At 40.6% G+C, this 460,611-nt stretch overlaps 2 protein-coding genes and 1 pseudogene across 5 annotated transcripts; 1 reads left to right on the top strand and 2 right to left on the bottom strand.

Moving 5' to 3' along the window:
- Positions 1 to 167,965: 167,965 nt before the first annotated feature.
- On the bottom strand, positions 167,966 to 168,601 carry LOC129773666 (replication factor C subunit 3-like; annotated as a pseudogene).
- Positions 168,602 to 198,008: 29,407 nt separating this feature from the next.
- LOC129775557 (hemicentin-1-like) lies at positions 198,009 to 409,418 on the bottom strand. Of its 4 annotated transcripts, none has more exons than XM_055780411.1 (10): positions 408,313 to 409,418; positions 289,558 to 289,620; positions 252,236 to 252,467; positions 245,992 to 246,252; positions 245,714 to 245,910; positions 206,820 to 208,973; positions 206,384 to 206,749; positions 205,950 to 206,321; positions 200,681 to 201,162; positions 198,009 to 200,610 (listed from the first exon to the last, which is right to left on the bottom strand). In XM_055780411.1, exons 1-9 carry the CDS (start codon positions 408,377 to 408,379, stop codon positions 200,972 to 200,974), a joined length of 3,903 nt encoding a protein of 1,300 aa, XP_055636386.1. In that variant the 5' UTR covers positions 408,380 to 409,418; the 3' UTR covers positions 198,009 to 200,610; positions 200,681 to 200,971. The 4 variants fall into 4 exon arrangements, with proteins under 4 accessions (XP_055636386.1, XP_055636390.1, XP_055636387.1 ...); XM_055780415.1 differs by lacking the exon at positions 408,313 to 409,418 and adding an exon at positions 324,383 to 324,443; XM_055780412.1 differs by lacking the exon at positions 408,313 to 409,418 and adding an exon at positions 318,528 to 318,558.
- Positions 378,436 to 379,437, top strand: LOC129775558 (uncharacterized). The gene is made up of 2 exons (XM_055780416.1): positions 378,436 to 378,630; positions 378,695 to 379,437. Exons 1-2 carry the CDS (start codon positions 378,508 to 378,510, stop codon positions 379,337 to 379,339), a joined length of 768 nt encoding a protein of 255 aa, XP_055636391.1. The 5' UTR covers positions 378,436 to 378,507; the 3' UTR covers positions 379,340 to 379,437.
- Positions 409,419 to 460,611: the final 51,193 nt, after the last annotated feature.

Below are 460,611 nucleotides of genomic sequence, written 5' to 3'. Positions count from 1 at the left end.
AGAAATGGGATTGCCTCTGTTCAGTCCGGTGGCAGAAAATAAATGGGATTGCCACTGTTCACTCCGGTAGCTGAAAATAAATGGGATTGCCACTGTTCAGTCCGGTGGCAGAGAAGAAGTGGGATTGAGAGAGAAGAACGTAGTATTTGAGCGAGCGAGCAAGAGAAACTATTTTCCTATCACATTGCAAATGCAACTAAATTAATTTCCGAGCAGGCACCGGCTAATAAACCATTGTTCAGTCCGATGGCAGAAAAGAAATGGGATTGCCTCTGTTCAGTCCGGTGGCAGAAAATGAATGGGATTGCCACTGTTCAGTCCGGTGGCAGAGAAGAAATGGGATTGAAAGAGAAAAACATAGTATTTAGGGGAGCGAGTGAGAGAAACTGTGCTCCTATCACATTGCAATTGCTATTAAATTAATTTCCGAGCGGGCACCGGATAATAAACCACTGTTCAGTCCGATGGCAGAAAAGAAATGGGATTGCCTCTGTTCAGTCCGGTGGCAGAAAATAAATGGGATTGCCACTGTTCAGTCCGGTGGCAGAGAAGAAATGGGATTGATAGAGAAGAACATAGTATTTAGGCGAGCGAGTGAGAGAAACTATTTTCTTATCACATTGCAATTGCTATTAAATTAATTTCCGAGCGGGCACCGGCTAATAAACCACTGTTCAGTCCGATGGCAGAAAAGAAATGGGATTGCCTCTGTTCAGTCCGACGGCAGAAAATAAATGGGATTGCCACTGTTCAGTCCGGTGGCAGAAAATAAATGGGATTGCCACTGTTCAGTCCGGTGGCAGAGAAGAAATGGGATTGATAGAAAAGAACATAGTATTTAGGCGAGCGAGTGAGAGAAACTATTTTCTTATCACATTGCAATTGCTATTAAATTAATTTCCGAGCGGGCACCGGCTAATAAACCACTGTTCAGTCCGATGGCAGAAAAGAAATGGGATTGCCTCTGTTCAGTCCGGTGGCAGAAAATAAATGGGATTGCCTCTGTTCAGTCCGGTGGCAGAAAATAAATGGGATTCTCCGGTGGTCCGGTGGCAGAGAAGAAATGGGATTGAAAGAGAAAATATAGTTAACCAAACGCCCTATCAACCCCGTTTTGATTGACACGGTTTCCCCAACATAGCCATCAAAACCAAACTGCCTGGGGAATGCGATGCGATGCGATGCGATGCGATGCGATGACGATGACTAATGAGAGAAACTGTGCTCCTATCACATTGCAATTGCTATTAAATTAATTTCCGAGCGGGCACCGGCAAATAAACCACTGTTCAGTCCGATGGCAGAAAAGAAATGGGATTGCCACGGTTCAGTCCGGTGGTAGAGAAGAAATGGGATTTCCACTGTTCAGTCTGGTGGCAGAGAAAAAATGGGATTGAAAGAGAAGAACATAGTATTTAGGGGAGCGAGTGAGAGAAACTGTGCTCCTATCACATTGCAATTGCTATTAAATTAATTTCCGAGCGGGCACCGGCTAATAAACCACTGTTCAGTCCGATGGCAGAAAAGAAATGGGATTGCCACTGTTCAGTCCGGTGGCAGAGAAGAAATGGGATTGAGAGAGAAGAACGTAGTATTTAGGCGAGCGAGCAAGAGAAACTATTTTCCTATCACATTGCAAATGCAACTAAATTAATTTCCGAGCAGGCACCGGCTAATAAACCATTGTTCAGTCCGATGGCAGAAAAGAAATGGGATTGCCTCTGTTCAGTCCGGTGGCAGAAAATAAATGGGATTGCCACTGTTCAGTCCGGTGGCAGAGAAGAAATGGGATTGAAAGAGAAGAACATAGTATTTAGGGGAGCGAGTGAGAGAAACTGTGCTCCTATCACATTGCAATTGCTATTAAATTAATTTCCGAGCGGGCACCGGATAATAAACCACTGTTCAGTCCGATGGCAGAAAAGAAATGGGATTGCCTCTGTTCAGTCCGGTGGCAGAAAATAAATGGGATTGCCACTGTACAGTCCGGTGGCAGAGAAGAAATGGGATTGATAGAGAAGAACATAGTATTTAGGCGAGCGAGTGAGAGAAACTATTTTCTTATCACATTGCAATTGCTATTAAATTAATTTCCGAGCGGGCACCGGCTAATAAACCACTGTTCAGTCCGATGGCAGAAAAGAAATGGGATTGCCTCTGTTCAGTCCGATGGCAGGAAATAAATGGGATTGCCACTGTTCAGTCCGGTGGCAGAAAATAAATGGGATTGCCACTGTTCAGTCCGGTGGCAGAGAAGAAATGGGATTGATAGAGAAGAACATAGTATTTAGGCGAGCGAGTGAGAGAAACTATTTTCTTATCACATTGCAATTGCTATTAAATTAATTTCCGAGCGGGCACCGGCTAATAAACCACTGTTCAGTCCGATGGCAGAAAAGAAATGGGATTGCCTCTGTTCAGTCCGGTGGCAGAAAATAAATGGGATTCTCCGGTGGTCCGGTGGCAGAGAAGAAATGGGATTGAAAGAGAAAATATAGTTAACCAAACGCCCTATCAACCCCGTTTTGATTGGCACGGTTTCCCCAACATAGCCATCAAAACCAAACTGCCTGGGGAATGCGATGCGATGCGATGCGATGACTAATAAACCACTGTTCAGTTCGGTGGCAGAAAATAAATGGGATTGCCACTGTTCAGTCCGGTGGCAGAGAAGAAATGGGATTGAGAGAGAAGAACATAGTATTTAGGCGAGCGAGTGAGAGAAACTATTTTCTTATCACATTGCAATTGCTATTAAATTAATTTCCGAGCGGGCACCGGCTAATAAACCACTGTTCAGTCCGATGGCAGAAAAGAAATGGGATTGCCTCTGTTCAGTCCGGTGGCAGAGAAGAAATGGGATTGATAGAGAAGAACATAGTATTTAGGCGAGCGAGTGAGAGAAACTATTTTCCTATCACATTGCAAATGCAACTAAATTAATTTCCGAGCGGGCACCGGCTAATAAACCACTGTTCAGACCGATGGCAGAAAAGAAATGGGATTGCCTCTGATCAGTCCGGTTGCAGAAAATAAATGGGATTGCCACTGCTCAGTCCGGTGGCAGAGAAGAAATGGGATTGAAAGAGAAGAACATAGTATTTAGGCGAGCGAGTGAGAGAAACTATTTTCTTATCACATTGCAATTGCTATTAAATTAATTTCCTAGCGGGCACCGGCTAATAAACCACTGTTCATTCCGATGGCAGAAAAAAATGGGAATGCCACGGTTCAGTCCGGTGGTAGAGAAGAAATGAGATTTCCACTGTTCAGTCCGATGGCAGAAAAGAAATGGGATTGCCTCTGATCAGTCCGGTTGCAGAAAATAAATGGGATTGCCACTGTTCAGTCTGGTGGCAGAGAAAAAATGGGATTGAAAGAGAAGAACATAGTATTTAGGGGAGCGAGTGAGAGAAACTGTGCTCCTATCACATTGCAATTGCTATTAAATTAATTTCCGAGCGGGCACCGGCTAATAAACCACTGTTCTGTCCGATGGCAGAAAAGAAATGGGATTGCCACGGTTCAGTCCGGTGGTAGAGAAGAAATGGGATTTCCACTGTTCAGTCCGATGGCAGAAAAGAAATGGGATTGCCTCTGATCAGTCCGGTTGCAGAAAATAAATGGGATTGCCACTGCTCAGTCCGGTGGCAGAGAAGAAATGGGATTGAAAGAGAAGAACATAGTATTTAGGGGAGCGAGTGAGAGAAACTGTGCTCCTATCACATTGCAATTGCTATTAAATTAATTTCCGAGCGGGCACCGGCTAATAAACCACTGTTCTGTCCGATGGCAGAAAAGAAATGGGATTGCCACGGTTCAGTCCGGTGGTAGAGAAGAAATGGGATTTCCACTGTTCAGTCCGATGGCAGAAAAGAAATGGGATTGCCTCTGATCAGTCCGGTTGCAGAAAATAAATGGGATTGCCACTGCTCAGTCCGGTGGCAGAGAAGAAATGGGATTGAAAGAGAAGAACATAGTATTTAGGCGAGCGAGTGAGAGAAACTATTTTCTTATCACATTGCAATTGCTATTAAATTAATTTCCTAGCGGGCACCGGCTAATAAACCACTGCTCAGTCCGATGGCAGAAAAGAAATGGGATTGCCACGGTTCAGTCCGGTGGTAGAGAAGAAATGGGATTTCCACTGTTCAGTCCGATGGCAGAAAAGAAATGGGATTGCCTCTGATCAGTCCGGTTGCAGAAAATAAATGGGATTGCCACTGTTCAGTCTGGTGGCAGAGAAAAAATGGGATTGAAAGAGAAGAACATAGTATTTAGGGGAGCGAGTGAGAGAAACTGTGCTCCTATCACATTGCAATTGCTATTAAATTAATTTCCGAGCGGGCACCGGCTAATAAACCACTGTTCTGTCCGATGGCAGAAAAGAAATGGGATTGCCACGGTTCAGTCCGGTGGTAGAGAAGAAATGGGATTTCCACTGTTCAGTCCGATGGCAGAAAAGAAATGGGATTGCCTCTGATCAGTCCGGTTGCAGAAAATAAATGGGATTGCCACTGCTCAGTCCGGTGGCAGAGAAGAAATGGGATTGAAAGAGAAGAACATAGTATTTAGGCGAGCGAGTGAGAGAAACTATTTTCTTATCACATTGCAATTGCTATTAAATTAATTTCCTAGCGGGCACCGGCTAATAAACCACTGCTCAGTCCGATGGCAGAAAAGAAATGGGATTGCCACGGTTCAGTCCGGTGGTAGAGAAGAAATGGGATTTCCACTGTTCAGTCCGATGGCAGAAAAGAAATGGGATTGCCTCTGATCAGTCCGGTTACAGAAAATAAATGGGATTGCCACTGTTCAGTCCGGTGGCAGAGAAGAAATGGGATTGAAAGAGAAGAACATAGTATTTAGGCGAGCGAGTGAGAGAAACTATTTTCTTATCACATTGCAATTGCTATTAAATTAATTTCCGAGCGGGCACCGGCTAATAAACCACTGTTCATTCCGATGGCAGAAAAGAAATGGGATTGCCACGGTTCAGTCCGATGGTAGAAAAGAAATGGGATTTCCACTGTTCAGTCCGATTGCAGAAAATAAATGGGATTGCCACTGCTCAGTCCGGTGGCAGAGAAAAAATAGGATAGAAAGAGAAGAACATAGTATTTAGGGGAGCGAGTGAGAGAAACTGTGCTCCTATCACATTGCAATTGCTATTAAATTAATTTCCGAGCGGGCACCGGCTAATAAACCACTGTTCAGTCCGATGGCAGAAAAGAAATGGGATTGCCACGGTTCAGTCCGGTGGTAGAGAAGAAATGGGATTTCCACTGTTCAGTCCGATGGCAGAAAAGAAATGGGATTGCCTCTGATCAGTCCGGTTGCAGAAAATAAATGGGATTGCCACTGTTCAGTCCGGTGGCAGTGAAGAAATGGGATTGATAGAGAAGAACATAGTATTTAGGCGAGCGAGTGAGAGAAACTGTGCTCCTATCACATTGCAATTGCTATTAAATTAATTTCCGAGCGGGCACCGGCTAATAAACCACTGTTCATTCCGATGGCAGAAAAGAATTGGGATTGCCACGGTTCAGTCCGGTGGTAGAGAAGAAATGGGATTTCCACTGTTCAGTCCGATGGCAGAAAAGAAATGGAATTCCCTCTGATCAGTCCGGTTGCAGAAAATAAATGGGATTGCCACTGTTCAGTCCGGTGGCAGAGAAAAAATGGGATAGAAAGAGAAGAACATAGTATTTAGGGGAGCGAGTGAGAGAAACTGTGCTCCTATCACATTGCAATTGCTATTAAAATAATTTCCGAGCGGGCACCGGCTAATAAACCACTGTTCAGTCCGATGGCAGAAAAGAAATGGGATTGCCACGGTTCAGTCCGGTGGTAGAGAAGAAATGGGATTTCCACTGTTCAGTCCGATGGCAGAAAAGAAATGGGATTGCCTCTGATCAGTCCGGTTGCAGAAAATAAATGGGATTGCCACTGTTCAGTCCGGTGGCAGAGAAAAAATGGGATAGAAAGAGAAGAACATAGTATTTAGGGGAGCGAGTGAGAGAAACTGTGCTCCTATCACATTGCAATTGCTATTAAATTAATTTCCGAGCGGGCACCGGCTAATAAACCACTGTTCATTCCGATGGCAGAAAAGAAATGGGATTGCCACGGTTCAGTCCGGTGGTAGAGAAGAAATGGGATTTCCACTGTTCAGTCCGATGGCAGAAAAGAAATGGGATTCCCTCTGATCAGTCCGGTTGCAGAAAATAAATGGGATTGCCACTGCTCAGTCCGGTGGCAGAGAAAAAATAGGATAGAAAGAGAAGAACATAGTATTTAGGGGAGCGAGTGAGAGAAACTGTGCTCCTATCACATTGCAATTGCTATTAAATTAATTTCCGAGCGGGCACCGGCTAATAAACCACTGCTCAGTCCGATGGCAGAAAAGAAATGGGATTGCCACGGTTCAGTCCGGTGGTAGAGAAGAAATGGGATTTCCACTGTTCAGTCCGATGGCAGAAAAGAAATGGGATTGCCTCTGATCAGTCCGGTTGCAGAAAATAAATGGGATTGCCACTGTTCAGTCTGGTGGCAGAGAAAAAATGGGATTGAAAGAGAAGAACATAGTATTTAGGGGAGCGAGTGAGAGAAACTGTACTCCTATCACATTGCAATTGCTATTAAATTAATTTCCGAGCGGGCACCGGCTAATAAACCACTGTTCTGTCCGATGGCAGAAAAGAAATGGGATTGCCACGGTTCAGTCCGGTGGTAGAGAAGAAATGGGATTTCCACTGTTCAGTCCGATGGCAGAAAAGAAATGGGATTGCCTCTGATCAGTCCGGTTGCAGAAAATAAATGGGATTGCCACTGCTCAGTCCGGTGGCAGAGAAGAAATGGGATTGAAAGAGAAGAACATAGTATTTAGGCGAGCGAGTGAGAGAAACTATTTTCTTATCACATTGCAATTGCTATTAAATTAATTTCCTAGCGGGCACCGGCTAATAAACCACTGCTCAGTCCGATGGCAGAAAAGAAATGGGATTGCCACGGTTCAGTCCGGTGGTAGAGAAGAAATGGGATTTCCACTGTTCAGTCCGATGGCAGAAAAGAAATGGGATTGCCTCTGATCAGTCCGGTTACAGAAAATAAATGGGATTGCCACTGTTCAGTCCGGTGGCAGAGAAGAAATGGGATTGAAAGAGAAGAACATAGTATTTAGGCGAGCGAGTGAGAGAAACTATTTTCTTATCACATTGCAATTGCTATTAAATTAATTTCCGAGCGGGCACCGGCTAATAAACCACTGTTCATTCCGATGGCAGAAAAGAAATGGGATTGCCACGGTTCAGTCCGGTGGTAGAGAAGAAATGGGATTTCCACTGTTCAGTCCGATGGCAGAAAAGAAATGGGATTGCCTCTGTTCAGTCCGGTTGCAGAAAATAAATGGGATTGCCACTGTTCAGTCCGGTGGCAGTGAAGAAATGGGATTGATAGAGAAGAACATAGTATTTAGGCGAGCGAGTGAGAGAAACTGTGCTCCTATCACATTGCAATTGCTATTAAATTAATTTCCGAGCGGGCACCGGCTAATAAACCACTGTTCATTCCGATGGCAGAAAAGAATTGGGATTGCCACGGTTCAGTCCGGTGGTAGAGAAGAAATGGGATTTCCACTGTTCAGTCCGATGGCAGAAAAGAAATGGAATTCCCTCTGATCAGTCCGGTTGCAGAAAATAAATGGGATTGCCACTGTTCAGTCCGGTGGCAGAGAAAAAATGGGATAGAAAGAGAAGAACATAGTATTTAGGGGAGCGAGTGAGAGAAACTGTGCTCCTATCACATTGCAATTGCTATTAAAATAATTTCCGAGCGGGCACCGGCTAATAAACCACTGTTCAGTCCGATGGCAGAAAAGAAATGGGATTGCCACGGTTCAGTCCGGTGGTAGAGAAGAAATGGGATTTCCACTGTTCAGTCCGATGGCAGAAAAGAAATGTGATTGCCTCTGATCAGTCCGGTTGCAGAAAATAAATGGGATTGCCACTGTTCAGTCCGGTGGCAGAGAAAAAATGGGATAGAAAGAGAAGAACATAGTATTTAGGGGAGCGAGTGAGAGAAACTGTGCTCCTATCACATTGCAATTGCTATTAAATTAATTTCCGAGCGGGCACCGGCTAATAAACCACTGTTCATTCCGATGGCAGAAAAGAAATGGGATTGCCACGGTTCAGTCCGGTGGTAGAGAAGAAATGGGATTTCCACTGTTCAGTCCGATGGCAGAAAAGAAATGGGATTCCCTCTGATCAGTCCGGTTGCAGAAAATAAATGGCATTGCCACTGCTCAGTCCGGTGGCAGAGAAGAAATGGGATTGAAAGAGAAGAACATAGTATTTAGGCGAGCGAGTGAGAGAAACTATTTTCTTATCACATTGCAATTGCTATTAAATTAATTTCCGAGCGGGCACCGGCTAATAAACCACTGTTCATTCCGATGGCAGAAAAGAAATGGGATTGCCTCTGTTCAGTCCGGTGGCTGAGAAGAAATTAGATTGATAGAGAAGAACATAGTATTTAGGCGAGCGAGTGAGAGAAACTATTTTCCTATCACATTGCAAATGCAACTAAATTAATTTCCGAGCGGGCACCGGCTAATAAACCACTGTTCAGACCGATGGCAGAAAAGAAATGGGATTGCCTCTGATCAGTCCGGTTGCAGAAAATAAATGGGATTGCCACTGCTCAGTCCGGTGGCAGAGAAGAAATGGGATTGAAAGAGAAGAACATAGTATTTAGGCGAGCGAGTGAGAGAAACTATTTTCTTATCACATTGCAATTGCTATTAAATTAATTTCCGAGCGGGCACCGGCTAATAAACCACTGTTCAGTCCGATGGCAGAAAAGAAATGGGATTGCCTCTGTTCAGTCCGGTGGCAGAGAAGAAATGGGATTGATAGAGAAGAACATAGTATTTAGGCGAGCGAGTGAGAGAAACTATTTTCCTATCACATTGCAAATGCAACTAAATTAATTTCCGAGCGGGCACCGGCTAATAAACCACTGTTCAGACCGATGGCAGAAAAGAAATGGGATTGCCTCTGATCAGTCCGGTTGCAGAAAATAAATGGGATTGCCACTGCTCAGTCCGGTGGCAGAGAAGAAATGGGATTGAAAGAGAAGAACATAGTATTTAGGCGAGCGAGTGAGAGAAACTATTTTCTTATCACATTGCAATTGCTATTAAATTAATTTCCGAGCGGGCACCGGCTAATAAACCACTGTTCATTCCGATGGCAGAAAAGAAATGGGATTGCCTCTGTTCAGTCCGGTGGCTGAGAAGAAATTAGATTGATAGAGAAGAACATAGTATTTAGGCGAGCGAGTGAGAGAAACTATTTTCCTATCACATTGCAAATGCAACTAAATTAATTTCCGAGCGGGCACCGGCTAATAAACCACTGTTCAGACCGATGGCAGAAAAGAAATGGGATTGCCTCTGATCAGTCCGGTTGCAGAAAATAAATGGGATTGCCACTGCTCAGTCCGGTGGCAGAGAAGAAATGGGATTGAAAGAGAAGAACATAGTATTTAGGCGAGCGAGTGAGAGAAACTATTTTCTTATCACATTGCAATTGCTATTAAATTAATTTCCGAGCGGGCACCGGCTAATAAACCACTGTTCAGTCCGATGGCAGAAAAGAAATGGGATTGCCTCTGTTCAGTCCGGTGGCAGAGAAGAAATGGGATTGATAGAGAAGAACATAGTATTTAGGCGAGCGAGTGAGAGAAACTATTTTCCTATCACATTGCAAATGCAACTAAATTAATTTCCGAGCGGGCACCGGCTAATAAACCACTGTTCAGACCGATGGCAGAAAAGAAATGGGATTGCCTCTGATCAGTCCGGTTGCAGAAAATAAATGGGATTGCCACTGCTCAGTCCGGTGGCAGAGAAGAAATGGGATTGAAAGAGAAGAACATAGTATTTAGGCGAGCGAGTGAGAGAAACTATTTTCTTATCACATTGCAATTGCTATTAAATTAATTTCCTAGCGGGCACCGGCTAATAAACCACTGTTCATTCCGATGGCAGAAAAAAATGGGAATGCCACGGTTCAGTCCGGTGGTAGAGAAGAAATGGGATTTCCACTGTTCAGTCCGATGGCAGAAAAGAAATGGGATTGCCTCTGATCAGTCCGGTTGCAGAAAATAAATGGGATTGCCACTGTTCAGTCTGGTGGCAGAGAAAAAATGGGATTGAAAGAGAAGAACATAGTATTTAGGGGAGCGAGTGAGAGAAACTGTGCTCCTATCACATTGCAATTGCTATTAAATTAATTTCCGAGCGGGCACCGGCTAATAAACCACTGTTCTGTCCGATGGCAGAAAAGAAATGGGATTGCCACGGTTCAGTCCGGTGGTAGAGAAGAAATGGGATTTCCACTGTTCAGTCCGATGGCAGAAAAGAAATGGGATTGCCTCTGATCAGTCCGGTTGCAGAAAATAAATGGGATTGCCACTGCTCAGTCCGGTGGCAGAGAAGAAATGGGATTGAAAGAGAAGAACATAGTATTTAGGGGAGCGAGTGAGAGAAACTGTGCTCCTATCACATTGCAATTGCTATTAAATTAATTTCCGAGCGGGCACCGGCTAATAAACCACTGTTCTGTCCGATGGCAGAAAAGAAATGGGATTGCCACGGTTCAGTCCGGTGGTAGAGAAGAAATGGGATTTCCACTGTTCAGTCCGATGGCAGAAAAGAAATGGGATTGCCTCTGATCAGTCCGGTTGCAGAAAATAAATGGGATTGCCACTGCTCAGTCCGGTGGCAGAGAAGAAATGGGATTGAAAGAGAAGAACATAGTATTTAGGCGAGCGAGTGAGAGAAACTATTTTCTTATCACATTGCAATTGCTATTAAATTAATTTCCTAGCGGGCACCGGCTAATAAACCACTGCTCAGTCCGACGGCAGAAAAGAAATGGGATTGCCACGGTTCAGTCCGGTGGTAGAGAAGAAATGGGATTTCCACTGTTCAGTCCGATGGCAGAAAAGAAATGGGATTGCCTCTGATCAGTCCGGTTGCAGAAAATAAATGGGATTGCCACTGTTCAGTCTGGTGGCAGAGAAAAAATGGGATTGAAAGAGAAGAACATAGTATTTAGGGGAGCGAGTGAGAGAAACTGTGCTCCTATCACATTGCAATTGCTATTAAATTAATTTCCGAGCGGGCACCGGCTAATAAACCACTGTTCATTCCGATGGCAGAAAAGAAATGGGATTGCCACGGTTCAGTCCGGTGGCAGAGAAGAAATGGGATTGAAAGAGAAAATATAGTTATCTAAACGCCCTATCAACCCCGTTTTGATTGGAACGGTTTCCCCAACATAGCCATCAAAACCAAGCTGCCTGGGAAATGCGATGCGATGCGATGCGATGCGATGCGATGCGATGCGATGCGATGCGATGCTCTGTTCAGTCCGGTAGCAGAAAATAAATGGGATTGCCACTGTTCAGTCCGGTGGCAGAGAAGAAATGGGATTGAAAGAGAAAATATAGTTTTCTAAACGCCCTATCAACCCCGTTTTGATTGGAACGGTTTCCCCAACATAGCCATCAAAACCAAGCTGCCTGGGAAATGCGATGCGATGAGATGCGATGCGATGCCATGCGATGCGATGCGATGCGATGCGATGCGATGCGATGCGATGCGATGCGATGCGATGCGATGCGATGCGATGCGATGCGATGCGATGCGATGCGATGCGATGCTCTGTTCAGTCCGGTAGCAGAAAATAAATGGGATTGCCACTGTTCAGTCCGGTGGCAGAGAAGAAATGGGATTGAAAGAGAAAATATAGTTATCTAAACGCCCTATCAACCCCGTTTTGATTGGAACGGTTTCCCCAACATAGCCATCAAAACCAAGCTGCCTGGGAAATGCGATGCGATGCGATGCGATGCGATGCGATGCGATGCGATGCGATGCGATGCGATGCAATGCGATGCGATGCGATGCGATGCGATGCGATGCGATGCGATGCGATGCGATGCGATGCGATGCGATGCGATGCGATGCGATGCTCTGTTCAGTCCGGTAGCAGAAAATAAATGGGATTGCCACTGTTCAGTCCGGTGGCAGAGAAGAAATGTGATTGAAAGAGAAAATATAGTTATCTAAACGCCCTATCAACCCCGTTTTGATTGGAACGGTTTCCCCAACATAGCCATCAAAACCAAGCTGCCTGGGAAATGCGATGCGATGCGATGCGATGCGATGCGATGCGATGCGATGCGATGCGATGCGATGCGATGCGATGCGATGCGATGCGATGCGATGCGATGCGATGCGATGCGATGCGATGCGATGCGATGCGATGCGATGCGATGCGATGCGATGCGATCTGGTGGCAGAAAATAAATGCGATTGCCACTGTTCAGTCCGGTGGCAGAGAAGAAATGGGATTGCCTCTGTTCAGTCCGGTGGCAGAAAATAAATGGGATTGCCACTGTTCAGTCCGGTGGCAGAGAAGAAATGGGATTGATAGAGAAGAACATAGTATTTAGGCGAGCGAGTGAGAGAAACTATTTTCTTATCACATTGCAATTGCTATTAAATTAATTTCCGAGCGGGCACCGGATAATAAACCACTGTTCAGTCCGATGGCAGAAAAGAAATGGGATTGCCTCTGTTCAGTCCGGTACGGTTTCCCCAACATAGCCATCAAAACCAAACTGCCTGGGGAATGCGATGCGATGCGATGTGATGCGATGCGATGACGATGACTAATGAGAGAAACTGTGCTCCTATCACATTACAATTGCTATTAAATTAATTTCCGATCGGGCACCGGCTAATAAACCACTGTTCAGTTCGATGGCAGAAAAGAAATGGGATTTCCACTGTTCAGTCCGATGGCAGAAAAGAAATGGGATTGCCTCTGATCAGTCCGGTTGCAGAAAATAAATGGGATTGCCACTGTTCAGTCTGGTGGCAGAGAAAAAATGGGAGAAGAACATAGTATTTAGGGGAGCGAGTGAGAGAAACTGTGCTCCTATCACATTGCAATTGCTATTAAATTAATTTCCGAGCGGGCACCGGATAATAAACCACTGTTCAGTGGTCCGGTGGCAGAGAAGAAATGGGATTGCCACTGTTCAGTCTGGTGGCAGAGAAGAAATGGGATTGAAAGAGAAGAACATAGTATTTAGGGGAGCGAGTGAGAGAAACTGTACTCCTATCACATTGCAATTGCTATTAAATTAATTTCCGAGCGGGCACCGGCTAATAAACCACTGTTCAGTCCGATGGCAGAAAAGAAATGGGATTGCCACTGTTCAGTCCGGTGGCAGAGAAGAAATGGGATTGAAAGAGAAAATATAGTTATCTAAACGCCCTATCAACCCCGTTTTGATTGGAACGGTTTCCCCAACATAGCCATCAAAACCAAGCTGCCTGGGAAATGCGATGCGATGCGATGCGATGCGATGCGATGCGATGCAATGCGATGCGATGCGATGCGATGCGATGCGATGCGATGCGATGCGATGCGATGCGATGCTCTGTTCAGTCCGGTAGCAGAAAATAAATGGGATTGCCACTGTTCAGTCCGGTGGCAGAGAAGAAATGGGATTGAAAGAGAAAATATAGTTATCTAAACGCCCTATCAACCCCGTTTTGATTGGAACGGTTTCCCCAACATAGCCATCAAAACCAAGCTGCCTGGGAAATGCGATGCGATGCGATGCGATGCGATGCGATGCGATGCGATGCGATGCGATGCGATGCGATGCGATGCTCTGTTCAGTCCGGTAGCAGAAAATAAATGGGATTGCCACTGTTCAGTCCGGTGGCAGAGAAGAAATGGGATTGAAAGAGAAAATATAGTTTTCTAAACGCCCTATCAACCCCGTTTTGATTGGAACGGTTTCCGCAACATAGCCATCAAAACCAAGCTGCCTGGGAAATGCGATGCGATGCGATGCGATGCGATGCGATGCGATGCAATGCGATGCGATGCGATGCGATGCGATGCGATGCGATGCGATGCGATGCGATGCGATGCGATGCGATGCGATGCGATGCGATGCGATGCGATGCTCTGTTCAGTCCGGTAGCAGAAAATAAATGGGATTGCCACTGTTCAGTCCGGTGGCAGAGAAGAAATGGGATTGAAAGAGAAAATATAGTTATCTAAACGCCCTATCAACCCCGTTTTGATTGGAACGGTTTCCCCAACATAGCCATCAAAACCAAGCTGCCTGGGAAATGCGATGCGATGCGATGCGATGCGATGCGATGCGATGCTCTGTTCAGTCCGGTAGCAGAAAATAAATGGGATTGCCACTGTTCAGTCCGGTGGCAGAGAAGAAATGGGATTGAAAGAGAAAATATAGTTATCTAAACGCCCTATCAACCCCGTTTTGATTGGAACGGTTTCCCCAACATAGCCATCAAAACCAAGCTGCGATGCGATGCGATGCGATGCGATGCGATGCGATGCGATGCGATGCGATGCGATGCGATGCGATGCGATGCGATGCGATGCGATGCGATGCGATGCGATGCGATGCGATGCGATGCGATGCGATGCGATGCGATGCGATGCGATGCGATGCGATGCGATGCGATGCGATGCGATGCGATGCGATGCGATGCGATGCGATGCGATGCGATGCGATGCGATGCGATGCGATGCGATGCGATGCGATGCTCTGTTCAGTCCGGTAGCAGAAAATAAATGGGATTGCCACTGTTCAGTCCGGTGGCAGAGAAGAAATGGGATTGAAAGAGAAAATATAGTTATCTAAACGCCCTATCAACCCCGTTTTGATTGGAACGGTTTCCCCAACATAGCCATCAAAACCAAGCTGCCTAGGAAATGCGATGCGATGCGATGCGATGCGATGCGATGCGATGCGATGCGATGCGATGCGATGCGATGCTCTGTTCAGTCCGGTAGCAGAAATAAATGGGATTGCCACTGTTCAGTCCGGTGGCAGAGAAGAAATGGGATTGAAAGAGAAAATATAGTTATCTAAACGCCCTATCAACCCCGTTTTGATTGGAACGGTTTCCCCAACATAGCCATCAAAACCAAGCTGCCTGGGAAATGCGATGCGATGCGATGCGATGCGATGCGATGCGATGCGATGCGATGCGATGCGATGCGATGCGATGCGATGCGATGCGATGCTCTGTTCAGTCCGGTAGCAGAAAATAAATGGGATTGCCACTGTTCAGTCCGGTGGCAGAGAAGAAATGGGATTGAAAGAGAAAATATAGTTTTCTAAACGCCCTAAACCCCGTTTTGATTGGAACGGTTTCCGCAACATAGCCATCAAAACCAAGCTGCCTGGGAAATGCGATGCGATGCGATGCGATGCGATGCGATGCGATGCAATGCGATGCGATGCGATGCGATGCGATGCGATGCGATGCGATGCGATGCGATGCGATGCGATGCGATGCGATGCGATGCGATGCTCTGTTCAGTCCGGTAGCAGAAAATAAATGGGATTGCCACTGTTCAGTCCGGTGGCAGAGAAGAAATGGGATTGAAAGAGAAAATATAGTTATCTAAACGCCCTATCAACCCTGTTTTGATTGGAACGGTTTCCCCAACATAGCCATCAAAACCAAGCTGCCTGGGAAATGCGATGCGATGCGATGCGATGCGATGCGATGCGATGCGATGCGATGCTCTGTTCAGTCCGGTAGCAGAAAATAAATGGGATTGCCACTGTTCAGTCCGGTGGCAGAGAAGAAATGGGATTGAAAGAGAAAATATAGTTATCTAAACGCCCTATCAACCCTGTTTTGATTGGAACGGTTTCCCCAACATAGCCATCAAAACCAAGCTGCCTGGGAAATGCGATGCGATGCGATGCGATGCGATGCGATGCGATGCGATGCGATGCGATGCGATGCGATGCGATCTGGTGGCAGAAAATAAATGCGATTGCCACTGTTCAGTCCGGTGGCAGAGAAGAAATGGGATTGCCTCTGTTCAGTCCGGTGGCAGAAAATAAATGGGATTGCCACTGTTCACTCCGGTAGCTGAAAATAAATGGGATTGCCACTGTTTAGTCCGGTGGCAGAGAAGAAATGGGATTGAGAGAGAAGAACGTAGTATTTAGGCGAGCGAGCAAGAGAAACTATTTTCCTATCACATTGCAAATGCAACTAAATTAATTTCCGAGCAGGCACCGGCTAATAAACCATTGTTCAGTCCGATGGCAGAAAATAAATGGGATTGCCACTGTTCACTCCGGTAGCTGAAAATAAATGGGATTGCCACTGTTCAGTCCGGTGGCAGAGAAGAAATGGGATTGAGAGAGAAGAACGTAGTATTTAGGCGAGCGAGCAAGAGAAACTATTTTCCTATCACATTGCAAATGCAACTAAATTAATTTCCGAGCAGGCACCGGCTAATAAACCATTGTTCAGTCCGATGGCAGAAAAGAAATGGGATTGCCTCTGTTCAGTCCGGTGGCAGAAAATGAATGGGATTGCCACTGTTCAGTCCGGTGGCAGAGAAGAAATGGGATTGAAAGAGATAAACATAGTATTTAGGGGAGCGAGTGAGAGAAACTGTGCTCCTATCACATTGCAATTGCTATTAAATTAATTTCCGAGCGGGCACCGGATAATAAACCACTGTTCAGTCCGATGGCAGAAAAGAAATGGGATTGCCTCTGATCAGTCCGCAGGAAATAAATGGGATTGCCACTGTTCAGTCCGGTGGCAGAAAATAAATGGGATTGCCACTGTTCAGTCCGGTGGCAGAGAAGAAATGGGATTGATAGAGAAGAACATAGTATTCAGGCGAGCGAGTGAGAGAAACTATTTTCTTATCACATTGCAATTGCTATTAAATTAATTTCCGAGCGGGCACCGGCTAATAAACCACTGTTCAGTCCGATGGCAGAAAAGAAATGGGATTGCCTCTGTTCAGTCCGGTGGCAGAAAATAAATGGGATTGCCTCTGTTCAGTCCGGTGGCAGAAAATAAATGGGATTCTCCGGTGGTCCGGTGGCAGAGAAGAAATGGGATTGCCACTGTTCAGTCTGGTGGCAGAGAAAAAATGGGATTGAAAGAGAAGAACATAGTATTTAGGGGAGCGAGTGAGAGAAACTGTACTCCTATCACATTGCAATTGCTATTAAATTAATTTCCGAGCGGGCACCGGCTAATAAACCACTGTTCAGTCCGATGGCAGAAAAGAAATGGGATTGCCACTGTTCAGTCCGGTGGCAGAGAAGAAATGGGATTGAAAGAGAAAATATAGTTATCTAAACGCCCTATCAACCCCGTTTTGATTGGAACGGTTTCCCCAACATAGCCATCAAAACCAAGCTGCCTGGGAAATGCGATGCGAGAAGAAATGGGATTGAAAGAGAAAATATAGTTTTCTAAACGCCCTATCAACCCCGTTTTGATTGGAACGGTTTCCGCAACATAGCCATCAAAACCAAGCTGCCTGGGAAATGCGATGCGATGCGATGCGATGCGATGCGATGCGATGCGATGCGATGCGATGCGATGCGATGCGATGCGAGCTGGTGGCAGAAAATAAATGCGATTGCCACTGTTCAGTCCGGTGGCAAAGAAGAAATGGGATTGCCTCTGTTCAGTCCGGTGGCAGAAAATAAATGGGATTGCCACTGTTCACTCCGGTGGCAGAGAAGAAATGGGATTGAGAGAGAAGAACGTAGTATTTAGGCGAGCGAGCAAGAGAAACTATTTTCCTATCACATTGCAAATGCAACTAAATTAATTTCCGAGCGGGCACCGGATAATAAACCATTGTTCAGTCCGATGGCAGAAAAGAAATGGGATTGCCTCTGTTCAGTCCGGTGGCAGAAAATGAATGGGATTGCCACTGTTCAGTCCGGTGGCAGAGAAGAAATGGGATTGAAAGAGAAAAACATAGTATTTAGGGGAGCGAGTGAGAGAAACTGTGCTCCTATCACATTGCAATTGCTATTAAATTAATTTCCGAGCGGGCACCGGATAATAAACCACTGTTCAGTCCGATGGCAGAAAAGAAATGGGATTGCCTCTGATCAGTCCGGTTGCAGAGAAAAAATGAGATTGAAAGAGAAGAACATAGTATTTAGGCGAGCGAGTGAGAGAAACTATTTTCTTATCACATTGCAATTGCTATTAAATTAATTTCCGAGCGGGCACCGGCTAATAAACCACTGTTCAGTCCGATGGCAGAAAAGAAATGGGATTGCCTCTGTTCAGTCCGACGGCAGAAAATAAATGGGATTGCCACTGTTCAGTCCGGTGGCAGAAAATAAATGGGATTGCCACTGTTCAGTCCGGTGGCAGAGAAGAAATGGGATTGATAGAGAAGAATATAGTATTTAGGCGAGCGAGTGAGAGAAACTATTTTCTTATCACATTGCAATTGCTATTAAATTAATTTCCGAGCGGGCACCGGATAATAAACCACTGTTCAGTCCGATGGCAGAAAAGAAATGGGATTGCCTCTGTTCAGTCCGGTACGGTTTCCCCAACATAGCCATCAAAACCAAACTGCCTGGGGAATGCGATGCGATGCGATGTGATGCGATGCGATGACGATGACTAATGAGAGAAACTGTGCTCCTATCACATTACAATTGCTATTAAATTAATTTCCGATCGGGCACCGGCTAATAAACCACTGTTCAGTCCGATGGCAGAAAAGAAATGGGATTGCCACGGTTCAGTCCGGTGGTAGAGAAGAAATGGGATTTCCACTGTTCAGTCCGATGGCAGAAAAGAAATGGGATTGCCTCTGATCAGTCCGGTTGCAGAAAATAAATGGGATTGCCACTGTTCAGTCTGGTGGCAGAGAAAAAATGGGATTGAAAGAGAAGAACATAGTATTTAGGGGAGCGAGTGAGAGAAACTGTGCTCCTATCACATTGCAATGGCAGAAAAGAAATGGGATTGCCTCTGATCAGTCCGGTTGCAGAAAATAAATGAGATTGCCACTGTTCAGTCTGGTGGCAGAGAAAAAATGGGATTGAAAGAGAAGAACATAGTATTTAGGCGAGCGAGTGAGAGAAACTATTTTCTTATCACATTGCAATTGCTATTAAATTAATTTCCGAGCGGGCACCGGCTAATAAACCACTGTTCAGTCCGATGGCAGAAAAGAAATGGGATTGCCTCTGTTCAGTCCGACGGCAGAAAATAAATGGGATTGCCACTGTTCAGTCCGGTGGCAGAAAATAAATGGGATTGCCACTGTTCAGTCCGGTGGCAGAGAAGAAATGGGATTGATAGAGAAGAACATAGTATTTAGGCGAGCGAGTGAGAGAAACTATTTTCTTATCACATTGCAATTGCTATTAAATTAATTTCCGAGCGGGCACCGGATAATAAACCACTGTTCAGTCCGATGGCAGAAAAGAAATGGGATTGCCTCTGTTCAGTCCGGTACGGTTTCCCCAACATAGCCATCAAAACCAAACTGCCTGGGGAATGCGATGCGATGCGATGTGATGCGATGCGATGACGATGACTAATGAGAGAAACTGTGCTCCTATCACATTACAATTGCTATTAAATTAATTTCCGATCGGGCACCGGCTAATAAACCACTGTTCAGTCCGATGGCAGAAAAGAAATGGGATTTCCACTGTTCAGTCCGATGGCAGAAAAGAAATGGGATTGCCTCTGATCAGTCCGGTTGCAGAAAATAAATGGGATTGCCACTGTTCAGTCTGGTGGCAGAGAAGAAATGGGATTGAAAGAGAAAATATAGTTATCTAAACGCCCTATCAACCCCGTTTTGATTGGAACGGTTTCCCCAACATAGCCATCAAAACCAAGCTGCCTGGGAAATGCGATGCGATGCGATGCGATGCGATGCGATGCGATGCGATGCTCTGTTCAGTCCGGTAGCAAAAAGTAAATGGGATTGCCACTGTTCAGTCCGGTGGCAGAGAAGAAATGGGATTGAAAGAGAAAATATAGTTATCTAAACGCCCTATCAACCCCGTTTTGATTGGAACGGATTCCCCAACATAGCCATCAAAACCAAGCTGCCTGGGAAATGCGATGCGATGCGATGCGATGCGATGCGATGCGATGCGATGCGATGCGATGCGATGCGATGCGATGCGATGCGATGCGATGCGATGTGATGCGATGCTCTGTTCAGTCCGGTAGCAGAAAATAAATGGGATTGCCACTGTTCAGTCCGGTGGCAGAGAAGAAATGGGATTGAAAGAGAAAATATAGTTATCTAAACGCCCTATCAACCCCGTTTTGATTGGAACGGTTTCCCCAACATAGCCATCAAAACCAAGCTGCCTGGGAAATGCGATGCGATGCGATGCGATGCGATGCTCTGTTCAGTCCGGTAGCAGAAAATAAATGGGATTGCCACTGTTCAGTCCGGTGGCAGAGAAGAAATGGGATTGAAAGAGAAAATATAGTTATCTAAACGCCCTATCAACCCCGTTTTGATTGGAACGGTTTCCCCAACATAGCCATCAAAACCAAGCTGCCTGGGAAATGCGATGCGATGCGATGCGATGCGATGCGATGCGATGCGATGCGATGCGATGCGATGCGATGCGATGCGATGCGATGCGATGCGATGCGATCTGGTGGCAGAAAATAAATGCGAATGCCACTGTTCAGTCCGGTGGCAGAGAAGAAATGGGATTGCCTCTGTTCAGTCCGGTGGCAGAAAATAAATGGGATTGCCACTGTTCACTCCGGTAGCTGAAAATAAATGGGATTGCCACTGTTCAGTCCGGTGGCAGAGAAGAAATGGGATTGATAGAGAAGAACATAGTATTTAGGCGAGCGAGTGAGAGAAACTATTTTCTTATCACATTGCAATTGCTATTAAATTAATTTCCGAGCGGGCACCGGATAATAAACCACTGTTCAGTCCGATGGCAGAAAAGAAATGGGATTGCCTCTGTTCAGTCCGGTACGGTTTCCCCAACATAGCCATCAAAACCAAACTGCCTGGGGAATGCGATGCGATGCGATGTGATGCGATGCGATGACGATGACTAATGAGAGAAACTGTGCTCCTATCACATTACAATTGCTATTAAATTAATTTCCGATCGGGCACCGGCTAATAAACCACTGTTCAGTCCGATGGCAGAAAAGAAATGGGATTTCCACTGTTCAGTCCGATGGCAGAAAAGAAATGGGATTGCCTCTGATCAGTCCGGTTGCAGAAAATAAATGGGATTGCCACTGTTCAGTCTGGTGGCAGAGAAGAAATGGGATTGAAAGAGAAAATATAGTTATCTAAACGCCCTATCAACCCCGTTTTGATTGGAACGGTTTCCCCAACATAGCCATCAAAACCAAGCTGCCTGGGAAATGCGATGCGATGCGATGCGATGCGATGCGATGCGATGCAATGCGATGCGATGCGATGCGATGCGATGCGATGCGATGCGATGCGATGCGATGCGATGCGATGCGATGCGATGCGATGCTCTGTTCAGTCCGGTAGCAGAAAATAAATGGGATTGCCACTGTTCAGTCCGGTGGCAGAGAAGAAATGGGATTGAAAGAGAAAATATAGTTATCTAAACGCCCTATCAACCCCGTTTTGATTGGAACGGTTTCCCCAACATAGCCATCAAAACCAAGCTGCCTGGGAAATGCGATGCGATGCGATGCGATGCGATGCGATGCGATGCTCTGTTCAGTCCGGTAGCAGAAAATAAATGGGATTGCCACTGTTCAGTCCGGTGGCAGAGAAGAAATGGGATTGAAAGAGAAAATATAGTTATCTAAACGCCCTATCAACCCCGTTTTGATTGGAACGGTTTCCCCAACATAGCCATCAAAACCAAGCTGCGATGCGATGCGATGCGATGCGATGCGATGCGATGCGATGCGATGCGATGCGATGCGATGCGATGCGATGCGATGCGATGCGATGCGATGCGATGCGATGCGATGCTCTGTTCAGTCCGGTAGCAGAAAATAAATGGGATTGCCACTGTTCAGTCCGGTGGCAGAGAAGAAATGGGATTGAAAGAGAAAATATAGTTATCTAAACGCCCTATCAACCCCGTTTTGATTGGAACGGTTTCCCCAACATAGCCATCAAAACCAAGCTGCCTAGGAAATGCGATGCGATGCGATGCGATGCGATGCGATGCGATGCGATGCGATGCGATGCGATGCGATGCGATGCGATGCGATGCGATGCGATGCGATGCGATGCGATGCGATGCGATGCGATGCGATGCGATGCGATGCTCTGTTCAGTCCGGTAGCAGAAAATAAATGGGATTGCCACTGTTCAGTCCGGTGGCAGAGAAGAAATGGGATTGAAAGAGAAAATATAGTTATCTAAACGCCCTATCAACCCCGTTTTGATTGGAACGGTTTCCCCAACATAGCCATCAAAACCAAGCTGCCTAGGAAATGCGATGCGATGCGATGCGATGCGATGCGATGCGATGCGATGCGATGCGATGCGATGCGATGCGATGCGATGCGATGCGATGCGATGCGATGCGATGCGATGCGATGCGATGCGATGCGATGCGATGCGATGCGATGCTCTGTTCAGTCCGGTAGCAGAAAATAAATGGGATTGCCACTGTTCAGTCCGGTGGCAGAGAAGAAATGGGATTGAAAGAGAAAATATAGTTATCTAAACGCCCTATCAACCCTGTTTTGATTGGAACGGTTTCCCCAACATAGCCATCAAAACCAAGCTGCCTGGGAAATGCGATGCGATGCGATGCGATGCGATGCGATGCGATGCGATGCGATGCTCTGTTCAGTCCGGTAGCAGAAAATAAATGGGATTGCCACTGTTCAGTCCGGTGGCAGAGAAGAAATGGGATTGAAAGAGAAAATATAGTTATCTAAACGCCCTATCAACCCTGTTTTGATTGGAACGGTTTCCCCAACATAGCCATCAAAACCAAGCTGCCTGGGAAATGCGATGCGATGCGATGCGATGCGATGCGATGCGATGCGATGCGATGCGATGCGATGCGATGCGATGCGATGCGATGCGATGCGATGCGATGCGATGCGATGCGATCTGGTGGCAGAAAATAAATGCGATTGCCACTGTTCAGTCCGGTGGCAGAGAAGAAATGGGATTGCCTCTGTTCAGTCCGGTGGCAGAAAATAAATGGGATTGCCACTGTTCAGTCCGGTGGCAGAGAAGAAATGGGATTGAGAGAGAAGAACGTAGTATTTAGGCGAGCGAGCAAGAGAAACTATTTTCCTATCACATTGCAAATGCAACTAAATTAATTTCCGAGCAGGCACCGGCTAATAAACCATTGTTCAGTCCGATGGCAGAAAAGAAATGGGATTGCCTCTGTTCAGTCCGGTGGCAGAAAATGAATGGGATTGCCACTGTTCAGTCCGGTGGCAGAGAAGAAATGGGATTGAAAGAGATAAACATAGTATTTAGGGGAGCGAGTGAGAGAAACTGTGCTCCTATCACATTGCAATTGCTATTAAATTAATTTCCGAGCGGGCACCGGATAATAAACCACTGTTCAGTCCGATGGCAGAAAAGAAATGGGATTGCCTCTGATCAGTCCGGTTGCAGAAAATAAATGAGATTGCCACTGTTCAGTCTGGTGGCAGAGAAAAAATGGGATTGAAAGAGAAGAACATAGTATTTAGGCGAGCGAGTGAGAGAAACTATTTTCTTATCACATTGCAATTGCTATTAAATTAATTTCCGAGCGGGCACCGGCTAATAAACCACTGTTCAGTCCGATGGCAGAAAAGAAATGGGATTGCCTCTGTTCAGTCCGACGGCAGAAAATAAATGGGATTGCCACTGTTCAGTCCGGTGGCAGAAAATAAATGGGATTGCCACTGTTCAGTCCGGTGGCAGAGAAGAAATGGGATTGATAGAGAAGAACATAGTATTTAGGCGAGCGAGTGAGAGAAACTATTTTCTTATCACATTGCAATTGCTATTAAATTAATTTCCGAGCGGGCACCGGATAATAAACCACTGTTCAGTCCGATGGCAGAAAAGAAATGGGATTGCCTCTGTTCAGTCCGGTACGGTTTCCCCAACATAGCCATCAAAACCAAACTGCCTGGGGAATGCGATGCGATGCGATGTGATGCGATGCGATGACGATGTCTAATGAGAGAAACTGTGCTCCTATCACATTACAATTGCTATTAAATTAATTTCCGATCGGGCACCGGCTAATAAACCACTGTTCAGTCCGATGGCAGAAAAGAAATGGGATTTCCACTGTTCAGTCCGATGGCAGAAAAGAAATGGGATTGCCTCTGATCAGTCCGGTTGCAGAAAATAAATGGGATTGCCACTGTTCAGTCTGGTGGCAGAGAAGAAATGGGATTGAAAGAGAAAATATAGTTATCTAAACGCCCTATCAACCCCGTTTTGATTGGAACGGTTTCCCCAACATAGCCATCAAAACCAAGCTGCCTGGGAAATGCGATGCGATGCGATGCGATGCGATGCGATGCGATGCGATGCTCTGTTCAGTCCGGTAGCAAAAAGTAAATGGGATTGCCACTGTTCAGTCCGGTGGCAGAGAAGAAATGGGATTGAAAGAGAAAATATAGTTATCTAAACGCCCTATCAACCCCGTTTTGATTGGAACGGATTCCCCAACATAGCCATCAAAACCAAGCTGCCTGGGAAATGCGATGCGATGCGATGCGATGCGATGCGATGCGATGCGATGCGATGCGATGCGATGCGATGCGATGCGATGCGATGCGATGCGATGCGATGCGATGCGATGCGATGTGATGCGATGCTCTGTTCAGTCCGGTAGCAGAAAATAAATGGGATTGCCACTGTTCAGTCCGGTGGCAGAGAAGAAATGGGATTGAAAGAGAAAATATAGTTATCTAAACGCCCTATCAACCCCGTTTTGATTGGAACGGTTTCCCCAACATAGCCATCAAAACCAAGCTGCCTGGGAAATGCGATGCGATGCGATGCGATGCGATGCTCTGTTCAGTCCGGTAGCAGAAAATAAATGGGATTGCCACTGTTCAGTCCGGTGGCAGAGAAGAAATGGGATTGAAAGAGAAAATATAGTTATCTAAACGCCCTATCAACCCCGTTTTGATTGGAACGGTTTCCCCAACATAGCCATCAAAACCAAGCTGCCTGGGAAATGCGATGCGATGCGATGCGATGCGATGCGATGCGATGCGATGCAATGCGATGCGATGCGATGCGATGCGATGCGATGCGATGCGATGCGATCTGGTGGCAGAAAATAAATGCGAATGCCACTGTTCAGTCCGGTGGCAGAGAAGAAATGGGATTGCCTCTGTTCAGTCCGGTGGCAGAAAATAAATGGGATTGCCACTGTTCACTCCGGTAGCTGAAAATAAATGGGATTGCCACTGTTCAGTCCGGTGGCAGAGAAGAAATGGGATTGATAGAGAAGAACATAGTATTTAGGCGAGCGAGTGAGAGAAACTATTTTCTTATCACATTGCAATTGCTATTAAATTAATTTCCGAGCGGGCACCGGATAATAAACCACTGTTCAGTCCGATGGCAGAAAAGAAATGGGATTGCCTCTGTTCAGTCCGGTACGGTTTCCCCAACATAGCCATCAAAACCAAACTGCCTGGGGAATGCGATGCGATGCGATGTGATGCGATGCGATGACGATGACTAATGAGAGAAACTGTGCTCCTATCACATTACAATTGCTATTAAATTAATTTCCGATCGGGCACCGGCTAATAAACCACTGTTCAGTCCGATGGCAGAAAAGAAATGGGATTTCCACTGTTCAGTCCGATGGCAGAAAAGAAATGGGATTGCCTCTGATCAGTCCGGTTGCAGAAAATAAATGGGATTGCCACTGTTCAGTCTGGTGGCAGAGAAGAAATGGGATTGAAAGAGAAAATATAGTTATCTAAACGCCCTATCAACCCCGTTTTGATTGGAACGGTTTCCCCAACATAGCCATCAAAACCAAGCTGCCTGGGAAATGCGATGCGATGCGATGCGATGCGATGCGATGCGATGCAATGCGATGCGATGCGATGCGATGCGATGCGATGCGATGCGATGCGATGCGATGCGATGCGATGCGATGCGATGCGATGCTCTGTTCAGTCCGGTAGCAGAAAATAAATGGGATTGCCACTGTTCAGTCCGGTGGCAGAGAAGAAATGGGATTGAAAGAGAAAATATAGTTATCTAAACGCCCTATCAACCCCGTTTTGATTGGAACGGTTTCCCCAACATAGCCATCAAAACCAAGCTGCCTGGGAAATGCGATGCGATGCGATGCGATGCGATGCGATGCGATGCTCTGTTCAGTCCGGTAGCAGAAAATAAATGGGATTGCCACTGTTCAGTCCGGTGGCAGAGAAGAAATGGGATTGAAAGAGAAAATATAGTTATCTAAACGCCCTATCAACCCCGTTTTGATTGGAACGGTTTCCCCAACATAGCCATCAAAACCAAGCTGCGATGCGATGCGATGCGATGCGATGCGATGCGATGCGATGCGATGCGATGCGATGCTCTGTTCAGTCCGGTAGCAGAAAATAAATGGGATTGCCACTGTTCAGTCCGGTGGCAGAGAAGAAATGGGATTGAAAGAGAAAATATAGTTATCTAAACGCCCTATCAACCCCGTTTTGATTGGAACGGTTTCCCCAACATAGCCATCAAAACCAAGCTGCCTAGGAAATGCGATGCGATGCGATGCGATGCGATGCGATGCGATGCGATGCGATGCGATGCGATGCGATGCGATGCGATGCGATGCGATGCGATGCGATGCGATGCGATGCGATGCGATGCTCTGTTCAGTCCGGTAGCAGAAAATAAATGGGATTGCCACTGTTCAGTCCGGTGGCAGAGAAGAAATGGGATTGAAAGAGAAAATATAGTTATCTAAACGCCCTATCAACCCCGTTTTGATTGGAACGGTTTCCCCAACATAGCCATCAAAACCAAGCTGCCTAGGAAATGCGATGCGATGCGATGCGATGCGATGCGATGCGATGCGATGCGATGCGATGCGATGCGATGCGATGCGATGCGATGCGATGCGATGCGATGCGATGCGATGCGATGCGATGCGATGCGATGCGATGCGATGCGATGCGATGCGATGCGATGCGATGCGATGCGATGCGATGCGATGCGATGCGATGCGATGCGATGCGATGCGATGCTCTGTTCAGTCCGGTAGCAGAAAATAAATGGGATTGCCACTGTTCAGTCCGGTGGCAGAGAAGAAATGGGATTGAAAGAGAAAATATAGTTATCTAAACGCCCTATCAACCCTGTTTTGATTGGAACGGTTTCCCCAACATAGCCATCAAAACCAAGCTGCCTGGGAAATGCGATGCGATGCGATGCGATGCGATGCGATGCGATGCGATGCGATGCTCTGTTCAGTCCGGTAGCAGAAAATAAATGGGATTGCCACTGTTCAGTCCGGTGGCAGAGAAGAAATGGGATTGAAAGAGAAAATATAGTTATCTAAACGCCCTATCAACCCTGTTTTGATTGGAACGGTTTCCCCAACATAGCCATCAAAACCAAGCTGCCTGGGAAATGCGATGCGATGCGATGCGATGCGATGCGATGCGATGCGATGCGATGCGATGCGATGCGATGCGATCTGGTGGCAGAAAATAAATGCGATTGCCACTGTTCAGTCCGGTGGCAGAGAAGAAATGGGATTGCCTCTGTTCAGTCCGGTGGCAGAAAATAAATGGGATTGCCACTGTTCACTCCGGTAGCTGAAAATAAATGGGATTGCCACTGTTTAGTCCGGTGGCAGAGAAGAAATGGGATTGAGAGAGAAGAACGTAGTATTTAGGCGAGCGAGCAAGAGAAACTATTTTCCTATCACATTGCAAATGCAACTAAATTAATTTCCGAGCAGGCACCGGCTAATAAACCATTGTTCAGTCCGATGGCAGAAAATAAATGGGATTGCCACTGTTCACTCCGGTAGCTGAAAATAAATGGGATTGCCACTGTTCAGTCCGGTGGCAGAGAAGAAATGGGATTGAGAGAGAAGAACGTAGTATTTAGGCGAGCGAGCAAGAGAAACTATTTTCCTATCACATTGCAAATGCAACTAAATTAATTTCCGAGCAGGCACCGGCTAATAAACCATTGTTCAGTCCGATGGCAGAAAAGAAATGGGATTGCCTCTGTTCAGTCCGGTGGCAGAAAATGAATGGGATTGCCACTGTTCAGTCCGGTGGCAGAGAAGAAATGGGATTGAAAGAGATAAACATAGTATTTAGGGGAGCGAGTGAGAGAAACTGTGCTCCTATCATATTGCAATTGCTATTAAATTAATTTCCGAGCGGGCACCGGATAATAAACCACTGTTCAGTCCGATGGCAGAAAAGAAATGGGATTGCCACTGTTCAGTCCGGTGGCAGAAAATAAATGGGATTGCCACTGTTCAGTCCGGTGGCAGAGAAGAAATGGGATTGATAGAGAAGAACATAGTATTCAGGCGAGCGAGTGAGAGAAACTATTTTCTTATCACATTGCAATTGCTATTAAATTAATTTCCGAGCGGGCACCGGCTAATAAACCACTGTTCAGTCCGATGGCAGAAAAGAAATGGGATTGCCTCTGTTCAGTCCGGTGGCAGAAAATAAATGGGATTGCCTCTGTTCAGTCCGGTGGCAGAAAATAAATGGGATTCTCCGGTGGTCCGGTGGCAGAGAAGAAATGGGATTGCCACTGTTCAGTCTGGTGGCAGAGAAAAAATGGGATTGAAAGAGAAGAACATAGTATTTAGGGGAGCGAGTGAGAGAAACTGTACTCCTATCACATTGCAATTGCTATTAAATTAATTTCCGAGCGGGCACCGGCTAATAAACCACTGTTCAGTCCGATGGCAGAAAAGAAATGGGATTGCCACTGTTCAGTCCGGTGGCAGAGAAGAAATGGGATTGAAAGAGAAAATATAGTTATCTAAACGCCCTATCAACCCCGTTTTGATTGGAACGGTTTCCCCAACATAGCCATCAAAACCAAGCTGCCTGGGAAATGCGATGCGAGAAGAAATGGGATTGAAAGAGAAAATATAGTTTTCTAAACGCCCTATCAACCCCGTTTTGATTGGAACGGTTTCCGCAACATAGCCATCAAAACCAAGCTGCCTGGGAAATGCGATGCGATGCGATGCGATGCGATGCGATGCGATGCGATGCGATGCGATGCGATGCGATGCGATGCGAGCTGGTGGCAGAAAATAAATGCGATTGCCACTGTTCAGTCCGGTGGCAAAGAAGAAATGGGATTGCCTCTGTTCAGTCCGGTGGCAGAAAATAAATGGGATTGCCACTGTTCACTCCGGTGGCAGAGAAGAAATGGGATTGAGAGAGAAGAACGTAGTATTTAGGCGAGCGAGCAAGAGAAACTATTTTCCTATCACATTGCAAATGCAACTAAATTAATTTCCGAGCGGGCACCGGATAATAAACCATTGTTCAGTCCGATGGCAGAAAAGAAATGGGATTGCCTCTGTTCAGTCCGGTGGCAGAAAATGAATGGGATTGCCACTGTTCAGTCCGGTGGCAGAGAAGAAATGGGATTGAAAGAGAAAAACATAGTATTTAGGGGAGCGAGTGAGAGAAACTGTGCTCCTATCACATTGCAATTGCTATTAAATTAATTTCCGAGCGGGCACCGGATAATAAACCACTGTTCAGTCCGATGGCAGAAAAGAAATGGGATTGCCTCTGATCAGTCCGGTTGCAGAAAATAAATGAGATTGCCACTGTTCAGTCTGGTGGCAGAGAAAAAATGAGATTGAAAGAGAAGAACATAGTATTTAGGCGAGCGAGTGAGAGAAACTATTTTCTTATCACATTGCAATTGCTATTAAATTAATTTCCGAGCGGGCACCGGCTAATAAACCACTGTTCAGTCCGATGGCAGAAAAGAAATGGGATTGCCTCTGTTCAGTCCGACGGCAGAAAATAAATGGGATTGCCACTGTTCAGTCCGGTGGCAGAAAATAAATGGGATTGCCACTGTTCAGTCCGGTGGCAGAGAAGAAATGGGATTGATAGAGAAGAACATAGTATTTAGGCGAGCGAGTGAGAGAAACTATTTTCTTATCACATTGCAATTGCTATTAAATTAATTTCCGATCGGGCACCGGCTAATAAACCACTGTTCAGTCCGATGGCAGAAAAGAAATGGGATTGCCACGGTTCAGTCCGGTGGTAGAGAAGAAATGGGATTTCCACTGTTCAGTCCGATGGCAGAAAAGAAATGGGATTGCCTCTGATCAGTCCGGATGCAGAAAATAAATGGGATTGCCACTGTTCAGTCTGGTGGCAGATGCGATGCGATGCGATGCGATGCGATGCGATGCCATGCGATGCTTTGTTCAGTCCGGTAGCAGAAAATAAATGGGATTGCCACTGTTCAGTCCGGTGGCAGAGAAGAAATGGGATTGAAAGAGAAAATATAGTTTTCTAAACGCCCTATCAACCCCGTTTTGATTGGAACGGTTTCCGCAACATAGCCATTAAAACCAAGCTGCCTGGGAAATGCGATGCGATGCGATGCGATGCGATGCGATGCGATGCGATGCGATGCGATGCGATGCGATGCAATGCGATGCGATGCGATGCGATGCGATGCGATGCGATGCGATGCGATGCGATGCGATGCGATGCGATGCGATGCGATGCGATGCGATGCGATGCGATGCGATGCGATGCGATGCGATGCGATGCGATGCGATGCGATGCGATGCGATGCGATGCGATGCGATGCGATGCGATGCGATGCGATGCGATGCGATGCGATGCGATGCTCTGTTCAGTCCGGTAGCAGAAAATAAATGGGATTGCCACTGTTCAGTCCGGTGGCAGAGAAGAAATGGGATTGAAAGAGAAAATATAGTTATCTAAACGCCCTATCAACCCCGTTTTGATTGGAACGGTTTCCCCAACATAGCCATCAAAACCAAGCTGCCTGGGAAATGCGATGCGATGCGATGCGATGCGATGCCATGCGATGCGATGCGATGCGATGCGATGCGATGCGATGCGATGCGATGCGATGCGATGCGATGCGATGCGATGCGATGCGATGCGATGCGATGCGATGCGATGCGATGCGATGCGATGCGATGCGATGCGATGCGATGCGATGCGATGCGATGCGATGCGATCTGGTGGCAGAAAATAAATGCGATTGCCACTGTTCAGTCCGGTGGCAGAGAAGAAATGGGATTGCCTCTGTTCAGTCCGGTGGCAGAAAATAAATGGGATTGCCACTGTTCAGTCCGGTGGCAGAGAAGAAATGGGATTGAGAGAGAAGAACGTAGTATTTAGGCGAGCGAGCAAGAGAAACTATTTTCCTATCACATTGCAAATGCAACTAAATTAATTTCCGAGCAGGCACCGGCTAATAAACCATTGTTCAGTCCGATGGCAGAAAAGAAATGGGATTGCCTCTGTTCAGTCCGGTGGCAGAAAATGAATGGGATTGCCACTGTTCAGTCCGGTGGCAGAGAAGAAATGGGATTGAAAGAGATAAACATAGTATTTAGGGGAGCGAGTGAGAGAAACTGTGCTCCTATCACATTGCAATTGCTATTAAATTAATTTCCGAGCGGGCACCGGATAATAAACCACTGTTCAGTCCGATGGCAGAAAAGAAATGGGATTGCCTCTGATCAGTCCGGTTGCAGAAAATAAATGAGATTGCCACTGTTCAGTCTGGTGGCAGAGAAAAAATGGGATTGAAAGAGAAGAACATAGTATTTAGGCGAGCGAGTGAGAGAAACTATTTTCTTATCACATTGCAATTGCTATTAAATTAATTTCCGAGCGGGCACCGGCTAATAAACCACTGTTCAGTCCGATGGCAGAAAAGAAATGGGATTGCCTCTGTTCAGTCCGACGGCAGAAAATAAATGGGATTGCCACTGTTCAGTCCGGTGGCAGAAAATAAATGGGATTGCCACTGTTCAGTCCGGTGGCAGAGAAGAAATGGGATTGATAGAGAAGAACATAGTATTTAGGCGAGCGAGTGAGAGAAACTATTTTCTTATCACATTGCAATTGCTATTAAATTAATTTCCGAGCGGGCACCGGATAATAAACCACTGTTCAGTCCGATGGCAGAAAAGAAATGGGATTGCCTCTGTTCAGTCCGGTACGGTTTCCCCAACATAGCCATCAAAACCAAACTGCCTGGGGAATGCGATGCGATGCGATGTGATGCGATGCGATGACGATGACTAATGAGAGAAACTGTGCTCCTATCACATTACAATTGCTATTAAATTAATTTCCGATCGGGCACCGGCTAATAAACCACTGTTCAGTCCGATGGCAGAAAAGAAATGGGATTTCCACTGTTCAGTCCGATGGCAGAAAAGAAATGGGATTGCCTCTGATCAGTCCGGTTGCAGAAAATAAATGGGATTGCCACTGTTCAGTCTGGTGGCAGAGAAGAAATGGGATTGAAAGAGAAAATATAGTTATCTAAACGCCCTATCAACCCCGTTTTGATTGGAACGGTTTCCCCAACATAGCCATCAAAACCAAGCTGCCTGGGAAATGCGATGCGATGCGATGCGATGCGATGCGATGCGATGCTTTGTTCAGTCCGGTAGCAAAAAGTAAATGGGATTGCCACTGTTCAGTCCGGTGGCAGAGAAGAAATGGGATTGAAAGAGAAAATATAGTTATCTAAACGCCCTATCAACCCCGTTTTGATTGGAACGGATTCCCCAACATAGCCATCAAAACCAAGCTGCCTGGGAAATGCGATGCGATGCGATGCGATGCGATGCGATGCGATGCGATGCGATGCGATGCGATGCGATGCGATGCGATGCGATGCGATGCGATGCGATGCGATGCGATGCGATGCGATGCGATGTGATGCGATGCTCTGTTCAGTCCGGTAGCAGAAAATAAATGGGATTGCCACTGTTCAGTCCGGTGGCAGAGAAGAAATGGGATTGAAAGAGAAAATATAGTTATCTAAACGCCCTATCAACCCCGTTTTGATTGGAACGGTTTCCCCAACATAGCCATCAAAACCAAGCTGCCTGGGAAATGCGATGCGATGCGATGCGATGCGATGCTCTGTTCAGTCCGGTAGCAGAAAATAAATGGGATTGCCACTGTTCAGTCCGGTGGCAGAGAAGAAATGGGATTGAAAGAGAAAATATAGTTATCTAAACGCCCTATCAACCCCGTTTTGATTGGAACGGTTTCCCCAACATAGCCATCAAAACCAAGCTGCCTGGGAAATGCGATGCGATGCGATGCGATGCGATGCGATGCGATGCGATGCGATGCGATGCGATGCGATGCGATGCGATGCGATCTGGTGGCAGAAAATAAATGCGAATGCCACTGTTCAGTCCGGTGGCAGAGAAGAAATGGGATTGCCTCTGTTCAGTCCGGTGGCAGAAAATAAATGGGATTGCCACTGTTCACTCCGGTAGCTGAAAATAAATGGGATTGCCACTGTTCAGTCCGGTGGCAGAGAAGAAATGGGATTGAAAGAGAAAATATAGTTATCTAAACGCCCTATCAACCCCGTTTTGATTGGAACGGTTTCCCCAACATAGCCATCAAAACCAAGCTGCCTGGGAAATGCGATGCGATGCGATGCGATGCGATGCGATGCGATGCGATGCGATGCGATGCGATGCGATGCGATGCGATGCGATGCGATGCGATGCGATCTGGTGGCAGAAAATAAATGCGAATGCCACTGTTCAGTCCGATGGCAGAAAAGAAATGGGATTGCCTCTGTTCAGTCCGACGGCAGAAAATAAATGGGATTGCCACTGTTCAGTCCGGTGGCAGAAAATAAATGGGATTGCCACTGTTCAGTCCGGTGGCAGAGAAGAAATGGGATTGATAGAGAAGAACATAGTATTTAGGCGAGCGAGTGAGAGAAACTATTTTCTTATCACATTGCAATTGCTATTAAATTAATTTCCGAGCGGGCACCGGATAATAAACCACTGTTCAGTCCGATGGCAGAAAAGAAATGGGATTGCCTCTGTTCAGTCCGGTACGGTTTCCCCAACATAGCCATCAAAACCAAACTGCCTGGGGAATGCGATGCGATGCGATGTGATGCGATGCGATGACGATGACTAATGAGAGAAACTGTGCTCCTATCACATTACAATTGCTATTAAATTAATTTCCGATCGGGCACCGGCTAATAAACCACTGTTCAGTCCGATGGCAGAAAAGAAATGGGATTTCCACTGTTCAGTCCGATGGCAGAAAAGAAATGGGATTGCCTCTGATCAGTCCGGTTGCAGAAAATAAATGGGATTGCCACTGTTCAGTCTGGTGGCAGAGAAGAAATGGGATTGAAAGAGAAAATATAGTTATCTAAACGCCCTATCAACCCCGTTTTGATTGGAACGGTTTCCCCAACATAGCCATCAAAACCAAGCTGCCTGGGAAATGCGATGCGATGCGATGCGATGCGATGCGATGCGATGCGATGCGATGCGATGCGATGCTTTGTTCAGTCCGGTAGCAAAAAGTAAATGGGATTGCCACTGTTCAGTCCGGTGGCAGAGAAGAAATGGGATTGAAAGAGAAAATATAGTTATCTAAACGCCCTATCAACCCCGTTTTGATTGGAACGGATTCCCCAACATAGCCATCAAAACCAAGCTGCCTGGGAAATGCGATGCGATGCGATGCGATGCGATGCGATGCGATGCGATGCGATGCGATGCGATGCGATGCGATGCGATGCGATGCGATGCGATGCGATGCGATGCGATGTGATGCGATGCTCTGTTCAGTCCGGTAGCAGAAAATAAATGGGATTGCCACTGTTCAGTCCGGTGGCAGAGAAGAAATGGGATTGAAAGGGAAAATATAGTTATCTAAACGCCCTATCAACCCCGTTTTGATTGGAACGGTTTCCCCAACATAGCCATCAAAACCAAGCTGCCTGGGAAATGCGATGCGATGCGATGCGATGCGATGCTCTGTTCAGTCCGGTAGCAGAAAATAAATGGGATTGCCACTGTTCAGTCCGGTGGCAGAGAAGAAATGGGATTGAAAGAGAAAATATAGTTATCTAAACGCCCTATCAACCCCGTTTTGATTGGAACGGTTTCCCCAACATAGCCATCAAAACCAAGCTGCCTGGGAAATGCGATGCGATGCGATGCGATGCGATGCGATGCGATGCGATGCGATGCGATGCGATGCGATGCGATGCGATGCGATCTGGTGGCAGAAAATAAATGCGAATGCCACTGTTCAGTCCGGTGGCAGAGAAGAAATGGGATTGCCTCTGTTCAGTCCGGTGGCAGAAAATAAATGGGATTGCCACTGTTCACTCCGGTAGCTGAAAATAAATGGGATTGCCACTGTTCAGTCCGGTGGCAGAGAAGAAATGGGATTGAAAGAGAAAATATAGTTATCTAAACGCCCTATCAACCCCGTTTTGATTGGAACGGTTTCCCCAACATAGCCATCAAAACCAAGCTGCCTGGGAAATGCGATGCGATGCGATGCGATGCGATGCGATGCGATGCGATGCGATGCGATGCGATGCGATGCGATGCGATGCGATGCGATGCGATGCGATCTGGTGGCAGAAAATAAATGCGAATGCCACTGTTCAGTCCGATGGCAGAAAAGAAATGGGATTGCCTCTGTTCAGTCCGACGGCAGAAAATAAATGGGATTGCCACTGTTCAGTCCGGTGGCAGAAAATAAATGGGATTGCCACTGTTCAGTCCGGTGGCAGAGAAGAAATGGGATTGATAGAGAAGAACATAGTATTTAGGCGAGCGAGTGAGAGAAACTATTTTCTTATCACATTGCAATTGCTATTAAATTAATTTCCGAGCGGGCACCGGATAATAAACCACTGTTCAGTCCGATGGCAGAAAAGAAATGGGATTGCCTCTGTTCAGTCCGGTACGGTTTCCCCAACATAGCCATCAAAACCAAACTGCCTGGGGAATGCGATGCGATGCGATGTGATGCGATGCGATGACGATGACTAATGAGAGAAACTGTGCTCCTATCACATTACAATTGCTATTAAATTAATTTCCGATCGGGCACCGGCTAATAAACCACTGTTCAGTCCGATGGCAGAAAAGAAATGGGATTGCCACGGTTCAGTCCGGTGGTAGAGAAGAAATGGGATTTCCACTGTTCAGTCCGATGGCAGAAAAGAAATGGGATTGCCTCTGATCAGTCCGGATGCAGAAAATAAATGGGATTGCCACTGTTCAGTCTGGTGGCAGATGCGATGCGATGCGATGCGATGCGATGCGATGCCATGCGATGCTTTGTTCAGTCCGGTAGCAGAAAATAAATGGGATTGCCACTGTTCAGTCCGGTGGCAGAGAAGAAATGGGATTGAAAGAGAAAATATAGTTTTCTAAACGCCCTATCAACCCCGTTTTGATTGGAACGGTTTCCGCAACATAGCCATTAAAACCAAGCTGCCTGGGAAATGCGATGCGATGCGATGCGATGCGATGCGATGCGATGCGATGCGATGCGATGCGATGCGATGCGATGCAATGCGATGCGATGCGATGCGATGCGATGCGATGCGATGCGATGCGATGCGATGCGATGCGATGCGATGCGATGCGATGCGATGCGATGCGATGCGATGCGATGCGATGCGATGCGATGCGATGCGATGCGATGCGATGCGATGCGATGCTCTGTTCAGTCCGGTAGCAGAAAATAAATGGGATTGCCACTGTTCAGTCCGGTGGCAGAGAAGAAATGGGATTGAAAGAGAAAATATAGTTATCTAAACGCCCTATCAACCCCGTTTTGATTGGAACGGTTTCCCCAACATAGCCATCAAAACCAAGCTGCCTGGGAAATGCGATGCGATGCGATGCGATGCGATGCCATGCGATGCGATGCGATGCGATGCGATGCGATGCGATGCGATGCGATGCGATGCGATGCGATGCGATGCGATGCGATGCGATGCGATGCGATGCGATGCGATGCGATGCGATGCGATCTGGTGGCAGAAAATAAATGCGATTGCCACTGTTCAGTCCGGTGGCAGAGAAGAAATGGGATTGCCTCTGTTCAGTCCGGTGGCAGAAAATAAATGGGATTGCCACTGTTCAGTCCGGTGGCAGAGAAGAAATGGGATTGAGAGAGAAGAACGTAGTATTTAGGCGAGCGAGCAAGAGAAACTATTTTCCTATCACATTGCAAATGCAACTAAATTAATTTCCGAGCAGGCACCGGCTAATAAACCATTGTTCAGTCCGATGGCAGAAAAGAAATGGGATTGCCTCTGTTCAGTCCGGTGGCAGAAAATGAATGGGATTGCCACTGTTCAGTCCGGTGGCAGAGAAGAAATGGGATTGAAAGAGATAAACATAGTATTTAGGGGAGCGAGTGAGAGAAACTGTGCTCCTATCACATTGCAATTGCTATTAAATTAATTTCCGAGCGGGCACCGGATAATAAACCACTGTTCAGTCCGATGGCAGAAAAGAAATGGGATTGCCTCTGATCAGTCCGGTTGCAGAAAATAAATGAGATTGCCACTGTTCAGTCTGGTGGCAGAGAAAAAATGGGATTGAAAGAGAAGAACATAGTATTTAGGCGAGCGAGTGAGAGAAACTATTTTCTTATCACATTGCAATTGCTATTAAATTAATTTCCGAGCGGGCACCGGCTAATAAACCACTGTTCAGTCCGATGGCAGAAAAGAAATGGGATTGCCTCTGTTCAGTCCGACGGCAGAAAATAAATGGGATTGCCACTGTTCAGTCCGGTGGCAGAAAATAAATGGGATTGCCACTGTTCAGTCCGGTGGCAGAGAAGAAATGGGATTGATAGAGAAGAACATAGTATTTAGGCGAGCGAGTGAGAGAAACTATTTTCTTATCACATTGCAATTGCTATTAAATTAATTTCCGAGCGGGCACCGGATAATAAACCACTGTTCAGTCCGATGGCAGAAAAGAAATGGGATTGCCTCTGTTCAGTCCGGTACGGTTTCCCCAACATAGCCATCAAAACCAAACTGCCTGGGGAATGCGATGCGATGCGATGTGATGCGATGCGATGACGATGACTAATGAGAGAAACTGTGCTCCTATCACATTACAATTGCTATTAAATTAATTTCCGATCGGGCACCGGCTAATAAACCACTGTTCAGTCCGATGGCAGAAAAGAAATGGGATTTCCACTGTTCAGTCCGATGGCAGAAAAGAAATGGGATTGCCTCTGATCAGTCCGGTTGCAGAAAATAAATGGGATTGCCACTGTTCAGTCTGGTGGCAGAGAAGAAATGGGATTGAAAGAGAAAATATAGTTATCTAAACGCCCTATCAACCCCGTTTTGATTGGAACGGTTTCCCCAACATAGCCATCAAAACCAAGCTGCCTGGGAAATGCGATGCGATGCGATGCGATGCGATGCGATGCGATGCGATGCGATGCGATGCGATGCTCTGTTCAGTCCGGTAGCAAAAAGTAAATGGGATTGCCACTGTTCAGTCCGGTGGCAGAGAAGAAATGGGATTGAAAGAGAAAATATAGTTATCTAAACGCCCTATCAACCCCGTTTTGATTGGAACGGATTCCCCAACATAGCCATCAAAACCAAGCTGCCTGGGAAATGCGATGCGATGCGATGCGATGCGATGCGATGCGATGCGATGCGATGCGATGCGATGCGATGCGATGCGATGCGATGCGATGCGATGCGATGTGATGCGATGCTCTGTTCAGTCCGGTAGCAGAAAATAAATGGGATTGCCACTGTTCAGTCCGGTGGCAGAGAAGAAATGGGATTGAAAGAGAAAATATAGTTATCTAAACGCCCTATCAACCCCGTTTTGATTGGAACGGTTTCCCCAACATAGCCATCAAAACCAAGCTGCCTGGGAAATGCGATGCGATGCGATGCGATGCGATGCTCTGTTCAGTCCGGTAGCAGAAAATAAATGGGATTGCCACTGTTCAGTCCGGTGGCAGAGAAGAAATGGGATTGAAAGAGAAAATATAGTTATCTAAACGCCCTATCAACCCCGTTTTGATTGGAACGGTTTCCCCAACATAGCCATCAAAACCAAGCTGCCTGGGAAATGCGATGCGATGCGATGCGATGCGATGCGATGCGATGCGATGCGATGCGATGCGATGCGATGCGATGCGATGCGATCTGGTGGCAGAAAATAAATGCGAATGCCACTGTTCAGTCCGGTGGCAGAGAAGAAATGGGATTGCCTCTGTTCAGTCCGGTGGCAGAAAATAAATGGGATTGCCACTGTTCACTCCGGTAGCTGAAAATAAATGGGATTGCCACTGTTCAGTCCGGTGGCAGAGAAGAAATGGGATTGAGAGAGAAGAACATAGTATTTAGGCGAGCGAGTGAGAGAAACTATTTTCTTATCACATTGCAATTGCTATTAAATTAATTTTCGAGCGGGCACCGGCTAATAAACCACTGTTCAGTCCGATGGCAGAAAAGAAATGGGATTGCCTCTGTTCAGTCCGACGGCAGAAAATAAATGGGATTGCCACTGTTCAGTCCGGTGGCAGAAAATAAATGGGATTGCCACTGTTCAGTCCGGTGGCAGAGAAAAAATGGGATAGAAAGAGAAGAACATAGTATTTAGGGGAGCGAGTGAGAGAAACTGTGCTCCTATCACATTGCAATTGCTATTAAATTAATTTCCGAGCGGGCACCGGATAATAAACCACTGTTCAGTGGTCCGGTGGCAGAGAAGAAATGGGATTGCCACTGTTCAGTCTGGTGGCAGAGAAAAAATGGGATTGAAAGAGAAGAACATAGTATTTAGGGGAGCGAGTGAGAGAAACTGTACTCCTATCACATTGCAATTGCTATTAAATTAATTTCCGAGCGGGCACCGGCTAATAAACCACTGTTCAGTCCGATGGCAGAAAAGAAATGGGATTGCCACGGTTCAGTCCGGTGGTAGAGAAGAAATGGGATTTCCACTGTTCAGTCCGATGGCAGAAAAGAAATGGGATTGCCTCTGATCAGTCCGGATGCAGAAAATAAATGGGATTGCCACTGTTCAGTCTGGTGGCAGATGCGATGCGATGCGATGCGATGCGATGCGATGCCATGCGATGCTTTGTTCAGTCCGGTAGCAGAAAATAAATGGGATTGCCACTGTTCAGTCCGGTGGCAGAGAAGAAATGGGATTGAAAGAGAAAATATAGTTTTCTAAACGCCCTATCAACCCCGTTTTGATTGGAACGGTTTCCGCAACATAGCCATTAAAACCAAGCTGCCTGGGAAATGCGATGCGATGCGATGCGATGCGATGCGATGCGATGCGATGCGATGCGATGCGATGCGATGCAATGCGATGCGATGCGATGCGATGCGATGCGATGCGATGCGATGCGATGCGATGCGATGCGATGCGATGCGATGCGATGCGATGCGATGCGATGCGATGCGATGCGATGCGATGCGATGCGATGCGATGCGATGCGATGCGATGCGATGCGATGCGATGCGATGCTCTGTTCAGTCCGGTAGCAGAAAATAAATGGGATTGCCACTGTTCAGTCCGGTGGCAGAGAAGAAATGGGATTGAAAGAGAAAATATAGTTATCTAAACGCCCTATCAACCCCGTTTTGATTGGAACGGTTTCCCCAACATAGCCATCAAAACCAAGCTGCCTGGGAAATGCGATGCGATGCGATGCGATGCGATGCCATGCGATGCGATGCGATGCGATGCGATGCGATGCGATGCGATGCGATGCGATGCGATGCGATGCGATGCGATGCGATGCGATGCGATGCGATGCGATGCGATGCGATGCGATGCGATGCGATGCGATGCGATGCGATGCGATGCGATGCGATGCGATCTGGTGGCAGAAAATAAATGCGATTGCCACTGTTCAGTCCGGTGGCAGAGAAGAAATGGGATTGCCTCTGTTCAGTCCGGTGGCAGAAAATAAATGGGATTGCCACTGTTCAGTCCGGTGGCAGAGAAGAAATGGGATTGAGAGAGAAGAACGTAGTATTTAGGCGAGCGAGCAAGAGAAACTATTTTCCTATCACATTGCAAATGCAACTAAATTAATTTCCGAGCAGGCACCGGCTAATAAACCATTGTTCAGTCCGATGGCAGAAAAGAAATGGGATTGCCTCTGTTCAGTCCGGTGGCAGAAAATGAATGGGATTGCCACTGTTCAGTCCGGTGGCAGAGAAGAAATGGGATTGAAAGAGATAAACATAGTATTTAGGGGAGCGAGTGAGAGAAACTGTGCTCCTATCACATTGCAATTGCTATTAAATTAATTTCCGAGCGGGCACCGGATAATAAACCACTGTTCAGTCCGATGGCAGAAAAGAAATGGGATTGCCTCTGATCAGTCCGGTTGCAGAAAATAAATGAGATTGCCACTGTTCAGTCTGGTGGCAGAGAAAAAATGGGATTGAAAGAGAAGAACATAGTATTTAGGCGAGCGAGTGAGAGAAACTATTTTCTTATCACATTGCAATTGCTATTAAATTAATTTCCGAGCGGGCACCGGCTAATAAACCACTGTTCAGTCCGATGGCAGAAAAGAAATGGGATTGCCTCTGTTCAGTCCGACGGCAGAAAATAAATGGGATTGCCACTGTTCAGTCCGGTGGCAGAAAATAAATGGGATTGCCACTGTTCAGTCCGGTGGCAGAGAAGAAATGGGATTGATAGAGAAGAACATAGTATTTAGGCGAGCGAGTGAGAGAAACTATTTTCTTATCACATTGCAATTGCTATTAAATTAATTTCCGAGCGGGCACCGGATAATAAACCACTGTTCAGTCCGATGGCAGAAAAGAAATGGGATTGCCTCTGTTCAGTCCGGTACGGTTTCCCCAACATAGCCATCAAAACCAAACTGCCTGGGGAATGCGATGCGATGCGATGTGATGCGATGCGATGACGATGACTAATGAGAGAAACTGTGCTCCTATCACATTACAATTGCTATTAAATTAATTTCCGATCGGGCACCGGCTAATAAACCACTGTTCAGTCCGATGGCAGAAAAGAAATGGGATTTCCACTGTTCAGTCCGATGGCAGAAAAGAAATGGGATTGCCTCTGATCAGTCCGGTTGCAGAAAATAAATGGGATTGCCACTGTTCAGTCTGGTGGCAGAGAAGAAATGGGATTGAAAGAGAAAATATAGTTATCTAAACGCCCTATCAACCCCGTTTTGATTGGAACGGTTTCCCCAACATAGCCATCAAAACCAAGCTGCCTGGGAAATGCGATGCGATGCGATGCGATGCGATGCGATGCGATGCGATGCGATGCGATGCGATGCTTTGTTCAGTCCGGTAGCAAAAAGTAAATGGGATTGCCACTGTTCAGTCCGGTGGCAGAGAAGAAATGGGATTGAAAGAGAAAATATAGTTATCTAAACGCCCTATCAACCCCGTTTTGATTGGAACGGATTCCCCAACATAGCCATCAAAACCAAGCTGCCTGGGAAATGCGATGCGATGCGATGCGATGCGATGCGATGCGATGCGATGCGATGCGATGCGATGCGATGCGATGCGATGCGATGCGATGCGATGCGATGCGATGCGATGTGATGCGATGCTCTGTTCAGTCCGGTAGCAGAAAATAAATGGGATTGCCACTGTTCAGTCCGGTGGCAGAGAAGAAATGGGATTGAAAGAGAAAATATAGTTATCTAAACGCCCTATCAACCCCGTTTTGATTGGAACGGTTTCCCCAACATAGCCATCAAAACCAAGCTGCCTGGGAAATGCGATGCGATGCGATGCGATGCGATGCCATGCGATGCGATGCGATGCGATGCGATGCGATGCGATGCGATGCGATGCGATGCGATGCGATGCGATGCGATGCGATGCGATGCGATGCGATGCGATGCGATCTGGTGGCAGAAAATAAATGCGAATGCCACTGTTCAGTCCGGTGGCAGAGAAGAAATGGGATTGCCTCTGTTCAGTCCGGTGGCAGAAAATAAATGGGATTGCCACTGTTCACTCCGGTAGCTGAAAATAAATGGGATTGCCACTGTTCAGTCCGGTGGCAGAGAAGAAATGGGATTGAAAGAGAAAATATAGTTATCTAAACGCCCTATCAACCCCGTTTTGATTGGAACGGTTTCCCCAACATAGCCATCAAAACCAAGCTGCCTGGGAAATGCGATGCGATGCGATGCGATGCGATGCGATGCGATGCGATGCGATGCGATGCGATGCGATGCGATGCGATGCGATGCGATGCGATGCGATCTGGTGGCAGAAAATAAATGCGAATGCCACTGTTCAGTCCGATGGCAGAAAAGAAATGGGATTGCCTCTGTTCAGTCCGACGGCAGAAAATAAATGGGATTGCCACTGTTCAGTCCGGTGGCAGAAAATAAATGGGATTGCCACTGTTCAGTCCGGTGGCAGAGAAGAAATGGGATTGATAGAGAAGAACATAGTATTTAGGCGAGCGAGTGAGAGAAACTATTTTCTTATCACATTGCAATTGCTATTAAATTAATTTCCGAGCGGGCACCGGATAATAAACCACTGTTCAGTCCGATGGCAGAAAAGAAATGGGATTGCCTCTGTTCAGTCCGGTACGGTTTCCCCAACATAGCCATCAAAACCAAACTGCCTGGGGAATGCGATGCGATGCGATGTGATGCGATGCGATGACGATGACTAATGAGAGAAACTGTGCTCCTATCACATTACAATTGCTATTAAATTAATTTCCGATCGGGCACCGGCTAATAAACCACTGTTCAGTCCGATGGCAGAAAAGAAATGGGATTTCCACTGTTCAGTCCGATGGCAGAAAAGAAATGGGATTGCCTCTGATCAGTCCGGTTGCAGAAAATAAATGGGATTGCCACTGTTCAGTCTGGTGGCAGAGAAGAAATGGGATTGAAAGAGAAAATATAGTTATCTAAACGCCCTATCAACCCCGTTTTGATTGGAACGGTTTCCCCAACATAGCCATCAAAACCAAGCTGCCTGGGAAATGCGATGCGATGCGATGCGATGCGATGCGATGCGATGCGATGCGATGCGATGCGATGCTTTGTTCAGTCCGGTAGCAAAAAGTAAATGGGATTGCCACTGTTCAGTCCGGTGGCAGAGAAGAAATGGGATTGAAAGAGAAAATATAGTTATCTAAACGCCCTATCAACCCCGTTTTGATTGGAACGGATTCCCCAACATAGCCATCAAAACCAAGCTGCCTGGGAAATGCGATGCGATGCGATGCGATGCGATGCGATGCGATGCGATGCGATGCGATGCGATGCGATGCGATGCGATGCGATGCGATGCGATGCGATGCGATGCGATGCGATGCGATGTGATGCGATGCTCTGTTCAGTCCGGTAGCAGAAAATAAATGGGATTGCCACTGTTCAGTCCGGTGGCAGAGAAGAAATGGGATTGAAAGGGAAAATATAGTTATCTAAACGCCCTATCAACCCCGTTTTGATTGGAACGGTTTCCCCAACATAGCCATCAAAACCAAGCTGCCTGGGAAATGCGATGCGATGCGATGCGATGCGATGCTCTGTTCAGTCCGGTAGCAGAAAATAAATGGGATTGCCACTGTTCAGTCCGGTGGCAGAGAAGAAATGGGATTGAAAGAGAAAATATAGTTATCTAAACGCCCTATCAACCCCGTTTTGATTGGAACGGTTTCCCCAACATAGCCATCAAAACCAAGCTGCCTGGGAAATGCGATGCGATGCGATGCGATGCGATGCGATGCGATGCGATGCGATGCGATGCGATGCGATGCGATGCGATGCGATCTGGTGGCAGAAAATAAATGCGAATGCCACTGTTCAGTCCGGTGGCAGAGAAGAAATGGGATTGCCTCTGTTCAGTCCGGTGGCAGAAAATAAATGGGATTGCCACTGTTCACTCCGGTAGCTGAAAATAAATGGGATTGCCACTGTTCAGTCCGGTGGCAGAGAAGAAATGGGATTGAAAGAGAAAATATAGTTATCTAAACGCCCTATCAACCCCGTTTTGATTGGAACGGTTTCCCCAACATAGCCATCAAAACCAAGCTGCCTGGGAAATGCGATGCGATGCGATGCGATGCGATGCGATGCGATGCGATGCGATGCGATGCGATGCGATGCGATGCGATGCGATGCGATGCGATGCGATCTGGTGGCAGAAAATAAATGCGAATGCCACTGTTCAGTCCGATGGCAGAAAAGAAATGGGATTGCCTCTGTTCAGTCCGACGGCAGAAAATAAATGGGATTGCCACTGTTCAGTCCGGTGGCAGAAAATAAATGGGATTGCCACTGTTCAGTCCGGTGGCAGAGAAGAAATGGGATTGATAGAGAAGAACATAGTATTTAGGCGAGCGAGTGAGAGAAACTATTTTCTTATCACATTGCAATTGCTATTAAATTAATTTCCGAGCGGGCACCGGATAATAAACCACTGTTCAGTCCGATGGCAGAAAAGAAATGGGATTGCCTCTGTTCAGTCCGGTACGGTTTCCCCAACATAGCCATCAAAACCAAACTGCCTGGGGAATGCGATGCGATGCGATGTGATGCGATGCGATGACGATGACTAATGAGAGAAACTGTGCTCCTATCACATTACAATTGCTATTAAATTAATTTCCGATCGGGCACCGGCTAATAAACCACTGTTCAGTCCGATGGCAGAAAAGAAATGGGATTGCCACGGTTCAGTCCGGTGGTAGAGAAGAAATGGGATTTCCACTGTTCAGTCCGATGGCAGAAAAGAAATGGGATTGCCTCTGATCAGTCCGGATGCAGAAAATAAATGGGATTGCCACTGTTCAGTCTGGTGGCAGATGCGATGCGATGCGATGCGATGCGATGCGATGCCATGCGATGCTTTGTTCAGTCCGGTAGCAGAAAATAAATGGGATTGCCACTGTTCAGTCCGGTGGCAGAGAAGAAATGGGATTGAAAGAGAAAATATAGTTTTCTAAACGCCCTATCAACCCCGTTTTGATTGGAACGGTTTCCGCAACATAGCCATTAAAACCAAGCTGCCTGGGAAATGCGATGCGATGCGATGCGATGCGATGCGATGCGATGCGATGCGATGCGATGCGATGCGATGCAATGCGATGCGATGCGATGCGATGCGATGCGATGCGATGCGATGCGATGCGATGCGATGCGATGCGATGCGATGCGATGCGATGCGATGCGATGCGATGCGATGCGATGCGATGCGATGCGATGCGATGCGATGCGATGCGATGCGATGCTCTGTTCAGTCCGGTAGCAGAAAATAAATGGGATTGCCACTGTTCAGTCCGGTGGCAGAGAAGAAATGGGATTGAAAGAGAAAATATAGTTATCTAAACGCCCTATCAACCCCGTTTTGATTGGAACGGTTTCCCCAACATAGCCATCAAAACCAAGCTGCCTGGGAAATGCGATGCGATGCGATGCGATGCGATGCCATGCGATGCGATGCGATGCGATGCGATGCGATGCGATGCGATGCGATGCGATGCGATGCGATGCGATGCGATGCGATGCGATGCGATGCGATGCGATGCGATGCGATCTGGTGGCAGAAAATAAATGCGATTGCCACTGTTCAGTCCGGTGGCAGAGAAGAAATGGGATTGCCTCTGTTCAGTCCGGTGGCAGAAAATAAATGGGATTGCCACTGTTCAGTCCGGTGGCAGAGAAGAAATGGGATTGAGAGAGAAGAACGTAGTATTTAGGCGAGCGAGCAAGAGAAACTATTTTCCTATCACATTGCAAATGCAACTAAATTAATTTCCGAGCAGGCACCGGCTAATAAACCATTGTTCAGTCCGATGGCAGAAAAGAAATGGGATTGCCTCTGTTCAGTCCGGTGGCAGAAAATGAATGGGATTGCCACTGTTCAGTCCGGTGGCAGAGAAGAAATGGGATTGAAAGAGATAAACATAGTATTTAGGGGAGCGAGTGAGAGAAACTGTGCTCCTATCACATTGCAATTGCTATTAAATTAATTTCCGAGCGGGCACCGGATAATAAACCACTGTTCAGTCCGATGGCAGAAAAGAAATGGGATTGCCTCTGATCAGTCCGGTTGCAGAAAATAAATGAGATTGCCACTGTTCAGTCTGGTGGCAGAGAAAAAATGGGATTGAAAGAGAAGAACATAGTATTTAGGCGAGCGAGTGAGAGAAACTATTTTCTTATCACATTGCAATTGCTATTAAATTAATTTCCGAGCGGGCACCGGCTAATAAACCACTGTTCAGTCCGATGGCAGAAAAGAAATGGGATTGCCTCTGTTCAGTCCGACGGCAGAAAATAAATGGGATTGCCACTGTTCAGTCCGGTGGCAGAAAATAAATGGGATTGCCACTGTTCAGTCCGGTGGCAGAGAAGAAATGGGATTGATAGAGAAGAACATAGTATTTAGGCGAGCGAGTGAGAGAAACTATTTTCTTATCACATTGCAATTGCTATTAAATTAATTTCCGAGCGGGCACCGGATAATAAACCACTGTTCAGTCCGATGGCAGAAAAGAAATGGGATTGCCTCTGTTCAGTCCGGTACGGTTTCCCCAACATAGCCATCAAAACCAAACTGCCTGGGGAATGCGATGCGATGCGATGTGATGCGATGCGATGACGATGACTAATGAGAGAAACTGTGCTCCTATCACATTACAATTGCTATTAAATTAATTTCCGATCGGGCACCGGCTAATAAACCACTGTTCAGTCCGATGGCAGAAAAGAAATGGGATTTCCACTGTTCAGTCCGATGGCAGAAAAGAAATGGGATTGCCTCTGATCAGTCCGGTTGCAGAAAATAAATGGGATTGCCACTGTTCAGTCTGGTGGCAGAGAAGAAATGGGATTGAAAGAGAAAATATAGTTATCTAAACGCCCTATCAACCCCGTTTTGATTGGAACGGTTTCCCCAACATAGCCATCAAAACCAAGCTGCCTGGGAAATGCGATGCGATGCGATGCGATGCGATGCGATGCGATGCGATGCGATGCGATGCGATGCTCTGTTCAGTCCGGTAGCAAAAAGTAAATGGGATTGCCACTGTTCAGTCCGGTGGCAGAGAAGAAATGGGATTGAAAGAGAAAATATAGTTATCTAAACGCCCTATCAACCCCGTTTTGATTGGAACGGATTCCCCAACATAGCCATCAAAACCAAGCTGCCTGGGAAATGCGATGCGATGCGATGCGATGCGATGCGATGCGATGCGATGCGATGCGATGCGATGCGATGCGATGCGATGCGATGCGATGCGATGCGATGTGATGCGATGCTCTGTTCAGTCCGGTAGCAGAAAATAAATGGGATTGCCACTGTTCAGTCCGGTGGCAGAGAAGAAATGGGATTGAAAGAGAAAATATAGTTATCTAAACGCCCTATCAACCCCGTTTTGATTGGAACGGTTTCCCCAACATAGCCATCAAAACCAAGCTGCCTGGGAAATGCGATGCGATGCGATGCGATGCGATGCTCTGTTCAGTCCGGTAGCAGAAAATAAATGGGATTGCCACTGTTCAGTCCGGTGGCAGAGAAGAAATGGGATTGAAAGAGAAAATATAGTTATCTAAACGCCCTATCAACCCCGTTTTGATTGGAACGGTTTCCCCAACATAGCCATCAAAACCAAGCTGCCTGGGAAATGCGATGCGATGCGATGCGATGCGATGCGATGCGATGCGATGCGATGCGATGCGATGCGATGCGATGCGATGCGATGCGATGCGATCTGGTGGCAGAAAATAAATGCGAATGCCACTGTTCAGTCCGGTGGCAGAGAAGAAATGGGATTGCCTCTGTTCAGTCCGGTGGCAGAAAATAAATGGGATTGCCACTGTTCACTCCGGTAGCTGAAAATAAATGGGATTGCCACTGTTCAGTCCGGTGGCAGAGAAGAAATGGGATTGAGAGAGAAGAACATAGTATTTAGGCGAGCGAGTGAGAGAAACTATTTTCTTATCACATTGCAATTGCTATTAAATTAATTTTCGAGCGGGCACCGGCTAATAAACCACTGTTCAGTCCGATGGCAGAAAAGAAATGGGATTGCCTCTGTTCAGTCCGACGGCAGAAAATAAATGGGATTGCCACTGTTCAGTCCGGTGGCAGAAAATAAATGGGATTGCCACTGTTCAGTCCGGTGGCAGAGAAAAAATGGGATAGAAAGAGAAGAACATAGTATTTAGGGGAGCGAGTGAGAGAAACTGTGCTCCTATCACATTGCAATTGCTATTAAATTAATTTCCGAGCGGGCACCGGATAATAAACCACTGTTCAGTGGTCCGGTGGCAGAGAAGAAATGGGATTGCCACTGTTCAGTCTGGTGGCAGAGAAAAAATGGGATTGAAAGAGAAGAACAAAGTATTTAGGGGAGCGAGTGAGAGAAACTGTACTCCTATCACATTGCAATTGCTATTAAATTAATTTCCGAGCGGGCACCGGCTAATAAACCACTGTTCAGTCCGATGGCAGAAAAGAAATGGGATTGCCACTGTTCAGTCCGGTGGCAGAGAAGAAATGGGATTGAAAGAGAAAATATAGTTATCTAAACGCCCTATCAACCCCGTTTTGATTAGAACGGTTTCCCCAACATAGCCATCAAAACCAAGCTGCCTGGGAAATGCGATGCGATGCGATGCGATGCGATGCGATGCGATGCGATGCGATGCGATGCGATGCAATGCGATGCGATGCGATGCGATGCGATGCGATGCGATGCGATGCGATGCGATGCGATGCGATGCGATGCGATGCGATGCTCTGTTCAGTCCGGTAGCAGAAAATAAATGGGATTGCCACTGTTCAGTCCGGTGGCAGAGAAGAAATGGGATTGAAAGAGAAAATATAGTTATCTAAACGCCCTATCAACCCCGTTTTGATTGGAACGGTTTCCCCAACATAGCCATCAAAACCAAGCTGCCTGGGAAATGCGATGCGATGCGATGCGATGCGATGCGATGCGATGCGATGCGATGCGATGCGATGCGATGCGATGCGATGCTCTGTTCAGTCCGGTAGCAGAAAATAAATGGGATTGCCACTGTTCAGTCCAGTGGCAGAGAAGAAATGGGATTGAAAGAGAAAATATAGTTATCTAAACGCCCTATCAACCCCGTTTTGATTGGAACGGTTTCCCCAACATAGCCATCAAAACCAAGCTGCCTGGGAAATGCGATGCGATGCGATGCGATGCGATGCGATGCGATGCGATGCGATGCGATGCGATGCGATGCGATGCTCTGTTCAGTCCGGTAGCAGAAAATAAATGGGATTGCCACTGTTCAGTCCGGTGGCAGAGAAGAAATGGGATTGAAAGAGAAAATATAGTTATCTAAACGCCCTATCAACCCCGTTTTGATTGGAACGGTTTCCCCAACATAGCCATCAAAACCAAGCTGCCTGGGAAATGCGATGCGATGCGATGCGATGCGATGCGATGCGATGCGATGCGATGCGATGCGATGCGATGCGATGCGATGCGATGCGATGCTCTGTCCAGTCCGGTAGCAGAAAATAAATGGGATTGCCACTGTTCAGTCCGGTGGCAGAGAAGAAATGGGATTGAAAGAGAAAATATAGTTATCTAAACGCCCTATCAACCCCGTTTTGATTGGAACGGTTTCCCCAACATAGCCATCAAAACCAAGCTGCCTGGGAAATGCGATGCGATGCGATGCGATGCGATGCGATGCGATGCGATGCGATGCGATGCGATGCGATGCTCTGTTCAGTCCGGTAGCAGAAAGTAAATGGGATTGCCACTGTTCAGTCCGGTGGCAGAGAAGAAATGGGATTGAAAGAGAAAATATAGTTATCTAAACGCCCTATCAACCCCGTTTTGATTGGAACGGATTCCCCAACATAGCCATCAAAACCAAGCTGCCTGGGAAATGCGATGCGATGCGATGCGATGCGATGCGATGCGATGCGATGCGATGCGATGCGATGCGATGCGATGCGATGCGATGTGATGCGATGCTCTGTTCAGTCCGGTAGCAGAAAATAAATGGGATTGCCACTGTTCAGTCCGGTGGCAGAGAAGAAATGGGATTGAAAGAGAAAATATAGTTATCTAAACGCCCTATCAACCCCGTTTTGATTGGAACGGTTTCCCCAACATAGCCATCAAAACCAAGCTGCCTGGGAAATGCGATGCGATGCGATGCGATGCGATGCGATGCGATGCTCTGTTCAGTCCGGTAGCAGAAAATAAATGGGATTGCCACTGTTCAGTCCGGTGGCAGAGAAGAAATGGGATTGAAAGAGAAAATATAGTTATCTAAACGCCCTATCAACCCCGTTTTGATTGGAACGGTTTCCCCAACATAGCCATCAAAACCAAGCTGCCTGGGAAATGCGATGCGATGCGATGCGATGCGATGCGATGCGATGCGATGCGATGCGATGCGATGCGATGCGATGCGATGCGATGCGATGCGATGCGATGCGATGCGATCTGGTGGCAGAAAATAAATGCGAATGCCACTGTTCAGTCCGGTGGCAGAGAAGAAATGGGATTGCCTCTGTTCAGTCCGGTGGCAGAAAATAAATGGGATTGCCACTGTTCACTCCGGTAGCTGAAAATAAATGGGATTGCCACTGTTCAGTCCGGTGGCAGAGAAGAAATGGGATTGAGAGAGAAGAACATAGTATTTAGGCGAGCGAGTGAGAGAAACTATTTTCTTATCACATTGCAATTGCTATTAAATTAATTTCCGAGCGGGCACCGGCTAATAAACCACTGTTCAGTCCGATGGCAGAAAGTAGCTGAAAATAAATGGGATTGCCACTGTTCAGTCCGGTGGCAGAGAAGAAATGGGATTGAGAGAGAAGAACATAGTATTTAGGCGAGCGAGTGAGAGAAACTATTTTCTTATCACATTGCAATTGCTATTAAATTAATTTTCGAGCGGGCACCGGCTAATAAACCACTGTTCAGTCCGATGGCAGAAAAGAAATGGGATTGCCTCTGTTCAGTCCGACGGCAGAAAATAAATGGGATTGCCACTGTTCAGTCCGGTGGCAGAAAATAAATGGGATTGCCACTGTTCAGTCCGGTGGCAGAGAAGAAATGGGATTGATAGAGAAGAACATAGTATTTAGGCGAGCGAGTGAGAGAAACTATTTTCTTATCACATTGCAATTGCTATTAAATTAATTTCCGAGCGGGCACCGGATAATAAACCACTGTTCAGTCCGATGGCAGAAAAGAAATGGGATTGCCTCTGTTCAGTCCGGTACGGTTTCCCCAACATAGCCATCAAAACCAAACTGCCTGGGGAATGCGATGCGATGCGATGTGATGCGATGCGATGACGATGACTAATGAGAGAAACTGTGCTCCTATCACATTACAATTGCTATTAAATTAATTTCCGATCGGGCACCGACTAATAAACCACTGTTCAGTCCGATGGCAGAAAAGAAATGGGATTGCCACGGTTCAGTCCGGTGGTAGAGAAGAAATGGGATTTCCACTGTTCAGTCCGATGGCAGAAAAGAAATGGGATTGACTCTGATCAGTCCGGTTGCAGAAAATAAATGGGATTGCCACTGTTCAGTCTGGTGGCAGAGAAAAAATGGGATTGAAAGAGAAGAACATAGTATTTAGGGGAGCGAGTGAGAGAAACTGTGCTCCTATCACATTGCAATTGCTATTAAATTAATTTCCGAGCGGGCACTGGCTAATAAACCACTGTTCAGTCCGATGGCAGAAAAGAAATGGGATTGCCACTGTTCAGTCCGGTGGCAGAGAAGAAATGGGATTGAGAGAGAAGAACGTAGTATTTAGGCGAGCGAGCAAGAGAAACTATTTTCCTATCACATTGCAAATGCAACTAAATTAATTTCCGAGCAGGCACCGGCTAATAAACCATTGTTCAGTCCGATGGCAGAAAAGAAATGGGATTGCCTCTGTTCAGTCCGGTGGCAGAAAATAAATGGGATTGCCACTGTTCAGTCCGGTGGCAGAGAAGAAATGGGATTGAAAGAGAAGAACATAGTATTTAGGGGAGCGAGTGAGAGAAACTGTGCTCCTATCACATTGCAATTGCTATTAAATTAATTTCCGAGCGGGCACCGGATAATAAACCACTGTTCAGTCCGATGGCAGAAAAGAAATGGGATTGCCTCTGTTCAGTCCGGTGGCAGAAAATAAATGGGATTGCCACTGTTCAGTCCGGTGGCAGAGAAGAAATGGGATTGATAGAGAAGAACATAGTATTTAGGCGAGCGAGTGAGAGAAACTATTTTCTTATCACATTGCAATTGCTATTAAATTAATTTCCGAGCGGTCACCGGCTAATAAACCACTGTTCAGTCCGATGGCAGAAAAGAAATGGGATTGCCTCTGTTCAGTCCGACGGCAGGAAATAAATGGGATTGCCACTGTTCAGTCCGGTGGCAGAAAATAAATGGGATTGCCACTGTTCAGTCCGGTGGCAGAGAAGAAATGGGATTGATAGAGAAGAACATAGTATTTAGGCGAGCGAGTGAGAGAAACTATTTTCTTATCACATTGCAATTGCTATTAAATTAATTTCCGAGCGGGCACCGGCTAATAAACCACTGTTCAGTCCGATGGCAGAAAAGAAATGGGATTGCCACTGTTCAGTCCGGTGGCAGAAAATAAATGGGATTGCCACTGTTCAGTCCGGTGGCAGAGAAGAAATGGGATTGATAGAGAAGAACATAGTATTTAGGCGAGCGAGTGAGAGAAACTATTTTCTTATCACATTGCAATTGCTATTAAATTAATTTCCGAGCGGGCACCGGCTAATAAACCACTGTTCAGTCCGATGGCAGAAAAGAAATGGGATTGCCTCTGTTCAGTCCGGTGGCAGAAAATAAATGGGATTGCCTCTGTTCAGTCCGGTGGCAGAAAATAAATGGGATTCCCCGGTGGTCCGGTGGCAGAGAAGAAATGGGATTGCCACTGTTCAGTCTGGTGGCAGAGAAAAAATGGGATTGAAAGAGAAGAACATAGTATTTAGGGGAGCGAGTGAGAGAAACTGTACTCCTATCACATTGCAATTGCTATTAAATTAATTTCCGAGCGGGCACCGGCTAATAAACCACTGTTCAGTCCGATGGCAGAAAAGAAATGGGATTGCCACTGTTCAGTCCGGTGGCAGAGAAGAAATGGGATTGAAAGAGAAAATATATTTATCTAAACGCCCTATCAACCCCGTTTTGATTGGAACGGTTTCCCCAACATAGCCATCAAAACCAAGCTGCCTGGGAAATGCGATGCGATTCGATGCGATGCGATGCGATGCGATGCGATGCGATGCGATGCGATGCGATGCGATGCAATGCGATGCGATGCTCTGTTCAGTCCGGTAGCAGAAAATAAATGGGATTGCCACTGTTCAGTCCGGTGGCAGAGAAGAAATGGGATTGAAAGAGAAAATATAGTTATCTAAACGCCCTATCAACCCCGTTTTGATTGGAACGGTTTCCCCAACATAGCCATCAAAACCAAGCTGCCTGGGAAATGCGATGCGATGCGATGCGATGCGATGCGATGCGATGCGATCTGGTGGCAGAAAATAAATGCGATTGCCACTGTTCAGTCCGGTGGCAGAGAAGAAATGGGATTGCCTCTGTTCAGTCCGGTGGCAGAAAATAAATGGGATTGCCACTGTTCACTCCGGTAGCTGAAAATAAATGGGATTGCCACTGTTCAGTCCGGTGGCAGAGAAGAAATGGGATTGAGAGAGAAGAACGTAGTATTTAGGCGAGCGAGCAAGAGAAACTATTTTCCTATCACATTGCAAATGCAACTAAATTAATTTCCGAGCAGGCACCGGCTAATAAACCATTGTTCAGTCTGATGGCAGAAAAGAAATGGGATTGCCTCAGTTCAGTCCGGTGGCAGAAAATGAATGGGATTGCCACTGTTCAGTCCGGTGGCAGAGAAGAAATGGGATTGAAAGAGAAAAACATAGTATTTAGGGGAGCGAGTGAGAGAAACTGTGCTCCTATCACATTGCAATTGCTATTAAATTAATTTCCGAGCGGGCACCGGATAATAAACCACTGTTCAGTCCGATGGCAGAAAAGAAATGGGATTGCCTCTGATCAGTCCGGTTGCAGAAAATAAATGAGATTGCCACTGTTCAGTCTGGTGGCAGAGAAAAAATGGGATTGAAAGAGAAGAACATAGTATTTAGGCGAGCGAGTGAGAGAAACTATTTTCTTATCACATTGCAATTGCTATTAAATTAATTTCCGAGCGGGCACCGGCTAATAAACCACTGTTCAGTCCGATGGCAGAAAAGAAATGGGATTGCCTCTGTTCAGTCCGACGGCAGAAAATAAATGGGATTGCCACTGTTCAGTCCGGTGGCAGAAAATAAATGGGATTGCCACTGTTCAGTCCGGTGGCAGAGAAGAAATAAGATTGATAGAGAAGAACATAGTATTTAGGCGAGCGAGTGAGAGAAACTATTTTCTTATCACATTGCAATTGCTATTAAATTAATTTCCGAGCGGGCACCGGATAATAAACCACTGTTCAGTCCGATGGCAGAAAAGAAATGGGATTGCCTCTGTTCAGTCCGGTACGGTTTCCCCAACATAGCCATCAAAACCAAACTGCCTGGGGAATGCGATGCGATGCGATGTGATGCGATGCGATGACGATGACTAATGAGAGAAACTGTGCTCCTATCACATTACAATTGCTATTAAATTAATTTCCGATCGGGCACCGGCTAATAAACCACTGTTCAGTCCGATGGCAGAAAAGAAATGGGATTGCCACGGTTCAGTCCGGTGGTAGAGAAGAAATGGGATTTCCACTGTTCAGTCCGATGGCAGAAAAGAAATGGGATTGCCTCTGATCAGTCCGGTTGCAGAAAATAAATGGGATTGCCACTGTTCAGTCTGGTGGCAGAGAAAAAATGGGAGAAGAACATAGTATTTAGGGGAGCGAGTGAGAGAAACTGTGCTCCTATCACATTGCAATTGCTATTAAATTAATTTCCGAGCGGGCACCGGCTAATAAACCACTGTTCAGTCCGATGGCAGAAAAGAAATGGGATTGCCACTGTTCAGTCCGGTGGCAGAGAAGAAATGGGATTGAGAGAGAAGAACGTAGTATTTAGGCGAGCGAGCAAGAGAAACTATTTTCCTATCACATTGCAAATGCAACTAAATTAATTTCCGAGCAGGCACCGGCTAATAAACCATTGTTCAGTCCGATGGCAGAAAAGAAATGGGATTGCCTCTGTTCAGTCCGGTGGCAGAAAATAAATGGGATTGCCACTGTTCAGTCCGGTGGCAGAGAAGAAATGGGATTGAAAGAGAAGAACATAGTATTTAGGGGAGCGAGTGAGAGAAACTGTGCTCCTATCACATTGCAATTGCTATTAAATTAATTTCCGAGCGGGCACCGGATAATAAACCACTGTTCAGTCCGATGGCAGAAAAGAAATGGGATTGCCTCTGTTCAGTCCGGTACGGTTTCCCCAACATAGCCATCAAAACCAAACTGCCTGGGGAATGCGATGCGATGCGATGTGATGCGATGCGATGACGATGACTAATGAGAGAAACTGTGCTCCTATCACATTACAATTGCTATTAAATTAATTTCCGATCGGGCACCGGCTAATAAACCACTGTTCAGTCCGATGGCAGAAAAGAAATGGGATTGCCACGGTTCAGTCCGGTGGTAGAGAAGAAATGGGATTTCCACTGTTCAGTCCGATGGCAGAAAAGAAATGGGATTGCCTCTAATCAGTCCGGTTGCAGAAAATAAATGGGATTGCCACTGTTCAGTCTGGTGGCAGAGAAAAAATGGGATTGAAAGAGAAGAACATAGTATTTAGGGGAGCGAGTGAGAGAAACTGTGCTCCTATCACATTGCAATTGCTATTAAATTAATTTCCGAGCGGGCACTGGCTAATAAACCACTGTTCAGTCCGATGGCAGAAAAGAAATGGGATTGCCACTGTTCAGTCCGGTGGCAGAGAAGAAATGGGATTGAGAGAGAAGAACGTAGTATTTAGGCGAGCGAGCAAGAGAAACTATTTTCCTATCACATTGCAAATGCAACTAAATTAATTTCCGAGCAGGCACCGGCTAATAAACCATTGTTCAGTCCGATGGCAGAAAAGAAATGGGATTGCCTCTGTTCATTCCGGTGACAGAAAATAAATGGGATTGCCACTGTTCAGTCCGGTGGCAGAGAAGAAATGGGATTGAAAGAGAAGAACATAGTATTTAGGGGAGCGAGTGAGAGAAACTGTGCTCCTATCACATTGCAATTGCTATTAAATTAATTTCCGAGCGGGCACCGGATAATAAACCACTGTTCAGTCCGATGGCAGAAAAGAAATGGGATTGCCTCTGTTCAGTCCGGTGGCAGAAAATAAATGGGATTGCCACTGTTCAGTCCGGTGGCAGAGAAGAAATGGGATTGATAGAGAAGAACATAGTATTTAGGCGAGCGAGTGAGAGAAACTATTTGCTTATCACATTGCAATTGCTATTAAATTAATTTCCGAGCGGGCACCGGCTAATAAACCACTGTTCAGTCCGATGGCAGAAAAGAAATGGGATTGCCTCTGTTCAGTCCGACGGCAGGAAATAAATGGGATTGCCACTGTTCAGTCCGGTGGCAGAAAATAAATGGGATTGCCACTGTTCAGTCCGGTGGCAGAGAAGAAATGGGATTGATAGAGAAGAACATAGTATTTAGGCGAGCGAGTGAGAGAAACTATTTTCTTATCACATTGCAATTGCTATTAAATTAATTTCCGAGCGGGCACCGGCTAATAAACCACTGTTCAGTCCGATGGCAGAAAAGAAATGGGATTGCCTCTGTTCAGTCCGGTGGCAGAAAATAAATGGGATTGCCTCTGTTCAGTCCGGTGGCAGAAAATAAATGGGATTCTCCGGTGGTCCGGTGGCAGAGAAGAAATGGGATTGCCACTGTTCAGTCTGGTGGCAGAGAAAAAATGGGATTGAAAGAGAAGAACATAGTATTTAGGGGAGCGAGTGAGAGAAACTGTACTCCTATCACATTGCAATTGCTATTAAATTAATTTCCGAGCGGGCACCGGCTAATAAACCACAGTTCAGTCCGATGGCAGAAAATAAATGGGATTGCCACTGTTCAGTCCGGTGGCAGAGAAGAAATGGGATTGAAAGAGAAAATATAGTTATCTAAACGCCCTATCAACCCCGTTTTGATTGGAACGGTTTCCCCAACATAGCCATCAAAACCAAGCTGCCTGGGAAATGCGATGCGATGCGATGCGATGCGATGCGATGCGATGCGATGCAATGCGATGCGATGCGATGCGATGCGATGCGATGCGATGCGATGCGATGCGATGCGATGCGATGCGATGCGATGCGATGCGATGCGATGCGATGCGATGCGATGCGATGCGATGCGATGCGATGCGATGCGATGCGATGCGATGCGATGCGATGCGATGCGATGCGATGCGATGCGATGCGATGCGATGCGATCTGGTGGCAGAAAATAAATGCGATTGCCACTGTTCAGTCCGGTGGCAGAGAAGAAATGGGATTGCCTCTGTTCAGTCCGGTGGCAGAAAATAAATGGGATTGCCACTGTTCACTCCGGTAGCTGAAAATAAATGGGATTGCCACTGTTCAGTCCGGTGGCAGAGAAGAAATGGGATTGAGAGAGAAGAACGTAGTATTTAAGCGAGCGAGCAAGAGAAACTATTTTCCTATCACATTGCAAATGCAACTAAATTAATTTCCGAGCAGGCACCGGCTAATAAACCATTGTTCAGTCCGATGGCAGAAAAGAAATGGGATTGCCTCTGTTCAGTCCGGTGGCAGAAAATAGATGGGATTGCCACTGTTCAGTCCGGTGGCAGAGAAGAAATGGGATTGAAAGAGAAAAACATAGTATTTAGGGGAGCGAGTGAGAGAAACTGTGCTCCTATCACATTGCAATTGCTATTAAATTAATTTCCGAGCGGGCACCGGATAATAAACCACTGTTCAGTCCGATGGCAGAAAAGAAATGGGATTGCCTCTGTTCAGTCCGACGGCAGAAAATAAATGGGATTGCCACTGTTCAGTCCGGTGGCAGAAAATAAATGGGATTGCCACTGTTCAGTCTGGTGGCAGAGAAAAAATGGGATTGAAAGAGAAGAACATAGTATTTAGGCGAGCGAGTGAGAGAAACTATTTTCTTATCACATTGCAATTGCTATTAAATTAATTTCCGAGCGGGCACCGGCCAATAAACCACTGTTCAGTCCGATGGCAGAAAAGAAATGGGATTGCCTCTGTTCAGTCCGACGGCAGAAAATAAATGGGATTGCCACTGTTCAGTCCGGTGGCAGAAAATAAATGGGATTGCCACTGTTCAGTCCGGTGGCAGAGAAGAAATGGGATTGATAGAGAAGAACATAGTATTTAGGCGAGCGAGTGAGAGAAACTATTTTCTTATCACATTGCAATTGCTATTAAATTAATTTCCGAGCGGGCACCGGATAATAAACCACTGTTCAGTCCGATGGCAGAAAAGAAATGGGATTGCCTCTGTTCAGTCCGGTACGGTTTCCCCAACATAGCCATCAAAACCAAACTGCCTGGGAAATGCGATGCGATGCGATGCGATGCGATGCGATGCGATGCGATGCGATGCGATGCGATGCGATGCGATGCGATGCGATGCGATGCGATGCGATGCGATGCGATGCGATGCGATGCGATGCGATGCGATGCGATGCGATGCGATGCGATGCGATGCGATGCTCTGTTCAGTCCGGTAGCAGAAAATAAATGGGATTGCCACTGTTCAGTCCGGTGGCAGAGAAGAAATGGGATTGAAAGAGAAAATATAGTTATCTAAACGCCCTATCAACCCCGTTTTGATTGGAACGGTTTCCCCAACATAGCCATCAAAACCAAGCTGCCTGGGAAATGCGATGCGATGCGATGCGATGCGATGCGATGCTCTGTTCAGTCCGGTAGCAGAAAATAAATGGGATTGCCACTGTTCAGTCCGGTGGCAGAGAAGAAATGGGATTGAAAGAGAAAATATAGTTATCTAAACGCCCTATCAACCCCGTTTTGATTGGAACGGTTTCCCCAACATAGCCATCAAAACCAAGCTGCATGGGAAATGCGATGCGATGCGATGCGATGCGATGCGATGCGATGCGATGCGATGCGATGCGATGCGATGCGATGCGATGCGATGCGATGCGATGCGATGCGATGCGATGCGATGCGATGCGATGCGATGCGATGCGATGCGATGCGATGCGATGCGATGCGATGCGATGCGATGCGATGCGATGCGATGCGATGCGATGCGATGCGATGCGATGCCATGCGATGCTTTGTTCAGTCCGGTAGCAGAAAATAAATGGGATTGCCACTGTTCAGTCCGGTGGCAGAGAAGAAATGGGATTGAAAGAGAAAATATAGTTTTCTAAACGCCCTATCAACCCCGTTTTGATTGGAACGGTTTCCGCAACATAGCCATTAAAACCAAGCTGCCTGGGAAATGCGATGCGATGCGATGCGATGCGATGCGATGCGATGCGATGCGATGCGATGCGATGCGATGCGATGCGATGCAATGCGATGCGATGCGATGCGATGCGATGCGATGCGATGCGATGCGATGCGATGCGATGCGATGCGATGCGATGCGATGCGATGCGATGCGATGCGATGCGATGCGATGCGATGCGATGCTCTGTTCAGTCCGGTAGCAGAAAATAAATGGGATTGCCACTGTTCAGTCCGGTGGCAGAGAAGAAATGGGATTGAAAGAGAAAATATAGTTATCTAAACGCCCTATCAACCCCGTTTTGATTGGAACGGTTTCCCCAACATAGCCATCAAAACCAAGCTGCCTGGGAAATGCGATGCGATGCGATGCGATGCGATGCCATGCGATGCGATGCGATGCGATGCGATGCGATGCGATGCGATGCGATGCGATGCGATGCGATGCGATGCGATGCGATGCGATGCGATGCGATGCGATGCGATGCGATGCGATGCGATGCGATGCGATCTGGTGGCAGAAAATAAATGCGATTGCCACTGTTCAGTCCGGTGGCAGAGAAGAAATGGGATTGCCTCTGTTCAGTCCGGTGGCATAAAATAAATGGGATTGCCACTGTTCAGTCCGGTGGCAGAGAAGAAATGGGATTGAGAGAGAAGAACGTAGTATTTAGGCGAGCGAGCAAGAGAAACTATTTTCCTATCACATTGCAAATGCAACTAAATTAATTTCCGAGCAGGCACCGGCTAATAAACCATTGTTCAGTCCGATGGCAGAAAAGAAATGGGATTGCCTCTGTTCAGTCCGGTGGCAGAAAATGAATGGGATTGCCACTGTTCAGTCCGGTGGCAGAGAAGAAATGGGATTGAAAGAGATAAACATAGTATTTAGGGGAGCGAGTGAGAGAAACTGTGCTCCTATCACATTGCAATTGCTATTAAATTAATTTCCGAGCGGGCACCGGATAATAAACCACTGTTCAGTCCGATGGCAGAAAAGAAATGGGATTGCCTCTGATCAGTCCGGTTGCAGAAAATAAATGAGATTGCCACTGTTCAGTCTGGTGGCAGAGAAAAAATGGGATTGAAAGAGAAGAACATAGTATTTAGGCGAGCGAGTGAGAGAAACTATTTTCTTATCACATTGCAATTGCTATTAAATTAATTTCCGAGCGGGCACCGGCTAATAAACCACTGTTCAGTCCGATGGCAGAAAAGAAATGGGATTGCCTCTGTTCAGTCCGACGGCAGAAAATAAATGGGATTGCCACTGTTCAGTCCGGTGGCAGAAAATAAATGGGATTGCCACTGTTCAGTCCGGTGGCAGAGAAGAAATGGGATTGATAGAGAAGAACATAGTATTTAGGCGAGCGAGTGAGAGAAACTATTTTCTTATCACATTGCAATTGCTATTAAATTAATTTCCGAGCGGGCACCGGATAATAAACCACTGTTCAGTCCGATGGCAGAAAAGAAATGGGATTGCCTCTGTTCAGTCCGGTACGGTTTCCCCAACATAGCCATCAAAACCAAACTGCCTGGGGAATGCGATGCGATGCGATGTGATGCGATGCGATGACGATGACTAATGAGAGAAACTGTGCTCCTATCACATTACAATTGCTATTAAATTAATTTCCGATCGGGCACCGGCTAATAAACCACTGTTCAGTCCGATGGCAGAAAAGAAATGGGATTTCCACTGTTCAGTCCGATGGCAGAAAAGAAATGGGATTGCCTCTGATCAGTCCGGTTGCAGAAAATAAATGGGATTGCCACTGTTCAGTCTGGTGGCAGAGAAGAAATGGGATTGAAAGAGAAAATATAGTTATCTAAACGCCCTATCAACCCCGTTTTGATTGGAACGGTTTCCCCAACATAGCCATCAAAACCAAGCTGCCTGGGAAATGCGATGCGATGCGATGCGATGCGATGCGATGCGATGCGATGCGATGCGATGCTCTGTTCAGTCCGGTAGCAGAAAGTAAATGGGATTGCCACTGTTCAGTCCGGTGGCAGAGAAGAAATGGGATTGAAAGAGAAAATATAGTTATCTAAACGCCCTATCAACCCCGTTTTGATTGGAACGGATTCCCCAACATAGCCATCAAAACCAAGCTGCCTGGGAAATGCGATGCGATGCGATGCGATGCGATGCGATGCGATGCGATGCGATGCGATGCGATGCGATGCGATGCGATGCGATGCGATGTGATGCGATGCTCTGTTCAGTCCGGTAGCAGAAAATAAATGGGATTGCCACTGTTCAGTCCGGTGGCAGAGAAGAAATGGGATTGAAAGAGAAAATATAGTTATCTAAACGCCCTATCAACCCCGTTTTGATTGGAACGGTTTCCCCAACATAGCCATCAAAACCAAGCTGCCTGGGAAATGCGATGCGATGCGATGCGATGCGATGCTCTGTTCAGTCCGGTAGCAGAAAATAAATGGGATTGCCACTGTTCAGTCCGGTGGCAGAGAAGAAATGGGATTGAAAGAGAAAATATAGTTATCTAAACGCCCTATCAACCCCGTTTTGATTGGAACGGTTTCCCCAACATAGCCATCAAAACCAAGCTGCCTGGGAAATGCGATGCGATGCGATGCGATGCGATGCGATGCGATGCGATGCGATGCGATGCGATGCGATCTGGTGGCAGAAAATAAATGCGAATGCCACTGTTCAGTCCGGTGGCAGAGAAGAAATGGGATTGCCTCTGTTCAGTCCGGTGGCAGAAAATAAATGGGATTGCCACTGTTCACTCCGGTAGCTGAAAATAAATGGGATTGCCACTGTTCAGTCCGGTGGCAGAGAAGAAATGGGATTGAGAGAGAAGAACATAGTATTTAGGCGAGCGAGTGAGAGAAACTATTTTCTTATCACATTGCAATTGCTATTAAATTAATTTTCGAGCGGGCACCGGCTAATAAACCACTGTTCAGTCCGATGGCAGAAAAGAAATGGGATTGCCTCTGTTCAGTCCGACGGCAGAAAATAAATGGGATTGCCACTGTTCAGTCCGGTGGCAGAGAAGAAATGGGATTGAAAGAGAAAATATAGTTATCTAAACGCCCTATCAACCCCGTTTTGATTGGAACGGTTTCCCCAACATAGCCATCAAAACCACGCTGCCTGGGAAATGCGATGCGATGCGATGCGATGCGATGCGATGCGATGCGATGCGATGCGATGCTCTGTCCAGTCCGGTAGCAGAAAATAAATGGGATTGCCACTGTTCAGTCCGGTGGCAGAGAAGAAATGGGATTGAAAGAGAAAATATAGTTATCTAAATGCCCTATCAACCCCGTTTTGATTGGAACGGTTTCCCCAACATAGCCATCAAAACCAAGCTGCCTGGGAAATGCGATGCGATGCGATGCGATGCGATGCGATGCGATGCGATGCGATGCTCTGTTCAGTCCGGTAGCAGAAAGTAAATGGGATTGCCACTGTTCAGTCCGGTGGCAGAGAAGAAATGGGATTGAAAGAGAAAATATAGTTATCTAAACGCCCTATCAACCCCGTTTTGATTGGAACGGATTCCCCAACATAGCCATCAAAACCAAGCTGCCTGGGAAATGCGATGCGATGCGATGCGATGCGATGCGATGCGATGCGATGCGATGCGATGCGATGTGATGCGATGCTCTGTTCAGTCCGGTAGCAGAAAATAAATGGGATTGCCACTGTTCAGTCCGGTGGCAGAGAAGAAATGGGATTGAAAGAGAAAATATAGTTATCTAAACGCCCTATCAACCCCGTTTTGATTGGAACGGTTTCCCCAACATAGCCATCAAAACCAAGCTGCCTGGGAAATGCGATGCGATGCGATGCGATGCGATGCTCTGTTCAGTCCGGTAGCAGAAAATAAATGGGATTGCCACTGTTCAGTCCGGTGGCAGAGAAGAAATGGGATTGAAAGAGAAAATATAGTTATCTAAACGCCCTATCAACCCCGTTTTGATTGGAACGGTTTCCCCAACATAGCCATCAAAACCAAGCTGCCTGGGAAATGCGATGCGATGCGATGCGATGCGATGCGATGCGATGCGATGCGATGCGGTGCGATGCGATGCGATGCGATGCGATGCGATGCGATGCGATGCGATGCGATGCGATGCGATGCGATTTGGTGGCAGAAAATAAATGCGAATGCCACTGTTCAGTCCGGTGGCAGAGAAGAAATGGGATTGCCTCTGTTCAGTCCGGTGGCAGAAAATAAATGGGATTGCCACTGTTCACTCCGGTAGCTGAAAATAAATGGGATTGCCACTGTTCAGTCCGGTGGCAGAGAAGAAATGGGATTGAGAGAGAAGAACATAGTATTTAGGCGAGCGAGTGAGAGAAACTATTTTCTTATCACATTGCAATTGCTATTAAATTAATTTCCGAGCGGGCACCGGCTAATAAACCACTGTTCAGTCCGATGGCAGAAAGTAGCTGAAAATAAATGGGATTGCCACTGTTCAGTCCGGTGGCAGAAAATAAATGGGATTGCCACTGTTCAGTCCGGTGGCAGAGAAGAAATGGGATTGATAGAGAAGAACATAGTATTTAGGCGAGCGAGTGAGAGAAACTATTTTCTTATCACATTGCAATTGCTATTAAATTAATTTCCGAGCGGGCACCAGATAATAAACCACTGTTCAGTCCGATGGCAGAAAAGAAATGGGATTGCCTCTGTTCAGTCCGGTACGGTTTCCCCAACATAGCCATCAAAACCAAACTGCCTGGGGAATGCGATGCGATGCGATGTGATGCGATGCGATGACGATGACTAATGAGAGAAACTGTGCTCCTATCACATTACAATTGCTATTAAATTAATTTCCGATCGGGCACCGTCTAATAAACCACTGTTCAGTCCGATGGCAGAAAAGAAATGGGATTGCCACGGTTCAGTCCGGTGGTAGAGAAGAAATGGGATTTCCACTGTTCAGTCCGATGGCAGAAAAGAAATGGGATTGACTCTGATCAGTCCGGTTGCAGAAAATAAATGGGATTGCCACTGTTCAGTCTGGTGGCAGAGAAAAAATGGGATTGAAAGAGAAGAACATAGTATTTAGGGGAGCGAGTGAGAGAAACTGTGCTCCTATCACATTGCAATTGCTATTAAATTAATTTCCGAGCGGGCACTGGCTAATAAACCACTGTTCAGTCCGATGGCAGAAAAGAAATGGGATTGCCACTGTTCAGTCCGGTGGCAGAGAAGAAATGGGATTGAGAGAGAAGAACGTAGTATTTAGGCGAGCGAGCAAGAGAAACTATTTTCCTATCACATTGCAAATGCAACTAAATTAATTTCCGAGCAGGCACCGGCTAATAAACCATTGTTCAGTCCGATGGCAGAAAAGAAATGGGATTGCCTCTGTTCAGTCCGGTGGCAGAAAATAAATGGGATTGCCACTGTTCAGTCCGGTGGCAGAGAAGAAATGGGATTGAAAGAGAAGAACATAGTATTTAGGGGAGCGAGTGAGAGAAACTGTGCTCCTATCACATTGCAATTGCTATTAAATTAATTTCCGAGCGGGCACCGGATAATAAACCACTGTTCAGTCCGATGGCAGAAAAGAAATGGGATTGCCTCTGTTCAGTCCGGTGGCAGAAAATAAATGGGATTGCCACTGTTCAGTCCGGTGGCAGAGAAGAAATGGGATTGATAGAGAAGAACATAGTATTTAGGCGAGCGAGTGAGAGAAACTATTTTCTTATCACATTGCAATTGCTATTAAATTAATTTCCGAGCGGTCACCGGCTAATAAACCACTGTTCAGTCCGATGGCAGAAAAGAAATGGGATTGCCTCTGTTCAGTCCGACGGCAGGAAATAAATGGGATTGCCACTGTTCAGTCCGGTGGCAGAAAATAAATGGGATTGCCACTGTTCAGTCCGGTGGCAGAGAAGAAATGGGATTGATAGAGAAGAACATAGTATTTAGGCGAGCGAGTGAGAGAAACTATTTTCTTATCACATTGCAATTGCTATTAAATTAATTTCCGAGCGGGCACCGGCTAATAAACCACTGTTCAGTCCGATGGCAGAAAAGAAATGGGATTGCCTCTGTTCAGTCCAACGGCAGGAAATAAATGGGATTGCCACTGTTCAGTCCGGTGGCAGAAAATAAATGGGATTGCCACTGTTCAGTCCGGTGGCAGAGAAGAAATGGGATTGATAGAGAAGAACATAGTATTTAGGCGAGCGAGTGAGAGAAACTATTTTCTTATCACATTGCAATTGCTATTAAATTAATTTCCGAGCGGGCACCGGCTAATAAACCACTGTTCAGTCCGATGGCAGAAAAGAAATGGGATTGCCTCTGTTCAGTCCGGTGGCAGAAAATAAATGGGATTGCCTCTGTTCAGTCCGGTGGCAGAAAATAAATGGGATTCTCCGGTGGTCCGGTGGCAGAGAAGAAATGGGATTGCCACTGTTCAGTCTGGTGGCAGAGAAAAAATGGGATTGAAAGAGAAGAACATAGTATTTAGGGGAGCGAGTGAGAGAAACTGTACTCCTATCACATTGCAATTGCTATTAAATTAATTTCCGAGCGGGCACCGGCTAATAAACCACTGTTCAGTCCGATGGCAGAAAAGAAATGGGATTGCCACTGTTCAGTCCGGTGGCAGAGAAGAAATGGGATTGAAAGAGAAAATATATTTATCTAAACGCCCTATCAACCCCGTTTTGATTGGAACGGTTTCCCCAACATAGCCATCAAAACCAAGCTGCCTGGGAAATGCGATGCGATTCGATGCGATGCGATGCGATGCGATGCGATGCGATGCGATGCGATGCGATGCGATGCGATGCGATGCGATGCAATGCGATGCGATGCTCTGTTCAGTCCGGTAGCAGAAAATAAATGGGATTGCCACTGTTCAGTCCGGTGGCAGAGAAGAAATGGGATTGAAAGAGAAAATATAGTTATCTAAACGCCCTATCAACCCCGTTTTGATTGGAACGGTTTCCCCAACATAGCCATCAAAACCAAGCTGCCTGGGAAATGCGATGCGATGCGATGCGATGCGATGCGATGCGATGCGATGCGATGCGATGCGATGCGATGCGATGCGATGCGATGCGATGCGATGCGATGCGATGCGATGCGATGCGATGCGATGCGATGCGATCTGGTGGCAGAAAATAAATGCGATTGCCACTGTTCAGTCCGGTGGCAGAGAAGAAATGGGATTGAGAGAGAAGAACGTAGTATTTAGGCGAGCGAGCAAGAGAAACTATTTTCCTATCACATTGCAAATGCAACTAAATTAATTTCCGAGCAGGCACCGGCTAATAAACCATTGTTCAGTCTGATGGCAGAAAAGAAATGGGATTGCCTCAGTTCAGTCCGGTGGCAGAAAATGAATGGGATTGCCACTGTTCAGTCCGGTGGCAGAGAAGAAATGGGATTGAAAGAGAAAAACAGGAAGTGGGTTATATCTATGGTATAACCGCAAGGGTGACGTAGGACTATCGTTGATTTAGAGATCATTTGTTTGAAGTTGAATCTAAATCCATTCTGAATGAATGAATAAATGAATATTTGGGAGACTTTGAAAACGAGAGCGTTACGTTGGAGGCACAAGGTTTTATGCATCCAATATAGGATACGAAAAACCTTGTTCTGAAGAATAATCTTCAGAAGTTAACCTGCTAACTGTACTTGATTGACAAATCACAAACCCAAATGTATTATATGGATATTTTATGGATAGAAAACATTGAAATAAACTCTTTCGCTTGAATGTAATTTTCAATTCCAAGGGGAACTGGCAGATTATTTTCCAGCAACGATTAGATATTTCCACATTTTCCTCGATACTGAAAGCCCACCAGTGGTTAATACTAACTCGATAACCACCTGTGAATAGTACTTGATTGAAAAATATTTGGTCACAGTGTAACATGGATAGAAAACATTCAATTAAACTGTTTCACATGAATATATTTTGAAAATTCCCAGAGGAACTGGCAGATTATTTTCAGTAACGATTAGTTATTTCCACAGTTTCCTCGATACTGGAAGCCCACCAGTGGTTAATACCAACTCGATAACCACCTGTTAATAGCACTTGATTGAAACATATTTGGTCACAGTGTTACATGGATAGAAAACATTCAATTAAACTCTTTCACATGAATATATTTTGAAAATTCCCAAAGGAACTGGCAGATTATTTTCAGTAACGATTAGATATTTCCACATTTTCCTCGATACTGAAAGCCCACCAGTGGTTAATACTAACTCGATAACCACCTGTTAATAGCACTTGATTGAAACATATTTGGTCACAGTGTAACATGGATAAAAAAACATTCAATTAAACTCTTTCACATGAATATATTTTGAAAATTCCCAGAGGAACTGGCAGATTATTTTCAGTAACGATTAGATATTTCCACATTTTCCTCGATACTGGAAGCCCACCAGTGGTTAATGCCAACTCGATAACGACCTGTTAATAGCCGCGCGTGTATGTGTGTGTAGCGATGTCTTCCCAGGGAACCGTTTGTGGCATCACTCTCCTCCTGATAGATTCCCTTCTGGCCTAGGGTGCACAAACAGGCTCTTGGTGACACCGTTCATCCGCGCTTTCATGATAAATAAAGAGCTTCACCGCAACAGCGACAACATGCTCCAATCGCTGTTCAATTAGAACTGAGTGGATTTCCGAGCGCCACTCGCTTATATACCGATTGGTGATTTCAATAGCCTGTTTTGAAAGCAATTTTAAGACTATTGAAACAAGTTTTTGGATCAAAAAGTAACAAGTATATAACGCGTAGGCATTTTATCTTTCGAATGAAGTGTTGATCATACCATTTCGTTCAGTTGTTTAGGAGCTATTAACGCTCAAAATCTCGGTCTCCGGCGTAACGCTTTCGTTTTCGAAACTTTGATTTTACACCCCGGTATAGAAATGAAAGACGTAGTCCTACGTCAAAACATAGTATTTAGGGGAGCGAGTGAGAGAAACTGTGCTCCTATCACATTGCAATTGCTATTAAATTAATTTCCGAGCGGGCACCGGATAATAAACCACTGTTCAGTCCGATGGCAGAAAAGAAATGGGATTGCCTCTGATCAGTCCGGTTGCAGAAAATAAATGAGATTGCCACTGTTCAGTCTGGTGGCAGAGAAAAAATGGGATTGAAAGAGAAGAACATAGTATTTAGGCGAGCGAGTGAGAGAAACTATTTTCTTATCACATTGCAATTGCTATTAAATTAATTTCCGAGCGGGCACCGGCTAATAAACCACTGTTCAGTCCGATGGCAGAAAAGAAATGGGATTGCCTCTGTTCAGTCCGACGGCAGAAAATAAATGGGATTGCCACTGTTCAGTCCGGTGGCAGAAAATAAATGGGATTGCCACTGTTCAGTCCGGTGGCAGAGAAGAAATAAGATTGATAGAGAAGAACATAGTATTTAGGCGAGCGAGTGAGAGAAACTATTTTCTTATCACATTGCAATTGCTATTAAATTAATTTCCGAGCGGGCACCGGATAATAAACCACTGTTCAGTCCGATGGCAGAAAAGAAATGAGATTGCCTCTGTTCAGTCCGGTACGGTTTCCCCAACATAGCCATCAAAACCAAACTGCCTGGGGAATGCGATGCGATGCGATGTGATGCGATGCGATGACGATGACTAATGAGAGAAACTGTGCTCCTATCACATTACAATTGCTATTAAATTAATTTCCGATCGGGCACCGGCTAATAAACCACTGTTCAGTCCGATGGCAGAAAAGAAATGGGATTGCCACGGTTCAGTCCGGTGGTAGAGAAGAAATGGGATTTCCACTGTTCAGTCCGATGGCAGAAAAGAAATAGGATTGCCTCTGATCAGTCCGGTTGCAGAAAATAAATGGGATTGCCACTGTTCAGTCTGGTGGCAGAGAAAAAATGGGAGAAGAACATAGTATTTAGGGGAGCGAGTGAGAGAAACTGTGCTCCTATCACATTGCAATTGCTATTAAATTAATTTCCGAGCGGGCACCGGCTAATAAACCACTGTTCAGTCCGATGGCAGAAAAGAAATGGGATTGCCACTGTTCAGTCCGGTGGCAGAGAAGAATTGGGATTGAGAGAGAAGAACGTAGTATTTAGGCGAGCGAGCAAGAGAAACTATTTTCCTATCACATTGCAAATGCAACTAAATTAATTTCCGAGCAGGCACCGGCTAATAAACCATTGTTCAGTCCGATGGCAGAAAAGAAATGGGATTGCCTCTGTTCAGTCCGGTGGCAGAAAATAAATGGGATTGCCACTGTTCAGTCCGGTGGCAGAGAAGAAATGGGATTGAAAGAGAAGAACATAGTATTTAGGGGAGCGAGTGAGAGAAACTGTGCTCCTATCACATTGCAATTGCTATTAAATTAATTTCCGAGCGGGCACCGGATAATAAACCACTGTTCAGTCCGATGGCAGAAAAGAAATGGGATTGCCTCTGTTCAGTCCGGTACGGTTTCCCCAACATAGCCATCAAAACCAAACTGCCTGGGGAATGCGATGCGATGCGATGTGATGCGATGCGATGACGATGACTAATGAGAGAAACTGTGCTCCTATCACATTACAATTGCTATTAAATTAATTTCCGATCGGGCACCGGCTAATAAACCACTGTTCAGTCCGATGGCAGAAAAGAAATGGGATTGCCACGGTTCAGTCCGGTGGTAGAGAAGAAATGGGATTTCCACTGTTCAGTCCGATGGCAGAAAAGAAATGGGATTGCCTCTGATCAGTCCGGTTGCAGAAAATAAATGGGATTGCCACTGTTCAGTCTGGTGGCAGAGAAAAAATGGGATTGAAAGAGAAGAACATAGTATTTAGGGGAGCGAGTGAGAGAAACTGTGCTCCTATCACATTGCAATTGCTATTAAATTAATTTCCGAGCGGGCACTGGCTAATAAACCACTGTTCAGTCCGATGGCAGAAAAGAAATGGGATTGCCACTGTTCAGTCCGGTGGCAGAGAAGAAATGGGATTGAGAGAGAAGAACGTAGTATTTAGGCGAGCGAGCAAGAGAAACTATTTTCCTATCACATTGCAAATGCAACTAAATTAATTTCCGAGAAGGCACCGGCTAATAAACCATTGTTCAGTCCGATGGCAGAAAAGAAATGGGATTGCCTCTGTTCATTCCGGTGACAGAAAATAAATGGGATTGCCACTGTTCAGTCCGGTGGCAGAGAAGAAATGGGATTGAAAGAGAAGAACATAGTATTTAGGGGAGCGAGTGAGAGAAACTGTGCTCCTATCACATTGCAATTGCTATTAAATTAATTTCCGAGCGGGCACCGGATAATAAACCACTGTTCAGTCCGATGGCAGAAAAGAAATGGGATTGCCTCTGTTCAGTCCGGTGGCAGAAAATAAATGGGATTGCCACTGTTCAGTCCGGTGGCAGAGAAGAAATGGGATTGATAGAGAAGAACATAGTATTTAGGCGAGCGAGTGAGAGAAACTATTTGCTTATCACATTGCAATTGCTATTAAATTAATTTCCGAGCGGGCACCGGCTAATAAACCACTGTTCAGTCCGATGGCACAAAAGAAATGGGATTGCCTCTGTTCAGTCCGACGGCAGGAAATAAATGGGATTGCCACTGTTCAGTCCGGTGGCAGAAAATAAATGGGATTGCCACTGTTCAGTCCGGTGGCAGAGAAGAAATGGGATTGATAGAGAAGAACATAGTATTTAGGCGAGCGAGTGAGAGAAACTATTTTCTTATCACATTGCAATTGCTATTAAATTAATTTCCGAGCGGGCACCGGCTAATAAACCACTGTTCAGTCCGATGGCAGAAAAGAAATGGGATTGCCTCTGTTCAGTCCGGTGGCAGAAAATAAATGGGATTGCCTCTGTTCAGTCCGGTGGCAGAAAATAAATGGGATTCTCCGGTGGTCCGGTGGCAGAGAAGAAATGGGATTGCCACTGTTCAGTCTGGTGGCAGAGAAGAAATGGGATTGAAAGAGAAGAACATAGTATTTAGGGGAGCGAGTGAGAGAAACTGTACTCCTATCACATTGCAATTGCTATTAAATTAATTTCCGAGCGGGCACCGGCTAATAAACCACAGTTCAGTCCGATGGCAGAAAATAAATGGGATTGCCACTGTTCAGTCCGGTGGCAGAGAAGAAATGGGATTGAAAGAGAAAATATAGTTATCTAAACGCCCTATCAACCCCGTTTTGATTGGAACGGTTTCCCCAACATAGCCATCAAAACCAAGCTGCCTGGGAAATGCGATGCGATGCGATGCGATGCGATGCGATGCGATGCGATGCGATGCGATGCGATGCGATGCGATGCGATGCGATGCGATGCGATGCGATGCGATGCGATGCGATGCGATGCGATGCGATGCGATGCGATGCGATGCGATGCGATGCGATGCGATGCGATGCGATCTGGTGGCAGAAAATAAATGCGATTGCCACTGTTCAGTCCGGTGGCAGAGAAGAAATGGGATTGCCTCTGTTCAGTCCGGTGGCAGAAAATAAATGGGATTGCCACTGTTCACTCCGGTAGCTGAAAATAAATGGGATTGCCACTGTTCAGTCCGGTGGCAGAGAAGAAATGGGATTGAGAGAGAAGAACGTAGTATTTAAGCGAGCGAGCAAGAGAAACTATTTTCCTATCACATTGCAAATGCAACTAAATTAATTTCCGAGCAGGCACCGGCTAATAAACCATTGTTCAGTCCGATGGCAGAAAAGAAATGGGATTGCCTCTGTTCAGTCCGGTGGCAGAAAATAGATGGGATTGCCACTGTTCAGTCCGGTGGCAGAGAAGAAATGGGATTGAAAGAGAAAAACATAGTATTTAGGGGAGCGAGTGAGAGAAACTGTGCTCCTATCACATTGCAATTGCTATTAAATTAATTTCCGAGCGGGCACCGGATAATAAACCACTGTTCAGTCCGATGGCAGAAAAGAAATGGGATTGCCTCTGTTCAGTCCGACGGCAGAAAATAAATGGGATTGCCACTGTTCAGTCCGGTGGCAGAAAATAAATGGGATTGCCACTGTTCAGTCTGGTGGCAGAGAAAAAATGGGATTGAAAGAGAAGAACATAGTATTTAGGCGAGCGAGTGAGAGAAACTATTTTCTTATCACATTGCAATTGCTATTAAATTAATTTCCGAGCGGGCACCGGCTAATAAACCACTGTTCAGTCCGATGGCAGAAAAGAAATGGGATTGCCTCTGTTCAGTCCGACGGCAGAAAATAAATGGGATTGCCACTGTTCAGTCCGGTGGCAGAAAATAAATGGGATTGCCACTGTTCAGTCCGGTGGCAGAGAAGAAATGGGATTGATAGAGAAGAACATAGTATTTAGGCGAGCGAGTGAGAGAAACTATTTTCTTATCACATTGCAATTGCTATTAAATTAATTTCCGAGCGGGCACCGGATAATAAACCACTGTTCAGTCCGATGGCAGAAAAGAAATGGGATTGCCTCTGTTCAGTCCGGTACGGTTTCCCCAACATAGCCATCAAAACCAAACTGCCTGGGAAATGCGATGCGATGCGATGCGATGCGATGCGATGCGATGCGATGCGATGCGATGCGATGCGATGCGATGCGATGCGATGCGATGCGATGCGATGCTCTGTTCAGTCCGGTAGCAGAAAATAAATGGGATTGCCACTGTTCAGTCCGGTGGCAGAGAAGAAATGGGATTGAAAGAGAAAATATAGTTATCTAAACGCCCTATCAACCCCGTTTTGATTGGAACGGTTTCCCCAACATAGCCATCAAAACCAAGCTGCCTGGGAAATGCGATGCGATGCGATGCGATGCGATGCGATGCGATGCGATGCGATGCGATGCGATGCGATGCGCTGTTCAGTCCGGTAGCAGAAAATAAATGGGATTGCCACTGTTCAGTCCGGTGGCAGAGAAGAAATGGGATTGAAAGAGAAAATATAGTTATCTAAACGCCCTATCAACCCCGTTTTGATTGGAACGGTTTCCCCAACATAGCCATCAAAACCAAGCTGCCTGGGAAATGCGATGCGATGCGATGCGATGCGATGCGATGCGATGCGATGCGATGCTCTGTTCAGTCCGGTAGCAGAAAATAAATGGGATTGCCACTGTTCAGTCCGGTGGCAGAGAAGAAATGGGATTGAAAGAGAAAATATAGTTATCTAAACGCCCTATCAACCCCGTTTTGATTGGAACGGTTTCCCCAACATAGCCATCAAAACCAAGCTGCCTGGGAAATGCGATGCGATGCGATGCGATGCGATGCGATGCGATGCGATGCGATGCGATGCGATGCGATGCGATGCGATGCGATGCGATGCGATGCGATGCGATGCGATGCGATGCGATGCGATGCGATCTGGTGGCAGAAAATAAATGCGATTGCCACTGTTCAGTCCGGTGGCAGAGAAGAAATGGGATTGCCTCTGTTCAGTCCGGTGGCAGAAAATAAATGGGATTGCCACTGTTCACTCCGGTAGCTGAAAATAAATGGGATTGCCACTGTTCAGTCCGGTGGCAGAGAAGAAATGGGATTGAGAGAGAAGAACATAGTATTTAGGCGAGCGAGTGAGAAACTATTTTCTTATCACATTGCAATTGCTGTTAAATTAATTTCCGAGCGGGCACCGGCTAATAAACCACTGTTCAGTCCGATGGCAGAAAAGAAATGGGATTGCCACGGTTCAGTCCGGTGGTAGAGAAGAAATGGGATTTCCACTGTTCAGTCCGATGGCAGAAAAGAAATGGGATTGCCTCTGATCAGTCCGGTTGCAGAAAATAAATGGGATTGCCACTGTTCAGTCTGGTGGCAGAGAAAAAATGGGATTGAAAGAGAAGAACATAGTATTTAGGGGAGCTAGTGAGAGAAACTGTGCTCCTATCACATTGCAATTGCTATTAAATTAATTTCCGAGCGGGCACTGGCTAATAAACCACTGTTCAGTCCGATGGCAGAAAAGAAATGGGATTGCCACTGTTCAGTCCGGTGGTATAGAAGAAATGGGATTGAGAGAGAAGAACGTAGTATTTAGGCGAGCGAGCAAGAGAAACTATTTTCCTATCACATTGCAAATGCAACTAAATTAATTTCCGAGCAGGCACCGGCTAATAAACCATTGTTCAGTCCGATGGCAGAAAAGAAATGGGATTGCCTCTGTTCAGTCCGGTGGCAGAAAATAAATGGGATTGCCACTGTTCAGTCCGGTGGCAGAGAAGAAATGGGATTGAAAGAGAAGAACATAGTATTTAGGGGAGCGAGTGAGAGAAACTGTGCTCCTATCACATTGCAATTGCTATTAAATTAATTTCCGAGCGGGCACCGGATAATAAACCACTGTTCAGTCCGATGGCAGAAAAGAAATGGGATTGCCTCTGTTCAGTCCGGTGGCAGAAAATAAATGGGATTGCCACTGTTCAGTCCGGTGGCAGAGAAGAATTGGGATTGATAGAGAAGAACATAGTATTTAGGCGAGCGAGTGAGAGAAACTATTTTCTTATCACATTGCAATTGCTATTAAATTAATTTCCGAGCGGGCACCGGCTAATAAACCACTGTTCAGTCCGATGGCAGAAAAGAAATGGGATTGCCTCTGTTCTGTCCGACGGCAGGAAATAAATGGGATTGCCACTGTTCAGTCCGGTGGCAGAAAATAAATGGGATTGCCACTGTTCAGTCCGGTGGCAGAGAAGAAATGGGATTGATAGAGAAGAACATAGTATTTAGGCGAGCGAGTGAGAGAAACTATTTTCTTATCACATTGCAATTGCTATTAAATTAATTTCCGAGCGGGCACCGGCTAATAAACCACTGTTCAGTCCGATGGCAGAAAAGAAATGGGATTGCCTCTGTTCAGTCCGGTGGCAGAAAATAAATGGGATTGCCTCTGTTCAGTCCGGTGGCAGAAAATAAATGGGATTCTCCGGTGGTCCGGTGGCAGAGAAGAAATGGGATTGCCACTGTTCAGTCTGGTGGCAGAGAAAAAATGGGATTGAAAGAGAAGAACATAGTATTTAGGGGAGCGAGTGAGAGAAACTGTACTCCTATCACATTGCAATTGCTATTAAATTAATTTCCGAGCGGGCACCGGCTAATAAACCACTGTTCAGTCCGATGGCAGAAAAGAAATGGGATTGCCACTGTTCAGTCCGGTGGCAGAGAAGAAATGGGATTGAAAGAGAAAATATAGTTATCTAAACGCCCTATCAACCCCGTTTTGATTGGAACGGTTTCCCCAACATAGCCATCAAAACCAAGCTGCCTGGGAAATGCGATGCGATGCGATGCGATGCGATGCGATGCGATGCGATGCAATGCGATGCTATGCGATGCGATGCGATGCGATGCGATGCGATGCGATGCGATGCGATGCGATGCGATGCGATGCGATGCGATGCGATGCTCTGTTCAGTCCGGTAGCAGAAAATAAATGGGATTGCCACTGTTCAGTCCGGTGGCAGAGAAGAAATGGGATTGAAAGAGAAAATATAGTTTTCTAAACGCCCTATCAACCCCGTTTTGATTGGAACGGTTTCCGCAACATAGCCATCAAAACCAAGCTGCCTGGGAAATGCGATGCGATGCGATGCGATGCGATGCGATGCTATGCGATGCGATGCGATGCGATGCGATGCGATGCGATGCGATGCGATGCGATGCGATGCGATGCGATGCTCTGTTCAGTCCGGTAGCAGAAAATAAATGGGATTGCCACTGTTCAGTCCGGTGGCAGAAAAGAAATGGGATTCCCTCTGATCAGTCCGGTTGCAGAAAATAAATGGGATTGCCACTGCTCAGTCCGGTGGTAGAGAAAAAATAGGATAGAAAGAGAAGAACATAGTATTTAGGGGAGCGAGTGAGAGAAACTGTGCTCCTATCACATTGCAATTGCTATTAAATTAATTTCCGAGCGGGCACCGGCTAATAAACCACTGTTCAGTCCGATGGCAGAAAAGAAATGGGATTGCCACGGTTCAGTCCGGTGGTAGAGAAGAAATGGGATTTCCACTGTTCAGTCCGATGGCAGAAAAGAAATGGGATTGCCTCTGATCAGTCCGGTTGCAGAAAATAAATGGGATTGCCACTGTTCAGTCCGGTGGCAGTGAAGAAATGGGATTGATAGAGAAGAACATAGTATTTAGGCGAGCGAGTGAGAGAAACTGTGCTCCTATCACATTGCAATTGCTATTAAATTAATTTCCGAGCGGGCACCGGCTAATAAACCACTGTTCATTCCGATGGCAGAAAAGAAATGGGATTGCCACGGTTCAGTCCGGTGGTAGAGAAGAAATGGGATTTCCACTGTTCAGTCCGATGGCAGAAAAGAAATGGAATTCCCTCTGATCAGTCCGGTTGCAGAAAATAAATGGGATTGCCACTGTTCAGTCCGGTGGCAGAGAAAAAATGGGATAGAAAGAGAAGAACATAGTATTTAGGGGAGCGAGTGAGAGAAACTGTGCTCCTATCACATTGCAATTGCTATTAAAATAATTTCCGAGCGGGCACCGGCTAATAAACCACTGTTCAGTCCGATGGCAGAAAAGAAATGGGATTGCCACGGTTCAGTCCGGTGGTAGAGAAGAAATGGGATTTCCACTGTTCAGTCCGATGGCAGAAAAGAAATGGGATTGCCTCTGATCAGTCCGGTTGCAGAAAATAAATGGGATTGCCACTGTTCAGTCCGGTGGCAGAGAAAAAATGGGATAGAAAGAGAAGAACATAGTATTTAGGGGAGCGAGTGAGAGAAACTGTGCTCCTATCACATTGCAATTGCTATTAAATTAATTTCCGAGCGGGCACCGGCTAATAAACCACTGTTCCGTCCGATGGCAGAAAAGAAATGGTATTGCCTCTGTACAGTCCGGTGGCAGAAAATAAATGGGATTGGCAGAAAATAAATGGGATTCTCCGGTGGTCCGGTGGCAGAAAAAACATGGGATTGAAAGAGAAAATATAGTTATCCAAATGCCCTATCAACCCCGTTTTGATTGGCACGGTTTCCCCAACATAGCCATCAAAACCAAGCTGCCTGGGGAATGCGATGCGATGCGATGCGATGCGATGACTAATAAACCACTGTTCAGTCCGATGGCAGAAAAGAAATGGGATTGAAAGTGAAAATATAGTTATCTAAACGCCCTATCAACCCCGTTTTGATTGGCACGGTTTCCCCAACATAGCCATCAAAACCAAGCTGCCTGGGGAATGCGATGCGATGCGATGCGTTGCGATGACTAATAAACCACTTTTCAGTCCGATGGCAGAAAAGAAATGGGATTGAAAGAGAAAATATAGTTTTCTAAACGCCCTATCAACCCCGTTTTGATTGGAACGGTTTCCCCAACATAGCCATCAAAACCAGGCTGCCTGGGAAATGCGATGCGATGCGATGCGATGCGATGCGATGCGATGCGATGCGATGCGATGCGATGCGATGCGATGCGATGCGATACGATGCGATGCGATGCGATGCGATGCGATGCGATGCGATGCGATGCGATGCGATGCGATGCGATGCTGTTCAGACCGATGGCAGAAAAGAAATGGGATTGCCTCTGTTCAGTCCGGTGGCAGAAAATAAATGGGATTGCCACTGTTCACTCCGGTAGCTGAAAATAAATGGGATTGCCACTGTTCAGTCCGGTGGCAGAGAAGAAATGGGATTGAGAGAGAAGAACGTAGTATTTGAGCGAGCGAGCAAGAGAAACTATTTTCCTATCACATTGCAAATGCAACTAAATTAATTTCCGAGCAGGCACCGGCTAATAAACCATTGTTCAGTCCGATGGCAGAAAAGAAATGGGATTGCCTCTGTTCAGTCCGGTGGCAGAAAATGAATGGGATTGCCACTGTTCAGTCCGGTGGCAGAGAAGAAATGGGATTGAAAGAGAAAAACATAGTATTTAGGGGAGCGAGTGAGAGAAACTGTGCTCCTATCACATTGCAATTGCTATTAAATTAATTTCCGAGCGGGCACCGGATAATAAACCACTGTTCAGTCCGATGGCAGAAAAGAAATGGGATTGCCTCTGTTCAGTCCGGTGGCAGAAAATAAATGGGATTGCCACTGTTCAGTCCGGTGGCAGAGAAGAAATGGGATTGATAGAGAAGAACATAGTATTTAGGCGAGCGAGTGAGAGAAACTATTTTCTTATCACATTGCAATTGCTATTAAATTAATTTCCGAGCGGGCACCGGCTAATAAACCACTGTTCAGTCCGATGGCAGAAAAGAAATGGGATTGCCTCTGTTCAGTCCGATGGCAGAAAATAAATGGGATTGCCACTGTTCAGTCCGGTGGCAGAAAATAAATGGGATTGCCACTGTTCAGTCCGGTGGCAGAGAAGAAATGGGATTGATAGAGAAGAACATAGTATTTAGGCGAGCGAGTGAGAGAAACTATTTTCTTATCACATTGCAATTGCTATTAAATTAATTTCCGAGCGGGCACCGGCTAATAAACCACTGTTCAGTCCGATAGCAGAAAAGAAATGGGATTGCCTCTGTTCAGTCCGACGGCAGAAAATAAATGGGATTGCCACTGTTCAGTCCGGTGGCAGAAAATAAATGGGATGCCACTGTTCAGTCCGGTGGCAGAGAAGAAATGGGATTGATAGAGAAGAACATAGTATTTAGGCGAGCGAGTGAGAGAAACTATTTTCTTATCACATTGCAATTGCTATTAAATTAATTTCCGAGCGGGCACCGGCTAATAAACCACTGTTCAGTCCGATGGCAGAAAAGAAATGGGATTGCCTCTGTTCAGTCCGACGGCAGAAAATAAATGGGATTGCCACTGTTCAGTCCGGTGGCAGAAAATAAATGGGATTGCCACTGTTCAGTCCGGTGGCAGAGAAGAAATGGGATTGATAGAGAAGAACATAGTATTTAGGCGAGCGAGTGAGAGAAACTATTTTCTTATCACATTGCAATTGCTATTAAATTAATTTCCGAGCGGGCACCGGCTAATAAACCACTGTTCAGTCCGATGGCAGAAAAGAAATGGGATTGCCTCTGTTCAGTCCGGTGGCAGAAAATAAATGGGATTGCCTCTGTTCAGTCCGGTGGCAGAAAATAAATGGGAAGAAATGGGATTGAAAGAGAAAATATAGTTAACCAAACGCCCTATCAACCCCGTTTTGATTGACACGGTTTCCCCAACATAGCCATCAAAACCAAACTGCCTGGGGAATGCGATGCGATGCGATGCGATGCGATGACGATGACTAATGAGAGAAACTGTGCTCCTATCACATTGCAATTGCTATTAAATTAATTTCCGAGCGGGCACCGGCAAATAAACCACTGTTCAGTCCGATGGCAGAAAAGAAATGGGATTGCCACGGTTCAGTCCGGTGGTAGAGAAGAAATGGGATTTCCACTGTTCAGTCTGGTGGCAGAGAAAAAATGGGATTGAAAGAGAAGAACATAGTATTTAGGGGAGCGAGTGAGAGAAGCTGTGCTCCTATCACATTGCAATTGCTATTAAATTAATTTCCGAGCGGGCACCGGCTAATAAACCACTGTTCAGTCCGATGGCAGAAAAGAAATGGGATTGCCACTGTTCAGTCCGGTGGCAGAGAAGAAATGGGATTGAGAGAGAAGAACGTAGTATTTAGGCGAGCGAGCAAGAGAAACTATTTTCCTATCACATTGCAAATGCAACTAAATTAATTTCCGAGCAGGCACCGGCTAATAAACCATTGTTCAGTCCGATGGCAGAAAAGAAATGGGATTGCCTCTGTTCAGTCCGGTGGCAGAAAATAAATGGGATTGCCACTGTTCAGTCCGGTGGCAGAGAAGAAATGGGATTGAAAGAGAATAACATAGTATTTAGGGGAGCGAGTGAGAGAAACTGTGCTCCTATCACATTGCAATTGCTATTAAATTAATTTCCGAGCGGGCACCGGATAATAAACCACTGTTCAGTCCGATGGCAGAAAAGAAATGGGATTGCCTCTGTTCAGTCCGGTGGCAGAAAATAAATGGGATTGCCACTGTTCAGTCCGGTGGCAGAGAAGAAATGGGATTGATAGAGAAGAACATAGTATTTAGGCGAGCGAGTGAGAGAAACTATTTTCTTATCACATTGCAATTGCTATTAAATTAATTTCCTAGCGGGCACCGGCTAATAAACCACTGTTCAGTCCGATGGCAGAAAAGAAATGGGATTGCCTCTGTTCAGTCCGACGGCAGAAAATAAATGGGATTGCCACTGTTCAGTCCGGTGGCAGAAAATAAATGGGATTGCCACTGTTCAGTCCGGTGGCAGAGAAGAAATGGGATTGATAGAGAAGAACATAGTATTTAGGCGAGCGAGTGAGAGAAACTATTTTCTTATCACATTGCAATTGCTATTAAATTAATTTCCGAGCGGGCACCGGCTAATAAACCACTGTTCAGTCCGATGGCAGAAAAGAAATGGGATTGCCTCTGTTCAGTCCGACGGCAGAAAATAAATGGGATTGCCACTGTTCAGTCCGGTGGCAGAAAATAAATGGGATTGCCACTGTTCAGTCCGGTGGCAGAGAAGAAATGGGATTGATAGAGAAGAACATAGTATTTAGGCGAGCGAGTGAGAGAAACTATTTTCTTATCACATTGCAATTGCTATTAAATTAATTTCCGAGCGGGCACCGGCTAATAAACCACTGTTCAGTCCGATGGCAGAAAAGAAATGGGATTGCCTGTGTTCAGTCCGGTGGCAGAAAATAAATGGGATTGCCTCTGTTCAGTCCGGTGGCAGAAAATAAATGGGATTCTCCGGTGGTCCGGTGGCAGAGAAGAAATGGGATTGAAAGAGAAAATATAGTTAACCAAACGCCCTATCAACCCCGTTTTGATTGGCACGGTTTCCCCAACATAGCCATCAAAACCAAACTGCCTGGGGAATGCGATGCGATGCGATGCGATGACTAATAAACCACTGTTCAGTTCGGTGGCAGAAAATAAATGGGATTGCCACTGTTCAGTCCGGTGGCAGAGAAGAAATGGGATTGAGAGAGAAGAACATAGTATTTAGGCGAGCGAGTGAGAGAAACTATTTTCTTATCACATTGCAATTGCTATTAAATTAATTTCCGAGCGGGCACCGGCTAATAAACCACTGTTCAGTCCGATGGCAGAAAAGAAATGGGATTGCCTCTGTTCAGTCCGACGGCAGAAAATAAATGGGATTGCCACGGTTCAGAAATGGGATTTCCACTGTTCAGTCCGATGGCAGAAAAGAAATGGGATTGCCTCAGTTCAGTCCGGTGGCAGAAAATAAATGGGATTGCCACTGTTCAGTCCGGTGGCATAGAAGAAATGGGATTGATAGAGAAGAACATAGTATTTAGGCGAGCGAGTGAGAGAAACTATTTTCCTATCACATTGCAAATGCAACTAAATTAATTTCCGAGCGGGCACCGGCTAATAAACCACTGTTCAGACCGATGGCAGAAAAGAAATGGGATTGCCTCTGATCAGTCCGGTTGCAGAAAATAAATGGGATTGCCACTGCTCAGTCCGGTGGCAGAGAAGAAATGGGATTGAAAGAGAAGAACATAGTATTTAGGCGAGCGAGTGAGAGAAACTATTTTCTTATCACATTGCAATTGCTATTAAATTAATTTCCGAGCGGGCACCGGCTAATAAACCACTGTTCATTCCGATGGCAGAAAAGAAATGGGATTGCCTCTGTTCAGTCCGGTGGCAGAGAAGAAATGGGATTGATAGAGAAGAACATAGTATTTAGGCGAGCGAGTGAGAGAAACTATTTTCCTATCACATTGCAAATGCAACTAAATTAATTTCCGAGCGGGCACCGGCTAATAAACCACTGTTCAGACCGATGGCAGAAAAGAAATGGGATTGCCTCTGATCAGTCCGGTTGCAGAAAATAAATGGGATTGCCACTGCTCAGTCCGGTGGCAGAGAAGAAATGGGATTGAAAGAGAAGAACATAGTATTTAGGCGAGCGAGTGAGAGAAACTATTTTCTTATCACATTGCAATTGCTATTAAATTAATTTCCGAGCGGGCACCGGCTAATAAACCACTGTTCAGTCCGATGGCAGAAAAGAAATGGGATTGCCTCTGTTCAGTCCGGTGGCAGAGAAGAAATGGGATTGATAGAGAAGAACATAGTATTTAGGCGAGCGAGTGAGAGAAACTATTTTCCTATCACATTGCAAATGCAACTAAATTAATTTCCGAGCGGGCACCGGCTAATAAACCACTGTTCAGACCGATGGCAGAAAAGAAATGGGATTGCCTCTGATCAGTCCGGTTGCAGAAAATAAATGGGATTGCCACTGCTCAGTCCGGTGGCAGAGAAGAAATGGGATTGAAAGAGAAGAACATAGTATTTAGGCGAGCGAGTGAGAGAAACTATTTTCTTATCACATTGCAATTGCTATTAAATTAATTTCCTAGCGGGCACCGGCTAATAAACCACTGTTCATTCCGATGGCAGAAAAAAATGGGAATGCCACGGTTCAGTCCGGTGGTAGAGAAGAAATGGGATTTCCACTGTTCAGTCCGATGGCAGAAAAGTAATGGGATTGCCTCTGATCAGTCCGGTTGCAGAAAATAAATGGGATTGCCACTGTTCAGTCTGGTGGCAGAGAAAAAATGGGATTGAAAGAGAAGAACATAGTATTTAGGGGAGCGAGTGAGAGAAACTGTGCTCCTATCACATTGCAATTGCTATTAAATTAATTTCCGAGCGGGCACCGGCTAATAAACCACTGTTCTGTCCGATGGCAGAAAAGAAATGGGATTGCCACGGTTCAGTCCGGTGGTAGAGAAGAAATGGGATTTCCACTGTTCAGTCCAATGGCAGAAAAGAAATGGGATTGCCTCTGATCAGTCCGGTTGCAGAAAATAAATGGGATTGCCACTGCTCAGTCCGGTGGCAGAGAAGAAATGGGATTGAAAGAGAAGAACATAGTATTTAGGGGAGCGAGTGAGAGAAACTGTGCTCCTATCACATTGCAATTGCTATTAAATTAATTTCCGAGCGGGCACCGGCTAATAAACCACTGTTCTGTCCGATGGCAGAAAAGAAATGGGATTGCCTCTGTTCAGTCCGGTGGCAGAAAATAAATGGGATTCTCCGGTGGTCCGGTGGCAGAGAAGAAATGGGATTGAAAGAGAAAATATAGTTAACCAAACGCCCTATCAACCCCGTTTTGATTGGCACGGTTTCCCCAACATAGCCATCAAAACCAAACTGCCTGGGGAATGCGATGCGATGCGATGCGATGCGATGCGATGACTAATAAACCACTGTTCAGTCCGGTGGCAGAAAATAAATGGGATTGCCACTGTTCAGTCCGGTGGCAGAGAAGAAATGGGATTGATAGAGAAGAACATAGTATTTAGGCGAGCGAGTGAGAGAAACTATTTTCTTATCACATTGCAATTGCTATTAAATTAATTTCCTAGCGGGCACCGGCTAATAAACCACTGTTCAGTCCGATGGCAGAAAAGAAATGGGATTGCCTCTGTTCAGTCCGACGGCAGAAAATAAATGGGATTGCCACTGTTCAGTCCGGTGGCAGAAAATAAATGGGATTGCCACTGTTCAGTCCGGTGGCAGAGAAGAAATGGGATTGATAGAGAAGAACATAGTATTTAGGCGAGCGAGTGAGAGAAACTATTTTCTTATCACATTGCAATTGCTATTAAATTAATTTCCGAGCGGGCACCGGCTAATAAACCACTGTTCAGTCCGATGGCAGAAAAGAAATGGGATTGCCTCTGTTCAGTCCGACGGCAGAAAATAAATGGGATTGCCACTGTTCAGTCCGGTGGCAGAAAATAAATGGGATTGCCACTGTTCAGTCCGGTGGCAGAGAAGAAATGGGATTGATAGAGAAGAACATAGTATTTAGGCGAGCGAGTGAGAGAAACTATTTTCTTATCACATTGCAATTGCTATTAAATTAATTTCCGAGCGGGCACCGGCTAATAAACCACTGTTCAGTCCGATGGCAGAAAAGAAATGGGATTGCCTGTGTTCAGTCCGGTGGCAGAAAATAAATGGGATTGCCTCTGTTCAGTCCGGTGGCAGAAAATAAATGGGATTCTCCGGTGGTCCGGTGGCAGAGAAGAAATGGGATTGAAAGAGAAAATATAGTTAACCAAACGCCCTATCAACCCCGTTTTGATTGGCACGGTTTCCCCAACATAGCCATCAAAACCAAACTGCCTGGGGAATGCGATGCGATGCGATGCGATGACTAATAAACCACTGTTCAGTTCGGTGGCAGAAAATAAATGGGATTGCCACTGTTCAGTCCGGTGGCAGAGAAGAAATGGGATTGAGAGAGAAGAACATAGTATTTAGGCGAGCGAGTGAGAGAAACTATTTTCTTATCACATTGCAATTGCTATTAAATTAATTTCCGAGCGGGCACCGGCTAATAAACCACTGTTCAGTCCGATGGCAGAAAAAAAATGGGATTGCCTCTGTTCAGTCCGACGGCAGAAAATAAATGGGATTGCCACGGTTCAGAAATGGGATTTCCACTGTTCAGTCCGATGGCAGAAAAGAAATGGGATTGCCTCAGTTCAGTCCGGTGGCAGAAAATAAATGGGATTGCCACTGTTCAGTCCGGTGGCATAGAAGAAATGGGATTGATAGAGAAGAACATAGTATTTAGGCGAGCGAGTGAGAGAAACTATTTTCCTATCACATTGCAAATGCAACTAAATTAATTTCCGAGCGGGCACCGGCTAATAAACCACTGTTCAGACCGATGGCAGAAAAGAAATGGGATTGCCTCTGATCAGTCCGGTTGCAGAAAATAAATGGGATTGCCACTGCTCAGTCCGGTGGCAGAGAAGAAATGGGATTGAAAGAGAAGAACATAGTATTTAGGCGAGCGAGTGAGAGAAACTATTTTCTTATCACATTGCAATTGCTATTAAATTAATTTCCGAGCGGGCACCGGCTGATAAACCACTGTTCATTCCGATGGCAGAAAAGAAATGGGATTGCCTCTGTTCAGTCCGGTGGCAGAGAAGAAATGGGATTGATAGAGAAGAACATAGTATTTAGGCGAGCGAGTGAGAGAAACTATTTTCCTATCACATTGCAAATGCAACTAAATTAATTTCCGAGCGGGCACCGGCTAATAAACCACTGTTCAGACCGATGGCAGAAAAGAAATGGGATTGCCTCTGATCAGTCCGGTTGCAGAAAATAAATGGGATTGCCACTGCTCAGTCCGGTGGCAGAGAAGAAATGGGATTGAAAGAGAAGAACATAGTATTTAGGCGAGCGAGTGAGAGAAACTATTTTCTTATCACATTGCAATTGCTATTAAATTAATTTCCGAGCGGGCACCGGCTAATAAACCACTGTTCAGTCCGATGGCAGAAAAGAAATGGGATTGCCTCTGTTCAGTCCGGTGGCAGAGAAGAAATGGGATTGATAGAGAAGAACATAGTATTTAGGCGAGCGAGTGAGAGAAACTATTTTCCTATCACATTGCAAATGCAACTAAATTAATTTCCGAGCGGGCACCGGCTAATAAACCACTGTTCAGACCGATGGCAGAAAAGAAATGGGATTGCCTCTGATCAGTCCGGTTGCAGAAAATAAATGGGATTGCCACTGCTCAGTCCGGTGGCAGAGAAGAAATGGGATTGAAAGAGAAGAACATAGTATTTAGGCGAGCGAGTGAGAGAAACTATTTTCTTATCACATTGCAATTGCTATTAAATTAATTTCCTAGCGGGCACCGGCTAATAAACCACTGTTCATTCCGATGGCAGAAAAAAATGGGAATGCCACGGTTCAGTCCGGTGGTAGAGAAGAAATGGGATTTCCACTGTTCAGTCCGATGGCAGAAAAGTAATGGGATTGCCTCTGATCAGTCCGGTTGCAGAAAATAAATGGGATTGCCACTGTTCAGTCTGGTGGCAGAGAAAAAATGGGATTGAAAGAGAAGAACATAGTATTTAGGGGAGCGAGTGAGAGAAACTGTGCTCCTATCACATTGCAATTGCTATTAAATTAATTTCCGAGCGGGCAACGGCTAATAAACCACTGTTCTGTCCGATGGCAGAAAAGAAATGGGATTGCCACGGTTCAGTCCGGTGGTAGAGAAGAAATGGGATTTCCACTGTTCAGTCCAATGGCAGAAAAGAAATGGGATTGCCTCTGATCAGTCCGGTTGCAGAAAATAAATGGGATTGCCACTGCTCAGTCCGGTGGCAGAGAAGAAATGGGATTGAAAGAGAAGAACATAGTATTTAGGGGAGCGAGTGAGAGAAACTGTGCTCCTATCACATTGCAATTGCTATTAAATTAATTTCCGAGCGGGCACCGGCTAATAAACCACTGTTCTGTCCGATGGCAGAAAAGAAATGGGACTGCCACGGTTCAGTCCGGTGGTAGAGAAGAAATGGGATTTCCACTGTTCAGTCCGATGGCAGAAAAGAAATGGGATTGCCTCTGATCAGTCCGGTTGCAGAAAATAAATGGGATTGCCACTGCTCAGTCCGGTGGCAGAGAAGAAATGGGATTGAAAGAGAAGAACATAGTATTTAGGCGAGCGAGTGAGAGAAACTATTTTCTTATCACATTGCAATTGCTATTAAATTAATTTCCGAGCGGGCACCGGCTAATAAACCACTGCTCAGTCCGATGGCAGAAAAGAAATGGGATTGCCACGGTTCAGTCCGGTGGTAGAGAAGAAATGGGATTTCCACTGTTCAGTCCGATGGCAGAAAAGAAATGGGATTGCCTCTGATCCGTCCGGTTGCAGAAAATAAATGGGATTGCCACTGTTCAGTCTGGTGGCAGAGAAAAAATGGGATTGAAAGAGAAGAACATAGTATTTAGGGGAGCGAGTGAGAGAAACTGTGCTCCTATCACATTGCAATTGCTATTAAATTAATTTCCGAGCGGGCACCGGCTAATAAACCACTGTTCTGTCCGATGGCAGAAAAGAAATGGGATTGCCACGGATCAGTCCGGTGGTAGAGAAGAAATGGGATTTCCACTGTTCAGTCCGATGGCAGAAAAGAAATGGGATTGCCTCTGATCAGTCCGGTTGCAGAAAATAAATGGGATTGCCACTGCTCAGTCCGGTGGCAGAGAAGAAATGGGATTGAAAGAGAAGAACATAGTATTTAGGCGAGCGAGTGAGAGAAACTATTTTCTTATCACATTGCAATTGCTATTAAATTAATTTCCTAGCGGGCACCGGCTAATAAACCACTGCTCAGTCCGATGGCAGAAAAGAAATGGGATTGCCACGGTTCAGTCCGGTGGTAGAGAAGAAATGGGATTTCCACTGTTCAGTCCGATGGCAGAAAAGAAATGGGATTGCCTCTGATCAGTCCGGTTACAGAAAATAAATGGGATTGCCACTGTTCAGTCCGGTGGCAGAGAAGAAATGGGATTGAAAGAGAAGAACATAGTATTTAGGCGAGCGAGTGAGAGAAACTATTTTCTTATCACATTGCAATTGCTATTAAATTAATTTCCGAGCGGGCACCGGCTAATAAACCACTGTTCATTCCGATGGCAGAAAAGAAATGGGATTGCCACGGTTCAGTCCGGTGGTAGAAAAGAAATGGGATTTCCACTGTTCAGTCCGATTGCAGAAAATAAATGGGATTGCCACTGCTCAGTCCGGTGGCAGAGAAAAAATAGGATAGAAAGAGAAGAACATAGTATTTAGGGGAGCGAGTGAGAGAAACTGTGCTCCTATCACATTGCAATTGCTATTAAATTAATTTCCGAGCGGGCACCGGCTAATAAACCACTGTTCAGTCCGATGGCAGAAAAGAAATGGGATTGCCACGGTTCAGTCCGGTGGTAGAGAAGAAATGGGATTTCCACTGTTCAGTCCGATGGCAGAAAAGAAATGGGATTGCCTCTGATCAGTCCGGTTGCAGAAAATAAATGGGATTGCCACTGTTCAGTCCGGTGGCAGTGAAGAAATGGGATTGATAGAGAAGAACATAGCATTTAGGCGAGCGAGTGAGAGAAACTGTGCTCCTATCACATTGCAATTGCTATTAAATTAATTTCCGAGCGGGCACCGGCTAATAAACCACTGTTCATTCCGATGGCAGAAAAGAATTGGGATTGCCACGGTTCAGTCCGGTGGTAGAGAAGAAATGGGATTTCCACTGTTCAGTCCGATGGCAGAAAAGAAATGGAATTCCCTCTGATCAGTCCGGTTGCAGAAAATAAATGGGATTGCCACTGTTCAGTCCGGTGGCAGAGAAAAAATGGGATAGAAAGAGAAGAACATAGTATTTAGGGGAGCGAGTGAGAGAAACTGTGCTCCTATCACATTGCAATTGCTATTAAAATAATTTCCGAGCGGGCACCGGCTAATAAACCACTGTTCAGTCCGATGGCAGAAAAGAAATGGGATTGCCACGGTTCAGTCCGGTGGTAGAGAAGAAATGGGATTTCCACTGTTCAGTCCGATGGCAGAAAAGAAATGGGATTGCCTCTGATCAGTCCGGTTGCAGAAAATAAATGGGATTGCCACTGTTCAGTCCGGTGGCAGAGAAAAAATGGGATAGAAAGAGAAGAACATAGTATTTAGGGGAGCGAGTGAGAGAAACTGTGCTCCTATCACATTGCAATTGCTATTAAATTAATTTCCGAGCGGGCACCGGCTAATAAACCACTGTTCATTCCGATGGCAGAAAAGAAATGGGATTGCCACGGTTCAGTCCGGTGGTAGAGAAGAAATGGGATTTCCACTGTTCAGTCCGATGGCAGAAAAGAAATGGGATTCCCTCTGATCAGTCAGGTTGCAGAAAATAAATGGGATTGCCACTGCTCAGTCCGGTGGCAGAGAAAAAATAGGATAGAAAGAGAAGAACATAGTATTTAGGGGAGCGAGTGAGAGAAACTGTGCTCCTATCACATTGCAATTGCTATTAAATTAATTTCCGAGCGGGCACCGGCTAATAAACCACTGTTCAGTCCGATGGCAGAAAAGAAATGGGATTGCCACGGTTCAGTCCGGTGGTAGAGAAGAAATGGGATTTCCACTGTTCAGTCCGATGGCAGAAAAGAAAATGGAATTGCCTCTGATCAGTCCGGTTGCAGAAAATAAATGGGATTGCCACTGTTCAGTCCGGTGGCAGTGAAGAAATGGGATTGATAGAGAAGAACATAGTATTTAGGCGAGCGAGTGAGAGAAACTGTGCTCCTATCACATTGCAATTGCTATTAAATTAATTTCCGAGCGGGCACCGGCTAATAAACCACTGTTCATTCCGATGGCAGAAAAGAAATGGGATTGCCACGGTTCAGTCCGGTGGTAGAGAAGAAATGGGATTTCCACTGTTCAGTCCGATGGCAGAAAAGAAATGGAATTCCCTCTGATCAGTCCGGTTGCAGAAAATAAATGGGATTGCCACTGTTCAGTCCGGTGGCAGAGAAAAAATGGGATAGAAAGAGAAGAACATAGTATTTAGGGGAGCGAGTGAGAGAAACTGTGCTCCTATCACATTGCAATTGCTATTAAAATAATTTCCGAGCGGGCACCGGCTAATAAACCACTGTTCAGTCCGATGGCAGAAAAGAAATGGGATTGCCACGGTTCAGTCCGGTGGTAGAGAAGAAATGGGATTTCCACTGTTCAGTCCGATGGCAGAAAAGAAATGGGATTGCCTCTGATCAGTCCGGTTGCAGAAAATAAATGGGATTGCCACTGTTCAGTCCGGTGGCAGAGAAAAAATGGGATAGAAAGAGAAGAACATTGTATTTAGGGGAGCGAGTGAGAGAAACTGTGCTCCTATCACATTGCAATTGCTATTAAATTAATTTCCGAGCGGGCACCGGCTAATAAACCACTGTTCCGTCCGATGGCAGAAAAGAAATGGTATTGCCTCTGTACAGTCCGGTGGCAGAAAATAAATGGGATTGGCAGAAAATAAATGGGATTCTCCGGTGGTCCGGTGGCAGAAAAAACATGGGATTGAAAGAGAAAATATAGTTATCCAAATGCCCTATCAACCCCGTTTTGATTGGCACGGTTTCCCCAACATAGCCATCAAAACCAAGCTGCCTGGGGAATGCGATGCGATGCGATGCGTTGCGATGACTAATAAACCACTTTTCAGTCCGATGGCAGAAAAGAAATGGGATTGAAAGAGAAAATATAGTTATCTAAACGCCCTATCAACCCCGTTTTGATTGGCACGGTTTCCCCAACATAGCCATCAAAACCAAGCTGCCTGGGGAATGCGATGCGATGCGATGCGATGCGATGACTAATAAACCACTGTTCAGTCCGATGGCAGAAAAGAAATGGGATTGAAAGAGAAAATATAGTTATCTAAACGCCCTATCAACCCCTCTTTGATTGGCACGGTTTCCCCAACATAGCCATCAAAACCAAGCTGCCTGGGGAATGCGATGCGATGCGATGCGATGCGATGCGATGACTAATAAACCACTGTTCAGTCCGATGGCAGAAAAGAAATGGGATTGAAAGAGAAAAAAACAGGAAGTGGGTTATATCTATGGTATAACCGCAAGGGTGACGTAGGACTATCGTTGATTTAGAGATCATTTGTTTGAAGTTGAATCTAAATCCATCCTGAATGAATGAATAAATAAATATTTGGGTGACTTCAAAAACGAGAGTGTTACTTTGAAGACTCAAGGTTTTATGCATTCAATATTGGATACAAAAAACCTTGTTCTGAAGAAAAATCTTCAGAAGCTTTCCTGTTAACTGCACTTGATTGACAAACCACAAAACCAAATGTATTTGGTCGCAGTATTATATGGATAGAAAACATTAAAATAAACTCGCTTGAATGTAATTTTCAATTCCAAGGGGAACTGGCAGATTATTTTTCAGCAACGATCATTTCTTTCCAGGTTTCCTCTCGATAACCAGCAAACGAAAAGAGTTGCGCGCGTGTATGTTTGTGTGTGTGGCGGCTGCTTCTATGTCTTCCCGAGGAACCGTATTTCGATGCTGATACTCTCTTGGTCACCTTCTCTTCTCCTTCTGTTCGATCGGCTTTTCTGCGCTCCCTCACAGTTAAAACAAACTGATTGCATTTCAGGTCAGGTCAAGCCAGGTAATGAATACCTCGATCCCTCGCCGTTCAGCTCGTTCAGTAACGATGTTGTCTTGTCGATGTCCTCAGGCGTCGTGCACAAATTACGTAACGCAAAAATCCGGATTTTGAACTTCCCCCCCCCCCTTTCGTAATGCAATTTCCTATCTCTAATAAACAGAAAGTAACGCAACATCTAACCCCTCCCCCCTTATCGCGTTACGTAATTTGTGCACGACGCCTCACGAAAAATGAATGGGTTTCACCACCAGAATATCATTTCAGTATGCTTTTCGTGCGTGATTGAATCGAGAGAAGGTGTGGTTTACGATGGCAATTTGGAAGTCAAACTAGAGGAGAATGAACTCTCTGAGTATGAAAATTTCGGCGACTGAGCAATAATCGATTGAAAATTATATAATTTTGGCGATACGAAACATTTTCCGTTTTTCATGTTATGCATCCATTATTGGATACGAAAATATCCTACTGATGGGAAAGAATAATCTTCAGAAGCTTTCCAGCTAATTACACTTGATTGAAAAATTACGAAATCAAATGTATTTGGTCGCTGTGTTCGCCATATAATTAGAAAACATTAAAATAAACTCTTTCGCATGGATGTATTCTTCAATTCCCAGGGAACTGGCAGATTATTTTTCAGCAACGATTAGATCTTTCCGGAATTTTCTCGATGCTGTATGGCATCCAAACGAAAATTCTCATTTCAGTTTGGCCTGCAAAAAACTTTTCTGAACTCTAATCCATCAAATTTGGAGCCCTGAAAAGGGCCGTTGATTATATGCTAAGCTAATATAGCACCCTCTCCTTGGATTCGACGGGCCAGCTGAATGTCCTTGGGCATGATGTGACGCGTTTTACGTGGATAGCACACAAATTTGTATCTTCGAATAAGCCTCCTGCAGCGTCATAACCGCGGAACTTTGGAAGCGCAAGTCGGGTTTGAAGTCCTGAGCAATTCCACGAACCAAAAGCTGCAAAGGTAGCTTGCGGATCAGCAATTCGGCCGACTTCCGATAGCGATGAATTTCACGCAAAGTTCCCGGTCGATAGCGATGGGGCTTCTTCACCTATCCTGCGGCTGGTGCGCTTCGTGTGCCTTACCACTGAAAGACTAACCTGCTATCTGCTTGGTCCCAAACAAACGAGTCGTCACGGTGCGAGAGTAGAGTAAGAAATGAACGAAAGCAAAGGAAGCGTCATTTTATAACCTGTTTTCGAAGCTATCATTAAGCTATTGAAACAATTTCCCGACTCAATAAATAGCAATCATATAACTCTTGGACATTTTATCTTTTGTATGAAATGATTATCACTGTTCCGTTGATCCGAAGCAGAATGAATCACGCTTAAAGAAGGAATGGATTTTTTCTTGGAATTTACTCAGAAAAAATAATGCCCTTTCCCAACACTTAAAAACGACAAACGGTAAATAGTTTCATCAAAGTGATTTCTTCGATATGGGGATATATTCACTACATCATGTCATATATTTCATATTTTTCATTATGAAATCCATATCCATGGCACCTATCGGTATCGAATTATCATCGACACTACGATTTTCGCTAAATGCTCCTTTCAGTTCGGCCTGTAAAAAACTTTTCTGAACTCTAATCCATCAAATTTGGAGCCCTGAAAAGGGCCGTTGATTATATGCTAAGCTAATATAGCACGCTCTCCTCGGATACGATGGGCCAGCTGGATGTCCTTGGGCATGATGTGACGCATGGATAGCACACAAATTTGTATCTTCGAATAAGCCTCCTGCAGCGTCATAGCCGCGGAACTTTGGAAGCGCAAGTCGGTTTTGAAGTCCTGAGCAATTCCACGAACCAAATGCTGCAAAGGTAGCTTGCGGATCAGCAATTCGGTCGACTTCTGATAGCGACGAATTTCATGCGAAGTTCCCGGTCGATAGCGATGTGGCTTCTCCACCTATCCTGCTACTGGTGCGCTTATCCGAGCTGCTTTCGTGGTTCCTTACCACCGAAGGACTAACGAGCTGTCTGCTTAGTCCCGATGAAACGAGTCCTCACGGTGCGAGAGTAGAGTAAGAAATGAACGAAAGCAAGGGAAGTGTCATTTTATAAAACATAAAAGAATCGAATGTAAACCCCACCCTCTTTATTGTATAAGCTTACTGTATACTCACGAATATAATAAGGGTGGGATTTAGATTCTATACTTTTATGGTTTATAAAATGACGCTACCTTTGCTTTCGTTGAAGAATGCCAACTATTAGACCCAAGACAGCATGGCTTCCGCCGAGGTAAAGGTACGGGCACCTACTTCAGTCAACTCGATCATTTCCTTCAAGAAACTATCGAAAAGGGCCAACATAGCGAAATCGCTTCACTCGATCTAGCCAAAGCCTACGATACCACATGGCGTCATAACATTATCGATCAACTCCACCGATGGGGTTTTGAAGGCTCCCTCTTCAACATTCTTCGCTGTTTCCTCACCAATCGAGGTTTTCAAGTTTACTTCGGAGGAGTACTTTCGGATCACCGTTGCCTAGAAAACGGAGTACCACAAGGTTCGGTTCTATCAGTTTCCCTCTTCCTCGTTGCTATGCAGTCGGTTCTAGAGGTTATCCCAAAAAACACCGAGGTACTGGCCTATGCAGACGATCTACTGCTGATGGCAAGAAATGCTTTCCCAGAAATGGCCCGCAGAAGACTGCAGGAAGGAATCTCGGCGGTTAGTAACTGGGCAAATTCCATCGGGTTTAAGTTTTCGGCAGAGAAGTCTAATATAATGCACTGCTGCAAATGTAAAGGTCATAGGAAAAGGTTTAGAACATGTCTAATCAATGGCAGGCCTATTAAGAGAGTCAGCTCTGTCCGAATTCTCGGAGTGCTAGTTGACAGTAAACTATCTTTCGGACAACACCTCAGAAATGCTAAAGCTAGTATGAAGTGCCGCCTGCGGCTGGTGAAAGCTCTAGGTGGCCGATGCCGCTTGAGTTCTCGTAAAACCATCTATAACATAGGCAAAAGCATTATCTTCTCTAAAATTCGTTACGGCATCGAACTTTTCAGCCGTGCCTCTTGGGCTCACTTGAATTACTTAAAGCCTGTCTACCATAATGTGATTAGATATGCATCAGGAGCCCTTCAAACCAGCCCAATAAACGCTCTGCTTGTGGAGGCCGGCGTAGTTCCTTTCGAACACTTCCTCACAAATATCCTAGCCACTAAAGCCATCCGGACGTCCGAGAAATACCCGGATCTTCTATCCATTTACTCCAGAGCCAACATTTGGCTGCAAAATATTAGCCAAGTCACCCTCCCGACTATTGCCCCATTAAGCAGAGTGGGTCAACGCCCATGGCACGCACATCCGCCAAAGATAGACTGGTCAATAAAAAATGCTGTCAGGGCTGGGGAAGCCAGCAGCATTGTTACGCCCTGTTTTAATAACCACCTTCATAACAAGTATCACACCCACCACAAAATCTTCACAGATGGGTCTTTTGATGGAAACCTAACAGGGTTTGGAGTTTTTGCCAATAACACGGAGCTAAAATTCCAACTGCCTTCCATATGTTCGGTATACTCCGCCGAAATTGCCGCTCTCCTTGTCGCGACATCACTCTGTGATAACGACAGTAAAGTGGTGATCTTCTCGGATTCCTATAGTGCATTACGGGCGCTACAAAGTGACGATAGTAAACACCCTTGGATACAAAGCATTGAGGAAAAAATTACAGGGAAGGACATCACTTTCTGCTGGGTCCCAAGGCACTGCGGAATCCAGGGTAATGAACAGGCTGATCGTCTCGCCAAGGAGGGTAGGCTCTCCGAACTATGGACCACCTCCCACCCAGCAAATGACACCATCAAATGGGTCATGTAATCCCTCAGATTGAGCTGGGAGAACAGTTGGTCTTTTTTCCGTGACCTCTTCTTAAGAAGGATCAAGAATACTACCCTTCCCTGGAAGGATAGTATGCTCCGATCTACTCAAGTATGTCTGACACGTTTACGTATCGGGCATACATTTTTAACACACAAATTTATCATGCGTAGATTGGAACCAACACTATGTGAGTCGTGCAATGTAAGACTCACGGTGGAACGCATATTAATCACATGCCCTAAATTTAATGCTTCAAGAATAAAGTTTCAGGTTGCAGACACCATAAGGACAGCACTATCGGACGACGCCGTCGAGCAAAAAAGGAACATCGATTTTCTAAAGGATACAGGGTTATTCGATCAGATCTAATGTCAAATTACTAAATCTACCTATACTGATAAAATTACGTTTGTTTTCTCTTCTAATTTCAGCAAAAGATGAGCAGGTTTTTTACGCCCTTTTTAGAAGCGGCGTAAAAAGCTTTTTCCCTGCTCCATTTGTTTGGTTGTGTTTTTGGCCCCAGAGCCGTGTAGGGTGCGGCGACATACATCCATAGCGGTTACTAGGACTGAGTCGAGCGAGAATAACGAATTTTGCAATAGTTTTTCTTAGTTTTCCTTCAGTTAAATTTCCCGCCCTCAAGGGCAAGAGACGAATGAACTCTCTGAGTTTAAAGTCTCTTTAATTCAATACCGTTACCGTTTCGTTCATTTCTTACTCTACTCTCGCACCGTGAGGACTCGAGCTCGCTAGTCTTTCGCAGACAGCTCGTTAGTCATTCGGTGGTAAGGCACACGAAGTCAGCTCGGATAAGCGCACCAGTAGCAGGATAGGTGGAGAAGCCACATCGCTATCGACCGGGAACTTTGCGTGAAATTCATCGCTATCAGAAGTCGACCGAATTGCTGATCCGCAGCTACGTTTGCAGCATTTGGATCGTGGAATTGCTCAGGACTTCAAAACCGACTTGCGCTTCCAAAGTTCCGCGGCTATGACGCTGCAGGAGGCTTATTCGAAGATACCAATTTGTGTGCTATCCATGCAAAACGCGTCACATCATGCCCAAGGACATCCAGCTGGCCCATCGTATCCGAGGAGAACGTGCTATATTAGCTTAGCATATAATCAACGGCCCTTTTCAGGGCTCCAAATTTGATGGATTAGAGTACAGAAAAGTTTTTTACAGGCCGAACTGAAAGGAGCATTTAGCGAAAATCGTGGTTTCGATAATAATTCGTTACCAATAGGTGCCATGGATATGGATTTCTTAATGAAGAATATGAAATACATGACATGATGTAGTGAATATATCCGAAGAAATCACTTTGGTGAAACTGCATTATAAAATTATTTGTGTACGAATGCCGCAATCGATAGTCGACTCTAATTTGCGCTGGGTAATTTCCTCGGAGGACTCGATTCCTCCTTTGAACATTAATAATCTCTTTCTGGCAAAACGATTTGGTATGAATCACATTATTTGAATGATAGAATGAAGAAGTTTTCTGCCAATTTCCTTCGACTTCCAAACGTATCTTTCTCCCGTTTGTCGTTTTCGCGTTCGCTAATCCTTTCTCACAACACCCATTTCTAGTTTGAGAAATTGTTGAGTAAACATTGTTTGCCAGTGCGCGTAGAGCGGGAATTCCTAAAGATTCATTGCACCTCTAATAAATTGCCGAAAGACATGGTCTTACGTTGATCGCACTTGATTGAAAAAATCCAAAACGAAATGTATTTGGTCTCAGCATTATATGAGTAGAAAGCAAATAATCGCTCGAAAATGACTTGATTTTCGCGATGTGAAACATTTTCCGTTTTTCTTGTTATGCATCCAATATTGGATACGAAAATTTCCACTGATGGGGAAAAAAATATTCAGAAGCTTTCCTGTTAATTGCGATTGATTGAAAAATAACAAAACCAAATGTATTTGGTTGCAGTGTTATATGGATAGAAAACATTAAAATAAACTCTTTCGCATGAATGTATTTTTCAATTCCCAGGGGAACTGGCAGATTATTTTTCAGCAACGATGATAGCAACGAGAATTCCGCGCGTGTATGTGTGTATGTGTGTGTGTGTGGCGGCTGCTCCGATGTTTCAAGCGGAACCGTGGCATCACTCTCCTCCTGATGGATTCCCTTTTGGCCTTAGGTGCACAAACAGGCTCTTGGTGACACCGTTCATCAGCGTTTTCATGATAAACGAAATTAGCTTCACAACAACAGCGACAACATGCTCCAATCGCTGTTCAATCATAACTGAGTGGGTTTACGAGCGGCGCTCGCTTATATACCGATTGGTGATTTCAATAGCCTGTTTGGAAAGCAATTTTAAGACTATTGAAACAAGTTTTTGGATCAAAAAGTAACAAGTATATGACGCGTAGACATTTTATCTTTCAAATGAAGTGTTTATCATACCATTTCGTTCAGTTGTTTAAGAGCTATTAACGCTCAAAATCTCGGTCTCCAGCGTAACGCTTTCGTTCTCGAAACTTTGGTTTTACACCCCGGTATAGAAATGATAGACGTAGTCCTACGTCAAAAGACGGGTGGGTAATGTTGGGACATAACCGGAGTGACGTAGGACTATTCAAAGGGGACAGCTTTGGTTAAATATATATTTTAAATATATTGTTTTATTTTCTTCTCCTACGTGAATACCTACCTATCTACCTGAAAAATGGATTACTTTACTGTTTACTCTTTATGAACATGTTTGTGGTTCTGAAAAGAACCTTTGGTGTTGTGTTTTTGCGTTTTTTGGTTTCCCTTTCGACAGTCCCTTCTGGGCTGGTTTTATTGTGGCTCTCCACTGGGCTAGAGGCGAATGAACTTCAAAGTTTAAAGCCTCCTAAAAACAAAGAAAGAAAGAAAGAAAAATACATTCATTACGATTTGTTCGCTCGTTGGATTCACATGCAGGCTAAAAAGGGTCCTTTTCAGGATCACAAAATTATCTTCAATCTAAAGAGTTTATTGTTTTGTTATCACTCGATATCCCCATCTTGTTCGGCTAAACCTTTCTGTTTAGCGATTGCGTTTGCCACTCGCCACAGATTTCACAGTTGGGAAATTTCTTCCCATCCAGCTTGTGACATATTGTACAGTAAATTACATTCAATGGCACGTCGCATTACCACCACTCAGTGTCGGATTGGAGGTAATTTTAATCTGTAATTGAACATTTGCGATGACAGTGGTACAGTGTCGACTTTCAATGTGGGGTCATAATTTGGACCCCGAACTCTATGTTTACAAAAATGTCCAACTAAATATGTTACAGGTCCGTCCAATGAGCTAAATGTCGAGATAAGTGTAAATTACTGTACTTTCAATCTAGAAGCAATTTAAGAATTGGTGATAAATTTAATAAAAAATTTAAAAAAAAAATTAATCAATTAGCTCAGAACAACTTCCAAATTCACATACTCATCAGATCCTAGCAAACAAATTATGAAAAAAATCAATTTGTGTTTTATTATTATTTTGGATAATGTTTTTGAAAGCATTGAACTGCATTTCCTAAACTCTTTTTTGGAAGGTTTAATGGCCCTGAAAAGCGCCTTGTTTTATGGAATGGTTCCAATTTAGAAAACTTAGTACTCGTGGTTTTGAAAAAACCCATTTCGAACGCCCTCGATGCCGCCTTGTTCTGGATTTGCCACCGAAGCAGTTTGTATAAAGAACAAACTTTTTTCTTCTGCTACCTGATGCCGTTTTGCGACTGCGTTTGCCACTCGCCACTCGCTGCAACTGCCTGTTGTTGTCTTGATGTCCACCGAACCGAATGTGGTCTGTTCTGAATGCGGGTTTTATTATCGTCACGAGCAGCTTTGCCAGCTAACTCGATAACTTCGGCGGCCGAAACTATATATCGCCGGCTAGGTGGACTGGTGCACTGGTACTAACGCGCTCGGCCTAGCTACCCTTGCGGGGAACTCCAGATCAACACGGTTCGAGCGGGATTTTGCCTTTCCCTTCACTTTTCCTCCTTTACCATGTCCAGACATGGCTGCTTGGGTTGGTTTGTTGATGTGTTGTGATGCGAACCGATGTGGTGTACGGTTTGGATGAGAATGATCGTTACGGCAGCGGAGCGGGGATTTTTAAGCTGACTGGCTGGCTCGAGTTTTACGCATGTGTGAGACTGCGACCAATGTTTCGTTCATTTTTTTTTCTTTTTCCTTTCCAATCGTGCTTCATTCTATTTCGCTGCTGCTCTGGTCGCCCGTTTTGGTCGGTACGATTTGAGGAGCACAAAATGGACCAATCAAAAATGGGCACATAGTGCATTTGGACAATGCTTGATATTTCACAATTATTCAATTATTAATCTCAAGAAAAATGAAATGTTATTCGTTATGATAGATACGTAGATATATTTCCTATCAATTGATGCAAAAACTTTGCGATCTATTGAGAAATGCTCGAATTATAAGCGTTCCAAATCTTGCATTTTTTCCTACTTGTTCAGTACCTAGATTTCCATTTCACCCCCTATATCTTCCGGTTAGACGTAGTCCTACGTCAATATAGTTATCTAAACGCCCTATCAACCCCGTTTTGATTGGCACGGTTTCCCCAACATAGCCATCAAAACCAAGCTGCCTGGGGAATGCGATGCGATGCGATGACTAATAAACCACTGTTCAGTCCGGTGGCAGAGAAGAAATGGGATTGAGAGAGAAGAACATAGTATTTAGGTGAGCGAGCGAGAGAAACTATTTTCCTATCACATTGCAAATGCAACTTAATTAATTTCCGAGCGGGCACCGGCTAATAAACCACTGTTCAGACCGATGGCAGAAAATAAATGGGATTGCCACTGTTCAGTTCGGTAGCTGAAAATAAATGGGATTGCCACTGTTCAGTCCGGTGGCAGAGAAGAAATGGGATTGAGAGAGAAGAACGTAGTATTTAGGCGAGCGAGCAAGAGAAACTATTTTCCTATCACATTGCAAATGCAACTAAATTAATTTCCGAGCAGGCACCGGCTAATAAACCATTGTTCAGTCTGATGGCAGAAAAGAAATGGGATTGCCTCTGTTCAGTCCGGTGGCAGAAAATAAATGGGATTGCCACTGTTCAGTCCGGTGGTAGAGAAGAAATGGGATTTCCACTGTTCAGTCCGGTGGCAGAAAATGAATGGGATTGCCACTGTTCAGTCCGGTGGCAGAAAATAAATGGGATTGCCACTGTTCAGTCCGGTGGCAGAGAAGAAATGGGATTGAAAGAGAAGAACATAGTATTTAGGCGAGCGAGTGAGAGAAACTATTTTCTTATCACATTGCAATTGCTATTAAATTAATTTCCGAGCGGGCACCGGCTAATAAACCACTGTTCAGTCCGATGGCAGAAAAGAAATGGGATGCGATGCGATGCGATGCGATGCGATGCGATGCGATGCGATGCGATGCGATGCGATGCGATGCGATGCGATGCGATGCGATGCGATGCGATGCGATGCGATGCGATGCGATGCGATGCGATGCGATGCGATGCGATGCGATGCGATGCGATGCTCTGTTCAGTCCGGTAGCAGAAAATAAATGGGATTGCCACTGTTCAGTCCGGTGGCAGAGAAGAAATGGGATTGAAAGAGAAAATATAGTTTTCTAAACGCCCTATCAACCCCGTTTTGATTGGAACGGTTTCCGCAACATAGCCATCAAAACCAAGCTGCCTGGGAAATGCGATGCGATGCGATGCGATGCGATGCGATGCGATGCGATGCGATGCGATGCGATGCGATGCGATGCGATGCGATGCGATGCGATGCGATGCGATGCGATGCGATGCAATGCGATGCGATGCGATGCGATGCGATGCGATGCGATGCGATGCGATGCGATGCGATGCGATGCGATGCGATGCGATGCGATGCGATGCGATGCGATGCGATGCGATGCGATGCGATGCGATGCGATGCGATGCGATGCGATGCGATGCGATGCGATGCTCTGTTCAGTCCGGTAGCAGAAAATAAATGGGATTGCCACTGTTCAGTCCGGTGGCAGAGAAGAAATGGGATTGAAAGAGAAAATATAGTTATCTAAACGCCCTATCAACCCCGTTTTGATTGGAACGGTTTCCCCAACATAGCCATCAAAACCAAGCTGCCTGGGAAATGCGATGCGATGCGATGCGATGCGATGCGATGCGATGCGATGCGATGCGATGCGTTGCAATGCGATGCGATGCAATGCGATGCGATGCGATGCGATGCGATGCGATGCGATGCGATGCGATGCGATGCGATGCGATGCGATGCGATGCGATGCGATGCGATGCGATGCGATGCGATCTGGTGGCAGAAAATAAATGCGATTGCCACTGTTCAGTCCGGTGGCAGAGAAGAAATGGGATTGCCTCTGTTCAGTCCGGTGGCAGAAAATAAATGGGATTGCCACTGTTCACTCCGGTAGCTGAAAATAAATGGGATTGCCACTGTTCAGTCCGGTGGCAGAGTAGAAATGGGATTGAGAGAGAAGAACATAGTATTTAGGCGAGCGAGCAAGAGAAACTATTTTCCTATCATATTGCAAATGCAACTAAATTAATTTCCGAGCAGGCACCGGCTAATAAACCATTGTTCAGTCCGATGGCAGAAAAGAAATGGGATTGCCTCTGTTCAGTCCGGTGGCAGAAAATGAATGGGATTGCCACTGTTCAGTCCGGTGGCAGAGAAGAAATGGGATTGAAAGAGAAAAACATAGTATTTAGGGGAGCGAGTGAGAGAAACTGTGCTCCTATCACATTGCAATTGCTATTAAATTAATTTCCGAGCGGGCACCGGATAATAAACCACTGTTCAGTCCGATGGCAGAAAAGAAATGGGATTGCCTCTGATCAGTCCGGTTGCAGAAAATAAATGAGATTGCCACTGTTCAGTCTGGTGGCAGAGAAAAAATGGGATTGAAAGAGAAGAACATAGTATTTAGGCGAGCGAGTGAGAGAAACTATTTTCTTATCACATTGCAATTGCTATTAAATTAATTTCCGAGCGGGCACCGGCTAATAAACCACTGTTCAGTCCGATGGCAGAAAAGAAATGGGATTGCCTCTGTTCAGTCCGACGGCAGAAAATAAATGGGATTGCCACTGTTCAGTCCGGTGGCAGAAAATAAATGGGATTGCCACTGTTCAGTCCGGTGGCAGAAAAGAAATGGGATTGCCTCTGTTCAGTCCGGTACGGTTTCCCCAACATAGCCATCAAAACCAAACTGCCTGGGGAATGCGATGCGATGCGATGTGATGCGATGCGATGACGATGACTAATGAGAGAAACTGTGCTCCTATCACATTACAATTGCTATTAAATTAATTTCCGATCGGGCACCGGCTAATAAACCACTGTTCAGTCCGATGGCAGAAAAGAAATGGGATTGCCACGGTTCAGTCCGGTGGTAGAGAAGAAATGGGATTTCCACTGTTCAGTCCGATGGCAGAAAAGAAATGGGATTGCCTCTGATCAGTCCGGTTGCAGAAAATAAATGGGATTGCCACTGTTCAGTCTGGTGGCAGAGAAAAAATGGGAGAAGAACATAGTATTTAGGGGAGCGAGTGAGAGAAACTGTGCTCCTATCACATTGCAATTGCTATTAAATTAATTTCCGAGCGGGCACCGGCTAATAAACCACTGTTCAGTCCGATGGCAGAAAAGAAATGGGATTGCCACTGTTCAGTCCGGTGGCAGAGAAGAAATGGGATTGAGAGAGAAGAACGTAGTATTTAGGCGAGCGAGCAAGAGAAACTATTTTCCTATCACATTGCAAATGCAACTAAATTAATTTCCGAGCAGGCACCGGCTAATAAACCATTGTTCAGTCCGATGGCAGAAAAGAAATGGGATTGCCTCTGTTCAGTCCGGTGGCAGAAAATAAATGGGATTGCCACTGTTCAGTCCGGTGGCAGAGAAGAAATGGGATTGAAAGAGAAGAACATAGTATTTAGGGGAGCGAGTGAGAGAAACTGTGCTCCTATCACATTGCAATTGCTATTAAATTAATTTCCGAGCGGGCACCGGATAATAAACCACTGTTCAGTCCGATGGCAGAAAAGAAATGGGATTGCCTCTGTTCAGTCCGGTGGCAGAAAATAAATGGGATTGCCACTGTTCAGTCCGGTGGCAGAGAAGAAATGGGATTGATAGAGAAGAACATAGTATTTAGGCGAGCGAGTGAGAGAAACTATTTTCTTATCACATTGCAATTGCTATTAAATTAATTTCCGAGCGGGCACCGGCTAATAAACCACTGTTCAGTCCGATGGCAGAAAAGAAATGGGATTGCCTCTGTTCAGTCCGACGGCAGGAAATAAATGGGATTGCCACTGTTCAGTCCGGTGGCAGAAAATAAATGGGATTGCCACTGTTCAGTCCGGTGGCAGAGAAGAAATGGGATTGATAGAGAAGAACATAGTATTTAGGCGAGCGAGTGAGAGAAACTATTTTCTTATCACATTGCAATTGCTATTAAATTAATTTCCGAGCGGGCACCGGCTAATAAACCACTGTTCAGTCCGATGGCAGAAAAGAAATGGGATTGCCTCTGTTCAGTCCGGTGGCAGAAAATAAATGGGATTGCCTCTGTTCAGTCCGGTGGCAGAAAATAAATGGGATTCTCCGGTGGTCCGGTGGCAGAGAAGAAATGGGATTGCCACTGTTCAGTCTGGTGGCAGAGAAAAAATGGGATTGAAAGAGAAGAACATAGTATTTAGGGGAGCGAGTGAGAGAAACTGTACTCCTATCACATTGCAATTGCTATTAAATTAATTTCCGAGCGGGCACCGGCTAATAAACCACTGTTCAGTCCGATGGCAGAAAAGAAATTGGATTGCCACTGTTCAGTCCGGTGGCAGAGAAGAAATGGGATTGAAAGAGAAAATATAGTTATCTAAACGCCCTATCAACCCCGTTTTGATTGGAACGGTTTCCCCAACATAGCCATCAAAACCAAGCTGCCTGGGAAATGCGATGCGATGCGATGCGATGCGATGCGATGCGATGCGATGCGATGCGATGCGATGCGATGCGATGCGATGCTCTGTTCAGTCCGGTAGCAGAAAATAAATGGGATTGCCACTGTTCAGTCCGGTGGCAGAGAAGAAATGGGATTGAAAGAGAAAATATTGTTTTCTAAACGCCCTATCAACCCCGTTTTGATTGGAACGGTTTCCGCAACATAGCCATCAAAACCAAGCTGCCTGGGAAATGCGATGCGATGCGATGCGATGCGATGCGATGCGATGCGATGCGATGCGATGCGATGCGATGCGATGCGATGCGATGCGATGCGATGCGATGCGATGCGATGCGATGCGATGCGATGCGATGCGATGCTCTGTTCAGTCCGGTAGCAGAAAATAAATGGGATTGCCACTGTTCAGTCCGGTGGCAGAGAAGAAATGGGATTGAAAGAGAAAATATAGTTATCTAAACGCCCTATCAACCCCGTTTTGATTGGAACGGTTTCCCCAACATAGCCATCAAAACCAAGCTGCCTGGGAAATGCGATGCGATGCGATGCGATGCGATGCGATGCGATGCGATGCGATGCGATGCTCTGTTCAGTCCGGTAGCAGAAAATAAATGGGATTGCCACTGTTCAGTCCGGTGGCAGAGAAGAAATGGGATTGAAAGAGAAAATATAGTTATCTAAACGCCCTATCAACCCCGTTTTGATTGGAACGGTTTCCCCAACATAGCCATCAAAACCAAGCTGCCTGGGAAATTCGATGCGATGCGATGCGATGCGATGCGATGCGATGCGATGCGATGCGATGCGATGCGATGCGATGCGATGCGATGCGATGCGATCTGGTGGCAGAAAATAAATGCGATTGCCACTGTTCAGTCCGGTGGCAGAGAAGAAATGGGATTGCCTCTGTTCAGTCCGGTGGCAGAAAATAAATGGGATTGCCACTGTTCACTCCGGTAGCTGAAAATAAATGGGATTGCCACTGTTCAGTCCGGTGGCAGAGAAGAAATGGGATTGAGAGAGAAGAACATAGTATTTAGGCGAGCGAGTGAGAGAAACTATTTTCTTATCACATTGCAATTGCTATTAAATTAATTTCCGAGCGGGCACCGGCTAATAAACCACTGTTCAGTCCGATGGCAGAAAAGAAATGGGATTGCCTCTGTTCAGTCCGACGGCAGAAAATAAATGGGATTGCCACTGTTCAGTCCGGTGGCAGAAAATAAATGGGATTGCCACTGTTCAGTCCGGTGGCAGAGAAGAAATGGGATTGATAGAGAAGAACATAGTATTTAGGCGAGCGAGTGAGAGAAACTATTTTCTTATCACATTGCAATTGCTATTAAATTAATTTCCGAGCGGGCACCGGATAATAAACCACTGTTCAGTCCGATGGCAGAAAAGAAATGGGATTGCCTCTGTTCAGTCCGGTACGGTTTCCCCAACATAGCCATCAAAACCAAACTGCCTGGGGAATGCGATGCGATGCGATGTGATGCGATGCGATGACGATGACTAATGAGAGAAACTGTGCTCCTATCACATTACAATTGCTATTAAATTAATTTCCGATCGGGCACCGGCTAATAAACCACTGTTCAGTCCGATGGCAGAAAAGAAATGGGATTGCCACGGTTCAGTCCGGTGGTAGAGAAGAAATGGGATTTCCACTGTTCAGTCCGATGGCAGAAAAGAAATGGGATTGCCTCTGATCAGTCCGGTTGCAGAAAATAAATGGGATTGCCACTGTTCAGTCTGGTGGCAGAGAAAAAATGGGATTGAAAGAGAAGAACATAGTATTTAGGGGAGCGAGTGAGAGAAACTGTGCTCCTATCACATTGCAATTGCTATTAAATTAATTTCCGAGCGGGCACTGGCTAATAAACCACTGTTCAGTCCGATGGCAGAAAAGAAATGGGATTGCCACTGTTCAGTCCGGTGGCAGAGAAGAAATGGGATTGAGAGAGAAGAACGTAGTATTTAGGCGAGCGAGCAAGAGAAACTATTTTCCTATCACATTGCAAATGCAACTAAATTAATTTCCGAGCAGGCACCGGCTAATAAACCATTGTTCAGTCCGATGGCAGAAAAGAAATGGGATTGCCTCTGTTCAGTCCGGTGGCAGAAAATAAATGGGATTGCCACTGTTCAGTCCGGTGGCAGAGAAGAAATGGGATTGAAAGAGAAGAACATAGTATTTAGGGGAGCGAGTGATAGAAACTGTGCTCCTATCACATTGCAATTGCTATTAAATTAATTTCCGAGCGGGCACCGGATAATAAACCAGAAAATAAATGGGATTGCCACTGTTCAGTCCGGTGGCAGAGAAGAAATGGGATTGATAGAGAAGAACATAGTATTTAGGCGAGCGAGTGAGAGAAACTATTTTCTTATCACATTGCAATTGCTATTAAATTAATTTCCGAGCGGGCACCGGCTAATAAACCACTGTTCAGTCCGATGCCAGAAAAGAAATGGGATTGCCTCTGTTCAGTCCGGTGGCAGAAAATAAATGGGATTGCCTCTGTTCAGTCCGGTGGCAGAAAATAAATGGGATTCTCCGGTGGTCCGGTGGCAGAGAAGAAATGGGATTGCCACTGTTTAGTCTGGTGGCAGAGAAAAAATGGGATTGAAAGAGAAGAACATAGTATTTAGGGGAGCGAGTGAGAGAAACTGTACTCCTATCACATTGCAATTGCTATTAAATTAATTTCCGAGCGGGCACCGGCTAATAAACCACTGTTCAGTCCGATGGCAGAAAAGAAATGGGATTGCCACTGTTCAGTCCGGTGGCATAGTATTTAGGGGAGCGAGTGAGAGAAACTGTGCTCCTATCACATTGCAATTGCTATTAAATTAATTTCCGAGCGGGCACCGGCTAATAAACCACTGTTCAGTCCGATGGCAGAAAAGAAATGGGATTGCCACTGTTCAGTCCGGTGGCAGAGAAGAAATGGGATTGAGAGAGAAGAACGTAGTATTTAGGCGAGCGAGCAAGAGAAACTATTTTCCTATCACATTGCAAATGCAACTAAATTAATTTCCGAGCAGGCACCGGCTAATAAACCATTGTTCAGTCCGATGGCAGAAAAGAAATGGGATTGCCTCTGTTCAGTCCGGTGGCAGAAAATAAATGGGATTGCCACTGTTCAGTCCGGTGGCAGAGAAGAAATGGGATTGAAAGAGAAGAACATAGTATTTAGGCGAGCGAGTGAGAGAAACTATTTTCTTATCACATTGCAATTGCTATTAAATTAATTTCCGAGCGGGCACCGGCTAATAAACCACTGTTCAGTCCGATGGCAGAAAAGAAATGGGATTGCCTCTGTTCAGTCCGACGGCAGGAAATAAATGGGATTGCCACTGTTCAGTCCGGTGGCAGAAAATAAATGGGATTGCCACTGTTCAGTCCGGTGGCAGAGAAGAAATGGGATTGATAGAGAAGAACATAGTATTTAGGCGAGCGAGTGAGAGAAACTATTTTCTTATCACATTGCAATTGCTATTAAATTAATTTCCGAGCGGGCACCGGCTAATAAACCACTGTTCAGTCCGATGGCAGAAAAGAAATGGGATTGCCTCTGTTCAGTCCGGTGGCAGAAAATAAATGGGATTGCCTCTGTTCAGTCCGGTGGCAGAAAATAAATGGGATTCTCCGGTGGTCCGGTGGCAGAGAAGAAATGGGATTGCCACTGTTCAGTCTGGTGGCAGAGAAAAAATGGGATTGAAAGAGAAGAACATAGTATTTAGGGGAGCGAGTGAGAGAAACTCTACTCCTATCACATTGCAATTGCTATTAAATTAATTTCCGAGCGGGCACCGGCTAATAAACCACTGTTCAGTCCGATGGCAGAAAAGAAATGGGATTGCCACTGTTCAGTCCGGTGGCAGAGAAGAAATGGGATTGAAAGAGAAAATATAGTTATCTAAACGCCCTATCAACCCCGTTTTGATTGGAACGGTTTCCCCAACATAGCCATCAAAACCAAGCTGCCTGGGAAATGCGATGCGATGCGATGCGATGCGATGCGATGCGATGCGATGCGATGCGATGCGATGCTCTGTTCAGTCCGGTAGCAGAAAATAAATGGGATTGCCACTGTTCAGTCCGGTGGCAGAGAAGAAATGGGATTGAAAGAGAAAATATAGTTATCTAAACGCCCTATCAACCCCGTTTTGATTGGAACGGTTTCCCCAACATAGCCATCAAAACCAAGCTGCCTGGGAAATGCGATGCGATGCGATGCGATGCGATGCGATGCGATGCGATGCGATGCGATGCGATGCGATGCGATGCGATGCGATACGATGCGATGCGATGCGATGCGATGCGATGCGATGCGATGCGATGCGATGCGATGCGATGCGATGCGATGCGATGCGATGCGATGCGATGCGATGCGATGCGATGCGATGCGATGCGATGCGATGCGATGCGATGCGATGCGATGCGATGCGATGCGATGCGATGCGATGCGATGCGATGCGATGCTCTGTTCAGTCCGGTAGCAGAAAATAAATGGGATTGCCACTGTTCAGTCCGGTGGCAGAGAAGAAATGGGATTGAAAGAGAAAATATAGTTATCTAAACGCCCTATCAACCCCGTTTTGATTGGAACGGTTTCCCCAACATAGCCATCAAAACCAAGCTGCCTGGGAAATGCGATGCGATGCGATGCGATGCGATGCGATGCGATGCGATCTGGTGGCAGAAAATAAATGCGATTGCCACTGTTCAGTCCGGTGGCAGAGAAGAAATGGGATTGCCTCTGTTCAGTCCGGTGGCAGAAAATAAATGGGATTGCCACTGTTCACTCCGGTAGCTGAAAATAAATGGGATTGCCACTGTTCAGTCCGGTGGCAGAGAAGAAATGGGATTGAGAGAGAAGAACATTGTATTTTGGCGAGCGAGTGAGAGAAACTATTTTCTTATCACATTGCAATTGCTATTAAATTAATTTCCGAGCGGGCACCGGCTAATAAACCACTGTTCAGTCCGATGGCAGAAAAGAAATGGGATTGCCTCTGTTCAGTCCGACGGCAGAAAATAAATGGGATTGCCACTGTTCAGTCCGGTGGCAGAAAATAAATGGGATTGCCACTGTTCAGTCCGGTGGCAGAGAAGAAATGGGATTGATAGAGAAGAACATAGTATTTAGGCGAGCGAGTGAGAGAAACTATTTTCTTATCACATTGCAATTGCTATTAAATTAATTTCCGAGCGGGCACCGGATAATAAACCACTGTTCAGTCCGATGGCAGAAAAGAAATGGGATTGTCTCTGTTCAGTCCGGTACGGTTTCCCCAACATAGCCATCAAAACCAAACTGCCTGGGGAATGCGATGCGATGCGATGTGATGCGATGCGATGACGATGACTAATGAGAGAAACTGTGCTCCTATCACATTACAATTGCTATTAAATTAATTTCCGATCGGGCACCGGCTAATAAACCACTGTTCAGTCCGATGGCAGAAAAGAAATGGGATTGCCACGGTTCAGTCCGGTGGTAGAGAAGAAATGGGATTTCCACTGTTCAGTCCGATGGCAGAAAAGAAATGGGATTGCCTCTGATCAGTCCGGTTGCAGAAAATAAATGGGATTGCCACTGTTCAGTCTGGTGGCAGAGAAAAAATGGGATTGAAAGAGAAGAACATAGTATTTAGGGGAGCGAGTGAGAGAAACTGTGCTCCTATCACATTGCAATTGCTATTAAATTAATTTCCGAGCGGGCACTGGCTAATAAACCACTGTTCAGTCCGATGGCAGAAAAGAAATGGGATTGCCACTGTTCAGTCCGGTGGCAGAGAAGAAATGGGATTGAGAGAGAAGAACGTAGTATTTAGGCGAGCGAGCAAGAGAAACTATTTTCCTATCACATTGCAAATGCAACTAAATTAATTTCCGAGCAGGCACCGGCTAATAAACCATTGTTCAGTCCGATGGCAGAAAAGAAATAGGATTGCCTCTGTTCAGTCCGGTGGCAGAAAATAAATGGGATTGCCACTGTTCAGTCCGGTGGCAGAGAAGAAATGGGATTGAAAGAGAAGAACATAGTATTTAGGGGAGCGAGTGAGAGAAACTGTGCTCCTATCACATTGCAATTGCTATTAAATTAATTTCCGAGCGGGCACCGGATAATAAACCAGAAAATAAATGGGATTGCCACTGTTCAGTCCGGTGGCAGAGAAGAAATGGGATTGATAGAGAAGAACATAGTATTTAGGCGAGCGAGTGAGAGAAACTATTTTCTTATCACATTGCAATTGCTATTAAATTAATTTCCGAGCGGGCACCGGCTAATAAACCACTGTTCAGTCCGATGGCAGAAAAGAAATGGGATTGCCTCTGTTCAGTCCGGTGGCAGAAAATAAATGGGATTGCCTCTGTTCAGTCCGGTGGCAGAAAATAAATGGGATTCTCCGGTGGTCCGGTGGCAGAGAAGAAATGGGATTGCCACTGTTCAGTCTGGTGGCAGAGAAAAAATGGGATTGAAAGAGAAGAACATAGTATTTAGGGGAGCGAGTGAGAGAAACTGTACTCCTATCACATTGCAATTGCTATTAAATTAATTTCCGAGCGGGCACCGGATAATAAACCACTGTTCAGTCCGATGGCAGAAAAGAAATGGGATTGCCTCTGTTCAGTCCGGTGGCAGAAAATAAATGGGATTGCCACTGTTCAGTCCGGTGGCAGAGAAGAAATGGGATTGATAGAGAAGAACATAGTATTTAGGCGAGCGAGTGAGAGAAACTATTTTCTTATCACATTGCAATTGCTATTAAATTAATTTCCGAGCGGGCACCGGCTAATAAACCACTGTTCAGTCCGATGGCAGAAAAGAAATGGGATTGCCTCTGTTCAGTCCGGTGGCAGAAAATAAATGGGATTGCCTCTGTTCAGTCCGGTGGCAGAAAATAAATGGGATTCTCCGGTGGTCCGGTGGCAGAGAAGAAATGGGATTGCCACTGTTCAGTCTGGTGGCAGAGAAAAACTGGGATTGAAAGAGAAGAACATAGTATTTAGGGGAGCGAGTGAGAGAAACTGTACTCCTATCACATTGCAATTGCTATTAAATTAATTTCCGAGCGGGCACCGGCTAATAAACCACTGTTCAGTCCGATGGCAGAAAAGAAATGGGATTGCCACTGTTCAGTCCGGTGGCAGAGAAGAAATGGGATTGAAAGAGAAAATATAGTTATCTAAACGCCCTATCAACCCCGTTTTGATTGGAACGGTTTCCCCAACATAGCCATCAAAACCAAGCTGCCTGGGAAATGCGATGCGATGCGATGCGATGCGATGCGATGCGATGCGATGCTCTGTTCAGTCCGGTAGCAGAAAATAAATGGGATTGCCACTGTTCAGTCCGGTGGCAGAGAAGAAATGGGATTGAAAGAGAAAATATTGTTTTCTAAACGCCCTATCAACCCCGTTTTGATTGGAACGGTTTCCGCAACATAGCCATCAAAACCAAGCTGCCTGGGAAATGCGATGCGATGCGATGCGATGCTCTGTTCAGTCCGGTAGCAGAAAATAAATGGGATTGCCACTGTTCAGTCCGGTGGCAGAGAAGAAATGGGATTGAAAGAGAAAATATAGTTATCTAAACGCCCTATCAACCCCGTTTTGATTGGAACGGTTTCCCCAACATAGCCATCAAAACCAAGCTGCCTGGGAAATGCGATGCGATGCGATGCGATGCGATGCGATGCGATGCGATGCGATGCGATGCGATGCGATGCGATGCGATGCGATGCGATGCGATGCGATGCGATGCGATGCGATGCGATGCGATGCGATGCGATGCGATGCGATGCGATGCGATGCGATGCGATGCGATGCGATGCGATGCGATGCGATGCGATGCGATGCGATGCGATGCGATGCGATGCGATGCGATGCGATGCGATGCGATGCGATGCGATGCGATGCGATGCGATGCGATGCGATGCGATGCGATGCGATGCGATGCGATGCGATGCGATGCGATGCGATGCGATGCGATGCGATGCGATGCGATGCGATGCGATGCGATGCGATGCGATGCGATGCGATGCGATGCGATGCGATGCGATGCGATGCGATGCGATGCGATGCGATGCGATGCGATGCGATGCGATGCGATGCGATGCGATGCGATGCGATGCGATGCGATGCGATGCGATGCGATGCGATGCGATGCGATGCGATGCTCTGTTCAGTCCAGTAGCAGAAAATAAATGGGATTGCCACTGTTCATTCCGGTGGCAGAGAAGAAATGGGATTGAAAGAGAAAATATATTTATCTAAACGCCCTATCAACCCCGTTTTGATTGGAACGGTTTCCCCAACATAGCCATCAAAACCAAGCAGCCTGGGAAATGCGATGCGATGCGATGCGATGCGATGCGATGCGATGCGATGCGATGCGATGCGATGCGATGCGATGCGATGCGATGCGATGCGATCTGGTGGCAGAAAATAAATGCGATTGCCACTGTTCAGTCCGGTGGCAGAGAAGAAATGGGATTGCCTCTGTTCAGTCCGGTGGCAGAAAATAAATGGGATTGCCACTGTTCACTCCGGTAGCTGAAAATAAATGGGATTGCCACTGTTCAGTCCGGTGGCAGAGAAGAAATGGGATTGAGAGAGAAGAACATAGTATTTAGGCGAGCGAGTGAGAGAAACTATTTTCTTATCACATTGCAATTGCTATTAAATCAATTTCCGAGCGGGCACCGGCTAATAAACCACTGTTCAGTCCGATGGCAGAAAAGAAATGGGATTGCCTCTGTTCAGTCCGACGGCAGAAAATAAATGGGATTGCCACTGTTCAGTCCGGTGGCAGAAAATAAATGGGATTGCCACTGTTCAGTCCGGTGGCAGAGAAGAAATGGGATTGATAGAGAAGAACATAGTATTTAGGCGAGCGAGTGAGAGAAACTATTTTCTTATCACATTGCAATTGCTATTAAATTAATTTCCGAGCGGGCACCGGATAATAAACCACTGTTCAGTCCGATGGCAGAAAAGAAATGGGATTGCCTCTGTTCAGTCCGGTACGGTTTCCCCAACATAGCCATCAAAACCAAACTGCCTGGGGAATGCGATGCGATGCGATGTGATGCGATGCGATGACGATGACTAATGAGAGAAACTGTGCTCCTATCACATTACAATTGCTATTAAATTAATTTCCGATCGGGCACCGGCTAATAAACCACTGTTCAGTCCGATGGCAGAAAAGAAATGGGATTGCCACGGTTCAGTCCGGTGGTAGAGAAGAAATGGGATTTCCACTGTTCAGTCCGATGGCAGAAAAGAAATGGGATTGCCTCTGATCAGTCCGGTTGCAGAAAATAAATGGGATTGCCACTGTTCAGTCTGGTGGCAGAGAAGAAATGGGATTGAAAGAGAAGAACATAGTATTTAGGCGAGCGAGCAAGAGAAACTATTTTCCTATCACATTGCAAATGCAACTAAATTAATTTCCGAGCAGGCACCGGCTAATAAACCATTGTTCAGTCCGATGGCAGAAAAGAAATGGGATTGCCTCTGTTCAGTCCGGTGGCAGAAAATAAATGGGATTGCCACTGTTCAGTCCGGTGGCAGAGAAGAAATGGGATTGAAAGAGAAGAACATAGTATTTAGGGGAGCGAGTGAGAGAAACTGTGCTCCTATCACATTGCAATTGCTATTAAATTAATTTCCGAGCGGGCACCGGATAATAAACCACTGTTCAGTCCGATGGCAGAAAAGAAATGGGATTGCCTCTGTTCAGTCCGGTGGCAGAAAATAAATGGGATTGCCACTGTTCAGTCCGGTGGCAGAGAAGAAATGGGATTGATAGAGAAGAACATAGTATTTAGGCGAGCGAGTGAGAGAAACTATTTTCTTATCACATTGCAATTGCTATTAAATTAATTTCCGAGCGGGCACCGGCTAATAAACCACTGTTCAGTCCGATGGCAGAAAAGAAATGGGATTGCCTCTGTTCAGTCCGGTGGCAGAAAATAAATGGGATTGCCTCTGTTCAGTCCGGTGGCAGAAAATAAATGGGATTCTCCGGTGGTCCGGTGGCAGAGAAGAAATGGGATTGCCACTGTTCAGTCTGGTGGCAGAGAAAAACTGGGATTGAAAGAGAAGAACATAGTATTTAGGGGAGCGAGTGAGAGAAACTGTACTCCTATCACATTGCAATTGCTATTAAATTAATTTCCGAGCGGGCACCGGCTAATAAACCACTGTTCAGTCCGATGGCAGAAAAGAAATGGGATTGCCACTGTTCAGTCCGGTGGCAGAGAAGAAATGGGATTGAAAGAGAAAATATAGTTATCTAAACGCCCTATCAACCCCGTTTTGATTGGAACGGTTTCCCCAACATAGCCATCAAAACCAAGCTGCCTGGGAAATGCGATGCGATGCGATGCGATGCGATGCGATGCGATGCGATGCGATGCTCTGTTCAGTCCGGTAGCAGAAAATAAATGGGATTGCCACTGTTCAGTCCGGTGGCAGAGAAGAAATGGGATTGAAAGAGAAAATATAGTTATCTAAACGCCCTATCAACCCCGTTTTGATTGGAACGGTTTCCCCAACATAGCCATCAAAACCAAGCTGCCTGGGAAATGCGATGCGATGCGATGCGATGCGATGCGATGCGATGCGATGCGATCTGGTGGCAGAAAATAAATGCGATTGCCACTGTTCAGTCCGGTGGCAGAGAAGAAATGGGATTGCCTCTGTTCAGTCCGGTGGCAGAAAATAAATGGGATTGCCACTGTTCACTCCGGTAGCTGAAAATAAATGGGATTGCCACTGTTCAGTCCGGTGGCAGAGAAGAAATGGGATTGAGAGAGAAGAACATTGTATTTTGGCGAGCGAGTGAGAGAAACTATTTTCTTATCACATTGCAATTGCTATTAAATTAATTTCCGAGCGGGCACCGGCTAATAAACCACTGTTCAGTCCGATGGCAGAAAAGAAATGGGATTGCCTCTGTTCAGTCCGACGGCAGAAAATAAATGGGATTGCCACTGTTCAGTCCGGTGGCAGAAAATAAATGGGATTGCCACTGTTCAGTCCGGTGGCAGAGAAGAAATGGGATTGATAGAGAAGAACATAGTATTTAGGCGAGCGAGTGAGAGAAACTATTTTCTTATCACATTGCAATTGCTATTAAATTAATTTCCGAGCGGGCACCGGATAATAAACCACTGTTCAGTCCGATGGCAGAAAAGAAATGGGATTGTCTCTGTTCAGTCCGGTACGGTTTCCCCAACATAGCCATCAAAACCAAACTGCCTGGGGAATGCGATGCGATGTGATGCGATGCGATGACGATGACTAATGAGAGAAACTGTGCTCCTATCACATTACAATTGCTATTAAATTAATTTCCGATCGGGCACCGGCTAATAAACCACTGTTCAGTCCGATGGCAGAAAAGAAATGGGATTGCCACGGTTCAGTCCGGTGGTAGAGAAGAAATGGGATTTCCACTGTTCAGTCCGATGGCAGAAAAGAAATGGGATTGCCTCTGATCAGTCCGGTTGCAGAAAATAAATGGGATTGCCACTGTTCAGTCTGGTGGCAGAGAAAAAATGGGATTGAAAGAGAAGAACATAGTATTTAGGGGAGCGAGTGAGAGAAACTGTGCTCCTATCACATTGCAATTGCTATTAAATTAATTTCCGAGCGGGCACTGGCTAATAAACCACTGTTCAGTCCGATGGCAGAAAAGAAATGGGATTGCCACTGTTCAGTCCGGTGGCAGAGAAGAAATGGGATTGAGAGAGAAGAACGTAGTATTTAGGCGAGCGAGCAAGAGAAACTATTTTCCTATCACATTGCAAATGCAACTAAATTAATTTCCGAGCAGGCACCGGCTAATAAACCATTGTTCAGTCCGATGGCAGAAAAGAAATAGGATTGCCTCTGTTCAGTCCGGTGGCAGAAAATAAATGGGATTGCCACTGTTCAGTCCGGTGGCAGAGAAGAAATGGGATTGAAAGAGAAGAACATAGTATTTAGGGGAGCGAGTGAGAGAAACTGTGCTCCTATCACATTGCAATTGCTATTAAATTAATTTCCGAGCGGGCACCGGATAATAAACCAGAAAATAAATGGGATTGCCACTGTTCAGTCCGGTGGCAGAGAAGAAATGGGATTGATAGAGAAGAACATAGTATTTAGGCGAGCGAGTGAGAGAAACTATTTTCTTATCACATTGCAATTGCTATTAAATTAATTTCCGAGCGGGCACCGGCTAATAAACCACTGTTCAGTCCGATGGCAGAAAAGAAATGGGATTGCCTCTGTTCAGTCCGGTGGCAGAAAATAAATGGGATTGCCTCTGTTCAGTCCGGTGGCAGAAAATAAATGGGATTCTCCGGTGGTCCGGTGGCAGAGAAGAAATGGGATTGCCACTGTTCAGTCTGGTGGCAGAGAAAAAATGGGATTGAAAGAGAAGAACATAGTATTTAGGGGAGCGAGTGAGAGAAACTGTACTCCTATCACATTGCAATTGCTATTAAATTAATTTCCGAGCGGGCACCGGATAATAAACCACTGTTCAGTCCGATGGCAGAAAAGAAATGGGATTGCCTCTGTTCAGTCCGGTGGCAGAAAATAAATGGGATTGCCACTGTTCAGTCCGGTGGCAGAGAAGAAATGGGATTGATAGAGAAGAACATAGTATTTAGGCGAGCGAGTGAGAGAAACTATTTTCTTATCACATTGCAATTGCTATTAAATTAATTTCCGAGCGGGCACCGGCTAATAAACCACTGTTCAGTCCGATGGCAGAAAAGAAATGGGATTGCCTCTGTTCAGTCCGGTGGCAGAAAATAAATGGGATTGCCTCTGTTCAGTCCGGTGGCAGAAAATAAATGGGATTCTCCGGTGGTCCGGTGGCAGAGAAGAAATGGGATTGCCACTGTTCAGTCTGGTGGCAGAGAAAAACTGGGATTGAAAGAGAAGAACATAGTATTTAGGGGAGCGAGTGAGAGAAACTGTACTCCTATCACATTGCAATTGCTATTAAATTAATTTCCGAGCGGGCACCGGCTAATAAACCACTGTTCAGTCCGATGGCAGAAAAGAAATGGGATTGCCTGTGTTCGGTCCGGTGGCAGAAAATAAATGGGATTGCCTCTGTTCAGTCCGGTGGCAGAAAATAAATGGGATTCTCCGGTGGTCCGGTGGCAGAGAAGAAATGGGATTGAAAGAGAAAATATAGTTAACCAAACGCCCTATCAACCCCGTTTTGATTGGCACGGTTTCCCCAACATAGCCATCAAAACCAAACTGCCTGGGGAATGCGATGCGATGCGATGCGATGACTAATAAACCACTGTTCAGTTCGATGGCAGAAAATAAATGGGATTGCCACTGTTCAGTCCGGTGGCAGAGAAGAAATGGGATTGAGAGAGAAGAACATAGTATTTAGGCGAGCGAGTGAGAGAAACTATTTTCTTATCACATTGCAATTGCTATTAAATAAATTTCCGAGCGGGCACCGGCTAATAAACCACTGTTCAGTCCGATGGCAGAAAAGAAATGGGATTGCCTCTGTTCAGTCCGACGGCAGAAAATAAATGGGATTGCCACGGTTCAGAAATGGGATTTCCACTGTTCAGTCCGATGGCAGAAAAGAAATGGGATTGCCTCAGTTCAGTCCGGTAGCAGAAAATAAATGGGATTGCCACTGTTCAGTCCGGTGGCATAGAAGAAATGGGATTGATAGAGAAGAACATAGTATTTAGGCGAGCGAGTGAGAGAAACTATTTTCCTATCACATTGCAAATGCAACTAAATTAATTTCCGAGCGGGCACCGGCTAATAAACCACTGTTCAGACCGATGGCAGAAAAGAAATGGGATTGCCTCTAATCAGTCCGGTTGCAGAAAATAAATGGGATTGCCACTGCTCAGTCCGGTGGCAGAGAAGAAATGGGATTGAAAGAGAAGAACATAGTATTTAGGCGAGCGAGTGAGAGAAACTATTTTCTTATCACATTGCAATTGCTATTAAATTAATTTCCGAGCGGGCACCGGCTAATAAACCACTGTTCATTCCGATGGCAGAAAAGAAATGGGATTGCCTCTGTTCAGTCCGGTGGCAGAGAAGAAATGGGATTGATAGAGAAGAACATAGTATTTAGGCGAGCGAGCAAGAGAAACTATTTTCTTATCACATTGCAAATGCAACTAAATTAATTTCCGAGCGGGCACCGGCTAATAAACCACTGTTCAGACCGATGGCAGAAAAGAAATGGGATTGCCTCTGATCAGTCCGGTTGCAGAAAATAAATGGAATTGCCACTGCTCAGTCCGGTGGCAGAGAAGAAATGGGATTGAAAGAGAAGAACATAGTATTTAGGCGAGCGAGTGAGAGAAACTATTTTCTTATCACATTGCAATTGCTATTAAATTAATTTCCGAGCGGGCACCGGCTAATAAACCACTGTTCAGTCCGATGGCAGAAAAGAAATGGGATTGCCTCTGTTCAGTCCGGTGGCAGAGAAGAAATGGGATTGATAGAGAAGAACATAGTATTTAGGCGAGCGAGTGAGAGAAACTATTTTCCTATCACATTGCAAATGCAACTAAATTAATTTCCGAGCGGGCACCGGCTAATAAACCACTGTTCAGACCGATGGCAGAAAAGAAATGGGATTGCCTCTGATCAGTCCGGTTGCAGAAAATAAATGGGATTGCCACTGCTCAGTCCGGTGGCAGAGAAGAAATGGGATTGAAAGAGAAGAACATAGTATTTAGGCGAGCGAGTGAGAGAAACTATTTTCTTATCACATTGCAATTGCTATTAAATTAATTTCCTAGCGGGCACCGGCTAATAAACCACTGTTCATTCCGATGGCAGAAAAAAATGGGAATGCCACGGTTCAGTCCGGTGGTAGAGAAGAAATGGGATTTCCACTGTTCAGTCCGATGGCAGAAAAGAAATGGGATTGCCTCTGATCAGTCCGGTTGCAGAAAATAAATGAGATTGCCACTGTTCAGTCTGGTGGCAGAGAAAAAATGGGATTGAAAGAGAAGAACATAGTATTTAGGGGAGCGAGTGAGAGAAACTGTGCTCCTATCACATTGCAATTGCTATTAAATTAATTTCCGAGCGGGCACCGGCTAATAAACCACTGTTCTGTCCGATGGCAGAAAAGAAATGGGATTGCCACTGTTCAGTCCGGTGGTAGAGAAGAAATGGGATTTCCACTGTTCAGTCCGATGGCAGAAAAGAAATGGGATTGCCTCTGATCAGTCCGGTTGCAGAAAATAAATGGGATTGCCACTGCTCAGTCCGGTGGCAGAGAAGAAATGGGATTGAAAGAGAAGAACATAGTATTTAGGGGAGCGAGTGAGAGAAACTGTGCTCCTATCACATTGCAATTGCTATTAAATTAATTTCCGAGCGGGCACCGGCTAATAAACCACTGCTCAGTCCGATGGCAGAAAAGAAATGGGATTGCCACGGTTCAGTCCGGTGGTAGAGAAGAAATGGGATTTCCACTGTTCAGTCCGATGGCAGAAAAGAAATGGGATTGCCTCTGATCAGTCCGGTTACAGAAAATAAATGGGATTGCCACTGTTCAGTCCGGTGGCAGAGAAGAAATGGGATTGAAAGAGAAGAACATAGTATTTAGGCGAGCGAGTGAGAGAAACTATTTTCTTATCACATTGCAATTGCTATTAAATTAATTTCCGAGCGGGCACCGGCTAATAAACCACTGTTCATTCCGATGGCAGAAAAGAAATGGGATTGCCACGGTTCAGTCCGGTGGTAGAAAAGAAATGGGATTTCCACTGTTCAGTCCGATTGCAGAAAAGAAATGGGATTGCCACGGTTCAGTCCGGTGGTAGAGAAGAAATGGGATTTCCACTGTTCAGTCCGATGGCAGAAAAGAAATGGGATTCCCTCTGATCAGTCCGGTTGCAGAAAATAAATGGGATTGCCACTGCTCAGTCCGGTGGTAGAGAAAAAATAGGATAGAAAGAGAAGAACATAGTATTTAGGGGAGCGAGTGAGAGAAACTGTGCTCCTATCACATTGCAATTGCTATTAAATTAATTTCCGAGCGGGCACCGGCTAATAAACCACTGTTCATTCCGATGGCAGAAAAGAAATGGGATTGCCACGGTTCAGTCCGGTGGTAGAGAAGAAATGGGATTTCCACTGTTCAGTCCGATGGCAGAAAAGAAATGGGATTGCCTCTGATCAGTCCGGTTGCAGAAAATAAATGGGATTGCCACTGTTCAGTCCGGTGGCAGTGAAGAAATGGGATTGATAGAGAAGAACATAGTATTTAGGCGAGCGAGTGAGAGAAACTGTGCTCCTATCACATTGCAATTGCTATTAAATTAATTTCCGAGCGGGCACCGGCTAATAAACCACTGTTCATTCCGATGGCAGAAAAGAAATGGGATTGCCACGGTTCAGTCCGGTGGTAGAGAAGAAATGGGATTTCCACTGTTCAGTCCGATGGCAGAAAAGAAATGGAATTCCCTCTGATCAGTCCGGTTGCAGAAAATAAATGGGATTGCCACTGTTCAGTCCGGTGGCAGAGAAAAAATGGGATAGAAAGAGAAGAACATAGTATTTAGGGGAGCGAGTGAGAGAAACTGTGCTCCTATCACATTGCAATTGCTATTAAAATAATTTCCGAGCGGGCACCGGCTAATAAACCACTGTTCAGTCCGATGGCAGAAAAGAAATGGGATTGCCACGGTTCAGTCCGGTGGTAGAGAAGAAATGGGATTTCCACTGTTCAGTCCGATGGCAGAAAAGAAATGGGATTGCCTCTGATCAGTCCGGTTGCAGAAAATAAATGGGATTGCCACTGTTCAGTCCGGTGGCAGAGAAAAAATGGGATAGAAAGAGAAGAACATAGTATTTAGGGGAGCGAGTGAGAGAAACTGTGCTCCTATCACATTGCAATTGCTATTAAATTAATTTCCGAGCGGGCACCGGCTAATAAACCACTGTTCAGTCCGATGGCAGAAAAGAAATGGTATTGCCTCTGTACTGTCCGGTGGCAGAAAATAAATGGGATTGGCAGAAAATAAATGGGATTCTCCGGTGGTCCGGTGGCAGAGAAAACATGGGATTGAAAGAGAAAATATAGTTATCCAAACGCCCTATCAACCCCGTTTTGATTGGCACGGTTTCCCCAACATAGCCATCAAAACCAAGCTGCCTGGGGAATGCGATGCGATGCGATGCGATGCGATGACTAATAAACCACTGTTCAGTCCGATGGCAGAAAAGAAATGGGATTGAAAGAGAAAATATAGTTATCTAAACGCCCTATCAACCCCTCTTTGATTGGCACGGTTTCCCCAACATAGCCATCAAAACCAAGCTGCCTGGGGAATGCGATGCGATGCGATGCGATGCGATGCGATGACTAATAAACCACTGTTCAGTCCGATGGCAGAAAAGAAATGGGATTGAAAGAGAAAAAAACAGGAAGTGGGTTATATCTATGGTATAACCGCAAGGGTGACGTAGGACTATCGTTGATTTAGAGATCATTTGTTTGAAGTTGAATCTAAATCCATCCTGAATGAATGAATAAATAAATATTTGGGTGACTTCAAAAACGAGAGTGTTACTTTGAAGACTCAAGGTTTTATGCATTCAATATTGGATACAAAAAAACCTTGTTCTGAAGAAAAATCTTCAGAAGCTTTCCTGTTAACTGCACTTGATTGACAAACCACAAAACCAAATATATTTGGTCGCAGTATTATATGGATAGAAAACATTAAAATAAACTCGCTTGAATGTAATTTTCAATTCCAAGGGGAACTGGCAGATTATTTTTCAGCAACGATCATTTCTTTCCAGGTTTCCTCTCGATAACCAGCAAACGAAAAGAGTTGCGCGCGTGTATGTGTGTGTGTGTGGCGGCTGCTTCTATGTCTTCCCGAGGAACCGTATTTCGATGCTGATACTCTCTTGGTCACCTTCTCTTCTCCTTCTGTTCGATCGGCTTTTCTGCGCTCCCTCACAGTTAAAACAAACTGATTGCATTTCAGGTCAGGTCAAGCCAGGTAATGAATACCTCGATCCCTCGCCGTTCAGCTCGTTCAGTAACGATGTTGTCTTGTCCTCATGTCCTCAGGCGTCGTGCACAAATTACGTAACGCAAAAATCCGGATTTTGAACTTCCCCCCCCCTTTCGTAACGCAATTTCCTATCTCTAATAAACAGAAAGTAACGCAACATCTAACCCCTCCCCCCTTATCGCGTTACGTAATTTGTGCACGACGCCTCACGAAAAATGAATGGGTTTCACCACCAGAATATCATTTCAGTATGCTTTTCGTGCGTGATTGAATCGAGAGAAGGTGTGGTTTACGATGGCAATTTGGAAGTCAAACTAGAGGAGAATGAACTCTCTGAGTATGAAAATTTCGGCGACTGAGCAATAATCGATTGAAAATTATATAATTTTGGCGATACGAAACATTTTCCGTTTTTCATGTTATGCATCCATTATTGGATACGAAAATATCCTACTGATGGGAAAGAATAATCTTCAGAAGCTTTCCAGCTAATTACACTTGATTGAAAAATTACGAAATCAAATGTATTTGGTCGCTGTGTTCGCCATATAATTAGAAAACATTAAAATAAACTCTTTCGCATGGATGTATTCTTCAATTCCCAGGGAACTGGCAGATTATTTTTCAGCAACGATTAGATCTTTCCGGAATTTTCTCGATGCTGTATGGCATCCAAACGAAAATTCTCATTTCAGTTTGGCCTGCAAAAAACTTTTCTGAACTCTAATCCATCAAATTTGGAGCCCTGAAAAGGGCCGTTGATTATATGCTAAGCTAATATAGCACCCTCTCCTTGGATTCGACGGGCCAGCTGAATGTCCTTGGGCATGATGTGACGCGTTTTACGTGGATAGCACACAAATTTGTATCTTCGAATAAGCCTCCTGCAGCGTCATAACCGCGGAACTTTGGAAGCGCAAGTCGGGTTTGAAGTCCTGAGCAATTCCACGAACCAAAAGCTGCAAAGGTAGCTTGCGGATCAGCAATTCGGCCGACTTCCGATAGCGATGAATTTCACGCAAAGTTCCCGGTCGATAGCGATGGGGCTTCTTCACCTATCCTGCGGCTGGTGCGCTTCGTGTGCCTTACCACTGAAAGACTAACCTGCTATCTGCTTGGTCCCAAACAAACGAGTCGTCACGGTGCGAGAGTAGAGTAAGAAATGAACGAAAGCAAAGGAAGCGTCATTTTATAACCTGTTTTCGAAGCTATCATTAAGCTATTGAAACAATTTCCCGACTCAATAAATAGCAATCATATAACTCTTGGACATTTTATCTTTTGTATGAAATGATTATCACTGTTCCGTTGATCCGAAGCAGAATGAATCACGCTTAAAGAAGGAATGGATTTTTTCTTGGAATTTACTCAGAAAAAATAATGCCCTTTCCCAACACTTAAAAACGACAAACGGTAAATAGTTTCATCAAAGTGATTTCTTCGATATGGGGATATATTCACTACATCATGTCATATATTTCATATTTTTCATTATGAAATCCATATCCATGGCACCTATCGGTATCGAATTATCATCGACACTACGATTTTCGCTAAATGCTCCTTTCAGTTCGGCCTGTAAAAAACTTTTCTGAACTCTAATCCATCAAATTTGGAGCCCTGAAAAGGGCCGTTGATTATATGCTAAGCTAATATAGCACGCTCTCCTCGGATACGATGGGCCAGCTGGATGTCCTTGGGCATGATGTGACGCGTTTTGCATGGATAGCACACAAATTGGTATCTTCGAATAAGCCTCCTGCAGCGTCATAGCCGCGGAACTTTGGAAGCGCAAGTCGGTTTTGAAGTCCTGAGCAATTCCACGAACCAAATGCTGCAAAGGTAGCTTGCGGATCTGCAATTCGGTCGACTTCTGATAGCGACGAATTTCATGCGAAGTTCCCGGTCGATAGCGATGTGGCTTCTCCACCTATCCTGCTACTGGTGCGCTTATCCGAGCTGCTTTCGTGGTGCCTTACCACCGAAGGACTAACGAGCTGTCTGCTTAGTCCCGATGAAACGAGTCCTCACGGTGCGAGAGTAGAGTAAGAAATGAACGAAAGCAAGGGAAGTGTCATTTTATAAAACATAAAAGAATCGAATGTAAACCCCACCCTCTTTATTGTATAAGCTTACTGTATACTCACGAATATAATAAGGGTGGGATTTAGATTCTATACTTTTACGGTTTATAAAATGACGCTACCTTTGCTTTCGTTGAAGAATGCCAACTATTAGACCCAAGACAGCATGGCTTCCGCCGAGGTAAAGGTACGGGCACCTACTTCAGTCAACTCGATCATTTCCTTCAAGAAACTATCGAAAAGGGCCAACATAGCGAAATCGCTTCACTCGATCTAGCCAAAGCCTACGATACCACATGGCGTCATAACATTATCGATCAACTCCACCGATGGGGTTTTGAAGGCTCCCTCTTCAACATTCTTCGCTGTTTCCTCACCAATCGAGGTTTTCAAGTTTACTTCGGAGGAGTACTTTCGGATCACCGTTGCCTAGAAAACGGAGTACCACAAGGTTCGGTTCTATCAGTTTCCCTCTTCCTCGTTGCTATGCAGTCGGTTCTAGAGGTTATCCCAAAAAACACCGAGGTACTGGCCTATGCAGACGATCTACTGCTGATGGCAAGAAATGCTTTCCCAGAAATGGCCCGCAGAAGACTGCAGGAAGGAATCTCGGCGGTTAGTAACTGGGCAAATTCCATCGGGTTTAAGTTTTCGGCAGAGAAGTCTAATATAATGCACTGCTGCAAATGTAAAGGTCATAGGAAAAGGTTTAGAACATGTCTAATCAATGGCAGGCCTATTAAGAGAGTCAGCTCTGTCCGAATTCTCGGAGTGCTAGTTGACAGTAAACTATCTTTCGGACAACACCTCAGAAATGCTAAAGCTAGTATGAAGTGCCGCCTGCGGCTGGTGAAAGCTCTAGGTGGCCGATGCCGCTTGAGTTCTCGTAAAACCATCTATAACATAGGCAAAAGCATTATCTTCTCTAAAATTCGTTACGGCATCGAACTTTTCAGCCGTGCCTCTTGGGCTCACTTGAATTACTTAAAGCCTGTCTACCATAATGTGATTAGATATGCATCAGGAGCCCTTCAAACCAGCCCAATAAACGCTCTGCTTGTGGAGGCCGGCGTAGTTCCTTTCGAACACTTCCTCACAAATATCCTAGCCACTAAAGCCATCCGGACGTCCGAGAAATACCCGGATCTTCTATCCATTTACTCCAGAGCCAACATTTGGCTGCAAAATATTAGCCAAGTCACCCTCCCGACTATTGCCCCATTAAGCAGAGTGGGTCAACGCCCATGGCACGCACATCCGCCAAAGATAGACTGGTCAATAAAAAATGCTGTCAGGGCTGGGGAAGCCAGCAGCATTGTTACGCCCTGTTTTAATAACCACCTTCATAACAAGTATCACACCCACCACAAAATCTTCACAGATGGGTCTTTTGATGGAAACCTAACAGGGTTTGGAGTTTTTGCCAATAACACGGAGCTAAAATTCCAACTGCCTTCCATATGTTCGGTATACTCCGCCGAAATTGCCGCTCTCCTTGTCGCGACATCACTCTGTGATAACGACAGTAAAGTGGTGATCTTCTCGGATTCCTATAGTGCATTACGGGCGCTACAAAGTGACGATAGTAAACACCCTTGGATACAAAGCATTGAGGAAAAAATTACAGGGAAGGACATCACTTTCTGCTGGGTCCCAAGGCACTGCGGAATCCAGGGTAATGAACAGGCTGATCGTCTCGCCAAGGAGGGTAGGCTCTCCGAACTATGGACCACCTCCCACCCAGCAAATGACACCATCAAATGGGTCATGTAATCCCTCAGATTGAGCTGGGAGAACAGTTGGTCTTTTTTCCGTGACCTCTTCTTAAGAAGGATCAAGAATACTACCCTTCCCTGGAAGGATAGTATTCTCCGATCTACTCAAGTATGTCTGACACGTTTACGTATCGGGCATACATTTTTAACACACAAATTTATCATGCGTAGATTGGAACCAACACTATGTGAGTCGTGCAATGTAAGACTCACGGTGGAACACATATTAATCACATGCCCTAAATTTAATGCTTCAAGAATAAAGTTTCAGGTTGCAGACACCATAAGGACAGCACTATCGGACGACGCCGTCGAGCAAAAAAGGAACATCGATTTTCTAAAGGATACAGGGTTATTCGATCAGATCTAATGTCAAATTACTAAATCTACCTATACTGATAAAATTACGTTTGTTTTCTCTTCTAATTTCAGCAAAAGATGAGCAGGTTTTTTACGCCCTTTTTAGAAGCGGCGTAAAAAGCTTTTTCCCTGCTCCATTTGTTTGGTTGTGTTTTTGGCCCCAGAGCCGTGTAGGGTGCGGCGACATACATCCATAGCGGTTACTAGGACTGAGTCGAGCGAGAATAACGAATTTTGCAATAGTTTTTCTTAGTTTTCCTTCAGTTAAATTTCCCGCCCTCAAGGGCAAGAGACGAATGAACTCTCTGAGTTTAAAGTCTCTTTAATTCAATACCGTTACCGTTTCGTTCATTTCTTACTCTACTCTCGCACCGTGAGGACTCGAGCTCGCTAGTCTTTCGCAGACAGCTCGTTAGTCATTCGGTGGTAAGGCACACGAAGTCAGCTCGGATAAGCGCACCAGTAGCAGGATAGGTGGAGAAGCCACATCGCTATCGACCGGGAACTTTGCGTGAAATTCATCGCTATCAGAAGTCGACCGAATTGCTGATCCGCAGCTACGTTTGCAGCATTTGGATCGTGGAATTGCTCAGGACTTCAAAACCGACTTGCGCTTCCAAAGTTCCGCGGCTATGACGCTGCAGGAGGCTTATTCGAAGATACCAATTTGTGTGCTATCCATGCAAAACGCGTCACATCATGCCCAAGGACATCCAGCTGGCCCATCGTATCCGAGGAGAACGTGCTATATTAGCTTAGCATATAATCAACGGCCCTTTTCAGGGCTCCAAATTTGATGGATTAGAGTACAGAAAAGTTTTTTACAGGCCGAACTGAAAGGAGCATTTAGCGAAAATCGTGGTTTCGATAATAATTCGTTACCAATAGGTGCCATGGATATGGATTTCTTAATGAAGAATATGAAATACATGACATGATGTAGTGAATATATCCGAAGAAATCACTTTGGTGAAACTGCATTATAAAATTATTTGTGTACGAATGCCGCAATCGATAGTCGACTCTAATTTGCGCTGGGTAATTTCCTCGGAGGACTCGATTCCTCCTTTGAACATTAATAATCTCTTTCTGGCAAAACGATTTGGTATGAATCACATTATTTGAATGATAGAATGAAGAAGTTTTCTGCCAATTTCCTTCAACTTCCAAACGTATCTTTCTCCCGTTTGTCGTTTTCGCGTTCGCTAATCCTTTCTCACAACACCCATTTCTAGTTTGAGAAATTGTTGAGTAAACATTGTTTGCCAGTGCGCGTAGAGCGGGAATTCCTAAAGATTCATTGCACCTCTAATAAATTGCCGAAAGACATGGTCTTACGTTGATCGCACTTGATTGAAAAAATCCAAAACGAAATGTATTTGGTCTCAGACTCATTATATGAGTAGAAAGCAAATAATCGCTCGAAAATGACTTGATTTTCGCGATGTGAAACATTTTCCGTTTTTCTTGTTATGCATCCAATATTGGATACGAAAATTTCCACTGATGGGGAAAAAAAATATTCAGAAGCTTTCCTGTTAATTGCGATTGATTGAAAAATAACAAAACCAAATGTATTTGGTTGCAGTGTTATATGGATAGAAAACATTAAAATAAACTCTTTCGCATGAATGTATTTTTCAATTCCCAGGGGAACTGGCAGATTATTTTTCAGCAACGATGATAGCAACGAGAATTCCGCGCGTGTATGTGTGTATGTGTGTGTGTGTGGCGGCTGCTCCGATGTTTCAAGCGGAACCGTGGCATCACTCTCCTCCTGATGGATTCCCTTTTGGCCTTAGGTGCACAATCAGGCTCTTGGTGACACCGTTCATCAGCGTTTTCATGATAAACGAAATTAGCTTCACAACAACAGCGACAACATGCTCCAATCGCTGTTCAATCATAACTGAGTGGGTTTACGAGCGGCGCTCGCTTATATACCGATTGGTGATTTCAATAGCCTGTTTGGAAAGCAATTTTAAGACTATTGAAACAAGTTTTTGGATCAAAAAGTAACAAGTATATGACGCGTAGACATTTTATCTTTCAAATGAAGTGTTTATCATACCATTTCGTTCAGTTGTTTAAGAGCTATTAACGCTCAAAATCTCGGTCTCCAGCGTAACGCTTTCGTTCTCGAAACTTTGGTTTTACACCCCGGTATAGAAATGAAAGACGTAGTCCTACGTCAAAAGACGGGTGGGTAATGTTGGGACATAACCGGAGTGACGTAGGACTATTCAAAGGGGACAGCTTTGGTTAAATATATATTTTAAATATATTGTTTTATTTTCTTCTCCTACGTGAATACCTACCTATCTACCTGAAAAATGGATTACTTTACTGTTTACTCTTTATGAACATGTTGGTGGTTCTGAAAAGAACCTTTGGTGTTGTGTTTTTGCGTTTTTTGGTTTCCCTTTCGACAGTCCCTTCTGGGCTGGTTTTATTGTGGCTCTCCACTGGGCTAGAGGCGAATGAACTTCAAAGTTTAAAGCCTCCTAAAGACAAAGAAAGAAAGAAAGAAAAATACATTCATTACGATTTGTTCGCTCGTTGGATTCACATGCAGGCTAAAAAGGGTCCTTTTCAGGATCACAAAATTATCTTCAATCTAAAGAGTTTATTGTTTTGTTATCACTCGATATCCCCATCTTGTTCGGCTAAACCTTTCTGTTTAGCGATTGCGTTTGCCACTCGCCACAGATTTCACAGTTGGGAAATTTCTTCCCATCCAGCTTGTGACATATTGTACAGTAAATTACATTCAATGGCACGTCGCATTACCACCACTCAGTGTCGGATTGGAGGTAATTTTAATCTGTAATTGTACATTTGCGATGACAGTGGTACAGTGTCGACTTTCAATGTGGGGTCATAATTTGGACCCCGAACTCTATGTTTACAAAAATGTCCAACTAAATATGTTACAGGTCCGTCCAATGAGCTAAATGTCGAGATAAGTGTAAATTACTGTACTTTCAATCTAGAAGCAATTTAAGAATTGGTGATAAATTTAATAAAAAATTTAAAAAAAAAATTAATCAATTAGCTCAGAACAACTGCCAAATTCACATACTCATCAGATCCTAGCAAACAAATTATGAAAAAAATCAATTTGTGTTTTATTATTATTTTGGATAATGTTTTTGAAAGCATTGAACTGCATTTCCTAAACTCTTTTTTGGAAGGTTTAATGGCCCTGAAAAGCGCCTTGTTTTATGGAATGGTTCCAATTTAGAAAACTTAGTACTCGTGGTTTTGAAAAAACCCATTTCGAACGCCCTCGATGCCGCCTTGTTCTGGATTTGCCACCGAAGCAGTTTGTATAAAGAACAAACTTTTTTCTTCTGCTACCTGATGCCGTTTTGCGATTGCGTTTGCCACTCGCCACTCGCTGCAACTGCCTGTTGTTGTCTTGATGTCCACCGAACCGAATGTGGTCTGTTCTGAATGCGGGTTTTATTATCGTCGCGAGCAGCTTTGCCAGCTAACTCGATAACTTCGGCGGCCGAAACTATATATCGCCGGCTAGGTGGACTGGTGCACTGGTACTAACGCGCTCGGCCTAGCTACCCTTGCGGGGAACTCCAGATCAACACGGTTCGAGCGGGATTTTGCCTTTCCCTTCACTTTTCCTCCTTTACCATGTCCAGACATGGCTGCTTGGGTTGGTTTGTTGATGTGTTGTGATGCGAACCGATGTGGTGTACGGTTTGGATGAGAATGATCGTTACGGCAGCGGAGCGGGGATTTTTAAGCTGACTGGCTGGCTCGAGTTTTACGCATGTGTGAGACTGCGACCAATGTTTCGTTCATTTTTTTTTCTTTTTCCTTTCCAATCGTGCTTCATTCTATTTCGCTGCTGCTCTGGTCGCCCGTTTTGGTCGGTACGATTTGAGGAGCACAAAATGGACCAATCAAAAATGGGCACATAGTGCATTTGGACAATGCTTGATATTTCACAATTATTCAATTATTAATCTCAAGAAAAATGAAATGTTATTCGTTATGATAGATACGTAGATATATTTCCTATCAATTGATGCAAAAACTTTGCGATCTATTGAGAAATGCTCGAATTATAAGCGTTCCAAATCTTGCATTTTTTCCTACTTGTTCAGTACCTAGATTTCCATTTCACCCCCTATATCTTCCGGTTAGACGTAGTCCTACGTCAATATAGTTATCTAAACGCCCTATCAACCCCGTTTTGATTGGCACGGTTTCCCCAACATAGCCATCAAAACCAAGCTGCCTGGGGAATGCGATGCGATGCGATGCGATGACTAATAAACCACTGTTCAGTCCGGTGGCAGAGAAGAAATGGGATTGAGAGAGAAGAACATAGTATTTAGGTGAGCGAGCGAGAGAAACTATTTTCCTATCACATTGCAAATGCAACTAAATTAATTTCCGAGCGGGCACCGGCTAATAAACCACTGTTCAGACCGATGGCAGAAAATAAATGGGATTGCCACTGTTCAGTTCGGTAGCTGAAAATAAATGGGATTGCCACTGTTCAGTCCGGTGGCAGAGAAGAAATGGGATTGAGAGAGAAGAACGTAGTATTTAGGCGAGCGAGCAAGAGAAACTATTTTCCTATCACATTGCAAATGCAACTAAATTAATTTCCGAGCAGGCACCGGCTAATAAACCATTGTTCAGTCTGATGGCAGAAAAGAAATGGGATTGCCTCTGTTCAGTCCGGTGGCAGAAAATAAATGGGATTGCCACTGTTCAGTCCGGTGGTAGAGAAGAAATGGGATTTCCACTGTTCAGTCCGGTGGCAGAAAATGAATGGGATTGCCACTGTTCAGTCCGGTGGCAGAAAATAAATGGGATTGCCACTGTTCAGTCCAGTGGCAGAGAAGAAATGGGATTGAAAGAGAAGAACATAGTATTTAGGCGAGCGAGTGAGAGAAACTATTTTCTTATCACATTGCAATTGCTATTAAATTAATTTCCGAGCGGGCACCGGCTAATAAACCACTGTTCAGTCCGATGGCAGAAAAGAAATGGGATGCGATGCGATGCGATGCGATGCGATGCGATGCGATGCGATGCGATGCGATGCGATGCGATGCGATGCGATGCGATGCGATGCGATGCGATGCGATGCGATGCGATGCGATGCGATGCGATGCGATGCGATGCGATGCGATGCGATGCGATGCGATGCGATGCGATGCGATGCGATGCGATGCGATGCGATGCGATGCGATGCGATGCGATGCGATGCGATGCGATGCGATGCGATGCGATGCGATGCGATGCGATGCGATGCGATGCGATGCGATGCGATGCGATGCGATGCGATGCGATGCGATGCGATGCGATGCGATGCGATGCGATGCGATGCGATGCGATGCGATGCGATGCGATGCGATGCGATGCGATGCGATGCGATGCGATGCGATGCGATGCGATGCGATGCGATGCGATGCGATGCGATGCGATGCGATGCGATGCGATGCGATGCGATGCGATGCGATGCGATGCGATGCGATGCGATGCGATGCGATGCGATGCGATGCGATGCGATGCGATGCGATGCGATGCGATGCGATGCGATGCGATGCGATGCGATGCGATGCGATGCGATGCGATGCGATGCGATGCGATGCGATGCGATGCGATGCGATGCGATGCGATGCGATGCGATGCGATGCGATGCGATGCGATGCGATGCGATGCGATGCGATGCGATGCGATGCGATGCGATGCGATGCGATGCGATGCGATGCGATGCGATGCGATGCGATGCGATGCGATGCGATGCGATGCGATGCGATGCGATGCGATGCGATGCGATGCGATGCGATGCGATGCGATGCGATGCGATGCGATGCGATGCGATGCGATGCGATGCGATGCGATGCGATGCGATGCGATGCGATGCGATGCGATGCGATGCGATGCGATGCGATGCGATGCGATGCGATGCGATGCGATGCGATGCGATGCGATGCGATGCGATGCGATGCGATGCGATGCGATGCGATGCGATGCGATGCGATGCGATGCGATGCGATGCGATGCGATGCGATGCGATGCGATGCGATGCGATGCGATGCGATGCGATGCGATGCGATGCGATGCGATGCGATGCGATGCGATGCGATGCGATGCGATGCGATGCGATGCGATGCGATGCGATGCGATGCGATGCGATGCGATGCGATGCGATGCGATGCGATGCGATGCGATGCGATGCGATGCGATGCGATGCGATGCGATGCGATGCGATGCGATGCGATGCGATGCGATGCGATGCGATGCGATGCGATGCGATGCGATGCGATGCGATGCGATGCGATGCGATGCGATGCGATGCGATGCGATGCGATGCGATGCGATGCGATGCGATGCGATGCGATGCGATGCGATGCGATGCGATGCGATGCGATGCGATGCGATGCGATGCGATGCGATGCGATGCGATGCGATGCGATGCGATGCGATGCGATGCGATGCGATGCGATGCGATGCGATGCGATGCGATGCGATGCGATGCGATGCGATGCGATGCGATGCGATGCGATGCGATGCGATGCGATGCGATGCGATGCGATGCGATGCGATGCGATGCGATGCGATGCGATGCGATGCGATGCGATGCGATGCGATGCGATGCGATGCGATGCGATGCGATGCGATGCGATGCGATGCGATGCGATGCGATGCGATGCGATGCGATGCGATGCGATGCGATGCGATGCGATGCGATGCGATGCGATGCGATGCGATGCGATGCGATGCGATGCGATGCGATGCGATGCGATGCGATGCGATGCGATGCGATGCGATGCGATGCGATGCGATGCGATGCGATGCGATGCGATGCGATGCGATGCGATGCGATGCGATGCGATGCGATGCGATGCGATGCGATGCGATGCGATGCGATGCGATGCGATGCGATGCGATGCGATGCGATGCGATGCGATGCGATGCGATGCGATGCGATGCGATGCGATGCGATGCGATGCGATGCGATGCGATGCGATGCGATGCGATGCGATGCGATGCGATGCGATGCGATGCGATGCGATGCGATGCGATGCGATGCGATGCGATGCGATGCGATGCGATGCGATGCGATGCGATGCGATGCGATGCGATGCGATGCGATGCGATGCGATGCGATGCGATGCGATGCGATGCGATGCGATGCGATGCGATGCGATGCGATGCGATGCGATGCGATGCGATGCGATGCGATGCGATGCGATGCGATGCGATGCGATGCGATGCGATGCGATGCGATGCGATGCGATGCGATGCGATGCGATGCGATGTATTCGCAATGTCGATTTCCTCAGACTGCTTGGTGCAGAAGTCTGTGTTGGGGAAAACATATTGCGCTACTTTCTAGTCGAATTGCTGACTATTTTCAATTTATTCAATCAATATCTTTGCGCACTGTGATCGACATTGATGAACTCTAAATGGAAAGCGCAACAAGAAAACAAACGGGGTTTAACGTGTTCAAAGATAGTTGTCTTGAAGGTGTTTTTATTTATTTTGCCTCAAAAAATTATTATGTTTTTTTGGTTGTTTCTATCAACCAAATTAAAGCTCTCAAATTGCCGTCTCAAGGTATGCATTAACTAGCGTCATTTATTAATGCTTAGTTGGGATTTCTTAAGCCAAATAACACGCCTTGAATGTATTCCGAGGGGCAAGCTCTTGAATACGCGTGACCACAATGCAAGTCGAAGGAAATTTCTTTGACGAAATATCATCCGGGCAGAACGGGAATCGAACCCGAACACCCGGCATGATTATGTGAGACGCTAACCACTCGGCCACGGGTGCACATGGGGAAATGCACATATCGATTAAACATGTCGTGATTGAGTCATATATGTTTACAACCAATTTTTAATAAAAATTTGTCCATCAATCGCAATCATAGCTTCTGAATGTACCGAAGGGCTGGAAAACCAGGAATTCTTTCCTGTAAGGCCATGTATGTCCCAATACTTACTTAAAAGTTCATAAGTAACTAAAATGTGGGATATTTATTTTTTATTTTTTTATTGAAGGAGGGAAATGCCGATGCGATGCTATTCCATATAATGATATTATCGAATAATTAAAATAAAGCAAAACGAAGAAGCGCAATAAAAGCGAAAAAGAATCATGGGAGTGGAATTCACAACATCCAACATTGAAAAATAAAAATAAAGGATATTAAAGAACAAAGAAGATTAAAGATTAAATAATGAATGAATGGGAAAAATATGTTCGGTAAGAATGATGAAAATGAACATATTGCACCAAGAAATTCGAAGCTGTGAAAGCTCAACAATGATGATCGAAACGACTTTTTAGGAAGCTTTAAGGAGATATGACAATTTTTGTTTCAATTTAGAATAGCGGTATTACAGAATTGAATGAATTTCGTTTTTTAAGTACAACCTGAAATTAAGAACAGTAACTGAAAATATGTTTTTTACGATATTTTGTACAAAAAAAGTACTTCAATCAACACTTCCAGATTTTTTACGACAAATCGATTTTATAGGAGATGTAGCAATACATTATTTAGCTTTGGTTATCAGGCAGCACCATCACTTTTAATGTTAGATTACTAAGCGTTTAATCTGAAAGACCCTGTATATAATTTAATTAATTTTTCTAAAACATATGAACATATGTACTAAAGGAAAATTCCATACATGTAGAAGGTAGCAAATAGCATAATTATAAAGGGTGTGTCACATCAAATTGCATCACGGAAAAAACGCTGTAGAAATTCGCCCAGTAGACCGATCCTTTTGAAAATTTTAGACAGTAAAATAAAAACTATTAAACAACTTTTGGCATTTTCTTTTTATTCATACTTCGAGCCCAAGCCCGTATGCTCGCACCTTCCTCTTTACCCCGTCCATAAGGTTCTGTACAACGTCAGGTTGTAGTTTTTTTTGAACAGAAATCCATTTTCACTTGAAGTCCGCCTCCGATTTGACAACTTTTGGGTTCTTCCGGAGGGCCTGCTTCATAATCGCCCAATATTTCTCTATTGGGCGAAGCTCCGGTGCGTTGGGCGGGTTCATTTCCTTTGGCACGAAGGTGACCCCGTTGGCTTCGTACCACTCCAACACGTCCTTTGAATAGTGGCACGAAGCGAGATCCGGCCAGAAGATGGTCGGGCCCTCGTGCTGCTTCAATAGTGGTAGTAAGCGCTTCTGTAGGCACTCCTTAAGGTAAACCTGCCCGTTTACCGTGCCGGTCATCACGAAGGGGGCGCTCCGCTTTCCGCAAGAGCAGATCGCTTGCCACACCATGTACTTTTTGGCAAACTTGGATAGTTTCTGCTTGCGAATCTCCTCCAGAACGCTGAATTTGTCCTCTGCGGAGAAGAACAACAGGCCCGGCAGCTGACGAAAGTCCGCTTTGACGTAGGTTTCGTCGTCCATTACCAGGCAATGCGGCTTCGTCAGCATTTCGGTGTACAGCTTCCGGGCTCGCGTCTTCCCCACCATGTTTTGCCTTTCGTCGCGGTTAGGAGCCTTCTGAACCTTGTATGTACGCAGGCCCTCCCGCTGCTTGGTCCGCTGGACGAATGAACTTGACAAATTCAGCTTATTGACGACATCCCGGACCGAACTTCTCGGATCACGTCTAAACTGCCTTGTGATCTTTTTCACTGACGGAGCATCCATTTTTGCCGTTCTTCACCTTCCGGTCGATGGTTAGGTTCTCGAAGTATCGTTTTAGTACTCTGCTGACCGTGGATTGGACGATTACCAGCATCTTACCGATGTCCCGATGTGACAACTCCGGATTCTCGAAATGAGTGCGCAGGATTAATTCACGACGCTCTTTTTCGTTCGACGACATTTTTCCAAATTTACGAAAAATTGACAGTGAAGCATGGCCAACGTGATCTATACACTCTTATCTGATTATAAGCGAAAGCTGAATATATAATTCCTAAAAATTAAATTTCTACAGCGTTTTTTCCGTGATGCAATTTGATGTGACACACCCTTTAGTTTTGAGAGAAATGTACATCCTCAATGAAGGATAGTTTAATAAATACAAACAAATCATTACTAAGCCGATGGTTGTCCCATGTCAACCTTGCGGTTATATCATAGATATAACCCACCCTTTTTTGTAATAGATCGATAAATAATACGAAACACTCTCAAAAAACTGCGAAGTTTTGCATAAATCTGCAAAATGACCTCATAAAAGCTTGAGAACGGAGTGGCGTAAACGCCATTTCCACTACAATGAGATCAAATTGATCGTGATGCAATGTGATTTCTGATCTGATCTGATGGCATGAACGGATTGCAACAATAAATTTCACACAACAACATTTTTCGTAATGAACGTTTAGTATAATGAGAGTCACATGTGTTCTTTCTTGTAAGAAACCACTTTTTAGAAAAGCTTGTTCCAACGAAAAACAGTCCATCCCCATGCAGTGCTACATTTATGGCAACCATCTTCTATTAGAAGTGCGAACCTTGCATTTAGAATCTATGATTAAAAATCTCGTAAAATATTCAAATTCATCAAATCAAAGTCAGCTAAAAGGAATAATTTATACTAGATTGAAGTGTATTTCTGTTATCATATTGCACAATACAATCTGTATTGTAATTAAATAATTAAACGTCATCAAGGTTCTTGTTTATCGTGCGGTCTTCCCAATGTTCCCAGTGTCGTCTATTTTCAGGCATCAAGGGACAAAGCTTCTTGACGATATTTTCTTCCCTCGACTGCGCAATTCCACTTCTGGAATAATTGAAGCTGAGTGTTGTTTGAAGGGTAAATGTCGGTTTCTGAGGTTACGTTAGTTTGAAAAATTTTCTTGCGAAAAAAAAAACATACGTTCGGGTGAAATTGATCAATCTATTTTTTTTGACGTAGAACTACGTCTTTTATTAAGGGTGCCAAATCAGAAAACAGGTAACGTTTTTATGAAATAAAGTTAACGTTAATAACTATTTTTGCCGCGAACGGATTTTGGCGATTCACATACTAAACGAATCGGAAATTCCGTAAGATTTATTTAATATGCTATATATTAGAATCCCCTGGTTTGTAAATGGTTAAAATTCATGAAAACTTGAGGCGTTTCCATTTCCCCATACATTTGTTCTGTCCATTGGTGTGCTTTCCCGAACAGACCTGTCAATAACGAGCAACTTATCGACGACCAACGGAGGGGAAATCGTAGGATTCAAAGTTCCCATGAACAAAGAAAAAGTAGAAGAATGAAGGGGAATACTTGCCTAGAGTATAAACAGTGGATCTCGCTGAGGCAAACTAGAGGCGAATGAACTGCAAAGTTTAAAGCCTCTTAAAAACAAAGAAAGAAAGAAGATGAGGCAAACTTTCATTCGGCATCGGACTGTTGAGCAATCCAGTTCACTTTGCTTTCGCTACGCTTCGATCTAAGATTGGACCCAACCAGTGGTAATCCAACTTGGATATCGTCGTTTGGTTTTTCTGTTCGTTTTACGCGTTATTCGTATCGTGTGTTTTGACGTAGGACTACGTCTTTCATTTCTATACTGGGGTGTAAGTTAAAAGTTTCGAAAACGAAAGCGTTTGGCCGGAGAACGAGATTTTGAGCGTTAATAGCTCCTAAACAACTGAACGGAATGGTATGATAAACACTTCATTTGAAAGATAAAATGTCTACGCGTTATATGCTTGTTACTTTTTGATCCAGAAACTTGTTTCAATAGCCCTAAAATTGCTTTCAAAACAGGCTATTGAAATCACCCCAATCGGTATATAAGCGAGTGCCGCTCGGAAATCCACTCAGTTGTGATTGCGCAACGATTGAAGTACGATCGCTGGAATGGATGGATGATTCCCTAACACAGACTTCAAAATCATGAAGCCTGGAGAAATCGGCATTGCAAAATAGATGCGAGCTGCGGGTACTTTTGTACTCGCTTGCGTTTTTGCAAATCAGAATGTCCAAATGAGGAACAAACGAGGTGGGAGTATTGCTAATTGAAGAAATACAATTGATCACTAAGCCAACGGCAGTCCTACGTCAACCTTGCGGTTATATCATAGGTATAACCCATCCATAGTTTTTCTTTCCGCGTCATAAATTGGACGCTCCGCGTAGTGTATGATGAGCAAGAAGAAGAGAAAGGCAGACTGGAGCCCTGCAAAAAACGAACGCATTGCCAGGGGCAATAATATTTCGAGGCAAGCGTCAAGCTTCCCCCGCTGGTGGTAAAGGCGGTCGTTCTTGACAAACTCATCAGCGAATTCACATCGATGGGTGTTACAGCAGAGTACAAGCTGTGTGGCATAATTCAGTCTTTTTCCAAGCAGTTAACATTGTTTGTTTTCCGTCATCATAAGTTTGTGCGTCAAAAAAATATTTGGGGAATACCAAGCATCTTGAATGTCTTACTGGAATATTATAAGTTATTTGGGTTCGCGTGCCAGGTGCAAAAGTGCCTTCAGCTAGGATTGCATTAGCGCTATGAAGTATTGCTACTGTTTTCGAGGTTTTTATTAATAAAAAGAGTTTATTTCGCTTGTTTAGTCACCGAGAAAGTAAATGTCGTTCTGGAATTTTGTATGTGGTTTCGCTTGCCAGTAGCAAAACTTCCTCCACTAAGGGTGATAGCTGCGCTTCTCTCGAGCATGAGAAAGAAATACAACTTTTTTCGAGGCCAGAAGCGTTTCTTTTGAGAATAGCGCAAAATGATGAGAAGTGTTTTATATTCCTAGTAGTTTCAAGCCACCAATGTATGGCTCTGTATTCATGCTATGGCGAACGCTTGTTTGGCGCTTGATTTACGTTGTACGAACGATGCCTATAGGTGCGATTCCTTTAAGGCAATACTAAATAACATGTAGCATGATATTTGATACTTGTAAGTGTAAGTGTGTAAGTGTCATTGTTGTTGTTCCCATGCGGTGCCAAAGATATATTGATGTAGTTATGAGATGTGGAAAAATGGTGCTGGTGCAACATGTATATAATAGAGTCTAGCCGAGTCTATGTCAATTGCGAAAAAGGCAAAAAAAAAGAAAAGCATTCGAGGTAAATTTTCATTGCATTGACATGTATTGTTTTGCGAGGGCAAGAATGAATCATCAATCAATTATCGTCAACAAATTCTACAATGAAAAAACCATTTCAGAGATTATTCTACTAAGCAGTTGTTTCTAAAATTTCACAGCATTATAGAATAATATCCGAAGGTTTGAATAAGCGACTTATATAGAATAACAGCGTAGTTCTACGTCAACAATGCGGTCGTATCTTGGACACAACCTCCTATAATTTTTTTTCGATATTTTCCAGTGTGATATGCATGAAATGTATAGAAATTCGCAGATTTCTTTACCTATGGCAATATAAATGAGAATTCAAGGATAGAACAATAGTCACGCCTACGTCGCGAACAATAATAAAACGTGTGTAACTAAAAAATTCCAAGTTTGTGCTTACTTTTCGATACTCTTCTTAGATGGATCAATTTTCGCATGCGAGTTTCATCAATGGGTTATATGGTCCAGAAAAAAACTGTGGAAATATATTAGAAGTTTCAATTTACCCAGTTCCAAAGAGTTTCGATAATGATTTGTCCAAATCCAAGTTAAGTGCAGGGGTTTCGAACAAATATTTTTTGGATTTCTCTCGAAATGTATGAATTGATCCAAAACTAAAAAAAAATTAGTGCCAATAAATTACATTCAGTTTATTTATGAGATGTTGAATTCTCACTTATTGGGGTGCGACTCGGGCAGTCACCGCGTATAGACGTGTGTTTTGATCGCTCCCTTAATCTTGTGCTAAATGATTGTAGTGAGCTAGAGAGGGATGTGCGCGATTAATTTCGTTTTTAGATAGACGTTCTTATAGAAAGTTGGATTCAAGTCAAAAACGAAAGACTTTCGAAAAACAAAGATTTATTGAGATCCGAAATTTTCTAAACCAAATTGTGTTGGGAAAGTAGCCATATCTTTATCCAGTCAGCTCATCCGCGTATGTGTTGGTGAAAACTTTCAATTTAAATGAATTCGGTTTGGTTCGGTTCGTGAGAGGTTGCATATAATGATCCTTTTTGCATGTGTCGTATTTCCTTCTCTCTCTATAGTACATATAGAGAGTGAGTGTGCTCGTAATAATCCGTAAATTTCGGAGCGGTATTCAGTTGTAGTAGTATTATCACCGACAAAGGAAGCGGACCAATCGAGGCAACACAGATGAGTTCTTGTTAACTTTCATTTCATTTTTTTCGCTGATGTTTGTTTGTAGGGCTCTGTTCTCTTCAATACGAATGCAAAAGTTGCTCGCGGTGCTAGCATCATAGATAGAGATACTTTCTCCCCAGCGAGAGAGAGAGAGAGAGAGAGAGAGAGAGAGAAGAGGCGTCAGTGAGAATAGCAGCTTCTTGTCAAAACCGGACCAATCGTAAAGCAACACAGATGAGTTCTTGTTAACTTTCATTTCATTTTTTTCGCTGATGTTTGTTTGTAGGGCTCTGTTCTCTTCAATACGAATGCAAAAGTTGCTCGCGGTGCTAGCATCATAGATAGAGATACTTTCTCCCCAGCGAGAGAGAGAGAGAGAGAGAGAGAGAGAGAGAGAAGAGGCGTCAGTGAGAATAGCAGCTTCTTGTCAAAACCGTAGAAAACAATCACCAAGCACAAACTATAATTTACACTCATTTTTGTAACTTACTTCTGTTATTTTGTATTCGCGGTTTGTTTTGCTTATCGGGCCTTTCAAACTGTCATTAGTTACCGTTCTGTTGAATGAACTGCATGTTATTATAAGTGTTTAAAACTGAACAAATATTCGAATGAAGATTGCATTGCTCGGTACGAGGAAACTACTTAAGCGTTTTTAAATTTTTATTTCCATTGAATTTTTGTTGTGTTGAGAATGATGTTTTGATTGAATTTTCTATTTATCCTTGGTTCTTGGTTTTGGCTAGGGCATGAAATTTTTTTAATTAACTTGAAATAGTTTTTCTAATGTAGTGCGTGTGTGTATATCTTTTTGTAAGTTATTGATATGAATATTATCGTTTTCATTGGAGAGTGCCCTTCATGTGTGAGATTGACGAGATTCTCCATAGGTTACCTTCTCTGGTTTCCGAAAGATATCCCTCTGCACCGTCGATTTTGAAGTTCTATGAAATGTACACTCGATGGACAACGAAACATAACGCAGATCTGATTGGGGTTACAGTAGTTCTCTCGGTTACCTTCTCATGTTTCCCAAAAATAACTCTCCGTCGTCGCGATTGAAGTGTGATACAGAGGGCCTCATTACGAGCGTCGCTGCGCGGTGAGGGCGAGATGATTTGTATGCAAGGTTATATAAACTTCATCTCGTTTTCACTGTAAGGTGATGTTCGTGATCAGACTCAGAGTAGGAATGAATAACGTAACATATCACCGGATCGGTTGGCCTTGGAGAAGTTTTCTCGGTTACCTTCTCAGTTTTCCCACTATAGAATCTCCGCCAACGCTATGAAAAGTACATACCAAACAATTTATGTATCAATTTTACAGGTTTTCCTTCTAAGGATACCTAAAGATAATCTCTACCGCGTGTTGTAACACATGAGATTTTCGGATTTTTGTTTTGTCGAGAAGTCAATTGTTCGCATTTACATAACCACATCACTTACCGCAGTGAATCCTGATTTTTCTTAACCATTCCCACTAACAACTATCCCTTATCCCTTACTAACCACGCTCTAGAGGCGACCCTTCTGGCCTTCGGGCGGCGAATATCATACTAACATTCCTTCCCTTCCGCTGGTGACTGTAAGGACATGGCCGGCGTCGTTATTGACCATTTAAAGCTCGAATCACCGAAAATTGCACAACGAGAATGATTTGCTAGTCCCAAGCGTAATTCTGTGTTTTCGCTATGCAATTTCGTTGGTTCAGGTCAATCACGGAGAGCAACTACGAATTGTACAGTCAACCCAAGCACTAGCTCGAGAGGTTGAACTCTCACTTATTCTGGCACAACTGCAACAATATTAAGAGTGTTGAAAATTTCAAACACGTCTTAAAAGTATACATGAATCATCCAATAGAAATATTCCTCGAGTCACCCCTATAGAAAAAAAAATGCGGAGTTAAAGCAAACTTTCGCTTCCGGCTTCATTTCTCGGCCTGTTTACTTCTAATTGCCGAAATTGCATCGAAATGTTCGGTGGGGGAGAATTTATTAGATTCTACTTTGCAAAAACGTTTTTGCTCCGTCAGTCTCCCCCACAGGACAGACTTTGGAAAGCAACCGGGGACCGGGAAAACGGCTTTCCTAAGTCAAGCCAAGATTTATCTGTCGCCATTTCGCAAAGGTTAGTTGGGGGGAGACGACAATTTAAAGCGAAAGTGGCGTCATGTCCACCCTTCGGTTCTCGGTCACAAAACCCACCCCGTTGGTGCATAATTATATAAATATGCCGGAGGTTTCGTGCCGGCGGACGGATTGTGGATGCGTTCCGCAACATTAGATTTCAAAAATATGTAAGACTTCGCTAAAAGGGGGAGCATTCGATAGCAATCAGCATTTTGTATCTAAATATAGTTGTCAATTTTTTTTCGTGGATGGAGTGAAATCGAGGAAAAAAGTTAGGCTCAAATATATCAAGGGGTTTAAATTTAAATGTTCGATTGTTTTTTTCCCTGAATTTATATCAAAGAAAAGCATGAATTTCACGATTAGAAACCAAGAGTAACCAAGTTTCACGATCAGAGTAGTATGGAACGATTTACCCGCCATATATTTTTCTCAGCACCCACACGAGGATACAAGTACCGGGTGCATTTCTTTTATTTACACTCTCATTAACTAAATGACCTACCATTCATTAGCTTTTCAAAGGGTGGTAATGAAGCGTTTCTCAAGTGCGATTTGGGAGGACATGAGAAGTATGATTCGGGAAGTAACCATACAGAGTGAACTGAAATGCAATCGCGGAAGAGTAGTAGGGGAGGTGGGGGTAAAACGGACAAGTGAAGAAGAACTTCAATTATATCTTTGGAAACTCATGTTTCCCAAAATTGTTATGCAGTTTCTTGCGATTCAATAAACTGTTTTTCTACCTAATTGGTCAAATATTTTACAAAAAAGTGTTTTCCAATGTTTTTTATTCAAATTAAAACAGACCGAAAAGTACAACATTTTTTCGATGCGGGTAATATGGACATATAGTGGGGGTAATATGGAAAGGTTTGTAATATATGAAGCGTAGAGATTTATCGATCGCGAGAGGAATAAATTTATTCAATCAAGGTCTGAACTCATCACGAATGTCCGTTAAATGATGAAAAAATCGAATTAATCCACCTAGAAGTGATATCGTGTATTTCAGCAGTATAAACGGACAAACCCTCAATTATTTTGCTTTTGGTTCCAGTCAGCTTCTAAACAGTCCACATTTGGCGATTTGATTTCCATTTATAGACGCAGGACATTCCTTGGGAATAGATTAAACAGACTTTTCACAGCCCATCTCACTCTAACTGGCAACTGTCCGTTTTACCCCATCAGTACAATTATTTCAATTATTTAAATTCTCCACTTAAGAATGAATTTTCCGTACATACCTAATATTGCTTCTCTGTTAACTCACAAACCGAAATATAACCATCAGCGAATTGAATTTTGATATTAAACCACCAATGCTTAATATCGAAGCAGCTAAAATTACATCTACACGCGGAATCATGCATGATTTTCGGTTTTTGTTTCCCTGTCCCACTGTTGATTAGTATTCATTGCCACAGGGTGGCTTAAATGTTATAGAATAACATGTAGAAGGTGTTCTCATCAACAGAAATTTGAAATTCAAAATGTAACCATTTGACCCTCACAGTCCGTATTACCCGCGGGCCCCCTATCTCTTGGTGTACATTGTGAAAGTGCACTCCATTGGATGCGAACAGAAACGCCTGGGCCAAGTCATGGCAGATAATACAGAGCGTAGAAAGACATGAATCGGGACGAAGAATCCTTGCAAGGCTATCGTTTTGTCAAAGAGGTACTACGTATTTGACGAATTTTATACCAACTCGACTAGTCGTTGGCAGCACTATCTCAGATAGTGAAACATTGTGGGTGTAAATCATGGGTCATTTAAACAACTTCGCATACTTGAAATATTCGAAAAATAATTAGACAACTTTTAGAAAAAGCCAATTTTTTTTTTCTAATTTTTTTCAAAAAATTATAACTTAAAAACTATGATACCTACAAAATTCATGTCAAAGGATGAAATGAACAAATAAGTTATTTTAAAAATTAAAATGCATTTTTCTCAAAAATGTTTTTGTGATGTAAATTGCGATAACTTATACATAAAAATGTTACTAATTAAACGTTAATAGTGTTTTCTCAAAGAAAAAAATGAAAAAGTTGTTTTTTTTTTTTTTATCCAAAATATATATTTTTATTAAGGCTCATATGGCGTCAACCTGACGGGGCCGGGAGTTCAATATTTCGACAATGTTTGCCTTATAACTATGTTAGTAATATGTAACCGATTACTCGCGGTTGGCTCGAGGTTAGTATTACAAGTGTTTTCGTAATTGTTGAAAAAGTTGTTGTTCGAAAAACTTTTTCCATGTAAATATGCCCATCGCCGGATGTATGGAAAACTTGTTGGAAATTTTAAGGGCTATTCATATCATTTTTTTCAGAATTTTAAAAGCATATGTTTTCGAGAAAAATGAATTTTAATTTCCAAATATTTTTTTCCAATGAAATTTTTCCGAAAAATTCTTTGATAATTTTTAATGAAAACCTAAGTAATTTCCTATATTTCATTCTCTGACAATCTTTTTGTAGATGTTATAGTTTTTAAAAGTTTTTTTTTCAGGAGTCTTCATAAAAAAATGACATATATTCCAAAAACTATAAAAGATGGAAAGTTGATGTCTTCGACAAAAGTTTATATTTTAACAAGATCTAAAACTTGTCGAATACACTATATCGCTATATTGACTTTAAACAAAATTAGGATAAGTTGTAGGGGAAGGAGGGGGGGGTAGTTTTGGACAGGGGCAGTTTCGGACAATGCTTGTGAAAATTAAGTGGTACAATTTTCAACCAAATTAAAAATATAAGTAAGTTAACAGCCCTTTCCACCAACAGCTGTCACATGGTTTGACATCTCCTGATCGTTTATTACTTACGAAAACAACACAATGCCCTTTTTCATACACGTTTCAAACTTTTGAGCTGGAAGTTGTAAGCATTTCCCTAATTCCTTTGTGAACGATTTAGAAATTTAAGTACACCACCTCAGTTAGTAACAAATATGAAATGAAAAAAACGTGCATACAACGGGGAAATAAAGGTCTATTTATTAGATAAAATTATGATTTGTCTTCGGATGGTGGTGGGGCACAATCGGACATCGTTCACGGGGCACATTCGGACACTGTTTAATACCTCATAAAATTTGTGTCTTATTGTTGTTTACTAACAAATATCAATTTCGTCTGATTCTGATTGTTTGAAACTACAAAACGAAAACCGTTGAAACCAGCATCAACGAAGATGAGATGGAAAGAGCTATCGAACTAGTTTCGAACGGAACGTTTTCATGATTCTAGCTCACAGGTGGTCCAACTGGGTCCATTGTCTTTGCTAATTTCCCAACTAACGGTTGCATAACGGGAAAACTGTTTCTCAATGTTCTGGAACATTTGAAAAAAAGGTAGCAAAAAGCAACGTAAACGAATCAATTTCAAAAAATCAAAAATCAATCAAAAAGTCATTGCACTTTGGAAACAATTAAATATTGCCGAGAAAGTTGCACAATTCATGTATCTTTTACACCTTATGTCACAAATCGCTTACAACCGCTGGATGTTTCAGTTATGGGCCCTTTCAAGCGAAAGCTCTTAGTTTCCCAGAACAATTGGTTACTCAACCATCCTGGAAAAACTATTTCAGGTATAGTTGCATCGGCTTATAATGCTTTTTTCAATCTGAACAATATCCTAGCTGGATTCAAAATGACAGGTTGCTATCCATTCTCAAGAAAGGTTTTTTCGGACAAGGATTTTGAATGCTCAAATGATTTCACCCACTGGAGCGGAGGTAGCAACTGACTCATCGGGTAATACAACAATGCTGCAAAACATTGCGTCTACAGCACAGATAGATTTTACTTTGGCAACTTTGTCCCCGGAAAAAGTTGAACCTTTTCCAAAAACTTCACCGCGGAAAACCACCACTCGAAAACGGAAGAAAGCAAAATCACAAATTATTACTGACTCTCATAGCCAGCAGTTTCCTTTCAGTCAAATACTGATAAACAGAAAATTGCAAAAATGCATTAACCTCGATTGTTTCACGTCAAAAGCACCCAGCCAATTGTTGTGATATTAACATCATCGTAGTCGAAACGCACCCCTCGATTTACCCCACCATTGCTAGAAAAACCCTCGAGGCAGTCCAAATTTTTCATTACAAGCTTATCCCCTCTAATTTTCCACCGTTTTGACGATGCACTCACAAGAGACAACGACGACTGCTGACTGAAGTATTCTTCGCAGATCAAAATATTTACATTCCACGGATCTTGAATTAGCATGCTTCGAAGGTTGTTTGATGCCCTGAAGCATCAGTACAAAAAGTACTTCAAGCGTATGCCGTATGTTGCTTACACATTCATTCGCACTTGGCAACATTCGGAGAAGGCAACATAAGCCGCCATCGCCGCCGTAATTCGGTTATACTTTCTAAAAATAAAAAAAGCCGTAACACGAATATTTTCATCTTCCTTTCGGATGGTTACTTGGCTCGAGGCTACTCATGTTGCAGATTTAACCCCCCCCCCCCCCCATACATTTAATGCAGTATTATCTATCCGGAAAGTAGTGAGCATATAGCTTCAAGGCACAACAAGGAAGCAGGAGCCGCATTCGTGGGGGAAATGGCAGCTGCTGAGAACAGAACAATACCGTGCTTCTTTTACGAAAGGATTCTCAGTCGAAGGGGAAGTTGATGAATTGGCAGGAGTGTTGGTTGTGTAAGAACGTGTGAGATATCGCAAAATTAAGGACTTTTCATTCAAGGGGTAATATCCCCTAGTATTGATTTATGGAATAAAGGAATCTTTATTCAGATGTTATTACTGAATATGTTTCATCTATGCTTACATTCATTGATAGTACTCAAACTCAAAAGCCATCATTTTCAGAGAAAATGAATGTTAATTTTGATAAACATTTCTATCGAATTGTAATTCACCACTTTTTACTACCTTCACATCTTTCTGAATTGCTTTCCACACGTCCGATAACAAAACCATTTTTTGTTTAATTAATTTGTAACTGTCAATCTGAGTGATCAATGCTCTCCTAACAAAGCACCTCGGAATTGCTCAACGTGTGTTAAACTTTATTGACAAAAATAAACATAAATAAACAATGATGAACTACGCTTTAACGCGCCAGCTCGTGTTTACGATTACGTATGTACACTTATCCGTACCCGAGCTATTTTTTTCTATGCTCCGACGCGTCTGCAGATGTTTATGTTTATTATTTTAGATAATCTATGTTCATGCTGACTGTTCTCTCTAGATAACCATTCCATGTTAGCTAATTGCACTCACAAAGGTCTAGTCTTTCAGTTCCAGTTTATCACACAAGTTAAAATTGAGTGATTTCAAGAACTTTGTTTTCAAATGCTTTCTTCATCCCTTATTTACCATTGACTCCTCTGAAAGTTGGCATGACATTTGTTGTAACATTGAAACGAATAGTATTTGACCACTGAATTAATTTTTTTTTCTGGCCAGATTTTTGTATAATTACCGGTAAAGGGTGAAGTGTCGATATATCTAGTACTAGCTGACCCGACAAACTTCGTCCCGCCCAAAATTTCTTCAAATCTTCAAACATTCACGTTTCCTTACTATGTGCAAGCTTATGGGTCCAATCGCAGAACTGTTCATTGATTGATGTTCTAATCGACCCCGCTGCATTTACCTTTTACTATAAAGTTCCTAGTATTTCTACCAAAACTCATCATTTTAATATCAGATTATTTTCAGACACAATTCTCGTTCAAGATTTTTCAACGACTTGCAAATAACATGTTTCTTCGTTACATGGAATAAATGTTTGATACAGAAAATATGATAGAATAAAGACAGCCCTAAATCGGACAATTCCTTTCTGGAGTTTTGCTCTTATCAACACATTCGGTGATCCATTTTTATTTATATAGATAGAAGAAGATATAGGAGTGCGTTTTATCACATTAAAAAAAATTTCAATTGTCATGTTTGGTTGTAATATGTGTATTATTTTTACGGGAACCCCATTCCATTTCAGAGAAGGGAAGGGTGTCATACCATCATAGAAACATTTCTCATATTCAAAAACCTTCACATGCCAAATTTGGCTCCATTTGATTGATTAGTTTTCGAGTTATACAGAAATTTGTGTTTCATTTGTATGGTAGTCTTCCCTTAGAGAGAAGGGAGGAGTGTCGAACCACCATAGAAACGTTTATCGATCCCTAAAACCCCTATATACTAAGTTTAATTCCATTTGGTTGATTAGTTCTCGAGTTTTTCAGCACCCTCCCCTCCTCTTCTTTAGAGAGGTGTAAAGGGTGTCAAACCACCATAAAAACATTTATTGCTCCCTAAAACCTCCATATGCCAAAATTTGGTTCCATTTGCTGGATTAGTTCTCGAGTTATGCAGAAATGTATGATTCATTTCTATGGCAGCCACCCATTATTTGAATTTATTTAATGTTATAAATTATATAATGCATTTTTTTTATATATAAATGGTTATAATTGTATTAAAATGTGTTCTTGAGTGGCTTCAATATCTGCATATATATCCTAATATTTCATTGTGTAATGTTTTTGGAAAACTGATAGAATTATATGTATGTGTATATCTGTTTATGTTCGATTTTTATATTGTATGTCAATTGTTGGCGATTCTACAAAACAGTAATCTAACATCAATAGTGTTGTTGCTGCCTGATAACCAAAGCTAAATAATGTAGAACTCTGCACCTCCTACAAATGAGATTGACTTGAAATATTATTTCAAATCTTCTTCTTCTTCAATGGCACTAACGTTCCTAGAGGAACTTCGCCGTCTCAACGTAGTATTACTTGCGTCATTTTTATTAGTACTTAGTTGAGATTTCTATGCCAAATAACACGCCTTGAATGCATTCTGAGTGGCAAGCTCTAGAATACGCGTGATCACAGTGCAAGTCGAAGGAAATTTCTTTGACGAAAAATTCCCCCGACCAGAACGGGAATCGAACCCGAACACCCGGCATGTTAGTTATGACGCTAACCACTCGGCCACGGGAGCACATTATTTCAAATACTGTTCCTAATTTCCGGTTGTAATCAAAACAAAATTAATTCCTTCAATTCTGTAATTTCGCAATTCCAAATGAAAAATAAAACGATCATGTCTCCAAAAATTTCCCGAAACGCCTTATCGATCAACATTGTTGAGCTTATACAGCTAAATCAAAATTATTTTTTTTTTTAATTTCTTCGTATAATACGTTTATCAATATCCCCTTGTTTACTCTTTTATTTCATTCGTCATATATTAGGCTGTCAAAAAAGTCCTGCGGTATTTCCGCGAGGTGTCGTTGTAAGCGCGTAGTTCTAGTTGTATTTATTGTATCGAGTGATACTATAGCTTGTTGGAAAGGTATTTTTGCGCGCTATAATATAGTCCTTGACAGTGTTTTGTTTGGTTAAGTCGTTCGTGAGTTATAGTGTCGCAAATATGGAGCAAAATAAAGAGAAAATCCGACATATTTTACAGTACTAAAGGGTGTGTCACATTAAATTGCATCACGGAAAAAACGCTGTAGAAATTCGCCCAGTAGACCGATCCTTTTGAAAATTTTAGACAGTAGCAAAAAAAAAATTTTAGACAGCATTTTCCTTTTAATCATACTTCGAGCCCAAGCCCGCATGCTCGCACCTTCCTCTTTACCCCGTCCAAAAGGTTCTGTACAACGTCAGGTTGTAGTTTTTTTTGAACAGAAATCCATTTTCTCTTGAAGTCCGCCTCCGATTTGACAACTTTTGGGTTTTTCCGGAGGGCCTGCTTCATAATCGCCCAATATTTCTCTATTGGGCGAAGCTCCGGCGCTTTGGGCGGGTTCATTTCCTTTGGCACGAAGGTGACCCCGTTGGCTTCGTACCAATCCAACACGTCCTTTGAATAGTGGCACGAAGTGAGATCCGCCCAGAAGATGATCGGGCCCTCGTGCTGCTTCAATAGTGGTAGTAAGCGCTTCTGTAGGCACTCCTTAAGGAAAACCTGCCCGTTTACCGTGCCGGTCATCACGAAGGGGGCGCTCCGCTTTCCGCAAGAGCAGATCGCTTGCCACACCATGTACTTTTTGGCAAACTTGGATAGTTTCTGCTTGCGAATCCTCCTCCAGAACGCCGAATTTGTCTTCTGCGGAGAAGAACAACAGGCCCGGCAGCTGACGAAAGTCCGCTTTGACGTAGGTTTCGTCGTCCATTACCAGGCAATGCGGCTTCGTCAGCATTTCGGTGTACAGCTTCCGGGCTCGCGTCTTCCCCACCATGGTTTGCCTTTCGTCACGGTTAGTAGCCTTCTGAACCTTGTATGTACGCAGGCCCTCCCGCTGCTTGGTCCGCTGGACGAATGAACTTGACAAATTCAGCTTATTGGCGACATCCCGGACCGAACTTCTCGGATCACGTCTTAACTGCTTAACTACGCGCTTGTGATCTTTTTCACTGACGGAGCATCCATTTTTGCCGTTCTTCACCTTCCGGTCGATGGTTAGGTACTCGAAGTATCGTTTTAGTACTCTGCTGATCGTGGATTGGACGATTCCCAGCATCTTACCGATGTCCCGATGTGACAACTCCGGATTCTCGAAATGAGTGCACAGGATTAATTCACGACGCTCTTTTTCGTTCGACGACATTTTTCCAAATTTACGAAAAATTGACAGTGAAGCATGGCCAACGTGATCTATACACTCTTATCTGATTATAAGCGAAAGCTGAAGATATAATTCCTAAAAATTAAATTTCTACAGCGTTTTTTCCGTGATGCAATTTGATGTGACACACCCTTTACTATGACAAAGGCAAAAATGCATCTCAAGCTGCCAATAAAATTTGTGCAGTTTATGGACCCGATACAGTTTCAATTTCCACCGCACAACGATGGTTTCAACGTTTTCGTTCTGGTGTAGAGGTCGTCGAAGATGCGCCACGCTCCGGAAGGCCTGTCGTCGAAAATTGCGACAAAATCGCTGAATTAGCCGAGAAAGACCGGCATAGTAGCAGCCGTAGCATCGGCCAAGAGCTGGGGATAAGTCATCAAACCGTTATTAACCATTTGAAGAAGCTTGGATTCACAAAGAAGCTCGATGTATGGGTGCCACACACGTTGACGCAAAAAAACATCTTTGACCGTATCGACGCATGTGAAACGCTGCTGAATCGCAACAAAATCGACCCGTTTCTGAAGCGGATGGTGACTGGCGATGAAAAGTGGGTCACTTACGACAACGTGAAGCGCAAACGGTCGTGGTCAAAGCCCGCTGAAGCGGCTCAGACGGTGGCCAAGCCCTTATTAACGGCCAGGAAGGTTCTACTGTGTGTTTGGTGGGATTGTCAAGGTATAATCTATTATGAGCTGCTTCCCTATGGCCAAACGCTCAATTCGGACCTGTACTGCCAACAACTGGACCGCTTGAAGGTAGCACTCATGAAGAAGAGGCCATCTTTGATAAACAGAGGCCGCATTGTCTTCCATCAGGACAACGCCAGGCCACACACTTCTTTGGTGACGCGCCAGAAGCTCCGGGAGCTCGGATGGGAGGTTCTTTTGCATCCGCCGTATAGTCCGGACCTTGCACCAAGTGACTACCACCTGTTTTTGTCCATGGCGAACGAGCTAGGTAGTCAGAAGTTAGCCAGAAAAGAGGCCTGTGAAAATTGGCTATCCGAGTTTTTTGCCAATAAGGAAGCGAGCTTCTATAACAGGGGTATTATGATGTTGGCATCTCGTTGGGAACAAGTTATCGAACGAAACGGCGAATATTTGACTTCAAACAGATGATTGTAACTAATTTTATGAACAAATGAAAATTCAAAAAAAATACCGCAGGACTTCGAAAATGTGTTTGTAAAAATTTAAATCACATATTTTAAATTCGATAAGTGCATTTCTCTATATTGCCCTAATCATACAATTAAAGTATGGGAGATATGATTGTGTCTCTCAAAAAAAATAATCATTTATTACAAAATTGCTGGAAAATTAATGTTGATTGCCATTCTTTTTATTTTAGTGTTGGATGCTCAGTACATAATAAAAGATCATGGAACGCGGAATCCGATTTAGATACTTTATGTTAACTTTGAATACTTTCCAAATATGACAATCGTCTAAATATTGACCTTAAAAATAACTGCCCTACATCTAATACGATTATTTCTCTTGATGAATTAATTGGTTTATAAATTTATTTTGAGATTTTTTTTTAAATTTGATGGTTTATGGGAAAATTGATAGAATATCATATAGCTCCTAAGTCTAGTATTACCGAAATTAGGGCTCCTCTAGATTGTCCCCTTGTTAGATCCGTATCGCAGCGAGATTACTGTCTGTCCGGCTCACATTAGCTCTTCCAAGAACTGACGTTTGTTCTTGTCTTCCTCCTTTGACCAACGGATAGTTTACCACATTCAATCCGATGTAGATAGACATCTCGGGCCACAGTCTAGCGAAGACATCGATCGTGAATCAAACTTCTCAGCAGACAACGATGGCTCAACCAAATGAGCTTCTCCAACCGACTCCGTGCGGGAATCATTTTTCTTCAACATGCTTTCCACTTTGCTGTATATGCTCGACAGCATATCCTTATTGTTCGATCGATCCGAAACAAGCGATCCATTGCCAGAATTTGCTACTTTGGAGATCACTACTACAGGCGGATGGTTTTACTTGGCTCAACTATACTAATAGTTTCCCACATTTTTTCACTACGATATATTCATTTTCGAACGTCACTTCTTGTACTGCTTTACGTTTTACGATTCATATTTTTTCGAATTTCTTCTTCTTTCACTACAATCTCTGTCCTCGCACATTTTCTCAACTTGGGATTCTTTTCGATTCCCAGATTATCTTCAAGGAAATATACACTTTGTAAACACCACGATGGGTGGGCTGCTGTCCCCACTTGGACAGCATCCCACCGCTGTCACCAAATGCGCCACCAGTCAGTAAAAAGACAACGCGGTATAATTTTATCCAGCATACTAATCATACTGCACCCTGACCCGACTGGCTCAGTACTTTTTATTTAATCTTATGTTTACAATTACAACTTCTTATTTACTAAATAACTGAATTTTTCGGGTCGCGCTAGAATCGCACACGTTTCCGTGGTGCTGACTCTGCGCGAACCCCTGTTGTACAATCAAACCGCTATGTTGAACTCCAATGTCAATGTCCAAAGTCAAATATGCGCCGTTTTGTTCGCAAACTTGTTGCCATTTAGAAGGCAACATAATTATACCTTATACCGATGCGATAAGTACAACACAAGATATGTTTAAGTGTTGCCATATATTGACAATATACCACATTTCTTTTTCCCTAACCCAATATTTATATAGGTCTTAACTATTTAGACTTGTGTTTAAAAATGATACATGATGACTATTTGTCTTCTTCTGCATGATTGAATAAACAGAAGAACAGAGTAGTAATGGCTTTAATGGTATTTTTGTGTACATTTTTTTAACAGAATGTGGTACCGAATTCTACCACGTTATGTCATCTAACCCGTTAACACGTACATACAGGAAACGGTTTTTCCAGGGCATCCATTTGATTAATCAAAAGTGAAAAAAATACAGATTTTCAACAATGAAACATTCTATTTAAATGCAATTACTACACATAATCACAGTCCTATGTCAAGATCCCGTTCGTGCCCCTAGGCTCAGACCCATCAACTTTTTATATAAATAGTATCCGAAGTTTGATTCCTATTCGCTTGATTTGAAAAGCATTTTATTCGATGATTTTTTTATGTTTTCAATCAAATAGGTTCAATGTAGAAAGCTTAAAAGCATATTGAACTAATTTATTGAAAATATCAACCAAATAATACCTGTGCATAAAGTTGAGATCTGTTTTCTGCATCATATGCCTTAGGCGTCCGAAATATGATCCAGAACGGTACACATTAAATCATGAAGTAACTTTATTTTCAATGGATAGCTATGGTATTGTGAATTCTTTCCATTATTTCATTCTTATTATCAGTCTTATTCATAATGTTCGTTTGCAGACCTTTGTGTTTAATGCCCTCGACGCCGCGAAAAATTCGAAACGACTGAACGCCCAAAGTAAACGACCGCAAAAAATGACTCTGCCAGCGAGCGAGCCTCCAAAAAAGATCTCTTCAAGGCCTCGAAAATGATCCACAACGAACTGAACTTGGGCGTGAGTTACCGGACAGTTCACCGGCGGCCTGTGGAGCAGACGCTAGGAGATGAAAGCACCCGGAAGGTCCCGATGCTGACGCCGAAGGATTTGAAAACGAGGCTGAAGTTCCCGAAAGACCACTTCGATTGAATCGGTCCGGGGAATGAGATGAGATGAAGGTAAACCTCATCGACTCGAACGGAAAAACTTGGGTCCATCGCCCAATAGACTGCGCTTATATATATATTTTTTTTTTATTTTATTGTCGTCAATCTAAATTGTAGACCGATAGGTTCTTAATACTACTTAAAACTAAAAATCTAAAGAGAGCTGGCTGGATAATTTATTCGTTTAATTTAAAAGACGATTTTAACAAGTTACAGAATCAATTTTTTTTTTATTTATTTATTTCGTCAAACCAACGTAGACTAAATATGCTGCCCAAATATTACAGTGAAATTTAACGATATCTTATGCTATTCAGATAGTCTTTGAGCATTGATCTTGACATGGTTACATCAATTGTTTCACTGTGTTCGTTACAGAGGCTCATCATACGATTAATAGGACTATATTTGGCATAATTCGTTCTTCAATAATCTATGTAAAAAATGTTAGGGTTTCTCAGGTTCCTAATCGGTGCGTAAAAATTCAGGTTTCCTAATATTTCTTCTGAGTCCACTCGTTGTGATATGATATCAATAATAAATAGAATCATGGCAGAGTTCCGACGATATGCCACAGTATACCACGAAGACATTCAAGCATAGAGGATGTAACATTATGATATGGGGGTGGATCTCCGGCTACAAGGTTGGCCCCTTGTACTGAGTGGATAAGATCATGGATCAGTACCTCTACATCCCATATCCTAAGGTATGTTACACACACGCCGAGTAGGAAACGCCTCTGAAATGGCAGTTCATGCAGGATAACGATCCGAAGTACACCACCAAGACCGTCGAAAAGGGGTTCCAGGATAACAATGTCGACGTCATGGAGTGGCCAGCGCAGTCACAGGATCTGAACTCCATAGAGAACCTATGGGAGATCGTGAAAAGGTATGTGTACACGGAGAAGTCGAAGAATAAGCAGCAACTGTGGGATAGGACCCAAGCTTGTTGGTACGCTATCTCGGTCACCACGTGCCAGAAGTTTGTGGATTCCATGCTGAACCGAGTGCGTGAAGTGATGCCTAACAAAGTTTACACGACCAAGTACTTACCCTAAAACCCTAGAAGTATGATTTTTTAATGAATGACTATTGTTTTAACTACAGATGTTGTAATTTTCTTCGAGCAATGCAAATAAATTATTATAAATGGATTAAAGCACTGGTTTGGATTATTTTGACGTAGAAATACGTCTTTCATTGAGGGTGCCTAATCAGAAAACAGGTCACGTTTTTATGAAATAAAGTTAACTTCAACAACTATTTTCACAACGAACGGATTCTGCTGATTTATTTGCCAATCGAATCAGAAATTCTCTAAGATTTGTTTGATATGCTTTACATTACAATTCCCTAATCCCTAAATGGTTTAAATTAATGGAAACAGGAAGCATTCCCTTATTCCTATACATTTGTTCTGCCGATTTGTGTGCTTGCCTTCCCGTACCGTCAATAACGAGCAACTAATACATTCTTTTCTGGAGTAGAGTTTCTTTCCGTTGATGGAATGGAATGAAACCACAGTTGCGAGCGAGTAAGCAAGTACGGACATCATTCATGCCTAATGTTGATTTCACACACATATACACACACAGCTCGAAAAACAAGAATGGAAGACATTGCGAAACGGCATTGCAATTTCATTCACATTCACTAAGCACCCTTCAAGAGGAGGAAGCCCTCTGTATCAAAGTGTGCTTCTACAAAGAAGGTGTCATACGGGAATTTTTTTGGCGGAATGTAGGAGCAAAGGTGTTCATAGATTGTGATCGATTTCTGAGTGGGAAGGAGAAAGTCTGGTGCGAGTTGGCAGCGCGATCAATCGTAAAGTGAGGACGGAACCAAATAAACGAAAAGCGATGAAAGGTTTCGACAATTGCTTCATTGTTCAAATTCCAATGAAAATTTTTACTACTGAAGTAGAAAAAATAACTAAATAATTAAAAAGTTATTTGAAACATCTCGATGCATTCTAAAATAGTATCCGAGGTGATAAACAAGCGGATTGAATGATATAGTTCCGTGGTTCTACGTCGAAAAAGCAGTCGTGTTCTAGATACAACCCCTTACAATTTTTTCTCAAAGTTTTGTCACTTTATTTTTTTGTTTGAGCAGTGGTCTTAATGTTTTGTTCGTCACTGTATTTCCAATTTATGAAGTTTTGGGCGTATGTTCAATCATCTAAAATCACGTTCCTTAGCCTTTATGATCTTTCACACCGAGTCGAATTAAAAAATGCGTTGATATAGTTTTGGCCGGGTTTTTGACCGAAATACATCTCTGTGCACTGCCTAAAATTTTACCAAATCGGTCTGCTGGATGCACCACGAGCACCGAAAGCCTGTCACCACCTTGCCCGGAAGAGCATGAGATGGAGTCAAAAAAAATTTTAAATTGTTCGGGCGTTGCGAAGAACCTAGTCACTCGACCCTGATGCCCTCTACAAGACGATGTCTAGGTCCGAAGTCTAGGGAACCGTCGATGATTTCCTACGTCACTCCACACAAAAGGGAAAACCGTGCGATACAATTCAAATGATGACAAGGCTTTTTAATGTACTTACAATATTTCTTTGGAATTCATGTAAAGTGTATTAGTGTGCGTATATCTGTGTAGGGTGTCTGGGCTGGGCTGGGCTGGGCATGTGGTCCTCTCCTCGATGAACGAAACGGAGCCTGGCAGGATGGAAGGAGGCTGATGTTAGCTGGTTTACTCAGCCAATGGGCGCGCGCGCAGCATGCCGGTTTTTAAATTTTGATCCAGCAAATAAGAGACCTCGTCTTTCTACACTGGCTACTTTTATATTCTCGAAATTGAGTGACCAGCTTAGTTCTTGGGTTGCAGTTCTCTAGAGAGAGTAGAGAAGATGAAATTATACCCACTGACCACTACTGATTCTCTTCCCAGCTCGCACCAGCCAAGGTATGTTCTGTTCTGTTGTTCTGTTGTGTAAGTGTGATGTATTATATGGCAATCGAAGGACTTCCTCAATCTGTCGCCAAGGAAAACAGATTACAAGCCTTTCTAAATCATCTAAACTTTACCCTGCACATAGATAAGGGTAGTTCGAGTATCTTCCCACGATAATCTTTTGATATGAAACTTTGTTTTTTTAATTTAAATTATTTTCAACTGGCTCAGCAACGTTAAGCATCAATGAGCCGTGTTTATGAATAGGGAAAAGCCTCTGTGAGTAGAACTATGCAAATGTTCTTTCTCAAAAAGGCATGAAAACCCTATTATTTTTTCAGGCTATGAAACGATATAAATAATTATACAACAATCTCTATATATATAAGAATGTTCTGTTCGTTTGTGTGCGCGTCAATAACTCGAAAAGTACGGAACCGATTGAGCTCAAAGTTGTACACAATATACAATCCACTTCAAGAAGTGTTGTAACGGCATAAAAAATTGGAAAATTGGAAGAAAAATGATTTTATATATGACCAGAGTGCGTTTCTGAAATTGAGCTTCTAACGAAAATTGACTATCCAGTAATGAATATGTGTTCTATGTGATGGAAACATCTTTTTTCCACGTGTTTGACAAAATTATGAACTGGAATTGTGTTCCGAAGTGATTTAAAATTTATCGATTTCCCTCATCTATCTCTATATATACAGGGTTTTCCATTTCGGGCTTCCGAAAGTATACAGCCCTGCGCTGAAAACCGTTTGACATAGCTGTCAACCAAAGCGTCATATCGTTAGTTGAATGTCTGCCATTTTACAATATGGATCGTTTTAGCATTGCACAACGTGTTAATTTTGGTCAATTATACTATAAAAATGATGAAAAACCGGCAAATGTTTTTCGAACATTACGGACGGATTTTGGTCGTCATGGACGGCCTACAGAGCACACAATCACTAATGTAGTGCTTAAAGTCGAACAAACTGGATCCATAGCGGATATTGTGAAACCTGTGCATCATCGTAATGTGCGTTCGGCCGAAAATATTGCTGCTGATGCTGCCAGTGTGGAGGATGACCCGAATATTTCGATTCCACGGAGTGCTCAGCAATTGGGCTTGTCAAACACATAATTGTGGCAAATTTTGCATTTGGACTTGCACCTACATCCATATAAAGTCCAACTGGTACAAAAATTAGAGCGTGGTGACCATGGGATGCGTCGGGCATACGTCGATTGGGTGAACGAACAACAGCAGCAAAATGCTGAATTTTCTTCAGCGATGAGGCACATTTCGAGCTCGGTGGCTATGTGAACACCCAAAATTTCCGTATATGGGGCTCAGAAAATCCACACGTGATTGTTGAGAGGCCATTGCATCCGCCAAAAGTCACTGTTTGGTGCGCATTATGGTCTGGTGGAGTCATCGGGCCGTATTTCTTTGAAAATGAGGACGGCGAGACGATAACTGTGAATGGTGAGCGCTATGGCCGCATGTTGACCGATTTTTTTTGCCACAAATTGAAGATATGGATACGGATGACATGTGGTTTCAGCAGGACGGCGCCATGTGCCACACATTACGACCGAACATGGCCATATTGCGAACGAAATTTGAGGGACGCATAATTTCGCGTTTTGATGATGCCAATTGGCCGTCCAGATCATGCAATTTGAACCCGCTAGACTTTTTTTTGTGGGGTTATGCGAAAGACCGTGTCTATGGCAACTCTCCGCAAACTCTTGAATAATAAAAATATTCTTAAATAATAAAAATATTCATAACAAAAAACAAAAAAGTTGGAGAAGTAAACGATAATCAAAAATAAAAGAAAAAATACACACATACTCATACTTGAAAGTGTATGGACTTGAGGAAATAATAAATCAACATAATTGCATCGAGATTACGAGTAGCCAGAACGTCACAGATCGAAACATTGAGTGGCATTCCCTTTTTGCGAAAAGTTTCTATTAAAGATAACCTGTTATTTTGAAATTCATAGCAATACCATACAATGTGATCAATATCGTGGTAACCTGTACCACAAATACATAGGTTACTATCACTGATGTTAATTCGAAAAAGATGTGCATTCGAGGAATAATGATTAGACATGAGTCTGCACACTACTCGAATGAAATCACGAGAATAATTATATCCTTTGGACCAAGGTTTGAGGGGAACTTTAGAAATGATAGAATACAGCCACCGACCTTTATCACTACCATTCCAGCATGTCTGCCAAGATTGAAGTGCACGTTCACGAGGAAAATGGAGATATTCATCAAAAGCAATTGACAGTCCTTCCGTAGCGCCCTTCTTAGCAAGAAGATCAGCTTTTTCATTTCCTGGTATCGAACAATGAAAGGGAATCCATACGAAAGTGATATTAGATGATCTTCTCATCAAAGCACTTAAAAACTGTTGGATTCCAGACAAGAAATTCGAAGAATATCTAGACCTTACCGAACGAAGTGCCTCTAAAGAGCTGAGACTATCAGAAAAAAAAGTAAAAATGTTCAGGTGACAAGGTCTGAATATGTTGAATGTGTAATTCAGTGTATATTGCAGCCAATTCCGCAACAAACACCGAACAGGGTAAACTAAGTTTACGGAATATGGAGAAGTTAATATTAAATACCCCCAAACCTGTGGAACCATTAAGACTAGATCCATCAGTAAAAAAAGTTTTGGTTGAGTCAATATGTTTATATCTTGAGAAGAAAATTGCAGGCATGACTATTTGGCGGAGATCACCTGAAATACCACTCATATAAACTTTCATTGACAAGTCAAAATTAATAGAAGGATTGAACAAAATTGAAGGAAACCAGATAAAACAGATGGGCTTTCCAGGGTCAGAAATTCAAGATATAGCGACATTCGCTTAGATTGAGTGCCTAAGGTTAGCATTTTTTCAAAGTTTGCTATCACTATCGGATTGAGTGTTTCGCAACGTATCAAAAAAACGGAATGATACCTCAAAAAAGCGCACAGAAAGAGGAAGGATACCAGCTAAAATTTCTAGGCTCTTTGTATGTGTTGACTGCATACATCCTAGAGCAATTCGCAAACAGCGATATTGAATTCTCTCCAGTTGCAGAATATGAGTACCGGCAGCGGACCTGAAGCAAAAACTTCCATACTCCATAACAGATAGAACGTTTGGTTTATACAACCTAATCAAATCGTCGGGATGAGCCCCCCACCAAGTCCTTGTTATGGATCGGAGAAAATTTATTCTGACATTTTTGTTTCAAGTAGCCTATGTGTACTCCCAAATACTTGAATGACGACGAGTGCTCAATTGTTCTACCCAAAAGTTTAAGTTGCAATTGTGCGGGACGGTGTTTTCTTGAAAACACAACCATCTCTGACTTTTCAGTAGAAAACTCAATACCCAATTTACAATCCCACTCAACCAAATTATCAAGAGAAATCTGCAAGGGATTATACAGATGAATACTGTCTTTGCCCATTACCAACACTACACAATCATCTGCATATTGTCTCAAAGTACAGTTTCCTGATAAATAAACATCGATGTCATTTACATAAAAATTGTAAAGGATTGGACTAAGACATGAGCCTTGAGGAAGGCCCATGTAGCTAATCCGTAAAACTGACGAAGAACCGTGGGAAAAACTCATATGTTTTTCACGCAGATTAAACAAAAAACTATTTAATGTTGGAGAAAACCCATTTAGATGAAGTTTTTTAAAATTAACCTCAATGGAAACTGAATCAAACGCACCCTTGATATCTAGGAACACTGATGCCATTTGTTGCTTACTACACGAGGCTATGTCAACCTAGGTAGTGCGGACTGAATCAAAACGGCTGTCAAAAAAGATCCAATTGAAATGTCAAAAGAGATCCAACGATCAGAAGTGTTATTTTTCTTATGATAATCAACACTATAAAAAGGGTATTGTTATCAAGGGCAAAAATAATTAAAATTATAAAATGAACGAACTACATTTTTCCGTCAATTGTTTAATTGACCATTGCATCTCTGAAAGAGCATCTCAGCATTTCACTGAGCAACGCATTTTGAATGTCCCCTTTCTTTGACATAACGTTTTTCCGAACGAAATAAAAACAAACGAATTCAGAGTCACGTAAATGTTTACTCCTGCGATTTGAAAATATTCGATAAAAAGTGGAACGAAGAGATGCCAGATGATTTAAAAAAAAGTCTGTAAAACATGTGAATGTCTGTTACAAATATGGAAAAGTCTGTAAAAGTGTGCAGATCTATAGAAATGTCTTTTAACGTTAATTTCCACATATTCATTAATACTTTATACATCGCGATGCACGTAAGATTGTATTTTTTATATATACAGCCATTCCATGTCAAACCGATATAGTTGTTCTCAGATTTTCGTCAAAAGTGGTAATTTTGTTCTTTATCGCAAAACATTAGACCCGTATGTTTGATTTTTTCATTAGGGTGTTCATTTCCATTTTAGGGTGGTCCATAAAATCAATTTTTTCCACTTTTTTCCCAAAAATGACTTTTTTTTTTTAAATTCATAACTTTCGAACCACTCAACCGGATTTAGATGATCGACATATCAAATTGAAGCCAATGACCTTTGATTGAAAAATATTGACCTTGCAGAGAATATGGATCCTATTTTCGTAATTATTGATTGTAGTCGTTTTTTAATGTTTTAATGGCTTTGTCATAGGGGGCGCTTTTTTATATTTTTTCTTGAAAGCTGAGAATTTTTTACACAAAATATCTCGATATCAGAGATACTATTTTTTCGTTTTTGAGATATGATTTTTCTAAACTAATCAATGGTTCGGAAAACAATTTGTTCCCATTTTCCCACTACAAAAAGTCATAACTTTTGAACTATTGGACCGACTTATATCATCGACATATCAAATTGAAGCTTATGAGTTATTCTTCTTTGAAAAAAAAATTACTTTTGCGAAAAAATTGAATTTTTGTTTTTGTAATTATTTTTTCTTTTCGACAATTGAAGAGAGACCAGAGTTTTTGTAATTATTGATTGAGTTAGTTTTTCATAGTTTTCTCGGTTAAAGATAGAGGGCGCTATATTTTTTAAATATTTTTTATGGAAAGCTAACCTAAAATATCTCGATATCAGAGATGCTATAATTATCGTTTTAAGTTACAATTTTGTAAATTGAACATGTTTTATGTCATCGATCAATATTCCTATGTGACTAAACTAGACCTATGCGACTAGAATCCAATCTTCCAGCAAGTGTGATATTTTTTTCAAATTTTGCTTATTGGCTTCAATTTAATATATCAGTCATCTAAATCGGTGCAGTAGTTCAAATGTTATGATTTTTTGCAGAGTCATTTTTGGACAAAGAGGAAAAAATGATTTTTCAAACCACCGGTTAACTTTGAAAAATAATATCTAAAAAACGAAAAAATAGCATCCATGATATCGAGATATGTTATGTAAAAAATCCTCAGCTTTCAAGAGAAAATATAAAAATATATAGCGCCCTCTAGTCCAAAGTCATTAAAAACACTAAAAACGACTACAATCAATAATTACTAAAATAAAATTATTTTTCTGGCAAATTAAATATTTTTTAATAAAAGGCTAGGTCATTAGTTTTAATTTTATATGTCGGTCATTTAAATCGGTTCAGTGATTCAAAAGTTATTAATTTTTATTTGTCATTTTTGGGAAAAAAATCTGAGAACCACTATATCGGTTTTGCATGGAATGGCTGTATACAAACCCGGCAAACGTTCTTCTGCAATAAAAAATATTTCTAGTGAATATGTTAGTTGTAAAATAAAAAACAACTTATGTGTTGTAAGTGTGTTTAAATGTTTCAACGATCTACACATACATACATACGTTGTTAATTATTATAAAAATCAGTATTACTTCGTAGATATATTGGACAACCACCAAGGCTTGCGGTCTCGTCGTTGGTGAAATTTATAAGAAAATGTAGTGTATCTTTTCCATCCGCCATGCAATGCTATACAAGTTTTAGATCACCACACGGCCATGAACCATGTCTGTGGTAACAATATCGAACAGTAACCCATATTTCAGACCCGAAAGCAAATGTAAGTTGTTGAAAATAGAATGAAAATTTTTACTCGATGTTGTTTAAATACTTAAAAGACATAGTCCTGACCATAACTTAACTATTTTTCTATAAATTTTCTTGCATTTCAGCAAAACATTCTTATCCAGAACAGAGCTGCAATCCATCACCGTCAATGTCACAAAAAAGCTGACCATAGTCACTCAATTCCTCTCACGGCACGTGAGATCCAAATATTCAGTAGTGATACTCACTATTTTGTTTCTGACACCTAACCAAATGACGGTTGGTTCCAATGCCTCTCACTGCCGATCGCTCTGTTTACAACTTTACGTTACGAGAGCGGTGGTTGTGGCGTATGATGGTAGTAGAAATGTGAGTGATTAGACAGTTCCAATCATTTTTGACAATCGCGACGGTTGTTTAGATTCGTTTGTAGAAGTAGAAGTTGTTGTTGTTGTTAGAGATGTCTAAATTTTTCGTTTATTCGATTATCGATTAATCGTGGGGCCAATATTCGATTCATTCGAACAATTGTCTTTCAGTATTCGATTAATCGAGCGAATATTTATTTCTTGTAGTTAAAATGAACAGACATATATAAAGGGTGTGTCACATCAAATTGCATCACGAAAAAAACGCTGTAGAAATTCGCCCAGTAGACCGATCCTTTTGAAAATTTTAGACGGTAAAATAAAAACTATTAAACAACTTTTGGCATTTTCTTTTTATTCATACTTCCAGCCCAAGCCCGTATGCTCGCATCTTCCTCTTTACCCCGTCCATAAGGTTCTGTACAACGTCAGGTTGTAGTTTTTTTTGAACAGAAATCCATTTTCTCTTGAAGTCCGCCTCCGATTTGACAACTTTTGGGTTCTTCCGGAGGGCCTGTTTCATAATCGCCCAATATTTCTCTATTGGGCGAAGCTCCGGCGCGTTGGGCGGGTTCATTTCCTTTGGCACGAAGGTGACCCCGTTGGCTTCGTACCACTCCAACACGTCCTTTGAATAGTGGCACGAAGCGAGATCCGGCCAGAAGATGGTCGGGCCCTCGTGCTGCTTCAATAGTGGTAGTAAGCGATTCTGTAGGCACTCCTTAAGGTAAACCTGCCCGTTTACCGTGCCGGTCATCACGAAGGGGGCGCTCCGCTTTCCGCAAGAGCAGATCGCTTGCCACACCATGTAATTTTTGGCAAACTTGGATAGTTTCTGCTTGCGAATCTCCTCCGGAACGCTGAATTTGTCCTCTGCGGAGAAGAACAACAGGCCCGGCAGCTGACGAAAGTCCGCTTTGACGTAGGTTTCGTCGTCCATTACCAGGCAATGCGGCTTCGTCAGCATTTCGGTGTACAGCTTCCGGGCTCGCGTCTTCCCCACCATGTTTTGCCTTTCGTCGCGGTTAGGAGCCTTCTGAACCTTGTATGTACGCAGGCCCTCCCGCTGCTTGGTCCGCTGGACGAATGAACTTGACAAATTCAGCTTATTGACGACATCCCGGACCGAACTTCTCGGATCACGTCTAAACTGCCTAACTACGCGCTTGTGATCTTTTTCACTGACGGAGCATCCATTTTTGCCGTTCTTCACCTTCCGGTCGATGGTTAGGTACTCGAAGTATCGTTTTAGTACTCTGCTGACCGTGGATTACCAGCATCTTACCGATGTCCCGATGTGACAACTCCGGATTCTCGAAATGAATGCACAGGATTAATTCACGACGCTCTTTTTCGTTCGACGACATTTTTCCAAATTTACGAAAAATTGACAGTGAAGCATGGCCAACGTGATCTATACACTCTTATCTGATTATAAGCGAAAGCTGAAGATATAATTCCTAAAAATTAAATTTCTACAGCGTTTTTTCCGTGATGCAATTTGATGTGACACACTTTAATAAAAAATATTATGGTGTCATGATTTTAAAAGTTACATTAAATATAATTTTCAAATGAACATGGTGCAGTATAATGGTTTTTGAATGAAATGGTATTTAAGTATATTTATAAATTTACCATTTCATAATCATTTTGCAGATCATGAAAACGATCCGATTGAAAACCGACAATGCGTGTTTTTTTTTATTTTGAGTTAATCATTACCAGAACTATTGATGTTTAGTTAATAAATGTGTGATGAACACAAACATTTTATTTTTTCATAAAACGAAAGAAAATTGCGATCTCAAAAAATCGCTCAAAAATCATCCACTTGCATTGAGGCTTATTGAGAAACTTCTTATACCGTGCCATTAACTGCGCCACGAACAATTCTAGATGGAATATATGTTTGCTTCCTTGCTGCATCCGGTGTTCATAGTACCCGGCAAAATTCAACGTTTGCGTCTTCAGACTCGTCGCAATTTTTATCCAGATTCGGTACCACAGATTATAACATTCGATAGAACGCCTTGGGATAGCAGTTCGTATAGCTGTTTCCTCACCACTTCCAGCTTCTGTGGACTTTGTTCGAGGGAAATCTGATTGGCGGTTTCTCGATGGAATATTGGCCAGTCGATTCCCGGCACCTCTTTGTTGACCGTGAACGGTTAGTGTTGTACCTTGCAAGCTTCCAGCATGAGGATAGCATAATTCTTTTCGTTAGCTCCGAAGGAATGTGCTGAAATGCAAATAGTGTTGTTACATTCAAGAAACAAACAAATGACAATCTTACATACAAGATTTCAAGAATATCCTCCTAAGATAGAGCCGGCACTCTTACTCAAGCAACGACTCCTAACCGCGGGAATAACCCGCGAAGTAGAATTGGCGCACAAAATCAATCTGCACGTAGACAAATACTTTTCAATGGTTCTTCTCAGCGCATCCTGGGTATCTTTGGTCAGCTAATCCACTTCGGATAAGACCAGTCTCATATTCCCTCTACCCACTGGGATCAATTTGCTTGATCAAATTCGACACGACCACCCTGTTATATATCACGGCAACCGATGAATTCAACTCGATGTGGTAATTACTGCTGATGCTCCTGATTTCCACCTTCCGGTTCGAGGGCGTTGTGAAATTCATTATCTCATTGCGTAGCCGTTCCGCGCCCGGTTGGTAAAGTTTCCGCAGCAGACACATGATGCGAGTTTTGTTACTGGCCTGGAAGGGCCGTAGAACATGCGGGAAGTCTCCCTGGGAGCAAAGATTGATCAGATGCGTAAGTTGCGTTTTGTGGTAGTCCAGTTTGGATAGCTGGCACGGTCGGTAGCGGTCAACCCAGAGAGCCATTGTACACAAAAATATTTGATGTATAATGTATACAAAAATACTTGGCCTTTGTTTCGTGTTGGCCTTTGTCACCTCCAGAGATGCCAGATGTTTTTTTTTTTTTTGAAAGTCTTCGACATATATTTTTGTAACCGCGAGAATAGCAAAGCAATGTATGAAAAAAGGGGTTATTAGCGCAGGAAATCAAGTCATAAAGAGTAGAAATGCCATATCCCTGCAGCCTGTAACTGAAAATATATGTCTGCAACAGGATAGGCAGGACATCAAACATCAGTAAAATTGCGAACATGTCTACAAATTTAGCATCGTTGCAATGATGAGAATCAAATTTGGTAAAAAAAAATCGAAGTCGAACGGGTTTCAAAATGCATCATTTTGCTAATTTCAAACCCGATCGGGATCCGCAATAGAGGGGATAATCAAGGCGTGTCATTCCACAAACTAAGTACTAATACAAATGACACGTGTAATACTGCGTAGAGTCGGCGAAGTGCCACTAGAAACATTAAGGCTATCTGAAAAGATGAAAAGAAAATACATGCCTGAAAATACAATATATTTCAAATTGTATTTAAAATGAAACTGTATATTCACATCTGGTATCCCTGGCCGTAAAGAACGAACACAAAGAGGCGAATGTTGTGAATACCGCCAAACACCAAACCATCAGCTAGACTTTTGAGTGTCGCACTATTCTGACATTTCAGCAACAGGACACTCACCAAAGAGCTCGGAATTCTACAGTCAAGTAGAAGCTCACCATGTGTTAGTGTTGTGATAATACTCTTCTCACACTATTGAACTGGCTTTGAGATGGTCACCAAAGATAATCGTAGTACAAAATTTGTTGATTATCTTTGTGTGAGTACCATCACTTGATTCTCACGACAAATCGCAGCTCTGATCCAGAACAGAAAATAATTATCAGAGACAATTTTCGTTCAAGATTTTTCCCTACCTGCAGAGAATGCCATTTTTCATTAATTGTGAATAATCCGTATCCTCTTCGTCTGCAATGATGTCAGGGCAAAAGTACTTATGTGTATGAGTTCCAAACTTCATACACACCAGATGGGCTAACCAGAAAGTCTGCCGGGTCGCAGGTTGAGTATCGCTGGTCTAACGTCATGTGTATTGATATAAACTAAATATAATTACTTTTCTGTAATAAAACTATGGAAAAATGTCATTCGGTGAGTCAAATGTATTTGAAGTGATGAATAGAGCCTCTTATTTTTCAAAAACCTGTGAAATATTGTTATATCCAAAAAGTCTGCAACAAAAAAAAAAGTTGTTTCACAGATATATCTGTAAATTTACAAACATATTTGAAAAACTGGCATCTCTGGTGGTCTGAAAATTGATTGCAAGAAAACGTTTGAAAACATGCATGAATTTGCTTGAAAATGAAGTGGATTGAGTCCGCACCACTTAGATGTCAACCCCTGATGAAAGCAGAGCAAAACAATCATTAGTTCCTTTACCTCTACGGAACCCGAACTGCGAAGGTGAGAGGAGGTTGCTGGATTCTATCCAGCTGTCTAAGCGACATAGAATCATTTTCTCTAATAATTTTCGAATGCAAGAGAACATTGCAATATTCTATAAGAATTATAATCAGACGCAGGTTTACCAGGTTTCAGAATAGCTATAACTTTAATCTGTCGCCACTCATGCGGAACAACGTTCTGCTCAAGAAAAACATTGAACAATTTTAACAAACGTTTCTTCGCATTATCAGGTAGATTTTTCAATATTTTTTTTTTTTATCCAAAATATATATTTTTATTAAGGCTCATATGGCGTCAACCTGACGGGGCCGGGAGTTCAATATTTCGACAATGTTTGCCTTATAACTATGTTAGTAATATGTAACCGATTACTCGCGGTTGGCTCGAGGTTAGTATTACAAGTGTTTTCGTAATTGTGATGTTGCTGTCTTCAATGATCTGTACCTGTGCCCGACACGGGATACTTCCTATTGGGATGCAGCTGACCATTAATCAGCAACGCCCCCCTTGTCTGTACCCCATATCTAGCGTGGTGCGTCTTCTCGAGGAATCCAGGATAGAATGGTCACTAGCCGGCGCAATCATCAGCTCGTGTAGAGTTGTCATGAGCGGTACAATCTTTGGCTTTTGTTGAATCATCAGTGGACTGCACAACCTTTGGCCCGTGTATCTGTAAAGAGTGTGTGTATGTATTGCCGCGACTAAGTAAAAGTTTATCGATCGGATAGGAGGGATACGAAACAGGGACACAACGAAGGAAAAATCATTAAACGTTGACATCGGCGTTCCTGAGGAACAGGTATAGATGAAGCAGAAGATCAGGATCACGGCTACCTAAGATATCCCGGACGGGGATATCCGATTGTCTGCCTTTTGCTCTCAGTGCTCTAGAGAGCTGAGAGCGAGCAGCATGGAACCGGATACACGACCAGACAATATGCTCGATGTCGTGGTAGCCATCGCCACAATCACAAAGATTGTTTGCTGCGAGCCCAATTCGATAGAGATGCGCGTTTAGGTTGTAGTGATTGGACATAAGCCGAGATATCACGCGAATGAAATCACGACCTACATTCAATCCCTTGAACCATGCACTCGTCGAGACCTTAGGGATAATCGTGTGTAACCAACGACCGAACTCATCTTCACTCCACATGCGCTGCCAACTAACGAGTGTGTCCAGACGAGGAATGTGAAAAAATTCGTTATAAGTAATTTGCCTTTCAAAAAGTGTGCCTTCTGAAGCGCCCACCTTAGCTAGCGAGTCCACTTTCTCATTCCCCGGAATCGAGCAATGAGAGGGAACCCATGCTAAGGTAATCTTGAATAATTTTTCGACCAAAACATTCAATAGATGTCTTATTCTTGTTAGGAAATAAGATGAGCGTTTATCAACTTTCATTGAGCGGATTGCCTCTATTGAGCTGAGACTGTCTGAAAAAATAAAATAGTGGTCGATGGGCAATGTTTCAATGATCCCTAATGCGTAATATATCGCACCCAGTTCAGCGACATACACGGAACAAGGATCTTTGAGTTTGAAAGAGGCACTGGAATTTTCATTGAAGATGCCGAAGCCAGTGGACCCGTTTATGCATGAACCGTCAGTAAAGAACATTTTATCAGATCTAACTTTCCCATATTCTGCCGAAAATATCTCCGGAATGTAATCGGAGCGTAGATGATCTGGGATTCCATGGATCTTTTGTCGCATGGACAGATCAAAATTGACAGAGGAATTGCAAAAGTATGGGAAGCAAACTTGGTTGGAGATGCCCGGTGAAGGGTGCACTTCATGGGTAAGGTACTCATGGTATAGAGACATAAAACTTGACTGAGGAGTCAGTTGGAGTAGATTTTCGAAGTTATCAATCACCAATGGATTCATGATCTTGCAACGGATGAGAAATCTGTAGGATAATTCTGTGAACCGAAGAGTAAGCGGGAGTACTCCTGCCAAAACTTCGAGACTCATCGTATGTGTCGAATGCAAACACCCCATGGCTATACGCAAGCAACGATATTGTATTCTCTCCAGCTTGAGAATATGAATCCTGGCAGCTGATCGGAAGCAAAAACTGCCATATTCTAACACTGATAATATCGTTGTTTTGTATAACTGAATGAGGTCTCCTGGATGGGCACCCCACCATGTTCCGGTTATTGTTTGGAGAAAATTGATTCTTTGCTGGCATTTCTGTTTCAAATACGCAATGTGTATTCCCCAGGTACATTTAGAGTCAAAATATACTCCAAGGTATTTGAAAAACATCGAGTGCTTGATCGTTTTGCCGGATAGGTGAAGCTGGAATTGGGCGGGTTCGTGCTTCCTAGAAAAAAGGACCATTTCAGTTTTCTCCGTAGAGAATTCGATACCCAGCTTGAGAGCCCACGTGAACAGGTTGTTCAGGGTATCTTGCAAGGAATTTTGCAGAACTGCGGGATTAGTACCCGTGATAGAAATAACTCCATCGTCTGCAAGTTGTCTCAACGTGCAATCTCTAGTTAGACAATCATCTATATCATTGACGTAAAAACTGTACAAGAGGGGGCTTAGGCAGGAGCCTTGTGGGAGGCCCATAAAACTGTAACGAGAAGATTTCAAGCTGCCATGATTGAAAAACATGTGCTTTTCTGAGAGTAAATTGTACAGGAAATTATTCAGAATTGGTGAAAGTCCACGATTATGAAGAATTCTGAGAGAATTTCCATGGAAACTGAATCAAATGCCCCTTTGATATCGAGAAAAACGGAAGCCATTTGTTCTTTGCGAGCAAATGCGATTTGGATTTCAGAAGATAGCAGCGCGAGACAATCGTTCGTCCCTTTACCTCGGCGGAAGCCAAACTGCGTATTTGACAGCAAATTGTTCGTTTCAACCCACTTGTCCAAACGAAGTAGAATCATTTTCTCTAACAATTTACGAATACAGGATAACATTGCAATCGGCCTATACGAATTGTGATCGCAAGCCGGCTTGTTGAGTTTTCGTATGGCTATCACTCTCACTTGTCTCCAGTCATGCGGGACTATATTCAGCTCCAGAAACTTGTTGAACAAGTTCAGCAAACGATGTTTTGCCAAGTCGGGAAGATTCTTCAATAAGTTGAATTTAATCTTGTCCGACCCCGGAGCTGAATTGTTACATGAGAGAAGTGCAATTGAGAATTCTACCATCGAAAAATTCTCATAATCGCATTGGAGCGGAATGTCGCGTACGACGTTTTGTGCAGGAACGGAATCGGGACAAACCTTTCTTGCAAATTTGAAAATCCAACGGTCAGAGTATTCCTCACTTTCATTTGTATGGTTCCAGCCACGCATTCTCCTAGCCGTATTCCAAAGAGTGCTCATAGCTGTCTCCCTTGACAAACCATTGACGAACTTCCGCCAATATCCACGCTTTTTTGCTTTAATCAGACCTTTTAGTTTGGCTTCTAGAGCTTGGTACTTTCGAAACCATTCCACTAATCCAGTTTTCCTGAATTTTTTGAAAGCGGATGATTTTTCAAGGTAGACCTTTGAGCACTCCTTGTCCCACCAAAGTGATGGAGGACGACGTCGGAAAGTGGTAGCAGGAACACGTTTCTTTTGAGCTTGAAGTGCGCTTTCGTAAATCAAACTCGATATAAAGTTATACTCTTCGAGTGGAGGAAGTTCATGCATTGAAACAAGTGCTTCAGATATTATTTCTGCAAATTTTCTCCAGTCAATATTTTTCGTGAGGTCATACGCAATATCGACTGACTCACGAGAACCTGATTCATTGGCGATCGATAAAATTATTGGCAGGTGATCACTACCGTGGGGATCTTGGATTACCTTCCACGTGCAATCCAGGGATAATGAAGAAGAGCAAAGTGATATGTCTAGCATACTTGCCCGTGCAGGAGGGTTGGCTATCCTAGTTGCTTCCCCTGTATTTAAAACTGTCATGTTGAAGTTCTCGCACAGATCATAAATCAACGTGGCACGGCTGTCATCATAGTGTGACCCCCATGCCGTTCCATGGGAGTTGAGGTCACCTAAGATTAGCCGCGGCTCCGGCAATGCCGCGATGATATCAAACCATGGTTCTTGGAGGAATATATATCGAGGCAATGCAGAAGTCTCTGCCATTGATTTGTGTCTGGCAAGCGACAACTTCAATGCCTATCATCGATGGGAGAGTGACTCTATAGAAGGAGTGACATTTTTTGATCCCCAATAGTACGCCACCAAACGAGTCATTTCGATCGAGGCGAATAATGTTGAAATCGTGGAATTCAGTTCGTCGGCTGAAGAAAGCCATGTTTCACAGAGGGAAAATACATCACAGTTAGAACTATGAACTAAAAATTCAAATTGATCTAGTTTAGGGATGATGCTTCTGCAATTCCACTGTATTACAGTGGTCAAATCCTTGACCTCTTGCACTGAATCAGGCATCGAGGGAAATGAACGCTGCTAAAAAACTACATTTTTCTTTCAAAAATGTTCTCACAATCGGAAGCAAACATAATACTATGCTTTTAAGAGGGTCATTTATATTTAGAGCATTTAAAATGTTGTCCACCAGGTCAGAAAGCGCAAGCAAACCAGATTGTGGCTGTTGCCTCGACCGCGAAAATGGAACAGACCGGGTGGGTGCTGCTCCGGGAAGTGTTGAGGACCCCTGGTGCGTGGAAGAACAGCTTAAACCAGGAGGTACTTGCTTCGGTCTATTCTCAGCACGTTCAATTCGAGTTTTCATTCCAACTTGGGAAGTTTCGGTCGTCTTTCTGGGGAGTGAAGGAAAATAAGTAATTTTTCTTTTCCTGACGGCACCCTGCGATGTACCGGAACTTCCTGCATTGGGAGCGTCAGCAACAGGCTCGTCGTTCTGCAGAATGGAGTAGGGATTGTCCTGAGTCGTTGGAACGGAACTCTTAAGCATTTCTGCATAAGTCCGCTTGGAACGTTCCTTTAAGGAACCCTTGATTTTTTCCCCTCGTTGTTTGTACACCGGGCATTGAATAATATCATGAGGAGTCCCGCCGCAATGAAGACACTTGTGCTCTTTCGCGCAAGGATTCTCATCATGGCTCTCTCCACAATCTGCGCAACGTTTTTTATTGCAACAATAGGCGGCCGTGTGACCGAGTTGCATACATTTGTTGCATTTCATTACCCGGGGTACAAACAACCGAACAGGTAAACGAAGTGCACCTATTGCAACGTAGTTTGGAAGGGCGGAACCCTCAAAAGTCACACGAAAAGAGTTTGTCCGATTGAGAACCCTTTTGTCATTTTTTTGTGACACAGATTTCAGTCGATCGCATGCAAGAATCTTCACAGTTTTTAGTGAAGAGTTCTTGAAGCGACCGACACCATCGATAATCTCTTTTCGAGTCAAACCCTTTTCGGTTATTACGCCGTCTATTTCGACGTTGCAACAGGGCACGTATACGCGATACTCAATCGCAAAGAGGTCGCAGCGCGTGATTTCGTTCGCTTGGGTCCTGCTTGAGACGACAACTCGTAGTTTGTCTGGCCCCATCCGTGTAATCTCGGTAACTGCAGAAAACTTCTGAGTAAGTTCCTTCGAGATACGAATGACATTGAGAGGTTTAGATTTTCGTCTAAAGTATACAATGAATGGGCCTTTGGAGCCTTCATGGTATTCTTTTGGACGAAAATCCTGTTTTTCGTCAATGTCCTCATCTTCGGAACTTCCAACTTCATATACAGAAGATTCTTCCTCAACTTCAGGTTCATCTTCCTGCTCTTCAGGAGGAGGATCGATATCGGAAATATTCAATAGCGTCGATGGGGGATCCTTCCCGCCCTCAGCCATATCAAAAAAATCGGTCAACTGTTCGATATGAACAGAATATAATGATAATCAAAATAAATAAATAAGTGAAAAAAATATTTTTTATAGGGTTATGATGCGAATATTAAATTCAATTTATTTTATGTTAAATAAAATGATAAAATGAAAAAAAAATTCCAATAAAAGTTCAACGGTATATAAGAAATAATGATCACCCCTAATGCCAACGTTTGCCGATTTGGTTAACACAAAGTTGAACAATGGTGTAAATCGTGCACAGAAGGTAGAAGGAATGATAGGGAAACAAAAGAAAAATAAATTTCTACTTGCCGCGGCTGTGTGGCGTGTGTGATGAGTGTGTCTGATTTGGATCCTCAGCGCGCACCACTTTAAACTTCGCTCCACTCGCAAGCGCAACCGGTGAAAAAGAACACTATTATTCGATGTGAAAAAAACACCTTTGTTGGATCGATTAAAAACTTGTCCGATCTGCTTGCGAGTTGTCGAACCAATGAATTCAAAAGCAGGATTTTTCAATATGTTGAATTTGATCCTATCTGACCCCGGAGCCGAATTGTTACATGGCAGAAGTGCAAACGAAAATTCAGCCATACTGAACGGAGGCGCAATATCATCAGATGTCTCCAAGAAGGGAGGTGGACATATCAAAGTCAAAGATCCACCTTTCAGAATATTCAACTTGTTCATTTGAATGAGTTGAATTTCTCATTTGTCTAGCAACTCTCCAAAGAGTGCTCAAGGAAGACTCTCGGGAAATCCCATTCACAAAACTACGCCAATAGCCTCTCTTTTTGGCTTTTATGAAGCTTTTGAATTTACGCTCCAGATTCTTGAAAGCATTCGACTTTTCTTTATAGAGATTTGTACAATCTTGATCCCACCACAGATTAGGAGGACGTCTGCGAAACGAATTCCCAGGAAAACGTTTCGTCTGAGCATCAATAGCACTGTCATGAATTAAACCAGCTAGAAAATTATATTCTTCTAACGGGGGTAACTCATTAACTAATGCCACTGATTCTGAAATAATTGAAGAATATCTCTTCCAATCAATGTTTCTAGATAAATCATGCTGAACATTTATAGTTCCAGACGATTTAAAATAATTTGAAATAGAAACGGTGATCGGCAAATGATCACTTCCATGTGGATCTTGGATAACCTTCCAATGACAATCTAATGATAAAGAGGAAGAACAAAGGGATAAATCTAAGCGACTTGCGCGGCCTGATTAAGGAGCAATTCTTGTTATATTACCTGTATTTAAAATTCTCATGTTGAATTCATCGCATAGATCATAAATAGAATTAGCTCTTCTATCATCAAAAGATTCACCCCAGCCAATGCCATGTGAGTTGAAATCTCCTAAAATAAGATGAGGTTGTGGTAGAAGCTCAATTATATTCACAAGGTTTCGATAATTAAGCATTGTACTTGGTGGAATATAAATAGAAGCAATGCACAAATCTCTACCCTTGATGCGTGCCTGACACGCAAGAATTTCAATTCCTGTGACTAAAGGCAGGGGGATCCTATAAAATGGATAACATAATACCTATGAGAACTCCTCCATAGGAATCATCACGGTCTAAACGAATAATATTGAAATCATGGATGTTTAATACCATGTCCGAACGAAGCCATGGTTCAGATAGAGCAAACACATCGCAATTCAAAAAAAGGAGCATTTGCTTGAAAGATTCAAGTTTTGGAAGAAGACTTCTACAATTCCACTGTAGAATAGTAGATTTCTCTGACTCATCCAATAAATTAGGCATCGAAATTAATGAAGAAGAGGAGGGGCCACTTTGAAACCATTTGCTTAACTAACTTACTGATAGTAGGAAGCCAAGCAGAAATGAGACATTTCAATGAATCTGAAATTCTGAAAATATTAAAGATCCATTCAACAATTGAAGAAAATTAAATCCCTCCTGGAAATGATTGGGGTTCAGCAACCGATCGAGAAGCATATCTGGAATGACTTGACAATTCAGGGAAATGAATGTCATAGTTGGAGGATCCCCAACCAGGAGGGTTACTGTTGAAAGCAGCTGAAAAATGAGAAGAAGCTTCTGGTTGATTAGAGGATAATCCTCTTTTTTAGCAGGCTTGGAGGAGGAAGTATTTTTTCTCTTCCTGGCTCTTCCCGCGATTATTGGATCGTAAGTAGTATCCGACTCATCATCCTCTGATAGAACAGAGAAACGATATTCTGAAATCTCGGATACCTGAGGTGAAGCTGCCTTGAGTATATCAGCAAAGGATCGCTAAGAACGATCTTTAAGTGACTGTTTGAGTTTAATTGAACGGGATTTGTATTTTGGACAGTCTTTAACTGTGTGAGGAACACCTCCACAAAGAATGCATTTATCAGCATTGCAAATCTTATTGCAAATACTTTCATCATGATCGACTCCACACTTAGAACATTTAATTTTATTGCAACAGAAGGTTTTAGTGTGACCTAACTGTTTGCAATTAGTGCCTGACAATATTTTGGGAGTAAATAATCGAACTGGAAAACGAAGCTTATCAATGAGCACATAGGGGGTCTTCGAAGCCACTTGGTTACACGTTCGCTTACTAAGCGATCGATCGTGAGTTCAAACTCAGGGCCCTCAATTGACCGTCCACGCAACCATCAGCAGCGTTGGAAATCGATCCACGGTGGAACAAAGATCGATTCATCCATTCAACTGCTCTGCTCTGCAAGAAACTTCGAGCTGCTGTTCTATAAATAACCCAACAATGATCAATATCAACTGTCTCCGCTGTCCGGTCTGCTGAACAATGGAAGAACAGAAAGAATACCCTTACGCCTAAATGGCTACTACTGTGTAATTTACCATAATGTAATGGAACAGGAAACTTAAGGCCTAAATGGCTAAATAGATCATATGACGACATTTTTAGATCGGGCGTGAACTGGAAACACACACCTGGTCTTGGCTCCGAGAACGGGTGTCGAAAGTGGCTAAGTGAGGGGGTGCGAGCGAGTCAGAGCGCTATATCTCTCCCGGGGAAGGCCTCCCGGGTCATGGAGGCCTTGCCAACCCGCTGTCTCCCGGACAAAGGAGATACACCCAATAAAATGGAGCTACGATCACGAAGAGTAATTAGAATGCGATCACCCGAGGAGGGTTCCCGAACTGGAGCTGGTCCTGGAACGGGCGTAAGAGCGAGCGGCCAGCGGCTGGAGGGCGAGGTGCAAGAGCGGGCCACCAGCCGTGTTCAACCCGAAGAGCTACCGCCACACGGAAACAGCAGCCATCGACATCACCCAAGAAACGCTGCGCCTACGAGACGTGTTACGACTGCCAGACGACAGTCGTCCACACTTGTGGGTACCACTAGGCGCCGGATCATGTGGACACACGAAATGAATGAATTCGTGATCCGCGCCTATTACATCTGCACTGCTTTGGAGACGGACATGAGCGGTCGCCCTCGAATACTAACAATGTTCGAGGAAGCGTATCCAGAGTTCGTCGGGAGGCTTGATCAGAACGCGATGAACGCGAGGCGTAGAGCGATAGTACGCAACAACATGCTCTCCCAAACGCAAATCGACGAGATCAAGCAGCAGGTGCAGAGAGAACTAAGCTCCAGAATTAACAGAGCAAGCGATGTGTCGAGACGAAGTTCAGTACGGCTGAGCAATTCATTCGTGAGTGGGGCATGCGAATCAGCACCAGTGGAGGCCACAGCACAACAACCCCCTGAGCCGGAAGACCCACAGCCAGATCAACAACTACTACGCGATCTGGTCTTCCACTACGACGAGGCGATCTCACAGTTTCGCGACACAGATCCTTTGTCGCGCCCCAGGATTCCGAAGTTGCAGCATTCCCGCAGGCTGACAAGTGCAGTAAAGCTCATTAACGAGCACGTTCTTCCGCTGCACTTGGTTGATGCTGAGGACATGGAGGAGCTGCAACTGAAAGTTTACTGTGCTGCTGTGGCGACCGCCAAAAGTTTAGGATATCGTATAAGGCCAAGAGGCTGACTGCTCCAACATCTCCGTGAAAGGCGTGAGTCTCCATGGCGAAGGAGATTGGAGCAACGGATCCTAAACAAGCGCGCCGCAATTGGAAGACTGATGGCGTACAAAAGAGGCAGCAGATCGGCGAAATTATGTCGCCAAGTTGCTGTGATCGTGCGGCCTACAGAACTTCGCCAGCTAGGAGCTCACCAGCTGACGGAAAAACTCGACACACTAGTACAGCAATTGAGCGTCCTTACAAAACGGTTGAAACGTTACTCTGACTCTGCAAAGCGCCAGGAATAAAATCGGATGTTCAGAGAAGCCTCGAAGCCTCGCGGTACCTGAGGAACTGGGCAGCACCGGGCCCCGATGGTGTTCAGAACTTTTGGCACAAGAAGCTGACCGTCGCACATCCAAAGATAGCTGAGTGCTTCAACAAGGTGCTACGTGACCCACACAACCTTCCTGAATTCGCCACCCGTGGCGTCACCTTCCTCCTCCCGAAAGACAGCAACACATTGAACCCATCAAAGTACAGACCGATAACGTGCCTATCGAGTCTGTACAAGATATTAAGCAGCATCATAACCGCCAAAGTTTCTGCCCGCTGCGAACAACACCATATCATCGCAGAAGAGCAGAAAGGATGCAGAAAAAATACGCATGGCTGCAAAGACCAGGCCATCATCGACGCAGCCATAGTCGGCCAGGCGGTTTACAACCAGCGGAACCTAAGTATGGCCTATATCGATTACAGGAAGGCTTATGACTCCATACCTCACTCGTTTCTCGTCCGTGTATTGGAACTCTACAAAATTGATCCCGTCGTCGTTAGGTTCCTGCAGTATGCGATGAGACAGTGGAGCACGTCTCTGCACCTTAGTGATGGGGATAATGTGTTGCAGTCTAGAACGCTGCAGATAAAGAGGGGGATATTCCAAGGCGACTCTTTCAGCCCGCTTTGGTTTTGTCTGGCACTGAACCCCCTCAGTAGGACGCTCATGGCTATAAGTTAAGGTATAGGGACGGCGCCAACGAAGAAGTGACCCATACCTTCTACATGGACGATCTCAAGGTCTACGCTAATTCACGTCAGCGTCTAGGTGTAGCTATCCGGGTTGTCGAAGATATAAGCAGGGACATCTGCATGGAGTTCGGCCTCGACAAGTGCCGCTGTGTCCACCTGCTGAAGGGACAACTAACCGAATCCGGAGGTTACGAGGTCTATGACGGCGAGTTTATACAAGACATGGTTCGTGGCGAATCCTATAAATACCTTGTATTCCGACAGCTCACCGGGATTCGCCACTCCGACATCAAGACGGAGCTGCGAGACAAGTTCTTGAGTCGAGTGAACTGTGTCCTGAGGACTTTCCTCAACGCGGGGAACAAGGTACGCGCGATCAACACATTCGCGGTTCCCCTGCTGACCTTCAGTTTTGGTGTTGTCAAATGGAGCAAAACTGACCTAGAGGACCTTGAGAGGAGGATGAGGAAAGCATTTAAAGAGGCCGGAATGCACCATCCTCAATCGGCACTGGAGAGAGTTTCACTGCCACGCAAAGAAGGGGGACTTGGAATAGTCGACATTTCTGCACTGTGTGTTGCCCAAGTACGACTACGCGAGTACTTCGCAGAACGCGCCAACCAAATCGCTCTATACCGGACTGTCTGCGCTGCTGACAGATGATACAACGCTCTGCACTTGGCGCAAGCGGAGTACCAACTCAACTGCAATCTGCAGACAGTGGAGGAGAAGATTGCAGCTTGGAAGCAGAAGGCAGTGCATGGTGCCCACCCCCATCAACTGGACCGGCCACACGTCGACAAGGCCGCATCTAATCTGTGGCTAACGCGTGGTGAACTCTCTTCAGTAGTAGAAGCCGACATGATAGCCATCCAGGACAGGATAATGCCGACGAGAAACTGCAGGCGGTACGTCTGGCATCAAGACGTTGATGACATTTGCCGGATGTGCCATCAACCAGGTGAAAACATAGAGCACATTATGGGAGGCTGTCCCGTTTTGGCCAACGCAGCCTACACCGAGCGCCACAACAACGTGGCCCGTATTGTTCATCGACAACTGGCGCTCCAATGTGCTCTACTGGAAGACAACGTACCAAACTACCGGTACCTGCCTGCACCTGTCCTGGGAAATGACCGTTTCAAGCTGTACTGAGATCGCACTGTTCTGACCGACCTCTCGATCCACCACAACCGCCCAGATATAATGTGTGGGAAATAAAGCTGACATAAAATAAAATACAGCTATATACGACAGCTTTAATAATTAATTCCTTCAATTTGCCATTAACCCATTTCTTGTACACTCAAAATAACAGTGTCGGAAAACACAGTTTCTTAAACGTAAGATCTACCGGAAGGAGAGATGTTCGAAGAAAACGATGATCGCCGAAGGCCGAGCCGAAGAGAAGAGAATGATTCTCTTTACTCTGATGTGAGAACAGGGAGTTCAGATTTTTGGCGGACTTTCCCCATAGATGTTAAAAATATTGAAAATGATGAACGACAATGGTTCCAGAGAGCTCCATTTATGTTTAGAAAGGAATTTTATTGGGTACGAAGATAAACGCATAAAGAAATAAAATCCCGTGCAATAAAAGGAAAACACAATAATATTGAAGATTGTCTTCAAGTACCAGCTTCTACAATATACGGTCACATTTCGAATATTTACGAGTTGCCGTAAATCTGGCATCACTTCAGGAAAACGAGAACCCAGAGAGATAATTAAGCGCCAGAGAATTCGATTCTCGAGGTTGGATGATGCATTGCATCGAGTTGAGAACTCATTCTGTGTACGATTTTTGGTGTGGAAAGTGCCTTTCAGGTCGAAGCAACCTAAATTTGAAGATGGCGTCCAAATTGCGGGACCCTCGTCACGACATAATGGTTTACGACAAGAGCGACCGCAAAGTCACCATCATCGATGTCGCTATTCCACTGAACCAGAATCTGGAGGAGACCCACGGTCGCAAAATCTGCATGTACCGACCATTGGCCGTGGTGCTTAAGGAACAATTTCTCGGCCAGGACTGAAACAGCACGAGCATGCAGATACGTGCCTTCCGCAGAGCCTAGTCCCCCTTTGGCATTCAGAAGCCCGGGGGCAGGTGAAAATTCTGGCTAGGTTCGCCTAGTTAAGAAGTGAGATAAGTCTGCCAAAAAAAAACTTTTTTTATATTTTCCAGAGGCGTGGATCTTCAGAAATCCTCCTGCACCAAGGTTTAATACAGCGGGAAGCTTCACACACACCGAAAAACACTTGAAAATTCAAAATTCGTATATCTTCTTCGGGGAATTCCACGGGGAATGATGAAAATTATACGTCACCTTTATTACACGGCTTGCTGATGTATGATATGAAACTTGCAAAACAGAAATTTGCTTCGTTTTTTATAAAACGTAAAACGCTATCCGTAATACATATATAACGATGTCATTTGAAAATCATTGTTGATAAACCGATGTATGTTGAAAACAAAAATAATTTTACGAATGCTGATTAAATAAGCACCCAATACGATGAAAACGTTTGCATCTGCCAGAGGGAGTAGCAGGTGTAATTATATCGAACCCTCGATAGCGGTTCCAGTGATCCCACCCTATCGAGAACAATTACATTATGGAGAGCAATTTCACAAAAGCGTTTTTATTCGGAATGAATATACCAAAAATCAATTTGGCGAATTAACAGTCATTTTATGTGATGGCCTATAAAACTTCATTTAAATGCCATCTAACGAGCAGATAAATACCCTCGAAACTGTCTAAGTTGCAATAATTCAGAGGGGATTTCCTCGCTGCTCGAGAGGGATGAAATCACTTCATGCACCCCTCCCTAAGCGAACTGATATTCCATCTGGATTTCCGAATGTTTGTGTATCAATTCCTTTTTGTACAATTCGCTCCCCTTGTTTTCATAACATCCAGAACATAGCTTTCACTTTTATCAACGCGGCTTTCCGTTTATTGCGAGAGAGCACAACATGAAATTGAATAAGCAAGTGCTGCTCTGACACAAAACTGTAGGATAACTGCATTAAATTTTCACACCGAACATGACGACCTTGTTCTTCTGGCCCTCAACTACATTATATATTGTGCTTTCTGTCTACAGGTGTTAATATCAATCACGATTTCGGGACCACGCTCTCCTAGAGTTTTTACTTCAGTGTGCATCTCTGATGTTCCCGAATTATCAACAGTACATCCCAAAAAACAAGAGAACCGCGTGGGACGACTCTCGGAAGTCAGAGAAAACAACATCACAACACCCACTACAAAAGAAGATTTATAGTCATCAAACCTGATTCCTTCAGTCCTTCCGAATATTTTGCCGTTCAATTTTCCCATCCCTAGTTCCCATTCAATCGCTTTAAGTGGATGTAAATGATGATTAATATTTCATTAGAATAAAAGTTGTGAAAACTAATGTTTCGCTTGGAGACGGGTTCAAAACCGGGAGGGAGCGTTTGTTTCAACCTGTAATAAAGTTACAAAAGACTCACTTTTTGAAAAATTCGAAGAAATCTGCTTTATTTATACCTACGATAGGGATTCAGCCGAAAAGTGCAAATGATGAATCCATTACCGTTAATTACATTATCGCGGAAAACGGCGATTTTACTACGTTTGTTTTCCGTGTTTATGGATCCAGTGCTACGTTTTTTTTGAAAAGAAAGGTCAATGATTTTGGATACGACCTTATAAAAAATCAGTCGCAATTTGTAAAATCGCAGTTTTGTAAAATCTTTTTAAAAATAGGAGAGGGACTGGGTAGTTGCCGATAAATTTGGCACGAATTGGTCGCTGCAATTTGTTATTTCATTGTATAAAAATATTTTACATCGATCAATTGTTTGCTTCAAAACTGTAAGTTAGAACCATTGCACAATTCATATTTTGCTGGATAAACTGAGAAAGATTGAACATTCGAATGACGCATACCCCAAATCAAAATATATTCCCTTTTGAAAATTGACATTTCATAGATATACACCTAATATCATAAATTAGTCCAATGGTGCAGACGAGTGATTGCGAAACAGGTACGCAACTGTACATCCTACCGGTGTGTGCTTTCGTGTCCGAGGTCTAGCTAGCTAGCAATAACAAAACTAGTGCCAGGTTTTACATCCATAACCGTTCTGGCGTACGGAACAGGATTACACCCCAATTCGATAGAGACAAAAAAATAGTCCTGGAATCGAACAATCACGCGAGCCGTAAAGCGCTTTACTATTCCGCCTGTCAGTCGTTCGAATCGGACACACTAATCTCGCTGTTTCGATCTGGATTTTAGCCATTCAGCATTCGGAGCAAAGCTAGAAATTTTGCCTCATAAAGGGAAAATGGGAATTTTCATCCCAATGGATGCAAAAATTCAGTCTAACGGCAGCCGTTATTTTTCATTCTTTCCTATATTTCGCTTCAAATGAACTTTACCTAATCGAATAGGAATTGTTTACTCCTGTCGGTATGTTAAACATACTACACGGACACATACTAACAGTGCTAATTCATTAATGTTTGAGCATTATTCCGGAGTCCGGACAAATTAGAATTCAACAGGAAAGCGATTCACAATATCAACTTCAGCCATTTAAATGCTCGTTAAATCATAACGAGCATTTTACGAACTAAGATTCCATCGAAACCAAAGATGCATATCTATCAGATGGAAAATTCTAATTTATACGAAACACACGCCTTTCGGTATGCAATAGTTAAATCTGGCTTGATTCTATATACTCTGGTGAACAATATTGAAATGTTTCAGTGAATTGGAACACGTTCACAGTGCATGGTAAGAGATGAACTTCATAAAATATGGAAAGAAGTATCAAGTCCTATTAGATATCCTTTTTAACCCTCTGCAGTCGTATTAAATTTAAACATGGGTACGACACTGGTCAGACTGATTCTTACTTGTTGTGGAAACCACCTTACTTTTGAACTCCTTTTTGATACCCGAGTCGATAACATATGAGGACACGACTTCAAATGTCACCTAGTGACAAACTATAGTCACGCCAATCGCCTTCGGGAACACCGTGACTTGAACCATCTAACATCATTCGCTGCGCGGAGTAAAAGGGATACGCTGCGCTGCACACGAGTTCAACCCTTTATAAGGCCGTGGCAACTATATTAGTAGAGGCGAATGAACTGTAAAGTTTAAAGCCTCTTAAAAACAAAGAACCAACCAACCAACTATATTACCACACAGGAAAAATATTTTTTTCGCTGCATTTCGAATTTTATTTCAGTATTTTACCTAGCCAAAAACTTCTAAAGGTATCTGGCAATACTCCAATTTCTTTAGGCTGCAAAAAATGTACAATATTAATTTTGGGAGCACCGGCAGAAAATAATGTTTTGTGGTTTCGTTTCGTTTCGATCATTAATTCGTTGAAAATTCAACAACTTGATGAGATTTTCACTGTAAGCGTATTATTCACGATCGACTGTGTACATGTAGTTTTTTTTTCCAATAAAATAAATGGTGTATTTGATGAAAGATTCAAATTTTCCACTTTCCTTGGTAAATCTATATAAAAAAAGGGGTTGTATCTAGGACACGACCGCATATTTTCGACGTAGAATTATGCAATTATATTATGCAATCCACTTGTTTACCACTTCGAATATTTTTTTAGAATGCATCGAAGTTTTTGTAATAAAGGGTATGTCACATCAAATTGCATCACGGAAAAAACGCTGTAGAAATTTAATTTTTAGGAATTATATCTTCAGCTTTCGCTTATAATCAGATAAGAGTGTATAGATCACGTTGGCCATGCTTCACTGTCAATTTTTCGTAAATTTGGAAAAATGTCGTCGAACGAAAAAGAGCGTCGTGAATTAATCCTGTGCACTCATTTCGAGAATCCGGAGTTGTCACATCGGGACATCGGTAAGATGCTGGGAATCGTCCAATCCACGGTCAGCAGAGTACTAAAACGATACTTCGAGAACCTAACCATCGACCGGAAGGTGAAGAACGGCAAAAATGGATGCTCCGTCAGTGAAAAAGATCACAAGCGCGTAGTTAGGCAGTTTAGACGTGATCCGAGAAGTTCGGTCCGGGATGTCGCCAATAAGCTGAATTTGTCAAGTTCATTCGTCCAGCGGACCAAGCAGCGGGAGGGCCTGCGTACATACAAGGTTCAGAAGGCTCCTAACCGCGACGAAAGGCAAAACATGGTGGGGAAGACGCGAGCCCGGAAGCTGTACACCGAAATGCTGACGAAGCCGCATTGCCTGGTAATGGGCGACAAAACCTACGTCAAAGCGGACTTTCGTCAGCTGCCAGGCCTGTTGTTCTTCTCCGCAGAGGACAAATTCAGCGTTCCGGAGGAGATTCGCAAGCAGAAACTATCCAAGTTTGCCAAAAATTACATGGTGTGGCAAGCGATCTGCTCTTGCGGAAAGCGGAGCGCCCCCTTCGTGATGACCGGCACGGTAAACGGGCAGGTTTACCTTAAGGAGTGCCTACAGAAGCGCTTACTACCACTATTGAAGCAGCATGATGGCCCGACCATCTTCTGGCCGGATCTCGCTTCGTGCCACTATTCAAAGGACGTGTTGAAGTGGTAAGAAGCCAACGGGGTCACCTTCGTGCCAAAGGAAATGAACCCGCCCAACGCGCCGGAGCTTCGCCCAATAGAGAAATATTGGGCGATTATGAAGCAGGCCCTCCGGAAGAACCCGAAAGTTGTCAAATCGGAGGCGGACTTCAAGAGAAAATGGATTTCTGTTCAAAAAAAACTACAACCTGACGTTGTACAGAACCTTATGGACGGGGTAAAGAGGAAGATACGAGCATATGGGCTTGGGCTCGAAGTATGAAAAATGGAAAATGCCAAAAGTTGTTTAATAGTTTTTATTTTACTGTCTAAAATTTTCAAAAGGATCGGTCTACTGGGCGAATTTCTACAGCGTTTTTTCCGTGATGCAATTTGATGTGACACACCATTTAGATTATGTTCTTTGTTACAAATAAATTTGATGAACGTCCATTTACGTTTGATATGATGCCTAGGACTACCAAAATATGTGAACGGGAGAATTGTCATCGATCATTGTATTTAACATTTCCCTCTGAAAATATTGCACATCTCATGTTTACGTAGTTCTCGAACTGCGAAAGTTCATTCACGTCTAGTATCTGAAACGAGGATTTCCCCAGACTTCTCAGCTGAAAAGTACATTTTAGGGAAACATATTCCGGTCTGCATAACGACAAGCGAGTACAAAAGTACTGAACACCAAAAAATACCCCCGCAAAGCGGATTACCCCAGGCACATTAATTTTGAAGTCCGTATTAGAGAAACAGAACTCGGTAGGAACAAAAATACCCCCGACTTGCATGTATATTTGCAGAGCGGATTTCCACAGGTACATTGATTTAGAAATCTGTGTTGGGGAAACCGTAAACCGGGCCAATCAAAACATGGGCGTTTAGATAACGCTTGACATTTTACAGTTATTCAATTTTTCATCTCATGAAAAATCATGAAAAATTTTATTTATTGTGATAGACGCGTAGAAATAGTTCCTATAAATTTTTCCAAACATCTTTCCGATCTGTTAAGAAATGTTCAAGTTATAAGCAGCTCTTCCAGTTTTCATGAATTTAAACCGTTTAGAGATTATCGAATTGTAATGTATAGCATATCAATCAAATCTTAGAGAATTTCCAATTCGATTGGTATGCAATCATGAGAATTGCATGAGAATTTGTTCACAGTGAAAATAGTTATCACGTTAACTTTATTTCATAAAAACGTGATCTTTTACTGATATGGCACCCTTCCTGAAAGACGTAGTTCTACGTCAAAAAAATCCCTACACAAGAAATATTGTTTTAATTTTTGCATAGTTTATGCGCAATTAAGTGAGCTTACAAGGCAGCGCCACGAAGCGTTTTTGGGGTTAATAGGCAGTGGCAACTATATTTTCAACTGTTTCAATAGTTTATTTTTATGTTCTTCCTTATGTAAGGATGTAAGGAACATCAGTTTTGTGAAGTTGGAAGCTGGAATGTGTTTCCCTAAAACATGCTTCAAAACCATGGAGCCTGGGGTAATCGGCATTGCCAAATAGATGCGGGGACTTTTGTACTCGCTTGCGTTTTTGCAAATCGGAATGTTCCTCCAACACAAACTTCCGTTTGATGATTAGACAAAATGTTGGTAATCATTTGCCGCAATAACGTTGATTGGCTTAACAATATGCGTTCAACGTACATGTCAAAATTAAAACTCAGTGCCTGAAGTTTAGCAAGTCAAGCAAATTTTTGATTAGAGAAGTACGTACACAATAACTTGCAAAAACTTTCGAGGGAAATGTAAAATACATTGATCGTTTGACAATCCTTCCGTTCACATATTTTGCTAGTCCACAATGAATGAATGAAATGACCAAGGCATCATGCCAATTGAATTCGTAAATTGTTTGATTCATTCACTAGTTCAATCAATAATTGATTCAATACACACAAATGGTATAGTGTCGGACGTAACATTAAGACCACTGCTCAAACAAAAAAAGTGACAAAACTTTGAGAAAAAATAATACAATCCAGTGCCTCAATCCATATAGGGGAAGCGTGGTAAAGACGGCTAATTACGTCTTTCGGGAACATATTGGAGTACAAATTGAAAATCGAAAATCGAGCACATCGTGAAAATTGTCTAATTTCAAACGCTTATTGCTCAGTCATTTCATGATGGATTGATGAAATTTTGGCGTCAACCGATTTCTGCACTCCATAACAATTTTTTATATTGAAGAAAATAATATACGACATGAAACTAACTGTCGAACAATTCAAAAATCTCAACCCCTATCCTAACGGAAATACCCACTTCTGATTGGTCGAAATTGACGACACATGCGGCGGTTCTCTAACAGAGACATCAAAACCAAGCTGCCTGGGGTAAATCGGCATTGCAAATACATGAAAGTAGGGGGAGCTTTTGTTCCCACCGAAAAGTGTTCCCTAGCAGAGACATCAAAATCGAGATGCCCAGGGGAAATCGGCATTGCAAATATATACAAGTCGGGGGCATTTTTATATTGCAAGTAAGGTGAGTGATACGATTAATTCTAGCAAATAAAATTTAAATTTGGAACTTTAATGAAGTTCCAAATTTAGTGAAATTTCATGTCGAAGCCCGATCGTGTATTGTGAAAAATTCAGCACAAGTGTAAGTGTAAAATTGTATATTGTCACAGTTGTGTTAAAAATGATTTGATATGTGAAAATTTAATTTTCATAAATAAAAGCGTGATGTGATTTCTACATACAGTATTAGGTGTTGTTAGTCCAAACACTCGGAAAGTAAAAGTTATAAAAGAAAATTACCAATAGAAAAGGTATCAAAAATGTTTTCTCTATATTAAAGTAACATGTTTTTACTGATGAGAAAAATTGATAATTATGTTCGGTATTGGCAATTATCATATATTACATTGGTGAGTTTTTTTTTCTTTATTTCATCCATACATAACACAGGAGGCATCCCGTCTAAGATCACAGAGGGTGTTTTTCATCATAGCTCGTTCCACTTCGGTATCTTTTATATGATACACACCTTCCAACGACTGTTTACCATCCTTCATGTAAACACTGGTATAGTGAACAAACAATACCCAACAACCAAACAAAACTTTTCAGGGCCACCAAATCATTATCAAAGAGTTTAACGATATAACTCTTCAAACAAATCCAAAATCAACAGATAGCTTAACGGAATCCTACGTCAACTATACGGTCGTGTCTTGGACACAACCCTCCTGTGACATTTTTTCTGGAATTTCACAAAAAATATATAGCTGTTTCACCACAAATTGATAGTCTCGGTCTCTTTCCATAATAAAATTTGTCTTTGAGGCAGAAATTCTAAAAAATGAATGTGTCCGGCATCTTTGAAAAAATAAGATTGAGTCGGGAAAGACGGACACTTGGCGGGAAAGGTAGACACCAGGGGTGGGAAAGATTGGGCACTAACTAAAAATTCAAGTTTATGTACTCGATATTTTGTTTTGGATGTTTTCAAATATGCTTTAAAATGATCTAATAATAGACTAAAATCACCTAGAAGGGCTTGTAATTTTTTTCATTTTTTCATGTCTAAAATAGCCTCCGGCATTCGGAATGACTAATTCGGATTACGTTTTAAAAACCGCTCTGCTTATTCGTCCATGATATCTGGTTGCAATCGCAAACGTAGTTAGTTTGAATCTGTTAATGAAAGAAGGAGGAGTTGATCAAATTGTTTTCAAAACTAAATGTTTATTTGACGTAGGACTACGTCTTTCATTTCTATACCGGGGTGTAAAATCAAAGTTTCGAAAACGAAAGCGTTACGCCGGAGACCGAGATTTTGAGCATTAAGGGGGTATTCTAGTAGAGACACGAATTTCGGACGTTTTTTCGAGCTCCGTAAAAATAAAACAAAGAATATATTTACTATCTATTATATCATTATTTGTTCATCTATCTTTTAACAATAAAACAAAAATTGAACGGCGAAAAAACAATCATAGCTAGTTAAGAGCTGATGAAGTGAGAGGGTTCAAAAAAAGTTGTGTCATGGCGTACACGACTCCAGTCCTTCTGGTTATATGAAACAAAAAAAACGAACAGATTCTGAATCAGTAAAAATGCCGCTATCGCATGAATTTCGGGCAAGTAAAAAACATCTTTTTTTGACAAAATGGTGGACGTTTAAAAAACAAAATGCGTTTTTTCTTACATTTTCCGATTTTTAAAAAATGGTAAAATATAGAAAAATATTATTTTTTTAGAGGTTCATGCGATAGGATATGGGTACAATCTGCAGGCAGATGCATATAAATTTGACATAAATCGGTTCAATAGAACTAGAGATATCGTGTGCGCCAGTTAGAAAAAAAACTGCTTTGAAAAAAACCAGTTTCGAGAAAAACGCGTTTAAAGTTCATTGTTATGGCCGTACACCCAAAGTTAATTTTTAGTACATTTTATGGCATCCCGATTTATTACATTCAATGAGCTGAACAATAACAGAAAATGTTCTACTCCCCAATCCATGTATATCATTTGTATAATATATATGCTAGAGCTATTATGAGCGAGCGAAACAGGAGACACATTTAAATGAAAGCATATGAAAGTTTTTCGTATAGTTTGCCAAAAACACGACCCAGACAGAGGAGCATATATTCTCGTTCATGTTCTTCTCTATCCTCTTAGAAAACACTTTCCAACTTCATTTTATGATGATGATATTGATTGATATTGATGATATTCTGTTTTGTTATGTGTTAAATTAAATGACACATATAACACATATGACATATAACAGAAAATGTATATCATGACTCTCAAATACTGGTAAGCATTTGTATAATATACATGGTACAGCATTTAAGATTAATACGAGCGAGCGAAACAAAAGACAAATAAACTTGCACGGCCTAGACCGAGATAGATATTGCGCTCCTTTTAAAAACGGTTTTATTTAGCTTGCCCTGTAATCTGTTTGTATGTTTGTATGTTTGTAACATGTTTGTCTGTAGCGCTGACCCACATTAATAGAAATTTGACTCAATTAGCGACTTCATCATTTGTCCCACGATTTTATTTTAGTCTTATCAATGCCCTAGACTAATGAAGGAGAGGTGTGATAACTGCTAACTGCTACTTGCCTAATTATTTTCTAGCTTTTAGTACATTGTTATGTTTAATCACAACTAAACCGTTTAACTTAAAAAGTTTTTTTTTACTTATTTTATTACTCTTAGAAAACACTTTCCAACTTCATTTTATTAGCAGATGCAATATTATCACACATTTGCTGAAGAGCATTAGTAGCCATGTGGATGCGTGGTCGTGTAAAAAAGCCTTGCGTCCTAGCCGGTCTTGGTTCGATCCCCATCGTCGTCGTTTGGACTTGTTTGGGATTCAATCCCAAAACAGATGAAAAAAGAAAGAAAAAAAGAGATGTCTGCTTACATACGTACAAACATTTTAAAGCGTTGGGGGACATACATTATTTGCCTATTTGACGCTTCAAGGCACGAAATGGCATGTTTTCTATCGAAAATGAAATGCTGGGGTGTAGGGGCGTAGAAATTTGGATTGAAGTCAGATGAATATGAGGAAAATTTGTATGCATTAGTCGCGTCGGTTATAATAACCACAGACTGGACTAGTTCATCAGTCATTCTCGCTAGTCAACGCTAGCTTCGCTTCTTTCTCATTTTTTTCGTTGACGGCGACTGCCGAAGCAATTCTAGTCGAAGCGAAGCTACTGAGAGTAGAGTCGGTCTCATTTTTCACCTTCGAAGATTTCGAGCCAACGCAATGCCCCACAACTCCGGGAATGATGAAAAAATTAAATGTAAGGTTCTCTTATTACAAAATCTGTATAAAATTTGCATGGATATTCAACAATCTGTAATCTGTATATACAGATTCTTGGTCAAAAAAATGCTAAAAATCTGCATCATTACAAAAAAAAATTATAGGAGGTTGTGTCCAAGATACGACCGCATTGTTGACGTAGAACTACGCTGTTATTTTATATAAGTCGCTTGTTTATACCTTTGGATATTATTCTATAATGCTGTGAAATTTTCGAAACAACTGCTTAGTAGAATAATTTTTAAAATGGTTTTTCATTGTAGAATCAGTTGACGATAATTGATTTTTTTGTCTTTAAGAGACTTTCAGCCGTAGGCTGGTTCGTCTCTGAATACGATAATTGATTGATGATTTATTCTTGCCCTCGCAAAACAATACACTAGCTGATAGTATGTCGCAATTTATTTCATGTCAATGCATTGAAAATTTACCTCGAACGCTATTCCGGTGGCCTTTTTCGCAATTGACATAGACTCGACTACAGTCGATTATATACATGTTACACCAGCACCATTATTCCACATCTCATAACTACATCAATATATGTTTGGCACCGAATGGAAACAACAACAATGACAACACTTGCAAGTATCAAATATCATGCTACATGTTATTTAGTATTGCCTCAACGTAACGGTACAACGTAAACCAAGCGCCAAACAAGCGTTCGTCATAGCATGCATACAGAACCATGCATTGGTGGCTTGAAGCTACTAGGAATACAAATACCTCTCATCATTTTGCGCTATTCTCAAAAGAAACGCTTTTGTTAATATTACTGGTCTCAAAAAAAGTTGCATTACTTTCTCATGCTCGAGAGAAGCGCAGCTGTCACCCTTAGTGGAGGAATTTTTGCTACTGGTAAGCGAAACCTAATCACATACAAAACTCCAGAACGACATTTACTTTCTTGGTGACTAAACAAGCGAAATAAACTCTTTTTGTTAATATCAACAACCTCGAAAACAGTAGCAATGCTTCATTATGATCAATATTAGCGCAAATGCAATCCTAGTTGAAGGCAGTTTTGCGACTGGCACGCGAGCCTAAATAACTTATAACATTCCAGTGAGACATTCAAGATGCTTGGTATTCCCCAAATATTTTTTTGAAGCATAACCTTAACGCCTGCTTCGCCATAACGTCAGTTTAATGCATTGATGCATTCTCAAAGGCACCAAAGAAGCCGTTTACATTTTCGACCGACGCGCCGAAATCGCCTATTGTGCTGTTGTTCGATGCGGTGTCACCCTCGCGAAGGTTCGGTTCAGTGCGAGCGCTTTTCACTACACCAACATCGCGTGCATCATTAGATGACGCTTGCTCGAAATTTCATTGCCCCTGGCATTGCGTTCGTTTTTGCAGGGCTCGAGCCTGCCTTCCTCTTCTTCTTGCTCATCACAAACTACGCGAAGCATCCAATTTATGACGCGGAAAGAAAAACACACGATACGAATAACGCGAAAAACGAACAGAAAAAGCAAACGACGATATCCAAGTTGGATTACCACTGGTGGGGTCCAACCTTAGATCGAAGCGCAGCGAAAGCAAAGTGAACTGGATTGCTCAACAGTCCAATGCCGAATGAAAGTTTGCCTCAACGAGATCCACTGTTTATACTTAAGGCAAATATTCCCCTTCATTCTTCTACTTTTCCTTTGTTCACAACGACTTCAAATCCTACGAATTCTTCGTTGGTCGTCGATAAGTTGCTCGTTATTGACAGCTCTGTTCGGGAATGCACACAAATGGACAGAACAAATGTATGGAAAAATGGAAACGCCTAAAGTTTTCATGAATTTTAACGATTTACAAACCAGGGGATTCTAATGTATAGCATATTAAACAAATCTTAGGAAATTTCCGATTCGTTTAGTATGTAAATTGCTAAAATCCGTTCGCGGCAAAAATAGTTTTTAACGTTAACTTTATTTCATAAAAACGTGACCTGTTTTCTGATTTGGCACCCTTAATGAAAGACGTAGTTCTACGTCAAAAATGGTATAACAAAACAAATGTACACTTCTTGCTCCTCTTTATTACTTCTCTCCCTTCATCCCATTCTCCAGTAATCAAATACGAGCGATGGGATACGGGTTGACCGAAGAGATACTTAAGTAAAAACAAAAAACTATATAACAACACTGGAACAAACGTTCTCCCAATTGCATTTATTTGCAATGCCAATTTCCCCAGGCTCCTCAGTTTTGAAGTCTGTGTTGGGGAAACCGTAAATCGGCCAATCAAAACATGGCAGTTAAAGCGTTTAGATAGCGCTTGACATTTTACAATTATTCAATTGCTTATCTCAGGAAAAACTACATTTTATTAATTGTGATAGATGCGTACAAATATTTCCTATCAGTTGATGAAAACATCTCTCCGATCTATTAAGAAATGTTCGAGTTATAAAGCATTCGAAATCTTTCTTTTTTCCTGCATGTTCTGTGTTTAGATTTTTATTTTACCCCCCATTATATTCCGGGTAGACGTGGTCCAACGTCAAGATTATTCTATAGCGCCGTTGGTTCCGGAACCATGTAAACTATAAAAAACAAATACAATCAGTAGTAACGAAAACAGAATACGATTTTTTCCAAATTTAATAATCTTTTGAAGAAGCTCATTGTTTTCAATTTAATATATCGATCATTTAAATCGGTTCAGTAGTTCAAAAGTTATGAATTTTTGAAGTCATTTTTGGAAAAAAAAAAGAAGAGGAAAAAGTAGATTTTTCGGGCCATCCTAAAATGAAAATGGGCACCCTAATGAAAAAATAACAAATACGGATCTTATATTTTACGATAAGGAACAAAGCTGGCAATTTTCACTAAAATCTAAGAACCACTATATCGGTCTGACATGGAATGGTTGTATATTAGGGTGCCAATGAAAATGGTCATCTCGAGTTTCAAAAAGTTACCCCATAAAAAATGTTCACCACCTCGAAAAAACACCCTATGCAAAATATCAGCTTAAACGAACTTAAGGGAGAGTGGCGCAAAGCGGTCAAAGTTTATGTTTTTTTGTAAATCGAAAAATCACCCAAGGTAAGTAAGTAAAGGAAATCGGGGTTTTCGAAAAAAATTTTTTGATGCCAAATGTTTTAAAATTGCATGAAACGTCGAGATCTAGTGTCATCTCGAAATTTTGTTTTGTCAAAAATCGACACTCTGAGACCTAGTTTTGTTAGGCATACGAAACGAACAGTATGGTTTAGAGTGATAATAAAAATAGTTATCTCAATTTCAAATTTGGAATTTGCTACGAAATGTTGATTTGCACAATAATATACCCTATGCAAAATATTAGCTCATTCGGACTTCATTTACTGGTGTCACAAACGTAAAAATTTGAGTTTTTTTTTTGAAAAACGAAAAATAAGCGGAAATCGGGGTTTTAAAAAAAATGTTGATGCCAAATTTTAAGACATTTGCGCCACTCTCCCTTAAGTTCGATTGAGCTGAAATTCGACATAAGGTGTTTTTTCGAGGTGGTGAACTTTTTGTATAGGGCAACTTTTTGAAATTTTAGGGTCGATTTTTTCTCATACATTCATTGGCACCCTATTGTACATACAGAGCATTACACCGTGGATATTCAGATTCGGCGCTGATGTTCCTAGTTGACTAGGCTTTACATACGATCTTTTGCGATTTGGATTGTCCTAGTGAATACATTTTTCGTCCCCAGTAATGAATCGATGCCAAAAAGATTTCCGTTTGATGCCGTTCAAGCAATATTTCGGACATACGAAATCGCTGTTCGACATCTCTCACTTTCAACGCGTATGGAGCATAATTTAAGAGATGAAATATACAAACCTGAGCACTGCCCTGATCGAAGATAGGTTCGACAGATTAGATCGGAATCAAAGGGAAAACGTGACCTCAAAGTGTTTAATGAATAACTGATTATTTCTTCGCAATACCTGAGTATTTTTTCATATTATAACAAATGCTACAACGATCATTGGCCGTGAAACTCAATTATCTGTGGGGACTACGGGAGATCCCAGGAAATTGTTCCAGTTGTTCTCTCTGGAATTGGAATTGTATATAACCCCAAAAAAAAAACAAAAGTCATGGGTACTACCCGGACATGAATGTTTTGCCTTCTTGGAACCGGGTCGGTTTATTGATTATCAGCTGTTGAAGCCAAACGAAACCTTTACTGGGGAATGGTAAAGCTTTTTATCGATGCGGTTGAGCACAGCACTGCACAGAAAATTGATACAATACGAACAGAGACACGAACAAGTGGTTCTCCAGTATGACAACGCTCGGCTTCATGTTGTCAAACCCGTTAAAACCTACTATGGAACACTTGAAAAAGAAGTTCTACCCTATTCGTCATATTATCAAGATATTGCGCTGTCCGATTTTTGCTTTCTCCGTATGATGGTCTCGATATCATTTTACAAAACGACGGACGGAAGGAATGAGACGTTTTAGACATTCTGACACAATTACGCTGATTTAATTCGGTACATCTTGGAATTGTAAATTTAGTGTCGAGAAGAACCAGCCCAGAAGGAGTGTCTCTACTAAAGCGAAAAAAACTATCGATCGTTGATATAAATGATTTCTCCTTGAAAGTAAGTGATGTTGGATTTCGGATTTATTAAGATGGGGTCAAACATTGCACCTATATTAAAAATAAAAATTATATTTCGCTCAAAAAAAGTTCTCTTAACGGCTAATTACATACAAATCGTACTAATAATAAGTAGATCCGCGCCTTGCAGTAAAAGATAATTTCAGTCAATATTTACAACTTTTGTTCGTCCAGTTGCGAGGGAGCAGTTTCTTCTCCCGCCTGGTTAAATCATATTTTTCGCTAAACATATTCTTTCCCGCTCACAACTGTCTGCAACAGCAGCAGCAGTTCGTTTGGGACCGAGCTTCCACTAATTGATACTGAAATACTTGTTCTTCATCGTTATGTTGTTTTGTTTGAAAACTTTCCTTCGTTAACTAACTCTTGTTAAGAAATTGCTTCCTCGTTGTAACTTTTGAGTCCAGCTGAAGCAACTTACCGCCGCCACCGTCATCATCAACAGTTTTTTTTTATCAGATCTACACTTCCACTTTATTGATATACAACCGTGACTCTGTAGGAGTCTTTGCCGCCGTCGCCTCCGCGCAAACTTTTGCATCTGGCCGAATCCGTCTCCATCGCCTTGTGTCGCCGTATCAGCGCCAAGATTTTCCAGCGTGATTTTCTTTCCTCTATCGCGACAGAAACGATTGGCCACTGTTTTTTGTGCGCTTCCCAGCGTGGCGCGAGTGGAGGTGGAACTCCGTTTGCAACTGCAACACTTTTTTTCATCATCATTTCATAGAAACACTAAAAAAACTTAGCTGCGTTTTGCTTGTGTTCTCTCTCTCTCGGTTTCTCGGTCTCTCTTTCCGTCCAGTATATGTACAAGTTTTTAATTACTTATTTCTCGCCTAGTGCTATACGTATCCGTGCGTACCCTACTTATGTTTTGTTTTTAATGAGCGCATTTTTTTTCACTTAAACTACGGAGGGAAGTAAAAGTTGCCGACAAAATAGTAATGGGTAATAAAAAGTAGTTAAATTATATTTTACAACTTTTCAACAATTTTACAAAACAGTAAGTGGCGTGAAATTGTTCGATTCACTGGGAAACAGTTTCGCGCTGTCGAAACGACGAATGTGGATCGCGCCTTTTCGAAACTGGAAAAGGCTCCTTTGTCGGAATTTTCAAATGTGACGGATTTCGCGCCAACTCGTCTATGGGATTGGCAAGACCCTCTCAGAACTTAATGAAACTATCTGGGCGTGAAGACCTTACCTAATTTAGCAATTTTGCATATTTAGCTTTCCGAAAATTTATCTAGATTTACATATGGAAGGGATCAAATAGTTTTGACCATTTTTTTATTATTTTTTTTTACTCGAAAATGGTAAATCCTACAAAAAAGTGATCCATGGAAGAGTCTTAGGAAAATAATTGAATTTTCAGAAAAAAAATATTGAAAAAAATTTTTTTTTAAATCCTACACTAAAAAAACGATTTTAAAAACTGTCGATTTTCTCAAAATGGTCAGCTCAGATTTTGATGAAATGGTAGATAAATATGTGCCCTACAACTCTTCCATACATTGCAACGTGTGCATATTTAAGACAAAAAAGTTTTCCTAACAAAAACTTTTTCAATATTTTAAAGAAATTAAGTTTATTTTCCTAAAACTCTTCCATAGATCACATTTTCGTAGGACTTACCATTTTCGAGTAAAAAATTTTATTAAAAAAATAGTCAAAATTATTTGGCCCTTTCCATATGTTAGTCTAGATAAATTTTCGGAAAACTAAGTATGACAAATTGCTTAATTAGGTAAGCTCTTCACGCCCAGAAAGTTTCATTAAGTTCTGAGAGGGTCATGCCAACATCTGGTCGAGTTGGCGCGAAATCCGTCATGTGTTCTATTCACCCAGTACGAGGGTGTATATAGTTGTTTGTAAAGTAAAGAAAAGTTAAAATCAACAACGTCGTATAATTATGAAACCGCTATGGAGGGGAAAGATTAAGGCATTTTTTTATTGTCATGTGTCACGCCTTTTCATTTGTAGATTCAGGTGGAAGATTCATCAGAATTCATTTCTTGCGGCTTCCGAAGGTTGACCGGAGGCAGCCGAAATGAATTGTGAATGGCACCATTTCGCCTTAAACATATGTTTATGTGTAACTTTTATCTATAAAAACTAATCGACTTCGACAATTACCGTGTCTAAGCAGCTAAATCTAACCTTGCCTTGCCGTTCAGTAGATTGATAGTAATCTCATCCTTTTCGGTGACCGGTTGGCGAAAATTCAACACTTTCGATCAGCCGTGGCATAGTTCCTTGCTTTTTCTCCTATTGCTTCCGATTTTTAGGCTCATGAGTGTTTTCCCCCAAAGTTAATAATAGTTAGATGATTGAGATTACGAGAAATAATGGCACATTCGGCGTACAAAACGCAGAAAAAGAACCACCACCGCTTCGAGTGTGAGAATTATTTCGGTTTTCGTTGTTGGTTTACGGGTGATTGAGATTTTCCGGGGAGAGTTGCTTTGTGACTCCCCAATGACATTTAATCCTCTGAGCATCTGGTCAAATTATTTTGATTGCTTCGTTGTAAAAAAAACAGCTTTCTTTTAAAAATAACTGGAGCTCAACTTACAAAAGGCTTACGATTATATTTACAATCACAGTTTGGCCGCACCATCCAGCGATTGACTCTGAAAAAGAGACATGGATAAGGCGTTAGTGAGTACAAAAAAAGTATTATAATGGGAAGCAGTCTCTTACCAGAAAGAGTTATTTGAGATCAAATAAAGCCCTTGAGTTGAAGCCATTCGTCCAGATGATCGTTGTTTTCTAAATAAACTCTCTCAAGCGTTCAACGAAATTATTACCATTCGAAATAATAACGTTTGAAGCACGTTTGTTTCGCATACGCTCTCCATCGAATAAATTTGAACTATTTTGTGTATATAAATTTCGTGTTATGTTAATAAGGGTTGTCCCGTGGCATGTGATTTCCTCAAAGTGTGTGGTTTGTGTGTGTCTGTGTGGGTCTTGGTCATCCTCGGTTCGGTTCTACACCACAATTTCGTGTATCACACGCCGATTCCGGGAGTTTGGGGTCGAATATCCGCTTTCCAGAGCCAATGCGTCATCGTAGCTCATCGAAAGGTGCTGATTGGGACCGGGGGACTTGACTTCTTCTTGCTCCATGTACGGATCCGGAAGACCGCTGACATCATGATAAGGGGATTCCGCTACAAAGTCTGCAAAGAACACAATGAGTTAGATTGATGTATTTGGTAAAGGTTGAATAGGAAAAAATCCGGAGACACATCCATAATGCTGTCATTAAGGCAATTTTTGAGTATATCGACGGAGGACAATGTCTAACAGGACTAACTTCGCATACGAATGACGGATCTCTTCAGTAGCATGCCAAGAATTTTCTCTGAGAACTTCTCAGGTTGAAGAATATATTGTATATTCGGGGAATTATAACCCTTTGCGGTCGTATTAAATTTTGACATGGGTATCGTGCTGGTCGGAATTATTTTTACTTGAAAAAGCAGTGATGTGTAACTTTGTGAGATTATATGCAGTATGTGACGAATTTCATGCCAACTCATCTTAGGAGATGGCAGCACCATCTCAGATAGTAGTTAAACGTTGTGGGTGTAAAGACATGGGTCATTTAAGCAACTTTGCATACTTAAAATATTCCAAAAATAATTAGACTACTTTTTGGAAAAAGCCAATGTTTTTTTTTTCTTAATTTTTTACAAAAAATTATAACATAAAAACTATGATACCTACAAAATTCTTGTCAGAAGATAAAATGTAGGAAATTGTTTAATTTTCACAAAAAAATACCAAAAAATTTTTGGAAAAAAATTTCGCTGACAAAAAAGTTATTTAAAAAATTAAAATTCATTTTTTTTAACTTTTTTTTAAATTCCCAAAAATATATATATGAATAGCCATTACAACAACAAGTCGTCAATACATCGGATGATGGGCACTTTTACAGGGAAAAAGTTTTTCGAACAACAACTTTTTCATGTTTTCTTTGAAAAAAATACAACTTATCCTAATTTTGTTTAAAGTCAAGATGGCGATATAGTGTATTCGACAAAGTTTTAGATCTTGTTAAAATATAAACTTTGGTCGAAGACATCAACTTTCTATCTTTTATAGATTTTGGAATATATGTCATTTTTTGTATGAAGACTCCTGAAAAAAATAATGTTTTGCTCGCAACATTTTTGTTTGTAAATTATCACGTTTGACGTGTTCTTGACATGTTTCTAAATAAAGAAAAGTTAGCAGAGCATTTAAAATGCGATAATTTATAAATAAAAATGTAACGAATTGAACATTAATAGCATTTTTTCAAAGAAAAACATGAAAAAGTTGTTGTTCGAAAAACTTTTCCCATGTAAATGTGCCCATCGTTCGATGTATGGAAAATTTGTTGGAAATTTCAAGAACTATTCATATCTATTTTTTTCAGAATTTGAAAAGCATGTTTTAGGGAAAAATGAATTTCAATTTTCAAAATATTTTTTTTCAATTAAATTTTTTTCCAAAAAAATCTTTGATATTTTTAATGAAAAACCAAAATAATTTCCTACAATCCATTCTTTGGCTAAAGTTTTGTAGGTCTGATAGATTTTTTTGTGGTTTTTTTTTCTAATTTTGAGTTTTTTCAACTTTTTTTCGAAAAATCTTAATTTAAAAACTATAGGATCTACAAAAAGTTGATCAGAGCATGATGTAGGAAACAACTTAGGTTTTTACTAAAAAATATCAAATAAAGTTTTGGAAAAAAATTTAATTAAAAATAAAATATTTTTTGAAAATTAAAATTATTTTTTCTCGAAAACATGTGTTTGTATAAATTTGAAAAAAAAAAAATATATATATATAAATAGCCCTTTGAATTTACAACAAGTCATACCCATACATCGGAAGATGGGCACATTTAAATGGAAAAAGCTTTTCTAACAACTTTTTAATTTTTTTTTTTATTTGAAAAAATACTATTAAAGTTTAATTCGTAACATTTTTATGTATAAATTATCGCAATTTACATGCGCTGCTAACTTTTCCCTATTTAGAAACATGTCAAGAACATGTCAAACGTGAGAATTTGCACACAAAAATGTTACGAGAAAAACATAATTTTTTCAAAAGTCTTCATGCAAAAATGACTTCAAATGCTATTCAAAAATATATTTTTGGGAATTTAAAAAAAAATACATTTTTGAGAAAAATGGATTTTAATTTTTAAAATAACTTTTTATCCAGCAAAATTTTTTTCCAAAAAAATTTTGGTATTTTTTTGCTCAAAATTTAAACAATTTCCTATATTTCATCCTTTGACAAGAATTTTTTAGGTATCATAGTTTTTATGTTATAAATTTTTGTCAAAAATTGAGAAAAAAAATTGGCTTTTTCAAAAAGTAGTCCAATTATTTTTCGAATATTTCAAGTATGCAAAGTTGCTTAAATGACCCATGTCTTTACACCCACAACGTTTCACTGCTATCTGAGATGAAGCTGCCAACGGCCAGTCGAGTTGGCATGAAATTCGTCATATGTATAACTTGTGAGATTATGAAAGATGAACGGGATCATTTTTTTTTTTGCAAACCTCAGATCAGTATTCACTAAACAACTATTTTCGGATATATAATATGTTATAACTTTCTTTCGCGTTATATTTTTCAAAACAGTCCCTAAAACGCAGTCCTGGATGTATCACAAAAATAATTGGTTAGGTGTCTTCTGCCTTTTATCTTTTTACTAGCTGACCCGACGAACTTCGTCCCGCCCAAAATAGATTTTTTGATTTGAATACTTTCAAAAAACATCCACGTTTTCTTACTAAGTGAACGTTAGTGAATCCAATCACTAAACTCTTCATTGATTGATTACCCTTTGACCTTTTACAATTTTCTTTTACTATAAATTGTCTAGTACTTCTACAAAAATTCGTCCTTATAATATAAAATTAATTTCAGACACAATTCTCGTTCAAGATTCTTAAAGCATTTGGAAATAACATGTTTCTCCGTTGCATGGAATACATGTTCGATACAGAGAATATTACAAAATAAAGACAGCTCAAATCGGACCATTCCTTCCTCGGGTTTAGGGCACACCAACACATTTGGCCTCCCATTTTCCGATTTTTTCAAATTTTCCGATTTTTCGCTCCACTATATTGATCTACGGGAAGAGACGAATACAACAAAATAAATAAGGCTAAAATCGGACCATCCCTTCTTCGGGTTTTCCGCTTACCAACAGATTTTACCTTACATTTTTATTTATATAGATTTGAACATAGCGAACAATGCTCTTCACATCTACATAGTGCCACAATACATGGAATTTTCCATTAAGCCATTTCTCAAGCATGGGTGACAATTTTTGTTTATACTGAGTACCGTTATCCATTATTGATAGGAGCACCGTTTTGATTCGTGAATGAACAAGTTCACTAGACATTAAAATTCGTTTAGAAAAAGTGTAAACTGATATATTGTTGCATAAAGTATAAGATGCTGTGGTGGCTGAGAGCAGACAAACGACCGCAAAGGTTTGAGGAAGTTTTCTCAGTGACCTTTGCAGGTCAGGAAAAATACCTATCGCAAGGGAACACCGCTAGGTGACCTTTCTGGCCGCGTATGTCATACTAACATGGCTTCCCTTCCCCTAGTGACTGTAAGGACGTAGCCGGCGTCGTTACTGACTATGTAAAGCTCTAATCACCGTCATTCAGTGTGTTCTTTGTGCAATTTCGCTGGTTCAGGTCAATCACAGAGAGCAACTACGAAGTGTACAGTCTACCCAGCTCAAACTTAAGAAGGACTACATCTAATAGGAATATATGGAGGTTAGATTGAAAATATAAACACTGAACATGCATGGAATAATGAAAGATTCCGAACGCTCCTAACTCGGCCGTTTCTTAATAGATCGCAAAGATGTTTGCATCAATTGAATTGAATTGAATTCGTCTATCACAATAATGAAAATTATATTTTTTTGAGATAACCAATTCAATAACTGTAAAATGTCAAGCCTTATCAAAAAGAGCTAAGTGTCACGTTTTAATTGGTCCAATTTGTGTTCCTCAAGTGATGCCGACCAAAAGGAGCAACCAGAGTAACAGCGGAATACAATTTGAATACAAGCGAAATATTGCATCGTAAGCCCCACCTCTTTGTGATTCTACCACCAGTCAAATCGAACAAATTTCGTAGTTCTTTTCCATAGAGATCGTCTATTTTCTAACAGCAACTCATATGTTCCAGCATGACCACCAATATCATCGTGGAGGTAAACTTCCGGATTGCCAGCTTCCCGTACCAAACAGCTCCTGTACTAAACAAACTGGCAGAGGCATCAATTTGATGTAACGATTTTAATGCCAGAGAGGTGAGTTTTTTTTTGGTCGCGTCCACAGCTCAATCCGAAACAAAGACATGTAATGACGCAAAACAAGGATAACAAGCGATATTCATTGCTTCGTATCTAGAACGATACTGATATCCAATATTTATGCTCTAGGCAAATATTCCCATTCGTTCTTAATCTTCTTAAATTTCTCAATCTTCTTTGCTTTGTTCACGGAGACTTTAAATCATTTCTCTCCGTTGCTCGCTTATGAGTTGCTCGTTATTGACGGCGCGGGTTTGGAAGCTTACAAATGAGCAGAACAAATGTATTGGAAAATGGGAATGCTTCTAGTTTTCATCAAGTTAAACCATTTACACACCAGGGGACTGTAACATATAGCAGAACAAACGAATCTTAGGGAATTTTCGATTCGTTTGGTATGTAAATCGCCAAAATCCGTTCGCGGCGAAAATAGTTATTAACGTTAACTTTATTTTATAAAAAACGTGACCTGTTTTCTGATTTGGCACCCTTAATGAAAGACGTAGTTCTACGTCAATACATGTTTAAACTCCAACAAGATTTTCGTGTCCGGATTTTTGCATGTTCAGCTTTGAAAAGGGAAAAAGAACCCCCAACTTACCCATATGTTGATCCATCCTTTTCTTCGGTTTGTGCACCGAAGCGTACGGGTCGCTGCAGTAGTCCTGTCGGGACGGGTTCTGGCTGTTTCTCATGTTGTGATGGTAATCGTCGCCTCCGTGTTGACTTGCGGTGGTCATCAGGTGCGGGTATGGTGCGTAATCATCGACCGCTCCGTAGCCACCGTGAGTCATCGGGTCGTAGCCGTAGTTCTGCTGCAGCGGTTGATCCATGTAGTTGTGCTGTGGGATCATGTTGGCCGAATTCGAAGCCGCGGCCGACATCTTCAGCTGCCAGATCGAGTCCTGGGAGTTCACGCTTCCGCCGTTGTTGGAGTTGGAGTATGAATTCTCGACGTATCCCATGTTGGACCCTGTCGGGAAAAAGAGGTTATTTTGGGAGAATCCTTGAGGAGAACATATGTAAAACACTTACAGTCATTTTGAGGCACCTGCGGCATCATTGCGTTCTGCTGGTGGTATCCGTAGGTTTGCTGACTAGCATATAGTGCCGTGTTTTGATCCATAGCCAAATCCATGGAGTGTTCCAAAGCTTTGTTCTCCAAACTACTAGCGGAGTAGTACGGAGGTGGAGCCTGGTTTTGCTGGGCAACGATCGACGGGTGGATCGAATCGATATCATACTCCTTCGCTTTGGAGGATTCCTTGGATTGCTTACGCTTGCAGCGGCAGAACATCAGCAGAAGCACTGCGAACAAACCAGCCACGATGCAGGACACCACGATTGCGATCAGTGTCGGAAGTTCCACAAATGACGCTTCCTGAATTAGAGATGGTCCAACTGAAAAAAAAACAAACAAATAATATTTAGCATCTTCTTCATGGATCACAGTGCAATGATCAATACTCACTATCGGCCTCCACATATTCGCCACAGTACTCGTGGTTAATCTTCAAGCACAACTTCACTCGCACCCTCGGATTCAGCTCATCCTCCAGCGCGGACAGTGGAATATCCTCCAGTGCATTTCCCAGCGATCGGCCATTGTTCCTCCGATTGGCCACGAAGTGCTCAATTTTCGTTTCCCTATAGGTCGGCTCGTGTCCATTAACCTGCAGCTCGATCGTCTCGATAATGTGCCAAGCCGCCATCGGGGTATCTCCATAAATCACCGACTCCACTATGGCAATCATCGACAAACAGGTCGCCCCCACGTTCAACGCGAGAATACGCGTCTCCGGATCGAACGAAGCGTGCAGTGGAATCGGTACCTTCTCCACCTTTGTGGTGGCACTGATCTCATTCGAATATTCCGAAACACCCTTCGTGTTGAGTGCCTTCACCTTGAACACGTAACTCTGGTGGTGATCCAGCGGGTTGATGGTGCACGGTACCTCCCGCTGGCAATCGAATTCCATCCACTCGGCTCCACCGGCGGCAATGGCAGCACACTCGTCCGTGACCAGGCTCTCGTTCGGTACCACGATCTTGCGATAGGATACGAAGTATTTTGTATTCGCCAGTCCTCCATCAAATCCGGGTGTCCACGAAAGAATCACATAGTTGGATCCCAGTTCCACCGCCTTCAGTTTGGAAGGTTTCTCGGGAGGGCCTTTGGGTTGCAGGCGGATTGGCACGTGAATGGTATTGAGCACATTGGAAACACGACAGTGGTAATCTCCGTAGTCTTGATGGCGGAGGTTCGTTATTTTCAGAACGCTCGTGAAAACGTCGTTGCTATCGGAAGTGGCACTGATTTCATAATGGTCGTTGTTAGCGAGTGGAGCTGTATTTGTACCGAACTGCCAGAGAAAATCTGGCTTAGGGTATGATTGCACCTTACAAATCACTTCAGCAGTCTCCTTGATATCATTGGCAACCTTATTGTACTGATGCAGAACGATTGGTTCGTGTTCGATCTTCAGATGCATAGTGGAGTTCGCCTTGTTTACTTCGTTCTCATACAAGCATGTATACTGGCCACGATCGCCCGACATCAGATCTATTCCATTCGGACGAACCTTCCCGGAGAACTTCAACATACTCTGAACGGTAACCATTCCGTTTGCACCCTTCACAATGTTTGTTTTCACCTCAAACATGTGCAGATCGGGAGTGATTTCAACATCGTCCTTCAACCAGGTGATCGTGGGCTCTGGTTTACCCTTAGCGCTGCAGGTTACCGTGAAATCATTCTCTCCAGCCCGACGAATCATATTGGATTGCAGTTTAGCCAAAAACTGTGGCGGTTGATGAACCTCCAACACCGCGCTGGCCATTCCTCCATTTCCGAGATCATTCCCGGCATGACAGTAGTATTTACCTTCACTCTGAAGGCCAGCTTTCGGGATCAAATATTGAGCGCCCTGAGCGATCACAGTAGTGGATATTTCTCCCGCAACATCTCGATACCAACGGTATTGCGCCAGCGGCCAACCGGGTGGATCAGCCTTGCACATCAAACTCACACTGTTACCAACGTGTACCACTGGCTTCTCGGGAGTGATTGTCGATTGACCCGGACGATGCCGAACCAGGAGGGCGACCGATGCGTTACCTTCGCGTTCCAGAGTTTTGCCTCCGTATGGCTTCATGATGTTAATCCCCCGACAGATGTAGGTTCCAGCATCTTCGGCGCGGACATCGCGCAACGTCAGCGTATCTCCGTTTCGCCTGAACTCCAAATCCCCTTCCTTCAGCCACTCGATCGTAACCGGCGGTGGATTCGCGGTAACGTTGCATTTGATCTGAACCATTTCCTTCTCCTCGGCCTCCTTTGATTTCGATTCAATGTGTACGATGGGAGGATAGAGAACGTTCAGAAGTATCTCCTGTTCGCCGGTTTTGCCGAGACCGTTGTCCGCCTGGCAGGTGTATTTACCGGCGTCCTGAAGGGAAACACGGTGGATCGTGTGCACCGGGTGGGACGAGATGAAACGTCCGTTGCGGGTCCACTGAACTCGCTCCGGTTTGGGCTTGGCGTCGACGTTGCACTCTAGCTTCGCTGTCTGATCACGTTCCACACTCAACGGGTTTTCGGGGCCGATTTCCACTCGGGGGAAGTCTGTAAGAAAATGGATAATGATCCCATTAAATATGAGGAAATAAAAGTATGATGAACAAGTTTAATGATGCATTCAACTTAACAGAACTCATCGAAAACATAAAGAGCAAGGAAGCGCTGCAGGAATCCCGAACCCACACAACCAGCATAATCGAGACGCGTTGTTTTCTGTCCGATCGAAAGAAGGAAAATCCCGCCGAGTCACCCCCATCATAACCATCATCGGATCGCGAAGCATCATCGTCATATTTGTTGTGTTTCTGGTTTTATGGTACATCACCGTTTCCCCTTCTCTTCGGTTGATTCCGCTCCGCTCACGTTCTAGGCGTTGTGTCTGCGATATTCTTACATTAACCCATTAACGACCAAGCTGTAAAAATTATTGTTTTTAACAAAAGCCATTGGGATAATTTTGATTATTGACGTTACAGAAACCCCAATCTTCAAGAATTATTTTTTTCCGTTCTTCCGTTTACCGGAAAATGACAAAAAATTAAAAAAAAAGCCAAACAAAAACATTGGCCAAAACCTACATTTTTGTTCCTGTAGGAGGTTCAATCCAATGGTTTTTTTCCTACATCACAATGTGTGATCTTTTATCAAAACAATATTGTAGAAAAGTTTGCATATTTTTAAATTTTGTAAAGTTTTTTGTTAGGTTCTGTGAGGTTATGTACTTTCCGGACATAGTTTCTTTAAACCGATTTTTATGCCCAATAAAGTGATACAAATTTGAATGAAGTTGATAGTAGATGGTAGCTAATAGACTAAGCTATCATTTCATGCTAAAACCTTACCATGTGGTTGCTTTCCAAAACCATGAAAAATTATCGAAGTTGCTGTTCGATTTTTCGAACGCTTGGCATAAAACGGGTAAGAGAACACCCGTTATGGAAGGAATATTTTCAATTTTTTTTTCGTGAACACTATACAGAAGTGGAGACTGGGAAGTAGCTGTTGAACTTCTTAGCTTTGGTTTTGTTTTTTCTCCTTAGAACTCCAATATCCCATCCATTTGAAAGGAGAACCACTATTCAGAAATCATCAAACGAAATGGGAGCTTCGGAGGGAGGGAGCTGGGTCATGATTTTATTGTAAGGGTGCGGCATAGAGGAAGGCGGATAAAATGCCGGATCGTCCGCCAAATTGAGCCTCGTCCATCGAAATACAATATGTGCAGCAGGAATCGAATGACATTGTTAGAATCTTCAAACATGGTTCTTGGGAGTTCATTAGCCGTTTCGCGTTGTCCTCAGCCCTGAATATTGGGAACCGTAATTTTGGTCGTGAAAAACTTCATAAGCTGGGTATTAGTGAAATATATTTATTTTCCATACATGTTACCGAATGTTAGTAACATCAGAGCCAGAAAAAAACTTTTTGGCTTTTTTACTTTCAATTAATTTGTAATAATAAATTTAATAATAAGTAAGTTAGTAATAAGTTTGAGTTCGATTTCCGTTGTGGCCATGAGAGTTTTGGTCAGTAAAATTTCTTCCGACTTGCAACGAGATCACATGCATTCTAATATTTGCCACTCAGAATACATTCAAGGCGTGAAACTTAGCATAAGAAACTTGAGTACCAGGGCCCGAAATCTTCGAAGGTTAAAAATGAAGACCAACTCTACTCTCAGTAGCTTCGCTTCGACTAAAACTGCTTCGGCAGTCGCCGTCAACAAAAAGTGAAATTGACTACCATTGACTAGCGAGGATGACTGATGAACTAGTCCAGTCCGTGGTTATTCTAATTGACTCGATTAATGAATACAAATCTGCCTCTTAATTCAACTGACTTCGATTCACATTTCTAGTCCCCTAGGAACGAAATTTAGGAGAGGAACGAAAACTTGATTTATGATGCAAAAAAGTAGTTACCCCATCAATGGGCGGTTTATTGTTTACCCATCGTGAACTCAAACCAACGAACTTAGACATTTATCAAGTATGCTATAAAGGTCCTAGCATTAGTATTAGTAAATAGCGTGCAAAATAGCGCACACACACTGCACGCTATTTTATACGTGTGAGTAATTTTCGTGTACGATACAAAAAAATCTAGCTCACCTGTAGCGTATGTCAAACCCCGTTGAACTCAAACATCGATGCATGCATACACGATACATGGGAGAGAGAGGAACGAATTCGTTTTGGGGGAAGTCACTTCAAAATGCAATGAAGACAATTTGACTGGGAGGAACGAAATGATATAGTCGAGTCGGCAGAGGGAGATAGAGACTAAACGCCCGACTGATTGTTTGGTCGTTTTGGCGGAGAAACAGCGTGAAGAATCCAAAAGGTTTTACCAACTGAATACGGATATACTCGGTCAGATAGTTAGCTGACTATCCTCAGTTGACTATGACTATGCAGAGCCCTGTTGGGTACTATTTAAAATGACTCGATAACATACATAGAGACGGCAAATGTTCCTCTGGGATCGTTCGTACCATTCAGGTATTTTCAATCTGTAGATATTTATTACTATAAATGGGGAATAACGATATTATTATATTGTGCCACTGTATAAGAAAATAAATGCATACCTATTATTGCATTTTTGAAAAAACCCGTTGATTAAGGGGGTTTGAAAGGTCGAAAAAACGAAGTTCCTGTTTTGCATTTTTGAGAAGCTTATGCCCTCAGAAATGTTGTCCTAAAAGAATTTTTCGACATTTGATTTCGTTGGAAAGTTACAGCCAAAAGTATGAGGTAACCTTAAGAGATATTGTGTTGCTGTACGAATTTTTAAACGCGTTTTTCTCCAAACCATGTTCTTTCAGCTGGTGGTATCGATATTTCAGGATCTACTCGACCAATTTGGCTGAATTTTTTTGTCAACATTTTACATGTTTTTTGATATCTCCGTTTTATAGCCGTTTTGTGATATCTCATTTTTTAATTTTTTATGAGCTTCTAGACGTTTGGGTCACTTTCTCCCGAATACCATTCACCCGAAACACGTTTACCCGAAGCACATTTACCCAAACGTAACAAATACCCGAATGCAACATATACCCGAATGGGTATTTACCCGAATACAACGTTTACCCGAATGTAACGTTTACCCTAGTGCGACAGTTACCTGAGTGTAACAATTACCCGAATGTAACATCGTGGGTTTCGTGGGTAATGCAATTTGAGAAATAGTTGGAAACAGAACTCTTTTCAAAATAATGAAAAGTAAAGAATGCAATTTTATAACGTATTATGAAGTTTATCCATTCATATGGATGACGCAACCAGTTTACTTAAAAGAAATTTGAAAATCTTGGTACATACGTAGTATGGCACTTGAGTGCAATTTTCGTTATGAATTTATTTCATCGTGATAAGATTTATTCTGAGATCACTGGGGGGCGAAGTCCCCATGTAACGAGGATAACGAACCGAGACGGCCTCATGCCGCCGAGATGACGCCGCCGAACCGCCGTCGGAAGCGACGACCTCTCGCAAGCAAACCTGTGTTCCGCCGATTGCCAGTTTTGTTTGAAACATAGGAGACAAAGTCGGGTAAGTGTCAGTTCGGGTATTTGTTACACTCGGGTGAGTGGCATCCGGGTGAATGTCTTTTGGGTAACTGTCTTTCGGGTGAGTGAGTTTTCTGAAAATGCGACACAATGCTTCTAAACAGCGTTTTTTCATGAAAACCTCCTCCTTTTTAACAAAGATGGCCACGATTTTGACATTTTTTCTAACTTTCAAAAACCTCTATGATACGCTTAATGTATTGTCCTAAAGTTTCAAAATGTTCATTGAGATTCGTTATGCGACACTCCGTTGCTTCAAAACCGATACCATAGGTACCAATAGCAACGTACCGATTGTCAGAAAGCATCTGCGCATCCAGCTATCAACAGCATAATAACCATTATTCTTGCACTCAAAAAATTGAAAAATATATCTTCAAATATACCTTAAATAATAACCAAAATACCCGAATACTTCACTTTATTTCTAACATAAAAAAACAGACAGCCTTCAGTGGATAAACATTATCCCATTGTTCTTCGTTGTAAGTCTGATGTCTGAGGTTCATTCAATAATCGTCGACCTTCAAAATATGTGAACGGAAGAACTGTCAAATGATCAGTGTATTTTACATTTCCTTTCGAAGTTATTGTATCTCCACGAATACGCACTCCTCGGACTGGAATTTTGCTTGATTTGATGGACTTTAGGCACGCAGTTTCGATTTGAAGCACGCTGAACGTTGTTTAATCAACTTTATTGACGTTATCACAGCAAACTGTTATCAATATGTTGCCCAAACACCAAATGGTATACGTAGAAGTTCAGTGAGCTAAATACATGAAGGGATATCTTTCAATGCAATCTTGAATAAACGAGCTGAAGCGCTGTATTCATACCGCTTTTGAAGGCCGCACACAATCCGGAGTGCAGAAATGTATGCCGGTACAAAAGTACCCACAATTTGTTTATATTTACAATGCCGATTGCCCCAGGCTCCTTGGATTTGAAGTCTGTGTTAGGGAAGCGCTTTCGCTGCGATCGTACATCAACCGCTGCGCTATCATTACTGAGTGGTTTTTCGAGGTGGCATTCGTTTATATACAGATTTGTGTGATTTCAATAACCTATTTCACATCAATTTGTAAGCTATTGAAACAAGTTTTTGGATCAATAAGTAACAAGCATATAACGCATAAACATTTCATCGTAGACGTAGTCCTTCGTCAAAAAAAGAAGTCTCCCCAGTCCTCGAAATAATACATGTTGAAACATTTGATTGATATTCGTCTTTTGAAACACGATTCTTCGCTCATGTTCACTCGTCAGATAGAATAGGGCCTCATATTTTATTTATATAGCGAACTAGCGGTCCAATTTTATGTTTCAATAAATTTACCGCAAAGTCATTGGAATAGCTTTGCTGTTGCACTCGGACAGACTCTCGTAACTTTTTTTCTTTTCATTTATTCAATGTTTCTTTTTTAGTCCAAATGTCTCTATGTCTAAAACTTCTACTCTTTTTCTGCGATCAATTGTTGCTCTTCCAATTTGACTTTAACTTCAAACTCTCTACTCTTCATTTCCTACTATCTACTCTATACTTTGTTCTCTCTTCTCTCTACTCTCTGCTCTTCATTTTAAACTCTCTACTCTTCACTATCTGCTTTTTACTCTCTACTCTCTACTCTCTACTCTCCCTACTCTCTCTACTCTCTACTTTCTCTACTTTCTACTCTCTCTACTCTTTCTACTCTCTACTCTCTCTACTCTCTCTACTCTCTCTACTATCTGCTCTCTCTATTCTCTACTCTCTACTCTCTACTCGAGTCACCTTATGCGATAACAAATCCCACATAACGTTCCATCACGACACTTGTTATCTTGTTTCTGCTACAGTAGGCCGAATGACGAAGAAGTATTTTGAGTATTCCATGCAGAATGTAGCGCATTACCTTTTGATGACACCTGCTTTGTCATGGCGCCGGTTCAATGCGTTACCATCCTTTATCTTCCTCCGTTGTTAATATTATCACCGCTATAGCTATTGACGGTATGGGTAGAAAAGCACAGAACAAAAGCATGGGAAAGTGGGAATGCTTTAAACACAACGCCGACAACGCTCGACTTCGTATAACCAAAAATTGCTTGATTCATGGATAGCCTCAAGAGACGAAGGATTTTAGGGTAACGATATTCGAGCACATGATACAATGAATGATTATAAATGAATGTTTTTCGAAAATGTCAGCACAATGTTACATATTATTTGGTGGCTAGGATTTCTAACCTTATTTTTGTATTTAATCGATCCAGAACGCAACAGTATAATTCGAAGTATACGTATGATAGAACATACATAGAAACAGAATCGAATCTTCACAAACTTCTTCAACTACTGTTGAAACCAACCGTGAATCAATAGTATTCAGAAAATTAAGAAGTGTAGTTATGAAAAGTTTCCAAAACATTATCATTAAAATAGAATGTATTCAAAATCTGTTGAGGCAAAATACATTAAAACATAATAGCATTTTCTCTTAATATATTTATATTTCGTTTGATATTTCAGAATAGTTTAGAAACACTTCAGCTAGAATTTTGAACTTCCTTCCAATATGAATGTTCTTCAAGTTTTGGCATTGTGAAACACCGACATTTATAGAATTTGTTCAATATCAATGATTCCACGTATCTTCGCACAAATTTGGTTGTATGTGTGTTTGCAAACGCGCGTTATAAACAAATGTTTTCTTCTTCACTTTCTTTTCAGTTTCTGTATTATCTTAATTTTTTAAAAGTTATACTTTCTATCTTTGTGTGTTCATTTCTGACCAATTGGGAGTAATTCTTAAAAAATAGGCTCAGAACCATGGGGGAAAGAAGGTTTGATCGATTGAGGATCACTATTTTTGAACATGTCGAAAAAAGATGTGTGTTTTCCCACCTTTTTTAACACTTTAACACGGTGTGAACAGTAGAAAAAATTGTTAAAGTGTTATACTGTTCATTTTAATGCCAAAGTTTTGACAACGAATATTTTTGGTGCCTAATGACGCTGTCACTGAGAGTGTCGGATCAGGACCACAAGAACCCTACAGGTAGGATTATACGGATTCTTTGATATTGTCTGGGGAACATGACGTGTGAGGTGGAACCTCCCGGATGATTCTTTCGGGAAAATCAATGACAGATTCATGAACACATGCTCTGGCGTTGCTATGCTATAACATTACCTTTTCGTATTTATTCCACCATTCCCGTCGTTTTTCTTTCCCGATATTCTGTGTAATGTTCGACATGCAAACGATAACTTTCAGTTACACTTTCCTTTAGAAAAAAATGTGCAATAAAACTTCCCGTAAATTAAGTTTTCCGGTACAAAATTCGACATTGTCAATGCTATAAAAATATTGGTTGAAGACATTTCAAAGAAATGAACGCGGTGCATCTAAAGTTGAAGTACACGCTTTTCAAGAATATGTGTTCCCACCTTTAACATAATGCCAACTGTACGACATTCGCCACATATTGTAAATCCGACAAGTAATACTTGTACATCACATATATTTTGCAGGCTGAATTCGAGACTCTAGTCTAGAAGGAGGGAGCGTAAATCAGTTTAATACAAAAACTGAAAATGTTGCCCCTTGCCCTGGTCAAAATAGAAATAAATTATATATATTTTTTTCTTTATTATAGTGACTTTCAACACATTTCGGCTGGTTCGTCACTTCTACTTCCATTTTTGGAAGAATGTCGGGAGTGAGAATTGAACTCGTGATCTCTGCGTGAGAGGTATGGATGTTACCACTTCGCCAGATCGCCTCCTCATAAATTATATTGAAATCACAAATTAGCAACTAGAACCTATTATCTAGTATCCGAACCAAGCTAACGACAGAGAAATGATTATTTTCAACAAGTTCAATAGAATGCCTATAGCAGCCGACGTAATCTTTCAATACGATTTACCTTATCTTGAAACCTTGAACTGCTAAACGAAAATTCAACTATGATCCAACTCAAACCACAAATCATCTTCAGACAATCTTTACCGATTGTATCTCCTCCTCATCTGCTATCGATTTTACTCCCTCTATATCCGATGTAATTTGATCCCCGTACCGAGAAGTAAAATTATTCAAATCAATTCAATTAAAATTTCTGAATCCGGCTCATTTAAATCCGTTTTCCCCGCTCATTAGGATCCGGGACCCGGGAAGCCGGGGTACGAAGGAATCCGATGGTAATTGTTTCAGAGCGCGCGCTTGTTCTCCTCTACTAACGATTCCGTCCGGGAAGGAGTGCGGAAATAGTTGGTTGGATTGCTCCACACCGGAGCAGAGTGGTCTGGTGGAGCAGGATTCTGGCGACACTTAACCCGCCCTCGGAATGCGTTCGCTCTTCAATGAGCAGAAATCCCAAGTAGCGATTGAGTTGAAATTAATTACTCCCCCGGCTTATCCGATTGTGATCCGCGCTATGAAACTGAATGTAAGTGTTTTTCAAGCTGAATTTCAGCGAGATTAAAATTATAATTGTGATCCAAGCATCTGTAAATCGAAGCAAGAAAAACCAAACCATTAACAATTTGAGGGAAAGATTTATGACAGCCTTTATTTATTTGCTTTTTGAGTACTGGTTCATGTCCGTCAAACACCTGCTCGGTTGGCACCTTGTGGCATTCAATCAAAAAAGGGCTTCGACGGAAGAAGACGCAGAGATCTTTCAAAATCGAACGCGCAGATGTTCATTATCAATTCGAGTTTGAAGCCGTCTGATGCGTCTATATTCGGAAGGATAAATGCAAGACAGCGAACGATGGCGATATTGTTTGGGACCGAGCGTTGTTTTCGAGAACCGGTATCATCATGATATCGCCCCCAGGCTACAGATGTCTCATTTTAATAATACCCCGTACTGATGTCGCTTCTTCTGTTCGCATCCTTCGCATTATGACTCGACTGTATCAGTGCTTGTTCGGCTTGTTAGTAAACTAATCGAACGATTCTTTTTTTCAAATTTTGCAACTGATTATTTCCGAGAGCTGTTCATAAAGTATTTACTGTGATATCAGAATTCCGCGTCACAAAGGGATCTTGTTGCATTTAAAAGATTCAAACTGACCTCAGCTCGACTCGATCAATTTTGTCGCGTTTGTTGGGGTGCCTCGGGGAAAAAAACAAATTGGAGCAACAACGACAAAACTGGAATTGGAAAGTGAACCCAGCCAGATCTTGTCCATTTCCGTCGGGTCCGCGGAAAGAGGAAGCTTCCCATATCGGACCTGTCGTGTGCGCCCATTCTGCGTCGTGTTGTATTTTGATCGGATCAGGGAACGCATCTCTCGAATTCGATGTGCATTCGACAAGTGCCGGGAGCCAATTAAATACGCCATCGTCGTCGGGCTTCACCATTTTCCAACTTCACCTAGTTTGAATTTGTCTATTTGGCATGTGAGAGTCTCTCACTGAGAGATTCAAGGATTGAAGAATGCTGTAAAAAGGTAGCAAAAAATCTTTTTTGTGTATGGATAATTTCATCCAGAATTTGTTACTTTTTTTTTAACAAATTGTACGTTAAATGAAGGCTATGCAAAATGACATTTTTAAGATCATATCAACAATTATAGTTGACATTATGTTTATAAGAGGGTATCCCAGATTAGCGATCTTTTTTTAAAAAAAATCATGCATTGAATTTTTCTCTCATATTTGATACGGAAAAGAAAATTTTCATTCAAAATTTGTATTTTCAAAGTGCGTTATTCCACCTGAGAATCACCAGTTACGCTTCACACCACACATACGCAACACTGAGATCAATTCCGTCAACGCAAATTTCAATTGGACTAACAACGCCATCTACGATATTACTTTAGAACATATGAGAAAGAAAATTTCAAATTTTCCTTGAAATTTTTCCAAAAAAAAACCTATTTTTCTCGGTTTTCAGTTTCCTGGGCTAGTTTGACTCTCAACTATGACACTGCAGAACACATAAGAATTATATTTTCCTTTTTTTTCCATCTTCAATCAAAATATTCCAATTACAGGAAAACCTGTTTTTTTTTGCGATTTTTTTGGGCGATGGTTTTTGTGCGGCTACCGCACAAAAAAAGTTTTTTCAAATTGTGTACCGAACACGATTTTTTAAACCTACTGGTGAAGTTTTGCACGATTTTTTTTGTGCGGTCCCTATCCCACGCACAAAAAAAAAGGTTTGCCTGCATTATCCCCAATACAGGCAAACCTTTTTTGTGCGGGGGATAGGAACCTGCTTAAAAAAATCGTGCGAAACTTCACCAGTATCTTCAAAAAACCGTTCCGGTACACATTTTGAAAAAACCTTTTTTTGTGCGGTAGAAGGGACCGCATAAAAAGAGTTTCCCCCAAGAAAACAACTCAAATCCACGCCGTTCACCGTTCAATTTCCTTTTGTTTCCCTGCTTTACGATGGGACAGTTTGCTTCTTCGGTTGCGCGTGGCTGTTCTGTGCTTTTAGTTGCATGCCGAAACGTGAGGCTGTTAGATATCATGTCATGCAAAAACTTAGAAAAACTTAGAGCATTTGATGGGAGGAGGGGGATGGTTCCAGAAGTGGATAATTGAGACGCAAATATGCTTTTTTCGCACTGAAATGCATATAAACCATCGAAAAAAGCTAAATGGACGATAACTTCATCAAATATGCTTCTTTTTATATACCGCACAAGAATAGGAAACCGCGCAAAAAAAAGCACAAAAAAATCGCGCAAAAAAAACCGCACAACAACAGGTTTTACTGTACAATTCTCTGTGGGCAGAGATGAACATAACAAAATAAAAAAGTTCAAATCAGACGATCCGTTCTAGAGGTTTACGATTAGCAAATCATTTGGCGATTCATTATTTGTTCGCATAACTGTAACAGCCGCTATATTATATTATATACTAGCTGACCCGGCGAAGTTCGTCCCGCCAATATGGATTTTTTGATTTGAATTCTTTCGAACATTCAGGTTTTTCTACTAAACAAACGTTCGTGGGTTTAATCGCAGAACTCTTTATTGATGCATCTTCTAATTGACCGTTAATAATTTTGTTTTAATATAAATTTACTGTTACTTCTACCACAACACCTTATTATATTATACATTTATTTTCAGACATAATTTTCGCTCAAGATTCTTGATGTTTCTCCGTTACTTGGAATACATACTTGATACAGAAAAGTATATTTTCATTCATAATTTTTGTTTGTAAAGCGCGTTATTCCACATGAGAATGCCTTGCCGTTTTCGCTTCACACCAACAGAACACGAAGCTTAATTTCTCAAATGTGATTGTAGAACATATGGGAATTCAATTTTCCGAATTTTCCAACCTCTCTTCAGAGTTTTCCGGAAATTTTCCGAATTTTCTCTCCGCTACATTGATCTACAGACGAATAAAACAAATCAAGACGGCTCAAACCGGACCATTCCTTCTTCAGGTTTTGCGCTTATCAACACAGTTGGCCTTCCATTTTTATTTACAGTGTCGGACATAACATTAAGACCACTGCTCAAGCAAAAAAAGAAAGTGACAAAACTTTTAGAAAGAATAATCCAATCCAGTGCTTCAATCCATTTATAATAATTTATTTGCATTGATCGAAGTAATTTATAACATCTGTAGTAAAAATATTCATTCATCAATAAAATCGTTTGAACATACCTAGCAACCGGAATGACGCGACAAAATTTAGGACCAGTTCCTCCTTTCGGCTGTTTCGAGTGTTGTTCCGACCGATTTTTGAAGAAAATTGATTGTTTCTCGGTGACACCAAGACAGTCCAAAAAGTGGTTCCAGAATAACAAAGTCGACGTCATGGAATGGCCAGCGTTGTCACAGGATCTGAACCCTATAGCAGTGGTCTTAATGTTTTGTCCGACACTGTATATAGGTTATAGAAAATATTCGATGTGTGTGGCTCATGAATTTCAGGTTTCAGATTTCAGGTTTTTCCGTATCAAAAATGTGTTCCATGCATCGAAGAAACAGATTTTTAGCAAATTGTTGTAGAATCTTGAACTAGAACTGCGTCTTATAATAATTTTAAATTATAATAACGAGTTTTGTTAGAAGTATTAAAAGTTTAAATTGTGTAACGACCAATGAAAAATGAATTAATGAACAGTACCGGGATATGACCCAAGATCGTGCTTGGTAAGAAAATATGGACGTTCGAATGGATTCATATAAAAAATTAATTTTTAGGCGTGATGAAATTTCCCTGGGTCATTTAATGAAAATTTTTGATGAAAATTAACTTTACCATGTAATAGAGTGACTCGTTTTGTTGCAAGTGATGGAATAATCTTGAACGAGAGTTGTATCTGATAATGATTTTATATTATATCTAGCAGACTTGGATAATTTTATTCCGCCCAATTTTTTCTCATTTCTAATAACCAAGCTTCAATGTTTGGAGCCGATGATATAATACAGAACGACATCTCCAACCTGGATCAGTAATCTAATTTCAGTATCTGAATTTGGAACGTAGAATTCTTGCTTTACGTTTGGTGATATAAACATTTTTTCATCTATTAAAATTAAGAACTAATAATGGAAACATGCGCCGGAGAATCTACAAACAGAATGAATAATAATGAAGGAAAAAATAAAAATATAAAAAGGACGAATGGGTAATGTCGGGGAAATAACAGGAGAGACGAAGGATTACACCGAGGGCTGTCAATTTAAATAGATTATTTTGTTTTCATTCGGTCGGATGTTTAAAATGATAATGTGACTTGTGCGTGAAGTAATCTACCCGAAAAATGAATAAAACAAATCTCCAAGAAATTTTCCAAATACTTCCATTAGCGCAGTTCCTTATTCTATCCAACGATGGCATATTTCATTGCACAGAATGCTTCCACTGCAAAGCGCGAATAATCGGCACAGCACTATTATTTCCATATTAACTCTCAGCTTTTACAAATGATATTAGCTGATCGCTATCTGAATAGTAACTAATTTCTTATATAATATCTTATATAATATTCTATAGTTTTTTATATTATAGAGGTTTTGAATTACAAAGTTCATTCGCCTCTTGCCTTAAAGAAGACTATTTGTCTGGAGTTACTATTTTTCAAAGTTAACATGTTTTCAGTCTTCTAGATCTATGCGTCTTCAATTATTTTTGTTCCCAACTGTGATATTTTTTTTCAAAGAAGGCTAGCTCATTTGATATATTGATCATCTGAATCGGTTCATTAGTTCAGAAGTTATAAGTTTTTCAAAAAAGTCATTTTTGGAAAACAAAAAGAAAAGACAAATCTACCACTTTTCACGAAAATCTGAGAATCACTATATCGGTTTGGCATGGAATGGCTGTATATTAACATTAAAAATCATTCACTTTTCCACCGGAGACATTGTAATAGCCCGTACATTAGAAGGTTAGACGATGTCCTACGTCAAAACAAGCGAACACCCGCAATTCCAAACGAAAATTATGAATGAAAATTAACTTTTCCATATCAAATAAGTATTTTCTGCAAGTGGGGATCTTGAAGGAAAATTGTGTATTCAACTGATTTTATATTATAACTAGCTGACCCGGCAAACTTCGTCCCGCCCAAAATCTATTTTTCATTATCACATCCACGTTTTCTTGGTGCACCCGTGGCCGAGTGATTAGCGTTTCACATTATCATGAAGGGTGTTCGGGTTCGATTCCCGTTCTGGTCGGGGGATTTTTTCGTTCAAAGAAATTTCCTTCGACTTGCACTTTGGTCACGCGTATTCTAGAACTTGCCTCTCGGAGTACATTCAAGGCGTGTTATTTTGCTTAAGAAATCTCAACTAAGTATTAAAAAATGACGCTATTTATTGCATACGTTGAGGCGGCAAAAGTTCCACAGAGAACGTTAAAGCCATTCAAGAAAAAGAAAATCCACATTTTCCTACTAATATATATATATATATATATATATATATATATATATATATATATATATATATATATATATATATATATATATATATATCATATATATATATATATATATATACATATATATATATATATATATATATATATATATATATATATATATATATATATATATATATATATATATATATATATATATATATATATATATATATATATATATATATATATATATATATATATATAGAAGACGACATAGGAGTGCGTTTTATCACAATCAATTTCGTTAGCGCAAACAGTAAATGGACTAACAACGCTTGTCAATATGTAATTGTGGAACATATGCGAATTAAATTTTTCGAATTTTCCCAGTTTCCAGAAATCTATTTTTATAGATATAGATGATGAAATTATGGCGAAAATTCTAGAAAATTCATAGAAAAGTAGGTAAGGATGAGTAAGGGTCACGATAACGAGTTTGGAGAATTGAAATTTTACAAAGTTTGAACTGCATTCGGGTCTACCCTATTGATAGAAAATAAACTCCAACATACGCGGATGTTGCCACCAGATGTCTACACTGTACTTTCGTTGTCGCGAATTGGCGAGGAACCAATGTGAAGCATATCGGGGCAAAGTAGCAGGCAGTCTTGCCACATTTTAATCTGTCCCAGGGGGCGTTCAATTTTAAATGGATAGCATATACGAGTATCAGGACCGCTTCAACAATTGCAAACTTCCAAACTAGGCACGCCTCTGTTTTAGGTGTATTCATTCCATTCCTAATAGGGATTTGAACAACAAATGTAGTTGCAGCTCCTGGTCAATCACAATTACACTTTTACAGACCTCCTGTCCCTAATATTAATATTTAACCAGACAACGTTATGTACACAAAATGGTAGACCAGACATGCCACCGTTTTAAAATTCGGCGTTGGTCTTGCAAACGATTCTCGAGCAAATCTGTGCCCAACACGATCAGGTACTTCCAAGTGACAACCTCTGCCGTCATCTAGAATATGACCCTTTCTGTTGGATGCGAAAAAAAACTTCCAATACAGTCAAAAGTGGTCCTTAATGGGTTTCATTTGGCATCGGTTCTAAGCAAAAACGGCGCGCCCCATCAGCGGTCGTTGGTCATCGGGTGGTGAGGGCCATAAAAAGTCCAAATAGCAGCAACTACTTCGACTAGGCCATTTTATCGCGATTGGGGAGGGAAACACTGTGGTCTCCAGCTCTCCAGCACCCGGCAACCAGCCCGCCTTGGGTGGACAATAAAATTCCTGCCTCGTTAGCGTGCCGGCTCGATGAGAATTTATTGGTCAACATTTTATGCTATGGCGGGTTTTCTTTGCGAAAGTTATTTTTTTTCACTTCGCCTCGCTGCCTGCCTTTCCGATTTTAGTTTTTGCAGTTTGCAGTTGATGTTTTTTTTTTTCTGTGCGCATGATAAGACCGAGAAAATGGTGTTCCGAAGTCAGGCAAAATGGATTGCCTGCTCAAGATTTTTGACAATTCGGCGTCGTTGGGAAAAAGTTCGCTTTTATGAATAGGGGTTTTCGTGCTGCAATTCGTGCTGCATTTTGTGCGTTAAAAAGTTGCATTTCGTTCCTTCGCTAACTTGTTATTTTAGTTGATTGCACAGTGGGATAGTGTGCCTCGAAACGCATAGTGTTTCGATCGGTGTCTTTCTGAGATAATATTTTCAGCGCTCGAACGTTTCAGTAAGCCGTATTTCATCCAGGTTTGAAACTCCCCTTAATATGTCATTGTTCAACAACTTTTCTCAAATCACCCGGCATCCCTCAAACTTCCTGAAGAGCTTTTTTTCTTCCTGTACCATCGTCGACGTACTTTTGGTCCGAATTGCGTTAACCGTTCCGCATTATCGCCCAGTAAATAGTTTGTCGTTTTGTCTGCTGCGAATCAAAACTTGGTCGTATTTTTATCGCATCCACAAAACGTGCGGCAGAACTACCGGCTTCCAGCCTTCGCGCGCGCTCGATGCATATGCCCCCACGATATGCCATTAGCGAGCTTACCTCGCACTGCGGTCAGTCCAACTTCGGCAGTGGAAAGGGTTTGAAAAGTTATAAAATTTACGACGCAACAGAAACGACTTCGGATAGCAACTCTCTGGCGAAGGAAGGGGGAGTGGATGAAACAGGCAAACGTTCCGAAACTGGGTAAAAGTGAGCATTACCACTTTTTGTTGCCACGGGAGAGGAACCTGGTGCCTTGCTGGGGGATACATTCGAAGAACCAAAGACCAAATAATAACATAACATTGAATGGATGATTGGACAGGCTTCTACTCCGAATTTATGCTACACGATTGCTGGAGAAAACCGCAAATCTGTTGGTGTAGTCAATTCATCGTTGAATTGGGGGACCCCTCGGCTGCCCTACAATTCCCTACCAAACATGGTGGACACAACTACCGGTTATCGTGAAAGGAGAGACTGGAACCAAAAGAAATTAGCTACATTCAACATATCACTGAGGTGAAAGATTGAGAAGCGAGAGGAGGAAAAAAACGAGAAACAAGCCTAAAAGACAGAAAAGACCAGTCTGACCCCGCTGCTACTTCAACTCTTTCGAAACGCCAGCTTTAGTTCAACGAACCCCCTTTTCTTCGTTGCTGCCTCTTCGGCCTCTGCGCATGGCGTTGTTTTCACAACCACTACCAAAGCTTAATCGGTTTGTCCTGTTTGGGTCGCTTTCTTGCTTGGATCGTGGTCTTTTGGAGTCTGAGTCTGTATTGAATTCGAAAGCACTGGTGCTGTGTGATTGGCCTCGAATGAGGGGTCCTCACCGGGTTGACTTTTCTTTTTGGTTGCTTCTTGTTGGACTGGTTATGCTGCTTTATCTTGCCACAACCTATGGGTGCCACGTTGCTGCTGGGTGTTGGGCTGTGCGAGGGAACTGACCAGACGGGCTGGTAGTGATAGCAACAGCGGCAGCAAGAGCAGCACCAACGGAAAGATATAAAATTGTTGATAAAAGTTGCCCCAGGCGCGCAGGGCACTATCTGGCACTAGAGGGGAACGGGACAAGCATTAGACCTTGCGTCGGGAGTGTCAAGACACAGCCGAACAGGTGGCGAGATCTTCATTGTGACCTTCTGTTGCAACTGGATTCATGGTTGAGATCATGTGATTAGTAACGTGAATGTTGCTGCCAAAGCCCATTTTTTCGTGTCTTTTGTCACCATTTATATTTAAGATGTCCCTTCGCCGTAACTGCGGAGTAAAGTTTCTTCTTTTCTAAGTAACTAACGTTCTTGTCGCACTTGTCGCACGTGAACGGGTTTCAGTATTTTTATACTATACTAGCTGACCCGGCAGACTTCGTCCCGCCCAAAATTTGATTTTTGTTATCAATACCTTCAAACATTTACGTTTTTTACTAAGCGCCAATGGGTCCAATCGCAGAACTGTTCATTGATTGATCTTCTAATCGACCCCGTTGAATTTACCTTTTACTATAAAATTCCTAGTACTTCTACCAGAACTCATCATTATAATATCAGATTTTTTTCAGACACAATTCTCGTTCAAGATTTTACAACCACTTGCAAATAATAGAAACTTTTCTCATACCCAAAAACCCTCACATCTCAAATTGTGCTTGATTAGTTCTCGAGTTATGCAGAAGTTTGTATTTCATTTGTATCAGTTCCCCTTAGAGAGGGGGGAGGAGTGTATTCATCATGGAAACATTACGTGCCCCCTCAAACCTTCATATACCAAATTTGGCTCCATTAGCTTGATTAGTTTTCGAGTTATGCAGCAATGGTGTGTTTCACTTCTATGGCAGCCCCTCCCCCCTTCTTATCAAGGTGGGAGAAGTGTTGAACCACCTTAGAAATGTTTCTTGTCCCCTAAAACCTCCACATGGCAAATTGAGTCATTGAATCTTGAAGAATTTGCGATGAGGCTGATTTCTGGCTAAATGGCCAACAATGATCAACAAATATGCGTTATTGGTCAGAAGCAAACCCAGTTGTGCTCGAAGAAACACCATTGCATCCGCAAAGAATACTGTTTGGTGTGGTTTTAATGTAATGGTTTTCATGCCACTTGCCACACAGCGCACGTTACAATGGATTTATTGAAAAGTAAGTTTGGTAAATGTGTTATTTCAATTAATTAACCTGTCGATTGGCCGCCTCGTTCATGTAATTTGACGCCATTGGATTTCTTTCTATGGGGCTATGTCAAGTCACTGCTCTATGCCAACAAGCCAGCAACTTTAGAAGAGTTCAGAGACAACATCCAGCGCGAAATTCGCAACATTACGGTCGAAATGTGTGGCCGAGAAATTGAGTTCAACGGATCGATTGCTGTAAACGGGCTCGTGGTGGTCATATGACCGAAATCGAATTTCATTCTTAAAATGTAAGAGTTGAACTACAACCAGTATAAATTTGAACTCACTATCTCAAAAAAAACTGTGTTTTATTAAAAAAGAAGTTGATAAGTCCTTAATGAAACTATCTATAAGAAACATTGGCACCCATTATATAAATTGGATCGAACAGTCGATTCGATCCCTATAACTATCACACCGAACAAATTTTCGTATTTTGCAAATCGATGGTATCTCATCGAATGGAGTTATTTCTCGGAGAATTGCATATTTTTAAACATTGCCAAATTGTTTCCTAAAGCAAAACATCAGGAATGCAACCAGCAAACCAAACAGCTCGAAAAATTATGCCGACAGCTTTCACCTCACTGTATCTATAACAGCAAAATAGAGCTAACGAGCAAAAAAAAAGTTCAACTTGAATTACATAATAGAGCCCAATATTTAGTTTTAGAAATTTGTAATATTTCTCATTCACTAATTGCTTTATTCATGACTATATTTCTTGAAAGATATCTTCAGGATTAATCCACATTACTTATCATAGTTTTAAAATTAAAGTAACAATACTTTAATTATTTTTTGGCTATTTATAATTATTTTACTTCATTAAGACGATACTGTCGGGTGAACTTTAATTTAAACAAATAAACAAATGATGTTAAAATACTTCATTAAAACTCACATTCGCAGTCTTCAAAGGCGAAGTTTTCTTCAAAAATTTAGTTTATATTAATTATAAGTTTTCGAAAATCAATAAAAACAATGTTGTGTTTGTTTCCGGATGTTTCCAGCATTTTCAATTGGTCATTAAACACGTTGAGCCCCGATTTTTTCTTGCTGCGCTTTCCATTCAGCCCGCATCAAGAGCGTTTGCACAATATCAGTGTCGGTGTCAGCTTCCAAAGATACTAGATACTTGTACAAATAGAAAACAGTCAGAAATTCGACTAGAAAGTGGTCGCATTCTGTAATTCATCCGAAAAGAAACTATTTATATTTTTATTCTTATTTCTAATTTTTTATTCTTATACTTATTTTGTAACTGTCAGTCCCAGTCAACCAACGTTTTCCTACCAAAGAGCTCAATGTCGACCCCGAGGGATCGACGCGGTGCTCAACGTGTTAACAAATGATATGTCTGGAGAAAATAGTTTTTTGCTTTATTACAAGTTATATACGAACAACTGGATGTATTAATATAAAATAAACATTACTGAAGAAATATGTACTCTTTCATCTAATATGTTTTATTGAGGTTAGCATGAACACCTCATAGAACTTTTACGGCGAAAGGTAGAAGGATATGTAATCCATTGCGTTTCGAGGTGTCCTTATCCTAGATCAGCTGGTGGGCACCTAAACATACCTACGCGGGCGACCGGTAGACCGCGAACTACCGTTTGACCATCCCTGATCTATACAATGGGTTATTGTGATGTTACCATGCGATGAAGAGCCACTTTTTAGCTACTGGGGCAGTTATGGAGCAAACGAAGAAGCGACGCTCAGCGTTAGAGGCAAAGGAACTGCAAAGTTTAAAGCCTCTTAAAAACAACCGGAGCAGAAGAAGACACTCAACGTCCCACGGGTTTAAATTATAAGGAATACAAGTTCGTTGCTTTTGAATCATACTCAACGCATAAAATCATTTCTAATGTTGAAGCAAGCTCTTCATTATATCAATAGCTTTCAGGCTTTCAACTTACAATAAAAATAATCTTTTGAAAAATACTATGAATACACTGAGAACAAAATGCAGGCTTGGATCTTCATAAACCTCCTGTACTCGCGAGCAAAATCATAGCCCGTATACTCGCCCATAGCGTCACAGACTGTAGGGGAAAGTAGGTAAAGACGGACACTGCGGGTAAGATGGACACTTTTAATATTTCGTTAACTAAAATTTTTTGAGATATTTTAGTTATGCAAATACTTTCAATAAAGTGTATCAATACTTTCGAGACACACTGTTGATTTCCAGCGAGCGAACTGTCAAGCTTGTAAACAAAACAAAAATTTTCTTCGCGGGTGCACCATTCGATGTAATTTCGTAGAAAAAAGCGAATAGTTCGTGATTTTTTTGTTTTTTACGTGTTCCTCCAACGGGTAAGTGTTTATTTAGTCCATCATTAACTATCCTGTGATAAATCGAAGGTTTTTCAACGCTTATAGGAAGAGCTACGGTCATTCGAAAAAAAAGCTGCCAGTTCGGGCAAGACGGACACATTAAGGTAAGGAATGACGGACACTAGTATTTTCCTAGGGTATTTAACAAAACTTTTTGGTTTTACTATAAAGATGCCTACAAATTACAAGCGCAAGAGTAACCGGCAGTCATGGACCGCTCAGCAGTTGGAACAAGCCATTAAGGCTGTAAAAAGTGGATCGCCGGTGAAGACAGCAGCAAGAAGTTACGCAATTCCAAGATCCACACTGATTCGCCACCTCACAAGTCCAACTGTATCAACTCGGCTAGGACCTCTTGATGCCGTATTCAATTTTCAACAAGAAGAGGAGCTGGTACAACATCTGTTGGATTTGGAAAAGAGGTTCTATGGAATAACGATGACTAATGTTCGAAAGCTTGCTTTTGATCTGGCCGAAAAAAATGGATTGCCACACCCGTTCAACAAGTCTACCAAGATGGCTGGAAAAGCTTGGCTAAGCAATTTTCTGAAACGAAACCCCAAATTGTCGTTCCGTAAACCTGAAGCTACCTCTGCCGCCCGAGCCAGAGGCTTCAATAAGCCAGCAGTATCTGCGTTTTACGATTTGCTGGAAGAAGTGCTGAAAGATTCCAAATTGACGCCAGATCGTGTTTTGAACGCCGATGAGACTAGTGTTTGTACCGTTAGTATTTGTTTTGGCATTGTAGTTAGTTTAAAAATCAGTTTAATTTTTATTCATACTTTCTTGTGAGTTCCTCCGAAGAAGTCTAAGGTAGCGGCATTGAAAGGCAAAAACAGGTTGGTGGCATTACATCTGCGGAACGCGGAGAAACAGCTACGGCAGTAATGTGCATGTCCGCAACCGGACAGCACCTTCCGCCGTTCCTCATTTTTCTTCGCGTGCGGATGCACGAAGCTTTGAAGAAAGGGGCATCACGTGGAAGCAAATTTGTCTGTAATGCATCGGGTTACATGACGGTCGAAAAATTCAATGAATGGTTCGATCACTTTTTGGAGCATGTAAAACCATCTGAAGACAGTCCTGCCTTGCTCATAATTGATGGCCACTCGTCGCACACGAAGAACCTAGCTTTTACCGAGAAAGCTAGAGCTAACTTTGTTAAGGTTCTAGTTTTACCACCTCACACTAGCAACAAACTTCAACCGCTTGATGTATCCTTTATGGCACCTTTCAAGACGTACTACGCACAGGAAGTAGAGCGTTTCCTACAACAGAATCCAGGTAAAGTCGTCAGCCAATATGACGTTGCCGAGCTCATGAAACCTGCATTCATCAAGGCGGCTACTACGGAAATTGCTGAGAATGGGTTCGAAAAAACAGGAATTTGGCCATTTGATCGCAATTTTTTTCCGATGATGACTTTGCCCCGGCCACGGTGACTGATCAACCCGATCCTGAGATTCTTCGTGAAGAAGAGACGTTTCGATTGCATCTTGGAGGTGCGCCTAGTCAATCGACCGTAAATCGCATTTCCTGTGAGGATAAAGAAGTTCAAGTGCTTCCCGATAACATCATGGCTGATTTCGCAAAACCGGACAGCATCTCAACGGCCAATAACCTGGTGTTTGAAATATCTCCGTCGATCATACTTCCGTTACCGAAAATAGTCACCCCGAGAGTCACGAAGAGAAAACGCCAAGCAGAAAAGGCAGCTGACATAACGTCTGCTCAATACGCTGACACTTTGAAGAAGGCGAAAACATCGAAAGACATTAAATCCATCAAAAAAGAACAAAAACAACGCTCTTCGAAGAAGCCTAAGCAAAATAAGGGCAAAGGGAACACCTCATCTGATAATCTATGCGAGAAATGCGGAAGCCAGTTTTCTGATTCAGATTTCGGGACAGGTTGGACAATGTGCTTACAATGCCTTTCATGGTTCCACGCTGAATGCTTTACTTCTGCTGCAACTATTTGTCAGAACTGCTCTTGATTCTTCTTTTTTTCTTGTTTTTTTTTATTCCCACTGAAAATTGAATTAATTTAAATACCCAAATGAACTTAAACCATCGATGAATTGTTTTTAATGCTTTATAAATAAACTTTCGTTTTGAAATATTTTTAAGTGTATCAATAAACTTTACAAATGAATCATCGTCTTCCTAGGAGGTCATTTAAAATATGCATGGACAGGTTGTTGGCTATTTCAGATCCTTTTCCTTCCTTTGCGAGGACAATGGCCCGCAAAAATCCAGAAATTTTTGCATAGAGTGTATGTATTTGACCTCTTCTGTCGTTCCCTTCCAAGGATGAAACTGTCCACGAACAACATGAGTAGCCTTTCGAATCGTAGTGTAATTCAAGAACACTCTCCAATGCTGAAAACACTAAAATACGTACAAAAACTACAACTTTTCCGTAAGTGTCCATCTTTCCCATCTTAGTGTCCGTCTTACCCATTCCAGATGTCCGTCTTTCCCGAACATGTGAAGAAATAGTATTTCGATGCATTTTTTTCAATGACCCAGAATACATCAATGTTGGAATAGATTTACTAGTATCAAGGGTAATTATGATAGAAAAGGACCTGAAGTTTCAATTTGTACAACAACTGCGATCATGAAAGCTATATATGTGTAAAAATTGAGATTACACCTTAGGGTTTCCGTCTTTACCTACTTTCCCCTACGTGTGTCTGTGATATTGCTATTGTGTATTTTGAAGGCGCTATTGGTATTTATTTAAAGAAAAATTAAAAAAGTCCAGAGAATGTATTTCTCTTCAATTGATTCTCGGTCTGTGAGACCGACTCACCGAGTCAGTAAAGGAGCATTAACATCAATCGGGGCGAGTTAATGGAAGGCACTAAAAATTACACCGATGAATTATAAACGCTCCGAATGCATAACGTAATTAGGTGAATTAAACACAGCACCTTCTAAGTGAAAAGCTCATTTGAAAGTATTTTTTTTATAGGCACTAGAAGTAAGTTGGTTCGCCATTTTATACGTAATTGCCTCCATACACCAAAGAGCCACGTAAGTCCGACCTCATTTGCTTGCATTGCTTTTTTGTTCTCCTTCCATTGCAGGGCGACATACATACAATATCCACCTTCTCGCTTTGTCATCGAACTAATTAAGCTTTCCCCGGGCCCATAAGTTAACACGTGTGGCCCATTCGAAACGACTTATTAAGAGTGCAGACAATCTCAACGCACAACTTAATTAATATTATATATCTCATTAGGAAAGAAGTGTGCGGTGCGGTTGCTTCATGTACCTCAACTTTTTTTTTATTGTGTATGCGTCTTGTAATAACCGTCTTTATCGCTCAACAGGTACCACATATCGCGAGCACATAAATTTTGAGCGCTCTTTTATTTATGTTTGAAGTTGACAAACGTTGGTGAGATTTGTTGCTAGAAGATGAAGCATTGTAGACCAATTAGATGAATTAAGTGACTTGTACTGGAAACAATGTTTGACTTTTTTTTTTGGGTTTAATCTATAAAATGAAAATGAACTACCCCAAAGTGATAATGTTGTCATAATAACCATCCGAATGGGTAACGGCGGCCGGATTATTTCCTCGAAAACGATAAGACAACCTCGTACCGAATAAATTATGCATGCACGACATACGTCTTCTGCCGGTCCTCCGTTGAGGTTAGATTCTCGCTACTGACGCGTCTATTAATAATTCCCGCGCGTGTTGTTGTCACTTGATTTTTTTTTCTTTCGAAGTCTAAACTCTCTTCTGCCGCCGGTTGGGTCGTGCGTCGAGTCTTGTTTCAAGTTCGTGCTTTGGAGCAATAATGGAAGGAGAATCAAAGTTATTTCTTTCGAGGGAAGGGATTATTCATATCTCGTATTTAATTTAGATGCGGCCCGGTTTGGAAGAAAAATGATCTGTAACTGATACATTTTAATGACACACATTACCAACCAAGCCTGCAGGGCTGAGCGAGGGCACCCATTTGAATGGGTCTTCTGATAAGTCTAAGAAGGGAACACGAACGTGCGATGCGTAGGGGCATATTTTTTCGTGACACCCACGGTATATGCATATCTCACAGTGTACTGTTTCACAATGAGCCTGTTACAAATTAACTCTTTCCGTCCATTGCAGTTGCTGGTACAAAAACTTCGTGACAGTCGTGACGAGGTTTATTTGTGTGCAATTATTTATTCAGTAGAATGAAAACGTTTTAACTTGCACATGACAATGTCTCTGTCCATCCGTCGATCCTAGGACAGTTTTGTTGACCTAATTTTGGCGCTGCAATAGAGCATTTCCAAATGCAATCGACAAATAACAAAACATAAGTGTTTTTTGATTCGAATAAAAATTTGTATTCCGTTTGGGTTGGAGGAAATATGAGTTTTCCACAGCAACAGGGTTTTTTTTTAATCAAGCGTAACTTTTGAAAAGAGTGTATCGATTTTAGTAAGAGAATTTTTTGATAATTTGTATATCAAAAACTATGAGTTGTATCGAAATAGTGTCTTTGAAAGAGTTATAGAGTATTGATGTTATAATGTGAAAAAATATACATTGAGAAAAAAAAACTAGTACTGTTTTTATTTACAAAAAAAATATCTAAAATACATATTTTCAAATATTTTTTTAAAAATTTTTCATATAAAAAAGTCATGTAGAAAATTTATAAAATGGGTACAAGATGGTCAAACGATTTTTGACGAAATTTGAGGAACATCGAATTTTTATGAATTTACGAAACTTGTAATTTTTGTATGTTGACAATAATTTTTTGTCACAAAATATGAATTCTGATGAGATTTAAAACCAAAAAGCTCTTTATCAATCTCCTTCAAAATGCAGCCATTTCCGAGATCTTTAAAAACAACTTTATAATTTATTGTCTTTTCTACAGTAAACTAGCTGACCCGGCAAACCTCGTCCCGCCCAAAATTTATTTTCGTTATCACAACCACGTTTTTTTACTAAGCGCACGTTCGGGGGTCCAATCGCAGTACTGTTCATTGATTGATCTTCTAATCTACATTTTAAAATTATTTTTTACTATAAAATGTCAGTACTTCTACCAAAATTCGACATTAAAATATCAGATTATTTTCAGACACAATTCTCGTGCAATATTTTTCATCCACTTGCAAATGACATGTTCCACCGTTACATGGAATAAATGTTTGATACAGAAAATATGATAGAATAAAGGCAGCCCTAAATCGGACAATTCCTTTCTTTAGTTTTGCTCCTATCAACACATTCGGCGATCCCTTTTTATTTATATAGATAGAAGATGATATAGCAGTGCGTTTTATCACATTAAAATCCATTTCATCTTTCGAACAAAGATTAATTTCCTATCTTTCCTATTTTCTATCAATAGATACAAACATCTTTCCGATCTGTTAAAAAATGTTCGAGTTATAAGCATTTTAAATACGGGTAGGGTTAGCACACAAATCGGCAGAACAAATATATGGGAAAAAGGAAATTCTTCCGGTTTTCATGAATTTAAACCTTTTAGAGATTAGCGAATTGTATTTTTTTCGGTATTATAGTGACTTGCAACACTTTAGCGAATTGTAATGTATAGCATATCAAACAAATCTTAGAAAATTTCCGATTCGATTGGTATGCAAATCATTCAGAATTCATTCACAGTGAAAATAGTTATCAACGTTAACTTTATTTCATAAAAACGTGACCTGTTTTCTGATTTGGCAACCTTCCTGAAAGACGTAGTTCTACGTCGAAAAAAAATTAAATTAAAAAAGACAATAAACTAAAAAAAGGGGTCTCCGTAGCCACATTGGTTGCGTGTTCGCTTAGTAAGCGATCGATCGTGAGTTTAAAACTCAGGGCCCCCATTGACCATCTTTGTGTTATTACAGAATAACTACGTTCACGCAAAAATCATCAGCGACGGAGATCGATCCACGGTCGAAATAATATCGATTCTTCCGTACAACTGCTCTGCTCTGCAAGAAACATCGGGCTGCTGTTCTATAAATAACTCAACAATGGATCAACGACTGTCTCCGCTGTCCAGTCTTAACTGGATAATGGAAGAACAGATAGAAAACTCTTACGTCTAAATGGCTACTGTGTAAATGTGTACCATTTGCAATGGTATAGAAGGGAATACTCTAACGATGAAAAATGGCAACTGTGTAATGTGCTAATTATAAATATGATAAATATGTGACATGTAAAATTCGGCTCTGTTACAGCTAAAATGCTAATGAGCCTAAAATAAACAAAAGGGATAAAAAAAATAAACTAAAAAGGTTTTTTTCAAATATCTCGAGAATGGCTGCATTTAGAAGGAGATTGATAAAGAGCTTTTTTATTTTAAATGAATCTGGATTCATAATTTGTGGTTAAAAATGATTGTTAACATATAAAAACTCGTAGTTTCGGAAATTCATAAAAAAATCGATGTTGCACAAAATTTATCAAAAATAGTTTTACCATTTTGGACTATTTTTTTAAATTTTCTACATGACTTCTATTTTATATGAAGAAAATTTAAAAAAAATTAAAGAATATGTATTTTAGATATTACAAATTAAAGTTTTTTTTTGTAAATAAAAAAAGGAATACTAAGTTTTTTCTTAGTGTATATTTGTTTACATTTTAACATTAATACTCTATAACTCTGTGTGGAGGCGATATGGCGTTGTGGTAACATCCATGCCTCTCACGCTGAAGATCACGAGTTCAATTCTCACTCCCGACAATCTTCCAAAAATGGAAGTAAAAGTGACGAACCAGCCAAATGAGTTGAAAGTCACTGTAATACAGATAACAAAAATCTCTATAACTCTTTCTTAGACACTATTTCGGTACGACTTATAGTTTTTGTGATATAAATTATCAAAGATTTCTCTTACTCAAAATGATACGCCCTTTTCAAAAGTTACGCTTGAGTCAAAAAGATCCCTATTGCTGTGGAAAACTCATATTTCCTCCAACCCAAACGGAATACAAACTTTCGTTCGAATCATAAATACATGTTTTTAAAATCTGCATTTTTAGGACGATTTCATTTGGAATTGCTCGATAGTGAAACAATTCCTACTCGGTATCAACAATCGCTATTTCCACAACACCACATTCGTCCAGTTGACGAGTAGTTTTTTACGCATTTCCAGCACGGAATGAGCCACCGGACAGCACTAAACTTCCACACAGTTTATTCACTCCAGCAGTATCGTGCGAGGGATCTTTGCAGACCGCACGTTTTGTAAAATACTTAACAGTGAGGCGAAAAACGGCCACCACCATGGAATGTTTCCAGCCTGCCCTCGGTACACAAAACGTTACACGTCCCTGATGGAAAGGATTTCCGTGGGCCGGAAAGGGGGCTGTGGAATGTTTTTATCAACTGTTTAAATTTTATTAATTGTCCCTCAGAAAGTGGTCTCTTTCCCTCAGACAACGGATAATTTATTAATCTTCCCTTGCGCGATTTCACATACACACGCCTCGCGTATAACAGTTTGAAATATTTCAAGCTGCCATTGCTTCGCAATGGTGGAATATTTATGTCCGCTTTGTCTTTTGTCGGCCTGTCGGTTGAAGAATTTGCACATCCGGCGAACCATTTCTTCGGCGTTGCAGGCGACACCACTGTACACCAGAAAATTCATCCCTTTCAGTACAAGCGAACTTTATATGCGACAGGATTTAATTAGAAGGATTTCTCAGTACCCTGCAGCAGAGTGGAGGTGGAGGCAAAAATTTGCATTCACCCGTGAAAGAAGTCAAGTTGTTTCCTTTCCAGGCGATAATCATTCTCACTCTATAAATAAAAAAAAGAAAATCAACCCTGCGCATTGTTTCGCCCTTCCCCTTGGCGAACGACGAAGGGTTGTCACATAGATAAGGATTCCTTTGCGACCAAAGGAGCAACTTTTTTGCTGGATGGGCTTCGTAGGCAGCAGGGCGGAACCGGGAATAGAAGTTAAATTCAACGAAAAAAAAAATGGAAGGAAGGAACGCTTAGCTGAAGACATAAAAGGCTTATTGAGATACAAAGCGAACGGGAATGTTGGTACCGAGAGTAGCAATGAGTTGTCTTCTACCGTGATTATATTTTGTTGTTTGAATTTAAGCTTGAGAACCCTCGTCTCGATTATTTTACATCATTCCTGTTCGGATATTGAAAAGTGTGTGTGTTTTGGAAGTCAGATAGAACAAATGCTCAACCAAAAAAATAGCGGATTTCACAGGTTTCCACTAAAAATCGTTAAAAAGTTTTGCAGTGTCGGAAAAAAGTTAAGCAACTATGCAATAGAGTTGCTAAGCATGGTTGCTTGTTTGGATATAAATGGTGCAATAGGTATTGATATCATCCAAATACTAGCATTGTGGATTCAATTAAATTTATTTTTCAAAACAATCTTTTTACTTTTTTCCCATCACTATCTGTCAAGTGTTTCTCTGATGAAAGAAAGAAACTTTTTCGTGATTCGGGCTTAATTTATCTATGTTTTTGGCTGCATTAGGATTTCAGCCAGGAAATTTTACACAATTTTTTTTTACTCTAACGTCACAAAGATTTCTCCTAAACGTAACTTACAGACGGAAGTGTCAGGAAACGTTTATTCGAAATCTTTAAATTGTTCACGGATTTCAATAGTTATACCTAACTAAACTTTTTTTTTTGCTTTTGGAATGAACTCGAAATAAACGTTATAATTTGTGTAATTCTTATTTTTAGTTGTTTCAATGAAAGGAAAAAGTTCAAACAATATGATCATAGAATTCAGACACATGAAACCCTAACATTTGGCAAGAAATAAAATTGAATTTGTAATTATTGTAATTAAGTTAAGAACATCTCAATAATTCTAAAATAGCTGCCAAAATGTCAGTTGGGTCTATAGATTTTGAACGCTAGCATTAATCGATGAAAAAAATTATTTCATTGATTTTTATTATATCGATTGTTTTGCATTCACAAACTTTTTGCCTTTTTTTGCCTACTTTCTCTATGTACACGATTATTATAAGAAAAATAACACTTATCCCCGACCTGATCATTGGATATTTTTGGAATTTCTATTGGATCCTTTCTGACAACCAATTTCGATCTACCCGCATGACCCAGTCTAGAAACATCTAGCTTCAATTATCTTGGCAGCACAGCACTGTAAATAAAAATGACTATGAAAAGCACGCGACAAAAGTTTGCAAATGTCAAATAAGTAAACAGAGCTGTGTGTAGTTGTTGTCAAATCGGAAAAACACTGCTGCGAAATAGCTATTTGACTTGAAGACTTTTTAAAATGATAAATCTTTCGCAGATTTTAGTATTTTTTTATTGTTCAACTCTTAAGCAGATGGTAAGGTTCGCGACCATAACAATTATCACTCAATGTTTACGGTAGTGATTTGAGGTAGCAAATAATTGAGCTTAGACGTCCCTTCCTCAAAAAGAAGTTAGTTTTCCGTTTGTCAAAGCGTTACAGGGCAATAGGACCGGTTGGAAGGGTAACCTTCCAAATTGTGAGGAAAACTACGCCGAGAAGCGTTCAAGAATCATACTTTTTTTTTCTCAAAACCATTACTTTAGCTAGGATATAGGCTCCAGAACCGTTCAGGGATGGTTGCGAGACGGTGGCGTTTTCAGTTGCAAACCAGCGGAGAAGCCCTTTGTTAACAACAAACAGAGACTCTTCTTCGCGGAAAACCATTTGAGCTAGAAAGTTCAAAATGGAAAACTTTGTTATTCAGCGACGAATCCAAATTCAATCTGTTTGATTTCGACGGTATGAAAAGAGCTGGAGGACCACTAGGTATCAGACTACGGCATGGCAGAAGGGCCATTAAACATGTTTGAGGAAGCTTGCTGGTTTGGAGATGCTTCTCTGGGCTCTCCATCATATTGATGGAATAATACACGGAATAATTTATACAGAGATAATGGAAACTGTTATGCTGAAAATGCGTGATTTGGAGGTATCAGTAATGACCCAGTATCAGTCAAACCCAGCAAACATTGAATCGTATAACTTGTTTTTTGTAAGTCGCATATAAAGTAGTATGGAATTTCAATGGTCTATAATGTCGATCGTGTATATCTAAATTCGTATAAAATGAGTCAAACTCGATTTTTTTCATCACGATAGATTAAGTCGTAATTTGATATATTTGACGATACACTATCGTAAAATCGAACCAATCAACATCATATATGCATATAAGGGTGGCAAAGAAGATGTGAAAAAAACATCATCGAAAAAAAAATTAAAACTTTGAGCGCTTTGAGACACCACTAAAACATGTCCGATTGAGCTGGAATTTTGCACAGGTTATCTTTTTCTGGGCCAATAAACAAAATGTACATGGTCGGTGACCAGTTTCACGTCTACCCTAATGTTTAAGGTATTGCTAGAAAAAATAAATATGAAAATTATTCTTGAGTAAACAACTTCTTTACAAAGTTGGAAAAAAATAGCCTTCCACGACAAATGCGACCGTAAAATATTACTCGCAATGTATCCGTCATTTAGCGTGAAAATTATCTAAAGCCACACCGCTGTGCATGACATGTCTCGTTCACATCATTGTTTTGTGGTCACCTCGCGGACAAAACCGGACAAAATCTGTCACGCGTCTTAGTGATAGAAAAAAGTTCTCAAAATTGAAATGATGACAGTTCATTGCATCGTTGACATGTGTGCCAGAGTGTGAGATGTACACGTACGAAATTCATAGAGGGTGTTGCCCAGGACACGACCTCGTTGATACTACGTAGGACTACGAAATGATTGCTTTACGTCAGCCTTCTTGTAGGACACCATGTTGCGCCATTTTTATTAATTATACTTAGTTGTAATTTCTTCTGCCAAACAACACGCTTTGAATGTAGACAGAGTGACAAACTCTAGCATATGCGAGACCACAGTGTAGGCCGGAAACAAATTCACCGACCAGAATGGGAATCGAACCCGAACCCTCGATATGATAATGTGTGACCAATCGGTCACGGGAGCGCTAGTCTATTTATTGAATCCAGTATTATATAAGAAGGAACGAGATTTATTCATTAACAAAATTTTGGACAAAGGTAGAAATGTAGGAAATTGTGGAGATTTCCATAAAAAAAATACCAATACCAAAAAATACAAAAAAAAAACATTTCGCTGAAAAAAAAATATTTTAAAAAGAAAAACTCATTTTTCTATAAAACGTATTTTTTTAAATTCTGAAAAAATATATATGAATAGCCCTTACAATTTCCAACAAGTCGTCCATACATCGGAAGATGGACACTTTTACAGGGGAAAAGTTTTTGTTACAACTTTTTCATGTGTATTCCACAAAGTTTTAGATCTCATTAAAATAAATTAAAATTTTTGCCGAAGACATCAACTTTCTATCTTTTATAGTTTCTGGAATATGAAGCATTCTTATATGATGTGATAACAAAACATGAATTTTGGGCGGGACGAAGTTTGCCGGGTCAGCTAGTTTATACCTAAAAATGTTACCAGTTAAACATTAATAGTAATTTGAAAACATGAAAACAGTTGTTGGTCGAAAAAGTTTTTCAATGTAAAGGTGCCCATCTTCCAATGTATTGGTGACTTATTGGACATTGTAAGTGCTATTTCTATCTATTTTTTTCAAAATTTGGAGAAAAAGAACTTTAAAAAATGTTTTTTTCATGTTTTTTTGTTATTTGTCAATGGAAACCTAAATAATTTCCTACATTTCATTCTATCAAAACTCGACATTATAATATCTCATTATTTTCAGACACAATTCTCGTGCAAGATTTTCCATCCACTTGCAAATAACATGTTTCTCCGTTACATGGAATAAATGTTTGATACGGAAAATATGATAGAATAAAGACAGCCCTAAATCGAACAATTCCTTTCTCGAGTTTGGCTCCTATCAAAAGCGATCCAATTTTGTTTATATAGATAGAAGACGATATAGGAGTGCGTTTTATCACATTAAAATCCATTTTCACTTTCGAACAAAGATCAATTTCGCTACCGCAAACAACAAATGAACTAACAACGCTTGTCAATACGTAATTGTATTGAATGTTTTGAATTTTCCCATTTTCCTTCAGAGTTTTCCGAAAATTTTCAATTGTCATGTTTGGTTGGAATATGTGTATTATTTTTATGGAACTCCCTCTCCATTCCAAAGAAGGGAGGAGTGTCATACCATCATAGAAACATTTCTCGCACCCAAAAACCCTCGCATCTTCAAATTTGGCTCCATTTGCTTTATTAGTACTCGAGTTATGCAGAAATTTGTGTTTCATTTGTATGGCGAACCACCATAGAAACGTTTACCGATCCCTAAAACCTCTATATGCCAAGTTTGATTCCTTTTGCTTGATTAGTTCTCGAGTTATTCAGCGTTATACTAGTTATACCCTCAAAAACCCCTACATACCAATTTTCACGTCGATCGGTTCAGCAATTTCCGAGTCCATAAGAATCAGACAGACAGACAAAAATCCATTTTTATAGATATAGATGTTTGCGATTTACATATTCTGAAAACTTTTTGACGTAGAACTACGTCTTACATTAAGGATGCCAAATCAGAAAACAAGTCACGTTTTTAGGAAATAAAGTAAACGTTAATAATTATTTTTGCTGCGAACGGATTTTAGCGATTTTCATACCAATCGAATCGGACATTTTCTAAGATTTGTTTGATATGCTATACATTACAATCCCATAGTCTGTAAATGGTTTAAATTGGTGGAATTTTGAAGCATTCCCATTTCCCCGAACATTTGTTCTGTCCATTTGTGTGCTTTCCCGAACAGAACTGTCAATAACGGGCAACTTATGCAGCCACTAGAATAGAAACAACGACGGGGGATAGCAAAAAGAGAATATTTGCGAAGTAAACTCTACCCATCCTCCAACCATTAAACCTTTTCAGGGTCCACGGAAATTTTTACTAAATAGTTATTTATAAAATTTCGACGTATTCGCAAATAATATCCGAAATGATAAACCAACAAACTAAAAACAAAATTGTAAGGGGTTGTATCTAGGACACGACCGCATATTTTCTACATAGAACTACGCGATTATATCATGCAATTCACTTGTTTACCACTTCGAATATTATTTCAGAATGCATCGAAAATTTTGTAATAGATTATGGTCTTCGTTACAAATAAATTTGATGAACGTCCTTTTTCGTTTGATATGATGCCTAGGAGTACCAAGATATTTGAACGGAAAAATTGTCAAACGACCTCTGAAATTATTGCATATCTCATGTTTACGCAGTTGAACCGCGAAAGTTCATTCACCTCTAGTATTTGAAATGACGATTTTCTCAGGTTTCCCAGTTTAAAAGTACGTTTTAGGGAAACATATTCCGGTCTGCACAACGACAAGCGACCCCCCGACTTGCATGTATTTGCAAAGCGGATTCCTCCAGGCACATTAATATTGAAGTCCGTGTTAGGGAAACACAGCTCAGTGGGGAAAAAATTCCTCCGACTTGCATGTTTTGACGATGCGATTTCCCCCAGGCACATTGATTGTGAAGTCCGTGTTAGGGAAACACAGCTCGATAGGAACACAAATACCCCCAATTTGCATGTATATTAACTGAGCGGATTTCCACAGGTACATCGATTTTGAAGTCTGTGTTGGGGAAAACCGTAAATCGAGCCAATCAAAACTTGGCAATTAGGGCATTTAGATAACGCTTGACATATTACAGTTGTTCAATTGTTCATCTCATGAAAAATAATATTTTACTAATTGTGATAGACGCGTAGAAATATTTGTATCAATTGATGCAAACATCTTTCCGATCTGTTAATAAATGTTCGAGTTATAAGCATTCGAAATACGGGTAGGGTTAGCACACAAATCGGCAAAACAAATGTATGGGAAAATAGGAAGCTCTTCCAGTTTTCATGAATTTAAACCGTTTAGAGATTAGAGAATTGTAATGTATAGTATATCAAACAAATCTTAGAGAATTTCCGATTCGATTGGTATGCGAATCATGAGAATTCGTTCACAGTGAAAATAGTTAGTAAAGTTAACTTTATTTCATAAAAACGTGACTTGTTTTCTGATTTGACACCCTTCCTGAAAGACGTAGTTCTACGTCAAAGAAGATTGCGTAGTCGTACGTCCTAAGCGGTCGTGTCTCGGATACAACCCCTCGAATTTTTCTATTTAGGAACATTTCAAGAACATGTCAAACGCAAGAATCTACACACAATGTTACGAGTATTCCAGAAACTAGAAAAGATAGAAAGTTTATGTATTCGACAAAAGTTCATATTTTAATAAGATCTAAAACTTTGTGGAATACACTATATCGCTATCTTGACTTTAAACAAAAATAGGATTATTTGTAATTTTTTCAAAGTAAACATGAAAGTTTTTGTTAGAAAAACTTTTTCCCTGTAGAAGTGTCCTTCTTCCGGTGTACTGACAACTTGGGCATCGTGCACAAATTGTGAGGAGGGGAGGAGGGGGGTGGGTCGAGGTTGCGTTACTTACAGTGTATTAGAAATAGGAAATTGCGTTACGTAGGTGGGAATGGGTTCAAAATTCGGATTTTTAGCGTTACGAAATTTGTGCACAACGCCTTGTTGGAAATTGTAAGGGCTATTGATATAGTTTTTGAGAATTTTGAAGAAAAACGTTTTTAAGAAAAATGAGAGATCGATCATTGTGAACGAATTTTTGACTAAAAATAGCACGAATGTGATTGAACAAGTGCCGTACTCTTCAGATAAGGTCCCGTTTGACTTTTTCCTATTTCCGAGATTCAAACTTCCGCTTCGTGGGACCCGTTTTGACAGCGTTGAAGATACAAAAACGAATACGCTGCGAGAACTGAAGGAATTCCTAGAAACAGATGCAAAAAATGTTCCGATGACTGGACTGTTCATTGGAAAAAGTGTATTGCTTTAGAAGGGGTCTGTTGTGAAGTCGATAGTATAGATTTATATGATAAATAGAACTTGTTCTTCAAAAATACAAATTCTCAGAATTGACAGAATGTATATCTAGTCAAAATTAATATTTTGTTTTATTTTTAGTCTTTATGACTTATATTCGAATCTCTGTTGAAGCGAGAGTTCTTTGAAAAAAAACAACGTTACAAAAAACAAAAAGTTCCCCTAACTACTATTGGGAAACTTTCACAGAAGTCCGCAAAATACTTTATAGCCAGTCAAGCACAGTAATGAAATTATCCAAATAATTTGGGATCCAAACTACAAATCGACTAATGAAACAAAAATCGAATTTATTCCACCACGATATCGTTGAAGAGCAATGCAATATTGCGCAACTCTCACTATTATTCCGACAACATAACAAAATATAGAGACGCTCTCTTAAAATATCGAACAATATTGTAATGAAAATCCCTTCCCCCTCCGGAACATGTCCCCAGCGGCTGGAAAATTTCCCGCACCAATTCACGGCCGAACAACTCGACAGAATTCCTGCCACACGATGAGTACTCCCGCAAACAAACACGTGCAATTCCACCGCGATAAAACAGCTTTTTTCCCCTTTGAAGCGCAGCATTTCCCGGAGCTCTCTCGGTGGGATAAATTGTAAAACTTTGCCCTCCCGCGCCGCAGCAACGCGACAAAAACAACTACCCCACCACCGAATCGGGGGCGCGCTGATGAAAAGTTGCAAAATATTTACAGTTTTCGTCAGTTTCGAGAAATGATGCACAAAGTGTAGTTAAACGGAAATAGCTCGGCGCTTTTTCAAGTGTCAGCTTTTCCAAGGGAAACCGAGAAAATTTGTGTAGTGCACAGAGCGTTGTGGCGCTCGAAGCGTGAAAGCGGTAGAAATCCACCCATTCGGTGGTCCTATTTTGGGGTTGATTTGGTTCTGGTGAACATTCTCGCGCTGCAACGATTTCGCTCCCACCTCCCACTTCTCCCTCGCCACCACTTCACTGTGGGAGGCTGAGGATGGCGGCGGCGGAAGTTGGCTAATTAATTCCAATGCACTCGGGACGACTGTGATGAATTTCGAAGTAGTTTTGTTAGTATAAATCATGAAGAACATTCTGGTGGGGAGCACATTGTACCCCGCCGTGCCAGAAGTGTTGCTAATTGGGGAAAAAAATCTTCAAATTTAATTATTGTTGAAATGCAATATCTCACCGGGAAGAAGTACTGAGTTGTGGGTTTATTAGCGCAATGGCTTTTTGTTTAGTTTTTTTTCTGCAGGGCCTTCAGATTTTTTTCAGTGTTTAAACTATGTCATCGAATACTGGTTTTGAACAAGGATGATTGACTAAAAACAGCCCCAATTTTCTGCCGTCTGAATAATTCGTCGTTAAAAATCATCATATTTTTAGCGAAGTGATTCTCAGTATAAAGAGGTAAGAATGCGAGAAAAAGGTACAAGGCGCATTAAAGGCCCTTAAACTAGAATGGAGTAAGCTTTGCCTTCATTCTAGGGTTTTTCCATCTTCGTCAAACTTCTTGTACTCCCCACGCGATCCACGGCGGAAGCTGCAGATATCATTCATAAAAAATCCACTCTCTTCTGGGTCATTGCCGGCTCGAACTAGACTTGCGAATGAGTCAGACATATCGCCATCAATCCCCGCATTCCACAAATAGTTTAAGCGCGAGACGCGACGAATAAACGCCAATTGCCAACAAGATTATCGTGTCATCTCGATGCCGCGTTTTCCTCTGAGCCACACGAATCGATTATGAATGATGTTGCACGTACAATAAACACAACGGGGTCGACAGCAAGGATGCAACAACACCTAGGTATGTGCGCTGCTGCATTACCCATAAAAAGACAACGACGTGTTCGCTACTTACAGTTGACGGACAGTGTCGTAATCGTCTCGAGACGCTGGCCTTCCGGCAGGGCACGGTTCCAGACGACGCACATAAACTTCGCGTTGTCGTCCTCGCGGCGGGGAATGATTGTCAGGGTGCTGGTGGTTTGCATGTCCCGGGATCCGCCGGTAATGAGATTAGCCGCGAGCGGAGTTGTGCTGCCCTCACGATACCAGCTAGATAGGGGAAAAAATAAAAGCAATAGAAAAACAACCATTAAGGGTATGTTCAGTTAAGTTGCTTTTTGTTTGTCTTACGAAATCATCGGATCGGGAGATCCACCCACGCTGCTGCACGTCAGTTCTTGGGCTTTATCCTCAGTGGCAGTAGTTTCACTGCCGGGAAATATTAGCGGCGGTTGGGGCGGAGTGAGCACCGTCAGATTGTAGTAGTCCTCGTAGATGACCTCGCCATCGCCGAACAGTTTGATACGGCACTCGTAGCGACCGTTGTCGCGCGAGTACGAAACGTTCAGGATTTGCAAGTCATAGATGCCCTTCTCCGGTCGGTGATCAATTCTGAAAGCAGAAAAGAACAAGGTTTAATTGACGATGCGAACATACCACCTTGTTCGCACGATGCGAAACTACCGACTGTTTACGACATTCTTGGTACAGCCTTTCCGAAGAGTGTACAAAATGATAACAACACTAATAAAGCGCTAATATCGTTATGACTTTCACCTTAACATTGATGCATTCGAGAATCCTATAATGTTCAATGATCAACAATTTACACAGGTTTTCATCGAAGACGCCAATTGACTTGCGCATCGACTACAAATTTTTTACCAATATCGTTTAAAATACCAAAAACACCCTAAGAAAATCCAAAGCAAAAGACTCTGAAACAGGAGTCTTTGTTGAAGGGAAGAGTTTCCTCGAGATATGAGCTTTCTTGTAATGCCCACGATAGCGGAGAATCTTCCAACTGTAACGATCGATACGTTATTGGGGGCAACTGCCGACCAAATAAAACTGGCAGACCCGTTGGTTGCCCAATATATGTCCTGCGAAAGGAGGTCGAGTAAACGTAAGACCGATTTACGATATCATCACTAATGGTTGATTGCTTAGGGCATTGCTCAAGGATGTCTGGAAGTAAGGAAAGAGCGATAGCGATAGACGCTACTCTTCTGTCAAAACGCGTCTTGTTCACTGGAAAATACCTGTGATTGGATCACACAAGGAACCTCGAAAATACCGCCTAGAGATCACTGAAGTAATGATTATCTTGTTAAGCAGCTGAGATGTAAATATAAGATTAATATACTGCATGTGTTCATGCCTCGTGGCAATCTGGATCGAGATTTCTAAAATGTTCATGATTTTAGAGATTGTTGATAGTATGAAGATTTTCAAGATTGTTGAGATTTTCAAGGTTTTCGAGATTTGTTTTTTTCTAGATTTAAAATTTTCAGATTTCTGAAGTGCAAAAATTTCGAGATTTTGGAGATTTTGAAAATTTTGAAGATTTACGAGATTTATAAGATTTTCTAGATTTTCGAGGTTTTCTAAATTTTCTGGATACATGAGATTTTTGAGTTTTATTTAGATTTACGAGATTCACGAAATGTCACTGTTTTTAAGATTTTTGAGATTTACAAGATTTTTTTGATTTTCAAGGTTTTCAAGATTTTGAAGATTCTTAAGATGACCGAGTTTTTAAGATTTGCGAGATCTTCTGGATTTATTAGACCTCCAAAATTTGAAGATTTTTGACATTTCCAAGATTTTTGAAATTTTTGCCGGTATCCTGATTTTCAAGATCTTTTGATTTTTGAGTTTTTTTTTAGATTTTTCGAATTTTTGAGTTTTTGACATTTCTGAGAGTTTTTAGAGTTTTTGTTGTTTTAGAGATTGTGTTCGAGATTCTTGAGATTTCTGAAATTTTCAAATTTTAAAGAGTTTTATAATTCTCGAGATTGGATTTATTAGATTTACGAGATTTTTCAGATTCATTAAAACATCTAGATTTTTTAGATGTGTTCAAAATTTTCTAGATACAGGGAAACTTCAATGTAAAGTACCCTCGATATAACGTACCCTCAATATAACGTCATTCGATATAACGTACACATTTCCAATAGACGAATCCGGATCATCACAGATTACAGTGAAACGTGATGGGTGTGAAGACATTGGCATTTCAGCTACTTTGCATACTGCTACAAATCTCCGAAAAAGAATTAGACTACACCCAAACTAGCGTTGGCAGAAAACATGTCATCTTTGGCAGAAATGATGCCAATCCGTGTGCTAGAGAGTCAAATGCGCAAATAATGAGCTATTTTAAAAGCTTAAAAATGGTCTTTATATATGCGAGAGCAGACATCTCTTTCTGTTTTCTTTTCTCATTTCATTTGGGATTGTGCCAAAGAAAAGTCCATACGACGTCAAGGGGATCGAACCAAGGCCGGCTGGAATGCGAAGCTATTTTACTCGACCACGCTATTCACATGGCTAATGGTGCTTAAGAAGTTGTTCAGCAAATACGTGATAATATTGCACCTGATTATAAAATGAAGTTGGGAGATGTTTTCTAAGAGTAGAAAAGGAGCGCATGAAGGAGAACAATATCTATCTCGGTCTGGGTCGTGTATGTGGCAAAGCATGCGGAAAGCTTATTTGTCTTTTGTTTCGCTATTATTTTCGTATTAATCTTATATTGCTGTACCATGTATATTATACAAATGCTTACCAGTATTTTTGAGTCATGACATTTTCTGTTATGTTATGTCTCATTTAATGTCATAAATCGGGATGATAAAGCATGAGCTAAAAATCAATTTTGGGTGTACTTTTTGGAAAGGGCCAAAGTTTTTTTTTTATTTTTTACAAAATTTTCCAACTCCAAAACTATGATACTTACAAAATGTTGGTCAGAGAATGAATTTTCATATATGACCGTAAATGTTTGTTCATGAATGTTATTATGTTTTGAACAGCATATGGCTATGCAATAATTATTAAATTAAGTCAAACAGCAAACCTTTCGTAAACCTGCGAACTTGTCACGATCATTACATTTTCTTCTTCGGGCAACACTGGTGAGAATGATTTGTAGGAAATCGGTTAATTTTTCATGTAAAAAATATTCATCAATAAAATTACACTGAAGAAAAAAATATTTTAGAGACTCAAATTGATTCTTCTCAAAAACGTATTTTTTTAATTTTCTCAAAAATTACTAAAAGTAACAGTGTCCTTCCAACGTATGGGAGATTTGTGGTAGTTGTATGGAATATTCATATATGAATGTTTCTGAGGAAAACATTTAATTTTCAAAATATTTTTTTTTTTTGAAAATTAGTCTACTATTTTTCAATGAAACCTTAACAATTTCCTATATTTCATTGTCTGATTATGTATGTAGTTCTTATAGTTTTTCAGCAGTTTCTTTTCAAAATTTTAAGTTATTTTTAAATTTTTTCGAAAAAAATTAACTTCAAAACTTCAAGACCTTCAAAATTTTAGTCATAGAATGAAATATAGGAAATAATGTAATCTTTCATAAAAAAATACAAAAAAATGTCAAAAATACGCTAAGAAATTATTTAAAAAATTGAAATTAATTTTTCTCAAAAATATATTTGTTTTTACATCGGAAAAAGGCATTGTCACAGGGAAAATGTTTTCTTTTCTTAACAAGTAAGCGGTCATTTTATCTATTAACCCTCAATCAACAGTATGAAGGGAAACACAAACAAAAGGTTGGCTTCACCTTCTAGTTGGATTTTGTCATGATCATCTACTAACTCTATCCATACAGCATCGCAATAACGTAATATGAGCTATGTTTCTGAGTTCTTTATTATGCTTCGATATAACGTACAATTCGATACAACGTACAATTTTGAAAGTGAAATGTACGTTACATCGAAGTTGCCCTGTATTCGAGTTTGTAGAAATTTCAGGATTTTGATATTTTTAAAATTTTTGATGTTTTTGATAATTTCGATTTTTAGATTTTCGATATTTTAGAGATTTTGATTTCCAAGATTTTCGAGATTTTCTAGATTTTCTGGATAGCTAATGCTCGATGTGCTCTAGTTTATTTGGATTTACGAGATTTTCGGAATTTTCAAGTTTTTTAAGATTTGTTCAGATTTACAAGATTTTTGGGATTTTCAAGACTTTAAAGATTTTTGAGATTTCAGGATTTACAAGGTTCTTGATTTATTTCATTTTCGGATTTTTTTTAAATTTTTTTGAGGTTTTTCAATGTTCCCAAGATTTTTTAGACTTACGAATGCAGCGACCCCAGAATAACAGATTCACGTTTATTATCGAGGAAAAAATAAACATACATTTCCCACGCACGATCTTTGCCTACGGATCGTAAAATCTATAGTTCGGTTTGTTTTGGATAAGTTTACGATAGGATCGAGACGTTCGAGCGTAAATAAATACATTTCCCACGCACCATCCTTGCGTGTGGTCTAGTTTTACGATAGAGTTTTTATCTATACTTTGAGAAGCGAACTGATTGCGAGTTCGCTTTCTAAGTCTAATCCGAGGAAGCAATAGATGTAAGAGACATGTATATATGTTAGGAGATTGAAAAATAAACGGAGTCAGTTGTAATACGAACGTCATGGTGGTTAAATTATCCGAATCCCCGTTCACAAAGTTTTCAAGATTTTCGGAGATTTTTGACATTTTAGCGATTTTTGAAATTTTTGAGATCTCAAAAATTTCTAATCTGGAAGATTGTTGTTTCAATAGTTTGTTTTCAAAGCTATGCTAAACATGATTTTGAGTCAATAATCAACGAAAATCACTCGTAGACCTTTCATTTTGCGAATGGAGTGATTATCATATCGCGTTGTTCAGTCGACAATGAGGTATTAGTGTTCAAAACCTTGTGCCCAGTACAGAAAAAACGTAGTCCTACACTGAAATAGGAGCGGTAGCAGAGCAGCAATAATTCAATTTCCCTGTCACAACTTGAACTAAAATACAACGCGTGTGTTTATGTTTCGATGCTGTCGCAAAGTATTTTATTAAAACGAATACCAAGCAGAACAGTTTAATTTATCAGTTCTCCTCAGAACTATTTTTCTCAAAGAGTTTCCGCTGAAGACTTGCAAGTTCAAGCGCCCTGATGCACGCTTCCACCGATGAATCGTACGCCAGAGCCAGATCCTCCGCTTCACTGCCATCGATCCAACACACATAGAGATGCAATTTTCCATGGTGGAAGCACTGCGTCGACCACTCATATCGTCTGGCCGAGAGCGCTTCGGAATTTTGGTAACACACGCACACATTATTTTTCTTCCGTTGTTAAAAGAAGTGGTTGAGAAATATGCAATAAGGGTTCTGGTAGAACAAAATAAAATCGCTTGTGACCGAGGGTACGTCAGCTGAGAAAAAGACAGCCGTGATAATGTTGATAATGCATACATCAACATAAAGGAACAACTTGTGATATATGGCCAACTTGTGTATTGTTCTCGCGAGGGCAAGAATGAATCATCAATCAACCATCTTCAACTGTTTTGTTTTGTTGATTTAGATCAAAATTTCGCTGAAGTCATTACTGGACCTAATATTTACTTTAACAGTTTGAAGGATCTAAACTCTGATTTCTTTTGAGCTTCTAGCCACATATGAATTTCAGCAAATTTCTCAAATCACGATGGCACATAAAATATATGAAGATACGATGATAGTCTGATTTGATAACCATCCAAGGCTAATTAAAATCCCAGGTATAGGCAACAGAACATTTCATCATCAGTAGAGTTCACTAACACAACGTTGGTAATGTATGCTGGATGTTCTATACTTTTCAAATCGCTCAAAGTTTATATGATCTTTAGAATAAGCAACGATTGGTACAGTGTCTAATATAATTAGTGTCTAGGTTCAACGAGTTCAAGGGTATAAGGTACAATTTGAAAAAAGGTACAAGTGACAAGACAAATTGGTAGTGTTTGGAATGTATCTGGCAATAAATCCACACAGATTGGATTGAAGTCAACACACCTCCGGATTCTTTGGGTTGAGAATTTCAATATTTATTACTAAGACTGACTTCCGCTCTTTTTAGGAAAAAAAAAACTAAGAGAAAGAACATTCTCTATGTGTATTGTTTTGCAATCCCACTCATTTCGATTTGTTGTTGTTTCAAAACAATGTCATTATATCGCAAAAAACTCAAGAGCACTTAATTTCATTCACACTGGAGCAATTATCCGAAACTCAATTAACGCCTCGGCTATCATCAATATAAGAAGCAAATGGCGATGGCTGTTGGGTGGCCTTCTTACCATTTTTGGCATCAAGGAATCCAAACTCATCACTCATGGAAAGCCATATCGAAATTCTTCAAGTTTCATGGCAAAAAAAAAACGTGTGGTGAAATGAATGTATGATCTTCGCGAATAATGCATTCGATATCTCACCGGTTTCACATTGACAAGGAAACACGGTACCGGTCGGTAGTAACCCTGGGATGGGGGGCGAGCAGAAGGATGACACCCATAATACTCACTTGTAGTTCTGGTTGAAGGTGTCCGCCTTGATGGCCACGTTGTCGTACTTGTTGAGGCTCTGGCGGGCCCAGTAGTATGAATATTCACGATCGGAATAATGCTCGTTGAAGCGGCACTTGAGCGTCACATCCTCGCCCTCCCGGGTGTCCATCGTTTTATCAGCGGTTGCAGGCGGCGGTCCAACCAGTACCACTATCAGCAGCCCCAGCAGCAGTGGCATCAAACGGGAAGCTGCAGGAAAATCGAGAAGAGAGAGAGAAAAAAAACGGAAATCAGCTATTAGCGGATTGGATTGGCAGCACTCCGTGCAGGAGTGTTGTTTGAATGGCTGTGTATGCATATAACGAGAAAATTAACTGTTTTTCCAGGCGCGTTACGCATTATTATTATTATGTTATTATTTTTATTATTGTTTGCTGTTTTGTTGGAACAATTCCGATTAGAATTGAATCAACTTTGATACTCTCTTATTATTCATGCGGCCATGCAAAATAACGATGATAGAAAGAACGCAAAACATCTGTTGCTGTTCTCACAGGAAGATGAAAGACGTTCACATTTATGTTAGGAGTTGGAATTCAATATGATTATTCGCGAGTGCAACGACTAACGACTCACTTAAGTCGGGCGAATCACCGTTGACCATAACTATTGCTAAATCTGGCTTGCTGCTTTAAGATATCACATTTCGTTAATGCCACGACCGTGCAAGGTCTTGATATGCTGGGGGCTTAGCGCGCTGTCGAAGGTATATTTTGTGACGGCGGTGGAGGTGGTTATGCTTGTTATCATTCTTGTTTTGTTTTTTTTTTCTCCCTCTACTCGTTGAGCCGCGAGTGCAATATTGGGCCTGGGCCATGTTCGCATTTGTTGTCGAGCTAAACAATTGAATTTTAAAAACAACAACTCCCACATTCTGACTCCCTCACGTAGTCGTTACATATATATGTGTTATTGTACAGTTTCTTGCGCGACCTCTCGGAGCCATTGTTTGCCCGAGAACTCGCCCGCTGTTTGTCTTAGCCGCAGCGTCGTGGAATTCATTGTCTTGTGTGGAGTCATGTTATTTTTCAACTGATATAACAAAGTTTTCTTTTTTTTTCACGCTAGTTGCAATTCGAGCGGATCACACCGCGGGGAGGGAGAAAAAAGGCATCACAGCGCGAGAAGATGAAGGAAGCAAAAATAGTAAGTATACCGGCACACGTATACAGGTGCTATTATTATCACAGCATAATTACATTATATGATACTCTGGATCTTGTTGTGAACATATAAAAACATATATCTTGCTGCCTCGACGCGCAATTTTCGGCGGAAGGCGGAAGAGGGAGCGAGGTACACTCATGATATCGCAGGAAGATAGATAAAAGAATTTATTTTTATTTGGGATAACATAATTTGAAATCAACATAAAAGTGTAGGAAAACATCTGAAATATGCTGAACGTTACTGAACTAAAATAAATTCTTTCATGTGATTATCAACAGAATAACTAATCTAGTTTGGAAGTTTTTAGACCAATGCACAGTGGTCCAGGAGATGCATTTAAGTGGAAATTAGCATTTAGAGCTCGACAGTTATTCTCTAAACAAAAACTGTTTTCGACAAAGTTGTTACATATGATAGAACGCTCATTTTTATGTTGCCAAAAATAGGGTGACCAACATTTTCGATGAAATAAAAAATCTAACTTTCTTATCTCTATAGATAAAGGGTAAACATAGTTCGATAATGTTGTAGTCCCAGTTATTTGAGACATCTTTGTAAAACCAATTTTTTCTCTATCTTTTGAAATAACCGATATAGCGCCTTTTTTCTAAGTTACGTTAGGGTCACCATTAAAAAAAACTTTTTTTGCACTATATTTAAAATTCTACATACACACTGTATTCGAAAGAATTTTAGAACTTACTAATACAAACTTTTTGCGATGCAGAACTTGTCAATATCTCAACTTTACGCAAAGTTGTTGATAGTTCTTCCAAGAAAACACGCTCTATTTATTTGTTTATCATCTTTCTTTCTGGGGAAAACATAAGAAATGTTTGTAGACGGAAATAGAAAGAACAAATTTCACTTTATATAATATGTGATTTTCAAAACTATATTTTTTTTTTGTTTGAGTAAATTAAAATTGAAATCATGAGTTTTTTGAATCAAAACCCATCAATAACTTTGAGCAGGGTTAAGATATTGGCAAAGTCTGCATCGCAAAATGTTGATAGGCTCTAAACGTCGTACGAAGACCATTTTGATGTAGAATTTTAAATATAAAAGTTAAAGTAAAAAAAAACCATTTTTTCATGGTTACCCTAATGCAACTTAGATAGGAAGCGCTGAAACCAACTTTGTGGGAGATATTTGTTCTTTAGACAAAAACTGTCTTCGACAAAGTTGTTACGCATGATAGTGCGCTCATTTTTATGTTGTCAAAAGTAGGGTGACCAAAATTGTCGATGAAATAACAAATCTAACTTTCTTATCTTTATAGATAGAGATAAAAATAGTTTAACAATGTTGTAGCCCCAGTTATTTTAAACAACTTTGTAGAACAAAGTTTTTTTTCTAGCTTTTAATATAATCGATTTAGCGCTATTTCTAAGTTACATTAGGGTGACCATGAAAAAACGTTTTTTTGCTTTAACTTTTACATTTAAAATTCTACATCAAAACTATCTTTGTTCGGAGTATCAGTTCAGTAAAAACGTAGTTTTTTGAAGCAGTTCGTTTTATTCAGCTCAAACTGAAATTCATTTTTTTGAATTTATTATTATAATAAAAAAATACATTTCAACAACTTACAGAACTAATTTCCGATTACATATATCGAACTGCAAACCGCGTGTGCAAATCTCCGATAATAGTTCAATTGTCGTATATTGACGAATCCAAAATATTTATTTTAAGAACATATCAATAACGGTATGTTCAGGATTCACGGTTTACCAGTCGTATAGATATTTATAATTTATACTAGTTGATAGCTAGAATATACCTTTTCCAATATCAAAAATTTAACGAAATATTTTAAACAAATCGATCGAACAAAGAGTTGTTGTTTCCTTTAGCGTTCTAATTAATCTGGTTTCGTTATGCCTAATCAGTTGGTATCTTGTGCGGCGTCTTTGACGTTTTTGGGAATCCTGGATTCGGAATTTGTGCCCAGCGGTTTCAACAGTCTTCGTACGACTTTTAGAGCCTATCAATACCAACATTTTGCGATGCAGAATTTGTCAATATCTCAATCCTACTCGAAGTTATTGATGATTTTACTCAACACGAAATATAACATAGTTTTGAAAATCACACATCATGTAGAGTAAAATATGCTCTTTAAAATGTCGCCATTAAACTTTGTTTATGTTTGCCCCAAAAAGAGGAACAAGAGCGTTTTTTTTGGGAAGAAATATCAATAACTTTGAGTGAAGTTGAGATATTCACAAGTTCTGCATCGCAAAATGTTTGTTTTAGTATGCTCTAAAAGTCTTTCGAAGACAGTTTGCTTGTAGAATTTAAAATATAAAAATTAAAGCCAAAAACAGTTTTTTTTTTATGGTGACCCTAACGTAACTTAGAAAAAAAGTGCTATATCGGTTATTTCAAGAGATAGAAAAAAAACTTTGTTCTACAAAGATGTCACAAATAACTAGGACAACAACATTGTCGAACTATGTTTACCTCTATCTATAAAGATAAGAATTTAAAATTTTTTATTTCATCGACAATTTTGGTCACCTTGTTTTTGATAACATAAAAGTGAGCGCTCTAGGTAACAACTTTGTCTAAGACCGTTTTTGTCTAGAGAATAACTGTCGAGCGCTAAATGCTAATTTCCACTCAAATGCATCTTCTGGACCATTGGGCAATGGGTTGACACTATTATCGTTATTGAATGAAGCAACTCCAAGCCAAATGAATGAAACGTTTTGGGTGTAAAGACATTGGTCATTTAAGCAACTTTACATACTTGAAATATTCAAAACAGAATTAGACTACTCATCGAAAAAAAAGCCAAATAATTATACTCAAAGGATGAAATGTAGGAAATTGTATAAAAAAATACCATTTTTTGTTTTGAAAAAAAACATTTCGCTGAAAAAAAAAATATTTTAAAATAAAAATTTATTTTTTTCCAAAACGATTTTTTTTCAATTCTCGATAAAAAATAATATGAATAGCTCTTACAATTTCCAACAAGTCGTCCATACATCGGAAGATGGGCACTTTTACAGGGAAAAAGCTTTTCTAATAACTTTTTTTTCATGTTTTCTTTGAAAAACATACAAATAATCCTAATTTTGTCTTAAGTCAAGATAGCGATATAGTGTATTCAACAAAGCGTGCTCCTTTGGCCGAGTGGTTAGCGTCATAACTAACATGCCGGATGTTCGGGTTCGATTCCCGTTCTGGTCGGGGGAATTTTTCGTCAAAGAAATTTCCTCCGACTTGCACTGTGATCACGCGTATTCTAGAACTTGCCACTCAGAATGCATTCAAGGCGTGTTATTTGGCATAGAAATCTCAACTAAGTACTAATAAAAATGACGCAAGTAATACTACGTTGAGACGGCGAAGTTCCTCTAGGAACGTTAGTGCCATTGAAGAAGAAGAAGAACAAAGCTTTAGATCTTATTAAAATGTGAACTTTCGCCGAAGACGTCAACTTTCTATCTTTTATAGTTTGTGGATTATAATGCAATTTTGTATGGAGAACTAGTAAAAAAATAATGTTTTACTCGTTAAATTTTTGTGTGTAAAATCTCGCGATGGACACATTTTTTATATGTTTCTAAAAGGAAAAAAGTTAGCAGAGCATGTTAATCGCAGTAATTTATACATGAAAATGTTACGAATTAAACATTTAAAGTAATTTTTCAAAGACAAACATGAAAAAGCTGTTGTTCGGAAAACTTGTTGAGAATTATATGCGTCATTCATATCTTTTTTTTTTCAGAATTTAAAAAAAACATGTTTTCAAGAAAAATAAATTTTGATTTTCAAAATATTTTTTTATGATTCTTTTTCATTCAAAGGTTTGCTTGGCATTTTTAAATAAATATATAAAAATAAAACATAAATAATTTCCTACATTTGATTCATTTTGTAGATCTTATAGTTTTGAAAGTTATATTTTTCGAAAAAAGTTGAAAAAAAACTCAAAATTTCAAAAACATTCTCACACAAAATCTATCAGACCTACGAACTTTTTGTCCTAGAACTAGACAGTTTTTTTCGAATATTTCAAGTATGCAAAGTTGCTTAAAAGACCTATGTGTTTACACCCACAACGTTTCGCTGCTAGCTGGGATGGTGTTGCCAACCCGTAAGACGAGTTGGCACGACATTTGTCTTATGCGTAATCGATTTTTTAGAATTTCCATATTTATATTCGTTCAATATTCTCAAATTTATTCGATCATTCCAATCTGGGTGGAGACGAACACAACGATATAAAGACAGCTCAAATCTGACCAGCAGTTGCCTCGTGATGATGAGTTATACAGACGGGCAAAAAAACCTTTGTTTTTTATATAAGACTAGCTGACCCGGCAAATTTTGTCCCGCCCAAAATTTGTTTTTTGTTATCAATACCTTCAAACACTCACGTTTCCTTACTATGAGCAAGTTCATGGGTCCAACCGCAGAACTGTTTATTGATTGATCTTCTAATCGACCTCGTTGAATTTAACTTTTACTATATAATTCCTAGTATTTCTAACAAAACTCATCATTATAATATCAAATTATTTCCAGACACAATTCTCGTTCAAGATTTTTCAACCACTTGTAAATAACATGTTTCTCCGTTACATGGAAAAAAAGTTTGATACAGAAAATACACAGTCCTAAATCGGTCAATTCCTCTCTCGAGTTTTGCTCTTATCAACACATTCGGCGATACTTTGTTATTGGAAGAAGATATAAGAGTGCGTTTCATTACATTAAAATCCATTTCCACTTTCGAACAAAGATCATTTACGCTAGCGCAAACATCAAACAGCACTTGTCACTATGTAATTGTAGAACATATGGGAATTTAATTTTCCGAATTTTTCCTTTTTCCTTCAGAGTTTTCCGAAAATTTTCAATTGTCATGTTTGGTTGGAATATTTTTGGTTGAAGTATGTGTAATATTTTTATGGTACCCTCAGAGAGAGGGGAGGAGTGTCTATTCACCATGGAAACGTTTCGTGTACCCTAAATTATTCGCATGACAAATTTACACTTGCCAAATTTGGTTTCATTTGCTTGATTAATTCTCGAGTTATGCCGAAATTTGTGTTACATTTTTATGGCAGCCCCCCTTAGAGAGGGGGTGGAGTGTCTAACCACCGTAAAAACATTTATTGCACCCTAAAATCTCCACTTGCCAAATTTGGTTTCATTTGCTTGATTAATTCTCGAATTATGCAGAAATTTGTGTTTCGGGCAATAACGGGCAACTTATGCAGCCGCTAGAATAGAAACAACGAAGGGGGATAGCGAAAAGAGAATATTTGATGCATCTCATTACAAATTGCGACAAATGACCAATTAGTGTATTGTACTCGCAGAGGCAAGAAGAAATCGTTGCTTCTCGAAATGATTCTACGAAACCACGCAAGCCTTGATAAAGCAACAAATTTCAAAAAAAAGATTGCATAGTTGTGCGTCCTTAGCGGTCATGTCTCGGATACAACCCCACGATTTTTTTTTTCAAACTAAATCATTATCAATTTAGAAACATTGCAGTTATTTCAATGAGTAAACTTGACATTATTTTCTCATCATATCCGCGTTCGTTGATTTTCAAATGATTCTTTCGGTTTCGGGTTGTTTGTAACCACACTGGAGCCTTTTTCGACAGGATATCGAGAAGATATTTTTCAGCAATGTGTTTCAATGTTGCGTTGTAACCAGAACTTATGACAATTTGGTTGTACTCCTGCTTGAGCTCCTCATCTGTGCTGATGATACTTTTCTTGCATTATCATCTTGGCTCATTCCATGGCTGTGATATAGTACGGATTAATTATTCATTGAAGAATTTTAAAATATAGAAATACCTGAAAAGTAAAACTTGAAGCTTTTGTGATAATTCTGACAAATGCGGAAGCTGTGATTATTATTTTCTGCAAAAATTTTTCTGCTCAAATTTTGTTTTTAAAGTTTTGCCAAAAAGGCCGATATTATTGATATACACTGAAGTCGCTTTTTACGCGTTTTTTTTATACTCGGTTTTATTTTACGCGGCTTTTTTTACGCGGTTTATTTTTACGCGGGTTTCGATATTTACGCGGTTTTTTTCACGCAGCACGTATCAAACGCGTATGAATTCAATGTGCTGATTGATGTCACTTTTCACGAAATAAGTTTGTATTGTATCACTGATTAGTAGCTGAGAAATAAAAGGAAATACAGATATCATGATTACAGCATACAAAAAAAAATCAGTTAATCAATTGTTAAAATATGAGTTTCATTTTTAATCAATAATTCACTGTTTGTTAGATTTTTATATGGATTTTAAAATTCACCCGGTTTATTTTTACGCGGTTTTATTTCACGCGGATTTTGGAATTTACGCGGTTTTTTTTACGCGGATTTTGGAATTTACGCGGTTTTCTTTTACGCGGATTTTGGAATTTACGCGGCTTTTCTTTAACGCGGTTTTCTTTACGCGGCACGTATCCCCCGCGTAAAAAGCGACTCCAGTGTAGTTTCAATCAAGTTGGGATCGTGCCCTGCAGCTGAAACACAAATGTAAAAAAGCTGAAAATCTTGCTAAGCAAGAACTTCTTGATGGTCAAAGAAATCCAGCGAGTAGAAGTAACCAAGTGAAGATTTCGTCGTTTTTCTCATAAAACAGAACAAATAATCGAGAGTTCAAAGAATTGTTTCGAAGCATATTGATAGCACTTATAACATATTGTAAAGACGGATGCGATCTAGCGCCAATATTTTCTGCGACTGAATGCTGTCTGTGAATCACGCAGTGGATGACCAGTACCTCACGCAGTTGTAACTTTGAGTAAGCTGTAAAACCACGATGACGACCAACCATAGATGGTGCACCGTCAGTCACAATGTTCTTCCATGGAATAGCTTTGTTGGTAGAAGAAAACCATTCCACGGCCTGAAAGATCGATTCTCTTCTGGTATCAGCATTCATATGTCAGATGTCTCGATTACATCACTGTGTGTTTTTAAAACGTCTCGTTTATGTTCCTCTCGAATTTATCACTAATTTTTTTCGCTTAAATCACATATCTCGAAACATAAAAAATAATATGAAAAGTTCGATTTCTCGTCATATTATTGAACTAAACATGAGAACTAAACAGAGAAAATATGTTCAAGCATTCGTGCCAATTGTAGCCGTATTCAAGGTGATTACGGAAAATTTTCTTACTGCGTAATTTATAGCGTATAACATCTATTTAATTTGAGAGCTCCGAGTATTACTTTCATAAGTAATACTCATAATCTGAATCAACAAATATGGGTTATTCCGAGCGACATTCTTTTTCATTGTGTGAAATTACATGCCAAATATACCTGAAATTTGGACATAATTGTTTTAATTATAAGAATTCTAATTTGATAACATCACGGAAAAGCTTGACATTTTCAAGGAACTAAAATACAGTGACACAAAGAAAGTCGCAAAAAATGCTATAGGAGATTATCAAAATTGCGAACAGTATAAATACAAAATATGCTGCTTTAGGTAGAATTATTTATTTTACTTTAGAGGAAAATGCAGTCAGCTGTAAACAGCTGTTATTTCTTCGAAAGATATTCACTAACAGGAAAAAAATCGCCTCTATTTTTTAGTATCTGTGTCGTTTAAGTTAAGTTAATTTTAAACAGAGGTTAGATCTTCAAAAACGTTAGATACAATTTGCGGTGAAAACTCGGTTGACTTTCGGACAATGGATAGTTTCAAGAACTGAAAATTATGATTTGAGCATTAATCAAGTATTTTAAAACATGTAAACATGAAGAATGTTTTTTATGTCTGAGTCCTGACAGCACATTTTGTTAACCTTCTTCTTCTTGGATGGCACTAACGTTCCCAGTGGAACTTTTGCCTTCTCAAAGTAGGTATTACTAGCGTCATTTTTATTAGTAGTTCCATGTTGAGATTTCTATGCCGGATGTAGCGCCTTGAATGTATTCTGGAGTGGCAAGCTCTAGATTACGCGCGATCACAGTGCAAGTCGGAAGAAATTTCTTTGACGAAAAACTCCTGGCCAGAACGGAAATCGAACGCGAACCCCCGACATGATAATGTGGGACGCTAAGCATTCGGCCACGGGAGCACCACACAATCATCAAATTTTGAAAGCAAATAGGTGCCGAACAATTGTTTAGTTTAAGCAAGTAAAATTTCTCTGTCAACCTTGTTTATGATTCCGAACCCGAACCCCCGGTGTGACGTTAACCAATCGGCCACGGGAGCACCACATGTGCTCATGTGATAAACAATTTAATAAATATGGTTCAATACATTTTGCATACCGCATGAAAAATAATGTTGAAAGAATAAAGAAAATCAGAATTTTCATTAGAAGAAAAGATCTGTTTCGAATATGCCACGTTTCAATTATATCACGCGAAATTTTTTTTATTTGAGCGATATATAATGGAGACGTTACTGTATGTATCAAAAATCATTTTTCGGTACACGTTTTCTTCTTTAATATTCCGAACATACGCTAACAACAGAGCTTGATTGCTGGGTATTGTAGACTCGTTAGGCTGGAGAGAAAATCTGTTGGTCTAAAATAAATTGAATAACATTTTCCATATTAGCGACGCTTCTCAAGTTTCCTGAAATAATTTAATTTTATTTTTAACTTGCTGACCGGCAAACTTCGTCCCGCGAAAAATTTGTTTTTTTTTTGTTATCAATACCTCCAAACATTCACGTTTTCATACTATGAGCTAGTTCATGGGTCCAATCGCAGAACTGTTCATTGATTGATCATCCATTCGTCTCCGTTCAATTCACTTTTTACTATAAAATTCCTAGTATTTCTAACAAAACTCATCATTGTAACATCAGATTATTTTCAGACACAATTTTAGTTCAAGATTTTTCAGCATCTTGTCAATAACATGTTGCGCCGTTACATGGAATAAATGTTTTATACAGAAAATATGATAGAATAAAGACAGTCCTAAATCGGACAAATATTTCCTCGAGTTTGGCTCTAATCAACACATTCCTACCGATTCTCCTACACTTCAAGCTTATATTTGCTGAACTAAATGTTAGTTTTTTCATATTTATTATTTGTATTTTGGTCCACTACTTGGTTTTTTTCTTTTGTTTTTTCTGGTATGGGACGTTTCATTTGGCACATGGACACTGACAGATTTTAGATAATTTGATTTCTTCAAAACTACATTGTGTCAGCCACTGTCGGCCGAATCGTGTCCACACTCACCTGCGTGAGCTGTTGGGGGAGGACCGATAAGCAACAGTCGGTCACGTGCTTCACGGCAGGAATCTTATTAATTCCTCACTGCTGGTGTCATTTGCTTGATTAATTCTCGAGTAATGCAGAAATTTGAGTTTCATTTGTATGACAGCTCTCCCTTAGAGAGGGAGTGGAGTGTCTAACCACCGTAAATAACATGTATTGCACCTTAAAACCTCCACATGCCAAATTTGATTTCGTTTGATTGATTAATTCTCGAGTAATGAAAAAATGTGTGCTTCATTTGTATGGCAGCCCTTCCTTAGGGAGAAGGGTGGAGTGTCTAACCACCATAGAAACATTTATTGTGCTCTAAAAGCTCCAGATGCCTAATTTGGTTGCATATGCTTGATTAATCCTCGAGTAATGTAGAAATTTGTGTTTCATTCGTATGGCAGCCCCCCCATTAGAGAGGGGGGAGGGGTCTCAAACTATCATGAAAACCTTCCACGGCCCCAAAAACCCCTACATACCAATTTTCATGTCGATCGGTTCAGTAGTTTCCGAGTCCATGAGAATCAGACAGACAGACAGACAAAAATCCATTTATATATATATATATATAGATTTGAATTTAGTGATGACTTCCTTCGTGAACCTGTCATCGTGATCTTCCTTCGTGAAATCGAGAACCTGTTCACGTTTTTTTACTTGCCGAATTATTGATCATGTACTTTTTGTATTTTTTTCTTTTTATCTTGCGTACACGCTCATCGTATTGTTGAGTTTTGACGTAGGACTACGTCTTCCATTTCTATACCGAAGTTTCGAAAACGAAAGCGTTACGCCGGAGACCGAGATTTTCAGCGTTAATAGCTCCTAAACAACTGAACGAAATGGTATGATAAACACTTCATTCGAAACAAAAAATGTCTACGTGTTATATACTTGTTACTTTTTGATCCAAAAACATGTTTCAATAGCTTAAGAATTGCTTTCAAAACAGGCTATTGAAATCACCAATCGGTATATAAGCGAGCGCTGCTCGGAAATCCACTCAGTTTTAATTGAACAGTGATTGAGGTACCATCGCAAAAATGAATGGATGATTCCCTAACACAGAATTCAAAACCATGGAGCTGGGGAAATCTGCATGGCACAATAGATGCAAGCAGCGGGTACTTTTGTACTCGTTTGCGTTTTTGCAAACCGGAATGTGTTTTCCCAACACAGTTTCCGAAACTAAGTTGAGAAAATCGGCATTCTAGATCTCGGCAGTACTTCTTATACCCCCATGCATTTTTACACTCCGGAATGCGTTTTGCTAACACGGTCTACAAAAGCGGGTACAAATGCAACGCTTTGGCTCGGTTATTCAAGACTGCATGCCCCTTCATGTCGTCAGCTCACTGAACTTCTACACATACCGTTTGATGATTAGGCAAAATATTGATAACTATTTGCTGCGATAACCACTACCATAATGCATGAATTGACCTAAATTGGGATTTGTTTGCAATTGAATTCGTAAATTGTTTCATATATCTACTAGTTTTATCAATAATTTAATCAGTAGCTCTGTGCAGCTGCGATATCGTACCCAATGAGGAACATTCCACCCTATAGGTTCACACGGCTTATGCACCATTTTGAAAGTTCCAAATAAGAATTTGTGTTATTTGATAGGGGTCGATTTTCAGACGACGTCGACCTCTAAAATCAATTTTCGTTCATATCGACCCCTGGGAAACTAAAATCGACCTCAGGGGGTCGGTTTCTTTGAGAAACCCTGATCTAGCACATCAGGGCAATCTATTTGAGACTGAACAACATCTGAGACGAAAGCAGCCTTCGCTACGTTTCGTCTATTTTCGAGAAGCTCTAGATCGATCATTCGACAACGATCTTTGTAGCTGGGAAGGTTGAATGGATCGTTCCAAAGCAACCGTCCCAAAGCAAAGCGGACAAACTTACGTTGTATTGCTTCTATTTGTTGTATGTTGTTTTGATAGTACGGAGCCCATACAACAACAGCATACTCCAAAATAGATCAGACTAACGAACAATACAAAACATCTGGACAGTAGATGTCTGAGAACTTCTTAGCAGCTTGGAAAATGAACCCCGAGCCCAAGTGAATCGTGTTCAAAAACATAGTTTCCAGGAAGAAGCGTTGGAAGTTTTCCTTTCCCGATCAATGCAATAAACTATAAGTTTCCCGGTATAGAAATGAAAGACGTAGTCCTACGTCAAAATCCTTTCGAATGACTGCTCTCGACAATTCAGTAAATGTTAAAGCTTTAAAAGATGCAATTTTCTTGGAAACATCCTGTGTACCAATGGGTAACCACTGCACGGGGTATTGGGCATTGGGGAAGAAGGGAACAATTTAACAGTTCCCCGCTTTCAACTGAGTGTGTGTATTGTGAACTTGATTTCTTTTTTCTTCTTCGGCCAAGTTTCGTTCCATTCTTCTATCGGGCTGTTGACAAAGTTTCGCGCGTTTCCATTCCCCTTATCACCACCCACGCAGTATTCTTCTCCATTCGAAGTGCTTGTCCCAAGAGTGTGAATTGCACAGATAAAAAAAAACAGGCAGCCTTCGGACTCTTTGCCATCATTACTATTGCTGCTGCTGTTGTTCGAGTGCAGCGCGAATTTATTATATTTCACCGTTTTACTCATTCTTGAAAACAGCGGCAGCCTGGTTTCTCGTTAATACTGTTTATGGCAGCCATTATTCAAAGTTGCACTGGATCTCTTCTCCGATCCATCCACACGATCCTTCCGCCCACAGAATAGGGGGAAAAAACGTTGGGCATGGAGCAGATTTGATTTAACGGGCTCTTTATTCTCTGCCCTGTTCATTTTGTACTTATGTCATGATTAAATCTCTCCACATTTCTATACTTGCTTTAGAAAATGGTAAATAAACCATCTAAACTAGTTTCTTTTGAGTCCGGAACCCACTCTTATGAGCTTAAGAATTGTGTCGTTCTTCATTTGGTTGATTTTAGACTTATCAAGAATGGACGACTGCCCTTTTCATCAAACTAAAATTAGGTCCAATCTCGGTGTGTCTGTGTTCCAACACAAGATTCCACTTGTTATCTTGTTCGTTTGGGGTTAAAAGTGTGATTTGATTGAGAGCTCACCACAATCCCACTCCACTGGTGCAGAAATTGACTCGTTACTGCTAATAATACCCTTGGGTGTAGATTTCTCCCTATAATCTCATCGCACACATCGAGCTTTTTCAAAGTATCAATTCTCGAGAAATCGTCACCGACACGAGAAAAAAAGGAAGGTCAGCAGAGCGAGAGATTGCCATCTCTCGACGGCAAATGGAAACTCATCAATATCCACAACACTTTTGCAACAGAGGCATCAGCTTGCCGATACTGTCCGGGTAAGGCAAGATTAATTACTTCTTGACTTGATTTCGGAACTTACTTGACACATCCTCTCGTATCCTGACTCCAAGGAGGAACCGCCTTGAAAACACTACCTCGTTCTGCCTAATCTTGTTTTAAGGTGACGAATCATGCGCTTCCTGGGACAAGAGAACGTTGGTAATTAATTACAGATCAACCGAAGGGAGGGACATCTCGAAATAGCCACCCGCCTACGGACGCTTCTTCGGAAGATAAACAAATACTGAAACTTTTTTGGGTGGTGGGGCGACCAGAGAATGACAATTGGAACTAGAGTTCAGAGCGTGGACTGATTGAAGGTATCACAGCGATGGAGGCTTTCCATAAAACATAATTAATTGTGCGTTCTATCGAGCTCTTGAGTGGCCGAGTTAGTCGTGGCCGAGTTAGTCGTGTAATCAGTTTCTATGATGGCTAACCAAAGTGGATCTCTCCATAGCGAGTGGACAGAAGGCGGGAGTTTATTATACCGGAACATTTTTGGCATGTGAAAATCGTTCCGCTTCATCTTCAATAAAAATGCTCCCACTAAAGAGCAGTTCCTTTATTTAAAGATTATCATTCTTCTTTTATTCCCATTCCTTAATTGCTACCGATCTCTTCGTTTAGTATTAGATTATAATTCCTAAACAAAGCCAGAACATCGGGAAATTAGGGGTAGCCTCCCCACCAACGGTTGTCATTGGTCATATTGAATTACGATAGCTCAGCATCCGTGGTCAGCATATTGATGTCAACATTAGGTGCACTGCTGCTGACGTTGAGGTGTGTGCTGTCCGTTGGCCGGCGGATGCAGTCGCTGAGCAGACGCTTTTCTTCGATGATATCGAAGAATGCCATAGTTGTCCGAAAAAACATGCTCCAGGGTTGATATCAGTTTCGGAGGATCTTTTTTAAAATAGTCAATTTCAAATGAAAATTAGTACGTTTTTGAACATCTGTTTTTAGTTCATTTATATGTACATTTTTTTCTTTGACATAGTACTACAACTAACAGGAAAATATGAGGGTAAAAAGAAAACATAAACACAGAACATATAGGAAAAAATGAAAGATTTCGAATACTTATAATTCGAGCATTTCTCAATAGATCGGAGAGATGTTTGTATCAGTTGATATGAAATATTTCTACGCATCTATAACAATAACAATTAAATGTTATTTTCCATGAGATAAACAATTGAATAATTGTGAAATGCCAAGCGTTATCTAAACGCCCAAACCACCACGTTTTGATTGGCCCGATTTGTGCTCCACAAATTGTGCCGACTGAAAGGTGTAAACAGAGTAACAGCGAAATACGGCTTCGCAATACAGAATTCGCAACCAAGGAGTCTGGAGAAATCGGTTTTGCAAATAATGCAAGTCAGGGATATTTTTGTTCCTTTACCTACAAAAGATGAATTCAATTGTATTCGGAAATTGTTTCACTCAATCAATAATTTAGTCAATACAAACAAATGATTGTTAAGGCAACGGTAGTTCCACGTCAACCTTGCGGTTATATCATATGTACAACTCATCCATAGTTTTTTCAGCATGGTTCACTTTCAATCGTTGATCCACAATGCGCTACAAAAAACTTTTTTTTTTCATGGCAAGCAATGAAATCGTGATATCGAAACGGTTTTTAATTGTATTTTAGAGGGTTTTTTTTTGAGAGGGAATACCAAATCAGAAAACATGTCAAATTTTTATGGGATTGACAACTTATATTAAAATCTTTAAAATAGTGTTAATAATAACGCTGATTTTTTTTTTGCTACGAACGGATTTTCCCATGGATTTATTCTGTACTGTGCTATTCTGTGTAACCACGAGCAATTAATGCAGCGGTGAGGTACAATTATTATATACCACTGCAAATAAGTCGATCGTTTTACGAAGAAAGGAAATACTGCCCGATTGAAACTTATTGCGTATAGAACAAGATAATCGCGATTTCTGGCGATTCTATGTACGCTTTGGTCCACAAGTAGTCAACAGTCTATCTTAACGCCAATGTCACACACAGCGACTGGAGAGCAGAATGATTTGAAAGTGTCGATAATGTGAATGAATGATGGCGCATATGACGGTGCGATATCGTTCGCAACTTCAAATCTGAGTTGGAAACTCGAAGAAAACATTCTCCGCGTCGGTTTTCATACCGTCTAGTGGAGAGTGCTTGCATATGTTTACATCACACGCACATATTGAAGTATTTTATCATGTGTTTCCGATGGTTTATTTTAACTTAAGACTACACCTAAATAGATGATGAATTCTTGTTCTTTATCTATTATCTGATAATGTGGAGTATTTTACTCATGATATCGCTACTGAGAAGTCCTCCTTGTGTGTGGCATTTTTCTGATGTCGAGTACATCAAGTGTGGTAGAATTCATAAGACCTTCAATTGCGCTGATACTGAAATCAAGATGCAATACGTTAACTGAGGAGTAGAGCACTCTGAAAGCTACAGCACCTCGACAGCATTTGTAGGTTAATGAGCCCAAATCAGGGCTCAAACAGAGGTAAGTTGTCGGAACAGGTCCATGGAAGTCGACGTAGTGCGAATTTGATGAATCTCTGTTGGATCTCTTAAATTCGTGAAGCAAGGACAGAATGGTATAGAGGCCCATTTTGTACTTCATATTCCAGAACAATACGAACTAACGAACAATACAGTGCCTTCAGTAATGATCGTCGTCGAGTTGCGCAGTGTTACAACGTAAGAATTCAATCATGCCATTAGCATTCGTTATTGACATAGATATGTGTTCATTGAACCAAAGTTTGCTACCCAAGATTAATCCAAGGGGCTTTATAACATCGACTCTTGCATGCGAAGTCTGGTTCATAGAGCTCGGAGCTCGGTGACCGATCGCAGGCGAAATTGATAACTTGAATTCCGTTCGTCTGACACAACAATAATTGGAAAAAATGGAATTATTTCGAATGGCGTTGAAAGAAAAAGCTACAAAATATAATTCAATGGAAAAAAATCCCTCCATTCCTCCGATTATGAAGCCTTCTACAAAAATGCTTCGTCACCCTTATCAGTTGATTTGCAGCAGCCATGGCGAAAACAATCAAGCAGCAAAGCTCGATGCTTTGTTCATACTGCCAGCTCCACCTTGGAGCGAAGAAATAGGACGTGCTTCGTGTCCACCGGATATAGCCAATACTCTCCCTTCTGGAGAGAGGCAAGAGCGTCGAATGGAAGCCTGGTTCCAGACACTTGGCGGTACTGCGCTACCGTAAAGTGCACCAAAAACTGAAGATGGATACCTACAGCAAGGTGGTTCCATCGTTCCGAACCTTGGACTGGGAGATCGGAGCATCCGATCAAAAGGCGAAAAAGTGCCTGGTCAAAATGAGCATGCACATGCGAAATACCAGGTCATTTCATAAGGAGCCATCAGTTGAGGTCGGCCTTGTTCGAGTAGCAGGAAATAACCCAGAAGCAGCGGCTAAAGGTGCTAGTGAAAATCATCTATACGGTTGAGGGCGACGTCGTGGTCATAATGGATGATGAAACCTATTTTACGCTGTACGGCAACGACTGGCCGGGGACCGGGTACTCTACGTTCCCCATCAGGAACTAACACACCAAGTTCTTCAAGAAGGTTCTTCTGTGGCGGACGGTCAGCGAGAAGGAAATGTCCAAGCCGTTGTTCTTTCCTTCGGGGCTTGAGGTGAATGGAGAGATGTACAGTACGAAGTGCCACCTTCAACAAGATGTATCACGAGGAAGAGGATGTGGTCTACCGTTCGAACCTAGTCTTGACCAATAATGCCAAGAAATCACTGGAGGAGATTGACCGGCTGCAGAAAAACTTTGTAACGAAAATTTTTGGGTGAACATAAAATGGAGAATCTACTCATGGCCAAAATGGAAGAACAGTTTATCGCCAAAGCCATAACTAAAGTGCTGGCCAAGGCCATGGCTAAAACTCCGTACCTACGTAAGGCCGTCCGGTAGGTCGTCAATAAATTTCTGTAGTCACAAGTGTCTGTCTTTCGGAATCCCTTACGGTATTTTTCAAACTTCAGATTTGACATCTTTAACCATAATGAAAGCCTTCCTCGATGCCAAATATTATTTTGGTCAACGAACAATCCAAGGTGGTTCAGCTTCCGCAATTCCTTATGGACTATTTCCAAAAAAAAAAAGAAAGCTTCATGAATACCGAGTCTATTTGTCGACCCTTCCCCATGCTGTCAAAAACTGTGGTGGTGAAGTTCATTCAGTTGGAGGTCGTCGAGTACATTTTCATGAATCCATGTGGAAAATCCGAGTTATTGAAGGTTGAAGGGCTGGAGACAACTTGTCATGTATAATACTTTCAGGCACCTTGGCCAAACAGTTTAGGATCGAAACGGAACTGTAACTCTCCGCTCTGTGTATATAACCAGCCTTGAAGGTCTGTGAAATTGATGCAAGCTTCTAGACACCCGAAAGAACGATATCCATTAGGAAGTGACTGAATATTACCAAGACGGGAACTGCCAACGATGATGCGATGACCTTTCGATGCATCAGTAGAATTAAGAACTTTTGTTAGGCTGCTGCAAGTGAATATTTTAGTTTGGTAATTGTTCGGTATACTGCTGCGATGGAGGCATCTCATCCTTGTTTACTATACTCCGGAGAATTAAGTAAGAAGATTGGCAGCACTAGTATTGGTGGTGGAGTTACGACTACCACATATTACGTCTTCTTGAACGCCTGATGGTTTTTGCGATTTTTCTTTACAAACGACCAAGAAGATGATAGATTATCTCAGTAGCCAGTCTGAAGCTGATCAATACATTCCAGATAGCAAACTTCATAAAAACTATTGTATTCGGCTTCCATAAGCTGGAAATCATGCTTCTTTTCTGCATTTCTAGAGCGAAAGATACATTTTCGGAGGCTAACGGAAACAACAACCATTGTAGAACACAACAATGGATGATGGAAATTAATCCACGCTCCAATGCTTTTAAAGTCCTTTCCAGTACGGATTTGATCTAAACCGATCAGTAGAGATTAATCTTTGCTGATTCACAACGACTTGCATCGGTACAATGGACGACGAAGCACAGGTAGGAGCAGTGTACACGGATATCAAGGTTGTCTTCGATACCCTAAATCATCCTACATCCTACTGGCGAAATTATTTTGACTTCATTTTATCTACGGTATCTTTGCGTCAAAACTAGATCTCATGAATAGCCACAAGGGAAGGGCTGATGATCTGAAAATATTTCTTGTTGATCGAAGTGAAGCTGAGTGTAGATAACTAAAGGGTGTGTCACATCAAATTGCATCACGGAAACTCACGCTGTAGAAATTCGCCCAGTAGACCGATCCTTTTGAAAATTTTAGACAGTAAAATAAAAACTATTAAACAACTTTTGGCATTTTCTTTTCATTCATACTTCGAGCCCAAGCCCGTATGCTCGCACCTTCCTCTTTACCCCGTCCATAAAGTTCTGTACAACGTCAGGTTGTAGTTTTTTGAACAGAAATCCATTTTCTCTTGAAGTCCGCCTCAGATTTGACAACTTTTGGGTTCTTCCGGAGGGCCTGCTTCATAATCGCCCAATATCCGGCGCGTCGGGCGGGTTCATTTCCTTTGGCACGAAGGTGACCCCGTTGGCTTCGTACCACTCCAACACGTCCTTTGAATAGTGGCACGAAGCGAGATCCGGCCAGCAGATGATCGGGCCCTCGTGCTGCTTCAATAGTGGTAGTAAGTGCTTCTGTAGGCACTCCTTAAGGTAAACCTGCCCGTTTACCGTGCCGGTCATCACGAAGGGGGCGCTCCGCTTTCCGCAAGAGCAGATAGCTTGCCACACCATGTAGTTTTTGGCAAACTTGGATAGTTTCTGCTTGCGAATCTCCTCCGGAACACTGAATTTGTCCTCTGCGGAGAAGATCAATAGGCCCGGCAGCTGACGAAAGTCCGCTTCGACGTAGGTTTCGTCGTCCATTACCAGGCAATACGGTTTCGTCAGCATTTCGGTGTACAGCTTCCGGGCTCGCGTCTTCCCCACCATGTTTTGCCTTTCGTCGCGGTTAGGAGCCTTCTGAACCTTGTATGTACGCAGGCCCTCCCGCTGCTTGGTCCGCTGGACGAATGAACTTGACAAATTCAGCTTATTGGCGACATCCCGGACCGAACTTCTCGAATCACGTCTAAACTGCTTAACTACGCGCTTGTGATCTTTTTCACTGACGGAGCATCCATTTTTGCCGTTCTTCACCTTCCGGTCGATGGTTAGGTTCTCGAAGTATCGTTTTAGTACTCTGCTGACCGTGGATTGGACGATTCCCAGCATCTTACCGATGTCCCGTTGTGACAACTCCGGATTCTCGAAATGAGTGCACAGGATTAATTCACGACGCTCTTTTTCGTTCGACGACATTTTTCCAAATTTACGAAAAATTGACAGTGAAGCATGGCCAACGTGATCTATACACTCTTATCTGATTATAAGCGAAAGCTGAAGATATAATTCCTAAAAATTTAATTTCTACAGCGTTTTTTCCGTGATGCAATTTGATGTGACACACCCTTTACAGGAGCTCTTGAATTGTGTTGCATATTGATGCACTAAAATCTGTCTCAAAGTGAGCGTCCTTAAATGTTCGACCTTATCCTTTCTAAAATGTAAAAGTCCCATCATACATAACAACACTAACTATGGAGAACAGCTCGAACGCGTCGAGGAGGTTAGATTATCCGATCTCCATCAAACTACAATACTCGGCTATAATCAATAAAGCCAGCAGTCAATTGGGATTCTTTCTAAAAATCTTCGAAGTTTTTTTTTATCCCTAGTGTTTGTGTGCTTTTCACTGCTTGCTAGTCAGGCAGGTTCAGGAGTATACACAGTGGCGTAGCGTGACCGGATAACACCCGGGCGGGTTCCTAGGGTATCACCCCTCCAATGGTAGTTTTTTATTGATACTTTGTTTTAGTTGCACTCTCTTGTTGGCGGCTCAATGGAATGCGCAACAATATCGGTACAGAGCTCAACGTGTTAAGCATGCTTGACCTATCGTTGACCACAAATTTTTAATCAAGCTTCAAACAGCTTCAAATTCTGCTTCCAAGTAAGATTTGGAAGCTATTCTTGATGAACTGTAACACACCCAATGCAATTTAGTAATTGACATCATTGAGGTTAATTTCAGTGGCCTTCAAAAATGTCTACGGAATCTTGGTAGCTCTAGTAAAAGCTCGCTTTCCGAAACTTCCTAGTTGCCAGTTTATCAAATCGACGTTTTCAGTTTGCTGTCAGATACTCATAACATAAGACGAGCTTAAATAGCTCAAAAAATTTCGACTTCTTTAGACGATTATGACCGTTCTTGTGATTTCCGATGAAAATGACTAATATACTTCAACATTTCCTCCTTCATGGTTGGCCCGGGTCAGGAAGGGTCTTTCACATGGTTTACTTCTTTTCTAATAAATAATCCTACTTTCAGTAGCAAATGTTTAATCTTCGGATTTCATGAAACCTTTAAAATGGCCATTTCGACTAGACTATTCCTTTCAATTGCCAGTAACGTCAACGATACTCCGAAATGGTTCATTGGTTTGGAAATATTATGCGCTAGATCTACCTCACAACGCACCAGAAGTACAGATAGCACAGAAATATTGAATCATAAACTGCTAGTAAGAGGGACCGTGCATTTGATCTAGAATTTGAGTCGCACAAAGCTCCGGTGGCTGGTATCAGCCCATAAACATCACACCTGTGTGGCTCAGAAACATATCTCAATGATCAGTTGAAGTTGCGAAAAACGAGTAAACAGATTAAACAGTTCTCAAAAATTCCACACATAGTACAGGGTTTTCCAACTTTAAATTCGGAAAGTAAATTGAAATAAATCACACTTAGAATTCGAATTTCGATTAAACTTTTATTTCAAATTAAAGTTCGGTTTATGCGATTATGTGTGAAATACACCATCATTCAAATGTCCACCTAGGGCTTCCTCGCACACCTTGATCCGGAATTACCTGTTTCGATGACTTTCGACACATATGGGGCGGTATCTCGGTCATAACTTCACGAATGTTGTCTTTCAAATGTTAAAGAGTTTGCGGAGAGATGGCATAGACACGGTCTTTCGCATAACCCCACAAAAAAAAGTCTAGCGGGTTCAAATCGCATGATCTGGACGGCCAATTGGCATCACCAAAACGCGAAATTATGCGTCCATTAAATTTCGTTCGCAATATGGCCATGTTCGGTCGTGTTGTGTGGCACGTGGCGCCGTCCTGCTGAAACCACATGTCATCCGTATCCATATCTTCAATTTGTGGCAAAAATAAATCGGTTAACATGCGGCCATAGCGCTCACCATTCACAGTTACCGTCTCGCCGTCCTCATTTTCAAAGAAATACGGCCCGATGACTCCACCAGACCATAATGCGCATCAAACAGTGACTTTTGGCGAATGCAATGGCCTCTCAACAATCACGTGTGGATTTTCTGAGCCCCATATACGGATACGGATACGGATTTTTGGTTTGCTTTGTAAACAAAAACGGAACTTCTTCATTTGATCCTGTTATGGTTGGAGCGGTCGATGTACTGTGAACGGGACTTCAAACTAGACCCTCACCTTCCAATTGTTGAAGGATGTCGTTATTCAAATCTACCGATTCTGGACTTTCTGGACTACCAGGGTCGGCGATACTAGCCATCAAATGGTTATTAAACTATGAGCCAATATTCTCCAGTAGCCATTTGGTCAGGTTTGAATTCCAGAGCTTGAATGATTCATTGTGAAAAGTTATGAAAATTTTAGGTCATTTGTAACAGAAGGATTTGTCAATAGTAACGATTGTTTTGTTCTTTTAGGAACTCTTTATCCTTCCATGTACTGATACCACGTTCATAAATCGAAGCTCCCCTATGGAACACAATGTCATTGAAGAAGCAAAAAAAAAGCAAGAACTCATCACTTCACCTTCGCAACTCTAACCAACCATCTAACGTAGACATGATGAAGCGCATTAAGACAAATCCCGCTTACCACTGATAATGAATGTGCCGTTTTTAACGGTTTTATCACCCGTCTTCTCCGGAGGAGCAGCAGCCGGTTGCATTGCGCCCGATTCCCGGCCCCTTTCCGGCTGCTCAAATCATGATTAATTACTGTTGTCCTTCATCACTCTTCCGATGCTCTGGGAGATATAGCGCGAGCTAGCGTTTGAGGTGCTTGTATGCAAAATTGGGGCCTCGCTCTAGCAGAAACTGAGAAGTATCGACATAAATTCTTCATCCTGCGACTTAGTACACATGTTAACTGTGTACAGGCACAAGCTGAAGCAGTTGGGCATGAGTGTGTGCGAATGTAGATTTTCCGAAAAGCGATGGGAATCTCGCTGCAGGGAAAGCAAAAGAAATGTGGTCGGTGAGTAGCAGTAGCAGATAGAATATATCCGTCAGGGGTGGTTTTGCATAGAAATTGCTTCTCCGGCTCGAGGCGGTTCTTGCTACCAGTTTCATTTCCAATCCAGTGGTTTGGAATAGAAACATAATTAAAAGCAGCACGCCCCCTGTTGCCAGCCGGTTGCGGATCCAACCCTGACTTTTGTTATTCCACGATTGTCGAGTGTCGAGAGCGTCGGTGGTGGCAAAAAATGCATCTGCTGCTGCTGCTGCATCGGAAGAGGGATTGATTATAATCTTGAGCAATCAATTTGGTCGCTGCAGGAGCACGAGTACACATCCACTCCATCGGCTGAGGTAAAATGAAGAGCTTCACGAAGCTCCGAGAGCTGGTAAATGGTATTTGCAATTGCTGGTTGTTTGCCTTTGCGGGTCCTCTCCGCCGTTCGTCTTTTCGTCTTTGGGTAGCGTCGAGCTCGTTAGTCGTCTTTTGTCGACTGTGTATATGTGTGTGTTGGAGGAAGCTCCTAGTCTCCTGATACTAGGAGAAAGGTTTTTCAGGAACCGTTCTTCCACTGAACAACAGCGTAGAACGTCGTCAATGGAAGAAATAACCTTTTTTGCTTGGAATGAAATTAATTAATACACGATGTTCAACAACTTGGGCATTGTTGTTCTCGGAACAGTGCAATGGTTTGGATTGTTAGTTTATCAAACGAGCCATTGATCTGCAGTCTTGCTGCCGGTGGACATGACAGATTTTATATTTTTTGTTTTGGAAAATTTAATTATTGGATTACAACTAAGAAATTGATTTGATCGTTGTGCGATACGATGTTGTGTGACTTTTGAGTTAACTCTGAGGTCTTTATCGGATACCTAAGTGAGACATAAATAAATTCAAAGCACATTCTTCGAGGATAGTGCTCGAGCTGCTTCGATACTGCCATTGTTTTTCCTTTAGTTCTCGAGAGGAGGAATTTTCGCTTCATGTCCAATAATGCAATCCCTGTTTTATGGTTATGCATGTATGCATGACTTAATGCGTACATGAAATAGTGATTGTCGATTCTTTTTCAGCGGAGGAATTCCTCGCAACGATATTCCACCGAGAATAACTGATCTAAGTCCTTTTGTGCTGATTCTTCTCCGTTCGTGCATAGGCCACTGGCTGCCGAATTGTGCAGCAGCTAGGATTATTTCGTTTTGCTTGGTTCTACCTTACAGATTTACCTATTCTAATCTCCCGAATGCTCCCGTGACCGAGTGGTTAGCGTCCCACACTATCATGCCGGGATTCGGGTTCGATTCCCGTTCTGGCCGGGGGATTTTTCATTGCAGAAAATTCTTCCGGCTTGCACTGTGGACACGCGTGTTCTAGAGCTTGCCACTCAGAGCACATTCAAGGCGTGTTGTTCGGCATAGAAATCTCAACCAAGTACTACTAATAAAAATGATGCAAGTCATGCTACTTTTAAAAGGTAAAAGTTCCACTAGAACTGTAGTGCCATCCAAGAAGAAGAATCTCCCCATCTCCACAGCTCAAACATCCACACGACACCTAACAAATGATTCCAATCGGATTTGTAGCTTCCGTTTGAAATTATTTCCGATTCAATACTTTCTCTGATTGCACCGAGGGTACGAGAGTGGTGGAATCCTCTTAGTTTGCTTTACAGCTCTCACACTTGCCCATTTTCAATTCTCGAACTTGAAAAATGGTGATTTTTGTGGAAGTGGATTATTTTTTTGTTTCATCGTAGATAAAAATTCTTCTTGGGCCAAAATTCATTCAATTCAATCCAAAATGTTAAGTAAGCATTCTAGTGCCAAGTAAAAACAGTTTTTGTGATAACTACTGAAACTTGGAAACAATTTTTACATTTGATATGATGCCTAGGACTAAATATGTGGACGGAAGAATTGTCAAACGACTATTTTAGTTTACGTTTCCATCTGAAGTTTGCATCTCTCAACTGTACGTACTTCTCGAACCGCGAAAGTTCATTCACCTTTAGTACCTGAAATGACGGTTTTCCCAGGCTTCTCAGTTTAAAAGTACGTTTTTGGAAACATATTCCGGTCTGCACAACGACAAGCGAGTACAAAAGTACTCAACACCAAAAAATACCCCCGACTTGCATGTATTTGCAAAGCGGATTCCCCCAGGCACATTAATTTAGAAGTCCGTGTTAGAGAAACACAGCTCAGTGGAAAAAATACCCTCGACTTACATGTTTTGACAAAGAGAGTTCCCCCAGGCACAACGATTTAGAAGTCTGTGTTGGGGAAACCGTAAATCGGGCCAATCAAAACTAAACAGTTAGGGCGTTTAGATAACGCTTGACATTTCACAGTTATTCAATTGTTCATCTCATGAAAAATTGCATTTTATCAATTGTGATAGACGCGTACAAATATTTCCTATCAATTGATACAAATATTTTTCCGATCTGTTAAGAAATGTTCGAGTTCTAAGCATCCGAAATACGGGTATAGTTAGCACACAAATCGGCAGAACAAATGTGTGGGAAAAAAGGAAGGTCTTCCAGTTTTCATGAATTTAAACCGTTTAGAGATTAGCGAATTGTAAGGTATAGCATATCAAACAAATCTTAGAGAATTTCCGATTCGATTGATATGTAAATCATGAGAATTCGCTTACTGTGAAAATAGTTGTCAACGTTAACTTTATTTCATAAAAACGTGACCTGCTTTCTGATTTGGCACCCTTTCTGAAAGACGTAGTTCTACGTCAAAAAAAAATCAAATTTCGGACAGAGTTAATTCGAATTTCAGACACTCTGTTTCCATAACGTTTCCAGTCGTTTTAAGCTCAATTTATATTCCTGTACAATTACTAATTACTAATTCAATAAAATCAAATTCAATAAAATAAAATCAATGCGAAAACAACAACGACTTGGCCTGTTTAAAAGCGAACTGCGACCTTTCGTGCACACACACACATGTTTTAAAAATTGTCTACAACCATCGATGGCTTTTAAACATGTAGTAGAACTTTTACCACTTTTACCACAATCTCCTTTGTGATAATTGCAACCATTTACCCATTCACCTATTTTCCCCCCAAATGATTGTCGTTTATTAATGTTTCTTTATTTTGTAGCATCATGGTTTAAATACCGTAAGGGTTATATTCCTTAAACGATAATTATATATTTGAATTCAAGTTATTTGTTGTTAAAGGAACTAAAATAATTCAAGGTTATCCACAGAGTTTGAATCTTAACTCTTAATTGTTGTTACATAGTTTCATCTATTTTGTTATTATCATTTTGTACCAATTCCAATTTAGAATTTACAGCTTTTTTGCCATTTTCAGTTCTATAAGTTTTTCTTTCTGCTTCATCCGTTCTTCTTGTATCTTCAACTTAGCTAATGTTTGGATTTCTTTTTTTCCCGTTTAAACTCAGTTTTCCTTTTCCTTTCCTCAAGTTTTCGGCGCTTCGTTTTTTCAATGAACTTCTTCGCAGGTTCTACGTCTTTATTAAACATATCCCAGGACTCGTTCGTGGTCACTGTAGGAGTAACGTAAGGCTTACTTCTATCGTGAGTTGATGAGTTGCCAGGATACACGGCAATATAGGCAGGATTCAACGTTTCTTTTGTTAGAAGCTCTTCTAGTTGCACACCGTTCCCTAATTATTCAGTTTTCAGTTTCTATCAGCTGGTTTGTAGTTGAAAAAAAGTGTACTCTTTATACAAGATTCCAAAATATTTTGAATATTTTGAATGCGTTGTATGAGTGTACGCTTTGCATCCATAACAAGCCTGAAAACTCACATTGTAGTATCACCAATTTCAATTGTCCGAAATATGAATCGTAGGGAAAAGGCTTGATTCAAATTTCGGACATTTTATTTTGTGATTTTTTGAAGAAACATTCCACTTACCAAGCAATAACAGTAAACTGATAACGGTGATGAGAATTGATGTAACACGAGAGACTATTTAAATACCTCTCGTGTTAATGAACGGTTAAATTCTACATGCTCACGCTAAGCGAACGTCAAACACAAACGAACTTTATGCAAAATATTAGTTCATTCGAACTTCATTAATTAGTGTTGCAGACGTTAAAATTTGAGTTTTTTTGAAAACCAAAAAATCACCGGAAATCGGGGTTTTCAACAATTTTTTTGATGCCAAATGTCTTGAAATTGCATGACACGTCGAGATTTACGGTTATCTAGAAAATTTTGTTTTTGTCAAAAATTGACTTTTAACCCTTTCGTAACGAGCGTCGTCTATAGACGACATCCTCGCGAGGAGCTGTGTGTACGAGCGTCGTCTTTAGACGACATGAAATTCATACTGCTCCTCGATCACACCAGCGCGATGTGCATACTTTGCGGCGCAGTGCTCCGTACAGGGGTAGCACTTCGGCGGAGCGCACTGCCGTAATGAAAGGGTTAAGACGGAAAAACGACCAAGTGCCAAAAAAAATATTTTTTTACAATTTTTTTTTTTCGAGATTACAGGAAATCTCGACGAGTAATGCAATTTTAAGACATTTGGCATCAACAATTTTTTTTTTTGAAAACCCAGATTTTCGGTGATCTTTCGTTTTTCAAAAAAAAACTCTAATGTTTACGTCTTTTGCAAAGGGTATATTATCGTGCAAATCAACATTTCGCAGCAAGTTCCGAATGAAAAATCGAGATAATTATTTTTATTGGTACCCAAAACCATACGTTTCGTTTCGTATTCCAAAAAAAAGTCCCAGAGTGTAGAATTATGACAAAAAAAAATTTCGAGATGACACGAGATCTAGTGTCATCTCGAATTTTTTTGTTGTTGTTTCATACAATTTAAAGACATTTGACATCAACAATTTTTTTTTGAAAACCCTGATTATTTCCCCCTTGGGTGATTTTTCGATTTTCAAAAAACTCAACTTTGACCGCTTTGTGCCACTCTCCCTTAAGTCCGATTGAGCTAATATTTGGCATAGGGTGTTTTTTCGAGGTGATGAACATTTTTTATTAGGTATCTTTTTGAAATTAGAGATGACAATTTTCATTGGCACCCTACTGTATGTATATACGAGGGTTGTCCAAAAAATACGTTTCAGTGCCTCAGAAATCACGGAAAAATAAAGTCAAGACAAAAAACAAGGTGATTTTCGTAATGTACGTTTTATTTTCTATTTTTCTACATAATCGCCGTAACGTTCGAGGCATTTTTCATAGCGTGGCACGAGTTATTCTATTCCAAGCGCGAAGTGCGTAGCGTCCAACTTTTTGAAGAACGATGTAACTGCGTCACGAATTTCTTCAGTGTTATCGAATCGTTGACCACCGAACGCCTGTTTCATCACCGTACTATTGTGAAGTTTTGAACCGATTAAGAACCGCGATTAAGAACAAAAGGCCAGGTTTATTGACGAAAGGAGTGTTCCTCATCCACGATAATGCGCAGCCCCATTCTGCTCGCGTAACTCGAGAGCAATTGGAAACATTCAAATGAACTGTGTTCGAGCATTCTCCTTACACCCCAGGCCTCGCCCCTAGCGACTATCACTTATTCCCGGTGACGAAACAGGCGTTCGGCGGTCAACGATTCGATAACACTGAAGAAATTCGTGACGCAGTTACATCGTACTTCAAAATGATGGACGCTACGCACTTCGCGCTCGGAATAGAAAAAATCGTGCCACGCTATGAAAAATGCCTCGAACGTTACGGCGATTATGTAGAAAAATAGAAATTAAAACGTAGATTACGAAAATCACCTTGTATTTGTCCTAACTTTATTTTTCCGCGATTTCTGAGGCACTGAAACTTATTTTTTGAACGACCTTCGTATGTAAGAAACAAATGAAACAATTTTTTTTTGACTCGATTATATACAGAATTCGAGTCCGCCCTGTAACATCGTATTCTTTTTCCATTACAAAAATCTTCAAAGCATCGAGGTAGGTAAAATTATATAAAAATTAACATTTTATGATTTATCATACATTGTCTAAGAATTGAGTTATGCTTCTCCATGCTCCTCGCATGGAAAGCTTTATGTCGCATGTTCACGTATCGAAAAACAATGTTTGCTTCGATGTGTGTATGTGTAATGGATAAAAAATCCGCGAAGAAAATGAAAAAGATTTTGTCTGTTTTTCGAAGCATTTGTGGACAAAGACAATATTATCATAGCCATACCAAGAAACGAAACCAAGGTGTATGAAAATGGAATTAGAATTTTTAATTGAAAATACACGTTCATTGTTCTTGAATGGTTCAAAATGTTTTGTTCGAAGTGATGCCCATTGGAAGCTGTCCATTTTTCCCGTCTGTCAGGCAACTCTAGAGCGCCTCGTCAAAAAAAAAATCGGTTTTTAAGCCAAATCAGTAATCGAACCAGTTTTGCACTTTTCCGTGAGAGTTGAAGTGCTGCTCAGCGAGTGCGTATCCCATCGATGAAAACAAATGGTGATCTGGTGAATAAGTCTCATGCGGTACTTGATCCCAATTAAGTAGCTCAGCCTTTTCCCTGGCCAATCTTGATAGGTGTGACGAGGCATTGTTATCTAGAAAAATCACTTTGTGTTGACTTTTCTGATATGCCGATCTTTTTAGGAGCAATGCTCGGTTCAGTTCGATCATTTGTTTTCGGTGAAGTTCACTTTGAAAGTGGATTTAACTTTCGGTGGATCTTCACGCCCTTCGTTCCTCACATAAAAGCTCGCACTTTTTAAAATTTCTTGACCACACCGTCATTTGCCGACAGCATGCTCGTCATAATTTCCAATCAACAATCTATGTGAATCGGAAGCGAATTTTTCAAAAGTTTTTAGTAAAAAATAAATGGTGTCCGTAGGCACATAATTCACAATTTTTCACACAAAAAGGGGTGGGGGAAATGGGGGGATGACGATCGACATGAGTTTCAATCTTCGAAATTACAATGTATAACTGTAATTGTGCTTCCTTGGCCGAGTGGTTAGCGTCATAACTAACATGCCGGGTGTTCGGGTTCGATTCCCGTTCTAGTCGGGGGAATTTTTCGTCAAAGAAATTTCCTCCGACTTGCACTGTGATCACGCGTATTCTAGAGCTTGCCACTCAGAATGCATTCAAGGCGTGTTATTTGGCATAGAAATCTCAACTAAGTACTAATAAAAATGACGCAAGTAATACTACGTTGAGACGGTGAAGTTCCTCTAGGAACGTTAGTGCCATTGAAGAAGAAGAAGAACTGTTATTGTGCGTATTCCGGTTTCATATTTATACACCTGGTAACCTCTTCTTCTTGTCTCCACCGGATTCGATGCGAACATCACCTTTACAGGATTGCTATCCGACAATCACTTGCAACATGTCCCGCCCATCGCACCCATTCAGTCTTGGTAGCTTTCTGGATGCTGGATTCGCTGTAGAGTAGCGCCAGTTCGTGGTTCTGCCTCCCTTTTCATACTCCATTTTCCGTATATTGTTCTGAACACTCAGCGTTCGAAAACACCAAGTGCTTCGAACACCGTTCATGCCAATAGAGTTCATGCCAATAGAGTTCATGCCCATAGAGGACAGCCGGTCGAATCAGAGATTTATACATGAAACACTCCGTACAGGATCGGAGTTTGTTGGACCTTAAGGATTTGTGGAGCCCATAGAAGGCACGGCTTCCGTTGACTATCCGTCTTCGAATTTCACGGCTGTTGTCGGTTGTTATCGCCGGGCCAAGGAAGACAAATTCATCTACAACCTCGAGCTTGTCACCGTCAATCACAACACTACTACGAAGAGGATTTCGTTACGATCAGCCACTCCGGCAAGCATGTTTTAAGTGTTAGATGCATTGATCCCAAGCCCAATCAGTCCTGTTTCGTGTCTCAGGCGGGTAGACAAATCCGCTACCGTCGTTTGTGGTTTTTGGATTATGTCCACACCATTGGTGAAGCAGGTAAACCGAAAAGACTCGTTGAAATCGTGCCCCCATGGTGAAGCCGGCTTTCCGCATAACACCTTTCAGTGCCCCGTCAAAGAGCAGACAGGCGAGTACATCGCCGTGTTGAAGTCCCCTTTAAGTCTCAACGGTTTCCGATAGATCGCCTGTGATCCGCACACTACACCGCACACCGTTCATCGTTGCCTGAATCAGTCTTATCAGCTTTCGAGGAAAGCCGTGTTCGTCAATAGTTCTCCATAGCAGTCGTCGGTCGATTGTAGCATATGAGGCTTTGAAGTCGACGAAGATGTGGTGCGTAGGGACCTGTTACTCGCGGACCTTTTGGAGGTTCTGCCGCAGTGTAAAAATCTGATCCGTCGTCGAGCAACCGGGCGTGAAGCCGGCTTGATGACTTCCCACAAATCTGTGATAGACAGCGGAAGAGAATCAGGGACAGAATTTTTACAGGATTTTGATCGCACGGTAGATCTCACAATTTAACTTGTCACTTGTTTATAGATGGAGAATTCAAAGCGAATGTAGCAGCCATATTCTTGAATGGATATGAAGATGGCTAGATCGCGGTTGTTTCTTAACGAAACTTTGCTCTCCCGGTAGCATGGGACTCATAATGAGTTTAAGTTTCTAAAATCAAGAACATCTCCGTTATCCGCTAGCCACCGCTGAGTCAGAAAAGACCAATAAATTCAACCAAATCGATCTAATCTGCCTCACTCCTTGATTTTGTGGTTCAATCAGCCATTTTATTTGCAGAACATGCCACAAACATTAAAAACCGAAGCCGGGGGCAAAAAACGCGCGCCATTTGATGCGGAGAAGCTCATGAATGCTGAATGTGTCAATTCAGAAGACTTCATTAAACTGTACAAAACAACGATATTATCGGTAGTTTTTGCTACCGATCAGCCGCCAGATGTCATTGCTTGTGTATACCCATTGAGGGTGGGCATCCAACGCATACGATCACAAAACACATGGTGAAACATTTCATTTATATTTTTCGCTCGACGTGACAGCGACTGGAGTCGAGATAAATTGATTGGAACGTCGTATAAAATGGAAAATGACAACCATTATATAGAAAAATATGAAGGAAATCGAAAAGGTTCGGAGACTCGCTCTACAGCATTATCAGGCTTCGATAGAACAGAAGATGTTGGAATAAAAATCATTCAGTTGATGAATCAAGAGAGAAATAAAAACGAATCCAAAAAAACAAAGCTTCATGAAGTATCAATAAACGACGATTTCAAAAAAAAAAGTGTAGTCAGCTGTATGACTGATTGCAAAGTAAATAGTAAGTTTTTTTTATTAATTCGTTTATTTTTACAGGCTCAGTTACTTAAGTTTAAAGGAGCCGAATTCTTAAATATAATTTTAAAACTATATATATATATAAACAATTTTCTTACATCTATGGTTAGTAAGGTGGAAAACCGATTACTCGCGGTGTACTCGAGTTTAGAAAGGTGACATATTTTTAGGAGAAGGATGGGATATAAGGAAATTGTAACAATGTTGATGAACACTCAATTCTTAAATCTATTCGTATATCTATAGTTTATTTACATTTCAACTTATTCTACTATTTATAGCAAGGGGACGAATTACCCGCAAAGGAAGGAAAGGAGGGTATAATGATGTAGGGACAATCACACACGAAGATCTATAGCTTTAAGGAAAATATATATATGGGACATGTAATCAAGGTCTAACCGAGCCAACACATCTCTCACCGGCACATTGGGCTGTCTTCCTCGGGCCCGAAGGGAGTTTTCTAAATTCGATCTGGCGACCAGATACACCTCGCACGACCAAACAACGTGCTCGATGTCGTGATAACCTTGGCCACAAACGCAAAGATTGCTGCTGGCAAGATTGAAACGGAAGAGTAGTGCATCTAACGAACAGTGATTGGACATGAGTCGGGAAAAGGTGCGAATAAAGTACCGACTCAAGTGCAGACTTTTGAACCACGGTTTGAGGCTAACCTTAGGGATAATCGAGTGAAACCACCGGCCCAATTCATCTTCATTCCACTTGCGTTGCCAGTTAGCGATGGTATTTTTGCGAACTAAAGAATAAAATTCATTGAAGGCGATTTGACGCTGATAAATATCGCCTTCAATTGCACCTACCTTTGCCAATGAGTCAGCCCTCTCATTACATTGAGCAATGTGAAGGGACCCAGACAAAGGTAATGACATAACCGCGTCTGGATAAAGCACTCAAAATTTCTCGTATTCTCTCAAGGAAGTACGGCGAGTGCTTTTCCGGCCTCACTGAACGGATAGCTTTGACAGAGCTAAGACTATCCGTTACAATGTAATAGTGCTCAACAGGTCGTGAGGCGACGCTGTCCAGCGCCCAGTATATCGCTGCCAGTTCAGCAATATATACCGAGCAAGGATTCTGAAGACTGTGTGAGGTGCTAAAAAATACGTTGAACACTCCAAATCCTGTGGACTCATTCATAGAGGACCCATCAGTAAAGTACATATTATCACAATTGATACGCCCATACTTTGCATTGAAGATCGTAGGAACGAACCCCAATCTAAGATAATCTGGATTTTCATGGATTTTCTCCTTCATGAACAGATCGAAATGTACAGAGGAATTGATGTAGTCAGGAAAACAAACACGGTTGGGAATATACGAAGAAGGAACAACCTGCATAGAGGTGAATTCATGATATGAGCTCATGCATCCAGAATGAAAATTTAGCTCGATCAATTGTTCAAAATTTCCGATCACCAATGGATTCATAACCTTACACCGGATGAGGAACCGAAGAGATAATAAATTGAAGCGATCTTTTAGTGGGAGTACGCCTGCCAAAACCTCGAGACTCATGGTATGCGTTGAGGGCATACATCCCAACGCAATACGGAGACAAATATACTGAATTCGCTCGAGTTTAATGAGGTGTGTTTTGGCAGCTGATTGAAAACAGAAACTGCCATACTCCATCACTGAGAGAATAGTTGTTCGATACAACATAATAAGATCTTCGGGATGGGCTCCCCACCAGGTGCCGGTAATTGTACGGAGAAAGTTTATTCTCTGTTGACATTTTTTACTCAGATACCTAATATGGGCCCCCAAGTACATTTGGAGTCGAACCAGACCCCAAGATACTTGAATGACATAGCATGAGTGATCGGTTTACCCAAAAGTTGAAGCTTTGGTTTTGCTGGTCTATGCTTCCTAGAAAAAACCACCATCTCTGTTTTCTCCGTGGAGAATTCGATCCCTAGCCCAATGGCCCAGGTTGAAAAATTGTTCAAAGTATCTTGTAAGGGTCCTTGCAGGTCGGATTCGTTTGATCCTACGACAGACACCACTCCATCATCTGCAAGTTGTCTTAGGCTGCAATTTTGTGTAAGACAATTGTCGATGTCGCTTACATAGGAGTTGTACAAAAGGGGGCTTAAACATGAGCCCTGGGGGAGGCCCATGTAAGAGACCCGACTTACTGCCGAATCTCCGTGAGAAAAGTTCAAATGTTTCTCACAAAGCAAGTTATATAACATTCAATAGAGGCGGAAGACCCCGAGAGTGTAATTTGTCTGACAAAACCTCTATTGAAACAGAATCAAAGGCCCCCTCTATATCCAAGAATACTGAAGCCATTTGTTTTTTTTCGGCGTAAGCCATTTGAACTTCTGAAGAAAGCAACGCAAGACAATCATTCGTCCCCTTGCCCCTGCGGAACCCATATTGTGTATCTGAGAGTAGGTCATTCGTTTCAACCCATCGATCAAGGCGAAACAAGATCATTTTCTCCAACAATTTCCGTATACAAGACAGAATTGCTATTGGGCGGTACGAATTGAAGTCGGACGCGGGTTTTCCGGGTTTTTGAATAGCTATAACTCGTACTTTTATCCAATCATCTGGAACAATATTATGCTCCAGAAACCGATTGAATAAATTCAACAAGCGATGTTTCGCCACATCAGGAAGGTTTTTCAGCAAGTTGAACTTAATTCTATCCGATTCCGGAGCAGAATTGTTACATGAAAGGAGAGCAAGAGAGATTTCTACCATCGAAAACTCGTAATCAAGATCGCACCTATCTTGTGGTATTTCTCGAACAATTTTTTGCACAGGAGCGGAATCAGGACAAACCTTCCGTGCAAAATTAAAAATCCATCGATGTGAATATTCTTCGCTTTCATTCGTTGAAGAGCGTTTTCTCATGTTTCGAGCCACTTTCCATAATTTTTTCATTGACGTTTCTCGTGACAAACCTCCCACGAAATTTCGCCAATAAGCACGTTTTTTCGCTTTGATCAAGTTTTTAAATTGATTTTCAAGGGCTGAATACGTCTGAAAATTTTCAGGGGTTCCACGTTTCCGAAAAGCTTTAAATGCATTCGATTTTTCTACATAAAGCTTGGAACACTGGCTATCCCACCATAGATTGGGAGGCCTTCGGCGAATGGTGGAACCTGGGATGGGTTTCGTTTGAGCGCGAACCGCGCTATCATGGATCAAACGAGAAAGGAAGTTATACTCCTCCAATGGAGGTAAACCATCTCTGGAATTGATGGCTAGAGCAATCGCGTCCGTATATTTTTTCCAGTCAATGTGTCTTGTGAGGTCATATGCCATGTTTATAGATTCAGAAGAATTCGACCCAATGGTGATGGAAATTTTGATTGGCAAGTGATCACTACCGTTGGGGTCCTGGATTACATTCCACTTGCAATCTAACGATAGTGAATTCGAGCAAAGCGAGAGGTCAAGAGCACTTGGGAATAGTAAGTTGTGAAGTAGTAATTTGTTTCGAGAAACATTTCTTTGACAAATCATATCATATAATCTATTAACGCATGAGTCGGATAACCCATTCTTAACAAAATCGATTTTTAAAATCAAATCGCCCTCGAACAGCGAAAACAATCTATATATTCTGATGCTGTGATTGACAGCATCAACTACCACTCAATATGAACTCAATTATTCCTTAATTGACATTTGTGCTTGGAGCAAAAGACTACTGAGTAATAAATCTGGTATTCCATTGCTCGATGAAATCATCAGTCGTTTCAATGCGCCCGCATTGTCGAGATATTTTCTGTTCTGGTAATAGCCAACGCTTAGTCCCGATCCAATTCCAAAATCACATACATTATTCATCACTCAACCACCGTCGCGTCATGGGAAAAAGGCGGGAAACATTAACACAATCTTATCCCAAATTGCGTTCATTTTACCGAAATCATCTCGATGCCATCAACATTTTCCTCGTCACATTCAAACGTCAAACATTCGTTTCTCTAAAAATAGTTTCAAACAAGCAGTCCCCTCGCCATAGGCTATAAACCGATAGCGAGGATCATTGTGGATCACATCGCGCCCAATTACAGCCCTATTTTACCAGTTCACCATAAGATAAACAGCTACTTTCCACCGGTCCCCAACGGAATATCGTGATCTCCCGAGCGGCTCAGCGGCCTGTAACCAGCCAGTAACTGCTCCAAATTCGTGATCATGCGATCTTAACGATCTTGAGTGCGGAATTTGTAGAAAAAAAATAAAGAGACGGTCTGCGGCGGATTTAACGCGCGATCGCGAAAGCTTTTTATCTGCTGCCCATAAAAGCTGCGATCAGCAGATGAAATGGGGCACAAAAATGCCGAGGAGACAGACAATTGGTTAGGAGGGAGACTTTCAACCATTACTGCTGCTGATCTTGCAGTGGCAGATTGGAATCGGGTGAGAGGGGGTGACCTTAAATCATTGACAAAACGATTTAATGGTTTTTTTCCGAACTTCGAAAGCTTCTGCACTCACTAACGCTCGGGGATTCCATTTTCTCAATCCGCTGCGGATCATCTATCATTCCTCTACATATGAGCTGACTTGTTAGCCAATTGCCTTGGGGCATTTTTGTACGCATTTTGGGGCAATTTCCGCTGTCAAAATCTCAGACGGTGCACACAGTTTCTATAACGGTTCCCGTTTTACTCCGTTCCATGGTTCCATGTGGGTTCTGGGCGTAGGAAGTAGCTGAATTTTCTCGGTCATAATTAGTCGTCATAAAATATCCGAGAAGTCATAAAAAATATGCCCAGAATGGAGAAGCATCTTTGCGCGAAGAAATGCTTCAAACAAAAATTGCAAATTAGCAACGAAATACTTACTGACGCGGCCCATTTTCTGGGAGGTCACATTAGAATGTGAGAAGAAAGCACGCTCGAACGAACCTGAAGAAATGAAAAAGAAACAGAATTAGTAAGCAGCTGTGAAATGTTACAATATACGAGTTGAAAAATTCAGAAGAACAGCTGAATTTCAAATCAGCTTTATCGTAGCTGCACTTCGATGCGTCTGCGAGAAGACGGCACAAAGTCATTTCATCCTTTTGCCAGAAGAAAGGCGACGTCTCACTCTTCCCCATCCTCAACACAACAAACAAAAAAAAAGAACGCTGTGAAATATACACGGGGGCGAATAAAAATTAAAAATTAATTCAAACCCAACGAGGTGTTGTTGTTATTGTTTCTGCCGCTCGCTTTATGTTGCGTGGGAAATTCGCCGAGGTGATTCTCACCTGGAAACCAATCGTTTGAGTGGCGTAAGACAAAGGAGAAAAACTGACAGCGGCGGGAAGTCGAAAGACCGTTTTGGGAAATGCACTCTTGAGACAACACAACAATGGAGGGTGAACTTAGATTGATACCCACGGCTCCTCGCGAGACCAGCCGTACCCCCAGCAGGTAGGTTGACTACTACCCAAAGATCCATACGAGAGATTAGCTGGGGAAGATAAAATTAATTTTCTTTTTATATAGTTCTAACTATCTTCCGGTGTAATTTGGTGGCTCCGCAGCCGACCACCGTCGTGACGCAAACCGTGCCAAGTGTGTGTGTGTGTGATTAATAATTTATTTCATTCAGTTACAATACACATTAAGCTAAACAATTTCATTCTACCTTCACACGTTGGAGGGAAAGCTTCTCACGGTTCTTCTTATTCGACGAAAATAACGCAAAATGTCTTCACATGCCAGCAATCAATTTAAGACGCCGATCGCGTTTTTCCATCGGAACGAATCGGAATCCAAACATGGCAGAACTGTGAAATTATAATCAAAAACAGGGTTATACCCCAAAAGAAGCCATTGAGATTCTTTCATTTCTTTCTCTTTCGCGGCGCACATTCCATTGAAGAACAAATGATTTTCCTTTTTTTTCGGTAATTATAGCTTCGAATATAGGAAAATGATCCCCTTGGGAAACGGGGTGAGCGAGATAGGGTCATTCCTATTTCCGACCTAATCACTTCGTTTACACGCACAGCGAAGAAAAAAAACGCATACACAAGAAGGCATCAATCACTTCTCGTCGCCTTTTCGCCGAACATGGCATTATTCCGAGACAGACAATTGATTTTACGACAATCGATAAATAAAGGTCTAAACTGGGGAATGTTTCGAATCGAGCCGATCATTTTGGGTTATTTAATTACTCCCAAGAAGAGTTGTAACTAATTATAGAATTCAGTTATGTGAGTTCGGTTTTGCTATTTTTGTATGTCACGTTGGCAGTAATATTCACAACATTCACGCCACATTTCAGTTTCATAGCGGCTAATCTTGTTCAAATTCTAGCGGCTAATCTTGTTCAATTGTCTTTAAAAATTGAAGCCATCAAATCGCAAGCATCACGATCCCAAAGTGACGATGATCATTCGATCATCGGCTATCGACATCAAAAACTATATGAAACAGTATGAAATCCGGCAATTTTTTATCGTAAATCTCAAATGTCCAATTTTTATAAAACCAGTTGAGGTTTGTCTGTCATCTTCCGCGTGAGACGAATATTGTTTTATTTATTTATTTATTTATTTCGTCAAACTATAGTAGACAACAATTACATACATTACATTACAATTACAATATACTTAATGAATAATTTATAGCTATATTTATGAAAATCAATTATTAGAGCTATCATGTATTTTGTATTAATAATGAATTACGAAATGCAACGCTGCAAACATATAACTGCAAACACAAAACTGTAATTCACGAATACAATGATCTTTCAGTCAATGACTTTTTCAATAATTTCTTCGTCATTGTCACATGAATTACATTACTGTACTCATTGTACGTTCTCATCATTCTATTAAGTGGACCATTCATAGCATATGAAGTTGGTTTGAACAAATTCCGTGCTCGCAAGGGTCGTGTAGGTGCATAAAAATTTAGATTTTCAAGTAAGTTTTCAGAACTAATCCTGTGTGAAACTAAGTCAATTAAACATGAAATTGTGGCATTTTCTCTGCGTTTCTCAAGTGTTTCAATATTTATTAACATACAACGGGCTTCATATGGGGGAAGGGGATATGTTGTCCAACCTAGCTTTCTCAGGGCAAATAATAAAAAATTGTTTTTGTACTGATTCTATTCGATTGGAGTGCAGTTCTTGATAGGGTGCCCATACAACACTGCAATATTCTAAAATAGATCTTACAAAACATATATACAATGTTTTTATTGTGTATGGATCACTGAAATTGTAACTAAATCTTTTTATGAAACCGAGCATACTATTTGCTTTATTGATCATTGTATTGTAATGTTCACCAAAAGTGAATTTCAAATCAAGAATTATACCTAAATCTCTAATTTTGACGCATCTCTCTAGAGTTTCAAATCCTAGAGAACATATGAAGTCATAAGTTTCATGTTTTCGAGTATACGATATAATATTACATTTTTGACGTAGGACTACGTCTAACCGGAAGATATAGGGGGTGAAATGGAAATCTAGGCACTGAACAAGAAGGAAAATATGCAAGATTTGGAACGCTTATAACTCGAGCATTTATCAATAGATCGCAAAGGTTTTTGCATCAATTGATAGGAAATATATCTACGCATCTATTATAACGAATAAAATTTCATTTTTCTTGAGATAAATAATTGAATAATTGTGAAATATCAAGCATTGTCCAAATGCACTATGTGCCCATTTTTGATTGGTCCATTTTGTGCTCCTCAAATCGTACCGACCAAAACGGGCAACCAGAGCAGCAGCGGAATAGAATGAAGCACGATTGGAAAGGAAAAAGAAAAAAAATGAACGAAACATTGGTCGCAGTCTCACACATGCGTAATTCTCGAGCCAGCCAGTCAGCTTAAAAATCCCCGCTCCGCTGCCGTAACGATCATTCTCAACCAAACCGTACACCACATCGGTTCACATCACAACACATCAACAAACCAACCCAAGCAGCCATGTCTGGACATGGTAAAGGAGGAAAAGTGAAGGGAAAGGCAAAATCCCGCTCGAACCGTGTTCATCTGGAGTTCCCCGCAAGGGTAGCTAGGCCGAGCGCGTTAGTACCAGTGCACCAGTCCACCTAGCTGGCGATATATAGTTTCGGCCGCCACAAAAACACAACGCCAAAGGTTCTTTTCAGAACCACCAACATGTTCATAAAGAGTAAACAGTACACTAATCCATTTTTCAGGTAGATAGGTAGGTATTCACGTAGGAGAAGAAAATAAAACAATATATTTAAAATATATATTTAACAAGAGCTGTCCCCTTTGTATAGTCCTACGTCACTCCGGTTATGTACCCGACATTACCCACCCGTCTTTTTTTTCACATTGATATCTAAAAGACTTTTCACGCACCATTCGAAGAAAACATCTACTTCTTGTTGGAAAATCACAAGGTCGCTACATTTGGTTACTTCCATGTACTATTTCATATCATCAGCATATATAAGAATGTTGAGGTTAGTAAACACTAGTGACACGAATAGGATGAAAAGTAAAGGGCCTAACTGAGAATCTTGGGGAACTCCGGATGTGACATTCACTGGACTAGAGATTTTTCCTCTGAAGCGAACAAACTGTGTTCTATTGGTGAGGTAAGATTCTACCCACTTCAATAGAGTTCCAGTTACTCCCATCCGTTGTAGCTTGAAAATAAGCATTGGAATATCTACTCTGTCGAAAGCCTTGCTTAAGTCTGTATAAAGAGTCTCGACAACGTTGCCTCTATCCATTACCGCAAGAGAATACGATACAAATTCGATACAAACAGATTTGTGGCAGTGGATTTTCCTTTATAAAAACCATGTTGATTCGGTGAAATATAATGTTTTAACTGATTGAACATTTTAGTATTGACAATGGATTCAAATATTTTGGGAATACAAGCTAATATGGTCAGAACGGTTACCAGATTTGAATATGGGTAGAAGGAATGATTTTTTTCCAGACAGAAGGATATATTGCGAATTTTAGCGATAAATTGGAAAGCAAGGACAAAGGATGAACGAAAGCCGATGCCAACTTTTTCAACAACATTGGAGGGATACCATCCGGCCCGGGACCTTTAGATGAATCTAGATCCTCCAGCGCGATAAGAAGTTCGTTAGCGGTAATATTATCAATTGAGACCGAGTTTGCACATTCGGGTAAAAACGAAAAATAATCGTTATCTCGAACCACGTTATTTGTTGTGTAGTACCTTGGAAAAAACGGGCGAATTGATTACTAATATCACTATCCTTGATCCAACGTATTCTCCAAATTTTATACTTGATGGAAAAATGGAAAATTATTTTTTTTTTATCTCATTTATTTATTTATTAGGCTCATTAGCATTTTAGCTGTAACAGAGCCGGGTTTTAATCGTGTACATGTACATATGTTTATGTTTCTATAAATTGTAAATTACACAGTCGTTAGTAGTAGCCATTTAGGCGTTATGTTTTTTCTGTTCCATTACATTATGGTAAATTACACAATAGTAGCCATTTAGGCGTAAGGGTATTCTTTCTGTTCATCCATTGTTCAGCAGACCGGACAGCGGAGACAGTTGATATTGATCATTGTTGAGTTATTTATAGAACAGCAGCCCGATGTTTCTTGCAGAGCAGAGCAGTTGTATGGATGAATCGATCTCATTTCGACCGTGGATCGATTTCCATCGCTGACGATGGTTGCGTGGACGTAGTTATTCTATAACAACACAAAGATGGTCAATTGAGGGCCCTGAATTTGAACTCACGATCGATCGCTTGATAAGCGAACGCGTAACCAAGTGGCTACGAAGACCCCCTAATGGAAAATTATTGGATTTCATCTTATCGCTGGCAAAATTGATCGAAATAGGATCGGATTTAATGTTATTTTCTATCCTTGATATATAGCTTTCATATTGTAGTGATATTTTCGTATCAAAGTTTTCACGAATATCTTTGTATATGGTTAAATTATCCAAAGTTTCGTTTGCTTTGTATCTTTTATGAGCTTTTTGTTTTCTGTTTTTGATATTTTTAATATCACGAGTGAACCATACTGGTGTTTTTGAATTTGTATTAAGTTTTTTCTTTCTTGTTGGAACATGTTCGCTTATGATTCTATACAGATTATCATCAAAAATTTCAACAGCTTTGTCTATGTTCCTTTCATCTTCAAGTAGAAATGAACAATTTATATCATTAAGCTTACGTTTAATTTGTTCGTAGTCTGCCTTTTTGAAATGAAAATTTATCTCAAAATCGCAATCGGTGGGGCGTGTATTTGTGCTATCGATAAATAAAAAGTATTCTATAGCGGTGTGGAATTTTTCATTTTTCCAAAGAGGACATTCGAAACATGGAAATCTTCTGTGCAATTAGTAAACAACAAGTCTAGGAAACAATTTAGTTCATTTGAAACAGGATTGATTTGACATAGACCTAATTGGCTTGTTTTATCGAAAATAAGATGCAATGTCTCATTTTCGCCAACAATCGGGAATAAGATTGATTCGTTCTCCTCGTCTACAATGAAATCAATTATATTTTGATTGAAGTCACCGTAAATATGGATTTTAATTTTAGGGTCGTGTTCATCAACAAATGACTCTACAATATTTAAAAATTTCTCATAAGAATGTTTTTTGGCAAAATTAGGAGGGAAATAGATAACCAATAGTCAGATGTTTCTGTGTTGGTGACAACAATGGAATGTATTGCTTCCATACGCGTGTGTGCAAGGTGTGTGGCATACCTAGTTCTGGCAACACGGGCGTTGCGAGTTTAGCGATCAAGTGGGCAGTCACCGATTGTTTCGGCCAATCACACATTTTGGCAATCCTGCCAGGAGCGAGAATTAAACGGAATAATCGGAAACCACCTTGAACCGAAACATTTTCAGGGGCTTTGCGTGGGAAATATGTGACACTAAAGTTGCACGGAACAAGTACGGCTCAGGGTGACCGTATAAAAGATGATAATGAAAAGAATGCAGCCCGGGACAACCATGCTTTGTGAAAATTTAAGTACAATTATTTGCGAATCGGGACGACCGTATTAAGAACAGAACTTGACTCGATAGTTTGTTAGTTCAACGTCATCAATTGGCTCATATATCTAAAAGGTGGTTCAAATGTATTCAGTGACGGAAATTACACTGAAACAAAATCCACATGCATTTGTTCTTTTCTTTTTTCATTCAATTCTTGCATGGCATGGCTAGTTCTGGCAACACGGACGTCGCCAGTTTAGCAATCGAGTGGGCAGTCACCGCTTTGCTTCGAGAGGATTATCCCGCGGACGCTCAGAGACACACACAAGGGTGCAGCGTAAACAAATGTATTCGTTTTTTCGAAGTGTTCATTGTTTATGAGACTACGTATCTGTCGTATCCTTTTGAGTTTTTGATATACAAAGTTTGCAAAATAGCGAAGGGAAACAACAAATTTTAGAATTCCTTAATTAAAAATCAAAGCAACATAATATGCTAGTCGGATCGGTAATTGCGTTCAACAAGAGGTACGCAATTCATTGACAAAATCCGAGGAATACGGAAACGGAAATACTAAAACAACGAAATTCGAAGCTAATCAATCGAGATAAGCTGGAAAATAATACTAACAGCTACGAATATCATTAGGATCGGTCAAAAATTCATCAAACATCATCATCAAGCAGGCTCAATAGGTAAAGGTCCCTAACGAGGTGTACAAGTACGAAACCAGCTTTTTCGAAAATAATACACGTTCATTGTATTGAAATGAGAATCTCAACTTTATTGGGAGTATTTTCCATGGATAACTATAATTTTTTTCCCATTTCTCTGGAAATTTGTGCTGCACTAAGAAAAAAAAACTGTTTCTCTTGAAGAGCAAGCCATCAGAATGCAAAATGTGGAAATGTGGAAACAGAATGCCGCGTTGTGCGTTCCTTCTTATCAGCTTTCATTGCTTGCGTTTTGTACTAAAACATTCACCCGACGCAGTCTGTTGATTTGCAGTCACAATCTAGCATTCGCGTCACCACTTTTCATGTAAACAAAAACAAAATAAAACTCGTATAAAAATCTTGTTCTTGTTGTGTCCACTGATCAGTTCAATGTATTTAAAACCAACACTTTGACATATCCGCGCTGGCGGCATTGAGCTTCGTTTACTAGTTTAGGGGAGCGTGAAAGAATAGCTGATTTTCAGTCGGAATGAACACGTTTTCAAAATTAAAATCAGGAATGAAAATTAGCTTTTCCATATTAAACTAGTATTCTATTTAAATGAAAAACATTTTTGTTTGCAGGTGGTGAAAAAGTCTCATACGAAAATTGTTTATGAAGACAACTCTATATTATGATGAAAAAATTTAGCAACAATGTTGGAATTGTTTAGCCATATGGGTGAATAAAAGAACCACGTGTTTCAAGTAATCAAATAACATGATGTTGAAATTTTCATTCAAATTTTAGAATTTTAAATATGTGTGTTTCCATTTAATCGAACACAATAATGCGTTGCGTCATTAGCATCGTTGTACTAAACGCTAACATTTGTTCTAAACTGCTTGCGCCGAATTCGCGATGACAGTGGCATGGTGTCGACGTCTGGTGGCAACTTAAAATTAGGGCAATAATTTGATTCCCAAACTCGTTAGTGTAATCTCTATCAGAGTAGAAGATACGAAGCCGGTTTTTAAATTCTAAATTTTGAATGAAAATTTTCACATCATGTTATTTGATTACTTGAAACACGTGTTTCTGACTTTCATTCAACCATATGGCTTAACAATTCCAACATTGCTTTTTGCATCATGATATAGAGTTTTATTCATTAACAATTTTCGTATGAGACTTTTGTACCACCTGCAAACAAAAATGTTTTTCATTTGAATAGAATACTAGCTTGATATGGAAAAGCTGATCTTCATTCATAATTTTAATTTTGAAAACGTGTTCATTCCGACTGAAAATCAGCTATTCTTTCACGCTTCCCTGAACTAGTAAACGAAGCTCAATGCCGCCAGCGCGGATAGGTCAATGTGCTGTTTATAAAAACATTCAACTGATCCGTGAACTCAACAAGAACAAGATTTTCATACGAATTTTATTTTGTTTTTGTTTACATGAAAACTGGTGACGCGAATGCTAGATTGTGACTGCAAATAAACAGACTGCGTCGGGCGAATGTTTTAGTACAAAACGCAAGCAATGACAGCCGATGAGAAGCAACGCACAACGCGGCATTCTGTTTCCACCTGAAGCACAATTGTCGCAACGCGATGCATAGCCGCCGATTCTGGTCCCACCTGAACGCTCAACGCTCGACGTTCAACGCTCAACACTTTACATTTTACGCTTACCGTTTAACGCTTAACGCTTAACGCCGAACGCCGAACGCTTAACACTTAACGCTTAACGATTAATGCTTAACGATTAACGCTTAACGTTCAACGCTTAACTCTTAACGCTTAAAGTTTAACGCCTTAAGCTTAATGCAAAACGATTAACGCTCGACGCTTAACGCTTAACGCTTAACGTTCAACACTTAACGCTTAACACTTAACGTTCAACGCTTAACGCTTAACGCTAAACGATTAACGCTTAACGATTGACCCTTAGCGCAGCGTCAAAACACTGGAATTAAAGGAGCAGGAAAAGGTTCACCATACAACCAAATTGACGCCTTTCATTTGACACCACTGAAAATTCGGTAGGTAGTGCAATTCCAGAGATTCCGGGGGAGGTCGGTTCAGGGCTACCGGCCGGATAAGGACTACCTTCCCCTAAATATTGGGTTGGGAAAAAAACGAAATGTCGTATTTCTGATCCAAATTTGACGCTTTATTTTTTTTTTTTTTTTTTTTTTTTTATCTTCGCTTATTTTTCGTCGGCCTATTTCCGCCACTTTAGTGCCAATCACCGACAACAGGGAGGCGACTCCACCTGTTCCTACCTATCAGACTCAACAACTCATGAGCCGGGCCAACTTCTTTTACTTCCCCTCCGAAGGAAGACGTAACCAGAGATTTTTCGCCTCAGAAAATCCCAACGACGCCAGCTGGGATTGAACCCAGGCCGATCGGATTGTGAGGCTGTTACGTTAACCACACAACCACTGGCGCCGTCAACGCTTTATTTAACATACTTAAAATTATCCAATTTAAGTCAAATATGCGCCGTTTTGTTCGCAAACTTGTTGCCCGTTAGAAGGCAACTTCATTATCGATCCGGGCTTGGCGATGGTTTGGGTCGGCTCACCACGCTTCGACCACGACTTTTTTCGCTTTAGGTTGTCGTACGTGATCCACTTTTCATCACCAGTCACCATCTTCTTCAAAAATGGGTCGAGTTCGTTCCGTTTCAGCAGTGCATCGCAGGTGTTGATTCGGTCTAAAAAATTTTTTTGCGTCAACTCGTGTGGCACCCATACATCCAGTTTTTTTTTGGAATCCAATCTTCTGCAAATGGTTCCAAATGGTTTTATGGTCTATATCCAGCTCCTGGCCAATCGAGCGAGTGCTCACATGCCGGTCTTCTTGGATGATTTCAACGACTTTTATCGGTTTCCACGACGTCTGGCCTACCAGTACGGGGTGTATCTTCGACAGCCACTACACCAGAACGAAATCGATCAAACCAACGCTGTGCTGTGCGAGTCGTTACAGTATCGGGTTCATAAACTACACAATTCTTTTGGGCCTTCGTTGCAGTTTTACCTCGCAGGTAGTAAAAACGTAAAATATGGAGAATTTCTTGCTCGGTGGACTTCATCTTTGACGCACTATAACTTGAGACTGAAAAGGACAATCACAACACTGTCAAAACGACACTTGTAGCACAGATTGTCGTATTTAAAAAGCCGTACCCGATGCGATAAGTACAACACAAGATATGTTTAAGTGTTGCCATATATTGACAATATACGACATTTCTTTTTCTCCAACCCAATATAGTTCATGCATCTGGGTTAACCGGTATTGAAGTGTGTGATCATGCAACAAAATCACTTTTCACCTCTGACCGTTTTCACCCAAAACACAGTTCAAATTGGTCATTTGTAGTCGGTAGCCGTCATTAGTGATTTGACCTTGCGACCGACTTTGATGGTTTCCCTGCACTCTTTGACTCTTTGACTCTTTGTTTCAAAAATCTTTGACGTTCTCACCATCATATCAGATAAAAAGCGAAAGCTATGGACCAGACACAGACATGGATGGAAAACACTTTGGAGCCTCTTAAAGCCAAAAAACAGAGACAGCGGGCTCACTTCATGCCTTACGAGTAGTCTGAATACCCAACCTCTGTCTCAAAGTGAACTGAAGTGGATTGAAAAATATACAAACGGATAGAGATTTTTTTACAAAAATAATGTTTGATTTATTCTTAGTAACTATATCCAAAAATTCATTCGAAAAGTTGAAAGTTATAATCAATCATCACAGTAATTCAAACTTTTTGGTTAGAATATTTACCTATTTGAAGAAAAAAATACCAGAAGTGGGTTATATTTGTGATATAACCGCAAAATAGACGTAGGACTACCCGCTGGCTCGGAAATCGTTTGTTTGAAGCTGCATCTGAATCAGTTCTCAATGAATTAATGAATGAATGATTTCGAAAGACTGCTGAAAGTTTTTTTTTGTTCGTGTGTGAGTGGATGAGTATAAGTATGGAATTTTTATTAACATAACATTAAACTCTTTTGAACTTGTTGATGGTCCTGAAAAGAACCGATGGGTTTGCGTGACTTTCTAAAACCTACTAAAAGTATATTATACATGATTCATTTTTGTTCTCGTGGGAATAATACATTAGATTTTTCATGAGTGGTCACGCGGAAGCCAAAGAGAAACTGATACTCTTGGATAGGATTGCATCACGGGAACACCTACTCGATTGCACGAGTTTGTGATATTCCATCGATAGCACAATCATGGCTAAGTGGATTTCCGAGCTGGCACCCCTGCTAATATAGAGATTTTGTAATTTCAATAGTTTACTTCTAAAGCATTTCATGAGCTATTGAAACAAGTTATGGGATCAATAAGCAACAAGCATATAACGCATAGTATCTTTCGAAGTGGTTATTCTGCCGGAGAAGAAGCAAAATGGTTGATTAAACTCGCTGCGGAAAATTTGCACTAGCGCGCGAAACCATTAACATAATCACAGCAGCAACAGCAACTAGCAAATCAATGCGCAATGGCCAGACACAAAACGATTCGAAATGTGCTCGATCGGGAGCGGTCTCGAAGTAAAGCACGCTTTCAACGTGAAACCATTTAGCCTAGTTGCTGCCCGCGGATACCGTTGCGAAACCGGGTATAGGTACCTATGAACCATGGGCACAGAGAGCGCACGCTCGAAAGGAAAGCTTCAACCGTAGACATTGAAACGAATAATCGTAGAACCACACCTTTGAACAAATGTTTCGCAAATGCGCACGTAGCGATCGAGATCGGTTAAGGCCGGTGAGAGTGAGTCGATTTCCAGGGTTCGATACTTGAATGAAATGGTGCGGCGCTTACCATAATCAATGCTAGCAGTAATTTTCCATACCTATTCATGGCTAATTATGAAATTAGATTTGCGTTATGAACAGACCTCGACCAAAACACTCTTTTCATGGATGCAAAATCACTTTTGCACACTTTCGGTCGAACTAACCTCAAAGTTGGTTGCGAAGCGCCAATAGCAAGAAAGAAGCAATTAACAAATCGAACGGGAAACTAGTGCACAAAACTATGCAAACCACAAAACATGAAAAGACCGTATTGCAGTCCACATCAAAGAGCGAGAAGATAAAGGCAGGCACACTTACGGCAGTCTGCCATTCTATTGATTCCGAACCCATAATCAAATCAAAAACGAGTTCGCTTCCGATTATACTCTGCAATAATTAATCTGAAACTTTTTAATAAATTTAATTAATTTTTGCCGATGGCGTCTCAACTTGGGACAAACAAAAAGGAGGATGCGGGGGTGGATACAATCTTTCAAAACCAATTCGTGATACTCGGTTCGAAAATAGAGCGAGCGGGCGATAAGTAGGACCGACGATTCTTTCCAATTCCTTTGTTCCACGACCAATCGTGGTGAATTTATGTTCAACTTTTCGTCCACTTCCTCGAGTCTTTAGCTACTAACTTTGGCCGGTACGATTGCGAGCACTGCAAATGTTTTTCAGAGGGAGAGCTACCCCTTTGGGCATTTTACACAAAGAAGCGTCTGAAGGTGAATTGAGACAGTGTTGTAACCAACGAAAATGGGCTTGAAACCGAATGGCTGCGTTCGCAGTGAATGAGAGACAAACTTCTGAGTTAATTTAATTACACGCTTAGCGGCCAACACGAGTTTGTTGATACCCTTTTTTTATTTCAGGTTATCAAACGGCGATCCTGGACATGTCGAAATTATTCGCTTCCCAAGTGTTATCCAGTCGGTAAAAAAAATTGTGAAACTCAGATCAGAGAAAAACTAAATTATGGAAATTTATTCCATTGTTCTATTCTTGTTCCCTTCATCTGCGCTTCGCGTCTAGCAATTGAGAGCCAATCTTGTTTTTATTTTCCGAATTAGTCCTGCACTGTCTGAACTCACACTTGAGCTTTTATTTTTGTTTATACATTTTTCAAGCATCACTTAGAAATTATGACTCGAAACGGATGACCCTTAAAGACCATTCCCGCCGAATAGAGCAACGAGAGCGCCACTATCGGCGGGGCACTTGACTTCTGCGAATTAAATATTTATTCGGATCAGATTGTAATCTTTTAATTATTCAGCCATTTCTTCACGGTTCTTCGTTCTTCATAAACGTAGACAACTCGACGAGATTCGGCTTGCAGATTTCCCCCGAAATGGGGGGAAAAATCACAAACAGTGCAGCATCCCCGACGTTATGTTTTGATGAGGGGGTGGTGTCGAGAAAACACGGTTCGCTTATCTCAATCAATTGTACCCCAGCATCGTGGTCCATAGGATTTGAGCCCTTCCACCAGAGACCAGGGGGTGGCCGCCAGTGAGAGAATAACATGAGGTAATTTACAGTTAAATTTATTACATTTTTGTTGATTGTTTATAACTGAGGCAATAAAGGCGGGGGAACCGCTGGCAGGAATTTGAACCGATGTTAGACGTAAGGTTCAAATTGAGCTATTAAATTTTTCAACGGAAAACATTCGTGGCAAAGGTTTGGCGGAAATCAAGTGTATAATCAACCACGGATTTATAATGGTGGTACAATTGGATAATAATTTGGAGTTGAAAAAAACACCGCTTTTAACACAATTCTCTACAATATCCGCAGAAATTTGGACGCGTTCAAAATACTGCAACGATTTAAATATTGACCAGTGTTTACAATTATTCATGGTGATACGTTTTTCATAACGGTTCAGGGCAATGATACCTTATTTTTCTGGTGTTAATGGCATTCTTCTGTAGGAGCCTTCAACCACTGCCACCATTAGTTTGATAGATTTTGAATTTGGCATTACCCGAAGGATAGCTATTTTTTATTCTTATCTGAAAACTAGCAAACACGGAGAGCTCCGTTCCGCCCATAATTAATTTTTTGATTCAAATTTTTCGAACATTCCCGAAACCCAATTTACCACTCTAATATCAATTAGCTAGAAGGTGAATGGAACACTTTTTGAACTCAATAGAATTTACTAATTTTCTTTGGAAGTAAACAGGTTCTTGAGTTAAATTGTGACATCAAATCATTTTTATTCACATATGTAGATAATTTCCGGCTACTTCGGCTGGTTCGAAGGATGCCCAATTTCCGTACATTTTGGCAGCAATGGATGGTATTGTATCAATCATATTGTAACTCAACGTCCAGAAACTTCAAATAGCCCATCAAAAGCAGTTTTCAATCCACATAATCCTGGAGGATACACGGATCCACTACGCAAAAAAGAAATTGAAATCATTCAGTCAACGAACATTGTTCTCAATAAATTAGTTGTGGCACACGGCTCTTGCACATGAAGGGAACTTAATTTTTGTACAAAAAATCTGTAATCATGGCCCGATACTGCCGTTCTACGCATAGTTGTCCCATATTCCAAAATCAGCAACTGAGAAAAATGCAACGGATGTTTACGGATTTATTTAATTCATGGTGGGATAGTTATGCCTAGAATATCAAAATGGGACAATTGAGCTTGATGTTGTTTTTTTAAAAGCTAGGAACAAACAATAACTTTGTTGTGTTTTTCCTGAAGAGTAGACATGAAAACATCGTTTTATGAAGAAAAGTGGATTTTTTTTCAAAAAGTAATAGGAACAACTATGTGTAGAACGGCAGTATGCTGTCTTTATTATTTTTTATGTTGTGTTTGTGTGTAACTTCTCGCGTTTGACATGTATCTAAATAGAACACATTCTTAACATGTATCTAAATAGAAATAAAATAAGTAAAACAAACTTTTTAAGTTAAACGGTTTAATTGTGATTAAACATAATAACATAACATGGGACATATGATGAAGTCGCTAATTGTAGATAATGGATTATCTACCCAATTATTTTCTAGCTTTTAGTGCATTATTATGTTTAATCACAATTAAAGCGTTTAACTTAAAAAGTTTTTTTGTACTTATTTTATTTTCTAGTTTTTAGTACATTATCTGATTCATTAGAATATTTCTCTACAATAAAACCATTGGACTGTATTCCATCAGTCAAATAATTTCATTTGATACCGATATTGAGTGGATTGCAGAAAATACATAATGTGTTCTCCATGTCAAGTTCGTTCATTTGATACCTCAATCAACCTTTTTTATTTGAGATGATATGGAATCAGCTATTTTGTAACGGCGTTCAACTTGAATTTTTCAATAAAAGCAGCTTTAAAATGACAGCAGAGATAAAAGTGTTTTATACATTCGGTCAGTTCCTATTGGTCAAATTTCTATTAATGTGGGACAACCCTACAAACATACAAACAGTTCAAGCTAAATAAAACCGTTTAATAAAGTAAATTGCTATTTTGTGATTGCAGCCATCTTGGATTTGGTTTTTTCGTGATCTACTGTGATCTACTATTCAAGCCCTTTCATTTGATACCCATATTAATCGGCTTTTGAGAAAATATGTAGCCCGCCATTTGGTAGTGGCAGCCATCTTGGATTCGCATTTTTCATAAATAACTGTGTTCTACTAGTCAAACTCTTTCATTTGATACCCATATTAATCAGGTTTTGAGAAAATATGTAGCCTGCCATTTGGTAGTGGCAGCCATCTTGGATTGCTAAATAAAACCGTTTAAAAAAAAGCAGAGTGTGTGAATCGCGATAATTTCTACATTAAAAATGCTACGAAAATTAACATTAATAGTAATTTTTCAATGAAAAACATGGAAAAGTTGTTGTTGGAAAAACTTTTTTCCTGTAAAATGCCCATCTTCCAATGTATGGGTGACTTGTTGGAAATTGTATGGTTTACTCATAAACATTTTTTTAGAATTTAAAATAAAACCTTCTTTCGAGAAAAACAAGTTTCAATTCTCAAAAAAAAAAAAATTGAATGATTTTTTTTTCGAAAAATTGTTTGATAATGTTTAATGAAAACATAAATAATTTCTTACATTCCATTCTTTTGTGTGAGAATTTCTTTTGAAAATATCAACTCGAAAATATATATCTTTTTTCGAAAAATTTTAATTAGAAAACTATAAGATCTACAAAATGATGGTTAAAGAATGAAATATAGGAAATTATAAATTTAAAAAAAAATCGAAAAAAAATTAAAATTCATTTTTCTCGAAAACATGTGTTTTCAGAATTCTGAAAAAAAACATAAAAATATAAAAAAAAAAATTAAATTTCCAATAAGTCACCCATAAAAAGGAAAATGGATACCTTTACAGGAAAAAAGTTTTTCTGACAACTTTTTTTCATGATGTTTTTTTTTTTGAAAAAATACTATTAATGTTCAACTTGCAACATTTTTATGTTCAAATTATCACGTTCTGAAAACATTTTTCTATATAGAAACATGTCAAGAACATGTCGAACGCGAGAATTTACACACAAAAATTTTACGAGTTAAACATTACTTTTTCAGGAGTCTGCCTTACAAAAATGCCTTATATTCCAGAAACTATAAATCATAGGAAGTTGACGTCTTTGACAAAAATTCACATTTCAATAAGATCTGAAACTTTGTCGAATACACAATATCGTTATCTTGGCCGTAAACGAAATTAGGATTAGCTGTAATTTTTTTAAAGAAAACATGAAAAAGTTGTTATTAAAAAAAAATGTTTTCCCTGTAAAAATGCCCATCTTCCGATGCATGGACGACTTATTGGAAATTGTAAGGGCTATTGATATATATTTTTCAGAATTTTAGAAAAAATCGTTTTTGAGAAAAATGAGTTTTAATTTTCAAAACAATTTTTTCTTAGCGAATTTATTTTTTAAAACTTTTTTTTTGATATTTTTAATAAAAATTTCATCAATTTTATACATTTCATTCCTTGAGCATAATTTTATAGGTATTATAGTTTTTGAGCTAAAAATTTTTGTATAAAAAAGAGAAAAAAATGGGCCCTTTTCAAAAAAGAGACTAATTCTTTTCTGAATATTTCAAGTATACAAAGTTGCTCAAAAGACCTATCGAAGCTATCATAGCAAATTGGCTTTTTGAAATTCGATAACTTTAAAATTTACTCTCAACCAGATACAGATATTTTTTTAAAAAGACCATTTTTTTCTTATTTTTCTGCAAAAAATTAAGGAAATATTGATAGGAAGAAGGAGATAAAGAAAAGAATGAAAGAAAAGAAAAAAAGGGAGAAAGGAGGAAGAAGAGAGAGAATATTTAAAGTCAGAGAGAAATTATGAAATAAAGGAAGAAAGGAAGCAAGAAAGAAAGAAAAAGAGGAAAAAAATAATGTGAGAAACGAAGAAATAATGAAATATAGAGAGAAGTGAAGGACGAAAGATAGAAAAGAAGAAAGTAAGAAACGAAAATGAGCCATTTACGAAAGAAATACATTTTAAATGTTCGGTTAGAAAATTTAACTCAAAATTTAATTTAATAATAAAAACTTTTATATCTCAGAACACCCCTCCAGCGATATTTTTATTGGGAACCCCATTCAATTTAACAAAATACCGTGGTGCCGAAGTAAATTCACCAAAATGGGGGGATATAATTTTATAAAAAAATTTTATACATTGTGAAATTATAACCAATATAAAAATGAAATCTGCATGCGATTCTACATGAAAAACTATATATAACGTTCCATACTAGGACTAACCGTTTTGAGATATAACCATTTCTATAGCGAAAATAATCATGATGTCCAGCAGCAGTATACATTTTATAGCATTTTACGAACATGATTTTAACTATATTGAATTGGTTAAATCTGGAGAGCGGCTAGTCTTAGGATAAAATGTCATATCAATGTCAAGTTTTTCATGTAGAATTGCATGTAGATTCCAGTTTTAGTGTTACTTTTTGTTACTTCATTTTTGATTCAGTCCGTGGAAGGCAAGTTCATCGACATGACGAGACATTTTTTATGTTTGGTTCCCCTCGCGCAATCCTATCTAAACAAACTAAGTTAAGGATAGGCAAACGGAAAGATTAAATGGATTGTAAGGGTTGATGTACAGAGAAAGAATGAAAAGTAAATTATGTGCGTTAGTCCCTAACGAGAATTTAACAAGTAAAGTGTATTCATACTGCACTAAAATAAAACAAATTGCAAATCAGAAAGCAGAAAAAAGTGTAAATGGAAAAATCATAGAATAAGAAAATTAAAATTAAAAAACAGAAATGATGTGATCGAAAAAATCTGAAATGTAAAAATTTAATCATGATTAAAAATATATCACTGAAATAAAAAAAACAGATAAGTAGTAAATAGCAAAATCAGAAAATTAGAAATTATGAAATTTAGAACACCGGATTATCAGTAACTAAAAGGACTCAAAAAATGAAGGTATGACTCGATTTTATACAGGCTCGATTATGTATGACTCGATTATATACAGTTCGAAAAAAAAATTTTATGATTCAAATATGACTTATTTCGAGAAAAAAATAAACCTTCCAACGTTAAAGTGAAATTTGAGTGGCTATTATAAGTACAGTAGGTTAAAAATCACGATTTTTGAAGATTTTGCTTGAATTTTCATTAGGAATTGTTTATATCGACATTGCAGCGAAATTAAGAGAGATAGAAGTTGGGTGTCAAAGAACAAATTGTAGAGTGGTTAGAGAACTTTAACTTGATTGAAAGAAACAATCATGCTTAGTATGATTTTTTGTGATAAAATTAATAATCACACATTAAAGATTACTATTATTTAAATCCACTAATTTAGATGTTCCACTACTATGCCCTGTACTAAATTTGCTCATCTTTCAAATGAAAGTAACACAATCGGTTTATCATTTGGCGTACTTTTCAAGAGGCAACAGAGTCCGAAACAAAAAGAAAAAGTTCTACAACTCTGTCATTGTTGAAATTCGAACATATGCGTAGAAGGATTTTTTTTATCAAATATGACCGTCTATCACCTCCTGAGAGATTCAGGAAAAAAATGTTTTCATTGGAGAAAGATGTTTTCAGACTTTAAGGGGGAAAAATATATGCATAAAAACGAATAAAAAAATATTTTGGCTCGATCATATACAGGAAAAGTAATTGGATACTGTATATAATAAAGTATGCCCTGTATCGAAAACTATATAAGTATACCTCTGAATATTTGCTTGGAAACAGGACATAAGAATAATACGAAAATCTGAAAGCTTTCCGATTTTGTTCTTCAAATACAAAAGCTTTGTGAATGTAAATATTAGGGTGTCAATGAATGTATGAGAAAAAATCGACCCTAAAATTTCAAAAAGTTACCCTATACAAAATATTTACCACCTCGAAAAAACACCCTATGCCAAATATCAGCTCAATCGGACTTAAGGGAGAGTGGCGCAAAGCGGTCAAAGTTTGAGTTTTTTTGAAAATCGAAAAATCACCCAAGGGAGTAAAGGAAATCGGGGTTTTCAAAACAAAATTTGATGCCAAATGTCTTAAAATTGCATAAAACGTCGAGATCTAGTTTCATCTCGAAAAAAAATTTGTCAAAAATCGACACTCTGGGACTTACTTTTTTTCGGAATGCGAGACGAAACGTATGGTTTTAAGTGCCAATAAAAATAATTATCTCTATTCTTCATTTCGAACTTGTTGCGAAATATTGATTTGCACGATAATATACCCTATGTAAAATATTAGCTCATTCGAACTTCATTTATTAGTGTTGCACGTTGAAATTTGAGTTTTTTGAAAACCGAAAAATCACCGGAAATCGGGGTTCGCAAAACAATTTTTTGATGCCAAATGTCTTAGAATTTTATGACACATCGAGATTTACAGTTGTCTCAAACAAATTTTTTCGTCAAAAATCGACTTTTCAGACGGAAAAACGACCTAGTGCCAAAAAAAAATTTTTTTTGACAAATTTTTTTTCGGAATAATAGAAAATCTCCGCTTGTAATGCAATTTTAAGACATTTGGCAAATTTTTTTTTAAACCCCCGACTTTCGGTGATTTTTCCTTTTAAAAAAAAACTAAAGTTTTTACGTCTGTGACACTAATAAATGAAGTTCGAATGAGCTAATATTTTACAAATGGTATATTATCGTGCAAATCAACATTTCGCAGAAAGTTCCGAATGAAAAAATGAGTTAACTATTTTTATTGGTACCCAAAGCCATACGTTTCGTTTGGTATTCCGAAAATTCCCATTCCCAGAGTGTCGATTTTTACAAAAACAAATTTCGAGATGACACTAGATCTGGACGTTTCATGTAATTTTAAGACATTCGGCATCAATTTTTTTTTCGAAAATCCCGATCTCCGACCCAAGGGGGGAGGTTGATTTTTCGATTATCAAAAACATTCAACTTTGACCGCTTAGCGCCACCCTCCCTTAAATCCGATTGAGCTTATATTTGGCATAGGGTGTTTTTTTGAGGTGGTGAACATTTTTTATGAATTAACTTTTTGAAATTTGAGATGACCATTTTTATTGGCACCATAGTAAATATAAAAAATGGATACTTAGAAGTTTTAAGATTTAGAAAATTAAAAAAATATATATATTTATCCTAATGTAGCATTTGACCGAATAGAACCCTTACCCGAATGTAATATGGATATTTATTCAAATGTACTGTACGAATGTATCCGAATACCCATGTTTCAATAATAAAAAAATACATTTACCCGAATCACCGGAAATTTGACAGAAATCATAACCTGACATAACCACTATAGTTTAATCGAACATGTTGATCGAAAAAATTGGAATTAGTAACACCACATTCGGATCTATTCAGAATATTTTGCATGAAATTTGGGCCAGTATATGAATTCAGCCATTCCATATGAAACCGATATAATGGTTCTCAGATTTTCGTGGGAAGTGGAAATTTTGTTCTTTGTCGCAAACCTTTAGACCCGTATTTTTTTTCCATTTCCATTTCCATTTTAGGGTGGTCCGAAAAATCTAATTTTTCCACTTTTTTCAAAAAAAATTTTTTTTTAACTACTGAACCGATTTGAATGATCAACATATCAAATTAAAGCCAATTAGCTGTTATGTTTTTGAAAAAATACCAGAGTTGCAAAAAATTTTAATTTTGGTTTAGTTATTGATGATTGTATTTGTTTTTTACAGTTTTCATGGTCTCGGGACCAAAGGCGCTATATTATTTAATTTATTTTTTTGGAAGGCTGAGAATTTTTCTACATAATATATCTCGAAACCAGAGAGGCGTTTTTTTTTGTTTTTAAGTTATGATTTTTCTAAGTTTACCGTAATTATTTCGTAATTATTCATTGTATTTATTATTTTTAGGTTACATGATTTCGGGACCTAGGGCGCTATATTTTTTTATATTTTTTCTGAAAAGCTGAGGATTTTTCACATAACATATCTCGAAACCAAGGAGGCGTTTTTTTCGTTTTTGAGTTATGATTTTTCAAAGTTACCCGATGGATGCCTTTTTATATATATGTTAACTTTGATATGTTAACTTTGGAAAATCATAACTCAAAAACGAAAAAAAAACGCCTCCTTGGTTTCGAGATATGTTTTGTGAAAATTACTCAGCTTTTCAGAAAAAATATTAAAAAATATAGCGCCTTTGGTCCCGAGAATATGAAAACAGTAAAAAAACGAATACATCAGTAATAACGAGAACAGAATTCAAATTTTCTGCAGGTGTAGTATTTTTTCAAGAAAGTCCAGGTGATTGGCGTTAATTTGATATATCATCTGAATCGGTAGTAGTTCAAAAGTTATGAATTTCTGAAAAAAGTAATTTTTTGAAAAAAGAGGAATTTCGATTTTTCGGACAATCCTAAAATGGAAATGGTCACCCTAATGAAAAAATTAAAAAAATACGAGTCTAATGTTTTGCGATAAAGAACAAAATTACCATTTTTCACGAAAATCTGAGGACCACTATATCGGTTTGGCATGGAATGGCTATGTTACTGTGGGAAAAAGCTTAGATCTTTCACCTGATCTGGCACCACGAGAGACTTTCCAGTTCAATTGTTCCAGCGGACGTTCAAAAACTTTGGCATCGATGCGACCCTTCCAGAGTTCAACCTGGAAAAAACCGCTTCATTTGCATATTTGGCTTAAATCGGATCAAAAAATACTCCTTTAAAAAACTAAATACATGTTACATCGAGAAAATCCCGTTCCAACGAGGTTGCGTTATAAATTTTCCATGAAAAGGATGACCCAACTAAAGTGATTACCCCTATTAAAGTCATTAAACATTGTTCAAAAAGACGGAAGTAGTTCAGTTCAGGTGCTTGCACAAAATTAAACGATACAACAAATCGGAATGTGGGGGGAGAAGTTTCACGTTTCCTTATGACAGAATTCCAACTGTTGTTGTACGCGCACCGGAAAGCCAAACTGTTTGTGTTGAACGAACTGTGAAGGAATTTTCTCTCCACCATCTATTTGTATAAACACACAGGGAAAAGCTTCGTATGTTTTTTTCCTCCTGCCGTTTCGTTATTTAATAACTTCGCGGCCATCGCGTCGGCCAACCACCGTGACGACGATGACTTCTTTCCTCGGACGGGGGCACCAACTGACACCTACGCACCTCCGCACCGTGTGTATGTGTGTGTGTATGTGTGTGTGTGGGAGCGGCGCACAATTTGTCTTAGTGCTCAAAGACAATGGAAGAAAGCGGAAATTTGTTGCCCCCAGCTAGGGGTGATGGGTCGTAACCCATCACGATGATCATGAGACGGGTCCACCGGCGAGGAACGTTTCTCGACGGCTACGCCACGTTGACAATGAAATTTTGAAACAAGAAGTTTGTGACACATAAACAAAAATACGAGCAGCCAAACTTTACCAGACAACAAGACGTAAGTTTTTCGATTGTTTGAGGTCGTGATGCGGTTGAGGGAACACCACTCTCTCAAACGCTTTGATACCTCGAGCCGATTCTTCTTGTTGTGTAAAGTTGGTGTCTAGCACTTGAATAATGAGTTAAACATTGTAACTTCAGGAAGCAGTAATCACTGAGTTGGGCTCGAATTTTCTCCAAGAATAATGCCATGGGAATAAATAATTATTTGTCATCTTCTAATTGAGCGATTCACCCTCATTGAGACGGATTAAATCATTTCTTCATTTCTTCGTTTCCCCGCATAAAATCGGCGTTGACCAGCGTCACAAAAATCAACAGTCCTTCGTCAGGCTTCTAGCGGCACTATAAGAAATATTTTCTTCTTACTTTTTCTTCTCCAAGCACTTCGTTCGGAGAGTGGCCATAATTGCAGTACACGGAAATGAAATATAATTGTTACAACAACAAACGGTTAATGGGTGCTAGTCATCGTCGAGAAGCACTCGCGCGAAGGGGAACGACGACGACGACGAGACAATCCTAGAATTCCTGCCGCCGTTGGTTGGATGGTTGGTTGGTTGGCTCATCTTCTTGAGCCGGCCTTTCAAAAAGCGAGCGAGAGCAAAGAGAGGCACACAAAAAAGTGTTATCCCATCACGTCCTTTAGTGGAGATCGTCAAGATGCGCGAGGGGCACTGGCGTAGTTGCTGGAAACGCCTTAACCTTAAGTGGATGAGAAAGAAAAAGGAAAAGAGATCCAAGCGACGAAATAAAGGAGCAAGGGCAGAATTTTCCACTCCTTCCTAGTCGCCGGGTGAGAAGTGACCCGAGTAATGGATGATGAGCGGGGAAATCATTCATGTCTGAAAATTATGCATGACATATAATGCTCCCTACATCAAGAAACTGATCATAAAAAGGGGTCCCTCCATTCTAGTGAAATTTTGAAATATTTTCAAAATTTCACCACTTATTACTCGGGTGTCCCTTCACGGCTGGGTGCTCAGAATGGCCGACGCCATCATTGGCATGTTTTCTTACAAAATATTTTTACAATGCCATAATTGTTCTCACAGAAAATTAACTTGACTTTACTTTATCATGTGCGTTCCCGTACACATATATTTGCCGCCTCCCAAAGGTGACTGCTGGGAAATAACCATCACACCTCTTCCCCCCTGCATCCAATCTTTTTCGTCTGGGGGAAAAAACAATTTTCACAATTGCAACTAACCAATTCGAAAATATGTGAACGCCATTAAGTCCCGAGGAAAACCGCATCACATTCCTCCTACGATTTTATTTCCTACATTTCATCCACATTCATCCCCCAACAACTATTCGTCACTTATTTCATAGCTCACGGCAACACGAATTGATATTTAGCTTTCCGCGCCACTTGCACTGTCCGTTCGAAGTGGCATACCATTTGTTGCAAAAAAAACAGTGCATTCTACGGGAAAATAATTATCATTTTAATGTCGACCGATTTAAATAATTACAGCACAAGAATTTGGGTGAATCGAGCTTAGTGCTACTGGATACAGCCGCGGGAGAGGGATGTGGATGGAAGCTTGGAGTCGCAAGCAGTGGAAGTCTTTGACCCCATTTTTCATCGGGAATTTTGACACAGAAGCTAGTAAGTGTGCTCCCGTGGCCGAGTGTTTAGCATCACACATTCACCGATATTCCGGAACCCGGATGAGTTTAGAAATTTCGCAATCCGAACGAGATCGAATTCTGTGTTCTGAAATCCACCCGGGATTCAAATCCAATCGACATATGGAAAAGTGGCAACATTGCCTTGACGCGAAACAAACATCAAAATAATTCATCCGTTTTTATTCAAGTACTTTAAACACGTATTTCTCACCCTAACATGAAATTTTTCCAAAATTTTCGTAGCAGTTCCGCTAAAACTTTATCAATAATATAAAATCACTGTCAGACACAAGTTTGTTTAAGCCCTCTGACAGGCAGCCATGTTTGATGCCAGCATCTCGAGTACCTAAACAGCTGACAACATACCTAAACATTTTAGAGATGAACCAGCCTTTGGCTGAAAATCTCTTTAATAAAGAAAGAAAAAAAAAACCTAAACATACCATGTGGACAGATAAAGTACAATTTAAGATACCCTCCTCCACCTCCTTGGACAAGTGTGATCATTATCTATACTTCTCATTCTGTTGTCCACGTGGACATTTCTCCATTTTTTTGGAAAATCGGCAAAATAATTGAATTGCGCTCAAACTCCATTTTAATTTCGTTTCTATTTTATGAATTGACGGCATGTTCTCAATTCTTTGATTTGTTCCCCAACATTTCCCGTGAAGTTATTTGAATAGCTTTCAGTTTTTTTTTTTCAAATGTCATTTACGCTTTTTATTCTTTATTTTTTTAGACTTTCAGCTCTCCTTTTCTTTTCTATGATGCCAGGATCGGGTTCGTCTCAGCAGAAACAATCTAGAGAGCCGCGAGTTGCGTTTACAATGAACTTGTTACTAACATTAATAAATTTTACATACAGATAATGCTGCATCGCGAGAATTTAAACATATTTACACATTGAGTGGTGGGAAATGTCGACTGTTCTTGTTACCCTTATCGCGAAGGGGAAGAAACAATGATCTTGCAGATTTCAGGTTTCACATTGCAGATTGCAGATTTCAGATTGCATATTTCAGATTTCAGATTGCAGATTGCAGATTGCAGATTGCAGATTGCAGATTGCAGATTGCAGATTACAGATGGCAGATCAGAATCCAGATACAGATTCCCTGAAAATATTGGATTTTTTACGCGATTGATGCGTGCGCACAATAAAAATCGCGTACTTTTGCGAGAATCGCGTAAAAAAAGATTGCCCCTTTATCAGCGCGTACTCGTCACAACCACACTCGCACACGCACACGCAGAATTTTTTTTTCTCAACGAGGCAAACCGATAGGCAAACTGCGTAATTTCAAGAAAATCACATAATTTCGAGCAAATTGCTGAAAAAACGCGTAATATCGAGATAATTGCGTGGAAAATGCCATGAAAAAAAACAGTATATTCAAATTCGTATTCAGATTTCAGATTCCAGATTCATATTCAGAATCCAAATTTATAATCTAGATACCATAATCAGAATCCAAAATTGGAATCCATGTTCAGACATAGAATCCTGATTCAGAATTTAGAGCTAGATTTCAGATTTAGCATACAGATACAGAATCCAGATTTAGATTCCAAATTTAAAATCCATATTCATTGCCCGTATTCAGAATCCAATCCAATTTCGAATTCCAGTTTGTTTCATGTTTCAAAATCTCGATTTGAAAATTTAGAATTCATATCCGGAAGCCAATTCAGATTCAGATTTAGTTCAAATTCAGAATCAAGATTCAGAATCCAAATTCAGAATCCTGATTAAGAATCCAAAATCAGATTTATAATTCAGAATCCAATTCTGATTCAAAATCCAAATTCAGAAGCCAAAATCGGAATCCTGAATCTGAATTCAAATTCTGATTCTAAATTCAGGATCAATATTCAGAATTCAGATTCAAAATTTAGACCCATATACAGAACCCAAATTTTGAATCCATACTCAGCGTCTGTATTCAGAATCCAATCCTAATTCAGATTCATGATTCACGTTACGGAATCTAAATCTAGAATTCATTTTGGAATCCAATTCAGATTCAGAATACGACTCAGATTCCGGAATCAGAATTCGGATTCAGAATCCAGTTTCAAAATCCAATCTAAATTCAGATTCCAGATTTAGATTCCAAATTCCAGATTCAGAATCCAGATTCAAAATTCAATCCAAATTCAGAATCCGCTTCAGAGTCCATACTCAGAATTTGGATTGAGAATACAATCCAGATTCAGAATCCTTATTCAGAATCCTTATTCAGAATCCGTATTTAGAATCCAGATTCAGAATCCAGTTCCACAATCCAATCTAAATTCAGAATCCAAATTCCAGATTCAGAATCCAGATTCAGAATCCAGATTCAAAATTCAATCCAGATTCAAAATCCAGGTTCAGAGTCTATACTCAGAATTTCGACTGAGAATACAATTCAGATTCAGAACTCAGATTTAGAATCCGTATTCAGAAGAACGTATTTAGAATCCAGATTTAGAAACCAGTTTCAAAATCCAATCTAGATTCCAGATTTAGATTCCAAATTCCAGATTGAATATCCACATTCAGAATCCAGATTCAAAATTCAGACCAGATTCAGAATCCAGGTTCAGAGTCCATACTCAGAATTGGATTGAGAATACAATCCAGATTCAGAACTCAGATTCAGAGAATTTAGATTTCAGATTCATAATCCATGTTCAGAATCCGAATTCAGGTTCAGAATCCGTATTTAGAATCCAGTTTCAAAATCCAATCTAAATTCAGATTCCAGATTTAGATTCCAAATTCCAGATTCAAAATCCAAATTCAGAATCCAGATTCAAAATTCAATCTAGATTCAGAATCCAGGTTCAGAATCCATACTCAGAATTTGGATTAAGAATACAATCCAGATTCAGAATTCATATTCGGAATCCGAATTCAGGTTCAGAATCCGTATTCAGAATCCGTATTTAGAATCCAGATTCAGAATCCCGTTTCAAATCATGTTCAGAATTCCGAATTCAGATTCCAGATTTGATTCCAAATTCCAGATTCAGAATCCAGATTCAAAATTCAATCTAGATTCAGAATCCAGGTACAGAGTCCATACTCAGAATTTGGATTGAGAATACAATCCAGATTCAGAACTCAAATTCAGAATCCATGTTCAGAATCCGAGTTCAGGTTCAGAATCCGTATTTAGAATCCAGGTTCAGAATCCAGTTTCAAAATCCAATCTAAATTCAGATTCCAGATTTAGATTCCAAATTCCAGATTCAAAATCCAAATTCAGAATCCAGATTCAAAATTCAATCCAGATTCAGAATCCAGGTTTAGAGTCCATACTCAGAATTTGGATTGAGAATACAATCCAGATTCAGAATCCGAATTCAGGTTCAGAATCCGTATGTAGATTTAGAATCCAGATTCAGAAAACAAACTCAAGATATACATCCTACACTCCAGATTCAAATTCAGAGTTTAGATTCTCGATTCAAAAATTCTTAAGAAAACTCAAAAGAACTATTAGGAATCTGCTAACATTCCCAACAAAACCATTTTAACCCCCAAGTCTGTTCGAGCTGCCGAAAACTAATGACAGAGAGTTGACTTCAAGAAACCTTTACCAGAGAGAGGGTCACGTAATAAGCGAACTTCAGAAAAAATGTTCAGAAAAAATCCCCATTTCCGCTGCCGCTAATGCTGCTGCTGAATGGCGGCGGAATGAAATTCGGCAGGTATCCAACCGAACCGAACCGAACCAAAGGTTTGGGAGGATTTGGGAATAAGAAGAAGATAATTACCACCTGAGCGCGCGAGGAACAGACGGAGTTGCGGAGGGAGCGCAGCTCGGTGGGGATCGCGGAGAATTTTAATTGCTTTCACTCCTTCGAGATGCTGTAGCGTTCCAGCCTCCCGCTCTCTCCCTCTCCTGCTGAAGCCTTTGAACCGCTTCTCTTTCCTATCCACTCCACCTCGAGGTGTGACTTTTAGCCCCGGCAGTTAATGTAGGCTAGCGAGAGGAAGGGTGGTTTATTTTTTCCCGGCCACTTGACGACGTGGCTTTCAGCAAACGAGTTTTATCGATCTCCAGACCAGACATGACGCGCATCGCTCGATTAAAGTGTGATATGATCATGGGGTATGATGTGAAAATGTGGCTCGCAATGTGTGAGCGGAAAAGATTCCGAGAACTATGTTTTCCCCACAGTTGATAGCTAATCAAGTTCGATTAGTCTGACCACAGAAAGAGTCATAGTGTTTCATGCGCTGATTCCAAACCGCAGAAGGTTGCGGAAAGAGGATGGTGACACAGATAATTTATTTTCCCCGACCACCAGACGGGGCCAGCAGTAGGTATTGATGAAATTGCCACAAAAATAAGTATGACAACCAAGCGAACAGGCTTGGAGATGGCGTCTAAACTTTCTTGGCGCGAGAGTTGTGAAAGGTGTGTCTGTCCCCTTGCTTCCATACACGTAGGAAGTTGTCGATCTTCAATATGCTATTGACCATCTTTACTCGGCCGTAACACACGTGCAATTGTGACGAATGCAATTCATCAAGTTTTAAGAATTTAACGTGACTTCAGTATATCATGAATTTCGGAAAACATGATATATAGCTCACTGGTCTAAAATTGATCTAAATACAAAGAAGTTCAATATTCGTTACTGGTATTGCGGTGAATATCCCTGAGAGACATTCCTTTCGATTAGAATAACACACAAATCACCACATCAGCGAAGCACCTTCACGGTCCTCTTGCCCTTTTTTTCAATTGGACCCTTACCCAAATAAAACTCCATTTCATCGAATCTCCCGCTTTCGATGGACGCATTTTACGTAGTACAGCATCATAGCAGCAACAGGTAGAAGAGGGGAGAAACATCTTACCTGAAAAGAAGAAAAGAAAACGGAACGTAAGAAACAATCGAGCTGAGAGATATAAATTATTTGTTTAGAATTAATGGCATAGCTAGGGGTTGAAGAGAAAAAAAAACTACGGAAGAATATATGAAAAAAATCGATGGGTTAACCGATTGGATGGACCGGGTTAATTTAGATCAAATCGAACTGATACTTTCTGCCCTTCCCTACCAAAGCTATTTTGAAGAAACATATGTCATATCTGGTTGTATGTTTTTCACGCGAGATAACGCGGTAGTATACCAACTATTGCAGGTGAGCTTTTGAAGGCGAAACAATTAAAAATCGACTCTGTTTTTTCTTCGCGGAGGCTCACCTCAGTTTTTTTCCTAAGATATGTTGATAATGACGACGACCAAAACACGATACGACGGCAGTGTAAATAGGACATCATCACAAGATGCTGAAACCCGGAAGCCTGCCGCTCCTCATCATCTTCGTCCGTCTGTGGACTACGAGAGGAGCAGCCAGCCAGCGCAGGGAACATGTCGATGTCACCCGAAACCCGTCCAAATGATGACAATGACGACGACGAGTATCTTTAAAAAAAATAACCGAAGGGAAAAACACAAACAGGTATTCGCGACCCATGTCCGCCTTTGGGTCTTTTTGGTTTTGGTGAATTTCATCGAGCGCGATGGCAGTGCCGATTAATAAAATACTTCGAAAAACGAGACCGTTACTTTTTCCGCCTCTTTCTCCTTCGACGACGGATCGACGCAATTAAGGGGCTGATCGACGGGGGCTTAGTGGGGCGAGCTTCCCCCCATTTGAAAACAGGTTTCGTTTGTTTTTTCTCAGTGTGTTTTTGTTCGCTTTTGGACATAATTAAGTCCGCTTGACAATTCTTGGACCCGATTAATGCAATTAACGATATACGGCAATTTTTTGACCTCGGGAATCTGGAACAAAACATCGGGAAGGTTCGTCATCTGGAGTGTTTTCGTCGAGGATTCGTTTCAATCCCGTGGACACGTGTGGTGGTCGTGAGCAAAAATACTGATTCATAACGATCGACTGAAGTGACTCAAATGGTTGCTGTGTGATTCTTGGAAGCTGTTTGCGGGGGGATCAGTTTGTGCACAGCTTCTCTGATGCATTGCAAATGACAAAACGTGGTGTCGCGGGTGAATGTGGGATTGTCGTGAGGCATTTTGTTGTTTAAATACAGCCATGGCATTTTGCCTCGTAGTGCTGCTAAATTCCACTTAAATCAGTCATCGACGTAACAAATGTCAAACGGGTCGTTTATGTTGTCGAGAAGTGATCTTTGTGATCCAGGTTGCGTAATTAACTTTGAATGGTAGAGTTCGGAAATGAGTTTGAGAGTTTTCTAAATTCAACTGTATATTTTCAGTATGCGATACTCCTAGAGTTTCGTAGAAAATATTTGATGATTTCTTTGGATAGAACGACCTTAACCAAAAGTAAACACTGTATGTCTCACTTGTTTTCGAATGAAACAGTTCCACACCGTATTTTTTATTGGAAGGTTTAATTCCCATGAAAAAAAACCTGTACTTTGGCAAAAATTTCAAAAAAGAAGTGACTCTAAGGCACTAATAAAGTCAAAAGATATTTATAGATTTTGAGCGATAATAGCTCCTGAACAACTGAACGAAATGGTATGATAAATACTTCATTCGAAAAATAAAATGCCTACGCGTTATATACTTGTTACTTTTTTACCCAAAAACTTGTTTTAATAGCCTTAAAATTGCCCCTCAGTTATAATTGAACTATAACTACTTGTAGACATTTTATCTTTCGTATAGAATAGTTACCATACCACGTCATAGAGCCAGTGAAGAGCTATTGGCACTTACAAGCTTGTTCCTCTAATATAATGCTCTCGTTTTTGAAACTTTGAACTTACACCCGGTACAGAAATGAAAGAAGTAGTCCTACGTCAAAAAGGCATGCGTTTGGATCATAAAAGACGGCTGGGTGATGTAAAACACTTATCCGGAGAGACGTAGGACTTCACCAAGGGCTGTCAATTTGAACAACTCATGAAATATTCAAGTAGTTTTCGGTATCTCTTAGCTAAATAAGCCAGCATTCGCAAAAACACATTCTCCCAAATATTTTCAACACAATATACTATGCAGCACCTCTCGCAGAACGGAAACAGAAACACCGAACCAAATTGGTTGTGTGGTGGTGAAGAAATCAACCGCAGTGGAACAAATCTTCACCTTCAGTTTTCAACCGAAGAACAGAGCACAGAGAACAGAACCACAGTAAAATACCTTCTTCACATCCCACTTAAAACGTGTTGCACTTTGGCGCCACATTTAAGTCGGAAACATTGCATGAAATCGCGAAAATTTAATGATCGATCGACAAATACTGCAATAATTCCGAAAACATTTCACACAATTCAAACAAGCTCTCTCCAAGCAAAATAAAAAAAAAATCAATGTACAATCAACTCAAAATAAACTCCCAAATTGAGACCCATTCAATTCAGATGGTGTTGGCTTGTCGCTGTCTAGAGTGAAACTAAAAATTGAAAAGAGAGATGAATTTATAATAGGTATCAACCCCTTTCATTTATAACATAGAGGTTCACTCATGGTGCATTTGCTTATCATAGGGCGCTAAGACGCTCTGCTGAGTAGTGATATCACTCGATGCATACCCGAATTAAGTAATAGGCAACGTGGTTAAACTTTTTCAGTACCTCTAGCATTGAAGAAGGCCAGTTTAGAAAACTTCAGCTCAACTCTCAGCCTTGAGAACGGCCCTTTCGGACGCCCTGCTCTGCCGAATCGTAATTGCTGTTAAAAATTGAAACCGAAGAGTAATTTATACCTCTCGCTCGATGCAATGTGACATGTGCGGAATCGACCCCCAAATCAGCAGAGAGAAACATCAAACAAATTCCATAGCACAGATCATCGAACGCATATTTCATTGCTCCGAATCAGTGTTTGCCGATTGATCCTTTCACTGAATAATTCGCTCTCGTTCATTCAAATATGATCATACAGAAATCATTTCCCCCAGAGGCATTCTTTTGCTTTTGCGTGCTACAAATCACGACACAAAACAGAACGAGACAACTCGGCTTCGGTTCGCACTTCACGACATACGAGCCAACAAACCGAAACCGTCATGTACGGTTTCGGTGCAGAAAGTTTATTTTTTTCCTTGGCTCTAACATATACATATCGACCCTTCCATACATCATGAAACACCAGGAGCATACGGACTACGCAAAGCGAATGATCCATATTCAGTAGCAGATCTTGATTCATAAGTCTCAGAGAGTGCAAACTGTATGATTATTCAGCTAGATAGAGCCTCAGGGAAGGGTAGTCAGATTATATATTTCATTTTTAACGCTGCTATCCCTTGAAATATGTATATTCATATAGACCGCATAGTTTCACTAGCAACTCAGCTCCAGTAAAAAACAAAAACTCTCGTGTTTTATCTCTTTTCCCATTTGTTGCTCTCCGCAAATGGTGACCGGATGATGACGTTATATTTCTTGTATCATTTATCGCTCTGTACTTGTCTGTGCATCGGTTATCGCTATATTATTTTATAATGATGTGAAATTTTAGAAATAACTGTTTAGTAGAATGATTGATCGCCCTGAAATGGTTTTTTTTGGCGTCAGACTACGTCTAACCGGAGTATATGGGGGGTAAAATGAAAACCTAAACACAAAACATGCAGGAAAAAATTAAAAATTCCAAATGTTTATAACTCGAACATTTCTTACCGGATCGGAAAAATGTTTGCATCAATTGATACGGAATATTTCTACGCTTTTATCGCAATTAATAAAATGTTATTTTTCATTAGACAGACAATTGAATAAATGTAAAATGCGTTACAAATACATGAAAGTCGGGAGCATTTTTGTTCCGACTGAAATGTGTTTCCCTAACACTGACTTCTAATCCATGAAGCGTGGAGAAATTGGAATTACAAATACATGCTAGTCAGGAGTATTTTTGTTCCGACTAAAATGTGTTTCCCTGACACAGATTTCGAATCCATGGAGCGTGGGGAAATTGGCAAATACAAGTCGGGGGCATTTTTGTTCCGGCCGAAATGTGTTTCCCCAACACGGACTTTAGAACTAAGGTGTATGAAGAAATTGGCATTGCAAATTCACGCAGGTCGGGGGTATTTTTATTCCGACTGCAATTTGTTTACCTAATACAGATTTCTAAACGTCACCCTTGTGGTTATATCATAGAAATAACCCACCCATTTTTTATTGTAGAATCAATTGTCGATAATTGATTAATTGATTAATACTTCTTGCCCTCGTAGAACAATACACTAGCCCTATCGTATGTCGCAATTGGTTTCATTCCGGTGGCCTTTTTCGCAATTGGCTTCATTATGATCAAGATTAGCGCAAATGCAATCCTAGTTGAAGGCAGTTTTTCGATTGGCACGCGAACCCAAATAACTTATAACACTTCAGTACGACATTCAAGATCCTTGAAATTCCCTAAATAATGTTTTGGCGCACAACCTTGACGCCTGCTTCGCCATAGCGTCAGTTCAATGCATTGATGCAATGTCAAAGACATCAACGAAACCTTTATGATGACGGAAAACAAACAATGCTAACTGCTTGGAAAAATACTGAATATTTGCCTCAGCAGAGATTAATTACTAATACCCTAGCGCAGATATTCCCTCCCGCTATCTCCCCTTCTTGTTTATATTTATCATTACGGCTGCATAACTTGCACCACCAATGCACACGGGTGCAGATACAAATGACGTATCAGCGTAGCGCAGATGCACTATTTTTACGTACGGGTTATGAAGCACGCGCGTACGCACACAAATATCCATATATCGATGGCCTGAAGCATCTAAATATACAAACACTTAGCTCCGTTTTGCGCTCTTCTCAACTGAAGCCCTTTCTATTGATATTGCTTGTCTAGATTAGCTTAGCTATTATCCTTGGTGGAAAGAGTTTTGCTACCGCCATGCGAAACCAAATCACGGGCAGAATTCCAGAACAATTATTCTCTTGGTGAGCCGACGATATCCTGGCTTGATGATTTCCCACACAATTGTGTAGCTCACAACATTAATGCAATGGCGTCAGTTTGATGCAATGATTGCAATGACAGAGACATCAGCGAGTGAGTAATTTGGTCGCGTCCACAGCTCAGTCAGAAACGAAGACATGTAATAGCGCAAAACAAGGAAGAACAGCGATGTTCATTCGCTTCGTATCAAAAACAATACTGAACGTTTGCCTTTCCTTTCCTTGTTGAATTAAATAGACTATAAACCTCTTTAGTTCATTCGTCTCTAGGCTTCAAAAAGGTCCTTGGAAAACTCTACTCTTTCCTCATATTACTCCTCCACCCCAATTGCCTTGAGAAAGGCACTCGATCCCTCGCCGTTCGACTCGCCCAGCAACGGTGTTGTCCAGTCGGTGTCCTCACAAAGAATGAACGATTCACGGAGACTTTAGACAGAAGGACAGAAGAAATGTATGAGGAAATGGGAATGCTTCCTATTTTCATCAATCTAAACCATATACAGACTAATGTATAACATATAAAACAAATCTTAGAAAATTTCCGATTCGATTGGTATGTAAATCGTTAAAATTCGTTCGCAGCAAAAATAGTTATTAACGTTAACTTTATTTCATAAAAACGTGACCTGTTTTCTGATTTGGCACCCTTTATGAAAGACGTAGTTCTACGTCAAAATTACCTTTTTGGGTAGCATCTTTTTTGACCGATTTTGCGCTCAATAGTAAACGTTCGAAATTGTAAAATGTGAAACTCCTACATTTTACATAACCATTGGGGAGACGAGTACACACTGGAGAAGTTTTCTTCACATAAGCTATAATTGTTGCTCCAGAAGCTGATGAATATTAAACAGTGAACGCCTCCGACTGCAACCTCTTTCTCCGTCTCTCCGAAAGAAGAACACATCGTCGCCTCGTAACGATGGGAACTACTAACCCTACCCTTCGGAAGGTGCAACACACTTCACGTTCTATCAAATATCACGCTTCACCGCTCACGCACCGAATTGGTGGATTTGTGATACGATCTCGTTTTCTCTAAATTATGTTTGAATAAATCCTAATGCGGGTGGAAAACGGTTCACGGTGCGTTGCTCTCAGACGGTTTCCCATGCAAAATGTATTCGCCTTTTACCCATTCGGTATGTGGGAATGACAAAACACTCCCGAAACTTGGCTAAGACTTTCTTCCCAGGTAGGCATAAGAGCATCACAACGTATCGTCATCCAGCGCTCTCGGCGGACAAAGGCAGCGCGGGCGGTTTGAACATGTGTTGTTCGGGACGAAAATCTCTCCAGCGAATCACGACATTCCTCTATTTTTTTTTTCTTCTTCGGTTTTTTTCCTTTTTTCTGACTTTCCTTTGTCGTTTGGCATTCCAGAATGGAAGAGTTCTCACCTTCCGCACGCACACAGTCACTTCCACTGAAAGCACAAATCAAGAAAACAAATATTTTACCCTCGACTGAGGGAGGGAAAGAAGGGACAACAATCGCAGGATGGACCCCAATCCGGATGCCACTTGTTCATGACAAAAAGAATCACCTGAGCAACTGCCAGATGTATAATTTATGTCAGCTAATGATTCTTGAATAATTATGTCGACAATTTCACCTTCTTCGGTTGCTATGGCACACGAAGGACACCAGAAGGGACACACCAACTCAATGTATGCACGACGAGGTGGTACGTATTTCCCATCTTTCTCGAGAGCCATAAAAACTTTGCGAATAAATAAAGTAATCTCAGCGGATAACACTCGATGGATGGGGCGGGATGAGCAAGAAACCATTTATGGCCTTCTTTGGGGTCGTAAAAGGTGACGACTGGCGAAGCCTCAAATCCCTATGATGCATATCTTCTTGCCGATGTTCTGATCCCTACCTCCCTCTATCTGCTCGAATATGTTGGCTAGTGTGAAACGAGAGTACGGAAACCCATATCGATGACACTCTCTATCGGGGAAGTGAGGGGGCACACATATTCTATCCGAAACATGTCTCCTACGGATGGGCGCACGGATTGCAAAACGTTTTTACCAACGGCGAAAGTTGCCCTTCGAAGGGGGTCTAATGAAATCGATGGGAAAGTTTCGACCAATGCGGGGGAACCCTCCTGCTGTGTTTGCTAGCACCGGCGAAATTGATCCGTGGGAAGGTATCGGATGTCCCCATCGGGTGGTGGCCGTTATTACAGCAGGCTGTGTTCGGTGCATCGGGATTTTAGGTGTAATTAAGAAGCACCCGTGTGTGTGAGGCATTTGCAAATTCTGGAAAAACAGGTCAAAATATGTGCAAGTTGCAAGCGGAGAAAATGAATAGGGTTCCGGTTTATGGGCAAGTTTTATGAGAGACTATGTTCGGTTCGTCGCAGAGATTTCAAATGTTAGACTTCAGTGTAATCCAATGTAAGTGGACTTCATATTGAATACTATGGATTTTCTTCCATTGATTCATAATTTGATGGTTATGTCTTTATGACATGTTATGTTCCATGGCATCTTTTATGTCTGATTTAAATGCTATTTATAAAGCCCAATTAAAAAAGACGCTAGATGGAACATTATTCAATACACATCAGTTGAAAATTGGGAACCAAATCAATGAACTGATATTGCCGCAACAGTTCTTTCACAACTTTTTTCCTTAATGCGTTATCCATGAACGCCTGACATCTGACATAAAAAATCATAGAAAAATAATTGTTGCTTACGTCAGAAACCGATAACTATCTGGAAACAGAACATCATGAGACTTAAAATCTATGAGATTAATTTAAAAAAATACAAAAACATTCGGTCAAGTGTTATCCTTTACTACTCAAAAAATTTTAGTACTTGCGCCATCGATTGCCCCAATTTTAAACTGCTTTTCGAGCCACAGAATCACCAGGACACAATCGAAAATGATGCGTTAACAAACAATAATATTGGAATTAAGGATACTCGTAACCCAATCTCAAACGAAGCAATTCATCACGATTATACGAAGAATCAAAATATGTTTGTCCTCAGTTTTGATGTAGGATTACGTACTTCGGGAGCATATTGAGGGTACAAATTGGAAAACTAAATACAGACGTGTCAAAAATTTTTTCCAGTTTTGCTTATTGCACAGTCACAACGAAAGTCTTCATGGATTTACGAAATTTTAGAACCATTCCATTTGGGCACCAACACGCGATATGAGCGATGAAATGAAAATCTAAAAACTGAACATATAAAAAATAATGAAATATTTCGAAAGTCCTTACCCCGACCCTTTTTCTTGATAGATCGCAAAGATGTTTGAATCAATTGATTGGAAATATTTCTAAGCATCTATCACAGTAAAGAAGAGTTTATTTTTTACGTAGGACTACGTCTTTTATTTCTATACTGAGGTGAAAGTTCAAAGTTTCGAAAACGAAAGCGTTACGCCCGAGAACGAGATTTTGAGCGTTAATAGCTCCTAAACAACTGAACGAAATTGTATGATAAACACTTCATTCGAAAGATAAAATGTCTACGCGTTATATGCGTGTTACTTTTTGATCCAAAAACTTGTTTCAATAGCCCTAAAATTGCTTTCAAAACAGGCTATCACACCTATCAGTATATATGCGAGTGCCGCTCGAAAATCCACTCAATTATGATTGCGTAACGATTGAGGTACGATCGAATTCGTTTTGCTATCACGGTCTACAAAAGCGGGTACAAATCCAACGCTTTGGCTCGATTATTCAAGACTGCATTGGAAGATATCCCTTCATGTCGCCAGCTCACTGAACTTCTACGCATACCGTTTGATGACTAGGCAACACGTTGATAACTATTTACAACGGCAGTCCTACGTCAACCTTGCGGTTATATCATAGGTATAACCCATCCATAGTTTTTCAAGAAAAACAATTGAATATTTGTGAAATGTCAAGAATTATTTAAGCGCGTGTTGATAAGCCCAATTTATGTTCCTCAAATTATATCGACCAAAAGGAGCGACTAGAGTAACAGCAAAATATAATCTTAATACATCAATACCACTGCCAAAACATACGTAGCTATCCACCGTGCATATCATTCACTCCAAGGGAAATAAGAAAAATAGAAACGCGAAGCAGCATATAAATATTGGTTCATTTTATTCATTTTCAGTCTCGCACCAGCTAGCGAGTCAACAACAGTCTTTCTTAATGCTTCCTGAATGCTTGATATCAACGATTTTGCTTGATATAATGGAAGTATCGCGCACTGTGAAATTCCTGAGGAGAAGCGAAACATTGCGTTCAAGGCCCACTCCTATGTGGCTCTTCTGCCAGCTGGTCGGATCAGGTCGTTTTCGAGTCAGAAAAATGTTAACCCTTTCATTACGAGCGTCGTCTATAGACGATATCCGCGCGAGGAGCTGTGTGTACGAGCGTCGTCTTTAGACGACATGAAATTCATACTGCTCTTCGATCACACCAGCGCGATGTGCATACTTTTCGGCACAGTGCACCATACATGGGTAGCACTTTGGCGGAGCACACTGCCGTAATGAAAGGGTTAACACCATCAACGAGAAGAAATAATCCGATAAGAAGCAGGATAATCAGCACCCAACATCATCAGCGGCGGCGGAAGCAAACCAGCAACATCAATAGAAACAATCTCCACAGCAGCAAAAACATCGCCATCAGTAACAAGATCAACCGCAGCAGCAGCATACGAATTTATATTTTCCTGTCACAGCCTGAGCGAAAAGACAAAGCTTCGCTCCTGTCGCTACGTGTTTTATTCCACCGTCTATCAGACAGAGGAAGTTAATTTAGCAGTTCTTTTTAGAACCATTTTTCAAAAGAGCTGGTGGAACAAATTATAATATAACCTCGCAAGAACAACATTGAATCTTAAATCAATCATCTTCAGCTGCAATATCAATATCTACAATATCACGGTCCTTTTTTAGTGCCACCAAAACATTCAATAAAGAGTCAAAAAGCTCAATGCAAAGCAAAGCATTGTAAAGCAAATAGATTTTTATTTTCTTTTGTCGGTGGAGAGCTTGTGTAGCATTGCTTGTTGGTGATGTTTTTCGATTGACCAGTCAACTTGCGTGATTTATGTGTTGTTTCCAGGTTAAAAATGGCATCAAAGTGCAACGTATTTTAAGCCGGATGCGTTGAAAATATTTTCCTGTGGTAGGAGCGCTTCGACTAGGACTATTTTGGCATTAGCCGTCAACATGCCTTCAAGAGCGAGGATGTCTGATGAACTATTCTGTCCAATGGTTATACTAATTGACGTGACTAATGAATAGATTTGCCTCTTCATTCAACCTGATTCGATCCACACTACTACTCCCCTTGACACAAATCTCGTTACCCGCGTACACAATCTTAGTTTAACGTCCATATAAAGTGAAACGAAAACTTGATATCTGATGCTAAAAAAGGAGTTACACCATTAATGAACGATTTCATTGTTTACTCATCGTGAACTCAAATCAACGAACAAAGACAGTTACCAGGTATGCTATAGAGGTTCTCGCGTTAGTATTAGTATTTAGCGCGCAGTTTGAAAGGAATTCTAAACAAAATATTAGTTCACTTTGTCTCCGAGTTCAATTTTGTGAAAAAAACATACAGAAAAATGGGTATATGTCAAACCATGTTGAACTCAAACATCGATACATGCATACGCGACACATGAGAGAGAGAGAGAGAGAGAGAGAGAGAGAGAAACGAACTCATTTTGAGGAGAGTCACTTCAATATGCAACGAAGTTCATTTGACGGGGAAAATTGAAACGAGATAGTCGAATCGTACGCCCGAATGACTGTTGAGTCATGTTGACGGAGAACTGCTGGAAGAAGCCGAAACTCATTTCCAATTGAATACGAAGGCACATTTCTTCATAGTCCACTGACTATCCTCAGTTGAATATGACTTTGCCGAACCCTGCCCATAACTGTTGAATATACAGGATGGATTTCCAAGTGCTGTTTGATACGGAAACACAGGCTTTCCTAATGTAGTCTCTATACATCGGTTTGAGTGGTCAAGCATCAATTTGGATGAATGTTTTAGGTCATCTGAGTGAGTCGGAATGAGTGTGAGGGAGATCGTTGAGAATGACCAAGCCTTCCTGATACTCTCCATGTTCACATACCGCTCCTCTTTCATTTTCTAATGAATTTCTCCGATTGCATGCAAACGTAGTCCTACGTCAAAATAATTACTGCCCAAAAAGTGGATAACAAGTCTTGAGATCGCGAATTGTCATGCTATGAATGCCAACTTTTTACCAAATCAGATTTCAAAAGCTTGGAAACAATAGTCAGTTTGAACAGAAATAATCGTATTCACAAAAAAACTTCTTGAGATTTTTTTTTGCCAGAGGATCATTTCCAAGCATTTCTTCGGTTGGGATTTATTAGGGTCAGTTTATTCTAAACTTTCACGCTTGTTTTCTGGAATGTATGCAAAAAACTTTGTTCAACCAGCATTGTACTCGTATTTGATGTTTCGCTTCTTTATTCGTCTACTTATCATTAAAATGTTGACGTCTACATTCTACAGTCTTTAGTCATTAGCAGGCTTGGGTAAAACCTGTGTGTTCGGCTTAAAAAATCTATTCACCTTTTTTTTAGGAGTGTTAAAATGTTTGTATGTATGGAGCAGACTTCTGATTCTCTCAGACTGAATGTCAGTTTGGAATGGTGCCCAAAAAAAGCTCAATACCAATACCAAGCAGGGATCGAGCCAAGGCCGGCCGGGTTGTAAGTCTGTTTCACACAATCACGCTATTCAAAAAACCACAAATGTCAATGAGAATATTACACCACATTATGTGTTCTCTGAGAGTAAAACGGAGAGCGTCAACACCGTGAAACCTTTGGTGTGTGCTTATTTGCAAAGTGTTTCTTATTTTGCGAAACCCATATAATATAACATTGGCATGTGTTATTGTTGTCAATTCGTCTTCACATTAAAAATTAATTGCTACATCATGTAAAAGTTGTTAATTTTGATTTTCATATAATTATTTTTTCCGTAAGTTAGGCATCGCAAGAAACGCAGAAACGTCGTGTTGGAAGACGAACGTCTTATTAGAAAATTTTGTTGGCTTTGAAAAAGGCCAATGATTTGCGTGGTTTTGTGGAAACAGTTGAAGATGGTTGATTCTCAATTCAATTTCTCCTCGCGAGAACAACACACAAGCTGGCCATATGTCGGATATGTATAAGCATTAATAAGCATAGTATAAGTCCTCGCATGAACGGAAATGCTAGTGTTTCGCCTGACTTTTTGATCGTTTATATTTTTCCGAAAAACCTACAGTCAATTGCAAAGAAATCAATATTCAAATTTTCACTGAATTCATCATTCATGTTTTGGAATAAATCTTTACTCGACAAATGTGGAAAGCATATCAGCAGTGAAAGAAAGTAATTTTTATGACATGTAGTACGGTTATAGATATATTTAGTCCCATCACTAAAGTTTATTCTACTTTGAATCAGACGAACAAATTACATATAAAATCTATTTATATTGACTGTGGATTCAAAAATATTCTCTTGAGTAATTTTACACTCTGAAACGTATTCCTACATTAATAACTCTGGGGATACATCTACATACACATTATCCTCAATAAAGCAATGTTGTTCCTCAAACTTATCTCCTTGTAGCTTCATAACTTCGTCAGACAATCTGGTTTCATAAAATTTTTTTCAATGTTTTAGGTAGCATAGCAATAGTAACCTCCGTACCTCTCACGCTAAAGGTCACGAGTTCAATTCTCACTCGTGACATTATTCCAAAAGTGGAAGTAAAAGTGACGAACCAGCCAAAAGTGTTGAAAGTCACTTTAATACAAAAAAAATCTATCTTTCATTCTTCCATTCGAGCAGCTGTGTCTGACATCAGCATTGAGAAAAACTGCTGTCTGCTAGCTAGAGCGAGACTGTGGCTGGAATAATGATTATCAAGGATTGAATTATCTCTTGATAGGTGCTCACGTGCCCAGTGGAACTTTTGTCAGAGCGAGAATCGAATCCGGACCCCGGCATGATAATGTGCGCGCTGGGTTGAATTATACAGGCTTAAAATTTCTCAGTTCATTCGCTTCTAGCTTTGGAAAAGCCTTTTTGGAAAACTGAATAATACTTTCAGCTCTTTCGCTGCCGTCTATGCTATGAAATCGCGAAAAGCTTGCTTATACCCACTAAATTGACAAGGGCGGAGCTTGAACTGTAATATTTTTTCAATCCGCATTGTCCGTAGAATGAACACTGCATTTGCTTTTTCTATTTCATAAAAACGTGTCCTGTAAAAAGAAACAGGTAAGTATTTCTAGGCCTTTCGTTGTTGTTGCACATTGTGCTAAAAATACAGTAACATCAGATGGGCCAACCAGAAGAGCCTACCGGACCACATGCGAAAAAGATCAAAATAACACAGCGATGTGACACTTTTCATTCACAACACATCAACCATCCGAAAAAATACACGTCGGGTTTTCATCAAAATCATTTCAAGTGCTGTTTTATGGCTTATTATGTTTTGAAAGTTATTGAAAGTTAGAAAGCGAGAAAAAAAAAGAAATGTTAGCCATAATATAATTCTACAGAACTCAATACTAAATTCGTAACAGAACATAGAAACAACAATAAACAACAATCAAATCAAAGAAAAGTTAAACTACAAACAAAGTTTTAGTTGGGTTAACCAAAAATACTCGACAATTTCCATTTCGAAAGCTGTATTTATCATTTGTTGACTACAACACCATCAATCACGATACCTGAATCGGAGGAAATTCTGTTATCCCTACCATTAGACACCATCAATAACGTAGCATTTGATGACCCCAACCACCGTCTCACGAAAGCTAGCTATCACAACGAATCGAGGCAAGATTTCCTGTTTCATCCGAAACCAAAATCCAAAGAAAATAATAATGACGTTTAGCCGTAGGAAAGCCCCACGGCCACAAGCCACAAGCGGAGCCATAAAAATATGACAATTCACAGTCACGCGGCGAAGGGCCGCACACTTCAATTTGAAGCTTCATTAGCGTCAGCATTGATAGCGTTCGACTGGGATCGATTTCCCGTCCCCCTCTCTTTCTCTCTGGTCCTCTCTCAGCGATACCCGCGACCGCGAATGGACTTTCTATTTCAGCACCGATCTCCTCATCCCTCCCCCGATGACCCCGCGCCTCATCTGGTGGATCCAATTAAATTGATCAGCCGGTGGATACCTTGAGGGCTCATTTCTTTCTCTCGGGCAGCAGCAGCAGCGGGCATAATTCCGGGGTTTCGATTTTCTATTTTTTTGTGTTTTCCTTCGACTCGACGAGGAGATACGCTTGGCTGAGATCATGTGTTTGCTTGCTTGCTTGCGTACAAAGAAGTCTCCGGAGGCGCAAACAGTCTACAAACATTTGCTACGCGCATTTGTCGGAGATATATGCCCGAATACCAGACACAATTTCGCTAATTGTAAATGATAGCCCGTGAGTGAGTTCAACAAATACGAAGCCCAGGCGCATGAAACGAGTGTAGCTTCGCATGGATTTTAATTGGGGATGATTGTTCGGGATCACAGGAAGTTCACACCCACATTTTTGTGTGCGCGTTCGTCTCAATCACACACGCACACACGCACAAAAGGTACTGGTGGAACTTTGATTCAGAGGTTAACCCTGAAGCGGTGGGCATTAGGCCTTGATTTCATTGTTGCCTCGGTAAGGTTCGTCGTAGACACATATAGGTGCTTGACTTCCTTTTCCCATGTCTACACAACTGCGTCTACACACCCAAAGAAACACACTGGAATGTGAGTAAAGTGAATTTTGCATTTTGCTATTTATGACAGCGGCAGAAATCAGCGAACGTCAAAACCCGTTACCCGATGCCGAACATTTTGATATCTTTTCGTTGGTTTTTTGTTTGGCTTCTACGTTTCTGTCCATACGCTGAGTGAAGCTTTCGAGTAGGAAGTGAGGTTCATGGGTGATCAACTTGTTGGCATTTTTGTTGTTGTTTTGTTTTAAATGCCGAATAACCGGCGGATAAAACAGAAAACGACGAGGAGATGTTAATTGCACGTTATTGCCAATTTGTTGAACATAACGCACTCGTAACGTTGCGTTGTTTAATGAGCAAACCAAAGCTGAAATTATTTCCTCGGAAAGAGTGCGAGAGACACGAGAAAGTAATTACATAAGGAAAAAGTTTATGACGACGTGTCCAAACGACTGCCGATGAAATACAAAACTTATGAATGAAAATGATATACATAGTGAAGCAAATGTGTAAAAATGTAGTGATTACTCGACAGATGTCTATCTGCTCATCGAAGTCACTGGTACACTGTATTTGTACTCAGTTCAACTTTTGTATATCGTGACTGAAGTATCTGAAATGAGAGCGAATCGTATTAAAATTAAATATACAGTAGAACCCCGATTATCCGCGGAATAGTCGAGCTAGGTCACCGCGTATAACGAAAATCGCGGATAACGCAATGAAGTGTTAAAAATGAGGTGTAAACACGAAGAAAAGATGTTTTAGCATGAAAACTATGTTTCATCAATACAGAAAGCATTAAACTATCCATCTGTACACCAATGTTCAGATAATGTGAAAGTCATGACCAAAACAAAAGCGCAAAACTCTATCACTCAATGACAAAATTCAAAGAGATCTATAGAATTACTAGGGAACTCGCTTTCGAGGATAATTCGCATCGCGGATCATCCGCTCGCGGATAATCGAGGTTCTACTGTACAACCTTTCCATGCCAAACCGATATAGTAGTTCTCAAATTTTCGTGAAAAGTCATAGGTTTGTTCTTTATCGCAAACGATTAGACCCGTATTTTTAATTTTTTTTTGTTAGAGTGACCATTTCCGTTTTATGGTGATCCGAAAAATCATTCTTTTTCCATTTTTTCCTGAAATGTTTTTTTTTTCCAAAAATTCATAACTTTTGAACTACTGAACCGATTTTGACGATCAGTATACCAAATTGAAGCCAATCACCTTTTTATAAAAAAACACCAATTGCAGAAAATTTAAATTTTGTTTTCGTTATTATTGATTGTATTTGTTTTCTATGGTTTTCATGGTCTCGGGACCAAGGGCGATATATATATATATATTGTTTTTACTTACTTTTTTTCATTTTTATGTTATGATTTTTCAAATTTAACCGATGGTTAAAAAAATCACAAATATAAAAATATAAATAAAAATTATCACAAATATAACTTTTTCCCAAAAATTCATAACTTTTGAACTACTATACCAATTCAGACGATCGACATACCACATTAAAGCACTTTAGCTAGAAAAATACCACACTAACGAATAAATTGGGTTCTAGTTGCATAGATCCAGTATAGTCGCATAGAAATATTGAACGAAGACTGAAAACATGTTAATTTTGAAAAGTCATAACTTAAAAATTAAACGGAACACATATCTGTTTTTTGGATGAGTTATGTAAACAATCCTCAGCGTTCAAGAAAAAATATAACAAATACAGCGCCCTTGGTCCCGAAACCATGTCGACTATAATAAGCAGATACAATCAATAATCACGAAAACGAAATTAATTTTCATAGCAAATGTAATATTTTCACAAAGAATTCATTAGCTTTAGTTTGATATATCGTTATATCGATAATCTAAATAGGAAAATAGGAAATCGATAAGAATAGGAAAAAGAGGAAAAAATGATATTCCGAACTATAGGTTAACTTTGAAAACCCATGACTTAAAAAAGAAAAAGAACACGTCTCTGATTTTGAGATATTTTATGTTAAAAATTCTCAACTTTCTAGAAAAAATATTTTAAAACAATACTGGAACTTTTGCCGTCTCAACGTATGCATTAACTAGCGTCATTTTATTAATACTTAGTTGAGATTTCTTAAGCCGAATAACGCGCCTTGAATGTTTTCCGAGAGGCAAACTCTAGAATACGCGTGATCACAGTGCAAGTCGAACGAAAAGTGGTCCCGAGACCATGAAATCCATAAAAAAAACAAATACAATCAATAATAACGGAAACAAAATTTAAACTTTCTGCAACTGGAGTACTTTTCCTAAGAAGACGAAGTAATTGGCTCTAATTTTATATATCGATCATTAGCATCGTTTAAGTAAATCAAAATGTTACGATTTTTTGAAAAAAAGTCATTTTAGGAAAAAAAAAAAGTGAAAAACAAGTGATTTTTCGGATTACCCTAAAACGGAATGGTCACCCTAACGAAAAAAAATCGGGTCTAATTGCTTGAACAAATCTACCACTTTTTACGAAAATCTGAGAACCACTATATCGGTTTGGCATGGAATGGCTGTATATCTGAAAATCGTGAAAATTGTTGTTTTGTTTCTTATCGCAAAACATTAAACCCGTATTTTTTTATTTATTTTTTTCATTAGGGTGTCCATTTCCATTTTAAGGTTGTCCAAAAAATCAACTTTTTCCTCTTTTTTCCAAAAATGACTCATTTTAAAAATTCATAACTTTTGAACTACTACACCGATTCAGATGAACGACGTATCAAATTACAGCCTACTAGCTAGTTTTTTTTTCTAATAACACATAGCTTTCCAGAAAAAATATAAAAAACACATAGCGCAATTGGTCCCGAGACCATGAAAACTATAAAAATCAAATACATTCAATAATAACGAAAACATAATTCAAATTTTCTGCAAACTGTAGTATTTTCCCAAAAAAGACCAGCTAATTGGCTTTAATTTAATATGTCGAACATCTGAATTGGTCCAGTGGTTCAAAAGTTATGAATTTTTTGAAAGAAATCGTTTTTGGCAAAAAAGCAAAAAAAAATATTTTTCGGTCCGCCCTAAAATGGAAATGGTCACCCTAACAAAAAAATAAAAAAAAATACTGGTCTAATAATTTGCGATAAAGAACAAAACTTCCACTTTTGACGAAAATCTGGGAACCACTATATCGGTTTGACATGGAGTGGCTGTATATATAAATGGAATTCCGTCTGTCTGATTCTTATGGACTCGGAAACTACTAAACCGATCGACATGAAAATTGACATGTGAAGGGTTTAGGGTACAATGAATGGTGAAATTTCTGCACAGCTCGAGAACTAATAAAGCAAATGGAGCCAAATTTGAGATGTGAGGGTTTTTGGGTACGAGAAACGTTTCTGTGATGGAATGGAGAGGGGGTTCCATAAAAATAATACACATGTTCCATCCAAACACGACAATTGAAAATTTTCGGAAAACTCTAAAGGAAAATGGGAAAATTCGGAAAATTGATGTTTGCGGTAACGAAATTGATCTTCGGTCAAAAGTGGAAATAGATTTCAATGAGATAAAACGCACTCCTATATCGTCTTCAATCTATATAAGTAAAAATGAATCGCCGAATATGTTGATAAGAGCAAAACTCGAGAAAGGAATTGTCCGATTTAGGGCTGTCTTCATTCTATCATATTTTCTGTATCAAACATTTATTTCATGTAACGGAGAAACATGTTATTTGCAAGTGGATAAAAAATCTTGCACGAGAATTGTGTCTGAAAATAATCTGATATTATAATGTCGAGTGTTGGTAGAAGTATTGAAATTTTATAGTGGTAAATAATTTCAAATGGTAAATTAGAAGATCGATCAATAAACAGTTCTGCGATTGGACCCATGAACGTGCGCTTAGTAAGAAAACGTGGTTGTGATAACGAAAAATAAATTTTGGACGAGACGAAGTTTGCCGGGTCAGCTACTATATAAATAAAAATGTGAGGCCAAATTTGTTGCTAAGCGCGAAACCCGAAGAAGGAATCGTCCGATTTGAGCCATCTTCATTTTGATGAATTCGTGTCTGCCCGTAGATCAATGTTATGGAGAGAAAAATCGGAAAATTTTTGGAAAACTCTGAAGGAAGGTCGGAAAATTCAGAAAATTGATTTCCCATATGTTTTAAAACTACATCATGATAAGCGTTGTCGGTCCATTCGATGGTTGCGCTATTGAAATTGATCTTTGCTTGAAAGTGGAAATGGATTTTCAGGTTAAATAGCGCACTCCTATATCTTCTATCTCCTACATCTACATAAATAAAATGGAAGGCCAAATGTGTTGCTAAGCGCAAAACCCGAAGAAGGAATGATCTGATTTGAGTCGCCTTTATTTTGTTGTATTTGTCTTGGCCCATAGATCAATATAGCGAATAGAAAAATCGGAAAATTTTCGGAAAACTCTGAAGGGAGGCCGGAAAATTCGGAATATGTTCAAAAATCACATCATGATAAGCGTTGTTAGTCCATTAGATGTCTGCGCTAACGAAATTGATCTTTGTTTGAAGGTGGAAATGGATTTTCATGTGGAATAACGCATTCCTATCGATATAAATAAAAAAAGAAAGGCCAAATGTGTTGCTAATCGCAAAATCTGAAGAAGGATAGGTACCTTTTGAGCCGTCTTCATTTTGCTGGTTTTGTTGTATTCTGCCCATAGAACATGAGAGATCTGCCCATTATGATGAGAAAAAGTTTAGAAATTTGTTCTAAAGAATTCATATCAAAACAATAATTTTGGGCGGGACGAAGTTCGCCGAGTCAGATAATATATATATATACATATATATGAGGTTCAATTTTCAGTCTCTGGTGGGTTCCCCCGGATGTCGTATGGCATATGATCTACACTTAATTAATCACATTCATAAAAGGTCCACTATTTCATGTTTATTTTCTTTGACACCTAAATTGTTATTACGTCGCCCAACTGAGGTAATGTTATCCAATTAATAATAACATACAAAGGTATCATCCATCCGATGCCAATCATAATCGAATCCTTTGTTAAGGCATCCGTTAAGGCATAAGACGAACTGAAAATTGCAATACATACATCCTCTTCCACAATGAACTTTCCTAACTGCCGTCCACTCCGGCTTCGGTTTCGATCATATTTTGCTTTCTTTGTTTGCTTAACTCCACATATGGCCAGCGTGTTATGAGGATAATAATGATGATAATACATTATCTCGGGAAAATACGTGGATTTCTTCGTGCCCTTCTTTTTCCCTTGTCCGTTCATTCTTCAGTCCTAACCACGAGATCGCAGAGAGCCCGAACCCGTTTCGAAAGTTTTTTTTTTTGGTTTTTTGAGTGCACACACCGCATTGTGCCACCCATAAATATGTGCGCCTCTCAGAAAACAAAGCGGCCAGCAATCCAAACCTGGGCGGGCGGAACAGGAGGGGCGGCGAACGGCGGCCAGAGAAAACAACTCTAAATAAATGGAAAAGAGATAGCTGGGTATAGATAGAACCCGCCATAGAGGTGACTATGCATGCTCAGGGTCACTTGAGAAGGAGAACCCAGCACACTCAAACCACTGAGGCTAAGATGCTGGTTGTGAGCGTTTACCTCTTATTATTACTATTATTTTTATGTGTTCGCTCGGCTTAAACTCAACGTCTCACAACTCAATTCCATTCCGGGCCCGTATCGAGCCAAAAGAAGTATTTATTTCTTTTTGAGGCTTTAATCAAGACTTCGGTGGCTTTGGTATTGGTCGCACCGTTGCTCCTGCTGGTTGTGATTAGGTTTGCAAGCGATCAAGGGTTGTAGTCAATACCCTCATATTGCCAAATATAGAATACCGTTTTGCCTTTTTGACAGAGGCAGAGACACCATTTCGAAGTCATGGTCATGGTCATTCCCGACGTCGAAAAATGAGTAAAATCAGTAACAATTTCCACTTCAGATGTCTCTATTTTATACTTTCCGAGAGTTCATAAGTTTGCCATTTTTTGATGATCACAAGCTGTAAGCTAAAAACTAGGGAAATCAGGGTATATTTGACACATTTGACTCCAAATTGTTACAAATCTCTCTTAAGCTCTTCATGAACCATTCCTTTTTTAAGCTTTGTAGACACGTTGGCAGCTGTTCAGAATTAAAATTAGTTTTTTATGTACCCATTAGGCATCTGAGAGACTCTAACTCTAACTCTAACATGTTCTACATAGATTACAGAAGATAAAATTACGCAAAATATAATCATATCAGTCATATCCGCCTCTGTAACGAACACAGTGAAATAATTGATGTAACCATGTCAAGGTCAATGGTTAAAGACTATCTTGATAGAGTAAGGAACTGTTAAGTTTACCATCATTATTATATTCGAGCAACATATGTAGTTTACGCTGGATTGACGAAAAAATAAATAAGTATGCATTTTTTTATTAATAAGTATGCATTTTGCAAAGTTAATAACACTTAAAAAACAAAAATAGTAGGGTTTCAAAATAAAAAGAATGGATTGAAAATATTTCTAGGCATCTATCACAATAAAGAAAATTATATATATTTGAGCAACACAAATGAATAATTTAAAATGTCAAGCATTGTCTAAACGCGCTAAATCCCACATTTTGATTAGTCTAATTAGTACTCCTCAAATTGTACCGACTAAAGTAGCAGCGAAGTACAATTTGAATACATCAACACCCCTTCAAAAAACAATCGTAGCTTGCCACCGTGCATATTATCCAATCCAACAGAAATGAGGAAAAGAAGCCACCTTTCAAATACTGGATACGTCCTAGCCAACCCCTTGTATCTTGTTGGCTACCATGTTGAGCGGTTCATGACATTTTTTTTCCTTCAAAATATGCATAAAGGATATGCACATTCTGTGCAATGAAATAGGTTTTTGTTTGAAGAGAATAAAGAATTGAGCTTTGGAATCTCATTGCTTCTTTGTACTGATTTAAAAGTCGATTCTAGCGTGGATGCACAAATTTCGGACGTTTGTTTTCGAGCTTACTATCCATTATTTTATTATTTGTTCATTAATCTTTTATGAATAGAAAAATAATTAAACAAAAAATAAAATTAAAATATAAAAGATACAACTGAAGTGGAGGGGTCCAAAAACTAATGCCCACTCGATTTTTTTTGTAGGCACACGATTTCAGTCTTCCAGAAACAAAGAAAAAATCCAATAGATTCTTGATTAGTAAAGATGCCGCTATGGTAAGAACCTCGGTCAGGCAAAACAAAATTTAAGAACAAAACGACGGGCGTTTCAAAAATTAAATTGTTTCCCAGCACGATTAACTTTTTTTAATTAGTAATTTTTTTTTAAAAATCATGCGATAAAGAGTTGTAAAAGGACGAATTGGTTCAGCAGAACTGGTGATAATGAGTAAGCAAACTCGATTTTTTTTTCTAGGAAAACGCGTCTAAAATTTTGAGTCAAGATAAAGGGTGTTCGGATCAAAAAGTGGTCAACTTAAATTCGCCGTATTTTTTCTAATCAGTCATATAAAAACCTGATCACCCCTCATTTTGTAGGTGTGTGTGTGTGTGTTCTAATTTTCCGGTCTTCTTGAGGTTCTGCTTAACTATCGCCCAATATTTTTCGATTGGGCGAAGTTCTGGTGTGTTGGGAGGGTTCTTATCCTTGGGCACAACCTGCATCTTGTTAGCGGCATACCACTCCATGGCCTTTTCTCCATAATGACAGGATGCCAAATCAATTAACAAATAATCGATTTACACGCAATTTAGTTTGACCACTTTTTGATCCGAACACCCTTTAGTACCATAGTAGACCCAGCGTCAAAAAAACACGGTCATTACATTATAAATAATTGGAATTTCGAACAATACTACCAAGAGCATATTCTCAAATTTTCCGTTTAACTCTAGATAGCGATCAGCAAACACCATATTTTCTATAATTTCGTAGTCTTACGTTAACAATGCGGTCAAGTCTATAATTTCTATAATTATCTACAAAATTTTAGGCGAACAATGGAATGTAGGAAATTATTTATGTTTCATTTGAATATATCAAAAAAATGTTTGAAAAAAAAATCATTGAAAACAAAAATTCGGAAAATTAGAATTCTTCTCGAAAACATGTGTTTTAAAAATTCTGAAAAATAAGATATGAATAGCCCATACAACTCCCAACGAATCATACATGCATTGGAAAATGGGCACCTTTACAGGGAAAAAAGTTTTCGAGCCACAACTTTTTCATGTTTTTCTTTGAAAAATAACTATTAATGTTTAACTCGTAACATTTTTATGTATAAATTATCGCGATTTACATGCTCTGCTACTTTTTTTCTATTTGGAAACATGTTAAGAACATGTCAAACGCGAGAATTTACACACAAAAAATTTATGTGCAAAACATCGTTGTTAGCAAAACTTTTTCCTTGTAAAAGTTCGCATGTCCCAATGCACAATGGTCCAGGAGATGCATGTAAGTGGAAATTAGCATTTAGAGCTCGACACTTATTCTATAGACAAAAACTGTCTTCGACAAAGTTGTTTCATTTGATACAGCGCTCATTTTTATGTTATCCAAAATAGGGTGACCAAAATTTTCGATGAAATAAAAAATCTAACTTTCTTATTTTTATAGATAGAGATAAACATAGTTCGACAATGTTCTAGCCCCAGTTATTTTAAACAACTTTGTTGAACAAAGCTTTTTTATCTTTTAATATAATCGATTTAGCGCTTTTTTCTAAGTTGCATTAGGGTGACCATGAAAAAACGGATTTGTTGCTTTAACTTTTATATTTCAAATTCTACATCAAAACTGTCTTCGTATGACTTCTAGAGCTTATCTATTCCAATATTTTGCGATGCAGAACTTGTTAATATCTTAATCCTTCTTAAAGTTATTGATGTTTTTTGCCCAAAAACTCATGAATCCAATTTTAATTTACTCAAACACAAAAAATAACAGTGTTGAAAATCACACATCATGTAGAGTGAAATATGCTCTTTCAAATGCCGTCACTAAACTTTGTTTATGTTTGCCCCAAAAAGAATGACAAACAATTGAAGATTGAGCGAAGTTGAGATATTGACAAGTTCTGCATCGCAAAATGTTTGTATTAGTGAACTCTAAAAGTCTTCCGAAGACAGTTTGTATGTTGAATTTGAAATCTAAAAGTTAGAGCAAAAAACAGTTTTTTCCAGGGTGACCATAACGCAAATTAGAAAAAAGAAATAACTGGGACTACAACATTTTCGAACTAATTTTATCTCTATCTATAAAGATAAGAAAGTTAGATTTTTTATTTCATCGACAATTTCGGTCAGTCTATTTTTGACAACACAAAACTGAGCGAGCTTTGTCGAAGACAGTTTTTGTCTAGAAAATAACTGTCAAGCTCTAAATGCTAATTTCCACTTAAATACATCTCCTGGACCATTGTGCAATGTATGTACGACTTGTTAGAAATTGTTAGAAATTGTAATTGTAATTTTTTTGAAAAGTTAAAAAAATACGTTTTTCAGAAAAAAAATTGAAATAATTTTTGATCAGCAAATTTTTTGTCTAAAAATTTTAATATTTTTTTTATGAAAGATTCAATTTCCTACATTTCATCCTTTGACCAAAATTTTGTAGATATTATTGTAGTTTTAAGTTATAACTTCTAGTAAAAAAAAGTGTTTGGCCCTCTTCAAAAAGTAGTCTAAACGTTTCACTGCTATCTGATATGGTGCCGCCAACGGCCACTCAGGTTGGCATGAAATTCGTCAAAAGAAGATAATTTCAATTTTGATAATTCCAATACCTTTCTAACATAAAAATCCCGAATTCTTTCAGGTGGTGATAAAGGATAATATTCGATGAAAAAAATCCTGCTGCGCATATGTTCGAATTTAAACAACGACAGAGGTATTCGAGTTCTGTTTGCCTCAAACTGGCTCCAATTCAAAAATTACAATTCTATAACTTTCTTCTGGAAGATGAGAAAATTTACTACAGGGTATAGTTGAGAAACTTCCAAAGAGGTGGGTTTAAGTAACATTTTAGAAGTGAAAAACTTAAAAGTTAAAACTTAAAAGCAAAAAATAAACACAATAAACTTGAATAATTTAATTCTATTTCCATTCTGAAAAACAAAACCTTATCGATGATATGAAATATTATGATCGAAATAGTTTTGTTATTTTTCAAACAGACATCAAATATTTGTTAACAATGATTATGGGTTCACTGCACACAAAATTAATCGCGTTTTAAGTTTGTCAGATAATACTAGTTGATCCACTGTAGAAAAAAATAAATACCATATCATCAAAATCAATCAACTTCTTATAGATCGCGATACAAGAATAAAACCTATGCTTGGGGCATGGATTATTTTTCTTCCAAATATTCATAATGGAAGCAACTGTTGTTGTTTCGATCAACCAGATTAATAATTTTGAACTGCTTCACTTCCTTTCACTTCCTTTGCAATTCCACTCTAAGCATCTTCAGGAACCATTACCATATGTTCATCGCTTTATGAAGAAGGGAGTGATCTGAAACACCTTTGCATAATATAAATCTCATTGTTATTAGGCATTCACTAACAATGTGTCAGGTGAATTAGTTCGTTCTTCCAAACTAGAAATGAGTACATTAGCCCTGCTGAAAGCGTGGCATAAAATTATTGTAATTCAATCGATTTATTTATTATGGATCTACAAAAAATACATGGCGAGACAGTTATGCCTAGAATATAAACATGGGACAATTGAGCTTGGTGTTGTTTTTTTTTAAAGCTGGGAACAAACAATAACTTTTTTTTGTTTTTCCAGAAGATTAGACATTAGGACATCGTTTCATAAAGAAAAGTGAAAATTGAAAAAAAGTAACGTGGGACAACTATGCGTAGAACGGCAGTTAAGCGGTTGTAAAAGTTGTCGCAATGAAATGAAGAGCTGCCCAGAAGCCCCAGTATAATGTTCGATAATGTTCTCCAGGATAAAGTGTTTCGCGTTCCGTCTGTTACGGATGGATTACAAAATAACCAGTGTTTTCTACACATGAACGTTGAATCCTTGGTTTGCCAAGAATCTAACAAGGACTACCGATGGCTCGCCTTCGTCTCACCCACATCGAAGGAAACGATCTCATTCGTGGAATCCGAACAAATGAAGTATTTCAAGTTCGGTCCTTAATATGTTGAGTGGTTTAATTTGAAGTATATTTAAATGTCTACATGACGTGCAAGTTTGTATTGAAAATTCATTCGTTTACCACTCAAAACGTCCAAAAGGGAATTGGTCAAAAATTTGTTTTTGAAAGATATGATACGGCGGGATATCTCCAAGAAGCTGGAAGCGTTCGGAATGGACAGAAGATGCAACTTTCGAACCATAAAACGGTCCAATTCATCGAGCAAAGTTGTGGGTCGAAAAATAACGTGACTAAAAGTCGAACCAGTATGAAGCAATACCATTTGGCCTGTCCAGGTTTATTTTTTGTTCTTACCAGAGGAGATCTTCTATAATAGTAAACTTTCTAAAAAAAAATTCACAAGCACAGTTTTTGAATTATATTGCAATTGAATCTACGTAGGGAGGCTACCAAGAAGTCTATGCTATAAAATAATGATAAACGTGAAGTATGCGGTCGACAAACGCTGAAATATCAATTTTTTAGAAGCCACTTGCCCCGGTGCACCTAGTTTACAATAAACAATTTAATGCGCAATAATTAGTATTAAAAATGTATTAAAAATGAATGTAAGTTCTGGAATCGCCACTGGAATGTACAAACTTTTTGCGAACAGTATTTTAATACAAAAATACATTCCAGTACAGTAGAACCCCCATTATCCACGGAATAGTCGGGCAAGATCACCGCGAATAACGAAAATCGCAACAATCCAACAATCCATCTACATGGTCGTGTACAATAGTTGTCAATTAATGTGAAAACCATGACCAAAACAAAAGAGCATGAGCCTATCACTCACTGACGAATTCTGGGAAGACCTATGGATTTACTATGGAACTAGCGTCCGCGAATAATCCGCAACGCGAATAATCAGGGTTCCACTGTGATTTTTGTACAACCGCCAACACCATTCATTTGTTATTTTTATTGCAAGAACCAATAAATTATGGAGCATTCGAGTAGGAGAAAACCAAAAACACCCTTTCCCCGATCGAATCAAGATCAAGATCAAGACTACAACCTTGTTACCCTCCTCTTCGACGTTTAAAAAAACCGGTTTCCAACGCATTCATCTCCTCTCCTATGGTATTTTCCACAAACTCGACCATACATTGAACACATTCACAAAGCTACCTTTCAACAGATCCAGTTGCCACAACACAAACCGTTGAAGAGTGGTGGAATCCGAAGGGGTAACGAAACGGAACGAATGAGGCGAACAGAGTGGAATGAAGAAGCAAAAAGAAACAACTTCGTACCACCTTTCGATCGTAAATTTACCTGAGACAAACGAGCGCATAGAAGCAAGGCTTTTTTTCTTGCTTCTTCTCAAGATTGTGCTCACGATGGTGTGAGTGTTAGCAAGCTTCCATTACTCGTTCATCGCCATTCTTTTTTTTTTTTTTTGAGAATAAAGGTGTGCGTGCATTTACTGGGGTTTAGACTCAAATGACTTTGGCATCCTGTACCCCATTGCCATCAATCATCGAAAGTGCAACATTCAGCTGCAATAAAAGCTGCGCTGCGGAGATTACGATCGATCGCGAGGAGTCAGAATTTTAAATGTTTTCGGGGTCCGGTTAACTATACTGAATGTTATCATTAGATTTGAACACGATCCATCTGCTCGGTGTTATTTGAACAGCTGTACGAAAACGGAAAATATGTACTTACAGTGGCCTTCATGAATAAGTGAAGCAATTGAGCACATACCTGGAAGGAGGAAGAAAAGTAAAGTTACTCGAGATTGCCTAAACAAATTGCTTTTTAATGACCTAAACTATGACATAAAATTGTGTCGTTAATTAAAACTACCAATTTGGGAGCAAATCTTCAAGCAAACGAATCGGTAGCCTGATGGCACACATCGTTTATTATGTAAATCTATTCCCAACTTTTGTCGTATAACCGTATTCCCATCAGCAAATAGCCTTTCGCCTGGAAGTTGTTAGCCCAAGGCAAATTTGTAATAAATAAAAATCGTTACATTATTCAAATAGGTGAACCACGTGCGGTTGTGTGCGGAACAGCTCAATTTGCATCATCTAAGGGCAACAGATAACAAGACTGGTCTCAGTACAAGTTAGAAACTTGCAGCTTTCAGAGATTCACTGAGCCTCCCCTACCCACACTGATGCTCCAGCATCAAACAGGCACGTGAGCATCGTCGGATATCTCGAATCTAGCTCAGTGAACACTGAAACTTCTCAAAAATTGAGCTAGCTGCACTTGATTTGCACTTTTCAATGTCCTAATTCTGCTCCGCTGCAAATACCGACTTTGATTTCAATTGATCAAGAAGTAAATCTGCTCTTACCAAAAGCATACCCAAGGATTATAAACGTAAACATGAGCTTGCCAGCTGGCTAGCGTTCCCCTGTGACTGTGGTGTTAAGGTACGAGTCAGGGTGATTTGAGAAAGGAACTAGAGCATAGGAGTAAAAGTCAGCCGCAGCAGTTGAAATCAGTTCTGTCTACGTGTGCAATTATTCTGAGCACTCCCACGCACGCACACACACACCCCCTGTGTCTGGTTCGCCGGGGCTGCAGGAATGTGTTTACTTTCTTAACTAACTCCATAATGTGTGTTCTCTCTTCTGTAGAGCAGCAAAAAGTGCCCCTCAGACCGTCCGCACACCACCCGGGCAGAAAATGCGGGTCGGTCATTTGGAATAATACATTCGCTCAATCTCCTCTCACCCCGTGTGTGTCTGTGTAAATACTGCAACATTTAGTATCAATATGCTAGGGAAACATAGTTTAGCACTTTTGCATCCTTGAGATTTTGATATCACAGTTGAATTAAAAACCTGTTATATTATGGTCGTTTAAAGGGTGTGTCACATCAAATTGCATCACGGAAAAAACGCTGTAGAAATTCGCCCAGTAGACCGATCCTTTTGAAAATTTTAGACAGTAAAATAAAAACTATTAAACAACTTTTGGCATTTTCCATTTTTCATACTTCGAGCCCAAGCCCGTATGCTCGCACCTTCCTCTTTACCCCGTCCATAAGGTTCTGTACAACGTCAGGTTGTAGTTTTTTGAACAGAAATCCATTTTCTCTTGAAGTCCGCCTCCGATTTGACAACTTTTGGGTTCCTCCGGAGGGCCTGCTTCATCATCGCCCAATATTTCTCTATTGGGCGAAGCTCCGGCGCGTTGGGCGGGTTCATTTCCTTTGGCACGAAGGTGACCCCGTTGGCTTCGTACCACTCCAACACGTCCTTTGAATAGTGGCACGAAGCGAGATCCGGCCAGCAAATGATCGGGCCCTCGTGCTGCTTCAATAGTGGTAGTAAGTGCTTCTGTAGGCACTCCTTAAGGTAAACCTGCCCGTTTACCGTGCCGGTCATCACGAAGGGGGCGCTCCGCTTTCCGCAAGAGCAGATAGCTTGCCACACCATGTACTTTTTGGCAAACTTGGATAGTTTCTGCTTGCGAATCTCCTCCGGAACGCTGAATTTGTCCTCTGCCAAGAAGAACAACAGGCCCGGCAGCTGACGAAAGTCCGCTTTGACGTAGGTTTCGTCGTCCATTACCAGGCAATACGGTTTCGTCAGCATTTCGGTGTACAGCTTCCGGACTCGCGTCTTCCCCACCATGTTTTGCCTTTCGTCGCGGTTAGGAGCCTTCTGAACCTTGTATGTACGCAGGCCCTCCCGCTGCTTGGTCCGCTGGACGAATGAACTTGACAAATTCAGCTTATTGGCGACATCCCGGACCGAACTTCTCGAATCACGTCTAAACTGCTTAACTACGCGCTTGTGATCGTTTTCACTGACGGAGCATCCATTTTTGCCGTTCTTCACCTTCCGGTCGATGGTTAGGTTCTCGAAGTATCGTTTTAGTACTCTACTGACCGTGGATTGGACGATTCCCAGCATCTTACCGACGTCCCGATGTGACAACTCCGGATTCTCGAAATGAGTGCACAGGATTAATTCACGACGCTCTTTTTCGTTCGACGACATTTTTCCAAATTTACGAAAAATTGACAGTGAAGCATGGCCAACGTGATCTATACACTCTTATCTGATTATAAGCGAAAGCTGAAGATATAATTCCCAAAAATTCAATTTCTACAGCGTTTTTTCCGTGATGCAATTTGATGTGACACACCCTCTAACATTCCATTTCATTCCATGGTAACCGAATCAAACATTCTTGTATTATTGTAACTAGAAGTTCCAAATCGTTTAATTATATTAAAATAAATGTTAGAGATACGGGACAGGATCAGTTGTTGTTCTGGCCGATTCTGCGTCAAATTTCATCATTACTGACAGTTTCACGGAGTGGTTATACTAGATCAACATTACTTGTGAAACCTACTTATTATGGACAGTCAGTTAACCAGAAGTTCCAAATCGTTTATCTCGTCCCGCTAATACCCACTGCCGTGATAACACCATTCGCGAAGCAGGCAACAGTTTCCATCATTCTTTTCGCAAAAGCTAGTTGTTTATTCACTTCTTACGGTTCATGTTGGTCCGGTCTTTCGCCGTTATGCAGTGATCAGTGTCTAGTTTCTTACTCTCGGATGCTGTATGTGTTCACACACACACACAAACCCCCATACAGAGACTTGGCGCAAATGCTTTCGAGGGGTGGCTGCAGTTTATTAATGGCTACCCCGATCCCCCCTCGTAAGCTGGCCAGCCAAGTCTTGCCTGCCGAGAGATCTTAAGGTGCTCCATCCCGACGATATGGAGAACACTGCCAGGAACTGGTTATAGATTATAGCATTATAGAGTCGTATCGTGTGTTTTGCTTCGAGCTTCGAGAGATTCTATTAGCGGGCGGAGGTGTGGAGCGGAAAGTCACATTTGCATTAGTATTAAATTCCATTTTATTAATAAATTTGCAATATGCAAATGCCTGCGGGAGAGACAGAGACAGCCACGAGATGAACTAAGCAAGCTTCAAACGGAGACTTTACAAATATGAAAATTTATTGATCTTCCTGTGGCCACACGGCTGCTGATGGTTTTTGCCTCCAGGGGGAAAATCGGTCCATCGTGCATGCATGCAAACACACACACGCACAGCTGGTTAGAGCGGAGTGCAAATCGATTTCAGATGCAGTGATTGTGTCGTCCAAGTCTATCGTCCACCTAGGATTTCCCCCCGATGTGGTGGTGGTCATGTGGAGATAAACATTCACAGACGGATTAGTGCGTTAAGATATGCTTCTTTGTGGGGTGGTTCATTCTATCGGCTCTCGGTCTCGAGCCGGCTGGATCCGGTGATTAATTGCGCACCGGACACCAATTACCCTGTTGGGGAAGACAAATCCTATTACAATATGGGTACCCCGATGGACGACAACGCCCACAATTCCGGTTATAAATTTCAATCGCCTTCAACTGCACAGGCGATAATCGAACAAGTTGCAGTTTGAGGTTGTCACATCGTTACCAAACGTTTCAATTGATTTTCTCGACTTTGACATTTCCGAAAAAAAAACAAACCGTAGACCACCGGAAAAAGAAATTCATTTCCCGATGCAAATCGCTTGCGATCGAAATTTAACTTTCTACGGAAAATTGTTAAGACGATGTGCGGTGCGCGCTGACGTTGAACTGTCTGTTTGGACAGCTGTCAGCTGGAACGGATGGTGCCTTTTTGAAGTTGAACTGCAATAATTAAATAAGTTTCAAAACAAGTTGCATCAGCTCAACTCACTTGGAACACCGAGACGAGCAAGTTTCCGCTTCGAATAATTGTCGTCGGTGGCAACGCTTAAAGTATGCACAACTTGAGATAATAGGAGGAAGAGGGTGTGGGGGGGGGGTGGTGCTCCCAAACTCGTTGTCGTCTGTTCGGCTTCCGGCGCGCAGACTTTTCTCCACTTGTCCACCCCAAAGTCACCCACTCTAAGGACAAACACATAACTCAAACAATATGCCACTCTCGGGAGACCATCATCTCCGGATCGATGGAAGGGGCAGCAGAATATGTGCGAAGATGATAAAACCAAACATGCATGAATAATATTTATGTATTTGTCTTTGCTCTGTGCTTGATATGCTGTCGCTGGCTGTGCGCTGTTTGATCGCCAAGGTGGCACAAGTGGGCAGACCAAGCTGGGCTGGGGATCAGTGGTGGGTCTGCTGTTTATACATACCTGAAATGCCATATCATTTCCAGGGCAAAGATTAACTAAGTTCAACAGATGCGCTTTCCGGGTACCGCTGTGAAGTGTAACCCCATTTCGGAGAATTGTACGCTCTAACAATTAAAATTTAGGCGAAATGTATTTAAGCTTCAATTTTCCCTGTGAGTGGAAGTTTACTGTTTGTTCAAGGTAAGATTAGGTTATAGTCCAATTCGCAAAGCATCCCTGATGTGACTCATGCAGAAGAAAGGTTCATGAACTTCACTACCTGCTCTACCATGCCCTCATCAAACTAGTTCCCACTTTAACTTGGAACTGGTGTCAAATTCTAGATAGTTTCCGTACAAGAGAACCGGAATGGACGACCCATCCTAATTGATATGTGATACGTTATTACGAAGTCCAATCAGAATGTTGAGTCTGTATCGTTATAGCGACTTTTCAGATCCAATCTTCTACCACGAACCATCTAGAAGAGATAGCAGATAGTTGTAGCTCAACAACCGTCTATTGGCATCTCTCACATCTCTCATTCTTCAACATTAGCATCATCAACGTGCACAGCCCACACCTCGGAAGTACCGATGATGATAAGGAAGAATTTTACGCGCAGTTAGAGCGTGAATACGATCACTGCCCAAACCATGATATTAGGATCGTCATCGGGGATTTCAACGCCCAAGTTGGCCAGGAGAAGGAATACAAACCGGTAATTGGAGGGTTCAGCGCACACCAGCTGACCAACGAAATGGGCCTAAGACTTGTCGATTTTGCCGCCTCCAAGAACATGGCCATTCAAAGTACCTTCTTCGAGCATAAACTTCCACACAAGTACACCTGGAGTTCACCTAATCAGACAGAAACACAAATCAACCACGTTCTGACTGACTACCGGCACTTCTCAGATCTCATCGACGTCAGATCCTATCGGAGCGCTAACGTTGAATCGGATCACTACCTGGTGATGGTGAAGATGCGCCCTAAACTCGCTGTTGTCAACAACATTCGGTGCCGACGGTTGAATCTCGCGCGGCTGAAGCAGTCTGATGTCGCCGGAAATTACGTGCATTCGCTCGAAGCTGCGCTGCCGGAAGAGGACGAGCTGAACGAAGCCCCTCTCGAGGACTGCTGGAACACCATTAAAACAGCCATCAACAGCGTAGCAGAGAAAATACTCGGGCACGTGGGACGTATTCAGCGGAACGAGTGGTTTGACGATGAATGTGGGAGGGTGATGGATGAGGAGAACGGTGCGCGGGCGGCTAAGTTGCGCAGCACCGCTCGTCAGAACGTGGAAAGACATCGACAGAATAAGATCCAGCGTATCCAAATCTTCCAGGAGGAGGCGGAGTATGCAGAGTTGGAGCAGCTGCATCAGTCTCAGGAAACACGAAAGTTTTACCAGAAGCTCAACGCATCCCGCAAAGGCTTTGTGCCGCGAGCCGAAATGTGTCGGGATAAGAATGGGTGTATTCTGACAGACGATCGTAAAGTGACGGAAAGGTGGAAGCAGTACTTCGACGAACACCTGAATGGCGAAGCAGAGGACCATGGCGGCGGGGAAAACAATTTCATCGATGGGACAAGCGTGGAGGAGGTGCCAGCTCCAACGATAAGCGAAGCTAAGGACGCCATCAACCAGCTGAAAAACAATAAATCCGCTGGGAAGGATGGCATCGGAGCGGAGCTTATTAAGATGGGCCCGGAGAAGCTGGCCATTTGTCTGCACTGGCTTACTGAAAGAATTTGGGATGCAGAACAACTGCCGGAGGAGTGGAAGGATGTGCTTAGCTGCCCGATATACAAAAAGGGCGACAAGTTGGACCATGAGAACTATCGTGCAATCACCGTCCTCAATGCTGCCTACAAAGTGCTATCCCAAATTATTTTCCGCCGACTATCACCAATTACGCCGGCTTCGTTGAAGGACGGTCAACGACTGACCAAATTTTTACGTTGCGGCAGATCCTCCAAAAAGGCCGTGAATACAGACTCCCCACGCACCATCTGTTCATCGATTTCAAAGCAGCGTATGATGCCATCGACCGCGAAAATTATGGACGAGAACGGCTTTCCCGGGAAGCTGATTAGACTGATTGAAGCTACGATGGATGGTACGAAATGATGTGTGCGGAGTTCGGGTGGACTGTCGAGTTCATTCGTATCCCACAGGGGACTTCGGCAAGGTGATGGCCTCTCTTGCTTGCTCTTCAACATAGCGTTACAGGGTGTTATGAACCGAGCGGATATGAGCACGAGAGGCACGATTTTCAACAAATCTAATCAGTTCATCTGCTTTGCTGATGACATGGATATTGTCGGCAGAACATTTGCGGCGGTGGCTGAAGCGCACACCAGACTAAAACGCGAAGCAGTGAAGATTGGATTGAAGATAAATGCGCCCAAAACGAAGTACCTGCTGGCAGGCGGAACCGAGGGCGATCGACGCCGCTTAGACAGTAGTGTAACCATCGACGGCGATGAGTTCGAGGTTGTTGACGAGTTCGTCTACCTTGGCTCACTGGTGACGGCGGACAATGGCAGCAGCCGCGAGATTCGGACAATGCTCGAGGAGGACCTGCGAGTGCTCGGAGTTTTCGAAAGACGAGTACTAAGAACGATCTTCGGCGGCGTGCAGGAGAACGGAGTATGGGGACGAATGAACCATGAACTCGCACAGCTCTTCGGCGAACCCAGTGTTCAAAAGGTGGTTAAAGCTGGACGGATAAGGTGGGCAGGGCATGTTAAAAGAATGCCAGACAACTACCCTGCGAAGATGGTGTTTCCCTCAAATCCGGTAAGTACAAGACGACCAGGAGCACAGCGAGCTAGATGGTTAGACCAGGTGAAGCGAGATCTGGCGGTGAGTACGCGATGCCCAAAAAATTTGAGACCGGCAGCCAACAACCGAATGAATTGGACGAATATTGTTCATCAGGCCTTGTCACAAGACGGAAAGCCAGTTAAATAAATAAAATAATGGGTTCGATTCGAGAGACATTCCCAGTAAACATCGAGTATCGATTCATTGACTAGTTAATGTGACTTATGTGTTAAGTAATCTGCCCGGAAAATGAATAATTCAATATCTCTTAGCAGATTGAAGCGCTCCCAAAAACTTCGTTTCCCAACGAAATAATCCACCAATTATACTATGCAGCACCTCTGTAGAACTGCAACGAAAAATCCCAACCGATTCGGTTGGTGGAGGCAATACCTTCTTCACATCCGGCTTGGAATGCGCTAGCTTTGAAAGACCATTTTTAACCTGGAAATGGTGCACAAATTTGCTCACAATTGAATGATCGGTCGGAAAACCAATAAACCCGAAAGCACTTTTGAATTCACACAAGCTCGACAAAAACATTATCAAAATCAATAAATAATAGAGTGGCGTCTCGTTCGCCTGCTCAAACTGTTCATAGGACAGGTAGACTATCTCAGACAAAAAAATTGGATGAGGATGAATGAGGTACTATCGAGAGTAATTTATTTGTAATTTCCAATTCAAACGCAGTCTTCTATGTATGAAGCGATCACTACTACTAATGCACTTCCTTGCGCAAAAGTGATATTTGAAGTTCAAATTTTTCTGCTGAACGAAGTCGATGGAAACGATAGAAAACACACATACAATTGTTGATTGAGCAAGTCAAGTGGTCGAGCGTCGCCTCTGCAATAATGCCGACCAAATAAACTTACAGCTTTAACACATGGCGTTGGTTGATCACTGTATAGAGTGAACCTATAAATTGAAAAGGAAGAGGGTGAGAGAGAAGACTTATACAAGTTTTAAACTATTGAAATTCATTTCACTCTAGCCTTGAAAAAGACCAATTCAGAAAACTTAACCTAAGCCTTGAGAAAGGCCATTTTAGACGGCCTCGCCACCGCCGCCGCCAACTGGTTGCTGGCTGGATGATTACCGAATCGTAAGAGTAGCTGAAAATCGAGACCACAGAGCAGAACAATTTATACCTCTCGCTCGATGTAACGCGACATGTGTGGAATCGATTCTCAAGTCAGCAAAGAGTAACAGTAAACATATTCTATTGAATAGTTTCTTATTCTGGTGAACAAATGCATATTTCACTGTACAGAATGCTTCCACTGGGCGGCGCGAGTAATCGGCACAGCAGCAATGTTTCCAAATTAACGTTTCGCGTTAACACATGATTTTGGCTGATCGCTGTCTAGAGTGAACCGATCGATCGAGAGATTGAAGACATGAAAGAATAAACCTTGTAAACTAACGCCCGAATTGTGCATGGAAGAATGGTAATGGTTGCATTGTGAGAGAATGTGAGCGGCGATTAAAATCAGAAAAACCTACCTATTTATTCATTACATTCTTTACTTGTTCACCTTTTGTTAAAAATGGCAGGGGATATTTCTTATTATTTGTCCATTCATCGATTGAAGAGATATTATAGTTAAAAATCTGTACACTTTATTCATCCGATACTTTAAAATGGGCCCCGATATTGAAAAGTTATACGTAGTCCTATGTCAAAATGGTCAATTTTTATTTCCATTTTATCGTGGAAAGGCTTACACCCGAACAACGTTTTCAAATAATTGGTTTTTATTATCTAATGTTAAGAACAATACATTGATTTTTGTTCTTGTATTGTTAAAACCATTAGATGATCATGATGATCCTATAACATCTAACCACCGCAGAGTACGCACAGAAAAACTAATGGCTGCCGTGATTTTTCGATCCGTGGCCATTCTCTTCAACTGAAATTGTGTTTCTAGACCACATGGAATATTTTACACAATGGCCTCGCCCTCAAACCATATAAAAACAGCTCGTTCAAGAACTAGGATCGGATGAGTCGAACCTCAACGCTAAAGGCGTTGAATTTTTGATGAGCGAGTCTTAGATAAACTTGAAGTAGATCCACTTTTTTTGCCAAAAATGTGTTCAGCGATGAAGCCCTTTTCTGGTTGAAACCTGTCATTGGTGTGTTGAGTAGCACCAAACATTACAAGAACTGTCAATGCATCTAGAAAAATGCACTGTTTGGTGCGGTTCTAGAGCCGCCAGAATTATTGGTCTGTAATCATAAGAGAAGTGTCATATGAGCACAATAATTAGAATGAGAAGCAAAAGAGAGTAGGGAGAAAATGGAAAAGAAGTTCAATCAGAAGCTGATGATGACGACGACGAAAAAAAGATGAAGAAAAAAAGAACAAAAGGAAAAAAGAACAAAAAAAGCACAAGATAATGATGAAGTTGATTTATAACGATACATTATCCATATCACATTTTATATATCACAAGAAAGGCTGATATTCATTGCGAATAAATTATAGAGTACGATACTCTGAGCAATGTGGAAACTGTCAATTTGTACATCAAAATCTTAACGTTTTTGATTAATATGCCTTATATGCCTCCTACAATATTAGGTATGCTGCGTGTGGTCTCTAAACGTGCGTTTTTTTTTCGAAAGGTACAGGATATGCTGAACAATAAAGCACGCAAAAAGCTTGATAAATTTCTTCAGGGTATATTTTCACTATCAAAGATGGGCCAATGGTTTCACCAACCGTAATTTGATTTTTTAGTTTCCTTATTTTTCAGATTTTTTAATTTTTAGATATTTTGATTTTGTGGGTTTTTAATGCTTCAATTTTTTATTTGATTTTTTTTTATTTACAAAAAAAACAATGTTTTGATTCGTTAATTTTATGATTTTTGAAGTTTTTGATTTGATGATTTTTTCTAGACTTTCAATACCTCATATTTATGATTTTTTAACTTTTTGATTTACTGTTTTTCTATTTTTAATGTTTCAATTCTTTTGTTCAGCAATTTGTGATTTTTTGACCTGTTGATTTTTTGTTGTTATTTTATTGTTGAATGCCTCAATTTTTTGATTTTTCAATATGTCTATATGTTGACTATTTTTCATTTTCAAATTTTTGTTTATTTTTCGGTTGTTTTTTTTATTTTTATTTTTTTATCTCTGTCGATTTTCTTAATTTAATGCCTCAGCCTAAAAATTTTTGATATTTCGATTTTTTCGTTTGTTGATTTTGTTTAATTTTTTCATTCGTTGTTTTTTTATTTATTCATTTATTTAGATATTTTTCATTTCATTCATATTAAATTTTTTTATTTGTTGATTTTTGATTCGTTTTCTCTATAGAATGTTTAAAGTTTTTGATTTGTTGATGTTTTTTTTTTGATTTTTTGATTTTTTTGTTCCTCTTTTTTTTATTTCTCTGTTTGTGATTTTTTATTTATTTATTTGTATTTTTTTATATTTTTAAGGCTCATTTTTTTTTTGAATTTTCGATTTATCTATTTGTTGATTTTTTTTACTTTAGATTTATTTTTTTTTATTTTCAAATTTTTGTTGATTTTTGGATTTTTCAATTAGTAGATTTTTTGAGTTTGTTACTTTTCGAACTATGGGTTTTTGATTTATTTCATTTGTTGATATTTTTTGATTTTTTTTAACGCTTTAATTATTTGATTTTTTGTTTTTTTTTTTTTATTTTCGACTTTGGGTCTCATTTTTTTAGCAATTTGTGCTCCCTTGCCTTGTTGATTTTTGTTTGATTGATTTGTAGTTTTTTATATTTCTTCATGCCTTAGTTTTCTGATTTTTCAATTTATCGATTTGTTGATTTTTTTACTTCTAATTTTTGTTATTTTAAAGTTTTTGCTGCTTTTTATTTTTTTTTATTTTTTGATATTTTGTTTTTAGATTTCTAGAGCTTTTTTAAAAAATTTCAACGCTCCCATTTTTAAAATTAATTTTAAGTTTTTCATTTGTTGATTTTCCCGTTAGTTGTTTTTTTATTTAACGAGTCCGACGTTTATATACAGACTCCATTATAGGTGATTCGATTATATACAATTTTGTACTCAATTATATACAGTTTAAAAAAAATATATTTCAAATATGACTAACTTCAAGAAGAAATGTTACCTGTCAACGTTAAGGTGTAATTTAAGTGGCTAATTCATGACCAGTGATTTTCACCAGGAATTGTTTATATAGATATTGCAGCCAAATTAAGAAAGATAGAAATTGGGTGTCAAAGAACAAATTGAAGAGTTGTTAGAGAGATTCAATTTAATTAATAGAAATAATCTAGTTTAATAAAAAAAATTAGGATGACATTATAAAAACACATTAAAAATTACTAACTTTTAAGTTTTTCACTTCCAAAATGTTATTAAAATCCATTAATTTAGATGTTCCACTACTATATCCTGTATTAAATTTTCTCATCTTTTAAATGAAAGCAACAGAATCGTCTTCGGTAGCGTACTTTGTAATGTAGAGCCAGTTTGAGGCAACATAGTCCGAAAAAAAGTTCTTTAACTCTGTCGTTGTTGAAATTCGAACATATGCGTAGAAGGATTTTTTTCATCAAATATGATCGTCTATCACCTCCTGAGAGAATTTGAAAAAAAATATTTTTTTTTCATGTGGTATTTTCATGACTTTAAGGGGATGAATCAAAAATCAAATTCCTCTTTTATATTCAAAAAAAGAAAAATACATGCAAAAAAACGTATAAATTTTTTTTGACTTGATTATATACAGTGAAAAGAACTCAGAAACTGTATTTAATCGAGTCCGCGATGTATTTCCATTGTTGTTGTTTTTTTTTATTTTTCGAACTTCTGATGCCTCCTTTTTTTAATTTATTATTTTTTTTTTTTTTTGATTTGTTGATATTTTTCATTTTCAATGCCTAATTTTTTTATTCTGCAATTCATTTGTTTTTTTTTTACTTTTTTCATACCTCATTTATCTTTCAATTTGACGATTTGTTGATTTCAAAATTTTGTTTTAAGTTTTCTTTTATTTTAAAACTTTGATTTTTCGATTTTTGAATGCATTGTTTTTCAAAACTTTTTAAAGTTTAATGCTTTTAATGCATTTTTTTAATTTTTCTTTATTTTTATTTTTTTTATTTTAGATTTTATTGATTTTCGAACTTTCTCTAATTTATTGATTTTTTTATTTTTGTACTTTTTTTATTTGTTGATTTTGAATTATTTTTTAATTTTTTTTATTTTTAAAATTTTTGTTTTTTTTTTATTTTCTGATTTTTTAATACTGCAAGTTTTTGGATTTTGATTTCCGACATAGCACTAAGCACAAAGATTCTCTAAGACAATTTCGACCGTAAAATGGACGAAGAGCGCAATGAAATGCTCGAACTGAACCATGGATTTCGTTGTTCATCGTTTTTGCACAATTTGCAGGAGTTGTGCGTGTGCCAGTCTTTGATTGAATAACAAATCAAACTAAGCACACGGGTGACAGCTGTCAAATTGGCGCATATATTAAAAAGTGTTAGTATATGTCAGATGTCAAACGCAGTTTGTGACACACGATTGAAAAATAAAAAATATTACAAACACCATTTGCGGGATGTTTCATTACACTTTTTTGTGGTAAGGAGAATTTCATCAAAAACTTCTCGTTTGCTTCTTGATATGTATGGCGAGGGTGCAAACAGAACTTGCAATTAATTATTCAGAAGAATTAAAAAGGATTATTTCGACATTGAGTACAGAGGAAATGGAAAGTCATTAAAAATTTAAGACTTTCAAAAAATTTTCCTTCTTTTTTTTCCTTTATGAATGATGGTTCAGGATGGGTTTTTCCAGGATGGTTCATAGGTATCGAATTAATAGTTGAAAAAAAGTAATAAATAAGTAACTATCCTTTTTTGTTAATTGCAGGCGATTGGAATGATTCAAAAAGCGAGTAACAGGGTTCGACAATGAATTAAAAGACAGAGACATCGAAATAACGAGAAACTATTAGCGAAATGCTGCTTCAAAAACAATCCAATGATTGGAGATGGAAACGCATCCAAAACGCTAAAAAACTCAAAACTAAAAATAAGTCGTCAGAAGCCAAAAATTTGATGGGACCAAAAAATGTTGTGCACTATAAGTTCCTGAAAAACGACTCAATTGAGGACACCATTGTCGAGTGTTGAAGAAATGATTCCCTCCAGCAGATGATGCCGACATTCACCTCTCATAGCGGAAATCGAAGAGAGGATAACCACTATAAATAATCGATGTGTAAGGCTAATTGGTAGCTTTTTATAGGTCAAGCTAATTGCTGTTGCGACGAAGACGATGAAGGAAGACAACGAAAATTCCCAAAATGAATATATCAGAAAATTAATTTCCAGTTGTTTTAGTTGACTTTAATTGATCATGTTTATTCCAATTTTGAAACTATTAACACAGTCATTGATACCAATTTGAAAATAACCGATCATGAGACCTTAGTTATCAATATTGTAGATAATTTCGTGCCAAACGACGATTTTGTTAAATTAAAGTGCTGGAGGAAATATTCGAAACATGCTGTTTCGAATCTTGTGATGAGAAGCCTGGATTTTCCATTCGAGGTCGATAATTTAGATGAATCAGCAGCTGTTCTTACTATTACCTTGAAAACGTGTACAAATCAGCTAGTTACGCAAAAGTATGTATCTTTGAAAAACTCGAACAGCTGGTACAATTTGGATCTTTTGCGCCTTAAACGTGAGAGAGACAAATGGTACAACAAATTTCGTAGAACAAATGATGGAAATCACTGGAATATGTACACGATCGCGCGCAATAGATATTCACAATCGATTAAGAAAACTCGTTGTGAATATATTCAGAGGAAGATTGATCAGCATCAAAACAACAGCAAAGAGTTATGGAAAATTTTGAAATCTTTATTGAAACCTAGTAATAGTAAACCGCGGTCCATAGCTTTTCATGGCACACTTGAACAGTCTGAACAGGCTATAGTATCCAAGTTTAATGATTATTTCGTCAATAGTGTTTCATTGATCAATCAGTCCATTGAATTGGTCGATGAACCTGATGAAATAAGACAGCCGGTTGATAGTAATTGTAGATTTGAAAGATTTCACCCAATTACATTAAATGAACTTAGAACTATTTGCTTTTCTTTAGGTAAAACGGCTGGAGTGGATAATGTCAATGCTAGAGTTATTCAAGATTGCTTTCATGTCATTGGTCACATCTTGCTGGACCTTATTAATAAGTCTTTATTAACTGGGCATGTGCCTCAGGTGTGGAAGGAATCTTTCATAGTTCCTATTCAAAAGGTTGCTGGAACGATTAAAGCCGAAGAGTTTCGTCCCATCAACATGTTGCACACATTAGAGGAAATATTAGAATTAGTTGTTAAAGGCCAGCTGTTGCAATATTTAAATCTCAACGCTTTGCTAATACCAGAACAATCGGGATATCGAGAAGGACATTCCTGTGAAACCGCATTGAACTTGGTGTTAGCAAAATGGAAAGAGAAATTAGAATGTAAAGATACCATCATTGCTGTTTTCTTGGATCTGAAACGCGCTTTCGAGACAATTTCTAGGCCCTTGTTGTTGAATACGATTAAGCGCTTTGGAATTACGAGTACTGCATATAAATGGTTTGAAAGTTATTTGTATGACAGAACTCAACGGACTATTTTTAATGATTCAATTTCCAGTCCCGTAGGGAATAATCTTGGAGTACCTCAGGGAAGTGTATTAGGGCCCCTTCTATTTATTATGTACATCAACGACATGCGACGAGTTTTACGATTTTGTGATATTAACCTGTTTGCAGATGATACTGTGTTATTCATTGCAGCTAATGATTTGAATCAGGTCGTTTTATATTTGAATGGAGATTTGCGTTCTTTAAGTAGATGGTTGAAGTATAAGCAATTGAAGTTGAATATAAATAAAACTAAATTTATGGTAATCTCGCGAAATCGTTCTAATGAAAACGTCTCTATTATAATTGATGATGAGACCATTGATCGCGTTCGGGAGATTAAATATCTTGGCGTGATTATTGATGACAAACTCAAGTTCAATACTCACATTGACAATGTCATCAGGAAAATTGCCAAGAAGTATGGAATCTTATGCCGATTGAAAAACGATTTAACTATGTGCAGTAAAATACAGCTATACAAATCAATCATCTCTCCTCATTTAGACTTTTGTTCTTCCATATTATTTTTAGCCAATGATACACAAATATCGAGATTACAGCGTTTGCAGAATAAAATAATGCGGTTGATTCTAAAATGTAATAGATTCACTTCCTCATCTTTGATGCTGGACGCTCTAAAATGGTTATCCGTGAAGCAAAGAATTGTTTATTTAACTATGGTGTTCATTTTTAAAGTAGTTCACGGTTTGCTGCCTCGATATTTGTGTGATCGAGTTGAAAGAGGAAGTGATTTCCATAGATATAACACTAGAAACGCGAATGAATTAAGAACACCTAATTTCTTGTCATGTGCTTCACAAAATTCGTTGTACTTCAAAGGAATAAATGTTTTCAATTCGATGCCAAGACATATTAAATGCGCAACAACACTTACAGAATTTAAGAGGCACTGTATTTCACACGTGAAAACTGTGTTTTATTAACAGTCGAACGATTTTTTTTTTAATTTTATGACGAAGATTTTTATTGACGAAGTTTTATACGAACGGATAATTAATGTGGACAATTTTTGGTAGTTTGTTTTTCAATGTTTTTGAGTAACCTGACGAAGTTTTTTGAACGGATTATATTATGTAGACTATCTAAAATTTTTTTAAATTATCTTTTTTTTAATTAGTATTGATCTCTATTATGTCTGTCATGATGGACTGGTGATGATGGACTATTTTTATTTTTATTTTGTTGTTTTTATAGTTGTATTAGTTGAAAAAAAAAATAAAAGTAGTCTACAAAAGTTTGAGCGTCGCGCGCGTGCCACAGATATAAAGGATATTAAATTGAAAGATTTTTAAGTGCCGGTCTAGGAAATTTTCGTAAAGGAAATTTTCTCGATTTCTCTGAATGAGGATATTCATTGTCAATCCAAAGCAAGGCTGGCGGTTGGACTTGTGCTCTGGTGGACCCTTTGGCTGCAAGGGCCTCGTCGGGACCGTATCGGCTCTGTGGCGGACATGACTGAGTATTGGCTTGTCTTTGGAAATTGCAATTTTTTTGAACTTATATCTGTGAATAAAATCAGTGCGTTTTTTTTGTGTTTGCTAAACTGATTTCAATGTTGAGAAAAAATAAATAAATTATCTTTTAGATAACTCGTCTTGCTCAAACCTCTGTAGGGGAAGGAGGCGGGACCATCATCATTCTTATATATTCCAATCGACAAGGAATTGATTCAGGATACTGAACCGAAAAGATCGCCGATTCAATCCATTCCGCCACAGGGCAAAGACACCATCGGAAAAAAAAACTGTTACGAGGTGTACGATATTAGCGTAATGGGTCTAACGTTTTACGGAGAGAGCGAGATTGAAAATTGGTTTTTACGCTTAAAGAATTTAAACTCTAATTGGAACCCACCGAGGCGATTCACGCCGATGTACGAACGAATCAATGGGACCAAATTTGACATGTACCACGGCACTCCTTCGGACACTACTGCTAATCGGAGCGCTATTTCTGACCGAATGAAATACATATTATTAAATCCTGTTCAGTATTCCACACGCGTACACACAAGAGCCAAGCTTTTACGCGAATTGAAATCAATTCTTCGACAGGATAGAAACAGTGGCAGTATTCAGTATGCGGTAGCGGCACAACATGGCGCAGCATGGAAATGGCAAACCGCAAACTGGACCTCTCGTCCTGCCACTTCTCCGCCCCGGTCCGTAATCTACCAAGATCTTTCACCTGCTCAACTCCTCGCACACGTAAACGTGTTGTGGCTAACAAACATGTACAACGCGGCGAATCCCAATTCCGAAATGTATAATTTTGATGAGCAAAACATGCAACTGCTGCTTCTGTTCCCTCGCTGTATTCCGTATTTCGAGTCTGGGGTGGCCGGCCATTCGCCATCCACAACAAAATAAAATAACGAGAACCACCAATGTCCGTTGGTTCCAACCGTTCAACGCAGAGAAGAAAAAAAATCCTAAATGGAAATTATAACCCTTGCGCGCTACTCTTGCAATGCAATGCAATTTCGCTTCCTTTTCAGTTTACCCCCGCGTGCCACATTCCATGTCCCCCTCCCGCAAATGAACACCAGCCAACCGTTCGATTCTCTTGTACACCCTTCTTTTCATTGGAACCAGGAGACCTCACTCATAATCAACGTCATTCTGGGAACTTTCAAGCCAGGCCACCTGATGAATTATATTCTGAGCAACTCCCCGGGATGTCGAGGGGAGCGCACATCTCTCTTGCACTTTTTCTGGACGTACGCAAGAATGTTTCTACGGAATAATCAGCATATCACCTTTTTTAAATATTGGATGAGTCTTGATTTTTTTGACGTAGGATTGCGTCTGTCTGGAACGTATTGAAAAACTGAGAATCGGTCGCCTTATGAAAAATTGTCGAATTGATTACACTCTAACAATCCATTGCAATACAGAAAATTCTCAATATTTCAATAGTAAATTAATTGGAATACTGTTGTCAGTAGCGGCATGGTCGTTTCTGTAAGTGGTGGACTGCGACTGCGGTGTATTTTTTTTTCCAAAGATGCTCAAAGTTAACATACACCAAATATCAGAATGTAGCCCTACGTCAACTATACGGTCGTATCTCGGGAATTAAATCTGAAATTTGCCATATGATATCCGGGATCCGAATCAATAGTGCATACTACATGTCTGAAACCTGGGACCAGAATATGAAACCTGCTTTTTCATTGGAAATTTGCTTCGAACCAAAATGTATATTGAATATACCCGAATAATCAATAAGCATCAAAATTTGCATTCGATCAGCTTTATATACTGCTTAGAAACCTACTCCACTGCTAACAACAGATTCCAATTTAATGCAGTTGTACAGTCAAAATGTTGGTTACTGGAAAAAGTATTTGAATGTTTTTTTTTCTTATATACTGATTTACATTCAATTTACAATGCAAAAATGCATTCAAAAAACTAACACAGGCAAACCTGTTTTTATACGAAGGATAGGGACCGCACAAAAAATCGCATAACAAAATCGTACTAAATTTCACCAGGAGCTTTGAAAAATAGTTTTCACTACACAATTCGAAATGTCTCAATCAAATCTGAAATTCGTTAATCGGACTCTTATCTGCTAATCTTATTTGATCTCTGGCTTCTCGAATTTGAAATCATTGTTCTGCATTCCAACTCAGGATTTAAACCCGAAAACTAATTCATAGTCTCAATTTTATTTTTCAGATTTTTGAGATTTTTTCTTCTGATTTTTAATTTTTGGTTTTAAATATTTTTTAGATTTTATATATTTTAGAGCTTTTGAACATTGATTTTCTGAAACCTGGAAGGTTTCGAGTTTTTATTTGTTCGACTATTCGATTTTTCGATTCCCGTTATCTAACATTCCAAAAATTTAAAAATTCAAAGATCAAATAACATAATGAATGAAAAAACAAGAATCAAAGATTCATAAAATCATCAAAATTTGAAATCAAAAGATCTAAAACTTTCAATTAAAAATCACAAAATCAAAAAAAATAAAAATCAAAAATTCTAAATTTAAAAATTCAAAAATTAAATAATGAAAATAAAACAAAAAACAAGAAATAAATGAACAAAGTTCTAAAAGACAAAATCAAAATGAATAGGAAAGCACAAAATCACAAAACAGAGAACTAAAAAATCATAAAATTCAAAAATTCAAAAAATTCTAAATATAAGAATCTTATTTCTGCAATTTTTCAATTTGAAGATTTTTTTAAAATTTCATTATTTTTTTCACTTTTGGTTTTTTATTTTTATTTATTTTTTCATTTGTTGTAGATTTTGAGGATTTTTGTGTTTTCTAGTTTATCTAGTTTATTATTTTTCTAGTTTATCAAGATTTTCTAAATTTTCGAGTTTTCGAGTTTCTTTTTTTTTCAATATTTTAATTCATTCAATGCAGTTTTTTCAAGATTTTTGAGTTTTTGAAGATTTTAAAAAAAATTATTTTCCAGATTTCAGCGATTTTAAGTTTTTTTTTGTAGATTCAAGATTTAAAAAAAAACAAACATTTTCAAGACATTCGTGTTTTTTAGGTTTTCGAAATTTTCGTAGATTCTCAAGATTTTCATATTTTCGAGATTCTGAAGATTTGTATTATCCTATGATCTTGAAGTTTTTTGAGATCCAGAGGATTCGTGGATTTTCGGATAAATTTAAGGATATTCAGATTTTATTTTTTTTGTTTTCCAATTTGATTTAAGTTTTTTTGGGATATCTGGATTTTTTAATTTTGAGGGTTTTTGGATTTCTGAATTTTCGTTTTTTTTTTATTTTTTGATTATCCGACTTTTTTTCTTTTCCTTCTTTTAAGATTTAGATTTCGAGGATGATTACTGTGATTTCTGAGATTTTATAAATTTTGGAAAATTTCGTGAATTTTTAAGATTTTTATAAATTTTGAAGATCTCTGAAATTTTTGTGGTTTTCTTACAATTTCAAGATTTTAGAAAAAAAACGAGGTCATAAATTCTATTTACGAAATTTTTGAAACTTTTAAAGTTTTTAGAGTTTTAAGATTTTTGAAATTTTAAAGATTTTTATGATTTTTAAGTTTTTTTAAGATTTTTAAGATTTCTGCGTTTTTCATGGTTTTAGAGATAGAGAATTTTCAAGATATATGAGCTATTCACGATTTGAGAGATTTTCTGAATTTTAGGTTCTTAAGTTTTCTTGAGATCTTCTTGAGGCTTTTGGATTTTTCAATTTCAGCATTTTTCGATTTTTTAATTTTTAAGTTTTCCAATGTTTAGACTTTACGTGTTATTGGATATCTGATTTTTTTTGAGGTTGTTGGATTTCAGAATTTTTGATTTTTTTTTTATTTTTGTATTTTTTATTGTTTGGTTTTCCTATTTCTTTTCTTTTCCTTTTTTCAAATTTCAGATTTCAAGGATTTCGTGATTATTGTGATTTTTGAGATATTATAAATTTTGAAAATTTTCGTGAATTTTTAAGATTTTTAATTGAAGATTTTCGACCTTTTTGTATTTTTTGACATTTTTAAAATTTCAGAGAAATTTTGATATTATTGATTTTTTTTTTTATTTTTGAAACTTAAATTTTTAGAGTTTTAAGATTCTTTAGATTTTCAAGATTTTCAAATTTTTCAAGATTTTCAAATTTTTCAAGATTTTCAAGTTTTATAAGATTTTTAAGATTTTTCAGATTTCTGCGTTTTTTATGATTTTAGAGATTGTAATTTTTTGGTAAGTTCTCAAGATGTTGTAGATTTTCAAGATTTCCAAGATTTCCGATTTTTGATTTTTTTTGTTTACATTTTTTGAGGTTTGGTTTGATTTCTGGATGAATATGGATGTTCGCGACCAACCGCGCGAAAGAGGAACAAGTGTCAAAAAGGTAGTTTCCCTTCCAAATTTTCAGTCCTTTTTTCACATCCAAGCCTCTCCATCCTTCCACAACCACAATCACAACCAACACATAACCCAATGCACAGTATAACGAGAGCCGAACGCATACAAACAAACACAGCATACTAATCGATCTCTACCAATACAATATTTGCCATTCTGTTTCCTACCCTTAACTGAGCAATATCGCGAATAAATCAAGTGTTGAGTAGTTATTCCGGAGTGTGTTTATTTCTCCAACAAGCCACAATCCAAAATCCTGAGCTATCATCATCCAGGCCTCCTGGCTGAAGGAACCGCCATTATCCTTAATGGCGTGATCCACCAATGGATGTTATGAAATTTTTGATTTATTTTTTTATTTTTTCGATTTTTCGATTTTAAAATATATTTTTTCAAGTTTTCGATTTCAGATTACGAGAATTTCGACATCTTTGATATCTTCAAAATATTCTGTATCTTCAAGATTCTAGTAATTTTTGAGATTTTAAAATTAAAAAATAAAAATAAATTTAAATTTTTAAAATTTTTGTAATTTGTGAGATTTTTTAAGATTTTGTTGATTTGTTGATTTGTTGATTTTACGACTTTGATTTTTCAATTAACATCTCGAGACTTCGAGATATCGAGATTTAATTTCAGACAAAATCAGGAAAGTAAAACCCAAAATTTCGCACCGTTTTTCGGTGATATTGTCTTTTCAGACCTAATCGTTGCTGATTTATCCGTTTAGATAAATCTCTAAACGGATAAATCGTCTCCCAAATTGTTCCTTCTAACGGATCACTCAGAGTGTTATATTCCATCCAAAATTCAAATTCCATTTCAATTTTCTCAAAGTTTCACTCAAATTTCGACAAAATTTGCACAATATGTCCATCAAATATGAAGGAATTTAAAATACTTTAAACTATAAGTGAAATAAAACTCAAATAAATGAAATGGATAAGGTACAGATAAACAATAACATAATCGAAATCAACAAGAAAAAAAATCAGCGAATCAAATCTTTTTGATTTTTTTACCATGGCAAGACAAATATCTAAGACTAGACATGCAAACCATTTGATAAATCAGACAGTTACAGCGTTTGTGAGAAATACTGAAACTCCTAAAAAACTGTCGAATATTACCAGCAAAAAATGATGTTTCAAATATCATAATACTTTCTATACCGCAGTAGCATCGAACTGCAGTTCAAGTTTAAGCCAATTTTCGAATTCATCGCTTCATGCTTCCAATCAAAATTCTGCTGTGGTTTCGCAGCACAAGAAGACCTACATGTGCTTGTTTCGCTGTGCAGTTTTTTGTCAAAATTTTCACCTGTCATTCTGGTTTGCAGCAGCGACCCAATCAACCGAACACTGACGGTTTCAGATTTGGTCTGCACCTGTTGTCTGTCGAAAAATCTGTTCGCAAAGCAAAGAGCAAAAAATATCACACACATATAATATTATGCTCTGCGTGTTATGTTTTGTGGTCTAAGCACATATGGTAAATTGAAGAAAATACTGTCCCGGAACTATGTCAAATAATTGCTTGAAACTAATAAATAACTTCCTGCACTAACAGAACCAGAAACGCTACGGCCAAATTTAACTTTCAGCGAACTTATCAAATTAACGTTATTTACATGGCCCACTTTCGAGCGCGAGCGTTCAGCTTCTTACCTTCGCGCGGTTAATGTCAACAGCATCATGCCGCCACCTTATATGCTGGGATGAAAACCAGTCCGAGGCGACAGCAGGCCGCCATTTTTAAAAGAAACTGGTCGCACCCAAAACCGAACCTTGCCGGGACCAGTTCCAAGCACAGATCTCGAATCTCGTGTGTTGATGCATCCCGTGACTGAACACCACCGAACCCGCGATGGCGATGAAAGTTGGCAGCACACTTTGAGTGCTTTGAGGGCTGCTGTGCGAGATATGGGCAGAGGGTTTTTTTTCGACCGTCATCATGGCAATCATCATGAGCCCTCGCATTCCAATCTTAATTTTAGTTGTGTGATGCACTTTGGCACATGGAAGACGACATAAACTCGATCCATTGATTGCCTTCTGTTCGGAGGACTATCGCGTGTTCCAATTATGGAAAACATTGATAATTTTGTTCGTGTAAAAATTTGAAAGACAAAAATGACGTGACCCGAAATTTTGGGATATATTTGGAGCACATTCGAGTCACCATTCCGTGCCAATCGAATTCGTCAATGAGGGAGCCTATTTAGTCGTTTATTCACTCCATAGACTCTCTTTCCGGTCGTTTTGTTTTTCTTCCGTGAACCAAAAATAACATATTTCATTCACAATCCGTCGTCGTGTCTCTGTTTTTATTTGCGTTTCACCCAGTCTTGATTGCAAAAGCCAATCGTAAAAATTTGGGCAAAGAAATTTTTGGTCAATCGGAGCATAAGGCGAACGCGCGAAATGTTCAGTGTTTAGTTTTCTTTGACCAGTCGGACATCCATTACTGTCTACGCAGTAGCAGTGATGCCAACCAAAATTTTGAAATAGTTGGAAAAATTCGAAAAAAAAACTGGAAAAAGCAGGAAAGAATTTTTCTGTTTTTCTCAATTTAGTTTATATTAGCAATAAACATTACGATATACAATGACTGTGTCAGTGTGTGGCATTTTCAATTTTGGTTATTCTGTTTGTGATAATACATTTTAATATTATGCTCTTGTTTTGCATTTTATGTCATTCTAACTAACCCTCACTTTTCTTCGTGCATGTCTACATAATTTTTGGAAGTTGGAATTCCTCGTTTAGTTTTTGTTCTTGTTATACTTTTTAGTTTGTACTAAAAAAACCGTTCAACGGTTGCTTAGCAATGCGACAGAATCAGACTTGTTGTGATATTTTTTCTTATTTTGGGAAGATCAAACATTGTGTCCTTTTTAGGGAAAAAAAATTTCCCCAAAGTAAAGATACATTCTTGTTTTCCTTTACAGTTAAGTCAGCAAAATCAAGGATTCGGATTTCCCTAAATTTATTATCGATACCCTGAATATCATTTCGATCTCAAATATTTGGAAGACTTTGTAGAAAGGCTAAATGCGCTTTCTAGAACTAACGAATGTCAATAAAAGGGAAGCATAATAATTGGGAAAACATTCGATCACACTATGGTCCTATAGTGGATAGATAGATCGTGTCCGGGAAAAATCGTAAACAAAACGTAACAAAAATAACCGCAGAGATTCTCATGAAAGGGGGAAAAGAATACAATTTTGGGAAGCGAATTCTTGAAAATGACAAAAAAAATTAAAAACCTGGATGCAATTGTGAAAAATCAAAGAAAACTGAAGCTCTGCCTAAAAAAACTGGCAATATCCAGGATAAACTGGAAGGTTGGCAACTCTGCACAGTATCCGCTCATCGGTGCTTCCCACAGTAAGCGGAAAAACGCTAGGCGGTTCTCCCGTGCGGTTTTACGCAATGATAAGGCGCAGCCAAGGTTCAATAATAGATACAAATGAGAGAAACCACACACAGCGACTGAAATGTACCCATATTTTTTTAACGCGGGGGATACGTATCTCGTAAAAAAAAGCCCTCAATTCGAAAAATCCGCGTAAAAAACCGCTCAAAAACGCATTATTTTGAAAATCCACGTAAAAAAAGCGTTAATTCAAAAATACGCGTGAAAAACTGCATTAATTTGAATATCTGCGTAAAAACCGCGTCGATCTGAAAATATGCGTGAAAAATGACCACTTGAATTCGAAAATCCGCGAAAAAAATAACCGCGTTGATTCGAAAATCCACATTAATTAAAAAATACGCGTAATAAAAAATGCATTTATTCAAATATCATCGTTAATTTTTTTTAATTTTTTCTCACAAGCTGAGGTTTTTTTTACATAACATATCCAAAAATCAAAGAGGCTTAACTTTTGTTCTTGAATTATGATTTTTCAAAGAACAAATTGAATTATGATTTTTTTTTGAATTTTCAAATTTTTCAACCTGTGGTCCGAAAAAATCAATTTTTCCCATTTTTTTCACCACAAAAGTTCATAAGTTTCGAACTACTGGACTGATTCAAATGAATGACACATCAAATTAAACTTGCGAAAAAGAATGAATTTTGTCTTGGTAATAAAAAAAAATACCGCGTTAATTGAAAAATGCGCGTAATAAAAACTGCATTAAATCAAATATCATCGTAAAAAAACCGCCTTAATTCCGCATGACCGCTTTATTTCTAAAATTCGTGTAATAAAAATCAGCGTCAATTCGAAAATCCATTAAAAAAACGTGTTAATTTGAAAATTTCACGCAGTGAAAACTGCATTAATTTGAATATCCTCGTAAAAAACGGTGTTGATTTGAAAATCTGCTCAAATAACTTTTTTTTTAATTCCTCCAAAACTGCACGCTATTTTGCACGTTATTCACTAATACTAACGCGAAGACCTTTATGGCATACCTGATAACTGTCTAAGTTCGTTGGTTTGAGTTCACGGTGAGAAGACAATAAACCGTCCATGATTGGCATAACTACTTTTTGACGTAGGACTACGTCTTTCATTTTTATACCGGAGTGTAAAATCAAATTTTCGAAAACGAAAGCGTTACGCTCGTCAATTCATTTTCTAGTCAATTCAAATCATAATGACGGCGAATGCCGCAGTAGTGCTAGTCGAAGCAAAGCTACTACGAGGAGAGTCGATTTAATTTGTCATCTTCGAATATTTCGAGCCTTGATCAGTACTGCTTTGAATCCTCATATTGCTGCGGAGTGTATCAACGGCTCATCCTTAGTTGTTGTTCATTTGCTGGAAGTTAGCAGAATGTCCTCCTATGTCATTACTTCATCAACGAATTTGAGCTCTCCGATGCTGGATAATGCTATGGTGCACCTTACCTGTAATAGGAGAAAAAAAGGAACATGTTAAGTTGGTTGACAATTTATTATGCTGATATGATATGGTTGTGCGCCTCAAATTCTCGTTTGCCAGAATTACTTCAGTTCTTCACCTCTCCCATGTAATGATTCGAAAAATGATGGTAATATAAAAATAAGTTAATAATAGTAATAGTAATAGTAATAGTAATAGTAATAGTAATAGTAATAGTAATAGTAATAGTAACAGTAATAGTAATAGTAATAGTAGTAGTAATAGTAATAGTAATAGTAATAGTAATAGTAATAGTAATAGTAATAGTAATAGTAATAGTAATAGTAATAGTAATAGTAATAGTAATAGTAATAGTAATAGTAATAGTAATAGTAATAGTAATAGTAATAGTAATAGTAATAGTAATAGTAATAGTAATAGTAATAGTAATAGTAATAGTAATAGTAATAGTAATAGTAATAGTAATAGTAATAGTAATAGTAATAGTAATAGTAATAGTAATAGTAATAGTAATAGTAATAGTAATAGTAATAGTAATAGTAATAGTAATAGTAATAGTAATAGTAATAGTAATAGTAATAGTAATAGTAATAGTAATAGTAATAGTAATAGTAATAGTAACAGTAATAGTAATAGTAATAGTAATAGTAATAGTATTAGTAATAGTAATAGTAATAGTAATAGTAATAGTAATAGTAATAGTAATAGTAATAGTAATAGTAATAGTAATAGTAATAGTAATAGTAATAGTAATAGTATTAGTAATAGTAATAGTAATAGTAATAGTAATAGTAATAGTAATAGTAATAGTAATAGTAATAGTAATAGTAATAGTAATAGTAATAGTAATAGTAATAGTAATAGTAATAGTAATAGTAATAGTAATAGTAATAGTAATAGTAATAGTAATAGTAATAGTAATAGTAATAGTAATAGTAATAGTAATAGTAATAGTAATAGTAATAGTAATAGTAATAGTAATAGTAATAGTAATAGTAATAGTAATAGTAATAGTAATAGTAATAGTAATAGTAATAGTAATAGTAATAGTAATAGTAATAGTAATAGTAATAGTAATAGTAATAGTAATAGTAATAGTAATAGTAATAGTAATAGTAATAGTAATAGTAACAGTAATAGTAATAGTAATAGTAATAGTAATAGTATTAGTAATAGTAATAGTAATAGTAATAGTAATAGTAATAGTAATAGTATTAGTAATAGTAATAGTAATAGTAATAGTAATAGTAATAGTAATAGTAATAGTAATAGTAATAGTAATAGTAATAGTAATAGTAATAGTAATAGTAATAGTAATAGTAATAGTAATAGTAATAGTAATAGTAATAGTAATAGTAATAGTAATAGTAATAGTAATAGTAATAGTAATAGTAATAGTAATAGTAATAGTAATAGTAATAGTAATAGTAATAGTAATATTAATAGTAACAACTTTTCCCCCTTTCTTGAAAAATAACGTTTTCCAATAATTCATATCATTTGAACTACTCTACCGATCTTCTGGATCAACATATCAAATTAAAGCCAATTAGCTAGTCTTACTTGGAAAAATATTTTACTGGCAGAAAATTTTGGTTTTGTTTTTTGTAATTATTGCTTGTATTTGTTTTTGCTGTTTAAATGGCTCTGGACTAGAGGGTGCTATATTTTTTTCTTGAGAGCTGAGGTTTTGTAATGTAATAGCATATCCAAAAATCAAAGAGGCTTTGTTTTTTGTTCTAGAATTATGATTTTTCAAGGTTAACCAATGGTTCGAAAATTTTTCCTCTTTTTTCCACCACAAAAATTCATAATTTATGAACTACTGAACCGATTCAGATAATTGACATATCAAATAAATGCCTATGGGATAGAAACAATCTTTAAAAATCTCAAACTTACGAAACAAAAATTATTAATTGTATTTGTTTTTTCTAGTTCACTCGGTTAAAGATAGAGGGCGCTACATTCTTAAATATTTTGTTTGTTTACATGGTTTTGGACTAGAGGGCGCAATGTTTTTATATTTTTTTCCTTAAAGATGAGGTTTTTTTACATATCATACCCAGATATGTGATTATTATCGTTCTTAAGTTATGATTTTTCAAAATGACCAAATGACCAAAAAATCAATTATTTCTCCTTTTTTTAAAAATCATTTTTTAAGAAAAATCATAACTTTATAGTGTACATTTTTTCTCATATTGTATATTACACATTAGCCATTTTTAGGTGTAAGATTATTCCTATCTCATGGGTGATATTTTCTTTATTATTGATTGTACAGTCAACTCTCCCTAACTCGATGTTCTGTATCTCGATATTTTCCCTAACTCGATGGATTTCATGGCACCTTCGATTTCACAAACATTCTTCTCTCCCTAACTCGATACCTCCCTTACTCGATGCCTCTCTTACTCGATGGGCTTTGTTTCATTTTTCCATGGATTTTTACCTCGCTAACTCGATTGATTTTCGCGTACTTGTTTTTGTGCGTTTCTAGCTGTCATTTCAATTGCTCTTGAAAGTGAAGACGAAGTGTTCGTATTATCAAGGATTTTTTTTCAAGTATGGAAAACCAGGGAAAACCTTTCAAGCGAACGATTAAAACGCTAACCATAGCGCAACGTTTGAGCATCATCGAGCAGGTCGGAAAGTATGGGCGAAAGGTGTCTGAAGTTGCAAAAGATTTCAGTATTGCACAAAGTACGGTGTCAACACTATTCAAGCAAAAGGAAAAATGGCATCGGATGGGAAAATTGAATGTGGACAAAAAGCGTATAAGGTTGGTTGGGAACGAGAAGCTGGAACGGTCAATGGAAATTTTTGTCAATCAAGCCAGAGAGAATAATTTACCTCTCTCAGGTTCTATTCTTCGGGAGAAGGCTTGCGAATTTGTCCAGAAACTGGGAATTCCCAATTTTAAAGGAAGTTCTGGATGGCTAAGTAAATTTTTAAAACGGCAAAAGATGACATTTCGGAAGCTATGTGGCGAGAGTGCCAGTGTAGATCTCAGTGTAACGGACAACTGGATTTCGCAAACCCTACCCAGTATAATCGCCGAGTATGATGCACGTGATATCTACAATGCAGACGAAACAGGACTTTTCTACAAATGTTTGCCAGACAAAACATTTGCATTTCGATCAGGAACTTGCCACGGAGGAAAATATTCGAAACAACGTCTGACAGTCATGTGTGCAACCAACATGGACGGAAGCGATAAACTACCATTGCTGGTCATTGGAAAGAGTAAAAACCCACGGTGTTTCAAAAAGAAGAAATCATTACCAGTGATATACGAGAGTAACACCAACCCCTGGATGACCTCTATTCTTTTTGAGAAATGGATTATGCAACTTGACGAAAGATTTTCCAAAGAAAATAGAAAGGTATTGATTCGGGAATTATGTGTAATGGGAATGTATCATACTTATATCTCTTTCTCCTCAAAGGTGGTCATGTTCGTTGATAATTGTACAGCGCACCCAAAATCTCTCCAACCAAAGCTTAAATCGATAAATTTGCAGTTTTTTCCACCAAACTCTACTTCAGTAGTTCAGCCGCTGGACTTGGGCATAATCAGGAACCTGAAACAGTACTATCGCCATGAATTAGTAAAACGAAGACTGCTAGAGATGGAGGATACAACGGTATTTTTTTCCTTTTTACATTCATGTTATTCAGCACTCATACTGTATTCAAATATACTCTAGGACCCTTCAGATATATCGGTATTGGATGCAATTGAATTACTTTCACGCTCTTGGATAAACAAGGTTAAATCTGAGACTGTTCAAAATTGCTTCAGGAAAACCGGATTTTCCATAAATGATGATGATGATATTCCGCTGGCAGAATTAATGCGTCGTGAGCTTGCTGCTGTCGACAGTGCAGTACCATTCGATAGTTCATCGTCATTTGATGAATATTGCGAAATGGATCAAAACGAGATTTGCTGTGATCTAATGACTGATACCGATATACTGGAAAGTGTTGAAGAAGCTGAAAAAAACGTTGAAAATAGTAGTCCTATGGAGTTAGAGGAGGTTCAGGAAGTTTCAGCTGATTGTTTTGCAATTACACCTTCGAACGTTAAATAGAATATGTCCGAAATATTGCAATCAACTGAAAATGTTCCCGTGAAACTATTTGAACATTTCTTTGCGATTGAACAGTTCCTGCGTGATCGTTACAATTTAGTTTGAATTATATACATAATTAATATTTTCTTTGTTAACCTAGTTCCTTTTCCATTTCCAATCCCATTTTACAATAAAATTGGCCTACTAAACAAACATCCTATGTATTTTAAATTTATATTAAAATTTGAGAAAAGAATGTATAATAGTACATGCGCATTAGTACATATAGGGTAAATGTACTAATGCACAAAAACAAATCAATTATAGTAATATCCTGTATACGCAATGGTACCAATTATAGTAAACCCCATGTACCATAATTGGTTTATTCCTAATTGGGTCATATTTTTAAGCCCTAATATTGGGACACTTACCCCAACATCATATATTTGCAATTTGTGGCATAAAAAAAATATGAAAAAATGTTCTGTATCTCGATACCTCCCTAACTCGATGGTCCCTTGGATATCGAGTTAGGGAGAGTTGACTGTATTTGTTTTTCATATTTTACATGGTTAAAGATAGAGAGCACTATATTTTTAAAAATATTTTTTCTTTCAAGCTGATGATTTTTTTACATAACATATCCAAAAATCAGAGATGTGTTTCTCTTCGTTTTTGAATTATGATTTTTCAAAATTATCTTGCTTTCAGTCTTTGTTCAATATTCCTTTGAGAACAGACTAGATCAACACGACTAGAATTCGATTTTTTCGCTAGTGTAATTTTTTTTTCTAAGAGAAATATCTCATTGGCTTCAATGTTATAGGTCGATTATCTAAATCGGTTCAGTATTTAAAAAGTTACAATTTAAAAAAAAAATGTATTTAGAAAAAAGGGGAAAAAATGATTTTGGAACCACATCTCTGATTTTGGTTATATTATGTAAAAACCTCAGCTTTCATGAAAATTTTGTCCCGCCCGAAATTTATTTTTCGCTATCACATCCACGTTTTCTTACTAAGCGCTGTTCATGGGTCCAATCGCAGAATTATTCATTGATTGATCTTCTAATCTACCCTTTAAAATTAGCTAACCACCATAGAATCATTCACTGCACCCTTAAACTTCCATATGCCTAATTTGGTTTCATTTGCTTGATTAATTCGCGAGTAATGCAGACATTTGTGTTTCATTTGTATGGCAGCCCCCCTTAGAGAGGGGGGTGGAGTGTCTAACCACCATCGAATTATTTATTGCACCCTTAAACCTCCATATGCCTAATTTGGTTTCATTTGCTCAATTAATTCTCGAGTAATGCAGAAATTTGTGCTTCATTTGTATGGCAGCCCCCCCTAAGAGAGGGGGTAGAGGTGTCTAACCACCATAGAAACATTTATTGCACCCTAAAGTTTCCCTTGATTAGTTCTCGAATAATGCAAAAATGTGTGTTTCATTTGTATTGCAGCCCCCCCTAAGAGAGTATCTAACCACCATAGAATCATTTATTGCACCCTAAAACCTCCACACGGCATTTGCTTGATTGATTCTCGAGAAATTCAGAAATTTGTGTTTCATTTGTGTGGCAGCCCCCCCTTAGAGTGGGGGAGGGGTCTCAAACTATCACGAAAACCTTCCCCGGCCCCAAAACCCCTACATACCAATTTTCATGTCGACCGGTTCAGTAGTCTCCGAGTCCATAAGAATCTGTCGGATTCAGACAGACAGACAGAAATCCATTTTCATATATATAGATATAGCGCCCTCTATTCTAAAGTCATGAAAACAACTAAAAACTAATACAAACAAAAACTACTACAACAAAATTAAATTTTTTTTGCAAGAATAATATTTTTCCAAAAGTTACAAAAAAAAAGCTAATTGGCTTCAGTTTAATATATCGATCATCTGAATCGGTCCAGTAGCTCAAAAGTTATAAATTTTCCAAAAGAAATCATTTTTGGAAAAAAGTGGGAAACATTGATTTTTCGGACAACCCTAATGGACCCTAAGTCGAAAATCTGAGAACCACTATATCGGTTTGGCATGGAACGACTGTATATATATATTCTAATACATTGGCGAAGTAATTGGTAAAATATGACACATGTCCTTTCCAGGGCTGGTGACGTTCCACTAAATAGTTATTTATAAATTTTCGATGTTTTTTAAAAATATTTTCATGTATCAATGATTCCGTAGTCCTCGTAGTCCCGTAGTCCCTATATTTTTTTCAATCTAATTTCTGTACAATTAGTAGACTTTGAGTTAGACATTTGGTGCCCTTGGTTACGTTTTCTTCAACTCAACAACCGCGTTCCTTTTTTCAGACAGACGTCGAGAATCAGTAGTTTGAACGGTTTGCACTTTCAAACGCCATGAATCGCAAGCCACCACCTCGGAACACAGTGGAAGACAAAGATGACCGAATACGAGTATGCTACAAAGGCAAGAAGTTTGTGATCCCCCGTTCGGAATACACCAGAAGCCTAACGCAGGAGGTATTTCTGGAGTTGTAATGACGCGTCCCGGCTCTTGCTAACGATCTTACTCTGATTTGGCTAGGATCATAAACGAGATGGTTTGGTAGATCAAAATACGGAAAAAGCGGATGCGTCCATCGAATGTGGAACAAAGTTGGATTCAGACCTTGTTGAAACGACAACTACCACAAATTTTCTCAACAAGTTCGTGAACGGCTTCCGTGAAACCATGGAACCATCAAATACGCCGAACCATGCCGAGAAATCCAGCTCAGTTCATAATTACGCTCTGGAAGACGCCACTGAAAGCAACGCATCGATTGTGGAAGACGAACCCGTCCGGATGGTTAGTTTCACGGAATGCACCGAAACGAGGACTTCCCAGCCAGGGTCAAGCACAACGTTTGCTATCCCATCCTCCGGTTGTTTGAATTCTCGAACCTCCCAAGAGTCTGTTGGGTCGCTGTCGGAACTGAAGAGCAACATGATCGCCCTCATCAACCAAACCATTGGTGAGCTGCAATCGCGGCAGAATGTGGTGGTGACGCAGGGAGGAAACGACGTGGGAAACGTGGTATCGATGCATCCTGGCGGGGATGGCTCGGGGGTGGTCCCGCGAATAAGGAACGTTGATGAAATACGGCAAATGAAAAGAGACATCAAGCTACGCTTGCTGACGGAAATCGAAGTGGTATTGATGCGGCTTAAGGATATGGAGCGGGAGTAGAAAGACTTTTTGTATTTATTATGATTTTTTTGAATTCTGGATTTTTTCTTAATGTAGTAAATTTTGATCAGGTTGAGAACAAATTGTGTTCTGAAACGAATAACTCAGTATTGTTGCAGAACTATTGAAAATATTAAATATTTTTAGAAACATATGCCAGTGGAATCTAAACCACTGAAATTGTTTATCATTAGCAGTGTAACGAATCCTTGGAATGGATGGTGAATGATTTTCCGCATGTGTAGCTTCTTCGAACGCTGGCAACTGCAAAACACCATCAGCTCCAACGATCATGCGATTCGAAAAACGAAAAATCCAAACTTACGAACCGCAAAGAACAAAGATGGTCGCGTAATGACGAGATAACAATAGGTTGATCCGTGTAAGAGAGATGAAATTCAACACCGACGAAAGCGAGGGAGGGCACGCAGAGGGACGAGGGTCCCTTGTTTCTATTTAATTAGACATGAAAAGAAGATAAAGTGGAGAAAAAAAAACCATACCGTAAGGTATTGCTCGCCGTCTCGTGATAGAACGCAAGTCGGTGCAAGAGGATGATGATGAATGAGGACACGACAATAAAAAACAACACCGTCAAGAAGTTTGTACCTGGGAGGCTGTTACCTGCCTCCGAAGGGCTGTCCTGTCGTCCTGTATGAACGGCGGACGATGGTGTGGAGTAGAACAAAGCCAAAAAAGAACCATTAACCGAGACTCCGAGGATATTGGACCAGACGTGCGTATGGTTGCGTTTTGCCATTTGGTCCTTCCAAGGTTTTGAGATGAAAAAATAAGATATGGAGCAGATTTGTTGTATACAAAATTTATCAGGACAAAGATAGTCGCAATAACAACTAGGCAACGCTGTGTGATGGTGCCACTGAGTAGAGATTTCTTACATTTGTTGGAAGACACTTCAGGTGAAGTGTTTAGAGTTCTGCACCGACCGAAGGAAAACGAAACATTGTCAAGGTCCGCATAGCGAAAATCCTCCTCAATAGCACTCGAAAGCATTGTGTCGGGTGTCTTTCTATTTAGTGCACATGTATTCTCCAGTTTCTTCGTTTCTCGAATTGTTTTTAAGTTCATTCTATTGATATAATTCATAAAGTAAAAATAATAACAAAAATAATCCAATGATACAAAACTGAAGAAGCACAACATATTTGGGATAAATATGATCCGTTCTATAAAGTTTTTTCAAATATCTCTCTCCCACAACACATCCACAAACATTCACCCGAATGTAATAATTACCAGAATGCCACGTTACCCGAAATTCCCAAAAATAGATTGTGATTTTCGTTTTCGTTTTTTTAACGTTTCGGAAGCGAAACAAATTTCTAGTTCAAACCCTCTTTGATAGAAACAACGGAATGGTATGGAAATAAATAAAATCAATACGAATATAAAGGGGGTCTTCGTCGCCACATTGGTTGCGCGTTCGCTTCTTAAGCGACCGATCGTGAGTTCAAAACTCAGGGCCCTCAAATGACCGTCTTTGTGATGCTATAGAATAACTACGTCCACACAACATCAGCGAGATAGAGATCGATTCATTCATACAACTGCTCTGCTCTGCAAGAAATATCGGGCTGTTGTGCTATAAATAACACAAAAATAATCATATCAACTGTCTCCGCAATATGACGAAAATCTTAATCTATTTTTGTCGAAATGTTTCCTTCCCTCTAGTTCTAATAAGTGCTACATTCGTGTTGACAAAATTTTGTTCAATAAAATCTAATTCTGTTCATTTACATATTGTTCTATTGGTACTCAATGCCTTCGTTGTTATTGTTAAGTCACTTATTCTAGCCCACATGATGTATTTCTCTTATAAGTTCATTCGCCTCTGAATGCAAATCGCAAATGAAATTTCTTCTATGCTTACGCTTGGAGTGAGGGAAGAACCTTGGCTAATATCTCGTATGCCCTGCACTGAGCTTGCTTTGTGCATATTCTGAGAATGCATTCTGTCTTTCTATCAACCAATAATCGAGTTAGAAGCTTTTGAAATTCTTCATTATTTCGTTACATGCTCAATTTTTACTTATTTTTAACTGTTGTTAACGAGACGCTGTGGATTTTTTTGTAGAAAAAACATGTTTATTGCACTCGAATGGAAAACTCTACTTCATTCAGAGTATTATCCATCGATAGATATACATTTGTCCAATGTCTATGGCAATTTGTAAATGCCATGTTAAATAAACTGTCCCTCACTAGAACATTCATGTAGTCACTTCCCACATGTTCGTAAGAAGAGAGCGTTGATCAGCAAGTGTGTGCCCCATCGATGCAATAGGTGGTAGTCGGCAGGAGCCAAGTCTGGTGACGCAGACGAATCATGACTCAAAAACGAAAAAGAAACACCTCTCTGACTGATTCATGGACCTGTAATGTAAAAAAAAACTCAGCTTTCAAAAGCAAAATATAGAAAATACAGCGCCCTTTATCCCAAAGCCATGTAAACTATAAAAAACAAATACAAACAATAATCACAAAAGCAAAATTCTTTTTTTTTCGCAAATGCAAGTGCGCCTCTCTGATTTTTCAATATGTTATGTAAAATATCAAAAGTAAAGTGCTCCTTGTCTCTAAACCATGTAAACAATAAAAAAAATACAATCAATTACGAAAATAATTTTTTTTTTCATATGTAGTATTTTTCGAAGATGATGTCATTGCCTACAATTTGATATGACGGATCATCTCAATCGGTCTATTAGTTCAATAATGAATGTTTGAAACACAATTTTGAACTCAATTATATATGATTCGATTATATACAATTTTAGACTCGATTATTCAAGTTAGAAAAAAAAAACTATTTTTTTTGACGTCTCCAATAGCGTATTGAATCGAATATTCGTATGGCATCACAGGGAAACTTCGATATAAGGTACATTTCACTATCAAAATTGTACGTTGTATCGAAGCATGATACAAAAAAAAACTCAGAAACATATTACTTTATTATGATGCTGTTTGGGTAGAGTTAGTAGATAATGACGAAAAAAAACCAGAACTAGGATGTGAAGCCAACCTTTCTCATGATGTTTATCTTTATAATTTTTGATTGAGTATAAATAGATAAAATGACCGCTAGCTCGTTAAAACTTTTTCCTTGTAATGGTGCTCTTCTTCGGTTTTGGACTATTCATATAATTTTCGTTCTGAATTAGAAAAAATATTTTTAAGAAAAATTAATTTCAATTTTTATATGATTTTTTTAGTGTGATTTTTATAATTTTAGTGTATTTTTTTATGCAAAATTTTGTGGGTCAAGTTTTCAAGTTCTTTTTTTAGAAACAAACAATTGTAAGAAAAACTTACAATTTTCGAAAAATCCCAACTCAAAAACTATAAGAAATACAAAATTTTGGTCAGACAATGGAATATAAGAAATTGTTCAAGGTTTTATTGAAAAAAAGGCAAACGAGTTTAAACAAAAAATTGGAAATCAAAATTCGTTTTTCTCAAAATCATTTTTTTGTTAAATTTTGAACGAAAACTTAATGAATAATCCATACAACTACCAACAAGTCTCCTATATAAGACGGCGCCAGTGGTTGTATGGTTAGCGTAACAGCCTCACAATCCGATCGGCCTGGGTTCAATCCCAGCTGGCGTCGTTGGGATTTTCTGAGGCGAAAAATCTCTGGTTACGTCTTCCTTCGGAGCGGAAGTAAAAGAAGTTGGCCCGGCTCATGAGTTGTTGAGTCTGATAGGTAGGAACAGGTGGAGTCGCCTCCCTGATGTCGGTGATTGGCACTAAAGTGGCGGAAATAGGCCGACGAAAAATAAGCGAAGATAAAAAAAAAAAAAAAAAAAGTCTCCTATACACTATTTTTTTGAGAATTAAAAAACCGTTTCTGAGAAAAATGAATCTCAATTTTTAAAATATTTTTTAAGGGGAATTTCAAAAAAATGGTATTTTTTATGAAAATTTAAACAACTTCCTACATTTCATTTTTGACTTAAATTATGTATAACAGCGTTTGAGTTGGATTTTTTTGTGAAAAAATAAGAAAAAAAAACTGACCCTTTTCAAAAAGTCTAATTCCTTTTTGGGGATTTCAAGTATGCACAGGTGTTCAAATAACCAATGTATTTATATCCACAATGTTTCAATTCAATCTGAGATGGTGATTTTTTCTGAGAATTAAAAAAAAAACGTTTTTGAGAAAAATGAATCTCAATTTCAAAAATATTTTTAAGGGGAATTTAAAAAAAAATTGTATTTTTTATAAAAATTCAAACAACTTCCTACATTTCATTTTTGACTTAAATTTTGTAGGTATTAACTTCTAAGACGAGTAGGCATGAAATTCATCCGTTGAAAATGGGTACGTTATATCGAAGTTCCCCTGTAGAGGTTTTTATTTTTATCCAACTAATTCGCAAGCATTTGCGATGTATGTATGTCACTTCCATATTTTTGCATGTATTCCCAAAATAAACTAACGTTGGCAGAAAACATTTCATCTTCGGCAGAAAAAAAAATGCTGCTTCGTGTCCTGAAGGGACAAATGAGCAAGTAAAATCATCTGTTTTAGAAGCTTCAAAATGTTTGTATGTATGGAAGCGGACATCGATTTTTTTTCTATTTTCATCTCTTTTGGGATTGCAAAAAAAAGTCCAAACGATGTCAACGGGGATCGAACCGAGACCGGCAGAAATGCAATTGCAATGCTGTTTTACACGACCACGCTATCCACATAGCTAAAAGAAGAAGTTTAGGAAGTTTAGGAAGTGTTTTCTAAGAGTAAAAAGAAGAGCTTAACGTGAATCTATGTCTATCTCGGTCTGGGCCGTGTATGTGGCAAAGTATGCGAAAAGTTTTAATGCGTGCTTATTTGCAATGTGTCTCTTGTTTCGCTCGCTCATTCTCTTCATTGATCTTATATTGCAAAATCATATATATATATATATTTATATATATATATATATATATATATATATATATATATATATATATATATATATATATATATATATATATATAGTTATATACATATATATATATGTATATATATAAATATGTATATATATATATATATATATATATATATATATATATATATATATATATATATATGGTAAAGTAAAGGAAATCGAGGTTTTCGAAAAAAAAAATTTTGATGCCAAATTTCATAAAATTACATGTAACGTCGAGATCTTGTGTCATCCCGAAAAAAAAAATTTTTGTCAAAAATCTTCATTCTGGCATTTAGTTTTTTTTCGGAGTACGAAACGAAAAGTATGGCTTTGGGTGCCATTAAAAATAGTTATCTCGATTTCTCATTCGGAACTTGATACGAAGTGTTAATTTGTACGATAATTTACCCTATGCAAAATATTAGCTCATTCTGACTACATTTACTGGTGCCACAAACGTAAAAATTTGAGTTTTTTTGAAAAACGAAAAATACCCGAAAATCAAGGTTTTCAAAAAAAATTTTGATGCCAAATGTCTTAAAATTGCATTACTCGTCGAGATTTACAGTTATCTAAAAAAAAATTTGTCTAAAATCGATTTTTCAGGCGGAAAAACGACCAAGTGCAAAAAAAAACATTTTTTTGGGCAACAAAAAATTTCGAGATAACTGTAAATTTCGATGAGTAATGCAATTTTAAGACATTTGGCATCAACTTTTTTTTTAAAAACCTCGATTTTCGGTGATTTTTTGTATTTAAAAAAAAACTTTGGTAACTTTTTGAAATTCGAGATGAGCATTTTCATTGGCACCCTAATATGCAGCCATCCCATGCCAAACCGATATAGTGGTTCTCAGATTTTCGTTAAAAGTGCTAGTTTTGTTCTTTATCGCAAAACATTAGACCCGTATTTTTCATTTTTTCAGTGGGATGACCATTTCCATTCTAGGGAAGTCCGAAAAATCAACTTTTTCCTCTTTTTTTTTTTCCAAAAATGACTTTTTTCAAAAATTCATAACTTTTGAACTACTAGACCGATTCAGATGTTCGACATATCAAATTAAAGCCAATTACCTTGTCTTTTTTATTTTTATTTATATATATGTTTTATATATTTCTTATATTTTTTCTGAAAAGCTGAGGGTTTTTCACATAACAAAACCAAAAAGGCGTTTTTTTCTTTTTTGAGTTATGATTTTTCAAAGTTAATCGAAAGTTCCAAAATTTTTTTTTCCAACACGAAAGTTCATAACTTTTGATCTACTGAACCGATTCAGATGATCGACACATGAAAAAAAGGCAATTAGCTAGTCTTTTTTAAAAAATATTGGACTTGCGAAAAAAAAATTGATTTTGATTTCGTAATGAATTATTGTATTGGTTTTTTTTATAGTTTACATGGTTTCGGGATCAAGGATGCTGTATTTTTTTATATTTTTTTCTTGAAAGCTGAAGTTTTTTTACATAACATATCCAAAAATCAGAGATGTGTTATTTTTCGTTTTTAATTTATTATTTTTCCAAGTTAAAATGTTTTCAGTCTTCGTTCAATATTTCTATGCGACTAGAAATCACTTAATTTGCAAATGTGCCATTTTTTCAAAAAAGACTGGCTAATTAGCTTGAATTTGATATACCGATCATCTGAATTGGTCCAGTGGTTCAAAAGTAATAAATTTATGGACAAAGTCATTTTTGGAAAAATTGATTTTCTGGACCATCGGTTAACTTTAAAAAATCATTACTTAAAAACGAGAAAAACGCCTCTTTGGTTTCAACAGATGTTATGTGAAAAATCCTCAGCTTTTCAGAAAAAAATATAAGCGCCCTTGGTCCCGAGACAATGAAAACAATAAAGAAACGAATACAATCAATAATAACGAGAACAAAAGTATTAGTTTGAAAAAATACTAAATCAAAACTATGTGTACTTTGAGGCACCCCTAAATCATGTTCGATTGAGCTGAAATTTTGCACAGGTCAAAATGTACTTGGTCGGTTCTTTAAATTCTATGATTATTTTTTTTTTCCATACCTTCATTGCCTCTCAAGCTAAGTCCCAAAAGGTCGATTTTCTGCCAAATTTTTTTTTTCGAGATGACACCAGATCTTTAATGCATTTTTAAGTCATTTGGCATCGAAAATAAAACTTCGATTTTCCAAATTTCCTTTACTCCCCCCTTGGAAGATTTTCGAGGATCAAAAAATCAAAAACTTTGAGCGCTTTGAGACCGATTAAGCTGATATTTTGCACAGGTCATTTTTTGGCCAATAAACAAAATGTACATGGACGGTGTCTGAAATTCGATGATGAAATTTTTTTACATGCATCCATTGCCTCCCTAATATATCTATATATATATAAAAATGGATTTCAGTCTGTCTGTCTGATTCTTATGGACTCGGAAACTACTGAGCCGATCAACATGAAAATTGGTATGTAGGGGTTTTTGGGGCCGGGGAAGGTTTTTGTGATAGTTTGACAGCCCCCCCCCCTCTCTCTAAGGGGGGGGGGCTGTCATACAAATTAAACACAAATTTTTGCCTTACTCGAGAATTTATCAAGCAAATGAAACAAAATTTGGCATGTTGAGGTTAAAATAAATGTGTTTACGGTGGTTAGACACTCCACCCCCCTTCTCTAAGGGGGAGTTGCCATACAAATGAAAAACAAATTTCTGCATAATACCAATAGTAATCAAGCAAATGGAGCCAAATTTGTCGTGCGAATGTTTTAGGGGACACGAAACGTTTCCATTGTGAATAGACACTGCTCCCCTCTCTCTGAGGGGGGGCTGCCATACAAATGAAACTCAGATTTATGCATTACTCGAGAATTAATCAAGCAAATGGAATCAAATTTTGCATGTAGAGGTTTTAGGATGCAATAAATGTTATTATATTGGATCCCCACTCCTTTCCCCTCTCTAAGGGGGAGCTGCCATACAAATGAAACACAAATTTCTTCATAACTCGAGAATTAATCAAGCAAACGAACCCAAATTTGGCATGTGGAGGTTTTAGGGTGCAATAAATGTTTCTATATTGGATAGACACTCCTTCCCCCTCTCTAAGGGGGGGCTACCATACAAAATTCAACGGGGTCGATTAGAATATCAATCAATGAACAGTTCTGCGATTGGATTCATGAAATTGCTCAAAGAAAACATGAATGTTTGAAGTAATTGATAACAAAAAACAAATTTTAGACGGGACGAAGTTTGCCGGGTCAGCTAGTATATTATACAAATGCTATAGTAGTATTTGAGAGTCATGACATTTTCTGTTATTTTTAGGTGTTATTTTGAGAAAATTTATATTTATGAAACGCGTGTGATTCAGTTAATTAATATTTGTTACACTTGTTGTATGAATTCATACACACAAAGGTACAAAAATTTTGTCAGAGCCGCAACTGAAATTTAGGTCGTGGGACAGAAATGCAATTCACCAATGCACAGATTTAAATTTAATATCGCATATGTCCCGTTCGCATTATTGTAAACAAATATGTGAGCAGAAATCCTCTCTACTCATTCTATCAATTTGAACGCAGCTCTATGCACACATATTCCAAAAAATAGAACCCGATCAAGTGATCCATCGAGAGGTGCGAAGAGAGTACACACACCGAAAGTTAATAGTTTCAAACGCATCACAACCCCGGCTGGTTGTTGGGTCGGTTTTCGACCAAATACCAAACTTGGTACGTCGCGCTAGGCCACCGGTTCACAAAAGGCCCAACGTGAAGTTCGGAAAACAAGAAATCAGCAGCTCGAACCCATCAGCAATATCTCCCACAAACAAAAAAAAACTCACACACAACACCATCAGAATAGACATCGTTTCAGGATGATTCGATAAAGCTTCGGATCGAAAAGCAAACAGTTTTGGGAGCAAAAAAACATATTTCCTATCTTTTTATCCTATCTGCACCGGACAGGCTGGCTATCGCGTTCCTTTTGGGATCAGCACTGTGTTTATGCATATGTCCTGCCGATGATGAATACCAAACCCTCTCGTGCTCTCAATTCACGCAAGCATCGTGCCCATACTGCCAGCGGATGTGTACCTTGGTGGACCAAAGCAAATCAAACGGCTAGCCAATAGGCATCCTTGTGCATCAGACATCCGTCGCACGTCAACGATGCCCCCGTTGGAAAGCGAACCGGATGCGCTCGAGCCGTGGAAAAGCAGCGGCACTCCCGTGTTCGTTGTTTTTCGTACTCGAAATTTTTCCAGCACCACTTTCGGTATAATGATGAATTTGAGCCATCGCAACTTCGAACTGAAAGCTGATCCCCAGCTTTACAGCACGCTTATCCAAACATGTGCCCGTACGACTCCGCAGCGCGTTATGATTCCCATCGATGGGTAGGCCAAACCCCCCAGCTCTGTAAACCGCATTTGTGTACCAGCACCAGGTTCGAACCGATTTGACCAACGAATAACCTGAGACGACAAAAGGAAGTTCTTCCCGATGTCCATCTCCGTCGATCGCTATCCCATCGCTAGGTTTCAGCAGTTGTGCATCATAGAGGATACCCCTTTTCGACCCGAAACGCTTGTTTTTTTTTGCAATGGTGTGCATTTGTCTGTCGAGACTCCCACAACGATTTTCAGTTTTTAATGGATTCGCTTAACAACTGTTTTTATTTCGAACAGTTGATCAACCCATCAGCGGACTCGGATCACAACTTGAATCGTACCGGTTGGGGGGGATAGTAGCGCTTGACTCTGTTTTCACCTTTCCCGTCCGTCAGAAAAAGAATTTCACACCGGATGGGATGTGCGAAAATGGAAAGAGAGCACACACACAAAAAAATCTGGCCCCAAATCATCATTTCGATTTCTTTTGTTCTTCCCTTAATCCCAATCGCAAACCTTTCATTCTCGACACAAAAACAGCGGATGTTACACTCATCAAAGATTCAAAACGAGTTCGAGAGAAAAAAAATCTGACTTCTTGAGTTCTACACACAGCTGCGCTTTGGCGATGATGAAGTTGGGAATCGGAAAAACAATCAACATTAGCAGGGAGAGACAGCATGAGGTAATTAACAAAATAACACTGTAGAGAGCAATCAACGTTTTCCGGAATTTTCTTCCGAGATTCCTTTTTAAGAAGACTGGTAAGAAAATCGTTTTCGATTGGGCCTCTTAAACTTTGCGATCTGGGTACAGATTGAGCACACTTAAAGTTATTCGATTGTTTACAGCTAAATGTATGTATTCGAACCATGAGCGTGGATCATGGATCTCAGCATCAGTGAAGCATTAACGCGATTTAATCCATACATCACGCGGCTCACGGCCGTGACCACAAATAGAATGCCAGCCGATGCGATCCGCCAATCCTTAATGACATGAAATCGTTGTCGTCAGAGTCAGCTGCCCAAGACAAGAAAAATCGAAGAACGTGATAAAATTCCAAAAACAACACAATCCAATGTTTACACCTTCGAAGAGCGAGAGAGAGAGAGACCATGATGCCAATGTACTTTCAAATTGACATTCCTTTTCCGAGTGTGTGTCGACGAAGAAAGAAAAATCACCAATCGTTACACTTAGGTGTAAAGGTAGAGTGTAGTTTCGTTCTTTTTTGTAAACAAATCTGATGCTGATTCGTGCTACAGGCGGCGAGGGAGAGTCAAATCTGTGAAACACCCAAACACATGTTGCATCTAGCCGACCGAAAATGTTGAAACTCACATTAAAGCATCGGAAGGAAGCTGGAGGAAGCGCACACAGAGCAATTCGGTGTCAAATTTGTTTACTTTTGCCCTCACTGTCTTTGCCTCTTCGCAGTTCAGCAGAGAAATTCATTTGAAGTCGATACCCAGGCACACCGGATAGGTGGATGTTGACTGACTTTGAGAGCACCACACAATCTCTTTCAAAAATGGACACATTCACAACGGATGTGCGCGAGTGGGATGGGATGAAGGAGACGAGGATTGCACTCGAAATGGAGGTATTTTTTTTTCTTTTCGCTACAACCTTACGCGACCTCAATCTGTCAGAATTTTATATAGAAATTTTAAAAAATGGCTCTTTCCTGCGTCTAACATATTGTTTATTTTGTTCCTCGAAGAACAACTATATTATGTTGCGATTCTAATGATCGTTATTACAGTCAAGTGCAGAGAAAACGACTACGAAACTATTACGGTAATTTGATACTTTGATTAGGCTATTGAAATAGAATAGAAGTCAGAATATGATATAAAGAAGGAACTGCTTGTGTCAGATCGGTAAAGATAAGGTAATAATGAAGATAAAATATTAACAAAAACCGTTGACTGAAAAGTATTTTTGAAATGTAAATGTAAATGAAATGAAAGCTGGTTGATAAGGCTGATTGGATTTGCTATTGAATTAGTTGGCCAAAAATTAATGTTAGTCCACGAAATTTTTGAAAAAAAAAACAGAAAGAAATAGATTTTTTATTCCTTCCCGATATTTTTGCCCACCACATCTATACACACCAAGCTGAAAATTCGTTCGTAAAATAATTCAAAACTTGAGAGTTTAAGTATTCATATTTCTCATATTTCAGATTTCAGATTCTATCAGACTTCAGATTTTACAGATTTCAGATATTACAGATTTCAAAGATTGCAGATTTCACAAATTACAAATTTCACAAAATTCACAGATTTCAGATTTCAAATTTTACAAATTCACATTCTACAGATTTCAGATTTCTCAGATTAAAGATTTCACAGATTTCAGATTTCACAAATTAAAGATTTCACAGATATCAGATTTACACATCATAGATTTCACAGAATTCATAATTCACAGATTTCAAATCCCACAGATTTCAGATTTCACGGATCTCAGATACCACAGAGTTCAGATTTCGCAGATTTCGGATTTCACAAAATCCTTATTTCACAGATTTGAGATTTTACAAATTTCACATTTTACAGGCTTCAAATATCACAGATCTAACAGATTTCAAAAATTTCAGTTTTCAGATATTACATATCTCAGATTTTGCAAATTTGAGATTTTACAGATTTCAGATTCCACAGATTAAAGATTTCACAAATTTCAGATTTTACAGATTTCAGATCTCTCAGGTGTTTCCGATTTAGAATTTCACAGATTTCAGATTTCACAAATTACAAATTTCACAAAATTCATATATTTCATATTTCTGACTATACAGGCACACCGGATAGGTGGATGTTGACTGACTTTGAGAGCACCACACAATCTGTTTCAAAAATGGACACATTCACAACGGATTCATATTTCTGACTATACAGATTTCAGATTTTACAAATTTCAAACTTCACAGATTAAAGATTTCACAAATTTCAGATTCCACAAAAAAAAAAGATTTCACAGATTTCAGATTTTACTGAGACGATCCAGCCCAGGAGGCTGAAAGTCTCAAAAATAAAGAAATAGCAAAAATCAGGTTTTAAATTTCACAGATTTCAGATTTTACACATTTGAGATTGCACCGATTTCAAATTTCACAGATTTCAGATTTCACGGATCTGAGATTTCGGATTTCACAAAATCCATATTTCACAGATTTGAGATTTTACAAATTTCGCATTTTACAGGTTTCAAATATCACAGATCTTACAGATTTCACAAAACTCAGTTTTCAGATTTTGCAGCTTTAAAATTTTACAAGTTTGAGATTTTACAGATTTCAGATTTCACTGATTAAAGATTTCACAAATTTCAGATTTCACAGATTTCAGATTTTACAGATTTAAGATTTTACAAATTACAAACTTCACAAAAACACAGATTTCAAATTTCAGATTATACAAATTTCAGATTTCACAAATTTCAAACTTCACAGATTGAAGATTTCACAAAATAAAGATTTTACAGATTTCATATTTGACTGAGACGAACCAGCCCAGGAGGCTAAAAATCTCAAAAATTAAAAATTAAAAAAAAAACAGATTTTAGATTTTACAGATCTCAGATTTCACAGATTTCAGATTTTACAGATTTCAGAATTCACAGATTTAATATTTTACAGATTTCATATTTCACAAGTTTCAGATTTCACAGATTTCAGATTTTAAAATCAAAGTTTATTTTAGTTTAGTGAAAGTTTTACAGATTCCCGATTCCACAGTGCTTTCAGGGTTTACAGATTTTAGAGATTTGGAATTTAGAATTCAGATTTCACAAATTGCAGATTTAACAGAATAAAGAGATGTCTGAATTTAGAATTCAGATTTCAGATTTCAGAATTCACAGTTTTGAAATCTGAATTTTGCTAAATCTGAATTCTGTATTTCAGATTCCAGATTCCAGATTCCAGATTTCAGATTCCAGATTCTAGATTCCAGATTTCAATTTCCAATTTCCAGATTACAGATTCCAGAACTCAGAATCAAGAATCCAAAATCAAATTCAGATCCAGGATTCCTGATTGTAGAATTGAAAATTCAGAATTCAAAATACAGATTCCAAATTCAGATTCCAGATTGCATTTAGATTTCAGATTTGAACTAGATTCCAGTATTCAAATTCCAGGTTCCAGAATTTGAATCCAAATTCAAATTCCAGATTCCAGATTCTTGAATTCATAATTCCAGATTCAGATTCAGATTCCAGATTTTATCTGGATTCCAGATTTAAATTCCATATTCCAGATTCCGGATTCTAGGTTCCAGAACCCACATTCCAGAATTCAGAATACAAAATCCTGGTTCTAGATTTCAGATAGTTCTCTGTTTCCGGATTCCAGAATTCAGAATTCAGAGTCAATAATTAGGAATCCTGAACCCAAAATTCAGCGTTCAGAATCCTGAATCCAAAATTCAGAATTCAGAATCCTGAATCCAGAATCCAGTATCCATTCAGAATCCAAAATCCAGAAATCAGAATCCAGAATCCAAAATTCAGAAACCAGAATCCAAAATTAAGAATTCAGAGCCCTGAATTCAGAATCCAGAATCCAAAACAAAGAATCAACAATCAGAAATCCAGAATCCAGAAAAAAAATAGAATTCCGTACCCAGAATACAGAATTCAAATTAAGGCTCAGATTTAGATTCCGATATTATAATCCCAGATTCAGATTCCAAACTCCAAATTCCGATTCCGGGCTCTGATTTAGATTCCAGATTAATATAACAGATTCAGATTCCAAATTTCAAATTCAGCTTCCAGAACACGTTTTCATGATTGTTACACAATGAGGATCTTCTTTGGAACTCCTAGTCACATAATCAATCGAATATGTCGCGAACATTTGGTCGCATTCAGTGTTTCTGCCAATTGTTGTCGTGTTCCAATTGGATCTGCATCCAACAACTCCTGCGATTACTTGTCTTCAAACCGTTTCGCTGCGCCAAGATGATTATTAAACTTCAGATCGAAATCACCACTTTCAAATTAACGAAACCATCTCTCACATGGTTCACATGTTCACCTTAAGTTTCCACAAGTAAACAACTTGCTACGACCGCTTTTTTCTTCTAATGAAAAAAAAACAAACATATCGATTGCGACATTTGTTTTTTCATTCGGAACGAAGCTCGACATTTTTAATACGCTGAACAACCAAATTATATATTTCGTTTTCTTTTTTGCAGAATGACACCAACATACTTTTGAAGTTTAATGTCAAATGAAAAACTAATTACATACACAGGGTAATTTCGACATAACGTACATTTTACCTTCAAAATTGTACGTTGTATCGAATTGTACGTTATATCGAGCACACTCATAAACGTAGCTTATATTACTTTATTGTGTTGCTGTTTGAGTAAGGTTAATGAATAAATTCAACCAGAAGACGAAGCCAACCCATCTCATGATATTTCCTTATGCACTGTTGATTAAAGATTGATTCATTTAGAATCCAGAATTCCAAAACAGTCGTATTTCGGAATTGGTTAAAGGTACGAAACAAACTTCAGAATCAAAATACATATAATTTATTGTTCATTCAGAAAAAAAAAATCAAAACATTATTACTTCAGACTTTGAAAATGTGTACGTTATATCGAAGTTCTCCTGTATGTCGAATCGAACCAGTACATACAACCCTGCTATTAACACCCAAAGCATCAACCGAACAATTTGAATCCGCACAGCTGCTAATTTAATAATTTCAGGATAGCATGGTGACCATCAACTCTTATTATGAGTTCTCATTAGAGAACTGTCGTGAAATTTTCAAAAGGGATGCTGTATCATATTTTGTGTAATTCGATGCTTTTTCATCGTGATTAGTGACTCACATGATAGTTGATTCATTATATTCATTTGCTTTTGAAATAAGATTGATTTCAGAACAAAGAAGAAATCCAATCGTCTTGCTGATTGGGTTACGAAGCAAGCTCTCGTATCGATGAATAAAAATAGATAATTTCCAATGGGCACCTTGTGGCTTTTCGAAACACCGGAATTAGGATTCGAAGTCTTCAAACAATCGATGTAATTTATTTCTTTTGGGAAGCACAGCTTCGTGCCGTTACCAGCCAACGGTAGAACGGAAGGAACATGACGCTTCTGTTGTGTAAACACATTTGCGCCAATGTTTGTAAACAATTTTATGCGGTGGAAAGTGGAAAACACTAATGGATATTTTTTTTTGGCGGCACTCTTATGTCCCGATGTTCCGAAACAAAGCGATCATAAATTTGAATCCATATGAATAGATCAATAGGAATGTGCCCGCGCCAGCGAGTTATAACGCTTTACTCCCTTCCATCAGGTGTCTGTTATTGCAATAAAATGGCAGCTTAAACTATTTCATGCATCTGAACGATTCGTTGCCATGAATTTTCAACGAGCAAGAACCGGATTGACGTCCCGGTGTTCCTAATGAACCCCCTAGCACCAGGGAATGGAAATTTACTCAGCTGGTCGTCAATTTGGGAATCAAAACTCTGAATGCGTACCCCTGGCTTTGTTCAGTTCCTCCCGTTCTGAATTCGATGCTGTAAACCTATGCGTCGCGAATGAAATAACATCGGAAAGCAGCAGCTGAAACGCTGTTTGCTTTCAGAAATCGACGCGCGAAAATATTGACTGACTGTCGGCACCCCACGACGATGACGACGACGACGACGACTTACAAATCCTTCTTTATTCGGTATGAATGCTTCCACTATTCCGCTTTTCGGCGCGACATTCCGACTGTTCGGTAGCAGATAAACTATCCTTGAGACCTGATACGTGTTCCATACGTATCCTCCCCTATCGAAACGACGTGTGGCATATTCCCGCATGTAAAATAAATCTGCATCGATATTTCCACACATCGTAAATCTTCCGAAGTGGGCTGGTGGCAGCTGACTTGGGACCAATTTTCGGAAAATAGCACCCGGCCATTAGTTAATCGGGCAATAAAATTATTTCAATTATCAGACCCCCGTTTCGGCGCGACCGATCGACACCGGGAGAACAAATTAGCAAAATCGAAAACACGCAGAAAAAACATGGTTATTGGATGACCTTTTCGGCGAATATGTTGTTGTCCGAAACAATAATCAATCGGCCAGCAGCGCTCTCTGCGCTGTTTTAATGACCCTTGTTGTTCCGCGTCCCAAACTCACGCCGAATCGCGCGTTGCCCCAATCATTGTTACATATTTCCATTAGTTATTGAACATTTCCTTCTTGCATGCATATATATGCAACCGGTGTTGTGGCTGTGAAAACATTGCCAGCCAGTTGCTGGAAAGTGGTTATGGGAGCGTTGAGGCGAACGAGAACGAACAAAAACTCGTACGGTTTGGAAACACTGACGAAGACAAAACATATTTTTATTATCAATATATGCGTGTGGGGTGTTCAATATTTATAAGGTATTTATCTCCGCACACAAACACACACACACACACGTTGCTTTGATAAGCTCAACTTTTATTTTGCAATACTGCAAGGTTGTGGGGATCCACTTTTTTTTCGCCAGCAGAGATTTAGGTTTTGCACTGATTCGCCAGACTGTTACGAGAGTGAGATGTTGAAAATGCATTAGATACGGTATCGGTGTTATGTATTCCACCAGCTCCAGGCTGGTGAGGTTTCGATTTTTGTTTTATTATGCCATAAAGATTACTGAAAGTGCAGTGATTTGGAATGTTTTCACACATTCTGTAGCAACTTAATGAACGAGAAAACAAAACTTGTATAAAACTACAGGATTGCAGAATACTTGGAGTGTGAGTACATTCTGTCAAATATATACCGGGAATTTGTGTTTTTCAAGAAAATACTTTATTTATCATCTAAATTTATAGTATCGCCTTTAAAATAAGTCCTTTCTGAAGCAATACACTTTTCCCAACTACCCAGTCATCGAACACTTTTTATAGTTGTACTAGCTGACCAGGCAAACATTGTTCTGCCAATAAAATTATAAAATTAAAATTATTATAAGTGTGTTTGAATATTTTAACGATCTTTAAAATAAATCGAATGTGACCGATAAAAAAACGAATTAAATGATTTGAACGAAAGGTTGTATGATGTTTCTTGGTGTATTTCATTAACTTAACTAACATGTTTGATCTCTTAAAAGTTAAACGTCAACTGAAAAAAGTAATATAAGTTTGTCGTAAAGTAGGAAAAATGAAATATAGAAAATCAATATTTATCGCTGTCACCTTGTTAGAAAATACGTGCATGTGATTTTCAACATGGCTTGGTTTATAACAGCAACAGTACATAAATTGGAAAACAGCGATACGCCAGCTAACTTCAATGGAGCTGATTAATCGGCCTGTTTGGAATCGCGTTATTTTATCGTTGTCATTCAATCGAGGAGTATTCACATCGGTAATCTAAGTTTGAAACACAGCCAAATTGCTTCCTTTATTCATGGATACGATCATGAATCATGAATACAATTTGTAGAACTCAATATTCATATATGCATATGAGTGATCGAATTTTACAATTCGATCGAAATCGACTTTTACTCTCTTAAATTCGTTCGCCTTGTCGCGTAACAATGGTCAAAATAAGTCATCCGTATTTGTGGTTCAATTTACTCTCTATCTGATCGGCATAATTCAGGAAATAATTCTAAATTGTTGAAATTTTAATGAAAATTATTATTCGATTTCGTTTGGATGCTAAATTTGTTTTGAATGTGTTTGAATGCTAAATTTTGCGTGTTTATTCCACCATTCCTATAACTAAAGCTGTGTCGGCGTTGCTCATGATAGTGTCTCGCAAGTGAATGTATTATTCCTCGCACCGCTTTTGTTGATTGTGTAGTAAGAATTGCAGTCGTTCAATTTCTTACCTTCGCGTATATGTCGACCATAAATTGTTGGCACAGCTTACGATATCTTGAATTGGCGTTTCTTGACCATGTTAAATCACCATATGATAAACATAAAAATCCTTCGAGCGCGCCCTCTGTTTGTTTCGTCGCATGTTCATAAATATTAAATCAAAATGAGAAATGATGTTCATAATGAATTAAGTATCTGTGACGGGGTCTCGTTGGTCTAATGTTTATGCAAGAGATTTTTCGTTAAAGAAACCCTTCTGACTTGCACTGTAGTCACGCGTATTCTTGAGCTTGCCACTCCAGAATACATTCAAGGCGTATTGTTCGTCATCGAAATCTCAACTATTTACTATTAAAAATGACGCAAGTAGTATTACGTTGAGAAGGTAAACCTTGGGAACGTTAGTGCCATTGAAGAAGAACATAGCGAGTGTCGTATGAACGGTGTGTGTCAACGATGAATTCCAGATTATTGTGTTTTCTTCGCATTAAATTTCTCGTGTCACCGTGCTATCATGATTCCAGCAGCGCTTGTGCTTTGGATCTACACACGTGCTCTCCAGCTGATGTTTTATCAGGGTTGATGGCAATAGCGTGATTGTCGTTTTGTAATCCGAGCAAATGTGATTTGAAGAATTTCGATAACTCATTGTGCTCACTCAAAAAGGCTTCCAGCTCGTCGGAGATGCTCCCTGCTTTAGATGAATTGATGTTACTTGTGTATTTGTAGATGGATGTTCAATGAAGCGGGCGTTACGCCATCAGTCATTGAACAACTTAAATGAATTCGTTCTGTTGAAAAAACGAACAACGGTTAAATAATTAGAATATTTTTGACACAAAAATAATAAAATCGCAATTAAAAATAGGGAATTGGGGTCAAAATTTAAGGTTATATGTATGGTATGAAGTCAAATTTTTGAAAAAAAATATCCAGATCTTTTTTTCTGCATAGAGCCACCCTATTCGGTATAAAATGTATGGTTATCGGTATCCTACCGGTATCATATATAGTTTACAACCTATTCTCATACCTAACAAGTATTTTGAGTATAATTTCATCAAAATCGGTCGAGCCGTTTCGGAGGAGTTCGGTAACAAACACCGTGACACGAGATTTTTATATATATAAAGATTCAGAAATTGCCTTAAGTAGTGACCCCGGTCTGGAAAATCGAAAAAAATGAATTTTCGTTTTTTGCATTTTTGGGAAGCTTATGCCCTCACAAATTTTGTCCTAAAAGTTATTTACGATATTTGATTTCGTTGGAAAGTTACAGCCAAAATTATGAAGTCACCTCAAGGAACATAGTATTGCTGTACAAATTTTAAAACACGTTTTTCTCTAAACCATGTTTTTTCAACTGGTGGTATCGATATCTCAGGATCTACTCGACCGATTTGGCTGAAATTTTTTATCAGCATGTGAAAATGAATTATCTAAAGCGTTACATAGCCGTTTTGTTAATATCTCATTTTTTCGATTTTTTAAAAATCACTATTCAGAGATTTTTCATGAAAAATATCTAATTTTTAACAAAAATGGCCGCCGTTTTGGCAAAATTTTCGAATTTTGAAAAACCCCTTTGTATTGCCTTTGTTCTGAAGTTTCAAAATATTCACTGGAATTTGTTCTACGACACCCCGTTGCTTCAGAACCGATGCCACCAGCAAGGTACCGATTTTCAGACAGCATCTACGCATTTTTATTCTTAATTTAGTTCAATTTCAGAATATTTCAAATAATAGTCATACTCAGCTCAATCTTAGTAAAACCTATCCATCATTCAGAACTTACTCTAATTTTATGCTAATTTCGAAAAATATATTTGAAAGAATTGAGACCTTCAAGTCGCTTGATGAATTTTCTAATAAATTACTTTTTTAAAAGGGCCAAAGTTATTTTTTCTTAAAAAAATTCTACAAGATTTTAGTTTCATAGAGAGCCTGTAAAAATAAACGATTTATATAAAAAAAATAAAAAAGATTTTAGTTAAAGAATGTAATGTAGTAATGTAATCCTAGTTTTTTTTTAAAGCCAAGATAGCTATATACTGTATATGTCTAAAATATGAACTTTTGTCCAAGACGTCATCTTTCTATCTTTTACAGTTTTAGGAATATATGGCATGTTTGTATGGAAACTCCTGAAAAAAATCATGTTTTATTCGTAACATTTGTGTGTAGATAAATCTATTTTAATTTTCATTTTTTTTCCATGATTTGTTTTTTAATTGTTCGATATGTTTCAATGAAAACATGAAAAATTTCCTGTTTTTAATTTTTGGATCAAAATTTTGCACGTCTTACAGTTTTTGAGTCAGTTTTTAAATATTGACCTACATTTTTTTTGTTCAAGAATGAAATGTAAGAAATTATTTGAGTTTTCATTAAAATATCGTACAAAATTAAAAAAAAACATTGAAAATAAATAATTTTGAAAATTGAAATCCATTTTTCTCAAGACCTGTTTTTTTTTAAATTACTTTTTTGAGAAAAATGAATTTGAGTTTTCAATATTTTTTTTCCAGTGTATTTATTGAATGAAATTGTGGAGAGTTCAAACGTACTGTAGGAAAGTTCATTTTTTAATCGAAATTTGTTAGGTGTTATATTTTTTGAGTTTTCTTTTGTAATTGTTGTTACAAAAAAGAAAAAGACTTCGACCTTTCCAAAAAGTAGTCAAATTCTTTTTTTGAGATTTCATGTATGCACAGTTACTTAAATGATCAATGTCTTCACACCCACAACCTTACACGGTGGGTGTCAGATGGTGCTGCCAACTCCAAAGACTCCAAAGTATTTCCAACTGAACTCTTTAGTAAGCATGAATGAAGACTGAATGAAATTCAAGAATATTATTAGTGTTCCCTTAAGAGTGCATGAATTCAATCGCAGCCCTAATGACTAATTAACAATTATAATTGAAATGAATGTGGTACTGCTTATGTAAGTCTACTAAACAAACAAAAGTGATCTTCAGAAAATGATGTTTTCTTAAAAAATACGTTTTCAACTAGATAACTCCATGCGCCAATGTGTTTACACAGGGTCAGTAGGCACTAAGCAATCTCTCTGAATCAAGTCTACATTCGCATGCAATTAAAAGTATTGAAAATTTTGTTCTGTATGCTCATTAGGGTGGCAATGGATGTATGGGAAAAATTTCATCATCGAATTTCAAAAACCGACCATGTACATTTTGTTTATTGGCCCAGAAAAATGACCTAGCAAAAATTTCAGCTCAATCGGACATGATTTAGGGGTGCCTCAAAGCGCTCAAGGTTTTGATTCTTTGATCCTCAAAAATCTTCCAAGGAAATTTGGAAAATCGAAATTTTGTTTTCGAGGCCAAATGATTTAAAAATGCATAAAACGTCGAGATCTGGTGTCATCTCGAAAAAAAATGTTTGGCTGAAAATCGACCTTTTGGGACTTAGCCTTAGACAATGAAGATATGGGAAAAAAAATTGAGAGCTTTGAGGCACCCTTAAATCATGTTCAATAGAGCTGGTATTTTGCACAGGTCATTTTTTTGGGTCAATAAACAAAATGTACATGATCGGTTTCTGAAATTTGACATGACCATTTTCGCTGCCACCCTAATGCTCATATAAGACAAATATGATGCTAAAAAGGCCAAAAGGCACTAGCTCTTAAAATGCTTTAATTACTTTAATTACTTTTTGAATATATATTGTGTATATTGTTTTGAATATATAATGGTATATATTGTGAATATATACCATTGTAACGTCAAATTATTTTGCTTCAGTCTATTTCATAACCCACAATTAATTATAGATGTTAATGCTTCAACCGGCTATATTACGATTTACGAAACATTGTTCGGAATAAGAAGTAAATGTCATAAGAAAATTATCTGATACGACTCAATCTAGGGTTCTCTGCAACGTCTATTTTTCTCGTTGAAAGATGAGAAATTTTTATACAGGATACTGTTGTGAAACTTCCAAATTAGTGGATTTAAGTAACATTCTAAAAGTGAGAAACTCAAAAGTTGGTTTTTATGGTGTTATTCTTAATTTTATCCAGAAAAATCACAATACACTTTAAAGTTCCTACCAACCAAATTGAATCTCTCTAACCGCTCTACAAATCGTTTTCCAACACCCTACATCTATGGTTTTTTTAAATTCGTGGTAATCTCATTTTAAACCATTGCTGGTGAATTTTCAACTAGAATCTACCAATATCACGATTTTTACTCCACTGTATTCATAAAAGCTAATTAACTTTCACCTTGACATTGAAATATTTCATTTTCGCTTGAAATAAGTCATATTTGAAATTTGAAAAAAAAAATTAAGCCGAATCCAAAATTGTGTATTGTCGATTCGATTGTCAATATATAATCGAGTCTGTATATAATCGAATCCGACCTGTATATTTGCTCAAAATTGGAATTTTTTTTAACTATGTCGTGATTCAAAATCCGGACACTTTTGTTTCAAATTCCGGACACAAACATCGGAAATCCTTGCTGCATTCTCTCTAGGTGTTACAAGTAACTCTTATGAAACTCTTGCAAAAAGAAATTTCATCGTGATCTTTTGATCTGTCCGGATCTAGAATCATCTTCTGAATGTGATTATTTTTTCGGACATCTCGCATTTTTTGTTTTATTTGTTTTCATTTTTGACATTTTTTCGTCAACAGCTGGGTACTATGTCTGACACTACACTAAATTGTCTCTATAGGACCTATCAGTCGAATCTATTGAACATGCCAATGATGTTTTGGTTTTGTGATGATATTGAATGTAATGATAAAGTGTCCGGATTAAAAAGTATCCCGGATTCTGAAGCATTGCGGTAAACACTCAACAACAAAACATATGATTTCTAGATCGTTACAGTAGGACCTTTTACTGCAGAGATATTTTTGGTTGAATGTATTTTATTATGAATATTTCAAGAACCGATAACTGCACCGTGAATCGACAGGAAATTTTGAGAAATTAAAAACAATTCTATTGCTTTGACGAGAAGGAGGATTTATAATATTTTTTTTAAATTTTAAATAATTACCGGAAACAATTTTTTGTAGCGTGGTACTAGAGGTGGATTATATCTGTGATATAACTGCAAGGTTGACGTAGGACTAACGTTGGCTTAGAAATCAATAAGTAACAAGCATATATCTCTTGGACATTTTAACTTTTGTATGAAATGATTATCATACCATTTCGTTGATCCGGAGCAGAATTATAAACGCTTAAAGAAGGAATGGATTCCTCCTCGGAAATGCACAGCAAAACTAATGCCGCCTCCCCAACAATTGGAAACAACGATCGATTGCGGCATCCGTGAATAAATAATTTTAAGACGCTGCTTCCATCAATATGATTTCTTCGATATGGTAAAATATGCACTACACAATATCAATCATTTTGTATTCTTTACTTTCAAATCCATAATCAATGACACCCATCGGTATCGAACTATCATCGATACTTCAATTTTCGCTAAATGCTCCGTAGACGTAGAAGTTGTCCTACGTCAAAATTACTGTAATTTAACAAATATTGCAGCGTGTACGTATGTTAGCAAAATGTGGCGGTAAATCACACACAAAGATATTCTACAAGCATTTGCTGACAAAATACGATTGCGTCACTATGCAATATGAAGCGTTCTACAGAGAAAACAACACAAAGTACCGTTTTGTCTCATATTCCAAACACTCGAGCTTTGATGGCCATTAAACAGTGTCTCATTACTCAAAATGGTACTCTTTCGTGAAATTGATTTGATTTTTGGACACAATAGAGCCTTCTTTTTCATTTGACTACAATAAAATTGGTTTACAAATACATATTCATGGTGAAAAACTAGAGATATGTTTAATCATTGTTGTCCCAAATTTCGAACACCATTTTTGTCACTGACTCATATTCCGAACACTTTTGTCTCAAATTCCGAACAGCAAAAATGTATTATTTTTAAAAAAAAATCATATCCTTTAAACTACTGGACCGATTCATATGATCGATATATCAAATTAAACTCAATTGGCTAGTCTTTTTTTAAAAAAAATTATGCCCGCAAAAATTGGATTTTGCTTTTGTATTTGTTGATTGTATTTGTTTCTCATACTTTACATGGTTTCGTGACCAAGGGCGCTGTGAAGATTTCTGCATAAAACATCATTTTATTTCACCTATTAATTGTAGATTCTTATCATTTCGAGCACTCAACATTAAAACAACAAACAAAATAGTTGAAAAAAGAACACAAAAACTGAAAAATTAACAATGCTTGTTTTTTACAGAATTTGCTAACGCAAACATTTTATCATTGGTTTTGACTTTCAGTTTTCTTTGCAAATGTCTAATACGGGTCGGACTCGATTATCCGGATACAGTTATTTATGAAAACTGCAAATCCAAAATGGCCGCCACCACAAGATGGCGGATTACATAATTTCTCAGAACCCCATCAATATGGGTATCAAATGAAAGGGCGTGACTAGTAGAATACAGTTATTTATGACAAATGCAAATCCAAGATGGCCACAGTATTCAAATAACTGATTACTTTTTAATGGTTTCATTCAGCTTGCCCTGATTGTATGTATGCTTGAGTGTTCGTAGGATTGCCCCACATTAATTGAAATTTGACCCCGTTCCTGATCACTGATTGATCTGAAATTTGGAACATACCTTTAATTCTATTGCCATTGAAAAAACTGCGTATTCCATGATCTTGAAAAATTCAATTTGGCCTGAATGGCTTGACTTGGAGAATACACTACATTATCAACAACACAAATGAAGGAACGGATGTGATAACTACTAACTGTTACTTGTCTAATTATTTTCTAGCTTTTAGTACATTAATCCGTATAACCTCAAAAGCTGTTTTATTTATTTTATTTTCTAGTTTTTAGTAAATTATCTGTACCATTAGCATACTACAATGGTATATCTACAATAAAACCATTCAACTTTTTTTAAATTTTTATTTCTTACCTAACTTTCTTCGGAATATTTTAATTATTTACTGTATTCTATTAGTCAAATCATTTTATTTGATAACAATACAGGCTAACTTCGATATAACGTACATTTTACATTCAAAATTGTGCGTTGTATCGAATTTTACGTTATATCGAAACATAATAAAGAACTCAGAAACGTAGCTTATATTACTTTATTGTGTTGCTGTTTGGTTGATTTTTTTGGTTAATGCATAAATTCAGCTAGAAGATGAAGCCAACCTTTCTCATGATGTTTCTCTTCGTACTGTTGATTAATATTTGATTCATTTAGAATCCGGAATCACAAAACAGTTGTACTTCGGGATTGGTTAAAAGGACAAACCAAGCTTTAGTATCAAAATACAGATAATTCATTGTTCTTTCAGAAAAATACTATTCAAAAAATTATTCCTTCGGACTTTGAAAATGTGTACGTTATAACGAGGGTACGCTATATCGAAGATTCCCTGTATTGAGGGGAATGCAACAAAAAAACATAGTCGACTATTTAGTGGCGGTTATCTTTTCGAATTTTTGTGTTATTCATAATGTAGTCTATTCTCCAAGTCAATCCATTCAGCAATTTTGAAGGGGCGGCCAAATTGAATTTTCAAGCAGTTTTATGAGGTATGTTCAAAATTTCGGAACGGGGTCAAATTTCAATTAATGTGGGACAATCGTACAAACACGCAAACATACATACAAACAGGGCAAGCTGGATTGGATTTGAATTTTGCAAGATCTGCTATGTTCAACTAGTCGAGCACTTTCATTTGATACCCATATTAATGTGGTTTTGAAAAAAAAATATAAATATTTCGCGCCACTTTGTGGTGGCGGCCATTTTGGATTTGCATTTTTAATAAATAACTGTGTTCTACTAGTCAACCCTATTCATTTGACACAGGTCCGACTCGATTATATGTGATTCTATTATATGCAATTTTGGACTCGATTGTATACAGTTTGGAAAAAAATGTTTTTTTTCTATATTTCAAATATGACTTATTTCAAGAAGAAATGTAACCTTTCAACGTTAAGGTGAAATTTGAGTGGCTATTACATGTACAGTGGGGTAAAAATCGTGATTTTTGGAGATTTTGCTTGATTTTTTACTAGGAATTCTTTATATCGATATTGCAGCCAAACTAAGAAAGACAGAATTTGGGTGTCAAAGAACAAATTGTAGAGCGGTTTAATTGATAGGAACAATCCAGTTAGTACAATTTTTAGGATAAAAGTAATAATAACACATTAAAAATTATTAACGTTTTAAGATTTTCATTTCCAAAATGTTATTAAAATACACTAATTTAGATGTTCCACTACTATATCCTATACTAAATTTTCTCATCTTTCAAATGAAGGCAACAGAGTTGTCTTCCGTAGCATACTTTTTAATGTAGAGCCAGTATGAGGCAACAGAGTCCGAAACAGAAAAAAAGTTCTATAACTCTGTCATTGTTGAAATTCGAACATAATCGTAGAAGGATTTTTTTCATCAAATATGATCGCCTATCACCTCCTGAGAGAATCTGGATAAATTTATTTTTTTCATGTGAGAAAGGTGTTTTTTGACTTTAAGGGGATGAATCAAAAATCAAATTCCTCTTTTATATTCAAAAAACAAAAAATACATGCAAAAAAAAACCAATAAAAAAAATTTTTTTTGACTCCATTATCCGGAGAATTCGATTATCCGGAGTGGAAAAAAAAATCAATACTCCGGATAATCGAGTCCGACCTGTATTATAAATTATAGGCTGTATCGATACCTGTAAACGTTGTCAAAATGAAGCCTATACCTCAAAGAATGTCTGTGTTTTCATTATTCTATTATTTATAACATAAAAGTTCAGTAAATTTACGTTTAATAATGAAGTGTTCGGAATTTGAGACTGTTCGGAATATGAGACAAATATATGGTAGGTACCCAGAAAAGTTTCCCTTGTAAAAGAAGATGAACCCTGTTCGGAAAGAAAATCCAAGTTATGGGCTCTGGTAAGGCCAAAATAATGAACTTAACAAAAGCTTCAAAACATTGAATACATTGAAAAATGGAAAAAAAAGTGAACACATAATTTTACTCTAACAACATGTTTGTGTCCGGTTTTGCCCTGCTCAACCTTTATCTGGCATTTAAATCTCACCCAACTACTTATAAAAACCAACCAGGAAGCATTGCACTGAGAAGCAAAATTTTCTTCGGGAACGAAGTAACACATTTTAGTGGTGCCACCTTATTTACCAATGCATGAGATCTTTATCTTGAGCTCAGTCAATTACCTCATGAGTAACAGACGGGTTTTCGCTAATTCTACATTCAAACGACGATATGAAAAATTATTATCCCATGGCAAATTGACGTCAGATTATCGTAACGTGGTGATTCAAAATTGTCAGTTCTCGGAAGTCATGTAAAGCGATTACCCCATAAATTTACGATTAATATAAATATAACCATTATATACAATCCTCGATTCGGATTGATATTTTGATTGATTGATTGATTTTTTTCGATATAGATTCCATGTCTTATTTTTTCTTTCATCTTCCTCACTGGTTCAATTGGATTCCTCAAAATTAAATCTATAAAAGTAATTATTTTCAAACTAATTCATTTGGCTCAAACCTTTACGGGGGAAATGAGATGGGACCATCATCATTGCAGGAAAAAAAACAATATCTGCATACCACACTTCTTGCAATTATACAATAATCAAATTCACATTTTTCTCGCATTACTCCTTCCTAGCGAATAATCGAGATGTATGCTCGAAAGCTTTTCACTTTTCTCGCCGGTGGCTCATGGCTTACGAAATGTGTTCGATGGCTGTGTTTTGCTATACATACAACTCATTATACAAGCAACGAACAAACGGCGAATAGCGCCCGCATTGGGCGGAAATCATAATTAAAATGATTGACCCGCGCGTTAATTGCATTGCTTCCTGAACCGAAAACTCCAATTATGTCAATTGAAAAACAATACCAGGTTTGCTGTCAAAGTTCATGCTACATCTGTTACCTGGCGCTTGGAGTGAATGTTAAGTACCGAACCCGCTCCAATCCAATCAGCAGCCATCGAACAAATTTAATGTACAAAAGAAACCAGAAACCTAGTTTCGACCCAAACGATGGAATGACTAATTCGAAAAACACGCTTCATTAAGTCACCACTATAGAGAGAGCCGAGTGCTTAGTAGTAAAGCACAATTTGCTCGCTTCGCGACCAGGTTAACACTTCTACACAATATAGCTGGTGTCCAAGTGTTCCGAAGCCAATTGCGCAGGAATCTCGACGACGTTTGGTTTGAACACGAAATACGCTACCAATCCCCAGGTACGCAAACCTCGATCGTCGTTCACATTTACCAGAAGTGGTTTTTGTTGTCGACAGCCCGCTGTTTAATGGTTCCCTTTGGTCGTAACTACGCGACGTTCGACGGCAACGCGTTCCATTCGCGCATTTGCGCGCAATCCGTTCCGTACACGGTGAAGGTGGCCGTTGTATAATGTGTTTCCACGAAGTTTTGGTCTAAAAATCAGCGAACAATAACAGCGCCTTGTGTTATTTAACGTTTTTAATGGCACTAAGGGAACATGCCACCTCGGAACAATGGCCAATTCGGAATGGGCAGGAAGTGTGTCACGAGTCTCGTTACTCGAAAATTGGATTAGATGTTCGATTCAATGCTAATGTTTGGCGCTAACTGATGTTTGTTCTTATCCAAAGACAGTCCTTCAGAGTGTAAAAAATAGATAATAAAAGAGACACTAACCTGTGATAATCCTTGGTACCCCCAATTGACGTGTATCTCTTATCAAATCCATGTTGGCAGGAAGCATGAGCAAATCGACAGCTGAATATTGTGTTTATCTTCACAATCGTTCACAAAGTCAGACGATTCAGTCTGTTTAATCAGCCATTTTGCCAATTGATCGGATCGAATCTGTCAATTTTGGTGTGTCACCACTTTCCGAACTATCAACACAGGATTGATTGCCCACAAAATCACCAGATAATCTGTCGATCAGTGTCGAAAATGCTTCGTTATTTTAACTCCACTTAGCACTCGTTACGGTATGGAAAAAAAATCTAAATCGCCGATCACCAATCTAACGACGCATGTCAATGTGTATCAAATCTCTGCAACTCCAATTACAGCCCCGTCCAAGTTCGAGTTCGACTCCGTTCAGCGTTTCTTTTCCCACTTGGTATTTGTGAAATTTATGTCACTTTCTGATCACCAACGAGAAGAAAAACAATCAATCGTTTCAGCTGAGTAAAATTTCATAAAAGCATTTCGAACTTTTTTCCTCGAATCACATTAGCTCACAACACTTCAGTATTTCAACATGTTTTCATAACATCAACAGGTTGTTTTCGAAAATGGTTGAAAATGAAACAGATCACTATCGGCACAATAGATAATCACTTTTGTTTAGCATCAGGATTTCCATTCGATCTCACACAGCACAACGTTTGCTAAATGTGCAATCAATAATTCAACTCCTTAAGTTTCCTTTTTTTCACCACACTCGATCCACCACTATTGGTTCTAAATCCAGATATCCGCTATTGTTCCATTGTTGTCACTCGGATGTGATCCACAACGGCAGCGAGCGCGAACATCCACAGCAATCCAATCCACACAAATCCGCGCGCGCACGCTCCCACGCACCGCGTTATCCTTTGCTACTCCTATGCCCCTATGCATACGGCAGCGCCGCGGTGAGAGGCGAAAGCGGTGGGGGAACAGGTATACCAACAAGAAAAACCACCTTTTGCTGGCCGCCAAATCCGAAACCGACCGGCAGCAACCCTACCGATATACGTCAATACCCGATGTGGTGATATTCGAAACTAAACAGCGCTGCGCCCTAGGAAACATCTGCCACCCCGACGACGTCGGTGGCTTAGCACGAACACGGCAGAACCGCTCACGAACACAGACGCCTTCCGCCCGGAGCTTGCGGGCCGGGTTGGAAGTTTCATTCCTTAAAACAATATTCAATTTTTCGTTTTTATATTTTTATAAAATCATGCCAAAGCGTGATGTCTGCTTCCTTGAACCGAACATTATCAAAAATATATATTTTTAAAAACCACAAACATTACTATAAAAATGAAAAATCAACCGGCAACACCGGCACCAGGTAAAGCGAGCTTCGCGCATAGCAATCTGAAAAGTGGCAACCGCGCCGAGATGCCGAGAGACGAGGATTGTTGTATCTTCAGGCCGGTAACAATCCCTTCGAGCATCCAGCACTTTGCCAGTGGTCCGGAGTGTGGAAGGCAGCATAAAAGAAAGCATAAGAAAGAATTGGGTTGATAGAGAAAAGGAATGTCACGCTAGAGGGACCAGGGGTGTGACAGAGACAGAGTGTAAACAGATATAACAGCAGCAGCAGAAGAAAACTTGTATTCGTTGATCCAAAGAACGCATGACCCTCGGTCGGAAAGGCTCAACACAAGAATGAAATAAAATGGGTTCAGCAATCGAGAAGTTCCCCTGAAAATCAGCTGCGATATTAATTTAGTAAAAATCCAACAGTTGGGCGCACCGATTTTGAATGCCTAGTAGAAATAACATGTTGGCCAAATGACATAAAACTCATCGAACTCACGTTGGGATTCGATTTCCTGAAGCCAAATGAGTACACACGCATATATGTAGGTACCTGTATACCTTCTTGTTTGTGTTTGCTCAGTTGGCATTGAGACTCTCTCTTTTGCATCACCTTCGAACCGAGTGCAGGTTCACCTCATGGTCTTCTATGTCACACCTATTTTAGCTTATGTTAAGAAGAGGCGCGGCATGTTGTAACCTGCGATCCTTCTTGGAATAAACCTACTGGACGATTGTGAAGAAGAGAAAGACAAGCATGTTTTGTTTATTTATAGGATAACAATATTGATCACTAACACGGGGACCCCGATTTGGAAGTTCACCAATCAAACCAATAAAGTAATTTGTTTATACAGTCTATCGCAAAATTGAGTGTACAAATGCTACTTAACGATATTTTCCATTTATTTAGCTGACCAGGCAAACTTCGTTCCGCCCAAAATTTGTTTTTTGTTATCAATACCTTCAAACATTCACGTTTTCTTACTATAAGCAAGTTCATGGGTCCAATCGCAGAACTGTTCATTGATCGATCTTCTAATCAACCCCGTTGAATTTACCTTTTACTGTAAAATACCTAGTATTTCTAACAAAACTCATCATTATAATATCAGATCATTTTCAGACACAATTCTCGTTCAAAATTTTTCAACCACTTGCAAATAACATGTTTCGCCGTTACATGGAATAAATGTTTTATACAAAAAAAAAAGATAGTAGAAAGACAGCCCTAAATCGGACAATTTCTTCCTCGAGTTCTGCTCTTATTAACACATTCGGCGATACATTTTTATTGGTATAGATAGAAGAAGATATAGGAGTGCGTTTCATCCCATTAAAATCCATTTCCAGTTTCGAACAAAGATCGATTTCGCTAGCGCAAACATAAAATGGACTAACAGCACTTGTCACTATGTAATTTCATTTCATTTCATTTCATTTATTCAAAAACGTCAACAGGCTTTACATAAGTGCCCTAATGATCGACCTTACTACTAATCTACAAATACTTCTTAAAACTAACTTATTGGTAAACTAAATCTATGTGAGGACTACAGAGTACAGAGCTTTAAGGGACGAACGAGAAAGATGACAATCGAAACAGGAACTACATCGGTTAAACACACGACACATACTAGAAACGGGTTCATTATAACCATAATTAGTGCGTGATGATGGGAGGAATAAGAAATTATTGGTACGCAAATAACGCCGGCTAATGTTGAAATTTATCAACCGAAGAAGTTCAGGACAATCAATGTTTGATAAAATCAAATCTGACGTAAATAGGGCCTTGGCAACATCTCTTCGAGAACGTAATAAGTCCAACCCAATCAGTCTACAACGGTCCTCATAGCTTGGAAGATTGAGAGGATCATTCCACGGCAAATTGCGCAAGGCGAATCGGACAAATTTCCGTTGAATTGATTCGATTCGATTCGCTGAATGCTATTTTGGTAGTATGGTGACCATACTACACAAGCGTACTCGAGAATTGAACGTACCAATGCGCAGTAGAGTGCCTTTATGCAATGCACATCTTTAAACTGCTTTGAAACGCGGAAAATGAAGCCAAGCGATTTGGATGCTTTGGACGTGATGTAGGAAATGTGGGCACGAAATGTAAATTTGGAGTCCAACATGACGCCAAGGTCTTTAATGGTGTTGACACGTTCCAATATTACACCATGCAGCTTATAATCGAAGATTATTGAAGAGCACTTGCGGGAAAACGATATCACTGAACACTTCGATGGATTTAGAGTCATTCTGTTATTCACACACCATTCGTCGAAAATATCCAACTGTTTTTGAAGAAACTCGGCGTTTACAGTGGAATTCACAGGAAGGAATAATTTGAAATCATCTGCGTATGAAAGTTTTAAGCACTTCAAACATAAATTGATGTCGTTAAGATACAGAAGGAATATGTACGGACCGAGATGACTCCCTTGCGGAACACCGGATGTTACAGGAAATGGAGTAGATAGGGTATCACCGATCTTCACCGACATGACACGGTCGGTTAGATAAGAACGTAGCCAGCTGAGAAAAGAGCCGTTGAAACCAAGGCGCTGAAGCTTAGCTACAGCGATGTTATGGTTGATTTTGTCAAACGCAGCAGAGAAATCAGTGTATATTGCGTCGATCTGCTGTCTCCTTTCAAGTGAACGAGCTATGAACGAGGTATACAAAACAAGATTTGTTGCAGTTGATCGTTTGGGCATGAAGCCGTGTTGTTCCTCGGCGATGTAATTATTGCAAGCGTGAGAAATGAAGTCTAACACAATAACCTCGAAAAGCTTGGAGATAGCACATAGGCATGCGATTCCTCTATAATTCTTAACATCCTTCTTGCAACCTTTTTTGAAAACAGGAAAGATGAATGATTTTTTCCATGCATTCGGAAAGGTACCACTAAGGATGGAGCGGCTGAACAAGATGCTCAGCGGTAACGAGAGGCTGAGCACATCTTCAAAATTACAGATGGGATATTGTCGGGTCCAGCATTAGTAGATTTCTTCAGATTACCGCAAGCCTTTTCTACAGATTTTGAGTTTATTACAGGGTAGGCTGCGATAGATGGCAGGCAGGGTATACTGGTCACAGTTGCAGAGACCTGATCATTGCTGAGACTTTCGCTAACGAAAACGCCACTGAATTGATTCCGAAATAGTTCAGAAATATCTTCTGTAGTGTTCGCTTCAATATTGTCACGCGTCATGACTGTAGGTAGACCAGATTCTTTTCTTTGACTATCAACGTGTTTCCAGAATCCTCTTGGGTTGGCACGCAGATTTGTTTGGATGCGGCTGAGATACGCGGCGTAAAGCATTATTCAGTCGTTTGTAATTCCTGTTTGCAGAAGAATAACGGTCCCTCCATAGACAATCGCGATGTTTGGAAAATTTCCTTAAGTAAAATCTTTTCATGAATTTCAATCGTTTTAAGTTCCTGTTTGTCCATGGAGGGCTAACTATTTTACTGGCTTTCTTCTTAGGAACAAACTGTTCGATTGCGTAAAGCAGCACATTGGACAAGGAAGACGTTGATATGTCAATATCACAGTCCTTCAAAATTTCATTCCAATCGATGCTACGGAAAAAACCATTCATTGATGAGAAATCAGCTCTCCGATAGTCTTATAAGGTTGACTCTGCGGTGCAAACAAAAACAACAGGAGACGGAGCAGATAAAGAAACCAGAAGCGGAGGGTGATGACGACAAAACTTCACCAGAGGAGCAGGTGCTTGGGTTACAACTGTGCTGTGAACGATTTCCGAGCTTACGAAGCATAGGTCGAGCGTGCGGTGGTTATCGTTAAGGATTTCATTCATCTGACACAATCCAGCGGTACTAATCCCATCTAATAGACGTTCATTCAAGCGGTTCATAGTAGACTTTGAATAAACAGGATACAGATATTTCGAAGCACATTGGGTCCAGCCGATACCTGGTAAATTGAAATCTCTAAGCAAGAGTATAAAGTCGTTCAACTTCATTTGATGCGTAATCCAGTTAAGCGATGAAATATGTTGATCTATCACTGTAGAATCGTTGGTACGATCAGGAGGGATGTACACAACTCCGATAAAAATTGTACGATTGTTCAGCAAGACGGTAGCCCAAACTTGTTCCACACTGCGTCCATCGGGAGGGAACAGTTCGCGCGATTCAATATTTGAATTAATTGCCAGCAGAACCCCACCACCAGTCACTTTGCTACTGTTCACAACAGATCGGTCAAGATGGTATACCTTGTACGATGAGTCGAAAATTTGTTGCGAAAATGTGTTGTTGTTAAGCCACGTTTCAGTGAAGGCAAAGACGTCATATGAGTCATCAGAGCAGGCGAGATAATAATTGGCAATGGAAGTGTTCATACCACCAACATTCTGATAATATATCAGCAGTTGATTTTTTACACGAGATGGATTCACACGTGCCTCAACATGTTTTGTTGCGGTGGAGGAGAGGTGCTGACACTGTCCATTGATACGAGGTTGTATTGGGAGAGTCATTGGATCGTAACGGGCTCGCGTTGGGGGGTGTTCTAAAAAAGGAGCAATAGAGACACCAGTTGGCCAAAAGTTTCTGGAACCGACCAAACTTTCCAATGATTCAGGTACGTTCAATTTGAACGATAGAAAAGTTATGGGTCTATTGGTATCCCTATTCTGAAGCAGTAGTTTGTGACATTTAATCAATGTTGGGTCACATTTACATTTTCTAGAAACATATGATGCTATGTTCTCACACGATTCGTGAGGAATAAATAATACATAATACATAATGCGTTTCACTTGTGGAGCGACGGAAAGTGTAGGAAGAGTAGTCAGAGTAGTCACCGGATGTAGTCACTGCTTCAAGTAGAGGTACAGTAGGACGATTCTTTTTTGCGGTTTGATGTTTTCCTTGCTTCTGTGTTGATAACACTGGTGCAGTGGAGCTCGTCGAAGCCGCTTGTTGATGATCGGCCATAGGATACAGCGGGTGCCTCGTGTTGGTGGTAACTAACGACAAGGGAGAGTTTGACAGAGGAGTAGTATCTCGTCCAGCAGCGGCTGGACATATACTAGTGTGAATATTACCAGTGGCAATAGATGATGTAGCTAGCCCAGGTGCTGGAATCTGTGATATTGCTTGTAGTTGAGCACCAGTAGAACGATCCTTTTTAGTAGCATTATGTTTTCCTTGCTTCCTCATTGATAACCCTGGTGCAGTGGAGCTCGTCGAAGCCACTGTATGTTGATGATCGACTTCTGCGGTTCGCGGGTCCATCGTGTTGGTGGTAACTAGCGACAATGGAGAGTTTGACAGAGGTGTAGCATCAAGCCCAGCAGCGGCTGGACATATACTAGAGTAAATATTACCTGTGACAATAGAAGATGTTGCTGGCCAGGATTGCGCAAACTCGTTGGCGTGGGTTCTTCCGCGATAGGCATAATCGGCAAGACTGAGTAGAACAAAAACGCCTACATACCAATGTTCATGTCAATCGGTTAGGTGGTTTCCGAGTTCATAAGAATCAGACAGACAGACAGACAGAAATCCAGTACAATTCATTAATGGTTGTGGATAGTTGAAAAACTTGGCCAAACCTTTTTTTTTATTTTTAACACACTGGTAGATATTTTTCATTATCTTCTCCTACACTTTAAGCATATTCGCTGAACTAAATGTTAGTTTCATTCATATTTATTCTTTCTGTTTTGGTCCACTGCTTCGTTTTTTCTTCTTTTGTTTTGGTATGGGACGTTTCATATAGCAAATGGACACTGACAGATTTTAGATAATTTGATTTCTTCATAACTACATTGTGTCAGCCAGACCACTGTCGGCCGAATCGTTTCGAGTAATGTAGAAATTTGTGTTTCATTTGTATGGCACCACCCCTTAGAGAGGGAGGGTGGAGAGTCTAACCACCATAAAATTATTCATTGCACCCTACAACCTCAATATGCCAAATTTCGGTTCATTTGCTTGATTAATTCCCGAGTAATGTAGAAATTTGTGTTCAATTTGTATGGCAGCCACCCCTTAGAGAGAGGGGAGGGGTCTCAAACTATCACGAAAACCTTCCCCGGCCCCAAAAACCCCTACATACCAATTTTCATGTTGATCGGTTCAGTAGTTTCCGAGTCCATAAGAATCAGACAGACAGACAGAAATCCATTTATATATATATATAGAAGATAGATAATATATTTTGAATACATTGATTCTTTTTTATTATCAATTCGTTTATTTTTACAGGCTCAGTTACTTAAGTTTAAAGGAGCCGAATTCTTAAATATAATTTTAAAACTATATATATATAAACAATTTTCTTATTATTATTTTCTTATTATTTTTTTCAATCGGAAAACCGATTACTCGCGGTGTACTCGAGTTTAGAAGGGTGACATATTTTTAGGAGGATGGTATATAAGGAAATTGTAACAATGTTGATGAACAATCAATTCTTAAATCTATTCAAATATCTATAGTGTATTTACATTTCAACTTATTCTACTGTTTATAGCAATGGGACGAATTACCCGCAAAGGAAGGAAAGGAGGGTATAAGGATATAGGGACACACGAAGATCGATAGCTTTAAGGAAAACATATATATGGGACATGTAATCAAGGTCTAACCGAGCCAACACATCTCTCACCGGCACATTGGGCTGTCTTCCTCGGGCCTCGCCTCGCACGACTGAACAATGACTGAACTCGATGTCGTGATAACCTTGGCCACTAACGCAGAGATTGCTGCTGGCAAGATTGACGGAAGAGTAGTGCATCTAACGAACAGTGATTGGACATGAGTCGGGAGAAGATGCAAACAAAGTCCCGACTCAATTCCAGACTTTTGAACCATGGTTTGAGGTTAACCTTAAAGATAATCAAGTGAAACCACCGTCCTAATTCATCTTCATTCCACTTGCGTTGCCAGTTAGCAATGGCATTTTTGCGGACTAAAGAATAAAATTCATTGAAGGCGATTTGACGCTGATAAATATCTCCTTCAATTGCACCTACCCTGCTAATGAATCAGCCCTCTCATTACCCGGAATTGAGCAATGTGAAGGGACCCAGACAAAGGCAAAGACACAACAGCATCTGGATAAAGCACTCAAAATATCTCGTATTCAAGGATTCTGACAACTGTGGGAGGTGCAAAAAAATTCGTCAAACACTCCAAATCCTGTGGACTCATTCATAGAGGACCCATCAGTAAAGTACATATTATCACAATTGACACGCCAATACTTTGCTTCGAAAATCGTAGGAATGATCCCCGATCGATGATAATCTGGAATTCCATGGATATCCTGCTTCATGAACAGATCAAAATGTACAGAGGAATTGATGTAGTCAGGAAAACAAACACAATATACGAAGGAATATACGAAGAAGGAACAACCTGCATGGAGATGAATTCATGATATGAACCCATGAATCCAGAGTGAAAATTTAGCTCGATCAATTGCTTAAAATTTCTGATCACCAATGGGTTCATAACCTTACACCGGATGAGGAACCGAAGAGATAATAAATTGAAGCGATCTTTTAGTGGGAGTACGCCTGCCAAAACCTCGAGACTCATGGTATGCGTTGAGGGCATACATCCCAACGCAATACGGAGACAAAGATACTGAATTTGCTCGAGTTTAATGAGGTGTGTTTTGGCAGCTGATTGAAAACAGAAACTGCCATACTCCATCACTGAGAGAATAGTTGTTCGATACCACATTATAATATCTTCGGGATGGGCTCCCCACCAGTTGCCTGTTATTGTACGGAGAAAGTTTATTCTTTGTTGGCATTTTTTACTCAGATACCTAATCTGGGCCCCCAAGTACATTTGGAGTCGAACCAGACCTCAAGATACTTGAAAGACATAGCATGGGTGATCGGTTTACCCAAAAGTTGAAGCTTTGGTTTTGCTGGTCTATGCTTCCTAGAAAAAACCACCATCTCTGTTTTCTCCGTGGAGAATTCGATCTCTAGCCCAATGACCCAAGTTGAAAAATTGTTCAAAGTATCTTGTAAGGGTTCTTGCAGGTCGGATTCGTTTGATCCTACGACAGACACCACTCCATCATCTGCAAGTTGTCTTAGGCTGTAATTTTGTGTAAGACAATTGTCGATGTCGCTTACATAGAAGTTGTACAAAAGAGGGCTTAAACATGAGCCCTGGGGGAGGCCCATGTAAGAGAACCGACTTACTGCCGAATCTCCGTGAGAAAAGTTCAAATGTTTCCCACAAAGCACGTTATATAACATGTTATTCAATAGAGGCGGCAGACCCCGAGTGTGTAATTTGTCTGACAAAACCTCTATTGAAACAGAATCAAAGGCCCCCTTTAAGTCCCAGAATACCATTTTGTTTTTTTTTTTCGACGTAAGCCATTTGAATTTCTGAAGAAAGCAACGCAAGACAATCATTCGTCCCCTTGCCCCTGCGGAACCCATATTTTGTATCTGAGAGTAGGCCATTCGTTTCAACCCATCGATCGAGGCGAAACAAGAATTGATACATGAAAGGAGAGCAAGGGAGAACTCTACCATCAAAAACTCGGAATCAAGATCGCATCTATCTTGTGAAATATCTCGAACAATTATTTGTACGGGAACGGAATCGGGACAAACCTTCCGTGCAAAATTCAAAATCCATCGATGTTAATATTCCTCGCTCTCATTCGTTAAAGAGTGATTCCTCATGTTTCGAGCCACTTTCCATAATTTTTTCATTGACGTTTCTCGTGACAAACCTCCCACTAAATTTCGCCAATAAGCACGTTTTTTTTCCCTTTGATCAAGCTTTTATTTTGATTTCCATGGGCTAAATACTCAATGGTTCCACGTTTCCGAAAAACTTTGAATGCATTCGATTTATCCTGATTGGAACACTGGCTATCCCACCATAGATTGGGAGGCCTTCGACGAATAGTGGAACCTGGGATGGGTTTCGTTTGAGCGCGAACCGCGCTATCATGGATCAAACGAGAAAGGAAGTTATACTCCTCCAATGGAGGTAAACCATCTCTGAAATTGATGGCTAGAGCATTCGCGTTCGCATATTTTTTCCAGTCAATGTGTCTTGTGAGGTCATATGCCATGTTTATAGATTCAGAAGAATTCGACCCAATGGTGATGGAAATTTTGAATGACAAAAATGGCACTACCGTTGGGGTCCTGGATTACATTCCACTTGCAATTCAACGATAGTGAATTCGAGCAAAGCGCCAAGGTCAAGAGCACTTAGGTTAGCAGGAGGTTTAGGTACACGTGTTGTTTCCCCAGGATTCAAAACAATCATATTGAAGCTGTTACAAAGATCATATAACAACAATGAACGGTTGTCGTCGTACTGTTCCCCCCAGGCGGTTCCTGGAGAGTTGAAGTCTCCCAAGATCAATTGTAGCTCAGGAAGAAGTGAGCACATGTCAGCAAGTTGCTTGCGGCTAACCGCAACTCCTGGAGGCCAATACAAGCTGACAATACAGAAGTATTTGCCTCTGATGTTTGCATGACAAGCAACAGCTTCGATCCCTCCAATAGCTGGAAGGTCGATTTGAAAAAATTAGTGACACTTATTGACCCCCAATAGCACCCCTCCGTATCTGTCATCACGGTCCAAACGTATAATATTAAAATCGGGAAAAGAGAGATCATCTCGCGAAGAAAGCCAAGTTTCGGACAGAACAAAAACATCACAATTGAACTTATGAATTAAAAATTTGAATGTATCCAATTTAGGGATAAGACTACGACAATTACACTGTAAAACAGTGATATCTCCGACCTCTCTATTTGAACTAGACATCAAGAGAGGTAATCATTGCAAGGAGGGGCCATGTTTGCATCAATTGTTGCAATACTGGAAGCATTGAAATGACAATGGTTCTGATGGAGTCGAAAACATTGAAGCATGTGAAGATTTGAACCACAAGGTCAGTCAACTTTAAAAATCCCGACTAGGAAGTTGAGCTGGACGGAAAAATAAGCACAGTTGGGGTTTTTGATGTCCCCTCGAGTGCTGGGTCGTTCGAAGGTGAACTATTCCCACGGAAGCCAGGAGGAACCTGATTTTGCTTGTCCGCTACACTCGATTTTTTAGGCAAGCTAACAGGGGGTATCACCGAGGGGACTTGTTCTTGAACTTTTGGAGTGGACACCCTTTGAAAATAAACGGAGTGCCCCCACTAGCTGTGTCCGCTTCCATTTCATCAACTGGCAACGTGGAAAAGGTATTTCGTGTTGAGATTGGTTGTTCTTGTTGTTGGGTCAGTGGCAAAGCGCTCTTCAAAATTTCCGCAAATGTACGCTTCGAGCATTCCTTTAAAGAGCGCTTCTGTTTCTCCCAGCGACTCTTGTATGTTTCACAAGCTGAGAGCACATGTGGAGTTCCTGCGCAATATGGACACTTATGCTCAGTCGCACTGCAAGATTTGCCCACATGTTGCTCTCCGCAAGTGGCACAACGCTCCTTGTTGGCGCAATAATCTGCTGTGTGACCAACTGACTTGCATTTGTTAGAAGTCGTGGGCTTTGGCACGAAGAGTCGCACAGGTAGTCTCAGTTTGTCCACCATAACGTAGTCAGGGAGGGCGGCACCAGCAAATGTGACTCGAAACGAGTCTGACGGCGTAAACTTAGTTTGGTCCCCATCATGGGAGAGTTTCTCGAGTTGGAAACAGTCCAAGATTCTTACTTCCATTGAGGGGAGCTTCTTGAACTTGCCTTTTTCTTCTGTTGTTATTTGTTCGCTCATCAGACCCGTTTCAGCTATCACCCCCTCAATTTCTACTTTATGGGAGGGTATGAATGTTCGATATTCGAGAGTGAAATGTTGATCAGCAACAATCTCATTTGCGTGTTTCTGGTTATTCACGACAACTCGCAATTTTGTCGTTCTAACCCTGCGAATTTCAGATACAGAAGTGTATCTGGTTCTACTTCATAATTCATAATCAATTTTGCTCCTCAATAACGAGCCACGAAGCTCAATGCCGCTAACGCTATGTCCAATTGAGGTAATGACTTCCCATTAGTTCATCTTCTCACTGCAGAACATATAGTAAATTGTTTTTTTTTTTCAAATTTCACAATTTTCCTTCAATGTTTTCAATGTTTCAATGTTGATTGTGCAAGATCAGTGTTAGCCTCCTCTAGTCAAGAAAGTTCTATCGGCCGGGCTGAGATTTTCTGGAACGCTATGGCAACAGTAGTAAATCCGCTGATTCATATTGTACCGAAATGTATTTCTGAGTAACGTCTCATCATCTTTGATCATCGTCAGTGACGGCACGATCTTTCGTACGATACAATAGATTTACATATTTGCATAAATCTATGACCAATACGTTGGAATACCGATCACTCGCGGATGACTTGAGATTACTAGATTGACAAAAATTTCTTCAGGTAGAGGAGAGTACACACAGAGATCGAGTCCATATTTAGAGGTAGTGGGGGCAAATTGGTCATGCGGGGCGAAGTGGTCACCTGCTTGTTTGGTAGTATAACTATTGACTATAGATGCCGTATGGATAGTCACCTTATGTTTGAAGAATGTAATGATTTTTTAGTCACCATGTACTTCAGTAGAGCTATCGCATGTGCGCAAGGTATCTAAGGAATTTCTCGTGAAATTTAGTTTATTCAATCTGATATGTTGGACAAATCATCAGTTTGGACGACTGTTCATTAGGGTGCCAATGAATGTATGGGAAAAAATTGACCCTAAAATTTCAAAAGTTACGCCTCGAAAAAACACCCTATGCCGAATTTCAGCTCAATCGGACTTAAGGGAGAGTGGCGCAAAGCGGTCAAAGTTTGAGCAAAAAAAAAATCGAGATAACTGTAAATCTGGACGATTAATGCAATTTTAAGACATTTGGCATCAATTTTTTTTTGAAAACCTCGATTTTCGGTCATTTTTCATTTAAAAAAAAAACTCAAATTTTAACGTTTGTGACACCAGTAAATGAAGCCCGAATGAGCTAATATTTTGCATAAGGTATATTATCGTGCAAATCAACATTTCGTAGCAAGTTCCGAATGAAAAATCGAGATAACTATTTTTATTGGCACCCAAAAACCATACCTTTCGTACTCCGAAAAAACTAAGTCCCAGAATGCTGATTTTTGACAAAAAAAAATTCATGCAATTTTAAGACATTTGGCATCAAAACGTTTCAGTGCGAAAAAAGCATATTTGCGTCTCAATTATCCACTTCTGAAATCATTCCCCTCCTCGCATCAAATGCTCTAAGTTTTCCTAAGTTTTTGCATGACATGTTTTCTAATAGCAACACATTTCGACATGCAACTAAGATAAAGTGACCAGATGGTCAAAGGTCTAACGCGGGACACAAAGAACAAAACGTTATGTATATACGTTATGTGACAATAAATCAGTTTAGCGTTTAGCGAGTCTCATTTATTCGTGAAACACTTAACATGTGTCCTTGCAATTAAACCTGAGTATCATCATTCAGTTGTGATTTTTCGGTGGTTTAGATTTTGTTTACGCCTGAAAATCACTCGCTCAGTTAGAGCCTGGCAAGCACGATTCAAATTTAACGATTTCTTCAAATTACCGAATGGAATGCTCGAAAATTTCAATCCATTTTTTTATCCAATTTAGTATTAACGTATGTAATAAAAAAAGGACTATTTTCGGATGGCGATGAAAAAAACTACAAAAAATAATTTAATGGAACAAATTTTCCTTAAATATTACGTTTATTAAGCCTACAACAAAAATTATTCAAGGCTGTTGAAAAGTAGCAGCAGCACTGTCAAGCAACTTCATGATTTTTTCATACTATCAGCTTCACCCCAAAGCAAAGGATTTGGAGCAGTTGGACGAATGGCCGGGGACCGGGTACTTTACGTTCCCCAGGTAAGCGATGACGTCGAATATATCATCCACATCAAGTTCTCGAAGAAGGTCCTTCTCTGACAGACGAGAAGAGAATGTCCAAGCCACTTTTCTTTCGAGTCATTTGGTGAACGGGGAACGAGTACGAAGTGCTTGCCGAAACTTGCGAAGGTGATGTGGTCTTTATGCCGATACGGGGATCAGCCCATTATGCCAAAAAATCACTAGCGAATGGATAATGGATCGGCTGGAGATAAACATTGTCGCGTAGACCGCCAGCATTCCCAACATACCCCAGCTGCGGCCTATAGATAACTTTTAAGCGAATGGCCAAAATGTAGAGATACCTGACTACCAAAGCCACGATATACAGCTTTTCATCAGCCATGATTGAGGTTCCGGCCAACATTTGCTTCTTTGCGATACTTCATCAAACAATCCTGCCTCTTCCTGTCCAGCATACACTAGTTCTTCTGGCTTATTTAACACGTTAAACCCTGACCGAGCTAGAGGACCAAAGATGAACTTTTCGTTTGACTCACGTTGGTCCCTGCGGATCATTTATATAAAATCATTATAAATGTTAATCTTAAAAAAAATCTTTATAAAAATCAATTTTCCGATTTTGTTGCTGTCGTTTCCTGTTGACACTCTCTAAAAAAAAAGTCCACTGTCGGTGCGATGAAACCAGTTCAACGTATTAATCGTTAAATGCATTGGAAGCGCTCTTGAACAGTCTGACAAATAAAAGTTTTATTTTGAGGTTCATCCATTTAAAAAAATCAACATGATCAAATTGTGATATTGACATATATTGATATCACGGGATATTTTCGTTCCTTTTGCCAAATGCGGGACGTAATCCTACGCGGGACATTTTGTTGAAATGCGGGACTGACCCGCGTAACGCGGGACGTCTGGTCAGTTTAATACTTTCGACGCCCCGTCACCCAGATATGGGTGACACTTTCCTCGTTCAAATTTAATAGGGTTTTTAAAAGGAATTTGATAGAATAGGCACCTAAGTGTAACTATAGGATATTTAGAAAAATAATAAAATTATAACCATACTAGCTGACCAGGCAAACGTTGTTCTGCCAAATAAATTATTTCTAGTGAATATTTTGGGTGTTGAATAAAACACACTAATGTATTGTAAGTGTGTTTGAATATTTTAACGATCTTTAAAATGAATCGAATGTGACCGATAAAAAAAATGATTAAATGATTTGAACGAAAGGTTGTATGATGTTTCTTGGTGTATTTCATTAACTTAACTAACATGTTTGATCTCTTAAAAGTTAAACATCAACTGAAAAAAATAATATAAGTTTGTCGTAAAGTAGGAAAAATGAAATACAGAAAATCAATATTTATCGCTGTCACCTTGTTAGAAAATACGTGCATGTGATTTTCAACATGGCTTGGTTTATAACAGCAACAGTACATAAATTGGAAAACAGCGATACGCCAGCTAACTTCAATGGAGCTGATTAATCGGCCTGTTTGGAATCGCGTTATTTTATCGTTGTCATTCAATCGAGGAGTATTCACATCGGTAATCTAAGTTTGAAACACAGCCATATTGCTTCCTTTATTCATGGATGTTTTTATTACTCGTCACCGATTTGTAGAACTCAATATTCATATATGCATATGAGTGATCGAATTTTACAATTCGATCGAAATCGACTTTTACACTCTTAAATTCGTTCGTCTTGTCGCGAAACAATGGTCAAAATAAGTCATCCGTATTTGTGGTTCAATTTACTCTCTATCTGATCGGCATAATTCCGGAAATAATTCTAAATTGTTGAAATTTGAATGAAAATTATTATTCGATTTCGTTTGGATCCTAAATTTGTTTTGAATGTGTTTGAATGCTAAATTTTGCGTGTTTATTCCACCCGAAAAACCATTACTATTTTTGCTTCATAGAAATGAAACATGGAGACCAATGTTGTTTAGGTCGAATTACGTGGCAAGGTTGTCACATTTGCTCAACTCGATTGGACTTGAGCTTGAACAGAATGCAAAATTGCGCTTTTTCCATTCAACAGAATACAACCAACAATATGTGGGGACGAATACGATCGAACTTCATTTTGTGTTTGAACACACGCGCAATGTCATGCAAAGCATTGCGCTTTGGCCTGGCTATAACTAAAGCTGTGTCGGCGTTGCTCATGATAGTGTCTCGCAAGTGAATGTATTATTCCTCGCACCGCTTTTGTTGATTGTGTAGTAAGAATTGCAGTCGTTCAATCTCTACATTCGCGTATATGTCGACCATAAATTGTTGGCACAGCTTACGATATCTTGAATTGGCGTTTCTTGACCATGTCAAATCACCATATGATAAACATAAAAATCCTTCGAGCGCGCCCTCTGTTTGTTTCGTCGCATGTTCATAAATATTAAATCAAAATGAGAAATGATGTTCATAATGAATAAGGTATCTGTGACGGGGTCTCGTTGGTCTAATGTTTATGCAAGAGATTTTTCGTTAAAGAAACCCTTCTGACTTGCACTGTAGTCACGCTTCGTTCTGTTGAAAAAACGAACAACGGTTAAATTATTAGAATATTTTTGACACAAAAATAATAATCGCAATTAAATAATAGGGAATTGGGGTCAAAATTTAAGGTTATATGTATGGTATGAAGTCAAATTTTGGAAAAAAAATATCCAGATCTTTTTTTCTGCATAGAGCCACCCTATTCGGTATTAAATGTATGGTTATCGGTATCCTACCGGTATCATATATAGTTTACAACCTATTCTCATACCTACTAAGTATTTTGTGTATAATTTCATCAAAATCGGTCGAGCCGTTTCGGAGGAGTTCGGTAACAAACACCGTGACACGAAATTTATATATATATATATAGATTTTTATAATGTTTATACTGTTTACTTTACTGTTTACCTGTATTTCAATCTTCAAAAAACTCAAACTTTGAACGCTTTGCACCATTATCCCTTAAGTCCGATTGAGCTGAAATTCGGCATATGGTGTTTTTTCGAGGTGGTGAACATTTTTTATGAGGTAACTTTTTGAAATTAGAGATGCCCATTATCATTGGCACCCTACTGTTCATATATTCTAGGGGTGCCAATGATAACCCTACTGTTCATATATTTTGTTTAATCTCAGCGATTAAGTAGCATAGAAATTACTTTAATATTTGGGGGCAAAGTGGTCATAGGTGAATAACGACTTACAATGTTCTGTTTAGGGGGCTTCCGTAGCCACATTGGTTGCGCGTTCGCTTAGTAAGCGATCGATCGTGAGTTCAAAACTCAGGGCCCTCATTGACCATCTTTGTGTTGTTACAGAATAGCTACGTCCACGTAACAATCATCAGCGATGGAGATCGATCCACGGTCGAAATAAGATCTATTCATCCATACAACTGCTCTGCTCTGCAAGACACATCGGGCTGCTGTTCTATAAATAACTCAACAATGATCATATTAACTGTCTCCGCTGTCCGGTGGTCTAACTGGATAATGGAAGAACAGAAAGAATACTCTTACGCCTAAATGGCTACTGTGTAAATGAGTACCATATGCAATGGTATAGAAGGGAATACTCTAACACCGAGAATGACAACTGTGTAATGTGCTAATTATAAATATGATAAACATTGTGACATGTACACGTTTAAAATTCGGCTCCGTTACAGCTAAAATGTTGATGAGCCTAAAATAAACAAAAGGGATAAAAAAAAGTTCTGTTTACTAAAGCAGATATACCTCATCACATTCTGCTCTTGAAGAGGTTTCTAAACCAAGCCCCATTATGCGGAACGTTATGTGTTTCTTACTGCTTTTTTGTATGCATGAGACAATTTAAGTTGAGGCTCTAGGTGAATAGCCCAAGCATATTTCATACATGTATCTGCTATATCAAATAAAGGGTGTGTCACATAAAATTGCATCACGAAAAAAACGCTGTAGAGATTTAATTTTTAGGAATTAGATCTTCAGCTTTCGCTTATAACCAGATAAGAGTGTATAGATCACGTTGGCCATGCTTCACTGTCAATTTTTCGTAAATTTGGAAAAATGTCGTCGAACGAAAAAGAGCGTCGTGAATTAATCCTGCGCACTCATTTCGAGAATCCGGAGTTGTCACATCGGGACATCGGTAAGATGCTGGGAATCGTCCAATCCACGGTCAGCAGAGTACTAAAACGATACTTCGAGAACCTAACCATCGACCGGAAGGTGAAGAACGGCAAAAATGGATGCTCCGTCAGTGAAAAAGATCACAAGCGCGTAGTTAAGCAGTTTAGACGTGATCCGAGAAGTTCGGTCCGGGATGTCGCCAATAAGCTTAATTTGTCAAGTTCATTCGTCCAGCGGACCAAGCAGCGGGAGGGCCTGCGTACATACAAGGTTCAGAAGGCTCCTAACCGCGACGAAAGGCAAAACATGGTGGGGAAGACGCGAGCCCGGAAGCTGTACACCGAAATGCTGACGAAGCCGCATTGCCTGGTAATGGACGACGAAACCTACGTCAAAGCGGACTTTCGTCAGCTGCCGGGCCTGTTGTTCTTCTCCGCAGAGGACAAATTCAGCGTTCCGGAGGAGATTCGCATGCCGAAACTATCCAAGTTTGCCAAAAAGTACATGGTGTGGCAAGCGATCTGCTCTTGCGGAAAGCGGAGCGCCCCCTTCGTGATGACCGGCACGGTAAACGGGCAGGTTTACCTTAAGGAGTGCCTACAGAAGCGCTTACTACCACTATTGAAGCAGCACGAGGGCCCGACCATCTTCTGGCCGGATCTCGCTTCGTGCCACTATTCAAAGGACGTGTTGGAGTGGTACGAAGCCAACGGGGTCACCTTCGTGCCAAAGGAAATGAACCCACCCAACGCGCCGGAGCTTCGCCCAATAGAGAAATATTGGGCGATTATGAAGCAGGCCCTCCGGAAGAACCCAAAAGTTGTCAAATCGGAGGCGGACCATATCAAGAGAAAATGGATTTCTGTTCAAAAAAAACTACAACCTGACGTTGTACAGAACCTTATGGACGGGGTAAAGAGGAAGGTGCGAGCATACGGGCTTGGGCTCGAAGTATGAATAAAAAGAAAATGCCAAAAGTTGTTTAATAGTTTTTATTTTACTGTCTAAAATTTTCAAAAGGATCGGTCTACTGGGCGAATTTCTACAGCGTTTTTTCCGTGATGCAATTTGATGTGACACACCCTTTATGTTTTGAACAAATTTGGACGAAAAAACGCATAAATATATCCCATTTAGCTTAATATTTGCGAGTGACCACTTTTCCCCCACTAGGCGACCACTTTACCACCAAGCAAAAAAAAAAATTCGATTTTTCAACTTTTTTCTAATGATGAAAAATGTACTATTTTAAATGTTCATAGTAAATGCCGTTCGCTATCTCTTGAACAACAATGAATTGAACTATAACATTCATCGAAAAACGGGAATTGAAGCGGTATGTGGACGCTGGAAATGGGCATGTTCCTTAGGGTCACCACTATGCCCCCACTTCCCCTACAATAATACACGAATATCGATAGCTTTGAGGAAAAGATTGATTTAGGTCATGATTGATATTTTTCATTTCTAAGAAGTTGGATGCAGGATATCATTGTGTAACCAGGTTATTCCATATCTCTTAAGGTGAAGGTGGAAGCTAGCCATTGTAGTAGTATAGGTAATCCCATGTGTAAAAATGGGATAAAAGTATTTGTGAGTGAAGAGCAAAGTACACGTAAATAGATCAATTCACTTATCAGACTGTGTGGCGCTTCATTGACACATACTGACATACTAAAGTAAAATGTATGAACGATATATTCCGATGAACAATTGCAAATACAGATCGGACTCGATTATATATAATCGCAATTTCACTTTCAACGTTAATTTTCGAATCCAATACATAATTTTTCTATTAATGTTTGACATTCATACATTAATGAAAAAATTGTTTTCTTGAGATTCGATTACGTGTAGGATTTGAAAATAATTGTTGAAAATAAATGGTCGACTATAACGGGTGTTAAATAAAAAATGAGAATATTTTCAATCACACATAAAAAAAAATTTTTCATCGATTTCAGTATTTTTTATTAATAACATAATGTATTTTCTTCAAAAAATGTCAGTGAATGTTTGAGTAAGGGCGGTGGTCTGCTGTTCGACGCAACTTTGTCGCGATGCTCTCACAAGAACGTTGTACGGCACTTACGTCCATTTTCCGGATACAATTCCGGATTCTTGTAGTCAGTTGCTTCGTGTCCTTGGCCCTCCAATTGTTTTTATATATTAGGGCACTGAGTGAGCCAAACAAATCCTCTATTGGGCGGCACTGGGGCAAGTTTGTTGGGTTACGATCTTTCGGCACAAACGGTATCTTTTTCTCCTCAAGATACGCCAGCGTCTTCTTGGCGTAATGGGAAGACGCCTTGTTCGGCCAGAAGACGTACTTCCCATCCGCGTGATGTTCGTTCAGGAACGGTAGCAGAATTTTATCGAGGCACTCTTCTCGATAGATTTGTTGGTTGGTTGCCAGACCGCTCGGCTTAAACCAAGGCTTTGAAATGCCCCGGTCGGAAATGGCGATGTACAACATAACCTTTTTTTCAAACTTGTGCTTGAACTTGTATTTCACTTTAGGCGTTGTGGATGACTTGTCGCTGGAGTAGTAATTATCATTTCCTGGAATATGCGTTTTGGACAGCGGAAAATAGCTTTCGTCGTCCAGAACGAAAGACGTCCCGCGGAATTTTTTGGTCATCCATCAATCTGCTCCTCCGTGTACTCCGGCGATCTCGTCTTCTTCCTGCAGACGATTCCTTCCGTCTTGAGGGTCTGATGGATCAGCCATATTTCCGACCGGCGTCACGCAGGCTGGTTGCGTCCTTGTTGTCAAACAGCTTCTTTAATGATGTCTTCCTCTGCTTCGTCATTATCGTCACCGGACGACCACTTCCAACCTGCCGCTCTACGTTCAGGGAACCCAGGATACGATATACCGTACTGACAGGTACATTCCTTCCTTAAAATGTGCCACCGTGAACTTTTTTCCATGCTGGAAATGCGTTTCGTAGAACCGTACAATGCGTTCGCGGAGCACGTGCTGTTTCGACGCCATCTTTGCTTTGACTAAATTCAAACTAGCAAAACCAAACACGCCTACTGTTTTTTGCCCAAAGAGCAATTTTCTTGGAGAAAGAAAATTTTACGCTCTTTATTTGAGTTACTGAAAAGTATTGAAAAAATTCTCATTTTTTATTTAACAACCGTTATATAATCGAGTCCGACCTGTATAAATATATATTTAATGTGCATTTGCATATGAAGTAAAATTCTGATTATAGGCGAGCGTAACATGGGCAAATTTATAACACATGCGAATTGGGGCTCTTTAGGTATTACCAAGTTCTTCCGCATAGTAACTCGATGTTGATAGTTCCTTGATATTTTCCTTCGTTGATCATATTGTTTTCACATATTCACGTTGTAGAGCCTTAACCCTTCTCTTCGTTGGCCGAGGCATTTTTATTGAATGTAATACTTTTCCGTTTACTGTTTTTGAAAGCATAGGCAGCCGTTTCAGTGTTTCGTGTTCTGCAATACAATTTTCTTACCCAATGTTAAAGATGCTAAAACTTAAATTATAGACCCATTAAACGTAAAAATAATAATTGTATTGATATCAACACAATTTTATTCTATTGATTTTCATGCCATGAAACGCTATGACTCAGGAATAACATTTCATTGAGTGGTTTTATATCTGTTTCGATGATGTTGTCTGACATCAGCGTCGAAAAAATAACGATGATTTCACCAATACAAACAAAACCATCGCCGAAGATTGAAAAATGAAAATTTGACTTTCAGAGCACTAGCTCGAGTTTTCCGACGTTTTTCACTATACAGTGCGACAGCAGATGAAAATTTAATATCTTGTGAGTAATCGATCAGAGTTTGGTTGATATTACTTGATAGGAAGTGTGCGAAAACGATCATTTTCTTCACACCGTTTCGCAAAATTATTAATTTTCGGGCGAGGGGTGAGGGAGGGAGATGAAAGAAATGAGCGCCATTGTGGCAGCCATTTGTGGCTAGGTTCCACCTTCACCTTAATGTCAGTCGAAACGCAGTTAAAACTTTACCATCAGCATGGTTAGATCATTATACTCAACGCCATCGAGTCAACAAACGCAGAAGAATAGCAGAAGTCTATTCCAAGCACCTTCCATCATCAGGGATGAGACGCAATGCAGAAATTGCTTAATGGGAAAAACGAAGCATCCTGTTTTGTGCTGCTGATAACATGCACCACGCCAATGATGAACCGGACCTGGTTAGACCGGAGAGGTCGCATCACTCGCAAACATACTCACCAATTCGTATCTGGTCAGATAACTGGATATCAAAGCCCGTGCCGTGTTGTGTAGGCCAAAAGGAGCGGGATGCTCCTGCCGTGGGGTGCAGACTCTTACCTGTTGATGAGATCGGACCAAAAACCCAAGAGTGCAACGTACGGTAAATGCAGTCTTTCCGCTTCACTTCCGTATGCGTTTCTTCAATAATAGCGATAGGGATGATCAGTTATTCACAGAAGTGGTGGTGTCAATCGGTAAAAAAACACATTCTGATAGTAAGGATGCCTCACGAATATAGTGCCCATTGAAACAATTCGACAACACTAGACATCCGAACACCCACATCCAATAACGGATAATTCCGGAATAAACCGATAAAAGGCTGGTTGAGTAAACGCTTGTCCTCGTATAGTTAGCAGCGAGAGCACTCTCATGACGTGCAAAAATTGCCAGACTGGATGCGATGTGGGATGCTTTCAGGAATTCAAACTCTCCATAAGGTAGTAATTTTCTCCTCTGGGAGAAAGACCTTTTCCGTATCGAGACGATATATATTCTACGCGAACATGATAACATCCGCTCGATTGCCATTCTTGATGAAAGGATTGCTGTTCATTTTGTAAGCCTTCGCCTCTTCGATATTGTTTTGCCCTCTTCATGGTGCTGGTTCTGTTTCTGTGCCGCACTTGAAGGAGCCTGTCTCCGTCGTTGTCATTGGATGCTTTTGTTTTTTATGCTGTGCTTTTCGTAGTGTTTACCGGAGAATCTCAATTAATGGGTTTATTGCATATTATTAACATAACATTAATGTACAGGTCCGAGGAGTTGGACAACCGTTGGAGAATTTTTACCGTACACGGTGAGAAGATGTGCTCTCATTGTGGAGAATTTCATTGCGGATGCAACACATCGATCTGCGGCGTGTTTTATATGCGCACTGGAATGGAATATGTATAATACTTACAAAGAGATGTGCAGTCTGAATTTTGAGTAGAATAAAAAAGTGATTCAACGTTGTAGAGATTAAATTATCTAATAATCCGTTATTGTCAGGCATATATCGCAACTGATGAAACCGCAATTTATTATACTTCTTGACAAATTTGTTTATTTATAATCATATTCGACAGTTTGTCAAATTGTGCTCAATACCGCTCTTCGCGATAGCAGAGAGTGCTAATCCGTTTGCAGATCATTACTTTCATGGATGTGACCCACGTTCAGAGTGTCGCTTTTCATCAACCTTCCATTTATCGTCCGTCCGCATCTGCATCGATGTGGGCCACGGGAAAAGTAAACATACAAATGCATCCACGATGATGGAGCGACATCGCCGGGGCATACATGTTAATCGACAGTCCGTTATTCTAAACCTTGCCCACGACTGCTGTTGAGAAAAAAAGAACCCAGCGCCGATGATGCGGATGAAATATGCTGACGAAGCTCTCTAATCCCACCCAACGGATCCGCCAGACGCCCAGCTCGATCCGTGTTACGATAGAGATGCAAAAAGAAACGGTTTTCTCCCGTAAGGTGCGTGATGTGCGACACGTTTTTTTTTTCCTACGGGACCAGAGAGTTGTATCTTTTTATACGGTTTCATCAGACACCCGATATTGGGAAACTGGTCTCATAATTTACAGCTATTTTTAATATGAAATTAATACTTCATTTTTCCCGGCATGCTTTGCTCTTGGTTCTTACTGTTAGTCCTCTATTTATGTTTTCCCATACATCATTAGGGCACATTAGATTTAGGTTCATCGTTATGTTTCTCAGCTGCCTGATGTTGTTTGATTTAGTTTATTGAAAATCGCTTTGGATGGTAGTGAAAATTATAAAACGCTCTGTCTTACGTCAGTGATTAATCGACAGCATTTTTTGTTGGTTTATCAAAAAAAAATGATCTTGGTTTGTCCACTTTTTCGAATGCTGTAGTTCAGCGCACCTGTCAAATCAAATCAGGTATTCAAAGGTTTCCAAACATATAGATAAAATTGTCTTTTTCATGATTTACAGTAGTGTTATAGGATACTAGCTGACCCGGCAAGCTTCGTCCCGCCCAAAACTTATGTTGACGTAGGACTACGTTTTTCATTTCTATACCGGGGTGTAAAATCAAAGTTTCGAAAACAAAAGCGACCGAGATTTTGAGCGTTAATAGCTCCTAAACAACTGAACGAAATGGTATAATAAACACTTCAATCGAAAGATAAAATGTCTACGCGTTATATACTTGTTACTTTTCATCCAAAAGCATGTTTCAATAGCCTTAAAATTGCTTTCAAAACAGGCCATTGAAATCACCAACCGGTATATTAGCGAGCGCCACTCGGAAACCCACTCAGTTATAATTGAACAGCGATTGGAGCATGTTGTCGCTGTTGTGGTGAGGCTAACTCATTCGAGATTTTTCAACCACTTGCAAATAACATCCGTTACATCCTCCGTTACATCTCCGTTACATGGAATAGATGTTGTAACTAGGTAATTGTGGAACATATGTGAATTGAGTTTTCCGGATTTCCCATTTTCTTCAGAGCTTTCCGAAAATTTTTAATTCTAATGTTTGGTTGAAATGTGTTTTAATTTTTTGGAACACCCACTCCATTCCAGAGGAGGGAAGGGTGTCATACCATAATAGAAACATTTCTCGTACCCAAAAACCCTCACATCCCAAATTTGGTTTCGTTTGTGTGAGTGATTATCGAGTAATGAAGAGCATAGAAATAATTATTGCACACTAAAACATCTACATGCCAAATTTGGTTTCGTTTGCTTGATTAGTTCTCGAGTTATACAGAAATTTGTGTTTCATTTGTGTGGCAGCGCCCTCTTAGAGAGGGAGAGGAGTGTCGAACCACCATAGAACCGTTTCTTGTCCCCTGAAACCATCACATGCCAAATTTGGCTTCATTTGCTTGATTAGTTTTCAATTTATGCAGAAATTTATGTTTCATTTGTATGGCAGCCCCCCTTTAGGCCAGGCGCAAATTGAGAAGCGTATAGCGCGAGTAATTTGGCGCGATATAGTGCCTGTTTTTGTGGCTAATGAAAACAAATAGAACGGCGCAAATTGGCGAGGAGACCCAAGATGGCGCAGCGCTCGTGAGAGACGACTCGCGTGACGTTGTGGCTGCCCCACAGTTTTTCGTGCTTGTCGTGCCGGCTGTGATGGTTGTGGTGGTGAACAATCATATAGCGCCGTGAGTCTGGCACTGCATGGTTGTGCCGGTCGGGTAGTTGTGTTAGTAAATAAATATATCGCGCAACTCTGTGTGAATTAGAAATTGTATGCGAGTGGCACGTAATCCACAGCAAACTGTGACTCAATATGCGCACCGCCACGCTACGTTTGTGGTACACATGAATCGTGTTGGTCGTCTTGTGCTAGCTCACAAGTGCTATACGCTTCTCAATTTGCGCCTAGCCTTAGAGAGAGGGGAGGAGTGTCTACTCAGCATAGAAACGTTTCTTACCCCCTAAAACCTTCAGATGCCAAATTTGGCTCCATTTGCTTGATTGGTTTTCTAGTTATGCAGAAATTTGTGTTTCGTTTATATGGCAGCCCACCTTATACAGGGGGAGGAGTATCTACTCACCATAGAAACGTTTTTTACCCCCTAAAACCTTCACATGTCAAATTTGGCCCCATTTGTTTGATTAGTCCTCGAGTTATGCAGAAATTTGTGTTTCATTTGTATGCATTTGTATTGCAGCCCCCCTCAGAAAAGCGGGAGGAGTGTCTAACCACCATAGAAACATTTATTGCACCCCAAAACCTCCACATGTCAAATTTAGTTTCGTTTGCTTGATTAATTCTCGAATAATGCACAAATTTGTCTTTCATTTGAATGGCAGCCCCCCTTAGAGAGGGGGAGGGATCTCGAACTATCATAAGAACCTTCCCCGACCCCAAAAGCACCTACATACCAATTTTCATGTTGATCGGTTCAGTAGTGTTCGAGTCCATAAGAATCAGACAGACAGACAACATTCCATTTTTATATATATATAGATTTTTACGGATTCACACGTTTTAAAGGTGTAAAAAGTCCAAAGTTGGTGTCAATGCGCTTCTCATTCGAGCTATCTTTTAAGCAATCACCAGATGATTATTTGGTACGTATTCAGCCCTTTTCTGGATTATAACACTTACAAATATTGTAAATATCATGCCTGCACACCATTTGTATCAGATTTACATAGCCAAACCATGTAATTAATGCATTTCGATGACCTCAATTCTGATCATGAGTTGTCTGATTCACTAATGTTGGTTTGTCCACATGATTTCTATACCGCTTGGCGCGCTGCAGTTTGTTTGTTTTGTTTATGGTGTTTCTCTGTGTTGAGTGTGTTGAGGTAAACACTTTTAAAATGCCCAAGAAAAGGCAATATTCTGAAGAAAGCCCAAATTATACATGGATCAATATGATGACAACTCAAGCAATAAAAAAATGGAACATCTAGATGAAAATTCGAATTTTCCCATTCAAAAATGCCAAAAATTCTAAAACCGGACAAACCAAAACAGACAGCTATTTGTCTTCCTATTCGTACATGGTCCACTCTGACTGAACCAAATGAAGCATATTTTAAGGCTTGGTTCACCATGAGCAATTTCGAAATATGTGAGGGTGTGAGGTTGGAACTGCATGAACAACTGGTTGCTTTCAGCATAATAGTCTGTGCCATCTTCTACCGACATGAATATGATTGCATGTTAAAGCATATACTTGAGGGTAATTTTATATTATCAGGCACGTAGCGTAACCGACCAGGGTTGCCATAAGAAAATCTGTGTTTTTGGTCTCAAAAAATCTTTTTATCTGTGTTTTTTCTCAGAAAATCTGTATTAACCCTTTACGGTGGTTTGTCTACTTTCAGCCACCACAGCAAAAGGTATACTAATATTATAATTTATGCAACAATTCATCAGTTCAAACTTTTTCTAAACGAAGTTTAATGTCTTGTGAACTTATTCACGGACCAAAACGGTGCTACTAGGAATAATGGATAACGGTACTAGGTATAAATAAAAATTGCCATCCGTACTTAAGGATAGGATTAATCTAAACTCCATGTAATGCGGTACTGTGTAGATGTAAAGAGCATTGTTCTGTATGTTCAAACAGAAAGATAAAAGGCGAAAGACGCCAAACTAATTATCTTTGTGTTACATACGAAAGATATCACACGAAAAAGAATTATACCAAATATGTTTTAAACATAAACATAAAAACATTGTTTAGTAAATACTTATCAGAAGTTTTCAAAACATAAAGGAATCTTGTTCATCCTTCATAATCTCACATCCCAGCTTATTCGTGTAAAAATAATTGCGACCAGTACGACACACATGTCGAAATTTAATACACCCGCAAAGGATTAAATTTATAAGTTCAGTTTTGAAGCATAATCTTAGCTTTAGTATCATTGATTGGCATAGTTATTATGAATTTGACGACATTGATGGTATCCACGTAAAAATTCGTATTCACTGTGCTTTAGTAGGAAAACGATAAACAATGTTATTTATTTTTTGAAAGGCAAGCCGATGTCGCAGATTTTTTCATCTTTTCGCCTTAGATTGAACATGAGAATGCAGTACTAGACGCTACATATGAATGATATAATGGCTCTCATTCAGACTGATTCGAATGATATGTAAACAAAATTGGTGAGTTAGGAGAAAATATTGAGATCAAGCCACAACTAATATTGGATCGTTATTTTGAAAAATCTGTAAATCTGTATGAAAACCAAAAAAAATCTGTAATCTGTATCTACAGATTTTTGGTTTCCAAAAGTCTGAAAAATATGTATAAATACAGATTATTCTGTAGATATGGTATCCATGTAACCGAAACGGCACGTTTCATGCAAGACAAATATTATTGCGTGTGTTTCAAATGTGTATGCGTATATACAGCGGAACGGCTCCGGGCAAACACAGCACGTATTAGACAAATGTATGGAGGAATTCTTGAAAAGAATATTTTACCGGTGCCGGGGACGAACTACACGGGCGAGTAGCACCATACATACAAATCAAACGTCGAAGTTCGTGGTATGGGTGCGTTCGTCGCTCTTCGGTACAACATGGGTTCAATCACCAGCAGCTACGCTCGGCTCAATTTCGTCAACGCGAATTTACTCTCCCGCTCCGAAAACAAATTTCTCCGCCCCTTCTGCGCTGTCGGTCCGTACCGAGAAGTTACTATGCCTGATAATATGAATACATCATGTATTTGTCTGCCCGTGTCGGTACGTGCCGTTTACGCTACGTGCTGGATAATATAAAACGGCCTTTACATTTTCAATCATCTTAGGCAGTATTCCTCAAAAGAATGATTAAATTCGAATTCATTGTCATCACTACATTCTAAACCGTACTCTGAAATAGTACTTTTTGCGATCACTGAAGGCCATCAGTTTTCACTAATCTGTTGAGTCAGAGTGAACCAAGTTCCTTCTTAAAGTAATCAAAATGTGTACCTGTGTGACCTCTATTACCGAGGAATCACCCAACGCGCTCTGAGAAGCCGAATCACTCTCTCGTCACTGTTGGTACCAGGGCTCTGCATAGTCATAGTCAACTGAGGTTAGTCAGCTGACTATCTGACTAACTATATATACTTACTTTATATTCATTTCCTAGTCAAGTCACTTTTTGTTGCGGGCAACTACCGGGCGAAGCTGCTGAGAGTAGAGTCGGTCTTCATTTTTCACTTTCGAAGATTTCGGGCCCTGGTTTCAAGCAAACGAAAAATATAAGAGAAAAAGGGGGAGGTTCTAGGAACGCCAGTATATGCGGAATTGCCGTACATGTGACCATAATGCGATTTTGCAAGTCTCCTCGAAAGGGGTTCCGCAGTCGGTAGAGATTATACCGTGAACATCCGCGAATTATTAAAGCGAACAAACCATCATCTGACCAGTCAATGTTACCGTCGATTATCATATCCACCCGTAGCACGTGAAAAGATGTTTGTCGTCGCCAAATATCCTTCCTGTCCAACCCAACTTGATCTAAAATTGCCTATTCTAACCATATCCCGGAAGTCAATCAACGCTGCGAACAGCCGCAACGAAACCTATGAGCAGGAACCATAACAAAAAAATCTATAACAAAACGAAAACATTATAGGAGGTTGTGCGAAATTTTAGAAATAACTGTTTAGTAGAATGATTTGGTCGCCCTGAAATGGTTTTTTTATTGTAGAATCAGTTGACGATAATTGATTGATAATTCGTTCTTGCCCTCGCAGAACAATACACAAGCTGATCCCATGTCGCACTTTGTTTCATGTGAATGCATTCAAAATTTACCTCGAACTCTGTTCCGGTGGCCTGTTTCGCAATTGACATACACTCGGCTACAGGTGATTATATACTTGTTGAATCGCACCTCTAGACATCGTTCGTACAACGAAAATCAACCAGCACCAAACATAGCATGCCTAGAGAGCCATACATTGGTGGCTTGAAGCGGCTAAGAATATAAACACTTCTAATCATTTTGCACTATTCTCAAAAGACTGGACTGGCCTCGAAAAAAGGTGCAATACTTTCTCATGCTCGAGATAAGCTGTTATCCTTAGAGGAGGAAGTTTTGCTACTGGCAATTACAAAATTCATACAAAATTCTAGAACGACATTTTCTTTCTTGGAGACTTAATAAACGAAATAAATTCTGTCTGTTAATCACAATAACCTCGAAAAGAAGTGCATTACTTCATTATGATCAAGATTTGCGCAAATGTCATCCTTGCAGAAGGCAGTTTTGCGATTGGCACGCGAACCCAAATAACTCACAACATTCCAGCATGACATTCACTATGGTTTGGCTTGATATTCCTCAAATAATTATGTGGAGCACAACCTTAACGCCTGCTTCGTCTTTTCCCCTTTTCCAGAATTAGGTGTTACCGCAGACCCCTATTTTGAACAAAAATATATTTCAGGTTTTTGTCTTATTCATACAAAATTTATTTCGAATTTCGAATGATGAGGGAAATTACAAAAATCGGCTGTATTTGTATTCCATCTCCACATATTCCACTTTTAAGCATGGATCGATATTGATGTCTATTTTCTTTTTTCTTCCTTCAAACTGACTCGTGTTCGTAGAGATAGGTATATAAAAACGTCCATAAACCTAGTGTTGAAAACTTTGCGGTTGGTTAGCCTGTTATAATGCCGTAACACTATATTGTCACCCACAAAGTTTTTTTTTTCTGCCGCAGCTGGAATATTATTTCAATTGTTTAACCAAAGACTTCTAAAAGTATCTGCCAACACTCCAATTTTTTTAGGGCTGCTTAAAATGTTTTTTATATAAAAATTATTACCAACATTTTTATGTAAAAAAAAACTACGATTTCAAAGCGCCGGCAAAAAAATCTGTTTAAATTCCTTGAACATGCAACAGGTTGACAAGTTTTTCACTGTAAGCGTTCTATTTAGGACCTACTGTGTAATTTCATGCAGTTTCTTCAATAAAAAATGGTGCATTTGTTGAAAAAGTTAAATTTTATATTATTCTTTGTAATTATATAATATATATATTTATAAATATATATATATAAAAAAAACATGCACCAGAGATATTTTTTTAATTTTCTGTATAACCAAAAGCACAATAAAATTAGCTTGCTAACGGACACCAATAGTTTGTTTTTCAACTGTTTCAATACTTTGTTTTTTATCAAAGATATCTCTGAAGTTGTCTATTCTTTGCCTAGTTCCCAAGGCCTTATAAAGCGTTAAGTCAGGGTTGCCAGTAGTGTAGAACAGAAATCTGAATGTTGGAAAATCAAAAGTCTTGTTTTGTTTGGATTTTTTTCGACATTTTTTATACCTAACTAGCTGACCCGGCAAACTTCGTCCCGCCAAAAATGTGTTTTTTGTTATCAATACCTTCAGACATTCACGTTCTCTTACTATGAGCAAGTTCATGGGTCCAATCGCAGAACTGTTAATTGATTGATTTTCTATTCCTCTCCGTTGAATTCACTTTTTACTATAAAATTCCTAGTATTTCTAACAAAACTTATCATTATAATATCAGTTTATTTTCAGACACAATTCTCGTTCAAGATTTTTCAACCACATGTTATTTACATTGTTTCTCCGTTACATGGAATCAGAGATCGAAATTCTCGCTCGGCTGCGCGATAAATATTCATTCAATCAATCTAGTTTTCGATGAACTGTGTATTGTTGATATTTTCGTCTCTTCCTTTTCACCGAAAATTCTTTTTCAGAGAGAAAGAGATGTCGAAAATCTCGAGAAAACGAGACCATCTCGGAAGTTCAACGAGAATGCTTTTTCGTCTCTCATTTGGTACTGAAAATATGGAGCGAAAAATCAAAGCAAACTTTACCAACATTAGTCTGTTAGAGCAGCAAACGATCTGCATTTGGACAATTGTACAAATATTAATCCATCTCATGTTCACTTCACGATGAAACCCAATATTGCCGCATGTTTTCAGCTGTACTGAAGAAGTGAAAAACCATTATCGGCATCAAGGAGTCACTGAAAACGAGACCATTTTTCGGCAATCATAACTCACCGGGGACTTCGAGACTTGAGACTTTGAGGACTTGAGACTCACAGGGGACTTCGACAAGGCGATGGAATCTCCTGTCTGCTCTTCAACGTGGCGCTGGAAGGTGTTATGCGGAGAGCGGGCTTCAACATGCGGGGCACGATTTTCAACAAGTCTAGTCAGTTTATCTGCTTCGCCGACGACGTGGACATAATCGGAAGAACACATGCGGCGGTAGCCTACTTGTATACATCAATGCGTCTAAGACTAAATACATGCTAGCAGGAGGGACTGATCGCAACAGGGTTCTTCTTGGTAGTAGTGTTGTGATCGACGGCGACGAGCTCGAGGTGGTAGAGGAATTTGTCTACCTTGGCTCGTTGATAACAACTGACAACAACAACAGCCGTGAAATTCGAAGACGCATTGTCAATGGAAGTCGTGCCTACTATGGGCTCCGCAAATCCTTGAGGTCCAACAAACTCCGACCCCGTACGAAGTGTACCATGTACAAATCCCTAATTCGACCGGTTGTTCTCTATGGGCACGAAGCATGGACGATGCTTGAAGAGGACTCACAAGCGCTTGGAGTTTTCGAACGCCGAGTGCTGAGAACAATATACGGTGGTGTACAGGAAAGCGGAGTATGGAGAAGGAGAATGAACCACGACCACGAACCACGATGAAGCGCAACTCTACGGCGAACCCAGCATTCAGAAAGTCGCCAAGGCTGGACGAGTGCGATGGGTAGGGCATGTTGCAAGATTGCCGGACAGCAGCCCTGCAAAGATGGTGTTCGCATCGAATCCGGTAGGAACAAGAAGGAGAGGAGCCCAGCGAGCGAGGTGGTTGGACCAGGTGGAGCAGGACTTGGCAAGAATCGGTGCAGCCGGGAGTTGGAGAACTGCAGCCATGGATCGGGATTATAGGCGAAAAATTGTGAAGAAGATCTAATCTCTCAATGGGATGTAGTATCATTATAAATAAATAAAAAAACACACCGAAAAATAAAAATCGGCTCTGCGTCTCTCGCGAGAATCGAAGTGAGCGTATAATATTCTCTCGCCTCCTATATTTTCAGCTATACTCGTTTCATCGGGACCAAGCAGACAGCTCGTAAAACTACCGGTAGTAAGGAACCACGAAAGCAGCTTGGATAAGCGCACCAGCCGCAGGAAGTGTGAAGAAGCAACATCGATACCATCTATTTGCGTGAAATCCGTCGCTATCAGAAGTCGACCGAATTGCTGATTCGCAATCTACCTTTGCAGCGTTTGGTTCGTGGAATTGCCCAGGATTTTAAACCGACTGGCGCTTCCAAAGTTCCGCGGTTATGGCACTGCAGGAGCTCTGTGGGTGAAATGGATGTTTTTCGTCTCAAATCGGCGAGCATTTCGATCTCTGCATGGAATAAATATTTTATACATAAAGATAGCCCTAAATCGGACAGCTCCTTCCTCGAGTTCTGCTTTTATCAACACATCTGGTGATGCTTTTTTTTGGTATAGATAGAAGAAGATATAGGAGTGCGTTTCATCACATTAAAATCCATTTCCAGTTTCGAACAAAGATCAATTTCGCTAGCGCAACCATCAAATGGACTAACAGCACTTGGCACTATGTAATTGTAGAACATATGGGAATTTATTTTTCCGAATTTTCCCTTTATCCTTCAGAGTTTTCGAAAAAATTTCAATTGTCATGCTTGGCTGGGATATTTTTGGTTGAAACATGTGTAATATTTTTATGAGACTCCCTCTCCATTACAGAGGAGGAAGGGGTGTCATACCATTATAGAAACATTTCTCATACCCAAAAACCCCCACATCCCAAATTGTGCTTGATTAGCTTTCGAGTTATGCAGAAATTTGTGTTTCCTTTGTATGGCAGCCCCCCCTTAGAGAGGGGGATGGAGAGTCTAACTACCATAAAAACATTCATTGCAGCCTAAAACCTCAATATGCCGAATTTGGTTTCATTTGCGTGAATAATTCTCGAGTATTGTAGAAATTTGCGTTTCATTTGTATGGCAGAAGCCCCCCTCCCCCAGAGAGGAGGGAGGGGTCTCAAACTATCACGAAAATCTTCCCCGGGCCCAAAAACTCCTACATACCAATTTTCATGTTGATCGGTTCAGTAGTTTCCGAGTCCATAAGAATCAGGCAGACAGACAGACAGACAGACAGACAGACAGAAATCCATTTTTATATACATAGATTGTGAATTTTATTGAACATTTTCACGAGAACGTCGTTTGAAGTTTGACGTTTGTGGAAGCGGACACGGTTTGCTGACCGAGCAATGACAATGAAGTGTCATTCTCGAGGCAGGTGAAGAAGGAGTTGGGATTGAGTTTGTCCCAAAGAGCCCTTCTCAGGACTAGAACTGGGAAAGTTTAAAGTCTCTATATCTCTATATAAAGTCTCTATCTCTATATCTCTCATCACAATCAATCAATCAACATTTTTACGTCTGATTTGTAAAACATCGACGCATTATACTTAAACTTGATGGTTGCAGACATGTGCATCAAACCACTAGCTTCAGTGTTCAGTAAATTTTTGGGATAAATTTTCTGAATTGTCGGAATGCCATTTCACCACCACGGATAGTTTTTTTTAATTTTTTTATCTCATCTGTTTATTTTTATTATCAGACTCATCTAGCAATTCAGCTGTAACAGAGCCGAATTCATCGTGTACATTTTTACACCATACCATCCTTCCAATAGCTAGTTCTAGCTACTAAGGGTTATCATACACTGTTTGACCGAAGCCAAATATTTGACTTTTTTTGACAGATAAAATTTGATCAACGTGTACTGATGAAATATATTTGAAACAAAACAAGACAAGCAAATATACAGTTATTGGATACCTTAAATACTTTTTTTGTCTGTTCTTGGAACCTGTTGGTACATAGTTAGGTTACCTTCAATATTTCAGTCGAATTTTTTCCATGTTCGATGTTGATAATTGAAGAGTTGCGAACAAAATAGTGTTTGTACAATTTTCAAACCAATCTTTATCTGACAAAAAGTTTCGATATATTTTCGATATATATGACCTCCGGACAAACAGTGTACGGTTACCTTAAGGCTAGTGACTATTTTTACGACAAATCCGTCGATTCGTCGGCAATCAAACTGAACGGATTGCTTCGCAAATGTCTAATGGGCTCCTCGTGTTGACCATCTCCGAGAAAATTCGCCGTCGCTTTTGTACTTCTCAGTCGCAGCATGCTTCAAGAAATCCTCAAATCCTCCAAGACACTTTATGTCTTTACTACATACTTTATGGAAACCAGCATGCTTATCGGTGCTCAGAGGAAGCCAGCTATGGCCGTGGAGTTGCCGGCCTAGAATAGCACTTCGGGTCTTGGTCCCTGTCCCTGTCGTATGAGGCGACTAATCGGGTGACAACGCGAGTAAGGGCGCGGTAAAGCCTATTGGAGATTGCACGGGAGAAATACCGTGTACAGGAGCCACGAAAGGAGTGCCAAGCACATCAGGATTGACGCCAATAAGATCCTGATTACGACATACTGGTTACGACATAGAAAACGGACACGATACGGAAACGATTTCAACACGACGCTAAAGGCTGACAGTCGTACTATCCTGTTCCCTGAGTAAGGAAGGGTGACACCGTCCTGAAATGGCGTTTGGGCTAATAGTGCGGTTGCCCCCGTCCCGGTAATAACTTGGCAAGTCTTCGGGTACGTTCGATGCTCGTCTAGGCCCAGGCACTAGGTACTAGGCGTCAGATGTCACATTCCTGACTTGCGCTGATCTGGCTCTGAACACGGTCCCCATGAAGGACCGTGTCAACCCCTGCATGGCCTCACTGCTTGCATAGATAACCATGGGATCACTGGTAGCGACTATGTACAACGAGCGGAGATAGCGGCCCGAAGTTGGGACCCAGAAAAATATGAATAGTTGCAATAACACACCAACAAACGATGGAGAGGAGAATGTGTTCGCGAGAAGCGGACGAATGCTGAGGTCACCTGTCACTCGAGTAGCCACAACGAGTACAAGCAACACAAAACCACAAGAAGTGTTTGCCGCCCAAGCATTCCAAGGAGATCTTGGCTCCGTACAGAGCCAGTTGTTTACGCTGACCTCAAGCGCACCCCAAGAAGGGCAACTTGGGAGGCTCAGCATCACGGACGTTAGGAAAAAGGTCAACGAACTTTACGAGTTCGTAAAGGACAAAAACAATGTCCACCTAAAAATAAAACATCTGGTGACGAGCATCAGATCGGTCGTCATGGTTGCTGAACGCGAGCATAAGGAGCTGCAGATGAGAGCAGAGGGTGCTGAAAAGGCTCTGCTCGAGGCGAATGAGAAACCCGTCGAGATACTTGAGACGCCGAAGGGTCCTCTGAACACACGATCGGACAAGCGAAGGAGGGACACCCCAGGAGAAGAAGAAGAGCTGAAAAAGGCCAAGAACGATCTGAGTAACGCGAAAGGAGGTGAAAGCAGTGAATGGCGTACTGTCGATAACCAGGCAGAAAAACGCAAAAAACAGAAGGAGAAGAAGAAAAAAGTTGAGCAGGAAAAGAAGAAACTCGGACCTCGAGTGGAGCGAATCAAGGGCGATGCTTTGATCGTTGAAGTGTCAGCAGGAGTATCGTATGCAGCTATCCTTCGGAAAGTGAGAGACGATCCGGAGTTGCAGACACTGGGCGAGAACGTCGTGAAAACTAGGCGCACGCAGAAAGGCGAGATGCTCTTCGAGCTTAAAAAAGATCCAGCGGTTAAGAGCTCCGCTTTCAAACAACTCATTGAGAAGTCACTAGGGGAGGAGGCGAAGGTGAGAGCTCTCTCTCAGGAATCAACCATCGAGTGCCGGTATCTGGACGAGATCACGACTGTTGAGGAATTGAGAACTGCGTTACAGTCACAATGTGACCTTGGCGATGTGCCAATGACAATCCGGCTGAGAAAGGCATACGGTGGGACACAAACGGCCTCGATACGGCTCTCGAAACAAGCTGCGAATAAACTGGTGGAGAAGGGTAAAATAAAAGTGGGGTGGTCCGTGTGCCCGATGAAAGCTCCCCCTCGTATGGCCAAGCAAATGGAGAGATGCTTTCAATGCATGGGCTTCGGTCACCAGGCGAAAAACTGCGGTGGTCCTGACAGATCGAAATTGTGCAGGAAGTGCGGGACGGAAGGTCACGTTGCTAGAGACTGCACCAAGCAACCGAGGTGCATGTTGTGCAAGGAGGAGGACGGAAACGACCACGTCACAGGTAGCTTCAAATGTCCGGCGTACAAAAAGGCGATTGCGGGTTCGCAGTAATGGAGGTTACCCAGCTCAACCTCAATCATTGCGACATAGCACAGCAATTGTTGTGGCAGTCAACAACTGAAACTAAATGCGACGTTGCAATGATCGCAGAACCGTACCGAGTTCCTCGCGATAACGGAAAATGGGTGGTGGATAAAGCAGGGATGGCTGCAATACTAGTGATGGGAAGGTACCCCATCCAAGAAGTGGTGGAAAGCTCACAGGAAGGTTTCGTGATCGTCAAAATCAACGGAATCTTCATGTGTAGTTGCTATGCACCCCCAAGATGGTCAGCGGAGCAGTTTCACGAGATGTTGGACGTACTCACGGATAAGGTCAGCGGCCGCAAACCAGTCATCATCGGAGGAGACTTCAACGCCTGGGCTGAGGAGTGGGGAAGCAGATGCACCAACGCCAGGGGGTACAGCCTACTAGAAGCCTTCGCAAAACTAGACGTCACACTTCTGAACGAAGGCACTAGCAGCACCTTTCGAAGGGACGGCCGCGAATCCATCATCGATGTAACTTTCTGCAGTCCATCACTGGCGGCTAATACGAAGTGGAGAGTGTCGGAGGGATACACACACAGCGACCACCAGGCAATCCTGTATAGTGTCGGCCAACGGAATCCCGCAGCGGTACGGAATACAAAAACCTTTGAGCGGAAGTGGAGGACAAAGGTTTTTGACAAGGAGCTTTTCGTCGAAGCACTACGCATAGACAGCAGAACTCTTAATCTGAGCGCCGACGGGCTGACAGGAACATTGGTGAGGGCATGCGATACAGCGATGCCGAGAAGACTGAACCCGACGAATGAACGACGTCCAGCCTACTGGTGGAACGAGACACTCAGCATCCTCCGCGCTAACTGTCTACGAGCCAGAAGAAGAGTCCAGAGGGCACGAACCGATGTAGAGAGAGAGGAGCACCGCGCGTCTTTCCGAGCGACCAGAGCCGCCTTGAAACGAGAGATACGTAGGAGCAAATCGAACTGCTATAGGGAGATGTGTCGAGACGTCGACGCAAATCCTTGGGGTGAAGCTTATCGAATCGTGATGGCGAAATTCCGTAGTTCAACGACTCCCATGGAATTATGTCCGGAAAAACTCGAGGTCATTGTGAATGGACTCTTTCCGCAGCACGACCCACCGACGTGGCCACCCACACTGTACGGTGAGGGCGAAGCAGAGAACGCACAAGTCACCAACGAAGAACTCATCGCGGTGGCAAAAGGTCTAAAGTTGAAAAAAGCACCCGGCCCCGACGGAATCCCCAATGTGGCCCTGAAATCGGCGATCCTTGCTTTCCCCGACATGTTCAGGGTGGTGCTGCAGAAATGCCTGGATGACGGTCTCTTCCCTGCGGAATGGAAGATACAAAAGTTGGTGCTGCTCCCGAAACCAGGAAAGCCACCTGGAGATCCAGCGTCGTATAGGCCTATTTGTTTGTTGGATACTTTGGGAAAGCTCTTGGAAAGGGTTATTCTCAACAGACTGGTGAAATGCACGGAGGATGACCACGGATTGTCGAAAATGCAGTTCGGGTTCCGGAAAGGAAAGTCGACAGTGGACGCTATTCGGACAGTTATCGAGAAAGCTCAGGTCTCGCTTAAACAAAAACGAAGAGGCGACCGTTACTGCGCGGTGATTTTGATTGACGTGAAGAACGCCTTCAATAGTGCCAGCTGGGAGGCCATCGCCGAGGCGCTACACAGATTGAAGGTCCCTAGCTACCTGTACAGGATACTGAGGAGTTATTTCCAGAATCGGATCCTGGTATACAACACAGACAGGGGACAGATAGTGAAGAATATCTCGGCGGGAGTTCCACAAGGCTCCATCCTAGGTCCTACGCTTTGGAACACGATGTACGACGGTGTTCTAAGGCTGAAGCTACCCAGAGGTGTGGAGATCGTGGGCTTCGCGGACGACATCGTAACAACGGTAATCGGCGAGACGCTTCAGGAGGTGGAAATGTTGGCGACTGAGGCTGTAGACATGATCGGTAGTTGGATGGACAGCGTAAAGCTCCAGATGGCACATCACAAAACCGAGGTGCTGTTAGTGAGCAATTGTAAGGCAGTGCTGCGGGCAGAGGTATCGGTCGGAGGACATACCATCGTTTCGAAGCGGGCGGTGAAGTACCTCGGAGTCATGATCGACGACCGGCTGAACTTCAACCAGCACGTCGACTATGCATGTGGGAAGGCGTCAAAGGCCATCAACGTGGTGGCGAGGATCATGCCAAATAGCTTTGGCCCAAGCAGCAGCAAGAGGCGTCTCTTGGCAAGTGTATCTTCGTCGATACTGAGGTATGGTGGCCCTGCCTGGTTGGCGGCTCTGGAAACCCACCGAAATCGGAGGAAGCTGAACAGCACATTCCGACTCATGGCCATGCGAGTCGTAAGTGCTTATAGGACCATTTCGACAGAAGCTGTGTGTGTAATCGCCGGAATGATTCCCATCTGCATCACTCTGGCGGAAGATAGCGAGTGCTACAAGCGACGGGAAAGCAGAGGTATCCGGAAATTGATGAGAGCGGAGTCGTTGGACAAATGGCAGTATGAATGGGATACGGCAGAAAATGGTAGATGGACGTACAGGCTGATACCGGTACTTTCGACCTGGTTGAACAGGAAACACGGTGAAGTTAACTTTTACTTGACGCAGTTTCTGTCTGGGCATGGCTGTTTCAGGCAATATCTACACCGGTTCGGGCACGCAGTTTCACCCCTCTGTCCGGAGTGTGGAGATATGGAGGAAACACCGGAGCACGTCGTTTTTGTCTGTCCCAGGTTCACCGAAAGGCGCGAGGGGCTGCCTGCACTTCATGTCGAGAATATTGTGGAGGAGATGTGTCGCGACGAGATGATCTGGAATGCCGTGAGCAGTGCAATCACACAAATCATGTCGGAGCTGCAGCGAAGGTGGAGGGCTGACCAAAGTGCTGACAACGTCCGACGGTGAAAGGTGAACAACGGCGACGGCTGTTGCAAGAGATGGTACCTCACGAGAGTAGCTGTGACGGGGTGCGCGTTGTGTTGGAGGGCACCACCTAATCGGCTCTCCGCTGGGAAGAGAAATCCTGCGAGGGTGACTGTGACGGGGCGCGCGTCAAGTTGGAGGGCGCTTCCTAATCGTTGCACGTCTCGACAGGTAAACGGATACTGCCGCGGAGAACAGCAAAAGGCCTACCTGACAACGCCTGATCGTGGCCTGGATGGAGGAACACCGCGAACATTTCGAAGGAACGAGCATCAAGGATGAAGCCACGATCAAAATGGTGAATACCCCACGAGAGTAGCTGTGACGGAGTGCGCGTCAGGTTGGAGGGCACTGCCTAATCGGCGCTCCGTTGGGAAGAGAAATCCTGCGAGGGTGACTGTGACGGGGCGCGCGTCAAGTTGGAGGGCGCTTCCTAATCGGTTCACGTCTCGACAGGTGAGAAACCCCGCGAGGGTGGCTGTGACGGGTTGCGCGTCAAGTAGGAGGGCAATTCCTAATCGGTTCACGTCTCGACGGGTAAATTCAAAATGCCTGCGAAGAGGACATCAGCGCAGTGGAATTAATAACGAATGGAAAGAAAAAAATATTGAGAAAAAGGGAAGGACAACGCTAGTTAGCGTTGAAAACTCGAGAAGTGCATGAGCACAGCCGCCCCCTGAAGTAGTCGCCTAGATGTGGTCCCAGGGGGAATAAGGCAACGAGTAGAGGGCTTGGTTTTTGTGGGTGCGATCCCCACTCGACGTCTGGGTTAACCCTTCCCAGGTAAGGCTGGTAGAGCGTTCCTCACCTCTTAAAAAAAAAAAAAAAAAAAAAAAAAAAAAAAAAAAAAAAATCATCGGTTCTCAAATGGGGATCAACACTAGGGTAGGAGCCTACCTGTTGGTCTCAAATGTTCCTATCTCACGCCTCCACGAAGATCATATGACGACATTTTTAGATCGGGCGTGAACTGGAAACACACACCTGGTCTTGGCTCCGAGAACGGGTGTCGAAAGTGGCTAAGTGAGGGGGTGCGAGCGAGTCAGAGCGCTATATCTCTCCCGGGGAAGGCCTCCCGGGTCATGGAGGCCTTGCCAACCCGCTGTCTCCCGGGCAAAGGAGATACACCCAGAAAATGGAGCTACGTTCACGAAGAATACTCAGAATGCGATCGCCCGAGGAGGGTCCCCGAACTGGAGCTGGTCCTGGAACGGGCGTAAGAGCGAGCGGCCAGCGGCTGGAGGGCGATGTGCAAGAGCGGGCCACCAGCCGGGTTCAACCCGAAGAGCTACCGCCACACGGAAACAGCAGCCATCGACATCACCAACGAAACGCTGCGCCTACGAGGCGTGTTGCGACTGTCAGACGACAGTCGTCCACACTTGTGGGTACTACTAGGCGACGGATCATGTGGACACATGAAATGAATGAATTCGTGATCCGCGCCTATTACATCTGCACTGCTTTGGAGACGGACATGAGCGGTCGCCCTCGAATACTCGCAATGTTCGAGGAAGCGTATCCAGAGTTCGTCGGGAGGCTTGACCAAAACGCGATGAACGCGAGGCGTAGAGCGATTGTATGAACAATATGCTCTCCCAAACGCAAGTCGACGAGATCAAGCAGCAGGTGCAGAGAGAACTAAGCTCCAGAACAAGCAGAGCAAGCGATGTGTCGAGACGAAGTTCAGTATGGCTGAGCAATTCATTCGCGAGTGGGGCACGCGAATCAGCACCAGTGGAGGCCACAGTACAACAACCCCCTGAGCCGGAAGATCCACAGCCAGATCAACAACTACTACGCGATCTGGTCTTCCATTACGACGAGGCGATCTCACAGTTCCGCGACACGGACCCTTTGTCGCGCCCCAGGATCCCGAAGTTGCAGCATTCCCGCAGGCTGACAAGTGCAGTAAAGCTCATGAACGAGCACGTTCTTCCGCTGCACTTGGTTGATGCTGAGAACATGGAGGAGCTGCAACTGAAAGTTTACTGTGCTGCTGTGGCGACCGCCAAAAGTTTAGGATACCGTATTAGGCCAAGAGGCGGACTGCTCCAACATCTCCGTGAAAGGCGTGAGCCTCCATGGCGAAGGAGATTGGAGCAACGGATCCTAAACAAGCGCGCCGCAATTGGAAGACTGATGGCGTACAAAAGAGGCAGCAGATCGGCGAAATTATGTCGCCAAGTTGCTGTGATCGTGCGGCCTACTGAACTTCGCCAGCTGGGAGCTCACCAGCTGACGGAAAAACTCGACACACTGGTACAGCAATTGAGCGTCCTTACAAAACGGCTGAAACGTTACTCTGACTCTGCAAAGCGCCAGGAACAAAATCGGATGTTCAGAGATAACGAGAAAGCGTTCTACGACCACATTAGCGACGAGAAGCCCGACTACCGCGAAGGTTTGCCAGATATTAGCGATGTGACGAACTTCTGGGCTGGTATTTGGGAGACCCCAGTAGAACATCGCGACGGGCAAATGTGGTTAAGACGGGAGGAGGAGAGTTGTGGTGAAATTGGAGAGATGCCAGCTATCATCGTCGGAGAGAACGATGTCCGCGAAGCCTCGCGGTACCTGAGGAACTGGGCAGCACCGGGCCCCGATGGTGTCCAGAACTTTTGGCACAAGAAGCTGACCGTCGCACATCCAAAGATAGCTGAGTGCTTCAACAAGGTGCTACGTGACCCACACAACCTTCCTGAATTCGCCACCCGTGGCGTCACCTTCCTCCTCCCGAAAGACAGCAACACATTGAACCCATCAAAGTACAGACCGATAACGTGCCTATCGAGTCTGTACAAAATACTGAGCAGCATAATTACCGCCAAAGTTTCTGCTCACTGCGAACAGCATCACATCATCGCAGAAGAGCAGAAAGGATGCAGGAAAAATACGCATGGCTGCAAAGACCAGGCCATCATCGACGCAGCCATAGTCGGCCAGGCGGTATATAACCAGCGGAACCTAAGTATGGCCTACATCGATTACAGGAAGGCTTATGACTCCATACCTCACTCGTTTCTCGTCCGGGTATTGGAGCTCTACAAAATTGATCCCGTCGTCGTTAGGTTCCTGCAGCATGCGATGAGGCAGTGGAGTACGTCTCTGCACCTCAGTGATGGGGAAAATGTGTTGCAGTCTAGAACGCTGCAGATAAAGAGGGGGATATTCCAAGGCGACTCTTTCAGCCCGCTTTGGTTTTGTCTGGCACTGAACCCCCTCAGTAGGACGCTCAATAGAAACGGTCATGGCTATAAAATAAGGTATGGCGACGGCGCCCACGAAGAAGTGACCCATACCTTTTACATGGACGATCTCAAGGTCTACGCTGATTCACGTCAGCGTCTAGGTGTAGCTATCCGGGTTGTCGAAGACATAAGCAGGGACATCTGTATGGAGTTCGGCCTCGACAAGTGTCGCTGTGTCCACCTGCTGAAAGGACAACTTACCGAATCCGGAGGCTACGAGGTCTATGACGGCGAGTTTATAAGAGACATGGTTCGTGGCGAATCCTATAAATATCTTGGATTCCGACAGCTCACCGGGATTCGCCACTCCGACATCAAGACGGAGCTGCGAGACAAGTTCTTGAGTCGAGTGAACTGTGTCCTGAGGACTTTCCTCAACGCGGGGAACAAGGTACGCGCGATCAACACATTCGCGGTTCCCCTGCTGACCTTCAGTTTTGGTGTAGTCAAATGGAGCAAAACTAACCTAGAGGACCTTGAGAGGAGGATGAGGAAAGCATTCAAAGAGGCCGGAATGCACCATCCTCAATCGGCACTGGAGAGAGTTTCACTACCACGCAAAGAAGGGGGACTTGGAATCGTCGACATTTCTGCACTGTGTGTTGCCCAGGTACGACAACTGCGCGAGTACTTCGCAGAACGCGCCAACCAAAACGCGCTATACCGGGCTGTCTGCGCCGCCGACAGAGGATACAGCGCTCTGCACTTGGCGCAAGCGGAGTACCAACTCAACTGCAATCTGCAGACAGTGGAGGAGAAGATTGCAGCTTGGAAGCAGAAGGCAGTGCATGGTGCCCACCCCCATCAACTGGACCGGCCACACGTCGACAAGGCCGCATCTAATCTGTGGCTAACGCGTGGTGAACTCTCTTCAGTAGTAGAAGCCGACATGATAGCCATCCAGGACAGGATAATGCCGACGAGAAACTGCAGGCGGTACGTCTGGCATCAAGACGTTGATGACATTTGCCGGATGTGCCATCAACCAGGTGAAAACATAGAGCACATTATGGGAGGCTGTCCCGTTTTGGCCAACGCAGCCTACACCGAGCGCCACAACAACGTGGCCCGTATTGTTCATCGACAACTGGCGCTCCAATGTGCTCTACTGGAAGACAACGTACCAAACTACCGGTACCTGCCTGCACCTGTCCTGGAAAATGACCGTTTCAAGCTGTACTGGGATCGCACTGTTCTGACCGACCTCTCGATCCACCACAACCGCCCAGATATAATGGTTTACGACAAGAGCGACCGCAAAGTCATCATCATCGATGTCGCTATTCCACTGAACCAGAATCTGGAGGAGACCCACGGTCGCAAAATCTGCAAGTACCGACCATTGGCCGTGGAGCTCAAGGAACTGTGGGGGCTAAGGGAGGTCCCAAGAATTGTTCCAGTCGTTCTCTCTGGAACTGGAATTATCCCGAAGACACTTCTGGAAGCGCTAAAGGTGTTGAACATCGAGAAGGAATTGGCCGGCATCCAAAAGTCGGTCATCCTTAGCACCTGCGCGATTGTCCGACAATTCCTCGGTCAGGACTAAAACAGCACGAGCATGCAGATACGTGCATTCCGCAGAGCCTAGTCCCCCTTTGGCATTCAGAAGCCCGGGGGCAGGTGAAAATTCTGGCTAGGTTCGCCTAGTTAAGAAGTGAGATAAGTCTGCCAAAAAAAGAAATGGTTCTCAAATGGGGATCAACATAGGGTAGGAGCCTGCCTGTTGGTCTCAAATGTTCCTATCTCACGCCTCCACGAAGATCATATGACGACATTTTTAGATCGGGCGTGAACTGGAAACACACACCTGGTCTTGGCTCCGAGAACGGGTGTCGAAAGTGGCTAAGTGAGGGGGTGCGAGCGAGTCAGAGCGCTATATCTCTCCCGGGGAAGGCCTCCCGGGTCATGGAGGCCTTGCCAACCCGCTGTCTCCCGGGCAAAGGAGATACACCCAATAAAATGGAGCTACGATCACGAAGAATAATTAGAATGCGATCACCCGAGGAGGGTCCCCGAACTGGAGCTGGTCCTGGAACGGGCGTAAGAGCGAGCGGCCAGCGGCTGGAGGGCGATGTGCAAGAGCGGGCCACCAGCCGGGTTCAACCCGAAGAGCTACCGCCACACGGAAACAGCAGCCATCGACATCACCTAAGAAACGCTGAGCCTACGAGACGTGTTGCGACTGCCAGACGACAGTCGTCCACACTTGTGGGTACCACTAGGCGCCGGATCATGTGGACACACGAAATGAATGAATTCGTGATCCGCGCCTATTACATCTGCACTGCTTTGGAGACGGACATGAGCGGTCGCCCTCGAATACTAACAATGTTCGAGGAAGCGTATCCAGAGTTCGTCGGGAGGCTTGATCAGAACGCGATGAACGCGAGACGTAGAGCGATAGTACGCAACAACATGCTCTCCCAAACGCAAATCGACGAGATCAAGCAGCAGGTGCAGAGAGAAATAAGCTCCAGGAACAACAGAGCAAGCGATGTGTCGAGACGAAGTTCAGTACGGCTGAGCAATTCATTCGCGAGTGGGGCACGCGAATCAGCACCAGTGGAGGCCACAGTACTACAACCCCCTGAGCCGGAAGACCCACAGCCAGATCAACAACTACTACGCGATCTGGTCTTCCACTACGACGAGGCGATCTCACAGTTCCGCGACACAGACCCATTGTCGCGCCCCAGGATCCCGAAGTTGCAGCATTCCCGCAGGCTGACAAGTGCAGTAAAGCTCATGAACGAGCACGTTCTTCCGCTGCACTTGGTTGATGCTGAGAACATGGAGGAGCTGCAACTGAAAGTTTACTGTGCTGCTGTGGCGACCGCCAAAAGTTTAGGATACCGTATTAGGCCAAGAGGCGGACTGCTCCAACATCTCCGTGAAAGGCGTGAGCCTCCATGGCGAAGGAGATTGGAGCAACGGATCCTAAACAAGCGCGCCGCAATTGGAAGACTGATGGCGTACAAAAGAGGCAGCAGATCGGCGAAATTATGTCGCCAAGTTGCTGTGATCGTGCGGCCTACTGAACTTCGCCAGCTGGGAGCTCACCAGCTGACGGAAAAACTCGACACACTGGTACAGCAATTGAGCGTCCTAACTAAACGGCTGAAACGTTACTCTGACTCTGCAAAGCGCCAGGAACAAAATCGGATGTTCAGAGATAACGAAAAAGCGTTCTACGACCACATTAGCGACGAGAAGCCCGACTACCGCGAAGGTTTGCCAGATATTAGCGATGTGACGAACTTCTGGGCTGGTATTTGGGAGACCCCAGTACAACATCGCGACGGGCAAATGTGGTTAAGACGGGAGGAGGAGAGTTGTGGTGAAATTGGAGAGATGCCAGCTATCATCGTCGAAGAGAACGATGTCCGCGAAGCCTCGCGGTACCTGAGGAACTGGGCAGCACCGGGCCCCGATGGTGTTCAGAACTTCTGGCACAAGAAGCTGACCGTCGCACATCAAAAGATAGCTGAGTGCTTCAACAAGGTGCTACGTGACCCACACAACCTCCCTGAATTCGCCACCCGTGGCGTCACATTCCTCCTCCCGAAAGACAGCAACACATTGAACCCATCAAAGTACAGGCCGATAACGTGCCTATCGAGTCTGTACAAGATATTAAGCAGCATCATAACCGCCAAAGTTTCTGCCCACTGCGAACAACACCATATCATCGCAGAAGAGCAGAAAGGATGCAGAAAAAATACGCATGGCTGCAAAGACCAGGCCATCATCGACGCAACCATAGTCGGCCAGGCGGTTTATAATCAGCGGAACCTAAGCATGGCCTATATCGATTACAGGAAGGCTTATGACTCCATACCTCACTCGTTTCTCGTCCGGGTATTGGAGCTCTACAAAATTGATCCCGTCGTCGTTAGGTTCCTGCAGCATGCGATGAGGCAGTGGAGCACGTCTCTGCACCTTAGTGATGGGGAAAATGTGTTGCAGTCTAGAACGCTGCAGATAAAGAGGGGGATATTCCAAGGCGACTCTTTCAGCCCGCTTTGGTTTTGTCTGGCACTGAACCCCCTCAGTAGGACGCTCAATAGAAACGGTCATGGCTATAAAATAAGGTATGGCGACGGCGCCCACGAAGAAGTGACCCATACCTTTTACATGGACGATCTCAAGGTCTACGCTGATTCACGTCAGCGTCTAGGTGTAGCTATCCGGGTTGTCGAAGACATAAGCAGGGACATCTGTATGGAGTTCGGCCTCGACAAGTGTCGCTGTGTCCACCTGCTGAAAGGACAACTTACCGAATCCGGAGGCTACGAGGTCTATGACGGCGAGTTTATAAGAGACATGGTTCGTGGCGAATCCTATAAATATCTTGGATTCCGACAGCTCACCGGGATTCGCCACTCCGACATCAAGACGGAGCTGCGAGACAAGTTCTTGAGTCGAGTGAACTGTGTCCTGAGGACTTTCCTCAACGCGGGGAACAAGGTACGCGCGATCAACACATTCGCGGTTCCCCTGCTGACCTTCAGTTTTGGTGTAGTCAAATGGAGCAAAACTGACCTAGAGGACCTTGAGAGGAGGATGAGGAAAGCATTCAAAGAGGCCGGAATGCACCATCCTCAATCGGCACTGGAGAGAGTTTCACTACCACGCAAAGAAGGGGGACTTGGAATCGTCGACATTTCTGCACTGTGTGTTGCCCAGGTACGACAACTGCGCGAGTACTTCGCAGAACGCGCCAACCAAAACGCGCTATACCGGGCTGTCTGCGCCGCCGACAGAGGATACAGCGCTCTGCACTTGGCGCAAGCGGAGTACCAACTCAACTGCAATCTGCAGACAGTGGAGGAGAAGATTGCAGCTTGGAAGCAGAAGGCAGTGCATGGTGCCCACCCCCATCAACTGGATCGGCCACACGTCGACAAGGCCGCATCTAATCTGTGGCTAACGCGTGGTGAACTCTCTTCAGTAGTAGAAGCCGACATGATAGCCATCCAGGACAGGATAATGCCGACGAGAAACTGCAGGCGGTACGTCTGGCATCAAGACGTTGATGACATTTGCCGGATGTGCCATCAACCAGGTGAAAACATAGAACACATTATGGGAGGCTGTCCCGTTTTGGCCAACGCAGCCTACACCGAGCGCCACAACAACGTGGCCCGTATTGTTCATCGACAACTGGCGCTCCAATGTGCTCTACTGGAAGACAACGTACCAAACTACCGGTACCTGCCTGCACCTGTCCTGGAAAATGACCGTTTCAAGCTGTACTGGGATCGCACTGTTCTGACCGACCTCTCGATCCACCACAACCGGCCAGATATAATGGTTTACGACAAGAGCGACCGCAAAGTCACCATCATCGATGTCGCTATTCCACTGAACCAGAATCTGGAGGAGACCCACGGTCGCAAAATCTGCAAGTACCGACCATTGGCCGTGGAGCTCAAGGAACTGTGGGGGCTAAGGGAGGTCCCAAGAATTGTTCCAGTCGTTCTCTCTGGAACTGGAATTGTCCCGAAGACACTTCTGGAAGCGCTAAAGGTGTTGAATATGGAGAAGGAATTGGCCGGCATCCAAAAGTCGGTCATCCTTAGCACCTGCGCGATTGTCCGACAATTTCTCGGTCAGGACTGAAACAGCACGAGCATGCAGATACGTGCATTCCGCAGAGCCTAGTCCCCCTTTGGCATTCAGAAGCCCGGGGGCAGGTGAAAATTCTGGCTAGGTTCGCCTAGTTAAGAAGTGAGATAAGTCTGCCAAAAAGATATAAATTATCAAAGATTTCTCCTACTAAAATCGATACGCCCTTTTCAAAAGTTACGCTTGAGTCAAAAAAATCCCAATTGCTGTGGAAAACTCATATTTCCTCCAACCCAAACGGAATACAAACTTTCATTCGAATCAAAAATACTCCAGATAATCAATCCAGGACAGGATAATGCCGACGAGAAACTGCAGGCGGTACGTCTGGCATCAAGACGTTGATGACATTTGCCGGATGTGCCATCAACCAGGTGAAAACATAGAACACATTATGGGAGGCTGTCCCGTTTTGGCCAACGCAGCCTACACCGAGCGCCACAACAACGTGGCCCGTATTGTTCATCGACAACTGGCGCTCCAATGTGCTCTACTGGAAGACAACGTACCAAACTACCGGTACCTGCCTGCACCTGTCCTGGAAAATGACCGTTTCAAGCTGTACTGGGATCGCACTGTTCTGACCGACCTCTCGATCCACCACAACCGCCCAGATATAATGGTTTACGACAAGAGCGACCGCAAAGTCACCATCATCGATGTCGCTATTCCACTGAACCAGAATCTGGAGGAGACCCACGGTCGCAAAATCTGCAAGTACCGACCATTGGCCGTGGAGCTCAAGAAACTGTGGGGGCTAAGGGAGGTCCCAAGAATTGTTCCAGTCGTTCTCTCTGGAACTGGAATTATCCCGAAGACACTTCTGGAAGCGCTAAAGGTGTTGAACATCGAGAAGGAATTGGCCGGCATCCAAAAGTCGGTCATCCTTAGCACCTGCGCGATTGTCCGACAATTCCTCGGTCAGGACTAAAACAGCACGAGCATGCAGATACGTGCATTCCGCAGAGCCTAGTCCCCCTTTGGCATTCAGAAGCCCGGGGGCAGGTGAAAATTCTGGCTAGGTTCGCCTAGTTAAGAAGTGAGATAAGTCTGCCAAAAAAAAAAAAAAAAGGAAGCCAGCTCAGTCTGGCCTCCAAATCCCTTCGGTGAAATCAGTAATGCCATTTTGAATAACTGTTTCAATAAAACTTGCACAAAGTAGCTAGTCCAAACCAACTCAATGAAGTCCAATGATACCTGAAGTCAGGTATCTCTAAGCTACCTCTGTATTGGTATATAAAGTCAGGTACCTTTAAGATACCTCTATAATGTATATAAAGTTACTCATATTCAAACATCGTTCATCAGTCGAACAATCTTCCTTATAGAGTGAATAACAGTATACCACAATGGACTACTTTTTTTTTTTCGTTTTGTAGACCGTTTCCGAAAAACGGTAAGAAATGTTCATCTGAAAAACGTTTCTTAACCGTGTCAATGATTGAGAAACTTAAGTCAATGGGATGCAATATACTATTAGATACATCTTTAAAAATTTGCGGATCATGCCGTTTATCTGTATACTCTTCCAAACCAAAGCAGTGTAATACTGAGGAGCAGATCAGTACAGCAGTAGGAAATACTTTAGAAGAAGTACCATCAATAGTTTCAGTCGTTTCAGCATCGCAAGATTCCCAAAACAGCAATATACCAGAGTATTCCCGAGCGTACAACATTGAGCTATTCAACAAGGGAATCGCCGGTATGAACGTTTCACCAATAATGACGAAAAGACTTGGACAGGCTAGTTACCTCGAACAAAAATTCAAAGAAATTTCTAAAGATATTAAAAGAAATCTATTTTCCTTTTCACATGAAGAAGACGAAGAGTCGAATTTTAAACAAAAGGCAAAAGAGTTTGATGAGATTATCAATCAGCTCAAAGAGAGATTTGACCACACAGAGACAACAAGATCAGAAAAAGTTAGAATTTTAACAGTTTTGCCTAAGTCTTGGTTCGTGTAAAAATGGAAGAAGAATTTGGCGTTAATAAATATATGGCAATTCAAGCCAAAAAACTGGCAAATGAAAAAGGTGTATTGTCGACACCACATAGCAAATATGGACCAAGTTTAAGTGAAGATGTTTAAAATCATGTTTCGGAATTTTTTATTAAATGAGATTGTAGTGATTTGCGATTTTTCCGAAAATTATTCATTTGTGCTTCAAGATGAAGTTCAAAGTCATCACTGGAACAATGATCAAGCAACAATCCATCCATTCGTTGTTTATTATAGAGATGAAAAAGGTTCTCTGGCAAATTTAAGCTTTGTAGTTATATCTGAAGTTTTAAGTCATGCCACAATATCTGTGCAAGTATTTATTTCTAAATTGGTAACATTTTTGAAACAACAAATGCAGGTAAAAAGAATAAAATTCATGTCGGATGGTGCTGCATCCCAGTATAAAAATAGGAAAAATTTTGCGAGTTTATGTCAGTTTAAATCGAAATACGACATTAACGCTGAATGGCATTTTTTTGCAACATCACACGGCAAATGACCTCGTGATGCAATTGGTGGTACATTAAAACGGATGGCAACAAGAGGCAGCATGAACATCCGATTACGAGTGCAAAAACGTTTTTTGACTGGGCTAGAAAGCGAAAAGAAGACTATCTTACAAAATAGTCATTTTCATATATGTCACAAGAGGAATATAATCAGGGTGTGGAAGAGTTGAGTAGCATGTATGATAACACCAAACGAATTCCAAGTACCCAAAAGTATCATTCTTTTGTACCTGTATCCGAGAATGAAGTAGCAGCAAAGTTGTTCTCTAACGACAATGCAGCAAGTTATCATAATGTGTATAGAAATATAAGAAAACAATGAAAAAAATGAATTATATACAACAAAATTGTTAGTTGATAAAAAATAAATGCTAAAAATTCTATAATTATTATTAGTATCTCTTAAACTCCGATAAATATAGGAATTATTTGACCAAATTGTAGAGAATTATAT

This window comes from Toxorhynchites rutilus, chromosome 3 (genome assembly GCF_029784135.1).
Source record: "Toxorhynchites rutilus septentrionalis strain SRP chromosome 3, ASM2978413v1, whole genome shotgun sequence".
Taxonomy (NCBI): domain Eukaryota; kingdom Metazoa; phylum Arthropoda; class Insecta; order Diptera; family Culicidae; genus Toxorhynchites; species Toxorhynchites rutilus.
Note: the sequence above shows the minus strand (reverse complement) of the source record. Positions and strands in the feature narration are given on the sequence as shown.

Excerpts from the sequence above, each read along its gene's own strand:
- LOC129775558 (XM_055780416.1), top strand. The coding sequence starts at position 378,508 with ATGAATCGCAAGCCACCACCTCGGAACACAGTGGAAGACAAAGATGAC. Across the intron at positions 378,631-378,694 it reads CCAGAAGCCTAACGCAGGAG|GATCATAAACGAGATGGTTT; the intron begins GTATTTCTGGAG and ends TGATTTGGCTAG.
- LOC129775557 (XM_055780411.1), bottom strand. The coding sequence starts at position 408,379 with ATGCTTCCTGCCAACATGGATTTGATAAGAGATACACGTCAATTGGGG. Across the intron at positions 252,468-289,557 it reads CCAGAAAATGGGCCGCGTCA|CTTCCCGTTTGATGCCACTG; the intron begins GTAAGTATTTCG and ends ATTTTCCTGCAG. Across the intron at positions 206,322-206,383 it reads GCAGGTGCCTCAAAATGACT|GGTCCAACATGGGATACGTC; the intron begins GTAAGTGTTTTA and ends TTTTCCCGACAG.